The sequence below is a fragment of the Amblyomma maculatum genome, chromosome 8 (genome assembly GCF_055883805.1).
Source record: "Amblyomma maculatum isolate TAMU_Amacu chromosome 8, ASM5588380v1, whole genome shotgun sequence".
NCBI classification, from domain to species: domain Eukaryota; kingdom Metazoa; phylum Arthropoda; class Arachnida; order Ixodida; family Ixodidae; genus Amblyomma; species Amblyomma maculatum.
The window spans coordinates 61,738,406-62,264,376 of record NC_139351.1 but is presented as its reverse complement, the minus strand read 5'-3'; the positions used below and the strand labels follow the sequence as shown (position 1 = coordinate 62,264,376).

Below are 525,971 nucleotides of genomic sequence, written 5' to 3'. Positions count from 1 at the left end.
GAAAATTCCATCATTAAAATAGAAATTAATTTAGTGACCTCATGCTATTATATAGCTGTTCAGTTCATCAAACAGGTGATGGACATTAGCAGAAATAATTTATTGACTAGAATACTTATCACATGTCCATAGTTAGGTAGAAACAGCACACAAGTTGAGATATGGCACATGATTAAGTTTACATAAATTATGAAAATTATGGAACATGAAACAGCAGAAAATCCCAACAAGGCTTCCTATGATATGCCAACATAATATGCATAATTTGAACAACTAAATGGGCGACTTGAATTCAGATCTTGAGTTCCAACTGAACCATGATGGATATTCTGCTCCTTTGTAAATTCAAGGCAATGCCCAGAATAATCAAACAGAATACATCCTATAACCCAGCTGTAAAGCTCTTTTAACAATCCATCTCAGTTGCTTAAAACTTTTTAGCAAGTCACCTTCAACTATGTGAAAAGCTCCACTTTTAACACTTTCAGAGCACGTGAAGAGCCACTATGCACTTTAGCATGAAAACATAGAGCTAGATTCAAATGGCATCAGCTAGGCTGCAAGATATGGAATTCCAGCTTTCTGTTAGTTACCAAGACCTTAATAACATTTGCAAGAGCAGTGGTTGTAAATGGGCAAGATATAATCTGCATCTACACGACATTTACAGCACATCTTCCTCCAAGCATTAAAAAAGTTAGATATGTCCCTTCTAAGGTAACCAGCTTTGAGCAAGTCAGACTGAGTGGTACTGGTTATTCCCAGCATGACAGTGGACATAATGGAAACAATGTACGCAAAGGTTTTGTGATTAATTAAGGAAGGAAGAACACTTGACTTACTGAGCACTACATGTATTCAAGCCACACCAATAAATACACTCTATATAGTAAAACAGTTTCTACATGCTGATACACTCCACTTAAATGACACTGCTGTTGCAAACAACGGTACTAACATTTTGCAAACAATGGTACTAATCTGTTCAGCAGCAATGCTTCATTTAATGAATATGGAGAAGTAAAATTAGTGAACAAGACTGCATGGGTGGAACCTGCAAATATAACTTGCTCAGAGAGCTATATTGTTAATTTACTTCAAAGTCATGAATGCTATGTACGTGCGATAGGTGTTGCTCGTAACTGCTGCAGTCACTCCTTGCTGAACGATACTAAGCGAGAAAGCAGCATGTGCTTCCCACCTACACAAATAAAAACATGCTGCCTTCGAAAAGGGTACTGCTTAGTGAGAAACACTACAGCAGGAGCTGAAATTTATTTTTCGGAGGTGCATCATGGATCATTGCCATCTAATGCATTGCCATTTCAGTGTTCCCTCCAATACCTAAATTTGTGAATTCACAGCTCAAACTTGATCTATTAGGACCGAATAAGCAGTTCACTAGTTAGACCTTGCTGGTCCAAGGTTACACCTTGTAAATCGCATCTCAGACATTACTGGTTCCAGTTTTGCTTAGGCCACGACCGTCTAGCTAGCACTAATGGGCCCCAGTTGCTTATATTCACTTGGTGCTATGATATCACTAAGTAGCTACTGTACTGAACAGTACAGCACCATGCAGTGCTTAAGGACTGCTGCCACCAATTAACTAACTGCCTCTTCATGCAAACGTCGCTAAAGATCACAACTTTTTTTATAAACTTCATTCATACCTTGCTGTCATAATAGGCTATAGCTAGTAAAGGCTTAATTGAAACAGGGTTCATACAAAATATCTAGCCTTAAGTTCAATGAAAATTCCAGGATTTCAAGGATACAAAGAGGATTTACAAGGGGACAAAAAAAAAAATCTTTTCGGCATCACAAAAACTGGTATTCTGTTGACACTTGACCTCTTATTTGTTTACTGCTTCACAGTTACAATCTTTGCTTCCAACATAATTCATTGCAGTGGAAACTGTTAGTTAGCTGTGACAAGAAAAGTTGTCACTCTCAGCACCCCATGAGAAGACTCACAGCTGAATCTCATAATAATTAGGCCATTTCTTTTACTTTTTTTTCTTTGCCGACAAGTTCTCAAGCTTCAACTCCACTGCCTTCCTTTAAGACCTGCCTGGTGACCTAGTGCTTCCATTTGCTGAACTTTGCAGATCATGTTCAGCCACTGCAGGTGGTTCTTTGCCAGCACACTTGAAGTTTTCAAATACCTGTTTTTAAATGCCACTGATCTGGAGAGAAGGTTCAAACTATCCAAGCAAAATTTCAGTGCCGATTCACCTACTGTTGCCACATCAACAACCTGATAGCAGAATATGCATCCTCTATGCTCACTCAATTCCCCTCTCACTCGCCAGCCATAAATCACATGTTCAAGCCAGGTAGGCAGGAACAGAGGCAGAATGACATTGCTTAATGGCTTTAGAGCCAGTGTGAGTGCCGTTTGAAACAGTTTGATTGTTTAAGAGAAAGCCAGGTGGGAAACTAAAAAAACAAAGAAAAAGAGGACAATGAGGGTGGCACCAGGAGGCGAGTCTTTGAGGATTATGGCCCATTTTATCGGCTGGGTGCCTCATCCTCATCGCCATATGTAGCATCACTTTGTAAAGATAATCCAGCTCAATCCTAATTATTCAAGGAATCTAAGGAGTGCATAAAATTTTAAGAAGTTTCAGGGGCATCTGAAAGAGTTTTTAAAGAACTAAGCATATTCCATAAATTCAAGCTTATGTGCAAATCCCTCACTTGCACTGACTACAGTGAAAAGCAACTTGAAACAAACTTCATAATGTGTTCTGTGATTCAAGGACATCTAATTCAAATGGAACGATATCCGGCAAAGTATATTAAGTAAGATCTTCGCAGACATTCCATTCTTCCAAGCTTCCCCACCAGCTGTGTAACCTTCTAATGAGCCAATTTGAGTTTGGGTGGTATCAGCAACACAGAGGATTTTCAGAAAGTTTGCACTGTACGCGTCCTTTTTTTTTTATTACTGCCAGCCGTACTGCCAGCATCATGGACATTTTAGGCATGAACGTTTGAGCCTGGTGGGTCGTGTGGGGACACAGGGGTGCCCAAATTCTTCTGCAAAATAACTTTTTTTTTCTCTCTCTTTCTCCCCCTTGTGAATTCCAACAAAATGAAAATGGCATGCATGTCATTTTCGCCAGTCTTAATATTGTGCAATTTAAAAATGCCCTAAATATCCTTGCCTGGTAACAAGCTACAATGTTTTTGCATCTTATTTTGTACCATGCATTGTTTCTGCCTGTCATCTATTTCATTTTCAGCCGTAAGAGGCAGTAACTATATGAGTAGAACAACATACGTAGAAAACACTGAGGCCTGTGCCAACAGCTCCGCAACTGACACAACATACTCCTCTATTTTCTCGCTCTCCCTCTTTTTACGACAGTTTTTCTTACCATTTAAGTACTGCTGCACTCGAGCATTCCTCCTGCCCCCATCTCTTCATCCACTATCTATTCAGGATAACCCCAGCGCGGTTTAGCCAAGCACTTCGGGGCACAGTATCAGGGTAGTAGTAGTTTGTCTCTAGTCATCCCGATATGCATATCCAACATATGTTCTATGTTCTAATACACAATGACAATATGTTCTATATGTTCTACGACAATATGTTCTAATACACAATGACAATATGTTCTATATGTTCTACGACAATATGTTCTAATACGGTATAATGCACTGCAGTCTGGGCACGGCCGCTCAATGGAAACGTTTCCATTGAGCGGTCGTAGTCCTGAACTTTAAATTTGGCGGACATAAATATGTTTTAGGATGTACCGAGTGCGGTGATAAGAAGTCAAATCGGGTATCTACACGCGATAACGTAATAGTTAAATACGTCGCAAGCGTTATGAGCCAAATGAGACGGTATATGATGCACTTCTACACCGGTAACCTCGGTAACTCAGGATGCCGATTTCGTTGGATGTTTGCAACCAAGAGGCCGCTCTCAGCCAGCTGACAATGAGAACAATGAAGAAGAATCATGAACAAAAGAACATGCGGAAAAACAAATGCGCTGAACCATGACACGGCAGGTAGAAACAAGGCCAAGGATCACCTTCGAAAGTAAATCCTCAAAGTACCGATGATTGCGCGCCTTCGCAGCGCTCGTGCAGCGTGCAGCGCCACCGTGTTTACAAACTAAAGGGGCGCTCGCGGCGCCGCAGCCGACTGGGGGTGAAAAATAGGGTTAGCGTCAATAGGAATACATGGAATCGAAATATTCCAAAGCAGTTTTCTCATCTCACGGGGCACCTGTGATGTTGTTATTTGGTACAAAGAAACTATGAACATCTTAGAACAGATCGTCAAAATATGAAATATCATTATTGAGGCGAAGTATTTTTAAAATACCGCGGAACATGTTGGGGTGCGAGTTGGTAGGGCGACCCGTAGAAAAACAAGTAAACACAACTTACCGGAACATTTTTCTCATTTCGCAGAGCATGAGAAGTGGTGGCCGGTCGTTTAACGTTGACCAGCGCTTTGAAGAAGTGCGTGAAAAGTATGGTGCGTCATTACGGAGGCAATCTACTTTAAAACTTCCCGAATAACCTGTGTTATGAATCCAACACCACCAAAAGGCAAGCTAGGTGTAGCGAATCGCGCAGTTTTGCTTACAGTCTGATATGCTGCCGCATAGGGTAAATAAGCGTGATAATAATGTCGCTCCAGTGATACGTGCTAGACAGAATTACGTTTAAAAAGCAGTTGTCAAACGCCATCCGACAATATGAACCGAACGAGATTCGCGCATTGCAGCAGACGACAGCGTAGCTGGCGATACCCACCGCGGCCGTCTCCAGCTCTGGAGCGTCTGCTAGCGACAGCGGGTGGTGCATGGTCGTCTGCAACTCTGCGCGGTTGGTTTATCGTGCTGTGAGCGGTACCGCAAGTCGTCAGACTTGCATTACTTGCAAGAGAATGTAGTTTGTCATGTAACATGACGTCGGGGCGCCGTACAAGACGGCCACCAAAAAATGAGAAGGGTTCAACGCTGCTGAACCGAGCAAAATATTGCGGTAAGTTGTGTTTACATGTATTTCTATGGGTCGCCCTCTCAACTCGCACCCCGATACGTTTCGCGGTGTTTTAAAAATACTTCGCCATCGGTAATGAGATTTCACACTTCCACGATCTATTCCAGGGCGTTCATGGTTGCTCTGTACAGAATAACGACATCGCGGATGACCCGTCAAATTAGAAAACTGCTTTGTAATATTTCGCTTCCATGCATTCCTATGGGCGCTAAGCCTATTTTTCACCCTCAGTCGGACCACGCTGGCGATAGAAGCGCCACCGCATCGTGCTTACGTCACAGATTGGTGGAAAAGTAGGCCTCAACCCAGACAGGGGAGTTCAAAAAAAAGTCACAATTAATAGTAAAATCAGGAATGCCTTGGTAGTCCCCCCCTTCCCTAGGAATATGCATCCAGAATTTAATGTCGAAATAATGTAAGGTAGCCCTTGGCCGCAACAAGCCAAGGGCTACCTGCCAGCCTCTAATCCGCGGGCGCACGACTCCCCGTTTCCGATGGAATTAAAGGTTGTACAACCAAACAATCTCAGTAGTTCGTTCCAGCCATGGAGAAATAAAAAAAACTAGGACGGAGTGCGCGCAGCATTGTTTCAGCAGTTCAGTTCATACAGGCGCTCCCTAAGAGGGGCGCTCACGTAGCCTGTGATAAATCCTTGGGGCTCTAGATTTTGTTTTATTTAATAATAAAAAAACACAAATTTATATTTAAATGAATTGGTAATATGAAAGTAATTGAATACGTAAGTATTTTGCTTCTTTTTTTTATTAAAACAACACCGAAACTGATAGTGGGTCCAAGTTTGATTCCGCGGCTTTCGAATGCTGTCAAGTGGGATGAAAGATTTATGCAAGTGCGAGGATGGCGTTTTACCTGGCTTCGAGCGAAATACAAATTATCGATGATTTCCATTCGGTAGGTAGGGTGGGTACCCTATTGGAAAACGCAGTGCCACTGGGAGACACTGGGCCAGTGTCATACCTGATTATCGGACCAGTGTGGCACTGCATACTGGCACACTGGCCGACACTGGCATGCTGGCCTACACTGGCATGCTGGCCTACACTGGCATGCTGGCCTACACTGGCATGCTGGCCTACACTGGCATGCTGGCCTACACTGGCATGCTGGCCCACACTGGCATGCTGGCCCACACTGGCATGCTGGCCCACACTGGCATGCTGGCCCACACTGGCATGCTGGCCCACACTGGCATGCTGGACTACACTGGCATGCTGGCCTACACTGTGCTGGCACACTGGCAGTAGCTAGCCAGCATACAGACCACACGTGATACTAGCACGCAGGACAGAATACACCCTGCACAGAAGCGGGTGATGCCCTGTTCCCATTGACTGTAACGTAGAGCTTCGCATGATATATGCAATTTTATTTTCACACATTTCCTTCCGACGGCCCACACGACTGACTTCTGCAAACATATCATCAATGGCCTTTCGGTCCGAGATCCTTTTGGCAGTCGACATGTCACTTGGGTTTTCAGTGACCACCTTTTGTATTAGATCTAAAAAAAAGAGAAGATATGCATAAGTATTGGAAGAAAAATGGTGTTTAAGGTCAGGGTTCAGAATTACACTGTTGATCTGTCACTAATTTTAACATTCATTTCACAGGGGTGCAAAGAAGAAATAGGATTTGTAGCAATTTTTGGAGCAGCAAAATCCGTATTTGGAGCAGCTCACAGGAGAAAAAAAAAAAACCTGCGCTTTGCAGAATGAATTTAAATTTTGAAGCCATTAACCAGAGAAGAAACCTTACCTTCGGGGCAAACAAACAAAAAATATGTGAATATCGGACCGTATGGATGTGATCCAAAGGAAATCTAGCAAGGGCCACCTATTACAGGCGCTTGGCATATTTCGTCCCGGAATCTGGCGTGCACCTCTTTCTGTAAGCATTTTGTACCGCAAGGCGTGGCATCAAACAAAAAAAGAATGTTAGCCATGCAACCAAGGTTAATTTTTCAAAAAAAAAAAAAAGAAAGATACAAAAAGCTAAAGAATGTGCTTTTTTTTGCATCTAGCGCGGTTAGACAATCTCATTCAGAGATTCTTGCTTGCAAGACTCTTAAAACAATATTTTACTGTCTGCAAAATTCATAGCTTGTGTCGCGCGACGACAGCTCCAGTCGAGATCCAAAGCCATATCAGCCTGCTATCAGCCTGTGCTTAAATGCGAGCGCAGTACCAAAAACAAAAATCTTTTCAAAAGCAAAAAAAAAAAAAAATAGCAACCCAAAGGCGAAAGGGGAAATGCCAAAAGCAGATAGGAAAGCAAGTCGTATACAGTCGTGCCCCGTTAATATGGACGACCCTAATTATGGACAGTTTTTCTGGGGACGAAACCTTTTCAATGTATTTATGCCTCGTTAATATGGAAACTCACTGTCCGGACAATGGACAGGGGAAGAATGCACGCGCCCCACTTGGGCCCATGCATTTTTGTCTCGTTAATATGGACAGTGCTTGAAAAAAAGCAGAGGAGTCCGAACGCAAGTTAAAGAAGGGCGCGCTGCCCGCGAACCTATGCAACAGCCGATACAGCGGGATGCCTGAACGAGTCCTGTGGGGTTGGAAAGAACCAAAGCGGCCGTGTCGCCGTTCTAAGGGAAGGGGGGAGGGGCGGGGGGAGAACGTACACAGCAAACCGAGGGTCAGCGTAAGAAAGACCCCGAAAGGGGGGAACCAGGAGATTTCTGGGTGCAGCGGAAGTGCCGCCGCAGTCGGGAAAACAGCAACATGTGGTTGCAATAATTTCTGCTGAACGGGAACAGAGAGGCCGGTAAAAGCGTAAGAAAGAAATGACAGGAAGAAAGACAAATGCCTACATGGGGCGGTGGGAACCGAAGTTTTCTTTCCCAAAGCGCAATGTGTGTTCCATGAAGCCGTTAACGCTTTTCGGTGAGAGTTAGGACACACTCACAAAGTAGAGCGACAAAAGAAAGGCGACGTACGAACACGCAACCGGGACCGAGCGTCTCGTCCTGGACGCGCTTCCCTCTCATGCTCCTGGTTTTCGTCCCTGTTGCGCTGCCGAACTGTCAAACTTTGCACACTAGGCGGTCCGTATGTCGGCTTCGCTTTGAGTCAACGATGCGGCCTTGACAAGGTCTGAGCTCTTCGTAGTCGGCTAGCCGTCGTTCTAAACTGTACTTCAGCTTGCAGTGTTTGTTTTATGGGAACACATAAAAACGGCACCAAGAAGATGGGATGTTCGATAGCCCTCTGCATAGCAGCTTGCCATCTTGACTCCCTTGCTTCCTTACAAAAACAGTACAAGGCAAAAAAAAAAGAAAGAATCAGAAGAACGGAAAGCAGAAAGGTTAACTAGGCAAAAAAGTGCACAGCATCAGAAGCCTGTAACCTTCAACTTGAGTCTGGCTTTAGGCATGGCAGGAGTTAAACTCAAAAGAACAGAGCGGAACGGCGCGAAGAAATTTGTGAATACAAGCGGCAAAAGCCATCTCAGTCAATCCAAGCTGCGAGGGACTAGTATTGACAGCTGTTTCCTCGCCTCGGGAGAATCTCAAGAAGCTACTTAGTGGCTACTTTGCTCAGTGAAGAAGCCATTTTGGAAGTGGCGGTGATTAGAGAATCAGATGCTGATTCATCGGCCAGTGAGGAGTTTGTGCTCGAAAGTTCGACCAACACAAAGCCCAACATCACGGGTGTCATGGTAAGCGAGTCGCTTCAGACTGCACTACATTTTTTCGATGACAACAATGACAAGGATAATGCACTCAAAATTGCCGGTGTTCTGTGAAATTTTGAGTCCAGTGCACACCGCTATGTACAAAAGCAGTCGTTAATTACAATTCTCTTTTTTCAATAAAATCCTTTTTGTTTTTATTCATGACTCGCTTTATGGACAGTTTTGGTCGGAAACCAAAGTGTCCATATTAACGAGGCACGACTGTATATTCGTATAAGCAAGGCTATATATTTCGTGCACAGAGCAATTTAGAAATTTTGACAGTCTGAATGTTAATTCTGACAGTGTTGGGCTACATTGTGGTGTTATGGAATTCAAAATTTGGCTGCTGCGCGTTTGCCGACATGCCGATGCCTCTCCCCTCCACCCCCCCCCCCCCCAATTTATTATCACCAACAGAAGCCATAACTGATGCATCTCCTACACTATCTGACAGGAAAGTGAGTCTTGAGCCTATCAACTAGACTGCATAAAAACAACCTTACTGCACATGAATAGCCCAACAAAATACAGAAAACTTCCAGAAGCGACATAAAAAAAGCTAGATACACCCATTAAAAGCATGCGGTGCTTAAAACAAAGCATGGAAGTATTACTGCAAATCAAAAATACTACCACGCCCCTTTTAGCAGTGCAACGCAGTAGCAGTGGTGCCTCGTTACAAATGGCCACTATGCATTAAAAGGATACTTCACCGCACGAACCGTAACCCGTGCGTTGAAGCATCCTCAAACCGCAACAGTTCAGCGTACTCAAAGTGGAGGAAGCACGTGAATGCTAGAAAGGAAAATATGGGTAGGCGTTAGAATGGCATGAAGCCATTTCAAAATAAAAATAAAAGGCCAGTGACATGCGGGAGTGTCTGAAACGTCGCGACTGGCTATATCACGGTCGCAGAAAGTTGTCTCCGAGCATGGCAAATTTTTGCGGCCGTTCGGCGCATTTTGGTGCAAATTCAGCAAGTTTTGCGCACGCAAAATTATGCTGCTGTATCAAAATGGCACAATTGGCACAGCTGTTGCAGCATTGATTTCAGCAACAAGCATAAAACGAAACCTAGTCATGATTACCATCACTTTCTCAGGGGTTGCCGGCATCTCTGGAACACTGCCTGCAGTCCTTCTGCAATGCTGGCCCGTGAGGCTTCTCTCTCAACTCCGCAGGTGTCCAGAAATACCATCACCATTTCCCGCTCCACTTTTGTCTCATTTTTCTTGCTTGTGATAAATTGAACTTTTCTCTCGTTGATGTACAGATTCGACCCAAAGTGAACCTGCAAGCACAAAATTGGCACACATAAAATATGTATATATAAAGGGTGGAAAAAAGAGGCACAGTCATCCATAATGAGAATTTGCAACACTAAGATGAGTTCAAAAAGTGGTTTAACATCACAAAGTGACTCAGGCTATAAGAGACGCCACAGTGGAAGGCTCCAGAAATTTATACCACCTAGGGTTCTTCCACATGCAAGGCATCGCACAGCACAGTGGCGCCTTGCTTTTCACGAACTTTGAAAAGTGCCCACTGCTGCCAGAATTCGATCCTGCATCCTTGAGTTCAGCAGTCGTTGCCCGGAATAAGATCGCGGACAGCCAATTGCAGAAGGCTTTGAGGTATTCAATTTCCGTTTTGGCCTTTTTTGCGACAAGTTTTTCTATAATCCGTTTTGGACGAAGGAAGATCCTGTAGACGATCACTTCATTTCGTCCATGCGTATACGAGGGCATCGAGTCGGTTGATTGGTAGGGTAATAAGGGAAAAGAAAGGTTATAGAGTGGCTAGATATTGTTTACTTTCGAAAGGAGCTGGAGGAAGTCACTGCTTGCAATGGAAGTCTGCATCGATGTGCAGGAGCACGCCACGCACCAATGTGGTGTTTACATTAGAAACCAGATGTGTTACATGAAATTTCATCAGTGTTATATCGTACTTCATGCTGTTAAGTGTTAGAAATGGAGTATTAGCCTAACTGTACTTCCCTAGACCAAACCGCGAGGCAGCAGTAACAAACGCTGAAAATGCGCTGCTCTGTTGCAGTCCCGTTGTTTGTGCGGTGTGCACCAGTGGCAACGACAGGAGTTAGCGTAGTGATGGCACGACGCATCGCCAAGGATTGTCGCTTCACATGGTTACGACTTAAATGATAGCTCCTTTAAATGGCTTAATATTGCTTCAATAACATTCCCCATCCAGCTTGGCACGGGAAAATGCTGTGCATTCTAGACACTTATCGCACTATGGCTGTATTCGCACTTTTGCAAATGTTGCATGTGTTAGTGATCAGGGTGTCCGGCCCGGCCCACCCAAGGTAAATATACCTGGGCCCAGACCAAGCCCAAGGGCTTCTGAGCAGCCCCAGCCCGTGCACAGCTCTAGAACCTACCTTAACTATAAAGCAGGTTTGGGGGTGCAGGTTAACTGCAAATTTTTTCCAGGGGGAAGGGGGAGGCAGTGGTCACTGCACAACAATGCGCAGTCTCCCCATGTAGTCCACCATTCCCATAGCCATCAACGCTTGTCAAACAAATAAGGAGCCAACAGAAGGCAGAGGCAAATCCACATCCATAGCATAGTCTTTATTCTCCATGCCATTGGTTGCTTTGTTCCGCCAGCAGTTGTTAGGCCTTTTGCAAGGTGCTGTTTCAACACCCTATCAACACAGTTTGCACTGATAGCCTTTGTTTTGGTGCCATGAGTGCGACTCGGCAGCAGTCTTTCACAACGAAAAACAAGCTAAAGGTTACGAACCAGTTTTTTTTTACCCTCACGCGCAGACTGCTAGCGCGCTCCTGCTCTCGGCACTAGGCAACATCTGTCAGGCGCGCGTGACAGGGGACTGCAGGACTGTGGGTCATGCGGATGCCCCGCGTTGAAATAAGTGTTTATGAGCGATCATTCTTCAATGCTGTCGTTAGCGCACTGTACCGCTTATGCATGGAGGTGTATGCTGTGTCTCGCTGCTCATACCTGTCCCTGTTCCTGAGAGTACAACAGCATTTTAAAGCGCACTTCTTTTTTTGAAGCAATGTACGAAGGTAGTCGACCATGCAGGTTGCAAACTGTAAATCGCCGTTTATGCGCAGTGGAGGCGTTTTTTTCTGAGGCTGCCCTTCGCATAATTCACACGTTTCGCTTTTTACTTTTTTTGATTCTGCGAATGAGAATGTAAAATTTCGGACCGGACTCCATGATGTGAGATGTAACCAGATCTGAGAGCTTCGCGCTGAAGGTTGCTTAGGCAAAACGCATGTGTTCGGCCACCAGTGGTTTGTCTTTGGCTTTCATTTGCCGTTCCTTAACAGCAGTGTAAGTCTGACCATGGGCGAGTTGGTAATCCAAGAGAGTGCAGACAGCGCAAAAAAAAAAAATACTAGCACAAAATTTTTTTTTTTTTTATGGTGCTGTGTGCAATTTGACTGTAAGCAATACAAATTGTCATTTCCTTATTACAGAGAAAAGTATGCGTGCAAAACATTTGAGCGCAATAGCTTTTTGCTGTCAGCATCTGCCCGAGACACAACACAATTTCATTACATGCTTTGACCTGGCCCAAATGGCTAAACAGCTCTTTCACACACACTGAAAGCACTGAAATAGAATATACTTGTATTCAGCTGCTACTGTGTTAATATTTGTTTAAAACTTAAAAGAAATAGAGAAACTGTGTTGTGTCCTCTAGCGGTGGCTCTGTGGATAGGGCTCTTCACTGCCGAGCCATAAGACATGGGTTCGATCACGGAAGCTATGGCCGCTCTTCGATGAAGATGAAGGCGCTTGTGATGTCATGTGATGTGTTGTGTGATGTCAGCGCGCGTTAAAGAACCCCAGGTATTTGCTAAATTTCCGGAGCACTTCACTACGGCGTACCTCATTGCCGATGCCACTTTTGGATGCTAAACTCCATATACCACTGATAACCGAGTTGTCATGCCCCAGCTAGCATTTCTTTGCTGCAGTTTCTTCCTTTGGCAAGTACAAAAATGCTTGAAACGCAGGCATTACGGTTTGATAGGCACTAGATTTTCCAGGGATAAAATGAAACGATCCTAATGCGGTGGTATGTATAAAGCACAAAAAAAACTTGCCTGCTGTTAGCCTGTCGACTCAGATGCGCACACCACGATAATTTGTTGGTGTTAATGGCACACACCACGCTAACAACAGCACAGCGCAACTGGTGAGGTTCGAAATGGCTGGTATGAAGGAAGAGCTCACTGGAAGTCAAATTATATGCGAGTCGTACGCAAGAGTGATGGTTTGGTTTTGTTCGTGGGGTTTAACGTCCCAAAGTGACTCAGGCTTTGAGAGACGCCGCAGTGGAGTACTCCGGAAATTTAGAGCACCTAAAGGTTCTTTAACGTGCACTGACATCGCACAGCACAACGGGCGCCTTGCTTTTCGCCTCTATCGAAAAGCGGCCGTTGACGGCCGGGATACGATCTCGCATCCTTGGGAACAGTATTTGAGCGCCATAACCACTGCGCCACCCCAGCGGAGTGCAAGAGTAATGCTTGCAATTGTTCAGACATTTTGTCATCAGTAAGGCACCAAAATGACAGCATTATAGCGCAGTTGCATGCTGAGCATCAAACACAGTTAACGTGAATGTAGTATTAAATCCCACTAACAACTAGTCGATTTTAACTCTACGACAATGAAAATAAACTTGCTCCAACACAATCATGCCATGAAAATATTTTTGGCAATTTTGTCTAGCTCCCGAACGCTAGCTGAACGTGGCTACTGAACAGGCACGGTCCCGCAGTCCCCAAGGAAGTGTCCACGTGGCGGCACACCGGCAAAAAATGGCCGAGCCCGGGAGCAGCTATAAATCTGGTCTATAGCGACTGGAAATTTGCAACAAAGCTGCAGCAAAACAAAATGACATCGAAGAGTTGTGCATTCGCAAGTGGAGGAAGACAAAAAGAAAATCTTGAAACAATTACAAGCGTTTCGTGGCCTGAAGACTGGATTCCATTCCGTCCCCCTTTATTCCCTACATAGTGAAGTGTGCCTTTTTTGGAGAAAAATTAATTTTGGGTAAAAATTAAGAATAGAGTACAGAAATGCAGGGATGTAACAGCTGAAATAGGATTTGTAACAATTTGAAGAGCAGCAAAATCTTAATTTTTGGAGTAGTAATATCCATATTTGAAGCAGCTGAACGGAAAAAAACTGCACTTAGCAGCAGCATGAAGTTTTGGAGCCATTAAACAGGGAGGAAACATTACTCTCGGCACAAAAAAATGAAAAGATGTGAACACCGACAGTATGAATGTGATCCAAAGGAAATCTAGAAAGGGCCATCTATCACCGGCACTTAGTATATTTCTTTCAAAAATCTGGCATGTACCTATTTTTGTAAGTAAGCATTTTGTATTGCAAGGCATGCTATCACACTAAGAAAAAAAAGAATGTGAGCCATAAACCCGAGGAGGTTAATTTTTCAAACTTCCGGGACTGAATAAAAAAACAAAATCTAGAGAATATTCATTCCTTTTTTTCTGCATCTAGTGCGGTTTGACGATCTTAATCATGGGATCTTATGCCCCACCGGGGTGGCGCAGACAACTATTCCCAAGGATGCGGGATCGAATTCCGGCCTCGGCGGCCGCTTTTTGATGGGGGCAAAAAGCAAGGCGCCCGTGTGCTGTGCGATGTCAGCGCACGTTAAAGAACCCTAGGTAGTCGAAATTTCCGGCGTCCTCCACTACGGCGTCTCTCATAGCCTGAGTCGCTTTGGGACGTTGAACTCCACAAAACACAAACAAAAACAAACTCATGGGATCTTATCTTGCTCGGAAGACTCGCAAAACAATGTTTTACTGTCTATGAAATCTACAGCTTGTCTCATGCAAGTGCAGCTCCGGAAGAGCTCAATTGGAAGCCTATGCCCAAAAGTGACCGCAGTACAAACACATAACAAAAAGCAATGCAGGTTCAAAAGAAAATGCAAACAAATACCAAATACAAGAAAAACAGCAACCAAAAGGCAAAGGGGCTATACCGAAAGCAGATAAGAAAGTGCGTAATAAGCAAAAAAAAAAACGATTAGCAAGAATGTCTTCTGCCTGTGACTGACTCTTCCTAGAGGTTGGAGGTAGAGGTCTTCCTAGAGGAGAGAGGCAAAGAGGTTTTGCCTGAATATTTTGATTAAGGGGAGCAGGGCGATGAGTCGGGATATTAAGTTAAATATTTCATGCACAGAACAGACTGCAGAAAGGGTTAACGCAGAGTGTTCAAAGCCAATCAAGATTCTTAATTATGAACTTCACTTTGAAGGCGAACAGCCAGCCACCTGTCAGAAAGGCAAATCATCCTTTGACACCATTTATATCACTCCAAGTGATGAGCGGTTGCAATAAATCTGGTTGTTCCAAGTAGCTAGATTTTCATTCAAGTACATTCAAATCTCGTTACTACAAACACGTTAACATAAATATGTTAGCAAACAGAGAGAGTCGGTGCAATGAAGTATGCACCCGATGAAGCACTGCACAAAGCGGAAGGTATAAAGGTTTTTAATCAGTCGTGTGCTGCACGCAGTAGAAGAAAATAACTTATTTCTTCAAAGGAAGCAGCTTTGATGTTCGTGAAACATTTTCATTTCAGGTCTGGCTTTTATGCATGTCTCTACTGCCAAGATACATCATTTTCATACCAAGATTAGATCACTCCCTTATAACCACTAATTTTTCAGTACCGTGATAATTCAAAATAATGAACCATTTTAGCCCAACATGATTCATAATAGCGAGATTTGGCCATGAAAATCCAGTGCCCAGAAAAATTCAAGGCATTCCACTTTTTTTCTTGCTGTGATACATGGATGCATATTATAAACGAGTAAACAGGATACTTCTAGATAGTTTCTTTTTACAAATGCCTTAAAGCCATGCACCTGTCAAAATATATGAAGTCTGCGCTAGCACCACACCATATTAAAGTGCTCTTTTAGTTTTCCAGGCCATATGTAACTGCATTAAATAGGATAAGCAGAACATGTCACATCATACAACATGCACACGTTAAATAATACTCTTGAACGATCAAAAGTCACAGCCTTCTAGCTTTGTTAGGGGCTTACATTTCTTCCTGTGACTTCAAAGAGCTGAACACGAGGCGGAGAGGTGGTGGGGGGGGGGGGAGGGGGGGGGGGCTGCCAACTTTCGCATGAGCCATGTTGACTGAAAGGGAAGGTGAAAAATACAGGTCAAATATGTGAGATACTTGTATTGACTGACATTAGCAAGTGGCGCTCCAGATACCTTTTGCAATGACAATAACATGTACGGCACCTGCTTCTAATAAAGTAAGAGTGGAAGCGTGGGCGAGTTGGTGATGGTTCGATTGGTGCATAGCGCTAAAAAGACAAGGACACAGCGAGACACACAGGACGGGCGTCCTGACACACAGCGTCCTGAGACACACAGCGCCCGTCCTGTGTGTCTCGCTGTGTCCTTGTCTTTTTAGCGCTATGCACCAAATTCTAATAAAGTAGCCATGTATGTACAAAACGACAAAAAGCAGGCAACAAGGTATTTATAGCGCAAAAAGCATTATGGGATGTATGTAATAGACAGTAAAGCAACACTAGTAGCAGGTCTGAAAAAATTATATCAACAGAGATATATCCATTGCAGGCCAAAGGCCTCTTTCATATTCTTACAATTAACCCGGTCCTCTGCTAGCTGCATCCACTTGACCCCTGTGAACTTCTTAAATTCATCCGCTCACCCAACTTTCTGCTGCACCCTGCTATGCTTTAGTTACCTTGGAATCCAATTTGTCGCCCTAAGTGACCATCGACTATCTTCAGTTTGATAAAACAAGTATGTGGCAGTTTTATCAAACATTATTTACGCAGTGTCCAAAAACATCAAACAAGAATATTTAGGGTGCCTTCTATGGACACAGTAATGAGGTTGAGCCTTGTGGAAGTAAACAGTATGTGCATATTTTCATTTCTGAGGGCTTTATCTGTGGTTATGTAGGCTGCTGCTAAAATGTCTACATATAAAAAAACCTCCAAAACAAGAGAATTAGAACAAAAATAAACTCAATAAGAATGAATATACATCATTCCAAGACTACATCCTCCCATTCCTTGAAAAAAAAAAAATTAAGCAGTGCATCCTCGATTATGCCAAAATGGTAAGTGGATGCCACTGTGGGATAGCTCGAAGAGAACTACTGAATGAATACAGTAGGTAATAAACAATGCAATCACTTATACTTAAAAGAATACAGTATACATCGAGATGAAAGTGTATGCAGGTTGTCTGGTGCCTTGTTGATGAAGGCAGCTGATGTACGATCAACGACTGTGCCAGTAACACCAACAAATTATCGCGGTTCATTCATCGGAATAGACAAGCTAACAGCACGCAAGTTTTGTTGCGCTTTATTTATAAACAACGGAGCATTAGGATCGTTTCTTTTCATCGCTGGATAATCTAGCACCTATCAAACAGTAGTGCCTTCATGTCAAGCATGATACTTTTTTTTTTATCCTGCACGTACATTGTCATACACGCCAAAGGAAGAAACTGCAGCAAAGAAATACTAGCTGGAGCATGACAACTGTTTTTATGTGGTATATGAAGTTTAGCGCCCAAAAGTGGCATCGGCTATGAGGTACGCCGTAGTGAAGTGCTCCGGAAAGTTAATGAATGCCTGGGGTTCTTTAACGTGCGCTGGCATCGCACACCACACAAGCGCCTTCGGCTTCATCTTCATCGAAGAGCTGCCATAGCTTCCGTGATCGAACCCATGTCTTCTGATTCAGCAGTCGAGAGCCCTATCCACAGAGCCACTCGCTGGAGGGCACAACACAGTTTCTCTATTTCTTTCAAGTTTTGAACAAATATTAACACATAGCAGCTGAATACGAATATTCTCTATTTAGATGCTTTCGGTGTATGTGAAAGATCTGTTTAGCCATTTCGGCCAGGTCATAGCATGTAATGAAATTATGTTTTTGAGTCTTAGACAGAAATCACAAAAAGCTACTACGCTCAACCATTTTTCATGCAGACTTCTCTTTGAAACAAGGAAATAAAAATTTGAATTGCTGATAGTGGGAGTGCAGACAGCCCAAGCAAAAAAAAAAAAATCGGCGGCTCTTTGAAATAAAGAAATAAAAATTTGAATTGCCGTTAGTGGGAGTGCAGACAGCCCAAGCAAAAAAAAAAAAAAAACAACGGAAACGTAGCTCCACATTTTTTTTTTTTTTTTTGCGCTGTCTGCACTTGTGGATTGCCCAACTCGCCCAAGCGTCTGTTATAATCGGACTTAAACTCCGTTAAGGAATGGCAAATGAAAGCCAAAGACGAACCACTGGTGGCCAAAAACACGCTTTGCCTAGGCAACCTTTAGCGTGAAGCTCGCCAATCCGGTTACATCTCACACCATGGAGTCTGGTCCAAAATTCGCAGAATCAAAGAAGTAAAAAAGCAAGACATATGCATTCAATGCTTGTGAAGGGCAGTCCGAGAAAAAAAATATGCCACTGCTGCGCATGAACGCTGATTTACAGTTCGCAACCTGCATGGTAGCCTACCTTCGTATATTGCGTCAAGAGGACAGTGCGTTTCAAAATGCTGTAGTATTATGTAGAACTAGGACAAATGTGAGTAGCAAGGCACAGCACACACCTACATGCGTAAGTGGTAGAGCGCGTTAACTACAGAATTTGACGATTGCTCACAAACACGCGTATTCAACGCGAGGCGCCTGCGTGATCTGCGGTCCCGCAGTCCCCATACATACGTTGCCTGGTGTCTAGAGCAGGAGCGCGCTGGCAGCCTGCGCATGAGGGTAAAAAAATCTGGTCTATACCAAGCAAATATGTCTGGCCAACAATAACTGTTAGCAAGGTAGCGTCCAAGCAACAAATACAAAACCAAGATCATCACTCGCATCGTCCAAACAAGACAGTCACTACTCTCGCCACAGACACAAACTTAAACAAAAAATAAACATCTGCAGCTGCCATGAATTAGGTTCACATTCCCTCCCAATACATCTAAATGTGTCCGCTTTCTGAGTTTCAACGAAAAGAAAAAAAAAACACATCAAGGCAACCCTCCTTTCAATTGCTGATCACCTAGGCCAATCTGGTCAGCTGCAGTTCATTAAAAAACACGACTGCTTTTGCACCAGCTTTCTTCCTCACAAAGATAAAATTCTTAATTTCCTGGCTTGCCTTCTGTTTGTATAGGCCAGTCGGAGCTGCGAAGCCCCGTTGTTTGTCAGTTTGAAAAAGACGAAGGTTATTCCTCAGAAGGTATTCAAAGTCATTGATTTTTTAGAGGAATAACCTTCGTCTTCTTCAAACTGACAAACAATGGGGCTTCACAGCTCCGGCTCATCTTCCGAGAAGTCCTCAGTAAGTCTTCAAGCCCATCCAAAAAGCATTCCTCATGCACCACACATCCCTAGCAACAATTCATAAACAGCCTTCAAGAACTGAAATTTCATTTTTGCACAAGGACAAAGAGGCATCAATGAACCATGTGCTATCTTTCTTTTGTATCTATAACGCCTCAAAAATTTCTCTGCCAATCCTATTCCGACTCTTGCCTAATAAGAAGACCTTAGGCAATTAAAAAGAATTTTATGCTTGTGAAGAAGAAATGAACTGCAGCTGACCAGATTGGGCAAGGCAATCAGCGATTCAAATAAGGGTTCCCTTCATATGTCTTTTGTGTTGAAACTCACAAACCGGACTCATTGTTTAGATGTATTGTGCGTGAATGTGAACCTGATTCTTGGCAGCTGCAGATGTGTTTTTTTTTAGTTTGTGCCTATGTGGCGGGAGTTTTAACTCTTGTTAGAAGATGTGAGTGACATTCTTGGTCTTGTATTTGTTGCTTGGATGCTACCTTGCTAACATTTACTATTGGCCAGACATATCTGCTTGGGATAGATGTGTGCGAGTGTGCTGTACTTGAGAGTAGACGAGGAAGTTGTGGCCGAGTGTTCAAGAGGAAATTCGGGTACAGTTTTGTATTACAGTTTGTAGTGTGTGCCTGTTTCTTGTTTGCTTCTATGTGTTTGTCTAGGCTTCACTGCAATTCTGAGTATTATGCACCAACTCACCCCATAAGCTGCTACACCACCCTTTACCGACTATCAAGGAGGTGACAAATTATGAATGCCTTGAGGATGTTCTCCATCTCAATGTGATTCGCCTGGCACTTCCATTTCCTTTTCTCTTTTTGGACATTATGAGGCCTTTGAAGAAGACAAGTCGCTCACAGATTAGCGTGCAGTTGAATAGATGATCCTTCAGTTGATCAGCTCCAGCGTTCTGCTGCCACCCTCATAGTAGTCAGCCGACCTATCTATTTTCCTTTCAATAAATCTTGCTCTGTAGACATACCGGTTGTCTAAAATAGCCAGTTTGCAATGACCCCACAATGCAAAATCGCTACTCAGCAAGCACCTTTACGATTCTCAAGGAGGTGGTAGCTAATCATACTATTATAATAAAATGAACCCCAAGTGATATTGCTCATGCACTTTCACTTACTATTTAGAGGGTCACAATGTATCTAATACTGCACACATGTTAGCCTCATCTTGCAAAGCACTTTTGAATTGGTCCCTCATCCAGACAATAAGTGTTGCATGTATAGGCTACAGCTTTAAGAAATGGACTGTCCAACTGGACCACATCACAAATAAAACTGCAATTAATAAATACCCTAACTATTATGTACAGCTCTTTTGAGCGCAGCTGGTCATGGCGTGATGGCAGAAAAATCCTTACCTTATCAGACTTGGTGACTTTGCCAAGAATCAGCCTTGGCACTGGGGTCCACGATACCTTAAAAGAAGCCATCAGCTCTCGGAGACCTTCTGCATGACAACACACAAAAGACATGAGAAGAGCTCGTATAGAAGCTTTTGTTAAATGCCTGGCAAACAAGAAAATCTCATTTAACCATATAAGTGGGTAGAAACTAATATGGTACGATATCCAAAATGAACACAAGTGCATGATGTATAGAATTCGTGAAACTGCTCCAACACTCTGCCCAAGTTTGCTGAGCTGTTCGTAATGGCAAAGTTATGAACTCAGGCTCTGTCATATTAGGTCCAAATATGCAATCACAAAAACTATAAGCGGTAAGGGATAAATATGTGCAGCTACATGACATAAGCTCGTGTCTTGTCTTGAAACTGTTTCCTTTCCACATGGTATTGCCAATAAGCATACAGGCAAAAATGAGTTAAAACTTCCTCCTTAAAAGGTCCTCTTGTTTGTGTACAGGCACGCTGACTGAGCTCTTCCGATATATAAAACTAACAACGGTCGTTCTGCACCAAACGTCCCGGAGGTTGCACTCAACCTGATTTGTCCAAAAACATTCCCGATGACTCATCCCAAGGCATGTTTGAAAGCTTAAAATTGCTCCAAAACATTTTTCTGGGTTGAGCGAAATTCAAATGTTTCGAAAAAGCGAGAAACCAAGTATCACATTCAATAAACAATAAAGCATTCAAAATTTTCGAAATCTTTCCTTAAACATTGTGTAAGAAATTTTCAAAGTACATAAATTTTCATTTCGTTACAACTATCAACAAGCTTTTGGGAATTAGAAAATAGCCATATTGCTTCCCTAGATGTCATTTATAACCAATGTTACATCTAGTAAATCAGTGTATATCGAAATAGAAAACAGTTTGCAGAAAGAAGTGCATGTTGAACCATGAAGACATGTTGGTGTCAGCCTGGAAGGGTTACAGTAAAAAAAAGAACGAACGTTAAGGCGCTAGGTAGAACAGCTTATTGTCTTTCATTTCTGAATTTTTCATCGCGTTAACTGTTGCTTTAAGAGAGAAAGTAATTTTTGATGTCGAGCTCACTGCTGCAAGTTGCGTCGTCTTTTAGCGCCCCTTCACCGCAGAGCACAGCTGGCATGTAATAGCACACTTATCCGAAGAGCAGAGCACGCGACCGTGCGAAGTGCACACAGCTGCGGTGAGCGCTCGCGCAGAGGGTGCCTCGTTCGCATGAGGGGGGTGGGGGAGTCTCATGAACACCTGTTCGACTAATCTTCCGATGTTTGCCTGAAATGCAGACCCTACTTAAGAACAATAACGTCTGGTAGCAGCGGTAAAAGCATCATACAGTAGGTCGTGGGTAAAAGCGTCGACGGCGCCTTGCACAGCGGTGAAAAGACAAGAGACAAAGCAACTTGCGGCGATAGAGCTCAAATAATTTCTTTTTGCGCTTTTATCAAGCAGTATCTCGATGAAAATTTCGGAAATGAAAAACAATATACTGTTCTGTGTAATCTCCTATTGCTCGTAAGCACTGCTTGAGAGCATACAGAAGTGGAGAAACAGAAGTGGAGAAAGGCTTACCACTGACGTATTCCCCGCTGCCTTCGACTGCATACTGAGACGACACAAACACTTGAGACGAGGACGGATCCACCGCTGTTAGTAAACGATGCGCGCTGTGGTCAGGGAGCAGCTGATGCCAACATGACACGCAGGCAGAAGTAAAATACGGCCGATAACACAAAGATAACCTAATATACAGTAGGCCGTGGGCCACACAGACCGTTTACCGTTGATACACAGCAGCGCTTGTGTACACACACATGCGAACTGCCAAGCAGTTACTTGTGAGTAGTAGTATCGTAGTATTGTATACAAAAGTGCAGCAATAATAACAATCATTTTATCAATAATATAATAAAAAGTGAGCCTGTTTTTGAAAGGTTTTGAAAGCCAAAGATGGAGCATAAGTTTTCTTTTATTTTCAACCAATGGGAACCAGAAGTACCATCGGCAGCCGAGACGCGGGAAGTTTGAAATTATGGATTGTAGCGGCGTTCAAAATTGCAAACCAATCAGCTTACTATCTGTTACATATAATGGTGTTTACTAACGTAATCACAAAATCGCTAACACAATTACGACAATCTTAGACTTCAATCAAGCAAAAGATCAAGCAGGTTTTCGAAAATTTCATGTCCATATCATCAATCAGGTGATAGCAAAATGCTAGGAATATAATAACCAATTAAGCTACCAGCCCCTTATACATAGCATTCATTGATTACGAAAAAGCATTTGACTTAGTAAAAACCTCGACAGTCATGCAGGCATTGTGAAATCAGGTTGCAGACGAGCCGTTTGTAAAAGTACTGGATTAAGATATATATAGCGGCTGCACAGTAACCATAAGTAATACACTCTGAAGGGCTGGTTGGTTCATACTAATTGAACGGGTAAAACTGCGCAAAATAGACAGGACGTAAGAAACACACAGGCACAAACAAGGCGCACACGCAGTTTTACCCGTTCAATCAGTAACCATAGTTCTGCATAAAAAAAGTAACAAAATTCCCATATAAAAAGGTACTACGCAAGGAGACACGAACTACCCAGTACTGTTCACAGCTTACTAAGAGGAAGTATTCAGAGACTTGGAATGGGAGCAGTTGATAAGGGCGGATGTCAGTAATCTGCAATTCTCGAATCGCGGTAATCTGCGAAGTAGCTCACGGGATGAACTGCAAAGAAGGATGATGACCAAGACAGGAAAAGCAGAAAGGTAGGCTTCAGAATCAATATGCAGAAGACTAAGGCAATGTTCAACAGCCTCGGGAAGGTAGTTTCACAATAGGTAGCGAAGCACTGGAAGTAGTAGGCAAATATATCTAAGGGAACAAAATGTAGCGCACCAAGACAAGGACAGAGAAAGAAGACACACACAGCGCTGTCCTTGTCTTGGTGCGCTACATTTTGTTCCCTTCGATCATGTACTAACAAGCCCAAGTATCTACCCTTCTGAAATATATCTACTTAGGACAGGTAGTAACCGCATCCAGACCATGGAAGGGAAATAACTAGGAGAATAAGATTGGGATGGAGCGCATTTGGCAAATATTCGCAGATTATGACTAGCAGCTTACCGGTATCACCCAGGAAGTATACAACAGCTGCATCTTACCTTACTCACTTTTGCGGCTGAAATGTGGAGGCTAATGAAAAGGGTTCTTTAAGAGAGTTAACTGCTGAGCTAGTTGGCTGTCACACATAATTACAAGGTATCGAGTGCAATACAAATACACACAAGAAAGAGTTCAACATGGGCGCCCATGGTGTCCTCTTTCTTGTGTGTGTTTGTGTTGCACAGAATACCCTGTAAAAAGGTTCTTCTTAAGTTGAGGACAACGCAGGGGGCTATGGAACGAAAAATGATAGGTGTAATGTTAAGAGAAAGGAATCACATAGAGTGGGTCAGAGAAATAACTCGAGTTAATGACATTCTAGAGGAAGTAATGAAGAAAAGAGCATGGGCAGGGCAGGTTGTGCTAAAAGAGGATAACCGATGGTCGTTAAGGGTAACAGATTGGATTCCAAGGGAAAGAAAGCGTAGCAGGTGGCAACAGGCAGTTTGGTGGGTGGAAGTGGTTAAGGAAGTTCGCAAGGGTTAAGTGGATGCAGTTAGCACATGACCGGGTAGATTGGAGGAATAGGGGAGAGGTCTTTGCCCTGCAGTGGGTATAGTCTGGCTAATTATGATGATTATGACCGATGTCCAAACTTAGGAACAGTGGTGAATGTAAAGGTTGCGTTATCCTGGGCACACAGCAGTAAATTGGCTCTGAAGGTATATTGACCGTGTCAAAGAGTGCACCTATGTACAACACATGCAGTGGTGTGCACAAACTAGGTGCGAGAATTGCTGGTTAGTTTTTTGTGAAGTGCATCCAGCTTGGCATCCTTAGAAGAGTATTTGCAGTTTTGCTACTAAGTTGCAGAAGCTTGGTACACAGGGTGACTTTTTGTAATGCAGCAAGCCAATTTAAATGATCACAGGGACACGCCTTCTCTTTCTAACTTGTGGTCTTCTTTTTCATGTTGAAACAGAGCAATATGAAATGATATGGGACAACACGGCATGTCGCACTTATCTCTAACTTGCATACAGGTTTTGCGACGCAGTTTGTGTTTGATTCGAAATAATTTCGACCATCTAGGGTTTTTGAATATGTGTTACTAGCATTTTGCAGCACATAAAAACTCTGCTTCTTTTGAAACGTAATGTCTGTAGGTACGATTTTATAATGGAGCTTTTAAAGCTACTGAATTTCATGACCATAAGTTTTTTGGCACTCATTAAAATGAAACAGTATAATGTTTCTAATCCATATCAGCTAATTAAATAGACCATTTTATTTGTATATCCTGATATTATTAAGGGGAAAATTCCTTTTTGTGCCAGAATACAAATCACAAAACCATGCTGTTTACGGTTTGCACCACATTTAATTGTGTACTTTCTGAGTTTGTTGGTTGGTTTGTGGGATTTAACGTCCCAAAGCGACTCAAGCTGTACAAGATGCTGTAGTGGAGGAGTCAGAAAATTTAGACCATTTGGGGTTTTTTAGCGTCACTGACATCACACAGCCTATGGGCGCCTTTCTTTTTGCCTCTCGAAAAGGGGCCGCCGTGGCTGTGATTTGATCCTGCATCCTTGGCCAGAGAAGTCGAGCACCCTAACCACTCTGAATTAAGTCCTGGACACAAGCATTCTTTCAGGAGTTGTGCAGTATGTTTTGTAAGATTTTCTTTGTTTTGAAACAAAGAAGCTGTTCATGATGTAGAACAAACTTAGTTGGTACACCTTTTCTCTATGCAGTGCATTCGATTTATGCACAAAAAGTTTTGGTTTGAAACAGGTGCAGATTTTATTTCTTAATTGTGAAATTATCAGCAGTTAAAATCCTTTATGCAGTACCTAGACAATTCAAGTTCAAACTGCATCTACAATTGGCAGCAGTTCTATTTTTTATCTTGCTAATGGCTGTTCCATTGCTGTTCTTATGCTTCTGCTTTATCCATGTGGCGCATTGGTAGAGGGAGGAGGTATTTCTGCATTATACAATATTTCCATAGGTTAGCAGTGCAGTGCTACAAATCAAACCATCTCGAATAACAAAGTCGACATGTAATTTAGGTTCGGTGTTCTCCAAAGATTTTTTTTTTCTTTGCTTTGAGAAGTGAAATGGATGAATGCTAATGAATGCTTGCTTTCCTACAAAATGCTACTAGAATAATTCTACACTGGAGATGCTGTCTGACAGAGTAAGGGTGATGAATGTTGAGTGCAGCATTTATCTACATCTGAAAGCAGTTATTCTTTGATGTTTTCAATGAAATCTGTCAATGGTTTTCTGGCTCAAACTTCTTTCTCTTTTGAACAAGGGCCTACAGAGCCCTTGTAATTATCTCATGCATATCATAGTGAAAATCAGAATAGGGGGCGTGGAATAATAATTTGCTGTTTAATTATCAGGACCTGCACATTGGAAGCAGCACTGCCAGTGCGGATATGGTTGTGCCTTGTACTGATGCACAGCTGTGAGGCTGGAGCAAAAAGGTTTACCAAGCAAGCCCTGTTTGCGATGGTATAGAAGTATCTGGTACAAGTAGATTTATGGTGACACTTGAAAAAATAAATATGATTATGTACACGTGAACCATATATTGACACTGACCGTGAAATGACAGAATTTTTTCAGGTTCATTTCTGGTTCGCATCTGTTTGCACATGGTGACCGCTTAGAAGTGTCTTGACGCTAATCTAGAACTCACGAAAGTTCTCTCGTAAGGAGAAATTCAGGCTCGGTAGTTATCTAGTCTTCCTCAAACATCCCTGTTGCAGCGGAGCACACCTTCGCCTCGGCAGGCGCGCGACGGGCGGGGAATTCTCTAGACCTCAAACAGATTCAACATACATTTGCTGTAGCTGTGCAGTGAATATAAAAAGGCTGTGGCTAAAGGTACGTCGGACGGACCCGATCAATGGCTTTAAAGATACTACATCCGACGTACTCGGTGTGTTTTTCTTCGGGATCGTCGGAAAAGCCTGACAGATCCGGGAAATATATCTCACGGACCCGATCGGTGGTGTTTACGTCCGGCGGACACGATGCGTCTTTTCTCCGGGATACGTCGGAAAACCAGGACGGATCCGAGGAACTCGGATGTGTGATTGTAGCAATGGGTGATAGACTACGTGATGGCCTGATAGGTTTACGCGTTTTGGGCCGCGGCAGAGAAGCACAAGCGCATATGTAATCGTTGAGGCTATATGGTATCGATGACGGCCAGCCCGAGGCCCGCACACCTGCTCATTTGGTTGGTTATCCTGTGGATTATCGTCTACGATGGTAGTTTTGTAGTTTTGATTCTTCAAAGTTTCCTCACTTCCATCAGTGATCAAATGCGTCACGTAACGCGTCGCTTTCTGCTGATGCTTTGCGGTGCTGCAAGTTGTATACAGACAAGCGCGGCGCTGAAAAAGCTGCTGGGTACCGCCTGCGTGTCTCTAATCCACCGTGATCTAATACAAGCATCGCGTCATTTTTGTTTGCTGTATGGCTGGAGGTATAGGCGCCGGTTTGTGCTTTTCGTGAGATGCGTGATGTCCGGACCACGGTCCGGACTACGTCCTGCGAGAGTGCGCTGAGCGTATTCACCACGACCTACTGTATTATACAGTAGGTCGTGGTATTCACATAGATGGTGTTCACTTATGATCGCCGATGTTCCACGTGCATGTCAGTGTTTAGTGGTAAGTCCGAAAATGTCGCGTAAAGAGAGCGTCGTAAACTTATTGACGCGCGCTGTGCAACAGTCAGACCAAAATAAGTGATCGACAATTTATCAGACTGTACTACGGAGCTTAAAACTCGGAAAATGGGCTATTTCTACAAAGTACACGCCTATTGTTTTGAAGCTTGCAAAAAGCATTGAACGGCAATACTTTAACCTGGCGTTGCACAAAGTTGGGAATGCACATGATGTAGTTTTCGCATGTTGGAGTGGACAGAAAAATAAGTGCTCAGCACCCCTAAGATGCGCATTACTACGGTGCAAATATTAGCTGCCAGGCACAGCACCTTCCTTTAAGCTTTGTGCTGTTATTGAAGGCCACTTCATCATTAATAAAGGAACAAATGTGCTTTATATGTGTTAATGACTAGTCCTGTATTGTGTTTTTTTTTTTCAGCTTTTCCTTAATTGTTTTTTTTCTTGCTTTGCCAAGCTAGGCAAACGCAAATGGTACACGTTTACGCTTGTCAGTCCAAAGCTGAACATGAATATCTACCTTGCATGTGACAGCTGTAATGCTGGAGAGGTTACACGCTGCGACGTCTCAGCATTGCGTTCTTACCCCAACATCGTGATATATAACCCCAGTGATGGCAGCCGCACTTTGGTGGAGGCGAAATGCAAACACATCTATTTGCTGCGATATGTCAATGCAAGGTACAAAGCCCAAGCAGTTAATCTGGAACCCTCCACTGCGGTATTCTTCATATATGTCACTTTAGGATGTGACACCCTACATACCATTTGTAGGATGTGCATTTATTTAGGTTTTGTAACCTCTCATTCATGTTGTGCAACATTTGGCTAATTATGGTTCTGGAACAGTTGTTGAAGATAAAACCGAAGCAGTTCTTGGATTAATTTGCTAATAGCACTCTTTGAAGCTTGCATCAATGTTGGACAGTTCAAATAGCAAGCAGTTGAATTACAGGAGTGATGTAAAGGATGTACTTCAGTTCTGACAAATGGAACGTAATGGTCTCCTCCATGCATGCACAGGTGCCCTTAGACAAATACATAATCGGGCGTGGGATTGTGACACATACCAAGGGTTGACAGAAGGCCGTGTGGAGCCAATGTGGCATTCTTCATGAAGGCTAAAATAAAATTGTAGAACACATGCTGTCCCATGCAGAAAAAACTGGTCGTTTTGTGTATGATTAATTGACTATGAATAGCGTCTTACTCAGACAGTGATGTGATATATAATATATGGAATTACCATCCCAAAACAACTATGGCTATAAGGGACGCAATATTTGAGGGCTCAGGTATAATTTTAACCACCTGGGGTTCTTTTACAAGCAATGGCACCACACGGTGCATGATAGCCTATTGTTTTGCCTCTACTGAAATGCCTACTGCGGCTGGAATCAAATCTGCATCCATGGGTTCAACAGCCGAGCGCTCTTAACTACTGAGCCAACAAGATGGGGTCTAGTAACAAAAAGCATGCCATTACATTTCCTTCAAGCCTGTGGAGTTCTTTACAGAACTAATGTATACATGAAAAAGGAAATAGCAAAAAAACACTAGTTTTATTGCACATTATATTCACATTTCAGCAAACATTCACTAAAAGGAAATTTCTCACAATGTTTGCATGGAAACTATGAACATCTTACAAAAGCAATATGATGCACTTACGGCACTCAAATTGTTAATGGGCAAGGTTGCATCTATGCTACTACACTGCACTTCTCACAAGACCACAAGCTCCATCAACTTTGGCCAATCACTTGATCAAACTAACGGAGACAGATGTCGCACACGACAGTTGATCGTCTCGCAACACATCTCTGCATTCGTTGCATTTCAATTTCATGCCTTTCCACTATGATTTGACTTTTGCTAGCACTGCTAGTCACCCATATTTTGTGAAATATTTATTTACGAGATCAACCTCCTCGTAATTGATGGTCTTAGGCATTCTTGATGCTATTATTTTGACATCCTCCTTACCTAGAAGAACGAAGAAAATGACTTAAGCTTTGAGTAGACAAAAATTAGGGAGATTCCTAACCTCCACCTGTAAGGGTATGATGTGCCAGTGTTAATGACTCTTGTCTGCGGATGCCACTGTGGATTCCCATTAATGTACACCCGTGAGCAAAAGTGGTATACTCCACGCAAACCGTAACGATTCATTTTTTTCAGTATAACAAAATGTGCCACACAAAATTGCTTGGGCAAGATGGCAAGTATATCAAGGAAGATACGTAATGCATATCTCAGAAATAACTGCTTCTCTGTCGGAAAAATCTGGTGGGCAGTTTTCTCGCAGCGTGTAGAGTATACCACTTTTGCTCACGGTATATGCCCTTTGCTACACACTTAATCACTAAGTCCTTAATTCATGTCTCTGTTATCTCACACATACTCATTAGCATGCAGTCATAGGCTGCCGTGTTATGTGAAAGACAACTTGACGGAGACCTCTGTAAGGCTTGTGTTAACCAAACTGTACAAATATGCCTACATGGTCTAGGAGTAACCTTTGTTACTTGGAGCTGAAACGTCTCAGAACAAATTTCAAGATGTAACTTTGCAAGCTCGAGTTAGCAGCTCCTGCCATATTGTGTGGCCTCGTGGCACTTTTGGCTTGTGCACAAGGTCTGTTTGTTAATCATGCTGGTTAACATGCATGAAAAAGACATTTTTGCACAAACATTGGTGGCAAATAGTCAAGTGGTGCACTGGATGTTTTGAAATGTGTACCTTTATTTTTGCAAGGGCAGCATCATCACATAACATGATCAAGAGTTCTGTCAGTGTTTGTGGTTACATGGCACGACCACCTCAGGGAGCGATTGTTGTTACAAGACCTCTTCTAACAGTGTGCTGACACCATTCCACTGTGCGATCAATATATATATATATATGCATACCTTAGATAGCTAATGGTTGTGAGTCTCCTTTATTTCTATGACTTGAAAGAAGTTCCTGTCATCAGAAGCCGTACACTTTATGAACGCTGGACAGCTGTCTTCAAAGGTGCTGAAGAGAAATAACCGGTTAACCTAGCTGCAATGCTAAATTGCAGAGGTTGAATATACTGCATAAAAATACCAAGAAGCTTTTACAAAGAAATTTGAGAGTGAAATTGCAGAATGATTGGAACATTGAAATAAACAACAAACTAAACTTTGTCAAACCTATCATCGAGGAATGGAAATCATGCTGTCATCAAAAACACATCATGGAGGACATTTTAGGCCGTCTTCGCAAAAGACACACCCACACCTGACACAGAGCTTCATAGTTATGAAAGCAATAAACCATAGAAAGCAATAAAGAAAGCCATAACTAGCAATAAACCATATCTTACTTTCATATGCACCAGACGCGAGAAATTAAGAAGAAAACATTTTCTACAATTTTGCAACATATCCCTTTCCATTCCAGTATAATCCTACGAGGAAGTGCACTAGTCCAAATTCCCTGCATTTTCCGTTTCCTAAAGGAAGCAATGTTCCTAAACAAGCTGCATCCTAAAGAACATTTTAGTCATTATGCAAAAAAAAAATACATTAAACCTTGTTCTTAGCGCATGGCAGCATTAGTCGCTTATGTGCCATAAAAATCAACACAACGCTGTTAGGTATACCTTGGTTAGCTGTACTATATGAGAAGCCTTTGGTCTAGTGTGGTCTATTCACATGACAGCTCTGTCATGCAGCTCTAATGACCTAGCAATCGGAAAGTGACCTTTGGCAATTCTACAGATCTCTAAAGACGTGCGGGTGTTTGGTTTTGACTGGAGTGCTCAATTGTTTTGTCAACGTCTGCCCACTTTTTTTGTCGAAAACAACCTGGAATGAAAGTGTTAAATAGAAGAATCCCCCCCCCCCCCCCCAAATGGTTTATTGCTAGTTCATCTCCACTCTTTGCATATTGGTAATTGTCCTCTTTCATAAGTATGAAGCTAGCTGTGGATGTGTCTTCTGCGAAAATGATCTAAAATGCCCTCTTGGTGTGTTTGTGATGACTCTATATTTTTTTTAAACATTTTTTGAATATTTCTGAACATTTAGCACGTTTCTGAAGGCGTTGTTTATCATTACGGGGCCCACAAAAACCAGCTGAATGTCAAACGCCGCCTAGGTTGACTTTCTAGCAAGACAGCGGTGTAGCGTGGAAAGTCACTCTGCTGGTCCGGCGCTCGCCGCGGGCTTGAAAGGCGAACAGTAATATAAGAGCGCAACAGAAATGAGGCGAAGAGAAGAGGACAACAATGGTTTCTGTCGCGCTCTTATATTACTGTTCGTCATGGTTCACCAACTCGCCCAATCAGCCGTTAATTCTTCTTTAATGGCGAGCTGTTCGAACTATAGCTTGACCACACCTGAAACACTGAGTTTTGCATGGTCAAGGCAGAAATGATAAAACTTCTCCTTCGCATATACTGCTGTACAGCAGTTTGCAGCCCCTCGAAAGTAGAATATTTATTGTGCAACTGCATGTATCATTTGAGAGCGCGCGGACGTAGTACATTCGACGCATATATATGCATCAAAAACGCAATTGAGGAACGATATTCACAGGACAAGTGCTTGGCTACAATTCACGTTTATTTTGCACACATCAAAACTCGATATGGAAGCGCCCAACAAGCAATAAAACGAACGCGATCGAGGGCAGAATTGCGAGCTTCGCACAGCCGGTCAATGCATTGGGGGCGCGTACTCGACTACATTCATTCATATGCGCCACAGAGTAGGCCAGCCGTGGGAACATATATATGGGTGGTTGTAGCAACGATCGCTTGCGTGGCACCCTCTGATAAATTCCAAGAGTCAGATTCAGCAACTAAATGTGCAGCGCACATTTTCTACCGCGTACCGAAGTCCGGCGCGTACATATATCTTTCGCTCGTGTGAAAGCGGAGGCCATTCAATCGAGTTACGGTAACCTCGAGCATGCAGGGGTTTAAACTCCATGTACGCAAAAATAAAAATAAATGCACTGTTTGCACTTAAAATAAAAGCTGCGCTTTAAAATGCGTGCTTTCAATGTCCGCGGCACTCGATAGATTCGGGGCGCGCAGTACGTACTTCAGAAAGCACTGAAGGCGCCGGCGGTCCATATATGCTGGCATCTTGTAAAGTACGAGCAAATTGAGGTACGGCCGAGTTCGAGACCGTTTACTAAGCACGAAAGATGTGCCAAACTATAGCGTGTATCTCTACTGGCCGGTGTACGCCGCATTGCTTTGCCGCCGCGACGCTTGCATGCAATGTGGTGCGAGCGGCAGCGCTGCAGTGATCGCTGCGCGCAAATGCGCCTGAAAACGCCGCGATCGGCATCATATGTGAGTGCGAGACATAAAAACGGTTAAACATTACTTTGAAGGTCCTGAATTTAGTGTCATTCCGGAAGAGCGCGTAGCATATAATGCATGTCTAAGTCGACGTCCGGCATTGGCTGCATGGCCTTCCGCCAGACGCATATTTAGACCCATTTTAAAAACCGCTATACTTACAATAAGATGCACGGTATGAATTCTCCAGCAATTAGGCGTTAGTAAGCGCTCCCAATTTTCTCAGGGAATGTGACGGGCACTGTCCCAGTGTGCAAACAGTGTGCAGTGTGACACTGCACAGCTTGGCGCTGCACAGCACTGGGACCAGTGAGTTTGCAGTGAACGTCCAGCGTGACACACTGCGACCCAGCGTGAAAGGTGTAGCTTGGCGCTGTGAAACGCTGGGACCAGTGAGCTTGCAGTGAATGTCCAGTAGGTGCCAGTGCGACCCAGTGCCAAACTGTGAGCGTCAGTACCATCCAAGTGTGGCCCAGCGAATCCAAGTGCGACGCCAGTGTGGCGCAGTATTGCCAGTGTAAAAAATATACTGCTTTACACTGGAAAACACTGTCCAGTATCCCAGCGACACTGCATTTTTCGATAGGGTAGGGTACCTGTTTTCCTGTACGAGTTGATTTCATCCAGTAGGGTAAATAAATGCAGGTTACATATATGTGCTGACCGTTTCGGTGTGTCGCGCCTGGAGGGCGTGTTCCAGCTAAACTTGATGCATGTAAAGCGCGGAGAAGGTGCCACGTGTTTTTCTAATAATCTAGCTGTTGATCTAATTACATACTCGGGTCCACGGTGAGTCAGCTAGTGCTTCACAGTGGATGTGTATTTGCGTATATAGACCAACACCGTGTTTACAAACAAATGGGGCGCTCGCGCTGTCGCAGCCGACTGGGGGTGAAAAATATGGTTAGTGCCCATAGGAATACATGGGACCGAAATATTTCTAAGCAGTTTTTTAATTTCACAAAACACCTATGATGTCCTTATTCGGAGCAGAGTAACCGTGAACATCCTAGACCAGGTCGTGAAAGTATGACCGTATGACATCTCATGACCGAGGTGAAGTATTTTTAAAACACCGCGAAACGTATGGGGATGCGAGTTGGGAGGGCGACCCATAAAAACACAAGTAAATGCAACTTACCGCAACATTTCTCTCGTTTCGCACAGCACCAGAAGTGGTGGCCGGTCGTTAAACATCGACCAGCGCTTCGAAGAAGTATGCTGCGTCATTGCGGAGGTGGTCCACTTTTAAAACTCCCCGAATAATCTATGTTGTGAATCCAGACAACCCCAAAATGATCATGTAGCGAATCACGTAGTTTTGTTTACAGTCTGATATGCTGCCGCATGGAGTAAATTAGCTTGATAATACTGTCCCTCAAGTATACATTCTAGATAGAATTACATTTAAAAGGCAGTTGTCAAACGCCGTACGACAATACGGACCGATCGAGAGTCGCGCATTGCAGCAAACGACAGGGCAGCTGGTGATACCCACCGCGGCCGCCTCCAGCTCCGTAGCGTCTGCTATCGGTGGTGCATTGCCGTCTGCAACTGTGCGCGGTCAGTTTATCGTGCTGTGAAAGGTCCTGCAAGTCATCAGACTTGCAGTACTTGCAAGGGAATACAAGACGTTCACCAAAAAAATGAGAAGGGTTCAATGCTGCTGAACCGAGTAAAATGTTGCGGTAAGTTGTGTTTACATGTGTTTCTATGGATCGCCCTCCCAACTCGCACCCGCATACATTTCGCGGTATTTTAAAAATACTTCGCCTCGTTAATGAGATTTCATACTTTCGTGGTCTGTTCTAGGATGTTCACGGTTGCTTTGTACCGAATAACGAGATCATAGATGCGCAGTGAAATTAGAAAATTGCTTTGACATTTTTTCGGGTCCATGTATTCTTATGGGCGCTAAGCCTAGTTTTCACCCCCAAACAGCCCAGCCTGGCGACAGAAGCGCCACCGCATCGCGCTTACGTCAAAGATCGGCGTTGGTCTATGGTTGCTTCCGCAGGTTTACAGTTAAAGCCTAAAAATAACTCTACGCAAGTTGCGTGTTAAGCTCCCTCTTCAGTGCTCAGTATGCCCTTTACAGATTGCGTTATGACAGGATTTATTGCTGTTGCTGTGGCTGCTTGAACTTTGTCCCAATCTGTGTGAGGTATTCTAGTATTGTGTTGATGTGTGTGCACATGTATGGTGTTTTTGGGGTATGTATATTGTGGTCTCTAAAGGGGGAGTCGAAGACCTATAGCTTCGAGATGATGTAACGTCCATATATGCCAAGGGAGGTGGCACCCTTCTGTTTTAACTGCATACCGTGTAGCAATATGCTGCTGAATCTATGTGTATAAACTTCTACCTGCTCAATCATCTAGCTCAATTGATTCGCGGGGCATTCATATCTCCAATTATAGGAAGTGCGGAATCCCTGTCCAGTGGGCGGCAGAACTGTTAAGTGGTTCTAAGATGCTATGTTCATTAGGGTGATTGTAGAAGTTTAGTTTTATTATATAATTTTCGTGGAATTGTATATGGAATGACACCCGTTAGATTCCGCGAAAATTGTTCGTAAATCGCGGCAAACGTATGTGAGTATGCTCGCGAGGGTAGAGAAGTATCAATGTTGTCCACAAGGAATGACATGCAAGTGCGATATACAGGATTACTGAGTGTACTAGGGGTTTCTTTTACAAGCAGGAGCGGTAATTAGGGCTGGACAGAGAAAGGTAAGAGATTTCTGTTGGCGCGCAAACTGCGCCAGTTCCATTGAATTATTTCTCGCCCTTTGAGAAGGCGAAAGCCCGGCTCATGTGTGTCTGTCCGTGCGTGCGTGCTTCCGCGAGTAATGTCACATTGTGACCGCCACGTCATAACCGAGGATAAGCACTGTGGGGCGAGAGGGACCCTCGACCACATAACCTGGGAATGCGCTAGCTCCTCACGGACTAAAGCAAATATAAACTGTAGAGAAGCCTGGGAAGATCTGCAGCGGAGCGCGGTCCCTGCTCCACAGCAACAAGCCATCCGCGTGGCGGAAGAAGCCGTGCAGAGCCAAGACTTCTTTCCCTGCTTCTAATCGCGGAGGTCCTGGCCCCCGTCCCTTAGGCCTGCGTGCAGGGGGCGGTAACTAGGAGGCCGCCTTATCTAGTGGAATAATACAGTTGTCGTCAACATCGCTATCATCATCATCACCAGGCGATTCAAATGTATTCGAAGCTGACCCCTCCGAGCGTCCGATCCAGGCATCCGTGCTGCGCCTTTTCATTTGGCGCTTCAAACACCGCACCTCACGGCATGCAGAGGCAGATTAAGCAAGCAGGAACCAGCTGCGTTTCAAATTGGTTTACAGGAAGGAGAAGGCGTAGTATCTGTCACACTTCTCTATGGCCACCTGAACCGCGCCGTAAGGGATGGGAGGAAGGACGCTAAATACAACCATCGCGATATAAAGGCTTTCGCCTCATCGCACATAAGCGGTCCAAAGTGCCCCTAGATTTTTTTCTAATCTGACTGAGTAATTTAAGATACGGTCCTCCTATGGCGATGGTAAACAGGAACTCTTGAGGGAGTGGTCGCTTTTCCCTGAGGGTCTCCAAATAGGGATTCTGTCCGGAACCAGGGTTGGCACCAACGTTACTAGAAAAGGGGTTGTCAACGGTACGAATATATGGGGGTGAGTAAGATTACAAGCGTTCTCTAAATTTTGTTCCAATATGATGCAAATATATGTGTTAAATGTTCAAGACTGGTGAGTGGATGACGCGGCGGCGGGTTCTGTCGGGATGTGCGTAAGGGATGGAGGAGGCAAATTAGACTGGTGAGGCGCTGTTCACGGGCTCGGGCTGGCTCGAAAGCTCGTTCCCGTCCCGTGTGCCGAGCTCGGACCACTCAGAAGCTTTCTGCCCCGTGGTCGAGCAGATCACCCCGATGCCGAGTACATGCACGCAACTATTGCGGAAACGCGAATATGCGTTTGTGGTGCAGTACCTGACTACTGTTCCAGAGTACCCGGGTTCGACCCCGACCGCCGGCGGCTGCGTCTCCATGTCAAGGAAATTGGGAAAAGACCCTGGCGCAAAAAAAAAAAAAATCTCTCTTTTGTGCGCGTTAATTTGCTTGCGCCAGGGTCCTTTCCCAGTTTTTTATGAGATGTTGAACCGACTAGCCCTGCAACATGCTTTATTGAGCGTTTCGATGGAGGCGAAACGGTGAGGCGTCAGTCTGCTGTGCGCTGTCAGTGCACGTTAAAGATCCACAAGTTCCGAATACCTGGCCTCGGCTGCGGTTTCGGCACCGCTCATGACGGCTGTCAAAAACAGACGCGCTTTGCGAACGCGCGCAGAAATGGGCGGAGAAATACCACACAGCCCGTGTGCGCTGCTTGCGCTTTGAGAGATAGTCGACAGGTCGCGCAGCCATCGACATGAGCGCTGCGTAATAAACTCCTGCTGTACTGGACAGTACTGTAGCGTAAGTCTGATACAATATTAAGGCTAGTAGTTATATCATGGTATAACATTCCAGAGCATCAATTGCAAAATTCCAGAGCATCAATTGCAAAATTTCTGAAGGCACTTTATTTTTGTGCGGAGCGGGGTGGTGCATTTCGGCTCCATAGCTTCCACCACATTGCCACAGAAAGTTGTCCCCGAGTATAGCGCTTCAAGGTGGAAGCGCCTTCCCCGCCGCGCTGCTTAGGCATTGACTGCGAGACCGTTTGTGATTGACTAGAATTGTGACAATACGCCTTTTCTCTGCTGTCAGTCAATTTTAAACGCCGCTGAATTCTGCTGTACTGCGTCTATTTCTATATATGCTTTGCGCCGCACGGACGCCTGGATCGAATTCCCGGTGGGGTCAGTTTCGTATATATGCGCGAACGAATGAATGAAAACTTTATTTCCAGCGAGAAGGAGCCCTTCATCTCCCGCTCCCGGCACGCAGGCCGGGGAGCGGGTCAGGAGGGCCCCGCAGGTCGAGGTCAGGTGAGGTTACAAGAACTCTTCACGGCCTCAGCCGCCAGGCGTGTCGCGTGCCGCTGAATTGTGGGATCTCCGCTCCGCAGCCAAACCTCCCAGTCTTCTCTATCAATACTAATGCCGGCGCCTGGGGAGTCGGCGTGAATCTCCTGGTTATATCACCAGTTATGACGTCATGGCCGATGACGTAACCATGTGACGGCTATGGACGTCTATAAACGTCTAACCATCATTGGTTAGTGATAGTTAACCATTACTTGCACCTTTTGAGTACTAGTTAATGTCTGATTAGTGTTAGTTAAACACCCTTTAACTAGTAAATGATAGTTACAATGACCTCCAAATGCATGGGTTCCTATGGGCATCTGCTTAATTATTTTTAGCCGTAAATTATCATGAAATATCTTTACAATGCCTTAAATCATGTTCCGATATCGTCCGATTGCTATTGATTAATTATCGATTCAATGGTGATTAGCATATGCCCATATAAGACATGCACCCGAAGCGCGGACAGATTTGCTAACGACAGTAGAGGCATTAAAGGCTTTCGCCTTAAAACCTGGCAGGATATGCCCAACACAAGCGCAATGGGCTCTCCTTCAATTATAGGGCTCTGCCGAGTTGTTTATTTACATTGTCCAGGCTAGGTTTTCAAGCCGGTGGCGTGGCACCCTATGCCGTATGCTCCGCGGCGCGTCGCGCAGTTGCCTAGCAACTGTCACGGCCCGGCCAGGAGTTCGTGCCGTCGACGTAGCACGGCGGTCGTAGGCTCCGCAGTGCATCGCGAAGTCACGTGATGCGAGGAGGTAGACAGCAGAAGGGATGGAGCAAGAGTCTGCGCTAATTACAGAAAGGAGGAGGAGAGTAGCGGCATCCCAGCAGTGCCAGTGCCACCTAGTTCCTCCCTTCCCGAGTGTTCCTGTATATGCTTATAAAGGTATTCGCCTTTGGGTGAAGGGTGGCTGTTCCTAGCCCTACGGGGCTGGGACAGGTGTCAACGCCGCTTGCGGCGGGGGCTAGCCTGCCACCGAATGTTTATCTGCTGTAGACCGTCATTGCTCCCACCACCGCTTAGGTAGTGGACCACGGCTGTTGCGGTGCGCGTCTTTCTCTCTCTCTTCTTTTTCTTTCTTCTCTATTTTCTCTCATGTCCGCACGAGGCAGCGGAGGTGGCTCAGCTACAGAGCAGTTGTTTAGGAAGAAGGGGAAAGAAAATGCACGGGCGAGCCACCTCCGCTGTCTCGTGCGGACAGAAGAGAAAATAGAGAAGGAGAAAAGAAGATGGAGAGAAAGACGCGCACCGCAACAACCGTCGTCCACCACCGAAGCAGTGGCAGGTGCAATGACGTCCTACATAAGATAATTCGGTGGCAGGTTAGCCCCCGCCGCAAGCAGCGGTGACCTACCTGTCCAAGACCCATCAAGACCAGGATCAGCCACCCTCCTCCAACTCTCCCCGCTACAGAGCCATTAGCAGGCCCGTGCATTTTCTTTTCCTTCTTCCTACAGCCACAAGAACAACATACAGGAACACTACCCTTCTCTTACGGCCAGCGCCACCTAGACTGAACTTCTTTCTCGTGTTGCCAGTGCGCGCGCCTGCGCGGAGAGGAGGTAAAGGGCAGTTTCGGTACTGCCGCGGAGAGCTAACCAAATGGAGCACAATACTACACCACATTCGACGACACCTGCCCCTTTTATCCTGCTCCTATCTCCGAGGCAGACATCACATATCTCTGGACGTGCCCCTTTCTAGATGCCGTTCGGCAGACGTATGCTCCGATGCGCGGCCTCCCGCAGGTCGACTGCCGGTTGTAGACACCTAGGTTCGTCCGACACATTACCGGCCATTACTAGATTTTGTTAAATAATCAGGCATGTACCTTTATTTGTGAACAAACATTATGCTGTAAGGCACGCTATCGCAATAAAAAAAAGTTGAGCATGCAGGAAAGTGTCTGCGTGCATCCCATGCGCAGGGCATGAGTAGATTCTGCGTAGAACGTCGGTGAATTTTGATGCGTTCAAGGGAACGCTGGTTGGGTTCAATGACGCAACCCAGACGGCCACTGACGTCCGACGGACAGCCGAACTCGGCCGCAGCTCGGCGGCCGATTTCGGACGTCCGCCGGAATTCCGGCGTACGTACGAAAGCGGATGGTCGAATCCGTTCGCCCAGCGGACAGCCGCCGTACGTCCGCCACTGGATTTGCTTTTACACAGCTATGATATAGTTTGTAGCCGTCGTGCTCGTCTGAACTGCGTATAAATCAGTAATGCCGTCAAGTCTGCATTATATGATGCCAGAGCGAATCGATGCGATAGAAAGCGTTTCCATTAAACAGTTTTTTTTTTATTTTCCGCATGTTTCATCGTTGAATTCTTCCATCAAAAATTTTTGATTTAAAGTTAAATGAAATTTTAATCAGTGGCTGAACAGACGCAGCAAGCAGCAAGCTCAAAAAGAACGAAACCGAACCTATCCTCAAAAAAATCTGAAATGAGCCAATCCAATCCACCTGACAAGTTGACGTTTAGTCATGGAAGATGGCTTCACGTTTCCGTGTTCTGCATTTTCTGCGCAGTTACAAATACCTACGGCTGTAATGCACTGCTAGCATTGTTTTTCCTGTGGCTTGGTGCGGCTGGCACACTTTGTTCACCCGCCGATTCCAAAGTAAGTATTTCACCGAACTTTGTTTCTTTAGTGGAACTTTTCGATGCACCGATAGTGGTGAGCTTTTGGGCAGCCGAACGGTCGAGTTAGGCGAGACTGACAGGATGGCTCCGCGCCGACTAACTAAAGTGCAGCCTCAAGTCTGAGGGCCATCTTTCTCGGCATTACTGGACGTTGCGCCAGTAAGCCGCGCTACTTCTCTGTCTCTGATAAAGGAGTGCCTGCCCGAGCTTTAAAGGAGTTAATTTGTTAACCATGCGCAACGTGCTGAGTTGTAAAAACTATACGAGAAAACTTTTGCACTCCTCGAGCCTATCGTGCGACATACCTACACTTGTGAAAACGTCGCGAGTTTCTTTTTTTTTCTCTCTCTTTTTCTTTCTTTTCTTTTTTTTTTTTTAATGGACAGCCGCTGATCTTTCTCTCTCGAGCTTTACGGCAACTACAGTTTCTAGAAGGAACGGCTGTAGCTACTAAATAACTAAAGGTTTAGTACTCTCCTTCAGCTTTGACAAACCAGGACAGCACCTTGCGCATGTTGGTTATGCATGTGGGACCGAACCGCGCAGAACAACCGGACAAGGAGATGAGAGAAAAAAAAAAAGTCAGCACTTGTCTTTTTCTTGACCCGTTGTTCTGCGCGGTTCTGGCAGGAATTTGACATACCGCCGCCGCGATAAAAAAAAAAAAAAAAAAAAAAAAAAAAAAACGAGCAAAAGTTGAGCAAAAGTGAGATGAAAACAAAATTGTTGTTGCTTTGTCCTTACAGATATTCAAAGGCTCCTCAGAACTTCATTGCATTATTGACAGCGAGATAATGCCAAAGCTACACTAGAGCCATGCAGCACCTTATAGTGCATGATACTGAGCTTATGTCTCGCACTGAAAGCTCTTACCATGTTCTTAGATTATCATATTAAAGTAGCTTTAAACCCATGCTTGTTAATACAGTGATAGCCATAAATTGAATCTAGGGCATCATGCTCACATACAAGGCTTCTGATAACCGCTGGTCACATGATGTGGGCTATAGCAGAAACCTGTACCTGGTCATCTTACAAGCATTTGTGCAATTGATGCTTTTAATGTGTTGTAAAAGTTTTTGTGTTCTGTTTCTGTATGGGAATGCTTTCCTTATTGAAGGCTAACATTTGGCTTGCTACAGCAAAACCTCTACCTAGTCATCCTAAAAACAGCACCGCAGTTGGTGCTTTTAGTGTGTTGTAAAAGTATTTGTGTTCTGCTTCTGTATGGCAATGCTTTTCTCGTTGAAGACTAGCATGAGGCTTCCAAAAATTTTTCAGATGCCATTTGCTGTAGCCGATTTCGTAAGCCAACAGGAAGCAGCACTTTGAACATGGAAAACTGTCATCCACGGGGGAAAAACAGCAACATCCCTTTGCATTCTCATTTCTTTGGTATGGCTAAAAGTGAGTATTGTATCATTATCTATATTATTAATATTGAATCATGATTGTCAGTGTTGAAGTTGTTTGAGCGTGATGATTTTAAACACACAGGACATCCCTTGTTTACATGTAGGATGTAGAACTGGTTTCAACAAACTTTATGCAGCAAATTCTTTTTACATTGTCCACCATGTTACTTTTTGTCATTGTCCGTTGAAGTAAATAACCAGTATTTTACGTTTACACAGTCGTCCACTCTTAGCTTGAATGGGAATGTGTGGCATGCAGTTTGCAAAATAGCAATGCATCCGTCACAGCCATGCATCAAGGCTAAGTGGCTTGTGCGTAGAGGGACTAGCCGCTCCAGCTTCACGTCATCTGCCTCTTTGCTCCGGTGTGCAGACGTGCATTGAGGCAAAGTGGTTTATGTGTAGAGAAACCAGGAGCTTCTTTGTCACATCTGGCTGTTTGTTACGGTGTGCAGATGCACATCGAGGCAAAATGGCTGATGTGTAGAGGGACCAGGAGCTGCTGCTTAACGTTCTTCGCCTCTTTACTACAGTGCACAGCCGTGCATTGGTGCTAAGTGGCTTGTGCATGGAGGGCCCAGGAGCTGCAGCTTCACGTCTGCCTCTTCGCTCAGGTACGCAGGTGCGTATTGAGGCAAAATGGCTTATGCATAGAGGGACCAGGAGCTGCTGTGTGGCGTAGTCTGTATATTTGCTATGGTGCGTATTGAAGTACAGTGGGGGGGCTCATGTGTAAAGGTACCATGAGCTGCTGCGTCATGTCGTCTGCCTCTTTACTATGGTGCGCAGGCATGCATCAAGGCAAAGTGGCTTATGCATAGAAGGACCAGGAACTGTTGCTTCACAGCTGCTATGATGCGCAGCTGCGTATTGTGGGTGGTGGTGGAAAACATTTTATCAGATACAAATACAGGAGGTTACTCACTAGCTGACCCTGAGGGGGCCTGTCCTGACAAAAACAAGGGGTCCCTAGTTTGGGACCCCAGTGGTGGTAGAGGGACTAGAGGCTGGTACTTCACGCTGTCTGCCTCTTCGCTACGGTGTGCAGCTGTGATGGATGCAGTGGCATCTCAAAAAGTGCATGCCACGCACTCGCATGTTCAGCCTGAGTGGACGACTGTGTACCTGCTATAGCTTTGTTATTCATAGAATAAACCTAGGCCAAGTTGGATAAATTATAGCTCACCTCATATGTGGTCAGCAAAGAAAAGCCACTCCAGAAAATCTGATGCATTTACTGTCATAGGATTCTTATTCATATACATGCTACTGACAAGTCAGATTCTTCACCCTCAGAAATGCCAGAAAAATAACCAAGGGTGCGTCTGCAATAGTCTAGCTTGCTCTTTCTCTGCAGACTTGAGTCAGATGTGTGTTCCATTGGTGTGGGTGGGACATGTGTGAATCTTTGATTTTAAGCTTGCAACAAGTATGTTATTGTAGTTTAAAGGCAAAACGGTACTAATAATCGCAGCCCCCCGTGGCCTTTATCCCCTTTTAATAGTGTTGCTAGACACTGAATTATTAGTTTACTCTGCACTGTTTCTGTCTAGTTAATGTGCGGAGATGTACATATATTTATATGACTTGGAGTTGTCGACTTTGCACTTAGAAACATTGTAGCGTTATCTGGTGTGTTGCTTTCATTTCTTTAATGATTTCTGTAAGGGATCGGTGGGTATGCTAGGCATCATTATTAGTCTGCTCTTTTTGGGTCACCTGTTCAATGCCCAGCTGCGGCCGTCTCCCACTTGCCCTCGGACAGGAGGCAGAGAGACGCGCACAGAGAGGCAGCTACAGCAGCTACAGTGCTTTACAGAAACGTAGGCAGAGAGGGAAAGAAGTCCCCTCTTCCGAGGACTTTGCTGTCGCACTCGAAGACGCGGGGACAGGCAGTTTGTTCTCGTTGCTGTGTCATGTAGGGGGCTCATTTTTATTTAAGGAGCTTTACGAACAGTATACAACTAAGGGGTCCTTAGTACTAAGCGTACTAAGGGGTCCTTAGTACGCTGACTGGACCCATCACCCGGAGGCAGCACAGCTTTGAAACGAGCACCTCTTTTGGAAGAACTGCTTATCGTTCAAAGAAAAAACACTGTCAGGTTGAAGGGTGTAAGGCCCGCTTCCTTGTTGGGGAGCCCATAAAAGTGACAATTATTCAGTGCAGGCGCGCTGAGTGGGGTCTCGTTGAGGATTCCAACCCTGGATGTCAACAATGGTGGGAGATGGCGGCGTTGAAAAAGGGCAAGTGTGTAACAGTGACAGTATGATGCGGAGCGGGAGGATGTGGATTGGCTCTTCTGATGTGGTCCGCAATGGTGCTGACTCGGACGCCAATAATTGCAATAATTGCCCTGTAAAAGGAGCCGCCAAGGATGCAAGCTTTGGGCAATGGTTGCGCATGTGGGACACCGTTTTGATGGGTTCTAATTTTTTTTTTTCCTAGGGGAGAGAGTTTGGCATGTGACCTAGTGAGCCAATCATTTCGAGGTCCATTCTCTAAATTCTGTTTGTTGTGAAACGAATTTGTTGTCCCTTTTGCATTGCTTGTATTAGGGAGAGGGTGAAGAACTTATGAAAGTGGAAAGACATGCCAAAATGTTTGTTAGCCAGTCATGTGTGAGTTCGTTGTCATTGGGGATGAGAAATGTGGGCGGAGTCCCGAAGTTAATGAAACGGCCCCGCGGCCTGGAGAACTCGTTCTGAGCTAAATTTTGATCTCTTTCCTCTTCGGCATAGATCATGGTCATTGTTTCACCTGTTGTAAATACGTACATTCATGTATAAAATTTTCAGTTCATCTTCCTCTCCGTGTGCAAGTTGTTGTGGCCAGATGCAGTAAATTCACTATTTTCATTTCTATATAACGTGCCTTTCTGAAGATGGTGAGCTCTTTTGTCCAATCCTGTAAGAAAGTAGCAAAGCGCTCCCAAATCGTCCACAAAACTGTGTGATATCTTTAATACTAACTGCGGCTTGGTGTCACTCAAAACATGTAGTTGAGGTAGATTTCTTCCCCCCCCCCCTCTTTTTGTTCGTTCAAATGAGGACCAGCGGACACTAACTCTTGCTTTTGTAATGCCCTAGGCCCCGCCTTAAGGCAGTACTCCAATGTCAATACCATTTTTATAGCTATGGCTGTCCAACAGCACTAATGTCTTTTATACACTTCTTTTACTAATCTCTTACCCAAGTGGTGGCTTATACTGCGGGGGTGAAAGTCTCTGGACAGTATGTGTAGATTTTGGACTAGAATCGCGATGTAAACGAATTGTGACCTTATTTCTCTTGCACACATGAAAGAACTAACGTTCAACTTTCACATCGACAAGTATGGTCCGAGTTTCCTGGTCGATGTGAAAGTTATGTGCTTTGATTGCAGCTTGTGTAGTCCACACACTTGTCCCCGATATTACATAGGGGCAAATTAGGCGCCTTTACAGGGGCAGTTTCTTTGGCGCCCACTACCTTCCCCATAAATGAGCTACAGTGTTTCTTGTGAACAGCTGGCTGCATTTATAAATACCATTATTTTTTTTGTAATTTGTTGTGCGTAGTTGAGAAATCCATGACATACATGCACAGCTGGTTGCCAGAATTGTGCAGCCATATTTCAGTAACTAACATCCATGCTGCATGCTGCCGGTAATACATCAGGAGCTTGTGGTTGTCAGCTTTTTGTGTTTTGTGTGACTATAAGCCTTGCTATTGTAATGTCTGTAATGTCACATATAGCGCTGTGGGTAAACAAATAACTTTACTTTTAACTCTTGTAGAAGCATGAACACTGCGCAATTACTGCGGCGGGCTATGCTTCCACATTGGGCTTTAGCCACATGTCAAATGTCTATCTTTATTCTGCTGCAGCAGCTTGCATGTTATCAGATAAGTTACTTCATCGCAGCTGCTCTAAGGAGACGCTTTCTAGACGCTTGTAGCCTAGATGTTGATGTCGATATACCCCCGACACGCCCAGGGAATGTCTTCGGTAGAGGGCACATGGAAACCAACGAAATGTGCAGTTTACAGAACAAAATGGTAACAATTTTAAATGATGTTATTATTGATCACTTCTTTTCAGAGCAGGAACAGTGACTTTAGAAATCTGCCTGTTAAACCGCTCAAAATGCAGGTTTCTGCCGCCAATGCATACCTGCGTAATACTGCAATGCTCTGGCTGTGCTTTATGTTCATATACAGCATCCTTTATGCTTAGTTTCTCTGCATGTGCACTCCATGTCTTGGGCATTGCTGAGGGCGCATAGCAGCAAGCATAACATGCCATGTTTGGTCAGAGTGGCATGTTCAAAAAGACGACATAAAAACATTAAAATACTGAATGCCAGGTTCTTGTTATTCTGCATGGGTTTTGCTGCAGTTATATGACCTTTCTATATAGTATGTGACAGTTCTGAATGGAGATGCATGCGTACAGTGCCACCTGGAAAAAGCAATTGAGAGAAACTGGCAGTTGCCCTTGGAGATGTGTAATCAAAGTTCAGCACAGATAACTTGAATTTCATTTTCCCTTCTATTGCAGGAGGAGCCCAGCCTGCTCTTTCCATCTTAGGCCTGGAAGACCAGCAACAGCTGATCGAGCAAATGCACAGGATAGTAACTGCTCCTGGAATCCCGGCCTGCGGGGGGCGCCCACAGAGAACTCGATCATCTCCTCGCTAATTCCGAAATATTAGGTTTCAATAAATACCTTTTCCTCCACCACCTCCCCAAGAGAAGAGCTGTCGCGGCCAAGGATAATTAAAAAAAATTTATTCGCAGATTCTTAATACTCCAGTTGGCCTGCATTTTACCATGCCACTCCTTAACATCGATATTTTTTTAGTGTAGACTATTTATGCATGCAGTTTTTGCAATATAGCAAAAAAAAAAATGCTTTTTTTACAACCTCGCATGCTGGTATGCCTATGCACTTAGCATGTTTTCAGGAATGGCGCATTTGTGTAAAGCTCAGCTAGCATATGTGCCTCTTTGATGGAAGTTTTAATTGCACACTACTGTTCAGTGCTTTGTGTGTGAAAGTAAAGCAGACAACAGGAAACTTGAACCTGTTGCATATTCTATATTCTGCTTTACTCTCACGACAAAGGCATTGAGCACTAGTATGTGACTGAAATTTCCATCGCACATGCTTGCTGAGCTTTACACGAATGTTATTGGCAAGTTTTTACACCATTAGCGGGCCCTGCAAGCATGTTCCGGGAAACGTCCGAATGTCCGCCTCCGGCTGCCCGTCGGACGTCCGTGGGACGCGATCCGGATCCACGAACGATAGTCCGACGGACGTCCGCTGTACGTATATCGAACATAACCGGACTTCCGTCGGATGTCCGAAGGTCCGAAAAAGGACGTCCGTCGGTCGACCGTTGGACGTCTATGGCCGTCTGGGAAGTCGCCTGCAGCCAAAACTTTCGTTCTACATTCGATTCAGCAGCTTTTAATCCCTCTACTAATTGATGCGAAGCATATTACTAGAGCTAAGCCTCAGCTCCTCGAGCCCGGCGGTGTCGCCACCATTGACCTTCCATGACCTACCACGTGATGCGTGACGTCACGACAGAGGAGATACCGGCATAGAGTTTCTTACTCTTGAGACCGGGCTGCATCTCGCGCCGTCGAGCGCGGCGTCGCCACCAAGGAGAACCACGTGATGCGTGACGTCACGACAGAGGGGAGAGCGAGCTGCATCTCGCGCCGTCGAGCGCGGCGTCGCTACCAAGGAGTACCACGTGATGCGTGACGTCAGAGCAGAGGAGAGATTTGCAGCCGGCTCGCGCGGTCGAGCGCGGCGTCGCTATCAATGCGCTTCCCACTTCTACCGTTAGGTGCGCTGCAGTGAACACGTGATGCCGGAGCGGTGGTATATAAGGGGGGTGCGTCTGCTTCTGCTAGGCACACACGGGGTTGAGATGCCTCCAGAAGACAGGGCTGCCCGTTGGAATGAGAAGAGAAAGCTGCGGCGTGCTACAGAGACCGATGAAGAGCGTGAAGAACGTCTAGCCAAGCGGCGTGCTCAATATGCGGCTCGGCGACAACGTTCTACAACAACTGAAGAACAAAGCGAGGAACTTCAGCAATGCTTCCAATTATACTACCGTACTTTCGAGATGAACGAGGTTTAACCAAGGAAAACCATTTCCGAGTTTAACCAAGGAAAAACCGTGCATTTCCAAGCCTAGCCACCAATATGCTTCGCATCTGACTAGGCTTAACCTTAGCTAAGCCTCAGCATTTTTTTTATTATCCATGACCAAGTATTGCGCACCACTGTTTTCCTGCGTCTTCGCCACGCGACAGCGTCCAAGCTCTCTCCCAACGTCGATGGTTTGGTTTGGTTTGGTTTGGTTTGGTTTGATTTGGTTTGTAGTCGGGTTTACCGTTCCAGAGCGACTCAGGATATGAAAGACACCGTAGTGGATGTGTCAGGAAATTTGAACCACTTGGGGAATTCTTTAAAGGCTCCGTTCGCTTCCGTCGAAATGCAGCCGCCGGCGGTCGCATCCAAACACAATGGATTCTCATAAACTGTAATCACCGCCTGATCGTGGCCAATCCCCCTTGCGTATGCGCCAATCTTTGCTAGCCGCCAATGACCGAACAGAAGGGCAACTTGTGGGCTGTCGTGTTTCGACCTGCGCGTCTCGCGACGCGCTATCACTTCTCACGCGTCTTTATTGTGGCTTGTTCATGGGCTGTAGCTCAAAATGGCTTCAATGGAAGGGAACGAAGCATCTGGTTAAATCATTTGCAGGGCTCGAGGAAACGTATGGTTGCCAGCTGCAACCAGTGCAGCGACGGTGCCGTGAAAGGCACTCGATGAGCGAGACGCTGAACGAGTAGTTAGCCAGGTCAACCTCTTGTCCAAAGTTTTAGCAAGCGCACTATATTGTCGATGCAAAGAAACCACATACCCAAAACTTTGTATTAGTCATCCCAGCCACAAGTCAGAGCCGCGAAAGAAACTTCACTGCTGTCAAATCATAGTTTAGGCGCGCCGTACAATGTCTCGAGCCTTCATCACGGCGTAAAGATGTTTTTGCATATACACTTAGAATGATTTAATTTTATATATTTCCTGTACCTCTGTATATGACGTAATTAAATGACCCGTCTTAAACGTGAAAGCTAACACGTAAAGGTTTCGTCGTCCTTAAACTATTTCTTTCCGTATCGTTGCTTCAATTGCAATTGTAGCAGGTCGGTCCGGACCTTAAGTCTGAACACAGGGTCGCGATCGGGCTCAAAATTTCGGCCCGTGCATACCTCTAAATTGGAGTGCTTGGCTCACCTTGTGGTTGGGGAGCAGTCGGTTGACAGGAGCCTTGATGACTGCTGAGTGACCTTTTCCGAGGCTTTTGCCTCTGGTTTGAATGCGCCGGCCGGCATCGGTTGAGGGGCACTGCGCGTTTATGTGTCGCCACTTGAACAAAGGACCAGTGCTGTCGCAGAGGGGCCTGTTGGCGTTTCCAATTAGGCTCCTGTGGTGTGAGACGCTCGCGTCAGTCGTGATCCATCTTCGGTGGTGCGCTTCGGATTTGTGAATCATGCCTCCTTTGATTTGTAAGGGTAGTATACTGCTGTGAACGCTAGCTTTCCGGCGCCAGGGGCTGAGGCCTGTCTTCCGGCCTATTGCGAGTTTTGTTTCACCCTCACCAGCAGTTTGACCTTCGTCTGAACGCAGATCCGGCGTAGTCTTGGTCACGTATCACATGACTGGGTGCGGACACGTGCACTAGGGCACTAGCCGCCACAGCCGCCGACTTCGCACATGCGCTCTCCGCGCTGCTGACCACGTGACACGCCACACGCATGGGTGCGTCGCGTTCGCAGTCAGTGCGTGCTTGGCCATGCATTCAGAACGAAGCTGAGCCGTCTACTCCGCGCGTTGCGTCCGTGTGCTGTGCGATGTCAGCGCACGTTAAAGATCCCCAGGCGGTCGAAATTACTCCGTAGCCCTCCGCTACAGCTCCTCTTTCTCTTTCCACTTTCACTCCCGCCTTCCTCCCTCCCCTTACGGCGCGGTTGAGGTGTCCACGGAAAACAACTGAGACAGTTACCGCGCCTTTCCCTTCCTATAAATCAATCAGTTATAAATCAATCTGCGCGTTGCGCGGGAGTGCTTCGCCAGCCGTCATAGCAAAGCGGCGTCTGACCACCCTGCTGATATCTCCCGGCGAACTGCTTCACTGGTTTAGTTTGGTTTGTGGGGGTTTAACGTCCCAAAGCGACTCAGGCTATGAGAGACGCCGTAGGGGACGACTCCGGAAATTTCGACCACCTGGGGTTCTTTAACGTGCACTGACATCGCACAGCACACGCGCGCCTTGCTTTTCGCCTCCATAGAAAAGCGGCTGCCGAGGCCGGGATTCGATCCCGCACCCTTGGGAACAGTAGTCGAGCGCCGTAACCACTGCGCCACCCCGGCGGGGTAAACTGCTTCACTGAAGAGGGTCCGGAATTGTAAGCGCGCGAAGCTAGTGTCGGAGACTGAGGAAGAGCCAGTTCGGTTCGCAATATGCTGGAAGCGGGACCACAACCATAGACAAGGGATATATTTGGCCGAATCTGCGACAGCCCCAATGACCTTAGACGAGAAGTGAACCGCACTAACCACGCTATTCAATCGGAAAGCTGACCGAGTGGAGCGAGAAAGTGCTTGCCGGCATCGTATGCGGCGCAAGGCACGGGCTGGGGACAGGTAGGTCACCGCCGCTTGCGGCGGGGGCTTGCCTGCAGCGGTTTTATGTAGTTGGCCGTCATTGCACCTGCCACCGCTTCGGTGGTGGACGACGGCTGTTGTTGCGGCGCGCGTCTTTCTCCCCCTCTTCCCTTTCTTCTCTATTTTCTTTTCTGTCTGCACGAGGCAAAAAAAAAAAAATCAAGCAGCGGTGGTGGCCCAGCCGCCCCGCCGGGGTGGTGCAGTGGTAAGACGCCCGACTACTGTGCCGGAGTACCCGGGTTCGAACCCGATTTCGGCGGCTGGGTTTCGAAGGAGGCGAAACGAAGAGGCGTCCGCTTGCTGTGTGATGTCAGCGCACGTTAAATATCCCCAGGTGGTCGAAATTACGCCGTAGCCCTCCACTACGGCTCCTCTTTCTCTCTTTCACCTTCACTCCCACCTTCCTCCCTTCCCTTACGGCGCGGTTGCGGTGTCCACAGAAAGCAAGTGAGACAGTTACCGCGCCTTTCCCTTCCTATAAATAAATCAGTGGCCCCGCCCAAGTGGTGCAGTGGTAAGACGCCCGACTACTGTGACGTTGTACGGGTTCGAACCCGAACTCGGCGGGTGCGTTTCGATGGAGGCGAAACGAAGAGGCGTCCGTGTGCTGTGCGATGCCAGTGCACGTCAAAGATCCCCAGGTGGTCGAAATTACTCCGTAGCCCTCCACTATGACTCCTCTTTCTCCCTTTCCACTTTCACTCTTACCTTCCTTTCTTCCCTTAGGGCGCGGTTCAGTTGTCCAGAGAAACAAGTGTGACAGATACTGCGACTTTCCTTTCTTGTGAATCAATTATTATTCTTTTTCTTCTCTATTTTCTCTTCTGCCCGCACGAGGTAGCGGAGGTGGCTCAGCTACAGAGCCAGTAGCAGGCCCGTGCATTTTCTTTTCCTTCTTCCTACAACCACAACAAGAACAAGGCAGGGTCTCGCAAGAAGCCGCCCGAATTATATCAGCTGCAGCTAAAATGGATCGACGTCTGATGCCGCCACCGGATCCTAGCTTAAATAATAAAGAGGCAATAGCTTGGCGGAGATTACAAGCCGAAAATTTCCTAAAGCCTGTCTTGTTGTTTTACACCCAGACAGATGAGAGAAAAAAATATAGATATATGGATTTATTGAAAGGAAAGGCAGTTAGGCTGGCCGGGATGCTTATTAGCAAACCATATCCCGTAGGAGCACTCGAGCAGACGACGCTCTGGCGCGTGATTCCTCTGAGCAGCGCCACCAAGCGACAAATAGTGGATATATTGTCTAAACAAATAAGAACATATTTGATGCCCACCATTCCCGTCGTTTTGGTGGCTGAATGGATTAACACCACGCATCTCTTCACTGATGCCACTTCAACGTGCGTTCGACTCCTGTGTTTTATTGTTTTTTTCTGAATATTTTTTTTTCAATTCTCTTCACTGTAATTATATTCTGCCTTCAGTGAGCGTAGGTTACCTTTAGGTTGCGTTTATAGACACCTTTAAGTAACAATCGGTATGACAACAGTTACACTAAGCAATTACCTTTCCCACAATCATTTCATGCCTCAGTGAGTGTATGTTACCTTTAGGTTGCGTTCACTGACATCTTTCAGCAACAATCGCCCTTTACAGTGAGTGTATGTTACCTTTAGGTTGCGTTCACAGAGATCTTTCAGCAACAATCGCCGTTTAACTCGCTGAAAGCGTCGTCTGTTCCAGTGCGCCTATGGGATATGGTATGGCAATACGCGGCCGGGATGATTAAAACCTGGCCTGCTACTCTGCACTGCGGAAGGGGAAGGGGAGAAGAAGATCATGATGGGTGGCGATGTGGGAGAAAGCATATATATATACCGGGTGTCCCAGCTAACTTGAACCAAGGGTTACAAAGTAATATACTTTAGGTATATGTCAATAAAACCAGTTGCATACAACTGGAAGTCGCCTTGGGCACTACAGGCAATTTTTTGTTTGGCAATTACTTAATTAGCTAATTATGTTAATTTCTCCAATTTATTAAATATCGACTTTAGACCAAAAATGTGAATTGGAAAGTTGTAGAGCACCTTCAGAAACCCCCATTCCATTAATTGCTATAAAGAAAGTCTCACGTGTATCTTTTTTTCCGGGCTCAGAAGAAAGCCCGCGAAATACAAATAATACCACGTGACTAGTGCATTTGTGCGCCGCGATTGTGGTGCTCTCAGTCGTGGTTTGAGCGAACGAAATTAGCTGCGGCCGTGTCTTCTTGGCCCAGTTAAAGCGGCAGGCCGATATGCCTGCGATGGCTTCTTCGCCCGCGTCAGACGGCCGGCCCACGTGACGGTGCAGTAGCAGCGAGAGCGGCGAGCCGACACCACCGACATTCTAACAAGGCCTTTGCATCACCTTCTCTCAAATCAGCGAACGTCACGACAAACGGATGAGCGATAAGTGATCAGCCACTGAATCTGCGCATACAGGCTTGGGTAAAGGGGCAAGATGACATCATGTGACTCGACTAAAATTAGCGCTGCACCTTCATTTGCCGGTTCTTTATCGCCATCCGCCTGTCGTGATATAGGCTGCTGCGATGCGCAGGCCTGGCCAACATCGCGGTGGCGACGGGCGTGCAGGACCTCGCTCGAACCATCGCCAACATTTCTGCCTGCCGCTGCAACGGGACCATCGGGTCACGGCCGCAGCTGATTTCGTTCGCTCAAACCACGACTGAGAGCACCACAATCGCGGCGCACAACTGCGCTAGTCACGTGGTATTATTTGTATTTCACGGGCTTTCTTCTGAGCCCGGAAAAAAAGATACACGTGAGACTTTCTTTATAGCAATTAATGGAATGGGGGTTCCTGAAGGTGCTCTACAACTTTCCAATTCACATTTTTGGTCTAAAGTCGATATTTAATAAATTAGAGAAATTAACATAATTAGGTAATTAAGTAATTGCCAAACAAAAAATTGCCTGTAGTGCGCAAACAGGCTGGCAGTTGTATGCAATTGGTTTCACTGACCTACCTCAAATATATTATTTTGTAACCCTTGGTTCAAGTTAGCTGGGACACCCGGTATATATATATATATTGTCACGATATTGGCGACTAGGGCTAGGCTATCAGAGCCGGTGCAGGTGGAATTACAAGGTCCAAGCTTTAGGTACGTCCTTCTAGTCCGGAGCCGCTTCACTTCGTCCTTTTTCTCCGAGCGCCACTTCAACGTCTTTCGCTGCGAGCGCCCCCTGGCATTCCTTCCTCCTTAAGCGTGACGCACACGGCACACGTGCACACAGGTGGACAAAAGCAAACAAAAAAAAAGTTTGCAGATGCCGTCTTTCAGTTACCGCGTAAAATACGGCTTCATGCGTAGGACATGAACTGTCTCTAGACGAGGTAGCCGACGGCCTCTCTGCTCTGGGCCATCTGGGAGGACCTCATAGTTAACGTCGCTGAGGCGCCGCAAGACTTTATATGGTCAGAAGTAACGGCAAATCAGCTTTTCTGATAGGCCACGGCGTCGAACAGGAGTCCACACCCACACCTGGTCCCCGGTGTTGTAGGAAGCTTGTTTGTGGCGGAGGTTGTACCGGCGTGAATCCTTGTCCTGTTGCTGGGCGATGTGGACGCGTGCTAGTTGGCGTGCTTGCTCAGCATCTTGGGCAAAGTGTTCGGCGTCGGTAGAAAGCTCGGTATCTGTTTCGCAAGGGAGCATTGCGTCCAGCATCGTCCGAACCTCTCTGCCGTAAACTAGGCGAAACGGCGTGAAGCGTGTTGTCTCCTGGACTGCCGTATTGTACGCAAATGTCACATATGGTAGGATAGCATCCCAAGTCTTGTGCTGGGCGTCGACATACATCGCCAACATGTCCGCAATGGTCTTATTAAGCCTTTCAGTCAGCCCATTGGTCTGCGGATGGTAAGCAGTAGCTTTTCGATGCGCCGTACCGCTGAGATGAAAAACTTCGGCCATCATTTGTGAAGTAAAGGCAGTCCCTCTGTCAGTAATAATACATGTCGGAGCACCGTGCCGCAGCATGATCTGGTGTACAAAGAAATGGGCAACCTCCGATGCTGTACCACTAGGTAACGCTTTGGTCTCGGCATATCGAGTCAGGTAGTCTGTGGCGATGATCCAGCGGTTGCCCCCGGAGGATCGAGGGAAAGGACCGAGGAGGTCCATGCCGACTTGATCAAACGGTGCGCGTGGTGGTATTATGGGCACGAGAAGGCCTGCAGGCTTTGATTGCGGAACCTTCCGACGCTGACATTGCCGACAGCTCTTAACATAGCGCTTAACGACAGTGGCAAGTGTGCGAGTATAGCCCAAGTGGCCAGAAGTTGGTTCATCGTGGCACGCGGAAAGGATTTCCTCTCGCAGAGCTGCGGGTACCACGAGGAGGTAGGTTCTCGAATCGGATCTAGAGCTGTGCTTATAGAGTACACCACTTCTCAGGCAGAAAGTTGAGAGGCTCCGAGAAAAGCACTTAGGTATTGTGGCTGGCTGACCTTCTAAATAATCGATCAGGGCTCGTAACTCTGGATCAGCACGCTGCTGATGAGACATATCTGAAGCATCAACAGCTCCGAGAAAACTGCCAGAGTCACCCGTGTGTGGTGAAGCGAGCTCGACGGGCGCACGAGAGCGCGCGTCAGCATCTTCATGTTTATGTCCGGACTTGTAGACTATAGTAAGGTCAAACTCCTGTAGGCGAAGGCTCCATCGCGCCAGGCGGCCGCATGGGTCACGCAGGTTCGCCAGCCAACACAAGGAATGGTGGTCAGTGACCACTTTAAATGGGCGACCATAAAGGTAGGGGCGAAATTTTGCAGCCGCCCAAATAATGGCGAGGCATTCCTTCTCAGTAGTTGAATAGTTCATCTCGGCGCGGGATAAAGCACGGCTGGCATAGGCGACTACTCGTTCCACACCCTCTTGACGTTGCACGAGAACCGCCCCAAGGCCAATGTTACTGGCGTCAGTGTGGATTTCTGTCTCACCGTGCTCATCGAAATGGGCTAGAATAGGCGGCGATTGGAGACGGAGACGCAACTCGGTAAAAGCAGCTTCTTGCTCGTGACTCCAAACAAAAGGGGTGTCTCCCCGGGTGAGCCGAGTCAGCGGTTCAGCAAGATCAGCGAAGTTATGGATGAAACGGCGGTAATAACTGCACAAGCCGAGAAATCTGCGAACAGCTTTCTTGTCACGTGGAATCGGAAATTTCGCAACAGCAGTAAGCTTGTCAGGGTCGGGCTTCACGCCGGCAGCGCTTACGACATGACCGAGGAATTTAAGCTCTTGGTAGCCAAAGTGACATTTCTGTGGCTTAAGTGTCAAGTTAGCGGATCGAAGGGCTTCGAGTACTGACCGCAGGCGCTTAAGATGTTGTGAAAACGATTCTGCGAAGACCACCACGTCATCTAGGTAGACTAGGCAACACTGCCATTTAAGCCCGGCGAGGACAGTGTCCATCATCCGCTGAAATGTGGCCGGCGCGGAACAAAGTCCGAAAGGTAGAACTTTAAATTCGTAAAGTCCGTCGGGTGTGACAAAGGCCGTTTTTTCACGATCTCGCTCATCTACCTCAATCTGCCAGTAGCCACTTTTTAGATCGATTGACGAAAAGTACTTCGCACGCCGAAGGCGGTCGAGAGAGTCGTCAATCTGCGGCAAGGGGTATACATCCTTGGTTACGGCGTTCAGCTTGCGGTAATCGACGCAAAAACGTAACGTGCCGTCTTTCTTTTTAACTAGAACGACTGGGGAGGACCATGGGCTATTTGAAGGCTGGATAACATCATCTTCGAGCATTTGTTTAACTTGTGACTTAATAACTTCGCGCTCGGTCGAAGAGACGCGGTAGGGGTGCTGGTGAATTGGGCGCACATCATCAAACGTCACGATCTGGTGCTTGGCAATGGGAGTCTGATGCACTTTTGACGATGATGCAAAACACTCTCTGAATTCAAGTAACAATGAAAACAGCTGTTCACGCTGGCTCACCGATAGCTCTGAGCTAATATCGAGGTTGTCGAGGGATGTGGGCGGTGGCACGGTTTCTGTGGACAAGCAGTCGGAGACTTCAGATATGCGTTCCGCGAAAGCTACGGAAGTATTCCGAAAAAGGTGTCGATACTCGTGCGAAAAATTGGTAACAAGTACCTTGGCCTGGCCGCAGTTAAGATGGATCAAACTGCGAGCCACGCAGACTCCCTGCGTAAACAGTAACGAGAGGTTAGTTTCGGCTATTGCATCACCATCTTGAAGTGCATTGCATTTGACATTAACGAAGGTGCTGGTTCGGGGTGGCAGCGTGACACTGTCCGCATAAACTCGAAGCACATTGAGTGGTCGCTGTGTACTGCTGAGGGCCACTGCTTTCTCAGTTGAAAACGAGACCTTAAAATCCCGGAGGTCAATAATTGCGCCATATTCACGAAGAAAATCTACGCCCAGAATTAGGTCACGTGAGCAGCTTTTCAGAACGAGGCAGCTTACCACAAATGTCGACTCTTGAATTTGGACCCTGGCCGTGCACATGCCTAGAGGAGTAACCAGATGACCACCCGCAGTGCGAACGTGTGTGCCAGCCCACTGAGTCAAAACCTTCTTGAGAATCGCGGCAAACTGGCTGCTCAAAATAGAATAATCAGCGCCAGTATCCAACAAAGCTCGAACATGGCGACCATCCAGTATTACTGGTATGTCCAACGACAGTTTCTCTCGAATATCAGGCTTCTGAGTGTTTGAGTGCTCTGCGTCAGTGTACGTGGTATGCTTCACCTGCAATTCGTCGTTGTTGCAGGCGCGTTGTTGCGGTGTCCGTTCCACCGGCAATTCTTCGTCGTTACGGGTGTCGATGAATGGATGGATGGATGGAATATAGGAGCGTCCCCTTTGAAACGGGGTGGTAGCAGTAGCTATCATGCTCATTTTTCTCCATATATCTTAATTATTGATTTAGAATGGTTAACTAAACCATCATTCTATTTATTAAATTTTGCTCCTACATTACTAACATTATGTCACTTCTCTGCTTTTAAGCCACCAATCTTCCAGCTGTTTTTTGCTAGTTTCCACCGCCGGTTTATTCACCCGGCCACTGTTATCTCTAAACCCCAGAGTTTCAGGAACAGTGATCGCGCCTGCATCAACTTCCGGATGGATACCATTGCATTCGAGTATAATATGGTCAATTGTTTCACTGGAGTTTCCACATACAGCACATGCGCCATCTCCATTGTTAAACTTCTTTTTGTAGCTGCGTGTTCTAAGGCACCCTGATCTAGCTTCAAAAAGTAGGGCACTGCCTCTTGAGTTATCAAAGAAATCTTCCTTCCTGATCTGCATTTTCCACTTTCGGTATAATTCCACACTCTGTTTTTTTTTTTTTTTCATCGAATTTATCCAATTTTTAACTTCTGTGTTTTTCACCTGTTGCTTAATGCTCTTTATTTCTCCGTCCTTGTTACTAGCATACTTACTAGTTAGTTTCCTAGTTCTTTTCCTCCATTGTGAGTCAACGCTTTTTAGGTACAGGTATTTAAATACCTTAGCTGCCCATCTGTTACTGTCCAATTTCCTCAGGCGCTCCTCATATAATATTTTACTCTGACCTTCCCGTACTTCGAAAGAAGCCCAGCCCATATCTCCCTGTACCGCCTCATTTGTAGTTTTGCCGTGGGCACCTAGTGCTAATCGTCCAACGGATCTCTGATTTGTTTCTAATGTCGACTGTACCTCTGATTTTAGGCACAAAACCGCATTTCCGAAAGTAAGTCCGGGCACCATAATTCCTTTCCAAATACCCCTCAATACCTCATACCTCATACAATACCTCGTGTCATCTGGCGAGCGCCCCCTGGCAATATATATATATATATATATATATATATATATATATATATATATATATATATATATATATATATATATATATGTGTGTGTGTGTGTGTGAAGGAAAGAAGCCAACAGTCGGCGAGGCCAAGGAAAGCGTTGGGGATGGAACTTTATGTCTATTTTTTTTTAATGTTTACTTGGATAATCACAGAAATTAGTAATGTAATCTGTTAGGGGAAAGATAAACACAAAGTATGTATATATATATATATATATATATATATATATATATATATATATATATATATATATATATATATATACTGGCAAGGCAGCTTGCGTTACGAGAAAAAAAAATTATAAATGTAAAGCTTGCGAAGCGAGGGTGACCCTCAACCATATACTTTGGGAATGTCTAAGTCTCCGGGCGTTAGGGACAACATTAAAAGTAGACAAGCCTGGGAGACCATGCTGCGAAGCGACGTCCCCGCTGACCAGTAAAGAGCCATCCTCCTGGCGGCTGAGGCCGCGAATAACCAATGTATATTCGCCAGTCAGCCGCGGAGGTTCAAGCCCCCGTTCCTCAGGCCTGGGTACCAGGAGCGAGGAGTAGGGGGCCTCCTAAATCGGCGGAAAATAAGGTTTTTATCAATCAAGCGATGGAAACAGCCATGACGTCAATCGATGGATAGCATAGCAGACTCAGATAGCATGCTACTCAGACTCAGCTATGGATGCCAATAGCAATGATGCTCCGCTTCGCACATCGTACCGATGCCACTTTAATCGTGCTACGAGAGTTTTACAGGGATCTAAAGCTTTCACTGAATACCATGTCTAAATATGATAAATCTTTGCCAATTTTAAATAACTTTTCTTAAATGTAATTTGGTTTACAAGAAAGGCGAGGCGCAGTATCTGTCGCACATTTTTTTTTCTGTGAACGCCTGAACCGGCACCACCTAGACCTCTCCAGGCTGACGTCAGTGCCACACGTCACGACTAGAGGCGCGGTCGCGCGGTGACTGTCGCCGAGTAAGCTGCTGCTTGTTCCTCGTGGTGGTCTTCTCGCTTCTCAGGCGCTGTCTGAAAGATTTATTCGCTCTGTCCGGTCGTGTTCACACTCTGATGTGCTAAATGTGGTGAAAACTTTCGTTTCTACTCTTGAACAGCAGTGATATGGCGAATAATTGTCATGTGCCTGGACGTTGCGGCAACAACAAACTCGGGCGAAAAGTTCATGTGATCAAACTCCCCAAAGATGCAGAGCTGAAGACCGCATGACTGCGCGCAATTCACCGAGAGGACTTCCTTCAGCACATTCCAGGGCAAGATGTTAATTTTATTTCAAGAAACACCTTACACAGTTTGTTTGACCGTAGCCGTCGGCGTCGTAGTAGTTGTAGGCGTCTGTAGCGTGTCGGAAAAAATTAGGGGGACACCGTTAGTATGAAGTGATGGTGTTTCACACACGCGGAGGATATATTTACTATTTTGGTACTTTTTTGTATTATTACCTTCTAGCCTGCCGCGCGATTGCTCAACCGGCAAGCTCGCGTGCCGCATCTTGAAAAAGTCGGCGTCGCGTTGTCCGTTGTAACAGGAAAATTCACAATGAATGAAAGAAAGAGAGTGAACAACATCCGCTTTGTGTGTGAAACGATATTTCGTAATTAACGACGGAGTCCCAGGCGCTGCATCGAACTCAAACAGCGCGTTCCGCAGAACTCGCGCTGGGGCGCATCAACGCATCGATTTTTAAGAGCGGCGTTCGAACATACCGCTGATGTCATCGCTTGGCAGTATAGTGCCTATCTAGGCACTGTACTTGGCAGGCTATAAAAGAAAATATATAAAACATTAGATAGTCTAGATGCCTCAGCCGGAGAATGGCGAAAGGCTACCCTTCCTCTCCTGTCATTTGCTTCATATCGGCTTTCGTTGCAGTATCAATTATAATCAGTTTACTGGAAAGGAAAGGTGCATTATCTGTCACACTTCCTTCGGCAAGTGTGTTTTGATGGCACAGCATCGCTCCTGTCGCGTGGTGCTTCTTAGCGCGCGTTCAAATTTGGGATTGCAGATTGGAACGCAAAACACATATCTCTAGGAATCTCGCACACAGATCTTGCGCACAAAGCTTGTGCACAACTCGCGCACTGGATTTCATTCCATGAGCCTAGAAATTGGAAAACTGCTTTAGTGTGTGTGAAACGCTACCGCGTCCAACCCTTAATGGCGGAACTTAAGCGTCCCCCTACTCTGGTACCGATCGAGAGTTGCGTTACTTGCAGTCTCGCCGTTTCGCTGTGGCCGTAGCTTCGCCAGTTCTGCGCATGCGAGAACGTTAGCGCCGCGCAGCTGGTGCACCGCGCCGACCGCGGAGCTAGCAGAAGCCTCTTGCCTCCGAACGTGCCTCCGAACGAGGTGTTTCGTGGTGTACTGCGCATGTGCGAAGAGTCGAGGGAAGTCAGAGTTGCGCAGCTGTCGACGCAGCGCGCAGCGCCTCGACCCGCCTCGACCTACGTCGACAGAGAAGCAGAAGCCTCTCGCCTTCGATCAAGGAGCTCGTGGTCTACTGCGCACGCGCGCGTCACCGAGGCGTCTCTGCGAACTCAAGGGGTAGCGGGAGGAGGCATGATACGGCGGCGTAACCCCTGTCCTGGATAACAAGGAGAGCGGGCCGACGATGCGTGGGAGAAGACGGCAGAAACTCGAGCCGCCGGACCCAAGGTTGTGGCCTGGCAGTTAGTCGTCGAGGCAAGGAAGAACGAGCGGCGCAAAGATGAGGAGACGCCGGAGCAGAGAGAAGAGCGCATCGCCACGACAGAACGCGGAGCGGGAACAGCGGCGTGCCCTGGCCCTGCTGGAAAACCTAAGCGAAGAGATGGAGACGTCCGAAGAAGAGGACGTGAGGGGCCGTCGCATGACTGGTCACGTGATCAAGCTGAGTGAAAGTTCCAGTGCCACGCGCGTTTAAAGCGGACTCCACGAACAACCCATTTGGCTTTGCGTGTGACGTGTGTAAACGACTGTGGTATAAGGACTGAACTCGGTGAGTATTGACATGCATGCACTTTGATCTTAGCCAAAATGTGTGAAGGGGGGCTGTTCCTGGCCCTACGAGGCTGGGACTGGTAGGTCAACGCCGCTTGAGGTGGGGGCTAGCCTGCTACCGAATTTTATGCCGTCATTGCACCCGCCACCGATTTGGTGGTGGACGATATGGCTGTTGCGGCGCGCGTCTTTCTCTCCCTCTTCTTTTTCTTCTCTGTTTTCTCTTATGTCCGCTTGAGGCAGTGGAGGTGGCTCAGCTGCAGAGCCAGTAGCAGGCCCGTGCATTGTCTTTTCCTTCTTTCTACAGCCACAACAACATATTGGCATGGATGAAACGCTTGGTTCGGCCCTACCCGAGTGGCGTGAGGACGGAGCTGTGATGAGTGTTTGAGCGACGGGTAGGAACTTCCTGCTGAAACAGAAAATACCGCTTTACAGTGTGAGCAACGGGTATCGATAACCGCCAGGCTTGCCTGTGCCCGTACGTTTGATTTTGCCGCGCATTCCCTTCGTCTAGATCCGTCGGCTCATGAACTGGAGAAACGGACAGTTTGACATTAACGGTCCCGTGGTGAACGTGCCGGCGGACACAGACGAAATGTTGAAACAGTTACCACCATCGAAGTTTAGAGCAGGACAAGGCGATAGTAGTGAACATCAAGAGACGAAGGTTTGCCACGACTTCACGCGAGATGCTTGGTCCGTGGGTGGAAGTGCCCCGAGACTCGCCAGGGTATGTTCTAGAAGATTTGTGCAAAAGCACTTTGAGCGTGTGCGCGCGACGCTGCCCGGTGCCCAATGTTCTAGAGTTTCAGGCTTCTTAACAGATCATCGGGCAGCCTTCCTCTCTGTCAAGCAAAATGAATAAAATATGTGTATACCCAACGTCGCTCATTGTTAAACATGCATGGCCTCAACAAGCTCAGCCAGGGAAAACTTTCTCACTATGTATATCCTGGCATATAGCTGAGCTAAGCGACAGCCATTTGTTCCCTATAAATCAATTTACAATTGAAAAAATTACGATAGATTTTAGGGATTAAAGTAGTGAAAGGCGAAAGCCTGAGTGTCGCATTCTGCTACGCAGCTGGCACTAATTATTTAATTAGTCTAATTAGTAAGTCAGTCATCAAGTAGATAATTTGTTAACTAAGTGGTTAGTCATCAATTAGTTATTTAATTAGATTGATTAGTAGTTAATTATTCAAATAATTAGTAATTGATCATTGATTGGCGTATGGCCATGTAAGGCACGCATTCGCACATACGTGGTGGTGCTCTGTGATTGGTCGAGACATCTACGACGTCATCCTACCTCGGCCAACCGCAGCCGCCGCAAAAGCGGGACACATTTTGTCCACGACAGCATGAACCATTAAAGGCTTTCGCCTTAAAATTTAGGCTCGCCTCACGTGTTTTACCTAAGGAGGAGGCGGAGAGGGGTGTGCCACAGTTGTGAACTCCACCTCCGTCACCGGGCACCAATGTAGTACATAGAAGCGTATACCTTCTCATATCTAAACCGCGTGACGCGCGTCGCCACCTTCTCTTTCTCCGCTTCAATTTTACGTAGTGGAGAGAGTGAGCGGCTTCGGACAGACATCGGCGAAATCAGTGATTGCGGCTAGTAGTGCTACGCACTAAAATTGGCAATTGCAGCTCAGCTATGCCAGGATATATGTAGTGAGAGGCATGTTTCTCTGGCTGAGGTTGTTGTGGCCATATGTTTAGCAATTAGAAACATTGGGTATACACATCTTGTATTCATTTTACTTCACACAGCCGAAGACTACCAGATAATCTGTAAAGTATAGCATGCAGCGGTTTCAGCAGTTTAATAAATTGGATTGCACACCAGTGTCAAGTCCATTTGGTGCCACGGTCTCTCGCACGCACTACACATGTGTCCAAACGGAGCGTTAACAAAGTCTGCTTCAAATGTCCGGGTCACAGATGCATTTTCGATCATAGTTGGAATGGAGTGATCAATCGCACAACGTGCTTTCACATCTTCTTCTGTTGGTTCCCGTTGACTGAACTCTTCCATAGGTCCCATCCCGGCGGTTATGCACCGTCTATTACGCTCGGCAGTCTGGCATCGTTTGGCAAGCCGTTACTCTCTATGTTCAGGAGTCCTCGTTGCTCTCGCTCATTCTCTCTTTGCTGCTGCTATGCGCCACTTTTTATGCTCTGCCGGCGGCTGCGTTTCAATGGAGGTGAAACGAAGAGGCGTTCGTATGCTGTGCGTTATGGAGCCTTATACTTTTGAGTGGACGCCATGTAATTTTGAAGATCATGCTTTCATATTTTTAGGGCGAAAACCTTTCTAGGCTCATGGAACGAAATTCCGTGCGCGAGATTCCGCGAGTTGTGTTCTCCTTGTCTATAGCATTGCAGTTACGTCATTGCAACCACACGTGGATACTCTCATGCAAGTAAGTTAAGGTGGTAACCAAGGTGTGTCCACCTTGTTGTTCAAGGTGGCGCGCCATTATAGATATGCCGTCATTCACAATTGTGACCATGCACCAGGACATGTTGTTGTTGTTACGAACTTTATTTTTCCACCGATGTAGGAGGCCCCCTACTCCCCGCCCCCGGCACGCAGGCCTATGGGACGGAGGCCGGGGCCTCCGCGACTAAAGACAGGCGAAGTGACAGTGTTTCTTCGCGGCTTCAGCCGCCAGGCGGACAGCTTGCTGCTGGTTGGCGGGGGACTCGCTCCGCAGTAGCAGTTCCCAGGCTTCTCTACTGTTTATGTTTTCCTTGGCGCCAGGGGAATCAAGGCATTGCCAGATTATGTGATCAAGAGTACCCCTTCCTCCGCAGGTTTCGCATTTATCGTCCGCCTTTTCCTCCACTTGCGTGTGGAAAAGCCAGACGGGACTTGGGAAATTCCCAGCTTGCAGGCGCCGCCAAGCGACGGCCTCCTTGTTAGTTAGCGTTCGGTCCGGTGGTGGCAGGGACCTTCTGCTAAGTCTGTAGTGTTCTAAAATTTCCTTATAAGTTTGCAGCCTCTCGTCCATCCCATCGCAATCAGGCGGCTCTACGGCTGCCCGGAAGTAGAGAGCTCGGGCTAGCTCGTGCGCCGCCTCGTTGCCGGGGACGGACTCGTGCGCGGGGGTCCAAATAATTCGAATCTTTCTTTCAAGTTTTCCTTTCTCTAAAATTTTGGCTGCCTCCGTCGAGACCCTCCCTTTTCCAAAGTTCCAGACAGCTGTTTTGCTGTCACTAATAACTATGCTGGCTTCCGTTCCAACGCAAGCGAGCGCTATTGCAACTTCTTGAGCCGTGTCTACATTTCGGCTTCTAACGGACGCGGCGGCGGCGGGCACGCCGCGGCCGTTGACGACCACAGCCACCGCCGCCCCCGACTTCCCGCTAGCCGCGTCCACGTAGGCGACCTCCCCCGGCTTCATTTTCCCCGCTTTCTTTGCGAGCGTCTCGGCCCTCTTTTGTCTCTTCTCCTTGTTGTACGTAGGGTGCATGTTTTTAGGTAGGGGGGGCACTATTATATATTCGCGACACTCTCGTGGAATGTCTACTTTGTGGCTTGTTCCTCTATCTGACTGCAGTCCCACCCAGCCGAGGATGGTTCTGCCCGTGGTGGTTCTGCTCAATCTTTCTAGTTGCGCCATGCGCACAGCCTCCGCTAGTTCCGTCCAATTGTTGTGCACCCCCATTTCGAGGAGGCGTTCAGTCGAGGTCGAGATGGGTAGTCCCAGAGCCCTCTTCGCGCATCGTCTGATGAATGCGTCTATTCTCTGCCTTTCGTCTGATCTAATGTTTAGGAATGGTGTGGCGTAACATATGCGGCTAGTGATGTAAGCCTGCATTAGTTTCAGGAGGCTTCGTTCCTTAAGGCCCCGACCCTTTAGTGCGATTCTCCTGAACAGACCCGTGACTTGCGTGGCGTACGCGTTCAGTTTCTTTACCGTTGTATCGTTGTACCCATCTGCTTGTAGAAACAGCCCCAAGATCCTAATTTGTTCGACTTTTGGCACTATTTGGCCGTCTACTGTTACCCTGATGTTTATCTGGCGTTTACACCTGAGCGCCTTCGGGTTGTAGATAAACAGTTCCGATTTTTGTGGAGAGCACGAGAGGCCCCTTTCGGCCGCGTAGGACACGACGGTGTCCACCGCCGCTTGCAAGCGCTCCTCGATGCTCGCGTCACTCCCCTGGGTAGCCCTCAGGTTGACGTCGTCCGCGTACATACTGAATTTCAAGTTTTCCACTTTCCTCAGTTCTGCCGGGAGGTTTCGCATGGCAACATTAAAGAGGAACGGGGACAGCACCGAACCCTGTGGCGTACCCCTGCTTCCTAGTTTGACGGTGGAGGATTCAATGTCCTGAAACTTTATATTTATCGTTCTACCCGACGGGAAGTCTTTTACGTAGTCGTACGTTTTCTTTCCGACCCCCAATTCTTGGAGGCCAGAAAGAATTGCCGCGTGTTTTACGTTACCGAACGCCTTTGTCAGGTCTAGACCTAGTAGTACCCTCGCGTCCCTGGTTTCGCTTTCTATGATATCGTGTCTCAAGCAGAGCATTACGTCCTGTGTGCACAGGTCGGGCCGGAACCCAACCATTTCGTGCGGCCACAGGTCGTTAAGCTCCATGAAACGCGTTAGTCGCGTTTGGACTACCCGCTCCATCAATTTCCCTATACAGGATGTTAGAGAGATTGGTCGTAAGTTCTCTAGTTTAGGGGGTTTGCCTGGCTTCGGTATCAAAATTACGTTTGCCGTCTTCCATTGTTGTGGGAGGCGGCCTCTGTCCAATACGATTCTCATGTATTTGGTGAGCGCGCGGATGGAATTATCGTCCAAATTTCGGAGAACCTTGTTTATGATTCCGTCTGGGCCGGGAGCCGATTTTGTTTTTAGGCCTAATATTTCGGCGCGAACCTCCGCCTCCGTGATCGGCGCGTCTAGGGCCTCGTTTAAGGGTCCTTCGTAATCCGGCAGGGGTAAGGTTGGCGTGTCGCCTACGTACATGTTAATTAGTTTCGCCATGAGTTCCCCGTCCGTGCCCTCGAACGCGTGTCTGGCTTTCGTCAGTCTTATGCCCGATTGAGTTTTCGAATTGTCAGGATCAAGTAGGTGTCTGAGTAGGCTCCACGTATTAGCAAGGCTCATATTCCCTTCCATCTCGTCACACCTACTACACCAGTTTTGTTCGCAAAGTTTTACTGCGTAATCTTCAATCTCTTTGTTATATCTTGCTATCCTTCGCCTAAGGTTCCTGTTCCATCTTTGCGATCGGAGACGCCTCTCCATGCCGCATTTTGCTTCCCACATATGAAGGAGTTTGCTGTCAACCGTCACCGGCGCATCGTCCTCCCGTAGGGTCGTGGTTGCTTTCTCTACTTGTTTCTTAAGCGTCTCTGCCCATTGCTCTATGTTTTGGATTTCATCTCCCGATTCGCAGTTTTCTCTGATTTGCCTAAACCTGTCCCAATCGGTGATTTTGGGTTTTTTTGAGGCGACGCGTTTTGACGCCCTTGCTGAGGGTGAGAGCCAGAATAGGTCGCTGCCAAAATTTTGAGCTGTGTTTTTCCAGACTGCGTCTCCCGTGTTTTTTCCTAAGGTAAGGTCCGGGCGTGGTGTCTGCACAGACGCTGTTTCCCATCCTGGACGGACAGCTAGGGTCCGTCAGCAGGGTGAGGCCGAGCTCATGTATGTCCTCCCACAGTTGCCTACCCTTGGGGTCGTGTCTATTGTAGCCCCATTCTTGGTGGGCGGCATTGAAGTCTCCTAGAATTATAAGAGTATTGCTTCCTGCTGTTTTGATCGCTTTGCGGAAGAGGGCGCGGAAACTATACCTTTCTCTGCTGGGGGGTGCTGTACACATTTAAGATGAAGATACTAGCCTCTTCCTTGCGACCAGTGATAATTTCTATTAATACAGCTTCGATGTCTCGTGAGTTGACCTCATGCTCGACTACCGCTATGTGTCTTTTAACTAGCGCGGAGACGCGGGATTTTTCTCCCCGGTCACCGTGGAGCGCCTGATATCCCGATAATTTTGGTAGACCTTTTCCTGTTTCCTGAAGGGCTATAGCTAAAGGTTTTTCTGCGCTCTGCTCTAAGTGCTGTTGCAAGAGCGCTCGCTTTCGTTGGAAGCCGCGGCAGTTCCACTGCCACACCAGAGAGTCTTCATTTTTACTGCGCCTGTCCATTTTGTTGAATTGGGGTCACAGTCTTTTCTAATGTAGTTAGCCTCTCGGTGAAGGCATTCTGCATCGCGGTGAATTGCGTCTGCATTTGATTTACCGCACCCATTAATTGGGTGAGGAGGGTCTCGATTCTTTCAAATCTTGCTTCGTATTTAGCGTCCAGTCTCCTTTGTAATGCCACCAGCGGATCCGTCTCGTTCCCTTTACGTTTTTGCGGGGGTGGCCTGATTGTTTCAGTAATCATTTTCTCCTCTTCATTATCCCTCTGCTCAGGGCGCGCGACTACGACCTTTGTAGGCGGGGAAGAGGGCATCTGTTTCTGTACCTGTTTTTGGGGTACCAGTTGGTTCCTCGGTGGAGGAGGGGGGGTACTCTTTTCCATTCTTAAATTCTCTGTAGTGAGCGTGCTGAGCATGCTCTTGAGCTCTCTATTCTCTTTTTCTAGTTTTTTAGTTCTCTCGTCTGCCTCCCTTTTTACCTGGGAACTGCTAACCGTGAAGCTTACCGTTTTTCGATCTTCGCTCGGACTGCGTCTGCGTGCAGGTGGTCCCCACGACGTCTTGGGGTCCCGTGTAAAGGACCCGGAGCTGCTGGCAGTGGATGAGTCGGCCAAGGTCCTCGAACTGGAGCGGCTTCGTCCAAAGCTGGAACGGTCCCTGTTACCGGAGCTCGAGCGGCGTCGCGTAGAGTTGGCGGTGGCTCCTTCCTCCAGCCTTGGGAAGTCCCCCTCTTTGGCTGTGAAGTGGTGGCAGTCCTTGCTGTTTGATCTCGATCTCCTTCTTAGTAGCCGGGGGTCCTCTTCACCATTTCTGGTTCTTGAGCGTCCCGCTCGCTCGCAGTTTTGCGTTGCATCAGCCATTTTCAGTTGTTCCTGCTGACCCAGTTTTTTCTCCCAACGTCTTTTTTTGGTGATGTATGGGGTTCTATATATCTCCCGGCATCGCTTGTCGCCGAGGAGGTGATTCTTTCCGCATAGCTGGCACCTCGGTTCGCACAGATGACCTTCTTTCGGGTTTTCCATGCCGCATCCGCGGCACTTTTTATTCGTCGGATCCGGACAGACGTCGTCTCGGTGTCCCATGCGCCCGCACGCGTGGCAAACTTCATATTTCTTCTTGTACAAGACGCATCTTTGCGCGAAAGGAGATAGGTACACCCAGCGCGGTACCTTCTGATCTTCGAAGAGGATTAGTATTGTCTTGGAGGTTGCTCCCAGTCTGCGAACACCGAGCACTGAAGGGTTCTCCTTTCTCCTGCGTATTCGCTCCAATAGCTCTTCGTTGGAATAGCGTAGGGGGACGTCGTGCACGACTCCCTTGCCGCAATCTTCAGGCATAGCGGGATAGGCCTTTACTTCTATATTTTCGCTGCCGCAAAGAACTGCGCGCAAAGCCGCGTACCTTCTTCCACGCTCTTCGCTAGTAGTGGCGATTAGTATGGACTGTTGCTTTATATTTGCCGAGAAGATGTCGTTCTCGGCGTCCTTGAGCTCGATGCCGGCGGCGCGGGCGATCGATTCAGCCAGTTCAATCATTCCACCTTCTATTAGACGGCTGACTCCGCCCCGGGGGCGTATTATTATTTTTTCGGCGTCCTTCGGTATCTGCACGGACTGCTTCTCTACCGATTTTGCCGCAAGCTTTCTTCCGATGGCGGCCTTGTGACCTGTAGTCCGCCGCTCTTCATCTTTGGTCGCGGTTCGCGTTTCCTCTTCGAGGGGCACTACGCGGCCTTTCTTTTTCGTAATAAACCACGTACCCTTAGTTAGCTCCGCGGGGTCGATAGTCTCTCCCTCCACCAGCTCCATTGCGTTGCTCATGCTCTTCTGTGGCTCCCGCCGCCGAGAGCGTCTTTCTTCCATGCACCAGGACAACCGGACGTAGTGACGTCATCATCACCCCATGTAAGCCAAAGTGGCCCACCACCACGTCTATGAAGTCATCACACAATGGCCATCGCACCACCATAGCTATGACGCTATCGGACCATGTGACCCCCAAGAAGAACCACCAGGTGGGGCGCCACCATAACGATCAAGGTGTGACATCAACAGGTTGCCTTCACCCTCGCGTGCAGTGTCGACTGCGCTGACAACCTGATAAGAAAGATTGAGCTATTGAAAAGTTAAAGCGACTGCACAAACAAGTGCCACAGTGATGCCGCTTGGGCATTTGGGCGTCAACTCGGTTTTTCGCGTTCAGTACGTGATGCGGTGACTTTTATTGGTATCCATGTCCTTTAAACACTTCATTATTGAGTAGCATCATTGGGAAGCTCGATAAATCGATCACCGAGGGCTGATATCCGATCGCGGCATTTGGAAGTACCGTGGTAATCTTTCAAATTCCCGCGAACACAGATGCCGACCGTTGCGACGCTCATCGGGGTTGGGTGGTCCGTCAGATGCTGCTCGTTTCAGTTCATAACTGGTGCGCGAACCTTAAGGTGTAACCCCATAGCGATATTTTTTTTTCTGCTTCGGAAATTTTTGATATCTTGCCAATTTATGCCAGGATAAAATTTCTTTTCGATACTGAAACCGAAACAAGGTTTGAATTTTGGTTTCGGTTTTGAAGGGCCCTCAATGAAATATATATTTTCTGGCCGTCATTAGAAAGAAAAAAAAAATGGCATACATGATGCTAAGATTTTTATGAAATTGTATTTAGATCGCGCACTGATGTAATAGTTACCTGAGTGTAAAAAATCATCAGTCGGCACAATCGTGGAGAGACCTTGGAATTGGAGTTTATTTGTCCACACACATTACAGTGGGAAGAGGGGACACTGGGCAAAAAGCTGCATAATGCAGCTTGAGGTATCACCTAGTGCCCCAATTGTGATCGTAACTAGAATTGGGATAGTAACGCATGAAACGTGCCTAAGCTCTACACGGAGGATACTTTCAATAAGCAAACTGCTGGTATGCACTTCGTATTTTTCTTTTTCATCCTCGGAAAGGTCACTTTGAGAAGTCCGTATATATTTCAGAGATCAGCGTGCAAATGGAAATGTTTCATGCATTTCCTATTGTTATATGCTGCAGTAGGCGCATGTAGGTGCTTAAATTGCAAGTTCGCGCTTCTTGAGTGCTCATTTATTCCTAGTACGACCATGTGGTTGTCTCCTTAATTTTTGTTTCTCCGACGCAAGAAACGAGTCACGTACGGGCAAAAGAAAATGCCTTCGTGAGATCGGCACAAAGAAGATAAACTTCGAAAAAAATAAAAATATGAGGAGCACAAGACTTGTTCAAGCAATCAAAAGACCCGCTAAAATGCTACATATTGCGTAATATTCGGGCAGTAAGCAGTCCCTTCCCGTCCTGTGAGAGGCACAAAAAGTCAAACACCGAGATTTGGTCAGCAGAAGACAAAGTGATTGCAACCATTGCTACAATGAATGATCAAAAAATCGAACGCGAGTGCCGTTCACCAGCATTTAACGGTGTATTGCCATCTAGCGTAGAGAACGAAATCCTAAAAAAAGTTGTGTAACGAAGTGTAATGCATTGCTTATGTTAGCTTTCCATAGATGGCAGATACATCGCTAAACGAAGCGCAGGCGCCGCACGCGTGCGACGGAGAAGCGCTAGCCGTGAGCGCTAAGCAGCGCGAAGCGTTTTTTTTTTTTTTTCCTCTTGGCACTTCCAGCGGAAGGGGCCGGATCATTTCCTAGCCAATGACGCGCCGACGCACTGGTCACGTGACGTCCCATCACACATGGCGCTTGCGATCATGGAGGCAGTCCATGGCCGTCGGCCCTTGCGCTGCGCCGCGGTCGTCTTCGGGCGACCTCAGGTCGTCGACTGAGCTCAAATGGAGTTACGACTCCACAGCCCCGCCGGCGCCGAGCCGGCGGTCTACCAGTGGCCGCTCTCCACCTCGGTAAGTAACCCCGTTGTTAGCAAATCAGAAAAAAAAAAAGGAAAGTGTCGACCGATGGGTAGCCCTTCTCCAGTGTATACTTTGGGTCCCATTGGAGGCTTAGGCCTAAGCTCGTTTGCGGGGCCCGCTACTGGGAAGCGCGTTGTTTTCGTGACCGTCGGCACGTAGCCGCGATCGACGGTTCAAACGAGGTATCCTTGCTAACCTGTCGTACGCGTCGTGGGATCGCCTTTCGGGGCGGCCGCGAAGCTTGCGGATTGTCGTTGTGTGTCTCTATCTTATATGTTTTCTTTTTTCTTCCTCCCCCTGCCCGTTCTCAGGACAAGCATGACGGTGCCATCGAAATCGTCGAGACAATACGGTGAGTCGAGTTATTGCCTCCCGTCCACGTCTTCGTGAATACGTGCGTGTGGCTTTCCCCAACGGTGTCTGCGTGTGCGACTCGTCATAGCAGCAGATTGTATGTGCGTGCGTGTGACGCGCTGAGAATCACCACGACTCGTCGGTCGCGCGCAGGTGATTGACTTCACGCGTCGCTAGCTCTGAGCAGTGCGTGTATTGTAGCGTGCCCGGCGTCTGCTACTCTAACAAACGAACGCACCTGCTGTTGTGTCGTCGGTCGTAAAGAAGGCTGTTTGCCTGTGGGCTTCGATACTGTGTTGCTCGACGTAGCCGAATAGCTTTCTCGGGCCGTCGTCGGTGTGTTTTTGTTTGGTGGCCGCGTCGTCGGCGTCTGTTGGGATGCACCTGCCCACCCGCCCTGCAGGGAGGGTTTACGCGCCGGAAACTGTTTACAGTAGACGACGTGTGCCTTAGGGCCTTAGGAGTGTGTTGACGTCCGAGTATCGCGTTGCAAGCTACGAGCGGTCGCGCCGTGGAAAGTAAAAGACGTGTCGCGCAGTACGTGGTCTCGCCAGCGCACCTGTTGGAAGCGTACCCGATGAGCTGTGCTACGCTTGTCGTCTGGACGGAGAAGTGCAAAGTTTAACGTGCATTGTTCCTCCGTCGTTCTGTAGTGAGGGCTGCGAGTAGTGTCGGAGAAAATGGTCGATCACCCTATTGTGGTTTTGTTTCGACGCCCGACTTCCCCCTCCATCTAACGTTGCCCTCTCGGGGTGGAATTTCTCAATCGTTGGCTCATATTTCAAGCTGCTGCTTTTGATATATCGGCTGTTCTTAGTTCAAAGCTCTGACGTGAACAAAGGTATAAAATGGTAATAAGATAAACAGTAAACTTTCCAGCGGTCGGCAGTGTTGTAGCCTCTATTTAAGTGCTGTTTTGACAGACACGTGGCCATGTTGTTTAAGAGACTGAGATTTATATGTTTGACGTGGACTACTCTTGGATACATGGCACGCACGATTTTATTCGTCGATTACGTTTTTCTGCGCATTGTCTTCCAGGAAGGGCTTCAGGTAAAGTACGCAGAGATGCCCTTTCTCTCTCTCTCTTTTATTTGAGCAAATGCGTTTTGTCCGCTGAACATCTGTCAGTTCTTGAACTGCATGACGCCTTTGCGCCGCACTCTCGGCTGCTTGATAGGAGTGCAACGACTGTATAGCAATTCTTGTTTACCTTCCGGCAGTTTAGGGTCTTCATAATCGCGCAGTGGTTCACATTGGACAGAACAGCATTCATTTGCTATAAATGCTGACTCAAACTGATTGATGGCTTTAGTGCCAGCAGCATCACTTGCGCCATTGATTAATGGAGCCAGTAGATCAGCGAAATTCTCTGCTGGAGTTGAAAAAAAATTCCATTATTCTTTAGCAGCTGACACAAGACACATTTCTGCGCTTTGATGAGCATGTTCAATGCTTGCCACGTCTCCTCATTATCCGAACAAGAGTTCCTGGCTTACTAATTTGCTTCATTAATGAACACTCCAAGGATGATGGAGGATATGCTAATGCATCTAGATTGAAAGCTTAACATCATCTGGCAGGACCATTGACTTAGGCTATTAATTTGTTTTCCTTGAAGATTCATCATAATTTCTCACAGTCTGTCGTTGATTGGATTGCTGTGAATCTGCTATCTTGCCTCTACCAGTCTTCCTTAGCGGTTTCTCTTCATGTTCAACTAATAAATTGTGCAACTTGTTGGAGGAATACTTTAGTGTTGAGCTGGCATTTGCCTCTATGCTTAATCATCGATCATGAAACAAGTAGAGCGTGCTGTCTTGAAGGGCCTTATTTTAATAGAATGTATAATAACGAATAACAATTTACATACATAGGCCGCTCTACTTGTTTCATGATCGATGATCAACGAGCACAGAGGCAACTGCCAGCTCAATGTTGAAAATACTGCATGAAGCTGCATTGTTACATCAGGAACCTGCCAAAAGTCTTACATCAGTTGGGTACCGATGATGTGGACGTCACTACAGCGAAGTGGCCAGATACACTAGTTGCATTTCCATACTCTTGCCCGTTCCTTGCACCGTAATGATAGTAACGGCGAAATCAAGAGTACTCTTAATAAAACTAGCGGCTGGCTCGAGGAAGTCTCGATAACCGTGCGGTAAAACCGACGGGCGAGGTTTTTACTAATGCGGCGAAGGTGGCAGCAGTCGTTAGTGTGGCGCCAGGAAGTTGGCCTTGCGTTACGTGCTTGGTTTGCCTGTGTGGAGGGCGAGACAAAGCGGCATCCGACTGGTTACCTGACGCTCTCGTCTGCGGCGTCCTACGCGTGCGCGGCTGCCCCGCCGAATCCTGTTTTCCTCGGCCAGCCACATTCTCGGGAGTCTCTTGCGTTTGCGGCCAGTTCCTGTCTCTTCTTCCGTTTCAAGCGGGACTACGTGCTTCTTTAATGGCCGTTCTTGCCTTTGTTTATACCTCGAATTTGAGTTGCATTCCGGGTTGTGTTTCACGGCGGTGGCAATCTTCTAACGTGGTTGGTTTGTTATATCGGCGGTAGGGGTGGTAGGGGCGCATCTACCCCCTTGCTTCCGTGATTCCGCGCGACGCGCGCGAGCGTGGCCGGTTTGTTTATATATATGTGCAGCTTATTCCCGCGTTTTGCTTTCCTGCTTTGGCGTCCTCTACCATGACCCGGGTGCCCCGGGCTTCCTTACCGGTTATTTTGATAGCGAATTTTCGGGGCGTTGCACCTGTCGACCTTGAACTGGTGAAAGCGCGCCCTCTCCCCCCAACCGTGCGCGTCGTCTGCTGCTGCTTTGCGCTCGTCCATCGCCGTCGTCTGCATTGGGCCTCGTCGATTGGTCAGTCCCACAGCCGGCCCCCGGTCGGTCTTTTCCGGCGCCGTTGCGAAATAGGATGTGGTGAGAAAGAATACACGAAACTGGTCCGCTGCCCTCTTTCTCCACCTCGTTCGTTGCACCTCGCAAAAACATGCACGCGCACACCCCTCCTACTGTACTGTCGCCCATCGAGGCATCGAAGGAGGAGACGTCGGATGCGGCGGCGAAGTAGGTTGTGCCGCATTTCGTCCACTACAGCCGACGTCGGATGAGCGCAGAGTGCGTGATGTTGCTGCTCTCTGACCGAGACCGCGTGTAGTGGACGGCGCCTTTCGGACGTTCCTGCGCCGCGCCCGTCGCTGCTACTCTCTTTCTCGAAGGCGCGCCGCTGTTTGTCGTGCGAGCCAACGTCCCCGTGAACTCGTTTCTCTTCCTCGAAGAATTCGCGATAACTTGTCGGAATCTGCGAGCTTTCATCCATTTCGGAACCATTGCGCACGCCGTGCCACGCGCGTACGCACGACGCATGCGTGCTGTGTGCGAACTTGCTGCGATTAGGTTAGTGCGATCCGAGAAAATTTCGCTGTCGTCGTTTTATCTCGCGAATGCGGTCAACACGTATACATACTACAGTGTGACCTTCTCGTGTGTTTGCCCGCGGCATCTCTTTCGACATGCAACACTTAGACGTCGGTTGGAGCACCTCGTTGGCTTCCCACGGCATAACCCTGCAGAAAGGGCATTCTCACATTTTAATTTCGTTTCTTTTCCTCGGCACCGTACTGTACGCGCGGATTGTGAAAGTGAGCGGCACTTTTCCTGGTTTTCGCTACGGAACACGCTGCGTGCGGGAGGGGAAACCGGGCCTCGTCACATCAGGTCATTTCATCGACCTTGATCACAGTTTCTCATTCTGTCAGTTCCTAGGCCCGCAGGCGCGTTTTTCATTTTTTTTTTTTGCTTTGACGACGTCTGTCAGCGTATACATCTATTCGGCATCTGTTGCAGCTGAAGCTTATCGTCTGCGTAGCCGTTGAGTCATAATCGGGCGATACTTTGCCGTCATCTCCCCCCCCCCCCAACACACACACACACACACACACACACACACACACACACACACACACACACACACACACACACACACACACACACACACACACACACACACACACACACACACACACACACACACACACACACACACACACACACACACACACACACACACACACACACACTTTTTGCATGAATGTTACATTTTCAGTATTTCTCCGATTACTCTCTAGGTGTTTTCTTCGCGGTTACTTGGTTGTTTACTTCCCAGTGCGTGGACGTATGTGTTGTTTGGCAGCGTGTAGTTTCGGTTTCGCTTATGCGGGCTCGATTGGAGTCCTCGCGTGATGGAATGGAGGCGCTGGCGTTCCCGCTCGCGTCTTCCACGCGCTCTCTTCCTGGGCAAATTCGCCGATCGATGGCTGCGGGAGAGCGCGCACTTCGGGAAGCCCTTTTTTTTGCGTCGCGTCTGTTTAGTTTTCTCCCGCGGACGTTTCCGCGCTGTTCGCCCCGTGCTGAATGAAAGAACAAATAAAATGCGAGTCTTGAAGAGAAGGTTGCTGCTGCTCGTGTTTCGGCTTGCGCAACTGTTTTCATGAAGTTGACGGGCTCTACCTGGTGGTGGCAGTTTGTGGTCGTTGCTTAAGGTTTTATCGACGTGAAATGCCTCGTGAAAGGTGTCCGCATAAGTTTCCGCAACACGGAAGCCGCGATAAGACTGTTTCTGGGCCGTCTGTATTTATGCTACAAGCATCAGACAGAATGTGCCCTTCACTCTTCAACCTCTAGTGGAGGAAGGGAAAAATCCCCCAATTCATGTCAGCTGACCAAGAAATTAATTCCAGATTGCTTTATGACAATATTTGTATGGAGCCCTACCCGGCGATTCATAGCTGAAAGCATAACATCCGCGTTAAAGGGCCAGCAAAACATGCGAAGGCAGGTGACTGTGAAATTGTTGTTAAACCATTCTGTTAGAAAATGTAGGTTTTGCGCATTAGCAGATCACTTTTACTGATTTTAGCGCAACATTCCATAGCCTATGCACCAAACAACTTTCTTGCACCCCTATCTCATGTGGGGGATGTGAAACTGTGTGCAGCTTTTTTTTGTCATGCCTTTTGCAGGAGTATTCTGTGCAGTGAGTTCCTGAAGAAGTCTTCAGGATATGTAGATTTCGTTATTTGCCTCAAAACTGGAAAATATGTAGAACTGTTATCTACCAACATGCCTAAAGATTTGGAGCACGCTTAAAAGGGTGTAGAAACCAAATTTTGATTGCATTTTTCTTGTTTATGATGCATCGTTTCGGTTTCAGCAGCCGAGCGATGGCTGTGACGTCATAGTCAAGTCTAGGTGCAGTGAGGGGTGAAAAAAACACCAATATAGTCTCCGATTCCTCACTTGTTGGGATTTCTATGTTTGAGGCAGGCCGGAGTCAGCATTGTGGTGAATTAAAATGGCGAGAAGAATGATTGTATTGCTATTTTTCATCACTTACATGACCTAGACTTGACTTTGACATTAAAGGCCCACTATCCACCCTCCGGTCGAAATATTTTCTTCCCTGGTGACTGTGAGACTTCGCCCCCAGAACGCAAGGCCGCAAAATGTTTTTGAAAAGAGTAACTAATAACGCAGTCACAGCCACTGCAATCACCAGATTCTGCCGTGCTTCTCTCCTTCCGTTTCCTCGCAAAGGTTTTTCACTCTCCTGCCCGGTTGTCTAGCAGCCTCCGCAAGACAAATTCCCCTTCCTCCTCCGTGTTTGGCGGGAGGTGAGGCGTGGCACTCCGGGTGCGCGAAAAGAAAAAAAAAACGGGCGAGGTAGTGCGCGCTGCTGGATTCAGTCTGACCGTGGCGAGGGAAAAGCGCGCAGCGAGCGGTCGACACCTATACTTCGCCCTCAGACAGCGCGACGGACCAATGGAAGTCGTTCTCGACAAATACGTCATAGCTGCGGCTTGACGGGCCAGTGCAGGAAACGGGAAAGCTGGCTTCCCGAAGGAGAGCATGAGAGAGTTTTGGTTTGTATTTTCGTTGCTTTGCACCCAAGCTCAAGTTTCGCCGCGCGATGGCAGCGCCGCATTCCTGGCATGGTGGCGAAATGTGAAACGATGGGACGTCGCCGGAGCAGACGCTCCGCGAGCACTATAGCTCCGCTAGCTTCCTGTGCACATGCGGCGATCGAGTTGCGCCTGGCGGTTATTTGGCGATACAAAAATGCTTCCGCTGATGCGAAACGGAGGTACTAAGTAGCATTGTGTCATGGGTAGCCACAATAGTAGGCGAAGCGCCAAAAGACGAGGCTCACGTGTGGAACTTTGCAGATTTCATTGGAAGCGTTTCCACAAGACCTGTTTTCCAACCGCTTGACAGCATTCTGAGAAGTCTCGCGTTCTTTGTGGAAACGAAAAGGGCCAATTTTCCCCTTCTCCATAAACTCAGAAATGTTCGACAGTTGACAAAGACGTCTTAGAGAGGCATCAAAAGAGTACAATGGTTTAACACCATCTATACGAAGTGAAGGGGGTAGAGGATTATCCTGCTCTTCGCTCCGCGCGTGTCTTGCTTTGCCGATTTTCTGTGCTCTCTCCCTGCTTTGCGAGTGTTCTGAAAGCAACCAAATCAACAGATATCCAGCGTGCGACGTCCGCGATCGATAATGATGTGTGAATGTGCCCTACGACCAAGAAAATATCTAGGAACGAGGCCTTTTTTTTTTCTTTGGGGGGGGGGGGGGGGACATGCTTGGCTGAGCCGCTTTTACAGATTTCCGCAAATTGGCCAATAAATGAACCAACATTATTATTATTCATAACCAAAATATGTTGGAAGTGCAATACAAAAGCGATCCTAGTTATGGCTCGATTGACACTACTCGCACGGAGCACCCTATTCGCGTCACAGGTTTCGTAAATGCAAACCAAATATAAATGAAGCACAACCATTCCATTTAGTAAGAACCGAAATAAAGCACGATTGTAGTACAAGCTTGGATTTCACCTTCCTTCCGAGCCAGCGAGCCGGTTATGTCGCGTGCAGCGCGCGGAGCACGCATGTGCTTTTGAGACTGCTAGCGTTCGTGCCTTTGAAGAAACATCTCCTTCGGACTATAGCTTATTCTTCTACTGCAAGATTTGCTTTAGTAACATCGTAATAATAAAAACAAAACCGTATATAGATCTCATGCTACAGGCCAAAACAATAATCAACAAGCGAGCAACTTTATCTCAGAGTACTGATAATACTTCTGCAGTTTTTAAACATATTATATACGACAATATAGTTGCATAGCTGACTTACCTCGAGATAAACTTCCTACGTTTTCGCTAATGTGGGAACGCATTCACAATCAATATTTGCTCATCGCCGTCTGTCGTCTGCTCTACAGTGCTGACGTGAATAAAAACTTTCTCGCCTATAATTACGTTTCCTCCATGGAAATACGCGGCAGGTTGTCCAATAATCAAGACGGAATGCAGGCGGCATGTTGCAATGCGCCTGCGGGGGCGCGTCAGGGCGCGTGCTCGTTCGAGAGAAAGCGCGCTGCGCACGTCGCGAAGGCAGCGAGCCGAGCCGGCGGCGTCCCAGTGTGTGTTTTTCTGCCACAGATGGCGTTGCCCATCAGGAGCCGCAGCGCCGCCCAGCGATGCTTTGGGAGCCTATCTCCGGTACCTGATCGAAACACTGGGCTCCTTCGCTTAAAAGGTCCTTCCCTGGACAGTGGCCCTTTAAGCTATCACTCGGCTGTTGAAACCGAAACAGGAGAGAAAAGGATTTCGAATATAAATTATTTAGCAGCCGTAGGCAATTGTCACTTGGGGATTTATGTAGCATTGTTGCGAAGAATGAAACATCAACCCTATAATTGTCCAAACATATCTCAGAACTAACATTACCGCTAAATTTGCCCGCTGTGCGAAATTTGAGCTCCAATAAGCGGATAATTAGGTTGACAGCAAGGTTTTTCTTTTTTCGATATGCTTTGAGTGAGTTGCTGTGTAGGCTTCATATTGGAGCAAGTTATGCATATGTCAGTCTTATTGTTCTTCCTAGTTAACTTATGGAGAAAAGCTGGCATTCTTGCATGGAGCAGAAGATCAGGTTAGATAGATCAGGTCCTCACTCGAGCTGCTAACTATAAGCGGGCAAGTTCGCGGACTTTCTTTTCTTTAAAAATAGTTGCAATGAATGACACAGTGTTTAAAGTGATGTGTCTGCTTCATCATGGCCTGTATCAACGAATAAAACTTGTCATGCTGTGTACTTGATGGGAGGTGCAATCTAGCCCCAAAGCTACATTTCGAAACCCAGTAGAAAGACATAAATTAGAGGCTTTCATATAAAGGCAACTTTTATTCAAAATATGCACTCGGACGTAATAAAATATAAGGTGGACACTTAAGCTTTGTTTTAAATCTGAACAAAATATCACCTTTAACACCATCTTTTCATTCTGCGAATTTTAGTATTGAGCGACTGCACATAGTTTGACTAAGTGTTAAATTTCTTTAGTTAATTTGGTTTTGTGGAAAGGAAGGCGAACTAATAAGTCTCACTTCTCAGTGAACCACCTGCACTTACAATGATGAGTGGCATGTGTTTGGAGGTACAGTATGTTCCACTGTTAAAGGGTACATCAGGCCCCATTGCTGCCGCATGTTGCAAAGCAGTCCCGAGAGAGCGACAATCGTACAAGTTGCATGTGCAGTAAGCACTTCTGGCTGCTCTTCCCGAACTTGCACTTGGTGCCATCTATACTTGCCAGTGGTTGGTGGCAGTGCTTTGCAAAGGGCTTAGGCCTCTCGATCTCATGTTCCCTTTAACAGTGTACCATACTGTACATATCACATTAGTTTGAACCGCTATTGCAAACTACTGAGACTTGACTGGTAGACTTGACTAGCCCTTGCATCTCATATAATATTCTGTTGGTGTGGGCAATATTACAGGCTGGCATATGACAGGGCAGGAAGGGTGGACATTTATCCATTAATGTCAAAAATGTTCCTAGGAGGCACGCATGGGTGTGAGATTGCCTGTAATAGTGACTAACCTCCTGTAAATTTGACTTTTGTCTGTATTGTGAGTCAGGTTTGGTAGAAGTCACTAGTGACCACAGTGTGGCAGTGAGCTAGGTAGGGCCGGCAGCTCAATGTCAGAACTTCAGCTTCCTCACCTCGAGGAGGCAAGCGCTCGCAGTCAGCATACAGTGAAGACGAGGAATGTGCCGTGTCAGTATGCTTTCATAGGTCTGCCTTTGATACCTCCGATATTGTTCGAATTATGTGCTTTTATAACACCACTTGGATTGCACAAGAAAAAAGTAAATTAAGAAAAGAAGAAATAGATCAAGTAAAGGAGAAGGAGGAGAAAGTAGAAAAACTAGGAAGCTTTGAGAAAGATTTGCATGCATATATTTTTTTTTTTGATCCAGGCAGTATTGAACATGTATGCGGCAGTGTATTCAGAAAAAAGTGTGATTTTTAGTTTTGATTTCTTTTCTTCCTTAATCGGTGTTAATTGCTGATAACTGGTATTGGTATTTACTTTAAGGGTTGGCAGGGACTGTGTAGAGGCATGATGTAATAAATTTAGGCAGTCAGATGCTCTACCAAGCTGCACGCGTTACAAAATAATCTGGCAGCGTTAGCACACTGTGCCTCCTTGCTGACTAAAAATGAAAATTCAGAAGTACACAGTCGCATACATTTTTTATTGCGTATCATTAGAGAACACAATATATTAGACATTATACGTGGCACATAAGATGCGGGGATAATTAACAAAGAAGTGTAATAGAAATTAGAGGCTCATTATGATGTACAGGCATGAGCAAAAGTGGTATACAACATGCAGCCGGTGGCAGAGCTCTGGAAAACTGCATTTCAATGCCACCTAGCAACAGCTGTCTGGGAATGAGACAGTTGTGGCAGTACCTCATTTCATTCACATGCATGTGACGCTATTGCGGTCCTTGTTGCTGTCACTAGAGAGCATTGTGATGCAGTTTTTCTGAGCTTGGCCACCAGTTTCTTGTATACCACTTTTGCTTGCGACTGTACATATGAAGGGATTTAACACCCACTGGTACCAAGGAAAGTATAGGAGATATCTTTTGTGTATTGTTCAGCGTGAAATAATATGATCGGAGAGATGATTGATAAGGAGTAGAAGAAATAACAACAACATAGCGTTTGTGAGATCCTCTCGGGGATAGGTTAAACACAAGTACCTTAAAGTAAAAGAGCCCATTGCCGTTGTGCTGTTGGTAGAGAAGCTGATGCGAAATTCAAATGTCATGGGTTCAGGTCCCACCGATGGTATGTGGTTCTTTTTAATCAATTTTTTCCATGGGTACATGTTATTTCATATTGATGAACACATGCACGCGCGCGCGTGCGTGCGCACACACACACACACACACACACACAGAGAGAGAGAGAGAGATCCTCCATAGCTTCCTTGGTATGGCTTTTGTCTAATTTTGTATATAGACGTAGATGGGCATAGCACCATGGCCTGTTAACAAGCTATGAATATTTTATGCATGCTCTGTTATTAATTGTAGCGGTCCAATACCACATTTACAAGCACCGTGAAGATCACACAGTGAGCATAGGGCACAAATGCATTGCTTATTGAGCTGGGAAAGCTCGTGACAACGTGCCTGGAGTTTGTCTTTTTTCAAGCATTGATAAGAGAAACGCAGATAGTACATATCATGACTTGCCAAGGCCATCCATTTCTTTTCACCGCTCTCGGAATACCCGGGATGCTTAAAAAGATATCCTGAGCTTGTATAGCCCCGAAGTGGTCTGTGGGCTGTGCCCTTTGAACTTAGGTTTGAATATGTTCCAAATTTGCACCATCACATCACTTGCAGTAGCATTTTGTTAATTTCATGAAAGGCTGAATGGACGGTTTGGTTCCACTTTGCCCAGCTTAGTTCTCAGATAAAATGTGTAGTGAGGTAATGAAGACCTTAAGAAATTCTAATAGGGAACAGCGTCTTTTCTAGACAGATCTCTGGAAAGGAGCACAGTTAATTTCCTTTAACTCTCTTTACTTTATGAAAACAGGCAGCTTTGGGGTGGTGCACATAAAAAGTATTCTGCATTGAATTCAAAATTTTGCTTTATCGCAGTGCATGACAGCATAACTAATGGCATTCTCTTTTCATCGACATTAAGAAAGGGCGTATTGCTTATGAAGAAATTTTGGATTGAAAAAGAGACTGGCATTCATTCAAATGTATTCAGTTGGAAGATAAGAAATCTGAAACATGTATTTCATGTGTTACAATGTCGTGGAGATGCAAGTGTAAAAACTGACGGTGTACAAAAGAAAAAAGAAGCGATGGAAAACAGTATGCAAAGCAAAGCTTGTGTATGCCATTTGAAATACCAGTAGGAATGGCCTTTGATGCCATTTCTAAATGTCGTCCTCCTGTGGCATCCACACTGGCTGCTGCATGAATTTTCTTCTTATATTGTGCGCCATTTGTTGGTAATGAAATAAATAAAATTGCCTTTTTTATTCAGTTCATCCTACCATATCTATAGGTGCTTCCCTGAAACTTTTTACCAACAAAATTTGACGGAACTTATAGAAATGTTCAGTTTTTTTCTACTGATTCCAAATATGCAGAACTTTTCCTTCCGGGACAGTTAGGTCTAAAAGTGCTAGAAAATTATTGCTATTGTCTGCCCAAACAATATGGGAAAAAAAATCCTCATCAGAAAATTTGTAACACGCAGGCGGATACTACAAAGTACGAGGAATACAATGTTGGAAGCAGTTCTCAAATTGAGCTAATATTAGAAATTTATCAGCCCTCAGAACTTGGCACTCACAGAATTTCAGAATTACAGGGGAATTTCAAGATAAAAACATTTTACAGGTGGAAAAAAAAAAAATTTGCTTTCACCTTTTGGAAAACTTGTAGTTCAACTCGAAACGCAGTTTTGAGAAGGAGCCAAAAAATGCACCAAACTAATTTTAACGATTTAAAGCAAGAAATATTTGCACAATTACGTTTGCAAAAGCATAATAAGCCCCTGGCATGGTCTGTCATCTTATAGGAAGCTGCAATGTTTCCTGAATTGCTTAGCATGCAGTGAAGTTCAGCATGCAGCTTGCGAACAGACTATGTGCACTTGTGTTTTTTTAGTTGCATGAATAAAAGCAGGCGTCAGCTTGTTTCTCACATAAGCATGAAACGTTCGCATTGGCCAACATTCATTTCTGAAAGTACATCATTCAAAGCAGTTTGACGATTGTCAGTAGCCTGCATTGCACACGTCACGAAAACGTTCTGTGCATGTCTTCGTTGTGAAGTTTTTCGATCTGCGAACAATTTGCGTCCTTAAGCAAATTTGTTTCTGGGGTGAAATTCTATCGTAGGTTAATGCATCTTGTACTGCTTCGATCACAACGCAGAAACAAAATGGCACTGCCTTTCGCGGTGAGGCTGCAACCAAGCGCGCATCGTGCAGACAACGGAGGATTCAGCTAATTGGGTAGAGCCTTCATGTCATGTGTCCTGAGTAACGAATAGGAATGCGTATTTGGACCTTTCCTTGATGCATTTTTTTACTCTGGTCAATTGAACGGTCGAGAATGGCAGTGGCGGGAATTTGAAGAGGAAAAGCTGCTCTTTAATTCGAGACCAAGATGGTTTCAATAGCATGCACGGAAAAGGAGCGGCATGCCATGGGAAAATTGGCATTTTGTCGTTGATTTTGGTTGAAATTTGATCAACAGTGACAATAAAAAATAATTTTTGCAGACAAAGTACTTGTGGAAAATTTTTCAGACAGGTGCAGAACTGGTTGCTGACTGAAAATAATGTTTATGAAAAATCAATTTTTTGCCGATTTTTCGGTTTCTAAGACTTGTGTCCTCCCTTAGAGTGTCCAGGAAAGGCTATTTACTTCAGTTAAAAAAATTACAAGGGTTCAACGCTGCTGAACCAAACATTGAGCGAAAGCATTAGCTGCGGGTGACCGAGCGTTCTTCTCTTTTTTCTTCTTTCTCAGCCCACATATTAAGCCCCGTTTTAACCAAGCCGTATGAATGTGCCTTAGTGGCTTATAGGGGTAACGTGAATGCCAGGGTCCTAGCAGGCTGATTCTGACAGAACCGTCCCATGTGAAACGGGAGACCCAAGTTGGCAGCTCCTGCCAGCCCACGCCACAGCTTCACGTGGGTAAGACGTGGCTACCGGCCGCGCTACGCTAAAGGCTTGAAACCTAGAGTAGTATTGATTTCACACACACGCACACGCACGCACACACACACACACACACACACACACACACACACACACACACACACACACACACACACACACACACACACACACACACACACACACACAAACAAACAAACAAACAAAGCTGACAGGTGATCGGTATTGTATCATTTGTTACGCCATAGCAAGAATTTTTGAACTAGCTCAGTTAGCACCAGAGTTATCTGTGATTAAAAATGACACTTCCTTTTCCCCTCAACTTACAAATTCAAAGGCACCAGAAAAAAAAAAAAACAGCTTGGGGACTGCATTCATGAGCACATTATCGGCTGGCATTTCATTTACCAGCTTTCGGTTGCTGTAATGGATACACAGCTCTAAGCATGGTTGTCTGACTGAAAGATGCGGCAGCGGTAAATCGGAACCATGTATGTAGCGACATTGACCGCGGTCACATATGCTCGAGTGGCTTGCTCAGCAAATTGAGCAGGCTTCTGATGGCCTATCACCCATAGTGAAGTCACCATACTTATGACAAATACCTTGACGATGAGTAATTCCAATAACTGCCGCTGCGTTGTGGCCAGTCAGGCCATGAATATGAATGAAAAAAAAAAAAATGAATTGCTTTGTTCTATGGAGTTGAACTTCAGACGAATGATTATTCATTTGACACACTGAACACATTACTTACCAGCAAATTCAGAACCCATTTCTTGGTCCCTTTAAGAGGGCAATGCGATACCGGTGTGTTCTGGGTTCATTGCTCGTGGATGGAGGTTGATGAAGATGACATGCACAGCACAGCGAGAGAGTCTGGCCGTTAAATATGTGTAATATTTGTCTGCGTTAATGGCTTAGTGTTGTAATGCAGTGGCCTGCGAAGCTAAGCTGTTCCCATCAAGTGTGAAGGACAAACCTTGGCAAAATCTTAGTTTGGGGTTGTTAGTAAAACACCCGGGCAAAAAGCTTGGGCTAATTTACTGTGCTGTGCCTATGTCGACACCAGGCTTAGAAAAAGACTCAATCTGTTTTGCTGCTGATGGCAAGGAATTGTTCAGGGCATGTTCAGTACATTAGAGGGGCTTGGAAAGAACTGGATCTCTACGGCAGCAGTTACAACCTTGTGCCTTTTTTTCGTGGTATGATCTGAAAATATACTTTTGGGAACTGCTTTGTCTTTCCAATTTACTGCAAAATGAAGGTGCTTCATGTTGTGTCCGTGTTTATGACCTTTGGTGCATTTTTCTTTTCAGCTGGGTCTGCGAGGACTTTCCAGAGCTCAAGGCAGCGATGGAAAACCACGTCCTCAATGACTACGACACCAAAAGGTGAGTCTCTGTCGGCCTGCTCGACTGCAGTTTCTAATATCTGCCTGTTGGCATTTCGTGTTGACCGGTTTGCACTTGCTTCTGATGGTCAGGTTTGGTTTTGATGTTGGACTTACAAGTTCTGATTGCAATTTGCTATGATAGTATACCGGCTCGCTGCAGCCAATGGGGTTGATCATAGATATTTTGTTGTATTAGTATGTAACCCACTGGATTCACATTTTAATGTCAGAGCTTTTTTAAATTTGCATGGGCAAAGAAAAAGGGATTATGTTGTGTGGGACTTTCTTAAACCGGTGATCTGTGGTTTGTGTTCAAGCCTGATTTAATTTGATGATGTGCAGTCAGTTGGTGACACGTATGCGTGCACTGGGGTTGTGTTGCACATGCGGGTCTCTTGAAAAGGTGCATTTGACCATGATGCTTGCAATGAACCAGGAACCTACTCTGTGCGATAGAAACAAACCAGCAGGTGACAAGGTTATATCAGGGAACTGACCTTAAGCCGCGTTCAGACTACGTGCGCATCCGTCGTAAGTATCGTATTTATCGCAGTGCGCATAGCGGCTGGAACTCCCGTTTACGTAGCTTGCGACCGCGCATGTTCACACTGGGCCGTTCGGTAAGATGCGTTCTTTACGACCGGCCAATCACCGCTCTCAACATGGCGCCGGTTAGCGAGCGGCTGATAGCGGAGGTCTGGGCTCTTCAAACTCAAAATGAGATGTGAAAGAAAAGACTGGACACACAAATAAAACACGAAAAAGAATAATGGGTATATTAACAATTAACCACTCGATTACAAATACATTTCTTCATTTCGCACACGCACGTTCGCACGCAGTTTTCAAACGTCCGCTCACCGTGCTGACCCACCGCTCACTCCTTCGCACATTTCTTCACGGTGCCCGCTCTCATTGTCGACGTACAGCGCACTCCTGCTCGGTGTCCCGTGATCGCACTCTCTCGCACCAAAACAGGCCTGCATTCCTGCTTGCGATTTTACCAGTGCCCCGGAGCGATCTTGGAGACGGGCCGGGGCGGTGACTCAAAGGCCGTACTACTGACATCAAACAATGAGCCGGGGCGCGCGGCAGACACGGAGACGTCCGCGGAACCTCGTCCCCCCCTCAGAAAATGCTGTTTTCTTTTTCTATTTTGCGGTGAGCTTCTTTCAAACTTCGACGAGTCCGCACCAGCTCCGTTCTGCGGCCGACCGCAACGTCGCCCCGCATCGGCCTTTCGCTGCAGGCCAACTGTTTCCTCACTTGTCAACGGAGTCGATGGGCTGCGAGAATGCACGGGGATGAAGCGAGCATCCCCCGCTTCCATAACTTCACTTTTCTAAACTAGAGAAAACATTTGCTTGTTGAGAGCTTGTTCGCACATGAAAAAACGGATTGATAAACCACTTACTACTTTGACTGAGCGCACCGGCAATTTGCAGCCAGGCATCGTTTTGCACTTCTCTCTGCGCGATTTCAGCTACTCGTAGTAGAGAGCCGGCCTCTGCCGAACTTTTTTTATGAGAGGCTGATAATTCCACAGCAAATATTCCGCACTGCACATGATCAAGCTGCGGGCAGACGCAATCACCGACACAGACACAATCACCGACACAGCACAACACCGGCTAGTCGAGACACTGCAGCAGAGTAGGAGCGTTGGATGATGTCGCCTACAAGGGTTTGCGCGCGAAATCTGGGAGGACCGGAAGCCCCGTGACCGGAAAAGGAAAACCGAAACGGCTGTGCGCATTGGTCGCGCGTAACAGACGTATCTGTGCTAGTCGTAAAAGTCGCGGGTCCTCCGACATTTACGCCCACGCTGGCTGCGTACGTTGCGCATTTTACGCTCAATACGACAGCAGTCTGAACAGACACGTTACGTTTTTTGCGTTTACGCTTACGATCCTTACGAACGATACGTGCGTTGCGCATGTAGTCTGAACGCGGCTTTAGCCTGTCGCCGGGGGTTAGGGGGGAAGCAACAGCTTCTGCATTCCTTGTTAATCTTTTGCATTGGCAGGGACGCAGGAGCTTTGTTCATGGAAAGTGATAACGGGAGGAAGTCTTGAGAGCAGATACCTCACCCACTGAGCCTTATCTTCAACACTCCTTTTGTTCCTTGTGTGATAATTGCAACTGTACTTAATTTTGTACTGTTGGTGCCATCTGTCACCTGTGCGTCCCGTGACATTGCTGTGCAGGCGGCCTTGACACTTGTCTTTAAGCATTTGGCCATTTTACTCTGGCTTATTGCGATGGCCACTTGGACCTTCTAGAAAGGCGGTGTTGTATAGTGAGATATGTTCAGTAAAAAAGGTGGCCGCAGCTTAGTACAAACTGAGCGAAGTTATTTCAGTAGTGTTTTCTTTTTCTTCTTTGTGGACTTACTATGGAAATGTCCAGTGGTGCAGGCCGTGGTGCACTGTTGATTGAATTGATGATTAAGGCTGATTAGGTTGAGTTTAGAAAAACGAGTATATAGATTTCAATTAACTACTGTACTTGAACATTTGTGTCTCTACGCTTGGAGCTATTGCGGAGGCCCCGTCTGATGTGCCGAATTCTCAGTGACCTAAGACATTTGCGGGCGGGCGGCCTCAGGCAAACTACTGTATATTGTGCCATAGTGTATATATTTCTTTTTATTTTTACCTACCCTGTCCTTTCTCCCTATCGCTCACCTCTTCTATTTCCTCAGATATGCTTCAGATATCGGATAGCAGATACCGGGGCTGGCAAACATCTTTTCCTTCTTCTTGATATGATAAAATAATCACATACTACTTTCAGTTTAGGAAATACATGTCAATACAAGGTTCACTGAAAGTAAAAAACAGTGGTAAATTATTTAGTGCTGTACTGGAGTCCATGTGTTAAAATAGCGCAGAGCCTGCTACTTGTGCAGCATTAATCCATATTGGCTGAAATGAATCCAGGCCCGTCTGTCAAGGTCATGTTGTTCTTTGTTATCTTTTCACTCCCCCAAGGTCTATTCTCTCATCTTACGGTTCAGGGTTGCTTCAGGCTTGGTGGTGAGGGGTTGGAAACGTGGAAATTTATTGCATTCTAAAGACTCATACTGACCGTGGTGTCCGCCTGGAGTAAGACAGTTACGATTCTTTTTCTTTATGTGACCCACGGAAGGCCATAATAAGCGGTGTGTGTTCTGGATTTCTATCATGGGTCAGAGTTATCATGGCTACTGCCTGTGCTTTACTCGAACATGGCTTAGAATTATCTGGATATGAAGCTTGTTTCGTGACCGACAGGCGTGAGCATTATCTAGTTACATGTGTAGGGCTGCACTATGAACAGCTTTGTCATGCTAAACATGGTATTCACCCCATAAGTGTGGCTTTAAATGATAGCACCGTCTTCCTTTCTACAATACAATGTAAACCTACACATAATAAAACAATGTGGGCACTGGCCCACCCAAAGAAAGGGAGTGTTTAGTTCCCGAGTGTGTGTAAGGGTTTAAAGAATTAATATTCAAGGAAACCGTGAGTGGAAACCTTCCTCTTGCACAACGACATAAAAAAAAATCTTGAATGATTGAAGCACGTTGCAAGATTTTTTTACTGCAGTTTTTTTTTTTTTTTTTTTTTTTTTTTTGTGCGCAAAATTGGTGTGTTGAAGACTTGAGAACTGACACAACTACAGGTAGAGCGCAAAGTGGGAACTTTGCTACTTTTATGGAAATAGCCAGCAGTTGGCCAGCACATTTTCGAGGTGTAGAAACGGAACTTACTTGACATCATACACTTTGAAGGAAAGTAAGTTGTGAAGGGATATGAAAGCAACGTCAAAGTGACAGAATATTTACTGAGGGGATTTAGGTAAAGCACAGATGTTGCGAAGATGCTTTGACTACCCAAGCTTTCATCGGCTCCTGGCCTGTTATCCTGTTCGGGCCGGTTGTTATGAATTTGTATAATAACCGCATGCCTGAAAGGTGAAGGCTGGTCCTTGTAGGTGCATACTTCAGTAGTGTCGAGCATATTGGCATCTTCGTCTGAAATCTTAGCAGCCACTGGTCAAACCAGCAACATTGGTGCTTTTGCGATTCGGGCACTGCGAGTGGCTTTACTTGGGAGATGCCTGCTTGCAAAGGTCACTTGGTCACATTCACAAAGTGCTTTTATGGATCAGCATGAAGTGCAACCGTGTTATATCGTTTTACATGGATTGAAATTCCTGAATGAAAGCTTGTGGCAGTAAAAAATCTTCGCAGAAATGAGGGTTTTTGCACTTTACATCTCTGTTCTTGATATTTTGTGAAATAGCTGCAAATACATGACTGTGGCAGGGGTTTCACTGCAGCAGTATTTGTTGTTGATTCAACAAGCTGGTGACCGGAACTGATGTTCAGGTAGGAAAAGGTTACTGGCTGGTGACTGACATTTTCCTTAAAAAAAAAAAGGAAAATAGTTCCGTGTTGGTTTTTTAGGGTTCAACATCTCAAAGCAATTCAGGCTATGAGAGAAGCCGTAGTGGGAGGGCTCTGGAAATTTTGACCACCTGTGGTTCTTTAACGTGCACTGACATTGCACAGCACACGGACACCTATCTGTTTTGCCTCCATCGAAATGCGACTGGCGGCGGTTTGGTTCGAACCTGGGAACTCCGTCACAGTAGTCCGGCATATTAAGTACTGCACCACCGCGGTGGGGCAAAAATAGATGGTGCATGTTCTTTGAGACCTTTGGTAGAAGCTTTTTGTTCCTGTTTGTGCTCTGCTTTGAGTTCTGATCTGCTCATTTGTACACGTGCCTTGTTTTGTTTTTCTTGCAGTTACGAGAGCATGCGGACCCTCTGTGACAAGTACAACAGGGCCATCGACAGCTTTCTGCAACTCGTGAGTTGGTGGCTGTTGCTGCTGCTGAGCGTTCAGTCTTACTCTCCGGGCCATTTTTTTTTGGTGCTGCTGGCTTCAAGTGCTTGCTTGTGTTGGTGGCATGGTTGTCATTCAAACCCATGACACATTGTATGTATTGCATCTCGTTAGTTCCATGCTGTGCTATGCCAGGTGAACTTTTATTTAGAGTCTGTGATCATATTCTGGCATTGGTCCTCTGAGCATTGGTCTGGGAAGATTGACCTGTTCACTGAGCGATTTGGAGGAGTTGCAGTTGTAACGAGAGGCTTTGTTGGTCAAGCCATTGAAGGGGTTGTGTTGATATAACTGCGCTGCTTGCTTTGGGGGCAGTATATGAAAACTGTATGCACACACATCATGTGGCCTCTGAGCCAGCTTGACTGCTTCAGCAGTGGCACTGGAGTTGAGCACACAGGAAAATGTTGGTCCTCAGGGGAGCTGAATTCCAGATATTGGGCATAGCAAAGCTGTGTGTGGAAGGAAGGAGTAAGCTTTTATGAGAGTGTTGCTGGTAGTATAGCTGACAACATTCTAAGTCTCATTGGGAGGACAATCCAGTGTCAGTGTATGTCGTGTGAATGGCCATCCGCCATGGTTGGTTGCTGAAAATGCTGAGGAAGAGCAGTCCCCTTATCCCTTGTAGGCGAGAGGCCAGAAAGTGAAGGTAAAATTGATGACTGAAAATGACTAAGAATGACTCTGCGAAGAATACAGCAAGATTGCTCGGCAGTTTGCTGGGCAGAATTTAGCCATGAGCTCTCAGTGTGCAAATACATTCTTGGCGAAGTATAAAGACAATAGATGGAGAAGGCAAGCAGTATGACAGAAGCAGTGAAAAGAAGGGAGGCCTAACGGTAATGCATTATCATCACATAATGATAATTAATAAGCGTCAACATAGTTTTTCATTGTTCAGCAGCTCTGGCATCCAATCAATCAATCAATCAATCAATCAATCAATCAATCAATCAACTTTTATTTCTAAACACAAGTACACATAAAGGTATGCTGGTCAATCTAAGCACGCAGTGCTTGTGAGAAGACCAGGCAGCCAGTGTTGCATGTTTTAGAGGAAATAAATCATTACAAATTCAGAAACAATTCATCATCAAGGAAAAAAAAAATCACGCACACACATACACAACAATAACACCAAGTTTCTCACTAGGCAAAGAAAAAAGTAAGTCATGCAAAAACTCACATGTGGTGTTTTGCTAAGACATGTCTGACAAGTCTTGCCACTGCAGGTTGTCTGTTGCAAGGATAGAACAAATTCCTTTTGCACTTTTTGTGGCGAAGTGTTGATTTACTTTGTTTAGATTTCGGTCAGCGGCCTTTTGCTCTATGTGGCAAGCCTGGTGGGGGAGAAGGACAGAGCCTTCAATTCAATACTGTTTCCTGTTTAGAAAGACTTACCGTGTATGCTTTTTATGTGCACTGCAGTCCCTTAATACGGCTGCAGATTAACGCTCATAGCTTTCCCTTCGTAATATCACTACAGATTTTGCCACAATTACTGGCAGGGAAGCCCATTTTATCAGGCTTTTCTGATTTTGTGAAGTGGCTGTCCTATAATAATAATAATAATTGGTTCTCAGGAAAGGAAAGGCGCAGTAACTGTCACACTTGTTCTGTGAACACCCGAACCGCACCGTAAGGGAAGGGAGGAAGGTGGGAGTGAAAGTGGAAAGAGCCGTAGTGGAGGGCTACGGAATGATTTCGACCACCTGGGGATCTTTAACGTGCACTGACAACGCACAGGATGCCTCTCTGTTCCGTCTCCATCGAAATGCAGCTGCCGGCGGTTGGGATAGAACCCGGGTACTCCGGCACAGTAGTCGGGGATCTTAATCACTGCACCTCCACCGCGGCAGGGCGCCTTATTAGTTTAACTGTTTTGCAGAGCCTAACAGATTGCCCGTCTATAGTGCCTGTTTAGTGGACGACTATAGAAAACTCTGCTCGAGTGCAGCTCATGGAACGCTTGCATTCAGAACGTGAGAGGAGCCAAGTGTGGGGCAGTTATGGAAAGGTGATCGTGGTCGCGTAAAAGCTGCTTCCGGTCGCGTAAAAGCTGCTTCCACAGTCAGGGGTTAGAACTGCAGGAGAGATTGGGCTACATGGGGAACTTGTAATCTGCAGTCGTTATGCAGCATCGCTTTGCTTAAACACTTCTCTTGTACTGCCACTACACTCTTCGCTCTGTATGTTCTAGAACTGCATACTTTGTGGCAGGTAAATGCATATTAGGCTCCTAGCTCTGTATGGACTATGAATCACTGTTCTTCCTGAATGTTTTTCTGTCCTAGATTGCAACCAGCATTGGAGCTGTTGCTTGAAGCAGAACTAATGGCAGGTCTGAAGGTACTTGAAAGCTAGGGCAGGTGTGCTATGTATTTCACTGGTACTTTTGCTTATTGATGGCATAATTTAAGGTTCTGTGGCTCTCAGCCTGCTTCATAAACTTGCTTTGCTTTGGCAGGGGTGGAAGGGCTGCTCCATTAGCTCCATTCTGCTCCAAACTGCTTTCCCTGCTCCATCCTGTTCCAAAATGCAATATTGCTCTAAAACTGCTCCAAACTGGCTGCCTCGAGGTTCTGCCATCAAATTTAGCAGAACACAGGAACAATTTCACAGCACTGGGGGCAAAGATTGCATTGGGCTTAATATAAATAAAATTTTGTAAGGAAGGGAAGCATAGAGCATAATAAACATTATGAGCCACAAGTGTTTGGAGATAGTTTGTGACATACCACCTCCCAGCCTTTTGAATCGCTGTTGGAGAAAGAAACAAGAGCAGCAAGCGAAGCAAATAGTTGCAAACTACAGTGAGCCGTTAAGAAACTCTACGACTGCAGAAACTGCATGGGTTATTCTAATGGTTCTGCTGTGAAAACAAGAAGTATTCACCACCGAGTGTCTCTGTCGGTGACAAGCATGTCAGGCCTACTGCTGACAAGATCATACTTGAAGAGTAATGGGTTGGTACGCCAAAGGTGTCAATCACTAGGAATCTTCCCAACGGTGTTGGAAAGCCATGCAGGGCCTATCGCCAAGGTGTTAAAAATAAGCCTTAGCATTACTCAAACAAAAGAATGGTGAACTATTGGCAGGAGGCAGTGAAGCAGAAATGCTGAAGGATGAAGAGGCTACCCTTCAGTGGCATCTATCGTTCCTGAAGGCACTACTAACTAGTGCTCAGGAATTTATCAGCACAGACATAGGATCGACAAAGATATGCACAAGATAGCGAGTGCAAATGTTGTGTTTATTATCGCATTTACTCGCGTAATGCTCGCACTTTTTTTCACGGAAAATTGATGCCAAGTTGGGGGGTGTGATAATTATGCGGGAAAAATTTTCGAGCAAGTGTTTTGGAGTGCTAAAAGCCAATTTAAATAGGTGTGAATCATGATTCTTAGGCCAGCTATTGTAAATATAACCAAAACATTACTTTCAAGTAGAACTTACCCTTATTATAAAAGTACAGGGTCGCCAAAAACACAAATTGCTAAAGCACTTTATTTGCCACACGAAGCCTTATCACTCCCTGCGTTTCGTGGTATAATGCTGACCGCAGTCCATGCAGTTCTACTCTTGATTAGAGACTTGACACGAGTTCGTGTCGACACTGCAATGTACTACGCAGAACTCGTTGACGCTGAAGTGCCTGCTGGCAGTGCGGTTGCTATGCTGTAGCGCTTTCAGCTTAAAAGTAGCTGTATAACTTGCGTACCGCCCCATCCCGATGCGGCACCAAGAACACCGTAGGCGGTGGAACAAAGCAAGGAACACGGACGCAACCACGGTGGACGGAACGAAGGAACAATTAGAATGAGACGTGGAACACGGAGACATCTCGCAAATTGGCGACGACTACGAGCATTATGGAGGTAAAAAAAAAAAAAAAGACGAGCATAACCTATGATGATGATGATGATCTACGCGAGCACGCTATTGCCGCCTGGTAGCGCGTGCACACGAGGCCAGCCAGGTTCAGTAGCGCTTCAAAGATGGCGCTTGTTACTACTAGCAGACGACTCTCATGGTGTTAATATTGGTGATGCGATATTATGTGAGGGAAAAAAATTTCCACTTTTTGATGCCCAATGTTGGGGGTGCAAGCATTACGCAAGTGCGAGCATTATGCAAATAAATACGGTAATCTGAACTCTAAATTAGTGGCACTGCTTGAGCGCATCGAAATGGTAGACTCGACATTTGAAGTTACTAAGTCAAAATAGGCAGAGTAGGTGTTCAGTTATGAAACGCGCCAGCAAGCGTTCTGTTTGCTGCTAGTCTGTTTCAAGTTTGTTGCTAAAGCCAGCCTTTGTTATATTGTATATCTTTACATGCTTTGGCTGCTTGTCTTGTCAGAGATAAGTGTGATGTTAGAAAGGCACTGAACTTGCATAAAAGGAATCACATTAGAGATTGAGTATTCGAGGAGAATCCTGCAATTATCAGAGATGCTAGAGCTTAGAAACCTGCTTCAAAACATAATTCAAATACTCCAAAACTTGTTCCTTTTTTTTTTTTTTTGTTTTGCTCTAAAGCTGCTCCAAAATGGCTTTATTACTGCTCCCAAAGCTGCTCCAGAATGCTAGAGCCTACTTCCACCCCTGCTTTGGCTTCTTCCCCCCTTTTTCTGGCCTTTTGTGTGCAATAGTTTCTTTAAGCATTGGCTTGAGTGGCATTTCTTGCGTATCTTGCCCATCCAAAGAAACATAATTTAACACGACTTGCATACACACATCATAGGGCATTTGTGTACAGCCCTGGCAGACTTTTTCTGATAATGGCTAGGCAGGAATTCTCAGTACCAAAAAATTCAGACTGCCAAAGGTTTTGTCGACAGAGAATGCCTATGAGAATGAGGAACTGCTGCACATTTCGTGATGGCCATTGAACATCATCATGTTCATGCAAAGATGGCTAAACATTTTGCATAAATTGCTTTTTTTTTTGGCAGGAACTATGTGCTTAGTTGGCTGCGTTGAATTATTCTCTGATTTACTGGTAATGTGAAAAAGCATAGCAAACAGTAAAAAAAAAAAAAAAAAGAAAAAAAGAAACTGGCAACGTGGGTCTTTGTGCTTTCCCACACATGTGTCTGTAGCACTGGCGGTAATGTAAGTATGGCATTTGCATTGTCCTAATATGCTCCCTTGGCGAGTGGTGCACAGCCCAGTGTTGCACTGCATTATCGCTGGTCATCTCTTTCCCGTTGCTTGCGTGGTCTCTTGCTCATGGCCTGAACAAAACGCTTCTCCCCCATCCCATCCCAAAATCCTCGCCCCATTGTTGCCAACATGCTGTCACGCTGCTGCCACCAATATGCTGCCATCGTTGCTTGGCCTCTTCTGCACTCCCCTCTCCCGCTTGGCCTCTGCCTCCTGTGCCGATGACCACGTCCTGCTGTGATTTGAACCGCCACCTCGCCAACCTGTCTCACCTCCTGCCAACTTTGTGGATCGCCGGACAACGGTTACGTCACTTCCTTGTCATGTGGGGGTGCCAAGAGTGCTTTTTGGTCATACCATTTGCAAAGCACCACCTTAAAACCCGGTTATTAATGCGAAAACATTTCTTGGCTCATTAGTGGCGTGTGCAGAAAGTGGTTGTCCGCGGATGCGTGACTAAGAGACATCCAAAGCCAATCCAACACAGTCCACACAACAAGCCAAAAAAAAAAAAGACAAAAATACCAAATCCAGTCATGATTACTTGGCTTAATGACATGACATGACTAGTTGCATTAATCTTTGCTTGAATCCAATCCAGAATCCAATTAAGCCAATACCGAATGCAGTCATGATTAATTGGCTATAACACCTTAGTGAAGATGTATAATTACTTGTGATATTAGTCATAGCCCTAATCCAAGTCATAGTCAACAATGCAGTCCAGAAACTACATAGCAAGCCAACCAAAGCCAACGCAAGACACAAGATGTCCTTGTGTGCTTTTGCATTACCACACGTAAGGAGACTTCAATTATTTCCGGTGGTGCTACTCAGCGGAGGTTACCAGATGGTGGCGCCACCTACGTGCTGTGCAGCCAGCTATTTGTGGCATCATGCAGCTTTCATTTCCTTGCTGGGCTTGTGTTTTGCAGATGCCAGGTAGTCTGCTAGCTTCCAAAGTTTGGCCCAATCAGGGTGCCGAGTTTTGATTCATGACTTTGTGGGCAGTTTCACAACTTGTATGATCAAGAACTTCCGGTGGAGGTGGAAAATGCCTTTCACGCCTTATCTCTAATCATTGGGCCACTTGATGGCGGTATCTGTGCCTTCATTTCTATTGAAAGCAAAATTCTGGTTTCTTTTCTGAATGCAGTGCAGCTTGGGAACCGTTGTCCGGCTTATCTTTTACGATTATTCTGCATTTGCCGCACCTTTAACCTCTTCCTCCTCTTAGGATTTTGCGCGTAACTTATTTTTTATTGCAGAAATTCTCCCTTTAGCACAAATTAAAAAGATATGCATTTGTGCTTTGTCGCTTCTTTGTACATAGTTGTGAATGAGCTGTAAGCTTGCTTGTGCATATCTTTTTGGATTTATAACTTATTCATCGCTGCACTAAACGGTATTGTGGTGGCTTCTCCTGTTGCAATGTACCTTGCTCTCTTTCTAGATTTTTTTTTTTTGGTAATTTCATTTATGCATCATATATACTTTCATGTAGTCTAGTTCCATTGCTTGGCTTTCACTGTCATGTTACCGCCACATTTAGTTGCGCATGCATTTTGTCTCTTTTGCTGATCTCAGCCCCTGACAACATTAAATTTGTAGAGTAAGTAGTGTGTTGGGGGGGGGGGGGGGGGGGACCTACTGGAATAGCCCACTTGCGTGGCTACTGTTCAGCAAATCTAGGTCTTAGGGGTGTGCTTGAACATTTGCTTGATTAAAACATTTGGTAGAACACGCATGTCATTCGCCAGTGTGCTTGCTTAGGTCTCCGTGTGCGAGCACTGCATGTTCCTGCCTCTCTAATTATGGCACAGCTCGTCGCTGCTTTGTCGGCGTGCTTTTCTGGCGGCCAGGGCGTCACAGGTGCCAACGAGCGGTCTTTTTCTGTACAGTGGAAGGGCACGTCACGTCCTGAGCGGCTGCACACGAGACCGTCGACGGGGCTGCTGCGTCACATCCTGCAGCAGGTCTACAACACGGCCATCACAGATCCCGAGCGGCTCAATTCCTACGAGCCCTTCTCTCCCGAGGTGAGCAGGCAAGCCAGAGGACTCGATCCACCAAGTTCTCATGCAGGAGCGAAGTTTTCGCTCAAAGGAATTCGTTTGCAATGGCAGCTGCTGAAGCAAGACCGCTGCTCAGAACTTGTGGTGGTTGTCCGCATGAAATGGCGCCATTGCATAGCAGGGCCTGGTGGCACATTGTCATTGGCCTATTAAACAAGTCATATTACGGATGTGACCTGATAATATATTGTTATGTGGAAACATCGCGTAACAATATTCATTGAACTTTCATGTCATGGCCTTATAATTCGAGGTAGTGAAAGTGCACCCTGCTTGTTCTATTTTTTTAGAATGTCTCTAGAAAGGTCCCAGTGCCGAAGGAAACTGGTTGGCTAGCATGAGCAACTCGTGTGTGTTATGTGTTTTTGCACATTCAGCCAATGTTCTGAAGATATTACTGTGATCAGTGTCCTGGCGTACAGTGTCACAGTGTGTTGCAAAATGGTTGACACTGTGTATGACAGTGGAGTGCATTTGTTTTTGTTAGGACGTTTTGATGGAGAAGAAAAAGAATAAATTTGAAGAATTGTTCAGCTTATATCCTTTTCAATCAGTCAGCTGCCTTATATAGTACTCCTTGAGGCCATTCACTGTTCTAATTCAAGCTTTTTTATATGTAAAAAAAATTGACATATGACCCTTGTTTCTAAAAATAGCTGTGCCCAAGACTGCCTAGAAGTGGTGTCATTCAGCTTGTGGGATCATTCTGAGTGCAATTTTGCCATTTGCACAGATGCCAGGCATGTGTGCTGCTTGTGACCTGTAATGGTTAATTGTTGTGCATTTTGCATGCAGGCTTTAATCTAATTCCGGCTGATAGGTAATAGATGGAATCAGTTAAAATGGCTCATGCATTCAGCGGTTCGTACAGTGGCTCATGTACTTAGAGAGGGGCAAATTTGGTTGTTTTAACAGCTCACTCTATAAACCTTATCGTACTGTCATGACATGTGAACTGGGCTGCCATGTGCATGCCTTCAGCTTCTAGCTGAGCTGAAAGCTTTTTTTTTTTTTTTATCCTGTAGTTAGTGGGGATTACTACCACACCTTGGGTTTAGTGAGATGTTATTCTTATCTTTCCTTTTTTTCTTGCCCTGCAGGTCTATGGGGAGACGTCCTTCGAGTTTGTGGCGCAGATGATCAACGAGCTGGATTTCAGTTCGGATGACGTCTTTGTCGATCTTGGAAGTGGTGTGGGCCAGGTCAGTTTTTGTGCAAATACCTTAATTTGTGTGTGTGTGTGTGTGTGTATGTGTGTGTGTGTGTGTGTGTGTGCGTGTGCATGTGTGAAATTGGTACGTGTGAAGTTTTCGGCAGATTCTGCCCAAAAACCCGTTTCAGTGTGCTTTGGGGAAAGAGTGGGCAAACTCAACCCCCTTTGCAGCGATTCAGCAGCATCAGAATTAAGGAATTTGTAGTTTCATGCTTTGATAAGCTTGTTGCTTAGGTAACAAGCAATGGAGTGTCTTGTCGTCAGTGTGCAACAGTGGGCAGTAGAGCTTCACTGCTGACTCAAATTATATCTGTCTGTGGAGGACAAAGCTGGAGTGGCTTGTTGTAGTGTATTTAAACCAGCAGGGTGTTTGCGCTAAGCTGGAGATTGTGGGATTGAGGTTGTGGAATTCGGCTATGATTCACCATGATTCAAGCTTATTTTGACACTGAGAATTGCGTGGCTTTTTGTCAGTATTAACTACTCGGACCTTGCATGCATATCTATCCTAGTCCGAGCAAACCTGTGTGAATGTACTCCTGTGTGGTCCCATCAGCATGTACCTTGTTGCAGATGTACTCTGAGGCTGCTTGTCCTTTCGCCTCCCCAGGTGGTTTTGCAGGTGGCAGCTGCGACCCCGTGCAAGCTGTGCATCGGCATTGAGAGGGCAGAGGTGCCCTCACGGTATGCAGAGTCCATGGATGAGCTCTTCCAGTTCTGGATGTGCTGGTATGGCAAGACGCACGGGGACTACCAGTTGATCAGGGGTGACTTCCTGAGCGACACGCACCGGGAGAAGATCATGAATGCCTCGTGAGTAGCAGGAAACGGTATAACAGTGAAGTTGAACCGAGTGTGCGTGGAGTCAGATGTAGAGGGTATTACATACTACTCCACCGTGGGGCTTGTTTCTTGGTGGTTAGGTGGATAGGCCAAGTTGTAGTTTTGCACAGGTGTGGACATTGGTAAACTCGGGAGCATGTTGTTCTGGTCAGTGTAGTCATGACTCACCAGAAATTCAGGAGCATGACGTGACCTTGACGAATAGCACATGCGGTACCTATAGAGTGCTTGTTAGAATGCCTGAATGGGATTAAAAGGGTGTGCTTACTTTATTTCTCGCCACACCAGCACTTGCTGCAAACAGTACAATGTATATCTGTTTGGAGGAGCTCGTTTGCTCTTTCACCAGAAGCTGAAAAGAAATAACCCAGTTTGAACAAAAATTTATTTAAACCTCCATGTCCCGAGGTTATTCTAGCTAGCGGCATGTGTGAGTTACTCCTCTTGCATGCTATTTTTAACAGGGACACTTCAAATTTGTTTGCTCTTTCTTTAGACAAGCAGTTCATGAGTGCATAGCCAGCCGCTGATAGCTCTAGTTTTTTCATGGCCTTTGATTGCATAGTTGGTGCTGGTATTTTGTTCATCTTAATTATTTCTAGTTCTCGTAGTTTCACAAGGTAAAACAACTGCCGTTTTCAAACATTGGCAGGAATAGTTTAAGAAATGCTGCTAGACATTTCTAGTTCTTTTTGTGTCCTTTATTATATTGCTGCGAATAAAATTCATTGCTTTTAATTTGCCTTACTGGCCTCCTTGCGTTGCACAGCGTATGTCAGCTTCGGAACTTCTTTTTGTCTCTCCCTCTCTGACCAGGATCGTCTTTGTCAACAACTTTGCGTTTGGGCCCACAGTAGATCACATGGTGAGTGAGTCTAGCGTCCTTAGACAACCTCTGTTTCTTGCATGTCTATCGTAGCCGGTGTTCTCTCATCCGAGTTAGTCTGAATCTCAATCACAGTGACAGCATTTAAATGGTTAGGTGCTAAATACTAAAGACACCCGTGTGCTGCGAATCAAACAAATTTTAACGAACCCCGAACTGTCCCAAATATAGGCAAATCATGCATGAGTACACTTCATCCAGTTCTAGATAGCAATTTGTGCCTCCTCTTCCTTTCCCCCATTTCTCCATGTCCTACTTTGCAGCTGAAAGAGAAGTTTGCCGAGATGAAGGACGGCTCGCGGATTGTTTCCTCCAAGTCCTTTTGTCCGCTCAATTTCCGCATTACGGACAGGAACCTGAGTGGTGAGTGGAATGAGTCGCTCCACACTTGGCAGGAGGAAAAGATGAGAGAAAAAAAAAAGATTAAAAAAAAAAGACGTGCTTAAATTAGGAGCTGCTGCGCTAGTGAGTGCTTGACTGTTTCCTTTTTCCTCCCCCCCCCCCCCCCATGCCACAGACATTGGGACCATCATGCACGTCAAGGAGATTCAGCCTCTCAAAGGCTCAGTCTCTTGGACAGGCAAGCCGGTGTCGTACTACCTCCACGTCATTGACCGGGCCAAGGTCAGTGGCTGCTGCCGCTTCCCGCAGCAGTGGCAACAGTGCTCTTTTTGAACCTGCGGCCACCCTCTACCCTTTGTGGGCCATTTTAGAAAATGCACGCTTTTTTTTTTTGTTTCCTCGAGGCACATGGAAACTTCAACAGCAGCATTTGTTGGGCGAGGCTGGAAATTGATCAGGTTGGATGTGTCGATGATTAGTTTATAGATGGGGTATTGATTTATTAAAGTATTAAGTTTGTAGAGATGAATCAGACACAAGTTGTCGGGTCTCCACAGATGTATTTGGAAGGACCCGCTCACCCAGGCTGGAACGGGACAGCGCACCGCCGGCATTCAGTTGAGCAGCCACAAAATTCAATCTGCGCTTGCATGGCAGGCATACTGGGGCTGTCGTCTTCTGCGGCCAGACCACAATGGTACGCTATAAGTTCCATGAGGCAGTGATGTAAATCTTGCGCGGCTGCTTCAGAGCACAGGCATCAGACAAAATGTAACAGCGGTCAGCACTAGTGCCATTGGGAGGTTCTTGTACTTAAGCTGTGGCTGGTACAGATAGTGCCTGAAAAAACTAGTCGAAGACTGAGGTGGTTACGTTACCACTGCTTGCTATGATAAACTGAAGCCTGCATTCCCGACTGACACTGGAGTACAGGGGTTAATACAGAGGGCCGTATTATTTGAAGGTGGTATCATCCTATTTAAAATTCCGTGTGCTAGGCCTCTCTGCGATGTCCTTGAAAAGTGATCTGTTGTGTCCCAAGTCCTTTATTTTTAAATAAGCAGCTGAATTTTATTTATTTATTTTTTTCTGACTGGCAGCGTTTCACCACTGTTCTGCATGTACTTGACCAAGTGCATATAATTTTAGTCGTGCCTTTTCAGGGGTTTCGCCTGTTGCAAACACCATATTGTTAGCTCCAGGCTTTTCCAGGCTTTTGTCTACGCCTTTAGGAACTTGAGCGCCACGGATTGGAGGCTGCTGGTAACTTCCCAAAAATTACGCAAGGAACAGTTTTTTGGGGTTTGTGCTGTATGTTTTCGAACCTTGTAATGTACTTCACCTTTTACGCTGGGGTTTCTTCCTCGCATGTTCGCTGAAATTCTTTACGCTAATGAGAACTTAGTTTGCTCGAGCATTCTTTCAAGGCTTTGAGGGAGCGCCCATGTGTACGTTCGCTGTTCTTGCACAGCTGAATTCGCAGCCCGTGCACAGCTTGCGGTACGGGTAGTTCGGCTATATCTGAAGTAGACCAAAAAAAGTTCTTTCTGGCGCTTGTGCCTTTGACATAGTAGAATGGGTCTGTTACATCTTTCTATGTATTTAAAACCTTTGTTAAAGGTGGCTTTGTACATTGTTTGCTTTTTTTGATTGCATGTAAGTGATAGCTCCAGCTCTCTCCACTTTTAACGGCCATTCAGGCACCGACCACCCCTGCCCCTCCCCTTTCCTTTTTTTCACTGAGGGAAGGTGCTTTTGTTGATAAAATTCAGCTGCTTAGTTCCTCTAGGTCATATTGGCACAGCTAAGTGCATGTGGCAGCTGCTGAGGTGAGAGAGACGAAAGCGTTGGAGCAGGGTTGTCACTGCTCTTTCATAGCTGCGAGCCATTTTTCTGGGGCAAAATTTCAGTTACGCATAAATAAAGCTATATTTTTGTGCGACATGACACAACTTATCAGGGATGGTGATTGCTAATCAGCATTGCATGTTCGCTGGTATGAAGGTGAGTGTGTAGTCTGGTTTGCAGCATGTTGAATGTCTGCTGCAGGCACACTGCCAGCTTGGCTGTGAAAGAGGGCCTCAAGTGATGGGAAAGCTGTTTGCTATACTAGGTTTGGCTACTAGGCCACTACTAGGTAGATAGGTTACATTGTACATTGTCCAGGTGAACACAATTTGTTTTATGTAAGCCACCTTCTCATCCTGTTTGATAGCTTGGCAGCTTTGTAATTATGGCCCAGTTTTCAATTGCTATGCTTAGTGATGGATTCTTGGACGTGTGGATCGACAAGACACTGCACTCTAAGAATCCCCTTGACTGAGATAACGAGTAAATAGCTACTTAGAAATTACGGGGGGTTGTTGTTTGGGATGGCACTCTTTTAGATGCCAACTCAGTTAGCTGCAGTGTGTTGGTCCATGTCGCAGGTGACTGACTGCATTGTTTAAAATGGTTAATACATGCTGTATCGTCAAACTTGGCATTAAGAAAAATGGGCCATTATAAATTATTTGTTTGCAAGGGATGCTACAAAACTGTAATTAACGTGAAATTATAACCTTGAAGCTTACTATATATGCATCCTGCATGTTGCGCGGTTATACGCATCTTGTAGAATGCTTCTCACAGTGAAACCCTAGTATCCTTTGAGCTCAAAGTTCGCGTACAAATGGAATTTGTTTGGTAGCATTGCTTTACATCGCATCTGTTCGGTGTATTTGCCTGGTTCGATCAGAATAATTCGAATATTTGCGTTTTTTTGCGGTGATGGCGGAGCAAAACGAGCAGATCTCCCAGCAGTGGCACCAGTAGCGCCATCTTATTGCATTTGAAGCTCAAAAAGATTTATTGCGATACACAAACAAGGCTCAAAACTCCTCATATTATGTGCAGTTTTAGTGAAACTAAGTTTTGGCAATTATTATGTATGAAACATTTGATAAAGCTCTTCAAACCTTATTTAAAGCAACTTTGCCTGCCCGCCTTCCTTTACCGAATGTCTGTGGCTGTGTTGCTGTAAACATAACAGGATGGTGCTACCAGTTCTTTTGCTGGGATTGCTGCTTGTTGTGCTTCACTGTTGCTGTAGGCGATGGCAATATCAGACTTCATATCGAATCAGGCCAGTAGGTCAAACCTGTCTGGCCTACTGGCCTGATTCAATATGAAGTCTGATATTGCCATCGCCTACAGCAACAGTGAAGCACAGGTTTGGCACTATAATATAATGTTGTCAACGAAATGCCATTTCTGTGCAAAATTTAAGCTATAAGGATTAAACTGTTTAGCAGGAGGTAGCATTCTACAGGGTGCGTGTAACTGCGCAACGCGTGGTATATTACGTGTGATTTCCCAATTGCCTTTCAACATTGAAGCAGTGATGTTTTCTTTCTTGGCTGCTACTTTCATCACAGCACAGGTGACAAAAAAAAAGCGAGAGGGGCAAGGGGAGGGGAGAAAAAAAATGTTTCGGATTACGCACAGCAAACTGAAATAAATATGAAAGTTTTGTTATCCTAGAAGTGAAACGTAGACTAAAGAGACTTTCGCGTGTGTGATAACGCTTGCCTTGCTGTGAGTGGCAGTGGCTTGAGGAGGAGGAGGAGTGGACTGAAAGCGTGCCACCGTGGCGGCGGCGTTGCGGGTGGCCAGAGGAAGGTGGTGACGAGATCTGGCACGGAGGTGGTGACGATTGGTGGCGTGGCGATGTTTGGCACAGTGCAATGATGCCGCCTTGTGCTCGTACCAGGTGAGAGGTGTGACGAGAGTGGCGTGTGTTAACAGAGGAATCGCCCTTTTTTTTCTCTTTGCCGACCTTTTCAGCTTGAGCAGTATTTTCAGCGCCTCAAGAATCCTAAGCTGAGGGTGAGGCTCTTTTGCTACTTGTGAACGTCCTCTTGCCTAGTGCACCTTTACTTATATAGTATATAGAGATAACATCCCCCCATTAGACTCTCAGAGTAGAAGTAACCTGCGGTTGAGAAAGTGTGTCTTTGAGGATAGCCCCGTTCATTCTTGCGGAGGAGCTACACAGAGAGGTAGCTTGTAGGTTTCCAGCTTGCTCACTCTGATGGTAGACAGTAACTCTTGAAGTGAGCCATTCCTGACCAGCCTCTTGGTAACGACAAAGAAATAATTTTTCAGAAAGGCAAAATATAATAAGGTCTATGTTAGTTCTGCGCTTGGTTCACTTACATGACTGCTTTAATAATTAAGTACACTGTCGTAAGGCAGTGAATGATAAAAGATGGAAATTCACCTTGTTTAGCCCTGCAAAACATTTTATGAAATTGCAAAATATTTGGGATGTGGCATGGTAAGGTTCTGCTTCACAGGTGAGGGAGCTTGGTAGACAAGGAGCTTCACCTAATGACACCTTATCATTGTACACTATTTGTAGGGGTAGTCACTGAGGAGCTTCTTTGGGTTAAAATGCATCGTGTATATATTAAGAAATATCATGATCGGAAAAACATTACAACCAATAAAAATATGACCAAGGTAGGCAATGTATGCAGGATTATATCCATAGGGTAGGGGTGCTTTTAAAGGTCTGTAAAAAGAGAAAGGCTGCCTTTGTTCCTCTCCAGAGGGACCTGCAAGCGAATTGAATACTTACAGGCATTGCAGCACGTGTGCAGGTATTGCATGTGTACATACGTGCAGGTTTGTATATTCAGGGAGTTTTAGGCATCAGGAGGAGATTGCATCATAAAGCGCATGCGCGCACACTTGACTGTGATGAGGCATTACCTAGGGCTGCATGCAGCACGTACGAGCAGTGCATTTTCAATTTATGCACAGTTTTAGAGAACAGAATAGGCTTGCACACGCACAGGTGACTGGAGCGGCATCATTTTGAGCTGAATCTAGCGGGTACAACGGCATACGAGTTTTGAAGATAATGAACTCCAGGATTTTTTTAGGGAATGAGCAAGTTGTGTGCCATAGTACATACACATAAATGTGACTTGGAGGCAGTGTTACCTTGAGTGACGTCTAGTGTATACAAACATAACATACATGTGTTTTGAGGGCAATGTACTTAGGGAGGATTAGAGAGGAGGAGCAGCTTGCACGCTTTGTGCATATGTAGAGAGGTCACGTTGAGGCAGTGTCACCTGGGGGTACATCTTGTGATGGACGGCAGTTCACGGCATAGTGACACCCTCTGCTGTCCATATCCATGCGCCGATTTATTGGGTGGAATCGGAGGGAAAATCGAATGTCGTTTTTAATGCCGTGTTGAAATTGGTTGGGTGAGCGGTGCGAAATGACCTTGGCTGCACTTGTTGCAACACAACCTGTGCTGAGATGAGTCACCATTCATGCATCACTGCTCCATCCCTCTCTTTTTTTTTGTTGAAATCTTTGCTCCATTTTCTTGTGATGGGACTGGTGAATTGATTCGAAACGGATAGGCGGTCTTGGTGCCTAATACGGTCATGTGTCATTGACATCAGTGGCCTGTGTAGAATGGGTTTGCTGGTTGCACTGGACTGGTGTTAGAAAAATAAGAGTTTTCTCTTGAGACCAAAGTATGCCGTTTGGCTCATGCATGCAACTTTGTGTCGGATTATCAGTTATTTGATTCGTTTGTTCTTTACGCCAAATTTTCAGTTTTAAAACAAAGGCCAGTTTTACTTCGTAAGTGTAAAGAGCTGCTTAGTTGTCTTGCCTTTGAAAAACCTCCGATATGCTGGTGTTTTGTGGATTAGTTTCAGAGAAGGTCAGGACATCTCTTGCCTTGTGTCCATCCTTTTTTGTTTTATTTTATCTGCTTTTGATGGCACAATAGAAAATACAGACTTTGTCAAAAGTTTAGAGCCTAGGGTGTCTACTTCTGAGCCATACTATGTGGCTCACAATGCATTCCCAGGGTTCCATAGTTGTTGAAGGTAAGAAGGTTTTTCGTCCTACCCTCTCTTAGGACTTTCTCTTAGGTAGGACTTTCACGATTGCTAGAGAAGTCGTAATATACGGCCTAAAAGGAAACCCTCTGGGCTCTAAACTTTTGACCAAGACTGTACAGTTGCTGACAAAAGTGGTATACTCCACGTGAATTGCAACGATTGCATTTTTTCAGTATAAAAAAATGTGCCACACAAAATTGCTTGGACTAGATGGAAAGTATATCAGTGAGGGTATGTTATGCATATCTCAGAAATAACTGCTTCTCTGTCGGAAAAATCTGGTGGGCAGTTTTCTCGCCGCGCGGGAATATACCACTTTTGTCCGCGGGGGTACATATGCTAATGCTGTCAAAGATTACGCTCCTCATCTGGGGGCACAAGCAAGTCATGCTCTGTAATACAGTTTTAATAAAAGGTGTTGTTTGAATACGGTATTCTTTAATATTGGCAAAACCTTGAGGAGAGAAGGAATAAAAACCCAAAGTGTTTGCTTTGCTTGCCCCTTTAATTTTTGTTCTAATCGCTGTGCCAACGCTATGCCAGCTAACCTAGCTTCAGACTTTATTATGTGCTCTGGGACCGCTTCATTAAAGTGTGGAAATTATTCAGACAACTTACATACACAGTGGCTGAAACAAGGAAAGTTTGGGCAGCTGGTGGTAGATACTGACAGTTCAGAGAGAGGTAATGAATTAGAACACCGGCAGTGAGTTTTGTGTTTTCAGCATACCATATGTGTTCGTGTGAGAGCTGCACCTTGTCCCCACTTGAAAGTCTGCAATTATAAAAAGAAAAAATTGTTCATAATCTTGGCCACATGGTACATTCTGCTGAAAGTTTAAAATAAACAGTAACTGCTTGTGGCACTCATTGTGACCACGGATGCATCGTCCTACATGCTAGACTTGACCTGAAGCTACAAATTTGTGATAGGCATTTTCAGCAGCAGGAACAGAATGTCATGGGAATGACCGCCTTCTGTGCAGCAGCCTAAATGTGGGTTGCACCCACACTAGTGCATGTTTTCTTTGCAATGACGAGCCGGCCACAAAAAAGCTCGGGTGCCTAGCACACTGTTTGGGGGGCTGTTGCTAAGCCTAGTGCATTTCACATCGAAGCCACCATGAAGATGCTGTGAATCTAGTTACAGTTTGCCATCACACAATAATGTTACCTAAAAATGAACATGTAATCAGATAATCAGTCTCCTGAGGCCTTCAGTAGCGAAGAGTTTAGAAAAACGGGCTAGGCAAAGGCCACTCCACATCGATGGATGCAGGTTGTGTGTGTGGTGGCCACTCCAAACTATCGGCCAGTGGACATCACTGTCATGGAAGTGTGGATACTTTTAGATCTTTTAGAATTGTCACGCTAGTGAGAAAGTGATCTAGCAGCCTGTTTTTACTCTGCACAGTTGATTGCATCTGGCTGTATCGTCCATAATTTCCCTGCATTACGAATTTGAAGGATTCTCCAGTACTACGCAGATTTATCACAAAAAGTCCTGCCCCTGAATAAAATGTGGGACATGTAATCATTACTCCCGTGTGGTTCGAGAAACAAAAACGTGCTAGTCCTGTGCAACGGCTGCACCCCACTCGTCAAAGCTGCGAACAGAAAAGTGCCTCTCTTACACGAGTGTATATGGTATTTCACTTTTCGTAAGAGCTCGAAGTCTAGTTGGCGATTCTTTTCGGATGCATAGAAAGCACAGCAGTGTGTCGGTAATAGTGTACGAAGGAAAAACATCGCAGATCACTCTGTCCCACGATGTTGCCCTGATGGCTGTGTTCCTGCTCCAGGATGACGACTCGGCAAGCAACAATTCTTCGCGGAGTCGCCGCAGCAACGGGCACGGTGGTGGCCACGGGATGCGCTCCATGAATGGCAGCATCTGCAATGGGAGCCTGAGCCAAGACTCGTCATCCAATGACTCTCGCATCGACGACTGCCTCGTGATGGGGCCGACGACTCGCCGTGCCTGGTCCGACTGGTGCAACAACAAGGGACCCATGCCGAGCACCAAGCAAGGCAGTGTATCTGCGCTCAGCAGCGGACATGAAAGCAACGACGAGAATGGTTTGTAGTTGGGTTTCCAATGCTTCACGCATCACCGTGAGAGGCGCAAATAATAGTGAACGAAGCGCTCAGTGCTATGTGCAGCCTCCCAGATTTTTGTGCAGCATTTTTAAGCAACCTTCAACCTTCAAATCACCGCCTGTTTGCACAAGTGCACACAGTCCTCTCCAGTGAGAGTGCCGTCGTCTGCTATGCTGTTCCATAAGGCAGCTGGCATAAGGCGCTGTCATTGACAGTTGCGCTGCGTCATTAAAAATCCTAGAGGCTTTTCATGGCTCGCAGAACTACAACTGTTAAACTTTATAAGGGAATAATTAAACTTGGGACATTGAAGGAACTGTCACTGGAGATGGCAAAAATCGATGAGGTATTGAACATGTTTCGCCTCCCAGTCGCTGCAGGCAGCTCTTAAGTGGTGTATAAGCGACCTGCCAAAGGAAACTAGCTGTGCATAGTAATTGTCCTCGCAGGTAGTAATAGTTTTGTTTACTATTGTGTAGCTTTCAGCAGTGACAGTGCACAGTTCTAGCGGAACGGTAGCACAGCCCTCAGTGGCACACTCTTACTTTGTTGAAGGGTCGTTGTCAGCATGCCTGCAGTTGCTAGAGTGAAAGGATAAGCTACTGCTGTAGCTCTCTCTTTGCCGCACGGGCACAGGAGATGCCTGTTTTCGCACAGAGCCCATGAAGAGGCGGCCCAAGGCTCCTCGGCGGACGCCGCGGCGCAAGAAGTCGTCTGCTCTGAGCTCGGGGGCATCATCGGTGGCATCAGTTGAGGTGCGCAAGGGACGGGGCCGGCCGAAGAAGTCGCCTCAGCGTAACAACCGCCGCGTGGGGCGCAAGCCAATGAAATTCAGTGGCCTCGATCTCCTGCATGCCCAGACGGTGCTGAGCACATCCAGCGCTGGTGAGCAGAGAGAATGACTTTCTGTGGAATATTTTTTTTTGTCTGTTTATAAGACTGCTTTGTGGTTATCTTGGCCCCAGTGAGCACTACTGTTCATCTCCAGGCATTGTATGGGCGCTAATGTATAGATATATCTTTCAGAGTGAAAACTTATTGAAGTATTGCTGTCTAGAGAGAAAATTTGGATTTCTAATGGTCTTTTTTTTCACCTTGCCCTACTGTTTATGGTCCTTTTTAAGCTTCTAGAGGCATGGGTAGCTTTCCGCTATACCTGATCACATCAGAAGGTTATTGGAGACTTTTTAGAGACACTGTTATCGATTTGTAAATATTTCTTGCAGACTTTGAATTTCATAGATTACATGAAAGAGTCTCTGCATTACAACTTTTACATTCCTTGCTGTCATTACAGTCAAACCCGGATATATCGAATTTTGGTTATATCGAACTCACTGAATATCCCCTGGAAAATCCCATGTAAAAGTATAGGAAAGCCGCGTCATATATCGAACACCATTTCACCGGTCATTCGAAATATCGAACTCCGCACCATGCATTGGAAAAAGTATGCGTTTCCCAAAGACGATCGCATCACCCTCGGCCGTTTGCCGCGTGACGTTTTCAAGCCATGTGCGGAAGGAATGAGAGGGGACAGTTCGGCGACAGCTGGTCTAGGGCGGCGCTGCGTCCATTCCCTAAAGGCACGTGCATCTGCGGTTATCGTTTCCCGCGCGCCATCACGTGACGTTTGCAAGCCATGTGTGTGAATGAACCAGAGAGAACCGGTGGGAATGAGAGGGGGAAAACGCGATAGAGCGAAGCGCATGGGTGTGCCCATTCTTTTGCCGAGCTATCTTTCTCCTTCCTCTCTCCCTGCCTTCGTTCACAGTAGCACGCACTACGCATGCGCCAAGCCAACTCAGCCCGTTTCCAGACAGAACGTCGGATGCTTTTTCCAGCGTGTGCTGCGAACCCTCTGCGCGCGGCGGCTGACGTGGCTATGGCACCTGCGGACATTAAGAAGCGGCAGATCTCTCTCCCTTTTTTTTTTTTTTTTTTCCGAGAGTTGTTCATTCTTATCGTTGTGCTGTACGCGTGGAATAGCGTAAGATAAGGCGGCTGCGGACGTTAAGAAGCGGCAGTTTTTTCCTTTTCCTTTTTTTGCGGGAGTCATTTAGCTTGCATGTTTGAATCAACGAAAGCACGCGGTCAGCTGCGATCATGACACTTCATGATCATGAGCATTTGCAGCTATCACGCTTTCCAATGATTTTGTGGCAGTGGACTACGCCCACCCTAAGCGTGACGCGATAAATCGAATCAGGCTTGTGCAATCAAGCCATCACGGGCACTCTGCCAAGTTCGTTCCCCGCCACTGCAGGAGCTATTAAAAGATAAACACCATGACGTTATTGCTGCGCAGCATCTTGGCACACTGCCAAGAAATGAGCTGTGGATGAGACGACCGAAACGGAGTGACGGAGTGGCGCGCACCATCGACATGCAAGTGAAAACGCTGCCGATTTCTGCCGTGGCAACACAGAAACCTTGTTTTGAACTGTTGCGGTGGCTCGAGCGGCAAGAGGGACACAGTTCCAACAAGTTAGAAATTTTTCGCTCTGTCGCTGCCGCTCGTCACTGAGATTGCTCAATCGCTTGCGTATGAGCGAGCTGGCCTTGTCTTTTTTTTTTTTTTTTTCAAATTCTCGTGTGCAAAAGTGGAGGTTGGGTTCATTATGAGAGTGGGCTGATTACGCGACAAATACGGTATCGTTTTTTCGCATCGCAAGTGCCGTCAAGCTGATTTCTGTATATCGAATTATTGATATATCAAACTATTTCGCAATTCCCTTTGAGTTCGATATATCCAGGTTCCACTGTAGTATGATAGGGAGGGTTGAGGGGGAGCCTCAGTTCGCAAGCCGAGCCAACATTTCGACAAGGGGACTTTGTCTTTTTCCTTTGTCGAAACGTTGGCTGGGCTTGTGAGCTGAAGCTCCCCCTCTACCCTTGTTCACTACCCTTTCACACTGTGTAGCCATCTTCTTCCTCTCATTCTACCCTTGCTGTCATTAGGTCATTAGATAAGCTTATCGTTAATGGCACAAAACAATTGCGGGAAGTTTGGCTGTGGTGCATCGAAGAAAACATGCTCTCCATTTTTACTGAAAACCTAGCAGTTAAGGACAGCGGAGAACAAACTTCAATGTTGGGCCATTTCTCCAAATTCTGAAGCCTTTGAGTGACGTTTTCTTTTTCTTGCGCCGCTGTGTCGTATCTGCAGCCGCCATGCACACAGAGCCTGCCCCCGGCTGCGTCGACCAGAAGCTGGGAGGCTTGGCCCCCGAGGAAGGTTCTCTGTCGAGTGAGATGCCGACGGGATTCATGGAAGTGACGGTGAAGACGGAGCCGCACGCGGAGACCTCGGCAAACGGAGTAGCCGGGGCAGCGGGGACAATGGCCGGTGCAGGGGGTCCTCCCCTTCGCCCACTGACGCCACTGGCCGAGCCCCCTGAGCTGAAGGCCATGCTGAATGAGTTCCGAGCGCAGTACATGGCCATGCTGAACCACATGCGGACCGAGCAGTACCGGCAGCAGGTCAAGGAGCACATTGCCAGGGAGAGGGTCAGTTCCTCACCACTTGGTCATTTTGGCTAGAGAGGGAGGGGGCTACTTTGTCCGTGTTAACATGAGAACCAATGCCGTGTTCTCCAGAAGTTCGCTGTAAGCGTCGTTGACATTGTGAGTGAAGAATTGTGAATATGCCTCTGGCAGGTGGTAGTTGACAGGTGATAGTTGGCAGGTGGTGTGGCCGCGCACTGATTGGTCAGAGGGTTGTGTGATGTCATGAGACCATACGACATTGGTGAGTAAGCAGGAGCGGCCAACTTGGGCTAAATTTTAAAATGGGAGGGCAAGATGGGAATTGAACCCTCAGGGACCCTTGGAACTTGAGTAGTACACGCTACCCTACGCCACGCAGGCACATTCACAAGGCTTAGTTGAGCGGGGCTTTCTGTCTATTTACGGGTGGTTTTTCATATAATGCAGTCTCTTATGACTATATGCTGATAAGCATGTGTAAGGTAATAGAGGCACAAATTAAGGAAAAAGTGATCAAGGGAGTGGAAAAGTGCATTTATGCAAACAAGGACTGGTAAGGGAAGTTGCAGGCAGGAGCCCTTGCAACGCTGCCAAGCAGAGCTTAAGCATCCCCTCAATTTTTTATTGTTCTAGTATAAATTGTCAGCTGGCTGTTGCTTTTCTGCATGATTTCTTTTTTCTTTTTGTGGCAAGAGGCCTTTTGCAGACATTGGGCGTGTGCTGCAGTATGTGATGGGGGGCATTTCCTGCAGAATGATCTCAAACTGACAATTGAGCTGTTAATTATAAGCATTGTTTGGGATTTCTGATAGTATACTTTTGCCAGGAGAATTAATGTTTTTGAGAAGCACTGACGTGTGTATTCCTGGTGGTGGCGGTTCCCAAGGATGTGGGATCGAATCCCGGCCGCGGCGGCTGTGTTTCAATGGATGCAAAACAGAGGTCGAAATTTCCGGAGCCCTGCACTAAGACGTCTCTCGTAGCCCGAGTTGCTTCGGGATGTTGAACCCCAGAAACCAAACATTTGTATGCTTGTGCGTATAGTTGCCTTTTGGATTTTTCTCTTGAGCTCGACCTGAGATGAACTGAACAGACTTGTTTCTGTCGCCTTCTCATTTCAAACGAATGTTCTGTGCACATGTGGAAACGGTGGCTGATTTCAGGAGCGCAACGAGAAGCTGGTGGCCAAGGCAGCGCACTTGGAGCGGCAAATCAAGCACCTCATTGACGACAGCGTGGTCCTGCTCAAGGCACGCATGAGCGAGCTGGGGGTGCACAGCCACACGCCCGCTGACCTTATCACCAAGGTGGGTGATAAACAGAGCATCCCTCCCTTGTCTGTCTTGGCCAGGTGACAAGTTAGCTGTGTGTTGAATTCGAAGGTGACCATAGTTTGGGTCAGAACCACAATCTCATAATTGGAGCTGTCTCTTGTGTGGCTAGGCTTTTTTTTTTCCGCTTTGCATAGCAAACAGCTGAGGTCTTCTTCTATGGCAGCTAGAATTGACTTCTGTTAATTTGATATTTTTCATCTCAGTTTATCCTGTCCCAAAGGCTGGAGGGATCTTATATTTCGGTCGTGTAGCTTTTACATTGCAGTAAAACCCTGTTAATACGTAGATAGCGGAGACGCGGGAAAAGTATGCACTATCTGGTAGTACACCTTAACTGACTAGTACAAATTTTTCATGGATACATGTACAGCCTCGTCCACTTCTAGCTATAACACGGTCACTGCTTTCAAAGCGTCACTGCGTCCGACTCGGCCATGCAATATAGCTTAGTGGCAGGCCATGTGAAGCAACACACCCGGGTCCTTCTGTGCTTGTATCGCTTTGCATCGATATATACCTACGTCGGGCGCAATGTTGCTTTGAAAGCAGTGACCATGTTATAGCTAGAAGTGGACGACCCTGTACGTACGTGCATTTTATTGGTGTGCTACCGACCAGACATCCATCATTTTTGGTTTCCGCCGTGGTAGTCGTGCGGCGACAACAGCATTCTCAAAAACGGCGAGACTGGGGGTAAGCAAGTTTCAGGCACGCGCTAGTGCACTCTTCGTAGTTCTATTTTTAGTAGAATGAGTAATGATGAACTTTTCCATAACTGTCAGTACGCGCTACTTTGGTCAAGTAGGCTTTGGCATAGTGCCGACTGTTTGCACACACACTAACGCAACAACTGCTTTGTGCTTCGCACAGTACTAGCTCCAAACAAAAGGTGCCCCCACAAAGCGCGCTACTTGCCCGCAACAGATCCACAGCGCAATAGCACCCGCCGGCTCGCAGTGAGAGGTTGGCACGAGCGAGTAGCGTGACCGTGTGCGAGCAATATGATGGTGATGATTACCACGATAGGGCTGGCGACAATACTACTCAGCGATGCGTTCACGTCAGCGTAGCCGATGCTTCCTGGGCTCCCTATTAAAATGGACATTGCCGCATTTGTTGGAACATGGCCAAAATGGCTGTGATGTTGTCAATGTCATATCGCCAGCAGTCCGCACGTGATAATGCTTTCGGGAAAGGTGGAAAACGTTTCAGGTCACAGCATAGCCAGCAAAACTGCGACGGCAGGTATGCATTAAGCAGTAGACACATCGCGAGCTGCTATGTTTTAAGTAATCAGCCAATACATGGGCTTCAATGGTGGCTAAACCGGGAAATTCTCGCAACTACGCTTTAAGGGGGGACGCGACCTTTGAAAACCGAAAAATCGCGAAATAGTCGATTTTTGGAAGATTATATATTCCGGTAGTATGTCCTATAAACTATCATTTCTGTAATTATCAATGCCCAACTCTCCTTAGAAATACTCGAAATTAATTATTTAACAAGCGGCGGCAGCCGCGGAGCAGCGAGCGAGCGCCGAAAATTCCCAAATTTCGCGCGCGCGCCATTCCTCTCTCGCCGAACTGAGCGCCGCCATCTTGGTCTTGTTTTGTTTGTGAATTCTTGCGCTTTCTTTTGCCACCCTCGGCGGCGGCGACGGCGGCGCAGTCAAGGCGTGGCTCGAATTCAAGGCTGCGATTGGGCAAAGCGCGCGCTCCGCGAGAACGCGGGGGATCGGGCGACTACCATTGGCTGCTGCGGCCGCTGACGCGTCGGTCTCCGCCGGCTACCTCCTCGCGTCGTCTGCTCCGGCTCTTTGCTTGCTGTCGTTGTTGGCTGTCTGTACTTCGTGCGTTCTGATCGCCTTTCGCGAGTATTGCGATCGCCGGATTTACGATCTCTCGTTGTGCCCTCTGAGCGGTTTTTCGTGCAACGTGTTAAACGCTGCGTGGTCGCTCACATGCCTCGAGATGCGACACGCGTTCAGTGCAGACTTGGCTAGTTTTGTTTTTTTTTTTGTTTCGTTTTGGCGCTTACTCCGTGGAAGATAACCCGGGAAGTCGCTTGCCGCGTTTGGGCCGCTCCTCGTTCCTCCGACGAGATGCCGCCAGAGATAAATCGGGAAGCCGCGAGAGATAAACCGCGAAGCCGCTTGCTGCGTCTGCGCCGCCCATCATGCCTTGGGCGAAATGCCGCGGGGGAATCAGGAATGCCGATTGTCGCGGCTTGCAGAGCGCAAGATCGATGGATCTCAGCATGTGGAAAGTGGTCCGTGGCACCAAGGCGTTCGCTGTAACCGATCGGTTAGTCGCGCAGATGTTCGTTGTAGCCGAGACGGAGCGCCATAGCCCTAATGTATATTTTGACGGCCACACCGGACTTGTTCGTGATAAGCGAGTGTTCGTCTTAACTGGGGCAGTTATAAGTGGGCTCGACTGTACCTGAATAAATTTTTGAGGGCGAGGGAAGCCCATGTATTCAAAATATTATGTCTGGAATTTGTCATAATTAATTTGATTAATCAACATAGGCCTAATTGATAACAAAAAATCCAGTGCTATGATATTTTTCAGCAAGAAAATTTAGAAAAAGGGCTTTGTCTTGCTCTGAGGAATCTATCTAGGAATGAGCATGACAAATTGCACAATGCCAGTGCCTGTCGCAATTTCTCCAGGCTTGATATAAAGGACCTATTCAAACCAATTTGATATGATTCTGTAACTTGAGAACTAGCATGCACAATTCTATAAAACTTGGTGGTTTTCCATTTGTTAATGTCATGAGCCTGTCCTGAAAATTTCATCATGATAACTTGAGAAACAAAAAAGTTATTGTTCTCTCAACCTTTGAGAGCCGTTTTCTCAGAATCAATTTTTTGCAGGGTGTGGCTGCTAGGGAAAGTCATATCTCAAGAACCGCTTATTGGATTTGCATGAGGTTTTTTTTGTTACATACCTAAGTAAATTTCTGAGGGCAAGACAATTCGTTTTTTTTTTTTTTTTTTTTTTTTCAAAATATTTCATGTGTAATTAGGGGCAGTCAACTAAAATATCATTAAGTCAGGTGTAAATTTTAACACTAAATTTGGGGCTGTACTAAAATTTTTCAGAGAATAAATTTGGAAAAAGTGAATTGTCTTGCCCTGGGGAAACTATCCAGGAATGACAATAACAAATTTCACACTGCTAGCACATTTTGCAAATTCTCCAGGCCTGCCCCTAGGGACCTATGTAAACTATCTTGATATACTCCTCTAACTTGAGAACCGATGAGCCCAGCTCCATGAAACTTGGTAGTTCTTCAAATCTGTGTACTGTGAGCATACCCTGAAATTTTCATTCAAATATCTCAAGAAATAAAAAAGTTAGTGTTCAAGGGTAGCCTCCCCCTTTAAGGGGGGACATGGGTCTTGAGCAAAATTTTCTTAATATTTGACCTGTCAGTATGAAATTTGCAGGGTTTATGTAAATTCTTGTGCTGGTTTCAAATATGTTGTTAGTTTTCTTCTACATAAATTTACTGAGTAGTTACAGCAACTTTGCTGTTCCAGACTTGCGGGAAGCTTGTAAAAATATCTACTGAAGGGAAATTGCTAAAATGCACATGGATCTGTTCCTGAATGTCTAAGGAACACAATAAAACAAGTTTTGTGCTCCTGCCTTACTACAAGCCAAAGTTATGGAAGTTTTAAGTTTCAGCTTCACAAGTGCAACCACCCCCTTTCTACATCTTCTTATGTTTAAAAATTTTTCATGCAGTTGAGACCTTGTATAATAGCTTTATTGTGTTCCTTTAACACTCACGAGCCAGTAAAAAGAAAAATCATTACAATCTAACGAGTAGGAGAGCCACAATGCCACCCACAAAATAGAAGGGTAGGCAAAATTTTCATTTTGAGAAAAATGGAAAAAACGAATTGCAATGTCAAACACTAATTTAATCAAACAAAAACTGTAGAAATGCAGGCCACTGTGGCCTAGAAGGCTCCTGGACAGTAATCTGCATTGGGTTTGCCCTTCTGCTTTCGTTTTGCTGCAGTCTGAAAAGCTGCAGAGGAAGCACGCTTCCTCTCTGCTCTCAGACATTCACTGGTGCAATGCACACGTTTACAATTTAAAATGGCTATAAACCTCCAGGAATGTAGTCTCTTTGCTTTCCAACGTCCAAGTGTCGCCTCTTTTATTTTGATTTGCAGTTGCAGCACATTCAGTTGTCACTTTTTTTTCTTTTTTTCTTCTTTTTTTTTACGTACGTCGTTTTGCTACGTCCTCGTATCAAGACCGCGGTGAGGAACGTTTATTGCGGAAAAGGAATGTAATTTGGAGCTGTTTGCTGCTTCCCAGTGCTCTGCATTGCACTGGAAGCAAGTGAATTCCCTAAGGACTATGAACGAGGTCCGATCGGCGCAAACGCGCAGCGAGCTCTACGAAGACGACGTGTCCCGCAGTTTACGCATTGGAGAATAAGTTTGGCGGCGATTCCTTATCCCCGTTCACTTTTTTAAATGCCAATATCGCCGCCGTATGTTTTACGCTTCGCCAATCTCGGCAAACTGTTTAGATCTGACGATCGTGAACTCCGCATCGCCAAGCGGACTGTCCGCCGCGCTGCCGTCATCGTTACGAACACAATCCGTCTACCGCTTCGTTGCTGGAGTTGGCGCGAGTTCAAGCTTTTCCTGTTTTGAGCTTATCTTTCTGCTCATCTGCGGCCTGCGTTATCACTGTCGCGGCGGGTGCGACCGCTGGCAGTAGCAGTCCTCCGTGCTGGGGAACACGCTAGGCCTACTTCAGGCTCGTACACACGATCGTTCGGCGCACGATTTCCGTCGGCCTGAGTGCGCACAGCCGGGGCAGGGCATCACTTGAGATGATTATTCAACTATTTTTTTTTCACTTTTTTCACAAATTCTTGCCATGAACGCACCTCGCGGTTCGGAACCAAGCGCGGCCGGCGTCACGTCTCCGCCGTCTCCCCGCGGCTCGGGCGCGCCGAGCAGACGCCGTCAGCCAGCTCCACCAATGCGGAGACGCCTTATCGTCACGTGCACCTCGAAAGCCAATGGGATTGCAAATTCCACGTTTTCTTTTTTGCTATTTTTTATGCGACCAATGGGCGAATGTAAACAGCAGAGGCGGCAATTTGAAGACGAAAGGCGGCTCTTTCGAATGAGACCAAGATGGCTACGGTGCCGCGCACAAAATGGGAGCTACGCCTCGCGGAAAATGGTTGTTTCGGGGGTCGTTTTCGGCCCAAATTTGGGCGACATCGATTATATAAATTGGCATTGTGACTAAAATACCGACCCTAGAGATGAAAAACTTAGCAGATAGGTAGATAAAGAGCTACTGATTTCGTAAATCACATTTTCTAAAAAGTGATTTTTTCGCGATTTTTTGGTCCGCAAGACCCGTGTCCCCCCTTAACCATAACTACTTGGTATGCGGGTACGCATTAACGAGGTCCATTCTTGGTGTTTTCATAGCTAACTGACTTTATTGTTTGCTGAGGTTGTAATTAATAATAACAGCAGAGGTATGTAGTGTCTCTCTTCCTTGTTTTCGCTATGGCTGCAATCGAACCTGGTGGTCGATGGGGCTGCATCTAATGTTAAAATGTCTGTTACAAGCAATAGTGAGTACCAAAAGTCAAGGCTAACTTGTCCTTTATAGCCATTTGTCTTCTACTTACAATGTCTGTTAAAAAGAGGTTCAGTTAAGGGAAGACATAGTGCAGCCAACAATTTGGGTGAATGGTGTCTTTTATAACGGGGTTCACTTTATAACGGCATATAAGAAATGTCAATAAGCTGTGCAATTCTGTCGCCGTTTGCAATGTCGTTTCGGTTCACAATGCTAGCACTGCCAGCGGCCCCCCGCAGCCAACTCGTCTCCGTGCGCAAATAGTGATCGGGGAGGGTTATTGGTTTGAAATTTCAGTTTACTGTAATGTGCGACTTTCCTGTACTTTTATGCTGTATTGCCAAGGGTGCTTATAAGTGTGTTTGGATGTAGGAGACATCTTTACATGTTGGGGTTCCCTGTATCCGAGCTTGACTGTACACGACCACGCATGGTCCATTAGCTTGTCTACCCTCCTCTGCAACTATTTCCAGGCACTTAGTGGGTACGACACAATGGGAAGCATTTGTCGCTCTGGTGTGGCCAAGTTAACACTTTCTTGTCCGCGGGAAAAAGGGTGGTTTTTGGGTGGTGTCATTGATATTTTTTTTTCTTCAACAAAACTTTCATGGTACAGGAGTGCCTAGTATCAAATTGTAGAGGAGGAAATCCTCTTTACAATGGTATTAGTGACACTCGACATATTTATTTTATAAATGATGAAAAAAAACTATCAGCAAAAAATTGTTGTTAAAAAGAAACAAACACACAAAAGTATCAAAGTATCTTGATGCAAATAAAACAAATTTTTCAAAATACACCTTTTTTACAACAGGGACCAAAGCAACATTGCAGCAAATTCTAGCTTTCTGTGTACAGTATTCGCTGAGTTAGGAAAGAAAACAGTAGTCAAGATCGACCCCTGGCTGCCTTCTAGCGGAAAACTTGACTCCCTGCGCTGCCGTCGGCAAGTAATACAGTCGAATCCACTTATAACAATATTTAAGTGCCGCGGAATTTTCATTCTTATAACTGATAATTGTTATAAATGGTTTGCACGAAAAAAAGCATAACGACTGCAGAGAGGGGTCACGGACGGCAAGTGAAATGCGAGCTCCGCCGAGACATCGTTTTGGTGGCCCCGAAAGGAGTCTTGTAAAAAATACGAAAAGGTTGCCGCGGCTGCCCCTCAGCTTGAGAAATCCCGAAGTAACGCTGGGGTGAAGAGAGAGAGAGAGAGAGAGAGAGAGAGATGAAACTTTTATTTAAAAGCAGAGGAGATTGGGGCATGCAGGCTCCTGGGCTGAAATCGTCACAAGCATCTCACCACGTACATCCCACTGGATTGCACAAGAAAACCCCATGACCGTTAATCTTGCTTGCCTCACGCGAAGCGTGTCGACATCCTTCTCCATGACATCTAGGTACACCACGTAGTGTAGTGGAAGGTGCAGCCCCGGGGGGACTGCAGGGCCTCTTGCGAGAACAACGCTGAGGCAGCCTGCCCTACCGCGTCATCGTCATCGTCAGGCGCCTTGTCGAACGCGTTGGCGCCCACTGTCAAGCAAGGAATTTTCTTCGTCAAACTTCTCAGCGGAGCGGATGATCGTCGACACTGTCGTTAGCGATAGTGCGTACTCCTTCACGATACTGCACTTCCTCTCCAAATCGATAGCCGTGTGCTTTCTTTTCACCGGCAACGTCGTCCGATAATCAGCAGATGGATCAGCCATCTTCCGTTTCGGCGGCGATTAAAACGAGACGAAGAAACCGCGTGGCTAGGAACGACTTTGACGCAGTCAACTTGCACAAACAACCAAATCCGTTTGCAGAACTGCGTAAAATGAGGGGCGAGCGGGTGAGCGATCAGATCAGCGGATCAGCCCTGTCAGCGTGTTGGCGAAGTCCATTTGTGTTTCGGAGGGTGGCACAGCGCAGAGCTATGGGCGCAGTCCATTTGTGTTCCGAGGGGTGGAAGGGCAGCAGAAGAAAGGCACGCGTGGTTTACAATGTGGAGAAGGCCAGAAAACAGGTTCTATTGTATGAGCGCGTGGCGGGGAGGGTGCAGCAGCTGGAATTTTTCTTTTTTTTTTTTTTCTTTTCAAAGATTTCGCATTCCACTACCTTTTGGCACAAGAACTCAGGAGCCAGACTTCATTGTTATATCCGATAATGTGACAGGGGGCATTGTAGTAAGCGGGTTATTTTACCATAGAAAACATACAAAAGTGGACGGTACAGCAGGTTTTCATTGTTGTAACCGATATAGTGTTAAAACCGGTATCGTTATAAGTGGACTTGAATGTACCACCCAAATGACATTGTCACCCTGCAGATAGCAGTTGTGACCTTCAAAACAGTGATCTCTTGCGATCAGCACGCAGTAAAAGCGGAAATGTTTGGGGATCGAACGCGATACTTATCAAGGCATGGCTGTCCCCGTTCCGGGTTGGTTTGAAGCAGTTTCGCTGTCAGTTCTAAAGTCTGAAGAGCTGAATTCGTCTTCCGAGTCATCACTGCTGCTATCCGCATCCAAAAATGAGCTCTCTGATGCGTTAACTTCTGCGGAACTGTACGGAAGCAGGAGCCTGCGACGTCGACGCCATGGTAATAAACAAGGAGCGCCAATCACCTGACTCTAGAGACCATCTGGACGGGCACGGCACGGCTGAAAAAATAAAACCTAAAGCAAGACTCAAAGAAGGGTTCTTTTATTTCCCACTGAATGACGCCACCCATCAAGAAGTGCTTCAAAAGTAGGAAAATTCGACCAGCGATAGCAGCCGATACTTATCGGGGCATGGCTTTCGACATTTCGGGTTGGTTTGACGCAGTTTCTCTGTCAGTGCTTAAGTCTGAAGAGCTGAATTCGTCTTCTGAATCATCACTGCTGCTATTAGCATCCAAAAACGAGCTTTCCGATGTCAACTTCCGTGGAAATGCCCGTTTCTGCACAGCAGGAGCGCGCGACGTCGACGCTATGATGTAAACAAGGAGCGTCGATCACCTGACTCTGGAGACCATCTGGACGTGCGCGGCACGACGGAAAAAATATATCAAGAGCTATTGGATGGCGCCACTTGTCCAGGAACGCTTCGAAAGCGGGAAAATTCGAATTGTGAAACCACCGATAGCGGGCTGTCGATGGGAATAAGCGCAGACAGGAAAATGTTAATGTTTAATGCAGTCGTTTTCATATTGGCACTGGTTGTACCAGGCAGTACCAGTCTGTACCAGGTGCTGCACAGGACTGCTTTTGTGTTGTCCACACCAGATTGATAAATTTCGCCCACTGCGTCGTGCCCACTTAGCGCCTGGTACAGCTTGGTTGTGCAGAGTACTTGAGCCAAGGATGTTTATGTCTCGCTTGCTGTCGTTGCAGGCGAAGGAAATTGTGGTGCGCCACAAGGAGTTGCAGGCACGGGCGGCCACCCTGGAGCGAGAGGTCATCCACTTAGAAGAGCAGCAGGCAGAGCTGCTGGCGAAGCAGGTGCCCAACGTCCGGACGCCGGCGACACCACCGGGGGCCTCCGGCTCTCCTGGCCTGTCTGGGGACGGCACCATCGCCAATGGCTTCTTCCTGCCCAGCAACCCAGACGTAAGGGCTAGCTGCTTGGCCAGTTGGCATCATCACGAAAGTTTCGTCAAAGCACTGTGGGCAAGCATAGTACAGTAACATCCCGGTGATACGAATCCGGTTGATACGAATTTCGGGATGATACGAATTTGCCCTGCCAGAGTGCATTGTGTGCAGTGTGCAAAATTTCGGATGATCTAAACACTCTCCCGCGCCACAACGGATGAAACGAACGCGCGAACTGCGGCCGCAACCTTGAGCACTACGCACCGCCCGCACATCGTTGACTCCGCGATCGCCAGCCGTGCTGTATATACGCATTACGAGCAGTCCGCACCTCTCCGATGTCGCGATTTTCTGTCTGGCTCATGCTGCGAAAAGCTTTCAGCGGCTTGTGGCCGACAAATCGAAGACATCGCAACTGCCGTAGCTGGCGGCGTCAAACGTGGCGGGTGTGCACAGATCGGACATTGCTGGCTCCGCGAGTGCAATCCGTGAGCAGTTTGTGGCGCCGTGCGGCCCGCATGTCGCCATCTCCAGTCATGCTGTACGCGCTGCGAGAAATACATAGAGGCGGCCGGTCCGCACATCGCCGGCATCGCGATGGTTTTTCACGCCGTAAAAGGTTTGCAGCGGTGCGCGGCTGTCAGTAGTAGTTGACGGCGGGTGTGCACAGGCTGCACATTGTAGACTTCGCGACTGCTAGTCACGCTGTACGCTTAGCAAGTAGTCTACGGCGCCGCGTGGATGGCACTTGCCATCTCTTGTCATGCTATATGCGCCGCAAGATGTCTGCAGAGGCACGCGTCGCCGATGTCGCGATCTCCTGTCGCGCTTTGTGTGCTGCGAGTGGCGAGCTGTGACCCCACGACCATAATAAACCTTCTCGGACATAAACAGATCTGCGTGACTGCCTTTCCCATGCTTCTGCATACTTATTTTCGTTCGTTTTTATGATACGAATTTTCGGATGATGCAAATTTTTCGCGACTTCGTGAGATTCGTATCACCGAGGTTCTACTGTATCTTTTTGGCAGGCTTTTTTTCAGAAAATGGGCGGTGTTTTGAAATGATCAGATAGCCTTTAGGTTAGGTGTTAAGCAAGTCGTTAGGGCCAAGGTAGTTAAATTGCTGCCACTAGCTTACTCTCTTGTCATACATGGCCTCCTTGAAACAATTTATGGGGAGTGCAGCTGCTTTTTTTTTCTTCTTCTCTCTCTCTTGAAATGCGTAGCGTTGCATTTCCACTTGGCGTTTATCACAACCTTGCTAAATGGACTGTTCACAGATCACAAAGTAGCGCCAGAGAAGGGTCGTCGTAAGCCAAGTAGAGTTCACTTATTAATTTTGTTCTAATCACTGTACCCTAAATGCTCCTGGGAGAGGATATTTTGAAATCTGACCTTTAGGGTACAGTATGAAGGTCCCCTCAGGTTTGACGTATCCACAGCTGACCATACTTCATGCACTGAACAAATTGCAATGGATCATGCTGTTCATCGTGTGCAGGTTTGACTGTAGGGTGCTCCTTATTCTCTGCATTTGCGTGGCAGTATTAATCATGCTGATGGAAATGCAAGACGAGAGTTTTGGTTGTAACTAAATCCAGTGTCGCCACCCTCAAGCAGTCCCTTTGTCTCTCAACACTCGAGTCACGCCGTGTCATTTCCCGCCTGTGTTTAAGGGGGGACACCCCTCTTAAAACTTTTTTCCTTATTTATGGGTGGATCTGACTGAAACTTGCACCATTAATGTACTTTTGCATGCTGATTTCAAATATCTGATTAGTTTTCTTGTAGATGAAATAGCTTTCAAAATATTACCTAATTCATGTTCTTCGTTTGGAGGTGAGTTAATTACTAAACACTTTATGGCATGATGAGAATAGCCCTGCCAGAGTGATCTAGAAGGATCATAGAGTGCCGCTAGTCATGAATTAACGTGGTAGAAGAATTTGAACCGAAGTTACAATAAGTCAAACTTTTATGAATAAAAGCCAGGTTGGCACCTAAGATTGATAATTAATTCTGTAAATGTTGCCGCATAATAACTGTACATATTTTTGTCTAGAAAGGGAATCCGTCGAGGTCTCATGAAACCAAGTAAATGCAGTGAGCCACAAAAGAAAATTGCTGAGAAGGTTATCTTGTCTTCGGTACCCAAATGGAATTTTCCTTTCGAGAATGTTTCCTATTGCGTAACTTTGGCTCAAATTGGCATAGGCCATTTATTTTCAGCTTCAGATCACTTTCCACCGGAAACAGGTGGAAAGTGATCTGAAGCGAAAATAAATGGCCTATGCCAATTTGAGCCAAAGTTACGCAATAGGAAACATTTGAAAGGAAAATTCCATTTGGGTACCGAAGACAACATAACCTTCTCAGCACATTTTCTTTTGTGGTCACTGCATTTACCTTGGTTTCATGAGACTCGCAGGATTCCCTTTCTAGAAAAAAAATTTTTAAAGCAATAGCAAGAACAGGACCAGAGATATTGATCTTTAAAAAATGCAACACTACCAAAATTGGGGGATTGTCGGAAGCACTCAAGCCTCACGGCATTTAATCAGGAAGGGCAACCCCAAAGACCTCATGCTATTAAAATGCACCAGGAGCATAGTCGGGGTGCATGCTGTCGCGGTGTTTTCTTTTTTCTGTTTTAGCAATGCCAAGCGAAGCCGCCCGCTTCTTTGCAGAACGTGCGCTACGGTGCAAGTCCTTTTCTTCAGCTCTCCTGGACCCAGTTGCTGTCACATTTGTACTGCATTCTTGCAGAATTGCTGCTGCTGTATGCTTGCAGCCGGCATTAAAGCGCAGCACAGCTTCTGCTGTGGCTGCTTCCACAGCAAACAGTGATGAGTGCCGCTCTTTGTGGATCAAGGTCCAGATGACCGAGTGGAAGCTTTCGTTCGAGTTCTGGGTCTTCCCCCGAATGCACCTCTGCAGCAGGCTCTTCTCTGATAAACGACTATAAACAGGCAAAAGAGCATCAGCCACATCTCTTGGCAGACTGTAATTGTGCTTTGGTGCAGGCTCCTCTTTTGCCTTTGCAGCGTTGTGGCGGCACCATGACTTCTCACCGGTAGGACACAAACTGTGTTTGGGGCAGTCATCAGTAGATGTGATGTGGTAATATGTCGCCATCACAGCTCGCTGCATGGCATCCACATCACCTACATTTGATCGAAGCGCTCGGCCATAATATATTGCCAGCTTGTCAACTAGATCAGCTGTCAGCCTTCCTCTGCCGCCAAGACTTTGCTTCCCTGCACCCTTGTGTCTCTGCAAGAGGTTGCGCAAAGCTGCTCCCATACGCTTGTGCACGTGATTTATGCAGTCCTCTTTGACTATTTCAATGTAGCCATAGATTGCAGCATCTTTAAGAGCACTGAACGTGCGACTGTCCCCATCGCATAGCATGGTTGTGTAGCGCATGTTGTGGCGCTGCAGAGATCTTTCAAACAGAATTTTGCCAGCCTCTACCTCCATTTGACCAGCCTTGGAGTCGGTGTTTTTTTGGCACTGGTGGCGTGATTTCCAAAGTTCGTAGCCGTCAGTGTTTGGCTTGGGACCAATTTCGCAGCCCAGACAAAAGTTTGACAACACCACATAATCAAGCACGTAACCAGTGAAGAGTTCCACCACGGCACCGACGCCTATATGTGATGAGTGTCCGCGCGTCATCCATGTGCCGTCGTAGCACACGGCAATGTTCCCCCTATGCCCAAAACACAAGTCATCGTAGACCTTCGCCACTGCCTGCGCGGCTTGTGCCATAGCGGTCGTGGCGGCTCGGGTAGCAGCGGGTTGCAGTGTGTTCTTCAGATGCCGTTGAAACGTCTTGTTGTGCATACCGCGCCGCGACAACCCCATCGCCGAAAAGATATCGTTCATTGCTGTCTGGCCGTTACCGGTCGACAGCATTGCTCGACTAGCCAGAATATTCAGCTCAAAAGGATTGCACCTTTTCTCGCCGTCAATCCTCCGCGAGTTCCACTCGGCCGCTATCTCACCGCAGTTGTCGCACAGCACGATCAGTTTTACGGCGAGGCCATAGCTCCGGTCGCTGGTAATTAAACGCACGCATCCACGACACGTTTTGCACCGCACGGCATCCAGAAGGATATTCACAATGCTGAGGTCAATTACCGCATAGGAGGCTGTTCCGTCCGCATCTGACTCTGCGGACGCACCACTTGCATCGGCGAACAGCGCGGTCTTTCGTGCCGTCGCCGGCGTCGATACCAGTCTATCAAGCGTAGCCTGCTCCCGGGCACTCACTTGAGTTATGTCACTGTTAGTGACAGGCGCGGTATCAATACGTACACGACTGCAGTCGGCACGAAGAACGGCTCCGTTGTCCAGCGGAATCGGAGAAGCGTCGCCGCCCGCAACGTGATCGTCACACAATCCCGCAGCACTGGCACTTGCTTCTTGCACAGTATGCAACGAAGTCGCATTCTTAACGCGTTTCTTTGGGTGCTTTCGCCCGAACTTGTGCAAAGAGCGGTACTTCTTCGCGCCTGGCATGACTCTCGCGTTGCACTAGCGTGGTCGGCAGAAAGACAAAATGGCGTCACTGGGAGTCCGCATTTCAGGGCTAGCTTGCCGGAACCAACCAAACGACGCCATTTTGATCACGTGCCTTAACCGGCCAATAGTAGCGCGCGCTGCATGCTATCTTTTTGTTTGTTTTTTATGGGGAAGGTGGAGCGCACAGGGTTGCTTTCCGAAAGAAAAAATAAGCCGAAAGCGCGCGCTTTCGAACGAGACCAAAATCGCCGCGGTGGAGCGCGTAGTTCTCATGCGCCGGGCGATCGAAATTGGGTGTCGTTTGTCCACAATTTAAAGGGCAGTGGGTGTGGTACTGCATTTTTTAATCGCTATAACTTCATAAATACGCGGGGTATAAGGATGAAAATTTGCGTGCAGATGCGGAATGGTGCGAGGAATACGAAAATGAAAAAATTGAAAATCCGATTTTCAGGCCGATTTTCGGTGCCAAAGAGCCGTGTCCCCCCTTAAACCACACGTTTTATCATAGTGCAAAATCACGCCGCTACTTGATAAACTGCCCTTTTGAGAACGTCCTCCTGCATCAGCTACGATAACCCAATAGCACTTATAAGCACTCACATGTCTGGTTATAACAACTCATTCTTTCCTAGGGCAGTAGCACTCTGGAATTAGCTGCCTAAGGACATCACTTCATGCACTAATTGTAAAACATTGCACAAAAAAATTAAAAACTCATCTCGCTTAGACATCGACTGTTTTGTGTACCTTTCAAGACGTTTTATTTTGTAGTGTTGTATAATCCTCTGCTGAGCTCTTGCTTGATTATCGTAATTCTCACGTGTTTTTCTCTGTATGCTTCATATATCCATTTTTTCCGCCATTTCTAAAGCAATGTCCCTCTTTATGTAATGTCTTCGGGCCCTTAATACTTTCGTGTTCGTGCCTATTCTCATTGGTAGCCTGCTGTCGATGGTTTCACGATTTGGAAGCGCTCCTTGACAAGTGGCATCATTTAGTGGGAAATAGTGGAACCCTTTCAGTTTTGCTTGTGGTTCTATTTTTTCTGCCGTGGCGCGCCCATCCAATGGTTTCCGGTGTCAGGTGATTGGCTCTCCTTTACGTCATGGCGTCGACGTTGCGCACTCCTGCTGCATGGAAGCGGTTCATTTTCGTGGAAGCTGATGCATCGTAGAGGTCGTTTTTGGATGTGAACAGCAGCAGTGATGACTGGGAAGATGAATTCAGCTCTTCAGACTTTAGCACTAACCACGAAACGAAGAGGCGTCCGTGTGCTGTGCGATGTCAGCGCACGTTAAAGATCCCCAGGTGGTCGAAATTACTCCGTAGCCCTCCACTACGGTTCCTCTTTCTCTCTTTCCACTTTCACTCCCACCTTCCTCCCTTCCCGTACAGCGCGGTTGCGGTGTCCACAGAAAACAAGTGAGACAGTTACCGCGCCTTTCCCTTCCTATAAATAAATCAATCAGGCTAACCACGAGACTACGCCAAACCGAGCGGAACATCGACAGCCATGCCCCGATAAGTTTCACTTTCGCCCCTGAGAAGTTCACTTTTGCTGCACGCTGATCGGAAGAGATCACTGTTCTGAAGGTCACAACTGTTATCTGCAGGGTGACGTCTTTTGGGCAGTATTACTTACTGCGGGCAGCGCAGGGAGTCGTGTTTTCCACTAGAGGCCAGCCAGGGGTCGACCTCGGCTACTGTTTTCTTTCCCAACTCAGCGAATACTGTACACAGAAAGCTAGAATTTGCTGCAATGTTGAATTGGTCCCTGTAGCAAAAAACGTATACAGTCTAGCCCGGTTATAACGAAGTTGGCGGGAATTGAAAATCGCTTTGCTATATCCGCTATTTCGTTGTAACTGGACTATTAAAAAAAAGAGACAAATTTTAGTAAATTGTTTTATAATCACTGGATGAAGTGGTCCAGCGTTCCCTGAACACATTTTGCTAGTGTGGTGTTCAGGATCACGGCCTCCATACCGTTCAACTGCAAACCGAAGTTCTGCTCTGAACTCCCGAGGTACAGCTAAAATCAATATGAAAGGGAACATGGGAGCGCGTGGCCCCCGCGCTTTGCAAAGCGCTGCTTCCAACACAAGATCAGAAAGGGTGGCACTAAGGGTATGCTCTGAAAAGGGAGCTTACCAAGGTTACTTTGGATGCGTTTTTACCACTGATTCTTATCACCTGTTGGTGACAGCGTGTATACAAAGATCCACGAAAGTGGAGGAAACACACTCGCTTCTCTCGCCCTCTCTCATTCCTGCAATGATTTCTCCCTGACTCTCTCGCTCCCCGGGCCCAGAACCGAGTGGAGAGAAATTCAAGAACCGTGATTCGCCGAGTTGACCGCTGCTCCACGACGTCATCGAACATTGCCTTTTATTTTCTTACTTTTTTTCACCTCCCGCACAGTCGGCTCGATGGGACGCTGCATCACGAAACTGACAAGCCAAGCGATGCAATGAAGCAGCCTTTCGCTTTGTGGGAGTGCAGACGACGCTGCACATGCGTTTGTCAGCCAAATTTTGTCTTTATTTTCACACAAAAATTTGCTTGAAGGCGTAAAAGTCTCTTGATTGATACATTATTTTTCCCGCTGACGTACGCTTATTTACTTAGTTACAACTGGACCCAAATTGTATTCAAAATGCAAAAATGGGAATGGCAAATTGAACTTTCTTCGTTATAACTGCTATTTTGCTTATAAATGGCTTCGCTATAACTAGGCTAGACTGTACTTTGAAAATTTTTTTGTTTTATTTGTGTCAAGAAACTTGGTAGTTTTGTACTCTTTGTTTAGCTGCACTTTTTTGTTGAGTTTTTTTTTATCACTTAATAAATATGTTGATTGTCAGTACAGTCGAACTTGGATATATCGAACGCAAAGGGGATCGCGAAATAGTTCGATATACAGAAATAGACTTAAGATGTGGCTTACGATCGTGAAAAATTATACCGTATTTGTCGCTTAACTAATCCATTCACATAATGAACCCACCCTTCCCTTTTGCTCTCGAGAATTAGAAAAAAATAATTACAAGGGTTCAACACTTAATAACATTGGAAAGTGGGTACTTGTGGGGCGTTTAGCCTGGACATGCAATTGTTTTGTACCGAGGACCGGTAACAGGAGCGCAACAGTTCTGTTTTCTTTACTGCAGTGATGTGTACTTACTGGAAAGCATTAGGCAGTTTAGTGATATATTTACTTGAGGGTGTTTTGAAAATATTTGGTCAGTTTCCTTACAAAAATTTAATTTAGTTGCTACTCTGGAAGCTTGTGTTACCTGACAAGGATTTCAAGAGCACGAAGTTGAAAATATTGAGAAGCCTCATATATATATGAGGCTGCTTTTCATGAACCTGATGCTCATGTTCTTGAGCACGTAGTGTAGCTTCTTTGTAACTGTCGGAGCAGCTCAGTGGTCAGAGCTGCTATGCACTCCACCAGTGTTCGCCACCTCCTTTATCTTTATTCCCACATTGCAGTTCAGGGCCCGGCCCATATTCTAAGTTAAGCATTTTCAGAAGTGTTGTTTTTGCACTCACTTCAAGTTTCCTGATAGCTGGAAACACCGGAACCGGATGTCTGTTCGTTGGCCTCCACTTCTGGTGTTTCAAATTGTAGATGCCAGCATACAGAACACATCACTAACTAACAACTTTAATGAAGAGAGCGAGAAGGCAGAGCATTAAAGTTGTTCTTCATTGAAGTGTTCTGTATTCTCCCTCGTCCCAAAGTTCAAGCTGATATCCACAACCAGAATCATACCAACTAGCCTGTAAAAAATGCAATTTTGATGTTTCCTAGAATCGAATAGAGTGAAAACGGTGCTTCTGGAAACCGCACAAACTTGAAATAAGGGCCCAGATGTCTGCCGAAGGACGGAGGGCCCTTTCTTTCTCGACAATCAAGTTTATCTTATTTTTTGCCCTTTTGAGTGACGTCGGTCGTGTATCTTGCAGGAACTGGGCCAGCTGTCGCACGAGCACATCCTGCGCGAGATCAGCAGCACCCTGTCGCAGCGGCGCAAGCTTCACAGCAAGGTGCAAAAGCTGGAGGGTGAAGTGCACGCGCTGGAACGCACTCTCGTCTCACCGCCTCCGCGGAGGCCGCCTACGCTCGCGTCTCCTTTCACCACAATGCAGCAGCAGCAAGCGTCCGTGCCACTCACCGTTGCAGGACCAGTCCCCGACATTGTCTCCGAGCCCAGTGCACCGGCACCAGCTGATGGCAAGCCGGAAGACTTGGCAAGCCAGCCAGTCCGTTCGGCAACACCGCCTCCACCAAAGCTGGGGCCGCATGCCACAGCTTCGTCATCCACTCCCTGGCCATCGTCAGCTTCGTCGAAGGTCTCTGTGCCAGAGGCATCGGTGCCCGTCGAATCGAGTAGCGCCGCCCTGGATAGCAGTGGCCAGCCCGAAAGTGGGCTGCCTGACATTGCACCAAGTGCCTCGTCAAAGGAGAAGAGCTGCAAGGAGAAAATTGTTGCCCAGGCTTCTTTTCCAAAAGTGGCGCCAGTGACAGCTGCTGAGGAAGCTTCTTCTGAACGACAGCGGCCCCCTGTCATTCGCAGCAGCAGCAGCAAAGACATAGTTGACGCCAGCATCTTCTCCTTGGCTTATTCACCTATTGTCCCTGCAAGGCCTCAGGGCGTGCACGTGGAAGCCGCGCCGGCAGTGTCGATGTCGTCCACAACAAAGACAACGGACGTGTTGCACACAAGCAGGGATAAATCTCCAACGAAACCAGGCCACCACCACAAGGCACCATTGCCTGCACCGTTGAGGACTGCCGTTATCGCAGAGTCGCCGGTGGGCTCGGTCGCGCCGGAAAATCTGCCACCGACACCCAAAATGCCCGTGGAAGATATGCCGGCTGCCAGCAACAGTGGCAGCAGTGCCGCGCACCTGTCGTCGCGCAAGAGCAGTTCTTCGCCGTCCAAGCCAAAGCACAGGAAGTCGCCCCGGAAACGGGAGCCCTCGCCTCCACCACCACCACCCCCTCCACTGCCACCGCCGCCACCACCACCACCCCCTTTACCGGCTCCCGCGTCGCCGTCTCCACCCCAGCAGACCAAGAAGAAGCCAGAGTGCGACGAGGTGAGCCCGCTGGCAGCAGCGCCACCGCCAAAACCGTCCAACGGGCTCATCTTAAACCTGGGCAGCCTTCTGGCTTCACGGAACGGTTACAGCCCCAAGAGGGAAGACAGGGCATCACGGAAGCTCAAGCGGAAACACTCGCCGCACAAGCAACGCGGTGTGGAGGCGGCAGCGGATGTCATCAGGCCTCCGCTGCTCGGGCTTGGCGACAAAACGGTGTGCATACGGATGAAGTCAGAAACTGGAGTGGACGTTGAGGGTGAGTGGACGTTGTGCGTAGGGCTGGGCTAGGTTGTGACGCGGTGATGTGTTGTGTAAGCACGAGGCAGCCAGCTTTGCTAGGGCCCCGTGGGAGACATGCTGGAGGAACTAGGTTATGGCCAGCGTTCTTTTTTTTTTTTTCCTTTATTATTGAGCAAAAAGGGGCCACTTGTGTGCCTAGTTCCTGCCGACAATGCTTGCTTATAATTTGGTGTGCATCAGCCCGCTCCTAGCTTGCTGGAGCTGTAGCCTTGCTGCCCCAGCTATCCTGTCTGGTACAGTCTTTGCTGGCTGCAACTGCAGTAGACGACAACAGGATGCTGTGGCTGCTAGAGTGTAGACTGCTTTTGCTTGGTTACACACACGCACAGAAAACTGCGGTCCTGGTTTAACTTGCAGTGCTTAGTTGGCAAAGTAAGCCAGAGCCAATATAAAGCCCATGTCTCTGGCACCTTGGACCTCTAGGTAGGTGCTTCCTTTCACCAGTGGGCATCTAGTGTCATCAGTTTACTTTGGGCCTGTTTGAGGCCTTTAAATGTTGCTGTGTATCGAGAATTACTCGGTAGGGCCCACGAAAGACCGATGTATGCCTTTGGCCTGTTCATGAGCGACGGCAGTTTTTTTCACCTGTGATTGTCAGCCTGACTGTAATGCTTGTTGGTTCTTTTTCTCTGCCCCACTACTTTCCATCCTGCTGCTGCTTTGCATTTTTTCATCCCTTTTGTCAATACGCTTTACACTTCTCTCTGGATGAATGCACTGTTGCCCTGATTCTTATTGCCCTGCATCGCAACTTTCCTCATTTTCTCCCTGTGGATTTTTTTTTTGCGCCTGCGCTACCTTCTCCCACCTTCACATACGTTTGCTTTTGCCTGTGTCCCTTTGCCCTCCTCTTGTTGCCTGTGCCCTGCTTCTGGCTGTCTCCCACCCCTGTAGAAAAGTTCACCATCAAGGCAGAGGCCCTGACCCGGAGGCCCGAAGGCTCATCACATGGCCGCCACCATTGGCAGGCACGCGTGAGCAGTGGCTTCGACAAGCTGGTCGCGCTGGCTTCCAACCAGCCCGAGCCGCCGCCAGCCGCGGCGCGCAAGGACCCGGCTCCCACCGCGGGGGCCTCCTCATCGTCCTCATCGTCCTCATCGTCGTCGTCGTCATCCTCTGAGCACTGCGAGGCCCCCCGGCAGGCGCCGCAGCAGCCGCATAAGAAGTGGGTGGTCGATAGGGTTCACCGTAAGGACCGCGGAGGGGAGAGTGGCACGCAGCTCGAGAGCCTGTCCATCAAGATCAAGGCCGTGAACGCGGGCCCGCCCTCGCCGACCCGAAAGAGGCACCGGAGTCCCCCCGGACTCACGCCTTCCGCTAAGAAGGGGGGCGGCGCCACGTCTGGTGGACGGTCTCCGCTGCCGAAGAGGCGGGGCCCGCGCACTCCACCGGACACGCCCCCTCGGACTCCATCTGCCTCCCCTGAGCGGCCTGCCACACCGCGCACACCGCTTTCGCCAGCGGCTCCGCCAGCCCGCTGTCGCCGTGGCGACGAACCCCCACATAGCCCCATCAGCAGCGTGGATAGCCCGTTCAGTCGGCGTAGCCGGTCGACCAGCCCCCTGCAGGGCAGCCCCATAGAGGATGACGATGAGCTCGCAGATGCCGACCGTGCCACGCCGCGCAGTGGCACCTCCAGCACCGACGAGCTGCGGCCCCTGCTTGACAACACTGTGTACAACAAGCTTGGACGTGGCACCCGGGACATTTCGGTCACGTCTGAACAGAAGCAGCAGCAAGTGGGTGACAAGGAGGGCCTCTGGGACTGGGCCAAGGAGGCGGCCGCACCTCCGCTGCCGGAGCAAACTCGCTCGGTGCCGTCATCGTATGCCGCAGTCCCGTACGGGACTACCACACTGGACTCATCGTTGCGGTCCCAGGCGCCCCTTATGCTTGTTACCTCGACTAGTTTGGCCCCGCCCCCCATGCCGCCCTCACTTACGCCACAGATAACGGCACCACCCCCTCCGCCACCGCCACCGCCTCACTGCTCTCTGCCACCGCCTCTGGTGGCCAACGTGTCGGTGCCGCCCCCGTTCAACATGCCCCCTCCCCCTCCTCCTCCACGTGGCACGCCCGTGTACAACCCGTCGCAGCTGGTGTTGCCGGACACTTCAGTCCCGCCCCCATTTCTTGGCCCCACCCCTATGGCTCCACCCCCTTGCAACTTTACTGTGCCTCCGCCAAACCTGCTGGCTGCTGCGGCCGCAAGCCATCCTTCTCAGCATTCGGCCGGGAGCGAGCCACCACAGCACAGGCCCCGCCCCCACATGGCCCCGCCCCCGTACGCGGCTGGGCCTTACTCGCTGTCCATGGATTCTGCGCAGCGAGGAGTGGCCCATTATGCGACGCATCCGCCTGGGCTGACACCCCACAAGATGCCCCATCCCGGTGAGGCTGCCTCTGCAGTCCGAGTCCCATTCACTCTCGTTGTGCAGTGATTGTGCGAGCGCGTTGGCGTGCTTTGTTTTGGCGGCTTGCTCAGGGCACCCGATTCCCTTCGGTGCAACTCTTAAATTCTACTGTTCGTACCTGCTGAATTCTTGCAGTGATTTCGTACTGTTAGGAGCCTGATTTCGATAGAGTAGTCAGTCTGTGATAGACCCCTTGGTGCTCCTTATGTGTGTACTGCCTTCAGCTGAGCTGAGCCGTGGCATTTGGCAGGCACTAAAAGAAAAATAGAACAGCCAAAGCCACAAGGACACATTGCAGGACTTTCTTGTGCCTCTTGGAGAATGCAAGCCTAGACTGAACTGGCATTAATAATGTGCGTGTGGCATTAAGATAAATTGATATAAAAAATTCTCACTGGCATTAAACGGCCCCATTGTGTACATGATTGTACAGCTTTGGTTCGAAACTGTCTTTAGGAATGGGGCAACCAAATGTCAGCAGATTCTGCTTTTCATGTTTGCACATTCATAGTCATTTTAGATTCAATTGAGACAGGGAACGTTTTGGTTTAGTTTTCCTTTTTAACTAAAGGGCCACATTTCCATCCTGGCAGTTCAAAATTGCAACTGCGCCTAAGCCGTTAGTTGCAGAAGCTCAGGGGCCAGATCCAGCGACGGTTCCGTTTGGAAACTGGTTCCTTTCGCCGCTCCTAATTGGTTGCTGTGTCACGTCCGGCGTGACCCCCAAAACTTCAGGAGGCGGCTCCGTGTTTTTCGCCTTCGTAACGGGGCGAGGCCACCGCTCCGAAAGGAACCGCTTTGCCGGCCGGCGCAGGAACCGCGACGAGTTGGTCCGCTTCGAGAGGGAACCGCTCTGCACTCGTTGTGGCGCCTCATGGCCGTAGTCGAGCGACGGTGCGCGCCGCAGCTGCTTGAGTACGGCCGTGGTATTTGTGGGAGGGGGGGGGGGGGCAGCGCTTTGCTGCTGTTGTAGTAAATTGACGCAGTAAAAGAAAAAGAAAACGAGACTACACTTTCTACATGTCTGAGAAGGTTTTGCGGCAACACTAAGACTGTGCCAATCGCGTGCGAAGGGAAGTGACGATGAAGGGGTATGCCGGGCTGCCGTCAGAAGTGAAGGTGCTCTACGCGCTATTTGGCCATTGGGAGCTCTCGGTAAACAGCAGTGCGACCATTTGAATCCGGCAGTCGTAGAGACAAATAAGTCGCGTCCGTAAGTGTGCGGGCTGTCCCCTTCTACATCAGTGGAAGGGGAGGGAAGTTTCCAAGAATATTTTAGTCTGTTATTCACTAGTTCGCATTACAATTTAATTATTAGATTTATTTCATGCTTAACACCACTTCGGTACAAGTATTTGGTACCAGAAAAAGCCACATGCTCGTGGTGGACACGCCTACGATCTGGCGCCATCGCTGATTGGCCGCTGTCTTTCCCATCCTCCCCGCGAGGTGGCGCCTGCTGTCTTGCTGACGTCAAATTGACGTCATCTTGAAAGTGAACGATTGAACCTCCGCTGGATGCGGCCCCTGTACTGCGCTTTCATCTGGCAGCGTTTGTTATAGAGGTGACTCAGACTTCCGGAAGTGCTTGGAATCGGAGCTTTCGAGTGGTTCGCTGGCCTTGAGCAGTGTGCGCGCTTTCTTACTGGGGCAGAGTGTCCTGACGGTCTGGTTGCTGTGTTTTGGCTCTCCATCCAGTGCACGCTCAGCACTACCTGACTTGACGTCGGCGTCACCGGGGCTCGACCCGAAAACGGAAGCGACGAGATTCTCACCATCGCCATCGCCACACTGCCACGGCGGCGTCCAGCGGAGGAGAGCCAGCGACAGGTGCAGCGGCCTCTCTGGGATGCAGTTCGGTCGATGCATGACAACCCAGCAGAGCATGGCGCACCGCGCAGACAAGTCCTGAAACACTTTCCTTTTTCTTGTGTGCGTGTTGTTCTGTTCCGTTGGATATTTCTGGAACGCCGACCAGAACTGAAATGCGAGTAGGTGGTGAGGAGGATTCGTCATGCGGTTCCTCGGGCTCCGGATGCACTCTCTGAGAAGGCGCCGCATTGTTTTTTTCTTCCTTTGTTCATATTCAAATGGGGAGGGGAAGTGCCCTTTGTTCTTCTGTTATGGGCAAGGGTGCTGCACAATTGGGCATCGGCTGCGCACGATGTCCTTGTTTTTGGAAACTGCAGGTATCGTATCAGTGAAGCACGCTTGCAGGAGACTTAGTGCTTTGTAGAAGGATTTGCGTCGTCCACTTAACGAAGCGACTGACTGACCAGTTTGTGGTAGCTAAAAGTGCAGCTAGGCTGTCGTTGCTGTCGTCTTGCTCGCCATTGTGGTGATATCGCATTCCTACTGCTTCATTGGTTGTAGTAATGTGACATAAGGCATCAATGGCATGCCACGCAGCTTGCTGTACGTGTAAGATGCTTTTCTTCATGCTTAAAGTTTGGGACCCTGAAGTCACAACAGCCGAACTGCAGAGAGCTGTTCGAGGAACAGTCACATGACGTGATGTCCTGTACAAAGCGCTTTCTCCGAGCATGCAGCACTGATATGCCAGCAGATTCTTCAAAATGGACCGTGTGTTCTAGCAGTGACCTTAAAATGTGCATTGCTGTTGCCTTTGTGCCCTTTGTTATTTATCTCCTCTTCTTGTGAGGGGGTGGCCAGCAGCTTGAAAGTTTGGCATGGTGGCTTCGAGGTTTTGTTATATCGGCTACTGCTCTAGGCTTGAGAAGTGTGTGTCGCAAGCTTTGCGGAGAACATTTGCCGTGTGCATTTTTTCTGCAGTGTGGTCTCAGTGCAGGCTTTTACAGTGACATGGAGCTGCATTCATGACATCTTAGTTCGGATGACGTCGGGATGGCCGTCATCCTTCTTGTCACGCCTCACCGAATTGTAAGGCAGCCATCAATATTCGGCGGTTCCAAGTACCGAATGGGCAGTGCTTGCTGAAGCCTTACTGTCTGTTGTGGGAAATGTGTGAGCTCTCAAGAGGGTTGCCATGATCGAGCCGTTCATTTTTGGGGGGGGATTCTCTCCGATACAGCAGTGAAGTGCCGGTATGCCTTGCAGTTTCTGGTGTTTGGCTGGTGTGCCAACCCCTACTGCTTTGTGTTTTGTTACTGTATTTATTGAATTTGTCCTCCTTTTTATTCTTGTTCCCTTCCCCTCCCCCAACCAAAGTGTGCCACACCCAAGGACTGAATGGCACTGTTGTTGTAGTATAGCATAAAAGGTACAATCACTGCCACCAATACTTTTTTTTTTTTTTCTTGTCGTTTATATGCAAGACTAGTCAGCGGAGTGAACCGTATGTAGCATTCTTCCATTATTTTGTACCATTTGTCTCCCCACCATTTTTTTTTTGTCTCAGTTTATATAGCTAGTGTATTTTTTCCATGACAGGTATATTAAATTTCCTTGCTTTTTTCGTGCTGTTCTTGTTAACCTTTTCCCAAGGAAACAGTTTGTGTGCAGAAGTGCTGGACTAAATCAATGGATCTCCTTGGTCTACTTTTGGACTTTAGCTTTATTGTTAATATAGGTTTTGTGTTTCTTTAGTAAGTACGTGCAAATATTCAAATTTTTGAGTGGGAATCGAATACGAGTGTGAGAAGGAAATGGCTTCAAATATCTGGTCAGTTAAACAAAAACTGAGAATTAAAACGCGGCAAACATAGCTCATCTTGGCTGTTTCAGAATTAATGTCACATTTGGGAATAAAATTAAACTAAAACTGTACAGAAGTGTATATCCTACTGATAAGTCCATTATGGATTTTGTGCAAGATTCTATATATATTTTTTTTTGTACAGGAAAGGCCTACTTGCAATCGGGTGGAGCCGTAACGTCACCGCCGAATACAGTAAACTATCGAGAATTGGGCCTTGAAGGGACCATACAGAATGTCCAAATTAACCTAAATCTCTAGTTATTAAATGAACCTGAAATGAAGAAACTGCCGAAAACCATTTGAATCGCGATAATTCTATCTGAAGAATGTACGCACAATGGTTGCCTGCATGAAACCCAAACGAGAATGCCATTTTTCCCCTGTTTGATCAAGTTCTTTACGGTGCGCACAATGTCGGGAAGGCCCTTTTTCCTAAAATAGCCCCTATGGATTCTGAGGAGGCTTCATTACACAGTCAAGGCGGCCAAGCATTGTGGTGAATTTGAAAATTTTGGGTGTATTCGGTAATTTTTAAATGTCAGCTTTTTGAATACAAGTCAAATAACACTCATTCAATTCTTATTCAAAATTATGAATATTTGCACACCGCCAGTTTTTAGTACTGTGGCGATTTTGATAGCTTGCGAAAATAGCCGCGTAAGGTTGACAGCGAAAATGGTCATGGGTGCTTTGCCACAGTAAGAGATGCAAACGAGGGAGAGCCGAAAGTACCATGGCGTTTTTAATGCAACAGACAGTACCTTCCAAGCTTTGCGACTGACTTTTTTTTTTTCTGGATACACCTCAAGCCAAGAGAGTTTTTTCGAGAATTATTTTGCGGAGGTGACAGTTTCTAAAAGCACCATATTATGCATTCTTGCTGCAAGCAATATGCTTTAGGCCACTAATTTTGAAGTTTTGTGACTTTTCAGAATTTAGGGCATGGTAAACCTCGTTTCCTCCTTGTGGGATGTTTCGGATTGCCGATTCTTTTTGCTTGCAGAACTTGGGTCGCGAAACTCTCATAGACTTTTGAATGCTTGGAAGGCAGGAAATGGAAAGATTGCAAATTTTGCATCTGGAGTAGCTGACTGTCCAGATATAACTAGTGGCACCGCAAACTATCAGCGATACAGATCGGGCTATTTGGTGAATACATTTAGCGGCGGATCTAATCTAGCTATTTTTGGAGGTCCTTGCTAGGCAGCAGTATTCTAACAATGGATCGGCTTGAAAAAACTGCATCTGTGTGTGCTGTGTGGGGCTACCCGAGGCATTGTTTGAAGGCATCAGCTCAGCCATCTGTCCTGTATGCTATTACAGCTGAAACTTTTCTGTCTTTTCTAACGCATGATCGACTCCAAAGAAGACCTGCACAACGCATGCAGGACCATTATCAACTCTTTTTCACTATTGATGGGGCGGGCTGAAGATGGACGCAACTCCTTTTGTTTGGATGCATGTTGAGAAGCAGTTGTGTTTTCAGTGTTGCCAACTGTTTCTTACCCTGTTGTGGATGCAAGCATTGAACTTTGGCACAAGGGAGGCACATAGCTGAACACATCCCTCGTCCCAAAGTTCATGCTGGCATCCACAACAGGAATCGTACCAACTAGCCCGGAAGAATGCCAACTGTTTCCTACCTTTTGCCACAGCGTATTTCTGTCCAGCAACCTGGGAGGCGTCTGTTCTTGTCAGTGTCGTTTTGTCACGCGTCTTGCGTGTGGTGTTTCACCTTCGCTTTCCTTGGGCGTTGTTTCCTGTAATATTTATCGTCTTCCCAGCCTGCTTTTTCGGTTCCCGCATTGCCATTTTGTGCCACCTGACTGGCAGTTCATATTTTGGAAGCAAGAGGAAAAAGTGATCACTGCCATAGTTTGCGTGTGAGAAGGCTGCCTGTGCCGAGCTTCTTCTTTCGTTCTCCCAGTTTGAATGAGCTAGTGGCCGAGTCGTAGAGAGTTATCCCGGTGTGTGTGGTCTCTGCCAGTTCCGTTTTATGTTGTGTACGCTTAGAAAGCAGGAAATGCTGCTCCTCCATGGCACATCAGCGTTGCTGAACTTTTGTGGGCAATTTTTTATTTTCGTTTTCACGGCCCAGTGTTGCGAAGCATCTTTTCTCATTCCCATGACCTTGCACCTCCAAGTATGTTGGTTATGTGTCAGGCTTTCCATTTTGTTTACTTCAGGGAGCTTTTGGAAAATTGTGCATGCATTACACGGATGCATGCGTGCTTGCTTAGCGAGCACGTGATTGCCAGGCATGGCCATTGTTCTATTCTTTACTCCATTCTTCTTTGTGGGTTCCTTGTTAAAGGGTGTCCAGTGTCCATGTGACACGCTTCGCAACACCTGAGAAATACACACTGCCACCAAAGCATGGCTTGTAACGCCTCTTTGCATTGCTATTCCGTTACCTTCCTTGTTTCTTTTTTTTTTTGTACGTGAATGTCATCACGCATTGTTACGAAAAATAGGCGACGAAAGTGCGGGCAACTGTCGCTTTTTATTGCGGAAGACTTTCCCACGCGAACGCAGCGAGGAAGGATGTGTGGGGTCAATGCCCTTTGTCAGTTCTTCAAGGAGTTTGGGATTACGTAGGATGCCTGGCCTTTCTGTGCGTACTGCTGCTAACCTTGGCATTTGTCTGTATTGACAAGCTCTTCTCTGTCATACCTATGTGATGCCAATCATGTACATTTGTAATGCAACAGGGCTGCTGCTTCTCCAGTTCTTTAGTTTCTTTGTAGGCTTGGTGATGGAATGGTGCGCGGTTGTTGTAAATAGCGTTTTCAAAGCACTGCGTGCAAGGACAAGAGTTGATGTCTCTCTGGATGATGAGAAATGAAGTTGTTAATTGATTTTTATCTCCTTTTTTCTGTTTCTCCAGTTTTTGTGGGTCAGTTAGAATTTAGTAGGGAGGAAGAATTGCTTATGCACACAGGCTCTGACAGCTGAGCGAGATTTCATGCTGCCAGATAGGCTTTCTTTAGACAGCAGTGCGTGTGTGTGTGTGTGTGTATACAAGGGTTGCAACTGAGTTTGAGGGAACACGCGGTCTTGCGGCTGGTTGTTGCATGGTAGCGAGGGGCGCAAGCTAAGAGTTGACTTCGCACGTCAGTGCCCGTGTGCACTATTTTGTTTTGTTGTTTAAAGTGTGAAGGCTGGCTGGCATCTTGCATGACTTTCATCCCAACATACTTTGCAGAATCCGCACTTGTAATATACTAATGGCCCTGAGCCATTATGTAAAGTGACGGTTCTCGTTGCACTGGCGGTTAAAGTTACGGGAACAATTGGGCAGCAATTTCTTGGCATATTTTTATCCTTGCATCTTTGTAGGGCACATCAGCAGTGCAATAGCCGTTTCGAAGTAAAAATTTCAATCAAGCACTATGGGCTTCAGGAAAGCTGCACAAATGAGAAAAACTTTATTTAGGACATGAGCACAGTAAGAAAAAGAATGTGCTCTATGCAGAGCTGTCTGACCATTAGTCCTACTTCTGCAGTTAGGGCCAGAAATTAGCATGCAAGGTGACCAGACTTCTTCATGATTTAGCAGAGTGACATTCTGGCACAAGGTTGTGTGCACGTGGCTGTAAGAAGTCTGTTATTTACATGCTACGAGGCTGTCCCACCCTGCTCGTGTACAGAATGTGTTATACGTCGGAAGAGTTGAACGCTTGTTGAGAGGTGGTTGCTGGAGATGTTGTTGTAAGCAGTGTTGTAAGCACGTCCCTCCTTTCAGCCACGCAGTGAGGATGAATTGTGTTTTGGGCATTCTTACTAACCAGTGTCGTTTATTTAATGAGTTCTTTATAGGTTTTTTTTTGTCATTTTTACTTCCTCTTTTTCTTCGAGTCTTTAACCTTTGAGTGCCGATGGTGTTCTGTTTTCAGTGTACAGATTTCGTTTTTTGGGGGCATTTTTTTGAAGTACCTTTGAGTTTTTCCGAGTGCTTATCCTCTTTTTTTCTTGCCGGTTATGGGACGGAGAGCATTGCATGGGAGGGTTACGGAACCTGATGTTTTGCCTCGACTCCTTGGGCCACTTTTTCTTTTGTTGTGTTTGCCGATTAACGCATGAGAGGTTCGCAGACATAACTGAGCATGTGTGTAATCGGCGCTATTCCATGTCTCATTCTGTGTAACTGCCTTAGCGCTAGACTGATGTTGGTATCTGTATATTGCACGCGATTGTGGAGACCGGCAAGTGGTATGTTACGCACGAAAGTCCCGGCCAGGTTCGGTCGACTCTGGTTACCAAACAAAGGATGAACTAGGATCACATGTTTATTTGCCCTCTCATCCTTTCACTGCCCGATGACACTGTCGGCGGTACAAGCCAACTTAATTTTTGTAGTTTTTGTATTTTTTTTTCTTTTGGCAGCCAAACTCAACTTGAGGAATGTACCTGTGCTTACGGTGTCTACTGCGATATGGCTTTGACTGCAACACTTTATACTGCCTAACCTACCACAGCTTGAACCTGGGAGTGGGAGTACCCTTGCTATCCAAAGAGAAGGCTTGTCGCTGTGGGCAGTACACTATGGATTGGATTAGAGACCAAAGTTTAGAGTTGATTGCTTAGCGGTCAGTGCTCCATTGTTCCTTCAGAAGTGTACCTGAGTTTCCAGCATCTTGTAGCGATTCGCTGTCATACGCTGCTATTTTACCGCCATCTAAGCGTTAAACATTTATGTGTTCCTTTTTTACATGCATTGCTTTGGTACCTCCACTTGTGGAGTCCCGACATTGCATACTGCCTGCTTATTTAAAGCACCTTAATTTATTCTGTTCAGCGCAATGTGTGCTAAGTGCTTACATCACTGTGCGCCCAGCAAATCATATGTCAACGCTGTACTGTGACAGCTGTTTGGAGATTTCATTTTTTTGCCATTTTTGGTGCCATTGCCATGATTATTATTCCACATTTAGCCACAAGAGTGCAGGTGTCTTTTTCTATGCTTACGGTGGAGCGAGTTGAGGTAACTAATTTAGAACTTAATTCACCTACTGCCTTTGCATTGACTGCTTGTAGTGGAACGGCACGGCTTGTATGAGAAGCTAAAGATGGGAATTAACTAAGCGAATTCTAAGTAAGCTTCAGCTTAGTAAAATGGAAGCCATTCTTTGTTGTTTATAACTGAAAAGGAAAAAAAATGGACCACCTAACTTGTGGTACCAGTGTTTTGAGAGCGCTTTTTTAAAAAGAGAATGGACCTACCTGGTACCCAATGCAAGATGAGGGCTCTGCAGAGGTTCCATAGAATCTTGTTAATTGTCCTGTCAATGTCAAGTGTATCAAAAAGATGCGTTAATCCAGAAAAATGAATTACTGAGTCAGCGCTGGTTGCTTTTTAAAGACCGAATATCTCTCTCCCAGGCTAAGCAGGTGAACACATTATCATTGCCACTGCCTCTTTCGTGCTTTTTTGTTGTTTGCTTTTTGCAAGTCCAGGTGTGTGGTTCAGCCATATCGCAGTGGACACAGTGAACTTAGGCTGTCTACCTGTCACTGTTCCCACAGCAAGTTAAACTCTGTCTGGGGCGGCATTCTTTTCTGTACACATGCGACATGTTTCACTGATGTATTGTATCCATGACTGACACGAGGATTGTGCAGGTTGGAGAAGATGTCTGTCATGCAAGCACTTGACATACGAGGATGACAGTTGATGATGGGTTTTACCGTTCTTTCCTTCGCTTTCTTTGCCCTTTACTTTATTTCTCTGTCTTATTGTATCTGAAGAAGGAGCACCGAAAAACTGTTGCATGTTAACCGGTTTGTTGTTGACGCTGTGTTTTTCATTTTGAGAGATATTTATACGCATGTACAGGAAGCACACACTACGACTACTGCCGAAAAAAATCATTTGTACCATACCTCAAAGATGATCGTGTCTTGTAACTAAAGGGAAGAAAAAAAAAAGAATCCACACTTCCAACTGTAGCATTTGGAATTAAAACGCCCCTCTTTTAGTAAAAGAAAAGTTGTTTTTGTGAACTCACTCTACCCTTGGTTCCGTGAACGGGGAACATCTGCCTGGAGGTACTTCTTCCATTGTGCCGTTTTTCGCCTCTCTTGGCTGTGGAAACGTTTGCATGACATTAAAGGAAAAAAAAAAAATGTCTTCACCAGGAATCAAACCACTATTCCTCCGATCCGGAGCCGAGCGCGCAAACCACTACACCACACCGAGCTTGTGAGGAAACGATCCTAACTTTCCTTGTCTAGCGTGAGGATATTAGTAGCGATAAAAATGACAATGCAGTTAGTGGCAATGATAATTGCAATAGTAGGATGATAATGACTCTGCAGTTGGTCATAATGATAGTGATGTTAGCAGTGATGACAATAGCGGTGCATTTAGTTGACGATGATAGTGATGATGTCAGTAGACACCTTTAGCAGACCGTGTTCCGTTTTGCCGTCTGTATTACTGGAGTTGTGGGATTTCTCCCATCAGCAGCGTGCACGCGCTTCATTGGTCCCGACACGTGGCAGCTCGTCTTGAGAGCGCCAGATGGCGCTAGTTGCCTGTCGGCTTAGTGCATGCCCACCGCGGTGGTCAGGAAAGGTGTCTAGTGAAAACAGTCCTCTAAAGTGGCTTTGGCTATCTCCGCTCTCAAGCAGACTAAAGCGTAGTCTTGTAGTATATATTTTTTTTCCCTTCACATTGGCAGCAATTGATGCCACGATTCCCAAGATTTCGTCATATAGGTTGGTGTTGTGGTACGCGTTGAGCAAGAAGGGAAGGTGGAGTGTGGGAGGGAAGGCATTCTAAGGAGGGAGAGAAGTTTTGCGCCAAAATGAGTGGTTGCAGATATTCTGCAGTGCGCGCTTGCATGCTGTGAAAGTAGCAGCAGCAGCGAGCCAGCGAGACCGGAGAAGGGGGTTGAGGGCCGCGCACATTCTCTCCCATTGCCTGTGTCCAACAGGACGAACGAGCAGATACCTAACACTGTGTGTACACAGAGTGATAACTTATCTGAAAGCCCTGATGGAGGGGAGGGGTAAGAAAGGTAGGGTATGGTAAAGTGCAACTCACCATATAGAGGCTTTGCACACAAACCTCCACACTGAATTTGTGCATAGTCTCTCTTGTGGCAGTTTGCTGGAGAATTATGATGCGCTTCTGATAAGAGCTAGACTGATAAAAGAATACAGTGTGTCTACCAAACACCACATGAAGTCTGATGTGGTGTCTGTGTCATGGAAAGTATGGAAAAAAGCATGAAGTATTATGAGGAGGGAGCGAACAGTCAACCGTCGAAAGACCCCGAGGGAGTTGCGACAGACTCGCTCCTCGCCTCTGATCAGGGAGAGGAGGTTTCCCGAGTAGGCCAGGAGGAGAGAAGGAAACCTGCGCAGTGTCGGTGCGGGAGCCTGGGAGATTGGGAGAGGTGGCCAGTGTGCCCTCTCCTCGCGGTCCTCCCCAAGAGCGCGTGTAATCACACGTGTCAGTAACGCGTGGTCATTATAATGGCGCAGGGGAATATGAATCCCCGCAAGTGAAGCAAAGGTATTGGTCTCTGGCTCTTTGCTTGATGTGCTGGAACGAAGCCACTTGAGTGTCCCGCATGCTTGCTAAGAGCTGTTGTGCAGTGGTAACTGAGCCATCGGCTTTTATTGGAATTTTAATTCTTTGTTAATGGTATCATTGTAATTTGCAAATGGAAGCTCAAGATCATAAGTACTAGTATGTTAGTCAAGAAGTCTTGCAAAGAGAAGAATAATATAATCCAGGTGGGCTCCAAGGTATTTCCGAAACAATAGCTTTAACGGCTTTACTACATGGTATAGGGTATAGTCTGTGCTGCTGACATAAACTGCATGGACCAGGGTAATTAACTTGAAGCATTATATGTCACATTAGCAGAAAAGTCTGTGGATTCCATGGTATGAAAATCGCGCAACACCTCTAGCAGGTAGCAGATGACAGGTGACATGGCCGGGCACTGAGCTGGTCAGCCATAACATGGCTTAGCACTTTACGAAGTAACAATGTAAAGTGTAGAGTTTGTACAGATGTTACACGGTCTTGACTCGGGAAGACAAAAAAAAAACGGCAAAATGACGAAACAGCACATGTAAAAAAATGGCAACAAAGCAGCACACTGGAAAAACAGCAACTCTGGAAAGGCTGCGCAACGAGGACGGCACAAAGAAAACCATGTTAACGCAAACACAGAGACCCAAACTTGATAAACTTCCTCCGTTACACTCAAGCACAGCTTTCTCCTTCACATCCGAGCACATTACCCACATCAATCTCGCATACCCCTCTATCACTCATGAAATAAGGTTCCCCAACAGTAGATTGTTTTGAAGCACATGATTGACCATCTTGTTCTCATCACCTGTGATATGTGAGAAAGCCTACCTATAGAGTACTCACTGACCATGCTGGGCGAAACTCGGACATCAGCTGACTAGCAAATTTCTCGGCCTGTGTTTCTTAGGGCATTGTTTTTTTTTTTCTAGAAGGAGAATGGGGTGCTGTAGGGTGTGATATGAAAGAAGTCACAGGATGAGCACTTTAGAATTTCTTAGCCATGAAGCACAACTGTCGCCATCTTGATACATTGTGCATTTTATTTACACATGAAGTGGTGATAATGTATTTGCTTTCTGAAAGATGGTGGAAGGAGCGCGGCACTCACTACCTGCTGAGTCGTAGGAACATGGCGTGCTTGCACTCCTTGGAGTCTGCCGGAAAGTACTTGTCATAGAAGTCCAGAATCAACTCCTCCACCTTGAAGCCAAACTTCTGGTACAGCAGCACTGCCGAGTTGGTCACAGACACATGAAGCGTGACGTCCTTTCCCATGCAGGTCTGCGCAAAGGAAGCGTGCGTTACGCTAGACCCTTGGCACGAGTTGCAGTGGAGAGACTGTCTTCGGTAAGAAATTGGTCTGTTGACCCTTTCGGGGTATGTTAACTTAGCATTAATCTTAAGTCCAGCACTGGGCTCAACAACAGCTGGCATTGCCTTTATCCAGAAATAATTAAAGTTGAATTTTTTAATGGCATTTGAAGAAGTCCGGTTAACGTACAATTATTGGCGAAGTGTCATTTATGAGAGTAAAAGATGAACAGAACACAGAAAATAAAAACACGAAAATAGAGGCACAAAATGCGGCCCCACACGGTCCAAGTGACAGCACGCATTAACATTACTATGATTACTAATTGTTATTAGATATTTAATTTGCCACAGTGCCATAACATAGTAGGCATAGAGCATATTAAAGGCACGCTGATCAGTAGACTCTAAAAGTTTTTTGCAGCACCGATTTCAAGAAAACAGCTAATTCATAGAAATGTTGCCACTTCATTACTACATGGGTCTTCAATGATTAAAGCAGCTTCTTCCGCAAAATGATCTAAAGATATGTTGCAGATCTCTTGGTAGATGTTGCCAGAAAGTCACATGCTAACTTAGTTGTTTTTAATGAAGTAGGTATGTATGCCTTTGCCAAGGAAACAAAATGAGGTCTGTCAATGCAGCCCAGGGTTTGCACAGAAAATTAGGCCTAAAATTCAAGGAGTGTTCCAGGATTTCAAGGACACAAAGCAACAGTTTTCAAGGAGGGCAAGAAAATAATTTTTTTTTTTTGATCACAGGATTTGGAATCCATCAACACCTGAGGGCTGATTTCCCTTTCCATGGTTTGCTGCTTTCCCCTAGCTTTTGAAACTGTTTGCCTTAACATATATTATGGTGAGGCTACCCAAAAGTAATAGAAAATAATATGCCTCTGCCCGTGCCACTAGGTACAACGGGGTTTGTTTGCTTTGACAGGGAGAGTAATGCCATTTAATCTTGGCATTCTTGAAAAGACCAGCGACTGACTCCCACAATCACATTATCCTTTTTCTTTAAACTGCTCTCAAATGTGCTAGCTAACTTCCTGCTAAGTCTTCCCAATTATTTGCAGTCAGTGTGGCCGATTCTTTACCCAGCATGCGTGAAGTTTCCAACAAAATATTCGCTTCTGGGTGCCACTGACCGCGAGATACAGTTCAAGCTTTCCAGGCGACTTTCAGCACCGAATCAGCTATCCATGTTCCGCTCTTGCCCACCTACCCACGTCTTTGAATCAGGGAGGCTGGAACCTGCATGGGTGGTGTTCTAATTCGACCACACATCTCAAAACAGAGACGTAAAATGATGCCATGACGACTAGTGTCAATGATGTTGAAAATAAGAGACCACCCCCTCAAAGGAAACAGTGGGAGACAGGGAGAAAATCGGGAAAACAAGCCTCCCAAGAAATTTTCAAGGAAACAGTGCGCTCTCGACCGGTTTCCCTTCGAGATTCATTCATTCACAACAGCTTGCTTATATAAAAGGAGGACAGTTTAGGGAAACGGAAATAGAGACAGAAGAAAAAGGGAACATAGGGGGGAGGGTACCAAAGCATGTGTTTGTGATGATGGTGATTGTGGCGAGTGTGCGGGTGGCTCGAAAGGAAGTGAAGTGTGGCCGCGTGCGGGGCGGGCCAGTGCGCGTGAGTTTGTTCCGACAAGCGAACGGGTCGGACGTTCCTGGGCGTCGCTGGCAGCGGAGTTCATCGTCCTGGGCCTGACGTACAAGGCCGGCTCGCCAGCACCTGCCGGGCACCTGGTCCGGGGTCTGGTACTGCCCAGCTCCATCGTGCCTGGCCGCCACACTTGTGCTGCCGCACTGGTGCCGCACTTTGCAGTACCCGGGCGTGACGCGGTACCCCGCGGTACACCGCAGTACCCCGGACTGTGAAGCAGACGCCGGACACAGACGCCGGAGCGTGGCCTGCCGCGCTACCGAGTCCTCGGGCGACTGGCGTGAACGGAGCACCGGCGGACTCGCCTGCACCGGCATCTAGTCCACGAGCGGAAAACCAGAAGTAGGACGGTTTTGTGTTGGGACATATCCTATTAGGATAAGCTAGGCTGTATGCATGTCTGTTGCCAGTTACGTTAATTGGTCAAGAAAAGAAAAGCGTCCGTGTGTCTGTGAACCTGCTCTGCTACCTGCCTAGAGCTCCTGAACGGACCTGGGCCCATATATAACATCACAGTGTTGAAGGGTTTGTGACTCATTAAGCAAAGAAAAAAGTGGGCCACTTGTAACGCTGGTATGATAAGCTAGAGCCACGATACGCTGGTTCGGCTGAATGCTGGGTTGTTGCTCAGTTCTGAACTTCACCGCCTTGTCTTCCCTTTTTTGATCACCCTCAGGAACCCTCCTACTCACCATGTAGCATGGCAATCTTGAAATAAACCAGCTTGATCCTAGTTTTTCATGGAATGTAAGGAATCTACCAAATTTGAAGGGTTGAAAGGGTCCTTGAAACAGAATTAAAAAAAAAAAAAGTATTCAAGGATTTCAAAGGCCTCTGCGAATCCTGATGCAGTCTTGCCTTGGAAATTATTGGGTGACCATCTACAGACATCATACACAGCAAGTAAAGGCGACACAACACACACTGCAGCACCTGGATGAGATGGTAGAGCATGAATTTGGCGATGCCCGATCTGCGCCATTCGGGGTGAGTGAAGATGAAGGGGATGTACGCCTCGTTGAACTTGACGTCTGGCACCATGAACGCAAACCCCACAACCAGTTTCCTGTAAAATGGTGGAACGAGAGAACGAACACCCAGACACGTCATGTATAAGGGCAATAATAGTGGCTCCGTTTTATTTTTCTACCCCTTACTCAAGAATCGCCCCGCGTCACGCGAGGAATTCTACAAGAAAGTTGCAGAACACCTCTACTTCAAACAGGCAATTTCACCCTGCAACAATTTACTGTGTTATGAAGATATTATCACCACTCTTGATAATGTATATGCATTTTAAGTTCAGTCAGCTTAACGGCTCCCGTTTTTTTGCTCAATAAATGAAAGAACTCTGACCTTAGCTTATGTTGTTACAAGATGAAGAGTTCCTAACCAAGCCTTCATACTATGCCAGTGGTGTAATAATTAGAAATCACACGTACCCTCACTGTTTTGTATTTTTAACCATTTGCTCCATTAAAATGACTTCCTAAATATCCTACAGGGAACGAAAATACTACAGTACGAGTCCACGACAAACATCTAGGGCCGTATTCTGACACAACTCGTAGGTTTCACAATACCTGAAACAGATGGCTTTATGCCAAAATCAGTTTCCGAAAATGCATGACAAACATGCCTCGACACACACTGTTTGCTTTCCTTAATGTTTAGGAACGAGGCTGAGGTCAGTGAGTTTGATGCATGGACCTGTCGGTGGTGTACTGGCATGCGTTCAACACACTCCTGAGGCTTGAATGAGATGGACGATACCACTTCCGGTTATCAATGAAGGCTGTGCTAGCTGGCATGCTGGTGTGTCGTGAATTTGCCGATGGAAGGCACGACTCGTTGGGCCACTTACCTGTACATGGCAATGCAGCTGAAGTCTGGGTACTGCAGGCTTTCAGACACTGCGGAGAAAAAGAAAAGGAAAGCACAGTGAAGCATTTAAAATGCAAACTCGGTTGTTGTGAAGACATAAGGGCTTTTTAAACAAGGCAATGACAAATTTTTTCGTATCAATGTATTTTTTCCTGTCTGGTTGATTGAACAACTGTTTCAAAATGCTATGGAGCAGAACTTTTTGTCACAGTTACGATCTAGCAGGAGTAAAACACGGTCAGAAGAGGCGATCTGAAGCCGTCACACAGTAGGGCTTAGCGGAGTCAATCACCATGTGCCTGACATGATGTAATGAACATAAGAATGTGTGTTCAAGTAAGACAGAAACTCATATTGAAATGTTGACACAAAAAAATGCAAAGGCACTCGAGTAGTTAAGACAGCTTAGCTGACATCAAATGCACTTTCCTATTAAAACGACAAACATGGCCAACATTATGCTTGAAAAGAAAATGAGGCTTGTGCACACAGTGGTCTGTTAGTCCAAAGCACATTTGAAGCAAAGAGTAATTTTCTTTGAATAACTTCGAAGCGAACTTTGGTGCACGAAAGAGGTTGATTGGCACAATAGGCATTTTAATAACTATATATTTTTACAACCCAAAAGGTCATTGCATAGATAACATAAATAAAATATGAAGAGTGCATTAAAGCTGCGTCGGCCTTTGCGAAAACTGATATTAGAAATTAATTGACCTATGCGTGGTGCCAATGTCTTTGTACGGTGTGGGACCCAAAACTGATATTAGAAATTAATTGACCTATGCGTGGTGCCAATGTCTTTGTACGGTGTGGGACCCATATGTGGGCCTCTGAAAACTAGTTTTAATAGCTGGATTTTACATGGATGTACCATCTAGGTACATCCGCAATTCCATGCACACCTGCTATCCCAGCCAGCACAACCCATTGGGCCAATATTGGTACAATGTTGGCAATTCCCGACCCAACATAGGACCAGTACATTGCCAACATAGTATCAATATTGGGCCGACGTGTTGTGCTGGCTGCGTAGACGTGTGCATTCCTCACCTTTTCCTTCTCATGCTCGCTCCGCTGGACTTGGTTAGAGAATTTCACTTGGAGAACAGCTACGGCAACTACAGTTAGCTCAGACATGTCCCATAGAGGTAAAGAGGTATCCTCCAACCGTTGTACACCACGGTGTTGGCTACGGTGCATGTATGTACTACATCTGGTAGGTACGAATCTGGGTGCCGTGTTTGCATGTACCTGGGTTTACTACTGCACACGTGCGCAGACTGCTCGAACTTAAGTGTGGAGCATGCATATTCAAGCTTGTACGCTCCAAAATATGCCTAGTCAGAGAAGTGAGGTTCTTGGTAGTGCACGCATCATGGTGCCATCCTGAAGGAGTGCACTGAACTGAAACCAGATGGAGCAAGTGTTCCAGAAACATTATTTGCTTCAGATAAATTTTCTGCAGTTCTGAATGTAAAATGTTCGAACTGAATCAAACACTTATGCTATTCGATTGAATATTCAAAATTATCTAATATTTCCACAGGCCTACCGAATCTATAACTCTCTCGAGGCAAAATAAATGACTCTCGGCCAAGCATTTAGGCTAACTATTTTAAGTGAAGAAAACATGATAAATTCAAAGGTTCCGTAAGTGTACCCATAACGAGAAAATGCGAAGGGAACGACAAAAAGAAGTATCAAGGTGGGCCGAAATTGAGCTCACAGTCGATCCCGGGCCAAAAGAAGGTCCGGCACATGGCGTTGACTACGGGTATGTGCTGTGGTCGCACGTAGCAAAAGTCGATAGGGTAGTGCTCGACGGGCTGCGCTGCCATCTCGTCCTTGAACCTGTCACAGCAACGAGCGCATTCCTTTTGCATTTTGTGTAAACAGCACAACCCCTTCCCCTCTGGTCAAGACAAGTTCAAAGGCATGTGCTGGTTACTGTCAACATTTCATTTAGCAATAGCTGAAACGAAAAAAAAAAAAAAAATCTCAATCAATGAAAGAAATTTCCATTGACAGCAATGGAAACGACTGCTTTGTCATTTCCGAGAAATGCTGACCATACTACTGAAATAAGTTTGAACAATGAATGGCTTCTCAGAAATGAACTAGAGACCGAGGTTAAATACTGTTACATTAAATGAGCACCAGTCTCTTACAAATGGTCCTTGTTTAATGTTGCTAAAAATGGCACAAGTGACCAACACGTTTAGCACAACTAAAGCAAGAACAACAAACCACTATGTTACAACAGACCTTGCATACATAACAACAGTCAAAGAAAAACTTTTGGTTGTGTGGTTTGTATAAGTTGATTTTCATTCTCCACATGCAACATAAAGACGCGAAAGGAAGCAAGTTCCACAAATCTTCAATATATACAGAAGCAAATAAAACATTCACCGATGCCTTGTCTGCTAGCATAAATAAAGGTGAAGTGAGGACACCAACAGTGCAAAGTATAAAATGCTTGAATATTCCGGGTGCCGGCTCCGCGGTCTTCACGGCACGACATCTGGGCCATCCCACTGACTCCTGAGGATGGACGTACACGGACGGGAATCGCCCATTCTTCCCAGCAGGGTACGGCTGTGTGCGCGTGTGTTGTGCTGTGGTCGGTGGGTGGCGCATGAGAGGCATGCTCGTGCGCGTACTCCCTTCAAGTAAAGAGACACTCAGCGTTTTTGGAGCAGTGCGGTTGTGCATTGAGACGCTCTCCGACCAGTGTCCATAGTGAGTGCAGTTTCGAGAATTAAAATTCATGTTGGTTGTTGTTTTAAAAGTTCTCCCTAATGTATTTGAATATTGAACATATATTTTTGGTGCCGAAACCCGGGAGTAAGTGAAAAACAATGGCAACTTGAAACCAGCGTTCCAACTGCAACGGACGACAGCGATGGAGCGTCTCCAAACAAAGAGAGAAGTTACGCGCGCCGAACTGAACCGACTGAACGAGGAGCTTGAGCGACTAACGACAGCGGATGACTTCGGCCCCCAGCAACGAGACCTCCTCGCGGAAATATCAGATGAGTTGGACATTGAGTTGGCTGATGACACCAAATATGACTACTAGGGAGAATACACTGCCCTTTGTAAGTGAATGTTGAAGGTTACCTGGAACAAATTATGGGTTTATGGGGTTTAACGTCCCAAAGAGGCACCATTGTGGAGGACTCCAGAAATTTGGACCACCTGGGGTTATTTAACATGCGCTGACATCGCACCGCACACAGCAACAGACATTCAATACAATTACTGTAAGAGACCACCTAGAGAAAGAACCATAAAAAAAGCTTTAGACCCCAACCCGCAAACCAAGGCATCCGAGTGCTGTGCAGTGCATCCTCACTGAGGTAAGGGGCCTTTTAAAATTTGGCCCTTAATGTGAGTCAGGGAAAGAACCTTAACTTTAACCCTTCGTTTGCCTCATCTATCGCTTCATATGCATTTGCGTTCAGTCAAAGCAGCATTGCAACCAATGAAAGTCCCGATTTTCTGACCTCTCCTTGTTGTGATGACAGCACTAATATAGCGATGTACCATCATTGAAATTTTCACTCACAATTTTTGATGACTATGCGTTAAAGGACCACTGTCCACCCTCCGGTCGAAAATATTTTCTTCCCCGGTGACTGTGATACTTCGCCCCTAAAACGCAAGGCCGAAAAATGTTTTTGAAAAGAGTAACTAATAACGCAGTTACAGCCACCGCAATCACCCGATTCTGTCATGCTTCTCTCCTTCCATTCCCTCGCAAAGGTTTTTCACTCTCCTGCCCGAGGTCGTCTAGCCTTCGCAAGACAAATTCCCCTTCCTCCTCCGCGTTTGGCGGGAGGTGGGGCGTGGCACTCCGCGAGCGCGAAAGAAAAAAAAAAAAAAACGGCCGAGGGAGCGCGCGCCGCTGGATTCAGTCTGGCCGTGGCGAGGGAAAAGCGCGAAGCGAGCGGTAGACACCCATCCTTCTCCCGTCAGTCAGCGAGACGGTCCAATGGACATCGTTTGCGGTACATACGTCATTATTGTGGCCCGTCGGGCCAGCGCAGGAAACAGGGAAGCTGGCTTCACAAAGGAGAGCATGAGTGAGCTTTGAATTGCATTTTCGATGCTTTGCGGCGCGCGTGTCACTGTAGCATTTTGCACAGACTATCTCCGGTACTTGATCGATACACTGGGCTCCTTTGCTTAAAAAGGCCTTCCCTGGACAGTGGCCCTTCAAGAAAAATGACATTTTTGAAATTTATACTGCATATTTCATTTCAATTTTCACGAATCTGTCACGAGATGGGTGAAGAAATGAGAACTAGAAAAAAAATTATAAGGGTGCGCTTAAGTCTGCTTACATGCACAGATGCAAAAGCCATGCGAGTTCTATGCCTAGTTCTGCTATGAGTTCTGCATTTTGTTGCTCGGTACCATTGCTTAGGTGCCGCTTTCTAATGGTCAAATTCAGACGAATTCAAATTTTTGGTGTAGAGGGACCAAATTTTGGAGTGGACTAATCAAATTTGGAAGTCATCATTGAGTTGGCCATAGTCAAATTAGGTTAGATGCCAATTTTGGTCAGATTCGAATGGAGTCAAATTTCAAAGGTCTAGGATGGCCAAGTTTCAGGGGCAGCCCACCTAAGCTTGGAGGTCACCACTGAAATGGCCAAACTTGAAATAGGTTAGACATTGATTTTGGTCAAATTCTGATGAGGTCGAACTTCCGTGATCAAGGGGGTTAAATTATGGGGGTGGACCCAATTCGAGGTCCAATTCCAATTTCGAGGTCATCACTGAAGTGGCCACACTCAAATTGGGCTAGACGCCGATTTTGGTAAAATTTTGACGAGGTCGAATTTTGGGGGTTCTGGGGACTAAATTATGGGGGTGGACCATCGAAGCTTCGAGGTCACCACTGATTGGCCATACTCAAATTGGGTTAGACAGTGATTTTGGTAAAATCCTGATGAAGTCAAAATTTGCGAATCTACGGGGCAAAAGTTTTGGGGTGGCCTAACCCAGTTTGGAAGTCACCATCGAGTTAGCCATTGGAGATTGAATATCAAATTTGGTACTCTTATATTAATTACTCATGAAATGGATTATTGATAGTTCATGCGGACATGCTATGACGACAGGCTCTGTCCACGATACTTATGAGCCAAGAAAGGCTTTCGCCTTAAAAATAATAAACTGAGAATTACAGTTGAGCCCGAATTTATCTTACTTGAAGGGGGATCATGAAATAGTTCGATATATCGAAAATTCAATATACTATGTGCTCCTCTGTAACCCAGAGTAGTGATGATGAGCTCCTCTCAGGGGCGGAAACAGGCTCAAGCATTTTGGAGCAGCTCAGGGAGCAGTAACAAAGTTATTCTGGAGCAGCTTTGGAGCAATAAAATAAGTTTGGAGCATTCTAATTATGCTTTGAAGCACGTTTCTAGGGTCAAACGCCTTTATTAATTGCAGCTCTTTATTCCTGACATAAAAAATCACCAATCTGATTCCATCTTTACGCAACATTCAATGCTTTTCTGACTATGCACGCATCTCTGACAAGATAAGACAAACAGCCAGAACATATACTGAAGGTGTTTAAAATAGAAAAATGCACGCTGACCCAAGCAACAATATGGAACAGACTAGCAGCGAATTGAACGCTTGCTTACGTGCTTCATCACCAAACACCTAGCCTGACCTAAAGCTTTTGCCTATTTTGACTTGATAGTTTCAAGCGAGGAGTCTATCACTCCGAAGTGCACATGCAGCGTTTGGAGTTTGCATCAACGAGCTGCACATTCCTGCTTACTATCACGTGTGTATTCCTTACGATCCTAGGCCTTTGCCAGTACATTCCTGAGCTCTGGTCAGTAGTGTCTTCAGGGAGGATGAAGGGTAGCCTTTTTATCCTTCAGCTTCTTTACTTCACTGCCTTCTGCCAGTAGCTCACGTTTTCGCTTAAGCGATGCTGGGACGTCAGTTTTAACATCTCGGCTATACCAGCACCCTTGGGAAGGTTTCTAGTGATTGGCACCTTTGCTACACCACCACATAACGCTTCAAGTATGCTTTTGTCTGAAGTAGGCCTGACAGGCTTGACAAAGAGGCTCGATGCTGAAGTACCCTCTTGTTTTCACAGCAAAAGCATTATAACAACTTGTATAGTTTTTATGGCCATACAAGTTTCCTAATGGCTCGCGGCCATTTGAGCCCCCCTGTCTGCTTCGTTTGCTGCTCTCACTTCTCTCTATACAGGCAATTCAAAAGGCAGGGAGGAGATGCGAAGTGACATGTGGAGTGTATAATTTTGCGATTAATTTGCTCCGATCAAATGTGGCTCCTATTAAACTTACATGCAAAGAAATATTTGTTATATACTCTATGCTTCCTCAGCTCTTAAAAATTTAGTTGCAAGATGTGTTATACCTCTGCCACTGGTGCGTTACCACTGTTCCCCTCTTCAGTAATTTTAATAGCAGAACATCGAGGGGGCTGGTTTGGAGCTATTCTGGAGAAGTAATGTTTTTTGAAGCAGGATGGAGCAGGGAAAGCAGTTTGGAGCACAACGGAATAAATAGCGCAGCGTTCCCATGCCTGCCCTTTGTAATCCAGAGTTATGAATATGATGACAATGTACCAACACTAGGGACATGCTTCCAGCAACAAGGTGCTGCCCAATGGCATATTGGCGGCACACTTGAGGATGCTTCACCACATGTGGATAACCGCATGTGCGGTGAAGCATCTTCAAAATGCAACGAGGCCATTTGCAAAAAGGCACTGCTGTGACTTAGTAGTGTCGCATGTGAAAGGGGCTGTGGAGGCACTGAGAACTCAGATTGACAGCCCTCACAGTGTGCACAAAGCTAAGCGCTTGACCAAAGCATAAAATGACATTGTTCTCGCTTAGCTTTTATCTCAAATGCTTAGGCATCCATATTCCAAGCGTTCATCAGCTAATTGCTGTGAAGCAAAAGGCAGTTAAACTGGCACATTAGATAGTTCAAATTTTCGAATAATTCGGACGTTTTTTCTTGTTCTTTGAGAGAGATAAACGAGGTTTTACTGTAGCTTACCATAACAGTGATCAGAGCAGGAGTGTCGGATGCCGGTGGCACACTTGGGTACTGTGGTATTGCTGACCACAGGGCGTCTCTCTCGCACTAATGAAATTGCTGATGCTGCAATCTCTTAATCTTCCTCGTACCAGTGAATGCCACCAAGAGCAACATCCCTGCTCTGGCCATGATCACGGTAAGCTACAAACTTTCGACAAAGAAAGACTGTACTTCTGCACTCTCATGTTTGAGTCTAATGGGCTTTACGAGGGTTTCGTTGGGACACTGTTGTCGCAGCTCTTCGAGAAACTTTCCCATGTGGAATCTCTCCTTTTTTTTTTTTTCTTTCTTTTTTTCGTGACTTACTTTGCATTCAGCTTGTGTGAGAGAACTTCCTCGAGGAGCCTCAGCCTCAGAGGCTTGGCCTCATAATCCCTGAAGATGAATGGTTTCAGCGTCCTGGAAACACACATGACACACACGGTTAGCCATTGGCCAGTTCGAATAAACCAGCACATGGAATGCACCAAAACAGGCTCCTTACACAGTCACACAGGATATGACGTGGATGGATGGATGGAATATAGGAGCGTCCCCTTTGAAACGGGGTGGTAGCAGTTGCTATCATGCTTATTTTTCCCCCTATATCTTAATTATTGTTTTAGAGTGGTTAACTATACCATCATTCTATTTATTGAACTTTTGTTTCTACATTACTAACATTATGTCACTTTTCTGCTTTTAAGCCACCAATCTTCCAGTCGTTTTTTGCTAGTTTCCACCGCCGGTTTATTCACCCGGCCACTGTTATCTCTAAACCCCAGAGAAACGTGCACCTGCAACTACAGTGACATCTTTAGTCTACACATCATCATCAACATCATCATCATCAGCCTGATTATACCCACTGCAGGGCGAAGGCCTCTCCCCTATTTCTCCACTTAACCCGGTTCTGTGCTAGCTGCATCCACTTGGCCCCTGCGAACTTCTTAATCTCATCCGCCCACCTAACTTTCTGCCGCCCCCTGCTACGCTTTCCTTCCCTTGGAATCCAGTTTGTTACCCTAAGCGACCATCGGTTATCCTCTCTTCGCACTACATGTCCTGCCCATGCCCATTTCTTCTTCTTAATTTCCACTAGAATGTCAGTAACTTGAGTTATTTCTCTGACCCACTCTGCACGCTTCCTATCTCTTAATGTCACCCCTACCATTTTTCGTTCCATAGCCATCTGGGTTGTCCTCAACCTAAGTAGAACGCTCTTGGTTAGCCTCCACGTTTCAGCCCCATAGGTGAGTACAGGTAAGATGCAACTGTTGTATACTTTCTTCTTGAGTGATACCGGTAAGCTACTAGTCATAATCTGCGAGTGCTTGCCAAATGCGCTCCATCCCAATCTTATTCTTCTTGTTAATGTGCACAATGATTACGTTAACAAGCACCTGCCTAGAAGCAAGCACAGCCAAGATGCACTTTTTTACCTGTATTGTTTTATCAAAATTCAAACAAAAAGTTACTTACTTTATGTATCTATTTTTTGAAAGTTTTATGCATGAAGTCGTAACTTACATTAACAACACTCAAGATTAAGGCAATACTCACAAACGGATAGATGGATGCTTGAGTGTCAAAGGTGAAGTGTGAGGGACTGACTTTAAACTGGGCTAGTTAGTCTCAAACCATCTTAACGCAGAGATGCACGCAAGAAGCAAGCACAAACTTGCAACTAAACCTTATTTTCATCTTCCCCAAAATAAATGAGGATAAGATAAAAAGCATGAAAAGAAAAATGAACCTAAACGCGAAAGACACCTTAACAAGCATGTCACAGACAACACATCACCCTCCCTTTCTGTTCTGGCAGAAACATCTTTTCTTTTAGAGCCAAGGCCTTTTCAATGGGTCTGATCGAAAATAAAGGTAGTTATGTGAGCGCTCTTTCAGTTGAATTGACTGTGAAAAGAAACTTTAAAACAGCAAGGAAGGGTGATGTGGCACCTGTCATAATTTTGTTAAGGTGTTGCTCCCTGTCACTTTTGGTTTCAATTTGTTCTTGGTTTCCATCTCATCCTCTTTGATGTTGGTGAAGATAAAAATGAAGTTTAGTTGTGAGCTTGGGCTTGTGTATTGTACTGCCCCTTTGTATTTTGTTATTATTAGGATGCTTAAGATTAAGACCTCTATATTAAGATGCTTGCCTTGTTGCATGGGTTAACAGCAAAAAAAAGAAAAGGCTGCTGACAGTGACTAGACGTCCACAAAGTGTCTCACAATTATACAGGTGTCACATCAGCCACAACTTAGTGAGTTCACATGCTGAGCACTAAGCCTTTTGTTTGGTTCTACTCCGTCCAAAAATTTGGGGGTCACTTAACTTCCAGTCACTTAAATCTCCCGCATAATCAGTAGCATACAGTCATAATCTACCTCATTACATGAAAGACCACTCGGCATACATTTTATATAAAACCCCACTTTAATCAAGCTCTAGAAATGGTCCTGAGTGGCCTGAGAGTAGCCTGTTTGAAGTGGGATCCAAAGGGTCCTGGTTTTCACTCCCATTTCAAAGGAATTGCAAAAGATGGCTGCTTCTGTCACCTTGGCCGTGTCATGTGGTCTGAAGACGTCACACGACTTGGCCCTGTCTCGTGCCAAAGACACGCCCATGTTTTTTTTGCCCACAACACTGACACCAAAGATAATAATGTCAACGCCTGAATTTTCTTACAAATGGCCTTTAACACTGTCACACTGCAACCCAAAGCAGCCGAGTGGACTGTCACAGGTGCCTCTGATGCATAGGCTGATGCTCACCTCTGGGTGTAAGGACTGATGATGCACTCAAGCTGCTCTTCTTCCAGACCCAGTATGCGTGTCACAAATGTCATGTGACCCTGGACACCCAAGCGAGCTGTTCCCGTCGTTACCTGAGTGAAGAACAGACAGCAGTTGAGCCTCATCAAGGTAGGAAACCTAGAACACTCTTAATTCACTCCATGAATCCCAGGATTGATATGGAAAGAATCCAAATGTAGCTGAAGACACTGCAGTCAACTGTGGAAAGGAAAATGATAAAGGGGCCGACAACTGCTGTCATGGGTTCATGGTCGACATGAATAGATCTTGCCTCATATATGAGTATCATGTTCTGTAATACCAAATAAACAAGAATTTATAAGTCTAACCTTGTGTTGGAAATTGCATAAAACAAACAGAAGTGACACCTTGTGGTAGAATCTTGCCATTATCACTCTATCCAACAAAGTGACCCCATCTTGGTAAAATGCTACTCATAAATTGCTAAATGATATACATGTATATAGTAGTATTTTTTTCCTTCAGAAATATCTCTCATATTTTATTACATTTTATTTATCATCACAGTTTACATTTTTCTGCGTCTTCCCTTAAATGAAAGGCAACGCTCCCTTTGCACAGCTGATGAAGTGCTTTGAGCTTGTGCTAACCACGGTCCACAAAAACAGTGGTCAACGAAGTGTACGTCATCGTGCTTTAAGGACCTTGAGCCTGGAAACTGAGATGAATGCTATGCTACACTATGCTGTAGTGAATAATAAAACTGTCTGATTAACGTCTGAAAGCTGTCGCTAGATTAGTCTATAACTCATCACCCTTGCTGTTGCACTCGCTGACAACATGGTTTCTGGCAGTGGGATGAATAAAAACAGCCACGCCCATTGATTGGGAAATTGTCAGTAAAACACTCTTCTAAGGGTATCCTGAAGAACCATGGCGGGATCAGGCATTAAGGACAAATGAGAAAAATTTAGACCTTAAAAATTCAGTTGTTGGCTCTGACAAGGGTAAAGAAAAAAACAGCACACTGAGTCAGGGAAAAAACATGAGTTAATAACATCCCAGCTCAGATCACGAAAACGAAACGGCTATCAGAAGAGCCTGCAATGCAGGCCGCAGATACCTGATGGTCCTTCAGGGCAGTGGAGTGGGCTCCGAGGAAAGACAAACATAACAGGCACTGGACGCGATTAGGTTGTAACTAAAAAAACGAATGTTGCAATAATAGGTTTGGCCTTGGTTTGCTGGGTTTAATATCCCAAAGAAACTCAGGCTATTAGAGACAGCATAGCAGAGGCTTCCCGAAATTTTGACCACCTGGAGTTCTTTAACATGCATTGATGTTGCACAGTACATGGGCACCTTGCTTAGATGATGATGATGATGATAATAATAATAATAAATTAAAAAGGATGTAGCACTGTCAGGTGATTTTGCTAAGCATCGTAAAATAGTACATGCTACAATGGTGAGGCCTTTCCCAGTTGTCTATGTGGCCTTATGTGCACTGCTGTTACTCTCCGAAAGGTCCAATGTAAGAGGCAACATTTCCTTTGCGTGCTGTTCCAAACTTGCAAAAAAGGGGGGTCTGGTGGGCTTGATATTAGTGTGTTAAGACCTGTAAGCTCCAGGTCTATTTGACATTCATAACAGTGATTGATAGTCTCATGTATCATGCAGTGACGTCATAATGAGAACCCACATTGATTACCTGATATCGGTCCAGGACATCTTTTGTTGGCCTGAACTGATGAACTTCCTGCATGATAAGAACACTTATGTGAGAACACTGAGCAAGCCATGAAGGGCAGGTAAAGTGTCTCTGTCCAAATTTAGTTTTCTCTCTCTCTCTTTCTCTCTCTATCACACACACACACGCACACATGCACGCACACACACACGCACACGCACACACACATGCACGCACGTCCAACGTTCGAAGCAAAGCATGTTGCAGCAGTGAAGCTACCTAGCAATTCATTGAAGAAACTGCTGCAGAAGCAGTCACCCAAACTTTATTTTTTTTTGTAACTGATCAGCAAACTGCACTCTAGTCCAGTTCCTTTGCGTGAAGTCTTCTTTGTCACACCCCAGTAATGTGCTGCAAACAGAGCCAAAAATTTTTTCTAGTTCTCCACAATTTTACCACCATTATGAACACCTTTGGAATGCAGTGCTACTCAACAATATATCGGCACCAGCTGCAACAGTACATGGGTGTGTGAGAGTATTTGGTTACATTTTTCAGCTATCCCATTCTGCAAGCTTCCAGGTTTGGAGATGGTTCGAAAAACAATTGTTCATGGTTATTGGTCTTACCCTGGTCATACTGCCACCCGTTCCGATTGTGTACTTCGTGCTTTATGCAAAATGAAATGTATGGCAGAGAGGCAGCTGTTTGATAATGCAGAATGTTTTTTTTAATAATGCAACAAGGAAAAAAAAAAAAAAACAAACAAACAAAAAAAAAAAAAAAACAAAACAAAAAAAAACATGCGACATTGCAGACATGACCCAGGTCTGTTGGCCATCTACCTAAGTGTTACCATATAGTGTTACCATATAGTGTTAGAAGCATGCTGGCTTCTAACACTGGTACTGGTGCTGTTCACGATCTATGCACTAAATTGCATGCAGTGACAAGTCTCATCCGCATTTTGTTCTTGAGATTTCCTTCGTAAAATTCAACCAGCTCAACAAGCCAATGCTCCTGCACAAGAACTTGTTCGTACAGAGCACGTGAATAGAAGATGCCTTATCCTCCTCTCCTCACCTGATCTTTGCCCGGCTGCCGGGCAAGCTGCCCAACCAAGGTGTCAAGGTCAAAGACAGGAAGGTTACGTGCACGCTTGATCTGAAAAATAAAGAGACAAAATGTGAAGAAATGCCTTGCAAGTACACAGGATAGATTTGAAAGCGCCACATATGGAATTTAAGCATGACTAGACTCGAAGACAAAGCTTGGCGTACAGGTTGTTTCCCACAACAGTTGGGCAATGGCCAGTTAGGGGTACTGCTGACAAGTCAATGCTTCGTCACTGATATCTATAAACGCTGCATGCCGTGCAAACAGCCACAAGATTGCTTTTCATACTCTAATGTCTTCTGCTAGATGGCTGCAGTGACCTCTTAAATAATTCAGCCAGTTCATGCTATTATAGCTAGCTGATTGTCAATGACATTTTGTCCCTACTTTTTCCCACATTTATACAGTGAGCGGCAGTATCTGACGCAGGCCCGATTACCTTACCTCTTTTATGCATTTATGACTGGCATCATTACTTACTCAATTTCTACACTAGATGTAGAAAATTGTAGCCATTATCAAGAGAGATCCCTCAAAAAGTGACCCCAACTATTGCCTCCCTAGCCAACGAGGGCAGTGCTGCCATCTGTCAGAAAACAACAACACTATGTTCTCTTTTTCTCTCTCTTCAGAAGCAATACAATGTGTGTATGCTGGTTGACAGATGCTTTCCCTTCTAGCAACTTGTTGTGTTTTGAACCAAATCATGCAAAAATTAAGTAAGCAGATGAAACACAATCTCTTTACAAAACTCACTAAGAAAATACAGTCACTGCGATATCGTTCGCCACCTAGTGACTCTGTTAGTCCCTGAGAGATGGCGGAACTTCCCTGCATACTGAATTGAAGTAATGTCTGGGGTTGCTTTTTGGGGTCCCAGTTGCAAAACAATGGTGGTTTTCTATCTCTGCTTAGAAACCAGTGTAGGCAGGGCAATTTATTTTACACAGCCCAAACTAATACATGTACGTACTTAGAAGCCAATAAGTATATTTATGCCAACTAACCATTGCTACGCGACACAGAGTGCAAAATGTAAACCCTGCATGCAGCAAGGTATGACTGTGAACAAACTGGCATTTCAAGAGAAAAGATAGATAGATAGATGGATTTATTTAAATGAAAGGCAGAGCGGTTGGCTGGAGTAATTCAAATCTGGCCTGCTACTCTGCACTGGGGAAGGGGAAGGGGAGAAGAAAGAAGATCATGATGGGTGACGATGTGGGAGAAGGCATATGAAATAAGTCGAACCCGGTTATATCGAACCCGGATATATCGAATTTTGGTTATATCGAACTCACGGAATATCCCCTTGAAAATCCCATGTAAAAGTATAGGAAAGCCACGTCATATATCGAACTCAATTTCACCGGTCGTTCGATATATCGAACTCCGCACCACGCACTGGAAAGTGTGCCTTCCCAAAGACGATCGCATCACCATTGGCCGTTTGCCGCGTGACGTTTTTAAGCCACGTGCAGAAGGAATGGGAGGGGCCAGTTCGGCGACGGCTAGTACGGGAGCGCCGCGCCCATTCCCCAAAGGCGCGCGCATCTGCAGTTGTCGTTTCCCGCGCGCCAACACATGACGTTTGCAAGCCATGTGCGTGGGTGTGCCCATTCTTTTGCCGAGCTATCTCTCTCCTTCAGCATGCGCAACGCATGCGCCAAGCCAGCTCAGCCCGTTTTGAGACAGACGTCGGACGCTTTCTCCAGCGTGTGTTGCGAGTCCGAACCCTCTGCGCGCGCGGCGCGGCGGCTGACGTGGCTATGGCGCCTGCGGATAAGCTCTGTATATTTTTTTTTTAATGCGAGTCATTCTTTTTTATTGTTGTGCTGTACGCCCGGCGTAGCGTAAGATATGGCGGCTGCGAACGTTAAGAGCGGCATTTTTTTTTTTTTTGCGGGGGGGGGGGGGGATGTTTATTTTATTATTATTATTTTTTTAATCGTTTATCCTTGCATGTATGAATCAGCGAAAGCACGCCAGCGAAAGCATCATGACGCCCGCCCCAAGCGCGGCGTGATAAATCGAACCAGGCTTGTGCAATAAAGCCATCATGGGCACTATGCCAAGTTCGCTCCCCGCCACCGCAGGAGCTATCAAAAGATAAACGCGCCCTGACGTTATCGCTACGCAGCATCTTGGCACGCTGCCAATCAGCTGTGGATGAGCCGACGGAAACGGACTGACGCGCGCCATCGACATGCAAGGGAAACCTTGTTTTGAGCTGCCGCGGTGGCTCGAGCGGCGAGAGGGACGCAGTTCCAACAAGTTTGAAAATTTTTGCTCTGTCGCTACCGCTCGTCGCTGAGATCGCTCAGTCGCTTGAATGTGAGCGAGCTGGCCTTAACGCATTTTTTTTTTTTTCAAATTCTCGGGTGCAAAAGTGGAGGGTGGGTTCATTATGAGAGTGGGCTGATTACGCGACAAATACGGTATCGTTTTTTCGCATCGTAAGTGCCGTCACAAGCCGATTTCTGTATATCGAATTATCGATATATCGAACTATTTCGCGATCCCCTTCGAGTTCGATATATCCGGGTTCAACTGTATATATACAGGCACGGTAGCTTGCTTTACAAGCGCGAACCAAAACCGTTGGCGCAAAAAAAAAAAACAGCAAAAAGTCCGCACTGCCTGGACACCCTTCCCCTTATCCTGCCAAGCGCCCAGCAGCAGTTTCTCCGACAGAGGCCTCTTGTCCAAATGCTTCAAGGAAGCGGCGCTAGCACATTTCGTTCACACGCATACACTGGGCACACCAATAATACTGTGCATAAGTGTCTCCATTCTAGTATACTTTCCGAACCTTAGACAAATAGGTCAATCAGTAAACAAAACGAAAATTAAAGGGTACACTTAAGTCTGCTTAAGTACAGAAATGGGAAAGCATTGCGAGTTCTGATATGAGTTCTGCATTTCTTTGTTTAGTTGCAGTTTTCATTTGACAAATTCACATAAAGTCAAATTTCAGTGGCCCAGGGGGCCAAATTTCGAGTAGGGCCCACCTAAATTTGTGTGTGACCACTGAGTTGGCTATACTCAAATTAGGTTAGACATCGATTTTGGTCAAATTTAGACTAAGCAAAATTTCGGGGGTCCAAGGAGGCCCAATTTCGAAGGCGGACCACCTAAGTTTGGAGGTAACTACTGAAGTGGCCATATTCAAATTAGATTTGATGTCGATTTTGGTCAAATTCTGATGAAGTCGAATTTTAGTGATCCATGGGTCATAATTTTGGGCGTGGGCCATCCCAATTTGGAGCTCACCACACTCACATTGTTTTTGACATCAATATTGGTCAAATTTTGAAGAGTTTAGGTTCTGGTAGTCCAGGGTGCCAAATTTTGCAGGTGGCCGATCACAATTTGGGGCTCACCATTGAACTGGCTGTACTTGAATTAGATTAGACATCAATTTTGATCAAAGTCAGAAGGGGGTCAAATTTTAGTGTTCAAGGGGCCAAATTTTGGGGGTGCCCCATCCAAATTTGGAGGCCATCATCAAGTTGGCCGTACTCTATCATATTCATTACTTATGCAATGGATTAATCACAGTTTATGTGGCCACGCCTGGTGCTCTGTCTACACGCTCTGCTGATGGGCGCTGCTTACTGGTAATGCAACTCGTGACAAGAAATGCTTTTGCATTAATAAAAATTCGTAAATTCCCTGAATCAGTGCACAACTGCAATTTAGTCTTCCACAACCTGCGTGGCTTACCTGCCTGACAAGAAGCTTCCTCCTCAGCTTCCGTGCCTCGCAGGGAAGTGGAATTTGCAGGGCATATTTTTCAATCTGGCTTAGTAGTTGGTGCTCCTCGTAGATACTCATGGGAACACACCTGGCACATGAAACAGACAAGACGTACTGATGCCCCTTTTTCAGACACAGCAACCTTTCCTTCCTACTGCTAGTCGCTCTACAAAGTGGAAACACTACAACGCAATCACATATGCACATTTTATTCAGATATCAAGAAATATATGAAGCAAGAACAATGCTCTGCTGCATGGCTTCGAGTAGACCTATGGTCTTAACTTTGCATAGGTTATCTTTATTAAACACTTCACTATTGTACAGAAAGGTTATGCGGTATGTCCAACAAAAAAGTGCTGCAGTAGACAATTCTGAATGAATTACAGCCAACTGGAGTCTTCCAATGTGCATGAAACCTCAGAACAGTAGTATTTTCACACTGCTATTCCTCAAACTGGAAAGAACTGAACGAAGTCTCCACATTTGCATCCAACCAGAAATTGATGCTTACATGGTTCAGAAAGAAAAACCTTAGCTTTAATTTTTTTTTTCCAAAAATGCTTGATTACATGTCTGCAAGCTTGCCAAGTTTTGTTAAACCACTGTTCGACTTCATTCGTGATGGCAAAACTGAAATCAGAGACTGCAATGTGTGAAAATCCGCTTGGCTCACCTTGTCTTCTCTTCCTTGACCTCTGCCCGTCTTTCACCCATCCTGCGCTTCTTGGCAAACCCTGACATGCGTGACTGAGATGTCTCCGTAGAGCTGCTCTCGGTGTCACTCAGTGGCTCTTCTTTGATGCTCATCGTAGATCCATCGTCTTCACCATTTATGACACCCGTGATGACCTCCTCCGTAGCGGCCACCTCGCCTGCATCAAGACAGCATAACTGACCACGTTGGAAAGATTGCCTTTCTTTTTTCTTTATCAGCCCTGCAGGCCGGATGGTTGGCGTTCAAATGGAAACATTTGGGCAGTACAGCAATTTGTGATCCACTTGTACGAGCTGGATACAGCAGCGAGTAAAAATAATTGGCACAAGTGAACGAAAACCGATGTGGCCGCAAAAAGAAAGAAAGAAAAGGCAAATTATTCACGGCAAATAAACAGTATAAAGAAACCTTGCAAAACATGGTCGCTGCAGCCGGAATATAATCCGGTTCCCCAGGCTCAGTAGTCGAGCGCCCTAACTGCCAAGCCAACATGACAAAACAATCCATGTTGCACACTTCTGGTCTCTTAATGAGACCCTGAAAAGCTATGGCCATATTCTAATGCCACAAATCTGCAGAAGTGGCACAGGTGGTCTTTGTGGGTATTGGAGTCAAATTTCAAAGTTCTGCAGAAACCCTGCAATTTACAAATACAGTAAAACCTCGTTACAAGAGACACTCAAGGGACTTGAAAAAGATGTCTCTTGTAACCAAACATTCCTACCAACTCGTATGCGCGGCAGTTTAGATTCCCTTAACTAAATTCTGTTCCATATCAGTGTCCTGGTTTGTTGCAATATGTCAGGAACCAAGAAGGAGTGCCTCCTCTTAACTGGGAAGTCAGAAGGAGGCACTCCTTTTTGGTTCCTGACATATTGTGACCAAAAAAAGGACACTGATGTACAACAAAATTTAGATAAGGTAATCTAAACTGCCACACATACGAGTCAGCTGCGTTGCAAGAGTGTACCTGGGTTAATTGCGTCTCTTCTAAATAGTGAAGAAGTTACTTTAGGAACCTGCAAATGTTGCCCTTAGTAACAGAGTGTCTCTTGTAACCATGTCTCTTGTAACCATGTCTCTTGTAATGAAATTTTACTACATAAATATATTTTTTAAATTGCTCTTCACAATTGTTCACAACAAATTAGGGAAACACAGAACGCATTTATGATCCCTTATCGATTGTCATAAAGTGCACAATCTGGATGCACCCTCTCACTTAGAGCGCTCGGACACAGTGTGGCACAGACGCAGCCCTTTATATTTTCTTTTGCGCATCAAAATATGTTGAATTGAAGGATGGAGAGGATGAGCATCATTTCTTATCACCAATACTTTAATTTCTGCTCAAGCTAGGTTAACAATTTTCGCACTGTGAAGATTAGCGATGGAATACCGACTCTTTGTGTATTTTCTACTCTTAGCAAATATCTTTTCGCGGCCCCTTTAACAGTACACGAAATGGTTTTTTGGTTTTTTCTGATAGCTTGCTGCATTACTATCAATTTAATTTCAAGCTTTTCATTAATTTGTGACCCAGAGGTAAGCATAGGTGTGATATTACTACTTACTACTACTTATTATTATTTATACTGCCTTGAAAGTATCTGCCAAATGCACTTCGACCCACAGTTACACTCCTGCTAAACTTTTTTTTTTATCTTGTGGTCCAGATCTGCAGTACTTGGTTTAGATTATACCCCGTTCTAACTATATTTACTGTTTGACTATCTCATGCAAATTGTTGTTGCTTAGGCAGGTGACTTCCTGTTGACAGTGCTGACAAAACGACATAGGTGGAACACTACTGCAGAGAAGACAGGGGCGACCGACCATCAGTCTCCAAGATGCCAACAAGCTCCTCAACTTTGGGAGACTGGACTCCAAAGTAGCTTGAGTCCATGGTTGCCACTTCTTGGACATTGAAGTCCTCCAGGTCCAACATCTCATCGTCTTCGACTTCCACTTTTATGGGCAACAGGCCATCTGAAAGCACAGTACAGGTACACCATTGCTACATGGTACGTTTCGAAAAAGGTATCCACATGCATTAGAAGCCAAAATTAGATTTAGGCTGAAATTGCTCATTAAATGCTGAAAATTATCTATGCAGAGGCACATAGGTAAATGCCACTTACAGCAGACTGAGCAAAAGAAATAATATCTAAGAAAGAACAACTTATTGCTTTGTAGTTGATGACAATAACAACGGGATTCCTGCTCTTTAACAAAGTCTATTTCGGATAAGTTGATGGCTTCTGTTGCAGTGTAACTGACGGCCATCAGCACGTGCATGTCTTTAACGTTGTGTTACTTATTGTCATCAACATCATGAATGGCTGCCGAAAAACAAAACAGGATAAAACTATGTTCAAATTCAACTTTCTCTATCAACAGTTTCAGCCAGACAGTTGAAGGAGTATTTTCTTTCAAAAACATACCAGAACTCGCAGGAACGATGTCGATGGGGTCACTCGGTGGTTCAGACACATGAAGCAAATCTTGCCGAAATGGGTCACTTCCGAATAGGTCGTGGTCACTATTCCAGCTGTGGAGATAAAAAAATTTTGAACGGAAATATAACACCAAAGCTGACAGATACATAATAAAATGCAGTAATAAACCACAGATGCAGTTTGTTAGCAACTCTACTTTCTTTTTTTACCAAAACAGGCAGCTCCTGAAAATGCTTCATGTACCAGCATTCTCTCTGTTAAACAGTCTTCCATGTCTCTTCACTGTCATTAGCTGTATCCATGGATAGGTGAGAGTAGCCTGCAGTTCCTGAGGGCACTGTCTGATACCACATGGAATACATCACACAAACCTCCGACTGATTCTACAAAAAGGTAGGGGTGTGCGAATATGAAAATTTTTTAACACAAATCGAATATGTACATAGAAAAGAAAATGCTTTCAAATATAGAATGTACCGTTAGTATAAAAAAAAAAGGGAAAATTAAAGAAAAAAAACTAAACACTGTTCATCTTGTTCATTTCAGAACTAACACAGTATGTAATTGCAAATAAATTTAAAATAAAATTTACAGAAGCATATACCCTTGCTGAAAAATTCAGTATAACTTTTATACAAGATTCTATATAACAGCTTTTTGTATAGGAAAAGCCTGCATGAAACCAGCTGGAGCTGTCATTTGGCTGATGAATGCAGTAAAGTGATTTGGTTTTCAAGGGACCAGCGAAAATTTCCCAATGAACCACAAGCTCGAATCATCAGATGGGTCTGAAAACACTGCTGAAAACTGTTTGCATCACGACAATTTTGTCTGATGAAAACCTGCATGTTAACTCTCTGGGTTTGAGGTGAAACTAGGGGTGCACAAATATTGAAGTTTTAATACAAATCGAATACGAATATAAGAAAAAAATGCCTTCGACGATTAAATCGAATATCTGATGAGTAAAAAAAAAAGAAGACAAATTGAAAAAATAGCAACCACTGTTAGCCTTGTTTATTGCAGAATTCATGCGATATTTCAAATAAAATTAAACTAGAATAGCACGGAAATGTATACCCTCCTGGAAAATACAGTATTAGTATTACAGAGAATACCAGTTTCTTGCAACAGATAAGATGTGTGGCAGATAAGGTGGCCATAGCTGGCATAGATAGATGAAGAGATATGGGAAAGGCATTTGTCTTGCAGCAGGTGTAGTAAGGCTTCAGCTGCTGCTGCTGATGATGATAATGATGGTGCTGCTGCAGAAAGAGCGGAAAGCTTAAAATACCGATGTGCTCCACATCTGCCATTGCAATTTGCCACTGCAGTTTGCCGTCATCGAAACGAAATAAGAAAATAAAAAAAAAACATGAAATTAAAAAAAAGTTTTAAAAAGTCAAGAAAAATTACTGGAAGTCCTCGGGCGTCATCAGGCTGTCATGCATTTCAAACGACGAGCCAGTAGTCTCATCATATGAGCTGATATGTTCCGGCTCGTGCACCTGCTCCGGGATGATAACCTCCTGCTCCGGGATGATAACCTCCTGCTCGACAGGTTCTGACTTGATGTGCACGTTTATGGGAATTGTCACTTGCTGCTCAGATGATCCGGCCACAGGCTGCAAGCACAAAAGAATGCATTATTCCTTATTTATTTTGCTTTCCCTCGTAACACTACTTTTTCTTCTACTCCTCCACCAAGCTTCTTACTCTACAGTGAAAGCTCGCTAATTCGAACTTCGTTAATTCGAATTTTCAGATAACTCGAACTGCACTACTTGGTTCGGCCAAGCTCCATAGAGATCTGTGTACAAAAAAGATCGTTAATTCGAACGCGAGTCGGTTACCCTACGTACAATTCGAACTATTTTTGCCTGGGCAGCTTGGCACACAACACGTAGCAAAAAAAAAAAAAAAAAGTACCTCCGCGGAAGACCGGCATAGTTAGAGACTGCGCACGTCCAAAACGGGGACAGAAGATGAGAGAATATAAAGCCATGGCAGAGTGGGTAAAGCCTAATTGGCGCCATGACCGGCGCGGCGGCTGGCGGCGCCAGAAGGTAGGGGCTGGTGGCCGCGGCTGCCTTCTCTCTCCTTCGCACACCTCCGAAACTCGCAATACTTGTTAATTCGAACCCTGTTAATTCGGAAATATGGATAAGCACTGTCGGCACGGTCCCAGCCAAGGCACATGAAAAGCTATGAACTTTCTTTTTCATCAGTTGTCAATTCAGAATTCAAATTTCAGAATCGTTTTCTTCAAAAGGCGTTTACTGCTACCACGCGTTCCAATAATTGAGCGGCAGTAGACGGCGCCCGCCTCAATTGCCCATGGCAAGATAAACAAATGTACTGAAAATGTGGCTTGCACAATCGGACAAGCGCTGGCACCCTGCTAAGTTCATTTCTTGCATCCTGGTCCAATCAAAATCATGCACACTACAATAGGCAATTGTGCTCCTACGCACCTCTCGCCCCCCAAATTGGCGGGGGTGACAGTAGGAACACAATTCTCTATTATAGTGTGCAGAGGCGAGAGGCATTTAGGAGCACAACTGCAAGGGCTCCTCTGCATTTCGCTGTGCTGCAGATATCTTGTGAGAGGAAGTATAGAAAGGTTCTTAAATATCTTTCCGAACTCATGCAGGTTGCTACAGGCGAAGGCGCTGCAGCTTGGCATTCTGCCACAATTTACTTCTTACAAAAAAACAACAACAACAACCTGAGCAGCAAAATCCAGATGCGAAATACAGCAATTTCCTCACACGCACTGCGGTGAAAGGCGTCCACGCTGTGACTGTTTGGAAGCTTGATGGTGAAAGCGGGCCATGGAGCCCCACGTGACCCATGCTGACCAATCGATGGTGCCGCGGCGTGGGGAAAAGAATCGCGGTACTCTGAAAATTATCGAGTCTCTAACAATGCCAGATATTTGGCGTGAGCACCTATTTCCGGCATGTAAGCACCGATCAATCTGCGGGCGCTCTGCGTCTTCGGGAGCAGGTCTGGCGGGCTTACTATACTCCGTTTCATGCATCAGGTGCAATGCAGCGAAAGCTACTCCAGTAGTCCGCAAGAAAAAAAATGGTGGCGTATCACTACACCCCCCCCCCCCCCCCCCCCCCATCCTCCCTCTTTCTCCGTGGCGGCGACTGTGTGTGTTCTTCGATTGCTGCGCGCACTCCTGCCACCACCGTTCGCCACTGTGTGTCCCCCCTCCTCTTCCTGCGTGGCGGCGACAGTGCTCTCCGGTTGCCAAAGCACCGGCTCGCTATGCTATCAGCGGATCACGGTGCGTGCATCCCAAGCCGATGTGCAGAGCCACGTTGTCTTGCATTAGTGGCATCAATCAGTTACTGCTATCTCTTCGCCGCGCAACATTCCTATGGGCCCCCTCCTGCAACCTCCCGATAACTTATTGCTCTCTTCATTTCTCCGACCACAAAGCTTCCTTCATGACAGTCAAGAACTGTTAGTGGAGTATTTCTTGAAGGAATACGTATGAAATAAAGTCTGTAAATGTACTGTCTTTGCCAAAAGTAACCAGGCTGCATGTTTCGCTTTTCAGTCGGGTGGCAGAGAATTCATACTACTTCTGAAGCTGTACATCTGTGCAAAGTAAAGGCGGGCTCCAGTCCTCAATTGTTAAGGAGTTGTGATCACCTGGGAATCAATGTTGGCTTTAGAATACAAGCCAGAAGCAAACCATGCAGCCTGGTTACTTTTGGCAAAGACGGTACATGAATGTCTTGCTCGAACATACATGTCTTGGTCCCGTGCAGTTAGAATTAACGAGCTTTTACTGTATTAGCAAAATGACTGCTCAAACAGGACTAGCAGCTTGGATGTGAAACATGCTTCAAAAGCTGGCGTCTTCTCAAGTAATAAAATTTTGCAACCTGCAGCTCTCTCATGCGTCGCTGTCGCTGTGTACAGCCTTGGTAAGAAGTGTGCAGGCCACCAAGCTTGGTACTCAGCCACAAAGAGCAGAGATTGTACGCTAGTTGACTCGCAAAGCAAAGTCTGTGCCTATCAGGTGCAGTCCTCACCTTTCATTTACACAATACAAAGCATCGAAGCACATAGGTGCTTTCGCATAAATTGGAGAGAATGATAACAGCTGGCTAGCAAAGCCCATCGTAAATGCAGTGCAATGAAAACTTTAAACTCTAACTATAGTTGGCCTTAACAACGCTCCCTCACCTGTTTTCCATGCCTTTCCTCCTTCTTCTTCTCTTCCTCCTCCCTCACCTGCAACAATGAATCACATTACTGCAGTCAGCGTGAAGTAAACTATCAGGTGACTACTTTAACACCTAACCACTTTTTTTTAATCACCTAGTCAATGAAAAAAATTCAACGGCTTCCAAAGGCTGCCTCCATCAGGTATAGTATAGCGCCAAGAAGAGTTGGAAATAAAAATGAGACAACAAATTATGGCCTGATATAAATCAAGAATTAAAAGCCCCTGAACAGAGTCCTTCCAACTAACGTAGTCAATTTACTGTCATGTTGTCATGGTCAACTGCTTTGCACTCGCTAGTTACCTGCAATTTAACACCATCTAGTGCAAAGCTGTCAATTCTATTAGTTTGTAGGTCAACGCTATTAACTAGCCAATAGCCACCACAAGTCAATGCCATTAGTTTGTAGAGCTTGCTTTAAGGGGTACTTAGTACCCCTTCATTCTTGAGATGTATCCGACTGTGCATCGAGTATATGCGCTCATTTTACTATAGCCAAACGCTAGTGTTATGAATATGGCCCATGGACATGAGATCGCACATGAAACTAGTTTTTGCTTCAAGTTGTGCATTCGACAAGTCTCCTCATTATAATTTTTTTTTTCTAGTCGCTTTTTGCACGATCTATATTAGCCTTGCTGGAAGGAACACATTAACACAAAGTGGGCTTGGCGACACCGGTTTGACAACGACAATGACCAACCCTCTTCTGTTGTTCGCACAGGTGCTGCTGCTGCTTTGTTCTTCGCCAGAGCAGGCCAGCGGTGAATTCTTCACAGTAAAGCCAGGCCAGGATTCTTCTATCAAAATCGACAAATTTGACCATCACAGGCATTTTCCCGCCGAGTTGCCGGCGGTCAACAATTTTACTTGGACAACGCCAGGGAAATGGACATCAACAGAGGGGGCGTTTTCTTCGGGTTGGGATTTCCGTCGTACCGTCAGAGGGCTTGGTGGCACCAGTTTGACAACGACAATGACTAACCCTCTTCTGTTGTTCACACAGGTTGGTGAAAAGCGTTTTATATCTACTATCAGAGACGACTTTCGTGGTCTACTTGTGCTGCCAAGCCCACAGGCACTTTGTGTAATTGTTGCTGACTTTTGGGACACAATGGCACTGTTGCTGAAGTGTTGCGGGGATATTGAAGCAAATCCAGGTCCTGACAGTGACATAATAGGTATGATGCAGATGCTTTTGGACGGGCAGCATGAAATTAAAGAGGGTATAGCTGAATTGAAGCAAAAGCTCGATGACCTAGAAATGAGGCTTTCGAAGACCTCAGAAGAATGTAAAAGGATTGAGCAGGTTGAACATGAAATTGCAGATTTGAACTCCAGTGTTGGGGGCGTATTAAAAAAGCTTGATGACATTGAAAATCGCAGCCGCAGTAAGAACTTGGTGATCCGGGGCATTCTTGAGGTACAAAATGAAACCAAGGAACAATTGAAGCAGAAAGTGATTGCGGGAGTCTTCGCGCAAAAAGTGATGAGTGCAGAACGGGTACATAGAATTGGAAAGCCTTCTACGGGAAACTCGAGACCATTCATTGTGCAGCTTGGAAATTATAACGAAAAGAAAGAAATACTGTGCTACCGGACCAGACTGCAAGGAACAAAGATCTTTATTGACGAAGACTTTTCATACGTAGTAAGAAGAAGACAACAACGTCTTTGGAGCAGCGCAGTAAACGATAGGAAAAGTGGAAAAAAAGTTACACTTGTTTTCGTCAAGATTAAGATAAATGGTGTAACTTACACGTGGGACGAAGCGACAAACCGGCGCTGTCGTGTGAAAGAACAGCTATCTGATAAAGCGCCAGTGGCTCACAACCACACAGGGGATTGACTTGCGCATGACGGAGTGTTCAGGCTGCTGAATCTTAACGCTTGTAGCCTTGTAAACAAGTGTGTTGATTTCGAACAAGTGCTGATTGAGCATGACCCTGATGTTGTTGTCATGACCGAGACCTGGTTGCACGATGATGTACGTGACTCTGAAATATGCCCGCCTGGTTACAACGTGCTTAGGAACGACCGTGGCAGCAGAGGGGGCGGGGTAGCGATTTTCATTAAAAGGTCTATTAATTACACATTAATTTGCAAAATGACCGACATTGAAACATTATGGTGTAAAATCTTTTTAGGAACAAAAGAGCTGTTTGTAGCGGCTGTGTATCGTGCACCTGGGTCCGGTTCAAACGGTATTAATAAGCTAAACGATTTTCTTTACGACCTGCGCGCACAGCACAAATATGTTTTGTTGCTGGAGATTTTAACCTTCCGGATGTAAAATGGGATGAAATGGAACCGGGTTCATGGGAGAATGAAGCTGGGATAGCTGCTGTTGACATGTGTTTTTCCCACGGGCTGACACAGGTAGTCAGGGAGCTTACTCGTGTTCACGGTGATGGTGGATCGGTTCTGGATCTAGTCTTCATAACAGACAGTGTCTCATCATGGCTGCACAAAGTTGCCATTCTACCTGGAATCTCGGATCATTCCTTAGTTAGTGTAACTTTGCAGTTGGGCCCATTCTCTTGTACGCAAAAACACCTGACATACTACAGAGATTTCAATAGAGCTGATGACACTACCATACTTGACGAATTAAGCTACCGTTATGACTACTTTGACAAATTAAGCCACGATGAGTCCGCACACATAAATGAACTATGGCTAACTTTCAAAGAAACTGTTCACAAATGTATAACACAATATGTACCCTTGAAATGTAAGAAAAAACGTATCCACAATCCGTGGATTACGAGAGAAATTCTTCAACTAAAAAGAAAAGTGTCCAGACGTAAAGCAAGGTTGCGGCGATCAGTGAACCCGGCGTTACGTGAGGACTTAACGACATTAAGTGAAAGGTTGAAATTAATGATTAAAGAATCGAAACATAAGTTTTACAACATCACAATGAGTAAATATCTTCGTGAATCTCCCCAAAAGTTTTGGAGACACTTGTCGGCAACCAAGACACCAATAACAAAAATGAATACGCATCAGGGTCTCACTGAGGATAAGGCTAAAATTGCGGAGGCTTTCAATGGGTTCTTTGCGAGTGTTTTTACTTCGGATGACGGAGAACCGACACAGTTTGCGTCGCATAACAATTTACCCGAATTAGACGAATTGCAAGTGTCATACGAGGGAATTCTGGCTTCACTGCTGAAGCTAGACACTTCAAAGGCTGCAGGCCCAGATGAAATACCGAATTTATTTTTAAGGAGGTACACTGAATGGACGGCCAGGTATCTCTTCGTAATTTTTAAGAAATCTTTAGCCACAGATATGCTTCCTGATGATTGGAAGATTGGTAAGGTTACCCCAGTTTTTAAGGATGGTGACGCTAATAACGTTTCAAATTTCAGGCCAATAGCACTAACATCAGTGTGCTGTAAGCTTTTAGAGCATATTGTATCAAAACATATTCGCCAGCACTTAACGCGCAATGATTTTTTTAGTGAATACCAACATGGCTTTCGGGAGGGCTTGTCAACAGTGACACAACTATTGGAATGTTGTCATGATTTTTGTAAAGTGGTTGATTGCAGGGGCCAGATGGATGTTATATTCTTAGACTTCAAAAAAGCCTTCGACAAGGTTAACCACAGAAAGCTTCTGATTAAGGTAAAAACTGTTTTGGGACATAACTGTGTAATTCGATGGGTAGAGGACTTCCTAAGAGGTCGCAGACAGTATGTTGTCATTGGGGATGAGAGGTCCGATTGTTGCGAAGTTAGATCAGGTGTACCTCAGGGGTCAGTTCTTGGCCCCCTCTTATTTCTGATATACATTAATGACATGATCCGGGATTCACCAGTAAAAGCGAGGCTATTCGCAGACGATTGTATTATCTACCATGAAATCAGATCAGTTAACGACCAAATTAAACTTAATGATTATCTACTCCAAATCGATAATTGGTGCACGGAATGGCAGATGTCACTGAACCCACACAAGACAGTTTGCATGACAATTACTCACAAGCTTGAGCCCCTGAACTATGTGTATAGCTTGCAAGGTAGCCCGCTTTCCAGAGTAAATGAATACAAGTACCTCGGCGTGACCATCACTTCAAATCTTAGCTGGGCAAAACATATTGACAACATTGTCGCGAAGGGAAACAAGCGATTAGGCTACATTAGACGCGTCCTAAATCAGGCTTCTACGGACACAAAACTGACAGCGTACAAGATGCTTGTACGGCCTTTACTTGATTATGCATGCGAAATATGGGACCCATATCACAAAAAGTCTGTCTCTAAGCTTGAGCAGATACAGAGACGGGTGCTACGGTTCATTTTCTCCCGGTATCGACGATTGGATTCAGTGACCCCTCTTTATGCTCAAGCCGATGTGTCTCTTCTTTCCCACAGACGAAAAGAAAAAAGACTAACTTTGTTTTATTGTGTAATAAATGGTTTAGTCCTGGTTAAGAAAGAACAATACATAAACGAAGCAAAGACGCGCGTCACTCGTAATAAGCATAATAAACACGTCCAGGTAGAAAAATTTTTTAAGGACTGTTTTAAATACTCTTTTTTTTCCTGCCACATCATCCGACTGGAACAGCCTTCCTAACCACGTTGTGAATGCTCAATCCCGAGAGCAATTTGCTACCCTTATATGCAAATATTTAACGCAGGAGTGCACATAATTTGTACATTACATTGACTGTATTTTATGAACTGTGTTTTATTGACTGTACTTGCTGTTTTATCATACTGGCCTGCGTTTATAAATTTTGATGTCAAACCCACTCCTATCTTAGTCCAGATGGACTGATAGTATGTGCAAATAAATTTCTTCAGTAAAGCACAGTTGTTAGCCTAGCATTGTCACATGCGCCGCCATTTCTCGTCCTTCGCTGTTTTGACTGGTTTCCTCTTCAATCATGTATACATCAAACGGCCCGGACTTCAGATGTCCTGAACCCCTGCCAGATACCATTTTTAATCTGCCGAACGTCGAGCCCAGGCGTGAAGTGTACATAATTTCTCTCCAACCTTAATAAGCAGTGACCGCTTCTCCTTGAGTTGCATGGCAGCCTGTAGCGTGTTGCCGATGTAGCGGCGGCGAGGTCCATCCAAAATCGGCGATGGCTCTTCCACTGGTACTGCAGGACCCATCTTTGCTTTTCGGCATTTTGCCAGCAATGCGCCAGGACCCTCTGAAATGATAAAGACCAATGCTTGACACCACAAGTGGCAATACAGGCCAGTGCTGTTCACAAAACAAGGCAGCAGCTTTGAAAATCTTGCACCAGTAATCCAAGAGAACTTGATTTGGCTTGTTTTCACTCAGGCTAAAGCAATTACTTAACATATGGTATGGACGAAACACGTCGTGGGGTATCACAAGCTCTTTTGCAAATTTAAGGCTTTTTTCCCACCACATAAGGCCAAACGAAGTTAATATAAAACAAAGATGAAGCCAAGCAATGCTGATAAGCATCGTCATTAAGGCTCAAAGTGCCCCCATTGTGAAGTTGACAGCAAACACTGTATACAAAACGAAAAAGCACTACCTACTCCTTACCGCGATATAGAACAAATTACGGTTTTTTCACGCTAAAGTATATACTTCCCAAATAGTTGAACACACCATTTTATGACAGGTTGCAGAGGATGTCTGGCGCTGGTGTTCGAAATGCATTTCTTGATAAAATTGTACATACACAAATTTGTATCAAATTGTAGTGTTATGTAACCACTGTGTTTCTTTTTTTGCTTTTCCCTGTTCATTTCTAAATAACAGATGTATCCAGATAATTTTGTGTGTGCGTGTGTACGTATTACCTTCTAGCTCTTTTGTGTGTTACATCAAGTGTGCATTAACATCGCCATTTCAGTTGCTACAAAACTGCCTCTTTGCAGGGGCGGCGAGGCTTGTCAAGCAGTCGTAATGACTGCTTTTTTTTCTTGCCACCCTCAGTTTCTTTGTAAAGAAAACTGAAATAAACTGATTGATTTGAAGGCTGTTCTATAAAAGGTCTGATGTGTTACCGAAATCAGCCGGCGATGGGGGCTTCATTGTGGCCAGTGTCCACCAGCCACTCTCGCCGAGTTCTGCTGATCCAGAGCGGAAGAGCAGTGGGCAACCCGATGACAGCACTCCAGCAACCGTGCCGCGAAATGTTGCTGTTCGCTTCCTGTGGTCCGAAAAGTCATTTCATGCACCGTCCTCAGACAAGTAGACAAAGCATAAACAAAGGAGCCTAAAAAAATTCCACTCAAAAGTTGTAATGGGCAGAAAAAAACAATACTGCATCTATAGGGTTTGTGCATATCTAACTCGGGAGCGAAGTGTGCGCCCCTGGCGGCAGCACGGGCATCTAGAAAGGATAAGCATCAAAATTTTGGTGTATGTGCCAGCGAGTAGTGCAATTCACCACAGAGCTCTTTTCAGGCACTTATAGGTGTTAAGAAGGTTAATGCTAACCGCTGTGCTATTGCCTGCGATAGCTCTTATCGAATTTCGCTGGCAACCAAGAAATGATCCATAACTACAGCACAAGACAGGACAGAGACAGTAGTTATGAATCATTGAAAACATCAACTCGCCTAACAACTGCTTTTGTCGAACCAAGAAATACAAGAAACCAACTTCAACCCTCTCGTTCGTCTTCGGGAATAATAATTCTTTCTGTGTAATTATTTCCATCACAGATTTGTTTCTTGTTATCTAAAAAAAGCTGCAAAAGGCTGCCATGCCAATTACATGTTGTATTTACAGTGCAACAAGTCGATATAGTACATAGTTTGTACATAGTTTGTTTCTTTTAACACGTGTCGTTTGTCATCGGCCTGTTGTGGTAGAGGGAACCACTACTTCACCCCCGCCATTGGTCACAAGTTCCCTAATGATGTGGGCGGCAGGGTTGGGCTCTATAAGCTGAGCACTTTGAGCCAAGTTCTCCCCACAGGCCACTGACCGACTAAAACTCCGGTGTGTTTAGAAGCACGAAAGGTTTGCATGCAAGACGCCAGAAGCAGCCGGGATATTGTCTGTACAATCATTTGCAATGGCCCACAGTTAGTTTTCATTCGCTTGTTGTGCCGTTTGATATAACTGCTCTTCATGCCGAGTATTTTAGGTGACCTAGTTTAAATGACAGTACTATTCAGTCACTGCAACGTCGTGACAGTATGTCGGGCTCCAGAAGAAGTATGTGCGATTCGGAGAAACACCAGCTGCCAGAGTGCTTTTTAAGAGTATTTCTGGCTTCCCAACATGCACTTATCGTGCCACTTCAAAAAAGCAGCTTCGAAATGATGTTGCTTACTTTGTCAGACTTCTTTAAAGCACGGAGAAACTGTGAAAAAACGATTTCTTGCATGAATACATGATGAAATGAGAAAAATTGTTTGGAAATTATGCTTCCATGTGTTTCTATGAATTGCACTTTCATCTGAAGCCGACCGCCGATGTTGACTGCCATGACACACGTAGTGCAGTGTTTTGAAAATAGATCAACTTTAAAATAATATTTCATACTTTTGCAATCTGTTCTGGGAAGTACTTGGCTTTTCTTCATGAAGGAGTGACGTCATAAGTGCACTGTGAAATTATAAAAATGCTTTTGAAATGGCGGGTGCACGGAGACTATACTAGTCATCTGTCATGACACTGCAGTAGTATAGGCAGATGAGCCGTTCAAACAGTTTGCACAATAATATCAGTTTTTCAATCAGTACTATTACTTTCAATGGAGGCAAAACACAAGGCGTGATGTACAGCGTGATGTCAGAGAATGTTAAAAAAAAACGACATGATGGCCGAAATTATTTCGAAGCCCTGGTGTCTCTCCAAGCTCACCTTACTTTTGAATGTGAATCCCATATCCCATATGCCATGTTTTACACCTTCAAGTGAGGCAATTCCTGATATTAAAAAAAGCCTCTGACTGAGCCATGTGTTACGGTACAAGCACAGTTTAGCGCAGCCCGAGTTTAAAGAGAGTGAATACTCTGCCCAGTTTTTTGTAAGCAATATGACCTGGTTGTAAATGACTACCTCAAGTCAGCCTTAATTACGACTTTAATGCAGTAATCTTAGCTTTAACAAAACTCTCTAAGTTTTTGCCTCTCTCAGCGGATGATGTACTGACACTCAGGCTGTATCGTCCAACTTCTTCAATAAAGCCAGCTCTCAGGCAGGCACTTCTAACAATTATAATTTTTCATCTAGTGTCACGTCTATTAAACATCATCTTGGTTGGGAATCTTTAGCTCACCGCAGAAAACATTTCAGACTGCAGATCATGTATCGCATTTATTTTGGAAAGTTCAGCATTGACAAAGACCGGTACCTGCTTCAACCTCACTTTTTGTCTAGACGACTTGATCATCAGTGGAAGATCCGTGAAATAAAATGCCGGACAGATGTGTATAAAACCTCGTTTTTTCCACTGACGATCAATGAGTGGAACCGGCTGCCAGCTGGCATCACTGAGTGTTGCACTGAAAATTTATTTCGGGCTTTTTTATTGGATGTGTGACGTGGCGCCCAGTTCTCTTGCGCGTGTTTCCTTCATTACTTTGTTTTTGAGTGTTTTCATCACTTTGTTCGTCGTGCAGTTGCCCCCTTTAGATGCATGTTTTTCATTCTGCATTATCACTTGTGTTGTGTTATTTTCTTCATTTTTAAGTATTTTATCACTGGCGTTCCCAGCAAGATTACTTGTCATCTCCCCCCCTGCAATAATGCCTTCGGGCGCTGCAGGAACTTGTAATAAACTTGTAATAAATAAACATGGATCTCATGGCAAATGGCTGCACATTCTGGAGAACCCCGACTCCCAAGCCCAGATGCATCTTATGTCCTGCATCTACCTCAATGGCATTTTCTTCACCCAGGAGCATTCTGTCATGACCATTCAGTTTATACCTCAGAGAAAAAAAGAACCTATTGCCTAGCCATCACTGTATATAAAATAAAAGCTATTTAAAAAGTCCACCTTCTATGGTAATGCTAGGTAGACGAGGGAATGGGAAGAAAGGAATATTTCTTTTTGTCAAATGCAAAAGTACCTGGATTCACCGAAGAACGTCAGCCAGTTTCGGTCTATGAAGTTGCAGATGTGCTCCCTCCAGCGGAAGTATCCGAGCTTCCCATTGGAACCAGTGATGTGCAGGTTGTACAGGGTGAGCATGACGACCTGGATCCTAGAGTAAGGTTGTGGTGGTGTAAACACACTGTGGCTTCAGCTTGTAAGGACTGTACTCACATGCACAGTGTTTACAAAAACGGCAAAAAATAATTTGTTCACAGCTAAACAAGACTAGACTTGAGCCTGCTACTATGAAGCAAAAATATTAGAGGGTCTCTTAGACCTTTCTTAGGAAGAAAATGACGAAAGCCTACCAGTGAAGTTCCACGCCTAAGTTTCCGCAAGTATAGAACTATTCAGTGCTTTTATTGCCCTCCGAACAGTAGCAGAGAAAGGGGCTGAGTCACAGTGGCTACCGAGGGGCGTCCGGGCAGCCTGAGAGTGCAGGATCCCCCTTTCTCCTTTCTCTGCCCCCTTTCTGTATAAGATCCGAAGGGAAAATCAGCTATACCCTTCCTCTCCTATCATTTGCTGCTCATTGTTTGCCTCTTATAGGCATTCGTTGCAGTGCTACATATAATCACAATTGGTTTACAGGAAAGGAAAGGCTCTCTATCTGTCACACGTTCTCCGGCAAGTGTGGGTTTGAACGGTACACTTTTGTTCCTCTAACTTGCCATTTCTTGGTCTGCGTTCAAGTGTGGGATTGTAGATGCTAGGAACGCTAGACAAGAATACATCTCAAGGAATATGACAGATCGCGCGGACGACTCCCACGCACGGAATTTCATTCCATGAGCCTAGGAAGGCTTTCGCCTTGATGTCACATAAAAGGCTCACCACGAAAAAAAATGTTCAGGTCTACAAACTGAGGATGGGCAACAAAACGTAAAGAAGGTGCAGTGCACTTTACCCCTAAAATTCCATCCCTTTAACTATTCTGTGCACAGACTAAGGAGAGTGCCAAAATCTGTGCCTTCCTGTTGTGCTGGTAAGTATTTATGCTCATGACCATACAAAAGGGCACAAGCTTGTACAGCACATAACTAGATGTCTCACTGCTTGGATCCTTATCTTAGCTTCTTCTTTAGCCTGCTTTGTACTTTTTGGAACTTGCAAACATGCTCCACTTCACACTCAATATCGCAGTTGTTTTTGTTTCATCTGACAACAAACTTGTTAGCCTATGCAGTGGTCCCTCTCTGCAACACGGCATATAAAAGAAATCCGCTTCTAAGTGTTGCATTGTTTCATGGCACATAGGAAACTCGGGCCATCACGCGCCAAACGCAAGGTGTGATAAGTCTGTTTGATGCGCGGGAGTCAGGAAAAAGTTTTATTAACTAGTATAACTGGACAAAACGTTTATTTCTGTTAAGAAAGAAACAATACAAGACATACTGACAAGTGAAATTTCTCCAACAGTGGACTTTTTGCAGGGCGGACTAGGATGTGTCTATCCTAAAATTGTGGGAAAGGCTTTTTCCTTACCCCCCCTCACATATCATGTATTTGTAAACAGCATGACAGAATGAAATGCACAAAAAGAGACAATACCAACTAAATGACACAACTTCGCGTTTGACAGCAGTACAGCTAGTTACCATTGCATCTTTAGGCGCTCCAGAATCTCGATGTTGTCGGGGGAGCACCGCTCACAAATTAACTTGAAAAACAGGTCACCGACAAGTGTGCTGCGGTGGCTGCTTTTCAGGCACTCTGAAACAGAGAAGTAAGCTACTGTCAGTCGTCGCATCGCTGGTATGCTGTCAATACTTTATTCGTGTTCGTTGAGAAAGTTTTCGTTCGAACTTGCCTGTGTGAAAGTAAAGCTTGCAGCTACTGCACTGCAGCATTAGTGAGTCGACATGCGCAGTTTTACAGTAACAGTGCAGAGAATCCATGCTGAAAGGTGCCGCAACAACTCAGCCACGACAGTCTGACGGATGACACAACTATCCGTCCGGTTCAAAAATCAGCTGAATGGGCATGAGGACTTTTAAAGCGGAACGACAATCCACAAATTTCGATATTATTAAGAAGGTTGCTCAAATGACAAACAGTACGTAAGCCAAACCCATTCAAACAGCCGGCTAAACAGTTTTTACATTTTACACAGCATGCGCATGGGGGCTGCCATCTTTACTATAAACAACTAATGGACAGAAAGTAGCAAAGAGGGCGCTATGTATTATTTTCCTTCAAGAAAACAAGTAGAGTAATGCTTCTCCAGCTGCGATTTCTATCACATGGACTTTGCGGGCATCTCGGCGGCTGCTCTTTGCGGCTTGTTTACGTGCCCCGTTTCGCCCATTTCTTGAAGTGAAAAACCACAGACTTCGGAATTTTCCCGTCACGCCGGCAGTCCAATGAAAAACTATGGCAGCGGAGGACGTAGAAGTTAGTGTTTTCACATTGTTTCTGACGTGGTTGGGGGAATGCTGCGTAGTTCTTCGTTTCTGAACTCGCGCCTCCCCCGTATGTTCACTCCCGCAGCTCTGTAGCGGTAGGCGAGACGGGGAGCTGATCTTGAGCACTTATCTACTGCTAATCGCTCTCTAATCTCGTTCGTTCTTCCTCTCACATCTTTCGCCTCTAGCCGTGACATGCCTGTCCATGTTTGTCTGTCCGCCGCTGGCTTATCGACTTTCTCCCGGGCTGTGTGCTGTAACAAAGCGCGGATGGGAGCTAACTGCGTGATTGTTTTGTCGTTGCCGGTTGGTTTTCGGCGCCTCCGTGCCAGTTGAGCTGAACTGTACTTTACCTATTGTGTGGTTGTGCCGCGCCGCATGATATGTGACAGGAATCATGCTGGCCGCTCCGAGCCGGAGGGCCTCAATGTTTGCCCTCTCGAAAACGCAGAGATCGTCTCCACCGACTCTGGAGGCGGACTGCGTCTACGTGCAGATGAAGAAGCAGTACCGCGTGTCAAGGTACATCAGAGCGCAGTGGTTTGTCAACCAGATCAACAAAGTCATCCAGCCCAAGCAGCCAACCGAGGTAATGCAAGTTAACTAAATTCGCTTTTCTATGCGCCAAATCATATTTCGGACTTCATTTTATTGGTACGCATTTCTGGCATCTAGCAATCAAGGAGCAGTAAAAGCGAATGTGTGGGGAAGATCTCGATCGAAAGGAAATGTAGGCCACGAGTTTGCTTTGCTAAGGTGTGTTTGTGCGTTTCCTGAGGTGTACTGTATACCGAAAACGTTAGTGATCGGCGGTGTGCATTCACTTTTGATTATTATGAATAATTATCATTTCATTGCCTAGTTTCATTGCATTAGCAGTAATGGTCGCACCACCGTAAAAAAGCCGTCATAGTTGTGAAGACTCTGCCACCTGGCAAGAACTGCCATCTGCCACAGTTGGTGTACGGAAGAGCCACCTGGCATGACCGACAGGAAAGAGGTGGAAGAGACGAATAACTTGGATATAATGAATAATGAGGCGCTCTAACGTTACGAAAAACTTGCATCATTCAAACTGATTGCCTCTAAATTCAAAAAGAAGGTTTAGGGTGCACAGGCAAATAAAGACGTTTCATATTTTGTCTCCACAACTTGGTCTCCACAGGCTTGTTCATTACACTTTGGGCTGGCATCATAAGTACATTGCTGACACATACCTTGTTGCACAAATCATTTTATAGCGCAGCTCTTACGTGCCGTTCAGTGGTTAAGCAGTGTCACCGTTGTTGGCGGTGTAACCGAGTGAAAGAGAGTCATGAGCCAAAAAGAATTTCTCAGAGGAAGAGAAAGAGAGCGCTGACCTCTAGACTCTTTGCTCTTGCTCGTGGCTCTTTCTCTTCTTCTCAGAAATTATCTTTAGCTCATGAGAAAAATAGAATGCGCTTTGTAACTGCACGCACATACATACAGGCATCTCTCAAACTCTTTGCCTCAATATATTATACAAGCGCTTAAATAGCTGCACTCAAAAAATGAAGTATTGTAATCATTCTTAGAATTTGTTTTATGCATAATTTGTTTATGCATCAATTAACGAGTCTAGCACTTTTCAAATACACTGTGTGTTCTTATGTGCATGCACAGTGTACAAGTCAACATTATGGCGTTTGCTATCCAAGTTCTAACCTGAAGTTAAAGGGAAAAAAATATTTTAACTGATTGTCTTGCTAAGTTTGATTCGAAGTTGTCCTTTTTTTGATGTGTGTGTGTTGCTATGCCTCTGCTTTTGTAACAAGATAGTATGTACATGCTACCCTCAATTGTGTTACACAATTTCACTGGCAGCGCAGCTGCAGGGAATGAAAAATGTATTAAAGGTTTTTCGTATGCAACGTCAGCATTACTTCACGTTCATGTTGTGGTGAACGGTTTCATGGTGACATGCTTACAATATAAAGTCCAACTATTCTAGAAATGCTAGTTTTGATTCTACATATCATCCTGACAAATGTCACTAGAACAAAGGCCATGCTTGTTGCCGATATTTGTATTCTTTATTGCATTCGATTTATCAGCATAGAAATGCCCCTTTTCTCCTTTTGCTATCATTTGTTTCCTCATTTGACGCTGCCTGTCGAAAGAACAAATTGTGAATAATTTTAAGGGATATTCTCAAGATAGCCATATGCGACAGGGATTGTCAGTGAAAAAGCCATGTTTTTTGGGGCTTTCATTTTACCAAATAGACCAGACTGCGTGTTTGGTAGTGCATGGATAATGGAATAGAGTTGCTGCTGAAGACATTTGTACCCTCTCTTCCTGGCAGGTCAAGCCAGCACTGCCCTTAGCTTTTTCCTAAAGTGCGCTCAAGAAGCTGCCATGAGGGAATTTTCAATGGGCGCTTCCTCATGCATTCCTTTTAAATGATAACTTATACAGCTTGTTTGGCTGAAAAGCCTTCGGTATCTTAGTAGTAGTAGTAGTTGTCGGCACCGCTTGTCTGAAATAATTGGGGCCTGCGTAAAGAAAGTCTTATTATGGTAAATTGGGGTTTTAGTATTGATTGGTGCGTGATGGACGATGGCAAGTTAATGAAATCATTGTAAATATTTAATGGATTTAAAGGGACAGACCTAGGTCTCGATTTTTTTTTTTGCAATGGAAAGATTGATGTATGAAATGTTCGATTCCATAACGATTTTGGTAGAAATGCTGTGGAAAAGTTTTGCTGAGAATTTTTCTATCAGTGAGCATGCGCCTATTATGTAGTCTGATGCTGGAAACTATGAGCAGTGACCGCAATGACGACTGGTGGTTGGCAAGAAAGACGTACCGAAAACAAATATAGATTTCACTCTCCAGACAGTAATCAGACATTTTTTTGCGTAGAGTAACGTCCTTTTCAGTTTCATGCTCAATAGCCCTGTATACATGGACTCGACAGAGTCGGGTCGAGTAAGCCTGTTGAGTAAAAAATTAGTTGTCGGGTTCATGTATACGCAGTCGGGTCGAGTAAGATGTTGACTGCTTTTTAGCCCTCATCAATGATAAAAAATAATAATCGAAGCTCTCGATAGTAAAAGGCAACGGAATCAAATACGACTAAAAAACTTGCACCATAGCTTCAAGTCTCGACGCTACGCGCCGCTGCGATACTCACTCGCTAGAAAGCGAGTTCGTGTACACACCAACCGGGTCGAGTAATGGTGACCTCGCTTACTCGACGCTTACTCGACCCGGTGCTGTCGAGACCATTTATACAGGGCTAATGCTGTTATGGCACAATAACGCGCGCCTCGTCAACGAAAGTTTTAGTGGGCACTACCACTGCTTCATTCACGGAATTCTAAACACTGTGGCGCCATCTAGTGGCAAAACCTGAAAGCATGCCTTTCGTGGTGCGAAAGGATGGGTGGTTATGTATTTAAGGACGCACTGTAGAGAATGCAAAATATAATAAATTATGACAAGCACTCCTAGAAGAAAAAAATACAGTGTGCAGTTACGAAAATCGGCAAAGTTTTGCTGACATGTAGTCATGTAGGGAAAGTAATATGGTATCTCTGCTAGATAGGGCCCCAGTCATTTTTATGCTATTTTCAATGGCAAATTAAAATTGTAAAGCCTCTTTTCTTTGATATTGTAGTGCTCGATCTGTACTATATGAGGAAAGATCTTTTCATCTCCACCATAATCTCATGACATATTTTGGCCAGTGTTCTGTCCCTTGTAAGAAATGAAAAAACGTGGAAAAATTATATAAAAAATAGTGTTGAAAGGTATAAAAATGCTCAAAATGAAAAGCCAGTGTTTGTGATGCTGATTATGAAAATTTAGAGCATATGAATGATCAGTTGATTAATTGAAATAATTGAAATAATGAAAAGTTGGAAAAAGGGAGGTTTCAAGGTGTCAGACTGCTCAGAATGAAAAACCATTACTTGATAATACCAAATAAGAAATTTTTGGTGAGCACTGTTGATCAATCAGTTGAAATAATTAAAAATTCGTTCAAAGGTTTCAACCTGCTCAAAATGAAAAGCCAGTGGTTTGTGGTGCTAAATATTGGTGGATAAAAAATTAACCATTAGAAAAGAAAAAATACAAAATAAGAAGTGAGAAACATTGTCCGTGTGCGCGAAACGCTACTGTGCTATATGCAGAGTGCAAGTGTCCCCCTAATTTTCCTGCAAGTAAAATCTGCAGCTGCAACTGGAAACCGCTTGTGCCTACTGCTGACTTGTAGGGGTTGTGAGGCCCGTCAAGCGGTGTATAATTCACTGCTTTTTTCTCACCATCCCCAGTTTGCATGTACAAACTGAAATAAAGATTGATTGATTGAGTGATTGATACATTACTGAATATAGGCCTCTTGAGTTCATTATTGCCTCATTTACGATATGCGGTTTTAACAGTTATTTTGCGTTGTGGTATGAAAATTTATATCGTTTCTCATGTCTTGTCTGATTGTCTTGCCAACAGAGCGACATCACAGAGGAGGTGGAGGTCTTGTCGGCTCTACCGAGAGACAAACCTGCTGGGTGGAAGCCAGAAAAAGCACACGAGTTTGCTTACCTGGTGACGCCAGCGACGAAAGTGACGTTCCTGGCCAAGAAATACCGCTTCGTCTTTTGCCTGGACCTTAGTGCCTCCATTGCAACTGTGGTGAGTTGGGGTTGCCAGACATACAGGACACTCATGTGCGAGGCTCTGTTATGGGGCAGTACTTTTCGTTTGTATAATTTATGTATAGCCTTGTGAAACCTTGTGTGGAATTTATAATATGCGTCTGTCTTTTACAGAACTCGTAAAACATATTGGTTTCGGAGCCTGTTTTATTGGAAGTTGGAGATTTTCTGTCCTCCAATGTAATCACCTTTCTCAAAACTTGTGTAGCAGTAGGGGATGTCTAAGCTGCCTATCAAAGCGGCTGCTCTGTCCAAATCATTAGCCTCCCTCTCCTAGTGACCAAATAACTCCAAAGTTCTTTGCACTTTGAGAGATTATGCTTTACATGTGCAATCAGTTATGCATGTGTTAAGCTAAGTGTGCATCTCAAGACATTTCGTGTTCTTTAAGGCATGTTCCATAGTACAAAGCATGAGGAAAGGTCCTGGAGGAAGATCTGATAAACTTGTGGCAAGAAATATTTTATTTATGCATTCATGGGAGTGGCATGACTTCAGAAATACATTTCGATTAATGCTGATGAACTGAACTTTTACCTGGATCTGAAGAGAGTATATTCATGTTTAATATATGTGTATCAAGCCTTGTAAGAGAGTTTAATTGCGAGTAGCATGCATATCATTTTTTTTTTTTTCAGTTGTTTTGTTATTGTTTTGTTTGCATTGTTTTCAATGGAAAGAGTCCCCAACTTTCTTCAGTGGAAAAATTTAAATTCCATTAATTGAGAGCAAAGAATCTGTGATTATTTCAGGAGAGACATAGAGTGATCGTCGCAGTATATTCAGAACCAAGCTATCAATGCAGTATCAATTTCTTTTTTTGCGAGCTTTCCAAGGCTTGAGAGCTGCTAGGAGAAGCCTCTTTCTAAATGACCTTGGGACAAAGCATGTCGTCTGTAGGCACAAGGGAGAAGGTGATGATGAATGTCATAAGAAAGGCTGTGTTGCTTGTTGAGAAAGAGAAGGCAATGGGAGAGTTTGTGGAGTAGACAAAGCTAAGAAAGGCAAATAGGCGCATGATTGGGAAGCCCGAAACACTGAGTAGGAGGGCATGGCAGTGACAATGGTTGCTTCTGCATTGGGGGCTCCATGTGTTGTATTGGGAGCTTGATTTCACTTAAACTTCAAGGGCAATTTTCTCAGAATGAATTTTTTTCATGGTATGGTTGCTTATTCCCGCAATATTTCTGGAACCGCTAATCGGATTCCCTCCTGGTTTTTTTTATTGTGTGCCTGAATAAATTTCCGAGGGCAAGACAAGCTAATGTTTTCAAATTATTGAGTCTGGAATTTATAATAAACAATCAAAATTAGGCTAATGTAAGTCCAATTAGTGGCACTAACCTCAATGCACTGCTAAAATTTTTCGGCAGGGAAATTAAAAAAAAGGGCTCTGTCTTGCCCTGTGGTACCTATTCAGGAACCTTCATAATGAATTTCACTGTGCCAACACATACTGCAAGCTCTCCAGGCATGGAACAAGGAACCTATGGGAATCATTCTGATATACTTCTGTAACTTGAGTACCAATGTGCGCAGCTCCATGAAATTTTGCAGTTATTCAAATGGCTGCGCCATGAGTCTACCCTGAAAATTTCATTCAATTATCTCAAGAAACAACAAAGTTGGTATTCAAAGGTAGCCTCCCTTCTTAATTGTGGTGCATGCATCTGCAGCGTTGTATTCTAAATAATATTACTACTTACGCTGCTTTCTTATCTTAATGATGCTACGGTAAAAGCTTTTTCATTCAGACCCTGTTAATTTGGAAATCTGGATAATTTGAACTAGGAGCGCACTCTAAGCCGATGTCTATGACTATGGCACAAGTCGGGCGCTTGTTGATCCAGACAAGGGCTGGCTTGTTTGAGTTAATTCGGACGGGGTATCCCGTCGAGGTATGAGCCATGCAGTCAGTAATCCATTAAATAGCCCTACTAATCCCTGAATTGCATAGAACAGCGGTGCACGTGCAGTTCGTGTGCATTATGACAGGCATGATGATGATTGGAAGCTCCTCATTTTCGAAATAAAGCTCGGTTGCATAGTTTAGGTTTTTCTGTTTTTATTCATGCTATCCTGGCGTTGCAATTAGGAGTGCAAATCGGCAAGTTGTGCCGTTTTGGACGTTGCATAATGCATCACTGTGCTTTTATTCTTATCTTGGGATGGCATCACACTATTCTAACGGGCACTTTTAGATTGCAGTTTGAGAATGCATTATATATATTGTCTGTGCACTTTGAGATAATCGTAGTAATATTTTTCTTTGAAATTTCCGTTGCCCCCTTGCATCGTACAGTAAAATCTCGTTAATTGGGCTTTGAAGGTATGAGCAAGAATATGAAAAAGGATGTTTTTACTGCAGCTTTTTTACCTGCTTCACACTCGCAGGATAGCACTGATCACTTGGCCAGCTCTTTGTTTGTAATTGTTCCTCTGCTTCCCTTTTTCTTCTTTTTATGTGTCATACTTATCAGGGTATGTATGTATCATAATTCCGGGGCTATTGTTCCCATTGTTCTGTGCAGTCTGAGAATTTGTTGCCTCACTGTGACCGCTGCACTGATTGATGGACGTCATTCTTTTGTTGTGGTGTGTTGACCACTTGTGCATCATTGCAGTTGAGATTTTTCTTTCCTTTTGTTTTCTTCTTGCAGGACATTAGGAGTGAAACATTCCTGTTTGACGAGGTGTTCGCAACGCTCTCCAAATGTATTGAGAAGCTTGTGATGCCTGTGAGTGAACCCATTCAATTAATCGATTTACCTCCTCTTACTGCACTAACACCCTTGCATAATTTAAAAAAGAAATAGAACTGAAGTATGTATCCTGGCATAAAACGGGCAACTGGAGAGTGAAGGAGTAGCAAAAAAGAGTTCTTCACAAAATACTTCCTAATTCAACAGTCATAGTTCTAGCGCATAACACAGGAATGAAGGGAGAACACAGACGCTACAAACCCTAGGTGCATTGCAAACTGTGCAGACACAAGAAAAACACTTGCTTCCCCCTGTATGAGCGGATGCATGCTGTCTCTGTAAATGTGGATCAAAAGGAGCGTGAGATACTTGAAGCCTTGCATATACATGTGGAGAGGCAGTCCTGCATGAGCAAGCCAAACGTTTCGACGAAAAAGGAAGTGAAGTTTTTCGAGAGGAGGATGCCAACACGCATGCAGTTTAACTGTTGACACTTCTGAAACATGAGCATGTTTGCCTACATAAATACGTGATTACTTGTCAACAAACTCATTGATTTCTAGTGTTCGTGGTGCCTGTGGTCTCCTTTCATCCTTGTATTATGCGCTAGAACTATGTCTATTGAATCTAAACACCAATTCGCCCAGCTTTCTGCATTAACTACTGTCTAAGCTGACTTTATTCCCTATAAAAAAAGCCAGCAGCAAAAAAACAAAAACATACCTAACTGCCTAAACATAGGGTGCAGCTTAGGTAAAACATTTCACAAGAGACATCATGTCTGTCTTTTCTCCCCCCTTTATTTATCGCTTTTGACCGTATCATTCAGGAATTCTTTGAACTGTAGGAAAAATATAGCAGCTTTGCAGACTTATATTGGAAGTTCAGTAAGAGCTGATTACATTAGAAGTCCAGTGGTATGAGGAAGATGGGAGAAAATAATAGCACTTCTTCAGTGTTCTTCCATCTTCCTTGCTGTATGTTATGCCATCTTTGTTCTTATAGAGAAAATAAGAGAGCATCACAAATAGCATTCTTTACATAATCCTTAAAGAGGAGCCCCTAATCGATGCTTTCTCCAATCCATAGAATAGAAATCCATAGACATGGTCTTTGTGAGTGTTCAAGCAAAATTTGAAAGCTTTGCATGGAGTCAATAATTTACAGATAATTTTTAAAATGCTCCTGGCAACCAATTACGGTGACACCTTCCCATTGCGCAAACCTCCCATGTGACATCACCAGGGCTTGCTTGTGCGTCCACTCATTGGATGCTCCCAAGTGACGCGAGCAGAACAGTGTGTGGTGGAGTGTCATTGTGGCTTGCTTTCTTCATTTTTTTCTTAGGCGCTGACGTGTATTGAATTGAGGGGCAGAGGACTAGCATCATTTTTGGTCGCCAATAGTTTTGGCGCTGGTGACGCTAGATTAAAAATTTTGGCATTGAGGAGGGGACTGATGGGATACCCATCACTCCTGAGTGTTTCCTTTCTAGTTTTAGTAAATAGCTTTTCACGGGACCTTCAAGTGTAGTCACATCCCTTCACTCAAGAAATGCAGTCGCACCAGTACCAAGGGACATCGTACACAATTATAACAACATCACAGAACAAGGATGGAACATAAAATTCTGGGTACGAAGTCATGTTGGAATCAGACATAACGAGAGAGCAGACCTGTGTGCTGCTCAAGCTCATGATGAGCAAATCAAGGAAGTGAATATGTCCTTTGAAGACTGCACAATGGTATCACATTTTAAACTAAAGGATAATGGCACACACGCCTTACACATAACTTCATACTGACAAAACAGGACAAGTCTCTTTGTGATGCATACAGAAATGAGCAAATAGTAAACCACATTTTACTCTGTAGTGACTACTTGAAGCACTGAAAAAAAAACATTTTATGCTCTTCTAGAATGAACACATTCCTCTTCACCCAGCATTGCTTTTTCAAATGAAAATGCCTGTATTGATATGTCTTGTCTTTAAAGGATGGAAGAGTCTTAAGTAGCGGGTATGCCAATATTGAAATTTTTGAATATGAATCGAATACGAATATGGGAAAAAAATGCCTTCAAGTATTGAAACCTGATCTGTGGAAAAGAAAAACAAAGTTAAAAATTGCAAACGTTGTTTGTCTTGTTTGTTTCAGAATTCTTTTTGAAGTGACATTAAACTAGCATTGCACGGAAGTATATGCCCCACTGAAAAATTTAGTTTAAATTTTATATACAGGATTTCATATACAGCTGTTTTGTACAGGAAGGACCTGCATGAAAACTGGCTGAGCTGTCGTATCGCTGCTGAATGCAGTAAACTCAATTTGGCCTTGAAAGAACAAAAAAAATGTCCTAATTTACTGAAAGCTTCAATTACCAAATAGGCCTTAAAAGAACTGCCAAGAACCATTTACATCACAGTCTTCGTCCCTTTTTCTTGTTCTTGGCCTTTTGCAATATGGCACATAGCCATATGTGGGGATTGGCCAAGGTCTAGTGGAGAGGACTGATAGGATACCTATTACTCATGTGCATTATCTAGTTTTTCTTTCTTCTGTACCTTCTCTTTCTTCTCTCTGTTGGCTTGGCTCTTTGACCTCTTCTATTTTTTTCTGTCTCTGTCTTGATGCCTGGCTTGCGGATCCTGGTGACTACAGTGGGCTTCAGTGACATGAGAACTCTGGGTGGGCACCCAATAATGGCTCTTGCCATGAAAAGCTTGGCACCATGCAATGCTGAAAAGGACTGTTCATGCTCATAAGGAAAAAAAAAAACCATGGCTTTTGATTTGCTTTTAGCATATTCCACTCCATGCGCTGGCATGTACCTAGTAGTTTTAGGGAAAATAGAGGCTGGATTTGTGGGTAGTATAAAAATTGAGGAATAAGCTGACCAAATTGCATATCAGTTGATAGTCCAGCCTTGTCCTGTCCTCCTCTCTGCTGTGTCTCGTCTTTTGGCTGGTTAAGTATGAACCCATACCAACGTGCCCAGTCATCAACCTTGTTAAATTGCATATTAATTAGGGGTGTGTGAATATTCCAAATTTTGAGTAAGAATCGAGTATGCTTTTTATTCGTTTTTGTATTCAATTTAGTTCAATATACTGATATTTGAAATTTTCTGAATAGTATTCAGAAGTAACCGAATAGTACACAGAAAATGTCAGAGTTCACTGCACTGTGCGCTTCACTGCAATGCTTGATTGCATGGACTCTGCAGTGAAGCATCCTCAAAACGCGAAGGGGCCGTTTTTGTGAAGGGGGACATTCGTTTTTGAGAAGGGGGCCTTCTTGACAATGTATGCAAAGAAAAGCATGTACCAAAACTGTGAAGAAATTTCATTCTCACTTCCGTTTAATCTCAAGTGCAGATAACCAATTTGCAGAGTTTTCGGCAGCTTTTCAGGCCCATTCGATAATTTGAACTTTCTATTGATTCGGACATTTTGTGCAGTTTCTTGAAGGCCGAATTAAGGAGAGTCTGCTATATTCAGCGGCGTTATGACAGCTCCACTCAATTTCAAGCAGGTTCTTTCTGTATGAAAAGAACTGGCATACGGAACCCTGTATAATATCTATACTAGACATTTTAGTAGGGTATACACTGCTGCACAATTCTAGTTTAACTTTATTTGAAAATACTACATGAATTCTGAAATTAACAGCACGACCAGTGTTTGCCATTTTTGAGGTTAAATTTTTTTTCAGTTATCAGGTATTTGATTTAATATTAGGAAATATTTTTACCCATACTCTTATTCGAGTCATCTTTGAAAATTTCAATATTTGCACACCGTAAGGATAGCTTCCCTTTTAGAAATGTCTTATTAATCAGTGAACAAAAAGCAACCCACTTAGTCCGCTGAACGCTTAGATTAGTTTCAGCATACTGCGCGCAGTGCGACCACAAAAATTATTGTGACCACCACCCGGAACTGTATATGCGCTTGTTATCAACGCATGCCCAGTTTTATACGAAGGTGGTCATGCTAACCTCCGCAGTCACACTGCACGCATTATGCTAAAGCATACTTCTCTGATCGACCGAAGGAAAGGAAACGAGCTGCGTGCGCGCAACGTGCACTTGTGACGCGCCCTGAACACGTGATGCGATGTGCTGTGTCGTGCAGGGAGGCCTGATGCATCGCTGCTCCGCGCTGTCACCGAGCAGATTTCAGAACCGCACTATAACTGCTATTTCGCTTCGTATGACCGCATAAGTGGTATGACTTAACATGGAGTTCTTTGGGAGACAGACCAGTAGTTTTGTTATAACCCGTCCGGCACTATGAGCGATTACAAGTGGTCCTTACTGTACTTGGCTGAAAGCAGAGGTCATTGTATGTCATAGCAAACACACTGCTTTAAAGCATCTGTTGTGATGCCCTGGCAGAAAGGGTTCTTTCTACAGTCTTCTTAATTTCGGGTATATCCGTTTACATAATACATGATATACGTAGTCCATTTGTAAAAACATTAGAAACCAATAACTTATAATATACTTTGTATATGGGAGGGGGGGGGGGGGGGTGAGGGGATGTCCCTTTGGGTAATTGCAACTCAAATTGAATGTGAATTGAACAGTGCTGAATGGCTGCTAGAAAAATGACACTTTAGTTAATTGTTTTTTAGTGGCACCCTATATATGTTAGCTGGCTTTTTTTCTTCAGCACTAAGTTTCCTTTTAGAAGGAAGGTAGCACTTGCAGAGTTCTCTATCGTAGTTTGTCATTAATTTGACCTTCAAGAGGTCTGATATCTTTATTTTAATTACTGCATGCAAAATGAGCTTCGGAAATATATTTTTCTTTTTTGTGCAAGTTTGAGGCATTAGGACAACATAAAGGGAGGGGGAAAAGAGCACTGGTATGCTGCTTAGCCAACCAGCACTCTTCATCTGGTTGGGAGGTCAGAAAAAAAAAAATGTTGCCAATAACGCCCTGGTTTCCGAATAGGGCAAAACCACATTTTAATTTTTGAGCTGCATTTAAATTTTCTCACTAAAATTACTGAATGGCTAGAAGAAACCTCTCATAAAATTTTTGCACTGCAGAAAATTTAATTGAGAAAAAAAAAAGGCAATGACTCGTCGTCATTTGAGTGAAAGCTTCACAGCAGTGATGATGTTTCAAAATTCTGCCGCACTGTACTGCACACCTGCCATTGGGAATATCAAAGCTCAATTGCTCCAAAATAGCTACACATTCGAACACCTTCATTCTTGCTGCAGGCTATAGTAGTGAAGCAGTGAAAACGGAACTCTGTGGCATTGGGACGCCTGTCATCACTTGTAGTGCCAGTCGGTTTTGACGCAAACCTCTTCAAAAAGCTTCCGATTTAGCCGGATGGAGGGGCCGAATTTTCAGGTCACATGGTGTTGGAAATGAAAGATTTTCAGCCTCGGCTGCCATTCTTGAAATGTTCCGAGCATGGTGAAATTGGATTAAACAAAAACATGATATCAATTTTGGGGCGTTAAAAAAGTGTAGTGAAAATATACCTGGCCAACCAAAATACTGAAATTTGTCTGAAATAACTGAATGAGAGGGCACATTACTCGATTTCAAATTATTTCGAGTGTAATGTACTTGAAAATTTGATAGATGTTTGAAACTTTTTTGAAAATATTTTAGTCAGTAATGTTTCATTGTATCCGGGAATCCTGGAAGTTGAATATTTCATCTCTTGTAATTCTTTATTTTTTTATTGACTAGATATGCCGTTTCTTTGGATCTTTTCAGTTACACAGAATGCTAGTTAACTAGAGCTAACTTTCATTCTTCTTTTCATATGCAGTTCAGTGTACCGGGGAGCTGTGTGATGTTCCAACCTGAGATCTATGTCACTGTCGTCGCATACATCCCTCACTACACGCCTGCTGTGCAGCAGGTATTGTACTTTGTGTCACACTCTTGTGCATGTTGGAATGGGCAGCTTTTCTGATTGAACTGTGTCGCAGATTGACTCAGGAATGCAGTATGTGAAACAGTTTTTGCAGCTGATGGTCGATCCTGTATTTCAGCTCGGCTGCCCCTGCTTGTACATTGTGCTTATTAATTTCATAAAATACTGTATACCTAATAGGGCCCAATACATACTTATTTATGTCATAAAATACTGCAGGCCTTAACAGGACCTAAGCAGAACTGGTGCGCAAATACTAAAGCATGAACAGAATCGTGTAAATAACAGCGTACAGCATCAAATTTTTTTATTCGAGGCTCGAAAATTAACTTCAAAGGGCTCAGTATATCGACAGTATACAAGCTTTCAGAAGAAAGAAAGAAAAAAAAAAAACTGAACAAAAAAGTTGGCGATATGCCCCAAAACAAAAAGAATGAACACACACAGCAGTGAACCCTCAAGACAGTGAGCAAGCAAAGATAGGATCAGGGCTGGAGGTCACGGTAACTTTTTTTTATTCTTTCAGTCAGTCATGGGCAGTATCGAAGATACATGTATCTTTGGCACTATCTTTAGATACATTTTGTGTATCTGTGTGCTGAAAATGAAAGTACTGGAGTAGTTAAATCTCGTTACAAGAGACACTCGGTTATAAGAGGCACTTGAAAATAGTTTGGTTGGTTTTCCTATGTCTGCCATGTTAGAAACATTGCATACAAAAAACATGATTACAAGAGACACTCGGAAGGAAAACTTTTTCAGGTCCCTGGAGTAAATTTTTCACTATTTAGGAGAGAGACAACCCAGGTGTGCTCATGCAATCCAGCTGAAGCATACCAACTCGTACATGATGCACTTCAGATTCCCTTAGCTAAATCAAATTTATCAAATTTATATGTTGACTTATTGAAATCAACTGACTGTCTCAGCTTGGCTTCATCTAGTACAAGTGTGCCAAGCCTCTCAACAATTGATTTGTCTTTAATGAACGATTGGATTGTCTTCAGGGCAACCTCGTTGTAGCCATGGTCGGTTGGCACTCCTGAAATAATCTGACCTAGTCAGCTGTAAGTTGGTAAGGGGAGCAGTTTCATATTTCGGATCATGTTGTAGACTTTTGGACTTGCTATCTGGAGGAGCAGGCAGTTCAATGACCATGTTCTGGAGTATCTCGCCCCTCTACGACCCTTTGCTTGTAACTGCTTAAGCGATGTTTGAAATGCCAGCTGCTGAAGAGGAGGGAGCGAACTCAGTGCCTTGTTAATTGATTTGGTCTTTTCGACTGTAACCTGATTTTTCAATTCCATGATGTTTTGCATGAAGGAAACTTTATTTTGCAGCAGCTCTCATAAGCTTTTTCTGTAAGCTCCTCACTTTATTATGCCTTCAGGCAATTCCACTTCGTTTTCGCGTGCCTGCTCTTAGGAGCCCTTTTTATTGCGATAGCAAATCTGCACCAAGTTTCGGCCCGTCGCGTCGTCCCGAAAAGGGCCACGTTTGACCTTAAACAGCCACGAAGAAGAAGAAGAACGCTCGGTCACCGACAGCTAATGCTTTCGCTCCATATTCGGTTTAGCAGCATTGAACCCTTCTCATTTATATGTCGGCTGGGTAGCTTACGCTCTCGCGTCATAGTGTCCCCAATAATGTAGCATCTTACACTGATAGGACGTGATAGGGGAATAATGTAGCAGGAAAAAGAAGCTTCCGCTGTTACTATCGCAATTCAACTAGGGTTAACCAAAGTTAAACCACAACTAATTTCTTTGCGAACCCGGCAGGATGCACACACAGGCTGTGGTGACAGCACCTTGCACTTAGGTAAACTGCAGTGGCTGCAAGGGCCTCGACATCCCTCACAAGCATGAAGCTTGTCGACTCTTCTCAGGAAAGCCGCTAGGTCATCCGGTGTGAGGACGGTCACACTTGAGAAAGCTATCGCTGCACGACCATAGGCATTTGCTGTAGCCAACATGTCACTGCTTACGACAACACATTTTTTTAATTTGCAATGTGTTCTCTGCAAGTTTCAAAGAGAAAAATGCAATAAGCTCAACGCTACTGTCGTGAAGCGTTACACTCGCCAGTGGGGAGGCAACTGGGCACATTTCAGGTCGTCAATAGTTGGCAAATCAATGCCGGGAGACCCCGAAAAGCAGAGCCCATCTTGAGATTTTTCAAAGTCGCCTTAGTGTTCTTCATGGGCTTTATGCGCCACCATAGCGTTTTCTCGCCTTTCTCTGCGCCTTTTTCTGGTGGCTTTGATAGGTATGTCAGCATGTTGGGAAAATCTTTTGGGATGGCTTTCTTGGTAAGGCTCCACTTACCACAAGGAATTTCTACCGTTTTGCCCTCGATTATGTGAATGTAGGTGTGGCATGTCATCGTCTAGGTGAAGAAGAAGACGACAGCCGCAGCACGCCTGCCAAGCACGCGCAGTTTGTTCTACGTGGCTACAGGACTGAATGCCGATGGTTCGCTGTCCCGTTGTTGCCTGGTACAGCGGGTCCTGCCGAAATATATTTGTGGAGACCCGATGACGAGTGTCTGTGGCTCATCTCCACATAGGTTTTCTGGATATCTTGATCGGGGAAATGAAGATCGCACACTCGTGACTTCGCCGAAAGGTTCTTGTCTGCACGTGGAACAGCTCTATTCCATGCGGCAAGAAGTCCTTCATTGCTCGGAGCGAAAAAAAGAAAAGCCGGTCTGAGCTGCTTTTATCTTTCCGATAACCGCTTGTGCAGCCGGGCACGCAGCACGTCGGCATAGTTCCACTGTGTGTATATTATGCCGCTCAAACTGCACAATCATCACACTCGCACCGAACACACGCAACACCTCCACAACTTGACTGAACGCCGCGGCCCCGATGACAACGTGACTATGTTGACGGCCTTGCCCGGCGTTGGGAGCCTTTTCCAGCTAGAGCCTGCTGCGACTGCAGTGCCACCGATTCGCACGTGCGGTGCGCAGTTCTGCACATCGCACCGCAGTTTAAAAACTAATCTAGTCTAGTAACATTGACCTCAGGGCAGCCCATTGATTGGTCCTTGTGTAACGGTGATTCAAGCCAGGGCAGAAACCATGCAAAGGTCGGGTGTAAGATCCTAGTGGATGCGAGTGCGGGGGTGGATCTGACGCGTTGCACGTGACAGGGTGACGCTTTAGTAGTGGAGGGCTGAGGCAGGGGCTGCAATATTCCGGGTCGCATTCCACACAGTCCCGAAAGTCTCAAGAAACGAGACATTAGCCGTTTTCTTAAGAAACAAGATGTTAACCGTTTTCTTGATATGGATACTGCAGGATGAATTGTTTTCACTGGCCAAGAAGCGGGATTAATTTTTTTCTAGGATTAGTTTTTTCTCGCAGCTAAGATGGGGCGCAGCTTATGAACACTCCAAATGGCGATAATAAGTGCTCTTGTTGCCTTAAGCATTGATTTAAAAGTCCTAAACAACATTGGAAAAGTGTTCTCTATACAAGTTCTTTGCATACATATGCAAACATTTGCAAGTCCATCAGGTGACCAGCCTAATGTACCCAAATGGATGTATATGTAGTTAGATGTGTTTATAGACTGGGGTGATAGAGTGTTTGTTGCTTCTTGCAGGGACATTTCATTCATTTGGTAGAATACTTAGTTCGTAATAGTTCATTCTACTGTGGGATTCAAATGCAGGTCCTGATCCAGGGTTGGCCATTGACTCCGGACAACTGTGGCCTCTTTCTGAGCAAGGTGTCGGCAGGGCTGAATGAAATCTGTATAGTCCTGGCTGAGGCAACAGCGGGCGTCGCCGAACTGCATGACCAGCTCAGGGTGAGGGCTTTTTGAGCGCACTAAGATGGCGTGCTTGATGGGCAGTGTCTAGTTTCTTATATTAGGGATAAAATAAAGAGCATCGGTAAAAGTGTGATGCACAGTTATGGTGTCGCAGTGCACAAGCAATTTGCTGTTTTTTTGGCATTTGTTTTGAAGTGCAAATTTAACAAAACTATGCATTGCCAGAAGAGACCCTGTGTAGGAGGTAAGCTAAGTGAGCTTGTGAGCTTTCACTTTTCTGAGGTGAGCATTGGGGGGTTTTAAAATGGAATAAATACCCTTTATCTGCTTATTCCTGCCTTCCGTTTCAAACTGTTGACCTCACCTCGCAAAGCACATAAAGTATGGCACATAAAGCGTTTCTGCCAAAGTTATTTCTGCCTTTGGTTTTCCTGTGGCCTGTGACTGCATTTTATGAGGGTGGTATCACGCATTTATTCTTCTTGTTCTCCTTTCTTTTCCTTTCTCTGGTGAAACAGCTTCAGTCTGAGAAGTTGACGGGGGGTCTGTTTGAGGAATGCGATGAGCAGGCGTGCACCACTCCGCTCGTCAACATGGTTTCCTCGGACATGAGCACCTTGAGCATGCTGAGGTACGCCATGCTGGCCCTGCAGTTGCTGCCCGAAAACAGCAGCGCAGGTGAGCCTTCCTCAATTTCACTATCGAAAGAGGGAATACCAGGACTGGTTGGCACTTTATTTTTGAAACCTTCATCGCTGTGCTGTAAAAGAGGACGGCTGGAGAGGAGCACAATTGACATGCACTGATAACGGTGCATTTTCGACCTAGCTTGCAGCTCTGTGTCGTGTGAATATTAGATATTTTTCTCTCTGCCTTTCTCTCATTTTCTTCATAGCGCATTTCAAAGATACTAATTTCACTCAAGGCATCCTACCCATGAGCCACTGGAGCAAGGCTGCCGAGTGATGTGTAGAAATAGTTTAGTGTTGTGTGGAAAACAAGGCTGTGATGGAGAGAAACGCAGCTGGGGCATGCACCGATAGCCTTTACCACTGTGATAATCCGAGAGCAGACTTTGGCTCTACAGTTAAACCTGGTTATAACGAAATTCTAAAATGTCCGCGATTTTTCGTTACATCCAGGTTTTCGTTACATGTAGTTTTCGCGTGAAGACCCAAAAAAAGGTCGATGTAGAACAAAAACAAGATTAAGAATTGATGTAAGGGAAACCACCTTGAAAGTGTTTACAGTATATCAGAATTATTCGAAGTCATAGAAACTGTAAAATGTTTCGCTACTGCGGCGGCAGCCTCTACCTCCTCTGGGGCTCGCGCGACGCGTTTACGAGGGAGTGGGGAAAGGAGGTGGAGGAAGAGTGAGTCTGGAGAAGAGCGTGCACATTGGCGCCGCCAACATCGCCGCTGCGCGCGCGCTCTCACCCACCACCATTGCCCCAAGAAACTGATTCTGTCTTGCGTTGCCAGCGCGTTTCACTGTTCCTGCTACTGATGTGCGGGAGCCCGCGAGCAACCGCGTGGCAGCGATGTATGCGCGCTGCTTGCCCCACGTCTTTCTTCTGTTATTTTGACCGCTTTTAACCATGAACTATTGTAGTGCCATGTTCCAATAGCAAAAGCAGCGGAGACTGCCGCATTTTCTAAGGAGATGTGGCGTTGGCACTGAAACGCGAGATGCTGTATCAACTGCGATCGCTTGTCGCTATAGTAGGCGTTCCTCTCGCTTTAGTTCGTATTTTACTGTCCTGAAACTTGCGGGGTTGTGCCAAATTTCCAGTGACTTGGCATTAGCTTACAGACAGTTGGCGCTGCGAGTTCGTTATATCAAGATCAACCACCTAGACATGTTCCTTACATGGAGTTTTCAAATACACGCACTTCAATGGGGCCGGCTCTGGGGGATTGAAAAACTTCGTAATATCGAGGTATTCGCCACATGGAGGTTCGTTACATAGAGGTTTAAATGTATTCATTCCAAGCAGAAAAGTTAGCCAAGGAGTAAACGCAGTGTGGGGTAGCCATGTTTGCCTCTGCCTGTGCCTTGGTTTTTTGCTTGTCACTGTCATGTTTCCCTTTAGTGCTAAATAGTTCAAAAACAGTAAGTACGCTAAAAAAATGCTACTGACCCTGTAAGAAGCACAGACTTAAGACCTTACGCAGTTTAGTAACAGTGCTTTCCAAGAAGGTTACTTTATGAATGACGGCATGTGCAATTAATTACTAGTTTGTTGAAAGTATCAGCATCATTTGCATTCTCTTTGAATGTTGGCTCTTGATAGTAAGATTATGACTATGTGAATCTGGGTGATATGAATTTACGCCCACGTGACGGCTGCACCCTCCAACACCAAGCGCTGACGACACGTCTCCAGCTCTGACCTGAAATCCAGATGTTATTACAACTTTATAGACACCTAATTTTTTGTTATATGTTTTATTCTCTAATGATGCTTGAGAGGTTGCCATACACAGATCACCATGTGCTAGTTGCCTATGAGCGTCCAGTAATTCATAATCAAAGTTCGTCTCTCACCTGTTTTGTTAGTGTTTCAACGTTCGAGCAGTGGCTGTACTAAACTTTCGTGTAGGTCACATGAGGCATGAAAAAACTGTGGTACTATTGCACCTTCACCGGTGTGGAAAAGGCAGTGTGACATCGCACGTGCGTGGTGCGAAGATTTGATGTGATCATATCTCGACATCGTTCGCACATCACATTCAAGATGTTGCCACTCACACTCTAAAGGTGTGTGTACGCGCAGAGTGCACCCGCTTTTTTTCCTGGGACATAAAAAGTCAGCTTCCACCTCCTAGGCACCCTCTAAGTGCTTGAAGTAGGATGAAAAGCAGAAATCAGAGAAACACGCACATAAATGGCATCCACTGTAGGATGCAAGGGGCAAAACTTAGACGGTGAAAGATAAAACTAGATCAGTGTCATTTGAACTCTTTTAGGTTTGTAGAAAAAAAAAAAAGGTCATTCAGTCAGGTTTCAGAAATAAAAATTTTATTTAATTAATGAGCAATCCACCCTAGATACACATACTCAAAAAGGTTTGCGAAATAGTTGGATATGTATATTCGAAATTCGATATATGAAACATTTCAGCAGATGAGCTTCTCTATAACTTACAAGCATGAATATGGTGTACCTGTGCTAGCAGCACGCTTCCTGCAATGATGTGCTGCCCGTTCGCACACGGGTAGCGGTGGCCTGCAAGGCATACTCATGTTACGGATGTATGGACGAGATGACATCTTTTTCATGTTCTTCAAGCATATCAAACTCCTGTTCAGTGACATATTCAATATATTGACCTGTGGCTTTGCTTGTGCAAGGAGTGCTTCTTCTAGTGGTGTTCTTGCATTTTTACGTGCCTAACCTGGTTGACGGTGTAACTTCGAAGATCTTCCAGCCAATGTGCCAGTGGGCGGCATATTGGTAGGAAGCTCGTTGCTTCCAGCTTATCTATTGCCGCGTTTCAGGCACTTTTCCACGGTCCAGTTTGAGTTTGGTATACCCAGGAGCTACTGTATAACGTATGCATATTAAAACTGTGTCTAGTTGCAACAGCTTGTTCAGGAATAGTTCTGTGATGCGAATTTGGTTTCACTGAATTCTATGCCGATTCTTAGAGCACTTGGAGTCTCGTGGCAGTTAATGGCAACAGCTGCTCTAATTCATTGATGGATTGAGAGCCGTGTTGTATGGAAGCACGAAAGGCAAAGAAAAAGACAAAGTTGTGCAACGAACAGTACTGTGCTCCTCTCATGAGTTTCATGTCTGTGTAATTTTGGTCTGCTCAGGTTCGCCTCGCAGTGAATTTGTGCAGAATTTGTTCGTCCTCTCTCGCTTTTTGTGTTTCAGTTACTGAACTGTTGGGAAGTTGATAGTACTGCATGTGATGTGGATAGCAGTGCGTGACAGAGTCAGGTGGATGGTTGAGGATAGGAGCTTAGCAGGAGTAATGTGAAGCAAGATTCATGCAGGACACGATTAACTGGGGGGCCATTATGAAGATCTTCGTCCTGCATTGGACATAAGTGGGTGACGTTTGGGAGGAGGAAGCTGAACGTTGCCCGTTTGCTGTTGCGTCCAGGGATTGTGGTGATCACCGATGGCGTGATCAGTGTCCCCAACGGCCACCAGCTGGAGCTGCTGCTGGGAAGCCTTCGGGGTGGCACGGTGGCCTGCTCTTTCCTGCAGCTGGGTGGCAGCTATCATGCCAAGAGCAGTCTCGGATACGTGCCCTACGACGACCTGATGCGCTTCATTGCCCGTGCCACCTTTGGGGCCTACCTCAATGGCTGCCTTGTAGAACTGGTCAGTCTTCGTGCCCTGCTCTGGCGATGCACTGTTAGGCTGCATGGAGGATGCAATCTGTAGGGGAGAACTAGACAAACACTTGGCACCTCTTTGTCATTGACTGCGATTTAAAATGTGAGCTGCGATACACTGGTAGTAAATACACATGCATAATATATTTCTTCTGTGTAATTGATGTTTAGTCCACACGGTGGGGTTAAAAAGCATGAAAAAGTAAATCCATTTTACATTGTGCATTGATTGTTTCACGTCGGGTTTGCTTACTGGTAACGGGCTGCTTGTTGCTTGGAAGTGGGCAAAGGATTGTAAAAATGTCATGCAAGCTGAACTTTTCTTTAGGCTTAATAACTGTTTCTGTGTGCAAGCCATGTATGGTGTGACTTGAGTAATAATAAATTATTATGTACGCTTGTCTGAGTATAGTACAGCATAGCATCAGATTAAGCAGCATTATGTTTACTAGTAAGGGCGGGTACTTATTCTGTTAGACGTATGCATATCAGAAGTTATGCACCTTGACCTCTTGTTCTCTCATCTTTTCTCACGTGGGCTGACCTACTTTCAGGCACTGGTTTGTAGGTAGTTTAGCCTATGTTTTGGATCCAGATAAGGCAGAATTGGCATTTGCTGTCTTCCAGGATGATGCCAGTGAATCGACAGGTGCAGAGAACATCTTCCACAGGGCCCTGCTCTTCTGGAGTTTTCAGGAGGAGTTCATCAACCAGCGACTTGAGTTGGCCAAGGATGCTGGGATGCAGTACAAGCTGCTGGCATCCAAGTTAGTGCTAGTTTTTGCTGACTGAGTGAGAGAAAAAGAGAAAAAATTTTATTTGCAACACCAACTCTTGAGCTCTTGTCACATTTCTACTACGCCTTTTCCTGGTCATCATCGATGTGATAGACTAGGGGTAGCAGTTAGATATGCTGGAAGTTGCTGGTGCAAGCTCTTCTAAGAGGTACACCACATATTTTTCTTTGTCACTATTTATGTGCTGATTCTCGATAAGTCGTAAAACCTAAAAAGGGTTAGGTTAGACATTTGTTTGATAGTATTCAGATAGTATGCGAAAGTTGGACTGTGAAAAAGGCTGACCACCGAAAAATTGACGCGTTTGAATTGTGGTGCTGGTGAAGACTCTTGAGAGTTCCTTGGGCTGCCAGAAGATCAAATCAGTCGATATTGTCAACCATAAACCCTGACTGCTCATTGGAGGGTCAAATTCTAAAGTTAAAGCTCAGCTACTTTGGTCATCTGATGAGAAGAGAGGAGTCGCTGGAGAAAGATTTGATGTTGGGAAAAGTTGGGGGTCGTCGGAGAAGGGGTAGGCAGCGAACGCGATGGTTAGATGGCATCCTCGAGGCACTGCAGATGAAGTTATATGATGTTAGGAAGATAGTGAGAGACCGGAAAGCGTGGCGTGACATGGTCCATAGGGTCACGAAGAGTCGGACACGAGTGAACGACTGAACTGAACTGAATTGATACCATTGCAACTAATTGCAAGCTCTTCTTCATTAATGGTCAAATTTCTAGGGGAATCATCCAAGTTGGAGTAGATTTGGGATAAGGAAGTAATTACTCATCGACATCCACCTAAGCAAAGCCGCACGGCTACAAAGGAAAGTTATACTGCTTTCTCAGAAACTCGTAGTTAAAAACTTCATCCTGGCCCGAGGATCGAACTTGGGACCACCGCCTTTACTGGGCAGTAGCTCTACTAGCTAAGCTAACCAAGGTGGTCAGCAGTACAGATAGTAGGGCGAGAGCGAATTAATAATTCTAAGTGGGAATGGCATTGGTTGAATGTTTAGAGGAGTCCCCCAAGGCGGAGTAGATTTGTAATAAAGGCGTAATTACTCATTTGTAGCCGTATGGCTGCGCTTGGGTGGATATCAAAAACTGACAGCACATGCTGACACAAAAAAGGCGTTCATTGCGGTTACAAATGTGATGTCGACAAGCATCAAAATTTGCTAAGGAATGAGAATACCTGACTTACCAGTTGGGCTACAAAAGTTTGCTTGTGCCACAGGAGGCAGAATGTGCTTGAGGCTGGACAGAACTGACTTGAGAGATATACCTTTGTCTCTCTGGCAGAGAATGTAGCTACAATGAAAAGTCCGCATGTGATGACCTCTTGAGGTCAAGGACAGAACGAGGGAAAGGATTTCCTGGCTCTGACACGCATGCTGGTTATGCAGCGTCAATGTCAGCACCCTCTTTTGTAGTTGGAACGACTAGAGAGGATGCACCATCGTAAGGAATCTGAATCAGAGGGAACGGAGCTTTAGACGAGTCCCTACAATGAATAAAAAAAACATGTAGATAACTGCGACTTATGCCTGTATTTCGCTATCTTCTTTCGTATCAGTTTCATCCAAACTGGACCTTAGTCCTCTCTAGTTTTCATCATACGGAGTTTGTAATTGAAGACCGTTGCATATGGCAGTGATTTTCAACTGCAACTGAGGAGGCTTTGGGGTGTTCCGCTTTATTTTGAAACGTGTGTCGGAGTTAAGAAGGTGCTGTTTCGCTCTGATGTAACCACTCACTGTGTAACTGTTCTTGGCTGATTTTGGCGCACTCTCTCAGGGGCAACGCAGCGTTTGAGCAGAACCTGAGCTGCATGCCACAGCTACGCAAGAAGCAGTCCGATGGCAGCCTCAACACGTCCCTGTCGAGTGTCCTCTCCTGCAAGCTCCGTGAAGGCTACGCCCTGCGGACCATCTCCACAGCCAAAGGTCAGTTGGTGGCACGACTGCCCTTGCCTGTGAACTCTGCTCATTCATGATTGATGTGTGCCTTTCACGTACCAAACTGCATGACCAAGAGCAGATACGACGTGTCGTCTAATGAACTGTATGAAGAAGGCTACGGTAGCTTACTGGGCCCAGCCAGACACCCGACACATTCGCCTAAGAAGTCTCGATCGAACATTAACATTTTATGTTCCGCGTGGAATTCTCCGCCATCATGCATGCTTGTTACATAAACTGCGTTTAAATGTGGCTTTCACACACAGGTACTTGCATTTAATTATACAGGTGGACTCCCCGGAATGCTCAACTTGTGGCATCCCTGAGACTGTGGACCATATATTATTGGTGTGCCCAGTGTATGCGGGTGAAAGAAATGTGCTAGCTGCTTCCTTGAAGTGTTTCGACAAGGGGCCTCTGTCGGAGGAACTGCTGCTGGGCGCTTGGCAAGTCAAGGGGAAGGGTGTCCAGGCAGTGCGGGCTCTTAGCTGTTTTTTGTGCGCCACCGGACTCTATTCGCGCTTGTAAAGCGAACTGTCGTGCCTGTGTATTTTTTTAATATGCCTTCTCCCACATCGTCACCCATCATGATTCTCTTTCTTCTCCCCTTCCCCTTCTCCTGTGCAGAGTAGCAGGTCAGATTTTAATCATTCCGGCCTACCTCTCTGCTTTTCTTTCAATAAATCCGTCTATCTATCTACCTGTATGACTATATTCAGGACTTACGTGTGTTTTCAGATTGATCATATATTTTCATACTTCTCAGTCCAAGGTCGCAGGTTTGAATCCCTGCCATGGAGGCCATATTGTGCTAATCTGGGAAGGAAAATAGTTACTAAATGCAAAAATGCAAAGTTCTGTATGATGTTGGTACATTTTAAGAAACTTGGTGAAAATGATCCGCAGCCCACAATTGCAGTATCCTGATAGCCGCTGGAGGCTTTTGTCATACTTTTAATATTCCACGTACCAGATTCACACCATTTTTCGTCATTAATGTTGTTGTCATTAAGGCAATTAGAATGGTATAAAATTATATCAAGGAGGAAGACAAGGCTTCCTAATAAACATGGAAGGACCACAGGGGGTCAGTGGTTAGGGCGCTTAACTGCTCCCAAGGACACGGGATCGAATCCCAACCATGGTGGCTGCTTTTCGATGGAGGCGAAAAGCAGAGCAAGGCGCCTATGTGCTGTGCGATGTCAGTGCACGTTAAAGAACCCTAGGTGGTTAAAATTGCTCCTTAGCCCTCCACTAGCCTCATAGCCCGAGTTGTTTTGGGACATTAAACTACATAAACCAAACCAAAACTGACGGCCGTTAACCAGTGACACTCCTCGCTCCGTTCACGTCACTGCTTCTTCTTTTACAGTCATTCTTCATTCTTTTACTTCCTCCAAGTTTTGGACTTCATACTCTTTATTTTAATTCTCTTCAAAAGACAGCACATATCTCTGTTTTTCGTCTTGCTTTTGCATCCTTTCTGTTTTGCATCCCTTTCCTCTGGCTCATGACAATAGCATCTGGTTTCGTTTGTATCTGAAGCCTTAATACTGGTGTTCATAAGCTTGCATTGGCGAAGGGATGCTGTATTGGAGGTGATGTGCCGTGAGCTTCACTTATATAAACATGTTGTTGTTGTTGTAACAATGTTTCAGGTGAACTGGAGATCAAGTTGGTGCTTCCGTGGAAGTTTGATGTCAACATTGAGTACATCGTCATGGTTCCCTGGCAGTCATCAAGCAAGAAGTGAGTTGTTCAATGTTGGGAGGTTTGGATTCTTCTAGACCATTTGCAGGAAACGGCAGCCTTTTGTTTTCTAAATACTTTATTCACTGAATGATGCCTTTGTGATGTTGCAATCTTGAAATGCTGCAAACACTGCAAATAGGAGATATATTTCTGGATAACAGTGCACAGGGCATAGATAAAAGTAGGTTAGAGGAAATTGACAATGGTTGCGTGAGTGTGTATCTGTTAAATGCAAGACGTTGTAGGACATCTCTTGCTTAAAAATTTCCTTTTGATGGGTAATCACTGGCCCGAAATACGGGACCACATTTATGCAATTGCCTTGTATTTTCTAATTGGTTAGAAGTTTTGAATATTGAAAGTGAGGTGCAAAGCTAATCGAATAGCAAATAGTACTGTTCCAAAACTGTCTTAGTTTTGAGTGTTCGCACACCTATTTTGCACAACATCCAGCCAGATGTGGATGGTATCCCGTGTGCGGACGTAGTTCTTACTAAGGGCTTATCAGTCTTTTATTAGCTGGTCACATTTTGAATACTTGCCTACTTCAAAGTGCAATTACATCGCAAGTATTTTGTACCTGGTTGGAAAATTCATCAGTACTTCCAACAATGTGAATATTTCAGCAAGGTTGCAGTCGTATGCACTGTGTTGCCCCTCTCCATCTGCAACGAAGGAAGCAAGTCGTTAGTGTTAAGTGAGTGCTGAGCCCCGTGTTAATACTCGCAGCCGTGACTTGTCGGGGAGTGGCTCCCAACCCAAGCAGCGGACGGGCTGCAAATTCGAGGTGTACGTGGAGGCCAGTTATGACTTCCTCCATGATGTCACGTGCGAGTACTTCAAGGCAAACAAGACTCGCAGCCCCTTCCGCCTCATGGTCGCCCAGCAGTACTGGAATGCGCTCAAGAAGTAAGTGCCAGTTTTGTTGTTTTGTTTTTATTTTTTCTTTTTTGTTTTTTTAATTCACTGATTTAATTTTTGCACTCTTCTTTATTTATTCTTCCTTTTTTCTTTCCTTGTTGTTGGAGTTGTTGTGCCAACGACTGCCTTATTGTTAGAGCTCCTTGGCGGCGGAGCTGCGGCGCATTCCATGCAGTTTCCAGAATGTTGTATTGGCGCTGCCGTTGACCCCTTCGGCAGTGGTGTCCGCTGCTGTTCTCCTTTTCTTCAACACCTTCGCTGCTGCTGCCATTTCCCTCAACTTGTTGACTATGTTTCGTTGCCTTTTCTTAGGTCTTAGAACCCTGCTCCACCACTGTCTTTTCTATTTTCGATGTGCTGTGTTTTTCTGTACATCACCTTGAAACATAAAGATCTAAGGTTTATGCATTAAAAAATTGCAGTGATCGATGGAAGGTGAAATGGGACTGTACTTTCGCTTTATACTACATCTAAGTTATTATTATATTAGAATTTACTGCACCAAGGTCCTGCTATTTATCTTGTCCTATTATTATTTTTGTTTTGTTTCATGTACATAACCATGCACATTTTGGTCATGACTTCACGGTCAGCTGGACCTTGTGACCTTTGGAGGGCTCTTATTAGTGGTGCGAACATCATTTTTACTATGATTGTAATCGCAGTCCCATTGCTGGCTACTGGTAAGGTAAATTTATATTTTTTCTCAGACATAACTCTCAGATATGACAGTGGCATCCTTTTGATGGAGACGAAAAGCAAGGCTCCCGCATGCTGTGTAATGTCACTGCACATGAAACAACCTCGGGAGGTCGTAATTTCCGGAGCCCTCCACTACGACATCTCTCATAGCATCAGCCACTTTGGGACGTTAAACCTCGGAAACCAAACCAAACCATCAGATATGACAAAGTGTACGGTAGTCTGTGAAGTGACGAGGCTTTAGATTATGCCTTTTTCATATTATTGCCGCACTAGAGCGTGCTCTGAAGTCGAGCGTTACTGGCCAAAGTACACATTTATTTCTCCTCTTCGACGATTTGTTAAATTTTAATACATCTCTGAATACGCCTGTGTGAAATCAGTGAGGCAAGGCAAGTTACCACGCACAACATGCTTTTTTTTCTTCTTTGTGCAGCATCTCGAGCACGGACCAGCTGTTGGTGCACCTGCACTCGTTCAACCAGAACCCGGTGTACTACTCGGTGCCCGAGAGCTTCCGCAATGGCGTGCCACTGTTCGTGATGCCCTCAAACTCTTCTGGCCACCCAGTCCTGTCCTCCAAGTGAGTTCCCAAGAGGCAGCTTAGGGCGTGTGCACATTCATTTGCCTCTTTAAGGTTCAGCGTCTATGTGTTCCATAGCGTCAACTTTCAGAGAGGTTGAGGGGGCTCATTTTGTGTGCTTAATAAATAATGCAGGAAGGTTGAAATTAATCCAGGGCATTTCGTTGTAATGTCCTGCCATGGCCCTTTGACTGCTTTGTTACGTAAACTTGATATACTAACACCAAGTTAATTAGTAGTGCCTTCCATCCTGCCCGCATTTCCGTTTGGCGGGGATTAGTACATTGAATAAAAAAAATTTAATTTTACTGAAATATTGGCGTGAAGCTTTCTAATCTTGGTTTGTTTATCTTGAAAACTGCCAGCACAAGACTTTATTACTCGATTTGTATCAACTGATGTGAGCAGTTCTGTTTCAAGTGTTTGTAGCCCTGTACAGCTTCTTCTAGCCTGTACAGTTTCTTCCTTGTTCAAGATTATTGTAGGTTCTTTCAGCACCTTATCGCAAACATTCCTCAGCTTTAAATTGAATGGCTTGGTAGCAATAATGATTTTCTGTGTGACAACCGCTGAGCAGGTTGTTACTGGTGCAACTGCTGAGTTGTTCAATTCGGTATGGTTTTCTTCTTTGGGTGCGGGGGAAGCCACTTGCTGCCTAATTGACTGCGGACTGTTATCACCACTATATGACACTGTCTTCGTGCTTGTGACCATGTCGCTTTACACTCAACAGAAATGATTCCACTACATTAAAAATAAACAAAACAAGGTTGCCTACTCAACTGTGGCCACTGCACTTTAATAGCACCTATACAACTTCAGCTATCAATCAGCAGTAAAGTACAAATACTCACAGGCCATGATTACGATTCATGCAACAAGGTAAAATTATCAGTGGGCTCGTGAGTGTGCAACGTGCAATGACTTAGACTGTGGAAGCAAATTTGTAGTTATGAGGCATCCTTATTTGCCTGTCTGCTCTAAACCTCCTGCTTCTTTTTGTATATAGGGGCAATCAATTTCATTCGTGCGAGCTCTTCTATTATATTTGAAGCTTGTAATAGCAAAACCTGTTCGCTTCTAGGTTAGTCGAAAAAAATGGAAAAACGATCCTCAGAGTATTGCTAGTATATATTTCTGTACAAAAATTTAAATTGTTGTACTTCAGAGTCTGAAATTTAGGTCATCAATATTTGTATTTCTATGAGGATGAGTGTGATGGTTCCTCAGGAAGGTCTGAAATATTGCGCAAATCCAAATGACTGGAGTCTAAAAGTTGTTGGCCACTGTATATGAAACCATTTTGCATTCCCTTTTGGGTTCAGTATACGTGGGTGTGACTGTATTTTTCTATAACTCAAGCGATGCTTAGTTTGTTATTGGACAAGCTTGTTTTGAGATGCTTGCTGCAGTTCTTAGCCCGCAATCACACTCAAGTCACCATTGTCACTGCCCTTTTTTCTGAGCCTAGTTTTTACTGCCAAGCATAACATTGCCTTCTGATTTATCAGCAATATACACTTGGAAGATATAGTAACCCCGGAATAACTGGAGGGTCTGTTGCTCACTAATCGCTTTCAAGGGTGCTGACACAATGTGACGAGGATCTAAATTATTTTGGAGTTCCAAAGCCTTTTTTATGCACTCTTCTTTTGAGCTTATGTGTCCACTTTAGATGTAAATGCGACATGATATTTGGTTTGAATATTGCACGGAGTTTATGAAGCGCTCCGATTTTTTTTAGCAAGCTCAGCTGGGTAATGAGTTGCCTGATTGGCACGTCTGTGGTTTTGTTTTTATGTTTGCAGCTTTGTGCATGTAATGAGAGGATGTCATTGGTTATGCGACTTACAAAGAAAAATGCATGCGAACATATCTGCTCTCTGTGCAGCGTATGGTGTATTGCAAAGTGCTTTGGTCTTGTTAGCTTTTTGAATGGGACAGTTATTAATTACAAAAGTCATAAGTGAGGGAGAGTGTAGTAGAGTAAGCACTGGTGTTTTACTTCTTGGGCTTTGCAGTGTGAAGAACAACAGTGCGTATGCACCTTTCGTGGCCTTCTGGAAGCCAGTCTGCATGTTGGACATCAGCATCTGGTTAGTTCTTTGCCCTGCTGTTGGTGTGACTGCGTGCTTGTTAGGGACTGCGAGTGCTGCAACCGTTTGGTAACTAAGGGGTTTTGATTTCTTTCGTTAACTGTAAAGCGAATAATTGGGCTAGTTGGTATGCCATGATTATGAGGCAGCGCACCATGAAACGCACAGACAGGAAGAGGGACAAAAGCTGAACCACACTCTCCTCTTAAAGTGGGATTCACACGGGGGACTCCGACGAGGATGGATGTGGAAAGGAGGTGTACGACGTCGCATGCTGGGCAAACTCGCCCCCGTTCTCGAACTCTCACGTTCACACGGGTGCTGACACGTCGTCGAAGAGAGACGTCGACTGTTTCAAGCCGACGCAACAGGAGAGGAACGGAGAAGTACACAAGACAGCTGTTTCTGACCTAGTAACGTTTCTTTACCAGAAAGAGAAACAAGTTCAGTGAAAAAAGCAAGCAAAATAAAATAAACAAATTCGTCCGAAACGGAAGAGGCCCGCGGAAGAAGGGTCGAATACAAAAGGTCTGGGTGGGGTAGATCTTATCTGCTTGCACCCCGCGGCGCGCTTCTTTTTCCCTCTTGTGGGGACTCTGGGAGCGTTTGTACCGGCCGGCTGAGATGTCCCCCAACCCGGAGACGGCGGCCGGCTGCTGAAAACCAGAAGCTGCAACGCCCAGCAGCCTCTCGAAGGCGTGACGTCAGCACAGTCACTCTCGCTTAGAGAGGGATTTGAGCGCGCGTGTGAATGCCGCTTTATGTGTAGTAAGTTGGATCTTAGCTTCCTTATTTCGCTCACAGTGGACGCATCATGCAGAGCAAGACTTCTGTTGTTCTGCATGAGGAACAAGGTTTTGCCTCCTGACATAAGAGCACTTTTTGGGTGCTTAAGCCCTTCCAGAGGGCATGCAACTAGAATATGCAAACTTTTAAGGTCTGAATGGCAGAGACAGGCGCGCATGTACAAGGATTGCCTTTACGCCAGACTTGAACTACATGGTCTGCCAACGACGAGGAGGAGATTGTGGTTCAGCGCTTGTCCCTCTTCCTGTCTGTGTGTTTCATGGTGCGCTGCCTCATAATCATAAAATTCGTTAACTGACCAGTGTATTTCTGGTTTGGTCATGCTTACAATAATACTAAGACCTTGTTATTTGTCGTGCATTGATTACCTTTACTGTATGTTGAAGTATCAGTTGAGAGCCTGAAATAAATGACTTTAAGTGATCCGGATAGGTCCTGTTTGACACGAAAATTCACTGTTGAGGCGACTTTAGATACAGCATACGGAGGATGTTGAGAGAGAGAGAGCAGCAGACTACAACAAAGGTCTACAAGGTCTTCAATATAATGAGCGAACGTCTCGCTGCTTTCCTGAGCGTGGCTGCGGAATCGTCGTTTGGTGCGTAGCTAGCTTGCAAATCTCAGGCCTGCTGAATGCTTTAGCGAAGGTGGTTGCTGACCAAGTGGGTAGGACTGCTTTGTGGTTCCAGTACCACTGGAGGGCAACCTCTTTGAGGTACAAGATGACAGTCTGAAGTTTCACAGTATCGTCCCAGTTGTTGTATCGACTTACGCAACATCCAGTAGTTGACGTCTTGTTCGGCATTGCGCGATGGCCTTGTGGTAGAGCATCCGCCTTGCATTCGGGAGGCACCAGGTTCGATCCCTGGTACCGCCGGGTACCCACAAGCTTTCCCCCGGTCTGGTGCTTGGCCCTTCTGGCGTGGAATGCTTGAGAAAGCAGTCATTGACCAAAAATGTTTGGGCTTTGGGCAGGTCCAAACAATTCCCTTTTAATGGGCATTCCTGGAGACTGGACAGATGACGGTAGTGGGCACTAGTTGGGCTCAGTTATCAGGCATAGTTGACGCCGGCGGCAAGGTTCTAGTCCGAAGTTCCAGGTTAAGGGTCTGGCAGCACCTCAACCAACTGTAAGGGATCTGGGCAGTTCCCGTTCCATACTAGAATACACCGGTAAGGTGACTTTAGATACAGTGACCGGAGGACATCGAGGGAAATAGAGCAGCGGTCTTGGGCAGGAATGGAAAGTATAATGACAGGAAAGGTGAAGTCAGCAAGCGGTAAAGTGAGCTTGGCCTGCCACTTTAGAGATGTTCAAAGTTCTTAACTGCTATAGGGCTTGTACTGTAAATCTTGAGTGTTAAAGGGTGCAAGAGAAAAAGGCTTTACACTTGCTGAGCCTTACCGCTGAATTTGCTCCCATCATTAGAGGATCACCTAAGATTTTGCAAGTAGATGCGCACAGTGTTTTATAGTCTCAATCTGCGTGGCTTTCTCTTCCCCATAGTTTATCTAATTATATCCATGGTATTAAGTTTAACCTTTCGTACAGGCATCACGTGATTTTATCTGATATTTTGCTTGAATCCTCTACTGCATGTTATAATTAGTGCCGCACGTACGCAGCTTCTTTATTGTTATGCCTCCTTGGGATTTTCATTTGGCTTTGGGCCTTATTGATAAGTGGACGCTCTTGCTGGTTACCGCAGACTTCTTGTTACATCAAAGCGTCGTATAGTGAACTGGAATAATTGCACACAAGAAACAAAGTATGCAGCTACACCACACGTTGTGTCATGCACTGGTTTTGAGCGTTTGTTGAACCGGTGTTCAATGAGAGTGGGTTCACTGCTAGGCCTTTTTTGTTGATGCTGTCGTGACGGTGGCTGGTGGGTGGACGCAGGCAGCGGTGGATGCACATGCACAGGGTGGGGATGCTTCTGGAGCACGACCTGCCCCTGCCCAAGCACCTGCAGCAGCCCAATAGCAGCGGCCGCTACGACTCCGTCCAGTGCCGCCAGGCCCTGCACCGCCTGTTCGCCCTGCTGCGCGACCGCTCCAGCTTCGTGCTGGCCGACGGACACTCCTACGTCACCTTCCTTGGGTGAGTAATGAAGGGGAGCCCCATGTTTGCAGTGTGTATTCTTGAAATCTCTGAAGCTCTGGAGTGGTCAGCTGCAGTGTAGTATGTTGCCACAAGAGCAGAAATCCTTTTTTTTGGTTATTGCTGTGACTTGAGACTTTGAGGAGAAAGTTTGCACTGTGACTGATGTTGGGTGTGCCTGCATTTTCTCGTGTCATCGTTACAGTATGCAGTTGTTAACCTGTAGCCACCGACATCTCGGTAGTCATTGTAGCATGGTTGGCTGACAGTTTATTCAAATTTGAAGGAGTGTGGAGTTGGGCTAGTTGTTTCTTTATTGTGTAGGACCTGGCTGCACACATAGTCAGGATAGTTTGAAGAAAAGCTAGCTAATACTGTTAGTGCAAACCTGCTGCCCAGTTTTGTTGTTTCATTTATTTGCACTAGCATTCTGTAATATGTACATAGTTTGAATTTCCTGTGAATATGCATACTCAACCTACGATATGCATAATACATTTGAGGGTGCATAATATGGCATACCTTGTTTATTGCCTTTTAGACATTGTTGCTTTTGACTGAAGGTTCATGGTTTGCCTTCCATCATATTGTACGTGCTTGAGGTCAAACTTCATTCGATGTATCAAATGCTCCAGAAACTAATGCTAATTAAGGAATTAATTAAGGAATTTGTGATTAGGCATATAGCAAACTGCATGTGTGCAAATGAAGGTCTTCTAGGGAAGCTGCAGATCGGAACCATTATTGCTGTCACTTCGTACCATTGAAGGCAGAGGTTAAGTGTCCCCCAAGTTTTGTCTTAAGCAGCTGGCAAATGTTCTCTGTCTTGATGAGTACCACAGTACTTAATTAAGCTGCTGTAGCTGTTATGAGCTTGAATGCATTGCACCTGTTAATGGCAAGTACCGAATCACCTTTCGTGTGCAGGGAAGGTGACAAGCCACCAGTGTCATTCTACGTGACTCGGGTGACTTATAAGGCGCCCTGCGTGGTGATCCGGTTTGCTTTCCTTGGTGGCACACCGGGTGAGGAGAGGAATGCTGTGAGTTCTTTATTTTTCACATAGTACTACCGAAGGCTGCGTTGTTCCATTTGAAATATGTTTGCTTCTGCATTCCTGGGTTGTACACGCTGTTGCGAAGCAATAAATAGGTCGCCCTTTCGGTTGTAGGTTCGATTGTCTTCTGACGTGGCCATTGTTTGATGTGCATTCAGTGAGGAGCACTATACATATAGAGGCTTTTATGCTTAAACATGGCCCGCTTTGTTAAATGCAGTAATCGGGAGACTTGTGACCATTTAAAATTTTTAAACACATTGCAAGAGTCTTTGGTACTCTTGGTCTTTATTAATCAAACTTTCACCTTTTCTTTCCTAAAAGGCATAACCTGGTGAGGCCACACTTGTTCACATAAGCATCGGTATATAGTTGTGCCTATCTTTTGAATGCAGTATGTTTTGAGGGAAATTGTTCAAAAAAGGTCTAATTTTGCTGTGGGTTCACAATGCATGTATGAACTGCAAAGCTTGACTGATGTCATCATGGCATGCTTGCCTTTGGTCTCCTAGGCCCTCTCTGATGCTCAAAGAGACCTTGAGCACAGTTGGGGGTGAGAACTCTCTCTTGAAAGGAGGAAAAGAGTTGTGTACCCTGTGACATCCTCCCAAACCTTTTCCAGTTGCTGATCTGCTTGTTAGCTCGTTTGCTATCAACATTAGTGGTATAACTAGTGTCTCCCATTGTGGTGTCCTTGCAGATTGTGAAGGAGCTGACGCAGCAGATCCTGAGCCTGGAGCTGAGCAAGCGAGTGGCCAAGGACGCCCACATGGACAGTGGTCTCTGCATTCGCCCACCGGGCCCACGCACCTACCGCAAGGCCAGCTGCTGCATATTCTTCCGAAAACCCCTCGAGAGGATCCTCATCAGGTGAGGCCATTCCTCAGCTCACTGGAATTAGGACCATTGAGCAGTCCAAGATTGTGCTGCTGCTAGAGCTATGGCACTTTTTTTTCTACTGTGGTTTAATCATGTGGCATCGCTTAAACGTGGGAGTCGTTACGGCTTACACCCTGTGAGGTGCATGCTGATTTGGCGAAATGATACAAGCAACATTAATTTTTTTTTAACTAAACGGTCTAAGGAGAGTTTTATGTGTTGAATAAAGGGAATAAACACTGAATTAAAGCATAAAATATATATTTTGTTTTGCACAGGGGAAAGATTGCAGTCTAAAATGGGTCAATTCCACAATGGTTTTGTTGGTTATGCTGAAGAGAATTTACACACTGCCTGTGGCACCCTTGGGCACCCTTCAGCACTACACCGTCATGAGCTTGGCTCACTTGAAGCATGCTTTCTACTGTGAGAAAGTATAAAAGAACTGTACAAAGTGTGCAGGAACAGACCAACGCACGCTAACTTTGTTTACATCAGGGCCTGTAATGTGCTCAGTTGGGATCTTCCTCTTTCACTGCTTTGAAGGCACGAGAAGATGCCCAAGGACATCCTCAGCCCCATGGTAGCCGTCATGGACGTTGCGGTGACGCCAGCCCACCCGCTCCTACACCACACCCCGCACTTGCACCGTCACTCGGGCAGCAGTGGGAGCAGCAGCTCACTGTCGCGCAAGGGCAACGGCCTGAGCTCCGTGGTGGACCCCATGGGCCAGCTTAGCCGGTACCTGCATCACCGGCGGTGGATCTGGACCGTGCAGCGGCTGCCCAGCGTCCCACTGCCCCTACACGCCGTCACCCGCATTCTCAAGACGCTGGCCAAGTAAGGGCTGTGGGCAGCCGTACGAGTGAAACACATTTTAGCTGTCACCATTATGTGACATTCTCTCTCACTGCTGTTGCTAATTTCTGAGCGGGCAAGCAAGAAGCTGAAAGAATATGGATTTAGGCTACTCGAACTTTAATTTTATTGCTGTGACGAGTTTTTGGTAGGTGCATGCAGATGGAAAACTTTTGAGGATGAAGCGACTACGGATAGTAAAAATTCGGAGCAAATCAAATTCAATATTTTGGAATGCCTTACAGTGTAACTGCAAGCACTTTTCAAATCGACGCAAGGAAAAATAAAACTAGGGCTGTGCAGATATTCGAAATTTTAAATACAAATTGAATGTTCTTTTTATTCAATTTGAATTTGTATTCGAAAAACGGGTATGAATCCGTAAAAAAGCCATTCTTACTTTGATCTCCATTTTAAAAACAGACATCCATCACAGGTACGTTCATCAGATAAGATTGTGTACTGTGCTGCTAAGGGCTTTGGCAATTTTTTAGGCCCATTGGTAATTGAAGCTATCATTTAATTCAGACATTTTTTCTGGTCACTTGAAGGTCAAATTAATGAGAGCTTACTGTATTTACTGCCGATATGACAGCTGCGACCGTTTTCATGCAGGCTCTTCCTGTACAAAAAAAGAAAACTGGTATAGGAAATCCTGTATAAAATTTATACTGGATATTTAAGTAGGGTATGCCTGTGTAATTCTTGTTTACTTTTATTTGCAAAGAGCATGCGAATTCTGTAGTAAATGAGATGAACAGTGCTTGCTCTAAATTTTTTTCCATCGATCACGTATTCTATGTTTGATCCGTATTCGAAATTTTTTAGTATTTGGGCACCTCTAGGACTGAACACGTGAGCTAACATGGTAAATCATGTCACCATTGGAGTACCACAGGAAGTTTCTATGTGCAGTGGGCTTGATAAACATCAGTTGGCAGCAGTTTATGAGGTGTGTGCGTGCTTGTGCATGCGTGAGTGCGGGAGCAAATGTATTGCACTGGTGTGTTGGGGGTCCAGCTGTCTGAATTCAATTACAGCAAGATGGAACAGGCACGTTCTCATTTTCTGTGCAATCTTCAACCCAGGATGCGTCTTGAAGAAGGCTTTCACTTTGCCCACTCGAGCTCGGGAATCCTGAACATGGCTCTGGAGATAGAAATGAAGGTAACACCCGTGCTAAGTTCTGTTATTGCTGGGCTCAGTCTGTACTTAAGGAAACCAGCTTTGCGAAATCAAGTCTCATGTTCTAGCTTAAAGCATTAAAAGGGAGCAAACAAGTAGTGCATAATGTGGACTTTTCATATGTGTTAACACTAAGAAGTCGTCTTTAAGTTAACGAACAAATTTTGACGAATGTGCCGTAAAATTAGAAACAGTGCTCTGAGAGTTCAACTTTATAGCTTGTTATGATTTCCTAACGAGTCTAAACATGTTAGTATAGTTTCTGAACTGCCATTTTCTACTTTGTTGCTGTTTATTAACTGTGTGTAGGAGTGTTTCCACTGACTAGGTATGTTTAAGTGGGCAAATGTAAAGCAATGTAAACTGGTATAGCTTGTTTCTGGTGCCTTGCCACTGCTCCCTGTTGAGTGCATTTTCTGATCCTCTTTTGGAGGAAGTGCAGTCACTGTAGTTGCAGCAGTCGGGGAAGCATTCTGTTTGGTTCTTTAGTGATGTTAGTAATGGTACAGTACCTCCTTTCAGGAGGTAATAGCCAGTCTTTTAAAGTTGAAAATGGCTGTTGTGTTTTCTTTTGTGCTTGTTTTGGTCGACGTCTACAATGTCTTGTCTTACCTTCTAAAGCTCTCGCTAGCTAAAGTAACCTAGAAGGGCATAATTGCATGCCAGTCGGTGGGACATTATGAAGAACAAAAGCCCCCCAAAACGGACTGGATACAGGCAGGCAAAACTTGAGAGTGACAACAGCAGGAAGGTTTTTCATTGAAAAACTTAGTAGTTGTCCTTGAATCTAGTAAGGCTACTTTGTAATGTCTCGAGAACCACTTTTGCATCCTGCAGTGCTTTCTCTGTTTGTGGCTTAGGTTTCTTGACTAGCCTAAAGCTGGCCAGTAATCTTGAGGCAAGAACCAGTCGAGAGCATCATGCTTTGGCAGGTTCCTTGCATCCTGCTACTACGATAATGTCCTCGTGTTTGCAAGCCTCCCGTTTTTCTGTCGTTTTGTTCAGAACACAGTCATGACCAACTCCGGTGATGCCTCCCTGCTGCCCTGTGTGGTGCAGTACATGCTGTTCCCACCTCACTCGAACACCACATTCAGGGAAAGGTAAGTGCTTTCTGTGTATGCTTGGTGGGTTTCCTAAAGAACCTGGATTGAACATGAGCCAGGCATGCAATTGTGAAGGTGGGATTAGCTGATCCTTTGAGATAATGAAGTTGATTCCAAGAGAGGGTCAAGTGGGCGGATGAGCTTGGAAATGTGCGGGGATCGGGTGCCTGCAGTCTGTATAGGACAGGGTTAGAGTAGAATCTTGGATGATACAAACCTCGAGGGTTTCTGAAAACAAATAGAAAATCGTATCATATGAAATTTTTAATAATATAAAACAAAATCCTTATGCAGAAGCTTGGGAAATGCATTCATGCAGATTTATTTACGGCTGAAGGGTTTACTCAGGGTTGTTTGGCCACAGCACACTATTTGGAAATTTCATGAATTCACTGTTCGGCATTTCATGTCAACTTTTTTCACATCATCGAGATTCTTGCTTAATCGCAGTGATGTGGAAGAGGCCTTTCTCCTGAAGTGGACTCAAGTTAGGCTGCGGATGATAATGGGAAGAGGGAGGGGAGGAAGGGGGGAGGCGAGGAGGTCTTGGAGTTCAGCCAGTTGAGGTGTTTTCAATCTTTCTAGCCTCTGGGAACTCCAACAGCTTTCACATGGTGCTGGGGAGCCCCATGTCTCTTGGTCTCCACCTCTTCCAGCCTAGCATGCATTGCTGCAGACGCCCAGGCCCTTGGGGGAACACCCACGTTTAATTGACAGTGTGAAGCAATCTGCTGTGACCAGTTACAGCACGGTTAGTCGCAAAATTATGTGGGCAAAAAAAGGTGAGGGTTCAAGTGGGTGCGGATTTAGGTGCTCCCACAAACAGGAGGTTTGCACCTGATTAGTTCGATAACCCATGGGATACAGTAGAAGCCCACTGTAGTAAACTCAGGTATAGTAAAAACTCGGATATAGTAAAGTGACACTGAAGTTCCAGTTCATCTTTCATAGATAATTACATTTTTTCCCTTTATATTAAAGGCATAAAAAAAAAAATTGGTTTCAGTAAAGTAGTTCTGGCCACAGCAATGAATTTGCATGAAAGGACATCACCACACAAGCTCTTTCTAAAATCACGAGGCACATTTTTTTTTTTTTTTCCGCGAAATGTTTTTAAAAATTTTTGAACGCCTTTACCACAAGAGTTAGCAGTACGCAGGAGAAGCCAGCTTTACATATGCTTTACTGTGAGGGAAAGCATGCAGTGCATAGGGAACAAAGAATAAAGCTTGCTACAAGCATGGAAAGAATGCGGCGCAGTCCGTTCAGAAAGTCAGAGAGAGTAAAAGTACAGTGAGAAATAGGTAAGGGACGAAATGGCCGAACAGTCTGAGCACTGCACAGGATGAAGCACGAAGCAGTGGTAGTAAGAAGTGGAGGCATGTCGTGCGGTTTTTTTTTTGCAGTGCTTGACTACCATGCGCATTTTGCATCTATTGCCCTTTAAAATACAGCGGAAGATGACGCTGTTCATGCAAGAATCTGGTTTTGACATGTAATCAAACTTGGTTGCATTCACAGCCATGTTGCCCTCCTGCCTAAGAGGTACTGCAAGATTCAAATAAAAAATTTTACAACCGGAAAAAAATGGCACGAAAAGGTGACAAGAGAGAGATTGAAGGCATTTTAGATGCAACAAGGCGTGCTCAGTAAATAGGCATTTATTTACCAGACAGCATTTTCAGGACGATGTCACCACTACCAACTGATATAATAAAGACTCTGATATACATAGTAAAGATATTTGCTGGTCCCTGTGACTTTACAATAAAGGGGTTCTACTGGAAGTGGTTTTGGTTACATGAATGGTGCCAGGACAGGCATGCCTTTAACAGAACATGATATTTAGTGCATTGGGCTGGCGACTCTGGCTTGCGGCATGCTAGAGAGGGAAAAAAAAAATGCCAGGTAGTGGTTGTGTGGCTGAGAGGCAATTTCCTGACTCAAACTTCTAGTTTGATTGAACTTAGTTAAGCCTTAGCTTGCTCAGCAGCATGTGTATTGATAGACTCCCCAGATTGCAAACCCTGCATAGTTTAAAGAAAGTTGCATTGGAGGCCCAAATCTGAGGTCCACTCACTTACTACAAGGAAGGTTTGAAGTTCTACCTCCACTGACCCTGGGTGACCACCAGTTTTCCATTGGGTACGAGCTTCTCCATGCTGAGACGCCTGGGGAGACGGGTTGTTGAACCCACCTCTTTCAGAACAAGAAGTGCATTAGCCATTGCTCTGTTCGGCCAAGGTCCCATGTGCCATTGAAAGCAAACCATCGTCAGGAAGTTCTCAGTCCTCAAAAGTTCTGATTACTGAGGGTCAAGCTGCAGTGATGTATCGGCATTCTGTCGGGGAACTTCACTCCTCTCTGTCATTGCAGTCTGTCAGATGACGAGGACAACGAGATGGAGACAGCCGAGGCCGACGGGGAGTTGCAGCTGGTGACCGAGTGCTGGGTGGAACCGCAGTGCGGTGTTGTGGTCAACTGCCCTGTCTCCAGCTCCTACCTGGACGGCAAGCAGTACACCGAGATCCCCAAAGCTGTGAGTGGTGCCCCCTCTGTCTCCGGTCTCGCACAGTTGGTTGGAAGAGCTTTGCAGGGCTGGCCTTCCGTGTCAAGCTCCTTCGTCTTCTTGTGCTGCGTAGTGCGCTGATTGGCGGCCGGGAAACTTCTTTGGTCTTCGTTCGGTAGGGCGGTACACTGGCAGCACCAGCTTAGACCTTTTGTATGGCGATTATGACTAGCAGCTTACTGGTATCGTTTAAGAGGAAAGTATACAACAGTTGCGTCTTGCCTGTACTCACCTATGGGGCTGAAACGTGGAGGCCAACCAAGAGAGTTCTAAGAACAACCCAGAGGGCTATGGAACGAAAAATGGTAGGGGTAACATTAAGAGATAGGAAGCGTGCACAGTGGGTCAGAGAAATAACTCAAGTTACCGACATTCTAGTGGAAATTAAGAAGAAAAAATGGACATGGGCAGGACATGTAGTGCGAAGAGAGGATAACCGATGGTCGCTGAGGGTAACAAACTGGATTCCAAGGGAAGGAAAGCGTAGCAGGGGGCGGCAGAAAGTTAGGTGGGCGGATGAAGTTAAGAAGTTCGCAGGGGCCAAGTGGATGCAGCTAGCACAGAACCGGGTTAAGTGGAGAAATATGGGGGAGGCCTTTGCCCTGCAGTGGGTATAGTCAGGCTGATGATGATGATGATGGCGGCGATTCCGAAACGAGAAAATTTTTGAACTAATAAATCTCATTGTAACAAAGTTAGAGGAGACCCACAGTTTCTTTGTTGCAATTGCAGTTATGTAGGTGACCTTGGCAGGGGCTGTTGCTTGCCAGGGGGCTTACCTGTGACTGTGTAGGCAGAGTACAACATGGCTGGCATTTAGTCTGCTGCCGGTGTCTGTTGAGGGATCTTCGATAAGCTTCGACAAATATGAGCTTCACCGATCGAATATATCACCCTTGCCAACGCGCTCTCGTATTTACCGCAATTAACTCAGGATTCAGTGCCTAGCAAAGGAGTCTGGCAAGAGTAATTTTTTACAGGACATGGAGAGACCTATTCACAAAATTTAACCATGTTCTCTGAGCGCTAAAGCTGGAACTAGCTGCTCTGAAAGGAAGTGCAGTGAAGGGATTCTGTTGTGAGTACCGGATTTTGGTTGGCTTGCCCAGGGCTAAGTAAAACAAGACCATTTGAAAATAGTTCGCTAAGTGCTTCCAAGTCAAAGGAGTTCAGCTTTTGCTGTTCCTTTCACACCATAAGGTTTAGTAGTAATTGCCTCTTTGTTGTCAAGAGGTTGTAGACAACGTCCTCGGAGGTATGTCACTTCTTTACACCCGGATATTTTGATTATGGCGATCTCCCTATCAGGTTGGAATGGTTTACATGTCCCTTTTTCATCGTCTTTTCCTAATCTTATTCTTGTGAAAGGAGCGATGTGTTGGTACCATAAAGTACACCAAATGCACTGTCAAATGGCTGCTGGCAGTGTGCAATTAGGAGGTGTGAAAATGGGGACATTTTTAATCACTTTGGGAACACTGAGGGCACAGCGTGTCATGCGTGTCATGCTGCATGATACTCTTAAAGCATGTCTTGTGCCCGAGTTTCGGCAAAGATGACTGTGCCAATGCCAAAACTTTGCTCGGGCATGGTCATTAAGTCACCCTGAGAAACTTTCCGCATAGGCCACACTTAGCAGGGAGAATTTTTCCCGCATCTTAACTTAGTGAGCTGTGAGTGGTAATTTCAGTTTGTGGCATCGAATTGGCGGTAAAATGTTCAGCACTGTTACCATCGATACACTGAGTTTGAAATGGTCAATGGAATTTATTTGGAGTTTGCTACGTCCCTTTGTGCAGAAATTGCACTTCGTAACATTGAAACATCATTGAGACAACAGGTCTTTTCAGCAAGGCTGTAAATATATGTATGTTTGTACTACACTTAGTCTGAAGGCCTCATGTGAAATAAAACCTGATCCAGGGTGGATGATTTTATGCGTCTGTTCACCTTTCTTGGGGGTGGGGGGTTGAATTGTGACCAGGAGAGTCACGAGCAATATGTACTCTCCTCACCTCCTTTACTTTGTGGCTGCGTCACATACAGCACTCTGCGGGCTATTTTGAGTAGGCCGTGAAATGGCAGACATGACGCATGCTGGTACAAGTGATATTTGCTGCTTCTTTTAAACAGTATACCGACTACAAAAAGACACGGATGTTTCTGTAGAGTCATAAGAGGCAACTGGAGACATTCAAATTGCATTCAAGAGATGTGGGTGAGCATTTGTCTATACTGCAAGGCACATAATGCTCCGAAGTTAGAGGGTGAATAAAATGTGTCCTGTGGCATCCATATATGGTTGTCACACACTGTTGAACCACATTTAATTTTTTGTGAATGCGGTGTGACTCGTCAGTGAGATGTTAGCAGAATGAGCTTCTTTGAGCCACCCATAGGTGGCAGCAGCACCTTGCCTATATGTTTCTTTTGGGCCCTTTGGAACTTACTGACTTCCGTGTGACTTCATTGAGCTTTGCATATGTGACGTGACCTACTGGTGACCCACAACATGGTGTGTGTGCTAACTTTGTTCCCCTAGTGGAATTAGAATGCATCGTGTGGGTCCGCATCTGCTTTGCCTTTTCAAGTCCAGGTGTTTGAATCTTGTTCAAGTGTTCTTCCTTCAGCTGGCACATGGTGTAGAGTCAGGGAAGGTTAGTCCCAATGAAAAGCAACCTACAGCATCTAAAAACAGAGAGCTGTCGCTGATGATGAGGGTGGTGGATAGTGAATGGCATTGTATTTTTTACTTATGTCTAACAATAGTGTAATTATCACACTGTAATTCTTTCGCAAGCACTGCTGCATCTAGTAAGAGAAACAGCTGCAACAAGTTTCGGCCTGCATTCTTCACACTTTGCTTATTTGGTAACCAGCTTGGTCATCATTTATTATCAGCTTCTTTGGTCAGCACAAGGGCTGTTTTATCGATGATAACCATTCTTTAACAGCTCGAAAAGGCTGATAGTATTGTTTGCGGGCATGCTAGAGTACACGTGAGGAATGCTGATGCAATCAGGCGACAGTTAGGCTTAGCGTGCTGCTTATTTTCATGGATAAGCATATACTTTGTGCGAGGAAATTAGCTTTGAATAAAAGTTGCAAGGCATGGCATTTACATGCACAGCTGGATGCTTTGCTTTGTCAACATTTTCCTAATGGTCTCCTCACTGTGCGAGCGAGTTCGACGGCATATTATTTATAAGCATGTCCACTATGAGTAGGTACTGTTAGTAGTTTAGGTTCTTGACCATAGGTCTGCAGTGGATACGCTGTCACAAAGCTTTGTATTTGCCCAATGAAACCCAGCTCCTTATCCAGCAAGAGTCAAAGGTCAAGGTAGAGGGCAGTTCAATGGCGGAAGTGGAAAAGGGAAAGGAAACCTAAACCTGGTTAAAGCTGGTTCTGAGTTACATAGGTAGATCTATATAGGTAGGCCTATCGTTGAGTCAGCCTTTGTCAACCTTCCTGGCGCACTATCCCAGCAAACACTACGAGGCTGTTTGATGTAGAAATGTTACATCAGTGCGCCCATTCTCAGTCTATTTTAGTGCAGCCCTAATCCTGCCTCTTTTGCGTTTGCGACCACGTGCTCGTCTACAGGGGTGGACCGATAGTGCCTCGTGGTATGCCGAGTTTATCGAGATCTATGCTTCGAGCGCAACGTCGTTCAAGTCGTTCCGGGAAAACACTTGTGCGGTGGTCATCGATAGAGCGTTGGGGCTCGCGAAAGGCTCCTTATCTTGGGATTGTTCTCACGCGACTCTTCTGTCAGGTGGCGTCAAGAAACGGCCCTCGCCGGTCTGATTGTTGGTCGATCGTCGCATGTCTTTGGAGGGTAGCTACTTGGAGATTCCGAAACGTTTGCATCCTGTAGAGTCTTCGGTTATGCTGGAAGCAGTTGTCATGGTGGAGCGAAGCAAGGGTTAACGTAGGGTTGCGTGCACACAATGAAAAAGAAAGGAAAAGACGGGAACCGAAGGAAGAAAGAAGTTCTTGAATACCGGACATCTCATTGCTAGCGTAGTTGCTTGGATTGTTTCAGCAGATTAAACAGCAGGATAATCCTACATGATCCTTAACACTACCACCACTATTACTGCTACCGCCACCACCACAGCTGCTGCCTAATGAGCATTCGTTGCAGCCTTGCACATTTTTTTCTCGATATCGCTCATTGAAAGCACACTCAGAATCGCCGACAGATTTCTGATTTTGCCTATGGTTCCTGAAACCGAATCACGCCTGGCAGTGTTAGCAAGTGTCCTCTCTGAAAGTGTGAAAAACACTCGACAGCAGGCAGACTGAATACGCATGAGAGAGAGAGTGTGATGAAAGTTCAAAGATAAGGGGTCGACTTATTGTTCTACCTACCCCGTGTTGGTCTTGTGCCACACAGAGATGAGATGCCATGCAGAGATAAGATACCATGCGCGATACCTTGGCCTTTGCATCGATGTCCCATCTGGCGAGTAAATAAAAGCCTCATATTTGCCTATCAGCTGGCTTTCGTGAAACTTGTACAGGCTACACATTGACCCCAACCTTTCGCATGCGGCCGATTTACATGTTTTCTGTTGGGTCATGGGTGCTTGTTTGATTGATTGATTGATCTAATTAGCAATTTTTTTGTAAAGAAGGCGGTGGCTGTGACATGAATGAACACACAAGAGATTAATGAATCTGCAATACATGCATAAAAGCCTTGTTTGAATGTAATCCTTTCGTAAAGAGTGCAGTAGCAGGGATATGAATGTGCACTATGAACATACGAGAATGAACATATGAGACACATTAGATTGATTGTCTTGTTTTAATCCGGAATTTTTGTTCTACCTTTTATGTCACTGGTGGTAAGCAGCAAAGCCTTCCGGTGCACTTTTACATCACTTGTGTCATTGCTGCTGATAAGATAAAGCAGTAAAGGTTTGAGTCGCAAATGCATTCAATTTCTTTCTCTTCCAATCGTATTACATCCTTACTTTACATCTGTTTGGAAAATTGACCTCTCTCTTGAGGAATCGTCCAAACATTCTTAGTGTTATTGAACGTGATGACTATTTGATTAGGTAGAAGTGGTTTTTTAGTAAACACTAGTTAGGGCAGCTTTTAAAACTGCTGCGTGACAAACCAGTGTCAACTTCGAGGGAATGGTTAATTCCTCTGCCATTTTATTACTCCTGCTGTGCGGCTCCTCTAAGGAGGCTTTCTCACCCAACCCAAACCGGTACCTAAACCAGCAAAATCTGCTGCAAGCTTTTTGCATTGCATGCAGTAGTTAACGGTGCATCATAGTTGTGGGAACTGCTCCCTGATTTCACTTGTTACTGTTCTCTTAAGTTGTGTGGCTGCCTCACCCCATTCGTGTTGTGTCGTGGTCGTGTCGGGGATTTTACTTGTTGTAGCTTGAAACCTCTGAGGAGGATTTCTGAGCTACAACAGCTAGAGGCAGAAACAAACTTGCCGATTCTCTGGTTGCCGCTTTCATAGCTTATTACTTTTTCAAGAATTGCATATGGTGAGCTGATTTCAGTCTTGAAGTAGTATGATAACCATGACCAGTTTTTCAGTTGTAGTAGTTTTGCTTGCAATGTAACCCAAAATATTCGGGGACAGACATGGGATTTTAATAATTCTCAACGGATGACTGGATTTCACGTTGAGCCAGTAAGTCCTAATGGTGTGCTTTTTCATGTGAGAAAAAAAATGTTTGAAGTAGTTATGGCGCTGCTTCTACTGCGGTTGCTATATATTTATTTTTTTTAATGGGTGCAAAGTAGGTGTCTTGGACATTGTGATGAGCTTATCCAGATCGCCAAGCTGTTGTTTATCAAATTTCCAGTTGAAATGATATTATAAAAACGCTTGCTATGGGGGGGGGGGGGCGACATCATAGTTGTAGTCATAGTGCATTGTTGTGCAATGCATGTCACTCATTGCATATCCTCATTTAGCGCAGAGGAAGGTCATGTTGAACAAACGACTGCGGTCTGCGTATCGGTGAGAGGTTGAGGTCTGTGGTCTTGTCAATCCACTCGACACGCTGATTGTTTGTGGTTTATCATTCATTTATCCACGCGTGAAGAGATGTTGGCCAGATTCTGTAGCTTCGGGGGTGTGTGTGTGTGTGGGGGGGGGTGTTGATTATATGACAGTTCAGCGAGGTATTGTGTCAGCACAGTTCCAGCTTAAGTTTTTGTCCCATTTAATTTCATTTAATCTTTGAATTGGGAAACTTATGGCAATTTAATCATTGCTAGTGCATCCGCTCGCAGCAAAGCTGTGTGCATCTGTTGAGTTACTCATTCTTGAAGGAGCAATGCTGCAGCATTTGAAAGTGTGTCAGCGTATTGGAAAACAATGCCTCTGTATAATTTCATATTTCGTCTAAATATTCCAAGCTCTATTTACTCATAAAGGGTCGGAATGCTAAAGCATATTGCTTTATTTCCAATTTGTAGTTGATCGCAGCTTGTCACAGCTGTTCTATTGTAAATTTTTAGACAATGAGCGGAAGAATGTGTATAAGGATTTTGAAGAAATGCAATAACCCGTGGCTTCCCGTACAAGGCTTTGTGGAACTCTATATTTCATCGGAATACATTTTATGTTTTCCTGGTTGTTTCTTTACCCTCTTTGTCTCGGGACTGGTTCTGTTGTAACTGCACGCTTTATTTTTCGTCATTAATAATTGAATGTTGGCCTTTTTCGTAGAAGCAGGAAGGAATGAAAGCGAGTCGTACTGAACACCTTGCCATTTTGAAAGGCATTGAAGTACCCTAAGGGAGAAAAGATTGAGGAACCATGCGTATTTTAGTTTTGAATGAAGGAAACATCCTTGGAAGGCTATCTTTGCGGCCTACATTCATACTTTTTCTTGTACTATTAATAATCAAGGGTGACTTTAGTACCACTTCAGGAAAGGTAAAAAAATTTAAGTAGGTGCACAATCTGGTCAAGTGTGCAACATTTGAGTGTTTTTTATTGCACCCTGTTCTCTTTTATTCAGCGGCTTTTCCTTTCTTCTTTTGAATGTATTTATCTTGCTGCATTCAACCGTACTATACATTTAGTGAACGCAGAACTGTAGAGATTGGTGACTGTCTATGGTTCAACCTGTTCTTGTCGCTTATCTAGAACTGCATGTCGAGGTATATAGCTATTGGTGTTAAGATGGGTTTTTTTAGTATTGCTTTCAACCGTCACCCTTGTTTTCACAGTTTTTCCAGCATTTCTGCAACTTAACCAAGGCCCTCCAGGCATTGCTTTACGCATGGAAGTTTCTGGCGCGGTCTCCCCCCCCCCCCCCCCCCACCTCTTGTGCAATAACCTTAAGATTCACAACCGTCATGGCTCCTTTGTCCTTGCACATTTGAATTCCACTGCAGTCACTAACGTCGGCCTGTGCAGTCGTTTCCGTTGGGAGATGACTTAGGCGGGAGCGTGCTCGCTCACACAGGAGAGGCAAGCGACGTTATCTTATCAGCACGGTGCTCAAGAGGGAAGGGGCGCCCGAGCAAATGCTCTTATCTGTGTGGGGGGGGGGGGGGGGGTTCTTCGCCGTCCACCTGTACCTTGGTCGTGTTCGGTCTGCGTGCAGTGGCGGCGCGGAGCCTTGCCGCCATCTTCGCTAAGAATGCGCTCCGGCTGACCTCTGCTCGTTCATTCTCCAGAGGACTTCACTTCCTCGGAGGAACCACTCGAGATGTTGGCAGAAGCTCTTGCAAGAGGCAGCCTTGTGGGTGGTGCTCCAAATCGGGCCGAACCGGGTCGGAGAAGGGGAGCCGGTTGCCTGTCTCGAGCGGGAGAGCGGGAGCCCAGTGATATCTTGGTGTGCCTTGTCCTCTCCACTTTTTCATTGTCTCCTTGCCCCCTCCTCCGGTGCTTGCTGTCAGCCCTGTGTCGCCACTGCCGCCGTGGTCGCTCAAGACTCGTCTGAGATTTTTGCGTTGAGTGGCCGGTATCTATCTGCCTTGCCGGAGTACGGCTTCCTTCTTTTTCTTTTTTCTTCCTCTCGTGCGCATTGGAAAGAGCATCAAGAAATTGAAGCACTTGACCCTCACCTCGTTCTTGAAGAGACAGCCGTCCTGCTTTTTGGTATTTTATATCTCCTGCCTCGTTTCATTCCGACTCTCTGAACGGGTATTCTTCAAGGTAATCCTCAATCAAACTCCCTTGTCTTACTGCCTTTTTGTCAGGGCCTCGCCATTGTTTGCTTTGTGGGTTTTTGTTTCTTCACTCTCCTCTCAGGCTTTTTCTTTTCCTCAGTGGACATCAGTTACTGCACCGCTAGTCCTGCTGTCTTTTACATTGTCTCTTGTGTCTTCATTCTCTTGTGCAAGGCATGCTTAGTTTCAAAGAAGGAAGAGAAGACTCGGAATCAAAGCACAGAATCTGATCTTGAATTGAACGGCAGTAATTTACTATTAATTTCATTGCTTTCATTTTTGATGCTATAGATTTTTCACCTTTGCTCTTTCTGTGGTCTTAAGCAGCCAGAATTAGTGGTTAGGTCTGGCAGACACTTCTACCAAAGGTCACCATAGAGTTTACAGCCTCGCCACTTGCTTTACATTCCTTTCGGCAGCCCTTTCAAATTTCACTGCTAACTTTCTCTGATAGTTTAGCAATGAGTAGCAGGCAGTCTTTCCTTTCGCACTTGTCTTCCTAAGTGCTGAGGGCAACACATGCTGTGAGAGTGCCGCTCCCATTCTTCTTGCTGACGTCTGCTAGGCCTACCTTTTTTGTGTAACACCGTGCCGCCAGGCTCCTTGAAGAGGCAGCCACGGACCGTTGCCGACATTATCTGCCCGCTCTCGTTGACGTTCAGGCGACTCCTTCGCACTACGCCCTCTGAATCTCTTCCTTTGTCGGCCGCCGTCCTCTTCATGCGTCCCTCTCTCCACCTCCCTTTCGAAGTGGCAGCCAATACCGGCGACCGTGGTGGTGTGCTGATTACTTAAATGGGAGGACACTGCGAACACGCAGCCTCTTTCACGGTGCATTCTCAAAATGTCGTCTCTCGACTCTGGTTCGTCGCCACGTGGTTGGATCACTCGAGTTGTCCCTGTGCTGCCAGTCTGGTGATACCGCTCCGGTGATATCGCTCCTTCCTGTCCATGGACGACAGTACGAGATTCACGTTGGGCATCCTGGATCATTTGCTCAGTTTGCTCTCGGCCACCGGTGTGTCACCTGCTTGCCGTGCCACTGTCCTCCGTCTGCACTTGCCGGCCATTGCGGCCATCGTGGCCCCTCCTGTAGGGTGCCTCCCGTGCTGTCCCGCCTGAGTTGGAAGTGGGATCCTGACACGTGAGGACTTTGGCCGGTGCCAGATCTAACTCTTCCAGCTCACGTGAGGTTCAAGCAACACGCCGTCGTACGTGTTGCTTTCAGCGCTTTTTGTTCTTGTGCGTTCTGTTACATGTGTGTCTGTTGCTACGCTTACTTGTAAGGGGCCTTCTTTCAGTGGGTGGGGCCAGATAAGTCTCTTAGCCTTGCTTGTAGGGACGCGGCCTAAATGGTGGAGCTCAAGCTGTCAATACTCAGTAACTACTCTATGGTTGGCCTCAATTTTTAAAGGAATTTTTTTGCGGCAGCTAAATTTCAGTTTGCTTTTGGGTAGGGTAGAGGAGATTAAAATGTGAAAGGGAACGAGGTAGTCTTTTGATCTATTTTTCACGAAGGACTTTTAGTGGTTAAAGAGGGACATAAAGCTGCATACATTCCTGCTTATAACTAGAGGACAGCAAGGCTGCTTTCTTGTTTAGTCACTCTTATACCTGATTGTTTTAGAAGCTTTACATTTTGAAATAGTCTGCAAATGCATGGACGATAAGCCCTTAATGTTTGTTCTATTGTGACATCTTGGATATTGTCACTTCTATTGGCCATTTTGCTTGACCTAAAGGCTTCTTGGCTCTGAAAAGTTCAGACATATCTACAATGCTTTAGAAATTGAGGCATTACCTACTGAGTTGTTGCATCATACTTTCTGGTGAAAAGAAATGTACTTACAGGAAAGAAACGGGCGGGTGAAGGGGGGGGGGGGGGGTTACATTTCTTTTTCCATTTCCTCGCATGTAGCCAAGTTGATAACTGTGAACTGTAATGTACCATACAGTTTGAACAGACTAAGGCTTCAGGGTAAGTTTCTTTCAGCTAACACAATATATTCGGGGGTTACTACCGTGAAAATTAATATTGCAAATCTATCAGAGAGGGAAGAGCATCATTATGTAGTTGGTGGAATCCTGCAACAGATCCCAACAGAAGTATTCGCTAATGGGAGAATGTTTCCTTTACTTATCCTACAGAAATATGTTGCCACGTAAAGTGGGGTTAATTCAGGCTACTCCACTGGCGTAGCGAACAGTACCCTGTCTATATTTTTATCGGGTGCTTCAGTTTTCTCATTGTTCTGGGCTTGCAAAGGCTTTTTCAAGTAAGTTTCTAGCTTTGCTTTGTTGCGTGCTGTTTTTTATGTCTACGTCACCATGTCTTCGTTGTTAATGGAGTCTTACACGTTTTCTCCTGGTGGGTGTGGTGATGGTGGGTGGCGGTGGTTTCGATAAATGCAAGAAACTCTGTTTGTCCTCTGAATGAAAGTCTCACGTGCTCACATGTCTCTCGTCTCTGTGCGTCAGTGTTATGTGTAAAGCATACCGCGACGACTGTCAAGCTGGGGGTGACTTCGGGGGTAAGTGGAGGAGGGGTCTCCTCTCTTTGATTCACTAAAGTGAGATTCAACTCCTCCAACTTCTCTCCGCTCACCGACGATCACCGTTTGCCGCGATTGCTTGGAGGACGACAACGAATGGGGCTTCCCCTCTGGCCCCGCTTTTTGTGTCCGCGTCCTGTTTTCCTTTCTTTGTTTGGGGTGGAAATGTGCTCACGTGACTGTCCTTCCTGCAATTACGTGGACACCCAAATGTAGCGGAAATCATGTGGCCCTGTCAGGAACATGAAATTGTGCTTACAAGCTTGCCATCGCTTTTGACACTCCCATTTTTTAAACTTTCAGTACACCCAACTTGTTCCTGTTCTTAACCTTTTGTGGCAGTTAATAATAATAATTGGTTTGCAGGAAGGGAAAGGCGCAGTATCTGTCACACTTATTCTGTTCTTGGTTAATTTTTTTTTCTTTCTTTATTGATACTGCCAGCCCTGTGGGAGGGCCATTACAGGAGTGGAAACACAAAGAAAATGAAAACAAGCAATGACAATACATCTAATTAGGTCAAGCGTGCAATACATGCATAAGTAACAACTAATTACAAGGACAGGGAAATTTCTGCAATGCATAACATAAACTGCGTTACAAAAAAAAGTCAGTCTAGATATCGCACTTGAAAATGCCATTTTATTAATCCATGAACGCTATTTTGCTGAGAGCTGCCGAGATAACGATAAAATAGATCGAGCTGTTCAAGGTGAACGGACCATATGCGCTGTTGCAATGCGACCCCTAAGACTAGCATAAAAGCCAGCTATAATAGCATATCACCTTCTAGTTACATAATCTAATTGACCAGGTTACCTGTGGACATGCGATGGTACTAATTTGTGTCCTTTCTGTGGCATGTATTGTGGCACTGATGCTTCGCATTAGCTCTTTGTAAAAGCTGCCTTTGCATTCTTGCTGAGGCTGTGCCCAGTCTTGTACCTTGTGGTGTGGTTCTCCATGTAAAGTCCGTGTCTGGTGTGGCCTGTCAAGAGGTGGTGGTTTGGCAAGGAGGATCTATGCTGAACCATTATCCGGGCTTACTGTGATATTGTCCTATCTGCAAGTGATTCCATTTCAAGGCCAAGCTGGAAGTTTCTGCAGTCTGAAGCCGTCCGACAACTCCCGTGTGATTGCACCATAAGATAGGGATAGCTTTAATTCTGCAGAGCAGCTGGGGAATTTGAGAACAGTTCCGACGTTCTATTTCCATGTAGCTGTGCTTCGACTGAAGAGGGACGAGACAGCTATAAATATGGTTTGCAGGGAATAAATGTTTGAGGAAAAATTTTTAACATGTTTTATCCGGATGATTTATCATGACAAACGTCCTCTGCTGACAGAAGTTTCTGAGTTACATACACATGTGGCTCTAATAGCTTAAAAGCTTGAAAAATATAGATAACTAAAGTTTTTGGATCACCACATAGCAGTAGTTGATCAAGTGTCTTGCCAGCTAAAGCTGGTGACAACTTATATTTGGGCGGGTAGGGATAGCCATTCTTTTGGCAGAACTGTTCGTACTTGCACAGGGTGGAATCACAAGCATTGCACTGCTTGTGAGGACGGAATTTCCTTCCAATTTGGATCAAGTAACAACTCGTAACAGCTGTTTACCAGCACTCTCTTCTCTCAATAAACGTGCATTGAACCTGTTACTGTGTGCTGCCTCTTTTGACTTCTTCATCTGTACCGTTTTTTCTTTCTTTTTCTTTTGATATTTTAGCTAAATGCAGGAGAAAGAAAAAATGGTGAGGGAGGGGGGGAACCTTATGACCTCTAAAATTTTATGGAAGGCAAGTTGCTATATGAAAAAATACTGCCGAGTCACCTGGGTTGGGGGTTTGGACATGTTACTTATTATTATTTGTAAAACTGGTATTGTCCTCGGGTGGAGTCCATAATAGGCACAGTTCTGCAAGAGCGCTCATTCCGATAGGCTCACCCTTTTCTTATTTCTTTGCTTTGTGCTTATGCGTGAATTTTCTATGGGTCGCATTGATGTACTAGTGTTTCATTAAGTTTTCACACATATTAGGAAGAGCCCTGAATACGACAGCAGTTTACATGCCCACATTCCAATAGCTGGCTGTGGCAATAGTAGAAATGTTGAGCCCCTTTTTTTGCCAAAAAAATAGTCCCATAATTGGAGGCGCAGAATAGTCGCTGAAGGATTACTTAAGCTTGTCTTCCCTAGACTCTTTTTTTCACATTTGATTGATCAATAGAATTTTTGCATAATTAGTTCTGTGTTTATTGAGCCTTTTATCATCTTATAAGCTGCGTGTAACCTGACGTAGTTGTAGACTTTCAAGCAGAGCTCATTCTTTTTACTCTTTTTTATTTTGATTACTTTCCACGTGTGAACCCTTCACAACTGTCAACTGTTGGGTCAACCTTGAGGCATTTCTTCTTCCACTTCTTGACTTCAGCATGTGAAACGCTAGGAAAGTTTGTGGCACAAAGCACACATGGATGATTTGCTTGTGCGTCTCTCTCTCATGTCCCCGCCGTGGCATTTTTTCCTTAATTTAAATCTCCAACTCGCACATTTCTGTGATGAGGTTTTGGTGAGCGTTTACTGATAATTATGCAACTCTGTTTCCTGCGTTAAAATTTCTGCAATGCTCTTCTACCTTTCTCATGTTTTTGCTTAACTCTTCTATGTTGTTATAGTATATTGCTCGTATTCCTATAGTTTCATTACTCTTGCTCCTCTAGTGCTACAGTAGCCATAAATAGTTGCAACTTTTTCGACATCTGGAGGTCTCGTTCGGTCTCGAGTCTGTGACCACACCCGCACGCCACACACTTTGCCCCCTCGAGACACACTCGTGAACCGGGAGCAGCCCTAATCTGCCCTCCAACCAGCCCGACAGCGTGAGTTGTTGTTCCTGCCGCTTGCGGCAGTACTGTTTACTCTGCGATAGCAGCTGTTGGCATAGGGAGGGAGAAAGTGTTTTGGGGAGGTGGTGGAGGCGAATGTTGGTTGGGATGTTGAGCTTGAGGTGCCGACAGCTTTTTCTGCCTTGCTTGTTGTTTTCACCCCCCCCACTCGTACACAGTCCACTTGAACTAAAAGCATAATGTTAGTATGTAATTGGCACGAGAGAGCGTGTTGACGGATTTTTTTTCTTTATTTCTAGGCTGACTGGTTGTTGCAGGTTGGGCCTTGTTTTTCAGCTTAGCTTATAGTGGGTGGGGATCTACCCTGCATGCAAATTTGCTGCCGTGAATCGTTTGGTAATGAACACAGTCTTGAGAAAGGATATCTGTTTTTAGCCCTTCAAACCTTTGGGACTGCAAGAAAGTAGCTGTTTGCATCAGTAAAAATGTAAAATGTTTATTTTATTTTTTGTCTTTCACACACAATAAACTTAGGTGCTTGTTAAGGGTGGTCAGTATAATTGAGTAGGAGCACAGTTTACAAACCACAACCATAACTTACACAGGTTAAATGAAGGGACACGCTTGTCGCATATTTATGTCAGGTGGCTTGGTGAGCATTGCTTATTGGTACATTACACTAGTAGTTGCTTGTTTGGCTTTAATATTGCAGCTTTTGAAATATCTCTTATCTCAAAAATTTGAAATGTCAAATTTACCTTTGATATTCTTCTGATTATGAAACTGTACTTATCACTTTGGCATCAAAGCTGAAACTGGGTTTCATTGCAGTTTTGTGGACGTACAGGAAACAAGTGACTGATTGCAGTTTCGATTACTTCATCTGAAATGTGCCTGATCTCAGTGGTCAATAACAGTTTGTGAGAAGTAACTGAACAATTAAAGGCATAATTGATTGCCGTTGCATTATTGATTTCAATCCTTCCTTTATTAGTATAGCAGGGCATATGCGGACAAGAATGCATTTGTGTGGTTTGCTTGCTTGATTTATAGCTTGTTGCAGAACACACTATGGTAATTTTGATGGATGCTGTAATGGAGTGCTTCGAGTTAAATTTGAGTAGTTTAGGCTTACTACCAAGTGCTCATATTGTCCAATGCATGGGCATTTTTACACTTTACCCCCATCGAAAGGTGGCCGTTATGTTCAGCTTCATTTGTGATGTAGAAATGGCAGTCACAGACATGCTCTGGCCGAGCAAAGTGAAATTCTTAGCCTTACTGAACTTTTTAGCTATCTGCAAGCCATGTGGAATTACCTTCACACTTTGTTAAATTAATGATGAATTCCACTGCTTCATTGGAGCTGGGTTTAAAATTGAAACAGAACAGCCTAAACCTCAGCCTTTGTCGACTAGCGGAGCATGCAGAGCGCGTGGTGGAAGTAGGGCTGAACCAGATCCAGAATTTGTGGTCGCATCCTGGCTTCAAAGTGTGTTGCGATTGATGATTAGGCGAGGGCGTGGCGGTCTGCAACTTGCTTTTGCATGCTCTCAGTGCTGTAGACATTTAATGCTCATAATTTGATATATGTGCACAAAGAAACGGCGATGTCTGAAAACCACTATGAATGGCCCAAAAAATTCTGCAACCTCCGGAATCACAAAAGAACGGCAATGTCTGGAAACCACTACAAATGGCCCAAAAATTCCTGGAACCTCCGGAATTGATGACATTGTTGACAAGAAGTTCCAGCGAGATCTGACTCTGGTAGGCAGATCAAGCTACAGTGCTCCGCTGCTGGAGGAATTGTTCCAAACAACCAGCAGAATATGCCAACCAACCTAGGTCTATCAGTGGAATTCTAAATCACCATAGCGGAGCAAGAACACAGTGGAATTTACAAAACTGATTTGATGCATTAATGCAGGCTTCAGTATGCTGCTGCCACAATATGTAATTGTCCTAACAAAAACCTAAAAATCACTGAGAAACAAAGAGTCATGTTCTGTGACAAACTGAATCGTTTATGTTGTCTCATTGTAGTGGGCTTGCTTCGTATGGATGGCTTTCTTCTATAGAGGTCTTAAGCAGTCATGCACTTTTAGTGTCATCACTAAACTCGTTGGGCTGGGCTGCATTGCATGCAAGGAAATGAACTCCTATATTTTTCTTTTATTCCCTATCCCTTCTTCCTTACCTATCCCTTGTCTTGGTAATCTTTGGTACTGAATAAAGGACTGTGTCGGGGGAGTTGAGTGGAGTGCTTTATTTTTGTTCAGATTGTTCTTAATAAACTTTGTATCACTGAAGCAGTGGATGTGAAGGATGCGTATTGGATGTGCTGGCGGATGGTGGCAACTTCTACATTGCTTTAGACAAGTTCTAGAAACATTCTACAGTTCCAGGATTCTAGACAAGCCCTAGATAGGATTCAATTCAAATCAATTTTATTTCGCTAGAAATGGTCAAATAAATCTACATGTAAATCATCTGGACCCTTAGCCTTCTTGCTAGACTTGGGCCTATGCAATGTGTACAGAAAAGGAAATAGTGACACAAACTCAGAGGCAGTTTTTCTGAACAAAAATTGTACAATAGTAAATTGCAGAATGAAAAAGGTAACAGAATGGGACACATAAGACAATACTAATATAGTGACTTAAAATGCTGGCAAAAATGGTGCAATAGGTACACACAGAAATGGGAAAAAAAAAAAAAAAAGTCATATGCATCTAGAGCAACACTAATTTATAAAGGAGTGAGTACTCAAGACTCAAAACAATGTCATTTGACAGTGGAAGAGGCAGTTAGTATAAAGAATTCTCAGAGTGTGAAGTGAAAAGAACTCTCTGGCTTTTAATAGGGCGGAGCAAGCATGTCCTAGCTTGTAGCTAGTTGATTGATATGCAGAAGGAAATAAAAATTTAGTCAATAATTACACCTAGGTATTTGTACTAATCAACTTTTTCAAGAAAATTTTTATAAATTCGTAACTGTAATGGAAATTAAATGTGTGGAGTTTTATAAAGATTGGAAAACGTATTTACTCTTAGAGGTATTTACTTTTAATTTGTTATTTAAGAACCATTGAGTTGCCGCATAAAGATGTGTGTTTGCTTGACAACCACTTTCTAGTCATGCCATCTTTCAGAAAACTCAGAAGATCGTTTATATATAAAGAAAAAAAGTAAGCGTCCCAGTACAAATCTTTGAGGGACACCACACAGAAGGGAAGAACTGCTGGGATAGCTCTCTAAATCCGTGCTGTTCCAACTTTGATAGCAGGATATTATGATTAGGATATTATAAGATTTTTTAAAAAGCGAGTAAAATGCTTTACCAACAGTTTTTCGAAAACCGTATTAAGAACTGAATGTATAGATATTGAACGGTAATTCTGAAGGTTGTTTTTAATTACCAGGCTTAAAAATAGGGATTACCTGAGCTATTTTGGATATGTTGGGATAAGTTGTCATGTAAAAGGAGGAATTGAATGATATAGCTAAATGTAGACTGAACTCTTCACTGTTTTATGATGAAAATGGAAATCCTATCTATACCCTGTATTGATTTATGGTGGCATAGATTTAACAGTGGAGATTATTTCATCACTGATCGCATCATCATAGGCGGATGTGTGGGGAATACGAGCTGGCAACTCAGGAGCAACAGACATGCTCATTTGATTTGAAAAAGTTGGTCCTATGTTGCAGAAATGTTTATTGAATTCTTTCACTAGGATATCGGTGGTTCTGATGGGTTGCTGTTATATTTGGTAATATACGATTATGTCAGTGCGAATGTCAGTACTCAGCATTGGCAGCAGTCTTCCGTCGGCTGTGGATGCATTTATTTTCCCCTCGCACTTGTTTCACAGACTTGCAGCTCGCATATTTTATTTATTCAAAATGTCACAAATTTTAACGATTGAAGGGGGAATTGCTGCAGAGCAAGGGGTGCAACTTGCATTATCCGAGCTTTGCAAAAGGACATTGCTCCTGTTCAGCCTAAAGTTTTATGTGGTTGGTGTGATTTTTCGTTGAAAAGGAGACCCAGTATGCTAGGAGGAAGTTGATTTGAAACGTCGAGTGCTTTGCTTCGACCTTGTTGAAAGTCGACAGCTGTCCTCCAGCGCGCTGCTTCTATCTCTCTCCTCGTCCACTTGTCACAGGGTCCTGGTACGATTGCATTGCCGGAGAACACGGGTGACGTCCGCAGTGTAACCCATTTCTTTGTTACTTTAGAGAGAAGCAATTCCTGTTGCCATGCAAGGCATCTGCGTTGACGTTTGATGCAAATGAAAAGTGGATTTTACGAAATTCACTGAAAGAGTGTGGGAATATTGAAAGCAGCTACTAGTACTACTGGCATAGTGAGGCAGATTAAATAAAGTATTTATGCTTACAGCAGGGATTCTACATTAAACTTACAAATATATTACGTTTTTACGGTATCAGCTTTTATCAGATACGTGAATGGGAAATTTCTCACGCAGGGAGACGGGGAGTATATGACTGCACTGTCACTTTCTCTTCCTTAGCCTACAGCAGGACAAAAGGTCTAAAGATCTTTCTAAATGAAAACCTTTTACCTGGCCTTGTCTGGGTCTTACAAGTTTAAGAATTATTGCCTTTGTCTAATACTCGTTGATTGGAACGCATCTTATTGAACTACTCGCATCAGTTGGAAGCAGTACGTTGATACTGCTTTGGAGTATTTACTTGTAGCCCACTGGGAGCTCAGGCAATGGGACTGTTATTGGAATAAAATATATAAGTGTAGCTTCTGTTACTGTGGTTGATGGTTATGCGGTTAGCGTTCTTTGTGCTTGTGTTTCTCTTTACGCAATAATGGAGAGGTCTCGCCTAAAACAAAAGTGTCACAAACCTCTTGATTGGTACAGTGGCTCATCACATCAAGGCTTCATTACTGCGGGCAGGAATTTCACAACAATATTGACATGAAACATGGCATCCTGCCGGGAATAAAAGTGATTATTCAAGCATGACATGCGATGCAAATGGGAAGTTGCCGCATCTTTGAAATGATATAACTTTGCACTTAATTTCAAAAAATCGATATCGCGTGAATGCTCTTTTGTGGCTTATAAAAATATGCGATATAAATTGCACGTGTTCGTTCAGTTTCTCAATGGGGAAGAACCCCGGAGGATTACAGGCTGCTATTGCACATTACCCTTAAGGCGGAGATGTGTCCCTAATTTTCTTTTTCCTTTTTTTTTTTAATTTTATCCAGAAATCGGGCTACATTAATGCAACTCAAATTCAGGTGCAAATAGGGTTACTCTGGGAAAAAAAAATTTTTTAATCGAGCGAAAGGTGATTGGCTACGAAAACTCATTCTATTGTCGAACATGAGCTGCTGTATTTTTTCCCACATTTTTCGCAACTAATGTAAAAAGGGGAGGTTGGACTAAAACCTTTCTCAAATCATATATGCATATTTCTTTCATTTATTACTAATTACTATTATTATGGTCACCTGCTTTACCATCTCCTGCAGAGCAGTTCCACATCCATGCAAAACCTGCCTGCCTTTTTTTGTACACTGTGTAAACATTCACTAACCATTACAGCATTAATTTTAGACACACAAACCTTGGAATGGGCTTTTGTTAATGTGAGTGGCACATAATTCAGCGATGCCAGTAAGTTGCTTGTTAGATGGCATCGGTTGTTTGGCCTCTAATTTCTAAGACATGTCTTTTAAGACTTGCCCTCAAGTGAAGTCATGTTGTGAACAACAAACATTGAAAGGCCTTCAGAATCATCAGTTGACTGGAAGTATAGCTCTGGATAAAGCGTAGGTCGTCAACTAAGTTTTGTGCAGTGTCTTCACTTTTGAGTGCTAAAAAACTATTCTCCAGAAGCTTTATTTTTCTGGTAAAAATTAGGTTTTTACCTGGTTTTCAAAAAATCTGTTTGGGGTGCAAGGATAGAGGGAAACAGGATATCACCAAAAAATGAAGGGCTTTTTGTATGATGTCTAACAAAAGCAGCTTTGCAGTAATAGCTGAACAAATTAGGGAGTAGTTCAGAATGGCGAGTGTACGGTGGTTTATGTGATGATTGTTGAAACTATGGAAGGAGTGCAGTATATCAAAAGTCTGTCTTGATTTTTAAATCGTGTAATGAATGAGTAATCAATGCCAGTTTAAGTTACGTGCCTACATAAACTTCGGGAGAACTTTATTTGCCATATCGCTTGTATTAAACATTTTCATTCACTCTTGTCAAAGTTCTCTTGAACGTTTTAGATTTCAAACATGTTTAGTTGTTTATTGGATACCTGCATGGCCCGTAGGGCGTTGCAGCAGGGGGGCTACATGCATTAACTGTGACTTTACATATTACTTCAATGCATGGTAAAAAGCATCGTTCATTGGAATATACACAGTGCTTCATGGCAAACTGCTCCAATCTTGCACAGTTCTATAAAAAAAAAAGAGTAACGCAAGACATCACACCTACAAGAAAGTACCCTGACCTTCAAATCGTGGTCCAGTCGCTTCGATATGTAATTTGGTGCCTGGATATACTTTTCGCGGTTGATGCCTGTCTTAAAGTAAATAATGTTATGAAAATTTTAATCTAGCATTTTTTTTTACGGTCCTGCTAAAGGACCGTAGAACAGAAAGATGCTTTAGTAGGTCTGCCCTTCTTTTCAAAAAACCTGACGTAAACTTGAATGACCTCATAGGCAGAAATGGTCAGTTTGGTCATAGTAACAGGTCAGGTATTCATCGCTCTGGTCGACCTCTCCGTCCTTCCAGTCAATAAATTCATCTATCTATTGGCCTTCTTTCACCTGAGGAAACCTCGCACATGTCTTCTTGCATTTTTCAATCATCTCTCCTATTTCATTCAGAGAAACCTGTGCACGTGCTGCACTTTTTGCGCCTTACTGTTGGCAGCTGGGTTTTCTCGCCTACCATGCCAGCGTGCTAGCGTGATAGGTTGTCGGAGATGTTGTGCGTAGCTTTGTTTTTTCTTTTGCTTAGTTTGCTGCAGCTGACACCTTTGTGCAGTGCACATAGAAAGCAGACCACAAGTAGGCAAATACTTATTAGCAGATGAAGCAGTCGAGTGGCAGTGATAACACTGTGTGCCATCATGTACAGTGCTATCTCCCTTCGTCAGTGCCGTGATAAGTGACAGTGGATTGTTATCACATTTTCTTTTCACTAATACTTGACCAGTGCGCACATTCTTGCATAGGCTGCACGCGTGCGTGCTTCGCTCGCAGAACGGGCTACAATATTTAATGTGTGAACAGTTGCTCTTTATCGGATTTTGCTGATCGGCAGCTGTGTTGCTAGGTGTCTTGATTTGCTGGCTAGCCACTACATCCATAGGGCCTGGTGCCTCGCGTCGTGTTTCTATTTGTGGAAGGAAAGTTTGCTTAAAGAATTTGCTAGGTTTATTATTACCACCGCTTGTGTAGATTGTTGTAGAACTTCAGTTTGGAAAGATATGAGTTGTCTGGTTGCATTGCAGAGAGGCTGTTTTAGGTTCTAAAAGACCCCATTGGATTGAAATTACTGGAGTCTTGCATTATGGTCTGCGTCTCTCATAGCCAGGGATGTTAAGTCCCATAGTCTCATAGTTGGGACGTTAAACCCCATAAACCAAACCAAACCACTATGGTCTCCTTTTGTAGCCACTGCATATCAAGACATTAAACCCTATAAACTAAAACAAACGCCTTTCTCCTCCTGTGCAGTAGCCGAGTATGATTTCTTGAACTCGCGTCTACTAGCACTGTTCAGAGTGGTTATACAGGCACTTTATCTTTTTTTTTTTTTTTCAATATTTGCACATGTGTGGCTAGCAATATACATATGCTCGCTAACCATACGCATAAGTCAAATCATCCCCTCCTCTGTGATTTGACTTTTGTTTGCGCTCATGTCATTTTTTAATTGCAGGTCGTGGTTTGGTAGAACTGTCTGCTTGCTTCAGTCAGCAATATTGTTGGGTAGGAACTATCGTGGCTGCGTCTATGTTTGGTTATTTGTTCATTTTATGGTTCACATGTGAGCCTGGGAATTTGCTCTGGGAGAAGGTGGAGCATAACGTCATAAAAGGATGCCGATAGACAGACTGCTGCATTGTTAAGTAACAGGGTCAAGACAAGCACGTATAAAAGGGATGCAGGGCCCAGGTTTGACTAACAGTAGATCTCTCGTCTGTTTCTTTTTCACTCTTTCTTTTTTCTTTTTTTGTTTCCTAAAAGAGAGAGTGCTGGGTGAAAACCGACTAGTGTGACCATTCTTTCTTCCGTCCAGGTGACGTGTTAGGATTAGATTAGTCATGGAGTCTTGCTTATTTCATATTTGCAACAAAGAGTGATGGGTGCTAGGCAGTATCAAAAAAAAAAATTGAGGGGGCTTAAGCATGGCTTGAACCTAGTGATAGAGCGAAAGCTGTGAGTATTGCATCAAATTTTTCTGGGGACACCTGAATTAATGTGCCACCGTCACAATGTTCGAACGAACCTTCTGTCCTAGCAACTCGCTGTTGTCGTTCGCCTCTACCAACTACAGAGTTATCTGTCTTCTTTCTCTGCTTCTCCTTTGTCTTCTTCTTCATCTTAAACAGTGCCACGGTACCACGCCGACGGCTTGAAAACCTACCGGAGTGTAGCTTTCACTACAAAATTATTTCAGAGAGGAAAGAGAAACACCTGCTCACTGTAGGTTGTTCCTCATACACTAGTGTTGCTTCATATCTTTCTCTTTTGTCTTCCACTTAAGAGAATCGTGGCCAGAGGTTAATGTAGCCTCTGCTATTGTGTACGAAGGAGCAGATTGCTGCACCGAGGCAGTACAGTTCATGCGTTCTCAAATGGGCCTTGGAGTCGATCGTGCCTCTCTGTTGCAAGCAGTCACAGCATTGGTCGAGTGAGGAGGATAGATAAACTACGCACTGCTGCACTGCAAGAGGATGAGAAGGTGACGAAATGGAGCAGGCACTTCGTGTTATCAGAAAAAAAAAAAGGGCAGTGCACGTAGAGTGGTCTTTGTGTTGTTCTACTCTTGCACTGCCTTTAGTCCTCGCTCTGCTTTCCAGTGCCTGCATGAAGAAGAAAAATCACTCAAGAAACAGGAACACGGGGCGCAGGAGGCAGCTGATGTTGCTACAGCAACAGTGCTGCCTTCCCTAGACAAAGTTCGCGCTTGCGCAGGGCATGGGGGTGGGGTACTTTATAAAGTGTTAATCTGTAGTCTCACTTTCGTTTCCCTGAAGTATGCTGCTTATGAACTGCAGACAAGCACAAACCAAAGCTTGAACTGTTGGATAATACCAATAGTTGCCGTTTACTGAACAGAATAGAATTTGGGGGAAAAAACAAACTAAACAAAGCATACAGGGAGTACTAGTCAATGTGGCCCTCATTCTCTTCCTTCCTTGTCAGTGCAGTGTCTACGGAGTTGACATTGGGTATGCTAGTACTTCAAAACATTTTGCTTGAATTGAAAGATTATCAAAGTGAAAGTTATGTACGTAAATTTTACTTTAAGCTGTATGTTGTATAGCCGCACCTTTTGCTCATGATGGAGAGCGGCCATTTGTTGACAAAAAAATGGAAGTAGAGAAAGCTTCTGGCAGCATCACCACCGCTTTCATGGTTGACTTGCACGGTGCGATGAAACCGTTCATGTGGTTCGGGTGTGCTGCGTTGACATTTGTGACTGCACCAGTGTCCCATTTCATCACCATCCACTTAATTGTGTCAGATGCTGGACAATGACTTTTCTTTCTTGTCTGGTGAGCCGTATCCTGCGGCAACTGCAGGCTCCTTGTTCCTGCAGATTTTGTAATCTAATCTTCCCACTTGACCTGCTGTGTCTCTCTGCATGATTTGGCAGTCTTTGTGACCTTGTTGTACTTGTCGGCACTTTATTGAAGGCTCGATGTTTCTTCAAACATTATAGTAAGGTAGCTTCACTTAATGTGGTCCTTGCACTGAATGCTGCTGGGGTAGTTTCGCAGTTTTCATTAGTGCCCTAATGGATTCAGTGATGCTGTACCAATCTGAATATTGGTACGGAGCTTGGCTTTGCTGAACTTAAAGGATGTCTATCATTTTTGTGCAGTGGTTCTTGAAGTCAGTTGTGAGGAAACCGCTGGCACATTTTTGGAATGCTTTTTCAGATTGGCCGAGTGCTTGTATTCCGGCATGCCTCATTGTCCTCACCTTTCCCTTCGCATACTTTATTTGGGGACTGAAAACACAGTAATTACTTTGAGCAGACCATTGTGTGTCGCAGGCAGTCTCATCATTCACTGATTTTAAGCACTTTTTTGGGGAGCCTCTAATCTGTGTGTACTTTTTGTGTACGTATTGAGTAAGATGGGGGGGGGATGGATGTCAAGACAAGTAGAGTTCCTGAGCACCTTCAAAGCTAGTTGACATCTCTCTGAGGCTTAAGAGGTTGAGGACCCCTGTTATATACTATCCTGGCAGAACCCTCCTTGTTTAGACATGTCATATTGCCAGTGACCACATGTCACATCAGATGGTCACTGACCACGTGTTACGTCGGAAATTGGAAGAAAAAAAAAAGGGGGTAATAGGTACTTTTCCGGTGGACGGAATGCATCTGGACATACACGTAGAACAATGAAGGTTGTCTGGAGGCTGTGGAGCTGCGGCTTTTGAGTGCATATGAGCTATGTGTGATGCTTTAGTGGCCAGGTCTAGAAATTAAGGTATGCTGCACTGGTCGGGCAGCATTTAATGTGCCCCGTTCCTGAAGTGGAGTTGTGACCCTTGCTCCTGGTTCTGGCAGCAGAACGTCTTCGAGAGCAAAGAGGCTGGAGAAGAAATTATAGTATGTTTACTCAAAGATACACACATACGAGACATACGAGCATGCACAGTCGCTTGAAGAGCTAGGAGGAGCACATCTAGGGCAACATTGTGCAGAGTGCTTTGTGGGTAGCAGAACATTTACCAGGTAAGGTACGAAAATTTTTCCGCAGTGCAAGAAGCGTGAACCGCTACTTCTAGAGATAAGGATTCTGGGAAAGACGAGAAATACTAAGGTGCGAGACGTTGTGAAAGGTCTTTTTATATTAAAAAGAGGACAAAAATGGGTCAGGGATACCTCGGTGACCCTTTCAAAGACTGAGATGTCTTATCTTGAACATTTTGCTTGTCAAAGCATTGTCCCTCTGTCTGCACATGCCTTGTTTGCTATATATTTTCTGGCGGCTCAGCGTATAAATGTAGATGAACTTATCGCCTGTCTTTCGTCGATTCTTTTCATGTATGTCTTTGAGCAAATGTGCTTTAACTTCTTCTCCTAAACGTGAACCATCTAGCCCAACTCAATGTTTTCTTGAAGCAAAGGGGCTGACACATTTGGGATTCGATGAACGGTTAAGGAATGTAGACATCCTAAATACAATCTTAATTTTACTTCCTGCTAATGTGTTCGGAGGGGCCAAGTTTAGCATGTCCTTTGGTTTAAAGCTTTGAAACAATGTGTTTAATAGTTCTAAAATCTTTGCACACTCATCCTGTCAATAGTATAAATTAAGGCATATGTTACATTGAAGCCTACACCCATTCATTGGTTACTTTGTGTGTGGCTAGAGCTTATTTCAGCAAGAGCTTGTCTCAGCAAATCGTAGTGCCATTTGCTTTTACTTGATATTATGGGGGGTTGTTCTTGTGGTAATGCTGAATGGATTGGATATGGCAGTCGCCTTCCAGCAACAAGCATGGATCATCCACTCGAAGGAGCATGCATTGTTCTTCAGGTGATATACACAACGACAATAGCACCGCCACTGTAGCAAGAGAGAGTTCTATGCACGTGTGGGGAGAAAACCATAAAAATTTGGAGGACGTTTAAGGATTTCTTATTAGAGTGGAACATCATAGCAATATCAGGTCCCATTCACATTGGTCCTTCTAATTATACACTTAGTTATCAGCTTACAGTTGTAAGAAAACCACTACATGTGAAAGGCCACATAATGTATAGTTGTGAGCAGGAGTGGTACACATTACGCAGCCTTAGGCGGAGCTTGAAAAAACTAGTCACTCGATAATTTTCAGAGTACCGCAATTCTTTTCCCGGTGCCGCTGCGCCACTGATTGGTCAGCATGGGTCACATGGTGCGTCGCAGTCCGCTTTCACCATCAAGTTTCGAAACAGTCACGGCGTGGACGCTTTTCACCGCAGTCCGTGTGCAGAAACTGCTGGATTTCTCGTCTGGGTTTTTATTTATTTATTTATTTATTTATACTGTAAGCCTTTTGACAGGCTCATACAGGAGTGGGTAAAGAAAGTCACAATTTCACAGACAGTGTACAATACATCCTAGAAGACAAAAAAAAAAGGAATAACAAGGAACATTGGACAACAAGGAACATTTTTGTACCGACAATGTATGCACATGAAATACACTCAAAGCACTCCGTGATTTGCTAGGGCAATCCGCATAAATGCCTCTGCTCACATTGTTGCAGTTTGCTGGGCAAAAAATATTTCCACCTTGGTGATGAATTCATTTGCAGATGTGGAGGAGACAATGTCGAGTGGCAGATTATTCCAGACTTCTATGATGGACGGAAAGAAGGAATGTTTAAATGTGTTAAGCGGGTGATAAATGGCCTAATCGTCCTGTCATGGTTTGTTCTGGCTGAATGTTTGTATGGTGGTTTTAAGTATTCTTGTTTGTTGATATTAATGCAGTCATGATAGAGAAGGTAAAAAAATTTTAAAGAAGCAATGCGTCGCCGGCTGTTCAAAGTTTGGACGTCTGCTCTGTTGCGCAGCGCGGTTGCCGAGACATGCCGCGAGTACTGTGAAAAAATAAACCGAAGGGCTTTGTTTTGCATCGCTTCTAACTGGTTGTCAAGGTATACTTGATGCGGATTCCAAATTATGCTGCCGTACTCAAGGATTGGTCGTATGAGGGACTTATAACTTGCTAGCTTTACTTTAGCTGGCGCTCGTGCAAGTTTCCTCCAAAGGAATGCAAGCTGTCTGTACGCCTTAATGCATGTTTCGTTGATGTGTGCATCCCATTTCATTGTGTTTGTGATGGTAACCCCTAAATATTTAACTCTGTCGACTTCTGCTACTTGAACTCCCATTAGATCATAAGTAAACTTTAAGGGCACCCGTTTTCGGGTTATACTCATGGAAGCGTTTTTTTTTTTCATGTTTATTTCCATTCCCCATTCTTGGCACCACCTGGAAATGTTAGTTAAGGAAGAATTAAGGCGTATCTGGTCGTTAATAGTGCGCACTGTAGTGTAGATGACGCAGTCATCTGCAAACATCCTTACCATTATATTAGGTTCGACATGAGAATGAATTTCATTAACAAATATTAAGAAGAGAATGGGACCCAGCACTGACCCCTGTGGAACCCCAGAGTAGACATCTATCTTCAGATTCGCATTCACCTATTTTAACATACTGTGTGCGGTTTGAAAGATATGCAGCTATCCAGTCTATTACGTAAGTGTCAATACCTGTAGCCTTTAGCCTGTTAATTAGTTTACAATGGGGCACCCTGTCAAAGGCCTTGGAGAAGTCTATGAATATTGCGTCAGCTTGAAGTCTGGAGTTAATTACTGTAGCAAAGTCGTGCGTTGTTTCGAGAAGTTGGATTACCGTAGAAAGACCTTTGCGAAAACCATGCTGTTTGGAGTAAAGTAAATTGTTGTCCTCTAAGTAGGTTTTTTGTTTTTCCTGTAAGAAGTACTTTTCCTGTAAGAAGAAGTTCATTTAGCGAAAATGTGTGTGCGTGATCTCGTGCATCACATCTGTGCACTAATGTGTTGCTCGCAAATAGTGGACATGTGAGGAGGGAGATGAGATTAAAATGAATACGATCGATGGGGATAGGTGATGAATAAAAGTTGTAAATAGACATCGGCATATTTAATGACTAATGGTAATGACTAATAATGATGACTTTTAATGGCCACAACTGATTGGAAATGGGTAAAAATGTTTAGTGATGAGTGGTAATGACTACAATGACTAGGCATGACTCATCATGACTGCTAAGGACTACAAAATGACCATACCTGATTGGAAACGAGTAAAATACTTGGCTATGATTGGTGATGACTACAATTAGTAGGTATGACTCATCATGACTATGAAACAACAAATATTTCAAACGACGACTTGAAATGATTGAAACTGATTGCAAATGAGCAGTGACTATGGAACGACCAATGTGACAAACGATGACTTTTAATCGGACTAGCGGCCACAACACTGGATTATCAGAATTGCACAGGATGGAGGAAGGTGATCAAGGGCGCCGACCCTGAACCAGTATAAGGTGTTGCTGATGATGATGATGATGACTTGTAATTACTGCAGCTGATTAGAAATGAGTAAAATTGATTAACTATGAGGGCTAATGACTACAGTGACTAGGAATCACTCATCATGACTACAAAATGACCATTAATGTAAAATGACTTGAAATGACTGCAACTGATTGGAAATTGTTAAAATGCTTAGCTATGAGTGGTAATGACTACAATGACTAGGCATGACTAATCAAGACTACGAAAGGACCAATTTGTCAAACGACGACTTATTAGTAACAATGCTTAGCGATGAGTAATAATGATTGATGATGATTTTGATTGCATCAGTAATGTTTAACGAGCAAGCACGAGTGAGCTTGCATCAAAGTGCGCGCATGCAAGTGCGCCGATGTACAGTAAGCTGGGATTTGCATCGCCATAGAGAATCACTCAATGTGATTATTTACGGTGGTAATCGAGGAAGGCAAGAAAGTGTGAGTGATTGCAATATCACAAAAATCACAACAGAATAGCAAGGTGTTGGATTAATCGATAGAGCTCTTTGGCAGGACTGGAATGATCCGCATGCAGACCGTTGCTCAGCCTTCCATACAAGCTTACCGTTCACAGTTAGCAAATTCTACTGTTTCTAAAGTAGCTGCGGGCTCTTAAGGATATGCACAGGCAAATTCCCATGCTGCTATCAAAATGGCCTCTGTGTTTGACTTCAGTATAGCCACACCAGAGGCATGCCTCGAGCATTAAGAAGCTTCATGGCTGCATTGGTCATGGTTGCCAGCACGCGATGTGACCTTTGCGGTACTCTGCAAACTATCGAGTGACTATAGGAGAGAGAGAGAGAAATAACATTTATTGCACCCGTCAAAAGGCTGGTGAGGATCCGAGGCGAAGCTCTGTCCCAACCATGTCCTCCCCCTCAGCCGTCGACCTGGATCCCTTGGATCTTAGCAGCGGCCAGGGCAAGACGGATGACTTCTCGTTGCCCTTTTTCGTCCTGCTTGAGAAGTAGTGCCTCCCAGGACTCATCTGTTCGGTCAGGTTCTAAAAATCTAGGACACGTCCATATCATATGGATCATGTCCGCTATGCCATTGCAACGTTTGCACCTGGGGCTAAAGATTTCCGGGTGCCACTTGCTGTAAAGCTGGGGGTTCGGGAATACTCCAGTCTGTAGCTTACGCCACATAACCTCCTCGCTTTTGGTGAGTTGCTTACACGCTTTTGGTAGTACTGATCTGCCTGATTTGTAATGATTTAGGATATCTTGGTAGGTGTTAAGGTCATCGTCGAACTGCAGGGGCTCCTCATCGCGCAAGGGGTACGGGGCTGCGCATAAGTCGTCACTGGGATCCCGGAATGTAGCTAATCCTCGGGCCAGTACGTGCGCTTTCTCATTCCCCCTCAACCCCTGGTGCGCAAAACTGCATCTAAATGCCATCTAGTTGCAGAGCCAGGGACAGCCACAGTGGCGGATACATATAGATAAAATGGAGAGCCATCGTGATTATGATTGTCTTGATCCCAGGTAACTGCTAGGTGATGTTGGAAGGCAGTTTTTTCGAACCCTGTCACCAGCTGCGTGCTGTATACCACTTTTGCTCACGACTGTACACGCTATAAATTCCCGCTCATTCCAAAGCTGTGCAGGCATGCCTTTTGTGGCCTAGCAGGTAGCTTGTCCGGCTTGCCAAGCAAAGGTTGTAGCTTTGAATCCTTCCTGTACCAAAACTTTTTCATTAAGGGAAATCACTTGAATATCACGATGGCCTTTAATTAATGTTGTGTAGGATGTTTTAATCACTTTCTTTCCATGCATAAGAGTCATGTTCAATGTGAGCTTTGTGGGTTGTTGGAAATTTATGCTTGAGGTCACGTGGCTGTGACATGATCCTATCGAGCATTTGGAGATTTTAGTGTTCAAGCCACCAACGCTGGTTTTTCTGCAACCTGTGCTCCATAATTTTGTCTTGTTAAAAGGGGGCAGTACAGGCGGAAGTGGAGAGAAACATTCACCTCACCTGGCATGGCTCTGCGCTCATGGTAGTGATGCAAAACTGTGGCTAGTACTCTCGATACTACTGATAATCAAACTAAATGTGGTAAAAGAACAGTTGATAGTTCTGGTTTGGGTTTGGTTTTGACGCCGTAGTGGAGTACTCCGGAAATTTCGACAACCCGAGGTTCTTTAACGTTCACTGATATTGCACAGCACACGGGCGCCTAGATTTTTGCCTCAACCGAAAAGTGGCCGCTGAGGCCATTATAGTTGACAGTTCTATCAATAGCACTATCAATAGTACTCTTGATAGTTGATACGATTTATATGTAGTATTTAGATAATTCATAGATAATGTAAGATCAACCGCGGAAACTCACTGCAGCATGAACTTAGTTTCTTGAGTGTGAGCTATGACCGTAGTGGTAACTATAACAGGACTCCGTGTTCTCACACTTTGTGCAACACTGAGCTCTTCGAAAATATCCTGCTTAGAGTTACTGGGTAAAATGTCATTCACGAATGTCCTAGTTGTGCTGACAAAAGTGACCAGTGACATGCTACTTGGTTCGCCTGCTTCTGAGCATAAATCGGGTTGCATTGTTACTGCTTCTGCCAAAACAGGAGAGGTGGTCTGTTGTGCTGGGTAATCTTGTACAGAACATTCAGTGTCAGCACACAGATGATGTAGGATAAGCTCGCTCAGTAATTGCCGACACTTTGAAACCCATAAGCGCAGTGTTGTTCAAAAACGCTGCTATTTCCTTACCTGACATTTTAATCCACGTTAAGCTTTGGAATTTTGCATCCCTACAAGATTTCTCAAATAGAGGTAGTAAATGTTTGAATTCTATTCTGAGTAATTTCCTGGCGTGTTGGGTTGGCGGCACTAAGCATAGTCATGTAACTTCACTAACATTAAAACAGAAAAAAAATGCCAGCAACATCAAAGCGCCAACAACAAAAATGGCAAAATTGTCTGATATCTGTTCAAATAGAAAACAAGATATTAGTGTGGCTGTATAAGGAATGTGCGAACAAAATTTTAAACAAAGTACAAACAGTGAAATAGCATCCTAGATTACTTGTACAAAAAAATTACGGAAAAATAAAGATTTTTCAAGGTATAACGCTATTGGCAGTGCATTCCGGACTTTTTAGTTACTGCATCATCCAAGCAACAGTCTGTTTGAAGAACTTGATGAGTGCTAAAATTTTCCTTTCAGCTTGACTATAAATTCTTCCTTTTGATAAATAGTATATTAACAACTAACTCTCCACTCCCATCGTGCTTGTTCTTTTTCCTCTTTGTAACACAAGACAAGGTGCTAATGCTAATTTTATTCTTCCAGTCTATTGTACTATATATGGTCAGAGACTAGTTGAATTCATTAGCATGAAAGTCTGGAATTCACTGCTAATAAAATTAAAGCCTGTAAGAAAGTTTTTCAAAGTTGTTTTTCTTGTATTTTTTTCCTGTTTGCATTTTGTTGAAATTTTAAGGCGAAAGCTTTCAATGGCTCATGACTCGCCAGTGTGTCCGTGCGTTCGCGAGAAGTGCCCGCGAGATTGTGCGCGATACTGTGAGACTGTGACGTCATCTGCTGACGTCACGACTGTTCATGACGTCAGCAGATGATTCATGCATATACGAAGCTGACCGCGCTGGGCGTCCGATCTAGGCGTCCGTGCGATACCTTTCATTTGGCGCTTCCTAGAACGCTGCACCACACAGCATATAGATTCCACAGGATACCAGGTTCCACTTGTCAATCATCCTGATGACGTCATTAGAAAAATAAAAATCCTTTCTCCAACGGGAATCAAACCTCCATTCCTCGAAAGCCAACTACGCCACGCCCGGGATCGTGAAACGCACGTCATAATTATTGTCTACCGTGAGGATGATAGTAGTGGGATTTCGCGAGTGACAGATACTGCACCTTTCCTTTCCTTTATACCAATTGCAGAACGGTGGTGAACTTTAATGTGCTCAATGGAATGCTGGTTGTGTTCGACAAGGGGCACGCAATGTTTTTGCATTTCTCCACTGCAGAGTCTGCAGTGCTCTCGGAATTTTGTTTTCTGCATTCCTTATGTGCTCACCCAAAATGCCTTGTTTTGGATTGGACCGGGTGGTGGAAATAAAGTCTACAGGTCTAAATATTTTTAACTGATTTTCGTTGAATCTGAAAACGAAGCTTCTCTTGGCTTGACTTGACCATGTTTTTCCTGTTCCTTTGTCTTTGCCTTCTGGATTTCAGCTTTTTGAGATGGACTTTGAGTGCCTGTCATCGCTCATCACACTGGAGCACCTCAACCTGAGCTGCCTTAAGCCGGAGTTGACGTGTCCGGCAAACATCCTCTCCCAACGCTTGCCTCCCGTGACGCCTCCTGTCACCCCCGCTTTGGCGAGCGGCCAGCCGTCATTTGTCTCTCGCTCTACGCCTGACATCACGCTTGCTCAGGTGCGTGTGAAATGCTGTGAATAACTTGAGTAGCAACTCTGCTTTTGTGAGCTTAGTCTTCAAGCATCGATCTATTGCTGGATTTTGATCTTGATTCACATTAGAATACTCTTTTGGCTTGCAGGTCTTGATTGGGGTAATAAATCAAACCGCAATAAAGGCCCGCTTCTGCAGAAAATGCAGCCTTGTCTCCACAGGAAGCGAAAAAATTATGTAAAGAGACATGCTTTGCTTAATTTATCTGGTCAACTAAGATCTTTTTATTCTTCTTTGTAAAGAGAAGTGACCCATCTGTTCTTCAGTTCTGAAATCCAGATGTATACATTTCTGGAAATGAGTTGTTTACCCGGAAAGAGTGATTTTGCAAACTTTATGCAAGCTTTCTGAAAACCTGGCATCGCTTTTGTAGTTCTCTTTAAAACCATGGTGCAAAAGAGACATACAGCTAACACCACTGAATCTGACAGACTTTACACATTATTTCTGTCACTAACTGTTGAAGGCAAATTGAACCACCTTACATATGAAGGAGATTTCAGTATATGGAGGCAAACCGTAACATCTATCAAATTTCGGAGTGCCCATAGACGTGCAACAAATCGAGCACTTTTCTTTTGTATTTTTTCCTGGCCGGAAAAATGTTACTTTGTGCATTCAAAACCTATCAGCGACCTCTCCGACCATAAGCATGTTTTAGTGCACTTGCAGCAAGTGGGTATCTACATTAGAATTTTGAATAATTAAAAAGTGAGGCACGAGATATCTGGTACTTGAATGGCCCACAGTGTTTCCTTTGTTGCACAATTTCTGAAGAGGTAACCAAATGGGGATGACCCTAAATGTTTACCCTGCGATTTCCATTCTCATTTTGGCTGTAGGAATGCCATATTGGTTCTTAAAAGGGATGCAAAAAAAAAGAAAAAAAATGACTGCCGGTTACAACGCTTGACTAAACAAAACATGGGAATGAAATCGATAGAAAAAGGATGTTGCCGGCAACGCTGTGTGAAAATGTATGCTTATTCATTTATCTCTGTCTTTTTATCTTCTCCTGGTTGGGAGGTTTAGTGTTGCATTCTGCGGTTTCTTTCACCCTCTCAATAGGGGCTGTGCAGTGTTCTGTGCGGTTATTGCAATTATTTGGTCAGCTTTGATGCGGCCAGGAGTGTAACTCCACCATGTGCAAATGGCTCAAAAACACTTCGAGTTGTCATGTTGGCTTTGATAACACTATGCTGTATGTTGCAGTTGTAATTTGCGGCTGAGTTCGCACACGACGAGTTCAGCTCATTTCCGTTTGTCCTTGCTCGTGCAGAACATGCCCCTGCTCCAGCCAGTCGCACCAGAGCCAACTGTGAATGTGGTGCCCTTTCCGTTCAGCATCATGAAACTGCTCTCCAAGTGCCAACAGACGGAGGTTCTGTTCTCGACGTTCATGCAGGGTGAGGGCCGAGCCAAGCAACGCTCGGGCATAGTGTCGTGCATGGTTTGGCGCGAGTGTTCTGACCCAAAGCATTTTGCTTTGCTGAAAAAGTATGGCATACTCATCCCTGTCCTACGTGACTCAAGCTACCTAACTCTTTCTTTGCCGCAGCAAAATAGGCAGGTTTTATGCGATGTGCTTGAAAACATTATTGAACTGTTAATGTATTGGTTTTGGTTTATTGTAAGCCGCTGTAATGTCTCTAACTAAATAAACTCGCTTTACAAGGATAAAAAAATAAAAAGCTGGGACATTCATAGCACAAAAAATTCTCGGATTGACAGAATTTCAGTGGCCAGTAAAGCTTGTTTCATAGAGACGTCAGTTGGAACCAAAAGGAAATCTGAGATATAATTTTAAAGCATTATTATATTCAAACCCTGATATATCAAACAAGGATTTATCAAATTATTGCTTATATTGAACTCTCACAATGTCCCCTGGAAAATCCCATTCAAAAGCATAGCAGTTTTTTTCGCGTTTATCATACTCTCGTTCAGTGGACATTACTTGATATATAGAACTGGACACCGGGATCCCCCAAGGGGTGCATCTCTCCTAACAGCTGTCCGACAATCACTTTCCACTCGTAGATCGGGGTAGGCTGTGTGGCTCTTGGCAGCTTCTAGCTGCAGTAATGCTGTAAAGTCGCGTGACTAGGTTAACACCGAATCCACTTGAAAGTAGCCTTCGGTGTGGCTTGGTTTTTCTACACTGCTGTGATGCGAGGAAACCATTGTTGAGTGCACCGATTGTCCTGTGGTTAAGCCAGCCTATACCTTATCGAAGGCTCGAGACGGCTTTCGAGCAGCCTGATTCACTGCTGAAGGCGACATATAAATCAGCTGTACCCTAATTTTAATTTAGTTATTACTCTGGTTACAAGTACCAACCCAGAATTAAACCTGTTATGAACTGCAGTGGCTTTTCGCAAAGCCTCGCCCATTGTAGCTATTTATGTGAGCTCCAACTCCAGGGTGCCACACAGCATGAGCTGCGAGAAACGCGAACTCCGACACTCCAGTCTGCCCCTGCCACGTACTTGGTGCGCTAGCTCGTGCTCATGGAGCAACACATGAAGGTGTGCCCATTGTGGTCTTCTTTTCGATGCCTCGCAAAAGGTGACGCTTAGTGCCCGAGTGTGCACGTATACTTCTCATGGGTCGCCACGCCGGTGGCGATTGGTGGGTTGCCGGTATGCCACCAGGCAGCACGTTGCCGCAGGATGCGTGCTGTTACCGTGGGTGCACAGTGTTCACACTTCTGGGTTACAGAGAGGCTTGTCAATTGGCATGTTTTTTATATCGAATTATCTAGACATATTGGAATACAGTCGAACCCGGTTATATCGAACCCGGATATATCGAATTTTGGTTATATCGAACTCACGGAATACCCCTTGAAAATCCCATGTTAAAGTATAGGAAAGCCGCGTCATATATCGAACTTAATTTCACCGGTCGTTCGATATATCGAACTCCGCACTACGCACTGGAAAGTGTGCCTTCCCCAAAGACGATCGCATCACCTTTGGCTGTTTGCCGTGTGACGTTTTCAAGCCACGCGCGGAAAGAATGAGGGGACAGTTCGGTGACGGCTGGTCTGGTCTGGGCAGCGCCGCGCCCATTCCCTGAAGGCGCGCGCATCTGCAGTTATCGTTTCCCGCGCGCCAACACATGACGTTTGCAAGCCTTGTGCGTGGGTGTGCCCTCCTTTTGCCGAGCTATTGGCCTCGAGATCGAGCAAAGTCGCCACCTTGCGGCTCAGCGGCGAAACCTACTCAGTGTGGATGCGTTTTCGCGTCGAGTGCCAGCCCACAGTGATTTACATGCGCGCATGTGGCGTGTAGGAGTGTTTTTGTTTGTTTCACAGTTCCTGTGAGCTTTTGCTTACCTATATGCCTTTTGGAAAATAAATATGAACAGTCTATAACCCCACGCTTTATTAAAAAATATATATGCTTGTCCGTATCAAGCATGTCATGCTTGGATAAGGACATCATCCATCGTGGTCTTTGGCGCTTGAGATCCTTTAACATGTAATGTCTCATACGAAGTGGTACTGTCGTTACCGCCGTGTCAAAGCAAAACAGGTCGTTGCCGTCAATAAAAGTTAATGCAAACTCTCAGAAATCGCATATTCCCGTTTCTGTTCGGAATACCGCAGCTACTAAAACATATGCCACCGCAGACTGCTTCATATAGCAGAATGCAGTTTGAACAGACTACTCTATGCCTACTGTGCCGTCTGTATGCACGATAGAATTGTGTGAGTACTTTTTTCTTTTTTCTTTTTTTTTTTGCTTTTAAACCTCTGTCGCGGTACCGCGTCTCAGGGGTAAGGGCGCTCGACTGCTGATTTCGAGAACGGGGGATTCAATCACAACCGTTTCGAAAGGAGTCCTCTGCTGTGCGATTTGACTGCACAATAAGCAATCCCACGTGGTAAATGTGGTGTTAATACTGAAAAAAAAAACGACACCAAAACCAGCCTCTGCAATCATCCGTCATAGCCGATACCGCTTTCATGCGTTAAACCCGGGCCAATGTGCATTTCTTTTCTCTTTTTTTTTTTTTTGTTTTTGAAGGCTTCTGTGCATTCGTAAAAGTTTTGGTGGGCACATTTTGCTTTAGAGAAATGCTCGAATGTTTGGGAAACATATTCCCTGCACCTAATTGTTACCCTAAATATTACATAATACACCTAGGTCAATGTACTTTACTGGTAGCCTATTATAATCATTATAATCCCTTTTCGTCCATGTGCTGTCTTCCGACAAAACTCGTCATTTCTGACAAGGGGAGTAAAACAGCTCCATGCGGGCTTAAATATCAGTGTTTAGTTCGGGAATAAATACATTTTTATAGTCGCATGATAAGATGACCTCCATTTCTTTCGGAATAGTTTTATATCCGGCATCTGTTTTGGAAGCAACCCTAATATTTTACTTCGCATAAGATTTAGTCACTGCTAAATAATTAGTAATGAAGAAATTTTCAGCCTGTGAAATTGCTCCCCAGAACATGACAGTGCCCATGCGCAGTTTATAACGATGTCTTCGAAGCGAGTAATTCGTAGCTTGCACTTTAACGTTACTGAAAATTAATCGCTGATTATTGTAAATTCTGTCAAGTGTTTAAAAGTTCTCGCACATGGGGAAATTTATTCGCATTGCAAAACAAAATAGTTACACTACTAATTTACCGTTATACATATATTAACATCACACACATCAGAAATCCCTTATACTTTCCTCGGTTTCAGGAAATCATTTACAGTTAGTGGCGCATGCATTAATACACTATCACTTTCTATGACAGTGGCCACAAAAAGCATCTCGGCAAATTCAATCCACTCAGCGCTGTACACATGAACAATCAGCTTTCCTTTGCGGCGAAGTTTCCTGTATAGTGTCGGCGTGATCTCATCTTTGGGGAATACTTGTGCGTGGTTGTCTGGGCCAGAGTTGATGTGCACTCAGTCTAAAGCAACTCGCCATGCAGTGTGCTGCCAATGCTACATTTAACCTGCTTAATCCTCGATTGAAGTGCGATATAATGAACCAGGCTTTCTCGATACAATCTAAATTACTGCAGGTCAGAGCACGAACCTTGTATCTGCGTGGGCTTGACACTAAATTCGCCGGTCTCACTCGCATGAGACACGCGCAAACTTTTTAAAAGTTGATAAGAAAAACAAAGCTGTCATTAGGCAGGCCCAAGCATTAGGCGCATGAGCGCGGTACAGCGCAAGAAACGTGCAAAGTAAATCTAGAAGACTGGTGGTTGCGTGCTTTGTTTTTCTAAAATCCGCTCTTCTTCTGCTGCATTGGCGAAATCCTTGGAGTTTTTCTGCAATATTGCAGAAATACTGCAGAAGACACGTTTTCATCGCCAACAAACCCGTCGTAAACTCGGAAGCAGACCTACGCAGCGTGCGTTTCTGCGAGCACCGCCGGCTACCGATCCACACTACCGGAGTGACGGTGGCACCACCGCTAGGTCGATCTCGTGGCGAATATCTCTCCTTCAGCACGCGCTATGCATGCGCCAAGCTAGCTCAGCCCGTATTCAGACAGGCGTCGGACGCTCTCTCCAGCGTGTGTTGTGAACCCTCTATGGCGCCTGCGGACGTTAAAAAGCGGCAGCTTTTTCTTTTCTTTTTTTTTGTGAGTCATCCTTTCTTATCGTTGTGCTGTTCGGACGTTAAGAACCGGCGTTTTTTTTTTTTTCTTTTTTTTCGTTTTTTTTTTTTTGCGGGAGTCGTTTATTCTTGCATGTATGAATCAATGAAAGCATGCGGCCAGCTGCTGCGATCATGACGCCCGCCCCAAGCGCGGCCTGATAAATAAAACCAGGCTTGTGCAATCAAGCCATCAGGGGCACTCTGCCAAGTTCGCTCCCCGCCACCGCAGGAGCTATCAAAAGATAAACGCGCCCCGACGTTATCGCTGCACAGCATCTTGTCATGCTGCCAAGAAATAAGCTGCGGATGAGACAACCGAAACGGAGTGATCGCGCCATGGACATGCAAGCGAAAACGCTCGCGATTTTTGCCGCGGCGACACGGAAACCTTGTTTTGAGCTGCCGCGGTGGCTCGAGCAACGATAGGGACGCAGTTCCAACAATTTAAAAATTTTTCGCTCTATTGCTGCCGCTCGTCGCTGAGATCGCTTGCATGTGAGCGAGCTAGCTTTAACGCATTTTTTTTTTTTTTTTTTTTCAGGTTCTCGGTGCAAAAGTGGAGGGTGGGTTCATTATACGAGTGGGTTGATTACGCGACAAATACGGTATCGTTTTTTCGCATCGTAAGTGCCGTCACAAGCCGATTTCTGTATATCGAATTATCGATATATCGAACTATTTCGCGATCCCCTTCGAGTTCGATATATCCGGGTTCGACTGTGTTTCGTGGTCCCTTTTGAGTTCTTATAGTCGAGATAGACTATACTATATCTACGATCTCTAGTGACTTCATTAGCAGTGACACGTCTGGTGACGTTTATTAGCAGCCATGTTCTCAGGTTTTTGTTTTGATGATATTTTGTTAGCATAAGCAGATTATGACTAGCAGCTTACCGGTATTGCTAAAGAGGAAAGTATATAACAGTTGCATCTTACCTGTACTCACCTATGGCGCTGAAACGTGGAGGCTAATCAAGAGAGTTCTACTTAAGTTGAGAACAACCCAGAGGGCTATGGAACGAAAAATGGTAGGGGTAACATTAAGAGATAGGAAGCGTGCAGAGTGGGTCAGAGAAATAACTCAAATTACCGACATTCTAGTGGAAATTAAGAAGAAGAAATGGGCATGGGCAGGACATGTAGTGCGAAGAGAGGATAACCGATGGTCGCTTAGGGTAACAAACTGGATTTCAAGGGAAGGAAAGCATAGCAGGAGGCGGCAGAAAGTTAGGTAGGCGGATGAGATTAAGAAGTTCGCAGGGGTCAAGTGGATGCAGCTAGCACAGAACCGGGTTAAGTGGAGAAATATGGGAGAGGTCTTCGCCCTGCAGTGGGTATAGTCAGGCTGATGATGATTATGATATTTTGTCTGGAAATCAGTGGGAATGGAGTGAGAATAATTTGATTATAATAATTGTCTCAACTTTCTTCAAACTGGTAACAAAACTAGTAATGAACACAGTTGGGCTAAGGCTTTGACATGCTTGCTCTACCATACATTCAAGCAAGCTGGTGCGTCAGGAGTTATGGTTTTATTGGTAATGTGCCCACACACCTCGCTGGGATGAGACACAATACTGGCGCCTATCGAAATCGGTGTACCATATTTGCAAAAATATACCGCAAGTTTTTCGGGTTTTTTTTTTTTTTTTTCTTCACTGCTCTTTGAGATAACAGTTTGTGAGTTTTGAGGTAGAGCCAGCACCTCGATGACCCTAGCCACCGAGGTGAAGCGCACGGCCCCTGACATGGGATAGGTTGCTTTATTTAACGCATGAGAGGGTTTGCATAGAATACTGATTATACTTTATTTTTGCGTTAAGTAATTTGAAATTTTTCTGTAAAAAAATTAGAGGTCTAATTATATCTGAAAATGTTATAGAATAAGGTTATGGAATTTTTGGTCTGAAACTTTCTGATGAGCAGAAAAAGGAATTAGCTCCCTGTGTACTACATCGACATCGTCTAAAGAATTCCTGGGAGGCTTTAAATATTTATCACACTCGCAAAGCAGCGTGGCAGCCATCATTCGGCTGTTTAAACTGAAATTGAAAGTGCATGGAAGAATATATATAAATTATAAATTAATTATAAATTATTATAAATTATTTGCAGGGTGTAAGCAAGTTTTATGTGGCTATCCATCCATGTTTGCTAACATTATGTGGATAATTCCACAGGAACAGTTCGCATCAAAAATTTGGCATCTCCAACCCTGTTATAGCAGCCAGAAAGGCAGAATTATGTTGTATTCTATGTGCCGGCAGAACTGAGGCTGCTCTCTACGGGTGGCGGTGATGGTGACAGTGCCAATAACCGGCCCGTCGATTGCGAGGGGCGCCCCCGGGCTCAGCCCAACGACTTGCTGTACGAGCAGCTGCTGGAGAATCTACAAGCCATGCACGACCGGGAAGTGCCCCTCGGCCTTGAGGAGCAGGCATTGCTGCCTCACGAGATCCACAACCGGCCGCGCGACCAGCACGCCTACGCTGTGCCATTTGCTGTGCCACCCTTTCAGGCAACCCCCATCACGTGAGTGCTTTGCAATTTGGTTACTGGGGGAGCTGCATCTGGTGCCCCCCAAAGGAATACATGGAAACCTGCTTGCACTGCTCTCTGTGTTTTGTTTTGTTAATTTATCTTTTCTGCTTGCACCACTTAGTGCTGCTTGTGCCACAGGGATGTGAAAATAAGCACTTTGGATGCTACTAATGAGGAGGGGAGAAAACTCGTCTCGGCAAAGGAAAAACATAGTAATGCTTTCATTCTGCATTGGATACTTTATTGGCGTACAGTTTTGCGCTGTTTTATGCAGCCAAGATGTACCAACAGACCCAGTTAGTCTGCCTTTTGCGGGAGGATGTGGCGCCATCATGCGGGAGCGGGCGAGAAACACATTGAACGGCAGTGTAGCAGATGACGCGAAAGCGCACCATACGAAATGGCCACGCCAACGCAGGTAGAAAGCGAAAGCTTCCCTCCTTTTTTGGCCTCAGGACGGAAAGTAGTGACAGTGATTGCGGCATATCTTCACGCAGTATGGGTGAATGTAGGGCGTTTTCACAATCCACTCACAACTCAGGTACGCATATACTTGTGATGTTATCTTATGGGCCCAGGTCCGTTCAGGAGCTCCGGCAGGTAACAGAGCAGGTTCACAGACACACGCACGCTTTTCTTTTCTTGACCAATGTATCACGGGCAACACACATGCATACAGCCTAGCTTGCTACCTAGTGGGACATATCCAAGCACAAAACCGTCCTACTTCTGTTCGTCCGCTCGTGCACTCTATGCCGGTGCAGGCGAGTCCGCCGGTGCTCGGCGTCCGGTTGAGGCAAGACCAGCGGCCGGGGTGTGATGCGGGCTCTGTTCACGCCCAGTCGCCCGAGGACTCGGTAGCGCGGCAGGCCACGCTCCGGCGTCTGTGTCCGGCATCTGCTTCGCAGTCCGGGGTACTGTGGTGGTCACGCCCGGGTACTGCAAAGGCACCAGTGCGGCAGCACAAGTGCGGCGGCCAGGCACGATGGAGCAATCGAGCTGCCTACGAAAGTCGTTCGCAGGCTGGCGAAGCGCTGGGCGGCACCAGACCTCGGACCAGGTGATCGGCAGGTGCTGGCGAGCCGGCCTTGTACGCCAGGCCCAGGAAGATGAACTCAGCTGCCAGCGACGCCCAGGAACGTCTGTCCCGTTCTCTTGCCCGAACAAACTCTCGCGCACTGGCTTGCTCCGCACGCGGCCGCGCTTCACTTCTCGACTCGAGCACTCCCACACACGATCACCATCATCACAATACTATCTTCATATATTGTAAGAGCGTGTAGCGCGGGCCGTGTTCGACGTGACAGAATGAGACGCTCTCAGCGTGCAGGTTTTCGGCAGATGGGAGAGTGCGGGGGAAGAGAGAGAGAGGGATCTCAAAGGGCAAAGCAGCCAGGGATTTGCTGATGCTGCAGAGCTAGGTGGAATCGTCTCCTGTGACTTTGAGCGGCGCGGGGTGTCTTGAGTTACCGAGCACAATGCGGTCACCGCGGCGCCGGCATCGTGCAACGGGCGCCACTTCCTCCTCGCGTCATCTACAAGCTATAGGATTTCATCTCCGAAGCTCTGCAGAGAGGCACATATGCACACCCCTTGAAAAGGGCATTGTCCCGGCCGGAATGCACACCTGCAGAAAATGCGCGGCATTTTTCTGGCAACGGATGATTCAGCGCTGTTACCGGTTTCTGCCCTCAGGAGTCGGAACGGATGTGGTCGCAGTGATGAAAAGGTTCTCAGTGCACAGAGAATGGTCATTTTGTTGTGAAAGGATCCACAGCATTTCTTTCTGCCTCCGCCGCGATTTCTGCGAAATCAACAACTTGTAGACACATGGGCATCTCCTACATATTGGATGCGCATCTCGGTCAGGAACTAACCCTGTTCTAAGTCCAGAGCGATCCACTCTGCAAGTGAACGAGCATGAACCCTCCATGAGACTCATTTATTGTGCCGGGCGGTTTCCTTGCCGTTGCAAACGGTTGGACGAAGACGACGATTATCAAGCACCCTAACGAAGTGCATCTGATTGCGTACACCAAAGGAACAAAATCCAAATGCTTTAGCGTGCACGAAAGCGAGCCTTTAATTTAAACAAAAAAATACTGTGCGTCGTGCAAGAGTGTCAAGTGCGTCATATGCTCCGAGCGGCAAAAACACAGATACTACAGGTATGTATGCATCTAAACGAAATATGCATGATGAAAAGTACCTACTGGAGTTTTCACCCAGCCTGTAACGCACCAGTGATAGCTGCAATGAGGATTTCTTCGGTGCGTGATTGCTTTAGTTGCACCGGGGCCAGAAGGCGATGTATTTTGTCGTTTCTTTTCTTTATGTGCGAAAGGGCTAGGTAGCTTAGATATTACAGGCGGCTGTGTGCGCTAGGCCATAATATTTAGGATGTTTTATCGTGACTGCCACCTCACTAACAAGAAAAAATATGGCGTTTTAATGCACTGCCGTTCGCGAGCCTCATGATCAGCTCAACCACTCGGCTCGCGAACGGCGGTGCATCACAACAAACGGCCAACAATTTTTTAAAATTTTTAGTCAGGCGGCAGTCGCGATAAAACATGCTAAATATTGTGGTCTAGCGCACACAGCCACCTGTGATATCTGCGCTACCCGGCCCCTTCGCACATAAAGAAAACAAACGAAAAAATACATCGCCATCAGACGCGCCGAACAAATGTTCATTGCGGCTATCACTGGTGGGTTACAAGCGTGGTGCAAACTCCGGTAGATACTTTTCATCATGCACATTTTCTTTAGATGCATACATACCTGTAACGAAGTGTTTTTCGCACAGTCGAGAGTACGCAGTCGGTTGCTAAGGTCGGCCATTCACATCTTGACGTTTGGTGGCCCTAATTCAAGCTTCACGTCGTCGTTGGCCGCGGCTCGCCGAAGGAAACCTGAAAAATGGCGTCTTTCATCTAGGCACGCTTAGAGAGTGGCAACCGTACGCGGAAGATGTGGTTGGCATCGCTTTGCCAAGCCTGTGACGGCCACCGTGCCGCCAGCCCTTGTGCACTGGCGGCGTCGAGAAACGCCGTCGACGCCGTCCAATGTGTTTACGTCGGTCGCCGCTCCGACTTCGCGCATGCGTAGAAAACTCGTGCAAAAGGCGGATTCCACTCGCGGATACATTAATCGTACCATGGAGCAAGGGATGTAGCAAGGAGTGAAAGTGGTGCTTTAGTGGTGCTGTAGTAGTGGAGGGCTTGGGATCAGTCGGGACCGCGTGGTGGTCTTCAATGTAGCACCAGACAAGGTTAGCAACGGAGGGGATGTATGGCAAAAGGTAGGAGAGAGAAATGGTTACGATGAAGCATAGACAAGCATTATGCACAGCCTAAAATGATAATAAACCTGCCTCAGTGTCTCAGTGGTTAGGGTGCTTAGTTGCTGTTCCCAAAGATATGGGTTCGATCCCTGTTAGGACAGTCATTTTGTTGATGGAGGTGAAAAATAACGTGTTTATGTGCTGTGTGAGGTCAGTGCACGAAGGAACCATAAAAGGCATAAAATGAAGTTGAATAAAGTGGACGAGGATAAGAATTCTCCGCTAGCCATCCCATCACAAGGATTTTTGAGCTAGCTTCATTGGCACCAAAGATATTGACGATTAAAAATGGTGCTTCTTCTCTACCCTCTCAGCTGAACCCTCTGAGATATTAGAAAAAGAAAAAAAAAGTTCGGGGACTAAGCTCCGCCTAAAAAACATCATGTGATGACGTTTGGTTTGCATACTTCCGATTGTTGCTGGCTTTCCAGACGACAGCACAGCAAGGCATATTCATCTTGAACATGGAGAATAGCTTCGTAAGCTTTGTAGCCACCAACAGAAAATTGCGGCAGCAGTAAATTGGAACCTTATGCGCAAACTCATTTGCCTCACTTGGGCACGTCTGAGGGGTTCATGCAGCGCACAAGCAGGCGACTTTTGCGGCTACCGGAAGTTTGTCCGTACCGTCGCGGCCGTAATTGATGCAGTGAATGGCAGCATCAAGTGGCATGTCATTCTTCGTAGTAGTGACATACGATATAAAGGAGAGTAGTTTCAAATGTCACCACCATACACAGACCTAATAGCAGTTAAAACATTTTCAATTTTGCTCTAGATCAGAAAATATGGCACCCACATTTGGAACAGTGAACTTTGAACTGCTACAGCATCATTAATGTTTGTTATATCAAAAAAAGCGCTCTGAATATTGCATTCGTTATGATTCTTGTACCTTGCAAAGTGTCGATATGAATTCTTTGTAGGGCGGTTATTTTTTCATTGTTCCCGCAAATTATGAACAATCAATTTTATGTATCTTTTGAACTAATTGGCCAATTGGCAAAATTGTTACATATTTGAAATCAGCGCAAGAAACTGAATTTGAATTTGGTCAAAATGAGGAAAAATAGCTTTAAGAGCCATGTCCCCCATTAAGACGAACTTGAACAGGCCAGAACATGTTTTGTCTTCACAGAAATTCTACTACAAAAGATAGTTTGAGCATTAGTGGTATTCGTATGAGCTGGGGGATGTTCCCATGTATGGTACTGGGATGCTGGTGAGCTTCTTAGATGTGCTCAGTGTTGAAGTTTTCTTCTCTTGCAATGCCTCGTCAGCATTGCGCGAGCAAGTTGTGTGGTGTATTTGCAAATTGTCCTCTGCATGTGTCTCTCTTTGTCCACAGTTGGCGCTGCTTCGTAGCCAGCTTCTCTGGGGCAAACAGCACCTCGGGGAGCGGCCACTCCACTCCAAACTCGCACGTGGTCCTCACCTTCATTCCTGCCACATTCATGGACCTCCAGCGCCTGATGGCACGTCCAGAAGACACTACTCTGCTTGAAGCAGACAGCCACAACACCCACGGCAGTCAGCCCGGTGCCATGCACACGGACTATGTCGTGCTGAAAACTGAGTCATCATCCGAGCCGGTCGCTTCCTACAGTGCAGACCGCGACGCTCCCACGTCGTCTGCCACTGAAGACCAGGCGACCAACGAAGTTTGTGAGAAGGACCTTGCGGAGCCTCGTGTCAGTCGACAACTGACTGCTTCACACTCCGACCCCGCTCTGTCCTCGCACGGTGTCGAAAAGCTTGAATCGTTGCCACGGCAGCGGTCGGCCGACATTCCCGACCTCGTTCAAAGCCGGCATTCTAGTTCGGTGCAGCGCCCCGTTGTCAGGGACGATGACGGTGGCAGCGCATCTCCCGAATTTCAAGAGGCCAGCGGCATTGCTCGGCGTTTGGTTTCCATAACGCTTCCAGTGTACGTCTACGACGCCCCAGTGTCAGCTGTGATTGGCCGGCTGGTGTACCAGGGTGGTGTGAGGCAGTGGAAGGACACGTACCTTGATTTGACGACACGGTTGGACGAGAACATGCGTGCCGGGTCAGAGCCCAACTGGGTGGAGTACAGGCCAGAAGGCTCTGACGGTGTGTGTTCATACTCGTTTTCTTGTGCGTTCACATCCAAGTTCATTTCAGTTAAAAAAAATATATACATACCTTGCTGAAGCTCCTAATACTCCCAGTACCAGCTCCATGAAAATACTGTCACCCGCTTACAGAAAACTTACACAGCAACCAACTTTTTTTCAGCGATGTGCCTTCAAGTAAATCGCGTTTCTAAACACGAGCACAAACTTGCAAGTCTTTCATGAGTGCTTTTTGGCTATACAGTCTAGCCTGGTTATAATGAAGTTGGCGGAAATTGGAAATCGCTTCGCTATATCTGCTGCTTCATTGTAACTGGACTATGAAAAAAAGTGGCAAAAAAAGAGTAAATTGTTTTATCGTCGCTGGACAAAGTTGTCCATTGTTTCCTGAACACGTTTTGCATGTGCGGTCATCAGGATCGCTGCCTTCATACCATGCAACTGCAAACCAATGTTCTGCTCTGAACTCCCGAGGTACATCCGTAGTGTATCAACAGCTGCGATGGCCGCTGCGGAGGTCACTGGCTCACAGGCGCAACCAGCGATGTTGCAGTCACTCTCGGAGGCACTATCCGTCCCTTCCATGACATTCTCAGCAACTGCGGTGTACGTGGCGCACCGGATCCTCTTTCAGTCCCCGCTGCCAACGTCGTCATCTAGAACGGCGTCTATCTTGCTTTGTTCTTGATTATCGTTGACAGTGTGGACTGCACAATTTCATACTTCCGTGCAATATCACTCTTCATGTTTCGGCACACTTTGTCCAGAATGGCATGCTTCGTCTTCAATCACAACACTTTTCTCTTGCCCGTTGAGGTGCTCACGAGACTCGACATTGCCGAGAAATCGAAGGGTCGGGTCCGAGAAAGGGGATAACTAAGTAGGTCCGTTGTTTAAAAGTTGTCCAGGCGAAGCCAGGGGTCACGAGATATCAAAAGTTCGTTAAAATTGGATCCAAATTGTATTGAAAATGCAAAAATGTGAATAGGAAATTGAACTTTCTTCGTTATAACTGCTGCTGCACTATAAGTGGCTTCGCTATAATCGGGCTAGACTGTATTAGTTTATCCATGACAGTGTGCGGCAAGGAAAAAAATTAAAAACTCGCAGCTTTGTATACACCATTTGATAACGTTTTGTTACTGTCAACTTTTCACAGGCTCACCATACAAGACCATGTCACCGGAGCCTAAATCGGATGACTCCGAGTTTGGTAGTGACCGCTTCCCGGCCAGGAAGCACTGTTCACGCCTACGCAAGGCTTTTTCCAAAAGCTTTGTGTATGGCGTCTTCAGGTTAGTTGTCCAACCATAAAAGAAGCATGGTTAATAAGAAAATTATTTAATTTAAGAAACGGGAAAAGAGCATAGTGGCTCAGGGAATAAAAGCAAGTTCATGAGATTTTAGTCGATATCAGGAATATAAAATCGGCATGCAGCAGAGCAGGTAACCAAAATGCTCTTGAAGGGGTGCTGTACCATTGGAGATGAGCATAAAAATATTGGCATAGTCTGGTATATCTCGCCACTCGCTGGTACTAATGAGAGTAGAACTCTCAGTTTAAGCTGGAATTTGTATTTTAAATTGGTCGAGAAGGTCATTTTGAGCGGGTGGTTGTGCCATGCCATGTACTTTGATTGCGATTAACACGGTACCTGCCTAGAGCGTTAGAAGTGCATATACTACATGTTGTGACTATGCCACATTGTCATACAGACAGTTTTTCGCATTCATATCAACTTAAAGTAGCCTGCTTTTCACTATTTTAATAAATTTCACCTACCTTTAATGTTCAGTGTTGCTTATGCTGCTTTCAGAAAAGAGATAGCACAACCGAAGACACTGCAATAATTCTAGCGAAGCTGACATTGGCAGCGCTACTACAGGAAAGAATGGTTGTTGGTATCTGTGATTAATATTGGTGTTTTATTTCAGTTATTTATTTATTTAGGTTATTTAAAACAGACTTATTACTGCCTTATAGCGTTAACACAATCTATCATGGTTAACGTCATGCTCGTTATTGCCACTGAACATCATATAGGGGACGTAGAAGTTGTCATGACTATAGAATTGTGTAGAGTCACCACACTTACTGTAAATTGTGTCCTTGGTGTTAGGATTTGCATACAGTTGCATACCGTATAGAAAAATTAAGTTCTGAATATTTCTGTAGTGTTTGTTAGTGCTATAGCCAGGTATTCGTTAATTTGGGGAAGGAGCTTTTAATTGACACAAGAAAAAAAATTGTCAAAAAAGTCAGTAGGTTGTCTCTTTAAGGTAACTAAATAGATTTAAAAAGTAGGCAAACATAGTAAGTGGTGGCAGATAGTCGCGTGCTCATACGTGATGTAGTTTCGGGGAATAAGTAGGCCTCGGTGGGAGGCCTGTGTCATGCGGTTTGTAAGTTTGTAGACATAATTAGGCTGTTGATGATAATGGTGCTCTTTTTCATTTAGCATTGAGGTTAATCATCTGAAGATAGAAGGATGCTGGAGTTGAGCAGCCACTAGTGAAGCTCAGTAGAACCTTGTCGGCATGTTGCTGGTTCATACGATTTCCCATTTTATGCGCTCAACATTGTGAGCAGTAAAGCATCTCCCGTAGAGTTACGCTATTTTTCTCCCAGTTGTTACGTTCTCGGATAACACGATTTGCTGATTACTATGTTTAAAATTTCGACAAATTGCAGTCGTATGACACATTCTGCGATCAACCAGACATGCGTTAACGAGCACTCGCGATAGGAAAAGCTGGTGCTCACCTCCTACAGTAGTTTTCCTGCGGTGCATGGGCGCAAAGGGGCGAAGCATCAAAGAAAGCCAACATACGAGGCACTCGTTCCCGCGGAAACATGACTTCATGAGGAGAAATGCGGTGGCTTCTTTCGCGGTTGAACCATTTGATAACTACAGCTGTTCGCTTGCATACGAGCGGACTGAGTTGAGGGGTCGCAACATGAGCAAAAATGAAGCGACTGTATGCCATTGTAATGGCTTTTCCACATGTCATTGGTGTAAAGGGGTAAAGCATCCGTAATCACCCAAAGAAATGATCCCAACCTGTCATTGCCTCCTACGAAGCGGATTTGTTGCTAAATCTCTTCCGCACTTGGGACAACGTAAATACGGACTGAATTCTGTGAGAGCAAAATAAAAAAATGGAGCTGTGCTTACTAGATGTCTATAAATGCTAATCTACACTTTTACGCTTTGAAAGTCTCAATTCTATATGCCTTGTACCTCATTCAGCAGTTAAATTTTCCAAAATCAGTCAGTTCAGATCATACTCTTTACCTGACAGTACGTTTTTCTTCCTGAACTTTCTAAAAAATGTATCAACAAGGTTTTACTGTAGTAGGACTCAAAAAACAAATTGTCATCGCATGTTTACCTTTCATAGTAGTGTGAATATTGGGGACTTCCGCGGTGCTGCAAAATGTTGATGCCAGTTGGAGCTGAGTGTGTTGCGGTAACATGGTCCAATAACCAGTCACAGGTTATGGGTTTCGGAGAGTGTGGCTTAGGCACGATGCAAGGGGCTTTATCCATCTGTAGACCATACAAGTAGGGTTTTTGTTTGGGTAGGCGGGCACAGTGGCCTCACAACAGGTGTTGAGGTTTCTGCGACGCGCAGGTTGGTGCTGTGGCCGAGGTTGACCTTGTCGTTTTGTGTGGTGGCTATGCAGGTATCATGATACAGTAGCGATTCTTGGGCGTGGCTTGCATGGACGATGCCACTACCGCCAACAAGAGCTTACGAAATAGCATCCTTACAGCTGTTTATAGCTTATTTTTGTAAATAGGAAAAATAAGTGAACTTTGCACTTTGATGCTTCTTGTTTTTCAGAGCCCTTCGAGACGGTCTCCCCGTGGATGAGCAAGATGTCTGTGCTGTGGTGGAGGATGCCTGTGAGGAGACTGTGCTCACTTTGGACATCACTGAATTCATTCAAGCAATCTGCGGCCACACCCGTGACTTCCGCATCAAGTCGACTGTGGAGCACTCTCATCGTGCCAGCGGCACTTCCCGGCAAGACGGGAGTGGGGGTGGTGGCGACAATGAGGTCAGTGCAGACTTTGCTTCTGAAGTCCCATTGGAAGGAGCCGACGGTGATGCAGCAAAGGAAGATGAAAGCCGTCGACTTTCGGACGATGGGTGAGTCCTTTGTGTCAACATTGGGCTGGCAACCAGACGGTACTATATTCACCGGCAAATAATGCGACCACGTCGGAGTGAGCCAAAGAAATAACTCGAGGTAATGGCATTCTGCTTGAAACCAAAAAGGAGAAATGGCCGTGGGTAGAACGCGTAATGTGAAAGAAGGATAACCGATGGTTGCTAATGGTAACAAATAGAATTTGAAGGGAAAGAAAACGTAGCAGGGAGAGGCAGAAAGTTGGAGGGGGGATGGGGTGGGCGGGGATGAGTTAAAGAAGTCTGCAGGAGTCAAGTGGATGCAGCTAGCACAGGACTGGGTAATTGAATTTCTTCTAAGGAAGGCCTTTGAGCATTAGCATAGTACAGGGGTATCTCGCTGATATGATCCCATTTAATATATTTTGCAGCATAATGCTTTTTTTTTTATTCCCTGCTGACGCCCTTTAGAGGTAATGCATTTCTACACGGCTGATATGATTCTATTTTAATGCGGGTTTGGATAATGCAATTTTGAAATTATATGAAAAACTCACGTGGTTTCAAGTTTTAATTCACGCGGCTGCAAAAGAGTTCTAGTGGGGCCAATAGTAGAGGTAGTAACGGTAACGCTTCGGTTTTCGGTAAGCTTGCTTTGTCTTTAAATAAACATGATGATTAGACGGCCTCAGTGTAATGCATTTTTTTTGATAGCTAGAAAGAACATCAAAAGGGAACTCTTAAGCCCGTTGCAATACAAGCTGCTCGTGGTCTTGTGGCTGTTGAAAACACCAGAGGTGCGCCCTGTCATGCATTTTTGTCGTCGGATTTTGATCAGCAGCTGTGTTCACCAAAATGTTTGTTCGGTGGATATGCTGCTTATAAAATCAGTTGCTGTTCTCACGCAAAATTTTGCGCATGCATCGTTGTCCTTGCAACCGGGTGTGCCTGCTGTTTTTAGAACAGCCACAGGCTTGCATGTTGCTTCCTTTCACATATTCTGATTGCAGCTGTATTGAGCTGTGGGGGCCAGTGACGGAAAGATACTCTGGTATTGCGTAGTAAGAGCAGCTTACAGCTTCTACTCTGCAGTGTGAAGGGGGTGCCACTTTTGGACCTATATAAAACGAGGTCCCTACTGTTCTCAGTCCATGTGTTGCCTTTCACTGAGAAAAGACGACTTGGTGCAGACACAGCAGAATCCTTCCTTTTTCCTTGCACAGGAGGAAGTGCACCCACTCGGGCCACTGTGAAAATGCAGAGTTGCTTGCACTGTACAAAAGTGTACTTCTTTGCAGGGGCAGGGTTCGGCACATGCAACGGTTGCAATGCCAGCCAGTGCAAAACATTCGTTGCCTCCAGCACAGTGCACAGGGCACCAACTAAACTCTTTTTTCCACCACATTCGTCGTTATATCACAGCACTACAATATCTCCACTGCCAATGTGTTTCACAAAGTGTCATCCAGCCTCCAGATCAAAATTTGTTTTGAGGCTGGAGAGCAGACATCTTGTCTCGTGCTAGACCCATGCCACAGGTGATGTCACAGTGGTCATGTCTGTGGCACTTTTAGACAAATGTTTGCAGCATGTTTTCTTTTTTATTTTTTTTAATTTAAAAGATGAGTCGAATAGCAGTGTAACCCTTGATAAAACACAATGATAATTTCTAAAAAAAAAAAAAATGCTGTGCACACATTACATGCCGACATGCCGACATTTTGGGATGCTCAAAGCGGCAAAATTTCATGATGAAACATTGCTTTGTCGTGTTTTGTATGAAGTTTAAAGGTCAAAATTAGCAGATTCTTGTTCCAGCATTTTGTAGTGTTCCTTGCTGTCAGCTATCAGACATCACTTTTTCGATTCTGCCACAGTCTTGGTAACATGTTTTCCTCATTTGTTGGCTTCTTAAACTGGCCAATGATAATAGTGTGATGATGATTGTTCTTTTTATCGCATGAGGTGCTTGCCAGGATAATTGTCTTGCTCTGCAACCTCTCTTTGTGTGTGACAGGGTGAGCAGCCTTTTTCCCGTGAACCTCCTGGAGCGGCACCACCCGTGCGACGTGGTGCAGCAGCTCCACCTGAGCATCAAGCAACGCTTCCAGGAGCTATTGGAGGAGGTGTTCCAGCGCATACCCTCACACCCGGACTACTACTACTTCTGTCCTCCATGTCAGGCCCGGACAACGGTATCTAAATTGGCTTGTCTTTTTCATGAAAAATGAAATGTTGGAAGTAATACCTAATTGTGCTTTGGTGTTTGCCTAACTTCACTAAGCAAATCCTCTGTTGTCAAGACTCTTGCCATTGGGTCGGCTGGCAGGAAGCCAACTTCTAGCCTTCTCATTTGTGCCTTTTCTCGCGGCTGTTTCTGTCCCTGTCTCAAGGCTTGGGCTATGCTTCCTGGCCCTGCCAAAGGTCTGCATTGTTCCAGCATTTGAGCTAACTGATTTGATGTTGCATCAGCTTCAGCGATTAAAGATGAAGCTGCTAGTGCTTAGGATACCATGCGGCTAGCTTGAATGGACTTCAACACTGCACGTAACATTGCTACATTGCCGATTACTTTATCTCTGTTTGTCCCATGCAAAATGCAAAAGCTAGGAATTTGGTCTTCACTGTACTGTGTTTTGACATTTCTTGTACTTTCTAGCTTTGGCCAGATGCCTAATATAGAACACGTGAAGCTACGATACATACGCAGTCATAACACGAATTTTTTTTTTCCCCTTTGAATGACCTATTTGGAAATTCACTTTATGCTCTGTTTGAAAACAAGGTACTGATATGCGCTGATTTTTTTTTTGTCTCTCTTTGATGTGTTGTGCAGTGGGGACTGGATGGAGGCGCTGGTGACAGGTACCACCGGCATGCTGATGGAAATGCAGAGGAAGAAGGTGCCTTGTGTGACTGGGACGATACCGATACGGATCGGTCACACAATGTCGAGTTCTCCATGGATGTGGAACGTAAGTCCGAGACATGCACAAGTACAGAAACTGCACATCTCAGAAAACTGGATCTGTATTGATTTTTTCATGGATTTATATTAATTGGAAGTGAATCCAGTGCACACTTAAACAAATCTCACTCCATTAGCCGTGCTGAAATGTAGCAGTTGGTTTACTCACTGTAAAGTGAAATAAGGAAACTTGGATAAGAATCGAATAATTGGTTCACAGGAAAGGAAAGACACAGTATCTGTCACACTTGTTTTATGGACACCTGAACCACGCTGTAAGGGAAGGAATAAAGGTGGGAGTGAAAGCCAAAAGAGAGAAAGGTGTGCCATAATGGAGGGCTGAGTAGTAATTTCGACCACCTGGGGAAACTTGGATGTCTGCTGTTAATTCATGAACAAAATTGGCTTTCTCATACAAACTCGGGTCAAATTGAAGGTGGTTTTTTTTATTTATTAGCACATGCTGATGACAGAGAGGCCATTTTTACTGTAAAAAAGAGCTTTTTATAGGCTAGAAATCATCAAACGGTGAAAGAGATGTATCACTGCCACAGGTGGTTTTTACAGTCTAGCTGTAGTGTCATCAAAGGCCTTTTTATGTATTCCTGTGCCCACTTTTAAGTAAACTATCGAAGGGCTATCCCAGGGCACAACAACAAAAAAAAAACCATGACTGAGCATTGGAAGAAGCAAGACAGGCGCTTGCTCCATGGCCTCTTGTCTTAGTTGTGTAGAGCTTTGTTATTTTCTCGTTGGCAGATCATCAGATTGCCATAACTTGTTCCCTTCTCAGCCAGTGACAGAATTCATATTGCACTTGACATCATTATTGATATCAAAGCTGGATAAAAAAAAAAAATCATTTTTGAACTGCAAATCTCTCTCTTGTCAATGCTTCTCGTGCTGCTGTACGAACATCAGCAGATCAGCGTTAAATGTAACAATGGAATTTTGTAGTAAACAAAATTTAGATGCAGTGGTTGTCGGTGCCCCTTGACACATCCAATTCCGGATGATTGTTCTTTGCAGCTGTGGCCGACCTTGGCCAGTCAGGTGATGAGAAAGCAGCAGGGACTAAAGCAAATGCTGCAGCACTGGAGGTGACGAGCATTGAGTCGTGTGCTGGGTCGGCACGATCTGCACCCTCGGCTGGTGAGGACTCGGGTGAGGAGGATGAAGAGGAAGAAGAGGAGGTGATGGAGACCATCCGGGAGGCCGAGCCCACGGTGCCACCCCTGTTCGCCCACCTCACATGCCTGGTGAAGACCAAGTCCGGCTGTGGGTCATGTTCGCTCACCTCGCTGCCCACTTGCCTTGGTGAGGGAGAAAGCCTCCGAGAATATTATTTTCTAACTTCTTTACAGTGTTTTACCCAGATGGGGTATTACATAATCCCTGGAGTGTACTCACTTTTTTTGGTTTGGTTGGTTTGGTTTAGTGTGCGTGATATTGGGCATGTTACAGCCATATATTTATTGCGCTTTTCCTTTCGAGCCTTCATCGAAAGCATCGCAGGAACATTGACCATTTTGAGTTTGATCTTGTCAGTTCCGGTTGCTCGCTCTAAAGAAACTCTGTGTTCACATTTTTCTGATTCGTGCGTAGTTTTAGACAAGGCCATTTTTTACGCTTTGAAACCTTACTAAGGTGTACATGCTGTTGTATTAGACCTACATTTGGCTAGGTTGTGCTGCCACTCTGCTGCTGTAATTCTTTGAGGTTGCATCAAGGAGATTTGACTGTAATGTGAACGCGAGCAACATATTTCAACATATATTTATCTGTAGTGTGTTTCAGGGCACGTTCTTAGACGAGGTTAATTGCTGCTCTTAGATTGCTGTGCATAGGCATCATGTTTTTTGTTTCCTGTGCTGCTACTTCTTTTTCTTCATGTGCGCTTCATTCATGTCATCTCTTGCACCTGCATCTCCAGGGGAAGTGATCAACTGCCTCGATGACTCTCAACCCACGCTGGACCTTGAGAACATAAATATTCGTCTGGATTTTCTGTGCCTTACATTGCCTCCCGATGTTGAGAAGCTGGCACCGGGCGATGCACGCCTGTCGTCATCGTCTATCATGTTCGACTCGGAACGGCAGCACCAAGATGATGAGGCCGAAAGTGTCGCCTCTATTGGGTGAGTTGAGGCTCTTCCTCTCTCATCCTAACATCTTTCTTGTAGGTTTTTGTGTTTGTGCCATTTACTGCATCAGCTTCTGCTCTTGGTGGCTATGCCTGTCAACTGCTTCATCAGTGCGATTACTCGAGTGTTGCGTGCTTACTTTCGCTCGTGTGTTGGTGTTGTCCAAAGTTTTAAACAGTTAAAATCTACCTTGCCACTTTAGGTGCGTGAAAACTGCATAAAGTAGATGGTAAGAAAGAAAATTCGAAATTGTGGGGTTAATATTCCCACAGTAATGCATTCGGTCTGAGAGACGTTAAAGGATCCGGAGCAATATAGATCACCTGGAGCTAAACTGCACCATGGCCACAGCCACCTCAGCCGGGATCATCGAGTCAGCCACTGAATGCCACTTGGCTACTGTGGCAGACCACAGACAATAAGAGAGCCCACTTGTACTTAATAAGGGTCCTTTCCTGGCGTGATTCCTACCGTATTTACATGATTGTAAGTCGACCCTTTTTTTAAAATTCGAAAATCCGAAGTTGGGGGGTTGACTTACAACCGAAACCAAAGCATGGAACTGTTAACAAGAGCAAGACAAAAACCATATCAGGTAGGCTACGGCGAATTTGTTTATATCGCCGAAATACATGATTTGAAGTGGAGACGAGTTGTACAGCCAGGCAATAAATTTTCGTTGTCGAGAGCATCCACCGCATTATGTTTTCTTTCTTTTTTTCCCCCGCTTTTTTTTTTCAGGGACATGCAATTTGGGGGGTCAACTTACATTCGAGTTGACCTACAATCGTGTGAATACGGTACTTGTTCATTGTGCATATATCGGACTGCTCACGCATTCACTGAACGGCTGCTTGTGAGTAAGTTCGACTGCACCATCAGAAGGGGAAGGCCTTGTAAATGTTCTCTCTGTATCATATCGTGAAAAGGTGTGCACTATGGAAGGCATCTGCAAATATGGATGTAATATGCATGAAAATGAGCATATTTGGGCCTTTGCATAGCTTTCTTTCTTTTTTTTTTTTTTTTTTTCAGATATCAGCTGGAGGTTCCACGGGATCCACTTCACCACCTGCCCGAGTTCCAGAACGAAGTGATCAGCAGGTGCATTGAAAAGGTCAGCAGGGGTTGCGTTTTACTCCAACACGAAGCTTGGATTGGACATGAAAGAGAATTCTCAGGTTTAAAAGACTATAGACACCTAATTTTTGGGTTCGTGTTTGATTTGTAATGATGCCTAGGACATTACTGTACACGAATCACCACGTCACATTGTCTACGACTGCTGAATAATTTATAATCTTATTTCATTTCTCACCTCTTTCGGTTTCTGTTTCAACAGCCGAGCGATGGCTGTGACGTCACAGTCAACTCTTGGTCACGCAAGGGATGAAAATACAGTGATATATAATCATTGCCGTGTATTTGAATTCACTGCAATGATAAAGCCAGCAAAGCCAGCCTTCCTCAAGAACAGGAATCACTACAACTGAAGATTGAATGATTATATCGCTGTTTTTTAATGCCGTGCATCAAGACATGATCGTGACATCATAGCCATCTTTTGGCTGTTGGAACCGAAACTGATGAGAAAAGAGTTTCTTGATGACACACCCGGTATGGTTTCTCCTTCACAGTCATTCAGAGCTTGGTCTGACTTCTATGACTTAAAGGACTATAGACACCAAATTTTGGTGGCATTTTTATTCCTGTTAATGACGCGCAAGTCATTCCTGTATATCGATCCGCACGCAGTTTTCGCTTATGACACTAAATAATTTATAATTGAATTATTATTATTATTATTGAATGCAGGGGAAAGCATACCGGATTTGTCATCAAGAAACTAACCACTTTCCTTTTCCCTCTCCATCAAAAATAAAAAAAAGAAAACGAATGGCTCTCCTGAGAACCATTTTAAAAAATGGCTTTTGAATGGGCTAAATCTAAGGCAAGATGTGGGTAATGGTAATGGTTGAGTAATGCAGTGGTGGCAACTGCTACACTAGTCATAGTGTGCTTGTAGGTTGGCTCTCGTAGAATCATGGTTGGCAGCTATGTTTTATATTTATGGTTTCAGGTTCTCTGTGCGATTTTTGTTCTTTTATTGTGGAAGAAAAACTAGTTACATAACAGTAATTTCTTGAAAGCATCCGAGGGTATCAAACAGTCCGTGCTTGTCGAAAACTGTAAAAGAAAGGTAAATTCAGTAAACACTCAGTGGAGAACTCGATGGATTTAAAGGAGTATAGACACCAATTTTTGAAGCGTCAGAAGGAGTGCGATTGCTTTCCTGGTTATACAGAGATGCTCCCCAAGCAATCCCAACCTTGCATGTTACCACGAAGATATTTTAATTTGGTTTTAAAAACAAGCCAGGCAAGTATTCCGTTTTTCAAAAGCTATCGGCAGCGACATCTCTGGGACGAAAACGTGTACATAGGTAAACAACATGACGTCATCAAACAACTGTGACGTGGAGTCGGGAAAGCAAAGAACAGTGACAACATATGGCCGGACTCGAACATGGTACCGGCGCCGCCGCCGGTACCAGCCGTGCCCTGAGAAAGTACTACGCTCCTTCTCGTTAACTCGACGGCTTCTTCGTTGGTGCATGTTACAATTACCTCACTGGTGTACGTATGGAGACTACCTGCTATAATCGGGCCCCAACAGCATGCCAGCACAAGTGCAGGGCTTTCGGCAATGATGCCTCTCGATGGCGCGCCGGGAACGAACTGCGCCGCTCCCCGCCTACCCTAGACGTCTCTAGCCCTAGCTGGTTTCATATCAAAGTGCCAGTGAACGGCGCATCAGAATGGGCTAACGCTGTAAAGTCGGACTTAAGTGCCGCTTTACTGGCAAGTCCATCTCGTAAATTATTTTCTTGCTTTGCACGACACCTTTAGCAGCGGAGCTAGCAGATGTCAGGTGCGTCGCACCGGGCAGCAGCTGTAGGAAAAAAAAGTTCACTTGTATCATTGTAATCACTTCTACCAGGACCTCAGTATTGGCCGAACAATCCTTGCAATTCAATCATGACTGATAGTCCTTTGTACAAATAGTTATGCAAGGTAATGAACAGCGGACTGCGATAGCTAAATTACCTATAGCGGATGCTATGAGGCCGCTATGACTTGGAGCCGATCGCGGCGGCCACGCCTTTACTATGGCCTCCGAAATCACCCCCGCGTGGAGGTGATCTCGGAGGCCGTGCCTTTACGCACCCAGATTGCCTTGACTGCGCCAGATGGCGCCACATGCTAATACGGCGGAACACAGGCCCGCCGCGTCGGGACCAATCAGTGCGTGAGCAGGCGTGAGCATGGGGTTTGTCGGGAGAGCTTACAACTGCGGTGGCTGATCGCGTCATTGCTAAAAGATTTATTTAGAATGCCAGCTTTGCTCATAGTGCTGGCCAACCAGACTGATAAAGCAGAATCTTCACGGTAATCAGTTTCTTTGTTCTACATTCCTACCAGTTGACATTTCCTGCGCCGCTGCGCGTCAACCCACCAAGCTTTCGGGGCTGCTGCTGACTCCTGCTTCATCGCTTGAGTCGCTGGTGAGCGGGTCGGGATCAAAGCGCCCGGCAATGTCAGTAACGTCCGCGCTATCGGGCGAAACAACGCCGCAGTACTAATTATGCTACGCTGAAGCGCTGCTCAACGACGATATTTTCTTGCACGAGCGACCACAAGCAGACGAAATACGTGACCCGAATGCGTCATCAGATTTTGTGTTTACGCGTTCACCAACCTTGCCAGTAGGGGGCACTCGTGTGCCGTTCTCGTAACTTTGACGTCATCGCGCGCTCATGCCCGGAGAGATCGAAACCGAAACTGGCCCTGATAAATGCACTGATAATAAATTAATTGAGCTTTGCTGGGACTTTTCGGGTCGCAATCCCCCTGTTTTGGACCACTGTGGATCGATTAAAGCGAAAATACCGCAACAGAAAATGTATGTGTCTATACTACTTTAATATATTGCCGATGGGTACCGGGCTCACGTCCAGGCTGAGTTGAGCATGAAGCTGACAGTCGCGTTTTTTTACCTCTTTGCTTAGCTGAAGTGGATGTTGAGGGACGAGATGGCCTCGGCATCCCTCAACAGCTTCCCGCTGACAGCGGAGACGTTGCACATGGTTGCGGAGCATGTCCGCAGCACAGCCCAGGCACGGACCACCACTCGCCTGCATGCCACCACTGGGGCTCCCGGTTGCCAGGTGCAGCAGGTGCCGCTGCAGTTTGTCTTTGGACACGAGCTGAGCTTTGGCAAGTTCCTGCAGGTCAGTGCTGCCCAGCGTGCGCACTAGTACGCTGAGGATGGGAAGAGCTTCGATGCTGTGTGCATTCACTCACGGGGTGACTGTGTAGGGTTCGCTTCTTGGTTAGGCCATGAAGTTGCCGATGCTCTTCTGTGCTGTTCTGTTTAGTGAGTGACTTGCACTAGTGCTGAAGTGTGTATGGGGGTGGGGAAGGGTAGAGTTACTATATAGGCTTTGCCAGAGTTGCGCATTCCATTTATTTCGCCACCAAGCGACCGTGCACCACCATGAAGCCAACCTGACAGGTACTCCAGCAACATTGCGTCACCTGTCATGGGGACGGCATGCAGCGTTATGTGTGAGCTGTAAGGACCATCACTTATTTTATTAGGACAGCCAAAGCAATCACTTCTCGACTGCTTTCTTGTCTCGCTGCTGGACACCTGCAAATATCACGTGTGGCTTCACTGAACAACTTGGTTGCTTATGCGGCATCTTCGCGCATGGCAAAGCCTATATAGTACCTCTAGGGGAAGGGCAGGTTAGAGTGCCCATCAGGGGATTAATTTAAAGCTAAAAACTTTTTCCCTGAAATATGTAAGAAATTTCTTCCTCACCCAAAGTAATTTTCATCCTCCTCCCCCGCATAAAATACATTTGTGGCTCTGCTGCTGCTCGAGCACTGAAGGGAAACACTAAATCAAGCCAAGTGATCAGAATAATATTTTGATTCAGCCCATACAATCAATCCTAGATATTCCAAACTTGGATATATTGAATTATTTGCTATGTCAAACAGTCAAAAGAACTGCTTTGAAAATCCCAGGGAAAAGTATAGCACGAAATGCAATTATCCTACTTCCTTAAACAGAACAAAATGTCTGATTACAGTCGATCCCGGATATATAAACTCGGATATACAGTAAAACCTCGTTGCAAGAGACACTCAAGGGACTCGAAAAAGATGTCTCTTGTAACCGAAAATTCTAAAAGCACTGTGTTGATCAGTTTACTGCACATCAACATATAGATGCATTCACACACATTAACAGGAAACTTTTCAGGAAAGCTTAAAGAAGTTATTCATACTAGTATGTATATTTTTGTGAGTGCAGAGTGTATTGCTTCCCAAATTCTGAAGGTAAAGCACTTCACTTTGCAAGCCTTCCTGTTGCTCTAATACCTTTGAAGCACTCTTACATGCTCGTCACCCTCAGATGCCGACACTTTTCCTCTGAAATGTCCTCGCAGTCATCCTCTGTGGAACATGTGCCACTTACTTGTGCGAGCATTGCTCAGTCTGTAAGCTCTTCGGGAGCACACAAGATCCACATCTGCAAATATGAATTCTCAAAAGACTCTGGTACCTCAGCATTCTCTTGGATGCTTGCCCAAGCTTCATCTTCAAGGAAGTTTTCCACAGTATCCATATATGGGCCCTCTTACATCATGTCACCACATTTAAAGCCTGCTTGTCTGAAACGGTTTTAGACAACTTCATTTCTCAGGTCATTCCAGACACCTGAAATCACCTGAACAGCAAACTTCGCGTCAGTTACTATTGTACAGTCTTGCTGCCTGTCGAGCAACAGGCGTTCTACCAGCCTTGTTTTTCACAGCAACTTGGCAAAGTGCATAATGCCTTTGTCTGTTGGTTGAAGGTAGGATGTGGAGTTTGGAAAGAAAACTAACTTTTGTGGCTTTGAGCACGAGAACTTTAGTGCTTTTAGTGCTGCAAGAAGCATTGTTCGCAAAGAGAAATACATCAGGATTCTGAGCTTTCATCTTGTGATCAAATTTTAACAGCGAGGAGTTAAAAATAGTTGATGTCATTCATGCATTTTTATTTGCTTCGTAGGCGACAGTAATTCGTTGCCAGTGGCTGAAACAGCGAGGTCGTTTTGACTTCCCAATTATGGGGAAGTACACTTCAGCTCCTGACATATACAACAAAAAGGATGCTGGTATGGAACAGAATTTAGCTAAGGGAATCTGAAGTACATCATGTACGAGTTGGTACACTTCAGCTGCATTGCATGAGCACAGCTGGGTTGTGTCTCTTCTAAATAGTGGAGAATTTTCTCCAGGGACCTGAAAAAAGTTGTCCTTAGTAACCGAGTGTCTCTTGTAACCATGTCTCTTGTTTTCAGTATAATTTTTTTTTTCACAGTGCATATATGAGGACTTTCACATTCCCAGATTGTGGTTTTGTCTTTCCCCTGTGGGCATACATGCTTTATTTTTTTTGTAACAGGCGTTTATTTATGAAATACATATTGGGTATCTCTTCGCTCCCATTATTTAAATTTATTTATTTCTTCGTAGTTTTACTAGAGCAGACATTTCCACGGTATTTCTTAGTTTCCTGTTCTATTTTGCCCACCAGAAGTACTACAAGATAAGGAAATCAGGTTGCCTTGTTAACAGAAGACGCAAGGCACACGCAAGAGCTATCAGCTGGCAAACAATGGGTCCTCTCTCGTGCTGCTTCGTGGTATGCAATGTTGTTAACATGGCAGGCATAGGAAAACCAACCAGACCATTTTCAAATGTCTGTTATAACTGAGTGTCTCTTGTAATGCGATTTTATTGAATTATTGCTCATATCGAACAGACAGAGAATCCCCTTGAAAATGCCGTGCAAAACTATAGCGTTACCGAACACTTTTATCGAACTCCCATGAGTGAAGCATTTGACGTACTGAACTGCATGCCACATACCTTAATCGTATGAAAGGTTGCTGCCCTAATGGCACACCTATGGCACAATGAGCCCTCCTGTGCTAGTCAGGGGTTAATTACAAAGCACCGTCCACAGCAGCTTTGATGTGAAGCAGGCTAGGCCTAACGACATGCGTGGAGTAGCGCACTACCAGTGCACCAGCGGGTGGCATGTTGCTGCTGTACGCACGTCCTTAGGGCTCGTATATATTATTCTTACTTCGAGGTCGCCGGTAATCTTACCTGCTGCCTTTCTTCATTAATCGGGTTTTTAGTATATCAAACTATTTGATAATCTCCTTTGAGTTCTTTATATATCCGGGATCTGCTGTATGTGATCTGTACCTTTTCACCAGAAAGGAGAGTGACTAGCAAAGATGCCGTCATAGAATTCTGGTTACTGTGCCTGTCTCTGTGAAGTTGGAGCATTTTGCCTTGTGAGAAAGTGCATCAGTGTACTCTATTTTTCTAGGCTGCCACAGGTACAAGAACTTATTGCTTTGTGTGACAGAAGGGCTGTTTCGAATTTAGCTAACTTAGCTGACATGTCACTGTCCATCTGATGAGTATGTGCTTGAATAAAGGTGGAAATGTGACCTGAGCCTAAAGTTTTTCACTTGAAGTATGATTGGCATATCCAGCATTGGACAGGGGTGGGTCGCCGATTTGGCGAAGCTGGTGCCGAAATTTAACTGGCATTTCCTTTTGCGATCCGGAGTTGTAGCCCTCTGCAACCAGACTAAAACTGCATTGACTGGCTCCGACCTTGTTCTTTTCTACCTTGTACTGATTGCGTATCATTTCATTCCTTGGGCAGGAGTTCAAGCAGCTGACGTTGCCGGGCTATCAGCTGGAACAGGTTGACAAGTACTACTGTGTTGTTCTGGACAACAAGGATTCCAAGGTGGTGCGCAGGCCCTTTGGATCACTGGTGCCACCACTTGGGGTGAGTCACTGTTCTCATCCTCCTTTTTTTTTTTTTTTTTTTTTTTCCTCATGAGTTGTGGAGATCGTTCAGAGCACTGTTTAAATTTAGCTTATTTAATGTAGCTATTTTAAACTTCCTCTTCGAAACGGTATTGCTGTGAATCAAAGCCAGATTGATCATCTCGAACCATGCCATGTTTCAGGGTTATTAATCCAACATAGAAACCTGGACTACAAGAAGGGGACGTAATTAGAAAACATGGCGGACATTTACAAATTGTTGTGCTCAGTGTTCATTTAGTTCTTTTACACTAACCTGTATTGCCAATGATCAATCACATGCTGCCTCTCAGCTGTTTGCTTGGGTACATTTTGCGTGCTTGGGCAATAATTGCTCGTTAGTGTCCACCTGAGCGCAGCCACTTGTTTTTTGTACTGTAAGTGTTATTCACTAGCTGCACGCAAAGGCTGTTGAACACTTTGGAAGTCCACCTGTGCGCAGTTTTTTTTTTTTTTTTTTGTGTACTGTCAATGTTATGCACTGGTTGTGCTTAAAGGAGACACATTTTATGCGGGCTCCCTGGTTTGAGAGACTGGTTCCAACGCTGTTGTGCAGCTGCGAAGCAAGTCATTGGAAATGACGGCAGTACTGCCGCACGAAAAGGCAGGAGCCGCCGAAGTTGCGGGCTTGCGCCCGAAGACCTCCGTTCCAGACACCAAAGTGAGTGGTGGGGTGGCGCCCTGTCCGCTGGAACACCCTGCCCCGCATGCCGTGCCATGTAGGCATTGCGGTATGCCTTGCCTGGCAGCGAGAGCCTGCTCCCTTGTGTGAGCTGCTTGTGGAAGTGTAACTGCCTTCGTTTTGTGATCCTCTTGGCCTGTTGTGTGTCTGCTCATCTGTGAAGCGGCGGAGAAGTGTTGAAATGCTGGTAGTTTTCCGGGGGTGGTAGTAAGTCTGCTGGTTTTAGTTGTGGTGCATGTCCGCAGTTGATGTGGCTGTGTGCTTTATTTCAAGTGTGTATGTTTTAACCTCTTTCCTGGCAAGAGAGCTTTTTGTGAATCCGTAGCTGACTCGTACGAGCCACCAGCCAGGCATGTGACAAACCAACTGTCATTTCCAGTCCTGAAGATTCCAGCTTGTTGCGTGTTTTGCGGCTCTCTGTGTCAGGTTTGCAGTGAGGAGGGCTCGTCCAGCGCAAATTTTTGTTCGGCTGACTTGATGGCGGTATGGGTGCCAAAAGGTAACTCTCACAAATGCAGTCAAAGCCACAACTGACAATAGTAGTGCTGAAAAGTAAGCAGTGTTGCTGATCAGAAAGTCGTCAGTGCTTTGAGCCCCAATGTACAGTTAAACCTCGATGTAGCGAATCCCTCGATGTTACAAAATTTTTCAATTCCCCAACACCATTTACATTGAAATGCATATATTTGAAAACTCATTTAAGGAACATGTTGCTGTGGTTGACCTTGATTGACCTTGGTTGACCTATCTCCTAACTGGTGCTGAATTACCGGAAACTTGTTTCTTAGGCCAGGGGTGGCTGGCAAGAAAGAACATGCGTAAAGGGCCTCTCCCCCCAGACTCTGACTCCTCTGCCAGCCTCCTCTCCCTACCCCTCTCGTCGACCCCTTGTGTGAGCTGCGGCAGAGATGGAGGTTGCTGCCATAGTCGCGCTGTGCCCTCAGTGCGATCGCGGAACGTTTTGCTGCTTCTTAGTTTCGAGTTGTTGTGATTTGTAGTAAACACTTTCAAGGTGGCTTCCCTTACATTCAATTCTTAATCTGGTTTCCATTCTGCATTCTCCTTTCGCGTCTTGACACAAAAAATGCATATAATGAAAACCTGGATGCAACGAGAAATTGTGGACATTTTACAATTTTTTTATATGAGGTTTAACCGTATTGCTGGTCGCTTTAATTTTTTATGCATTATTTTTATGCAGCATCTGTTGGTATCATAACAGCAGCTTGAAGTTGCATTGCCGCTGAGTTATGAGCCTTACAAGCATGACCCTATCAAGGAATAGTTTTTTCCTCTCCACTTCCCCCTAAAAGTATTTTGCCCACATTTTTTTTGGCCGGAAACATTTTTTACACTGCGAGGTAGGGAAATTATTCAGTGTGCATTGTGGCTACCTGCATTATTATTATAGCCTTGTGCTGTTCAATGCAGTTCTCGCTTGTTTGCAGTGTGAATGGTTAACTAGAGCATGTTCATTGTGTCCATGTTGCATGATCTGTTCGTTTAGTAGCTCGACATTCTAACCGTGTGAGTAGCTGAAGTAATGCAGAGAAAAAAAGATATGTTGTTTGATTTCTCTGCAATAAAGTTTGTAGGGCATAGGGAAGATTTGTTATCGAAGATATCCAGCATTGTGAGACAGCAAAAAATGGCAGCAAATCAAAGCTGGTAGCCTATCTAGTATATGCATTATGTGTTCAGAATTCAGTTCATCTTGATGCCAGCATCATTGGCGTAAATCACTCCTTCATCTCAGAAATTTTGTGTCGAAGAACCACACTGATTCTCTCCTTCTCTTTTTTGTGGATGAAGTTAAACAGAAAGCAGAAGCACCTTCTTAACTGCAGCATCCAAAAGTTTCTCATAAATAGACCCTTGCCTGGGATGAATAACCTTGCTGAGAATAGATGCTGCAGCACACCATTCACAGTTCATTCATGCAAAACAAATATTGAATGCAGCTGTCCGATGAAGATGAGTCTGGCGACGGAGGGGTGCAGCAGACATCTTTCCGTGCCTGGCGACGGCATGTGGGTAAGGGCCGGACGAAGAGCACAGAGCGCCGCCTGGAACGGGCATCGTCAGTGCCACTGGACTCTCTGGTGACGTCGGAGGAACCGAAGCCAGAAGGTCGAGTTCCCGGGGCGTCCTGCCCGATGGAGCTGCTTGACCTGAGGCGGAAACTTCAGGAGGAAGCGGAGGCCACAAAAGTAGAAAGTGGCGGTGCGGGCGATCCTGCTGCCAATGTCTCGACAGAGACTATCGTTCAGGAGCAGAAGACAGCGGGGGAGTCGGAGAGTCAGGTGAGTCTGAAGATTGGAATGGGATACCTGCAGAAATGTACATCTGCAAGACGTATATTTTATTCTTTATTACAAATGAACTAGTGGCTCCAGGGGCATTATTGTGTTGAACATACATGTTTGTTAAATGCATCCCCAAAGTTGCACCACATCCATGGCTAAACCATGTCAATTTTCCAGCTTTCATCTTTTTGGGAAGACACATTATGACTTCAGGACTAGCTTAAAATTTCTTTAAATCTATTCCCTCTTGAAGTATATCCACTATGGTTCTGGGATCATAATTTTGTGTCCATAGTATTTATTTCTTTCTTTTTTTTTTTTTTTTCCTTTTAAGAGCTATTTTCTGCAGTCATTCAATACCACCTATTACTCTGCCCAGTTGTAATGCAAAGGGACATGTTAACTGTTCTTTCACACTATCTCATAAGAGACATCCCACCCCCGCTCCTTTCCTCTCTCTCTCTCTCTCTCCCCCCATGGAGCACGGGTAGCGGAGATGATGGAGCTCTTCTGCAGCTATCATTTGTTTGTGCCATAGGAAAACAAAGTTTCCAAACATCTGTTCGAACTTTTCAAGCTAATTGATTTTTCTTTGACTATAATTTTTCATTTTGTTTGGAATGATGCTAATAATAACAGGGGGGCAACAGCTGCGTCAGTTGCGCCATTTTGACACAGCTGCATATTTCTGCCCCAAGCTGCGCCATAATCATGAAGTTTATTAAATTTGCACCACGCTGCGCCAAAATGCCCCGAGAAGCCACAAAAATTTGCCACACTCGGAGACAACTTTCTGTGGCCGTGATATGGCCAGTCACGACGTTTCAGACACTGCAGTGTGTGTCACTGGCCTTTCAGTTTTCTTTTGAGATGGCGTCACACCGTTCTAATACTACTTATAGCTTTCTCTCTTGCATCCACGTGCTTCCTGCACTCTGAGTATTCTGAACCGTTGCAGTTTAGGATGCTTCACAGCACCGGTCACAGCTTGCGTAGTACGTGAAGCGTCTCCATAACGCAAAGGGCCATTTGTAATTGCTACTGTGTTGCACTGTGGAAAGGCCCGTTGTGGTACTTGTGATTTTTGGAGCAATACCTAAACACTGGGTTTTAGACGCTGCATGCTTTTAATGGGTGTAAGTCTAGCTTTTTATGCGGCTCTTGGAAGTTTTTAGTATTTTGCTGGGTCATTCATGTACACCAATAAAGCATGTTGCCGGGCTAGTTGGTATAGCATCTTTTAAAACTGGGAGAAAACCCTGGCTCAAAAAATTCACACACACAAGAGAGAGATACAAGAAGACAACGGATTGCGCCAGGGTTTTTTCCCAGTTTTAAAAGGTCATGTACACCCTCCTACTTTTTTAACGTGAACGCACAAGCGTCGACCGCCGAGTCGATAAGCGCTGTACGACGGAAGACAGCGGCGAAATGAGTGAGAATACGTGTATGCGCGCAATGAGCACTCCGGTGCAGCTGGCACCGGTAGAGGCACATTATTATTTGTTTTTTTTTGGGGTAGCCTCACCATAATATATGTCTTCTGCCAGGCTGTTACGGGAACCGGGAAAACTGGGCCGATACTCGTGCCGCCTAGTGGAGTTGCTCAACATCATGTTTGTGTCTCCCGCGTAGTACATCAGATGGCACAGCGTATGCCATGTCGTATCATCATCGTCACATTTTTAAGCGCGCTCGGCTCTGCTGCGCCGCCATGCCAAGGTCGACCCACCTTGGCCGCACCGCGCTTATTTTCAGGCTGCGTGCGCTTTGATGGGCGCTGCTCACAACCACTCAGGATCGTGGTGCACCTTTGTTCAGGCATTGAGTCTTTAACTAAACTTTGTTACATTGAAAGTTCGGTGAAATTTACTGCGTTATAGGGGGGCTAAACATACATTGTGTTCTATGCGCCCAAAGTTACCGAAACTGAACTACTTCGTTACATCAGGGATTTCGTTAAGGTGAAGTTCGTTACATCGACGTTGTACTATACCTGAATTTTGACCAGTTAAAACTGCCATTTTTTTTATGCATAGACTCTATGGGAAGTTTCGAAACTGGTAATATTAAAGCGCTCTGATCAATATGATATACCCTGCATGAGACCTGGATAAGCTGCTAGCAGAAAGAAAAAAAATAATAATGTTGCAATCTCTAGACTTCCGTTGTATTTATGACCAGCTTTCATCAGCTAAATAAGCTAAGTTTGCCTTTTTTTCTCTACCTGACCCCATGTCAGGAAGCGCAGGAAGCATCAACGGAACTGACGGAGGAGAGTGCACCGGAGCAGCCTGATGGAGCATTCCGAGACCGCACTGATAGCCTGGCCTCGTCCCTCGGCCATGGCATGGCTTTTCGGCCACCCCAGCACCTGCTGGAGTCGACACGCTCCACACCCAATGCATTCAGCGAGGCTGGGGGCCAGATCAGCAACACTGAAGATGGTATGCACCTCGCAGCACATGTGCTTTTGCCATCTGCAGTACAAGCGGAGTCTTGATCGCTATAAGAAAACAGTAATATAGGGACAAGAAGTGGAAGCTGTGACAGATTTTCTTTTCTTGGGCTCCAAGATTACCTCGGAAGGAGACTGCAGCCATGAAATTAGGAGACGCCTGCTTCTGGGAAAGAGAGCAATGGTTAACCTCGACCGCCTAGTAAAGAGCAGAGACATTAGTCTGCCAACCAAGATCCGTATAACTCGTGCTATGGTCTTTCCAGTTGTGATGTATGGATGCGAGAGTTGGACTGTTAAAAAGGCTGACCGCCGAAGAATTGACGCGTTTGAATTGTGGTGCTGGCGAAGACTCTTGAGAGTTCCTTGGACTGCCAGAAGATCAAATCAGTCAATATTGTCGACCATAAACCCTGACTGCTCACTGGAGGGTCAAATTCTAAAGTTAAAGCTCAGCTACTTTGGTCATCTGATGAGAAGAGAGGAGTCGCTGGAGAAAGATTTGATGTTGGGAAAGGTTGAGGGTCGCCGGAGAAGGGGTAGGCAGCGAACGCGATGGTTAGATGGCATCCTTGAGGCACTGCAGATGAAGTTATGTGATGTTAGGAAGATAGTGAGAGACCGGAAAGCGTGGCGTGACATGGTCAATAGGGTCACGAACAGTCGGACACGACTGAACTGAACTGAATATAGACACAGTAGTTGGCTGCGAGCAGAGTGATCAGGTTGTGCACTTTGGCTTCATAATGCAAAAACAGGGCTAGTTGAAAGCTTCTTATGTATAGAGGCAGGGATGTCGTTAGTTTTGGTTCCTTTAAAAAGATGCCTTTGATGCTCTAAGCTTAATTTTTTCTACCCATTGTTCCAGAGATGATAATTGCCCCATTTGCTTCTGTCTTAGCATATGGAAGGTAACAACTATGCTTGCTAATGTGACTCCTGTAGAATCTCGATAATATGAACCGTCCCGCCGCAATGGCTCAGTGTTTGGGATGTTCAGCTGCCGAACCCATGGATGTGGGTTCAATCCCAGCCATGGCAGGCTGTTTTTTGATGGAGGAAAAAGGCAAGATGCCCGTGTACTGTAAAACATCAGTGCACAAGATCTCCAGATGATGGAAATTATTTCACAGCCCTCTACTACAGCACTCATAGCATTAATCACATTGTGATGTTAAACTTGGTGAACTGATAAATGATCGATGATATGAACCTTCTGAGGCCATGTAAAATGTTTATATCATCCTAAACCAATAAAATTGAACTTGATCAATTTTATTACTCTTCGAACAATTTTAAAACTGATAACTCAGTAATGAGCATACTGTCTGGCAGATAGGGCTAGAGGTACCAACATTTAGCTAAAACACAAAATGAAGCAGCAAGCCATAAGTTATAACTTATTGAAGTAAGACCCTATCAAAGTCAAAGATTCTGGGGGAAGGTTGTTCAAATACCTTGCAGTTTGGCACATTCCTTACACAGTGATAGCAGAGTGATGATGAGGAGTGATTTGTCTACCCACTTAGCTTCAGAGGCATTAATTTCTCTGGCAAGGCTGTCGCACACGTTATTTACAACTGCTATTGTTGCGGTATTATGGTGCATTTCTAATCGCAAGAACATGGCACACAACGAAAACAGCATAACAGCATGGGCCTGTTTATGTAAGAGCAAGTTACAGTTTTTTTAATGACTACCTTTGTTTATTGCTAGTTTTTGTTTTTGTTTTTTCAACATGCGGCTAGTGCAAGGCTGTTTGCAAGGGTGCTGTTATGGTGTTTTGCGAACCTTCATTGAGTCAGTCTCTATCAAGTTGACTGGTCATTGCAAACTGCCCTGTGGCACCAGTCGGTCCCCACAGAGTTCGACGGGCAGTTAATTATTAACATTGAAACCATCCTTGCATGGGTAATTTGTGCAGGCTACGATGGCGACAGCAGTGAGTCGGACAGTGACCGTGACTGGATGAACGCACTGGAGACGCAACGCTCCCACCTGCCACCTTTTTGGCTCATACTCTGCCCATTCCTCGACCACGTGGACATCTTCTTCCACGTCAGGTAGGTTCTGGGTGCCGCAGTGAGAGCACCCGTTTTCGTTGGAAGTAGTGTCACTAGGAAGCACTAACCAGTCGACATAAGTTGTCTTCAACCTGCTCTTAATGTTCATCTTAGTTTGACCTTTCAGGCATGACCTGGTGGTAATGATTTGGGGCTTTACTTTTCCAGGGAGCAGCCGGAGGAGAACTCGGAACTACGGCAGGGCTTGGTGGTGTTTGAGAGCATTGTGGGCCTGATTCAGGACACCTGCAAAATTGTCAACCAGGTGAGGGGAGGAGTTCCAGCACGTGAGGGAATGCGCATGATCTATCCATTCATCGAACTTGCCTTGTCTTCTCTTGGAAACATAAGTGAATCCTCTGTGCCAAGACATCAAAAACATGTTGACAACATTATTGTCAGTAATTTGTGCAATTCTTAGTTTCTTGTAATGTTGCTTAGCTGTAGCATGCAAGAAGCCACAACAGAAGAGAAGGGCCTCATTGTAGGACTAGAAGGATGTGCATCAAGAGTGTCCAATCTTCTGTGCACTTCAGCAATGGAGGAACAAAGGTCATTTATGTAGGTAGTACAGTCTACTCAGTAGAATAGTCATTTACCAGGGCCCAAGGATGTGGGATTGAGTCCCAGTCACGGCCACCACTTTTTGATGAAGGCAAAAGCCAAGGAGGCGTCCATGCGCTGTGCGATGTCAGTGCACGTTGAAGAACCCCAGGTGGTCAAAATTTCCGAAGTCCTCTGCTGTGCCGTCTCTTATGCTGCCTATGCCATCTTTCACTGGCACAACAGATCCTGCTGCTGCAGCACCTGAACAACACACGCATGTGCAACCGGCTGCTGGTGCCCGAGGCATCTGAAGACATCTGGAACAGGGACTCTGAGATGGAACCTGCAAACACCACAGCATCTGCATATGGTGCGTACCGCCTGCCATAGCTCTGATTTACACCTGAACGATTCACTGGGAAGGGCATGCAGTCGGATATCTACTTGCCATCTCTTTAGTGTGGAATTCAAACTTTGGCAGTCTACGTGCCATGCAGGCTATCAAATATAGATAGCATTCGGCGGCTGTTTTTGGCTAGAAGTATTGTAACTGTATATGTCATTTTCATAAAAACAAATGCCTGCTTTGTTGCTGTATATTACGGCAACAGAGCTTTCTTCGGCCAGCTGCTGATGAGAATTTAAAACTAGTCTTGGTGCGAGTGGGCTTTCTTTTTATGTTGGAAGTGAATTCCAAGGGAACACAGTCAGCTCGCTATTGCGCCCAATGGCTGCATGCCCTTTTTTTCCCTACTTTCTAATTGGTTTGGCTTGGAATTATTTACCTTTAAACCTTGACATGATTGCAGCATTAATTTTCCATCACCACCGCAAATAAAATAAAGGACATTCCTATGTGCTTTCGTTTATTTCGTTGCCTTCTGGCTTCCTTCATGTGTAAAGGAAACGAAATGAGATTAACATCATAAACAAATAAGTTACATCCACACTTTGGAAGGAAAGAATTTAGTAGCAAGGTTGCTTGACTGGATTTGCTCCTGGAAAACTTATCGAAGAACATTTGGCAAAATGATAGTTCTATCTGCCAGGCCTAGCAGTGTAGAAGGGCATGTTTGGAAAAACGTTGGTTTTTGGTTCATCTCAACTTCTTGTAGCTTTTCTGTTTGAAGCAATGCTGGCTACAGTTTTTCAATTTACTGTTCTTTGGAACCTGTGGAGCGAGGCCTCTCGGAATTTGATGTGTAGAGTTTTGTTCTTCACAAAGTTGCCGTCCTTGTGTGACCTTCCTTCTCTTCTTCCAAAGACAATGATGGCTCGGGCGAGGGCCACAGTGACTACTTGGAGGCAACGTTGAAGTTCAAGCCAGGCGCCTTCGACTGTAGCATCGTCTGGTCCACTCACTTCACTCTCCACCCACGACTCAACACAGGGCCCGGCCGCGGTGGGGTCTCACGTGGTACGACCTCCTTTCTTCCTTTTTTTTTTTTTGTCTGTGCAGCTTGCTTTTCACTTTTTTTTTTCCTAGTTATAATTTTTTGCAGCGAGCAGACTTTGACTATGAATTTCGTGCCTTGGGAAGGGAGAGCAAAGAAGCGTGGGAAAAGAAGGGAGAGTTGAGGCATGCCAAGCTCAGGGTAGTGGGTTTGGAGAAGCCGTGCATCCGGATGTGCATGCACATGGATAATTTTCCCTATCTGCTCACACTGAAGTAGATTGATGTCGAAAGAAAAGAGATAGCAGAGTAGGTCAGGCAACAAACACATAAGTCTATGACATCCTAGTCAAAGTGGGAAGAAGAAAACTGGAAGGGCACTTAAGTTCCACCTTTGTCTCACACGTTATCATTAGCATAATCAGATTTTCTGTGGAACAAGACCTTTAACGCTGTCACGTTAAAATGGAAGTTTGCCGAGTGTAAGTGATGGTTGCTCGGGATAAAGCGCTGCATTTCAAGTGCGGGAAGTCAATAGTCAGATGGGCAGGTGAAATCAGGAAGTTTGGAGGAAGAGAAGGTGGTGACAGGTGGTGTTGGACAGGATTAATAAGGATTGACATGGCAGATGCCTTTGCGCTACTGTGGACGTAGTCTGGCTAACAGAAATGGTGGCTGCAGACGCAGCATTAGAGACGCCAGGCAAGGGCACTTTCTTATATGACGTGCCAACCACGTTGGTTTTCCTAGTAACTGTGGTGCTGTGGCAGTTAATGAGGCATTCTTTCTTCTTCCTGTTGTTCCAGGCCTGCAAGCCTTGAGAGCAGTGCTCACAGGCTTCTCGGTGAACAATCGCCGGAACATGTTCGTCTACCAGGAGAACTCGGGCTCCGTCTTTTACCTGCGGTGAGAAGGGGCGCTTCTCAGTTCCACTTTGTGTATATTCAAGTATGATAATGTTGATCACTAAACTTGATGTTTGTGTAGTTGCCTGCCAAAATGGAAACGGTGGCGGTGTAGGCTATGTGAGGCCTACATTCGGCTAGTTAGGCCCAAAATGGCGCATGCTTGGCTGCAGGCCTAGATGCATGTGAGCAGAAAAAAAAATGGGGATCTAGAAATCCCCTCAAAGCAGTTTGGGGGAACGGCTGCATATGAAGATGGGGAATGTTATCATGTGGTACTATATGCCGGCCTTTGTTCTTTTCTTAGGCACATGTAAGCATTTGGGCTTTTCTTCATTCATTTTGATTACTTAATGTTACACTCAGATAATTTTGTGCATGCTGAGTCTGTAAAATGCCACATTTACTATTTCTATCTTGATTGTATTGCTTATGCATTGCGGATCTGTGCGGCTGTCTTGCTTTTAGACTCCTTATTTTACATGGTCTTTTTTAGTTATCTCTCTCATATTTTCATAGGCTTTCACTCAGGATCTCAAGGCAGTGAAGCTTTTTTTATTTCTTCAATTTTGCATTCAGGTTCCCCTATTGTAAATTTTATTGGTGTTCGTGTTTTGTTGCAGCCTTCATGAGGTTCCTTGTCATGGACGACATGGCCGAGCCGAAGACGATGTCTCCTTTTCAGGTTTGTTCTCACCTTGAACTTGCGCGCTCCTGAGCAGTCTTACATTTTACATGACTTTCCATCGCAAGAGCGTAGACTACCACATTTATGCAGATATAGCTCAGGCTTTTTTTTCCTTTATTTGCTTAGTTTCATAGCATGCCCTGCATTATGTTCAAAACCAAGATATGACATACCCATGTAGTGCACTGCTAGTCTAAGAAGTAGACGAAGTGCGGATAGAAATGAACTTGTTTTCGCTTAGCGCCATCTTGGCTGCACATCACAAAAGCCAGCAGGGTAGCACCACATCATGTCCACTTCAAAGAAACCACTTATCCCAAGTGCTCTAATTAGTGAGTAGAATTGGACATACTGGGCCATATCAGTGAGCACCTCCATGAGGATGCATTTTGCTGGCACATCACAGACATCTTCTAAAGCATCAAGTAAGTCATAAAACGACTCCAAGAGCCACACGCTGGATTATTGTGCGGTAACTGGCAATAATAATAAGACCTTCTATTTGTTCATCCATTATCGCCTCTTCAAAGGTCGGACTATTAAAAGCTACTATGACAAAAAAGGGCGGCTTGGCTTGTTTTCTGGTTTGAAGGACTGTCACATCGTGTTTGGCTTCGCTGATGGTGTGCCCTCTGAAATGGTCCTTGCCCTTGTGAAAATGGCCATCATTACACTGTCACAGTGGTCGACAGCAGCAGCACAGTGAGTCGAGGCATCTCTGATGTGGTTGAGTTGACCCTTTCTTTCTTTTTTGGCCCAGAGTGCGGCAGTGAAGGGAAACAGCTGCGTCCCTCTGTCACAACTAGCGCCCTTTCCTAAGATGCCATCCACGCCGAGCTTCAAGTTGCCAATATTGCTCAGCTATTGTCTTTCCATGCCAAATGCACTGGCAAAACGAGTACCTCTGCTTTTGATACCGATCAGAGAGACGTGCTGGGCGACACAATAAACCGTCGGTCATGCTAACCGCTATTCCTGGCCATTTGCTCACAAGAACAAAACAAGTGACACCCATATTTTGTGCCTGAAAAGCATCTTTTTTGCGGACAAACCTCAGAAGTTCCTTTTGTATTAAGTACCTGGTTTTACAGTTCACCAATTTAAGCAGTTCCTCGAGTGCAACTAGATACAGGAATTTTTGCAGCACCCATGGTGCAGTGGAAAGAACGAGCGAACAAACAAAATCATAGCAAACCACCTCGAATGCAAAATCGGTGATCGTCCTCAAATGCCCTGACCAAAGTTCTCCCTTATTGATGTCATCGAGGAACGCAGCAAGGCCCCACATGATGACGTATTCCTTGACTACTTTCAGATAGTATTCATTTATCTGCTTCTTTCGTATTTTTGTGCCCAGTCTCTTCATTTTTTCTGAATGTTGGTGCCTTGGATATAGTTTGTCGGAGCAAGCTTTAACCATATTGTAATCTTAATATTCTTTTTTTTTCTTTTTCAATTTTGTTAGCGTTCCCTCTTTACTCTACCTTGCTTTATGTTTGTGTCAGCATCATACATGTGGGAATGATAAATATGCTAGCCATACTTGAAATTAGTTGGCTTTTTGCTCACAGCATCGAAGAGCGGCTGGTCTGGAACTTGCCTTTTTTTTTACCCCTTTCATGGTGCCACAGGCTCAAGGAGCTCCTCCCTGGTCAGTTTGGTTCAGAAGAAGGCGGCTGCTGAGCAGGAGGAAGAATTTGTAAGACTTAGTTACACAGTCACCATAAAGGTCTACTTGTCGTGGCAATAGGCAAACTTGTTTGCGTGCATGTGAATCATAACTGAAGGAGTTACGCATCAGTAAATGTTGATTGTGCAGTTGGGTCGTAAATTGTGCAATTGTGCAATTGGGTCTGGGTCGTAAATTGTGTGCTTAGGGAAGGATTAGACTCTGAGCATTTTAATCAAATAGCAGCAGCAGTAGCAGAAAAAGAAAAGATTACATGTGTGAAGATTCTGTGCCAAAGGCTCTGTGACGCTTCAACAGTGCAGCTAACAACTGTCATGCCTTCTTCCTGGCATGAACTATGTACTTTAGGCTTGTCATCACTGTTATGGTTGCATAAGCCGCTTGTGTGCAAGGCCGGTGGTCTTAAATATTCACTGAAGACATTATCTTCACATATTAGCCAGTTTAAAAATGTGGCTCAGGGTGAAGTAATTAGCACCACGGCTGTGTTGTCAGTTCACATTAGGCCCATGTATTGTGCGATGTTAGTGCACGTTAAAAAAAAAAGAAAAAAAAGACAGGTGGTTGAAATTTCCAGAGCCGTCCACTAAGTCATCTCTCATAGCCTGAGCTGCTTTGGGACGGTAAACCTCACAAACCAAACCAAAGCAGTTCACTTGGGGAACATTGTGGTAGCTAGTGACAACTCTGTAGGGACTGGACTAGCAACCTAATAATAATCTTCAGCGGGAATTGTCGCGCACCTGTTACAGGATTTCCGACCACGCCTGAGTTCGGGTCACTCTGACCGTGACCAGTCCCACGACACGGTCAGCATGACTTCTCATGCCTCGGGTGGCCACCGCAGCAAGTCGCAGCAGTGTGTCGTCATGAATGTTCACGGCATCATCCAACCAGGTGAGCTAGTGGAGCCTAGACATATACAACCACAGTGGGTTTCCACGCAACACTAATCACGCAGATTCTTCTTGTGGTTATTCCACATGTGAAATTATTATTAAATAAATGTATAACTGATAATTGTTATTAAACTGTGTAATTGTGGCTTACTGTTTGTTTTGTCAGACATGTTGTCTGCAGGAGTATTTGTCACATGCCCTTCTCACTGACCACAGCAGCTTTTCTTGCTGCGTGAACGGAAATAATGAGCCTTCTTGTTAATAGCTGCGCTGCTGTTAGCCCAGCACAAATGATTGTTGGCTTGCAGAGATGATGATCACATGTGCAGGAAAAAAACCCATGGCAATATTTTGAACTTTACACAATTAGGATAACAAACTGGGCTAGTTAGAATGAATCCATACCCAAATAAAGGGAGTGCAAGAAAAAAAAACTTTGAGGGACAGTATGACAAACATGGCACCATCTTCCAACTGAAAATTTAATGCATGACAGGAGCAGATTGCCACCCTAAAAATGTGCACATGCGGAGGAGGAGGGGGGGGGGGTCGTAAACCTACGGGCAGAGAATCTCTGGAAAATTGCTCCTGTCGCCATCATTCTGCTCGAAGAATGCGGCAGATCCTTCTAGTGTGTATGACAGGCGGACATACCCACTGGACGTTCAGGCCTTGTGCGGGTCGCTGCGTCCCTCTGTTGGAAACACAAAGATCTGCCGTATTCAGAGCAGAATGGTGACGACAGGAGCAGTATAGAGAGATTTCCTGCTTATAGGTTTACACCTCCCTGTTTCCATGTTTCAAAATTGCAAATGTGCTTCTGTCTTGTATTGGTTTTCAGTTGCGAGACACTATTATCATTTTCCTCTCCTTTATTCATGCTAGTTTTGTTTGAGTCTGTTGGTACAGTCGATTGTTGGTAATTGGGGCTGGAAGACGACCGTATGTTTCAATGCTAACAAATTTCACTAATCATTAGCCTTTTCAGTACGAGGGTGTTCAGGGGATTAATGCAAGGTTTAAATAAATTGGCCTCTTAAATTTAATGACTTTGAGATAAAGACAGGTACCTGTACTTGCTAGACTCTCTTTAGACAAAAGCAGTTCCTTTTCACAAAAGCCATCTCTACTGGTCATCAAGTAGAGTCATTTGCAAAAATTCATGACCCACAGCTTTAGTGTGCTAAGCGACTGCGGTGCTGTGCTGCAGTGCTGCTAGTATTTTCATTAAGCATTGAGGTAGTATGAGAGTGCGCTTTCTGCAAGATGGTGCTTGCTGCGCTTGTTCTATACTTGCTGTTAATAGTGAGGCAAGAGAGTATGGCAAAGCGAAAGCGCCTTGCTGTGGTACTCATTTTTTGCACTTTGATGCACGCAATGCGAATGCTGCACACAGGATGGGCATAGATGCATGAATATCCGGGCATCCTTATTTTTAGCAAGTGCCAGCTGCAAAAGCGATGAATGGTACGCATAGAGTTCATAACGTGTGTCACATGACAGTGCGAAAGGGATACAGTGCAGTCCACTTATAACAATATTGAGAAAATTGGAAAATTCGATCATTACATTTGATTATCGTTACATCTGGACTGGCGAAAGAGAAAAAGAAAAACAAGCAATAAGCACACACTAACACATTTTCCCATTCATGTAGGCTTGTCTACTAACCACCTATGAGTAAATCGGGCTGAACAACGCTAATCATCGTAAAGAACACTAAATACTTTATTAAAGGATACACCAATAGCCACAAAAAAACTTAAGCGGACTTAAAATTCGGAAATTCGCGCTCGCTTGACAACTGCTGTGAGCATCGCTTCCAGTAGCGCGCACGCTGGCGGCAGTACTTTTTGCGTGCACGAAACCGATTAGTGACTGGATGAACTGCAGGACATCCCCAGCCTTGATGATCGTTGAAATTGTGAAGTGTAAATGCTCATATTTTTTTGCTAGGCTTCCAACTTAGAAACCCTGCTGTTTCATCTCGAGAGCTGTGGTGTTGTCATCGTGGCCGGCACCATCTTCAATGGATGCGCTGACAGGCAGTGATTGTGATGACGATAGCGCTCTGCACGCAATGACCCTCGCAGATTTCTCCACACCGGTCCGCTTTCACTGCATATGTCGAGCTTTCGTCATTCTCTTTGTAGTATTTTATTTTTTTATCAAACATTCAGACAAATTTTTGTGGTAAACATCTACAGGGCAGCGATAAAACTATTGTTGTATCCAATACACTGCCAATAATCGATCGTTATATTTGGTTAGGAAGAAGAAATGGACATGGGCAGGACATGTAGTGCGAAGAGAGGATAACCGATGGTCGCTTAGGGTAACAAACTGGATTCCAAGGGAAGGAAAGTGTAGCAGGGGGCGGCAGAAAGTTAGGTGGGCGGATGAGATTAAGAAGTTCGCAGGGGTCAAGTGGATACAGCTAGCACAGAACCGGGTTAACTGGAGAAATATGGGAGAGGCCTTTGCCCTGCAGTGGGTATATTCAGACTGATGATGATGATGATATCTGGTTTATTTTTACATAGGGGCAATGGGAGAGCTGATATATCCCAAGAATCTGATCGTTATAATCAATATATTGTTATATCTGGTATCGTTATAAGTGGACTGCACTTAGCAAAGGCTGCCGCCACATGGGACACTCGCAGCAAGCACCCGAAGGACATAGCAGCTCTGTGGAATGGCTCGACAACAACTCCATACACTGAAACTGTGGGCCGTGTATTTTTGAAAATGACTGTACATGTTTTCAAAGACTACAATGAATGAAAGGCAGCCTGTATTATCTGCTTGTTGTTCTTGTTTTATGCAGAGAGCCTGAATATTTCTGGAAGGCAAACAGCCTTTTATTGTTTTTTTTTTACAAAAAAAAAAAGGATTAATTTTTTCTGTGCAGGCTTTGCCATCAAAGAGGAGCTAGTCTCAGTCATGCAGAATCGCCTCGACGATGCAGTCCTGGAAGTCCTCACCACCACTTTGGCACGTAATCCTGCGTGCAACCTTACAGTTGACGATGTTCAGGTAAGTTTTAACTAACGCAAACCTTCTTTTCCTGAGCCCATATTTATTTTATTTTTGCAACTACTGTCTATATTATAAAGAAGCTATTTCTGTAAAGTGCCATGAGAAATCATCCTACTGGGTATTGAGCAAAAAAAAATTATCAGTTTTAACTCTTTCATGAAGATGATGATGGCTGGCGACAATCTGCTTTCTTGCTTTGCCCCCTTATTAATGCGAAAGCATTACTTCGCTATGTTCACAGATTTCTGTCCGCAGACCATGTCCGCAGGCTGTGTGCGCAGACCGTGTCCGCAAGATTGTGTCCGCTGCAGTTGTAATTGAGAAGTGGTAGAGGTTAATGAGTGGTGTCAATCGATAGAGGGTGACGTAATGTTGCTGCAGGAAAAATAATTAGGCCAATAAGTTAGGTATATAGTTAGAATAACTGGTTCACAGGGAAGGAAAGGCACAGTATCTGCCGCACTTGTTCTGTGGACAACTGAACCGCACCGTAAGGGAAGGGAGGAAGGTGGGAGTGAAAGCGGAAAAAGAGAAAGGGGTGACGTAGTGGATATGACGTCAAGGATGTGACGTCACGCAGCCGGAAGTAGAGCCGAAAAAAGGGCATAGGAAGGGATTGGCGCGCAATTTGAAAGTACCAAAGACTAAAATGGGCAAACAAGAAGTGAATTAAGCAACTAGAAGCAACCAATAGCAGCATCCGTGCTTTCGCATTACTCCAGTGCAGATTGTGCAGTGCTCTTTAATTTTTACTGTGTAGTTCATCCAGAGGCCCCAGAGGGAGCCCACTACGCAGCTGTACTGCACAGTGCAGGCGCAGCTGCTGCCCTACCTGCAGGCCCTGCTTGAATACCTGCGGCAAGACCTGCACACTTTCCTGCCCACGCCCAAGTACACCGATCCCAAGCCAGAGAACCACTTCAAGGTGAGGCCAAGGGATTCCGTCTTCTGATGGATTGGCTTGGATAGGCATGACAGTCCTGTGCTTCACTGTTATCACTTAGGACGATGGTGCACACTAACCTTCGTTTCGAGATCCCACCTAGCTGCAGCAACACAAAAAAATTGCCGACGATTACGTTACTTCCTAATGCGAAATTTGAGCGCAGCAAATAAGCTGTTTCACCTTTTCGATAGATTGAGGCAAAGAAATCGAGCAACACATGTATGCGCTATCACAGAATTTTTTTTTATTTTTCACACGTATTCCTTTAACAAAGACTCCACTAACAGTTCTTGACAGTCATGAAGGAAGCCTTGTGGTCGGAGAAATAGACTGATATATGTTCGACTTGGTACACCAATGCTTGATTCTCAAAGACGAGATCTATACAAGTGCCTCGCGAGGTTGTCACAGCCGTGGGACGCGTTACGAGCGAGAGGAACGGGATGTTCTCCCGCATAAGTGTGAAGAAATTCCTGTTTGTCTTTATGTCAACATTCGTCTTGCTCATGGCTCAGAAAGAACTGGCAGATAATTTCGCAGTGGCGAACGGCAGCGGCAATTTCGGCTCGGGCGGTGCACATATACAGATCCGCCGCCACCGATCTGGCTCTCTGATTGCCACCGCACAGGGGTTGCATTGGAGGAGGAGCGAAGAAAGGAATTAAGTTCGAGCCGGCGCTTTGACAACCGGAGACTCGCAGGAAGAGGGGGGAGGGGTGCGGCGTGTACACCCAGCGGCAAACGATGGGGCAGAAGCGCGCGCAACAAGCGGACAATGCGATAAAGGGAGGAGGGAAGAGATAGCAGCGACTGACTGATGCTGCTGATGCCGATAGTGAGTCAACCCCAGCTGCGGAGTTGGTTTCAGGGACAACGCCGCCGATGCCGACGCAAACAATATGATACCCTCGCTTCCGCAGCGCCAAGAACCAGGTCTAGCCGTGGGAAGGTGGTCACGTATTCGTCGACGTGCCGGGGCCTACATGAAATAACCGGCGCATCGGCAACTGAAGAGCACCCTATCCGCCACACAGGAACAGGGGGGGGGGGACCCTCCCCTCCTCTTTCTGCATGGCGGCGACGGTGTTCTATGCAGTCACGTTGTCTTGACTCTCTAGCGGCGTCAGCGGCATCCAGCGGTATCAGTCGGTCGCTGCTAGCGTTGGGGGGATGAAAGGGGGGCGGAGCTGGTTACGAGGCCGACGCCGACGCGAAACCCAGGAACGGATGCCAAAGAGCTGCGCTCTAAAAACAGCCTGCAATTGTAAGCGTGCGACCACAGTGATAATATGACATTGGGAGTGCCTTTTGCAGCTGAGACACTGCTGCCTTTGGAATGGGGAAAGGGGGTGTCAGAGTCACTTACTGGCTTTCGGTGTGCCCCCTCTTGCCTGACCATTGTTACCATGGCAACAAGCCCTGACCTTGAGCACACATTTGCCGAGGTCTCGTACGGAGCATGTTTATGCACAACAGTAAGGGGACTCGCGGCATTATGGTAGTGATGTTTTCACCTGTTGTTCATGACATGGCTCACAGTATGACTGGCCAGCGGTATTCAGGTGTGCCACTAGAGCTTAATGCCTGGACGGGATGGAAGCATGACTCTGATTTAACTACAAGCTAACATTATACTGCCTGTAGACAGAACATGACGGAAAACAAAATTATCAATACAGTAAAGGCTTGGTAATTTAAAATTTTTGGCCTTTGGGGCACTGGAAAAAAAGGTTGAATTATCTGATGGCGATTTCCACTGATTGGTTGGAGCTGTGTGCCCTAATCGAAACAGAGTGACCTAAATCCCTACAGAGCGAATCCGCCTTGGTATACCAGCAGAACATGCAGAGCGCATGGCAGGAGTGATGCTGAACCGGTTTCGGAAGTTGAAGTTGCATCTTAGATGCCAAATATAGTACAACCTCATTGATGTGTTCCCGGTTCATACGATTTCCTTTTACATACGCTCAATATCGCGGGCAGTAAGGGCTACGTCTCCCATAGAGTTACACAATTTTTCTTCCGGTTAATACATTCCCAGATAACACGATTCCCCAGTTACTGCGTCTGAAATTTCGACAAATTGTGGTCGTATAATACGCTTTGTGGTCAACCGGCCGGACATGTGTTAGCGAGCACTCGCAACACTTTGATCAGCGGCGCTCACCTGCCGTAGATGCTTTCCTGCATTACCAGGTGCAAAGGGGCGAAGCATCAAAGAAAGCCAACGAGCCAAAATAAAGGCGCCCGTTTCTGTGGAAACGACTTCATGAGGAGTATCGTTGTGGCTTCTTTGCACTAGCTTAGGGGCATATCGGTGCATCATTTGATAACTATAACTACTATTCGCTTGCATAAGAGCGCACTTGATCTGGGGGACGCGGCGTCTGTAAGCCATCGCAATGGCTTCTGCGCATGTCATTAGTGTAAAGGGGCGAAGCACCTGGAAACACCCAAGGAAGTGATCTCGGTTTGTCATTGCCTTCTATTAATTGGATTTGTTACTAAATCTCTTCCGCACTTAGCACATCACAAATGCGGATGGAGTTCTGAGAGAGCTTAAAAAAAAAGAGCTGTGCATACTGGATGTCTAATAGTGGTAATCTACAATTTTATGCAGTGAAGGTCTCAATTCTAAATGCCTTTGTACTTCATTCGGCAGTTAAATTTTTCATAATGAGGCAGTTCATATCATACGTTCTCCAGGATAATACATTTTTCCCCGCATTTATTAAAAAGCTTATTAACGAGGTTTTACTGCATGCTGCGATTGATAAATAGGCAGATGCACAGCACTCTACAGCCTACTTTCGCAGGTTTTTAACGCTGATCAATGTTTTTCGATATATGCACTTTGATATATACAATTGAATCCCTTTATAAGGGACATGCACTGGGGAGCAGTTTTTGTCTTTTATATGAGAGGTTCCTTATAAGCAGGGTACCACGTTTACGTTTTCTAACCAGACTTTATTTTGGCACAGGCATCCTACGGCTAAAATACGCAAAAAAGAAGGCCTTGCAGTGATTGCAAAGTGCAATCACGATGTGACGTGGCACTGCAACTAGCGATTTGCAACTAAGCTATGTGTCTGGTAACACTACAAGAATTCAAGTAAAAAAAGTGCCATGAAACCGTAAAAGTAACCAGCTTACAACCAAGGTGCTAGAAGCAGCCAAAACTATAAAAAATCACCAGCAGAAATATCCCTCAGAAATTTATGCTCATTTGAAAAGGGTAACAGCGGCTATGAGTAACAAACCTGTAAATGTCGCTACTCAGACAAACGAGGCATTTCTGAGTGGAGTTGAAACTGGTTAAATAGCAAACAGAGCAGTTTATTTGTCCTCGCCAGAGTAGAACCACTTTTGTTTTTATGTCATTTGTTTTGGTGTTGACTTGGCTATGTCTCGCTTTCTAGCCACAATGAGTTATGTGTCAGCAGCAACAGCTGAGCACTTTCTTTGCATTTACCAGATAGATTTGTTGTTCATACTGCAATGCAACGTAACAGACAATTTCCGCTGTATTCTTCAGACTAATGGACACACCTATGAAGATTCTTGATAGGAAGCTCCGCTAATTGAAGAACCCAACGTGCGCTTCTGGTATGCTCGCATGTGCCGTTGCGCTTGTACTCTTTGTGGCTAGCCTGAACAGCTTCTCTACATTGCATTCCCACTGCAGGGGCATCTTTAAGTCATTTCATAGCTTACTGACCTGCTCTTTGTTTGCTGGAGTTATAATTAATAATGATGGCACAGGTGTGTCTCTCTTCTTTTGTTTTAACTGTAGCTACTACTGAACCTAGCAGTGGATGGTGCCGCATATAATGTTAAAATGTCTGTTACAAGCAAGACTGAGTACCAAACTTTAAGGCTAATTTGTCTTTTATAGCCAATTGTCATCTAGTACATCCAATGCCCGTTAAAAAAGGGGTCCAATTAATAAAAGTCATAGGGCAGCCAACTATTTGGCGGAATGGTGTCTCTTATACCCGATTGTTTGTTACATCCATGCCTCTTATAACGGAGTTCAGCTACACTAAAAAAATGGCGATGCGCAGTTTACTTTGCACATTTTGTGAAGGTGAGATTTAGAGGGGATTGCCTGAACATAAGGCTGTCTTGGATATTTTCATGCTAGACATAGGCTGCGCTAGACATAGACATGGACTTTGAGGACTAACCTAATGTTTTGCTGCAGTCAGTTGTAACTTTGCAAATGCTATATATCTAGAGCAAATTTCTGACTTTCCAGTGGGTTGCTGACTGTTGGTTACTTGTGTATTTGTAGCCGTACGTGGAGCACCCTGCTCACGCCCTGTGCCACAAGGACGAAGACGTGTTCCTCTTCAACCGTTTCAAGGCCATGGGGACTCCCAGTAACGGTAGGGCAACCCCTTTGCTGGTCCACTGCCACAAACTCTTCTTCATTCTCTCTGCTCTCACAATGCAGCGGGTCACCGCATTGGTTCATGGCACTGTCATAATAAGACTAATGGGGCAGCTATCTAAGCTCCATACTTTTGTGATTTAGAAACAACATGCAGTGGTTTTCTTTTTTTATCAGCATAAACTTTTTATTCTTCACATACTTTTTTTTTAGCCTTGCCTTCATCCAGTGTGTTTCTTGTCATTTGTCACCACTCCTCTTCTGTTAACAACTCACTTTTTTTTTTTTTTTATCAGGGGGGTAAAAATCTTCATATGGTACTAGCATCGTTCATGGATAGCATAAGCTTGGAAGTTGTAAATGCAGGAATACACAACACTAAAAACATGAAGTTTTAGCCAATAGCATGCTTGCTTTACAAGCCTTTGAGAGTCAAACTTTTTTCCAAAACATAAAAAAATACCTCTCTCAACTTCACGTTTCTTTATCGCTTTTAGTCGCTTTGGGACGTTGAAATCTGGTAAACTAAATTAAAGCAAACCAAAAACTTTAACAGTGGACTAAGTATGAAGGGGGAAGAAAGAAAGACAGCCTTCTTGAAAGAAGCTTGGCACGTATGCATGCGTGGAGAGCTTGAGGTTGACACTGACATGCATACCACAATGGTTGCTTCCACAATTGGAAAAATATGTGGAAAGTGGTTCGCGGGAGTTTGGCCACTGCTTTCGCTCTGGAGTTGGCACGCTAACTCTCTGCCTGTGTGTGGTCGACCTCTTCCCCCACCATCTTTGGCACCCAGGGATTGCCTGCATCATCCTGTCCATGGTGGACGCCCAGGGGCGGCCAGTGCAGTTCCTCAGCTGCCCCCTGCCTAAGGCGGATGCGTTCAGCTGCACTGAAGCACCGACGGAGTACCAGGAAGTCTCCTTTCTGTCCCGCGAGGAGGTCTGCGACGCCAGTGCTGATGGAACACCTGGTGAGAGCATCTTTCCAGACCTGCTGGCTTTGTCCTTATCAATTCTTTTACAGGTTTCGTTTGTTTTCGTTGATTACTGTGCATTGATTATTGGCCAGCCTTGTGCCCCTCAAGCTGTCTGTAACCTGCATGCACTCTACTGAAGCTGCTGCCTTTAAAACTTCTGCAATCCTCACCTATGTAGGCACCTGCAACATAGTCTTCATACCCCTGATGCTTGAACAACAAATTTTGGATTTTTCAAACAAGCCCCTGAAGGCAGGCTGTGCATAGGCGTGACTGGCACAGAAAAATAGCTAGCATAGCAAGAGATGGTTGTATGGCACTCCTAGTCAAAACAGAATTTCATGCTGCAAAGTCACACATGACCAATTCATTGATGGCAGTGGAATGCCACGGCAGACATGATCATGCAAGAGTATTAAAAGTCTCATTATTCAGAAAATCCGGCATTGGTGTCAGCGTTGTAAGTGAAAAAAATCGCAAGCATGCTGCTGACATTTGGTAGCTGGCAACTGGCTGTTTTTGATAGTTTGTGCGATTTAACGATAAGACCGCATAATATCAGATGGTTGGCAGCTGCCAACTTGGCTTGCTCATTTGAAGTCTGAAGGGGTAGTAAGAATCAACCTCCCAGTGTTTTTGGATGCCAAGTCAGTCAAACTACACCTAGGCTACGCAAACACATTCATACAGCTGCATTAAAGCGGGACCACCTACAGCGGTCACCTACGCTATTGCGTGGCACCCTCTAGGCCGAATCTTAGGTCTTGCCATAGATTTTGTTAGCATTTTGTTACCTTCAGGTAAGCTAAAGACTGCAACAGTGGCACACTGAAATGGAGCAAACAGGAAAAGAAGTGTTAGTTGAGCTGCTTTACTGTTGCAAAACCTATTTGCCCCTCAAGCCCCAGCGACCACTTCCTGTGCCTTCTCTCCGATTGATTACACGCGCTCTTCTTTTTGCATTGCTACAGAGTTGTCTAGTGTGTTTTGAGACGTCACAACCCTCACCCCTTTTGTGCAGGGCCAATGGCGATGATCCGCTTCCAGGTGTGGTGTGTGGGCAAGGACTACCACGAGCACCTGGTGCGGCGTCTGCAGAGCACGGTGCAGCACGCCTACTGGGATGTGCTCATGGAGTACCGCTTGCTCACCTGCCCCGTGTTCCACGAGGCCCAACAGGAAGGGGAACCAGCCTGCTTCAGCGAGCCCCCAACACCTGTCAAGGGTGCTGCTCTGCCCCTCCTTCCCTTCTTGTCTTGCATGTGGAGACGTCTACCAGATGCTGTATATCACTGTACTTTACTAGTCATCTCACCAAACCGCAGCTCTTGGGGGCTGATAAAAATTAACGGGTGATTTAGCGTAATTAGGCCCAGTGCAAATAGATGCACTAACACGGTTATTGTTAGACGTGGTAACTATGTTGAGTCGTGCTGAGTCATGGTAAGTCATAGTAGACATGGTAAATAGTGCTACAGTGTGTCATATTTGTCATGGTAAGTCATAGCAATTTATGGTAAGTCATGGTAATTCATAGTGATGCATGTCAGTGAGCTCAACAGAGGCTTCATAGCACAGCGGCAAAATTCTTGTTGATGGGTTAGAATCACTACCACACTTTATGCTAGTAGCACTACAAGATATTCGAAATATAGAATATTTACACACACCTAAAATTTACTTATCAGTTCAAATATTTTGGCAAGAATTGTGTCTCAAAAATTTAGAACTTGAACATTAGTGTGTTGCAGCAAAAAAAAAAAAAAGAAAGTATCAGAGTGCCTTGACGTACTGGATGCCAGTAAAAATGGATTAACGTTGAACCAGCCTTCTTGTACACTTTATTAACTCTGAAGGCTTTGCACAAGAATGAACATAGAAATATATTGGTAAAAAAGGTTTTCTTGAGATATAATTATGAAATTTTGAGCAAGAGTAGTGACAGGATTATTGCCATTAAGCTGTAAAGGTTTATGCAAATAGAACAAAAAAAAAATGGAAAGAAGTCACTGAATGCCGTGTCCTATTTAAAGTTGCGCCTGCTTTTAAATGACTGTCTACTTTCAGCAGTTGGTACATGTTCAGAATTTCAGGGAGCAATGGTAACAATGCAAACAAATGGGGCACAGGTGGCATATGCACTATGTTGCACATGATAAGGCATAGCTCTCGATTCATGTTTATTATTGCACAAGTGACAGCCCTTGTGAAAAGAAAGAAGAAAAGTAGCATGCGTAACATTGAACCTTGTTTTTTCCCATTGCTTCTCGAATTGCTCGTTAGTGTTTTTTGTTAACCACTGTCTTCATCACAGTGCGCAGGACAGGTCGTGTCCTTACCGAGCAGGCACGTGACAAGTCGTTCCTGTTCAGCATGTTTGGCTCCCGTGGCAAGGAGATGTCTTCCTCCGTTCCCGATGTCTCCGAGAAAGTCAAGTCACCAAAGGAGAATCCAACCGAGTTTAATGTGAGTACATTGGGCAAAGCGGAAGCCACACTCTCTTAACTTTTTGTTCGTTTTTCAATGACGTTAGGGAGAACTTTTTATAACAACAATGTGACGTTTATTGTCCAACTGCACACAAAGAGAGATTGGTCGGAGACCAAGATACTTTGTTGGGCGAGTTGGTAAACATCCATTATTAATTTAAACAGCGCTTGTACTGTGGCTTCCTTTTATCTTGTCCTGTGTCTTCTTGTTTGCGCTGTTTAAATTAGTAATGACTGGCCGGAGAACGTCGAAAAGGAGCACTGCACTGCTCCAGAGTCTCTGAGTGTCTGTTTTGACCTTGAAGGGAGCGTCCTCTCCGCGCTTCAACCCCCCGACCACAAAGCCCTCAACACAGGCGCACACAGCCGTTCCCCATGGGAAAGATGGGCGATTCCAGTCCGTGTCCTACACGGGCCAATACTTCCCTCCCCCAGAGTCAATGACCCAGATGTTTTGCCTTGAAGGCTGCGACAGCAGAAGTGGCACGCGGAATATTCAACGCTGCTTCACCCGGTGGGGTACATCAGTTTAGTATACATGCTCAGAGAGCATGACAAACGAATTTTGAGAGCAGTGGCTGTTCGTTCCAGCGTCCATTCTATGTTGTGTGGTTTGAGAGCATGGTGGTACACCCAGTTACGGGACATTTGTACTTGAACCATTGAACTGTACCTGATTTCTCGGATTTCTTATTCACACTTCTCTGATTTGAGTTTGAGCAGCTAAAGATTATCGGTGCGGTTTTGGCGTGAGATCGGTACCTCTTCACTTTTTGACTGTGTAAGCCCCCAGTGGAACATACAGCAAGGTCTAACTCATGTGTGTTGTCTGGTGTGTCTTTTCTCAGCCTTGTAATAGTGAGCCCTGCTCTCTTTCCAGTTCTCTGACGCTCTGTTCACCGATGTGCCACCGTCTTTGCCAACCACCGCCGCCAAAGCTCCAGTGCGGTCTATGGAAGCCGAGTCTGTCGGGGCCGAAAACTGGGCTTCGACGAGCGGTGGCAAGAGACTGAATGCTACATTCCAGCTTGCTGTCCATGAGTTCCTCGAAGGTGGCATTCGAATTGGCAAGTGATGTGGTTTTCTTTGTGCGAGAGATTGGTGGCTGTTGGCGGAAAATTATGCCATGATGCAAGCCATGCTTGTTTTTTCACGAGTTAAGTAAAGTAAGGCTGCTTTGCTCGTTCCTTTGTGTTATATATTAGTTTGGCATTTCATTTTTAACACAGAAACTTTAAAAGTCTTATCAGGAAAAAAAAAATGTTGGTCATAACATTTGCTCATTGGCTGGAGGGAAATGTTGCCAGAATGGATAATCCCTACTGGCTGGAAGGAAGTGATGTCACCAGACTAGGAGCAGAAGCTGTACATTTCAATATTTCTTCAATGTGTCTGTGTTACAATCTCTAGAGAACGTCCGGGAAGCATCTAACTATGAACTAGGTGACCCAGATAGGTGCCATGACCGAATGACACAAAATTAAATGTAAGGTTTTAATCCTGTCATGTTGCCGACACATAACGTAAATAGTTGTCCCGGTTAATTTCTTACTTGTAGCTGATATTCTTTTATAAAATTTGGTCAGGAAATGTGATGTTGCATCGTGCTCATCTTTTGATTACTGCCAGCCAGGCCTGCCCACAGTAAAAAGACAAGAGTGATAGAAGTTGCATTTTGCTTAGTTTTATGTTCTGCAGCTCTTAGAAACAGGGACAAAGATGAGAGGCAGAAAACATATGGGCACCATGGATTTTAGGTCAGTTGGATAGACTGGCTTGGACATGCTTGGCTATTTTCTTATGGCATCATTTTCTATTTCCTGTGTTGTGTTTCCTTGGGCGATTTGGATTCAGATCCTCTGTTCTGATGGGACTGCTATATGTTACGCTTTGTACATTCCGAGAACTGCCCCGAATTTCCTATTGAAATAGATCATTATTTCTGCCGTTATTGCTTTGAGGTGTCCTACAAAGAAGAGCGTGAAAGACAGCACATGAAGTATCATTGAAAACGGGACACCAGCATTCTGTGGCTTGTAGGGTTACTGGGGTAATGGATGTGGCGTTGTCATCAGCCATTATGAAAACTGGGGGAGCATTTAAGTGCCCCTTTTATTCAAAGTTATGGCTAGGGGTGTGCAAATATTGAAATTTTTGAATACGAAACGGAAAAAAGATGCCTTCGAATACTAGATATCTAACCAGTAAAAGGAAGAAAAAATAGCAAACATTGTTCGTGTTGTTTATGTCAGAATTCACATGATATTTGCAAATAATATTAAAACTAGAATTGCACAGAAGTGTATACTGAAAAATCCAGTATAGGTTTCACAGAAGATTCTATATAACAGTCTTCTTGTACCGGAAGGACTTGCATGAAAACGGGTGGAGCTGTCATATCTGTGCTGAATATACAGTAAGACAGCTTTCATTAAGTCAGCCTCCAAGGGACCAGAAGAAAATGTCCGATTTAACCGAAAGCTCAAATTATCGAATGGACCGGAAAAAGGTGACGAAAATGGCTTGCATCACAGTAATTTTGTCTGATGAACACCTACACGATGTTTGTCTGAGATAAAACAGAAACAAGGACGACGTGTTTTTTCTGGTTTCATCAAATGCTTCGCTTTGTGCACACTGTCGAGAAGGCCGTCTTCAGTCTTCACAAGACAGCCTCGTAGCGTATTGAGGATGCTTCACTTCACAGCCCACACAGTCGAACATTGCAGTGAAGCACGCAGTATGGCGGTGAATTTGTAAATTTTCGGTAAGTTTTGCATATTCGAAAAATCAGAATATCAGATTTTCAAATAGGAATACGAATCGAATGACAAATACATTCTATTGGTATTTGAAATTTTGAATGCTCGCAGAATCCTAGTTATGGCGCAACACCGTTGGTGGCTCCCATTTACCAGCTCTTCTTGCTGATCCTCGTTCGCAACCGTTCACTTTATTAATTACTGAATCAGTGGTCTTTTATTTTTTCCTTCATTATCTACACATACCCATTATCGTGCACTCGTAAGATCATACCCCACTGTTTTAAAAACCACTTGATGCAGCCATAAATGTTCGCTTTATTCAAGCCATATTAACATCCATGCATGGCCTAGGAACAGCGTATCTACCTTGCGATCCAAGGGTCCTTGATAGCTGGATTCTGATCTAGCCCCCCTATCTCAATGTTGACGACCAAGTTGGCTGAGCCTGCCAATCCAACCATGTCATGTTGTCTCGTGATACCACAGCACCTGACGACCAGTCGGTACACAGTCATGTCACCTACTGACTACCGCCTGCCAGAGTCATGTCTGAATTTTTGCTGAGAAGGCCAACGTCAACGCTGGATTTATTTGGAGAATGGGGCCTGTAATGCTATCACGTTAATATCGTAATCACTAATATTTGTTGTCACCACTGGTGGCTCACCTGAATTAAATGCACTGTGTGGCAGCCACATTCAGTGAGGGCTAATCTGACTGAAGCTTTTTTTCTTTTTTTTCTTGTCTTTTCGCATGGGCCAGGTGTTCCCAGTCTGGTGGTGCACCCCTGTGCTGTCAAGGCCCGTCGAGCCATCCCCTTGGTCCTGAAGGAATTCCAAAACGGCCTCAAGAGCCTGGCACCCGAAATATCGCTCGCCATGTTTGCCGAGGAAGGCACCGGGCACCCCTGCAGGTCGATGGAGTTTGTCCACTTCAATCCACTCGCCAAGCACGCTATGGTGAGTAGACCGGCACCGCAGGCGGTCTCCGAGTGCACTGCACGTGTTTACCTGCTTTGAAAAAAAAAAAAGGGTTTGGTATGCCTTTGTGCTAAACATATCAATGCATTCTCGAGATCCTTAAAAAGCGCATAATGTTAGTAATGTTGCGGTACGAGACAAAAAAAAATTTAAAAAAAGGGGAAGTTGCCTCAGTGGGTTTCACTTGCAAGACATTAAGTGTACATGGGCTCCCCCAGTGCAGTCACACCACTACGGTCGAGAAATGCGATTAAGGGGGGACACTGGTCTTAAAGCCATTTTCTTTAATTTTTGAACTAAAGTGATGAAACTTGGCACACGTGTGCAGTTCCTGGTGCTGATTCCAAAAATATAATTAGTTTTTCTGTGAACCAATTAGGTCTTGAGATAATTAAGAACAATGGTGCACTTGCTGTGAAAACAATAGGAAAAAAACCACTTCACAAAAACTTCTTATTAGCAGATAGCTATATACTAGAATGAATAAGGAACACAATGTTGCAAGCAGATTTTTGATTTAATGATTATTTTTCATTTTATTGCACATTGAAGTTTAGTAGTCGTAACATGGAAACACAGTGGTCACAAAAAGTGCCATTTTAAAAAATTTTAAAGCAATAATTAAGAAATCTGCTTGCAACATTGTGTGCTCCACATATTTGGCTTAATGCTGAAACAAAAATCATTGCTGTATCTGCAATGGGTGTTGAGATATCGCATTCACCAACTTGACAGGAGACCAAAATTCACATCTTGAGAAAATGAGAAAAACAAACGGAAGTCATTTTTAATCACTAAAAGTAAAAGATATGTACATGTCAACTACCAGACATTGTTAATATGCCCCAGGGGCATAGTCATTTTGAGCACTACCACCTTTGTGGCGCTTTTTCAGAGCACGCTGCAAATTTTCTGCCGATGCACGCTTGCTTGTAGATGCAACGGACCGAAGCTTGTCCTTTTCTTCCATACGCTGCACACTTCTCTGGCCAGGATTCAAACACAGCTCGTTCAAAATTCCTACCGAGGTCCTTTGGTACCCTATATTAAACTTCAAGACTGCTTCTGCAACTGCAGCCTCAACACTGAAGAGGGATGCGTGCCTTTCTTTTGGTGCCAGTGCCCATATGAGAGAGTGCAGGCTCTCATTATTATTTTGGGTTTTTCTCCTTGCACATCGCTCAAGGAGCTTCTCGTCAGAGAGGCGCTCATAAATTGGTAGCAATGCCTTGCATACATGACTAGGAAGGCTGTAGCGGTGCCTTGGGGCTGGCTCTCCTTTGGCACTGGCAGCATTTTGCTGGCACCAGGAACTTGAACCTGTTGGGCAAAGGCTGTGATCCGACTCCTGATCATTTGATGTCACATGATAATAGGTAGCCATCACCGCTTTTGCCATTTCTTCTATGTTGCCACTGTGGGACTTGAGTGCCCAGCCATAGTAAGAACTTAGCTTGTTGACTAGATCACCAGTTAGTCTGCCTTTACCACCAAGTGGTTCCGAGCCTGACCCTTTTTGTTTTGACAGCAGATTGCGGAGAGCTGTCCCCATCCGCTTTTGAACATGGTTAATGCAATCTTCTTTGGTGACCTCAACGTAGCCATACACTTGGTCATCTTTCAGGGCGAGGAAGGACCGGCTGTCGCCGTCTGACAGCACCGTTGTAGATCTGAGGTTGTGCTTCTGGAGCGATCTTCTAAATAGGATTAGGGCTGCTTCTACTTCCATCTCACCAGCCTTTTTATCAGTATTTTTCTGGCAGACGTGGCTTGCTCTCCATTCTTGGTACGTGGGGTCGTCCACTTTCGGTCCCCGCTCACAACCTGCGCAAAAATTGCTCAGGACAACGTAGTCTAGGACAAGCCCCGTAAAAAGCTCGATGACAGTGCCGACTCCGATGTGGGAAGAATGCCCACGAGTCATCCAAGTCCCATCGTAGGACACGGCTACGTTGCCAGGATTGTCAACGTTCAGTTCATCGTACAGCTTCCGGACTGACTCCGCGCATTCAACGGTCACTTTCTCGGCTGCACGCGTCGCGGCAGGCGTCAGCTTTTCTTTTACGTAGCTCTGCCACGTTTTCGTGTGCAGTCCACGATGGGAAATATTCATCGCGGCAAAGATGTCATTGAATGCAGTCCGCCGGTTGCCGGTACTTTGCATCGCGCGCGCAGCCAGAATGTTCACAGCGAAAGGATTTACACTTTGCTTTCCGTCCACACGCGGCGAACTCCACGCTGATGCCTTGTCGCCGCAGTTGACACATGTCAAGAAAAGCTTGACAGCGAGGCCGTATTCGCGATCACCTCGGCCGATTTTAACACTCCCTCCACACGTTTTACACTTTGCACCGTCAAGAAGGCTGTTGATTGACTCGATGCAAATCACGGCGAAGCGCGTCTCATCAAGCGGGCAGATCGCGGCATCGCTGGCGGCAAAGTCTGTCTTACGTTTCGTTGCTGGCGTTGAATCCAACTCCCGCAGTTTGGCGTCGGCTTTTCTCTTTTCACTTGCCAGATCGGAAGGCGTCAGAAGCGTTGTATCGTGACGAACGCGGCTGACGACGTCTGAAGTGTGCTCGCTTGACGGGCCCGCTAGGCCTAGCTGATCCGTAGGTTCGTCGACACAGTCACTGGACGCAGGAATCTGCTCGTTTTCGGCGTCTCGCAACACCAAAGCACCTTTCTTAGCATTGCCGATCGACGACTTTTTCCTTTTTTTGCCGTATTTATGACGCATCGCAAACTTTCTCGTTGGCGTAGACATCGCTGCGAGATCTCCGAGGCGTTCGAGGCTGACAGCACTAGGCAAGATGGCACGGCTCCGACCGGCGACTGCCCTGACGCGCGCAGCAGACGACGCGAGACGCGAACGGCCAATCACAGGGTCCCTTTTTGTCACATGCACCGAAGCAACGAATAGGAACGTGTGCTGTGGCTTTTTTTTCTTTTCTTTGTTTGTATCAAACCAATGAGCGAAACGACGCGCAGGAGCGCGAAATTTGAAGGCGAAAAGCCACACTCGAAAGAGACCAAGATCGCCGTGAGCGCGGCCGTGGAACGGAAGCTATACTTTTTTGAAAATGCGCTATTTTAGTGAAAACATCAGCTTGAAATGAGCCGGCCGACTTGTTATAAATTGATATTACGCCTCAAATATTGACACGAGAGGTGAGAAACTTGGTGGAATCAGAGAATAATAGTTGTAGATTCTAATACTTCAGTTTTCTAAAAATTGATTTTTGGGCGATTTTTCCGCCTTCAAGACCCGTGTCCCCCCAAGCCCTTAATAGGAGACATAACACATGACATAGTAATAGCTGAAACACAAGGATGTGTAAATTAAGTTCTTCTGCGGAGAACAGAACTGTTGGGTGCAGCGGTTCCAACTGCCCCCCTTTTATTTTTTTGCAGTTTGCCGAGAAGTATGCGGAGACAGCGGCTCCTGGCAGCCAGCGGTGCTTCATTGTTGTCGGCAGGGACGTGGCCCAGTGGAAAGCATTCATGGGGCTCTCCAACCTGGCCGCCTACATCGAAAACACCCGGGTCACCAAGAGTGAGTGTCCACAGGGGTTGCCGGGCACTCTGCACACGACCTGCGCCCTGCGTGCTTGATCTCCCCTCTTGGTCTTCTTTTTCTACGACCTCTTTGCTAAAGAGGCTACTTTTTTCTTTTTTTTTTTCGATGGGAGGAAAATAGAAGCCTCTTGGCAGGCAAGTGATGCAGATAGCATGCTTGCACCTAATGTCAGTATTGCAGAGTGAAAAATCCAATTTCACTCCGTCTCATATTAGAGGAAGGGTGCACAAAAATTGCTGGACAATAAAACAAAAGAGGCTACAAAACGGTGCACACTTTTAACGCAGTTGCATTAAAGGCCTCGTTGGGCAGCAGAATCTTCACCGTTGAGTGAAAAATGACACGCATGCCTGTGGCAGGTGGTCGTTGGCAGGTGACATGACTGGGCCGGGGTTGTCGAGTTGTGTTATGTCATGAGACCCATGACATGGCCCAGTTCGCAGGCACTGCCTACTAAGGCTTCGCTTTGGGATGTGAAGGTGAGAATAGAATCGAGCCTTCTAGAACCTTTGGGTCCGGCGTCTCACATAGCCTGAGGCGCATTGGGACGTTAAGCCCCGTAAACTAAACTAAATCAGAGCCCTTGGGTCCCGAGTTTGACATGCTGCCCCTAGGCCACATAGGCACATTCGTGCAGCTCCTCCTGAAATGTTGTAATAGAAAAGTAATATAAAAGGGCCTAACTCTGCTTTATATTACTTTTGTAATAGAAAATAGTTGTAATAGAAAAGTAATATAAAGCACAGTTAGGCCCTTTTGTAATGTTTCCATTTGCAGCAATCAGGTAGCCATTGCTATTGAAAGCTTGTTTCTTTATTTCACATGTGGAAGATGTCTTTTTGCATGGGGTTGGCCAATAACGCTTAACTTAATCCAAAATGCTGCATTAGGGCTTATGCACTAAGCCTTGGGAATGAATGTTCACGAGCTGTACAGAGCTTATGCTCAAAAGAAGCTGCTGCTTCTGTCCTGAGGCTTTCCCCTCAACCCTTGCAAATTTATCAAGGTTTCTCTTTTCCTCCATCCTTTTCTAATCGCTTTTCTAATCGAGCTGATTACAGAGACAACCAGCTGATACCTTTGTTAATTTGTCTTCTGGGACCTCAGTCCCTAATAAATAAATCAGTGAATCAATTTTCATCGTTCTCTCACTCTTACTGATGTTGATGAACATGTTATGATTTAAAAAATGGAGACTGTGGCTGCTAGCGGACAGTTGCACAAAAAATCCTAAAGCTTGCAATTTTCTCACGAAATGGCAAAAAACTGGGACCCTAGCCATGCCATATCAGGCTTGGTGTCGGCCTGAAGCTGTGCATCGGCTATAAGGGATGCTGCAGTATATGGCTTCAGGTTAGCCTCAAACACTCGGAGCTCTTCAGTACGTACTGACATTGCACAATACTTGGGAAAGGTTTTTTTTATTGCCTGCTTTCAGATATGGCAGCTGTGGTGGAGATTCGACATTGTGTCTCTTTGGGCTCAGCAACGTAATGCCATGGCCACTGAGCCATCATATAGTAATAATGAAAAGGGAGGTTGTTTGTGAATGTAAGTGTTCCTTGACGGTTATTGTTTGGTTAGTTTAGTTACTATTTTGTGCAAATTAGGAAATTGCATAATTGCACTTGCATCTGTTAAGCACGTCATGTTAGTAACCTTTGGTTGTTCACTGCCTACATCACTATGCTCGCACAGGCCACAAGTCCACCCAGCTTTTTGAGCCGTACATGCTGCCGATGCCCTCTTACCTGGAAGTGGCCATGCTGGGTCGAACACCAAGCACGCCGTCGTCCGTTCCACCCACCATTGTGGCACCACCTCCGGAGAAGGCCAGAAACACAGCCACTCCTGTTGCTGAAACGGGGGAAGGCCGGCAGCCAGCGCTGATACCCAGGCAGCGACTGCTGTTTTTGCGTGTCGAGGACAAATCGGTGAGTTAATCTTGCTGCAATATGCTTTGGCTAAGCCATGAAAGAGAAGAGAAGCGCAAAGGGGGAGAGAAAGGAGGGGGAGCAGTTGCACAAAGATCAAGGTTCGTCTTTGGAATGCATCATCAGTCGCTGGAAGCATGGTGCTGCTATTTGTGGTTCTTTAACAGTAGTTAGAATACAGGAGAGCCTTGTTCATACGTTTTCGGTTTGCACGGTTCCCGATTCATATCCTCAAAATTATGGACAATAAAAGTGTTCCATGCTGTTGCACCATTTTTCTTCTAGTTAACTAATGCCTTCGAATATAGCATGATTTCTTGGTCGGTGCATTCGAGCTTTCAACCTAATTGAGGTCATACATTTAGTGACTAACCACTTATCTACAACCATGCGAGTGGGCCAAACGTGGAGGGCATAGGGTATAAAAAGCCAGAATGCATAGGCTATCAACCGCTATCACAGCTTCTCTGCAGTACCTCTCTGCAACTGTACAGTCAACTGACTATAATTCATTGAATGGGATTATGAAATGGCTTCACTACAGAGGTCACTTCGGTCGGGCCCATTTGCCTCCTTAGTAAAGCTGGATTAGTTTCTCAACAGAAATCGAGTTCTATTTGGCCCAGGTGCTGCTCATAGTAAGTGGAAGTGCGTAGAATATGAAGCTAGCGCCGACTAATGTCAGTCCGAAGTTTTGAAAGTAAACCATGCTGCTAAATTCCCCAGCACTATGCACAGTATGGTTTCATAGGCTGGCTTTCAAGACCAATGTTTCTACCGTGCTCATCTTTTCTTGTTCTCTGTGGCCTAACATGCATAGTTTCTAGATTGTGGCTGACTAGTGTTGGGAATGGATAAGTTCTGCATTAAGGCAGAAACCTTACTTGCCTCTTGAGTGGCGTGAGCAGAAAGTGATTTGAAGAATATAACATGATTTTGCATCATAATTGTGACGCAACTGTTCTTTGCGCAGGATTCAGTGTGATGTCATAACATTTCACTTCCTTGCTGTTTATCATCCATCTGATAGTCAAGTTGGAGGCTATCTTGCAACAGGAATTCGAACCGAAGACATATGTGCTCCATTTGTATGCCGTTTATTGTAAAAGAGGTGTCCACTGAGAAGTGAAAGAGACAATGCACCTTTTCTTTCCTCAAAACCAACCAATTTTAATTTTGGTGATGGATGTCTCTGGGTAATGTCTACCCTTGTGTGTACTGACGTTGCACGGTATATGTGCTCTCGGTTTTTCGCCTCCATCGCAAAGTGCCCTGCCATGGTGGCAGACACTGGATGGCCATGTGTTAAAGTGTGATGGTTCATCAGCGAACAGCATCAGCAGGGCATCTGCGCTACAGCATTACTGTTAACGTTCCGAACTTGAGCGCACATTTTGCTTGTGGCTGCTAGTGGTGCCCGATTTGCGTGGTGCCTGATTTGAGGGTTGTCTGATTTGGGGGTTGCCTGATTTGGTGGTTCCCTGATTTGGGGTGTTTGCCTGAATTGCAGCTTACCTTGTACCTGTACAACTGGACGTCCGATCAGGGCCAGGAGCTGTTCAAGCTATTGGGACAGCTGGTCGAGTGGCACGATCTGCGCAATGACTTCCTGCGCAGCCTCGCCAGCCAAAAGATGGGGCTCTTCTTCGACCAGCCCCTGGAGAGGGCCACCCGGGCCGCCGACAGCGGGTGCCCAAGGCAGCAGCAGGTTGGGCACCTTTATTCTTTGCATGGAGAGGTGGCAGAGTCCAGGGTGTTAGGGGTGGTAGTGTCGGCGACGTTAAACCCCATAAACTATAAACTATCTTAGTACTTGTACTGGCTCACATGCATGGAAAGAACCTTTTTTCGCTTCATGAATGCTCTGTCTTGTGGAGCTGACAGATTATTGAGATTGTTTTGACTGTGGACAGTTTGGCAGATGCCATGCAGTTGAATGGCAGCACCATCAGCAGCTGTTGCACTGAAAGGCACTTTTTCTGTGCCAATGAGTAAAGGGAGAGGGGCAAGAGTAAAGGACAGTGAAGGTGCAGCAGCATGAAAGCAAGTGCGAAAATCATGAGATCGCTACAAGTAAGCCCAATGAGAGTTGGCTGCTTGACTGTTATAACTGCTGGAGCCTGTACAAGTTTGGGAAAGTGTTGCATTAAAGTTTGCGATGTTTTGTAAGGAGATAAATGAATGACCAGCTACACTTGCTCCTCTCATCTCAGCAAGCAGCACCTGGCCGCCCCCTGCACGGCCTGGGCGGTGGGGGCGTGGCGGTGGCCACTCAAACGGCATCATCGACCTCAGCCTTGGGTGGCCAGCAGCAGGCCAACCCTTGGGCCTCGCTGGAGAACCTGATGACTCGGCACAATCCTCCCAGCCGACACCAAGATGGCGCAGCGGCAGCGAGGGGTGCTCTACACGCTCAGTTTGGTCAAGTCTTGCGAGGTGTCAAGCCGCGGATACCCATGCAGGCAGCGCGGTATGCAAATTTTGACGACCCCGTGTCGCGGCATGGGAGCCAGGTGCAGGACGTGCGTGGACTTCGCCGAAGAGGTGAGTGATGCCGTGCTCTGCTTAAATGAAGTGGCTTAACCCTTTTAACTGTCAGATATTCAAAAAAAGATTCACTCCCTGTGTCGAATTGTTTTATTGGCAATTTCAAACAAACAATGGCCGTATGGCAAAAATGTCGTGGGACAAAATGCAGCCGCAGTACCCGTACGGCAAAAAGTCAAAGGGCTAATGGACCTTGTGTGAAATTCTGCCAGCAGGCTTTGCTATTTGCTACAAATCTCGCACGAACCGAGCGAGACAGCCAACCATCCACTTTAAGAGGTTTTTGATGTTGCCAACTAAGGAACTCCCCTTGGAATCTATTTACAGAAGTCCCGTGATCTGGTTGGTGTCACCACTGAAGGTGGTGACACTCCCTATCACGCTATTGGCTGACACTCGTACAGATGGATGCGGCACCTCCATGTCTTTAACCCTCTCAGCTATATGAGCTTGTACAAAGTGTAGCTCAGTGTAGTTTAAAAAATAAGGTTCACCCAATTACTGTCTCTCTGTTGCTTTCACTGCCTAGTTGCTGCTATTCACATTTAAGCCCACTGCTCCCACACTGTTCCAGATCTGGGGGAGTTCCGTCGCATCTACGATGACAAGGGAACTGGTTCCAGCCACCCCTCCATGGTAAGTGTTGTTGGCCAGCACTGAGGCTAGAGCTGATGGGGCAGGCGGAAAATATGTGGCTTGCTTTTGTTGGGTACGTGTTGAAATAACTTTTAATACTAGTTTTTACAAGCATTATTGCTATACTAATCGTTTAGGCGAGTCACTTTGAATAGATGGTACTCAAGCTAGTTCGCTTACCTGGCTGTGGATCATGCATGCAGCAGCTTCACAGCATTCATACAGGACTGTTCGAGCATAATCATCATCATCATTTCACCATTTATGATATTACTATACTAATCGTTTAGGCGAGTCGCTGAATAGATGGCACTCAAGCTAGTTCACTTACTTGGCTACGGATCATGCATGCAGCAGCTTCACAGCATTCATAGAGGACTGTTTGAGCATAATCATCACCATTTCATCCATTTATGATAAAGGCCTCAGGTGGGGTATTACATGAGGGGGGGTAACTCATAAAGATAACAGTTGTTGAATGTCTAAACAGGAAAAAAAAGGCAATATGCTCAAATACAAACAATTCAAATGAAGGATGTGCTGTAACAAAATGAAGAGGAAGCAATCGGTTATGATGTGAAATTACATGTCAGCCATTCTTTGAATCTAGTAGGGTCACGTTCAGTTGCAATATATTCGGGAAGCTGGTTCCATTCTTGAATTGCGGCTGGTAGAAAAAATTTGTTAAAGGCGTTAGTACAGATCCATGTAAGCACTAGATGCTCATTGACTTGAACAGACGAGATGATGTATGCAATGGTGGGACCATTAGAGAATCACGGAGATGGCGGAAGTTGCGGTGCAATTTACGGAACAGGCACTGGCGAGAAATGTTGCGTCTTAGTGTTGGTGGGTTGATACCGAGAGATGTCCTAATACTGCTGATGCTTAAGCGTAAATCATAATTTGAAGATATGAAATGGGCTGTGCTATTCTGGATGGATTCAGTTTCGTTAAGTACATCTCATGAGAGGACCAAATTGCGGATGCATATTCAAGCTTCGTGTGAATGAAAGTTTCGTGCATAAGTTCGCGAATAGATAGCTGTGGTAATGAAAGTGACCTTCTAATGAAGCCCAGAGTTGTAAAAGTGTCAGCAGCTAGTTTTGTGGTATGCTCATTCCATGTTAGTTTATTGCCGATTAGGATGCCGAGATACCTTTAATATTCAACCTATGATGTGATACAGTTAAACCTCGTTACAAGAAACACTCAAGGGAACCCAAAAAGGTGTCTCTTGTAACCAAGGTCTCTTGTAACCAAAAATTCCTATCAACTCGTATGTATGACAGTTTAGGTTCCCTTATTAAATTCTGTTCCATATCAGTGTCTTGTTTTGTTGCAATATGTCAGGAACCAAGAAGGAGTGCCTCCTTTTGACTGGGAAGTCAAAATGTCCTTATTGTTTCAGCCACTGTCATCACATTCCTGTGTGACTGAAACAACAGGGATATCTTGACTCCTGAGTAAAGAGGAGGCCCTCCTCCTTGGTTCCTGACATATTGCAACAAAACAGGACACTGATATGGAACAGAATTTAATTAAGGGAATCTAAAATGTCGCATATGCGAGTTGGTAAGAGTCAGCTGCATTGCATGAAAATACCTGGGTTAATTGTGTTTCTTATAAATAGTGAAAAAATTACTTTAGGGACCAGGAAAAGTTGTCCTTAGTAACAGAGTGTCTCTTGTAACATGTCTCTTGTATGCAATGTTGTTAACATGGCAAACATAGGAAAACCAACCAAATCATTTTCAAGTGTCTCTTATAACCGAGTGTCTCTTGTAACCATGTCTCTTGTAACAAGATTTTACTTAGTTGCCTTTAGGGAATATGTATAGGAAAGGTTACAACCTTTACATGAGACCTGCATGAATTTGCATGAAAATGGCAATTGGACAGGTAAGCATCCCCGTTCAGAAAAAGGCTCAATGCAAACTTCACGCACTCGCAAAACAATTTTTAACAGAGTTTGTAAAAAAAAAGGAGGAGGGAGAGAGGGGGAGTTTAACATTTTTAAAGATATGCTGCATATTTTATTCCTTTCTTCTTGTTGTGAACTACAATAAACACTCATTTACTTGAAGGAGTATAGACACCGAATTTTGGTGGCATTTTCTTCTTGCTAATCATACACAGGACAAGTTCCTGTATATGGATTACCACATGGTTTTCGCCTGCGACCGCTAAGTAATTTTTATGAAATTTTCTTTGCTCACAGTTTTGGTTTCAGTTGCTGAGAGATGGCTGTCACGTCACAAGTCCAGGTGATGTGCACCATGGAAAAACAGGGATATATAATTGTTGACTCTTCACTCTTCGTTGTTCCTGTTCTTGAGGCAGGCTGGCTTTAGCTTTTAAAGAAACAGAGGAATGATCATATTGCAGTTTTTTTCCTCCCTCACATGACGTAGACTTGGCTTAGACTTCAAAGCCATCGCTTAGCTGTTGAAACTGGAACCGAAACAGGTGAGAAAAGAAGTTTAATTATAAATCATTTGGCAGTCTTAGGAGGATGTGACGTGGTGATCCATGTTCAATAATGCCTTGCAGATTAATAAAGCAACTCAAAAATCAGGTGTCTGTATACACACGAACTCAGGTGTCTATGTATACTTCTTTAAACTTTCATATCTCGAAATGTCTGTCAAGTGTAGCGCTGTTCATGTTCGTCATGAGCAAACTTTGTGATCATCTGTGTAGTTTGAAACCGAGTGGATAGCAGTTGTAGAGTGTCCTCTCTTTGTGTGGTGCCGTGCAGGAGAAGATGCTGGCCCAGGTAAAGCGGGAAGCCCGTCTGGTACACTACTGCCTGACACCCCTGCTGTTCAGCCCTACCTGGCGGCTCAGGGTGGCCCAGGTGCGGGACCACACCCTGGACGCTGCCGCCACCACCCCGGGCTTCTCACTGGACTGCCCCGCTGCGATGCACGACCAGCCTCCGGGTGGGCAGGTGGGTCTGAGGGGTGTGCCTCTTCCCGAGATTGTCATCATCATCATGAGCCTGACTATACCCCCTGCAGGGTGAAGGCCTCTACCATATTCCTCCAGTTTACCTGGTCCTGTGCTAGCTGCATCCATTTGACCTCTGTCTGCGAACTTCTTAACCTCAACCGCCCACCTAACTTTCAGCCACCCCCTGCTATGCTTTCCTTCCCTTGGAATCCAGTTTGTTACCCTAAGTGACCATCGGTTGTCCTTTCTTCACACTACATGACCTGCCTGTGCCAATTTCTTCTTCACTTCACTTCACTTTATTACCTTAAAGACCCCACATTGGGGGTATTACATAAGGGGTGGGAGTACAAACATTGATTGAATACGATTGCCTACATGATATTTATGAAGTGCATATTTAAACTGTTAACAAAACTTGATGGGCAGGTAATGGCATCAACATCGTAGGGAAGGCCATTCCAGTCTTTTGCAGTGCGAAGAAAGAATGATGCAGAAAAAGTGACGGTGCGGGCGCGCTGGCATGAAACTACTAGTGGATGGCCGGTGCGATGAGATATGCGAGCTGGCGGTGTGATGTAGGGTGGTTGATTGAAGGAGCTGTAAAAAAACTTGGAACAGATTAAGAGAAGCAATGCGACGACGATGGGCAAGAGTTGATAAACCTGATTGCCGTTTAAGTGACAATACACTGATGTCATACGGATAGGTTTGGTTTCTACTAAAATGTCATTGTGACATAGTGCATTGTATCTACTTTCATGTGAAGCACGTGAACACCTTTCCCGCGAACATACTGGCAGTGCAGTGCTCACTGGATGCTGACAGGCCTAGCTTGCTTCGCATTGAGCTCGCATGATTTAGTATAGTAAACCCTTGTTAACATGAACTCGGATATCTAAAAAAATCGTTCAAGTCGAGAATTTTCAATGCCGCGCTTTCACCTCCCATAGGTGCTATGTATAGGTGCTCGAAGCATTTTTTGGGCGTAATGCGGATATCTCGAAATTTTGACCGGGAGGACCGAAGGCAAAGGTCATTACCGAAAGGTGATAGGGGCTCCGAGCGAGCGCTTTGTTCTTATACTAAGTGCCGAATGCGGTCACGTTCAAAGAGCGAGTACCAAATTCTGCCGGATGGAGCCGTTTTTCACCTTAGGAGCAGTCACGTGAGCGCCGATCGTTAGTGGGGGCTGATGGGTCTTATTGGGCGTGGTTCGGTCAGCTGCCCTCCGCTCGTGCATACCGGCAAAAGCGATTTAGTTATTGTGTGGTTCTGTTTCATCCCACTATGTGCACGAAGCGCTTACCCTACTTTGATTTTTGTTGTGTATCTGGTGTCCGCAACAAAGTTGAATGCAGCGGTGGCGACCAACGGCTTATGTGATGCGTTTAGCAGCTCAAGGACGCTTTTTTCGGGCCGAATGCCAACGCGAAGCGGGCAAGCATTACCCAGTTCTTCCTTCAAAAATAATAAAGCAGTTTTTCCTGAGAATTTTTTTCTGTTTACAGTTGAATCCCGCTATAACGAAGTTCACGGTGCACGAAAAAAAATTCGTTCTCGCGGAACTTCGTTATCGCAAAAATTTGACGTGAAACGCAGAAAGAATTGCCCAAGCAGCAGCAAAGGCGTTTAATGCCAAAAATCTGTAAGCTTGGTTTGCTTACGCTTCACGGCGAGCAACGCCGTCACGCGATTTTCGCACTCGGTCAGCAAACCCATTGCAACATCGTCGTCTCGGACAGCAACGAAATTCCTGATGACATCAAAAGCGTCCATCACCTGTACGGCGGTTGCCGCAGCCGGCGCTTCCTGTACGTCGTCGTCTTCTTCATCGGAAGAGTCCTTATCATTCCGGGCAGCTTTTATGATCTGCTCATCACTCACATCTTCGTGAACAACAACACAAGCGTCAGCGCCGATGTATTCGTCGAGCTCGAGATTAGGCGGCACGGTTCCTATTTCTCCCAGCGTTTTCCAGGCGGCCGCGATTCCCGGAGCCGGTGACGCCTCTTCGTCGTCGTCTGTAACGCCTGGTGTTAGGCCAGCAGAGTGTACGGGTCGACCTTCGGCAAATCCGGCGTGCCTGAAACAGTTCACAATTACTGAGCGCCCCAGTGTGCTCCAGGCAGCAGACATAATCTGCAGTGCCACGTACAAGTCCACCTTCGTGTCTCGGCCGGTTTCAGTGTTAAAAAGCAGCCGCTGAATTAACCTCCCGCGGTAAGCGCGCTTCAGGCTAAGAATCACGCCCTGATCGAGAGGCTGTAAGACAGACGTGCAATTGGGAGGGAAAAACCTCAGCTCCGTGTTAGTGAGCTTGACTTCGTCGGAGTGATGCGCTGAACAATTGTCCAAAAGCAAGCAAACTTTACGGCCCTGCCGCTTCATGTCGCGGTCGAATGCCATCATCCACTCGGTGAAAATAGCGCGGGTCATCCATGACTTGTTGTTCGCCTTGTACTGCACAGGTAGGCTACGAGTTCCCTTAAAACAGCGCGGCTTGGCACTTTTGCCTATGACTAACGGCGGACGCTTGTCCGAGCCATCCATGATTGTGCAAAGCAGCACTGTGATGCGTTTTTTGCTGTGTTTGCCGCCGTGACAGCGCTGCCCCTTGAAGTCGAGCGTCCTAGCCGGCAACATCTCGTAGAATAGCCCGGTCTCGTCGGCGTTGTAAATGTCTGCAGGCGCGAAGTTGCTTAAAATTCCGGCCATGTTACTCGCCTTCCAAGCAGCTGCTCCGTCCACGTCTGCTGACATTGACTCGCCGCACAACACTTTTCCAACGATGTTATGGCGGGCCTTGAAACGGTTTAGCCAGCCAATGCTGGCTTTAAAATCATCAATGCCAAGTAGGCATGCATAGTTCAAGGCTTTCTGCTGGACGATGCTTCCGGACAGGGGGACGTTGCTGGCTCGTGCTTCCACAAACCACGCATGCACTGCTTTGTCCAACTCTTCATGGAGGGGCCGCGTCACCTTTTTGTGCTTCGAGGATGTGCCTGAAGCAAGTGCCATTCTCACGCTGTCCTTATTGCTAGAATCGTTGACAGCGAACTTGCAGGAATTCCGAAGTCTTCAGCAATTGCCGCTTTCTTCCTTCCGCTTTCTGCTTGGGCGATTATTTGAGCTTTTTGCTCAAGGGAAAGAGTTTTGCGTTTTTTCACTTGCGTTGCCATCGTGTCCTGCGGATGAAAACTCGTCGTTGTCGAAGAGAAAGGCAGCGAGTGAACAACGCGACCACGACACAAAGCCAAAATGGCGGAACTGCAATCACGTGATTTCATGCTTAATGTGGCTTTGGATTTGACTTGGACTTCTCGCCAATAAAACTAGTTTCGGTTTCGATTTTGAACGCGAAAATTTCGTTGAAGCGGAAACGCTCTGCAAAAATGGTTCGTTGTGCAGAGAAATTTAGGCCATTAATTCTTATAGGATACTCGCGGGGAATAAAAAATTATTCGTTGTCGCGGAAATTTCGTTGTGGCAGTATTCGTTGTGGCGGGATTCAACTGTATTACAATAGCTTCCTTTGTGCAGTGGAGCGTCGACAGACTCGACAGGCCAAGGACCGCCAAAGCATTTTCGCTTGTCGTTGTTGCGCTCAGGTTCTGAGTTTTTAGAAAATTTCGTGTATCATCCAGAAGCAGCTCGCTAGGCAGCCAATTGCAGAAGGCTTTGAGCTGTTCATTTCCGTCCTGGATTTTTTATTTTTTTAGTGAGTGAAGTCTGTTTCCCTAGTCCTGTTTGAGCGAGGAACCTGCAGACACATACTTCGTCTGATCCGTGCATATATAAGCGCATCGAGACAATTCAGTAAAAGCTTGGTAAGTTAGTAAAGGAAAATAAAAAGGCTAGCATGGCTAGATATCGTTAATTTTTGTAAGGAGCAGGAGGAAGTCTGCTTGCAATGCAAGTATGCATCGCACAGCACACCGCTGCGCTGTGACCTTTTTTCTTAAAAAAAAAAAAAAGAATGCGATGCGTTACAAAAATTTATCGTGTTAGTGTATTCCAAGCTGTGTAGTGTTAGAAACGGGATATAGCGTAACTGTACTCCCCTTGACCGAACAACGACGGGGCGGTAACAAAGCAACGCTGAAAACGCGCCTCTCTGTTACAGTCTCGTCACTCCGTGTGGTGCGCACCAGCGGCAACGACAGGTGTTGGCGGTGGCGTCGCGCAACGGATCGCCAGGGATTGTCGCCAGAAATTTTTGGCATTTTGCTTAACTCGAAATTTCGCTTCTCGAAAGTTTTCCGAGATTTGTCAACTTCGAGTTAACGAGGGTTTACTGTAATTTGGAAGCAGCCGCAGCCTATTGTAACAGTCCTGATTTTACTGGCACACCAGAGATAAAACGATCTCCAATAAAAATTGACAGTGCGTTTGGCAAGTTAACGAGTAAAGCAGGCCACGCAACATTGCCTCAAGCTTTTGGTCAGTTACATTGGCTTTGTCGCGTGACAAATGCTGCACCAAACATTGGCTTCCCCTGTGGGACAGGTGTGTCTTATTAAAAATAAGTGTGCCGCACCATTGGCCACTGCATTGGACCGCACCATCCATGAGTAGAACCCCTTTATAGTAAAGTCACTGGTACCAGCAAAAATCTTTAGTATATCAGGGTCTTTACTATATCAGTTGTTGGTGATGACATGGTCCTGAAGATGCTGTCTGGGAGTTAAATGGCCACTTACTGAACACGTCTTGTTGCTTAATGAAAAAAAAACACTCTGAAATACCTTTCATCTCTCCCTTATCATCTCTTTGTGCAATTTTTTTTCAGTTATAAAAATTTTTTACACCTTGTGGAAGTACCTCCTAAGCATGAGGACAACGTAGCTACAAGTACAACCAAGTATAATTTAATGTGAAAACCAAAGCCTTGCATGAACACCTGTCACTTTTTGCTGTTTCTGTCTTCAAAGGCAATAATGATAAATGAGCGTGGCAGTCGAGGGCTGCAAGACCACACATGCTGCACCTCCACTTCTTGCTTCCGCTGCACATGCTTCGTGCTGCACAGTGCTGTGAATGTGTACCCAATTCTTCCCCTTCCTTTTCCTTGCTGCACTTTTACTATCCTTTACTTCCTGAACAGACCGCACGGCCTCATTTTCATTTTTGTAGGCAGCTTTACTCTTTTTTTTTCCTACGCGCTGCGTGCTTTTCCTCACTGCTTCAAGACTTCCGTAAAGTAGGCTTCTCCTGAATGCTGCTAAGCCTGATGGTAAAGCCACTTAAAAGAACACTGGGTGTTATTTTTCTGTTTTCAAATACAAAAACAATCTTTGCCTCGCGATTCTAGGTAGTGTGAGGGCGGCGATGGTCTTATCATGAAAAGTCGTCGCCGCGGCCAGGTGCACTTTTATAACCGATTTTTGCCAAAAATGTCTTTACTATAAAGGGGAAAAACGTACAATTGTCTATGGAAGACGAAATGGGGCTTCAGTTTCGCTTTACTATATTCGAGTTTACTATAGCGGTGTTCTACTTACCAAACATTGTGGTGAGTGGGAGTATAATAAGCATGAATAGTAGTGCTACACCTTTGCTTGGGATGTTTTGACTGTTTGATACTACAAGCAACAATTCTATGTATGTGGGTTCGATACAGCTGGGGTTGGCTGTCGTCCTCTTTCAGAGAAAAAGCCATTGTAGGCATGTCTGATTTTCGTGCGGGATAGAAAGAGGACACAGCCTACACTTTCCGGAAGCACCTTTTCTTGGTTTTGTCTCCAGGCACCCACTGGTGAAAATACACCTCCCACCCTTATCTTCCATATCCACCCACTAGAACCTTCACCCACTTCAACCGTACATTCTACCAGACCAAAAATGCGATGGCAGAATAAGATGCAGTGGCAATGTGATGACCAGAGTAAAAAGTGCAGTGTACAACCAATACTGTTATCCAAGATTTTCCACACCGCATAGTATGGTCTCCCACATCTTTGAAATCATGTCTTACCAACTGGCCTACAGCCGACCCCCTTCCAATGTGTGTGTGTGTTATGCGCAGCGAACACGACACAGCTCCGGTGGCAGCCAAAAGAGTGTCGGTGGGGACGCTACCAATGTTGCTGCTGCCGGTCGGCGGATGCGCCGCTCGAGTGGAGTGCCTTCCATCACCTCGGGTGGCGGCGGGGGTGGCCAGTTGTCGCCCAAACAGCACCGCCGGTCCACCAACGAGGAGACGTGGCACATGACTGTGTGCAGCCACTACATCCAGGAGTACATCCAGTACCTGCAGAACCTGGGCTTCATGGCCATCCAGACCAAGAACCCTGCCTCACGCAAGTCCAGGTCGGTGGGAAGGAGAGGCCATCACCTAACTGTTTTATATGCGCTTTGGTAGAGGTTGTGTGTGCTATACGAGTTTGAGGGAAGCCCTGCGTAAACACGGTCGAACTTATGCAGTAGCTGGAAAAACTAGAAGGTCTCTTAAGACTTTTAAGAGGAAACGTGATCATATCCGATGTCTCAGCTGCATTTACTTTGTATGTTTGCATCAATTTCACACGTGTCAACATGTCACCGAGTACACTTCAGTGGTTGAACTAGGACTTCATATTTTTTTGGGTGCATAAGGAGGTTGTTCTCAAATTTGACTTTTGTGGGCGATGCCCTGTGACCGGTCCTATATGGTCACTTTACCTCTATGACATCATCACTCTTGCAGCCAATCGGGAAACATTTTGCCGCAGATGACAGTGAGGGTATGGTGGGGCAGAAAGATAGGGCTCCAGGTGTTCTTAGTGGGCCAAGGTATGCCTTGTGATTAGTCCTTTATGTCACATGACCTTTGTTATGTCATCACTGTCTCGACCAATCACAGAATATTGTCAGTAGGGTTTCTGTGTGATGGGAACTCTAACGTATCTCGTTAACAGCCGGGCAGTATAGTTTCGCTTTCCGAGCTTTGAAGCCAGCCTGTAGTGACAGTGGTTTGGTTTGGTTTCTGGGGTTTAACGTCCCAAAACAACTCAGGCTATGAGAGACGCCGTAGTGGAGGACTCCAGAAATTTCGACCACCTGGGGTTCTGTAGCGTGCACTGACATGGCACAGTCACATCGCACAGTGACAGTGGCTATCACACGTGCATTTATCAGTCATTCAAGCTCACTTGCTGTATTAGGACTTTCTGACGGTCTAGTTGGTACATGATCCTGCCCTGTCACCTCTTTTGCTTCTTCCTGTGTTGATTGTTTGAGTGCACGCTGTTGGTTCAAAACCACTTTGCATTGTGCAAAACCCCCTTGCAAATTTACACTTTTATGCTGTGAAAATCTCAATTCTGAATGCAATTGTACCTCATTCAGCACTTAAAAGTTTAAAAATCCGGAAGTTCGAATCATACATTTTTCCGGATAATATGCTTTTTTTTTCGCATTCTTTTAAAAACATCAGCGAGGTTTTACTGTATATTCAGGGATATTATTTTGTTGCTCTATGCATGTAGGGACAGCAACATTTGCCTTATAATTTTCTGAAATTCTTTTCTGTGTTGAACGGATATTAGGTCAACGTGTCCTCAGGCACTTTTTCTTTATATTTGTATCTGAAAATTTCAGCACTCATTTGCATCCTTTCAAGTGCAGCGGTGCAGCAATAAAGCAAAGCCATGCAGCTTTCATAAAAACCTTGCAGTTGAAGAAAAATTTTGCCAGCTTTATGGTGTTCCTTCGTTTGCGGCGCTTGGGTGGATGCCAATCAGTAATCACTCCCTTATTACAAGTTTGCTACACTTTATAGGATTGTCCTCAATATATTGAGTGGACTGCTGTGTGTTCTTATGCATGCAGAAGAGCAGCAGAATTTGTTGCGCTATTCTAAAGGCAGGGCTCATGTTTGATTGTGGTCTTTCAATAGTGTTAGGGTACTGGGGAGTTGTGGATCAATACCTGAAGGCAGTAGCAAAGCGGGGTTATAGCTACCGACAGGATGACATCAAGGCAGTTCGAGAAGGTCTCACACATCGGGAACAATCGACCTTCTTTTCTTCCACAGATGCCTGCACTGGTCCCATGCTAGTCTTCTGTACTATGAAAGAAATTGCCCTAATAATCTTAGAAGGAACCACATACCACAAGAGCTTTTCTGCTGTGGTGCATATTACATTGGCACTTAACTTGGTTGTCTTCAATATTTTCAGCACAATGTCGGCGCGGAGGCGGGAGTCGGAGGCCACAAGCAAGCGTCAGAGCGTGGGTGCCCTGTCGCTTGGTGAACTGCCTCGCCACTGCCTCTTCATGTGGCACCTGGGCGGCCTGTACTTTTTTGAAGTGGGCTTCTGCGACCCATATGTTACCTGCAACCTCTTCCTCGTGGAGCGACAGCGCCTTCTGCCTTCGGGCACACAGCTTTACATGTCACAGGTGACACGCTTTGTGATCCTATAGTGCTTGCGATACTTTCCGTTCAATGCTAGAGTGAGCCAAACTGAGCAGAAAATTGGCCAGTGTTGAGTTGGGGTTTCTAACGAGAACATTTTCTGTTCTAGTTTTTCTTTTTTTTGCCACATAGAAAAGAAACTGCATTATAGTTGAACCTCTTTATGATCATATGTCTTGTATGAAAGCAGTGAAATGCCTTCAAGAAGGAGCACAGAAAGGAAGCCAACAGCGGTTGAGCTTTAGGTCACATAGGTGGCACTGTTTTTTGGAAACTCTTTAAGGACACAGGGACCTAGGACCATCATGCCTCACTGCCTGCTTCTTCGTCGTCTGTAACAATATTAAAAACCTGGCTGAGGACCAACCGAAATATTAATTTATTTATTTTTCCTCTCTGGGACTTGGGTGGGACAGATGTCGAAGTGACTAACAGCAAAGGAGTGGTTCAGAAAGCATTAAATCTGCACTAATCGAGATACGTTGACCATCATCTTTTTGAATTCTAGTAATGCTTCCAGACACTGGGTGCCACCTCTGCATGGTAGCTGTCGCCCTCTGCAAGTTCTCATACCATATTCTTCCTCGGTTTCGTCTCTGTTCCCTACCTAGCGTTCCGCATTGTCTTTTGAAGTGCCCTGGGCGACCTGAGTCTCTCGAAACAATGACTGATATCTCGCTCTACAAACGTCGCAGCGGAATAAATTTTATTTTATTCGGCTGCCAGCCCATCCGCACACCAATGACACAGACATTTTTTCGTCTGTGAAAAATACTAGAACATTGTGACATGAGAGTTGAGATGTTGAAGTCTTCACATCCTGAATAATGGCTCTTGTTTCTTTCGCCCTCTGCTTTGCAGACAGTGTATAGCGGGATAGGGTCTGCTTCACGGCATCAGGAGATAACTGCCAATAAAAATGAGCCAGTTCAAACAACTTGAAGTGCACTGTAGATAGACCTGCATCAGGTTTATATCTGTGCATATATCTAGGAAACACAGGCTAGGAGACACCTAGGGAACATCTAGGGAACACCAATCTTTTCAACTTAACGAACCATCCAATCCACGGATGACTGCTTTTTTTTTTTTTTTCCCTCAGTCGCTTCTAGGATTGTGGCCGCTAAAAACAGAGAATCCCATGTCATAAAAATAAATCTTGTGCAGCCTTCAGCTTGCCTCAGGATTATTGAAAATGCTTTTAAAAAGGTGTCTATGCATATGCCTCCCCCCATACCTTTGCTGTAGTTAAGCGACACCTTAGTGCTGTGACTACAGTCGATCGATCCCGGATAGACCAAACTTGAAGGGGATTGCAATTTCAATATATTGATAATTGCATATAGGAAACATGCCAACACATGAGCTTCTCTGTATCCTATAATTATGGATACAGTGAATTTGCGGCGCACTACCTTCGGTGGTGTGCTGCCTGTGGCATACGAGCAGTACACCGCTCTTCGCAGGTGCGGCGACCTGCAAGGCATTACATGCTCGCACCTGCGTGCTGAGTGTGACCTTCCGCTTGGTGTCTAAAAGAAGAGCGCACTGGGTGAACCTTCGCGCGCCGTTCCATGGGTGCGAGCTCGTGCTCCAGTTTATGTTGCAGGGGCAGACCCTAGAATCAAAATTTGTGCTGATCGTGTCGCGCACAGCACAAGTGATGTTGGAGTTGGGGGCTCACGTCAAAGCTGCAGTGGACTGCGCTTCAGAAAAGCCATCATAGATTGTAATGGGTCTAATTGTAGTACTAGTACTTGTAAACACAATAATAACTCATCTAAATTTAGAATGCAGTTGATTTCCGTGTCGCCTTCAGCAGCGAGGCAGGCTGCTCGAAAGCAACCTCGAACCTTCGATCAGGTATTGGTTGGTTTCACCACATCACATGCCGAACTGTGGCTTCCCCACATGACAGTAGTGTCGTGTTGGGAAAACAAACACGCCAGACTTCAGGCCACTTTCAAACAGACCTGACGTTCGCATTCGTCACGCAGTTTTACGGAGTCAGCGCGGTCAGCAGGTGCCAAGAACCGTACAGCTAACAGGACGCCTTGCGTGAAAAATCATTGCATTAGAGCTGTTAAGAGGCGTGCCCCTTGCAGGGACACAGTGTGCAGTTTGACATATTGAATTCTCTATTAACGGGAGTTTGGTAACCTGAATAAGGGCACTATGATTTTGCGTGGGATTTTCAAGGGATGTTTTGATGTTTCATTATATGTATAAATTCAGTATATCTGGGCTTGGTATATATGGGATCAACTGTACTGTGCGCAAAACCACTGCAAGGGTTCACGTTAGCTAGTGTGCACAAGGTTATTGGCTTAGGGTAACCAAATTTCTTTGCATAATCTTTCTCTCTGGATAACTAAACAACGGTCCATGAACTGTTCAGTAGTCAGTCACTAGTCAACTCACTATCAATCACACCAGCACTGCTTGAATGATGGCTTGAAATTCATCATGAGTTGTATATTTCATATTCTGACTTTTGCCTTCATGTATGGTCTAGGTGACATCAGAGTTCATTGAGGACCTGGACAAGATTCGAGTGAACATGCACATGCACTCGTTCACCTACGACTATCATCTACGCACGATCCACTCCTACGTGTCGGGCCAGCAACTTCTTTTCAAGCACGGATACCACCTCACTAGCTTCTTGGATGACTTTGTCAAGTACTACCAAAAGTCTCCCAACTATGCCCGGAACCTCATCTATGCTGGTGAGCATTTTCTTCACATGCACACTGGCTGACTTGTATGCTGTAGTTTCCTGTGGTGTCAAAACACTCTTCGAAGGCTTGTAAAGGTGCTAGCTTGTCAGCACTTAGTTTAATTATGCCAGGTGCCTTCAGCACTCGATGGTAGTTATACCGAGTGCCAAGTGGTTCACATGCCCTATTCACTCGTAACGGTTTGCAGGGTGGTAATTACGCACTTGTTGCATTGTAATCATTTTGCTCAGTTCGTACATGTTTCCACAAGCACTAAAGTCGTTATCTGTTAATTCTTTCACTCGATGGTGATGGCATTTTCCGACCGGTAATACAGATGTAGTGTAGTTAGCGGGCGCTGCTATCTAGGGATGTAATATTATTTCAAACATTTACTAGTTTGGATATATATACAGTGTTCTGCAACTTTATCGAACCCCGTTTGAAAAACTCTCCCGCCTCTACCGGAGGCTCATTTGCGCTGAAGCTATGCACAGAGCTTTCGAGTTGTTGTCCCCTTCTTAATGAGGTAAGTTTGACCATAGTGCTTACTTGGTTTGGCCGCGCATGATGAGAAAGCGGAACCGCCTGTGACGAGACTGAGGAGCAAAAAACGTCAGAACAAAGTTTCTAGCAAAAGGCAGCTGTGGCGTCATCTAGTGTTTCTGCAGGAAAGTGCTGTGGATCAAAAGCGCCGAGGCAAGCATGGCAGATTCCTGTAATGTTGCTAGATGGCGCTACAGCTGGCCTTCGGCAGAAAATTTACGTTAGCGTCTTTTGCTCCTCGGTCTCGTCGCAGACATATTCTGGTTTCTCATCATTCGCGGCCAAACCAAGTAAGTACCATGGCCAAACATACCTCGTAAAGGAGGGGACAACGACGCGCAAGCTTTCTGCACAGTTTCAGCGCAAATGAGCCTCTGGTTGAGGCGGGAGAATTTTTTTATTGTGGGTTCGATAAAGTTGCAGACACTGTATAATATTTACCTTTTTCTTCGCATCGCACTTTTACCATTTGAGCTACATTATTCCACGGCTTGTGGAGGAAGGGGCAAAGTATGCGTACTGCTTTACTAGTTTCCCGAAGATACTTTTCAGTTTTCTTTAGTTAGAGCTTGAAAACTGCTTACCTTAGGCCGCAGGTGACAAGAAAAAAAATATATATTTGAAATGTCAGCTCGAAGCTACCCTGAACAATCACAAAGAATAGTATAGCATTCCCGAGTGCTGGCATACTTTAATGCATGGCTTGGTTTTCGCGCCTCCAGTTAGCAGCAGCATAGTGGCCAATAAGGGACTTGCAGTTTGGTGAAGCCTATACATAGGAGCTAAGCGACCTACAAGCCATCGCGGGCGCTGCACTTGGGGCGGCATTCCACAAGCGCTGTGAAACCTCCGTGCGGAACCACTAGTATATGTTGTGTATGGGCCCTTGCTACCAGGATGCATGAAACTCTGAACATTCGTCAGTCTCGGCTGGAGAGGCGGAGATAAAAGATTAAGCATTTAATGAAGTTTACTCACTCACTCACTCTGAACATCAAAAAGAAAAAAGAAATTGATTTAAGCGCAAATCGGTGCCAGTGATGAAGTTCAAACCGTGCGCCATTTGCGTGGCTCGCTCGCCATGGTGGTTATTTTCATGCATGAGTGGAAGGAAGTGTAAGAGAAAACTTGCAGTTGTTTCTGGTAACCTCCGGAGCAACGGCCGTACTGAAATTTGAAACTATGTCGAAACTATGGGACTGCTGGCATTTCAGTTTGCCGCTTACTAGACTTGTCAACAATGACAAGTATTGTAGTGTAAAAACTATGCTGCTTTACTATGTTTGGCTTTTACTTTGGCCTTGACTGCTCTCCTTGCGATTGTGATGTCATGCCTCTCCTGCATTGAGGGGCTTATGCAGAATGGTGCCATATTCTGCAGGAAGTGTGCTGCCAGTCTGCTGAAGGAGAAAACAAACATGCAAGAAGTCAATGAAAGAATAGTGAGTAAGGATGAAATTACGAGGAAATATGTTTCAAATGCACACACCATTGGTGACTAACAAGAAGCGCATGACGTGGATTGGAAGGGGGGCGGTATGTTGACTTATACTTGGGGTGAACTTTTTTTAAGCCTGCAAGGGCTACAAGTTTGATGCTATATCTTCATATTTGTTGTCTGCTTATACAGTAGCTTGGTAGTAGCCAGTCTATCGTCACCATTTAACGGAATATTAGTTGCATGGTACGAAGACATTATCATTACCAACAATGAGTGGCACTTGCCTCATTAGCCAGTGTTAAAGGCTGCCACTACTGCTTAGAAGTGTGGTAGGGTCTGTGCGACAGCTGTGTGAGTGATGTAGTCGGGTCGTCTGCTAATGAGGCACCATTTGATGCAGGCTCTGTGGTGATACCCAGCCTGAATGTGGCTCCCAACCAGCTGTATAACTACATCATTGGCCACAACAAGCTCTATGGCATGAAGGTCATACGCATGGTCCCTGTGGTCTGCGACAGCAGCAGTGACCTTGTGAGTGGCACTCCCTCTCTGGTTTGGAAGCAATATCCGCATGCATCTTCAAGTCCGTGACTGTGCATTGTGATAATTAACTTCAGCAGTTGTGTATACATCTATTTTTTCGTCGCCTTCAAGAGTCACTAGGTTGTACCTCTGGAGCGGTTCATTTTGATAGACAGCATTGATGTATCCTGTTTTATGTATGTCTTTCTTTCCCAAAAGCCTTGCTTTTTTTTCTTCTTTTATCTGCTTATTCAATTGCTCATATGCCTATATTTCTGTTGCTTTCTCTGTAACATTGAAATTGTCTGAGCATTCATGTCCATGCCCTTTACCTACCCTTACAAACTCACTTATGGTCTTCTCTCTCTCTTTTTTTCTGTTGGTTTGCTGTCAGTTTTTCTTGCTAATCATTAAACGGAGGGCTCCTTTGCTCCGTGCTCTCCAGCATCTGCCGAAGGATGATGATGATAATTAGTACGACGTTGCTACATGGGGTCACTGTTGCGGCATTATCATGCATGACCACCTAATACAGTTTTTCTATGCGCGGCCACGTTGCAACCACCCAAAGCACATAGCCCATGCCTCATGACTTGAGCAAAAATTGTCATCTTATTCAATAATGATTATGATGTTAGATAAGAGTAAAGGTGCAGCATCCCATCTCCTCCTCACCAGCAGCTATGACAATTAAGTTGTAGCTGTCAGCGGTCGCATGGCACTTCAGTCGCGTTGCAGGAGAGCCATGGATGCAACTAACGTTAAACAATATGTTGTGAATACTGCACATGTATAGAAGGCCAGAGCCACCATTAGGTTGTTGTGGCGGCGGAAATGCCTGCTCAAGTACAGTAAAGGTGTATGGCATTAGAGGAAGCCATCGAAAACAGAATAATCACTCATCCATTTAAGGTAGCAGCATTTGGAGCAAATGCATCGATTTCGAAAGCACAATGTAGACCATCTATTGGTGATCATCTGCATTATTAAAGGTGAAATCGCCCCTCTCTTTGTTCAGTGACAGTCACGTGTCTGTGACGTGACCAGTCACATGACGTCGTGTGATCATGAAGCCATCGTCGCATTACCAGTCTGTGACATTTCCAGCAACAAGCAGCCAAGAGTGATGTTGTGGATAGTGTCATTGCATTATGTCGGGGGGACATGAGCGAGCCAAACACACTGACACACACTGACATCCCGTGCGGTCTACCAGAGAAGAAGAAATAATGATAATGAATGGACAATACTTTATTCATCATGACTTATGGCTGTCACTGCAGCTTGCGTTCCATGGCAGATTATGTCTTGTGAGCTTTTCTCGTTGCTCTGAGTATAACTTCCATAGATTAGAATACTGCAAAAGTCACTCGAACACAATTAAGTAGATGAAGATGGGTACCCTCTTCGTGTTTACTGTGGTCATGATGTTTACATTGCCGATGGAAGTTAGTCACATCTGTTATGCTGTGGCATTGCCATCGATAATTACCAGACTTCTTGTTTGTCGCGTGCAATTGTCTGTCTTCACGATAGCTTAAAACTATGGGGGTTATTCTCGTAAGAATGCGCCACGGGGGGGGCTAGACGCTACAGTCGCCTTCTAGCCCACCCGACGTGCAAGCCCTAGCAGACAGAGCTGTGACGCCCAACCCGCGGTGCGAGAAATCGCCACTGCGGCGGGTTCGGGCCAGAGGGGACAAACACCGAGTTACGTACTCGGACAGAGTTTATTGTGCTCGAGTACACGGCAAAGAATAGCAATTAAGAACAACCACCGTGTAGCGAGCGAACGCCGCGTACGGGGGTGAAATAACAACCACCTAATAGGGAAGCGCGCCAAGGAGGTGAGAGGAAGAGTCTTCTCACCTGACACGGCTTCTCGCTCACATCCCGTTGCGGTAAGTGCCTACGGTCAATGGGCGATTCTCGGTGATGGCGGTGGTCTCCTCGGCGGAAATCATGAACCACGCGCGTGCGCGCCCATCCGCCGAAGGACCCCGAGCGAGTTGCTACAGTCGCGCTCCTCGACACGGAACGGGAGAGGAGGCCTCCCGGTTACGCCGGCAGGAAAGAGGGAAGCCCGCGGCAGCGTCGCTGCAGGCCCGGGAGGCGGCGGGGGGGGCCAGAATGCCCTCTCCTCCGCCAACCTCTCTGCCAGTGCGCGTAATCACGCGTGTTAATTACGCTCGGGCGTTGTAATGGAGGAAGGGGATTGTGAATCCCCACAAAACTTCATTCGTTTTCCCTGTCACACCAAATAATTCACGTCTTGTTGCGTGCAGGACACAGAGTACGCCCTAGTCGAGATCTCCAACAAGAAGGTGAGCTACCGCGATGCCAACGACGTGCAGCAGACGGACAGTTTCTTCGTTGGCATCCTCACCATCCACGACACGGCACCGGCGTTTGTGGAGCACAACCTGCTCGCGCTGGGCTTCTACATCCTGCTGACCAGCCAGCGCGAGCTGTTTCCCAAGTTCTCGTCCAGCACGGGACCCCCCGGCACCAGCTCTTCGGGGACCGCGGAAGGCGGCGGAGGCGACAGCTCCGAGGGCTGCTTCAGGCCCGTTCGTGTGTTGGGGGGCACTCCGGGCGCATCTCAGCCGACCAGCACTGTGCCCTCAAGGCGCAATTCGTTTGTGGCTCTCCCCACCACCACAGAGCGTCTGCGCACGTTGACGATGCTTCCTCAGCAGTTGATCGTTTCACCAGAGGATGTGACACCTGGAAGCGGCGGAAATGGAGCAACACCTGCCGGCATCCCTTCTGTGGCGTCGTCAAGTTCCCTGAGCAGCAGCAGCAATACTGGTGGAACCAGGCGAGTTTCTCTCTTTTGTTTAACGGTGCCATGTTAAAGGCCCTATTCACCGAAAACCTGGTGTCAGCAGCCATTCGTCATCACTGGCATTGGTGTTGTGAGTGAAAACCCACGAGCGTGGCGCTGCCAGGCGGTAGCTGGCAATAACTAGACGTAAGGTTGTCTGACATTACACTTGGCAGGAGCTGCCAACTCTAGTTTCTCCTTTCATATGGGAGGGGGATATCAGAATCAGCCTGCCAAACTTCTTGCATTCGCGGTATCGCAGGCCACGCAGGCACGTTCATACGGCTCAGTTAAAGCGAGGTAGACTATGCTATCACATCATATACTTAAAGGCAGAGCTTAAGCGTCCCCAATAATTATTTTTCTTGTAAAAGTATTAGGCCAGGACTGCAGCTTGGACATATAGGTTATTCATTTGTGTCTGAACTGTGCAAAACAGACAAGTGCTGTCTCTTCTTTCTTGTCCCGGTGTTCTGCGCCCATCTCTAGAAAATGAAGAAAGAAGCACAGGACTTTTTCGTTCAAGCAGATAGTGACTACTGGCCTTGATATGTTTTGTTGAATGATATTAGCAGCTCTTGCTGCTTTGGTCCCTCCGTTTATGTGAAAGACATGCATGCTTATGCATTTGTTAGAATTAGCAATGAGAGTTATGACCATGAAAAATTTTGCTTGGTTTCGGCAGTGCTCACTTCAAAGAAGTGCCAATTTCACGCATTCATGTCTTGGCGTAAATGTGTATGCGTGCTGGTCGCAGTGGTGAAACTGCTCCGCCAAATGCACCAAACTGCGGCAGATGAAAAATTCTGTAAAATGCTTTTACAAAATCGAGTTCTTGCTCATTTTTGCGCCGCACCTGCACTAAAAGGTCGTTGCAAGAATTTGGCGATAGCAAAGTGGAACCTGAGGTCAATGAACCCAACATTAAAAAAAATGTTGGCTGCATGCCCTATCCTCAACTGTCTTGCGGAAATTTGTAAATTTTTAAATTTGTTTGTTTGTTTGTATTGTGGGGTTAACGTCCCGAAGCGACTCAGGCTATGAGAGACGCCGTAGTGGAGGGCTGCGGAAATTTCAACCATGTGGGGCTTTTAACGTGCACTGAAATCATACAGCACACAGGCGCATTGCTTTCTGCCTTCATCGAAAAGCGGCTGCAGAGGCCGGGATTCGATCCCGCGTCCTTGGGAACAGTAGTCGAGCGCCGTAACCACTGCGCCACGCCAGCGGGACGTAAATTTCCAAATAGGTTGCAAGTACAATCTGCTGTTTGATTTTATTGTACTTTCCATTTCCAATCAAAGTATGAAATGAATATCCAAAAATCATAGATACTGCTGCTTCCCAGAACTCGCATTCAAAGATTAGGGCGTTCCTGATTTTAGGCACTTGCTAGCTTGACGTGCGCGGTTTACGTTCCTCACATGAATTGAACCGGCATTTCATTGGCATGGCCGATCGCCAGCATGTGGCAAAAACGCACGCAGTAATGGTAGGCGTTGCATAAAAGAAATTTGTTGATGGTTGTTGCAAGAGCTACTGCTTCTGCTCCATGCTCACATATTTGAAAATGGCAGTACAGCGCGACACGTTGGGTTGATGTGTTTTGCCCCACGGTGGGCGGTGTACATGGAAGCGTCCTTAGGCCGAGCAGGCATAGCCACAACATGCAAACACCCCGGCAGTGTAACCACAGCGGCCGCTTCTACCCTACGTATACGATTCGACAACCATGCCACCGCTGCAGCGTGAAATAGCGTATGTTAAAAGAGCCACTTTTTTGCACTGTGCATCGCAGCCGTCTTCAATTTTCAGTAGAACTTGCGTACGGTCTAGTTGGTTAGATGAATCTGATGACCTCTGGCGCTACATTGTCCATCACATACATACACAAGATATTACAACAAGACGTCCACACCGATGATGCACACACTACCAACTGGCTATTTAATACGATGAAGAAAACATGACAGAGAAGAGGAAGGGTATAATAAGAATCTCAGTAGTACTTGCGAGCGGGGTAGTTGGCTATACGACTCCGACGACCGCTGGTGCTGCATGGTTATACACAAACACAACACACACACAAGAGAATTAAACCAAGATGTTCACACCGATGATGCGGTCATCTTCGGTGTGAACGTCTTGGTTTAATTTTCTCGTGTGTGTTGTGTTTGTGTATAACCATGCAGCGCCAGAGGTCGTCGGAGTACAATAAGAAGACGAAGAAGACTTTGAGAAAAATATATTCAGAGAAAAAATATTGGAGGAAAAATAAAACGAAAACTATAATTAAACAATGGTAGAATGCCTCTATCTTTTTGTCCTATTTTCAAAATGAAGTAGTAGCAATTCCTTCCTTCTTAGTGCTACTGACGGTACACTCACGCACTCCCCCTCCTGACACAAAATCATATTAAATGCTTCAATAATCTCGCTTCAAAGTATTTTTGCCTGAGCCAGCACCTTGGTTTTCGGGAACCTTGCCACACAATGCTTACCCCTAGGGTCCTGTTGAGTGCCATCCTCTCCACAACGAGAGCAGTGGGTTGCAAGGTTCCCTGGAGCTGGCAATGCTACACACGCACTCCTGTGCTCCCTTAACCTCTCATTGAGACATCGGCCTGTCTGCCCCACATACGCATTTCCACATATCAGAGGAATCTTATAAACCACTCCTTCTCCAAGTTTTATTGCTTTTCTTATTGTGCCCTTCCTTTTCTTTGTCATGTTTTCTTCTTCCTCATACCGCAAATAAATAGCCAGTTAGTAGTGTGCGCATCACTGGTATGGACATCTTTTTGGGATCTCTCTTGTGTATATGTGTTGGACAATGCAGTGCCAGGATTCAGATTCAATTTTCATTCGCTCGCAAGTCAATCCCAAAGCATGACCACGCAGGGGCTTGCAAGGTCAAGCCAAAAAGTTTAGGGGTGTGCGAATATTGAACTTCTTGAAAATGAATATGGAAAAAAAAAGGCTTTTAAATATCGAATCGAACAGCTAATATCTGATGAGTAAAAAAAAGGTAGAAAATTAAAAAATAGCAAACACTCCCCATCTTGTTTATTTCAGAATTCATGTAGTGTTTGCAAATTAACTTAAACTAGAATTGCACAGATGTGTACAATCTACTGAAAGTCCAATAGAAAATTTATTATATACAGGATTTCATACAGTACCAGTTTTTTGTACAAAAAGGATGACCTGCATGAAATAGGGCGGGGCTGCCATATTGTTACTGAACAGAGAAAATTTTCATTAAAGGACTAGAAAAAAAATTGGAATTAGATGAAGGCTCGAATTATTGACTAGGCCTGAAAACATTTTCCAAAAACCGTTTGCATCACAGTAATTGCATCTGATGGATACCTGCACGTTGGTTGTCTGTATTTGAAATGAAACCAAAGTAAGAATGACGTTTTCTTTTTTCCTGGCTTCGTCAAATTCTTCACTTTGAGCACACTGTCGGGAAGGCCCTCCTCATAAAGCAGCCCCATCTCGTTTTCAGGATGCTTCACTGCACGGTCCACGCGATGAAGCATTTGCGGTGAAGCGCACAGTTGCTAAGGAGACTGTGGTGGATTCGAAAATTTTTGGTGTGTTTAGTCATTTTTGAACATTTGTTCACTGTGCCTGAATACCCGGCTTAGATCCCCAACGCCTGCGGCTGCGTTTTGATGAAGGCAAAACGGAGAGGCGTTCATGTGCTGTGGATGTCAGTGCATGTTAAAGATCCCCAGGTGGTCGAAATTACTCCAGGGCCATCCACTAAGCCACCTCTTTCTTATAACAATAATAATAATTGGTTCACAAGAAGGAAAAGGCGCTGTATCTGTCACACTTGCTCTGTGGACACTTCCACTGGGCCACAAGGGAAAGGAGGAAGGTGGGAATGAAAGTGGAAAGAGAGAAAGGGGAGCTGTAGTGGAGGGCTGTGGAGTAATTTCAACCACCTGGGGAGCTTTAAGAACTCCACTTCCTAACTCTCCTTCCACTTTCACTCCCACCACCTCCCTTCCCTTAAGGCATGGTTCAGGTGTCCAATGAACAGTTGTGACAGATAGTGCGCCTTTCCTTTCTGTGAAAAAATTATTACTTGGAAATTTAGAATATCAGTTTTTCAAACACGAATTGAATAACGAGCATATTAAATCCGTACTGAAAATCCAAATATTTGCACACCCCTACAAAAATGAGCAGCTATGCTAGCTGCAGGCACTAATGATCTTTCGGAGAGCGAAGCCTGTCATCTGTGCACATGACCCAGTCCAAGAGCCTTCTCACACATTTCAGCAAAAATGCCAATCTGCTCATGTAAATTGGTGCCCTAAGCCGTTAATCTTTACTCCAGCAATTTTTCTGTTTCCCAAGGTGTTTTGTGAAGTTTCGCAGAAAAGGTACCACTTTGTGCCCTTTCTGAACCGTTACAGAAAGACAAAAACGCTATGTGGAGGCTTAGTTTCGAGGATATCATATCACATTGCGTGCAATTGTTTTTTTTCTTCATGTGTCTAGGTACTTTTCACCCTGAATAAAAAAGAAAATGCTACTTTCAGCAGATCTATTTCTTCAGTTGCTGCTTGTAGGCTTTTTTTTATGAGCACTTTAATCCTGCAGCTCGGATGCAGCGTTTGCAGGATTGCATTGTTTTCTGTGACCGCAGTGAATATCCAAACTTTCTGGTTCCAAAAGCTGAAATTTCGCTATAACTCCTCGTTTTTATGTCCCGTGAGTGGTAAAATTTAAAATTTCGCTGCAAAATGGAATTTTTTTTCTTCTAGAGGAAAACTAAAATCTTCTTCATAAAATTCGCTTTCCTGCTATGAAACTTGAAATGCTGCTGCAAACTGCAATTGTGCTGTGAAAGCTACTACTGCAAAAAGCCTGCTGTCAGTTCCGCCACTGTGCTTACTTCACTGCTACGTTTCTGTGTTTTGGTGGAATGCAGATCTCGGAGCAATTTCTTAATTGTAACATTTATTCAAGTTGACATCCCCTCAAGCGCAGCCATACAGCTGCAAAAGAAAGCTATACAGCTTTCTCAGAACTTTCTAGGTAGCTTTAACGACGAAGTTAAAACTTTTAACTACGAAGTTCTGAGAAAGCTGTATAGCTTTCCTTTGTAGCCATATGGCTGCTTTTGAGGGGTTGTCAATGAGCAATTACTCCTTTATTATAAATTGACCTTGGGAGATTCCCCTAAATATTTCACGAATACTATTCAAGTTTTCTATGTGGAAGATGTGGACCTATCATCCGTGCAGGCACAATGCTCAGGTCTTGCAAGGAATGTCAGTGGTGTCCAAAGGCATGCTGTGCTGACTTCTGTGTCAGTTTTCAGCAGTAGTACTAAATCACAGCATCACGGCATCTTTGGGAATGCAGAAATAATTGAATAGCCGTATGTTTCTTATATTGCAAAATGCAATGTCATATTCAATTTTCTCAGTTAAAAATATAGTTGAGGTGGAGTCCAGCTTCAAAAATTCTTTGGTCTGGCAGTAAATTGAGGCCTTAACATATGTGAGGGGTTATTCGCGGGCGATAAGAACTAGTTTTTGTGGACATTTCACTGCAGCATTGTTTGGTTGTAGTTTCCTGTCAATTTGATCACTGTTCTTATTTTCCTTCATTAGAAAATTTCATGGTTTACGTACCGCAACATGTTAGTGATTTGTAGCTACTGTACCTTTTGAGATAATCACCAAACAGTCGTGCTTGTTCTGTGGCTGCAAAGGCTCCAGAGGCTATCTTGTTGAGCAGTAAAAGGTTGAAAAAAAACAAAGAATCCTTAATGACTGCTCTTCCTTTCGCATCACTGCTCTTCAGATCGAGGAAGACATCCGTCTTCAGAGGCATCTGTGAAGAGGAAGTGGCCTACCTTGGCTACTACAGCTCTCATGAGACACTTATGCAAGAGGTAAGTGGCTGACGGGTGTCACAAATAACTATGCTGTGTTTTTAGTACTATATATCTTAAATGGCTTTGGCTTTGGGTGCCTATGGTTATATACTGATATTAACTTTTTCCCAAAAATTCATGTTGCATAATGAAATTTGTTCAGCAAGGCAAGGCTCTCACTTGGGGGCTTTTCAAACATTGTTAAATGGTAAATATTTTTTTATTTACTGTGACAGAGAGAGGCAGCAGACAGAACAAGCACTGTAGTCCAGCTAAGTTGAGTTTTCCAGAAAAGCCAGGAAGGAAGCAACGTTGTGAACATGCACCAAGGTTTAGTATTGACAGATTATTTTGCAGCTGATTGACAAGAATATACCATAAAAACATGCATATAATGCGAGGCGTAATATCGGGGTAGCAAAAGCAAAAAAATCGTTTTTATCCAAATATAATGTGAGTGAGAAAATAGGTGCAAGAGTATTTATTTGCACTACATTTCGCCAGTGCTTCACGAATCGTAGGCGCTTTCATGTTCCACGCAACCTCCACCAGGCGTCAAATATTGCCCACGGGCCTTCACATGCTGGTGCTGGTTCGCTTCCCTTCTCGCGTCGACGTGCTTGACCAGAGAATTTCATGTGATGTGGGAAGAAGAGTAGCTCACATTCACCCTCAGCAATCGCGGAAGACTAATGGTCGGTCCTCTGACTTTCTAGACCCAGAAGGCCACTTCCAGCTCGGACGCGCCTGTTCGCGACGTGTGCGCCCAAGTAGTGTTCTCGGATTCAGGGTTTTCGCAATCATCATCTAGTAAACGTATTGCCTGCAGGTAGTCCCTTGCTAGAGACGTCTTTCTGTAGAAACTCTTTTTCGGTACTTTTAAATGCGTTTGGTATCCCGCATTTCTCGAAAGCGCGATCGACGCGGTCCTTGGGAACACTGGTCATGCACCCACGAATCAGCTGTGTAGGGTGGGGCCAGCATGGCTAGAGAGGCCCATGAGAGACCCATGCAACACGCCGAGTGATCTTTTCGCCATCCTTGCGTCATGAAAGGTGCTATCGACCTCCCTTCAGTTGCCTGTGCGTCGCAGTTACCGTGGTTGCGAAAATCGCGGAGTCAGCGAGGTGAAGCCGAAACCGTCAAAACAGTCAGTCGACGCTATGGCTAGCTAGCGCTTCCTATCGCTGGAACGCTGACAGTACTGATTAATAGCGAGGTCGGAACTGCTAATTTAGGCTGGAATTTGTTCAGGTCTGTAACAACACGAGGTGGATATTTGGCACGATAAAATCGGGGGAAAGAGGGGGGGGGGGGGGGGGGCGGTATTATTTGTGGAGTTTTACGGTATTTGGTAGGAGTGCAGCACGTAGCCGGTCTGTTGCCTTGGCTGTTTTTTATGTTGTTGTTAATTTACTACGAAATAAAATGAACCAGCTAGCCCACAGAAATGTTTTGTCATAACAGGCTTTTACACAACTACATACATGACTTTTTGTGGGACAGATGGTACCAAAATTGTATGTCACTACTGAAAACTCCTGCTTACTTTGCAGCGAGGTAATAAATGTGATTTCCAGGTGGGAAGTGGGTCCTTTTGAGTGCGTGTCCCATGTTATGTGATCCAGATACCCTTGAACAGCCAGGATCATGTGGGATGGAAAACTGGCGCTTGCAACAAACAATGGCCACTCCTGGTTAAGTGAGTTAGGTTAGAAAGGGCACTCAGGCCGAAATGCAGCTTTTGCTAAGGTACGCCTCCCGTTGAAGACATATAGTAGTTTCCATACTGGTAGAGCCCCTTTTCACATTCTCACCTTGAGCCAGATCTATCTTTGACTCAAAGTAGTTGCTGCAAGACCTTGCAAACAACTTCAGCTTGATGCTGTATGGCCAAGTACTCTATTTATGCGATTGTAAGTCTGCGATTGTGTGCGGTGAAGAGAGCCATGGAGCAAACATAAAATTGTAGTCGCTTTGTAGCGTCTCTGGTATCTCATTTGTCCCACTTTTATTGGCGGTGCCATGCTTTCATTTCAATTGTTAAGTGGACATCCCACCCCTTCGGGTCTTTTAATTTAAGAAACAGGTAGACTTGCAGTCATGTTTATATGGCAGGGCCTCAGGTAATGACTTGTGGGACAATGCCTCTGTTAACATCAATGCAACAGAGGGGATTGCGACTATCGTTGCTGTCACAAGAGCGGTCAAAGTGACTAGAGGGACATTACCGTAGATTGCATACCAACAGCTAGCTAGACCACAAATGTTGTCGACCTTCAAGGGTAGTTTCCTCGGATTCAAGAAGGAGCGCAGTTTTGTTACTTTGGCCAGCTTTTGGAATCGTCCAGTGTTATTACAGGCCATGGACAAGAAAGAACTTTTTCAAAGAGTCACTTGTCAAGCTAATTTCTTTTTCTTTACTTAATGTTTGTTAGGGTTTTTTTTTACATGTCTCATCAACTTTGCAGAATTGAGCTTTATATTATCATCTAGTACAAGGCAGTGTTGAGCAGGAAACGAAGCTAGGGAAACACAGTGAAGATTGTGTTGCCCGTGTAACAAAAATGACACATATTGCGGTGTGGACACCTCCACAGTGCTAAATGGCTGACTTTGTCGGGAGTGGCTGTTTGAAAGCCATTAAAGCTGTACCAATATTTGAAATTTTCAAATAGCATATCAGGCATTTTTCTATTCAATTTAGGGAACAAATCAAACATTGCATGTTATAAGTTACTTGGAATAGATCAAATGTGTTCTAATGTTTTCAAAAGTTTCAAATAATTGGCACAGATTTCGTGTTTTTTTTTGTTTGTTTGTTTTTTGATGGCTGTTTTGGAAAACATGAACCACATACCGACGCCATCTACCGTGTTCCTGCAATCTGTATGCACAGGATGAAGGATGTGGCTGTTCATTATGGTCTATACATTCATACATGGTGGGTAACATTGGGTTACACACAGGACTCGGGCAGGTCCAGCAAACTTTGCTTTCATGCCCAGTATCAGAAGCCATGGTCCGTACGTAGCTTTCTTTTTTTTTTTTTTTCTTTTTTTTTCTCATTCATTTCCCTCTCCCCTCCCACACTTTGTCACCCTCATCCCTCAGCCCTCATCCCTCAGCCCTCATCAGGAGTAGTATGCTTATCTCACCACCAGGCAGACATCTCCTGTTGCCATTAAAATATCTCTCTCTCTCTCTCTCTTGTATACAGCTCTTGCATGTCTTATGTATCAAAGTGTTCTGCTATTTCAATTCTCTTTCATCATCAGTAGCTGAAGGCAATTTTCCTGTGCCTAGAACGTGACAGCAGTTGAATTAAGATAGTGACTTTGTGTTACCACTCCCCAATGGAAGTGAGCGCTGTACCGCAGTGCCACCCCAAAGCTTTGCTATTCCACACTGTTGCTCTTGCTGTACAGATATTCACAAAATTAGCTTTGCAAAAATATTTGATTCAGGCCTGTCAATACTCGATTTGTATTCAGTTCAGCTTTAACTACACTGTTGATTTTAGATTCGGTTACAAAGCTAGGCTATTCGTGTTCGATTAGGTTTAGAAAAGTACTGTGTATAGTACTCTCTTATTCAACACGGGGTCAATATTGGTACAACATTGGCAAATGCTCGGCTGCACATATTAGCAATGCACTGTCAACATACTCCGACATTGGGCCGATGATTCGGGCTGCATGTGTAGAAGCTGAGCTTCTGTTGTTGCTCCTCTGTGCGAAACTCGGGCATAAAACTTGCTGGGCAGGTGTATATCTGTATGAGCATTGCACTCCATGGGGTGGCCATCACAAGCACTGCCCTCATTTCTTCTACCAGGTGATGTCGGAGCAAGCGACAGCTGTGGCCAAGCACCTACGCGAGGTGGTGGCACAGGCGTCCCTCCACTGCCGCCGGGACTACCTCTGGAAGTGCCTCATGTGGCGCCACAAGAACTCGGACGATGCCAGTGGCACCATTCGGGAGAACACCGTACGTGATGCCGCAGTTACTTTGGCCATTGTTTTCTTTTTCTCTCCGTTTTTGATTTTATTCACCACATTCAGCTGAACATGATCATTACGCAAGAACCAAATTTCACTTGCAGTATTGCTTTCAGGTGGTCGCTGCGCATGCTGTAAGTACTAGAGCCACACTGAGCATGACCCCCTAAATGATAGTGGAGGGCAACAGTGGTGCATTGCTAGCAGTGAAAAGTTTGTGCTTCTTCATAAAGTCGGGGCTAAGCACAGCTCGTGCATAGCAGGCTGTTTTGAGCATTGCTGCATATTTACGCAGCATGGAGCCATGTGGAAAAGTGCCGTCAAAGCTCCTTTTCGATTTTATTACCGTTGTTCTGCCATTCACTTTGTACGGAAACTGTGCTGGAAGGCATAGTTCAGCAAAATCCAAGTTTGTAAGGCACCCCGGCAGTTGTATTGCATCCATTCTCTTCAAGCATTGCGGTCAGGAGCTGTTTTGTAATTTGTGATGTCATGGAGAAACATAATTTAGTCAAACGTTTATTTCTGCTACAGTCCTACCTGTTTGCCTTTTGACAATAATTTAAGGTTTCTATTTTCATGTTCATAGCATCCATCTGGATGGATGCTATGAGCATAGAAATACAGAGGCCAAACTGCACGCTGTGCAGCAAAACTCTGTCACCTTTAGATTCACTGGGGTCATAAACGAATTCCCTGTGTCTGCTGTCAATGGAATGCAGTAGCGTGCTCTCTCACACTGAAAACATCTTTGCAATCACTGAACTCTTCTCTGTTCATTTCCTAAAACGTTACCATCAAAAATTTTGTCATAATTGGTCTCGGTGCATAGGTACGCTGGCCTAGATTTACTGTAATGGATCTCTACGGGAGCTAGGGTTCTGTGTTCATTTTCCACACACTGCTCATGCTTCTATTGGCAAACATGATCATATGGCTCTGAAGCACCAGTTCAATGCAGAAAAGCTGACACTTGCACTGTTTCACACTCGAATTATGTTGAAAAGTCCCGTTTCACCTAGTGACCTCATGATTTGCAGTCTTTCTTTTTTGCCCAAGTGGATATTCTAGCTCAAAAGTTGTGTGTTATGTCTAGAACACTGAGATTTCTAAAAAGTTTTCTCCTTGAAAAGAAAGTGTTAGCAACTTTTCATGTTCATGGCATCTAGCAACACCTACCTACATGGCGAGTTGTTTTGTTGATAGGCGTTGAGATAGAATTTGGTGCAGCTGGCACACAAGAAACAGGCGTCTCACTCACTGAAACAGTATTTTCGGAAAATAAAGTGAATTCAACAGCCAAAAATATGCAAACTGGTTGAGTGCCAACTCTAACTACTACTAGTTCTTCGCTTCAACACGAGGTGCCACCATAATCGCTGCCCGTCCAGAGCCGGTTCTGCTCTTGTCGGATTGGGTTCTTGTAAACTCAGTAGGCTCAAGTCCACTCATCTCCTCAACTCGACCCCTACTGTCGAGTCCACAGGGCTTAGGAGAACAACGCTAGAAAGACGCACACACTAACACTGATGCACGTCTGCCACAAAGCATGCGCAACTACGAAGCGGGGCCCTGGACAAGGCAAATAGGGAGAATAGTGCAGTGCACCATGATCAGCGTACCCTCAGGATGGACTGCTCCACCATGTAGAGGCAGTGAGGACACGAGTCATGAGCGGCCTCGAGGGGGAGCGCTCAAAGCTTTCCCTCAGATTGATCGTACCTAGCAGTGCCTTACGCCTTCCCTCCTCCGCCGCATGAGGAAGCGCTCCGTCCTCCCCGCGGCATTCAAGCTTCCCTGGCGCACCTGACCAATGCATTGGCTCAACGCGCTCTGTCCCGATTGCTTCTTCCTTTTTTTTTTAATTTAATTTAATTTTTTAAAATTTTTTTGTTTGTTTTGTTGTCGCTGTATCGAAGTTGCTGGCGTCTTCGCGTGCGCTTTTGTGGTCGCTGCGTTTCTGCATTTTTGTTTACTTTCAGTGACCATATTTGATTGTTGTAACCAATAATATAGTATAACACCATTGTAATAAGTGGTTTATTTTACCATAAAACACATGGCAAACCTGATGGTTCAACGGCTGCCCATTGTTATATCCGATATATTGTTAAAACCAGTATTGTTATAAGTGGGTTTGACTGTGAAAAGATGTTTGCCAGCCCCGGTATCTGCTATTTAATCATCAGAAGCACCCGAACTGGGGCAAAGGGAAGAAATAGCAATGAAGTGGGAGAGGAAATCAAAGAGGTAAGCCAAAGAAAGAAAGAACAAGGTATTAAAGCAGACAGCATTGTGCTTTCTGCAGAGAAGGGATTGAAATTTTAAAAACGAGCATCGAAAAGCCATGAAGAACGAAGGCATGAAATAGCTGGGAGGTTTGAGTTAAGAGCTCATAGATGCTGCCTGATATGCCGTATTTAGCCAATTTAGTGCAACCACCATTGTAACACAAAGGTTGCTTTTGCTTCCACAAAGAAGGAAAAACGCAATATTTTTGAATTTTTGGTTATAAAAAAAAAGTCCATGGTACTTGGAATCAGATGTAGTACACCCAGAGCCAACATTAGCATAAGCCATTTGAGTTTAAACACTGCTCATGATTCATCATCATCATCATCATCATCATCAGCCTCTACCCTCCAAATAATGCAGTCCTGTGCCAGCTGCATCCACTTGACCCCTCTCATCCGCCTCCTAACTTTCTGCCGCCCCCTGCTACTTTTGTTTTTCATCGGAATCAAATTTATTGTCCTTAGCGACCATTGGTTATCCTCTCTTCGCAATACATGTTCTGTCCATGCTCCTTTCTTGTTTATTTTGGTTGGAATGCCATTAGGTTGAATTTGGTCCCTGACCCACTCTGCACGCTTCCTACCTTTATCTCCTTTCTATGGGTTATAGCTGATGATTGTGCAGAGTTGATTTGCTCAGTGGCTGCTACAGTAGAACTTTGTTAATATAAAGTGTGTCGGACTATGTAAAATATTTTTCCTGTCGTAAAGAAAGTGTTAACTATCTTTCGACTGACCGCCAGATGAGACAAGATGACTGCGTTTCAAGAGCTGTCTTTCTGGTGACCACTAGATGTCGAACAGGCCCCTGACCGCTGAAAGAGTTTGTAGTTTTCGTCGTTGTGCACTTTCTTTTGTGATGAGGTGGTTTGATGGCAGAGGTCTGTTTTGGCAGGCACGGCCGTCCATCAGCTATGCCGAGCTGACGGAGCTGCTGAGCTACGTGAAGACCGTGCCCCTGGACGAAGTGGACCCCCAGCTAAAGCCCTTGCTGGCATCACACTTTGGCTGGTACCGCACTCTGCTGCGGGTGCTGATGACACGCTACGCTGACAGCCATTGCCTGTTCGTCAGCCCAGACAGCACCATGCAGTACCTGGTGAGGGGATGCGATTTCGTTGGCACATTTTGTGACGATTCATGAGTTTACAAAATGTACTGCTTGGCTGGTGCTTTCCTGGTCATTAAATTAAACTAGTTTGTTGTCTTACTATTGATTTCTCACTTTGATAGCAAAATGACAAGACAACACAGCCATTTGTGTTCCGATATTTTTTAGTACACAAAATCAAGTGTGAAAAAATAAATTGATGACAGAAGAAGCCAATATGGGACAAGCACATGTAATATTTTCAGCTTATTCTCAGCTGGTCATAGTAGTACCTGCCCCTTGGCCACTATTCTCCACAGTAAAAAGTTATTGGATACTGTGTAAATTGACATTTCTCGTGACCTTCAGTCAGTCTGTGGAGGAGTTTATTGTGTGATGATATGCACTGTGGCATAACAAGGAAAGCTGTAGGGAAATTTAGATGGTTTATTTTTGTAAAAGGAACAGTGCAGAGAAAAGGGACTAAAGGCATCGTAAACACAACCACACTGTCTTTCCTGCTCCCTTCATGCTCAGTCTCTGTGCTGTTCCCATAAGAAATGCCTTGCAAGCTAACTGTATTTTCCCTCTAAATTTCTGCAAAAGGCCTTGTTCATCCTACCCTTTATTTGGCAAGCTTACCTTTATTGCCTAAACATCTTGTGATTATTCTTTAATCACTTAGTTACGTAACAATATATTTGCTCTTTTCTGTTCATTATCTTAAGAATTGAGAACAAATGTTGCTGCGTCAGCAGCCATCTTTGAGGCACTGGCTTTCCCACGGCTATTGCATTTCGCACGAATGCTTCACCACCGGTGAGAGTGCTTAAAGTCACCCTCTGACACTGGTTATCACCTCAGGTAGTGTTAATTACAGCGTATGGTTGCAGTCAATTACGTTAGACTATGCAGCCAAGTAGGTGGCTTGCACAACATGCTCGCTTGGCTACATAGTCTATATGACCACTCCAAGTCCATTGTCACTACCCTTGCCTTCACAGGGCCTCACTATTTGGAAACAGAGTGATTCAAAGTGCATGCATACCCCATTATTGTTGTTAACAAATGGCTTAACATTGCTAGAGCTATGGTTGTCTTCGGGGCAAAGGCAAAAATGTCAAGTGCAGCATCGTCATAGAAATGGAGTCACTACACAGGACAAATTGAATGATAACACATAACTTACACAACACAAGCGCACTTCAGCCATAAAACGACAGATTTAAAATATGAGTGTCGACGCATTCTCTAAAGTGATGTTTCTTTACTTGCAAACAGTGGCGCTCTTGATTGTATTCAGTGCATCTGGGCAGCAGCTAGGAGGTTAACACTGGTGGGTTGACTCTTCATCGGGTGGTCGGATTTATCCTGCAGTTCTCTTTGGGTTTTCACACCAATTGATCCCACTGTAGGTGCTGTGCTTCGCTGCCTGTTGGTCAGTTGGTATGAAAACTTGGTGCTATGCGGGATGCAGTTGCCATATTTACGGGGATGTAACCTTAACATTTTTTTCCTTAGGTCTTTGGTTTCAAAGACACACCTTTCATTGTATGCAGAGCTAAGGTACGAGTGTGTTATATATATTTTTTCACTGCTCTGTAAGGTAGGTATAGCCAGCTTCGCCACTATACTTCACAGTTTTTAGGGAAAGCAAACATTTGAAGGCCTTGGAGCTGCGTGGCACACATGGATAAAGTAGAGCAGGGCTACAATCTTGGCGAGGGTGCGGTGCAGCCCACTGATAAAAAGAAGACACTGTATTGGTCGACTGAAGGAGGGAAGTGGGAAGAAAGGTAAACGGGCACAGGACTGTGCATCACGAAGCACGAAAAAACAGTGGCACAGCAGTGATGACGGCTGCTGCTGCTTGAAAGAGGGCATGTGTTAACATGTTGAACGTTTGGAGGCTTTGCTACACATAATGATGTTGAGCGCATTTTGGAGGTATTGCTCCTCATATAATATTGTTTTGATGCGGCAAGCCGATGAAAACAGGAGAACAGAGGACAGAGAGAAGATGCTCGATGGTCGTGAGATGAGGTTTAATGAATTTGTGAGCGGGCCTAGCGCGCGTGCTCCTGCCCGCGCCACTGCCCTCTTCTTCCTCCTTCGTCCATAACATGACCCGGGGCCACCGAACGATCGTCCGAATCGTAGACAAGGAAGTTTACCGATGATGATTCTATGGCATGGTGATGGGCGTGTCTGGATGCTTGAAGAAGAGGAAGAAGTAAGAATAGAACGACTTGCCAGCACGATGTCTGATGCGTGGGTGATCCGCCTCCTTTGGAGCTGTCAACCATCCGTCACCGCAGGCCATGGGACCGATGGCCCGAGGTCACGTCGGGCAGCTTGGACGAGGGTTGCATGTTCGTGTCCATCGGTTCCTTCGGGTCATCCAGGTCTTTGGGTCCTTCGTCTCGGTTCTGGTTGGTCTGCTCGTTCTCCTTGTCTGCAGGTCCGGGCTGGGGGCTGGGCGGTGGTAGTTGGTCAGGTTTGGTCTTGAAGGGCTGGGGCGAAGCTGCTCGGCGATGTCCCTGGGCCCTCGGTCTATGGTCCCGGCTTACAGATGGCATCGATGCTCAAGGCGAGGATGGGGGTGACCACCCCGCACCTCTACCAAATGTTACGATGCGGCAAGCCGATGAAAACAGGACAGAGAGAAGATGCTCGATGGTTGTGAGATGAGGTTTAATGAATTTGTGAGCGGGCCTAGCACCTGTGCTCCTGCCCGCGCCACTGCCCTCTTCTTCCTCCTTCGTTCGTAACAATATTGACTTATTTGTTACTTCACTATTGTGTGCTTTTGTCTAAGCCCACAGATTATAGTTACCTTGACAAGCTCTGATCGCTCTGTAATTATAACATTTTAAGGTGAAAGCCTAATTTTACTTGTATTATTCTGTCTTACCCAGGTGGTCATGTCCCCCAGCTGTGCTGACTCATTCATCTTGCTGATGACAAACAACCAACTCAGTCGTGCTGTGAGTACTATCACCATATCTTTTTTATGTAGTTGTAAGGCAAATGATATATGGTTAGTAATTAAAAATCGGGCGATTCATGGGATTTTTTTCAGCCTGTAGTTTCGCAGCGTAAATGGCAGATAATTTGAATTTGGAGCTTCCATTGCCTTGATTAATTCAGATCTGGGTTGCTATGCGAGAGTGGGCAAATTCCCTGCAAAGTTGGGAGTGCCCGAGTTTGGATGGTGATGCAGCATTGAACCAGTTATAACAAGCACGCATTAAGCCGCGCAGCACTTGGTTACACTATTAAGTGTTCCATGCACCATCACACTAGCAGTAGTGGCTTTACGACTTTGCACATGGCTCAGTAACATTGTGTTAGCCAAAGTGGTCCTCTGCATTTCAACAGTGCTTAACTAGAAGAATGAGAATGGGATTGAGTGCATTTGGCAGTTATCCTCGGATCACGAACGGCAGTTTACAGTGCTGCTAATTTACCATATTTACTAAAATGTAACGCAAGTTTTTTTCATGATTTTTGGCTCTCAAAGTCTGCCCTCGCGTTATAATCGAATACTGCTGTTCGGTTGGCTAAAGCAGCGCCAGGGTGCAGCCATATTGAATCCGCCACTACTCGGTTTCGGTTTCCACGGTTTTACGGTGTTATGTTGGCAACATGGGTACCAGGGAAGCCAAATCTGTTTATTTGTCCTTCTCCCCTCCGTGCAGATAGCTTTTGAGAACTGTTCCTCTGCAGATGTATTCTTTATCAGACACTTTGGAATGCCTGTCCCCTTTCAAGAAAGGTGTGGCAGCATTGGAACCTGCTTAAGATGTCGACCCATCATCCATCCCGCATAGTAGTTTTTCCTGCTGCTGCCGCTTTTTATTTTCTTTTTCAGGTTCCAGGCTGAAAGATACATACCGAAAAAACATTTTTGCACTCTGACCTACTTTCTTTTCTTTAAGTCCCATGTCTCTCTGTATAGTTGTTGCAAAGAGCATGCTGGCATCACTGCTGCAATTAAGCAGACACCAGTGCTTTGAAGAAAGTGTACATCACTCGTTGAAACACACCAACCATGCACCAACAGTGAAGAGCTTACGCTTGGTGGGGCTTTCAGCTTAAGCTTCATTTAGAGCATTCAGCTCAGAAACATAAATATCTCTTAGAGGCAGACGAAGCTCATTTGTTTCGCTCACTTGTCGTGGCTTTTTGCTAGTCACCAATACGCTTGCTTTTGCAGGCCTTTTTCTTTCCGCATCTGTTTAACATTTCGCACAGGAAGGTGAGAGAGTAGTCAGGCAGGAGTGTAAGCACCGCACTAGATGCTAGAGACAGCCACACTTTGGAGCCGTTATCACGCAATATACATTCGGGCTCAACGTGGCGCTCGCAAACCGCTGAAGGTTCTGTCAATGGTTAGTCCTCCCTATAAAGATTTCGCTCCCACTTTTTCCTGAGGTCATCGTCTCTAGGAGCGGCGAACAAGACGCCTTAGGAGTGCCCGGGTAACCGCTCCGACAGCCCAGCACAAAGCAATAGGAATCCGTCTTCCTCTTGACATCATGCCACTCAGTACTGACTACATACCACTAAAATCAGACGACAGCACAGAAGAGATGATTTTCTTCGGTATCCCTCAGCGTTTCTTGCTCAAGGTGCCACGTTGAAACGCAGAGGGCAGACGAAACGCAAGATTTCAGTATCCGGAGGGCCGTTCCGACTCTGCTCTGCAGCACGGAGGCAGTGGTGCGAGGCTGGTAAAAGGTGCGACAGTACCTTTTGCTGGTAGGAGAGGCATTTTGCTTCAGCCGCTCCGCTGGCGCACGCCTCCGTTCGCACCACTAGATTAGTATTCTAGTTCACTATACTCGTGGGCTCAGAATCACGTTGTCCCCTTGATTGCACGCTTATCACGTCTTTCACAGTGGATTAGCATGGTTACTTCTGTTATCGCATTTCACACAATGGCAACGCACTGTGCACAGTATGACGCCCGCCTCAAAAAGGCTATTGCAATAGCAGAAGGAATCTGAAATTCTGTGGCAGCTCGACGGCTAGACGTTACTAATCTACCTTACGTGGGTGGTGGATGTAGCGGGAGGTGATTTTTAAATGTGGGCCTGGCTGTTAAGGCTTCCGAATCGTCTGGGAGGACGAGAGTGGAAAGGAAGACTGGGTCTTTGTCTATTAAAGGTACTTTTTCAAGCACTTATCTCGTGTTACATTCATGATTTTATTTTTCCTACTGGGCAGTATGGAAAATCGTTCGTCGCATTACGAGTAAATACGATAACTATGTGTGTAAGCCAACTAGATGACACAGGAGTGGAGCATTTCTGGCATTTTTTCTTTATCTTGGTGATGAAACTCTCAAATTGAGTGCTCATGCAAAGGGAGCATTGCTTCGTAAGTTGTTCAAGCTACAGAGGAATGCAAAAGGCATAAAGATAATTAATCTTCTCTCAAAGTTTCTAAGAATTAAGCCCAAGTGGTCCCACTATATTGTTCATGCTCAGGAAGCAAAATTTGCTTCCTCTTTGTGACCATCCTAAACTAGGCATCTCAGTTATGATTTGTGAATGGATGATCGACCCAAAAGTGTCGGCCATTTTCTTTCCGCACGCACTCACTTGTCACAGGACCTGCGACTGGTTCACCGCGAGGATTCCCAGCACGAGAAATTTGCGGCCACCGAGAAGTCCCTGTCCAGCCTGTCCACCCTGCACAGCTTGGTGGAGGAACTGGTCACGACATGCTGCTTCCACGAGTGGGCAGGGCTGCTCACGTGACAACAGGCCACGGAGGAGTCGGTCCTCCAGAATGCTCCCTCTCCATAAAGTCTGCCCTTTGTGACTTCTTCGCATGTGGACTGCAAGGCAGTTTTGGCCTGGCACACAGCCGCTATTCGGTACTTCGGAGTGTTGCTCGCAGTGGAAGCTTGTTGTTCTGAACGGACATATCACCCTGTCCTGTAGCAGGACAAATTATGTCCGCAGAAGTAAGGTGACCACAGTAAGGTGTAAGTACTGCTGTTGCATTGTGTCGTGGTATGCTGCGGTTGACATTTAGGGAAAGCTGTGGATGTAGCAGCGTTAAGTGTGTGTGTGTACACTGTCTGCCATGGATAGTAGACTGTTGGCTGTGTATTTGAAATGCAAGGGAGCTGTTTTTATCACTTCTTGTCAGGCGAAGATGTGTTGTACATAGATGGAAAACAGAAGTGGAGCTAAAATCAAATTTCAAGTCGCGAATGTAGCCTTCCTCTTTGCGTTGGCCTTCCAACATGACAAATATGTTGCCTCATATTGTGGACAAGGCGGTTTTTCGTGCTGCCCGATGCGATTTTTGTTTTTTAACATTCCAGGCAGCACAAACCACTGGCCCAACGTGGGAGTACATTGGCAATGTACTGGCTGTACATAGGTTTAATGTTGCACACATTGCACCAATATTGGGCCATTGTTCACGCTGCCTGTGATTGCACGCCATGGCCGTGTTGTGGCAGCTTTTAAGTGCTTATTGTTGGCCAAGCTGCCTGCTGAGACAGCTAGTCAAGCACTGTATAATTTTAGGATGAACTAAGTAAGTTTTGCAGTGTTGGAGTTTTTTTGTGACCTAAAAGTACTGTGCAGGAAGCCGCACATTACAATGGCTGGCACAGTCCTTTTATAGTATGCAGAATATATCTCACCCTGTTTATTTTGGGTCGTGATTAATTCAGTCATCGTGATGTTGATGTGCAGGATTTCACTTTCACATTTATGATGACCAGCGCTGCCCAAGTGCCATAGAGGTTTGCAACGGAAGTAGTTCTCTCTTCTTTTTTCATTTTTGATGAGTTGCTTTCTGTCCTTGACCTGACCACTTTGTCTGAGGACATTCTTTTTTATCATGTCAGATGACGCCATTCACAAAGAGTAGAAGTTTGAAAGTCAATACACAAGGCATGAAGCTGTTGAGGGCTGCTATTTTTTTTACTGCCCGATTCAGGTTCTACAACTTTTATATTTATAAAGTATTTTTTGTCCTCACTTGTGATAAAATGTGCCATGTCCAGATAAATGTATTGTGAGAGAGGCGTGCAGCTTTTTTCTAGCACTTTTTTTAGAATCTCTCGAGTTTCGAGACTTGCTTGGTATTGAAATTGATTGAAATCGTTATATCGCTGGGAACTGCTAACAGTTGCTCAAAAACTGACGTGTTAGATTGTTTTCTTGCTTTTTGGAACTGTGAAAGTTTTGTCATCGGTTGGTGCTATTAGAGCTGTGGACGCACTTTCAAAAAAAAAGAAAGAAAAAAAAAAAGAAACGAGTGCAAGTCCTTGTACTTTGAAGTGCATGAGGTTGATAACGAGTTTATCGTATAGGTTGCCTGATAGAGTTGTCCAGCTTTTTAAGTTTTGCCCTTATAATTGCTTTATGCAAATACTATGCTTGCCATACTTGCCGTTTGTGTGGGGGAAAGTTATCTCCCTGATGTACTAGTGTAGCCCTGAAACAAATGCATCTTTTTGCTATATCTGAAAGATGTAAGGTTACTTATCTCAGTGTGTGTCCTTTATACCACTGTGAACTTCCTCCAAGTCGTCAAGTATGTCAGTGTGCCATTACAGCATGGGGAGCTGTTTGTATGAAATACCAGTGCATATTGGTTGATGCTTTGTCACTTTCCATTTGATTTATTATGTATGGAACAATGCATATGCTTTTTTTTTTTTTGCAATTTGTAAGCCTTTTCTAGAAACCATAGACCTTTTCACCTTTCAGCTTAAACCCTCTGCTTCAGTGAGGCCTTCAGGTTTAATGCAGAGGTTTGGATATCGAAACATTGATGTTTGCATTCTTTGTAACAATTGGATTTTACTGATCAGTTCTGGTTGTCACAGATTTGATTATAGCCTGTGTTGTTTGGAATTTTAGCTGTGTTGTGTTTGGGATTTTTCAGCTTTTCAACAAAGGGTGGCTGCGAACTCAGTCGACTGGGATGGTAGTAGCCCTGCAGAGTTTTGCAGGAACATACATTGCATGTTTTATTCATTTATCAGTAATACTCCTGTAATAATGGAAAAGATGCATGCAGTACATTTTGATGTAAATAGAATTCGCCCTTGGGGAGAGACTGTCACACAAAAGGTGTATTGTAAATAGGAAGCTCTAGTTGCAGAGTTTTATGGTATCACTTTCTTGCAGCTTTTTTCAAAAGCTAATACTGAAAGTCCACCACTTATTCTGGTTTACTACAGTGACTATGTTTTTTCCTTCCTTGTTCGGTTCTATGGTTTCGTCTGAAAGAAAACGTGTATGTTTATTTGTGTGACGGAGACCAATTAAAGGCAGGGCCTGATATGGTATGGCTGTTTTGCTTTTCTTTTATCTGGACTCTTGGACCTTTGGCTGGACTAGTAAAGAATTCCTCTGCATGCTATAGGCGTGTCTGCTATTGAATGTAGTGCAAGCCGTATCGTTATGAGTTACATTCTTTGAGAAATAATTTAACGTCAGCAGTTGTCTAGACTGTCTGGAATTATTGAAAAAGCTTGTATTGACTGTGATTCACTTTCGTGAAGTGAACAGGTGGCAGCACTTGTAGGGTCAAAGAGAAGCTGCTTAAGTTGTCTTTCCACTGAGTTTGTGTACTGTGCTCGTCAGTTGCTTAGTGGGTGGTACTGTCCACTTATTCACTAACGGGAGTTGCAGTTGCAGTTACGTTACAATTGTAGAGCAATATGTAACCATTCAAAACAGTGTTGACAGTTAGCGACGTTAAAGTCAAGAAATATAAGAAGTAATAAGTTACACATATGGTGGTGAATAGGCCAGTGGCTTAAACAGAGCAATTTCTTAATTCTTCCAACCAGAATACAAGATGATGTACAGTCAAGCCCACATCTGTTAAACCTGAATATCTCCAATCACATGATGTATCAAAAGCACAGGTTGTCTCTCTAAAAACTTTGTGTAAAATAATAAGAAAATTGTGCAGAATATTGAACTCTCAGTCGTTTTTTTATATCAAGCAGTGCTTTTAATGGAGCTTTTCAGTCATGTTTCAGTAAAAGCTGCGGGACTTTGGGCACACATTGACAGTGCTGGCACTGTGAGAATACATGACTGGGAAGAAGGGTTGTCGTGCGGTAAAGCCAACCTAACTAAAGCTCAGACTTGGCCGTCTCTACAAAAGACATGAAAGCCAACCGTATTTCAGTTTTAGTGAGTAATTATTTATTGTACAGGCTACTAGTAACAGGATCAGGCAGTGGCTAGTTTCAAAGCACTGTCCGTTGTGGCATCAATGTAGGTTAGGCCTAGCAAAGCTTAGTCTAACAAAAGGGTGTACTGCAAGCTTATCAATGTGGTACGGGTCACTGCAAGCAGCTTTTCACTAGCATGGATGTAGGCTACTCTTGCTTCTAGGTTACAGATTGGCTTAGCTACTGCCATTTGTTGTATATTGAATCGTCGGTATAGTATTGAACTATTTTGAGATCTCCTTCTAGTTCAATACGTCTGAGTTCGACTGTAGCTTGTATGTTATGTCTCTTACTTTCACTTTCCGTGTTTTGTTGGTACTAGGATCAGCCAGCCAGCATGGAATATGGTAATAAGTGGTATGAAACAATTGTGCATCGTTGGTTATAGGGTGCACTGTTTTCTACAAAGAGTGTTTATCTGTTTTACAGTATTCAATTTAGTTGTAAATGTATATTTGCAGATATAGGGCATATTTGTGGTTAGGATTCAATAACTGCTCAGTATTGGAGAAATGTCCAGGTAATTTACAGAGCTTTTTATTTTATTTTCATCTGTTCATGCGGGGAACTTTGTATGCTACTATAGGTGGGCATGATTTCAGCTGCCTTGAATAGAAGCTCGCACTGTCCTTTGACTAAGTACTTGCTAATGTAGACACAAGAGGAAGTGCACACTGTCCTTTGACTAAGTACTTGCTAATGTAGACACAAGAGGAAGTTCACCCTGTCCTTTGACTAAGCACTTGCTAATGTAGACACAAGAGGAAGCTCACACTGTCCTTTGACTAAGTACTTGCTAATGTAGACAAGAGGAAGCTCACACTGTCCTTTTACTGAGTACTTGCTAATGTATACACAAGAGGGAGCTCACAGTGTCCTTTGACTAAGTACTTGCTAATATAGACATAAGAGGAAGCTCACAGTCTCCTTTGACTAAGTACTTGCTAATGTAGACTCAAGAGGAAGCTCACGCTGTCCTTTAAGTACTTGCTAATGTAGACACAATGTACTAATGTACATTGTGTCTACTAATGTAAGTACTAATGTAAGTACTTGCTAATGTAGACACAAGGAAGCTCACAGTGTCCTCTAAGTACTTGCTAATGTAGACATAAGAGGAAGCTCACACTGTCCTTTGACTAAATACTTGCTAATGTAGACATAAGAGGAAGCTCACGCTGTCCTTTCACTAAGTACTTGCTAATGTAGACACAAGAGGAAGCTCACACTGTCCTTTGACTGAGTACTTGCTAATGTAGACACAAGAGGAAGCTCACACTGTCCTTTGACTGAGTACTTGCTAATGTAGACACAAGAGGAAGCTCACACTGTCCTTTGACTAAATACTTGCTATGTAGACACAAGAGGAAGCTCACACTGTCCTTTGGCTAAGTACTTGCTAATGTAGTCACAAGAGGAAGCTCATGCTGTCCTTTGACTAAGTACTTGCTAATGTTGACACAAGAGGAAGCTTGCACTGTCCTTTGACTAAGTACTTGCTAATGTAGACATAAGAGGAAGCTCACACTGTCCTTTGACTAAGTACTTGCTAATGTAGACACAAGAGGAAGCTCACACTGTCCTTTCACTAAGTACTTGCTAATGCAGATGCAAGAGGAAGCTCACACTGTCCTTTGACTAAGCACTTGCTAATGTATACACAAGAGGAAGCTCACACTGTCCTTTGACTAAGTACTTGCTAATGTAGTCAGAAGAGGAAGCTCATGCTGTCCTTTGACTAAGTACTTGCTAATGTTGACACAAGAGGAAGCTCGCACTGTCCTTTGACTAAGTACTTGCTAATGTAGACACAAGAGGAAGCTCACACTGTCCTTTCACTAAGTACTTGCTAATGTAGACAAGAGGAAGCTCACACTGTCCTTTGACTAAGCACTTGCTAATGTATACACAAGAGGAAGCTCACACTGTCCTTTGACTAAGTACTTGCTAATGTAGACACCAGAGGAAGCTCACACTGTCCTTTGACTAAGTACTTGCTAATGTAGACACAAGAGTTAGGTGAAATAGCAGCCGAGACAGCAGGCTAGACTGCTAGTGCAAGAACATGCTGCAGTAATCCAGTTAGTGCATAGTATGCAGAGACCTCGTTATCTTCCTGTTGGATTTTTACAAAATCCTGTGCACAAAGTATTGGCCGAATCGAGAGCAAGCATTGCTCTCAGGTTAGCTTATTAGGGTATGCATTCTTTGAGATTTAATTAAGTGTTTGTACTTGCTTGCATTTTCTGGAATTAAGGAGAAATAGCTGTTGGCTGCAGTGCAGTTTTTGTAGGTGCAAGCCAAGCAGCTGATCCAACAGCTTGGCTGGATGGTGTGGTGCATGGAGGAAGGAAAAAAAAATTTTCCTTTCCTTCCTCCATGGTCTTTTATATTTTTTTCCTTCCTCCATGGGGTAATGTGAATGGGTAATATGTTTCTTCTTTTTTTAAGTTTATTGCCACATTTGCAATGTTCTAGTTAGGGAAGTGAAGTTTTTTTTTGCTGTAATTTTAATTAGGAGGTGACACTTTCAAGGAAGCTTGCCCTCCCACCGAGCCAAGCCATTGCTTTTGCAACCTGCAGGGTATGCCAGTGTTTTCAGTAACTGCATGTTCTTGTGGGCAATAACAGTTTCTTATTAATTACAGAAATTGAGGCAAGTGCTGATATTAAATTATAAAAAAAAAATGTAGACCATAATATTCCACTTAGAATGATTTTAGCTTTAAATAGGCCAAAGTCGCGTGCCTAGTACATCCTGGGTGCTTTATATTTACCTACCTACATACAAAGTATGCTAGTATTAGGTATAAAGCGAGCTAGTAGATTTTTTGGGTTCAAAAATGACGTTCACCACTGTAACTGTTATCTTTTGGGACAATAACGTAAGCATGCATATTCATGTCGGTTTTATACCTCTGCACACAATAATGGTATGGTTTGCACCACAGTACTTCTGCATGGACAACGTGAGAGCGGAGGATAGTACATAAACGGTAACATGTCAGCGGTAAAATAGTTTTCAATGGCCCCTGATGTAAGTATCTTGTGTACCTGATCAGCATAATAGGCGAACTGGAAATAAGTCTTTGGAGCTCTCTGTAAACCAAGATTTTAGTTAGTCTTGGGACACAAGTGTGCATAATGGGTGAATTCTTATACCATCACTCATTGCACGCAGTGACTTCCCTTATTTTTCATTTTACACTGAAGACTGCCAGAAATGGCAACGTTTACTGTACTCTGCCCCCCTCCCCCCTTAATTTCATTCCATGAGTAAACATTTGCGTGCATGCATACGTGCAGCTGCTGTGCTGGTCTATGGGGCCGGAACCATCAAATGAGCTAATGTGCAATAAACAAACATGGTTTGTTTTGTGGGGTTTAACGTCCCAGATCGACTCTGGCTGTGAGAGACAAACACATCTTTTTCTGTTATACAAAAGGAGTCATTCATTATGTGCAGACATTGCTTGCTATTGGAAAACTGAATTAGGCTGCTTTTTTGGCAACTAAAGAGCGGCTGTGAGATTTGTAGCACTTTGCACTCGGGATGGGGCGGGCTTTTTTACTTACTGTATGTGCATGGGTTGCCATGCAAACTGGTCAATTTTGAAAAACAAAATTGCTACGTCACTCATTTTATTTGTGCTTTAAAAATGTGCATTTCGCAAAAAGCTAGAATCCTGCCGCAATGAAACCTTGCACATTTGGGGGGGGGGGGGGGGGGGGGGGGGGGATGTTGCCGCAACCAGCAAGTTGTTCTGTTGTTTCACCAATGTTTTTGAAGCGCTTCACTACCCCATGTATCAGCCAAGGTCAACCTGGCAGGTCGCTTAACCTTGGCTCAACAAGCCAGAGGTCACAGCGCCTTTGACCATTGATGGCAGATACAGCGGTACAGCATCACGTGCTCCCTGTTGTAGTTGACTGCGTCCTCAACTCCATGTGGCTGCATAAAGAAAATCCAAGTAAAACGACGTTTGCTTCCCTAACGAAGTTTAGCAGTGTTAAACTAGTCAGGAACACTAGGTTAAACCTCAGCCTTTTTTTTTTTTTTTTCAGCCGTCTGAAGCCGTTGACGGGTTCTTGCCGTTCGCATTTACCGCGTGAATCGTTGCTACCGTCGTTTCCGACTTTTGATTCTTTTCTTTATCGATTCTCTTTAAAAATAGACCTCGACAGCAGCGCCTTCGGCGGCGCAACCGAGCGCCGATGCTGCACACAGGTGGCGGCTGCTCCGCTGTAACGATAAACCGAAGCTGCCGAAGCCCCGTAGGCTACCTGAGTAATCGGAAGTGAGCGTCCGTGTCGCGTTCCTTTTCTTGTGGTGCTCTGGGTGGTCGATACGTGTGAGCGATAAGTAGAGTGCGTCGTCGATTGCAACGGAGTATAACGTTGTGGTGAACGCAGCACAAGGGACACGAAAATGTTCTCCGCACGCAGGCTTGCTGGAGGCCTAGTTGCCTTTTTCGCAGTGGCCGTTGCGCTTTGCAGCTGTGAGCCGCTCCGCAAAGTCTCCGAAGAGAGCGAGAGCTGCGAATCTCACTGCGAGCTAACCTACCCGGCGCACACGTATCCCAAGGTGAGTGATTAACTGCTACCACGGTCGACGATCTGCTAGCGCGATGGGATAGTGTTTACGATGGTCGTTTTGATGCCCGCGGCCGCGCTCTCTCGCTGTCAGCTGTTCTGCCGAACAACGAACTTCCGTTGTGAGCCCAGCTTGCAGAAGGTGGTGTGTTACACGCTGTCGCTATCAAGGTTGCGCCCTTTCTCTGTGCGACAAAGTAATTTTGCGAGGAAGTTGTACTTTGCTCAGGAAATGGCGTCGAGCGAGGTTGCTGCAGTTCGCCGCCCTTTCGTTTCGGATAGGATGTATGCAGTACTCTTGGCCGCACCTTTCTGAAAACGACCGGAATTGTACGGGCGTGCCTCCGGCGTCCCGGAGCCTTGAACCACGGGCCCGGCCGCCACGCACGCAGCGCGAAATGCTGAGAAGAAACGAACGAAAAAAAAAAAAAAAAAAGGAACAATAAGAGAGACGCGGCCGGGGAACCCGAGAGGTGCGCCGAGCGCGATGAGACGAAACAAATATAACGAACAAAGCGATCGAAACAGATGCGGCGCTCTCTGTCGCGCTCACCGAGACATCTGTTCCGGCGAGAGAGCGCGGCGCGGTGCTGTCGTGTGTGTACGCTTATTTCGCGTTTCCCTCTTTCCTCGCAGCCCGAGCACCTCGAGGCTTGCAAGAAAGGATGTCGCAACTTCGTCGTGGCCGGCTTCAATGCGGAGACCCACGACATGAACGCTACGCACTCTGCGTGCTTCAACGGTATGGTGAAGTCGCTGCAGTTTCGGGCGTCTTGCGCTGCAGCGCGGCATACGATTCCCGCGCGCTCGCCGGCAGGCGCAGTGTACAGCGCTTATCGCCTTCATGGATCACCCTTTCCCTCTTTTCTCGCAGTCTCTCCTGCATTCTGACCACCCTTCCCTCGCGCCGACGCCCTGAGACGAAAACACGGGGAGAAATCTAGAACGAACGTCACTTGGCCGATGTAGTCGTCCCAAGATCTTTTTCTTTTATATTTAATCGCGGAACGTGCTCTCTCTACGTGTGCGCTAGATAAGAGCAAGGGTGATACAACCCGATTGTGAAGGTTGGCACGCTTGAGCGCAAAAGCTTTTTTTTTCCTCGCATAGAGCTGTGCGCATGTTGCTAGGCATTGTTGCTGGCTGCCCAGCATCTGGCTGTAGTGGTCTTGAGCCTTTTGTAAACTAACTCAATTCTTTTGCATATAGAGTGCTTGGTCAGTTGCATCACTTAAAAGGAGGTGATCATTTCGCTGAAATGTTGGCTTCTCCCTGAAAGTCCTTGCGTTACCAGCACATGCTGCTTTGTTCTTTTCTTCTTTTTGCGAGATGTTCTCGGGGAAAAAAAAAGAAGAGAAGAAAGCTCTGGCGTTAAGCACGACAGAGTTCAGACCCCATTGTCATGCTGAAATACTTTCCTCTGTGCCTTTACATTGTGTGACGTACAAAACGACAAGTTTTTTTGACATGGGAACAGTTGTCCTGTCTCATTGTCTATTGAACAGGCATTCTCGCAATGTCTGGAAAGTGCGCTCGACTGCCGTTCTCAAGGGTGCGGGTTCGAATCCCGGCCGCGACCGCTGCTTTTTGATGAAAGTGGAAAGCAAGGCACCCATGTGCTGTGCAATGTCGGTGATTATTAACGAATCTCGGGTGGTAAAAATTTCCACAGCCCTCCACTACAATGTCTCTCATAGCCTGAGTTGCTTTGGGGCTTTTAAATCCCATAAACCAAACCATTCTAGCAATGCCATTATTAATGCAGAAACATTGTATGACTATGTAAGAGAGTTCCGCCTTGTTGGAGCAGTAAAAGAGGCATTAGTTGGTGTAGTACCATCGGATAGAGCATCAAGGATAGGTGTGTAGGTGACATGGTTTATGTGAGTTAACTAAAAAAATTTGAGCTAATTAAGTGTAATTGGGAGCCAAGATGGCCACAGCCAACCTTTGGTTTGGTACTCAACTTCCGGTCACCTTTCTCAGTGCACGCCCCTTGTCATTCCTTTGAATGCGTCAGAATTCACCGGAATTCTTTAATTGGTTCACAGGTAAGGAAAGGCGTGGTATCTGTCACTTGCGAAATCTCACTGATACATCTCGCTGACAGCACAGCAACGCTCAGGCTTATGCATGTCTCGAGGGCAGATTCTGCAGTGACCTTGAAAAAAAAAAAATTTTGTTCTCAGTAATTTGATTTTACTCCTTTTAGTATAAAAAATGTTTGCTGAAAGGAATTTGAAATGTACTGCTGTCGAAACCTGAGCAAAAAGGCTCACAAACATTAAGAACACATACACACTTTTGTTGAACTGTACTTTCACTTTGTGAAGAAATATGCATATACTACGTGGAATGGTGTTGGTGTAGTGTCGACATATTTCATAAGTTGACCAGGGCTTAAATTGATTAGCTGCATAGATTTTGTAAATGTGATCATTTTTGTGAGGCAGAAAACCTACATATTTTTGACGCTTTCAAAATGGTTTTCCAAATGCAGCAGGGATCTCTCGGCATAACTGCTGATATGTGAGGAGCCTTATGTGGCTCGTTATATGGCTTATTAGCAATGAACTTCAAGGTTTAGAAAAAATAGCCTCCCGAAACTCGGTGATACCACAGCCACATGATCTCGTGTGAATTTCAAGCACCCCACAATGCTCACGTAAAGTGGTGTCGCCTGTGGAATGAACTCTCTTGTATACCTTAATTAAGGCTTTATATAGATGTCGTGTGGTCAACAGATTCGGAGTGAAAAATTACTGCTTTCACATTCACATTCCATATGTAGTCTTTGGTGCCTTCTCCAAGAAGCCAAAAGTTCCGCAGTACTTGACCTGAAATTGCTGACATATGTGGTACGGCATCTTGATAGGGACTCCATTCCATGTGGTCACTCTCACTGGCGTTTAAAGTAAAACCTTATTGATACGTTTCTAAGAAATGGTGACAGAAAATTATCTGGCAAAGCTTGTAATATAAACTGCCTTACTGCTGAATGAGGTACAAAAGCATTTAGAATGGACACTTTAACTGCACGAAAGTGTAAATTAACATTTCTTGGCGTAAAGCATGAACAGCTCCTTCTTTAATGCTCGGAGAAATCATTCTGCACTAGTGTTGTTTCAAGTGCAGATTTAGCAACATGTCTGGTACGCTGACGGTGATGCTGAATTGAAATAGTAGCTTCCTCGTTCCTGGATGCTTCGCTCCCTTGTACTAAGGCACTGTGGAGAAGCAAACTGTTGCTACATGCTTGCTGTTATACTGCATACCCAACTTCCCGCTGCTCATATGCGAGTGCATAGGGCAGTTCTCAAATGTTTTACCCTATGCCCTTACTGCAATGGAAAGGAGCCGCTACGTTTCTCCTCTTCAAGTTGTGTCTCTGCGGGGACAGGCCTCAAGTAGCGTTCTGCGACTTGATCGAAACTGTATTGAAAAATTCTTTCACCTCATCCAGAGGCTTGCGCACACAAAGCTTGCACATTGTTGTCCCCTTTTTTGCCTAGTAAGTTTTACAATGGTGCTCACCAGTTTTGGCCATGCATGATGCAAAAGCTGAACCGTCTGCAACGAGGTTGAGGAAGCGAAAAATGCCAATGCCAAGTTTCTGGTGAAGGGAATCTTGGAGAGAAGTGCCGCGACTCTAAAGGGATGAGGCAAATGCAGCACTTTTTCGTCCCAAGGCTAATTGGTGCTACCGTTGCTCTATGACGAAACTCTTCATTGGTGTCCTTTGCTCCCTCAGTCTCATCGGAGACAGTTTTGGTTTTGCATCATGCATGGCCAGTCCAGGTAAGTACTACTCATACTTATTACACAACAAAAGGGACAACAGTGCGCAAGCGTTTAGTGTGCTTTCATCGTAAACGAGCCTGCGGTTGAGGTGGGAGAATTATTCCAAACAGTTTCAATAGAGTTGCAGAGCTCTTTATGTTGGCTCGTCTGTCTTTGCCTGTGTGCACCTAGACACTGCCGGGATGCCACTGCAGTGGGTGAGCAGTGAAAATGTTTTTGTTGTTTCTGTGGTCCGCCCTCAGGTTCGGTCTACTCGTATGATAGCACATGAATGGTTGATCACGAAACATACACGACCACAGTTTGTCGAAATTTTGAACACAGTAATTGAGAACTGTATTATCTAGGAATATATTGGCAGGGAGAAAAATAGTGTAACTCTATGGGAGATTTGTCACTGCCCGCGATTTTGTCTGGGAAATAGTATGAACTGGGAACATATCAACGAGATTCTACTGTATTAGCTACAACCTTGCAGCGGCCAGGAAGAATGCTTTTGAGGTCTTCTCGAGTGACTTGAAAGAAACGAGAGGAACCAATGGAAGGTAATGTAAAAGGTACGAGTGATTCCTTGTTGATTTATATAGTAAGCCTCATCACTCCACGCTTTATGTAATGGTGTCAACTAAATCAAGGCTGATTCTACTCATTCTTCTTCCTATTGGGAAGCACAGTCAGCAGCATACAGGCAGGTTCTGTGTATCTTAATCTGCTAATTCCTTTGCATAGCTTGCTAAAAATCTGCATTGATGCTGGCTAAGTAAAATTAAATACTCTATTGTGGGGCTTGATGTCCCGAAAGAACATATGAGCCGTGAGGGACACTGTTGTGATAGGCTTCGGAATAATTTTGAGCACCTGGGGTTATTACGAGGCGCCGTCATCTCGGAGCACAAAGGGGCACCTTTTGAATTTCGCCTTTGCGTAAAAAACATGGCAGTCTCCGATACTCCATGAAGTAGAGGCAGTCTTCGAGAGAGAATGTGCCGTTGTTAGACATGCAGCAGAGTTTCACTGAACGCTCATCACTTTCATCAACTTCCCACCTTGCAGCCTGCTCAGAGACCTATCCCAGCCAGCCCAGCTACTATGCCTGCACCGAGGGATGCGATGAGCAGTTCAGGCATGTCAGCAAAAAGGTGAGCTCTTCTAGTGCGCGCTTTTTCAACTGTAGCGAGTGGCTACTCTCTCAGCAACACTGCGACCTCCCAAGTGCGCTTCTAGCAGACAAAATGATCTTCCTCGTTCAGGTGCTTGCATGGCTGCAAGCAACAGCTTCATTTTCCACTTGACATCTAGCGCCTGAGTGTGCTATCTTGTTTTGTTGATAGTGGTGCTGTGGCCTGTTATCACTGTTCACATTTACTGCAGGCAAAGGGATAATGAACTGCAGTGCACAGTGCTGGCATAACTCTCAGAGCAACTGAGCGCTTTGAAATTGATTTTACCGTATTGTCCTCTCTTTGTATCATTATGCATTGCGTTCTGGTAGTGCACTCATAGCCTTTTGCTTCACAGCTAGCGTGGTGGCCAGTAGTTGAAATATGAGCAGGAACCAACATTGAATCAAAGAAATTAATGTGGATGCAGTACTGGCTACAGAATTATGTATTGATTAAGCAGACTTGGAAAAAAAAAAATGATGCACTCATTCTGGACACAAATCCGTTCATGTGTGTGACCACTGTAGTTGACAGGCTACATGTCCAGCCACCTGGAAATTGAATTTTTGTTATTTCTAGGTGGCTGGGCATGGTGGTACTAGGCCGAAAGCCTGTTGCATTCGGCAGTGCTCAATTTAAGTTCAGTGCAGAAACATGTAGATAATCCAGCCAAGGAAATACTGGAAAAGTCCGGAATAATATGGAAACGGTTGTGCTTCAGGGGGATCATTCCAGATTAATCTTGGCGCATCTCGGGGTACAAGGAAAGTGATAAAGATGCATTTCGCAATACGAAGCATAAACAAAGAGGACAAAATAGGTCTTTGTGCCATAATCACAGTGACAAGGCCACATGACGACGTTTGTTGAAAAACAGCGAACAAATATTTGAATTATTCGCAGCAATATAATGCGGCTATGGAGTGAGAGCATTGATGTTTTCTTAGTTACCTTGGTGTACGAAGAGGTCTTTGCATGCTTGTGGTCTGGCGCACAGTGATTATGTGTCAAATGAAACCGTACTGCTGACCTTTGATGTGCCATTGGCGATGGTTGCAGTTGACCTCAGCATTGACCCGCCTTTCTTGCCCTTCTTTCTTTCTCTTTTTTGCGGTTTTGCCCAACGGTGTTCCCGCAGACGGAGCACAAGTCACACCTCCATCCGCTGCGGCTACTCATGCTGGTCCAGCAGATGTACGAGACGGTGGTGGACCACGTGTGTCGCCTCATCAGGCGCACCTTCTACGCAGTCTACGTGCAGAAGGACACGGGCAACCTGATTGTTGTGCGTGGAGAGCTGACACCCATCCGCATCCCCGACCCCCACGCTGGTCAGTTGTGCAGCCTATCTTGCTGATGTTTCCTGAGTATGCTTGCCATGTTGTTGCTATGGTTACCGCTGCCCCCTGTTGGGAACTCTGAGTTCCATTCCTGTGAGGATTGTGTGCACCATAAGTGGGAGCCATGTAGCACTGGCACTGGTTTGCTGGTAAAGGAGTCATTTCAGTGTTGCCAATTTAGCAATTTTTCAGCTAAATTTAGTGGGTTTTTACACTGTTTAGCGGGCAGAAACATTATATTGTGGGAGGCGGGATTTTTGTTGTTGTTTTTGAGCCTGTCTGGCTTTTTTATTATTTTTATTAGCACTTTTTGTGGTCCTGGAATGTTTGTTTAGCTCTTTGAAGTTATATTCACTTCTGCAAGAGAACGTCGCTATGAAGGATGCCGCCACTGAGATCTCAAGATAGTGAATGATAGAATACGGCTGATTTGCCATTAATTGATTTATGCGGCACTTTTTCATGTAATCGTTCAGTCTGCTGATACCGGTCATGGGGTCCGGCGACTGGGACCTGTCAAGTATTTTCAGAAGTTTAGGAGAGAGTGGCTGCAGGACTCTTACGTTTCGAGAAAAAAAAAATCGCTGCCATTTAACTTCAATGAAACAAGCCGACTCTCGTCAGCCAGTATAGTCTTTAGAGCACTGTTGCATTCTGGGATGAAATGAACTTGTACAGGGATGCTTCAGACAAAATCCCTTCTTCGAGCTGGCCAAGTTTTTGTGCATGTTCGGTTCAGCATGTTCATGTTCATGTTGCGCATGTTCATGTTGTCACCTAAACCTTGTCAGATGTGAACAGGGAACCCAATGTGAAGAGTGATGGCAAGTACCATCAGAGCTATTTGAACCGCACTCTGAAGGTGGAGTAAAAATAGTGCTCAAACTATGAACTGATCGCAGATATAATATACAGACGATCGGTACGATATGAAGGTATGCGTTGGCAGCAGTGCTGGAATCCTGCCAAGGACTGGCGGTATGAGTAGCCAATCGCTCGGCGAGTGCTTTCCAAACCAAGATTAAGCAGACATCCTTTTGCGAGCGAACGTGCTGTCGGGCAGCAGTTTGTAGTCACGAAAGAGACACTCTTGCGACTTCATTTCAAACCTGCAGCAGGCAGGCAGTATATTCCTGAAAATGAAATTACCTGTAGTCTGAAGTTTCTTGTCAAAAGAGAAAAAAAATGCTTTCCAATTTATATAGTAGTGTTGTTTCGAAGTCAAGTAACCAAATAAAAGGTTGAAATATTCGTTTTCAATGCAGATGTTGAATTAAATGTTATTTTGCGGGTTTTTGGGTTTCCTGTGGCAGGTTTTTTATTTTTTAATTGCAACACTGATCATCTCGTTCATAGGTGCGTAAAACTTAAGGGTACAAGTAGTTGCAATACCGTATCTGCGCGAACGCAAGGCAACATTGATTTAGAGGCCTCAAGAACTGCCGACCCGCTATAAAGGGTGAGCATCCATCGCCATCGAACACAAAATAAAATAAAATATTATTATGGTACATTATTGCGATTGCAAACGGTTGCTGGATAACTATTACCAAGGGCACAGAAGAAAAAAATAAGATACGCAAACGGCACTCACAAATACGTAAACAGCGCATATGACAATGTTATTTGAGACGCTACGCTTCAGAAATATGCACGACACTGTTGGGTGCACCCAAGTCTCTGGTGCGTCGATACACATGGCAGCTGCTGCTTTGTGTTCTGGTCAGCCCAGGCCTGCATCCACTCTCATTTTATTTTTCCCCTCTCCATCGGGTCCTACGGGGCCTCCTCTTTATAAATGACCAGGGCTGAGTTCTCTCCACCCTCGTACCCACCCTGTCCTTTGCCCTTGCATTCTGACTGCTTTGGTCCGAGGTTATTGAAAAGCTGGCTTCTCCTTGCAGTTCGGAAGACTAATGGTGAAGGTCACTTTATCTCTGAGAGCAGCGAAGAAAAAGAATAACGCTCTGTTATGGTCCCGAATTAGATGTTGGGTCTTTCTTAAATGAAATGATATGAAAAATGTTGCATTATATTTGTATTGTCATTGCTCTGGTATACAATATGTGAGCTTCTAAATGTTTTGCAGACAAACTTAATTCCGGTCACTTACGAATCTGTTGTTAGTCTAGGGTCCAGACTTCCTGTCACTTTCTTCCTATTCTCATTTTTTTCATCCTAGCTTGAACCTCTGCTAATCTGAACTTGATTATTTCAGAATGCTGGATAATTGAAAGTTCTCCTTCCCCAAAGTGTCATCTCCCATGGTTGATGGGTAATGTGGAAAGGGGGCAAATATGCATATCTGCAATTTTATATGAAAAGCATGCACTAAATTTACCCATAAATTATAATGTGCATGTGAGGATGTCGCAAAGCTGGCAACCGTCTGTGATAAAGGACTTCCTCTGGGGACGGTGAAAAGTAGTCGCTATTAGAGCAAGCATAAATGAAGTGCACAAAAATGGCAGATGTCCGTAAAAACTAGAAGCAGTGTAATGGTGAGATAATTTTATGGCATGTTCCAATCTGCCTTCCAGATCATGTTCTGTTAATCTGGGAGCCCAGACCCATGCCTCGCGAGAGATGTGTATCCAGATCCTGGGGTGCAATTAATGAATCAGTCGGCGTTGCCCAACGCTGCGGCAGATTTTGTGTTTTTTGCAGGTTCAGAGCAATGCTCTGGATTGCCGATTTGTATTTCTCGTCTTACTGTGTCGAAGATCTAAACTTCTCTTATGTGTTGCACAGGGGAGCCCTCAGAGAACCACCCTGCCAAGCCAGCGTCGTCTGCTACATCGGAGCAGGAGGCGTCTGCCGCTGAGTCGTCATCGTCGACCGTGTCTGCAGCGGCGAGCTCCTCCAGCTGGCTGGATTGCATCTCACGCCAGTCAGGCATTCCCGAATGGCTGCTCATGATGGTGCTGTTCCTGGTGGTGGTGACCATGGTGTGGCTGTGCTGTGCCACCATGGTGACCTCGCCCAGCAGTTCGACGCCATCCACCTCGCCCCCACCCGCCTACTCCCACCATGTGAGTACTCCCACCTGCGGCTTTGTTTGCCTTCGTTTTTGCATGCCCTCGGGGCAGTCCATTGAAGGTAGAAGAAAGAATGATGAGTAAACAGGCATTTCAGGCACACAGCATGAACTCAAAACAAATGCTTATCTTGTATGCGAGTTCTTAAGAAAGACAGGTCTCAAAAACAAAAAAAAAAAAGAATACAGTTGAATCCCGCTATAACGAAATTCACGGTGCACGAAAAAAAATTCGTTCTCGCGGAACTTCGTTATCGCAAAAATTTGACGTGAAACGCAGAAAGAATTGCCCAAGCAGCAGCAAAGGCGTTTAATGCCAAAAATCTGCAAGCTTGGTTTGCTTACGCTTCACGGCGAGCAACGCCGTCACGCGATTTTCGCACTCGGTCAGCAAACCCATTGCAACATCGTCGTCTCGGACAGCAACGAAATTCCTGATGACATCAAAAGCGTCCATCACCTGTACGGCGGTTGCCGCAGCCGGTGCTTCCTGTACGTCGTCGTCTTCTTCATCGGAAGAGTCCTTATCATTCCGGGCAGCTTTTATGATCTGCTCATCACTCACATCTTCGTGAACAACAACACAAGCGTCAGCGCCGATGTATTCTTCGAGCTCGAGATTAGGCGGCACGGTTCCTATTTCTCCCAGCGTTTTCCAGGCGGCCGCGATCCCCGGAGCCGGTGACGCCTCTTCGTCGTCGTCTGTAACGCCTGGTGTTAGGCCAGCAGAGTGTACGGGTCGACCTTCGGCAAATCCGGCGTGCCTGAAACAGTTCACAATTACTGAGCGCCCCAGTGTGCTCCAGGCAGCAGACATAATCTGCAGTGCCACGTACAAGTCCACCTTCGTGTCTCGGCCGGTTTCAGTGTTAAAAAGCAGCCGCTGAATTAACCTCCCGCGGTAAGCGCGCTTCAGGCTAAGAATCACGCCCTGATCGAGAGGCTGTAAGACAGACGTGCAATTGGGAGGGAAAAACCTCAGCTCCGTGTTAGTGAGCTTGACTTCGTCGGAGTGATGCGCTGAACAATTGTCCAAAAGCAAGCAAACTTTACGGCCCTGCCGCTTCATGTCGCGGTCGAATGCCATCATCCACTCGGTGAAAATAGCGCGGGTCATCCATGACTTGTTGTTCGCCTTGTACTGCACAGGTAGGCTACGAGTTCCCTTAAAACAGCGCGGCTTGGCACTTTTGCCTATGACTAACGGCGGACGCTTGTCCGAGCCATCCATGTTTGTGCAAAGCAGCACTGTGATGCGTTTTTTGCTGTGTTTGCCGCCGTGACAGCGCTGCCCCTTGAAGTCGAGCGTCCTAGCCGGCAACATCTCGTAGAATAGCCCGGTCTCGTCGGCGTTGTAAATGTCTGCAGGCGCGAAGTTGCTTAAAATTCCGGCCATGTTACTCGCCTTCCAAGCAGCTGCCCCGTCCACGTCTGCTGACATTGACTCGCCGCACAACACTTTTCCAACGATGTTATGGCGGGCCTTGAAACGGTTTAGCCAGCCAATGCTGGCTTTAAAATCATCAATGCCAAGTAGGCATGCATAGTTCAAGGCTTTCTGCTGGACGATGCTTCCGGACAGGGGGACGTTGCTGGCTCGTGCTTCCACAAACCACGCATGCACTGCTTTGTCCAACTCTTCATGGAGGGGCCGCGTCACCTTTTTGTGCTTCGAGGATGTGCCTGAAGCAAGTGCCATTCTCACGCTGTCCTTATTGCCTAGAATCGTTGACAGCGAACTTGCAGGAATTCCGAAGTCTTCAGCAATTGCCGCTTTCTTCCTTCCGCTTTCTGCTTGGGCGATTATTTGAGCTTTTTGCTCAAGGGAAAGAGTTTTGCGTCTTTTCACTTGCGTTGCCATCGTGTCCTGCGGATGAAAACTCGTCGTTGTCGAAGAGAAAGGCAGCGAGTGAACAACGCGACCACGACACAAAGCCAAAATGGCGGAACTGCAATCACGTGATTTCATGCTTAATGTGGCTTTGGATTTGACTTGGACTTCTCGCCAATAAAACTAGTTTCGGTTTCGATTTTGAACGCGAAAATTTCGTTGAAGCAGAAACGCTCTGCAAAAATGGTTCGTTGTGCAGAGAAATTTAGGCCATTAATTCTTATAGGATACTCGCGGGGAATAAAAAATTATTCGTTGTCGCGGAAATTTCGTTGTGGCGGGATTCAACTGTACCAGATAATCTGTATTTAGAAAACTGCATCTTTAGAGCATAAAATTGTCATTCTCCGATTCTACGAAGTTTCTTATCTCTCTTGGCAATATTTGAGGTGTAACATCAATTAAGAAAAGTGGCTCATTTCGAACCAGTATTCATGATGAAGAAACACATTTTCAAATAAACATAGGTTTCGTTCCATGGCCACGGTCACAGCAATCTTGGTCACATTAGGAAGGGCAACTTTTCATTCTCAAATTTCATGCTCCAGCACTTCGTTCTGCTTGTTGGTTCATTACAGAAAGCCAGCGAAAAGCAGGGGAGTACACGCATTTCTTTCGCTGGTTGGTGCACAGGACAAAAAGGGACCAAGTAATTGACCGTCCCTGTTTCTTGTCTGCTGCACGTGTCGGAGCGGCACCCCGAGACGCCATCTTGTCTGGTGTGGTCAGCCTCGGGTGCCACGAAGAGCTCATAATCAAGTCTATGTCAACGCAATAATTTATGGCACAATATAAATAAGAAGAAGCCATTGATCGGAAATCTCAAGAAATGTTCCTTGGTGTTTTAAGACACTGAAAACGAGAGGATTGCAGCGTCGGGTGACTGCGTCCTGAATCAGCTAGGCCTAAAAGGTGTGTCAAGTGAGAACAGTCCGGACATCAGATGCGTTCGTCATGAGACAACGCTGCTGACACCTTGTGATCTGGAGAATGATAAGAGAGGAGCAGACATCAAACTGCAGATGTTTGATTCAACTGCAGCAGCGAAACCCAAACCGACTTCGCCACCAGCAATGCTGCGGTCTGCCCACTCGATTAGATGAGCTTAGTCATGGTTTGCACGGAGTCGCTCAACAGCCTTCTCAGTGTTGCGAAGTACGAGACATATGGCTGCAGTGCAAAATTACGTCAAGGTGCACGAAAATAAGGTCTCGCCGTCTAGCTTTTTTTGACAACTGTAGTGACGGGGCATAAGCGTGGCGTTCACTGCATGTGTTGAAGGAAAACGACCCGTAAATCCTTTTTCCGGTAATATCGTGGCTGCGTGGTGATGCAGGGTGCCGGCAAGCTGCATTGAAAATGATGATAGTAACGGTGACAGTGATGCTGCAGTAAGTGATAATGATGATAATAGTGATCACAATGACGGTGCATTTAGTTGATGATGATGACAGCAGAGATGACAATGGTGATGCAGTGAGTGAGAGAACAGTCCTGTAAAGTGGCTTTCGCCATTTCCACTCTGAAGCAGGCCTAAGTGCATTCCTGTAAATTTTTTTTTTTTCCATTTTCTGTGCAGAAAATGGGTGTCAGTGGAGACCTTGACTACCTGCTCATCTACGACCCGTCCGAACAGGTCAAGGTACAGCCACCTGTCGACCAGGAGGCTCCGCCACTGCCAGTCAAGGTGCCACTGAGCCAGATCTAATTTCAAGCCGAGGACGTGCAAGCATCGTTATTGCGACTGTCGTCTTGCATTCTTTTTTCCTTTTTTTTCTTCCCTCCCAGTTTCTTCTTGTTCTGTGTTGCTTTGTTACTGACCACATTCGCTGATCGACCTGTCTGGTGGTCCCCGACCCTGTTGTCCGTGCCATCTTGTGGATTGGCTTGTTTTGACTATTCTAAGCTTGTTTGTTGGGCTTTCAGAGCCATGTGAGATAAATGGCATGTCGACACATAGCTTCCAATGGAAGTGCCACTGGCAGTTGCCATTGCACCGTTCTGGTGACGAGTGCACCAGTAAAATGCCAGGTTCTTTGTTGTCTTCAATCCTTCCGAACCTTTATTTTACTGCACCCATTAGTGTCAGCAGTGATATTTTTAGAGGAACTTGCGTGAGACACATGTACCTTTTTTTCTTGTTTCCTGCTGCAAATCCTTTTGAGCTGGCGGTATTGAAAACATTGGTGTGTGTGCTAATTATCATAAGCAGCACAGGAACGTTTCAAATAATTTCCGATTAGCTTCCGCACATGTATATATTGCTGCCAAGCTGAATATCACCACTAACTTCATTTCTGATGTGAAAGTGGTTGAAAAGCCTCATGTGCAATCGCTGTCAAGTACCGTGCATACAGAGTTGCGGTCAGCTTATGTCGCCGTGAAACTTCAGCCTTGCTTGACGAGGCTTTTTCGCGCTTTCCGTCGCACCTTGATACAGGTTTTATTGACCACCTTGCTTCCTTGTTAGCTTTTTTTTCTTCTCAGCCAATAGTTGCACAAATATTGCAGTTCCTTTTAAACTACTTTGATTTCTGTGATTAACATGTCCGGCTTCAGTCTGTTTTCAAGCTTTCATTCATTCGTAAAAACAGCTGTGCCTCATTGTTTTATCTTGCATCGACTTTTTATTTTCGACAAAAGCTTTTTTATTTATGTGCGAGATGAATAAGTAAGTTTGTTTTCACATTTGAAATTTTACTTCATGCACTTCACATGTTTTGGCAGCACTGTGTGCCACTGAGTATACCCTTATTGGAAAGCACAGAAAAATGGCTGCATTTATCCCACGCACAAGTGGCAGTTATCATCGCAGCAGCTTGCAGAGTGTAAAGTAGGCTTCACTTATTATTGGCTAGTATCAAAACAGGGAGTGCTATTTAAAACAGCCAGCAAGTTTTAACTTTCACTTCTCGTGCTGCTTTACGGTTTAGTGCTGTTGAAGGCTTTCTCTTGCAGCGGGTGTGAGCTGTTGTGAAACACACCCTGTCTAAGTAATTGGCACCTTACGTATGTGCGCAGATAGTCTGAGTGCTTTGCAGCCCCGCCTCCCTTTCCCGATTGTAATGGCTTAGAAGCGCTGTTTTAACTGACGGGGAAACATTTCAACTGAGGCCCTGACTGAGACTAGGCTACAAGGAGTTAACGTTCAGCTTCAAATGGAAATATTGTGCAATAACCACTTACTCTTTGTGGATGTGCATATTGTCTCAAATTCAGGGCGTTAAACTATCTGTCCATTGATAAATGTCTCATTTCAAAATACATCACTAATTTGAAATGAACTTTAATTAAGCCTTGTCCAGACGATTCACGCTATTTTTTTTTCTCCGTGTGCTAACTTCAGTCATCTAGTCCATTGTTGTTTTTTTTTTTCTTTTTTTTTTTGAAAAGCACAGGTAAAGGAAAGTGATAGCGTCGTTATTAAATGCATGCATCTGTTTCAACACTTGTTCTTCACCCTTAAAGGTTGTTCCACCCTGAATACTGTTAGCAGACTTGTGGTAGGTTTTGATGTTGTGATATACTGGCTGTGTTGGTGCCAGTTAGGCATGTTCTGTTGTCCAGCTATTTGAAGAATGAACCTGACACTGCTGCTCTTCTTGTTTTACGCAACTCCGTTACTTTTGAACATTGCACTTGTTTCGGGACCCAGGCAATTACACACCATCACTTGATGAAGGTACTGGCTGCACTTCAGAAGAACACACATTTTATTATCCCCTGCACGTACACTTTCTTTCTCTCCTGGATGCTTCTAGTTTGTCAATAAATGCTATCAGTGAGAAAACTTCTTGTTTCTGTGAGGTTCTGAATACCCTAGAGTTCTGAGTATGCGTGCTGTTGCTTTAGCGATGGTTGCATAGCATCATCGGTTTTAAAACAGATTCGAAATTCAACGGTGCAGCTCGTGTGTCGCATGTTCATTCTCCACTAGCCATTGAAACTGCCGTCCCTGCATCACTTGTGATTGGCCCCACATGCTTGTGTGAAACTTCTCGTGATATGTTTGTGGCGGCTGTGCCCTTTCCTTTCGTTTTGGACCACTGATGTTCCTGCATAGGAGCGCGTTGCCCATTTAATGGACATGTTTGTGTGTCGGTACATTCTCTTGTTGCGTAGAATGCTGAAAGGAAAGTGATCTCACGTCACTCTGTTTCTTTCCATGACTGGTGTGAACAGTGCATGCAAGCTTATTGTGATTGGTCAATAAAATTGGATTTAGGTTTTGAAATCTCAATTCTCAGTGAACTTTGTGTGCCTCACAGAAAATTTCTAGCTGTACCGCACCATCTCCAATTGCCAATCTTTCTTTTCATTGACAAGCCTTGCATGGCAGTGTTGTAGTGAAATTCGCCATACTTTCAGGAAATTTGTATATTGAAAATATACACAATATACACAAAGCGCGAAAACAGTCCTTCGGGCACTGTGGTACACTTCCTTCCGGCACAAGACTCGACACTGAGCGAGGCATAGCCAGTTTTTTAACAAGGCAGTTCGAAGCAATGCTTTTGTCCATACTCCATAACCTTGCTTTGGCACTTAGGACGATCCCAGGAAAAGAACCTTTCCTTCTACGGCACGATCCCTCTTCTTTCTGGGCAGCATCGAAGCATCGAGTTCTACAAAAACTCTGTTGTCTGGATGAAAAGTTTGCACCATCCCTCTTAGGAGTCGTTCCTTCTTCCAGGCTTGTCTGTTAAAGCGCAGTGCGCCCCCAGAAGCTCCTTGTAGAACCTGGCTTGACACCAGTTCTGAGCGCAGGAAGCGACCTGCGGTGTGCTTGCTGGCTGCCCTGGAAACTGACCACGGCTACTTTTTTGTGCAGGGACTTAGCCCTGTCCTGGCTGCGAGCGATATGATAGATTGGGTGCATATTTTCAGGGAGATGGGTGATGATGAAGTTACTGTGGAAGCTGGTCCTTGTCAGCGATAGTCGCTTCGAAGCCTATTCCCACCTTGTCGAGTATGTGACGTCCTGTAGGGGTGTGGGTGAGGTGCTTGTACTGAGAGATGTCCCGGCGGGGTGGTGCAGTGGTAAGACTCCAGACTACTGTGCCTGAGTTCCCGGGTTCGAACTCGACCACGGCGGCTGCGTTTAGATGGAGGCGAAACGAAGTGGCGTCCGTGTGCTGTGCGATGTCAGCTCACGTTAAGATCCCCAGGTGGTCGCAATTACTCCGTAGACCACTACGGCTCCCCTTTCTCTGTCCACTTTCACTCCCACCCTCTTCCCTTCCCTTACGGCGGCCCGGTTCAGGTGTCTACAGAGCAAGTGTGACAGATACTGCGCCTTTCCCTTCATGTGAACGAATTACTGAGAGATGAGCTTCCATGAGCTCCGTTACAGTGTTATAAACCCCTGAATGACAGAAATTTGTAGGTGGGGGTCGGTGAGAGAGATGAAGAGCCGCCTTGTATGCCTATCTAATAAGACAGTCAACATGGTCCCGTTCCTGGCAGCTAAGGGAGGGTATAGGTCAGGCGACTGATAACAAACACTTGGACTAGACGTCGTAAGACAGCCTGTTGGTTGTGGCTGTAGGAAGAAGGAAAAGAAAATGCACGGGCCTGCTACTTGGCTCTGTAGCTGAGCCATCTCCGCTGCCTGATTGATTGATTTTGTATGAAGGGAAAGGCGACCACCTGGGGGTCTTTTATGTCAGCGCACGTTAAAGGACACCTCAACCGCGCCGTAAGGGAAGGGATGAAGGTGAGAGTGAAAGTGGAAAGTGAGAAGGAGGGGCGGTAGTGGAGGGCTATGAAGTAATTTCGACCACCTGGGGATCTTTAACGTGCGCTGACATCGCACAGCACACGGACGCCTCTTCGTTTCGCCTCCATCGAAACGCAGCCGCCGAGGTCGGGTTCGAACCTGGGTACTCCAGTGCAGTAGTCGGGCGTCTTACCACTGCACCACCCCGGCGGGGCCACTGCACCACCCCGGCGCCTATAATAATAATAATAATAATTGGTTCACTGGAAGGGAAAGGCGCGGTAACTGTCTCACTCGTTTTCTGTGGACACCTGAACCACGCCGTGAGGGAAGGGAGGAAGGTGGGAGTTAAAGTGGAAAGAGAGAAAGAGGGGCCGTAGTGGAGGGCTACGGAGTAATTTAGACCACCTGGGGATCTAAGTGCACTGACATCGCACAGCACACGGACGCCACTTCGTTTCGCCTCTATCGAAACGCAGCCGCCGAGGTCGGGTTCGAACCCGGGAATTCCGGACAGTAGTCGGGCGTCTTACCACTGTGCCACCCTGGCGGGGCCCCCGGTGCCTCGTGCAGACAGTAAAGAGAAAGTAGAGAAGAAAGAAAAAGAAGAGGGAGAGAAAGACGCGCGCCGCAACAACAGCCGTTGTCCACCACCGAAGCACTGCCTCATGCGGCCTCCTAACCTCACTATGTCGTAGGGCTTAGTGAGGTTAGGAGGCCGCATGAGGCATATACTGTACTGAAGGATGGGCATGTACTGTGTTATCGAGGTTTACCAGAGAGGCGACAACTAGGAGTAGGTTTCCTTGTCAATGAGTATATAGCAAGTAATATAGATGAATTCTATAGTATTAATGAGAGGGTTGCAGGCATCGTAATTAGGCTTAATAAGCGGTATAAACTGAAGGTTGTACAGGCTTATGCACCCACATGTAGTTATGATGACCAGGCAGTTGAAAGCTTCTATGAAGATGTAGAATCGGCAATGCGAAATGTAAAGACGCAGTATACTGTACTAATGGACGACTTCAATGCCAAGGTAGGGAAAAAACAGGCAGGAGACAAGGCAGTAGGTGACTATGGCATTGGTTCTAGGAATAGCAGGGGGTAGTTACTAGTTGAGTTTGCAGAGCGCAATAACTTACGAATCATGAATACCTTCTTCAGCAAACGGAAGAACCGGAAATGGACATGGAAAAGTCCTAACGGAGAGACTAAAAATGAAATCGACTTCATAATGTGTTCAACCCCCGCCATTATGCAAGATGTAGAGGTAATCGGGAAAGTGCGATGCAGTGACCACCGGATGGTGAGGTCCCGAATTAGCCTAAATCTCAAGAAGGAACGCAACAGATTACGACTCTAACTCAATCAGTTTGTTTCCAGTTTTCTTTACAAAAAGAAAAAAAAGAAAAAAAAAACTGAGGGCGGCAAGATAAAAGCAGTCGTTACGACCGCTTGACAAGCCTCGCCACCCCTACAAAGAGGCAGTTTTGTAGCGACTGAAAGGGCGAGATTGATATACACTTGTTGTTACACACGGAATAGAAGGTAAAAGACGCATACACTCAAAATTATCTGGGTACATCTGACGCATACACTCAAAATTATCAGGGTACATCGGACGTTCTAGAATAAAAAGAAAGAAAAAGAAAGGAAAAAGAAACATAGTGGTTACATAACATTACAATTCAATACATGTTGGCAGAAGCACAGTACAATCAATTTATTCAAGGAATGTGTTCCGAATAGCTGCGGAAGACATACTCTGCAACTGGTCATAAAACGGTGTGTTTAAATACTTGGGGAGTATATATTTTAGTGTAGAAAGACCGTAATTTGTTCGGCATCGCGGTAAAGAGTAGGTAGGGCTTTTTCGTGTCGTATACGGCGTTTGGTGTCGGGTAAGTACCACCATGTTAGAAAAGAATTTGTTGTTATTGGCCATTGTTTTTTTATAGAAGGATGCAAACCTGTAGTCAAACATTTTGTTGATCGTTATTATTTTGTATTGCAGGTAGATCGGACTTGTATGTGCGGCATATGGCACGTTGGCAATTACACGAAGTACTCTTTTCTGCAGAATTAAGATCTTCTGGATGTTAGAAGCTGTAGTTTTTCCCCAAACAAGGAAGCAATACGATACATAGGAATAAAAGAACGCGTAGTAAAGGTGCAGCTTTGTCTTGACAGGAAGAATATACTTATTCCGTGCAATAATCCCGACATATGAAAGAAAGAAGAAAGAAACGTAAGAAAGAAACCCATCAACGAATTAGCGGTGAGGGGGAGGGCAGAAGAGTTCAGGATCTCGCTACAGAATAGGTATTCAGCTCTAACTGAGGATGGCGACATTACCCTAGAGGCAAGGAACAATAATTTCAGAGATATCATTACTGAGTGCGCGGTAGAAGTAGGCGGAAGGATAGTTAGAGAGGATACCGGTAAGCTGTCTAAGGAGACGAAAGATTTGATTAAGAAACGCCAGAGTATGAAAGCTTCCAATCCAACAGACCAGATCGAATTGGCCGAGATATCAAAGCTAATCAATAAGCGCAAGGTGGCCGATATAAGGAAGTATAACATGGAGAAAATTGAGCATGCTGTAAAGAACGGGGGAAGCCTTAAAACGGTAAAGAAGAAATTGGGCATAGGCAAAAACCAGATGTATGCGATAAGGGACAAGGCGGGCAACATCATCACTAATATGGAAAAGATAGTCAAAGTAGCTGAGGAGTTCTATACAGATCTCTACAGTAGCCAAAGTAGTCAGGACCGTAATGAGATTGGCGGTAGGGAAAAACAGTCACACGTTCCACCAGTGACGAAGGACGAGGTCAAGAAAGCACTAGAAACTATGAAAAGGGGGAAATCAGCTGGAGAGGATCAGATAACTACAGATTTGCTGAAGGACGGGGGGGGGATATCGTGCTAGAAAAACTGGCCACCCTGTATACGCAGTGCCTGGTGTCATCGCCGGTACCGGAACCATGGAAGAATGCAAACATTATCCTCATTCACAAGAAAGGGGACTCTAAGGACCTTAAAAATTACAGACCAGTCAGCTTACTGTCTGTTACGTATAAGGTATTTACTAAGGTAATCGCTAATAGAATCTGGACAACCTTAGACTGCAATCAAGCAAAGGATCAAGCAGGGTTTCGGAAACGGTACCCTACTATCGATCATATCCATACCATCAATCAGGTGATGGAAAAATGCTCGGAATATAACCAGCCCTTATACATAGTATTCATTGATTACGAAAAAGCATTTGACTCAGTTGAAACCTCGGCGGTGATGCAGGCATTGCGAAATCAGGGGGTAGACGAGCCTTACGTGAAAGTGCTGGAAGATATATATAGTGGCTGCACAGCAACCATAGTTCTGCATAAAGAAAGTAACAAAATTCCCATAAAGAAAGGTGTTAGGCAAGGAGACACAATCTCCCCAGTACTATTCACAGCTTGTTTAGAGGAAGTATTCAGAGACTTGGAATGGGAGCAGTTAGGGATAAGGGTAGATGGAGAATACCTCAGTAATCTGCGATTTGCTGATGACATTGCCTTGCTAAGCAACTCGGGGGATGAACTGCAAACAATGATTGATGACCTAGACAGGAAAAGTAGAAAGGTAGGCTTGAAAATCAATATGCAGAAGACTAAGGTAATGTTCAACAGGCTCGGGAAGGAACAGCAGTTTGCATTAGGTAGCGAAATACTGGAAGTAGGGAACGAATATGTCTACTTAGGACAGGTAGTAACCGCAGATCCGGACCATGAAAAGGAAATAACAAGAAGAATAAGATTGGGATGGAGCGCATTTGGCAAGCACTCGCAGATTATGACTAGCAGCTTACCGGTATCGCTCAAGAGGAAAGTATACAACAGTTGCATCTTGCCTGTACTCACCTATGGGGCTTAAACGTGGAGGCTAACCAAGAGAGTTCTACTTAAGTTGAGGACAACCCAGAGGGCTATGGAACGAAAAATAGTAGGGGTAACATTAAGAGATAGAAAGCGTGCAGAGTGGGTCAGAGAAATAACTCAAGTTACCGACATTCTAGTAGAAATTAAGAAGAAGAAATGGACATGGGCAGGACATGTAGTGTGAAGAGAGGATAACCGATGGTCGCTGAGGGTAACAAACTGGATTCCGAGGGAAGGAAAGCGTAGCAGGGGGCGGCAGAAAGTTAGGTGGGCGGATGAAGTTTGCAGGGGTCAAGTGGATGCAGCTAGCACAGAACCGGGTTAAGTGGAGAAATATGGGAGAGGCCTTCGCCCTGCAGTGGGTATAATCAGGCTGATGATGATGAAGCAGTGGCGGGTGCAATGACGGCCTACAACAGATAAAATTCGGTGGCTAGCTAGCCCCCGCCGCAAGTGGCGTTGACCTACTGTCCCAGCCCCGTAGGGCCAGGAACTGCCCCTCCTTGTAAACCAGCCTCCCGAATGCCTCTATGTTTGTTAGCAATGTGCCGAATGAGACGTATGGTCAAATATCAAGAATATTACAACAGCAGTTTTCAATGAAATTGTGTTGCTGCAAAGAGTTAAAAGCTATAATAATAAGAATAGTAGTAATAATAATAATAATAATAAATTGGTTAACGGGAAAGGAAAGGCTAAGTATCTGTCACGCTCTGTGAATACCTAAAGCGCGCTTTAATGGTAGAGAGGAAGGTAGAAGAGACAGTGAAAAGAGAGAAAGAGGAGCCATAGTGGAGGGCTGCGGAGTAAAGTCGACCCCCTGGGGATATTTATGTTCACTGACATGGGATGTGGTGAAGGATGGCTGTTCCTGGCCCTACGGGGCTGGGACTGGTACTCCCCTGATGGGGCTGGGACAGGCAGGTCACCACCGCTTGCGGCGGGGGCTAGCCTGCCACAGAAGTTTTATCTGTTGTAGGCTGTCATTGCACCCGCCACCGTTTCGGTGATGGACAACGGCTGTTGTTGCGGCGCGCGTCAGACTCTCCTTCTTTTTCTTTCGTGTCTATTTTCTCTTCTGTCCGCACGAGGCAGCGGAGCTGGCTCAGCTACAGAGCCAGTAGCAGGCCCGTGCACTTTCTTTTCCTTCTTCCTACAGCCACAACAACAACGGGGCTGGGACTGGTAGGTCAACGTCGCTTGCGGCGGGGCTAGCCTGCCACCAAATGTTTATCTGTTGTAGGCCGTCATTGCACCCGCCACCAATTCGGTGGTGGACGACGGCTGTTGCGGCGCGCGTCTTTCCCTCTTTCGCCGTAGTCAACCAGAGAAAAGAATTATCCAGCATGTCAATTAGGACCGGGGATATAAACACGGCGGAGGAGGTGGCAATAGCTTTAGCCATCACGGAAGCAAACAGAAACAACAATAGCTATATAATAGTAACAGACTCACAGGCCGCATGCAGAAGCTTCATAAGGGAAAGGATAAGCAGGCAGGCCGGCACCCTCCTCAAGGAGGCGACAAAGCTAAAAAACAAGCAGAATGTTGTATGGGCACCTGGGCACGGAGGAGTGGAGGGAAACCTTAAAGTCGACGCGAGAGTTCGAGGTTACACAAACTGAGCGAGCGACTACAAGGGGGAAACCAACACTACTCCGAACAGCTACGGATAGCTCACCATGTTTTGGAAGTTATTAGGACGTCGTAAATACCCGGTTCCCTACAAGACACAAGACATCAAGCAACTACCTGGAGACGGCTACAAATAAACTCATACCAAGTTGTATACATATACAGTAAGATTTGGCCTACGCAATACACTCCAGAATACGTGTGGTGTGGAGAGATTGCCACCCCCTACCACCCCACATGGGGCTGTCGGGCGTGCCCGATAGAGCCCAAAATTACAAACCAGTCATTCGAGCAGTGGAAGAGACTTCTGTCCAGCTCCGACCCGCAAGATCAGCTAGCGCTGGTCGAGCGGGCCGAAGAGGCAGCAATTAAAAACCAATGGGATCCTGTACCTAGGAACACCGCCTGCAGCATCAAGACCCCAACCCCTGAACCTCTTCACATTTTCTACTACTACTACTACTGCTACTACTACTACTACTACTACTACTACTACTACTACTACTACTACTACTACTACTACTACTACTACTACTACTAGCAGGCCCGTGCATTTTCTTTTTCTTCTTCCTACAGCCACAACAACACTGACATCGTCCGTATGCTCTGCGGACGTCTCTCCGTTTCGCCTCCATAGAAACGCAGCCGTCGGCAGACCATAAAAAGTGGCGCATATCAGCAGCAAAGAGAGAATGAGCGTAAGAAGGCAAAGAGAGCAGCGGAGACGCCCGAATAGAGGAACGGCTTTCCAAACGGTGATGTCAGACTGTCGAGCGTAATAAACGGAGCATATCTACCAACAATAAACAGACTAGAAGTCACGACCAACCAAACTTGCAGGCTTCTCAAAACGATAGCAAACAAAAACGCGGGGATGAAGGAGGCGAACCTACTTATAGGTTTGTCCATTCTTTCATCATTAGCCGAATCACCGACTCTATCCCGTACTTAAAGACGACTAAAGCAGAGAGAGACAAGGTAGACATCCTCATCAGGAAAGGTGTCAAAACAGCTCTAGGTGTACCAGCGTGCACATCAACCGAGACCATCCTCAACCTAGGAGTGTCAATCACCCTGGAGGAAATGCGCGAGGTGAAACTCATACCACAATATATCAGACTAACTGGCAGCAAAACGGGCATGATCCATATCCTATAGGCAACCTGCAATGGAGTTTGCTGAGACATGTGGCGCCACCTGGCGGCGGACGGGAGCTAATACTGAGTCGGCGCAGAAGCTGACGCCGTATATGTTGCGGCCGCTGTGTTCCTTCTGCGTTCGCGTTTTGTTATCCCAGTGAGTGTGATTTACTCATTTAGTGACTTCAGTGGCCTCGTGCGATGCTTCGACTACTACGGATGTGAACAAGAATAAAAATAAGCGCAAGGGCGGCGAGAAAGACTGCCACAATCACGAAGGAAACCTAAGCGTACCGCTTGCTGGGAGAACCTGGGGAGAATGATGAGAAAAGGAGATATTGGCTGCGAGAGAGTAATGTAACTGAAATTCGTTTTTTTTTTTTTTTTTTTTTTTTTTTTTTTTTTTTTATGGGGCCATTGGCGTACAGACGCCAAGAAGCTAAAATAAGGCGACTGCCCGTGAGCGGAGGAAACGGTATAAACTTCTGACTCGAGGAGTCGCGTGCTGGTTGGGGCACACTACTCAGTACGTGCTCCGCGCTGTAAAATCTGGCGCGTACTGGTATATGCTGTGCGTAGATCGAGTGGCATACGTCCAGAAAAGCAACAAAGCCGTGCAGCCGTAGCATCGTATTCCAGCCGCATTTCAACGGAGGCGAAATGAAAAAAAAATGTTCGTGGATCTGTGAACCGGATTTCTAATGCGGTGTCTATTCGGAACCACAAAGCCAAAATATCTTCAAAACTTCCAATTACAGATTTCAGTAAGCATATTTATCTGTAAATTAGTTCTTAAGGTGCTGAAAAAGTCGAAGTGGCGGAGTGTAGAGGCCCGTGATACTGTGTACGCTGAGAATGGAACTTCGTTCTATTGAGCTGCGCCAAATATTTCTTTCACCGACTGCTCAAGCTACTCAAGAGTCTCTTGTCCCAGACGATAGACTATTTCATCATTAGTAGCAACAGCAAAAAATTCTAACTCTTAACGACCTCCTTTACGAAAGCTTTGCTGTTGAGTGCCAGCATTAGCCGCCGGCTTTCCCCAAGCTTGAGGTACGGAGGTACAAAATGCATGCCAGTTGTTGTTAAGAGCTTTATTTTTCCAACGATGTAGGAGAACCCCTACTCCCCGTCCCCGGCACGCACAGTTTTCGTTGATGACGCACGCTACAACCGCACAGTTGCAATCGCCACGACATCCGTAGCGGGTACCGCACCATGTCTCCTGTAACCTCCGTGGCACTGTCGAAAGGTGCACCACGAACAAAAGTGTTCGTCATGGTATTAAAGCGGGAAACGCATGTGATCGAAAAAGTGAGCGAAGCGACAAGGCGGCGCGGCGAAAGCGATCATGGTTCGCTCCGTCGCCTACTGGGGAAGACGCATGCACGCGACAGCGCGAACCGAGCGAAACGACGACAACGCTGGCATTTGGCTGGCTTAGTGGCTTAGTACACCGCAAAACTATTGCCAAATCTAACAAGAGTCATAACGATTGCAAGAATTGACGTTATTTTGCGACAACATGGCAAAGTAAAATGTATTTACAGCAAACCGTATCGAATGTGTGTGAACTTGCACTGTAATCGGCACGAATAGTCACGTGACCCCTTGTTTCTACTGTTTCGGTTGCGATTAGACGTTCTTTGAATCCTTGGCTATCCACCATTGTTCGTACAAAGCGAAATGTTTACGCGGTAATGCACAATCACAATGCAACACGACAAAATAAAGAAAGCATGCGAAATGAGCGGCAGTGACGTACGGTTACTTCCGGGCGGACGAGCGAAATTTTCTATTTCGGCAGATCCGAGCGACGAGCCAAGCGACACATGCATTTCTGTTCGCGCGAAGGCTTCGCGCGACGCGTGCCGCCGTCGCGTTCGCGTTCGCGTGAGTTTTCGCGTGCATGCGATTCAGAAGGCACGCGAAAACTCACGCGAACGCGAACGCGACGGCGGCACGCGTCGCGCGAAGCCTTCGCGCGAACAGAAATGCATGTGTCGCTTGGCTCGTCGCTCGGATCTGCCGAAATAGAAAATTTCGCTCGTCCGCCCGGAAGTAACCGTACGTCACTGCCGCTCATTTCGCATGCTTTCTTTATTTTGTCGTGTTGCATTGTGATTGTGCATTACCGCGTAAACATTTCGCTTTGTACGAACAATGGTGGATAGCCAAGGATTCAAAGAACGTCTAATCGCAACCGAAACAGTAGAAACAAGGGGTCACGTGACTATTCGTGCCGATTACAGTGCAAGTTCACACACATTCGATACGGTTTGCTGTAAATACATTTTACTTTGCCATGTTGTCGCAAAATAACGTCAATTCTTGCAATCGTTATGACTCTTGTTAGATTTGGCAATAGTTTTGCGGTGTACTAAGCCACTAAGCCAGCCAAATGCCAGCGTTGTCGTCGTTTCGCTCGGTTCGCGCTGTCGCGTGCATGCGTCTTCCCCAGTAGGCGACGGAGCGAACCATGATCGCTTTCGCCGCGCCGCCTTGTCGCTTCGCTCACTTTTTCGATCACATGCGTTTCCCGCTTAAACTGTAAAGCGAAACCGCGAGGAAATTATTATGCGTCATGGTATCAAACTGTAAAGCAAAACCGCGAGGAAATTATTATGCTGCTGTAATCAAACAGCAAGATCAAAAAAAGAAGAAACGGCGATCAATCTCGCCTCAGGTTCTCTCTGCACTTTCAATGTTTGGGTATGAGGTGTGAACGCAATAGGTAAATGAAAAGCTACATTTACAAAATTTTTCATTCATTTAATTATTTCTTAATTCATCATTACATATCCGACTGATGCCCTGAGAGAATAACTTTGGTTAAAAAAAAGTTCCGTCTACTCGCGCGAAATTCAAAGCTGTGCGCGCGATTGTTCCGTAGCGAGCGGCGCGCACTTCGCGGTGACGTCGACACCGTTCACGTTTTAAACATGACCATTCTCGAACAGGCGGTATCCTTTCGTCAGTATTGGTTTTCGGAAGTAGCTCTGAAGACAATCGATTGCCTTAAAACCGCAGAAAATGAGAGCCGAGATGCTTCCAGCCGTACAACACGAACGCAACCCGACCGCGCCGGCCTACTCAGATTACTCGGCGCCGCCGTTGGCGGCGCTGAACGCTGCGCTCCACTAGCGCCGCCTGGCCACTGCAGGTTGCCTATAGGAAGCTAGGCTACGAAAACCAAGAATCGCGAGAGGGAATAACCGTCATCCCCTGTCATCACGTTAAGAATACCCCCATCCCAAGAAACATGCACCGCACACACAACGAGGAACGCAGGAGAAGCCGAGTCCAAAGACTCCAAAGCTCCCTCTTCCAAAAACAAGGGGTAGTGCACACTGATGTAGAAGAGTACACAGAATGACACTATGCTGCAGTAGTAGTCAGCGACAAAGGCGAGCTAATCTCGAGCTGTAGCGTAAGACATTATTCACCAGAGTCGGCATGCGGTCGCTTCCCCGCAGCCTGCATTGCTCCTCCCCGGCAATGCGCGGGCGGTCGTACCGTTGCCGGATTCACGCGTGTTTTATTTTGCTTGACGCGACGGAAGCGCTTGAAACTATGCTTCCGGTGCGTATACGACGGCGTGTTTTATTTTGCTTGACGCGACGGAAGCGCTTGAAACTATGCTTCCGGTGCGTATATTTCTTAAGCCTATTACCGACGACGGCGTGTTTTATTTTGCTTGACGCGACGGAAGCGCTTGAAACTATGCTTCCGGTGCGTATATTTCTTAAGCCTATTACCGACGACAACAAGGTGAATGTTGAATATATAGTCCTTTCCGCAGCCAGCCCAGCAGAAAAAAAAAATCAATCACATAAGATGCACCAACATCGCGTAATGATGCATAGTAAAAAACAGCGAAGAGAAATGTGCTCGAAAATATACATGCGCTGTAATCACGCGCACACTGCATCTACGTCTCTAATATAATGTGAAAAGGAAAACTGCTCCTGCGCATGTCTTTCAGAGTCTCGTGCAGTGTACGAAAACAAAAAAACAAGGGCTGCATCCACATTTAGAACGTTTGGGTGGTAAATGCGTAATTAACAGCGATGTCCCAATTCAACCTTTTCAGGTCATCTAAAACGCTATTCATGTGCGAAAATAATTAATGTAGTGAACTATGAGATATCACGAAGACGAGGATGAGAACGACGTCGGTGCCGCTGGGCCGCTAAAGCTTGCGTGTGTGTGCCTAGACTAGCTGTGTTTTTGTGTTGTTCGCCGTGCAGCTTACAGAGGGATATATTTCCTGTTAAAATGCGGTAAAACCCCCTTTAATTAAGAAAAACAGAGGCCGACGAAAGTGCACTGCTGAAAGCGACCGTGAGACGTGCTAGCTGAGCCGTGCGCGGCCGGCAGGTCGCCCGCTCCCGCGCGCACCCGCCGGCCGACCGCATCCCGACTGCTTACAGCGCCACCGCTGCATGCATTACGAAGGCGACCCCTCCGCGGGCGCGAGACGGAAGACTAGCAAGTCTTTCCAGGGACCATAGTAACGAGGAGCGGTTGCTAATTTATGGGGACATCAACCATTATCGATTGGCACGTAGACTGGCCCCGCCACCTGACCCGAAATTGAATAACAAAGAAGCTGCTGCATGGAGGCGCTTGCAAACTAATACGCTCCTGAATCTGGTCTTGGCGTACCATGTGTACTCCGAGACAAGACCCCATGACAGATGTAGTGATTGTGGGGCGAGAGGGACCCTCGACCACATAATATGGAAATGCCCGCACTCTCCCGGGGTGGGAAAAAATATACTTTGTAGAGAGAACTGCGAGACCCTGCTGCAAAGCTCGGAGCCTGAGCTGCAGTGAAACATTATCCACCTGGACGAGAAGGCTGCCATAGGCCAAGGCCTGCCAGCCAGCCTTTAACGCGGCGCCCCCAGTCTTCTAGACCTACGTGCGGGGGCGGGGGTGATCGCCTTCTTCTGGAGGAAAATAAAGTTTTTCAATCAATCAAATCCTGTAATACAGTTGGGAAACTCTTTTTAAAGAAGTGACCGGATTAAGTACGCATTTTCGAGTGTCTATGAACTGTTGCGCCATATAGAAGCGGTCACAAGAGCGATGTGATGGGCTAGTTGGTATTGCATATCAGTATAAGGGCAGCGCAGTTTTACGACACACGAGCAAGGAGACACACACACGGACGCTGAGTGTGTATATCGTCTTTCTCGCGTGTCTCGTAAAACTGCGCTGCCCTTATACTGACATAGAAGCGGCCAATTGCCGCTTCTCTAATTCTGTAATTGCCGTCATCGATTTCTGTAAATAATTTTTTTCTTCATTTTTCACTTCAATCACCACAGGTCTGTTGTGTCCAAGAATTTTTGCTACTGCAACTCTTGAACATATTTTATTTTCCTGATGATCATGCAGTTATAAATAATAATAATATAGTTTATTCACAGGAAGGGAAGGGCGCAATGTCTGTCACACTTGCGCTGTGGACACCTGAACCGCACCGTGAGGTAAGGGAGGAAGGTGGGAGGGAAAGTTGAAAGAGAGAAAAGGGAGCCATAGTGGAGGGCTACAGAGTAATTTCGACCACTTGGGGATCTTTAAACGTGCGCTGACATCGGAAGGGTGGCATTTCCTGGCCCTACAGGACTGGGATGGCAGGTCAACGCTGCTTGCGGCGGGATCTAGCCAGCCACTGAATTATACCTGTAGTAGGCCGTCATTACACCCGTCACCGCTTAGGTGGTGGACGACAGCTGTTGAGGCGCGCGTCTTTCTTTCCCTCTTCTTTTATTGCGAAAGCAATACTGCTAGCACTTTTTTGAAACGAAGAGGCGTCCGTGTGCTGTGCGATGTCAGCGCACGTTAAAGATCCCCAGGTGGTCGAAATTACTCCGTAGCCCTCCACTACGGCTCCTCTTTCTCTCTTTACACTTTCACTCCCACCTTCCTCCCTTCCCTTACGGCGCGGTTGCGGTGTCCACAGAAAAAAAGTGAGACAGTTACCGCACCTTTCCCTTCCTAAAATAAATCAGTTTTTTTAGCACTTTTCTGCCGTCGGTGGAGGTCGTTCCTTCGCTCCGGCGCACCACGTGACAGCGTGACGTCAGGACCAGATGAGAGCAGGGGCCCCAACTCGTCTCCTAGCCCCGAGAAGTTTGAGTGGCGCCCTCTGGCGGTCAGCCCGACGTGACGTCACGGCAAGGACTGCCTGCGCCGATCGCTCTGGCTTCTCCGGGTTGCCGCGTAGCTTCGAATCTGCGGCCTCGGTAGTTCTCATAACAACAGCGTTATGAACGCAGACAGCACCCATCGAGTGTCAGGCAAAAAAAAAGTATTTAATCATGATTCCTCTTGCTTTCAAAACACGAAACATGGGCTCGTCACGGTGAGCGCAAGTCTCGCGCGTGCTCGAGCGCTCGCCGTGACGGGCGCAGCTGGTGCCGTCGCCGCGGCAGGAGCCTTTCGAGCGTCGTCCCTTGAAACTGATGATGTGCGTGAAGTCACTATCTTCATGATTGTATTACGAATGTAATACAACCATGAAGATAGGTCTATATGCCTGCGATGCGATAAATTTGTACCGTTTTGCTGTGGACGTTGCTTAGAGCGCGCATTATGGACTGCGCGCTGTGAAATTTGTGCACGGATTTTTTTTTAAAAGAGGCTACTGATTAAAACTTTATTAGAATCATCTTACCTGTCGAGCATTTTTGAGAAGCAATTACGCATGATTTGCCAAGAGCAAAGTGCATTTTGATGGCCAGAATTATGAGTTATTAACCGTGTCGTAAACATTTCCGGCATTCCGTTCGCCTCTGCCTATTGCGCCGCTGCCGTGCGCGCATGGGATGTCTTGGGGGTACTGCTAATTTGCAAATTTCTTTCCAGTCTCCCTTTCACTGAGGAGCATAAATTCCTATGTGGACAAAGCGTGCGAAACAAGTCGCTGCCTTAGTGAAGCAGAGAAACCACTTTCATCAATGATTTTTGCAACCGTTATTAGCTGTTTTTGCTTGAAGATGTCATTCGCGCTGAGCTGAATCCCAGCGTCCTTCAAAAGCTTCTGAACCTTCACGGTAACTCCTGAAAAGAAGAAAGCGCAAGCTCTGTCAAAAAAAAAAAAAAAAGCAGGTGAAACAGGCAAACAGTGTATAAAACTGTATTACATGCCTTCAGAACTTCATGTGCGTTGGTTAGCGCTGTGTGTTGGTCCTCGAGAAAAAAAAAAAAACGACAGAATTATTATGCCATCTAAACCACTCTCTACAGATACAGAGATATCACTAAATTTCCGTCACGTATTGAAAACTTTTTCGTTTTGTTAAATACTACAAACAGCTCATTGAATCCATATGTGAAGAGGATGAAAAATGGGTCTTGTTTAAACAGGCCAGTCTTTCTCTGTTCTTAGGGTAACATTATGCTTAGGGTGATAAGTTTGAAATGCAGTATTTTCATGTACATTTGGTGACGTGGCTAGATAAAAGAATATTCCTCGTGTATCTACGGATGACTTTTGGTTTCATTATTTCATTTTTATGTTGTAACAAGCTCTCCACTCTAATTTACTGCAGTAATGTAGAGATTGTTTAAGGTATTAATTACTAAAACGATTTGCAGCGCTAAAAGACGACACAGAGAAAAAAGATGCACAGGACGGCGCTTAATTGTTTGTTTTGATCAACAGTAGTGGTGAGGAAGCAAAAGCCGATAATTTATCACGATTCTAGCTTACTCATGTATTTCAGTTTCATGGTCAGAACTAAAGACAATGCGGTAATATAAATGTTTTTCTTTTTCCTGAATGCTTGATAAAAATCACTCACGTCAATGTGAATCATCACAAAGGAATAGTGGCCGCATAGCGTATCCATAGGTAAACATACCGTCTCAATCTATACTTCCACCTCCTCTTCTGGTTGTGTAGCATCGTTCATGGGAACGGCGCTCGAATTTTCACTACTGTCCCCATTCTTGTGTGTTGTCAAAGCCTCTGCGTGTGCGCAGAACTGGTACGACTTTGCGGGAACGCCACCTGGAATCAGATAGAGTGATTCAGGCTACAACCTCAAAAAACACTCAAACAAGGCCTTAACGAAGTTTGGGCATTATCTCAGAAAAGCGCAGAGCAGCTGCACATCACGTGCACTTTAAAGCCATGCTTGTCGCATAGCACTCAAGTCTGAGACGTAGCTAAGGCAGGGCTTCACGGAGCCCGGAAAAAAAAAAAAAAAAAAAAAAAAAACATTCCCTATCACAACCCTTATTGAAGTGCTGTTTTTAGGGCATTGAATCTGCGCCCCATGTCTTAGAAATTTGGAAAATATCAGCATTCAAACAAAAAGACCAGCACAGCTGTGTGGACTGTGTCAAATTTCGCGGCATGAATGAACACGAGAACACCACTGCCGTGAGAAACATTTTAAACAAAAACTTAAGCAGGGTCTTAGTTGATTCAGCTTGGACATTCCGCTACTGAGCAAAATGTCTGAGCACTCACTGACACAAAGATCGAGGAAACGAAAGTTTGAGCAATGGCTGATTTACTTACGCCGCCGCTTCGTCGATCCCGGGAGCGATCGCCTTGCCTCGCTACGACGCACGGGAAGGTTGACGGATGGAACAGCGTCTGGCAATAGCTTTGTTATTGTACACTGATAATTTAAAAAAAAAAAGACTAGTTGACAAACAGCCCGTAAAAGCGTCGCTACACGTACGGCTCACCTAGTATCTTGTACACCGGCTACACAGTCTTCCTTTTTGAAGTGCTTACTGCACACTAGTGGCAATGCCAACGGTTGCTTCCCCATTCTAAACTTTATCTATCTAACCTCCTTCGTTTTGAACAACTTTGGGTCAAGTGGAAGCTTACACCGGCTTTCTTCCGTGATTTTCACTGCGCACTGAGCAATAAGTCACCATGATTATTCGCGAGTGAAAACGAACGAAAGGTGCCGGCATCGGCCGGGAGGAGCAGCAGTCCGGCTGGCGGATTGGTTGTTGGTTGTACAACTTTTATTTCCATCGGAAACGGGGAGTCGTGCGCCCGCGGATTAGAGGCTGGCAGGTAGCCCTTGGCTTCTTGCGGCCTCTTCCGCCAGATGGACGGTGCGGTGCTGGATCGCAGGGTCCGCGCTTCGCAGCAGGGTATCCTAGGCTTCTCTACTTGTAATATTTTGCCCTATCCCTGGAGATTGTGGGCACTCCCAAATTATGTGGTCGAGGGTCCCTCTCGCCCCACAGTGTTTGCAGAGATCATTGTCCCTAAAGTCTGGTAGCGCGTGAAACGCCCAGACCGGGTTCATGAACGTATTAGTTTGTAGCCGCCTCCACGCGACAGCTTCTCTATTATTTAGTCTAACATCTGGCGGGGGTACCAGTCTACGTCCCAATTTATAATGGTCGATGATTTCCCCATAATTTTGCAGACGCTCGTCGTATGCCCAGTGTTCGGGGGGCTCGACGGCTACCCGGAAGTAGAGAGCTCGGGCTAGCTCGTGAGCCGCCTCGTTACCAGGGACGGCAGCGTGAGCGGGTGTCCAAATTAACTGAATTTTCCTATTTATTGTTCTTTGGGTGAGGATTTTGGCCGCCTCCGGCGATATCCTCCCCTTCCCAAAATTTTGAATGGCAGTTTTGCTGTCGTTAATTAAGAACTTGGCTTCTGTTCCTACGCAAGCTAGCGCTATCGCAACTTCCTCCGCAGTCTCTATGTTGCGGCCTCTGATGGCTGCCGCGGATACCGGTGCCCCTCGGCCATCGACTACCGAAGCTACCGCCGCACCTGTTCTGCCACTTGCCGCATCAACATAGACTACTTCCTTTGTTCCCATGTTCTTGAACCGTCGCTCTAGAGCTTCAGCTCGTTTGGCCCTTCTTTCGACATTAAATTCTGGATGCATATTCCTAGGGAAGGGGGGGGGGGGGGACTACCAAGGCATTCCTGATTTCACTATTAATTGTGACTTTTTTTTTAACTCCCCTGTCTGGGTTGAGGCCTACTTTTGCAAGGATTACCCTGCCCGTCTCGGTCGTGCTTAGTCTCTCTAATTGGGAGACTCGCACTGCCTCCGCCGATTCTGCCCACGTGTTATGCACCCCGAGTTCGAGCAGTCGTTCGCTCGAGGTACTCATGGGCAGTCCTAGCGCCTTCTTAACGCATCTTCGAATCAGGCAGTCTAACTTCTCTTTTTCGCCGGCCTTGATGTCCAGGTAGGGCGTGGCGTAACTGATTCTGCTTATTACGTATGCCTGGATTAGTTTTAGTAAATTTCTCTCCTTGAGGCCTCTTCCTTTAGTGGCGACCCTCCTCAAGAGCCCGAGGGTTTGCATCGCGTAGCTTTCTAATTTTTTCAGGACCTCTCCGTTGTGACCGTGGGATTGAATGACCATCCCCAAAATCCTGATCTGATCTACTTTTGTCACCGGTTTGCCCTCCACCTGAATATGAAACTCCCCGCTATTCTTGCAGCAGAGGTACTTTGGGTTATAAACGAACAACTCAGATTTATGCGGGGAGCACGAAAGTCCCCTTTTAGCCGCGTAATCGACAATGATGTCGGTCGCTGCTTGCAGGCGTTCCTCCGTACTCGCATCGCTCCCATGGTTAATCCAGAGGTTAATATCGTCCGCATACATGCTAAAATTTAGCCCCTTGATTTGGTTAAGTTTACCCGGGAGGCCTCTCATTGCCACGTTGAATAGAAAAGGCGATAGCACTGAGCCCTGCGGTGTGCCTTTGCTTCCTAACTCTATCGTAGGAGATTCTAAATTTTGAAATATCATGCAGGCTTTTCTGCCCGATAAGAAGTCTTTTATGTAGTTGTACGTTCTCTCCCCTACTCCGAGCACTTCGAGCCCTTCGAGAATAGCCTCGTGCTTGACATTGTCGAAGGCCTTGGTGAGGTCTAGGCCCAGGACCACTTTGGCGTCTCTCGATCGCGAGTCTATGATATCATGCTTTAGTCGGAGCATTACGTCCTGCGTGCACAAGTGTGGTCGGAAACCGACCATTTCATGCGGCCACAGGTTGTTTTGCTCCATGAAGCACGTTAATCTCGTCTGTATTACGTGCTCCAGCAACTTCCCTACGCATGAGGTTAGGGAAATCGGTCTCAAATTTTCCAATTGCGGGGGTTTTCCCGGTTTGGGTATTAGTATTATGTTTGCCGTTTTCCACTGATCTGGCAACTGGCTCGTTTCCCAAACTTTTCCAATGAATTCCGTGTTAGACTAATAGAGTCATCGTCTAGATTCCTTAGCATTTTATTGGTGATCCCATCGGGGCCCGGGGCTGATTTAGTTTTTAGTCTTACAATTTCCGCCCTTACCTCTGCCTCCGTGATGGGGGCGTCAAGCGCCTCATTGGGCGTGCCACCGTAGCTCGGGAGTGGGGAACGCTGTTTGTCTGCAACGTACGTTTTTACTAACTTATTCATAAACGCCGCATCGTCACCTTCAAAGGCGTGCCTGACTTTTGCCAATATTATTCCCGATTGAGTTTTTGAATTTGTTGGGTCCAGCAGATGCCGGAGCATGCCCCACGTTTTGGAGAGATTCATGCCTCCCTCCATTTCGTCGCATCTGCTGAGCCAGTTTTGTTCGCACAATTTGATCGCGTAGTTTTCAATTTCCTTGTTATGCCTCGCGATTCGTCTTCTAAGATTCTTGTTCCACTTTTGTTTCTTCAGCCTGCGTTCCATGCTTTGTTTAGCGTCCCACATGTGGAGCAGTCTGCTATCTGCTATACCAGGAGCGTCGTCTCCTACCAGCGTCTTTGTCGCCTCACCGACGTGGCGTTTGAGTGCCTCCGTCCATTCCTCAATGTTCTCAATTCGTTCTAATTGCGCGGTTGCCCTGATTTCTCTAAATTGATCCCATTCTGTAACGGCCGGTTGGCACGCCCTGTGCGTCTTGACGCCCTCTTTGAGGACCGAAACGATAATGAAATGGTCACTGCCAAAATTTTGCTCAGAATTTTGCCAGTCTAAACCCTGTAAGTTTTTTGAAAATGTCAGGTCTGGGGATGTGTCCGCACATACGCTGTTACCCGTCCTCGTTGGATGATCGGGATCCGTATGGAGGGTGAGACCTAGCTCGTGCGTGTCCTCCCATAGCTGCCTACCTTTGGTGTCCTGTAAAGCATAGCCCCATTCTTGATGTCTGGCGTTAAAGTCACCAACAATCAGCAAGGGATTATTCCCGGCCGCCTTGATGGCTTTGCGCATAAGGGCCCTAAATCTAATTTTCCTTTGCTTGGGTGAGCTATAAAGGTTAAGAAGGAATAGACTGGGATCCTTCTTTCGTCCCGTTAATATCTCGAGAAATACGTTCTCGATATCTCTCGAATTCAAATCGTGTTCTATCACCGCTACATTGCGCTTGACAAAGGTCGCCACCGTCGATTTCACGCCTCTATCGCTGTTGAACACCTGGTATCCCATTAGTTTGGCTCCCTTCCCTGTTTCCTGAAGGGCGATTGCGAGGGGGGTCTCAGTTATGAGTGGAAGGTATTGCTGCAGTAGCGCTCTCTTGCGCTGGAAGCCGCGACAGTTCCACTGCCAAATTTGGTTTTCATTTACGCGCCTGGCCATTTTGCAGCTGGGTTAGCGTTTGCTCGACATTCTGCTGCCACGTGTTGACGGCTACGAGTTCAGTTCGAACTCTTTGCACTTCCCCTGCAAGTGCCTGTACCTGGCTCTGAATTTGGTTCATGAATTGGGTCATTTGGCTCATGAATGAATTCAATTTTTCGTCAAGCCTATTTTCGAGGGCTTGGAACGGGTCGGTTTCATTAATTTTGCGCTTCACCGGGGGCGGGCGAGACGCCTCAGTCGCCATTTGCTCATCCCCTTTCGCCGGTGGCGCCGCTTGTGGCGGGGCGATTGGCTGAGCAGGTGGCAGCTGCTTCGCGGGAGTGGGAGGCCCTTGCTTTTCCGCATGCTGTTTCGAATTTTGATTTTGCGTTAGCTTTTTAATCACCCCCTTAAGCTCCTCAATTTCTTTTTTAAGAATTTCGACTTCCTCGCCTTTCTTATCTTTCCTTGGTTTAGCCTGGGAGGCCCCGCTGTTGAAGCTGACATTTTTCTGGTCTCCGCTGGCGTTCCGCTTGGTCCATGGGTTGGCCGCGTCCCTCGAACTCGACCGTCTCCTGGACCCAGACCTGGAGCGTCCCATGGAGCGAGAACTGGAACGCCCTCGCTGCTGCGGTGGCGTCTCGTTGGTGGTAGATTCCAACCTTGGGAAGGAGTCTTCTCTAACGCGGAAGTCTCCTCCTCCTTCTTGCTTGGCTTTCGGTCGCCCTCTGTTGTCGTTGTGCGCTGGCTTATCCTTGACTTTTCGCTCCCATTGCTTCTTCTTCACCTCGTACGGAGTCCTGAACATTTCCTTACATTTTCGGTCACCAAGCAGGTGGCCCTTGCCGCATAGCTGGCATTTTGTCTCGCATTGGTGACCTTGCGGTGGCCTCTCCATTCCGCAGCTTCTGCACTTGAGGTTGCTCGGGTCCGGACAGACGTCCTCCCTGTGACCGAGTCTTCTGCAGGCATTGCAAACCTCATATTTTTTGCGGTAAAGTTGACACCGCTGCGCCATCGGAGTCAGGCGAACCCATCGTGGTACTTCTCTCTCTTCAAAGAGAATTAGTACAGTTCTGGAATTTTTGCCGAGTCTCCGCACACCCAAAACTGGCGGGTTGCCGTGGATTCTCAGCCTCTCCATGATGATCTCGTCAGTATAAGTAAGTGGCACGTCATGTACCACGCCCTTGCCGCAATCTTCCGGCGTCGCCACGTAGGCAGTCAATTCAATCTTCTCCCCCTCGAACACGAGGTGGGTTAGGCTCGCGTAGCGTCTCTTCCTTTCGGCGCTTGTAGTTGCCACGAGGATCGAGTGCTGCTTAATATTCGTCGAGATGACGTCCTCCCCGGCCTCGCCTGGGTGGATACCAGCTGCCACGATTATTGCGTCAGCCAAGATTGCGTTGCCAAACTTGAGCAGACGCACGAGGCCGCCACGTGGCCTCAAAATGATTTTCTCGGCGCCATCGGGTAGGCGAGCATGCTGCTTTTCCACCGATTTCGCAGCCATTTTTCTTCCAGCATTCTTCTCAGCAGCTCGCTGCTTCTCAACTTGTTGCACGGTCTTCTCGAGCGGCACATATTTCTTCTTCTTGGTGGTATACCATTGGCCAGGCACTTGAAATTCCTCCGGATCTACCGGCGTTCCTTCGACAATTTCCATTTTTTTTAAGCTTTAGTCAGCTTCACGAGGCTAGGGGTGGGTCCCCGACGGGGCCGCCGCGATCCCAGGGCGCCGCGAGACGCTAGGCCACGTTAGGCCTAGCTTCAGCACGTAGTCCACCGAACAAAGTCCGAAAAAATCGGAAACAAAGTCCCACCTCGGAAAAACTGGTATTCCTGTGGTCCTCTTGATGCGTTCCGTCGATTCGACACAAAATTCAAAAACGCCGAGCCGATGAATTGCCCAAAATAACCGAAATTGGCGGAGCCCATGAAAGGCACGTCCGCTCCTCGACCACCTGGACTCAAAAAATCGGAAACAAAGTCCCACCTCGGAAAAACTGGTATTCCTGTGGTCCTCTTGATGCGTTCCGTCGATTCGACACAAAATTCAAAAACGCCGAGCCGATGAATTGCCCAAAATAACCGAAATTGGCGGAGCCCATGAAAGGCACGTCCGCTCCTCGACCACCTGGACACCCCCCCGGCTGGCGGAGTCCTTGCCGTGACGTCAGACTGCGGCGATCGCAGCGGCGCCAGTGTTCGCTCTCGGGGCTATTCGCTCGGCATGGCGGCTACCACGTGACGGCCTCCTCGGCTCGCTGCGTGAGGGCGCTCGCTAGGAAAGGATAAGCGGGACCATAGAGTTCCTTACACTGCCTAGAGGGAAAGCTGAGGGCGCTGCACTTCAGCCACCATGGGCGCGCTAAGAATCATGGGCCGGTGTGCTACTTGTTGCGGGACAGTCGGTTTTTCTCGGGTACGTGGAGTGGCGTTACTGCGATGTTTCTTTTTTGTCATCATCATCATCTGAAGGTGGTTACATAGACCGCGAAAGCCATAGTACCGAAGGCGCTAAAGCAGACGTCGTCAATAAATGGTTTCTGTTTCCCGAAATTCCACTAAAAACTTTCTTTCATAAATATTTTCATAACGTTTTTTTATTTCAATGTTTGCCTAATAAGTGCGAAATATTGGTATTTGTGCTGCTCAAAACTAAGCCAATAGGAGAAAGAGTCATCGCTTATATTGGATAAATCTCACACTGGCATTCTGTTTCTCTCTCTTTTTGTAATTTATAGTCACAATATTCAATCTTAGGACATCATTTATGGTAGAACAACGTTTATCTTTGCATTAGTTTTGGCCAAAAGTTGTAGTTCTGCACTCGGTAGCTCTCCGGCCCATGATGCTTTGAGCGCCCATGGTGGCTGAACTGGCCGTCTGAAAACTCCATGTAAACTCCTATAGACGGCAACACAGCTTTCCCTCTAGGTAAGAGTAAGAAACTCTATGAGCGGGACGCCTCAGGCGCGCTCCGCTTGGCCATGTCTGAGGAGTTCTACAAGGCGTCGCTGGAGCGACGTGCTGCGCGCAAAAGCCGGCGCCGTACCGAGGAGACAGATGAAGAAAGGCAAGAGCGGTTGGCTTAGCAACGCGCCTATGTCACAGAATGCCGAGCCCGGCGGCGTTCTATATGTTCAGTGAGCGAGAGTAGTTCCATGAACTCTCTGAATGCCGAAGAATCGTCTATGAGTAGTGCAGAGCGAGAGTACTACCCAATGGGGTAGCAGTCTAGACTTGGTGATGTATAGACATTCGGACGACTATGTAATTACCAGTGTTCAGACCAAGAGTCACTACTTTGCGGACCACCAAAGCGTGTTCATTGCAATAAACAAACAGTAGAAGCCATGTTGTGCCCAGAGTAAATCCTTTAGTTGCACAAAAGGCGAAGCCATGTCAAACCACCAGCAGAGCCAAACGCAGCCAGGGAAAAAACAACAACAACAACATTGATTTATAGGAAGGGAAAGGCGCGGTAACTGTCTCACTTGGTTTCTGTGGACACCTCAACCGCGCCGTAAGGGAAGGGCGGAAGGTGGGAGTGAAAGTGGAATGAGAGAAAGAGGAGCCGTAATGGAGGGCTACGGAGTAATTTAGACCACCTGGGGATCTTTAACGTGCGCTGACATAGCACAGCACACGGACGTCTCTTCGTTTCGCCTCCATCGAAACACAGCCGCCGAGGTCGGGTTCGAACCCGGGTACTCCGGCACAGTAGTCGGGCGTCACTGCACCACCCCGGCGGGGCGCGCAGCCAGTGAGGTATTGCTTTCGCAATCAATCAGGCTTACCCAGAGCTAAGGCACAGATAACTTTTTTTCTTTCTTCTCTACAATCTTCTGTCTGCACGAGGCAGCGGAGGTAGCACAGCCACATAGCTAGTAGCAGGCCCGTGCACTTTCTTTTCCTTCTTCCTACAGCCACAACAACTACAACTATGTTATGTATGTCCGCCCAATTATAGAATTTGGATCTGTGTTATTTTCTGGTTCACCTGCTTACAAAATTCGTCCGCTTGTTCTTTTAGAGCGGGAAGCGCTTAGATTATGCCTTGGGCTCCCCAAATTCGTGGCTAATAATGTATTATACCTTGAAGCCCGAATACCACCGTTGTTAACTAGGTTACAATTCTTGACTGTCCAGACGTATCTGAAAATATATGAATCACAATTCCACCGCTCCATATCAATTTTTTGTTGCGAGCCAGACTCCTTTTTTGGAGTCGGATGGCCTCGGTTTCATACCCCGCAGGTAATTCTAGTGCAAAATCTGTTACAACCTTCGCACGTAGTACTTTCTAACATCCTTCCAACAAAAGTAAGTGCATCGTCGGTTCAAATTGTCTATGATGACATTTTCCCAAATAATGCAAAACACTTATCACCTCACATTTTAAATGGACTATTAGAAGATCATTTACAAAGTCTTCCCATAACGATAGCAACGGATGCTTCTCAATTTAATGAAAAAGCCGGCGTTGGAATATACTGTCCGCTTTTAGACTGGGCTTTTTCAGTCCGTCTTCCGGATTTTACTCCAATTTTCCAGGCGGAGTTTCTGGCGGTGGTGCTTGCTCTACGCAAACTAGACCGAACATACTCAACAGTGGCTATAATTACAGACTCTTTGTGCTTGTCGCTTTCTTCGAATATGGACTCGCCAATTTTAAACACCTTTCTTTCATTGCTCCCCTCACATTTGAGCCTCATACATATAGTGTGGGTACCAGGACACAGCAATGTGACAGCCAATGAGGTTGCAGACAGACTAGCCAAAGATTCTCTGAACGGCCCTGTATTGCCCATCCTCCCGGCAACAGCGTACATAACGGCAGCACGATTTCGGCGGCGTGCTTTATTAAGCACGCAGTCTGGATCTATTTTATCCTCGGATGACTACCTGCACCTCAAGTATTCCTGGGATAGGAAATCATGTTAATCAAGGCAGACTGAGGTCTCTCTAACCAGGCTACGCTGTTGTATTCCGCCCCTAAATTTCTATATGCACAGGTCTGGTTTGTCGCTTTCTCCTGTCTGCGCATTCTGCGGGGAACCGGAAACAATAGACCATTTCTTGATATTTTGCCGCCGTTTTACCATGATGAGAAAACGGTACTTAGAGAAGCCGTAACAACAGCTGGGTCTTAATTTGAGCAGCCAAATTTTATTATCGTTTGGTGCCACCATGTTTGGGTACAGCCACAGGTATGTTTTTAACGCCATTCAAAACTTCTTAATAGAAACAAAACGTCTACCTGGTTAATATGCTTTGCAGTTTTAATCTGTACATATAAATCTTACTATTCTCCTACTGCGTGCGTTAGTATTTACTCTTATATATTTTGGTTTATCATATTTATATTTCCTTTTCTATTCCCTAGCATTAATTTTACTTATTTTTTTAATTTTTCTGATGTAGTTATACATCTCAAAATCTAATATCTCTGCACCCCAATTCTTGGCCGATCCCCCTGTGTGGGTATGTGCCATCACATTAGAGGACAACAACAACAACAACTACAACGCTGACATCGTACAGCACACTGACGCCCCCTTCGTTTCGCCTCCATATCGACAACCTTTTAATATATTATTATTGGTTCACAGGAAGGGAAAGGCGCAGTATCTGTCACACTTGTTTCTGTGGACACCTGAACCGCGCCGTAAGGGAAGGGAGAAAGGTGGGAAATAAAGTGGAAAGAGAGAAAGAGGAGCCGTAGTGAAGGGCTACGGAGTAATTTCGACCACCTGGGGATCCTTAGCGTGCGCTGATATCGCACATCACACGGACGTCTCTTCGTTTCGCCTCCCTCAATAACCTGAAAGTTTGCAATTTAGACAGTTTCCTTGATTGGCCGTGGGTGCCGCCACTATTCGTAAACAGCCCAATTTCGACCAATCAAAACCGCCGCTTTTTAATACATGGGTCCTATGGAAAATTTCGCAACTGGTAGTATTAAAAGCTCTGCCTGTAATATGGTAGCCACTACAGTGAACTAGAATACTTCTAGTTCACTATAGTAGCCACCTGCCAAGCGTGTCGTCACTTCCGCGTCATTACCTTCTAGCCAATCGCAGGGCGTTACGAACTGAGCGAAGTTGCGGGATCTCACCGGACGAGTGGCGCAGTGAGTTGGAGTGGATGGAGTTCGTCGTCACTGGTCGAAGGTATAGCTAGTGTCCAAACAGATTGTGGATGGCGTCCGTGAAGTTCGGACCGGCGTCTGGGCCTCACCTTCGAGAAATCTGTAAGTATTGCTCCACAGTATTGCTCTGAGCATTGCTATTCTTGTAGTTTTCTTTTCGCCTGTAAGAACCGCGATCGGCTCGCACTTCTGGAAGGTGGTGTATACCTTCCACTATACTTTACGACTGAGATCAGTCACGAGGCTTGATGGCACGTTCGACGAGATATATTTCACTTTAAGATTTTTTTCTCGCATTTATAGTCTCACAAATTTTGGTGCTCACTCGCAATGCACTACGTTACATTGGCAGATTATTATTTTGGACTGAATTTTGTGCGTCGCAAGTTCACCTTGACTATTTGTTTTCGAGCCATTTTGCCATTTCGAGATATTTTGCGAAAGTTATAAAGGCCTAGAGCGATATGTTTTTAGTGCGAGATCACTGGCGACTCTGAAATCCTCCCCGTGAGCCGGAAGTTTGTCTCCAGAAATTGCTCCGATTTAGCGTTCGTTCAACGGAGCATCCGAAGTGTGCACTGTTAAATATGGCGACATTGAATCGACGCGGGATCTGTCGCTTTCGACCATCAAGGCAAGAAGTCCCGACCGAAAGATGTGAACGGTCTGGAACGACGACGGCGAGACGCGACTTGGAGTGGTCATCACAAAAAAAAATTGGCAGAGGCTTAGCTTGGTTAAGCCCGGTAGATTGTGAAAGCAATACCCTTGGCTACGCCCAGGTTCAGCTAATGTTCGGCTGGTGGTGGTGCTTATGGATATGCTTGTTCTGGTTAGACTGTGGTGGTTACACAATTATTCACTCTGCATACGGCATGGATACGCTGTTCCTCCGTCTCTGTAGCTCGCTGCTGTCTCTTACGCTCATTGCGACGAGCTTCCCTAGCGGTAGGTGGCATCGTCGAAGCAGATGTTCAACCGCCGGCTGAGGCACCGCCCCTACTCGCAGACGGCGCGAGATGGTCGCCCAGCTCTTCGGCGTGACGTCACAACACCTGTAGCGCTCCTGGCGGACAGCGCGGGAGTTAGGCCGCCGGTGATGGCACCGCCACTGCTCGCAGACGGCGCAAGATGGTCGCCCAGCTCTTCGGCGTGACGGCACACAGAGGTCACGCGAAAGGTCAATGGTGGCACCGCCACGGTACGGCAAAGGCTTGAAAGTGCAAGTAGTATTGCTTTCGCAATAAAAGCCTGAAAGGAATGCGGGGCTGTTCCGCCGGTCAGTGACAGAGTCAACTGTCGGCCATCGGGAACAAAAGATTCAAGTGTCTCCCGGGTACCCTCAATGCGGCCGCGCGGACATCTCTTCTGAGAAGTCGAAATGAGTGACAGACGGGGTCGTCGCTGGCTACGCTTCTCCAGTTCCCCTTGCGGACGACGCGCGGCGGCCCGTTCGACGCAGATATGTCCCCGATAATGAGACGCCGACAGACACTGATCGACGCAGGTGTGTTCCAGACCACGAGATGCCGGCAGACACCGAGCTCTTCGTGTGCTGCCATCTACACAGCCACAACGGCTTCCTCCTCACCACCAAGTCTAAACTTTCGAGGGGGCGTGTCTGCAAGAGTGAAAGTGCGGTAATGTGAGTTACATTAAAGTGATAAGGACACTCCCTCAACGACGAGCCTGCCATTCACCCAGAGAACCTGGGGAACACGAACACTATAAAACTGTGCGTGTTCTGGCATCGTCAGTTCTTCTCTACTAATTTTCGCCCTTCTACTCCTAACTTCTTCGCTCAGTGGCACTTTTTCCTGGGTGAAGCGGGCGCCGATGCGGCCGAGGATTCGTCCAACGCCACCCGAGTGCCACCTTTAACAGCACGGAGGCGTATGGATGTGTCGCGCGCCCTCTCTGCTGTGTTGCACATCGCCTCAGCTTTACGATTTCCCTTATTTTTAGTCACTACTTTTAGTCAGGATCATTTTCACATTTCTCGCTGTATTAAGCGAGCTGTGCGTCTTAATGCCTATATACGTAATTTTTTCACGGCATGACGAACTGCGGCAAGTTTCTTGAGGAGACGTCTGTAATAAAAAAAGAACGGATTTTTGGCAGTCTGGAAGTGATGAAACCAAGAGTTCTCGACTCTGGTGGACCTTGAGCGAAACGATGTTTAAGATTCGGGGCCATTGAGCGAGTGTTCTACTTTGGCGCTATAAAGTGTACACACACAAGAGCCAAGTATATTTGTCGCCGGCCTTGAAAAGAGATAGCTGGTGGTTAAACTTTGGTTAACCCTCTAGGGAAGCAAAAGCTTCATGTGAATGGCTACTTTTGTTGCCAAGCTTGGAATAAACACATTGTGAGATATGGTTTCATTTGGTTTCATCTCTATTGAGTCCAATGTTTTCACTTGGTTTCATCATTATTGATTTCGACGAAAACATTCCGATTGGTTCGTAAAGTAGTCTTCGTAGAGCCGTCAGCATGACATCCTAGACGCGCTCCAGTCTAGCCCCTGATGGGACTGGGACAAGTAGGAGGTCACTGCCGTTTGCGGCGGAGGCTAGCCTGTTCGAATTTTTACCTGTTGTAGGCCGTCATTGCACCCGCCACCTACTTGGTGGTGAACGACGGCTGTTGCTGCGGCGCGCGTCTTTCTCTCCCTCTTCCTTTTCTTCTCTATTTTCTCTTCTTTCTGCACGAGGTAGCGGAGGTGGCTCAGCTACAGAGCCCGTAGCAGGCCCGTGCATTTTCTTTTCCTTCTTCCTATACAGCCACAACAACAACATGAGACCGGTTTTCACATTCAAGTGACCTTGGCAGGTGCTGCGCCTTTCTTAAAAAACTATATATATATATATATATATATATATATATATATATATATATATATATATATATATATATATATATATATATATATATATTTTCCCCAGCAGCGTCACTCGATGAGGGGCCAAAATTTACGTTTAAAGATAAATGTTCACTACGCTAAGTGGAGCCCGCCTTCACGTGGTACTAAATGTAACCTTCAAATGACATTGAACTAATGAAGTGACGGTGTCAACGATTCAGTGGTGTCAACCAGAAGTATACGACGCCTTCCTTTCCCCCAAACCACTCCGTGCCCCAGACCTGAAGTGGCCTAACGTGTCGCCCCGCCGGGGTGGTGCAGTGGTATGACGTCCGACTAGTGTCCGGAGTGCCCGGGTTCGAACCCGACCTCGGCGGCTGCGTTTCGATGGAGGCGAAACGAAGAGGCGTCCGTGTGCTGTGTGATGTCAGCGCACATTAAAGATCCCCAGGTGGTCAAAATTACTCCGCAGCCCTCCACTACGGCTCCTCGTTCTCCTTGCACCTTCACTCCCACCTTCCTCTCTTTCCTTAAGGCGCAGTTCAGGTGTCCACAGAAACAAGTGTGACAGATACTGCGCCTTTCCCTTCCTGTGAACCAATTATTACCAAGTCCTTTCTCCCTATCGCTCACATCTTTGATTTCCTCTACCGCTTCCTCGCTATCCCTTTATTTCCACTGCCCCAGTTCAAGTGATTCAGATACAAGATTGCAGATACCGGGGCTTGCAAACATCCTTTCCTTCCTTTTGTATGTATAATAAAATAATCACTACAACCAGTACTCGCCTGAGTTTCAATGAAGGCGAAATGAAGAGGCGTCCATGTGCTGTGCGATGTCAGTGCTCGTTCAAGATCCCCAGGTAGTCAATGCGTTGCTGCGACTGCAGGAGGAAGAAAAAGATGCCCGAGCCTGCTACTGGCTCTGTAGCTTAGCTACCTTCGCTGCCTCGTGCGGACAGAAGGGAAAATAAAGAAAAAGTAGAGGGAGAAAAGGTGCGCATCTCAACAGCCGTCGTCCACCACCGATGCGGTGGCGGGTGCAATGACGGCCTACAACAGATAAGAATTCGATGGTAGGCTTGCCCCCACCGCAAGTGAAGGCTACCTACCTGTCCTATCCACATAGGACCAGGAGCAGCTCCAGGAGGTCGAAATTACTCTGGAGCCCTTCACTGAGGTACCATTTTCTCTCTTTCCACTTTCACCCCACCTTCCTTCCTTTGCTACGGCGCGGATAAACGCTTTTGACCTTCAAAGTTTTAATAATAATAAGGGGAAGGCGCTGTATCTATCACACTTGCTCTGTGGACACCTGAAGCGCGCCGTAAGGGAAGGGAGGAAGGTGGGAGTGAAAGTGGAAAGAGAGAAAGAGCAGCCGTAGTGGAGGGCTTCGGAATAATTTCGACCACCTGGGGATCTTTAACGTGCGCTGACATCGCGCAGCACACGAACGCCTCTTCGTTTCGTCTCCACTGGAACGCAGCCGCTTTCACCTCTGCGCTCGCTGCAGAGAGGAAGAGGAGGGTAGCGGCATCCCAGTAGGTGCGCGCGCCGGCGCGGAGAGTAGTATCTGCATGCGCATGTGTCGCGGAGAGACGGGCGAGCGGAGCAGGAAAGCGTCTGCCGGCATCGTATGAGCAGATCATGAAAGTGGATTCTGCCTAGAACGCCGTTGAACGTTGATGCGTTCAACAGAAGGCTGGTTTGTTCGATGCATCGTTCGTTCGCCCTGAGCCGAAGCTTTCTTTATAAGTCAATTTATAATTTACAAAATTGATGAAAACATCACCTAAACACGATTAGGTGTAGGTGTCCACGATTTCGTGGTGTCTACTAAAAGGTAAAGGCACCTTTTTCCCTCCAAAGCTATAACTTAAAGGAAAATAAAAAAAGAAACCGCATTTTTTTATCGATATTTATTGCCTCAGGGCATCAGTAGGGTATAAGATGAAGGATGAATAAATGATTAAATGAAGGGAAAAAGTTTGGCTGATTTCATGAAGTCCAGAAGATAGCGATGATAAGGTCCTGGCGTCCAAGTGACATATGAGGCAAGATTGGTTGCTGAAAGGCCAGCTATGCTCAAGTGCCGGATTCGTGTTGGTTTGAGTGCTGGGCAGTCCCACAGCAAGTGGTGGATGTCGGCCTCAACAAACGTGGGGGGTTGCGGTGCAAAGACGCCTTGCGGCTGGCGCATGCATTCGTGACCAGTCCAATCTTGTATTCGACTCCTTACCTCCACCTTCGGAAACAAGACGAGGATGCACTCGAAGTTATCCTGCGCAAAATTTTTAAGAGAGCCCTCGATCTCCCCGCGAACACCTCCAACCAGCGTCTACTGGGCCTGGGCATGGTGAATACGTTCCGGGAGATCCGAGAGGCTCACTTAACCAACCAATACACTAGTCTTTCTAAGACACTGTCGGGTCGCCGCCTCCTTGCCCGGCTACACATCCAACATACCACCCTTATGGAAGATCGTGTACGCCTCCCTTTCGAGTGGAGATGCACCCTCCACGTACGTCCTCTTCCTAAAAACATGACACGTGAAGACCACAATGGCCGGTGCCTGGCGCGGGCGGAAGCCATGGGCCGCCATTTTGGGTCGAAACCCGGCATTTACTACGTGGACGCCTCCGGCCCCCACCATGGGGGATGGTACACGGCCGCAGTGGTCCACCAGTCTAAAACTGTTAACGGGCTTACATTTCGCGCCCGTAACATAACCCACGCGGAGGAGGTCGCCATTGCTCTGGCAGCTACCTACACTGATTCTAAAACAATTATTTCCGACTCGCGAGAGGCCTGTCGGAACGTCGAGCAAGGCTGGGCTCCATACTTAGCCTACCGACTGCTTCAAAATTGCACCTACACCGGGGACCCCGCTTACCGGAAAATAGTATGGGCTCCTGCTCATATGGGTCTCGAGGGGAATGAGGCAGCCGACGCCGCCGCCCGCGCGCTCTCTTTCCGGGCTTCCCATCTCGACCCCCTAGATCAGGATTTCGAATTCGAACCCGCGTATTCTTTTAAAGACATTGTTCTTTATTATAAATCTTGTCATAGCCTTTACCCTCGCCCGAGTAAAAGGTCTATCTAAGACGGAGGAGCGGCTTCTACTCCATCTTTATACCAATACTCTGCTGTGCCCGGCAGCACTAAAACATTTTAATAAGGGCTGTATGTTCATAGATCCATCCACCCCTTTTTGACCAATAAACGTTTGTCACCACCACCACCACCAACAACGTCTTTGTTGTTACAGATCGGGCACCCTGGGCGGGAATATAAGTGTTGGAAGTATGACCACCGCAAATTGAAGAGGCGCTTTCACAAGTGTAATCACTGCAACACACTACTTTCGCTGTGTCACTTGATCCAAGCAATGCTTAAACCCCACTATTTTTTTAGATGTACCGCATGGCCACACGCTTTAAGATCGCGTTATTTTTCCAAGTCTCACGTCAGGCGCTCGTGTGTCTTGTAGTTGCTTCAACCCTTTCTGCATCTATTTCAGAAGTGACGATAATCTTTCCTTACCGTAGGTCTCCGGTTGCGCACTCCTCCCGGTCTGTGATTTGACGTCGTCTCTCGAGTTTGTGGAGACGTCGAGAAGAGGACCGAAGCGTCACCGTTGATCGTGGACCTGTCCTCGCCGTTGACCTGTCCCTCCTCTCAGACCTTTACCAAGTGTCCTGAAAAGCGATGGACGGTGGAAGCGATCAACCGCTTTCGCCCACCGCCGGCCGCGCTCGGGGCCGTTCGCGTGGCAGAGTGCAGGATGTGGTCGCCCCATTCCAACCCGGGACTTATTACGTCACCGCTTTACCACTGTCGATGGCTGAGTACGTTCACGCTGCGGAGCAGCTGGCTGTTCCGATGATGCCTGACCTGGTGATGCCCTCTGTGGCACTTTCGCCGGTTCCTTCGATGGCGACGTCCTTCTCCAACGTAGACAGCGTACCAGACTTGGCGGCGTCCATCGACAAGATGGCCATCGGTGACGGGGCGCACCACCACAGCATGGCGGCGAAAGCCCCTCTTGCTGCGGTGCAACCGGTAAGATAAGTGCACGGTTTCGCACGGCATTTCTAGGGTACGCGGAGGACAAGTTGAAGTTCTTCGGCGTATGAGGCATAATACATTGTAAGGACGAACAATGCCATTGCCGAGTTTAAATGGAAGCGAAATGCAAAAGGAGGCCGTGTGCCATGATCTCGGCGCGTAATAAAGATCGCCAGGTGATCGAAATTCTTCTTCTTCTTCTTCTTCTTCTTCTCCCTCGTTGTAATGGCACATACCCACAGTGGGGGATTGGCCAGAATTCGTTGTAGGTGACATAATATTTTTGATAATGTCGATTTGACTATATGATACAGATAACCTAATACTTAGGAGCTAGTGTTGCTGAAATAACTTGAAATTTTGAGGCGATGTAATAGAAAGCAATGAAAAAAAAGGAATAAAATTGTAAATTACTAAAAATAATAATAATAAGAAAAAATACAATTCAGACAGCTCAGCGCTAACACACAAATCTTCCAGTAGCAATATTATAATTATGAAGTAATTCACACACCGGTTTTAGGGCATACCCTTTGACGGTTGCACCAAAGGAGAGGAGGACAGGAACTGTAAATGGCAATCCTAGGCGAGTAAGAGGTATTTCAAGATAATGTCTTCTCTGAGTAGCATACCTGTGGCAGGAGATGATGTAATGTTCCATTGTTTCCACGTCATTACATGACGCACAAAGATTCGACGGCGTGAATCCAGAGCGACATAAATAAAGATTGAGGGAAGGAATTCTACAACGCATGAGTGTCATGGAAACCTCACATTGCCTCGAGGTACAACATCGGACATTCCAATGGAAATTTAAATGGTTAAAATCCGTAGTCGCAAGGAGTGGCTCATGGCTCAAGGAGTTTAACGTTTGAAATCGTTCAAAACGGGATATATTTAGCAAGATAATATTGGGTACAACATCGGCAACAGACCCACTGAGAGCTGAATTTGCTAAATAATCCGCCATTGTATTATAAGCGATGCCGCAGTGTCCTGGAACCCACTGAAAACGTACCTCCTGTAAGTGTATCGGAAGGAAAAACATCGGGGTTTGTTTCAAAAGACGCATTTTCGGACTTTCTAATGCTGCTAAGACTGACAGGCAGTCAGAGAGTATGATTACGTGAGTAACATTACCGGGAACTTTTTGAAGGGCCAAACCAATTGCAAGCAATTCAGCAGTAAATATTGGTGTGTAATCAGGGATCCGTACAGAAAAACTCCAATCAAGTGCTTTGGAGTAAATCCCTATTGCTGCTTTTTCATTTCGTTGTGAGGCATCTGTGAAAATAGCTACGTGTCGTGGATATTGTAATAGATAATCTTCAAGGTGTCCCTTTATTACCGTGGTAGTCAAGTGTTTTGCATTAGACGGCAACGACTGGTCAAAGCACAGTGTTGAAGTAGCTTGAACATTGCCAACACGTCTTACTGACCTAAGCGAAACTGCAATTTTGGACAGCAAGGACTGAGTAAATACAAATTGTGGTTGCTTATATTGCGGCCAATGATAATCTAGAAACTGAGATTGGTGTGTAATAAAAATGGGAGAAGCCACTCCAGACAGAGATTCCAGTGGTCTTAAAAAGGTTCGCACAGTTAGCAGCTCAAATCGAGAGTTCAAGTCACGTACACGGGCCTCTAAATAGAGGACTGCATTTGAAACTGTTCTTGGCAACCCCAAACATAGTCGTAAAGCGCGCCTCTCCAGTAGCAACAAAGGTCGTAGTTTGTATTTAGGACTGCCCGAGAAAAGAACACAGCCGAACTCCAGAATTGGTCTCGAATAAGTTTTATAGAGAAACAAAAGGGTATCTCTACGCATACCGAATTTCTTATGGCTAATTCGAATCAGGCGACCAAGGGCTCGCTCACCTTTCAGGCAATTACTTTTGATATGAGGCCGCCAGTCTAATTGGGAGTGGTATAATACACCCAAGTATTTTAAGGATTCAACCTGTGAGATTTGTGAACCTTATTCCTTAGCCCGCCATTACGAAACCTCTCTCTCTTCTTCCACCTTCCTCACCTACGGCTCTGCTCAGTGGCCACCTAGGGGTTGTGATAGGTATTACGCCTTTCCTTTCCTATTAATTTACTTGTTACAAAACTAGTGGATTGCATTTTAAAGAGAAGTAACAGAGTACAAATCTGCCGAGGAATGATTGGCGGACATGCTTGTTGATTGTTAGCAAGGACTTACAGTCTGTGGAGAAACTATGTTCGAGGACCTTTTTTGCTCTATTACGAGTGCCTTGCGGTGCGAGATGTCCTGGGCAATTTTGCAGGTAGCGCCGCAGAAGTATTCGCAGAAGGCAGCGCTCACAAGATAAGGTATTGAACATGCAGTGCTGGTCAAGCGTAAACCAGGCATGTGGAGGTAGAAAACAGCAAATGCAATTAAAGGCGTTCAGCATGCAGTGCTGATCAGGCGTAGAAGGGGCCGGCTTGTGGGCCATACTACGGGCTCGTTACAGCTTACTTCAAAATAAATTTGATCATCGAATTGCGGGGCCAAATTTCGTATAATACATATGTAGAAATTCGTGAAAATAATTTTAAGGTCGGTTCTATAGCAAGCTTTCGCAGCGCGTCACCGCAATACTCATCGCAGCAGGGCTAAGCGCAATAAATGGTGGAGCAGCGCTTCACTACGATAGTTTCACTACGCAAGGTAAAGCCAAGGTTACCGTGGGCCTCCGATGACCGTGAAACAGCTTCAAGGTGAAGTTAAAACTTAAACCACAAACACTTCGGGCAGCTATGTTCCCACCAAGGTCGTCATGCTCAAAGATCAAAGGTTAAGATCAAGGTCAAAGGTCAACTGACGTGGGATGTAGCTTAACGCGTGAGCAGCTCTGTGGCGGGACATGATCGCTGACGGCAACGTCGAGTATTATAGAGGCGCGCCGCCCGTCCCGGCCGGAGCTGTAGCTTCAAACTACGTTTAACTGAAGCTAAATCACAGCTTTTTTTCCGTTTTACAAAAGGATTTGAGGCGAGTTACTGCAGTGTGAGTGAACTTCTTATGACATGACGGTAAGAGTGTATTTTTGGTATAGGTTAAGTTTATAGCACAGTGTGAAAGATTTCTTTCTGCATTTCCGTACCACAGTTCGCGTGCGGAGGCGACCTGCTGCCTGTCGGATCAGGCTTCGGCGACGCAGCCGGAGCATGCAGCCAGCCGCCCGTCCAACCGTCTGGCGGCCCCCCAGCCGCAGCGTCTCGTCGTCGCCGTGATGAGTTCGTAATGGTTCAGACGCGGCCGTTGCACATTTCAGACAAGAGAGGCACTTCGGGATGTCCCATCAAAATTGCAGCCAACTACTTTCGGCTGGTGTCAATGCCCCAGTGCTGCGTCCAACAGTACCACCTGGACTTCACGCCGATGGTGGAGTCCAGTCACATGCGGCGCGAACTTCTAAAGTCGCACGTAGACATGTTCGACAAGTGCCTCGTCTTCGACGGCATGTCCGACTTGAAGACGCCCAAGCGGCTGCCCCTAGGCATCACGGAGGTGTTCTCGGAGCGTCGCACTGACGGTGCAATGGTCTGCATCCGCATCAAGTGGGTCCAGGAGCTGGCCCCAACCAACCCGGACCTGCTGCGGCTGTTCAACACGCAGATGCGGCGCAACCTGGAGAAGCTGAACTTCGTGCAGATCAACCGGCACTTCTTCGACAAATTCGCCGTGTCGTCCATTCCGCAGCACGGTCTCGAGCTGTGGCAGGGGCTGGTCACAGCCATTGGTCAGCACGAGTCGGGCGTCATGATGGTCGCGGACACGGTGCACAAGGTTCTGCGCCGTGACAGCGTCTTGGACCTTATGGCGCAGCTGTCGGGAGGAACGAACTACAAGGACGTGGTGATGCGCAAGGTGGCGGGTTGCATCGTCATGACGCCCTACAACAACAAGACGTATAGGGTGGACGACATAGACTGGGACAAGAACCCCAGAAGCACCTTCGAGACCAAGGAGGGGCCCATTAGTTTCGGCGAATACTACTGGGTGGGTACGCTACGTTACGGCTTGTTTGAAAAATGACCAGCAGCAAAGAAGATATAACTTGTGCCAATTTATCTCCAGCTGCTCTAATTATGTGCGCAGTACCAATTCGAAATATTTTAGTGCGAATTCACTATTTCACGAGGTCTAACCGGGCCTTCAAGATGTGCGTGACAGATTATGCGCCTTCCCTTTCCTGTAAGCCAACTACTATGAAAGAATTAGTAGGGTATCTAAAATAGTAGTGATGACGGTAACTAATATCAGGTACTAATAATAATCCATGATAATTAGTGGGGTAAAAAAATAAAACTGAACAAAAATAAAAAATAAAATAAAAATGAAATATTTAATAAAGAGGAATAAAAATGAAAATAAAAGTGAGGACCCAAAAAAGTTGAACAGTAAAAATTACAAAAACTTCGTGGTAGCGATAATACTTTCGCAGTCTTCCAAAGCAGGTTCTGCAGTGACCTCTTAATTTTAATGCGAAGAAACTATTTAACGAGATATAACCGGGCCTTCAGGACGTACGTGGCTTGATCTTGCGTTTGACCTTGCCAAACCAAGCAGCAACAGTTGACCCGTAATCAAGCGTCAACGAGGCCCAAAAGAGGCTACACAAATTCAGGTGGGGACGGATGCTGACCAAACTCCCCTCCGACACGCCTCGTGACGGGAGTCATTTTCGGACCAGCTCGTGTGGCACCAACAGTAACCCAGACCCGACGCGTTGTGACTGGTATCTTACTGCGCGGCTTGGCTACCTGCGTGGGCGCACCACGCAATTGCTACGGCATGTTAGACCATGCCAGGATGGCGAATAAGCCGGGTCCTTCTACTGCCTCGGCTGTAGAATCTCGCCGTGTCCAGCGGGCTTAGTTGGCACGGGAGAGAAGACGCTGTAAACGTGAACACGTCGCCTCATGCGTATATAACCTCGAGCGGGACCAAATCGAAACTTAGAGCAAAACAGAACATACCAACCAACAGCTGAACCGAATTAAACCGTGCTTTCACACGTTTCATTCGGTTCAACCTTAGTTAAAACCCTGCTAATTTTTTTTACATCTTCTCGCTGCTGGATCTGACTACATCACGCTTTCCTGCCATATATATTTTGTTTGTATGAAAAAAAAAACCATTCGTTACGTGTCACACAGCTTATTTAGTCTCCTCACAACCAAGTGTGTTGCGCGCATACGCGACAGGAATGTGCTGAGCTGTACCGGCCAATGTAACAAACGCCGCGTGCAGAAGCAGTATGGGAAGGCCCTCCGGGACATGGGTCAGCCACTGCTGGTGTGCCGCCCCAAGGATAGGGACCTGCGCGCTGGGCGCACGCAGTACATCTACCTGGTGCCCGAGCTGTGCGTCCTCACGGGACTCACCGACGAGGTGAGCTGGCTGCTTTTGACCTTTTTGGCTGTTATTGGGAGCTAAACAAATGGGCGAAGAGGGACTGCACTTACGTAACATATGCGATGACAGTTTGCTCTGGCATCATAGGGTGTTGGGAGCGGATGCTGGAGACGCCGCGGTATCACGCAGAAAGAAGCCGCACTGGCAATGTAGAGTAGACAGAGCTGAACAGAGCTTTTTGATCATACCGTTTGGAAAATTTCGATAGAAAATGTGACCAGCTTGTGTGCTTGTGAAGTGTGGCGCTCTCTACAAGCGGCCGTCATTGCCGTCATTGCTGCGGAAAATCGATCCGTTTATTTTGTTTTCCTTTCCCCCTTAGTTAAATTTATGACTTTTACGCCTAAGAATTTATACTAATGCACCTGCTCAGCTTAGTATATTTGTCAGGTGGTTTTGAATTTATCAACAATGCGATAATTTGCGACTTAGGTACAGTTTACTTTAACAGCGGGCTCCGCCACTATGCGTATGCATCTGAATTTTATAAATAAAACTTGCCGTTTTTGATACATGGTCTGTATGGGAAGTTTCGTTACTGGTAGATTTAAAGAGCTCTGGAGTTGAAGGGGTCGGCATTGTTCAGTTGCACACCTCACGACGCGTCACCTCGGTTCTTGCGCAACATGTAGCAAGCAAGCCTTGCTGCTGTTCCTAGAACCGCATGTAACATTTAAAGAGCCGGCTTCGGTGCTTGCTTTACCGCTATATAAAACATTCAGCAGGGGGCGGCAGAAAGTTAGGTGGGCGGACGAGGTTAAAAAGTTCGCAGGGGTCAAGTGGATGCAGCTAGCACAGAACCGGGTTAAGTGGAGAAATATGGGAGAGGCCTTCGTCCTGCAGTGGGTATAGTCAGGCTGTTGATGATGATGATGATGATGATGATGATGATGAAAACATTCACGGGTGGGATTGATTGGGGCTGTTTTTAAGAGTCCTCTTATGCTGGCTACGAGTCGCCTAAACAAAAACGCTTCGGACAATGGGCGGGGCAACCGGAACTCGGATGTCCCAGCTTTTTACCACGTGTGCTTCAGCCAGTGAGCAATCGATACCCTTGCCTCCGCGGTTAATCCGACTAAACAGATAATGGAGGCATTAAATAGAGATATACAAATAACGTTCTGTTGGGTCCCCAGCCGGTGTGGAATGCGTGAAAATAAAGGAGCCGACAAGGCTGCAGCATCTGCATCAAACTATGCGGGATCAATGGATATTAGCCACATTCCTCACGAAGTCTGCCGACTTTCCTCCGAGTGCAGACAAGATCAAATGGGGCATTTTGAATGAGATAAAGAACGTGATTATAAAATGCATGCTACCAAGCCTCTTTAATGGGAGACTGGAAAGAACAGCTCGAAAATCGCTTCGTTGAAGCGGCGCTGACAATGGTTAGCCCAGGCCACACTCGCCGAATGCGCTCGTATCTACTAACGTCCAACTCTCGTCCCCTATGCGATAAATGTGGGCAGCACGACTGTTGTATATGCACTGATCGAGTGCACCCGCTGTGAGAAGGAACGAACGCTTGTTTCCCACAACTGTACAAGCAGTGCATTCCGCATCTTCCGAAGCTCTTCCTTGTACCCGATACATTATTTTCTTTGGTAAGAACCCTTAACTTTTTAAAGAAAATTCATTTTGTACAATCCGTCTCTTTTAAGTGAATTGACGAGATCCCGTGATTTTATGCTGTCTGCACAGTGCGGTTTTATAAGCTTTACACAATGCAGGTATTTTTACAGGCGAGCCTTATGCCATAACCAGCTGGAAGCCTTGTACGTTAAGGTACAAGGTTTCTTGGCATAAACAAAAGGGCGTCGTAGCAGTGCACGATGAAAATTGCGCTATCTTGCTCATTGCAAACCGTTCAACTTCTTTGATTGTAAGCATGCTACATGTTTAGATTTCCGATTAAATTTCCTACCATTTATAGCGAACTTTCTTTTTTGACATTTGCAGCATTTACTGACGTTCTGCCATTTCACATAGTAACCATCCAATGTCGTTTTATTCAGCCTCAGATGCCCTAGCACCAATAAACAATATCAATCAATCAATCAATCAATCAATCAATCAATCAATCAATCAATCAATCAATCAATCAATCAATCAATCAATCAATCAATCAATCAATCAATCAATCAATCAATCAATCAATCAATCAATCAATCAATCAATCAATCAATCAATCAAGCCGTGGCGAGCTGCCTTTTATCTCTGAGGCGCGTCTTCACGCTAGCAGATGTAAGACCTGCATGCAAGGCGCATTTTTCGTTTATCGGGCTATGTCGCGTGGTCTTCGCTGTTACTTCTATTTGATTCCACTGCACCCTCGGCTGTGGCCCGGCAATAAGGGCGCTCCCTCCTGACCTGGACGACGAGGGTAGAGTCCAGGCCTCGTTTCGATGGCGGCGGAACTCAAAAGACGGCAAGAACTCCGCGGGATCTGAAATCAAATGTCCTCCATTACGATGTCTCTCGTTTTGCATGTGTCCTTTTGGAGCGTTACCCCTTTACAGCGATTACTGCACAGGCCGAGCGCCTACGCTATACTGACAGGAGTTTGCCTTTTAGCCTATATTTTCTGCTTTCATCACCACCAGTTCCTTCGATGCGAGTTGCGGACGCCACAGCTGCTCGAAGATATGGTTTTTAGCGCTGACAGACAATTGCACAGCAATTAAGACGCCAGGGCCCAGAGCGCTGTGTCATGGCAACTTTGTTCCTTTCGTTGCTTTTCTAGCTGCGCTAAACGCCATGCGCTGTAGTGCTCCAATAACTAACGTGTGCAAAAACTTGCTTGCGCGAAGACAGCAGGTTCTATTACTTCAGATTGCGCTTCGCATTGTATCAGTAATGCAGTGCGAACGTGTATATCTCGCGGAAGCAGCGAAAGCATAACGCTCTAAGCGTCAGTATACACCATAACAAAAATAGCATAATTACGTCTGTAATTACGATGACTACCATGAGTGTATGATGAGGAGGGCAGCACCATAAGCACTCATTTAGGCATTGCCATTTGGCTCGCTGTCTCTCATTTCGCGGACCCAGTCTCGAGGGTGCGTCCACCCGCGTCCCAACTTCTCCGCTAGTCCGCGGCCCTTTCGTGAGCCCACGTCCACCACGCGCAGTTTTAGCAACGACGCCACCGAGGCAGGGGGGGGGGGGGGCAGTGGTCGACTAGACTTTCCTTCAGCCTCTTAGCTGATAAGCGTTCACTTACGGAAACATTGGCGATACGAGATACGAGTATGCAGGTACCAGCTATGAGGTTCAACCATAGCAGACGTGGCGATTTCTTTAGTGGATCTATATCCCTTAACGAGGTGTTTGACTAACACATATGAGTAGGGCTCAGAGTGCTTGGGAATTTAAATAATATGGATATTTTTACGTCACTGCGTTAAAGGCAAAGTACCTTTTGAAATCACAGCAGTGGTTATGTCGGGTTACTAACCGGTCTTCAGATTGTCCAACGCCATACAAGACGTGGTCGAATTGGCGGCCACTGCTAACTGGGGGATGCAATTTCAGATGGGTGGGTGAGATGGGAATAGAACCTTCCAGGTCCCATGGATGAAGGGTCAGACACTCGCAACATTTAGGTCACGTCGGCACGTGGGCGAGGCTTTATGGATACATTCGAGTGGCCTTTAATTAACGGGGTATCTTTCTCCTGTGTATGTGCGAAAAAATAGAAACACGAATTGTAGAATTTAGTTAAGCGAATGACAAGGTAGATTTAGTCGAACGCGTAGAGGAGCTTAAGTTAGGGGCCATCAAATTCATCGCTTCTCATCCTCAAAGCGGAGCTTACCGTCCCCCCAGTTTTTACCTAAAGGTTCGATGACAAGGAGAAAGAGCGGCCATGATTTATTTCGCAAGCTTTCGGGAACGACCGGTTCCGGAACAACGCTGTGACCGGTTCTGTCGGACTAAAAAGGTGCCAGTTTAAGCCCGGTCGATTTCCACTTCGTGGATAGTGTTATTGCAGTTTCCAAGTGAACGCCTATGAAGTCTGCATTGCAACGTTTTTCCGTATACTTTACGTTGTTTTTCTTGCGATCGGTGCTCAAGCATGTCATTGCTATATAACGTGGAGCTTCTGGGTCAGAACCTAACTGTTTGAGGGTCTCTGGTGGGCGTACGGCAAACATACACGTGCTGGGGACGTTTTGTCATGTGGCGTACTTGCAGATGCGGGCCAATGTGGCCGTCATGCGGGACCTGGCCCAGCACACGCGCGTGGATCCTTCCAAGCGGGTGCGCAACCTGCTGCAGTTCATCGGGCGCATCAACGGTGAGGAGGCCATCCGTGAGGAGATGGAGAAGTGGGGTCTCGGCTTCGACGGCTCCCTCGTCACCATCGACGCTCGCGTTCTGCCGCAAGAGAAGGTGATGCAGGGCCCCAACACGTACCGCTACAGCGCGACCACGGCCGACTGGTCGCGCGACACGCGCGACCAGTTGCTACACGTGGCCGTGGGCATCGAGTCTTGGATTGTCATATGTCACCGGCGCGAGCAGCATAACGTGACGGAGTTTGTGCGGAACCTGATGACCGTGTGCCCGGCCATGGGTGTGGCCATCGGGCAGCCAGAGATGCTGCAGCTAGACGACGACAAGGCGGGCAACTACGTCCGCGCCCTGCACGAGCTGGGCGGTAGTGGAAACTACCAGCTGGCACTGGTGGTGGTACCCAACAACCGCAAGGACCGCTACGATCTCATAAAGAAGGAGGCCTGCGTCGTACTCGGACTGCACACTCAGGTGCGCATTTGATTTTTTTTTTCCGCCCGTCATTCCTCGAAATGTGGCTTAAACGTGTTGTAATAGAGGTATTGCACACTGAGCTGCTTGTGTGCAGGAACTGGTGTGGTGATTGTTTTCTCGACTCTCAACTTGTGCTACCGGCTTAATTTCGTTTTGCCTTCAAAAACACAGGGTGTCCATGCACTTTGCGGTGTTAGTGTACACTATGGTCCAATAGTGGGAAGCGCTCCATTATGGTGTCCCTCATGGTACGAGTCACTTTAGGACGTTAATAAAATGCCTACGTGGCAGAATGTGAAAGGTTTTAGGCGTCTGTTTGTCACATCGTTCGTTTCAAGTAAGTCTTGGGACCACCTTCTCAACAACATTTCTGCAGGAGAACGGTGTACCCCCAAGGGTGCATTTTAAGCACAACACTTTTTGTTGTAAAAATGAATACGATTAGCAAAGTAATGCAAAATTTCAAAATGTATTCACTCTATGCAGACGACCTTAAGATAGCCTATACATCGTCCAACATGTACACATATGAGAGACAGGTCCAATTAATAATAAATGAGGTAACAAAATGGACCCGTGATAATGGGTTTACATTTTCTCAGCATAAGACAGTGGCGGTTGTGTTCTCGCTCAAACGAGGCGCACAGCCCAACCCTACCCTGCACCTAAATGAAATCATATTGCCTGTAAACAATAACCACAAATTATTAGGCATTATTTTTGACAAAAAATCACTTTTCTTTCTCACATACAAGCAATAAAGAAAAAAGCCTCTATATCTCGACATATCCTGAAGATTCTTTCATGTAAATATTGGGGATAGGATAGGGCATGCCCTTTGCATATATATCGCTCTGTTGCGCGCTCCTCTTTGGTCTATGGAAGCATAGTTTATGTATAAGGTAGGCAATCGTGTTTAAATAAATTAGACCCAGTGCATAACTTAGGCCTCCACCTTGTTTGTGGTGCATACAGAACATCTCCTGTGGATAGCCTCTATGTGGAAACTAACGAGCCTGCACTGAGAGACAGACGAGCAAAACAACCTGCGTTATTCAATAGTAGCAACTTGCCCCTCCAGAGTCATTTTCTCAAATAAATCACTGTCGAGAAGGCCATTGATAATGCGGTTTGAAGATATGTGTTGTAAATTCCATATTCTGTCTTTGGAACTGTCTTTGGAAACTGTGTGAGTGAGGTCGCAGATTGTGGGACGATTGTATCATGGCGGTAGAGGGCTCATTTTAAACCAGCCAAAGGACGAGACACAGAGAAGAGAACAGGACCAGCCTTGTCCTGTTCTCTTCTTCCCTGTGTCTCGTCCTTTGGCTGGTTTAAAATGAGCCCTCTACCGCCATGGTACAATCTTCCCACAATCTGTGACCTCACTCACACAGTTTCCAAAGACGAAACCCCACAGCAGCATATTATTCAGAAACTCTTTAAACTGCAGATAGAATACAAAAGCTTCGCAGACATTTATACTGATCGAGAGAAAACAGCTGTGTACACGGGAAGTGCAGTTGTGCGAGGAGATTTTGAGGAAATAAGAATTCCATACTGTGAATCTATTTTCAGTGCTGAATTCCACGCCATTTTTGTTACCGTAGAGAAAATAATAAGAGAACGTTACAAAGAGTATTATTTACACAGACTCCCTAACAGTCCTCACTGCTCATAATCCCAGAAATGCAGCCGCTCCTTTACTCGGAGACATAATACACATTATAACAATATTTATTGCTCGAGGATGTAAGATAAAACTTTGCTGGGTCCCAAGTCACATGGACAATAAAGGCAACGAGAGAGCAGAAATTTGTGCTGATAAAGCCCGTGACAAGCAAATGTAGAGTACAAACATACCTTACAAAGATTGTATAAAACTTGTACAGCCTCGCCCACTTCCAGGTGTAACATGCTCACTGCTTTAAAAACGTCATTGCCTCCGGCCCGGCCAAGCAATAAAGATGCTTGGCAGGCCATGTGAAGCAGTTTGTTCGGGTCCCTGTGTGATTTTATCGATTTGCATCAATATATGCCTGCGTCGAACGCAATGTTGCATTGTAAGCAATGGCAGTGTTATAGCTAGAAGTGGATGACCCTATACATCGCAAACTAAAAGGAAAATGGCAGTATTCTTGGAATAGTGAAGTCGATAACAAACTGCACTTAGTAAAGACCATTTTGGGAGAATGGCTGTCCTGCCGGTATCGGGAACGTTTCATAGAAGCAATATTATGCCGCCTCTGCATTGGACACACACACACCTGACACATAATTTTCTGCTGACACAAAGAGACAGACCTCAATGCGAAACATTTGGAGAGAAATAACTTTTAACCACGTTTTATTCTCGTGCACAGGTCTCGAAACACTAAGAAAAAACATATTTCACCACATTTTACAAAGAACGCATACCTTTTCACCCAAAACTGATTTTAGGGGAAGATGGCCTTGTTGATTTGTCTTGTGTTTTCAGTTTTCCAGGGGAAGCAAATGTCTTACACAAATTGTAGAATAAATCAAGCATGCTTGAGTAAACAGAAATTAAAACTTCATGCTTGGCACATCCTTGCGTTAGCTGCTTACGCGCCATAAAAACCAACGCAACCCAAGTTACTAAAAGGAGACTTTGTAAACAAACTATAGTTTTAAACATCTATTTCCTCCTTTTTTCACAAAACAAATTAACTTTGCTCTTGGCGCATGATAGCCTTATGATAGGCTATAGGCTATAGGCTATGATAGGCATGATAGGCTTACCCATGCGGGTAAGCCTCCACAACATAGCTGGAGGAAAAATCGATTGGTGTGGGCCGCATATTGGTGCAAAAAAGTATCTGAAGTTGCGTGGAGTCATGAAGCAGCGTTATTCAACACCTGTACTAAAATTGTGAACTGCGTTCACTACATCCTGGTAGCGGCGTGTGGAGCGCAACATGATACACATTGTCCATCACGCACTGTATACTCAGTAGCTTTGCGTGCTGTGCATGTCAGCTTGTTCATCTGGTTCCAAAATACATTAAAGAAGGCGTTAAACGCAATAAAGTTACAACCCATGGGCGCAGGGTAGTGCTAGTCGGTATTTAATGGCAGAGCGAATGAGGCTGGTCTTTGTTGTGGGTTTCTTCTCAGGTTGTTCTGGCGCGCACCATAGCCAACCGAAAGAACATCCGCTCGGTGGCCACCAAGGTGGCGGTGCAGCTCAATTGCAAGCTGGGCGGCGAGGCATGGTGCCTGGAGATTCCGCTTCTCAGCACCATGGTGATCGGCTACGACACGTACCACGACTCGAGCGCGCGCAACCGCTCCGCAGGCGCCTTCGTGGCCAGCATGAACAAGAGCCTGACGCGGTGGTACTCGCGCGTCTCCTTCCACGACACGCACCATGAACTGGGCAACTCGTTGGCCGCACTGCTGCGGGACGCACTGCGCAAGTACTCTCAGATCAACGAAGGAGCCTCGCCGGACCGCATCATCTTCTTCCGCGATGGCGTGTCTGACGGCCAGATCCAACAGGTACGTGCCCTTTATACGACGCCTCCTCGATGATCGCGCGCCATTCTATGCACACGTTTGTGGGTGTAAAGACATCGGTGAGGAACGTGTTTACAGACGAGTGTTATGAAATTGGGAACTTCGCCATTTTTCACGTTTTGGAGCAGTAATAATAGAATATTTAAGCCAATGGCATGCTTTAGTCATTTTCGCACCATCTTGCGTCAGCAAAACCAGACCGTGCGACCAGGTCGCGGTTCACATCGCGAACGCGCCTATGTGTATGCACGGCGGGAGAAGAAAAGTGTATTTCCGGAAACGAAATTCTTATTTTGGCTGTAGTGTGATTGGTGAGTCTTAAAACGAATCCAGGCGAAGTTTCATACATCGTAGGAACCTAATTATGTAATTTCAATCGTTTGAAACCCGTGTAGCGGACGACACGTGCGCCTGGCGGTGCGTCGTGGAGTTGTAAAATTTACCGGTAATGACATAGAATAGGGTGCTCGAGAGGCGTCCTCAACCAACACCACCTAGACTAGGCGGTGTTGCCTCAACTCGACCCCATTGTATGTGAATGGTCCTCGCGTGCAATGAAGAGCTTGAGGATGAAGCATGGCTTGCCGATGCTAGGTTGTCTAATTTCAGCCGCGATTACCGTGCCGGAAGAGTACGCAGACGTCGGGAGAACGAACGTGCGAGGTGTGCAAGCAACAAGACATGCGTGTGTGTTTCAGCAGTACGGAAACCATAGGGCAAAACAATCTGAAATCCGCTGGTTGAAGTGAACAACGTTCTCCCTTTCCTAAAGGATGCAAACCTCCTGAACAAAAAAAAAAGCTCAGTCCTCATTTAGAAAATAAACATAAACCTCGTTCCTGGTGCATGATAGCCTGGGTTGCTTATGCGCCAAAAAACCCAATCCAATGCAATCCATGTTGATGGTTGCCTTACGTTCGTCATGCTGTGAGTTCATACGATCGACGTTCAAGCCCATCATAAGACACGGATAAATCCCTGCCCACTAGCCGAGGTTTTTGTAAGAAGAAACTAGCCGCTATTATGCAACAACTATAGCGGCGAGAGCCTGATTTCGCCCGTTTCTGCGTCATTTCAGGCTCTTACTATAGGTCGCCTTTTCCAGTTTCACTTCGAGAAACGACGATTTTGTGAGCGATTGTTGAGACACTCGTTTCTGTAACGAACCCTGTATTTCACATTTAGTGGTCCCTCTTTATGTAGTACCAAAAATCTCTTTTTACGGGGCGAAACATTTCTTTACAGATGTAGACCTTTAAGAGAAAGACGACATTATGGCTCCCCATCTGAACTGCGCGTATGCGGCCGTGGTCTTGTTTCCAACGCGGTCGCTCGTCATCTGAGCGCTTCAGTCTCCTTACACAGGACACATCGGTTCTTGCGTGACAATGAGTCCGCACCATTGACTTGCGCTTAAATTCAAAATGGCGCCTTTTAAAGAAGACAAATGCTGGTTGGTAGCGGTGTCGATGCCTACGCTCATTTTTGTGTTGCGTTGGAAATAACTTCGACTGAAAAAAGGGCACCTGCAATATTGTCGCCATGAATTTGAGTCGAAAACGCTTTAGCTTCATGGAATTGGAATTATCGGACGCCAACATGTACCCTTTTTAAAAATATACATCACCAAGGGTTTGCTTCTGAGCCCTCTCAAGGAATTCCTGGAAGTACTCGTATGCCTAGAGAAACATGAGGACGAGAGTTTTCTTTCCCTGTGAGATTTCGGACGCTGCAGTTATGCGAAAAGTGCTGCACATTGTTATGGTAAGCAGTCTGAGACGATGAAGATGTGCTATTTTGGAGAATGACGACGCTGAATCTTGGCTCTATTTGTCCTACGATTGTGCCGCTGACGATGAGCTGTTGAGACTACGTCGGATTGTGCCTCGTAAGATTTTGATGGAGAGAGCCGGGTAGGACATCAGTACCACAATCTGAATCTCCGTAGCGGCCGGCAGCTGGGTGCTAGCACTGTGCTCTCCGACGGAACCCTACCTACAGCGGCACAATAAGCGCCCACCATCGTCGTGGCACAGCCTCATAATCTGAGAATCTTTTACGGCAATGATGATGTCGACATTGAAGACCGGATCACTATGCACGAGCGCGTCGGTAAGCATAGCAGATGTGATGTGACCCTGATTGTTGCGAACGTCATATTCTACCTTGCGGCTCCGGCGCGCGTCTGGTTCGAGACGAACAAAGATCTGTCATCCTGGAATATGTGCAAAGAGAAGCTCCAGGGTCTCTTTGGGAAGCCGATCGAGCGCAAGCCCGGCGCTAAGAAGGACGTAGCGTCGCGAGCACAGTCGTCAACCGAATCATACCTTTCGTACATCACAAGACATTTTAGGTCTTTGCCGCAAACTGGCCAGCACCATGTCCGAGTCCCACAAGGTTGACCCCATCCTGAAAGGAATTGCTTAAGACGCTTTTAACCCCCATTTTTGTAAAGATTGTACGACAGTCGCTTCCGTCCTCGAAGTATGCAGGGGGCTTGAGCATAGCAAAACTCTGTCGTATTGCGTCCCACTTCGACCGCTTGCCAAACACAGCTGCTACGCCTTCGTACGAAGGTCTGCCAACACTGTATCAGCCGTCTCTTCTGGAAACGTAACCAGGATCCTTCGCAGAGGATTGGAGGCTATGAGTCCTGTTGCATTCACCCCATAGCCTGCGAGCGCTACTACAGCCCTGATCCAAACGAACTTGTGCCTCAACTCTGGTCAGCAGTCCGCAAAGCCTTCTTTCCAACCCACCATTCCAGTGGTAGCTTCTGCGGTTCCTACTGCTCATTTCCCAATGCAATACTACTACCGCTACCGCAACCAAGAAGAATGGCAAACCGCGGACAACGGACCCATCTGCTTCAACTGCTCACGTGTCGGCCTCATTTCTCGTCCTTAACGCAGCTGCTGGGTTCCGCCATCTCGACCTCGCTATTGATCACCGCGCCGGGTACGGACCACACCCAACCTCTATGTGACACGCACTCTCGTGACTAGCTCGCCCGCCCCGCCCATGTCCAACCGCTCACCATCTTCGCAGACCCGGTGACCCGCTCGCCTCAACCTCGCCGTTCATCATCCCCCACCTCTCTGGTTCTCGTCCGGAAAACTGACCGATGCAGCTCCCGGAGGTGATGCATTGACCACCCGGCCCGAACATCCTCTGCTGACCCTCGCTCATCGCCGCAACCTTCTACATATCTGTGTGGATGATGTCCCTGTCACTATCCTAATTGACACTGGTTCTGAAATTTCCGTCCTCAGGTCTTGGTTTCTCCGCCGTCTTGTCATACCCGCCGCTTCATCAGCCGTTCGTGTCGCCGATGGAAGTGTCGCTGCCGTCGTGGTACTGTGCTCTGCGCAGGTGAAGATTTGCAGTAGCACTACCTCTGTGCTCTTCACTGTCATCGACCGCTTCCCTCATTACGTGATTATCGGCATCGTCTTTTTAGTGGCCCATTCTGCCCTAATTGGTTGATCAACTGGTCTTCTTCGCTTAGACCTGCCTTTCTGCCCCGAAAGCACAGATGCCAAGCCCCGTGTCCGATCAATCGAGTGTTTTCGTCTACCGCCCGAAGCTGCCATCTGTGCCTTTCCTTATGATACATACCTGTCACTTGCCCGATCACTGACGTTTTACACTGTAACGTCATCCTCCCTCACACCATCGTGATTGTCATGAGTAACCGCACCTGTTTTCGCGTCCTTAATTTCAGCCGCTGCGTCCACGTTTTACCCCATTGCATTGCAGTCGCTGACCAGTATCCCTTGGCTGACTGCGAGGTTGCTGCACTCACCCCTGTGACTCCGTCTGGGCCCCTCGTGGCTACTCGTTTTCAACTTTTTTTTTCTCCCATTATAGCAACGGGTTTGACACCTGATCAAGCCAGTGCTCTCTCGGACCTTTTGTTCTCGTACAGTGACATATTTGTTTTTGGGGACCAACCTTTGGGCCAGACATCTATCGTTACCCATCGCATTAATATAAGTACCAACACGGCCCCTCTCGAGTGATTGCCTACGCCAGCCGCCTGCTATCTCGGTCTGAGTGCAACGACTTCATTACAGAGCGCGAATGCCTCGTACTTGTTTGGAAGTTGACCAAATTCCGCCCTTGTAATCGCAAGGCTCCGCGACCTAAGTGGTCCTGTAGGTCCTAAAGTGAGGACAGCCAACAGAAGGCATGATTGTCCGTGGCGCATAATGGCCTTAGTTGCCTATGTGCCAAAAGACCCAACACAACACTCTTTATTTGTTTGGGAGGCCCTACAGCGTAGTGACGGAAGCTCGTGTTTGGCGCAAGATGGCCTTAGTTGCCTATGTGCCAGAAGACCCAACACAACACCCTTTATTTGTTTGGGAGGCCCTACAGCGTAGTGACGGAAGCTCGCGTTTGGCGCATGATGGCCTTAGTTGCCTATGTGCCAAAAGACCCAACACTCATTATTTGTTTGGGAGGCCCTACAGCGTAGTGACGGACCATCATGCCTTGTGTTGGCTGTCCTCATTTTAGGACCTACAGGCCACTTAGGTCGCGGGGCCTTGCGATAACAAAAGTAGATGTTTACTCTTGCGTACAAGTTCGGCCGCTTACATCAACGCCGAATGCTTGTCCCACCATTCCGCCGATCCTCCTGAATATCCTGACCATACTGCCGAAGACTGCGTTTTGTCCATCTCTGACTTCTTCCACATCGGCATCGAACACAGTACTTTTCCTTCCTTGCGCCCCATTATTGATCACCTGTGCAACGAGAGCTCCAATCCGTCTGTTGGTATGTTTGTGCTGCGTAACGAGACATACAGATCAATATGCGCCCAGATGTTGTAGAGTTTTCGCTTGTCGTTCTGATTCATCTGCGTTCTACTTACTGTTCTTGCGCATCTTCATGACACGCTTACAGCAGGGCACTTGGGCGTCTCACACATGTAGCGACAATTTCACTTTTCTAATGATCTGGACGTTACTGCTCTGTTCGTTGCTCTTTCGCCGCTTGCGAGTTATTCCAGAATCCAAGGACACCGTCTCTTCAGCCTAGTGGGCCCCTTAACTACTCGCAACGACTGAGCCGTTTTTTTGTGTTGGTCTAGACCTGCTTGGGCCATTTCCCACATCGATTTTCGGGAACAACTGGATTGTTATGGCGGCCGATTATGCCACCCATTATGCCAGAACCAGAGCTATTCCCACCAGTTGTGCCCCCCACGTTGCAGACTTTCTTCATGACGTCATCTTGCTTCATGGCGCTCCTCGTCATTTTCTCATCAATCGTGGTCGCTAGTGCCTTTCCCATGTTGGTCATGACCTTCTCCGCTCATGATCTACCCGTCACAAGTTCACAACGGCCTACCATCCACAAGCGAACGGTCTTACTGAGCGCATTTAATCGCACACAGACCGACATTCTGCCGATGTATGTTTCCGACCATCATCGTGACTGGGACGTCTCTTTACCTTACATAACTTTCGCCATAACTCCTCACACCACGATACCGCTGGATACTTTCACTTCTATCTTCTTTTTGGCCGCGACCCTGTACTTTCCTTCGACACCTTACTGCCTCTTGACGATTCCTCCTGCAGTTATGTCTCTGGTGACATCGCCCGCGCTGATGCCTACCGCCATATTGCTCGGGACCGGCTTGGCGTGTCTCAGCGCTCTCAAAAGCACCGTTACGACATTCAGTACCGTGAGGCCCACTATCCTCTTGGCTCCCTCGTCTTCCTCTGGCGCCAGGCTCGACGTGTGAGACACGCGCGAGGAACTGCTGCCTCGTTGCGTATGCCTCTACCGCGTCTTGGGGCAATTCACTGACGTCACCTACGAGATAATGCCTCTGCACCCCAAGTCTCTTTCCACAACCCCTCACACAGAAGTCGTCCATGTCACCCGTCTTAAAGCCTATAATTCGCGTTCACCTCTTTGGTATACGCACCGAGACTATACTTCTCCCGTGGGGGGCATTGTTACGGTACGCAGTCTGAGACGACGATGTGCTGGTGTTGTGGAGAACGACGACCCTGAAGCTTGGCTCTGTCCTACGAGTGTGTCGTGGACGCTGAACATTTGCGACTACGTCGCAATGTGCCCCGAAACAATATTCTTGCAGACTGTATATGTTCCCATGGAATGCGTTGCTGCTCCTTATTCACATCAGAAATATTCTACTTCGAGCTATAAGAACGTTGGGGCAGCTGATTGCAGAGAGAGACGGAGAGAGATGCAGTCTTCGGGGCATTTTTTCATAGGCCCTTCTGCACAGTTAGTTGTAGAAAATTGGTTTGAATAAGTGATGGGGTGATTCCTGACATTTTGGCACACGTGGCCTTACTGGCTCCGCCGCTGTAGATAGTTATTGATCTTTAAGGCGAAAACCTTTCCAGGCTCATCGGCTGTGGTAATTTTCGTCGAAAATCTTCGCACAAACTGACAATAACTAAAAAAATTGACCTGTCTCCACCGGGAGACGAATAACAATCCCTCCGATTTTCAGCCAATCGCTCAAGCCACAATGTCACGTCGGAATCTCCAGAAACAGATCGTAATTGTCCTCGTAAAGTGTGAGGATAACAGCAGCAATGATAAGGATAATGCAGTCAGTTACAGTGACGATAGTAGTGATGACGCGGCAAATTTAGTTAAGGATAAAGTATAGCAGCGATATAGATTATGATAGGGATGACAATGGTTATGCAGTCCTGTAAAGTGGCTTTCGCTATTTGCGCTCTTAAGCACACTTAAGCATAATTTTGTCTCACGTTCTTCTGGCATGGCAACTAACGGGCGCGATAGGAATCCTGATATCTCGGCGTGATGGTAAAACTTTAATCTCTTACAGATACAGGATAGCGACAACCTATCGCCCTAGATGACGGCCTGGAATCATTGTACTCGGGCGGCTCGTTCGGCCAGTCGGTGTAGACCTATCGGAATTTCATGGTCTGAGCTCAACAATAGAGACTCTCAAAATTCTCTTTGTCTCTTGATTTATATTTTCGATCTCTGGAAACTTCCATATCGTACGTACCAGATCGGTCTTATCCTGACAGTTGGCATCTATCTGAGAAGTGCTCCGGACACCGCTGGCTAAGAGCAGCTGGATTCAGAAAAGTCATTGTTTGTAAGCACCTCCCTATGCTTTCTTGGCTCTTGTTTAGTATGCTATCTGCCGGTGGATATTCTACCTTGTTTAGCCGATAGTTCTCAATGATCGCTTCATAGCTGTACAGCCTGTTCCTGCTCAGAGTGTACTGAGGGTCGGAGCCTATCCAGAAGATAAGACCGCGGGTAAGCTTATGAGCTCACTCAGTTTCCTGAAGCTGGGAGTGGGCTGTTGCCCATAATAGCCGAATTATTCTATCATCTTGACTTGTTTTCAGCATCCTTTTTGCCTGTGGAGAGACCCTTCCTTTTATAAAATTTCATATTGCGGTTTTTAAATCGATCACTTATAATTGTAGTAGCCATTGTCACTGCCATCGCATGGGCAATAGCAGCCTCTTCAGTCGTGACAGCTAAGCTCGTCCTGACCCACCCGCTTATTCTTGTTTTGTTCATCGCCTGTTACTACCGCAACCATAACATGCCTGTCCTTATGCTCGGCGGCCTCGACAATAGACCATGTCTTCTCTTCCTTGATACATCTTCCGCAGCATTTGAGCCATTTTCTTCCTTCTTTCCTGGTGATGCTCTGGATGCATGTTTTGTGGAAGCAAGTGGATTTTAGTCGTTTCCCGACTTACATTGGGGAATCCGTCTTTTGGTCCCATTGGCTTCCACATCGAATGCCTATATGACCTATATGACCAGCTGGAGTAACTAATTTCGACAATCTATTCTTTTTACGCGGAGCCACATCACACAGTCACACAGGTGTCGTTTTTTTTCATTTTGTCCCTGTAGGGTGTAGTGTGGCCTACATGTCGCCACATATCTAAAGCGGACAGTACTTTCGGCAGTAGTTATACCGTGATATATCCATTATCTAGACCCCGAAAATGGTTGTGCTCCAAGCGTTGCAGTGACAACAGATCTAGCGGAGAACGTTGGGTTTCGTCTAAAAAGAGCACTCTTATCCCAAAGCATGCCCGAAAAGCTGACCGAAACCGGACAACCTAGCAATTACGCGCTGTCTATAGCGCGATTTAATGGTTATGCGCCTCTGTCGACCAAGAACAGGTAGAGGGCCGTGAAGCATGACCTTTTTCATTGGTGAAGACGGCATCCGGACAGCTTCCCTCGATCCCTTTGCTGTCCTTTAAACAGCCTCCGTTTCCTTGCTGGGTCAGTCAATATTTTCCTCGTGATAGAGCGAACAGAGTCGTAATGGCGCACACGCACACACACACACACACACACACACACACACACACACACACACACACACACACACACACACACACACACACACACACACACACACACACACACACACACACACACACACACACACACACACACACACACACACACACACACACACACACACACACACACACACACACACACACACACACACACACACACGCGCACACGCACACGCACACGCACACGCACACGCACACGCACACGCACATGCACACACACGCACACGCACACGCGCGCGCGCACACACACACACACACACACACACACACACACACACACACACACACACACACACACACACACACACACACACACACACACACACACACACACACACACACACACACACACACACACACACACACACACACACACACACACACACACACACACACACACACACACACACACACGCGCGTACACACACACACACACACACGCACACACGCGCGTACACACGCACACACGCGCGTACACACACACACACGCGCGTACACACACACACGCGTACACACACACACGCGTACACACGCACACACGCACACACGCGCACACGCACACACGCGCACACACGCACACACGCGCACACACACCCACACGCACACACGCGCACACACGCACACACGCGCACACACACCCACACGCACACACACACACGCGTACACACGCACGCACGCGCGTACACACACGCACAATGCACGCACACACGCGCACACACGCGCACACACACCCACACGCATGCATGCACACGCACACACGTACACACACACACGCACAATACACGCACACATGCGCACCACACCCACACGCATGCATGCACACGCACACACGTACACACACACACACACGCACACACCGTTCCGAAGTTGAATGGTCGTTGCTGCCGAGGGAGAGCCGATGGGTCACCAAGACACTATTGGGAAAAGGTGGAATAAGCGCTTACTCGTGTCTGTTCTGTTTTCGTCCCTTGTCGTTCGCGCCGTCGGAATATGCATTCAAGTTAGTATAGTCTTCTCGGCTAGCTGGTAATTCGTAGCGAACAGAAAGCGCGCATGGAAACAAGGGCAGGTGAGGACTCACACACGCGCCAATCTGTATCCCCTATTGCCCAAGTTTTCCTGCGCGCTTTTTACGTTAACTGCGAATGATCTAGAACCGAATTAAAAGAAGGAAATGGTGGTGAGTCTGCCACTGGAGAAGGGGGATGGGGGTGAAATGTTGCGGCACGGAATGGCCAATGAAGGATAGAATTCCGGATCACGATTTTTAAGCGAAAGCGTTTCTAGGCTCATGATGATTGGTCCGCGAGATGTGTCGACGAGAATGTGCGAGTGACACGTACTGCCCCTTTCCTTTCTTGTAAACCATATAGAGCGCCTTTCAACTTCGATGCGTTTAACAGAACGCAATTGATTAGAAGTGACTAAAATGCTTAATGTGTAGTAATGTATAAAATGACTTATTGACTTGGAATAACTATTTATGGCTTGCAATGACTTCTGATGTACTAATGACTTCTAATGACCAATATGTCAACCACGCGTAATTTCGTCTCCTCAACGGTAGGGTTCCGCAACTTCTTACTCGCCACTGGTTGCCTTTCAGCTGGTCAAATGGCAATTGTTACCGAGAGGTGTGTCTTAACGCAACCTAATGGTGACATACAGTCACTAAAGGCAGCAAATGATTACGTTGAAAATAATTAAGTAGTGTTAACGTTGCCATGCTGTTGTCTCGTGGCTGTGTTCACGACTGTTTTTGTGGCTATTAATAATTAAAAACAGCACATGATGCAACCTAAAGGGGAACACCCCATAGGAAAGATATTGCTAGCTTATTTTAATGCTGCAATTTTGAAAAACAAATAAATTCAGAAAAAAGTTGCAAACACAGGATTCGAACAAATATTTTATTCGCCATGTGCTCAGGTTAGTAATGTTAATTCGTTACGTCACTGAGAGAACGGGTGCGGCAGGCTTTAAATGGGCTCTTATTCATTTTTACTACTAATTACTTGTAATGACAACTGTGTATAACAACTGCTAGCGGCTACGATTGATTAGAAATGACAAATTCTTGTATCGTGAATAAAATCGCTACTAATGTGTCTAACCACGACTTGTAACGACTGAAATTGGTTAGAAATGACTAAAGTGATTAGTAATGAGAAGTAATCAATAAAATGAGTATACTAATACTAGTACTATACTTTCGCATTCATTTCTTAAGATTTGCACTGACTATGGCTTCGGTTCATGTCCGCCGTGGCGCGCAGGTAAAAGAGTGGGAGATTGACCAGATCGTCGGCTGCCTACAGTCGGTCTTCCCAGGTGTGGACCTCAAGTTGGCGTTCATTGTGGTCACCAAGCGCATCTCGACGCGCTTCTTCGTGCCGAGCGCGACGGGCAGCGATGTGACAAATCCGCCGCCGGGCACCGTGGTCGACAGCGAAGTGACGCGCCCCGAGCGCTACGACTTTTTCCTGGTGTCTCAGAGTGTACGCCAGGGCACGGTGGCGCCCACGCACTACAACATCATACACGACACCACCGGCTTGAAACCAGATCACATGCAGCGCCTGGCCTACAAACTTACCCACTTGTATTTCAACTGGCCCGGCACAATCCGCGTGCCCGCTCCGTGCCAGTACGCCCACAAGCTGGCATTCCTCGCAGGACAGTCGCTGCACGGGGAACACAATGCCCGCCTCTCATCCACCCTCTTCTACCTCTGAGAGAGAAGATGGGGCGAAGTATGTGAGCGACCCCTGGATTTCTCCGCGGGGGTTGGAGAAGAATTGATCGACAGGGATGGCAGATTTTTCGTTCTCTTACCTGAGGGCGGAAATGTGTTTGTAATATATGAAACTTTATTGTGTTTTATAAGGTTATTTTGTCATTTATTGGTTCCTGCCCAAATATTCTCCGCGCGTACTAAAGGGTAATTTTAGTATATTCAACGTGATGGTGCATTCATGGAAGAGTACCATTCTACCGCGATAATTTTTCTACACCCCTTGCGTGGATATGTCAATGTTTTACACTAGGCCTTTTTGTTTCCTCGGAGTGTAATTACGAGTTACGGTGCATGGAGTATTTTATGCGGTCCCAATGCATATAATCTATATAGCAGAAATGCCTATTGTCCTAGCCACATTAGACGTGTTCAAGTGTCATGAGTGAATGACATATTGCAATACTCAGTTTTTAAATTTTCTGCTTTAATAGTTTATTAGGGATGGTTAGAAATAGACAGATTGGTTTAGGCTTGCGCATTTTTTATTAGGCACATCTGAGTAGCAGGGAAAATTTGTATACCATCGTATTTCTTTTAGTTCTGGTGACGCGCTTTGTATATGTTTTAACTGCGTGTTTTCGTTCTTTTAATATAAAAATCCTATAATTATGACGTATGTAACCGCTATGAAGATTTGTAGGGACCATGGGGAAGCCCTTTTTGGTCATCACCTGGCGAGCTAGAGCTAGGCATTGCCCTTATACTGGACCAGTTTTTCTCATACGAGTTGTGCGCGAAATGTTGGTCGCAAGGTTAATTTCGAAGTGTTCGGTTGTTTTGAACCAGAGCCTTCTCTTTCTTGCCTTCGTGATTTGTTATGTGCCTTACTTCTTCTTAACACCTTGTTTGCTTTAAAAATCTCTTGAAGCATTTTCTCGTTTGTGGGCATGGAATTCTCTCGCCCAATGTTTTCCTCTCGCCTTCACTTTCTTTGCTTCAGAACTCTGAAGCGAAGGGACATGTAAAATACTTGCGTGCACTTTGCGCAGTATCTTACATTTGAAGTGTTGCCGCGGCGTTTGAAGGCTCCACATATTTCAAATCCTGGCCACTGAACAAGTGCGCACAATCATTTTTTGCGTGTTGAAGCATCGCATTGTTCTTAAAATATCAAATCAAGGTAGGTTTGATTCACATAACTGAAGCATTGCCTTCCATCATTCTATTTTGGATTTCATACATATGTAGCAATAACTTTGTTTCTGTGCACTTCTGGCAGTTAACTGATTTGTGTATGAAGGGCTGTACTTGTATATGCAGTAAAGTTAACAGCCAGTTTGATGCCTGGGTTTTGTCATGTAATAACAGAACTGACACTGACCAAGGACTTCGACTTGCTGCCGCCTTGAGATAATCAACCTAACATGCTCTCGTGGTTTTGCAGTAGTTGCTGTTGCAGAGCGTCTGATCAAGAGTTGGTCTATTAGGCATTTTTCTTTGCACTGTGTTTGTTTGGGGTTTTGAGTCGCAAGCGGCTCAAAGTGCAAGAGACACTGTAGCGGAAATTACGCAGTACATACCGCCATAGTGGCTCGGTGATACGGTTTCTACTATCTACCCTGAAGACTCGGGTTCAAACTTGGCCTCAGCTACCGCGTTTCAATGAAGGCGAAAATGTACTGTACATCTGCGGTGTCTCAATGACAGAGTGTCTCTCGAATGGTATACCTCAGGTCGCAAGTGCATTGCGTTTTGCTTCAATTATGCTTGGTCGCCACTGCCAGGATCGAACTCGGGTCTCCATAGTTTATTGCATGAGAGTAGTAAGAAAGCGTGTTGATGCACAACAGAATGCTATAAAGAAACCGCGATGGAAGTGGTATAACAGCACTCTTTGAACGTTCTGCGGAGGTCATTCGGGCAGGAAAAAAGGCACACAGGGAATGCACTGACATTCTGCCTGGTCATGGACGTCCGCGTTTTACATGGAACATTATTCTTGAGGAGATAAAAACTGGCTGTGGCTTAGATCGGCTTCGCCTGAATTTTCGAACGAAACCTTTGTTATACTTGGTTATGCTGTGTTACTAGGATAGGCTATGTGTTACTAGGTGTACCACGGTTCCGCGATGTGAGTATTCTGGGCAGGCGCAGGCTTCAGACGGCTCGTGAAACTCCAGAAGTCTTCTATATAAAACAAGCAGGTTTGAGTTGTATCAGTGAATCATCGGTTTTCCTTTATGACGCTGAGGAGACATTTGTGGCATGCCTGATTTGATAAGATGGATGTCTTATATATATATATGTGAGTTACTTTCCCTTGATTAAACATTTGATTGGAGTAAGCGCCTGTGGCGTCCTCTTTCCTGTGTGTATTTGTATTGCGCTGGATATTCTGTAATTATGTCTCAGAACCCGATAACTCAGCAGTTAACTCTCTTAATGTTAACCAACCACTCTTAACTTATTACGCACCTTCTTAACTTGACAGCATGATATATAAGTTAGCCATGTTTTATTTTCTCTTGTTCCCGCCACGGTGATGCAGTGGTTAAGATGCTCGAATCTGGGCCGGAATACGTGGGTTCAATCCCAACACCCGGCGGCTGCGTTTCTATGTTGGCGAAACGAAGAGTCATCCGTGTGCGGTGCGTCGTCAGTGCGCGTTAAATATCCCAAGGTGGGCGAAAGTACTCCGAATTCTCCACTACGGTGCCTCTTTCTCTTTCCACTTTCACTCCCACCTTCCTCCACTCCCTTACGGTGCGGTTGACGTGTCCACAAAACAAGTACGATAGATACTGCGGTTTTCCTTCACGGGAAAAAAAGTTTTATGAATATAGTTTTGCTCCAAATTGTTCTCAATGGTTTGTATTCTGGCCTAGTACTAAGATCATTTTTGGTGCTTCTTCCAATTGTCTCCCAGTAAGGTGTAGGTCCCTTGTAGCATCCGGAAGGCTTTTAAATGATTAGCCAAAACGAAGACGTCCAAAAGAAAATCATCCGTCTGGCTCTGGACACCGCTGAACACTAAGGGATCCCGGCCTTCTAAAAGGGGAGGAAGATTCCTTGATGAGTTTAAATAAAGTTATTCGTCATGATACCTGAAACCTGAGCATTCAGTATGTGACGCTGAAATAAAACCGAATCTGATTCTGAGAAGACAAAGGGGGCATGCCACGCAGATTTCGGAACCACAAAGGGAGCCTTAGAACTGTTCTGGTATTTCTAACTTTGTGACTTCTGCGATGTTTTAAGACAGTCAGCCGGACTCGGGAGATGGCTCGGGTCCACGGCTTCCTGGACTGAGGAGGCTGCCACCTAGGGCTGAATATTTCACGCCTGCTCATAATAAATGTTTGTCTCTCTGTATCTTGTGGTTGTGTTGTATAAGTTAATTTTCGTTTTGTTACTGCAAGGTCGTCGTCGTCTCATTGAGTGTGTGTATGATCTGCATGTCGCCTGCCGAATCGTCGAGCACCTTAGGTGCGGAAGATATGAACAACAAATAACCTGACCTTTGCTGGTGTTTAAAATATGCATTAACTTTTGAGGACGAGGAATCAAGTTTTATTAGGCCCGAAATAAATCGGTGGTGCATGCAAGCATCAGACGGGGTGGTTGCCTAGTTGCGGGACCCATATGTTCCCAGTACTTCCTCCCCTGTCCGTCAGTGCGAGCTGAATCAGTAGGGCGGGGCTGGATAACAAGGTCTCCCATCGCTCTTGGGGTTGGGGATTGGGGGAAGGGGAGGAGGGGGGTCTTGATTTCTGTACATTCTGCCAAGACATGCGGCAGGATGCCTTTTTCTTTTCTGCAAAAAAGACCGAGCATATCGTGTTCCTCAGGGTACATGAGATTCATCAGTACGGGATGCGCAAGCGATCCCGCCTGCGCTCGACGCAGGATCGTCTATTGCCTGGTGAGTTTGGGGTGCGGTTCTGGCAGTCTGCACCTTTCCTCTCGGTACATTCGGGTAATCTCCCGAAAGCTGGTAACCGGATGCGGTAGCTCCTCCGGCTCGTGCTCGCCCCAGATTGACATTTCTCGGGCATGGTAGTCTGCGATGGTGTTGCCTGCTACTTGCGAGGCGAGTGAGCCGGGACCCACACGAGCTCTATGGCTCTTCTCGGAGGATTGCACTTGGATAGAATGGCTAGGGCGTCGGACGATATTACCTTCCTGTGGAAGCTTCCGTAGGCTGTGAGCCGGTGACCACGGTGATCACGGTGTCTACGCTCGGCTGTGCGAGTGCGAGGGCCACAGCCGCTTCTTCGGCAACTGCAGGGTCTGTTGTCTTGATGGACGCGCTGACGATCAGCCTGTATTATGACGTAACCACCACCGCTGCACAGTCACTGGGTTTTCAAAGCAAGGCATCCGCGTAGAGGACCCTGAGGTTTTCTTCCAGCTTCTGGGCTATGGTTTTGGCCTGGGCGGTGCGCCTCTCGTCGTCTTTGCCCGGCGTCATGGTCCGGGGAAGGGGTCTGATCTGAATGGTCGTCTTCCAGTCTTCCAAAAGGGCCGCCTTGATGGGTACTGGCTTAATGTGCCATCCTATCTTGCGTAGGATGGTTCGTCCATGTTCCGTGTGACTGAGCCTGATTCTCTGATTAGAGAGGTGGGCTTCAATGAGTTCCTCCACCGTGCTGTGGACGCCCACGTCTAACAGTCATTGCGTGGATGAGTATATAGGTATGTCTTATGCTTGCTTCGCCACCTTACGAAGCATCGTGGTTAGGGTGTCCCTATTTTCCTTCGTCAGCTGGAGTAGGGGGCGGAGGAGGTAACCCGCGACACGACGAACGCGCGTATGAGGCGCATGGCATTGTCCTCTTTGTGGCCTCGTTTCTGTTAGATACCCTTCGAATCATACTGAGTATCTGTTCGGTTGTAATCTTGATCTTTGTTAAGGCGGCGTGTATCTTCTCGTCGCTCTGAAGTAGTAGGCCGAGGACCCTAATCTGCTGTGTTGGCTTGATGGCCGTTCCGTCGATGGTGATGATCACGATCGGCGGCAGCTCTTTCTTGGATTTTCTCGGTTGGATCATAGCAGCTCTGATTTCTGGGGAGCGCACCTCAGTCCGCACGACTTTGCGTACTCGTGCACGGTCGTTGCCGCCCTCTGTAAGGCTTCCTCCATCCAGGCATCAGACCCGCCTAGAGCCGTCCACATCGCAATATCGTCGGCGTAGAACGCGTGGTCCACACCTTCGATTTGCTTGAGTAGAACGGGGAGGGCAGGAGGGCGACAAGACCGATCCCTGTGGGATGCCGTTAACCCCGAGTTCGACAGGGTCCGACTTATCCTCCCCTATCCTGATGTTCGTTGTTCGGGTTGACAGAAAATCTTTGATGTAGCCGAAAGTCTCAGCCACACCTGGTCATATTCAGATTCTGCAGCACGCTCGCGTGGGACACATTACCAAATGCTCCTTTCAGGTCGAGGGCGAGTAGCCCACGCTGCGCGTGCCTCATTGCCGGCGTGAAGACCACTTCGTGAAGTTGGATCATCACGTCTTGTGTGCTGAGATGTTGCCTGAAGCCATACATTGTCTTCGGCATCTGACCCGTTTCTGCGAGGTGCTTCAGCAGCCTGCGAAGGACCATGCGCTCCATCACATTTCCCGCGCAGGACGTGAGGAAGATCGGCCGCATATTGTCTATTGCGATGACCTTGCCGGGTTTAGAATGAAGCAGACCTCGGCGTCCTTCCATTCCTTCGACAACCGCGAGCTCTCCCAGGCTTCGCTGATGTGCCCTAGAAGGCCTCGGGCTACTTCACCGCTCCTGTTACCGAGTAGTTTGTATGTTATGGCATCCCTGCCGGGTGCACTTCTCTTGTTACTTTCCTATATCGCTGTCCACAGTTCCGTCAGAGAAAACGGCCGGCCTAACTCCGTTGTCTTGTCCTTCGTAGCTCTTGGGCATCGGGTACTGCCATTTATGTCTTTAGGTACGTCGCCTTCGGGTCTTCCAGGAGCTTGCGGCCGTACATGTTCTCAGGTCTTCCAGAAGCCTGCGGCCGTATCCCTTGTACATGTTCAATACTTTGGTAAGGTATCTTTTGACATGCCGTTGCGGTAGTGTGATGAAAGAATGCAATTGTGGGACGCAGGTACAGGTAGAAGCGCTAGGATATCAAATATTGTTTTTATGTGGGCGGCAAACATAGCATTTGTCATTACGCGTAATGCTTTTTGTAATCTGAATACAATGTTAATGCTAGTTCACGTTGAAGTGCCCCAAATGAGGAAACAGTAATTCAAAATGAACGTAACAATAAATTATGATGTTGCAGTGTATCCTTTTGAGGCAAAAGAGACCACCGTCGTGACATGAAGCCAGTTGTGCGAGCGAATTTCAAAGGAATGTTGATATGTCTCATAGTCTCGTGATAAATGACGCCCAGGCTGCATAGTTGTGATGTTATGTTAGTTTTATGGGAACCAATAAATAAACGGTTGTAAGTAAATATGGTATGCTTTCAAGGACGATATAATCTAGCTTTTGTATTGGATGTGTCAAAAATCAATGAATTCGAAATGCCACAGTCATTTGTAATGTAAATTGCCTTACTAGCTTTGACTTGCAGATGAGATAAAGTCAGGGTCGGGAAAGGCAAAGTAGTGTCTTCTGAGTAAATGATGGAACAAGTAAACGTGCCGGCGTTGATTATGTCGTAAATGCAAATTTAAACATTCTCATATGGCGTTTCCCGTCGACTGCAGAGGAATGGAATTGAAAATTCTTATTTTTTCAGAAAAGGCAACATGCTCATTATCCGTGCTAGAGGAAGGTTTTATCGGTATCTTCTGATAAACTGATGGCAGTATCTCTTGCAAGCTCATCGTACCTGCAGTGCTAATCCGTTCGCATGGATAATTGTAAGGATCGTAAAGAAACGTGGATGCTGATAATAAGCGCCTAAACGCTTCTGGTAACCCCAGCGCTCGTAAAGGAGCCAGTAGCGTAGCTGCGGGCGGTGCTTATTGCGCCGAGACAGAAGCACACATGCATGGGGCACTCACTTGATCGAATACACCACGCGATGTGGTTACTAGAGCCAAGTGAGGGTGACGCATCTGCTTTTAATGCTGCATTTTAGAAATACAAACCCCCTTTCTCATATTCTACAAAGAAAAAAGATTTGGGACATAATCGTAGTTTTGTCCGTATAAAAGGCGCTTGCAAAAACTCTGTGTTCATAGAGTGCCATATTGGTAGTCGTACAATAATAACATATTCTGCACCAACTCGTGACATATCTTAGTGTATACTCGCTCAGAAAATTAAAATAGTATTATAGTCTAAAGTACTTTGATCGGAAACTTAACTTCTGCCCTTACATAGATTTCGTGTAACGTCTGTAACGAAAAAAACTGAGATTGTCTGAAAATTCTCCGAAAAGACAGGACGAGCGCCGAAAACGAGCTTAATCCGCTTGCAAGCAACTGGTGGCAAGGCAGAGTAAGTAGTGTATGCCTTTGAAAATTAGGTTTCGTCCACACATTAAAATCAGGCTTTAAAGAAGGCATTTATTTTCTGAATAAAACGTCAAAAAAATAAGCAGCATTCAAAGTTTATGCGTAATAGGTATATCCAAGCAGCTCGTTTATCGGTTTCTTCATCGAGAAAGTAGACACAATACGCTTGGCTGCGAAAACGAAGGACTGTTTGCAATTGCGTCAAATATTGCTTACGTATTCAAACAGAGGTAAAAGATGTGTGGATTCATGTAGTGGTTGTATGAAAATAAATTCCTTCTGGCATCGAACTCATATCAATGCTTATTGCGAAATCGCGAAAATCCTTCCGTCCTAATAAGATAACTAACATGTGCTGAACAGAGCTATCATCGACTGCGACATTAAAGATTAAGGAATGCTTGAACAAATATTTGGAATAAACAATCGCTGAGGTGTACAGACTCTGTAAGGGAATACACCTACCTTGGGCAGATTAGCTCAAGGCAGATACTGTGCGCCGTGTGAATACGAACAAAAATTTGTGTCCTCTTTGTTCGAAGGATTAAGCGTGACTTGAATGGCTGTTTGCAAACAAAAAGTTTATTGTCGACTAAAGCAGAGACGTGGAAAATTACACCTATTCTCACGACTTTGTCAAAGGATCTTCGTTCCCTTTGTGTGCAACAACTGTCCTTCGGCTATGAAGGTCTCGATGTGATATCATTGATCATTTTTCGAATAGTAGGTGGCAAGTGCGTTTCATCCATGCGTGCATCGATTATTGCAAGCAGGCACATGTTCTTCAGTGTCGGTTTCAGTAAGTGCAACACGTGCAGGTCCGTCAGCACCTCCACCTTGCCCTCCGGATTGACTGGCGGGGAAAAGCCACCGAAGATGAACACCTTTTCACCGAAAATGAAGCAGCCATGCCCGTACCTGGCGGACGGCCCTGTGCCACGTGGTTTCATTTCGGTCCAGCGCCTTGTGTCGGGGTTGTACTTGTGCATGTCTGCAAAGTACGTGTGCCGTAGTGGGTGGTACCCTCCAAAAATATACAGCTCTTCGTCGTGCACGAAGGCTGACTGCCCCAGCCGAGCCTCTGGGGTGACGCCTTGTACACGCTGGCGTACCCAGGTAGCGGTCGTTGTTTCTAAATAGTATACAGATTTGTCCCAGTCTGAATAATCATCCTGTGCAGAGTTTACACTGTAGCCACGCCAAAGGTACACCCGGGTACCGATGACTGACGGAGTAGAGCAGAACCCAACAGGCGCCTCTCCGCTGGTGGTGAGAAGATGCCAGTGCATGGTGTCCAGGTCAAGGAAATGCAACCCTTGAGAACGGTTCCTGACATCAAATAGATATATGCGGTGATCTAACACGCAAGCATAGTTGCTGTTAAGAGAAGTCGGCACATCGCCGTACACCTCCGGACAACTCCAAGACATGGTGGTGGTGTCGAAGCAATAGAGGGTGTTCTGTGATGGCGCGCTTTGTGGTCCTTCCCACACGTACGCGCACTGTTTGTATGCTACAGCTACAAAGTCGAAACGGAGAGTGTCGTTTGGATTACCGCACAGGGACAAGGTCGTCGGCGTGGTAACCCACTGGTACGATGCAGTGTCGAATATGGAGACGTGGATGTCGTTCCTTGAGTGATCAGTCCGTGGGTTGTAGTCTCTGTAGAAGGAGTAGGCCCTACCGTTGATGAAGACCGCATTTCGAAGAACCCGCTCTGGTACGCCACCCAGCCGCGTTGTCCACATCTCGCAGACGGGTCCAGTACCTTTAGAAATTAGGCTCTATCGTTGGACTGATGACGGCGATATCTTGATGTTTCTTTTTGGAGTAGTCAAATGGTCGTCGGTCTTGGAAATGCTTGCCCAATGCTTGGAAGGGGAATCACTGCAAATTCGATTGACAATACGAAGGGCGGCCGGGGCAGGCACTGCAACTTATGTGCGCTCGGCTGCGAGGGTAAAGAGGGTGATATTGAATGGCCTCTTTGATTTCAGAAAGGCGCAGATGACGAAGTTGCGCTGGTTACATGATAGTAAGTATGGCGATAGTAATCGCCTTGTTGCCGATTTCCCTACGACAACGTTTTCATTATTGTGAAGTTCCCTTTCACGATTGGCGCCCACACCAAAGCAGGCGTGCTTCGTTCAAACGGCGAATATATAAGAGGTATTCAAATGAAGATACGGACGGCAATCTTTATGGAACTGAACAACGACTGTACTGGAAGCCAGAACAGATAAGTGTAAGCTGATTAGATATGGTCGCAGCTTTTCGCCGTGCTTCATACACAACAAAAATGCGCCATAGGACGTGGATGCATACTGCCTGCAACGGGCTCTCGAAGTTAATCTGTGGAAACTGCTCGCATCTAGGGATGGCTGTGCGTCCAAAAGTAATTGCAGTGGTTGAAAAGATTCCGGGACCATTCCACCACTCACTGCAAAGAATAAATAAGTGAACAGAAAAAGATCGCCATGCAGCCCACTTATCTCTTTTTAAAATCCCATTGGGAGTACTGGATTTCTTTTGAGGTTATGTTTTTTATTTCAGTTTTTATCAGTCGTACAACGAACGTTCAAATTAATTCTCTAGCTTTAGGGAGCAGTTTTGACCAACTCATTGGAGCCATTGTGTCGAAATGTTTTGCAGAGTAAGGTAGTTAGAGGCTTCAGGCTACAGTCATGCGAAGTCCAAGTACTGGCCTACGCCGACGACGTCGCTTTGTCTGCACGGTACAAATATATTATCAGGGCTATACTGCACATAACGCAGGAATACTGTGCCAAAAGCGGCAGCAGGTTGAATTTAACTAAGTGTGTGGAATTGTGGCATGGCTCATGGGACCTGTTGTCTTTGAGAAAGTTCAATGGTCTACTACACCCGGCACTTATCTCGGGATGCCGCTTGAATGCTAACAGGAAAGTGACTCTACCCGGAGCAGAAAGGCGGCTGAGATGAAAGAGCTCACGACTCATTGGGGAGGCCGTAGATTGTCTGTATTCACGCGTGCTGCAGTGTGCAATGTTTTTCTTGTTGCAAAAACTATGTACATTTTGCAATGCTTGTATTGTACGCGGGGAATTTCCAAAAATTTCATCGCATTTTTGCAACATTCATCTGGGGGGTCCGGCTGTGAACGAATGTCCCGAACGAACTTCTTTTGAAGAATAGGTGACGGGGGCCTTGGCCTTCGTTATTTATATGTAAAGCAGATAGTGCTGCGCTTAATGTTTCTGCGCTGACAACGACATCCCTTTCTCCATTCTTATATTCAATAAATGCTGTCCAATGCCTTACCAGATTTAATAGTTTCATCAAGCGAGGGGGGTCGTTATGGTGTGTCGCGCTATCTCTGAGAGGTGGTGGCGTCTTATCGTTTGATTGCCATTCGTTTTTACCAGAGAGTAATTGCACACAGTAATAAGAAAGCAACTAACGAAAAATTTGATTGACTTGATATTTTTAGTTCCCTTCTACCAACATATTTTCAAAGCTACTGCTGGTAAAGATGTGCTGAAGAGGGTGAGAAAGATGTGGGTCATGCCTACAACCAAGACCTTCTTTTCCATCTACACACTGGTGCCCTACCTGTTAAAGCTTGGTTATGTGAAAAAGGCATATCTACGTAGGACAGGTAGTAACCGCAGATTCGCGCCATTAAAAGGAAATAACAAGAAGAATGAGATTGAGATGGAGCGCATTTGGCAAGCACTCGCAGGTTATGACTAGCAGCTTACCAGTATCGCTCAAGAGGAAAGTATACAACAGTTGCATCTTACCTTTACTCCCCTATGGGGCTGAAACGTGGAGGCTAATAAAGTGGGTTCTACTTAAGTTGAGGACAATGCAGATGCGTACGAAATAAAAAATGGCAGGGGTTACGTTAAGAGATAGGAAGCGTGCAGAGTGGGCCAGAGAAATAACTCATGTTACCGACCTTCTAGTGAAAGTCAAGCAGAAATGTGTACGAGCAGGACATGTAGTGAGAAGAGAGGATAACTGATTGTCATTTAGGGTAACAAACTGGATTCCAAGGAATGGAAAGCGTAGCAAGGGGGGGGGGGGGGGAGAAAGTTAGGTGGGCGGATGATATTAAGAAGCTCGCAGAGGCTTTTATCCTTTGTCGTATTCAAACTAAAGGCGTATGTAAGACGAGTGGCAATAACAAGCTCCGGCAACGTTCTGCGCTGGAAGTCCAGGGACAGCGGACAGCCAGTAAAGTTGCAAGGAATCTGAACTGCTACTCATTCTCAGACTAGCCCATTGTTCACCTGTGATTGAATGCTTGCTTAGGGTTCAGTTCATTCCGACAATAACGCATTCTTTCATCTTTCCGTGTTCCTCCTAATTTTTTCGATGACTTTGAAAACACGCCGTGAAAGTGAATGACTGAAAAGGAAGTAGGAAATCGATGAATGTAAAATCATAAATTTAATGTGGTAATGAATTTTAGCAAAGCGCGCCATTACGTTTGGTAAAGCGTCTCTTCCAAAACACGGACTCAAAAACAAATATTTCTCCAGAAAGGACTCTTAGAAAATAATAATATAATTAAGAATAAAGAGGAAAGTTTGCAGTTGGGGTTTGGCTAAGCAGCGTGAAATGCTTAAGACTGTCATATGCTTAACATTCAGCCTTTTTTGTTTGTTTTTATTCTGCTAGTCTTTTTTTTCTCTCCAATCACAGTACTTGATATAGCGTAGGTTGTTAGGAAGGTTTGTAATATATGTACTATGGGGGACAAACGTTTTTCTATGTAACAAAGCAGAAACAATCAAACATATTGTTACAGACTAGATGGATGAAGAAGAGGAGTTTAGTGTAGGAGGACGAAGAAGTGTGTGCGTGTTCAGGTGCCGTCTGGCTCGGCTGTACTTGTTTTGTGTAACATTGGTTTACGTGTAACATCAGTAGTGTTACATTTGGTGGAGAGTGCGGTTTCGATACCCCGCCATCGCCCCTCCGTTGACGCGCCCCTGGAGCCTCGTCGTAGCCGCCGCCTTGTTGGACTTCCGCCCCTGCTCGCTACCATGCTTCCGCCGACTGAGTCTAGCTCAGTGCTTTTCACCACTTCAAGTCAACCGACTTCCGGCTCTTTTCCACCATATCGGGAGCCCCGCCCTTTCGCTTGCGCAGCGGAAGAAGACGTCGACGACTGGCTCCGCCACTACCAACGGGTGAGCCGTTACAACTTGATAAGGTAGTGTTTTTCCTGACCGACACTGTCTTTATCTGGTTTGAAAATCATGAGGACGCGCTGACGACATGGGAGCGTTTTGTCACTGAACTTAAACAGTGTTTCGGCAACTCGCCAGCGCGCAAGAAACGGGCCGAGCAAACCCTCGCCCATCGTGCCAACCTACCTGGTGAGACGTGTACTACCTATACTGAAGATGTCCTCAAATTGTGTAAGACCATTGACTGTCGTATGTTGGAGGAGAAAGTAGGACATCTTTTGGAGGGCATCAGTGGATGTTTACAACATTCTCATTACCAAAGATGACATCTCAACTGTCTCTGTTGTCCTCCATCGCATCCGCACATTTGAAGCCATCAAGACCTGTCGAATAACGCCAAAGTTTGGAAGACTGGCCAATGTGGCAACTGTCGCCAGCGTTGACGAGCATGTCTCCACGGACCTAACTTCGACTATTCGGCAGATCATTCGTGAAGAACTCCTTCGGCTCGGTTCCCATGGCCAGAACACCTCACCAGTGTCCTACCGCTCATCGTTTCCGTGCGAACCCGCCTACACGCTGCAATCGCAGCCCGAATGCTCTTCTGTCCGCACAGCACACCCTGCCTCTTCCAACGAATGGTCGCGCCCACATTTCGCCAGCTCTGTGTCTTCCAGGCATCCTGATCCGCATAACGACCTTCGCTCACGAAGACCTAGGCGACCACTCAGGCTTGCAGATCAGCGAGATCCTGGCTATTATTGCCATCCTGACATTGATACCTTTCCGGACCAAAATCTTCTCCGTCCGGTGAGGCATCCCAGGCCATATCTCAAGACAATGCCGCCGTCGTCCACCATCTCGTTATGACCGACCCACGTACCTAGGCACGACGAGTGAGTGCCCAGTTGACTCTCTTCGGTACTGGCCACCTCTTCCACAGAGCCAGTTTCAGCCCGGTGGCATGCGCAACCACTCCCTGGTTTCCGACCGGAGTCTGACTCCCCCTCCCGCGTTTCGTGCCTGCCGTTGGCCGTCTCTGCGGCGCTGCTCCTAGTCGCCACCGCCGAAAACTTAGGCACCGCGGCCGATGCCGCAGAAGGATTGCTACTCGCTGAAATATGCATTGAACCAGTTGCGGTGAAAGGCACTCCTAACAAGGCTCCCCAAATCGCGAGGAGTAAAGCATGAAGAGGGGTACCTTGAGGTAGGTGGCAGGCATAAGCGCCTGAAAGGGAAGGGTTGTGTCCAGAATTTCTTCAGCTCTTCCCCTAGCTTTTTGGGCGTTTTTGTTTTCAGCACGCACGCCTAGGTTGCAAGCATCCCCTGCAAGCTGGGGCAGTTTTTGCAAATTATTTTTCAAATATTTTCAAAGGTTTTTGCAAATAATTTTGTCTCCTTTCGAGCACCGCCAATACATCTACTTCGGCCTTAGGAGAACTTCGTGAGCAGCAACTATAAGCAAACTTTTGTGAGCTATGTTCTGATAAATGCGTCGTAATTAGAAACGTCTTGCTCCGTTTGCAAGGAGTATCGATTCATTTGCGTCTTCGTTGTCTGTCTTCAGTATTACACACACTCTGGAAATAAATGTACTCGCGGCGTCAGTGCGAAAAAATGTGTAATGCTGACCGATGGCTTGCATCATCCACTACAGCAGACGACGGCGAAAGCCTTCAAGTAGGCTTTGCCAGCAAGTAGCCTCTGATATTTAGGTGATGAGTGTTTGGCTTGGCTCCCTGTCATGCAGAAGGTAGTAGCTGTTAGAATGTATAGTCCTTTCCCGTAATCGAGAGACTATGTTAGCATGAAGGGGCAGCTCCATGACAGGTTTATCACGTTCATGGCCGGCAGCATAATTAAAGCGTTACTAACAAGGTCGAGCGGTCTTCTTTAGTTGTGTATAACTCGAAAAGCGATCGCTGATGAAGAGCGCTTTCAGTGACGCGCACTACAGCACGTTTCATTTTCAGCATGAAGTCAAGTACATATATCTGCCGAAGCAGCGCAGACAAGGTGGCCTCCAGCTGATATTGCCCAGGTATTGCAGATAGGTATGCTCTGCATTTTTGGCCATGGCGCCACTGACACTAGGGCTTTAGTATATGCGTCATCTCTTGATATGCCGTTGCAGTAGCGTGATGAAATAATGCAATTGTGGGACGCAGTTACAGGCATGATCATTAGCTGGTCAAAGATTGCCTTTGTGTGGGCGCCAAATATGCATTGGTCATTACGCGTAATACTTTTTGTAACTTAAATATAATGTTAATGATACTTTGTGTGGCAGTGCTCCAGTTGAGGAAATAGTAGTAGTTGAGGAAATAGTAAAGGAAGGTAACAATGAATTATGATATTGCGGTTTATTCTTATTTCCTCAACTGGAGCACTGCCACACAAAGTATCATTAACATTATATTTAAGTTACAAAAAGTATTACGCGTAATGACCAATGCATATTTGGCGCCCACACAAAGGCAATCTTTGACCAGCTAATGATCATGCCTGTAACTGCGTCCCACAATTGCATTATTTCATCACGCTACTGCAACGGCATATCAAGAGATGACGCATATACTAAAGCCCTAGTGTCAGTGGCGCCATGGCCAAAAATGCAGAGCATACCTATCTGCAATACCTGGGCAATATCAGCTGGAGGCCACCTTGTCTGCGCTGCTTCGGCAGATATATGTACTTGACTTCATTCTGAAAATGAAACGTGCTGTAGTGCGCGTCACTGAAAGCGCTCTTCATCAGCGATCGCTTTTCGAGTTATACACAACTAAAGAAGACCGCTCGACCTTGGTAGTAACGCTTTAATTATGCTGCCGGCCATGAACGTGATAAACCTGTCATGGAGCTGCCCCTTCATGCTAACATAGTCTCTCGATTACGGGAAAGGACTATACATTCTAACAGCTACTACCTTCTGCATGACAGGGAGCCAAGCCAAACACTCATCACCTAAATATCAGAGGCTACTTGCTGGCAAAGCCTACTTGAAGGCTTTCGCCGTCGTCTGCTGTAGTGGATGATGCAAGCCATCGGTCAGCATTACACATTTTTTTCGCACTGACGCCGCGAGTTGGAGAGAGCGAATTTAAAAGGGATGTTGGTAATATGCTGACTCCAACTCCTAGTAGCGTAGTAAATGCGGACCATTCTGCTTACTTGCGATGTTTTCCTAAATTTATGGGAGCATATAAATAAACTGATGTCAGTAACTGTGATCTTCTTTCAACGACGATATATTACAGCTTTTGCATTGGATGCGTAAAAAAAATCAATACTTCAAAATGCCAAAGTCGTTTATAATGTCGAATGCCTTATTTAGGTTTGACTTGCAGATGAGGTGAGGGCGGGACCGGGGAAGGCAAAGTAGAGTCATCTGACTAAATTATGGAACAAGGAAACGTGTCAGTGTTGAATATGTTGCTAATGTAAATTTACACATCATACGACATTTCCCGTCGACTGCAGAGGAATGGAATTGAAAACCTTTATTTCGTCAAAGAAGGCAAAATGCCGATTACGTGCTAGACGAAGGTTTTATTGGTATCTTCTAATGAGCTGACGGTGTTGTTTCTTGCAAGCTCATAGCGCCTGAAGTGCTAACCCGTTCACACGGGTAATTGTAAGGATCGTAAAGAAACGTTGGTGCTGATAATAAGCGCCAGAACGCTTCTGGTAACCCCAGCGCTCGTAACGGAGCCAGTAGCGTAGGCGCGGGGCGGCGTTTGTCGCGCCGAGACAGAAGAAGCGCCAAATGCATGTGGCGCTCACTTGATCAGACATACGCAGTGGTGTTAGAGCACAGGTGAGGGTAACGGGCCTGCTTTCCATGTTGCGTTTTAGAGCCAAAAACACACTTTGATATTTACAAAGGAAAAAAAGAATGGAGACGTAACCATAGTTTTGTCACCATAAAAAGGGCTAGTCAAAACTTTATGACCGCATAGTGCCGTATTGGTTGTCGCACTATAAGAGCTTGCCCTGCATCAACTACTGACATTTCCAAAGGCAAAACTCGCCCATAGGTTAAAAATAGTATTGTGGTCTAATTTCTTCTATCAGAATATTAACTTCAGCCCTTACCTAGATGGCATGTAAAGCCTGTGACGATAAAAAAATGAAATTGCCTGAAAGTAAGTTTGTGGAGCAAACAGGATATGCGCAGAAAACGATCTGCGCCTTTATCTGCTTGCTAAGCAACTGACGTCAAGGCAGGGTAAGTAGTGTATGCATTTGAAAATTCTGTTTCGTCCACACACTAAAATTAGGCTCTAAATGAAGTAATGTATTCTCTCAATTATTCGGCAAGAACATAAGGTGGAAGCATTCAAAATTTATGCGTAACTGGTATATCCAACCAGCTTGTTTATCGGTTTCTTCATCGGGAAAGTGGCCACATAATGCTTAGCTCCTAAAACGAAGGATTGTTTGCAATTGCATCAAATATTGCTTACATTTTCTAACACAGGTGAAAGATGTGTGGATTCACGTAGTGGTTGCATGAAAATAAATTCCTTCTGGCATCGAACTCAAAATAATGCTTGTTGCAAAATTAGGAAAATTCCTCGGTCCTAATAAGATAATGAACAGGTGCTACAGAGCTACAATAGACTGCGACATTACAACTAAAGGCATCCTTGAGCGAATCTTTGGAATAAACAATCGCTGAGGTGTGCAAACTCGGTACGGGAATACACCTATCTTGGGCAGATTAGTTCGAGGCTGAACTCAGTGCCGTGTGAATACGAACAAATTTTGTATCTTGTTTGTTCAAAAGAGAAGCGTGAGTCGAACGGCTGTTTGCAAACAAAATGTTTATTGTCGATTAAACTGGACACTTGAAAATCACACTTATCACCACAACTTCGTCAAAGATATGCTTCATTCGCTTTATGTGCAACAACTGTCCTTCGGCTACGAAGGTCGCAATGCGATATCACTGATCATTTTTCGAATAAAAGGTGGCAAGTGTGTTTCATGTATGCGTGCATCGATTATTGCAAGCAGGCACATGTTCTTCAGTGTCGGTTTCAGTAAGCGCAGCACGTGCAGATCCGTCAGAACCTCCACCGTGCCCTCCGGATTGACTGGCGGGGAAAAGCCACCGAAGATGAACACATGTTCACCGACAATGAAGCAGCCATGCTCGTACCTTGCAGACGGGCCTGAGCCATATTGTTTCACTTCGGTCCAGCGCCTGGTGTCGGGATTGTACTTGTGCATGTCTGCAAAGAACGTGCGCCGTAGTGGGTTGCATCCTCCAAAAATATACAGCTCTCCATCGTGCACGAAGGCTGAATGTCCTAGCCGAGCCTCGGGAGTCACACCTTGCACAATCTGGCGCACCCACGTAGCGGTCGTTGTTTCTAAATAGTATACACTGTTGTCGAAGACTGAATCATTGTCCAGAGCAGAGATTACATTGTAGCTACACCAAAGATACACTCTGGAACCGATGACAGACGGGGTGGAGCAGAACCCAACAGGCACCTCTCCGCTGGTTGTGAGAAGATGCCAGTGCATGGTGTCCAGGTCAAGGAAATGCAACTCTTGCGAACGCTCCCTGACACCAAATATATACATACGGTGATCCAACACACAAGCATAGCTGCTGTTAAGAGAAGTCGGCACATGACCGGACACCTGGGGACAACTCCATGACATTGTGGAGGTGTCGAAGCAATACACAGTGTTCTCTGATGGCGCGCTTTGCGGGGCTTCCCACACGTACGCGCACTGTTTGTATGCTACAGCTACAAAGTCGTAGCGCAGAATGTCGTTTGGGTTGCTGAGCAGGGACAAAGTTGTCGGCATGGTAACCCACTGGTACGATGCTGTGTCGAATATTGACACATGGACGTCGTTTCTTGAGTGTCCAGTCCGTGGATTGTAGGCCCTGTAGAAGGAGTATGCCCTACCGTTGATGAAGACCGCATTTCGAAGAACCCGCTCTGGTACGCCTTCCAGCCGCGTTGTCCACATCTCGCAGACGCGTCCAGTATCCTCAGAATTTAGGCTTCATAAATGGAGCGATGACGGCGATGTCTTGATGTTTCTTTCTTGAGCAGTGAAATAATGGTCGGTCTTGGAAATGGCTTGCCCAATGCTTGGGAAGGGAATCACGTGCAAATACAGTTGACAATACGAAGGACGGCCGGGGCTGGCGCTACAACGTTTGTGCGCTCTGCTGCAAGGGTAAACAGGGTGAGAGTGAAATGCCTCCTTGATTTCGGAAAGGCGTAGAAGAAGAAGTTGGGATGGTTACGCGATTGTAAGTACGGCGATAGTAATCACTTTGTTCTGGATTTCTCTTTGACAGCGCTTTCATTAATCTGAAGCGCACTTTCGAGGTATTCAAATTAAGTTACGCGCGCCATTTTTTATGACAGAGCAATACTTCAGTACTGGAAGCCAGAACAGATAATATTAGGCTGATAAGATAATCCCGCAGCTGTTCGCTTTGCTTCATGGAAAAAAAAATGCCGCCATAGGACGTAGATGCATACTGTCTGTAACGGGCTCTCGAAGCTAAAATAGCTGCCTGGGCATGTTGGCAATGCATCTTCAGGTAACAGCGCGGAATGTGGACGGGAGCACAAGCGCTGACTTTTAACAACGTTTATTTTGGAAAACCCACAACTTCTTATACCCGTACGCCACACATCACGTACAAGTGACTTGCACATCTCAGCATAGTTACAATCAAAAATACACGTGCCGGATAACCTCCTCTTGTACGCAGCGTGGTACACTCACTTCGGAACATTCACGGAAAAGATTGCCCATTTAGCAGTTCGATTTCTTTTTGTGTAAGCAGTAGGGATGGTTTGCTTACACATCGTTCCCGCAGTCTGGCTATCTTAGCGGCTTCAATTATCTCACGAACCAGCTGCTCATTATGTTTTGCTAGAAATTTATATTGTGTGAATTGCATGGAGCAAGTTTTCGACGTCACTAAGTCGAGTGTCATTCTCATCGATACCATCGTCTTCACACTAGACAAGAATTACTGCCGGTTCCTGACAAACACGGAGTGGAGTAGTGTTTGGTCTGCTGGGGAATGTGAGTGGGAGTGGTTCAAATACTTGTGGAGGCAGTTATGTAGCGAGTGCTACACTATTGTAAGTTTTCAAGCCGTCGGCGCGGAACCGTGGAAGACGAAGAAGGAAAGAAAAAAAAGAAGAATAAACGGTGAAGGAAAAGAACACGAACAAAAAGAAGAAGAAGAAGAAGGAAAAAAGAAGTAGAAGAAGAAGATGAGGAAGAAGACAAAGAAGAAGAAAGAAGAAAAAAGAAGAGGAAAAGGAAAAGAAGAACACGAAGAAAAAGATGAAGGAAAAGAAGAAGAGAATATGAAGAAGAAGACGAAAAAGTAGAACAAAAATAAGAAGGAAAAGAAAAGAAGAGGAGGAAGTAGAAGAAGGCGAAGAAGAAAGGTAACTCGGTAGCTGGTAGAGGCGAACAACAGCGAGTTGCTTGGACAAAAGATGCTTTCGAACGTTGTGGCGGCGGCACATTAAATGCAGCTGTTAGCAGAGCAAAACTCACAGCTTTCCCTCTATCACTAGGTTCAAGCCATGCTTAAACGCCCCAATTTTTTTTTCATTTCGTGCAAACATTTACTGCGGACATTTTTACAGCCCATGTGCCTTAAAAAAAAAAAAAAAAGCTTTCGCCTTAAAATATCGCAGAAGTCGCAAAGCTGCAAAAACCGAATCACTTCTAACCTTCCTTTAGTGGTGCCGAAATCTGCTCGATATACCACCTGTTTTTCTGCTCACAATCAGAATCGTTTTTTTTTAGCTTCACATACAGACACCGGTGTTGCAGGAAACACATTTCGGATGCTGGACGTGACCTACACATTGTTGAGAGACAATTGGCGATATCACCATTGATAATCACAGTTCTAGGCCAAAATTCAAACAATTGAGAAAAATTTGAAAGAAAGCAAAACAAGACAAAAATGAAACATGGATAATTATATAATCTGATGTCAAACTAAGAAGGTATAACTGTGTTAAGGGCGATTGGGTAACAGCACATCAAGATTTCTTTTCTGCAAGTCGTTCGGGAGCGAACAACCCAGCCATCAGACTTGCGTATTGTGTATATTTTTGGTCGTAATGCTAACTAGGCTACGTCTACGATATGCGTCATCATTCGATATACCGCTGCGGTAGCGTGATGACAGAATGAAATTGTGAGAAGTGGTTACCGGTAGAAGCGTTATCTGATCAAAGATTGCTTTTGTGTGCGCGTCAAATATACCATTGCTGGTTACATGTGCTGATATTTTGTAACCTAAATATAATGTTAATGTTATTATGTGTGGCAGCGCCCCAAATACAGAAACAGTAATTCAAATCTGAAAGTAACAATGAATTATGGAACTACAGTTTAATTTTCTGAAGGAAACGAAACCATAGTCGCGACATTAAGCCAATTGGGTGCACGAGTTTGGAAGAAATGTGGCTGGTAAGCGGATTCCAATTTATATTCTTGAAGTAAATTGAATTATAATTGAGGTAAATGGCACCCGGGCTGCTTACAAGAGACATTTTCTTTACGTTATGCAGCCAATAAATAAACTGAATTAGTTTCAATGATCTTATTTCAAAGACGATATAATACAGCTTTTGTCCTGGATGCGTCCTGAATCAATGACTTTGAAATGCCACTCACAGTCTTTTATAATTTCGAGTACCTTATTAGTTTTGAATTGCAGTTGAAGTGAGGACAGGCCCAGAAAAATTTGCCGACAATTACGTTACTTCCTAATGCAAATTTGGGTGCAGCTCATCAGCTGTTTCACCTTTTCGATAGATTGAGGCAAAGATGTCGAGCAAGATACGTATGTATAGTTACAGACAACTTTTTGTAATTTTTCGCACATATTCTTGCAAGAAACGCTCCACTAACAGTTCTAGGCTGTCATGAAAGAAGCTTTGTGGTCGGAGAAATGAAGCGAGCAATTAAGTTATTGGGAGGTTGCGGGAGGCAGCGCATGGGCCCATAGGAACGTTACGCGTCGAGCAGATAGCAGCGACTGACTGATGCCGCTGACGCCGCTGCGAGGGAAGAGAACCTAACTCTGCGTTTCGGCTTTGGATGCACGCAGCGTGATCCGCTGATAGCGAGCTGGCGTTTAGGCATCCGGAGAGCACCCTCGCCGCCACGCAGGAAGAGGGGGGTGGAGGGGAGTATAAGCAGCGGCAAACGGGGGAGCGCGCGCAGGAATCAGATAACACGCGCGGTCGACTCCACGCAGGAAGAGGGGGGCTGTGGTGAGGGGCTGAAAGGGTGCCGGAGCTGGTTGCGAGGCCGACGCCGACGCGAAACCCAAGAACGGCCACCAAAAAGCTGCGCTATAAAAAAAAAGTGTCATCAGTCTAAGTTATGAAACAAGTAGACGTATCAATGTTGGGTATACCGTTAATGTAATTTTTAAAATTTTCATATGGCGTTTCTTGTCAACTGCAGATGAAGGTTTTATCAGTATCTGCTCATTTCCTGACGATGATATGTCTTGCAAGTTCATCGAGCCTGGAGTGCTGTCCCATCCGCATACATGATTGAGAGAATCGCGAACATCGGTGCTGATAATAAGCGCCAAACCCTTCTGGAATCTGCAGTGCTGGTAACGGCGCCAGTTGCACAGCTGCAGGCGGTGTTCTTCCCGCGAGACAGAATAAGCGCACATGCATGTGGCGCAGATTAAGGAGATATCACGCGCAGTGGTTCATAGAGCACAGATGAAGGTGACGCGCCTGCTTTCGATGTTGCATTTTCGAACTAAAAAGTCACCTTCTCATATTCTACAAAGGAAAAAGAATTGACGCTTAACCGCAGTTTCTCAGACAAAAAAAGGCGTTCATTGAAGCCCGCTGTCGACAGCGTGCCGTAATGGCTGCGTCGATTAAGCGCTTTCTGTTCGCCAACTAATGACATTCCCAAGGCTAAAGCTCGCTCGTACATTAAAAACAGCGTTATGCTCTAAGGTTTCTTTATAGGAAACGACATAGGTGCTTAACTTGATTTCATGTAACGGTTGTAATCAATAACTGAAATTGTGTGGAAGTAGGCTCGCCGAAAAGGCAGAATGAGCGCCGGAAACAAGCTGCGCATTTAGCCGCGTGAATGAGAAATTGGCGGCAATGTACGGTGGATGTGCAAATAGTGTACACCTTGGAAGATTCAGTTTCATCCAAACATTAAAATTAGGCGTGAAAGAAAGACATGTATTTCGGAATGAATCGTAAGAAAATTCTCCAGTAACTCTTAAAAATTTGCGCAACAGGTTTACCTGCTTATCTGTTCTTTTTCACCCGGAAAAATGTTACAATATTTTTGGCTGCGAAATTGAAGGATTGTTTGCAATTGCATCAAATATTGATTGAATATATGAAAACACCTGATATATGTGGGGATTCAAGTACTAGTTGAATAAAAAGCAATTATTTTTTCCGGAATAGAACTCAGATAAACGCACTGTGCCAAATTGTGAAATTCCCTCCTTCATGAAAAAGACGACAGATGCTGCAGAGCTGTAAGCAACCAAGACATTGTAGATCAAGGGATGCTCGAGCGAATCATTGGAATAACCCATCAGTGAGGCGTGCAATCTGTGTAACGGGAACACACCTTTCTTGGACAAATTAATTCTCGACACAGGTTTTGTGTGATGTTAATACAAACAAAACATTATGACTGTCTTCTCTTGATCGCAAACTTATCGTAATGGAAAATGCTGTTAGCAAGCAAAACGTTTATTGTCAAGTGGTGGCGTGGAAATTGCAATAATCACCGCTGCATCATCAAAGGTGCTTCATTCCCTTTATATGCAGCAACTGTTCATCGGCTACGAAGGTGTAGATGTGATATCATTGATCATTTCTCGAATAAAGAGTGGCAAGTGTGTTTCATGTATGCCTGCATCGATTACTGCAAGCAGGCACATGTTCTTCAGTGTCGGTTTCAGTAAGCGCAGCACGTGCAGATCCGTCAGCACCTCCACCTTGCCCTCCGGATTGACTGGCGGGGAAAAGCCACCGAAGATGAACACATGTTCACCGACATTGAAGCAGCCGTGCTCGTACCTTGCAGACGGGCCTGAGCCATATGGTTTCACTTCTGTCCAGCGCGATGTCTCGGTGTTATATTTGTGCATGTCTGCAAAGTAAGTGCGTCGTAGTGGGTTCCACCCTCCAAAAATATACAGCTCTCCGTCGTGTACGAAGGCTGAATGCCCTAGCCGAGCCTCCGGTGTCACGCCTCGCATTTGCGGGCGTATCCAGGTAGCGGTCGTTGTTTCCAGATAGTAAACAGGGTTGTCGCAGACTGAATCACATTCCGGAAAAGGGTGTGCTCTGTAGCTATTCCAAATGTACACTCGGGTTCCGTTGACAGACGCGGTTGTGAAGCGGAGCCTAAAAGGGGACTCTCCGCTTGTGGCCAGAAGATGCCAGTGCATGGTGTCCAGGTCAAGGAAGTGCAACTCTTGAGAATGGTCCAAAGCACCAAATGTATACATGCGGTGACCCACTACGCAAGCTGAGCTACCGTTAAGAGACGTCGGCATATGACCGGACACCTCCGGACGGCTCCAAGACATGGTGTTGGTGTCAAAGCAATAGACGGTATTCTGCAATGGCCAGTTCTGAGGGCCTCCCCACACGTACGCGCACTCTTCGTATGCTACAGCTGTAAGGTTGCAGCGGTAGTCTTGAAGACCTCCCGGGGACAATGTCATCTTCGTGTTAACCCACTGGTAAGATACAGGGTCGAATATGAGCATTTCGATGTTGTTCACTGAGGCTTCAGCCCATGAGTTGTAGCTCATGTAGAATGAGTAGGCCTTGGCTTTGATGTAGACCACATTTCGAAGAACGCCCTCTGGGACGCCACTTCGCCGCGCTGTCCACATCTCGTAGGCGCAGCCAGTGCTCTTAGCAATTAGGCTCGATTGTTGCAGCGATGACGACAAAGTCGTTGAGGTTCTTTGTGGAGCAGTGCAATGGTGGTAGGTCTTGGCGACGCAGCCCTTCCAGTGATTGTTAGGGAAATCACGTAGATTTACGGTCGGCAGTACGGGTGGCTGCCCGGGCGGGGGAGGTACCCCTATTTCGGTACTCGCCCAGTGTGAGGGTGAAGAGGGTGAGAGTGAAAGGCTGCCTTGATTTCTGAAATGCCCGTATGACGGTGCTGCGCTGGTTGCACGATGGTTGGAGTGGCGATAATAATCATTTTATTGTCGGTTTCTGTGCGATAACGCTTTCATAAATGCAAATTGCAGCTTCACGATCAGAGCGCGCTCTAAAGCGGGCGTGCACGGCGCGAACGGCGAACATATAAGAGGTATTCAAAAGACATCACGGGTGCCATTTCGTATGGCAGAGCATAGAATCAGCAGTGCCAACTGGAACAGATAAAAGTAGGCTCATTAGATACGCCTGCAGCATTTCGCCACGCTTCATGCAGTACAAAAGTTGCACCACCGTGACGTAGATGCTACTGCCTATAACAGGCTCTAGAACTTAAGCTGCGCAATCTGCTTGACACTAGGTTGGGGTGTGGTAATGGAACGGAACTGGCAGGAAATATTCCGTGGGCGTTCCACTCATGACAGAAAATAAGCAAGCAGAGAAAGGTCGCCTTGCTGCCCGCTTATCTTTTACCAAAAAACCCATTGTGGCATTATATTCTTTTTGAAGTTCTGTTTTTATTTCTGTTTTTATCAGCCGTACAATGAAGTTTTAAATTAATTCTCTAGGTATAGTGGTACGAATTGATCAACTCGTCCTTTTGTCGCCTTCAGGCGCGAGAAATATGTTTGCAATAAGAACATATCTTAGGGCTATTTTCGGTTCTCCACGCTTCAAATGACGTGTCCTGAACAAACTGAATGAAAATTTTTATTTTTTCATTGTCTTTTGTAATGTCCCCATTCGGGGACAAGTCGCCTCAATGTAGAAAAAGTAATGCATGCCACTAGAAGAAAGTGCGATAGCGTCCTTAGCAAGATATCGACAAAAAAGATTTTTAAAGGAATATTGCTTGATTTCTTAATAAAATCAATAACTTAAGATTTTACTTATTGTGAAAAAAAGGTGAAAGTACTTGCTCTGAGCAGGCATGCAAAAAAGATGTGGCCCTTTTGGCAGCGAATCCTGCATATCGCTGCACATCCTTCACGGCGGCATAACTGTGACTTCGGTGTGCTGACTTGCTCCGGCCAGTGGTTGTAGCCGTCGTACATAATGGCAGCTGTCAGTAGAAAATGTTATTTGCCTTCATCGAAACAGGCTCTGCATGGTGCTCACTACTTGGCCGAGTGTTCTATTTTTGAAGTGCTCTGCTGCACGTGTTAGGCTGCCCGCAACGCCAGTTTTGAAGGCCGTCGTGTCGAAAATCCTTTTGTGCAAGCTGCTCAGCCCTCGCCTTGCACAGGTACTCTATCGAGCTATTGCACAGCGCAAAAGATTATAAGTTCGAAATTCTGTCATCGGCTACTTTCTGGTTCCTGACTCAAGAGGGTACAGTGACAAAAGGAAGTCGAGTTTGGCCTGTTTTGAAACATCCAAAACGGCGCTTTTATCGCCTTTTACACAGCAGTGTGCACAAAATTAGAAAGTGACGCCGAACACTTGGAAAAGGAGTGTGCCGGCAGAGGCGGCTATGAGGCGCCCTGTCCCTTAACGGGGACGGTAACATGGGGAGGTGCATGCATGGCTGAATATGCTCGTAACAAGGGTGATAGCCATTATTTCGTAGTCACGGGCGCATTCTCCGATAAATAAATGCTAATATGTGGTCCAGCGCACATTCATAACCGTTCAAAATGACAAAACAAGAAGCAATTTCTCTTAGCTCTGTAGAACGCAGCCGCGTCCATTTTGGCTGTGTTTTTCAGGAAGATTTTCTTTTACTTCGAGTATTATGGTTCCAGTTCTCCAACAATGTGGCCCAGTATGCGAGGTTCTGAAGCATTCTAAACGGTGCTTTACATTGCCTTTTTGCACAGCAGACTGCACAATGTTCGCGTCCCCATGCAGGGACACGGCACCCGAAGAGGCTATGAGGGTTATTAGCCGCGCATCTGCATTAATCACATGATTGTGAAACACCTTACTTTCAAATGTACAGAAACCAGTGGCCGCAAGCCATTTTCATAAGGGGACAAGGTCATGCCATTTTGACCTAGTGCTTCTTTTCTACATTTGCTTTTGTAGCGAGAGCTACACTACGCCAGCCATTTCGCCTCTTCGCCGTGATCGCACTTTCGTCGTGGTCGGACCTTGGGCGTGGTCGCAATGACCTTGAGCCGTTGCCTAGAAACCGCTAGAAGAAGAAGAAGAGGTCGTGGGAGATGGTAGCTGGCAGCTGACATGGCCGAACACTAACTGGACGTAGGGCTTCCTGATGTTAATTTTTGGCAGTAGCTGTCAACTCGGGTCTCTCCTTTCATTAGGAAGGATGATATCACAATCAGCCTGACAATATTATTGCATTCACGTTGACCCTAGGCCAAGAAGGCAAGGTCTTACGGCTCGGGTAAAGCTAGGCTTTAAATGTTGGCTGCTAGATTACGCTCTAGCGTCACCACGAAGGTGGGAGGGAAAAGAGAGAAAAAGAGGTGCCGTAATGGAGGTCTTTGGAGCACCTCGCAACAGACGCTTTCGCCTCATCGCACTTTAATGGTCAAAAGTGCCCCATATGGCATAAAAAGCTGAAACCATAGAGTAAACTACTGTGTGCAAACGCCATGTCTTTACGCTTATGCCGAACCTAAATGTAGCCATGCAGGTAGCTCTCGCATAACTCAAAGTTAAACCACAGGCTAAACCACAGCTATTTTTTTGTTGTTGTAGAACGAGTACGCAAACAAATGTGGCCTGAAAAAGAACTGAAATTTTCACTATCGCTATTCCACAGGTGTTGGTAAGCCTCCTCGTTTTAAAGGGAGGAGATCAAACAATAAAGCGGTCGCAAATAAGACAATGTTCTGTCTAGCCAAGCCTTCACGAAGAAGGTCTGCGATTCCATATCTGGGTGTGTAACAACTTGCTCTTAGTTCAATTCATAATCCGACTGCATGTCAAAGCGGGAGTGATGATCCCAAAATATCTCTTAAAATCTGCGATAAAACCCCACTGCATTTCAGAGTATTTCTCATTGACAAGATTTCCAATATCCCCTGCTCACTGCAACATGCGTTTAATTAAAACGCTACCAGCCTCAACATTTGGCATCTTTATAACGCATTACAACAGAGGTAGACGTCATGGGTGTAGTACAGGGTATGTTGACGGTATAAACGTCAGCCCGCTAATATGAGGACAGGAATGCGGAAGTTAAAAATAAATAAAGTTAAATTGGTTCACAGGAAGGGAAAGACGCAGTAACTGTCACACTTGCTCTGTGGACACCCGAACCGCGCCGTAAGGGAAGGGAGGAAGGTGGGAATGAAAGTGGAAAGAGAGAAAGAGGAGCCGTAGTGGAGGGCTACGGAGTAATTTCGACCACCTGGGGATCTTTAACGTGCGCTGACATCGCACAGCACACGGACGCCACTTCGTTTCGCCTCCATCGAAACGCAGCCGCCGCGGTCGGGTTCGAACCCGGGAACTCCGGCACAGTAGTCGGGCGTCTTACCACTGCACCACCCCGGCGGGGCCGGAAGTTCGATTGCAAAGTTGCAAACGCGTGAAAGGCAGTTCCGTTCCTCTCCTCTTTTGTGACAGTGTCTATGCAAATGTGCCGAATAAGAAATCATTGTAGAGCGACTGTGCCACGAATATTTCGTGGAGGTCAGCTGCTTTTGTATTGTTTCCGATATAATTATTCTACATGATGTAAATGACAATTTTGTTCAGCTGATGGCTTACAGCTAAGGTGTTACACCCTAGTGCATTCCATCCATCTGTGAACAGTAATTTTATACATTGAAACGCATGCAAAGCATGCAGCTTCGTAAGGTGCTGAAGATTGCTGCATGAAGACTGGAAGGAAACGGAGTGTTGAACACGCTGTTGAGAAACAAGTTCCATAAAAAAGCCAAAAAGGCAAGTGCTTAGCAGGGCCTGTTACCAGGCGCTAAACGCGCTGGAGATAGAGAGAAAATGGGAAGCGTGGGAAGTTAACCAGTAGGCTTTCCGTTTGGCTACACTGCATTTGGGAAGAGGAATGATGGAACGAAAAGGAGGGACATAAGGAGCGAGGAAACAGTCCCAATCTGTTGCTGAAGCCAGTCACTGTCGCGTAACAAAAGAGCGCTTTGCTGGCCTCGAGGGCAGTCGACTGCTGTGGGGTATGGATCTGGGATGTTGACACTTCAGTTTTGCGTAGGCAGATTGCGCGTGGAACCCTTTCGGGAGACATCAGTTTGTTTTACTTTTTTACACTTAGTGAGCGCCTGTTCGAAGCGGTCGCAACAGCTTATCTCAGAGAGCGCGCGACCACCTTGGAACGCCTGCCAATGGGGACCGCGCTTTGTATCAGAGAAAGGGCCATTTTACAGCTGCCGAGAACGAAATAAAAATTACGAGGCACGCTAGAATTTCAGTTCTGGGTAGTTTCAAACTGCGTGCTAACTAGATGCGGCATTTGAATTTTCTCGGACAGCCCAGAAGCTCCGGCCACCAGTGCAGCACCCGGGAAAGTAGCGCCGTGCCGGCAGCCATATTGACTCAGCGCGCATTGTGCGGACTGTCCACGTGTACTGTCCACGATAGCAGCATTTAACCATGGCATCAGCTCTGCAGCAGCTCTAAGACTTTTCAGTCTTGCAGCCTCGTGTTTTTGCTTTAAATTTACTACAGATACTACAGAGGACGCGTTCAGAGCCGTCAGCAAAGCTTATTTGCTCGTGGTGTCGAGCAGTTCTCAATTCTTCATTTTGCTATATTGTGATATATGCAGCACGCAGGCCTGAGTTTCAAGCGAACCCTTGTGTGCTAGAGCAGCTTTTTCAATTGTTTTTGCAAAAGGTTTTCTCTCCTTCCGAGCAACACCAATAAAGATCTGCTTCGGCCTTAGGAGAACTTCGCGAGCAGAAACGGCAAGCAAACCTGGCAGACCTGAATACTGATAAACGATTCGTATTCTGATATGTTGTGCTTCTTTCGCGAAAAGCATCGATTTATTCGCGCCTTCGTTGCGTATATTTAATAGTGCAGGCACTCTGGAGATATGGGGATTATGTACTCGCGGCGTCAGTGCCAATAAAAAAAAAAAAAATGCGTCGTCGTGACCGATGTTTTCATTATCCGCTAATGCCGATGACAGCGGGAACCTGGAAACGGGCTTTGCCTGCAAGCAGCCTTTGACATTCAGGTCATGTGTATATGATGTTGATTCCTGCAATTGCGGAAGGCGGTACCTATCAGCAGGAAGTCCGGCACTGGCAATCGAGCATACCCTATTCCCGTCCGGTAATCGAGAGAATACGTTAGCATTAAAAGGCAGCTTTGTCACTTTCGTGCGCGCCACATATGTAACCGTTTCCACCAGGGGCGAGTGGTCTTCTGCTGATGCGCATAAGTCACAAAGTGATCGCCTTCTTCAACACGCTTCCTACCTCGCCTTTCATCAGGCTCCACAACACCCACGCGCGGAGAAAACTTAAGCATGTGAAATATGAGGAGTGACCCACCTAATTTTGGAATTCACCGCATAGTTGGTCAGAGTTAAATCAAGCAAAAAAAAAAAACATTTATTTGGGCGAATTTCGGACAATTTCATTTTTCAGAGGTCTACTGACACACCTAAATTTACAAGGCATCATTGAGCTGGCAATACTGAAATGAAGCTTTATACCGGTTTTGGTGAATTTATGACGGCGATAAATTACTGGAGTTCAGAGAGCTACATTTCGGGGTTCATCCACCTAAATTTAGGAGCCACCTGGCAATACAGCATTAAGGTTAGACAGCTATTTTGGTCAAAATCCGATAATGTCTAAATTCGGGGGGCGAAATGTGCGTGATGACCAAAATAAATTTGCAACTCTCCCTTGATTTGACCGTGAATAGTTCTGATACCAGTTTTGGTTGTCTTCGGACACAGCCAAATTTCAGTGGACCAGAGGGCCGAATTTGGGGTGTCTCGCCAATACTTAGAGGTCACGTCACGCTTGAATTAGGCGGGAAGTGACTTTCGCTGAAATTTCGAAGGAGGCAAATTTCAAGTGTCCGAGGTCCAAACATTGCGGGTGCGGAAAAAGTGCTTTCGGTGGTGGTGGTAAGAACATTTATTTACACAAGGGCCAGGAGGTATGTTTGGATCGGCCCATAAGGGACCGATCCTTACAAGCACTAGGTGGAGGTCCCTACTTGGGGACCCCAGTGGCGGTTGCCGCCGCTCGGGCGCGTCCGACTAAGGCTTGTTGGGCCTGTAAGTCGTGGCAGCCGAGCAGGACCGCCTCCCAGTTCTCCCGGGTTGGGTTGGGGATGGGGGGAATAGCCGGGTTGGAGGGGCAGGCCCACACCATGTGATAGATGTCAGAAGACACCGCTCCACAGTGTGTGCAGCTGCCATTAAAGGAGGGGTCAAAATGTTTTAGGGCTGCCGGGCACAGCAATGTATTGGTGAAAAGGCGGAGAAGAAGCCGCTCATCCGCCTTTTTGAGACCTTTGCATGGGCTGGGATAAAGGCGATGACAATTTTGATAGTACGTCGTGATATCTTTGAAGGTGTAGGCCGGATTAAAATCGGGTTCCTGATCGGGTAGGGAGGAGAAAACAGCCCGGTGAGAGAGCGCGCGGGCGGCTGCGTCTGCTGCCTCGTTTCCTGCCAAACCCTGGTGAGCAGGGGCCCATATAAGGTAGCGGTGTGCGGGGTCCGTATCCCGTATGCAGTTTAAGTAAATTTTATAGGCTAGTAAGGGAGTCCAGCCTTGTCTGACGTTCCGACAGGCTCCTCGCGAGTCGGTAATTATGTATTTTGAGTCGGAATGAGAGGCCGCGAGAGCAATCGCCACCTCTTCTGCGTGTGTTGTACTTTGGGCTCTGAAGGTGAGACCGTTAACCGTTTTGCTGTTGTGAACTACAGCGGCCGTGTACCATCCCCCGTGGTGAGGGCGGAGGCGTCCACGTAGTATACACCTGTTTTGTTGCCATAATGTCGGGCTAGGGCTTCCGCTCGTGCCAAGCGCCGACCATTATGATCTTCGTGTGACATATTCGCTGGCAGAGGTCGCACGCAGAGGGCGCGTCTCCACAGTTCTGGGATGCGAAGCCTGTCTTCCATGAGTGTGGTGTGTTGGATATGGAGTCGAGCAAGAAGGCGGCGACCCGACTCCGTTTGCGACAAACGCGTGTACTGATTTGTAAGGTGCGCCTCCCGGAGCTCCCGAAAAGTATTCACCACCCCAAGGGCCATAAGACGGCTGTTTGAAGTAGTGATGGGGAGGTCCAGGGCACGCTTGACAATTTTGCGAAGGATAACCTCAAGGGCATCCTCCTCTTGTTTCCGTAGGTGGAGATAAGGTGTCGAATATAGAATCCGACTAGTCACGAAGGCGTTTGCCAGCCGCAAGGCATCATTACTTCGCAACCCCCCGCGTTTGTTTGAAACCCGGCGGACCATGCGGCCCACCTGGTCCCCCACCTTACGGAGTTTGGCCAATGTAGTGTCTGACCGTCTGTGTTTGTGTATGTAGAGTCCGAGTACCCGTATCTCGTCAGCTTCGTGTATGGGACCACTGTCTAAAGAAAGAGTGATTTGAGTTGTGCACTTTCGCGAGGGGCGGATGTGCACAAATTCTGATTTTTGTGGTGAACACTGAAGACCACAGCGGCGGGCGTAGCTGTCTACTATCGTCGCCGCTGTTTGCAGGCTGGTTTCAATGTCCCCGATACTGCCATGCGTGGCCCACAGGGTGATGTCATCGGCATACAGGGCGTGCTGCACACCAGTGACATCATCGAGCTGGGCAGGCAGGTGCATCATAGCCAAATTGAAGAGCAGCGGGGAAAGTACTGCGCCTTGGGGGGTTCCCCGCGTGCCGAGTAGGTAAGGACCATGCTCATTATCTTGGATGCGAATGTAGCACTGACGATCCGTGAGAAATTGCTTGATGTATTGGAATGTGTTGAGACCACAGTCGGTCTGGCTTAGGTGGGTGAGTATAATCTCGTGTGTTACATTATCAAATGCCCCTTTGAGATCTAAGGCGAGTACTACCCGGTCATTATGGGGGCATTCGAGTGGGTCAAGGACTTCCCGATTGAGTTGCAGGAGGACATCTTGAGCGGATCTGTGTGGGCGGAATCCGAACATGGTGCCTGCGAATACATGTTTTTGTTCAAGATATTCAGATAGCCGGTCCCGCACCATCGTCTCCATTAGTTTGCCCACACAGGAGGTGAGAGAGATGGGACGGAGGTTATCTGTGTCAATTGGTTTCCCTGATTTAGGAATAAAGGTTACTAGAGCCGTTTTCCAGTCGCTTGGCAGGGGGATGTCCCCACGCCAAATCGCATTGATGTAGTCAAGGAGGGACTGGTATGCCGAGTCGGGCAGGTTCGTCAAAAGTTTGACGGTGACCTTATCCCTTCCCGGGGCAGTGCCCCGTTTCATTTTGGCAAGAGCCGTCCGCAGATCATGGAGTTGGAAAAGTTGATCCAGCTCTGTGTTCTCTCTGCCTGCATAAGAGTATGATGATCCACGGGGGTCTTGGGCTGTACACAGATACTGGTCCCGGAGTTTCTGTGCCAGTTGAGTAGTGTTGCCAGAGAAAGCATGCATAGCTCTCTGCAAATGTTTCTGTGTTTCGGTTCGTGTTTGGGTTGGGTCGATGAGGGCTCGAAAGAGGCTCCATGTGTTGCGGCTAGAGATTTGTCGCGCGGCCGTGTTGGATCTATCCACCCAGTTGGAGTCGGCGAGATGGGCCGCGTACTCAGCCGCTTTCTGGGTGAGCTCGGCAATTCGAGCTTTAAGCTTTCTGTTGTGTTTCTGGCGTCGCCAACGGCGGACGAGACTGCGACGGGCTTCCCAGAGGTGTAGGAGGTGGTTATCCACGTCCGTAACCGCTTCTGAGAGCTGGATATGTGTTTCATGCGAGCGAAGGTGTGTCAGCAGCTGTTGGGACCATGCTGAGTAGCCCTGCTCGGAAATGGGTGTGTTATCAAGTGAGTCAAAATTTTGCCTGAATTTCGTCCAATCTGGGATACGGGCTTGTGTTGTGGGACGTTTGAGCGGGCGTGTGTGTATTGTAATGTTAAGGATGCAGTGGTCACTACCGAGGGTTTCCTCGGTGTTGAGCCAGTCTGCGTGTCTTATGTTGCGAGTGAAGGTTAAGTCCGGACACGTATCCCGTGTCACGGAGTTTCCTAACCGTGTTGGGCAGACCGGGTCAGTGTGGCGGGTGAGGCCCAACGTGGACGCAAGTTCCGCCAACTTACGTCCGCGCGACTCCTCCTTGCGATACCCCCACAGCTGACTGGGAGCGTTAAAGTCGCCCACGATCAGGAGGGGATCGCGACCCGCTACTCTTAGCGCGCGGCTGAAGAGGTCCGCGAATGTCACTCGCTTGAGTTTGGGAGGGCAGTACACGTTGAGTACATGCAATGGCGGGACCCTGCGGCGGAGTGGTAGAATTGTCACCATTACATAGGAATAACCTAGTTGGAGATCGAGATCCACCAAGTTGGCTGTGCATGCTTTGTGTACGAGAAGACAAGACGCGGGATCCTGTTGGAACGTCGTGTAATTTGAAAGTGTGGCGCCTAGGCCTGGCTCCTGGAGGGCAACCACGGCTGGTACACACTCGAATGTTTCAAGGTAGAGGCGGAAATTGGCCCGCTTAGTGCGGTCCTTAAAGCCTCTACAGTTCCATTGTGTTATTAATGTTGAGATGGCCGAATTGGAGGTAGAAGAGCGCCTTTGACTAAGGTGTCTCGCCATGATTTAACATTTTTGGAGGGGAGGAGGAGGGAGTGGCTGCCCCAGAGCCAGCTACCTGCGGCACCAAGGGGGTTGCGGCAGGAGCGGGGCAGCTGTCCTCATTGTCCGAATCAATGATCCGACGGTTGAATTTTGCAGGACGGGATACGTCCCTAATGGGCCCCGACCGACGGAGGAGGCGGGGGTTGTCCGAGATGTGTTTTGAGACGACCGCCGGTACGGCAGTTATGACCTTGGTGAAGATCTGGTCCATAGCGGCTTCTATCATAGATTGCATTTTTGAGGATAAGCGTTCCTCCATCGCGGAGATCGCTGTCACGAGGGCTGGCGACAGCTCCGCATCGCTCTCCATCGCGTCCGAGTTCTGCGAGCTCGGAGCGGCGGACGCCAATTTTGATTCTAAATTTTGAATTTTGTTCAGTAAAATTTCATTCTGTGCCCGGAGCACGTCAATCTGTTTTTTGTATTCCGCATCGAGCGCGGAGACGGTGAGTGGGGAAGAGGGGGGCTGGGGAGAAGAGGAGGCGATCCCCGCCCAGCTGCTCACCTGTTTGCAATGTTGGGGCGCAGATGCCCGGGCGCCGGCAGCGCCACCCGTCTTAAGAGCCGGGAAGTGGTGCTTGTCCATGCCGCTGGGCGGTGGCGGTGGAGGCGCCTTCTTCTTCCCAGGCGGCGTTTTGATGTCGGTGGCAGGATCAGCAGGCGGCGTTCCGCCATTGCCACCTGGAGCTTGTTGCCTTGGCTGCCGCCGTTTTGCTGGGGGCTCACGGCGTTTGGCCTTGGGGCCTGGTGCCTTGAGCTGGCGGAATTTTCCCGTGCAGTCACGTGAGTTGGTAGGGTGGGCTTGCCCGCAGACTGCACAGGATGGACTGCATTCATGAGGTGCCTTGACCCCGTCGACGGTCGGCACCGTTTGGCCACACAGGCCGCACTTTTCGTTGTCCGGGCAGGGGCATGTGTCCGCCCGGTGGCCCACAGTACCGCATCGCACGCAGGCCGGGACAGTTCGCTTGTACGCACGTACAAGGGTCACTTCTGAATTATAGTGAATAAATCGCGGCACCACTTTGCCCACAAAAGTGAGCGCCGCGACGTTTGATTTCCCAAGCTTGCGGATATCGGCAAGCTCTCCAGCACGCCACTGGATCTTGTTTTGGAGTGACTCACCGGTCTCGTAGTTTGCTACGGTGATGACGCCGCGACACACATCACCAGTGAGTTTCAATTGGCCGTACATGGGGAGCTGACCTTTGGGTGACGCAATTTCGAAATCACGCAGAAGCTTGTCAGCGACGTGCGGTTGTCGGGTGCCTGCGACGATAAGATCGTGGAGCTCACATCTAAGGGATAAAATAGTGGAGAAATAGCGCACGTTAAAGATCCCCAGGTGGTCGAAATTACTCCGTAGCCCTCCACTACGGCCCCCCTTTCTCTCTATCCACTTTCACTCCCACCTTCATCCCTTCCCTTATGGCGCGGTTCAGGTGTCCACAGAGCAAGTGTGACAGATACTGCGCCTTTCCCTTCCCATGAACCAACCAACCATCGTCTCATTAAACGTCGTTCGGATCCCTCATGTCTCAGAGTTTGGTGCCGGGATAGAGGCTGTCGGTTGTTGGCATTTTCAAGCTTAAAAACGCGAAAGCTGCAATTGCTATGGCAGAGCCAGCGTGACGTCTACTCCCTTGCCTGCTTCAACAGAGACCATTTCATCTTCACCCTTTTCACCTTTCGCACTAAACCCGCTTGATAAATTGGCACGCTGCCACTTGGCCTAGCAGCAGCTTTGAGGGTAGAGCAATAATAATAATAATAATAATAATAATAATAATAATAATAATAATAATAATAATAATAATAATAATAATAATAATAATAATAATAATAATAATAATAATAATAATAATCAGCCTGACTATACCCACTGCAGGGCGAAGGCCTCTCCCATATTTCTCCACTTAACCCGGTTCTGTGCTAGCTGCATCCACTTGACCCTTGCGAACTTCTTAACCTCATCCGCCCACCTAACTTTCTGCCGCCCCCTGCCACGCTTTCCTTCCCTTGGAATCCAGTTTGTTACCCTAAGCGACCATCGGTTATCCTCTCTTCGCACTACATATCCTGCCCATGGCCATTTCTTCTTAATTTCCACTAGAATGTCGGTAACTTGAGTTATTTCTCTGACCCACTCTGCACGCTTCCTATTTCTTAATGTTACCCCTACCATTTTTCGTTCCATAGCCCTCTGGGTTGTCCTCAACCTTAGTAGAACTCTCTTGGTTAGCCTCCACGTTTCAGCCCTATAGGTGAGTACAGGTAAGATGCAACTGTTGTATACTTTCCTCTTTAGCGATACCGGTAAGCTGCTAGTCATAATCTGCGAGTGCTAGCCAAATGCGCTCCATCACAATCTTATTCTTCTTATTTCCTTTTCATGGTCCGGATCTGCGGGTACTACCTGTCCTAAGTGGACATATTCGCCTACTACTTCCAGCACTTCGCTACCTAATGTAAACTGCTGTTCCTTCCCGAGGCTGTGAACATTACCTTAGTCTTCTGCATATTGATTTTCAAACCTACCTTTCTGCTTTTCTTGTTTAGGTCATCAATCCTTATTTGCAGTTCATTCCCCGAGTTGCTTGGCAAGGCAATGTCATCAGCAAATCGCAGATTATTGAGGTATTCTCCATCTACCCCTATTCCTAACTGCTCCCATTCCAAGTCTCTGAATGCTTCCTCTAAGCAAGCTGTGAATAGTACTGGGGAGACTGTGTCCCCTTGCCTAACACCTTTCTTTATGGGAATTTTGTTACTTTCTTTATGCAGAACTATGGTTGCTGTTTAGCCACTATATATCTTCCAGCACTTTCACGTAAGGCTCGTCTACCCCCTGATTTCGCAATGCCTGCATCACCGCCGAGGTTTCAACTGAGTCAAATGCTTTTTCGTAATCAATGAATGCTATGTGTAAGGGCTGATTATATTCCGAGCATTTTTCTATCACTTGATTGATGGTATGGATATGATCGATAGTAGAGTACCGTTTCTGAAAACCTTCTTGATCCTTTGCTTGATTGCAGTTTAAGGTTGTCCTGGTTCTTTTAGCGATTACCTTAGTAAATACCTTAAAGTAACAGACAGTAAGCTGATTGGTCTGTAATTTTTAAGGTCATTAGGGTCCCCTTTCTTATGAATGAGAATAATGTTTGCATTCTTCTATGGTTCCGGTACCGTCGATGACACGAGTCACTGCGTATACAGGGTTGCCAGTTTTTCTAGCACGGTATCACCCCCGTCCTTCAGCAAATCTGTAGTTATCTGATCCTCTCCAGCTGATTTCCCTCTTTTCATAGTTTCTAATGCTTTCTTGACCTCGTCCTTCGTGGAACGTCTGACTGTTTTTCCCTACCGCCAATCTCATTACGGTCCTGACTACCTTGGCTACTGTAGAGATCTGTATAGAACCCCTCGGCTACATTGACTATCTTGTCCATATTTGTGATGACGTTGCCCGCCTTGTCCTTTATCACATACATCTGGTTTTTGCCTATGCCCAATTTCTTCTTTACCGCTTCAAGGCTTCTCTCGTTCTTGATAGCATGCTTAATTTTCTCCATGTTATACTTCTTTGTATCGGCCACCTTGCGCTTATTGATTAGCTTTGATATCTCGGCCAATTCGATTTGGTCTGTTGGATTGGAAGGTTTCATACTCTGGCGTTTCTTAATCAAATCTTTCGTCTCCTTAGACAGCTTACCGGTATCCTCCCTAAATATCCTACCGCCTACTTCTACCGCGCACTCAGTATTCGCGTATTTTACTGCCATGTTTTATTCTTCGGTAGCATGAAATCTACCACAGCTGTTCCATCTGAAAAGCTCGAAAATGCGTTATGAACTCCAATGGAACTCCAAGAAGGGCACTTAACATTAAAACATCTTTTTCTCAGAAAGGGAGATTATGCCAATAGGTATACTAATAATTTTCTTTGTGTTCACAGTGTTGTTCACATGATCCGCAATAGTGAATCACTGTGACATATCGAAACTAATTTATAGCATGCCTTCAAAATACGGTAATGATATACCTGCAATATTCAATAGGCTACAAGGAGGAATAATATTGTTACGCCGCGTAGCGGCGCACTGATAAGCAGCAGAAGTAGAAGAAGAAAAAGCAGAGGAAGCGAGGCGCGCGCAAACTGATCCGGGTTTTCTGAGCCGTGTGTGTCCGTCCTTCATAAGAAGTACACCTGTATTAAAACCATTTCATCCGTTACATTTGGTGCTAGGCGCTGGGTAAAAACGTTCTGGATCCGCCAGTACCTCGTCGCAGCCGTCGTGTAGCAGGCTTGCAACCTTTATCTCCTCAACAGTACCTCTCAATGGTTACCACCCGCGCGACGCAGACCCATGAACAGCGACCTGAAGAGACGACGACCTTTTCCCATCAGCGAGAGCAGCGTGTGTTCCACGGTGAGTCCGAAGATGACGTTGAGGAATGGCTCCGACATTACGAAAGATGCAGCAAGTACAACCACTGGAACTCAATCGCACGTCTGTACAATGTTGTTTTCTTCCTTGCTGGCACGGCGCTGACTTGGTTCGACAACCACGAAGAAATTCCGACGACCTGGGATCAATTCGTTGAAGAAATTACGAAGTCCTTTGGGGATACCCTTGCGAAGAAGGAACGCGCAGAGCATCAGCTTTCCCAGAGAGCCCAGCTGCCCGGTGAGACACGCACACGTTGCATCGAAGAAATACTGAAACTTTGTCGCTTTGCAAACCGGCAGGTGTCAGAGGACAAGGTAGGGTACCTTCTCAAGGGGATTGCAGAGGATGTGTACAACTTCCTTATTTCGCGGGACACCCTTGCCACAGTAGCAGATGTCATCAAGCAGTGCCGGGCATTTGAGGCGTTAAAGGCACGTCGGATAGCGCCCAAATTTGGCCGACTTTCTAATGTGACAACTGTTGCCAGTATCGACATTCCGGAGGCTGAAGACATCGCTTCTATGGTCAGGAGGATTATACGCGAGCAGCTGGATATTCAGCGGCAACGTATAAATTTCGATGTACCTTACCACTCGACATCGAGGCTCGTATCATCATGGGAACAGCGCACGCCATGGGCTGCACAAAATAAGAGCGAACCATCTTACAACAACGGCGTGGAGCGGACCCGGCAACCAACATCGCACCCTTATTTCCAGCAGCGTCCAGCCCATCCGGATGAAGTGCCTCGTGGCGCTCCTCGTCGCGCTTCTGTCGCCCCATCTCGGGCTCCAAGGGATCCTGAAGTGAACTACTAGAACTGCCAGTCACCTGTATGTTACGGCTGTGGGGGCAGCGGACATATCTTCCGATTTTGCGCGCGTCGTCAAATTACCCGACCCCCTGTCCAACGAGCACCGCGCTTCACGAATGGTGCCCAGTGGGAGCAGCAGCGACCCGCTACCTTCTATCGGCCCTCTTCCTCTCAACGCCATGCACGGAATGACTTCCCTGTGTCCGATCGCATCATCACTCCCCCACCGCAGCGACAACCCCGTTCTATTCTCCTTTCTATTTACTCTAAGCAAGAACTCCCCACGTTTTCCTAGACACCATCTTCCCTATTTCCCCCAACGACGATGCGTCTGTTTCTCAGATACTATGCCGTGCCGAAGAAGCCCGTCGTATAGCCTGTTTACGCACACTGGCTTCTCAAAGCCGCTCGAAAGAACACTACGATCTGCATCCTCGTGCAGTTGCTTACTCCCCTGCAGACTACGTCTGGCTTTGGACGCCTATTCGCAAGCGAGGATTATATGAGAAGTTTCTCTGCAAGTACGATGGCCCTTTCGTCGTGTTGGACCAACTGAATGACGTGAATTACGTCATCGCCAAAGTCACGACGGATAACCGCCGATCCCGCAAGACACAAGTTGTTCATGTGGCTCGCCTGAAGCGCTGTCATCTTCGACCTGTCTAATTTTCTCGAGGACGAGAATCGTTTGCCCGGGGGGAATTGTTACGCCGTGGAGTGGCGCACTGAGAAGCAGCAGAAGCAGAAGACGAAGCAGAAGAAGCAGAGGAAGCGAGGCGCGCGCAGACTGATCCGGGTTTTCTGAGCCGTGTGCGTCCGTCCTTCATACGAAGTTCACCTGTATTAAAACCATTTCATCCGTTACAATATGTTCTGGCCTACTCGATAGCTAAAATGAGACTTTCGTGGCGGAACTTTGAGATACAACTTTTTTCTCGCGTAAACTTTTAATAGCCGTGGAATAATCTGAAACATATGGGAACAACTTCGCGCCGGGAGCAGCCTATCAGTGCTTAACTCTGCCTCTTGTGATGTGGACTGCAACTATGAAATTGTTCAAAAGGCTCATTTTCTGACATGAGTATAAAGAACTGGAGCAAATATTTTAGAATTATTCTTCACCGACTTAGGTACCATATCTCATTCTATTTCAATGTCACCGGGGATTAGTGGAATTTAGTTGTTTCCACCTCATTATTTGTTAAAAAATTGCATATACTATACGGTGCCAAAACGATAGACGTGTTTATAGACAGCAAAAGGCAGAGAGGTTGGCCGGAATGATTACAATCTGGCCTGCAACTCTGTCCTGGGGAAGGGGAGGAGAAGAAAGCGACTCATGATAGATGATGGGATGGCAGAACACAAATGAAAATATATACAGGCATGGCAACTTGCATTACAAGCGCGAGTCCAGTTGTGTGTCGCAAAAAACAACAAAAAGCCCGTATTGCCTGGACACCCTTCCCCCTGTCTTGCAAGCGCCCAGCAGCATCTCCTCCGAAAGAGGCATCATGTCCAAATGCTCCAAGTTCTCTGCTAGCACTTGCGTTCACGCGCATACACTGGGCCTCGGACCCCTGTGATAAATCCTGTGATGTCTCTGTGATGCCATAATTTGAATATTCTAGGGAGTCCACCTGTGTTATTAAATGCAGATATCTTCGTTTTAAAGGAATGTTTAAACAAAGAGTATGCAGCAATTATTCACGACGGCGTGGAATTTCATGCGGAACATAAAATTAGACTTCTATCGAGTCTACTTAGACAGATATTTAGGGCGCCTGCGTAGCCCAGTTAGCTGTCATAGTATTCTTCATACAGTTCGTAAGAAGACACGCGGAATCCGCTCTGGAAAAGGGCAGAGCTATTTGGAGACCATGACGGAGGGCGCTCTTTGCCTCAGCATCGACCTATTCATTTCCATCGAACCCGCAGTGAGCAGGGATTCATTAAAACTTTATCCTGTAGCCTTGAAATCGGACAGATGTGAAGAACTCCATAACCAGAAACTGGCAGGGGTTACAACGCCAATTAGCGCAACGTTTAAGTTGGGCTGAGGATGCTTAACTCCAGAAAGTACGACTGAAATTATGGCGGGTAGTATCTCTTTCAGGCTTGAGCGGCCGTTGAGATTGCTCATAATCGACAGGTACTGCCAGCCGCCAACTCACAAGTAATCAAATATATCAAGAGTAGTATCATGGAGGACATTATCGTAAGCCACCTTTTTATCTAATTAGATAGCAGCTACCAATTGACGGTGACTCTTTTCGTGTTCTACTGTCGTCACAAGGTCGCTGACGCTGTCGATGGAAGAGCGTCCCCGAAGAAACCCAGTCGTCATATTCGGATAAAACCCATTAGGATCTTAGTCTGGGCAAGTGAGTTAACAGCGTTCAGAATTGAAAACAAAAAACCATTAGTATTTAGAAAATACTAAAGTCTCGCCAGCACAATTCATTCTACAAATGTTTGATTCAGAATTGAATACAAAAAACCATTAGTATTTAAAAAATACTAAAGTCTCGCCAGCACTATTCGTTCTACAAATGTTTGATTCAGAATTGAAAACAAAAAACCATTAGTATTTAGAAAATACTAAAGTCTCGCCAGCACAATTCGTTCTACAAATTTTTGAACATTGCTTTCTAGGGAAATTACCGAGATGACGTAAGCCCGAAATGAGGATTTCCAGGCAAAATGAGCTACCAGGCGACAATTTTCCAGTCTTTAGGAACAATACTGCAAGCACACATGCCACCGAAGTAATTATCTAGCGTATTCAACCATCGTAACATAGCACATGAACACAAGATGTCTTGAATAACTTGGCCCGAAAAGTAGCGACCTCTAGACGTGATTATTTTGGCAGGTAGAATGACGCTATGTAAAAGAAAGTCAGTGATAGCCTAAGCACTGTCTGTGGATAAATCTTTTGTGATTGCGTAGCGTGTCACTTAATCGGCTGCTACTGTGACCGATTTGTGACCTGATCTTGACGTCGGGAATGGGCCAACAAAACGAGCCAAACATGATAACACATAACAGCACCCGTCCTGTTTGTTCTTGACCTCCGTCCACGTCTGTAGCGCTGTTTTTTCATTATGATAACACAGTTCCGAGGGCACGTCAATAGGTTGAAGACGACCAGCTGGTGTACTCGATGTTTCTTCCTAGAGTGGCAATATAACAGGCAAACGTTGCGCGATGCGTAACAAATACTTTTTGTCAGGCACTCCTAACCAGTCACCAGGACGTGAGCATTGATAAGAAATGATGCCTATTTTATGCTATTTTGATATGTGTGATAAAATCAAGCGCAAAACACTTAATCTGGGCCTTGAAGGTTATTAACGCGAAAAGATTAATAGCTCCCACCTTGTACATTGTCTTCCATATTTCGCTTAACCGCTCACTCCTCTATTTGTGCCACCATTAGCTCATATATACTCATTAAAATTCTGTCTTGATTCCATACATCCTGTGAAAACTCACGCTACACAGGTATGAAGCCCCTGTTTAAGCAATACATACGAAAGTCCCTACCATGGCCTCTACTGTCTTCGGATCCTGAGGTCCCTGAATGTTCTGTGTACACCTGCTCCTTTCATAACAAGTAACTATCTAAGCTCATAGCTTCTCAACTCAATGACTTTCCGTATTGTTACGTCATGCAACTTGCTCACCAATCAATGCCCGTTAGTGCTGCCCGTCTTATGGGACCTGCCTAAGTCGTACTCGTGTTTTCTCGCTCACAAGCCGACAGCGTCACATTTCTTGTTTTAGAGTGGGCCCTTTAACGCTGTGGCTTATAAAGATATCTGAACGTCGAACAACGAGGGAAATTAAAGTACAGAAAAAAGATTAGATGACTGCGCTGTAGTTTGCTTAAGAGAGAAAATGGCAATGTCGACATCGTCATTCTCATTGCTGCGATCATCATTATTAATAGTAAGTGAAACGTCCTTTTTATAGTTAGTGTCATCATTCTTACTATCACTAACTAATTTATCATTGCCATCAATACTATCACCCTTATGCTAGACAAGTAAAACTACGATCGGTTCTCTACAAAATCGCCGTGACGAAGTGGTTATCGTGCTCGGCTGGAGAATCGAAGGAATAGTGGTCTAAATTTCGGTGGAGACAGTTTTCGCAGCTATATCCGAAGAAAGCTTTCGCTTTAGAGTATCGCTGAAGCCATAGGGCAACAAATAACAAAACACGTCTAAGGCTATGTAGGGCATGCGGCTCGGCTAATTGGTGGTGGTTGTCAAGCATTATGGCGTCGCAGCGCTGGCAGACACCATAATCCTTGACTTCTAAGGCTCCATTTGTGGTGTTGAAATCTGCATGAAACGCCGTCTGTTCCTTTCCTCAGAATGAAAATCTGTTTCATTTCAGCGTCACATGCAGAATGCTGAGGGAGCAGGGAAAATAGTCTTCCGGATGCAGTTGGAGACGTAAACCTTACCGTGACACAACTGGGTGAAGCACTAATGATGATCAAGTACTAGGCCAGAATATAAATGGCCGAGAAATATTTAGAGGAAGATGATAGTGATAATAATTTATCCGGACAGGAAAGCGCAGCATAGGTCGCACTTTTTTTATGGATTCCTGACCGCGCCGTAAGGGAATGAAGAAACACGGATGTGAAGATGCAAAGAGGCAACGAGGAGCCGTAGTAAAGGGATTCGGAGTAATTTCGAAAACCTTGGGATCTTTACCGTGGCTAGCCTGCCAACGGAGTTTGTACCAGTTGTAGGCCGTCATTCCACCCACCGCCGCATCGGTGGCGAACGACGGCTCTTACGACGCGCTTCTTTCTCTTTCCTCTTTTTTCTTTCGTTGTTCTCCATTTTCACCTCTTTGAGTGAGCTAGTGAATCAACTTTATTGTCCGACCGAAAATGACTCTTTCCTACCCCAGACACCCCCCCCTCTAGAGCAGATGCGCCTTAAGGCAGGTGGGAATCCGCTGTGCGATGTCAGCGCACGGTAAAGATTCCCAGGCGGTCGAAATTACTCCGAAGCCCTCCACTACGGCTCCCCTTTCTCTCTTTCCACTTTCACTCCCACCTTCCTTCCTTCCCTTACGGCGCGGTTGAGGTGTTGACAGAAAACAAGTGATAAAGTTACCGTGCCTTTCCTTTCCTATAAATCAATCAATTAGGTGGGAATCCGCTTCAGACGCCTGACAAAATCATTTGAATCCCGTCGGCCTCTTCAGCCAGGCGAACCGATAGCAGCTGGTGTTCCGGGGCTGGGATTTACAGCAAAGCCTCTCAGGCTTTTCTATTATCAAAGGTGTTGGCCCAGCTACAGAGCCAGTAAAGGGCCGTGCATTTTATTTCCCTTCTTCAACAGTCGAAACAACAACAATGTTCACTGACATCGCACAGCACAGAAAAGCCTCTTCGTTCACATCGAAACGCAAGCGCCGGCGGCCGGGATCGGACCCGGGTAGTCCGGCACATTAGTCGAGCAAATTAACCGCTGCACCACTGCGGTGGGTTGGAGCAAAAACAAAATTAGATAGTATGACACTTGGGCAACTCATAGAGCAGATTGCCAAATTAGGAAGATACATAATGAGGTGAGAGTGGTTGCTTAACGGTACTTTGCCATTTATCATCCACAATAGGTCCCAGTGTGAGATATTACCCAGGGATGAAATATAGGAGTGCTGTATAATTTTGTCAGTAATGCCAATGAGAAGAGGTACACAAAATATGCATCATCTTTTAATAGGCTGTTTTGATAGCGTGAGGAAAAGTTATAATTGTGGGACGCAGTTACAGGTAGAATTGTTTGCTGATCAAAGATTGGCTTTGTGTGGGCGTCAGATATAGCATTGGTCATTACGCGTAATGTTTTTGTAACGTAAGTATAATGTTAGTTGCCGTTGCAGTGCAGCCGATGAGAAAACAGTAACTCAAAAGGAATGTTAGAACGAATTATGGTGTTGCAGGTAATTGATTTGAGGCTAATCAAACCGTAGCCATGATTGTAAAGCAATTTCGTGAGCGTATGTCAAAGAGATGAATATATGCGGATTGCAACTACTAGTCTCGTGGTATATGAATCCCAGGCTGCTTAGATGCGATGCTATCTTAATGTTATGGGAGCGAATAAATAGACTGATCTTTGTATCTATGATTTTTTTCGAGCACGATATAATAAAGCTATAGTACTGGATCCGTAACAAATCAATGACTTCAATGAAATGGTACAGTCGTTTAAAAAATCAAGTGCCTTATTAGCTCTGTCTTGAAGACAAGATCGGGGAACGCAAAGTAGAGTCAGCCTCAATAATAGAACGGGCAAACGTGTCGACAATGGTTATGTCGTAAATGCAAATTTAAACATTATCATGCGGCGTCTCCCGTCAACTGCAGTGGAATACAATTAAAAATTTTATTTCTTCAGAAAAGGCAAAATGTCGATTATCTGTGCTAGAGGAAAGATTCATCGGTACCGTCTGATAGCCTGACGAAGATATTTCTTGCAAGCTCATCGCGCCATGTAGTGCTAACATGTTCGCATAGATAACTGTAAGGATAGTAAAGAAACATTGGTGATGATAAGCTTCTAAACGCTTCTGGTATCCGCAGTGCTCATAACGGAGCCAGTAGCGTAGCGGGGGGCGGCTTTTATCGCACCGAAGCAGAAGTAGTACACATGCATGTGGTGCTCACTTGATCAGACATACGCAGTGGTGTTAGAGCACAGGTGAGGGTAACGTGCCTGCTTTCCATGTTGCAGTTTAGAACCAAAAACACACTTTCCCATAATCCCAATATGGTCTCACGTGCCGTAGTAGTTGCTCGGTGCGCCTATGCAGGCAGGCATGGCGCGCAGCAAGATACCAGTCGCGTTCGGGCTGAGTAACCGTCGGTGCTAATCCGATAATGGCCATTGTCCCGAGGCATAATTACAGTGGCTAGCCATTGTAGCATGATGGAGGCAACTTTTATGAGCGTCCGTGGACAAACATATTAAAGACTTCTGGTTTGCTTTCGATCCACCTCCTTTTGTGCAGCTCCCATGGGCCCGCGTTGCACCCCTTTGTTGGCACTCTACTACGGGTGCCAAATCAAGCAGTTGCTGCCTGTTTTGACAAGGTTGAGTTGACTCAAGGTCAAGTCAAGAACATCCTGAATGTCCGCTTAGGGTTCGTGAATTAGTGATGCGTTGAAATGTTGTTGCGACTGCCGGAAGAAGGAAGAAAAAATGAACGTTGTTGTTGTTGTGGCTCTAGGAAGAAGGAAAAGAAAATGCACGGGCCTGCTACTGGCTCTGTAGCTGAACCACCTCCGCTGCCTCGTGCAGATAGAAGAGAATATAGAGAAGAAAGAAAAGGAAGAGGGAAAGAAAGACGCGCGCCGCAACAACAGCCGTCGTCCACCACCAGCGGTGGCGTGTGCAATGACGGCCTAGAACAGATAAAAATTCGGCGCCAGGCTAGCCCCCGCCGCAAGCGGCGGTGACCCACCTGTACCAACCCCATCAGGGGAGAGCCTGCTACTGGCTTTATATCTGAACCACCTGCGCTGCCTCGTGCGTCCAGAGCAGACAAAAAGAAGAAAAACATGAGGGAGTGAGAAAGACTCACGTCGCAACTGCTGTTGTCTGCCACCGAAGCGGTGGCGGGTGCAATGATGGCTTTCAACAGGTACAACCACCGGTGTCTGGCTAGACCCAGCCGCAAACGGCGGGGACCTATTCCAGTTCGAGCGCTGTTGGGCCAGGAGCAGCCGTCCTCCAGAGGGAACGCATTACCAGTTACTCCGAATGCATTAGAATTCGCATTAGCGCAACCGCGGCGGTTTTGTAATTTTTACTCCATCTTTGCAATGTTTAATCTATTTCTTTATTTATTCTAGAACGCCGCTCTTTTGAGCCCTTTCCTGCATTTCACGGCGCGCCGTCGGCGTCGCCATTGTCCCTCGTAACCAGCAACATAAATAAATAAAGAATTTCTGTCTCCACATGGAATCGAACTTCATCTCATGGATCCCCAGCCGAGCGCTTTAACCAACTGCGCCACAGCCGGGAAAGTGACACGCACATAATTCACCTTGCCTACCATGAGGATAGTAGCAGCGATGACAATGACGCTGCAATCAGTGATAGTGACAATGATGACATTAGCAACGATCATGAAATTGAATTTAGTCGCTAATGATAATGAGATCGAACGTAATGCGCCGTGCGTACGAGCAATGCTAGTGCTTTCCAATTTCTGCAGTGCAGGCAGTTTTTCGGGAATGTTACAGCGCAGCTTTTTGGCACCCGTTTCTGGAATTCGTAGCAACCAGTAACTAGTAACGGAATCGTGGGCGTCGCCGTTGTCCCTCGTAGCCTCTTTCGCAGCCAAAAAAGAGTGGTACCATAGCATAGAGCGAGGACAGGTGTGCACGAATTTGGCGGCGATGTAAAGAGGGACTGCATGGTATATCGGAGAAGGAATGGTATCATATAGAATAGATCGTCAGGGTATAGACTATAGTCAGGGAAAGCTGTGCATGCGAAAAAATGGTTGATGTAATTTAATTAGGCGAATAATTACAGTAAATACCAATATTAATTGTTTAAAAGAAAAACAAAGCAGTAATGACTCCTACACTTATTCTGTGGATACCTTAACCACGCCATAAAAGTAGAAAAGAAGATGGGGGTGAGAGCTGAAAGAGTGAAGGGGTTGCCGTATGGGAGGGCTCTCTAGTGTTTGAGGCACCAAAAGATTAACGTGCGCTGACATCGCACAGCACACGGACGCCTCTTCATTTTTCTCCGTCGAAAATTTCAGCCAGTCAAGTACTGTACAGGAAGTGAAAGGCGCAGTACCTGTCGTGCACACCCTGAAGGACTGTTTAGGCCTCATTAAACTGTGCATTCGGTCCAGAAGCTGCTCCAGCAAGCAGGTATTCGCTTGCGACTAAGGCCTGCGTGCAGAAAAACTCCCCAAACGACTGGGTGAATAACAAAAATACGTAACGAAAGCGCGGACAAATAATTCATTCGGAGGGGCATGAGCGCATATGTGTGTAGTGGAATCAAGGCACAAAAAAGCGGAGATGCAAGATTCAAATGTCTTACAGCTGCTTAGAAGTTAGCTACGGAGCTAATGTCCATACAGTAAAATTAGGCGGGAAAGAAAGGCATGTATTTATGAAGAACCGTCAAGAAAATTCGCCAGTAGCCTTTAAAAATATGCACAACTTTCCCCGACCAGCCTGCTTATCTGTTCTTTGTTTTCACCCGGCTAAATGGACAATATATGTGGCTGCGAAATAAAAGGATTGTTTGCAGTGGCATCAAATATTGTTTAAATATATGAAAACAGCTGAAAATGTGTGAATTCAAGTAAAAGTTTAATTTCTTTTGCATTGAACTCAAACCAGCGCTCATTGCCAAATCGCGAAATTCTCTCCGTAGTGAAAAGGACAACAAACAGATGCAAAAGAGCTATAATCGATCGAGACATTATAGCTCAAGGGATGCTTGAGCGAATCCTTTGAATAATCCATCAGGTAAGTGTGCAAAATATGTAGAGAATGCACCTTTTTTGGACAAATTAGTTCTCGACAAGGGTTTGTGTGGTATGAATACAAACAAAACGTTATGATTAGCTTCTCGTGATCGCAAATTAACCGTGATGGGAAATGCTGTTTCCAAACAAAAAGTTTATTGTCAAGCAAAGTGGTGGCGTGGAAATTTCAATGAATACCGCAACATGGTAAGGAGCGCTTCATTCGCTTTGGGTGCAACAAGTGTCTTGATTATTAAGAGCGTAAGGTGAGGTCACTGAAAATTTTTCGAATAAGGGCAGGCAAGTGTGTTTCATGTATGCGTGCATTGATTACTGCAAGCAATCACATGTTCTGCAGTGTTGGTTCCTGTAAGTACAACACGTGCAAATCCGTCAGCTGCTCCTCCTCGCCCTGCGCATTGACTGGCGGTCCAAAACCACCGAAGATGAACACATGTTCACCGACATTGAAGCAGCCATGCTCGTACCTTGCAGACGGGCCTGATCCATATGGTTTCACTTCGGTCCAGCGCGATGTCTCGGTGTTATATTTGTGCATGTCTGCAAAGTGAGTGCGTCGTAGTGGGTTCCACCCTCCAAAAATATGCAGCTCTCCATCGTGTACGAAGGCTGAATTCCCTAGCCGAGCCACGGGGGTCACGCCTTGTATTTGCGGGCGTATCCAGGTAGCGGTCGTTGTTTCCAGATAGTAAACAGAGTTGTCGCAGACTAGACGACAGTCTGGAAAAGGGTTTGTTCTGGAGCCACTCCAAAAATACACTCGAGTTCCGATGACAGAGGCGGTCGAGAAGCGCAGCCCAAATGGAGCCTCTCCGCTGGTGGCCAGAAGATGCCAGTGCATGGTGTCCAGGTCAAGGAAGTGCAACTCTTGCGAATGGTCCAAAGCACCAAATGTATACATGCGGTGACCCACTACGCAAGCTGAGCTACCGTTAAGAGACGTTGGCACAGGACCGGACACCTCCGGACGACTCCAAGACATGGTGTTGGTGTCAAAGCAATAGATGGCATTCTGCGATGGCCAATATTGCGGGCCTCCGTACACGTACGCGCATTCTTGGTATGCTACAGCTGCAAGGTTGCAGCGGAATATGTGGTCTGTCATACCGCTCGGGGACAAGGTCGTCGGCGTGTTAACCCACTGGTAAGATTCGGGATCGAATATGATCATGTCTATGCTGTTCACTGAGGGTTCCGCCCCTGGGTTGTAGCGCATGTAGAAGGAGTAGGCCCTGCCATTGACGAAGACCGTATTTTGATGAACGCGATTCGGGACGCCACTCTGCTGCTCTGTCCACATCTGTCAGGCGTAACGAGTATTCTTAGAAATTAGGCTGGATTGTTGGAGTGATGACAGCAATGTCGTCGAATTTCTTTCTTGAGGAATGCAATGTGGTAGATCTTGCCGACGGAGGTTTCCCAGTGATTGTAGGGGAATCGCGTACAATCACGGTCGACAATACGGGTGACTGCCGAGGCGAGGGGTGGCACTCCTATGCCGGTGCTCGCCGGCTGCTAGGGTAAAGGGGCGACTGTGAAAGGCTTACTTGATTTCTGAAATGCGCCGATGACGGAGTTGCGTTGGTTGCACGATGGTAAGTGTGGCGAAAGTAATCGCTTTGCTCTCGATGTCTGTACAACAATGCTTTCAGAAACGAAAATTTGAGCTTCACGCTCGGCACGCACTCCAAAGCGAGCGTGTACGGTGCGAACGGCGCACATATAAGAGATATTCAAACGACGTCACCAGCGACATTTTGTACGGCACAGATTAGCATCAGCAGTGCCAACTGGAACAGATAAAGATAATCTCGTTAGATAAGCCCGTAGCGTTTTATCCTACTTCAAGAAATACAAAATCTGCTCCACTGTGACCGGATGCTTACTCTCTCTAATGGGCTCGCGAATTTAAGCTGCGCGGAAACTGCTTGACTCAAGGAAGAGCCGTGCAAATGTGCCTGCCCTGGTTGAAAAGATTCCGCGGCCGCTCCATTCCCGACAAAAAATAAGTGAACAGATAAAGGTGCCATGCAGGCCACTCATCTCTTTCGAAAGCACAATGCGGCATTAGATTTTTTTTTTGAAGATATGGTTTCATTTGTTTTCATCAGTCGCACAACGAAGTTTCATTTTAATTCTCTAGGTTTAGTGAGAAGACTTCACCAACGCTCTCTTCTATCGTCTTCAGGCGCGAAATAAATCTTTCAATACAAATAATATCTGAGGGCCAATTTCGGTTATCCATGCTTCAAATGACGTGTCCTGAAAAACCAAAAGAAAACTTTATTTTTGCATTGTCTTTTACAATGTCCCTATTCGGTGACAAGGCGCCTCAACACAGAAAAGTGATGCGTGCTAGCAGTAGAAAGTGCGACATTTTCCTTAGCAAGATATCGGGCACAAGCGAATTGTAATCGATTATCGCTTCACTTTTTAATTAAATCGAGTATACCTAATTTGAAAAAAGTAAAAAAACTTGCTCTGTGCAAACATGTAAAAAAGATGTAGAATTTTGGCAGCGAATCTCAAACTTCGCTGTGCATCCTTCACAGCGACAGAACTGTGAGTTCGGTGTGTTGACTTGCTCCGGCCAGTGGTTGTAGCGGTCGTACATAATGGTAGCTGTCATTAGGGAATGCGGTCTGCAGTTCATCATAAACACCAGTTTGGAAGGCCGTCGTATCCGAAATACTTTTCTGTGCAAGCTGCTCAGCCCTTTCATCGCACAGGTACTCTATCCAGCTGTTGCACAGCGCAAAAGATACAAGTGAAAAATTTTCTCAACGGCCACTTCCTGGTTCTTCACCTAAGAGGGCACAGTGACAAAGGGAAAGCGAGTTTGACGACGTGTGGTGTTTGACATGTTTCAAACATCCAAATCAATGCTTTTAATGCCTTTTCCACAGCAGAGGGTACAAATTAGGAAAGTGATGCCGAATACTTAGAAAAGAAGAGTGCCGGCCGAGGCGGCTCTCAGGCGCTCTGCCCCGCACAGGGACGCTAATATTTAGAAGTGCACGCTAGGCTGAATACGTTCGTAACAAGAGTGATAGCATTATTTCACAGTCACGGACCCTTTCTCCGAAAAAACGTGCTAATATTTTTGTTAGCGCAGATTTATAGTAGTTCAAAATCACAAAAGAAGAAGCAATTATTGCTAGCTCTGTAGAACGTAGCCATGTCCATTTTGCTGCACTGTTTAGGCAGAATTCTTTTTTGCTTCGTATAATGTGGTGCTAGTTGCCCAATAAAGTGGCCCATTGCGCGGGTTTTGAAACCTGAACGCCATGTTTTACATTGCCTTTTTGCACAGCAGACCGAACAATGTTTTTTGTGTTTCAATACAGGGACACGGCGCTCGAAGGGGATATGACGTTATTAGCCGCGCATCTGCGTGCATCACATGATTGTGAAACTCCTTACTTTAAAACGCACAGAAACCAGTGGCCGCATGTCATTTGCATAAAGTGACAAGATTGTGCGGTTTCGACTCAGTGCTTTTCTTTTACATTTGTTTTTGTGTGTGAGAAAGAGCACGCAAACGCCAAAAAAATGTGGCCTGAAAATAACACAAATTTCCGCTTTCGCTATGCCACAGGTGTTGGTAAGCCTCCTCGTTTTAAAGGGGGAGATCAAACAACGCAGCGGTCGCAAATAAGACAATGTTGTGTCTAGCCAAGCCTCCACGAAGAAGGTCTGTGATTCCAGATCTGGGTGCGTAACGCCTTGCTCTTAGTTCAATTCATATTTAGATTGCATGCCAAAGCGGGTGTGATGATGCCAAAATATCTGTTAAAATCTGCAGTGAAGCTCCACTGCATTTTAAGGAATAATTCTCATCACCTATGTTTTAAATATATCCTACAAACAGCAATATGCGCCTAGTAAAAAACCTATCCAAGCCTTAAGGTTTCTTGCTACATACCTCAAGCATTCGCTTCTTCAGAACACATTACAACAGAGGTAGACATCATGGGTGTAGCACCGGGTATCTTGCAGGAATACAAACAAGCTCCGCTTTAGCGCCAGCTCGCTATAATGGGTACTGGAATGTGGTAGTTCGATTCATAAAGTTGAAAGCGCCTGAAAGTCAGTTCCGTTCCTCTCCTATTTTGTGACAGTGTGTATACAAACCTGCCGAATAAGAAACCATTTTACAGCGACTGTGCGACCCATATTTTGCGGAGGGCCAATGCTTTTGTATTGTTGCCTATTTAATTAAACTGCACTTCGTAAACGCACAATATTGTCCAACTGGTGGTTTAGAACTAAGGTGTTACACCATAGTCTGTTTCACCAATTTGGGAACCTTAATTTTATACTTTGCAACGCCTGCAAAGAATGCAGCTTCGCAAGGTGCTCAAGATTGCTGCATGAAGCCAGGACGGATACGGACTATTAAACAGGCTTATGAGAAACAAATGCCATAAAAAAGACAAAAAAGAAGGCAAATGCGCAGAGGACCTGTTGTCAGGCGCTAACAGCGCGCTGGAGATAGAGAGAAGATGGGAAGCCTGGGACGTTATCCAGTAGGCTTACCATTTGGCTATTGGCTACACTGCATTTTGGAAATAAGAATGATGGGAATAAAATGGGGGACGTAAAGGGCGAGGAAACACACTAACAATCTGTCGCTGAAGCCAGTCACTGTCACGTAACAAAAGAGTGCTTTGCTTGCCTCAACGGCAGTCGACTGCTTTCGGCCATGGACCGGCGATGTTAAGACTTCAGGTCTGTACAGGCAGATCAAGCGTGAAACCTTCTCGAACACAGCAGTGTGTTCTACTCTTTTAAGTAGAGTCAGCGCATGCGCGAAGCGGTTGCCACAGCCTAGCTCAAAGAGCACGCGACATTCACCGCTCAAGCAGCACGCGACCCCCTTTGAATGCCTCCCGATTGTGGCTGCGTTTTGTGTCAGAGCAAGCGCCCTTCTACAGCTGCGAGGAAAACACTAATTACGACGCACGTTCGTAGTTGAGTCCTGGGCAGTTTCAGACAGCCTGCTAACACGAGTTTGACATTCGAATTTTCTCGACAGGCCAGAAGCTCCGGCCATCAGTGCAGAACCCGGGAAAGTAGCACCATGCCGCCAGCCATATTGACTCCGTGCGCATTGTGCGTACTTTTCACGTTCCTGCAGACGATATTTAACTATGGCATTAGCTCTGCAGCTGGTTCCTAAGCAGCTCTGAGGCGTTTCAGGCTTGCATCTTTACGTCTTTGCTTGGCATCTACCACACACGAATGCGTTCAGAGCCGTGAGCAAATAATATTTGCTCGTGGTGTTCATTTCTGCATTCTTCATTGAGCTATTTCGTGATTTATTCAGCTCTTCGGGATTTCTCCAGCACGCAGGCCTGAGTTGCAAGCAAACCCTTCAGTGCTCAGTAGCTTTTTCAAATGTTTTTGCAAGTGGTTTTGTCTCCTTCCGAGCACCAATAATAAAGATCTGCTTCGCGCCTTAGGAGAATTTCGCGAGCAGAAACGACGAACGAACTGGCTGACCAGAAGTCTGATAAACGCTTCGTATTCGGATATGTTGTGCTTCTTTCGCCAAAAGCATCGATTTATTCGCGCCTTCAATGCCTATATTTATATTACACGCACGCTGGAGATATCGTGATCGTTGTACTCGCAGTGTCAGTGCCAAGAAAATGCGTCGTCGTGTCCGATGGTTTTCATTATCCGCTAAAGCCAATGACAGCGGGATCCTGCAAACAGGCTTTGCCTGCAAGCAGCCTTTGAAATTCAGGTCATGTGTATATGACGTTGATTCCCGGCATTACGGAAGGCGGTACCTGTCAGTAGGAAGCCCGGGACTGGTAATCGAGCATACACTGTTCCCGTCCGGCAATCTGGAGAATATATAGCATTAAAGGACAGCTTTGTCACTTTCGTGAACGCTACCTAAGTACGCGTTGCCAGCAGAGGCGAGTATTCTTCGGCTGTTGCGTATAGGTAGCAAAGTGATTGCCTTTTTCCTCTCGCTTCCTACCTCGCCTTTCTTCAGGCTCCAAGCACCCACGCGCAGAGAAAACCTAAGCATGTGAAATATGGGGAGCAGCCCACATAATTTTGGAATTCACCACTGAGTTGGTCACAGTGAAATTAAGAAAAAAACATCTATTTGGGCAAACTTCAGGCCATTTATTTTTCAGAGGTTTAGTGGCCCACCTAAAATTACAATGCATCACTGAGCTGGCAATACCTCTTTTGGTGAATATCTTACGATGATAAATTACGGGACTTCAGAGGGCCACATTTCGGGGTTCATCCACCTTAATTTAGTAGCCATCTGGGAATACAGTATTAAGGTCAGAGAAGCAATTTTGGTCAAAGGCCGATATGGCAAACTTAGGGGTGCCAAATGTTCGTAGTGAAAAAAATAAATTTGCAACTCTCTCCTGATTTGGCCGTGAATAATTCTGATATCAGTTTTCGTCGTCTTCGGACACAGTCGAATTTCAGTGGATTAGAGGGCCGAATTTGGGGTGTCGCACCTATACTTGGAGGTCACCAATGAATTCGCCACGCTTAAATTAGGCGGGAAGTGAATTTCGCTGAAATTTCAAAGGAGGCAAATTTCAGGTATTCGAGGTCCAAACTTTTCGGGCACGCAAAAAGTGCTCTTGGGCTCACATCTGAGGGCTAAGACCGTGGAGAAGTCATCTCATTAAACTTCGTTCGGATCCCGTATGTGTCAGATTTTGGTGCCGGGATAGAGGCTGTCGGATTTGGCTTTTTCAAGCTTAAAAACGCGAAAGCTGCAATTGCTATGGCAGAGCCAGCGTGACGTCGACTCCCTTGCCTGCTTCAATAGAGACCATTTCATCTTCACCCTTTTCGCCTTTCGCACTAAACCCGCTTGATAAATTGGCACGCCACCACTCGGCCTAGCAGCAGCTGTGAGGGCCAGAGCAATGGGTCGCCTATTTTACAGCCTTGTTTTATTCTGCGGTAGCATGAAATCTACCACAGCTGTTACCTCTGAAAAGCTCGAAAAGATGTTATGAACTCCAACGGAATTCCAAGAAGGGCACTTAACATTAAGACATCTTTTTCTCAGAAAGGGAGATTATGGCCCATCAGGTATGCTAATAATTTTTTTTGTGTTCACAGTTTTGTTCACATGATCCACAATAGTGAATCGCTGTGACATATCGAAACTAATTTATAGCATGACTTCAAAATACGGTAATGATATACCTGCAATATTCAATGGGCTACGAGGAGAAATAATATTGTCACGCACTTCCCGCGGTCCTTACTGAAGGAAGATGAGGTTTTGCGGGATAAGCAATCCCTGCTGCTGAGCTGGTGTGCTGTTCTGCATTCTTCTCCTGACTGTTGGATCCTGTCTTGTCTGCAAGCCTGACCGTTCTCTCTGCCTGACCGTTCTCTCTGGTGAGGCCATTTCACGTCCTGCAATATTCAATGGGCTACGAGGAGAAATAATATTGTCACGCACTTCCCGCGGTCCTTACTGAAGGAAGATGAGGTTTTGCGGGATAAGAAATCCTGTCCTGCTACTGAGCTGGTGTGCTGTTCTGCATTCTTCTCCTGACTGTTGGATCCTGTCTTGTCTGCAAACCTGACCGTTCTCTCTGCCTGACCGTTCTCTCTGGTGAGGCCATTTCACGTCCTGCAATATTCAATGGACTACGAGGAGAAATAATATTGTCGCGCACTTCCCGCGGTCCTTACTGAAGGAAGATGAGGTTTTGCGGGATAAGAAATCCTGTCCTGCTACTGAGCTGGTGTGCTGTTCTGCATTCTTCTCCTGACTTTTGGATCCTGTCTTGTCTGCAAGCCTGACCGTTCTCTCTGCCTGACTGTTCTCTATGGTGAGGCCATTTCACGTCGGGGGGTTGGCCAGTATTTGTTTTAAACCGAACCTAGGATTCATGTACAATTAGGCCTATAATCTCTCTAGCTTCCACAGGTGGGGGTTCGGCATCCTGGTTTGCCAGTCTGCCGGCCCAAAGCTTGGACTTGGAATCTTTCGGACGAAATGAAATAAGTATAATACCGGTGGCATTTGTACCAATTGGGGATGGATTCCTGAAGTTGAAAAATCCAAAAATAATCCAGGAGCAGCTAAAGGCTGTCACCCCCCACTACCTAGAAATCTCTGAGGTGCGTCCGTTTGGCAGGAGAGGTATCCTATGTAAGTCCTCGAATATACAGTGTGTGTCGGACTTGCTTCGATGCACATCGTTTGCATCATTGCCTGTTAAACCTTTTATACCTGAACAGCTGGCATGTGCAAAAGGTATCATACGCGGCGTGGATTCGTCGGCTTCTCCACAAGAAATGATTGAGGAATTTAATGAGGCTGGCATTGGCATCTTATCACTATTCCGTTGCAGCAGGGATGCTGGTGACTCTAGGGTGCCGACAGAATCAATGATAGCGACGTTTGCCGGGGCTAACTGTCCAACAGAGATTAAAGTATGGCCCATTGTGTACCGTGTAGATCCCTTGCAGCCTCGCCCTTTGCAGTGCAAAAACTGCTGGCGATTGGGACACAGCAGCAAGGCGTGCAAATCCGCATCACGCTGCAGACTGTGCGGAGACAACCATTCATCTGACATGTGCACTTCTGCTGTGGTAATTTGCGCACTATGTCACGCAGATCACCCTGCTGATGATGGTACATGCCCAAAACGCGCAGATGAACAAACTGTTCTTAACATCATTCAGCATAAAAGGTGTTCTAGAGCAGATGCCTATGCACAGCTAGACCATAAGAGGAATTCGTATGCAGGTTGTGCAAAAACAATAGCTTCAGATGTGGAAACAGGCATAACAAAGTCGGTTGTCTCAGCTGTAGAGAAATCTCTTGAGGGTTTCTTCGAGCGTATGTTAAGCACGTTTACAGAAGCTGTGTCACAGGTCATAGCTACAAAGATTGGTTCGACCGAAATTGCAGCTTTGCAAGTTGGCAACCCTGGTATAGCTGACTGCCATGCTCCTATGGTTGTTAGGGCCTCTGTTGAGGGAGATTCTACCCAGACGACGCCTGCTCCTTTTTTGTCAATGAAAGTACAGGGACAGGGTCCTGTGGATACCCACGTGTCCACCGTTTACCCATTGGATGTAGAGATGACATGTTCGTCCCAGAAGCGTCGCGCTTCTTCCTCTCCCTCAAAATCCGCCCATTCTAACACTAAAAGTAAAAAAGGTTCCCCTAATCCTCAGAATAACATTGATGTCTTAAAGGAGGCTGTTACAGCCTCCCGGATTCTACAATAATCATGGCGGGGTTAAAAGTACTACAGTGGAAATGCCGTTCAATTGCATCTTCGTTTCACGATTTACAGAATCTTATCTCAAATTTCAACCCAGACATAGTTTTATTACAAGAAACTTTGCTTTTGCCAAATCGGCCATTTTCTCTAAAGTATTTTAGAACTTTTAGATCAGATCGCACTAGCGGCCGGGATGGCGGCTTGCTAACATTAATTTCGTCAAAAACAATTCATCGGGTGAAGGTGTCACACAAAATTCTACGACAAGACTGCGAACTGCTTGCAGTTGATATCGCAATTATACAGTCTCCTCCTCTCACTATTGCAAATGTCTACTTCCCAACAGGTGTCCGTACAACAGATGATTTAAGTGATCTTTTGAGTTCAACCAACGGACTGATTATTGCTGGCGATTTTAATTCACACCATGTTACTTGGGGTCACCGTTCAGATATATGTGGGCAGCGACTTTGGAACTGGATGTCTGTAAATGATGTTCATTGCTGTAATAGTCCAGGCATAACTTTCATGCGAGCAGCTGCTAGGTGAGTAATTGATTTAACGTTAGCAGCAAACGGAGTAAGGGTCTCATCATGGGCTACGGTGGATTGGGGTACATCTAGCGACCACTTTCCAGTTACGTTTAATATAGAATCTACTCCCCTTAGAGTAACTACTTGTGAACAAAAATTTGTCAACCATAAACTCTTTAAAAAGTTTGTGAACTCCTCTTTTTCCTCAATAGCATCATCTCAGCATTCTGAACGTGCTCAACAAGCACTCTCTTCTCTACTAGATGCCACTGAGCGTTCAGTGTTCACTGTGAAATCGTCTGTCCCTAACAAAATGTTATGCCGATGGTGGAATGAAGAATGTGAGAAAGCATTCCGTCGTAGAAAAGCTGCCTGGAAGAGCCTTTCCCATAACCAGTGTCCCCAAAATTGGATAAATTATAAATTTTTTGCGGCTTCATTTAAAAAAAAAACTATTCGTATAGCAAAGGATGAGTATAATCCTAATATGAATAATTATCTCTCTAATCCAATTAATCGGAAGGCATTGTATAGGTTCATGGAACGCAACCAAAGTTCTTCTCCACCACATGTAACCGAGTCAGAGGTGTTATCACCCAGTGAAGCAAAAGCGAAACTTGAACAAATTGCGAACGGTCTTGCTATTCGCTTTCAAGCGCAAACGGTGGCTCCCTTACTTCGACCTACACCACGTGCTGATTTCGTTGCAGTTGAGCCATCGGAATTGCATTGTATAGCGGCTGCTCTGAAACCTGCAGCTCCTGGGTGTGACGGTATTACAGTGGCTATGCTGAAAGCTTTAGTGCAAGACCACAGCTCGGAGGTGTTGAATATTGTCAATTTTTCTCTGGAAAATGCTTGGTTACCTCAAGACTGGAAAGTTGCAAAAATTATACTAAGCCTCAAAGATCCGAAAAAAGGCTTTGATTTGGGTATTATTCGGCCAATTTCTCTAACTTCAAATCTAGTGAAACTTATTGAACGCATAGTTCACCGGCGCCTCACAAACCATGTGATGACCCTGAATGCATTTAATGATGCACAAATTGGTTTTCGTCAAGGGTGCTCCATTTGGACGGCTCATACAGATTTGGAAAGTAGAATTAGGTTAGCAATGAAGAAGGAAGAAGTGTCGGCATTGGTCACTTTGGATATCGCCAAAGCATATGACAGTGTAGAACACTCTATTCTGTTGAATAAGATAAACGAAATTAGTTCACCTTCTTACATGTTTGAATGGTTAAAAGAATTCTTAAGCAATAGAAAATTTTTCTGCACAAGAGGTTCTATAACTTCTGAAACTTATTACCAAACTAGAGGCGTGCCTCAGGGATCGGTGCTGTCTCCATTGCTATTTAATATATTAATGAGAGATATTCCTGTTCATCCAAATATAAAATTGTACGTGTATGCGGATGACATTGCCTTTTTCTCTTCTGCAAGAGATGTTCATTCCTTATATCAGCTATTGCAAGCCTACTTGAATGCCCTTGAAGTTTGGCTCGGTAAAGTAAAATTAACTCTCAACGTGAAGAAATCCTCAGTACTCGTTTTCCCACCGGCACACCCTCTTTATATCTCCCTTGCGTATTGCGGTTCACAAATCTCACAGGTTGAATCCTTAAAATACTTGGGTGTATTATACCACTCCCAATTAGACTGGCGGCCTCATATCAAAATTAATTGCCTGAAAGGTGAGCGAGCCCTTGGTCGCCTGATTCGAATTAGCCATAAGAAATTCGGTATGCGTAGAGATACTCTTTCGTTTCTCTATAAAACTTATTTGAGACCAATTCTGGAGTTCGGCTGTGTTCTTTTCTCGAGCAGTCGTAAATACAAACTACGACCTTTGTTGCTACTGGAGAGGCGCGCTTTACGACTATGTTTGGGGTTGCCAAGAACAGTTTCAAATGCAGTCCTCTATTTAGAGGCCCGTGTACGTGACTTGAACTCTCGATTTGAGCTGCTAACTGTGCGAACCTTTTTAAGAGCACTGGAATCTCTGTCTGGAGTGGCTTCTCCCATTTTTATTACACACCAATCTCAGTTTCTAGATTATCATTGGCCGCAATATAAGCAACCACAATTTGTATTTACTCAGTCCTTGCTGTCCAAAATTGCAGTTTCGCTTAGGTCAGTAAGACGTGTTGACAATGTTCAAGCTACTTCCACACTGTGCTTTGACCAGTCGTTGCCATCTAATGCAAAACACTTTGACTACCACAGTAATAAAGGGACACCTTGAAGATTATCTATTACAATATCCACGACACGTAGCTATTTTCACAGATGCCTCACAACGAAATGAAAAAGCAGCAATAGGGATTTACTCCAAAGCACTTGATTGGAGTTTTTCTGTACGGATCCCTGATTACACACCAATATTTACTGCTGAATTGCTTGCAATTGGTTTGGCCCTTCAAAATGTTCCCGGTAATGTTACTCCCGTAATCATACTCTCTGACTGCCTGTCAGTCTTAGCAGCATTAGAAAGTCCGAAAATGCGTCTTTTGAAACAAACCCTGATGTTTTTCCTTCCGATACACTTACAGGAAGTACGTTTTCAGTGGGTTCCGGGACACTGCGGCATCGCTTCTAATACAATGGCGGAATATTTAGCAAATTCAGCTCTCAGTGGGCCTGTTGCCGATGTTGTACCCAATATTATCTTACTAAATATATCCCGTTTTGAACGATTTCAAACGTTAAACTCCTTGAGCCATGAGCCACTCCTTGCGACTACGGATTTTAACCATTTAAATTTCCATTGGAATGTCCGATGTTGTACCTCGAGGCAATGTGAGGTTTCCATGACGCTCATGCGTTGTAGATTTCCTTCCCTCAATCTTTATTTATGTCGCTCTGGATTCACGCCGTCGAATCTTTGTGCGTCATGTAATGATGTGGAAACAATTGAACATTACATCCTCTCCTGCCACAGGTATGCTACTCAGAGAAGACATTATCTAGGAATACCTCTTACTCGCCTAGGATTGCCATTTACAGTTCCTGTCCTCCTCTCCTTTGGTGCAACCGTCAAAGGGTATGCCCTAAAACCGGTGTGTGAATTACTTCATAATTATAATATTGCTACTGGAAGATTTGTGTGTTAGCGCTGATCTGTCTGAATTGTATTTTTTCTTCTTATTATTATTTTTAGTAATTTACAATTTTATTCCTTTTTTTTTCATTGCTCTCTATTATATCGCCTCAAAATTTCAAGTTATTTCAGCAACACTAGCTCCTAATTATTAGGTTATCTGTATCATATAGTCAAATCGACATTGTCAAAAATATTATGTCACCTACAACGAATTCTGGCCAATCCCCCACTGTGGGTATGTGCCATTACAACGAGGGAGAAGAAGAAGAAGAAGCAGAAGAGGAGGAAGCTGGTTCTGCCCCGCTCTGGTGTGCAATTCTCTAGCGCATCCTAAGATCTGTCTAAATAAACGTCGTAACAAGTGTGGTGGAGTTTGCGGGCTAAAGATCACCACGGAACCTCTCCTACACCGCCGAAGCAGAATTGCTGGGCTACCCCCCCCCCCCCCCCCTACGGAGGATATGGCGCAAGCAGATGTTTCAACGCTGCTCATGCCAGCAGCATAACCGACCATCCCACAGCCTTATCGGGAACCCCGACACTTTTATGGCAAGCCTGGGGAAGACGTGGATGACTGGCTCACCCACTACAATCGGGTGAGCAAATACAACCACTGGGATGCGAATACCAAGCTGGCGAATGCGGTATTCTTTCTTGAAGAAACTGCACTAACATGATTTGACAATCATGAAGCATCCCTTACAACCTGGGATCGCTTCATGGAAGAAATGAGAGCGGGATTCGGCGATGCCGATGCTCGAAAAAAGAGCGCAGAACAGACTCTGGCTCAGCGAGCGCAAGTACCGGGGGAGACCTGCACAACTTATATAGAAGAAGTACTCAAGCTATGCAGAATAGTTGATGATCGAATGACAGAAGAAGACAAAGTGGGCCACCTTCTCAAAGGAATAGCGCAAGATGTGCACAACTTTCTCATCTGCAAGGAGGATTTGAATACTACCGCTGATGTAACACGACACTGCCGCACGTTTGAGGGTTTGAAGCGACGCCGTATCATTCCGAAGTTTGGTCGGCTGCCTAATGTGACAACTGTCGCTAGTGTGGATGTGTCTGAAACGACAAGCCTGGCAGATACAATTAGCCAGATCGTCCGCGAAGAGCTTTGGAGGCATCAAGATATTGGGGGCCACGTCAGACCCGTCTACAGTGGCACCTCTTCGCCCATCTTCTACCTGCTATGATCCCTCTGTTACGTCTCCTTCGTACACCCGATGCTCTGCTGCTCATCGTCCGAACATCCAGCCTCTCACCATCAACGCCTACAATAGCGAGCACCCTCGTCCTCCTCGTCGACCACATCCAGAGCATGAAACTTTTAATACAAGCGACGATGAGCCTTATTCATCGAATCAACGTGAGCCGCCAGTGTGTTATGCCTGTGGAATGATCGGCCACATTTCCCGCTTTTGCCGCAACCGTCGTCCGTACCAGCAGTATCGCCGACAGTGGGTGAACTCCCGTACAAGGCTTCCTGCTGACAATGATGATTCATATAGAAGAACACCTGGCCGGAATGAGTACAGAGCATCAGCTAGCCGACAAGAACGCAGAATGGTGCTGAACCGAAACGAATCACCGGCCTCTGACCGTAGCCTGACACCACCATCTCGGCGCCTACGACAATCCCCTTCTCCCCGACGACGGTCGCCACCTCCGGGAAACTAGTGAGTGCGGCCGATGGAGGTGAGGTCGCAAATGATTCTAGCTCACCCATGCCTCTGCCTATTTCGATGTTAAAAAACCGAATTGAAGTGTTGGTGGACGGTGTACGTGCTATGGCGTTGTTGGACACAGGTGCAACTATTTCTATTATAAGTCTCGCTTTTAAAAACTGCCTTGGTCGTAAAATTATGTTTGCTTGGGATAGTGCGACAACATTATGTGGTGTTGGTGGCGAACCGCTTAACCCACTTGGAGTCTGTTCCGTGCATCTTGTTATCGCCGGCCACACATTCCGAACGGAATTCGTAGTACTTACTCGATCAACGTATGACGTAATTCTTGGACTCGATTTTCTGGAGCAATGTGGGGCCACTCTCGACTTTCGCAATGGAGACATTTCTGTGAGCACTCGAATTGAATTTGCTTTGCGTGAAAATTCGCGGACCCATCCTAGCACGCTTTCGGTTTCGGAAGACATAGTCATTCCTGCAATGTCAGCAGAGTTTATAAGAGTTATTAGTTCCAGCTGTGCCAGTGATGCGTTCGACGCTGTGGTTGAACCACTCACCCTCAACTGCGCGAAGAAAAGTATTCTGATTCCCCGCTGCATCATCTCAATCATGAATGGCCATTCTTCTTTGTGGACGACTAACTGCTCTAACGAACCTGTTGTATTACCACGTGGTCTAAAAGTTGCCAACTTTGACGAAGACACTTTTAAATCAGTGGCCGTGCTCAGCACAGACAATTGCCAGCCTACCGCATGCTCAGAAGAAGATGAGACAAAATTTCTTACCATGATTAACAAATCCCTGCCAACAAGTGACCGTCACGGTTTAGTGGAAGTTCTGGCGAAACATACTGCGGCTTTCGATTTCTCTCGGGACTCGCCACCACGGATTCCCATTTCCCGTACTCAGTACCGAATCAATACAGGAACTGCTGATCCAATCCGCAAGAAGCCTTATTGTGTATCCCAATCAGAGCGCCAAACAATCGAAGAACAAGTTCGTGACATGCTGCATAAGGGCGTCATTCAGGAATCGTCTAGTCCGTGGGCTGCCCCTGTGATTCTAGTCAAAAAGAAAGATGGCACATGGCGATTTTGTGTTGATTATCGACGTCTGAATACTGTTACCAAGAAGGACGTGTATCCCCTGCCACGTATTGATGACGCCATTGATTGCTTACATTCCGCCTCCTATTTTTCTTCAGTTGACCTGCGATCATGCTATTGGCAGATCCCCATGCACCCGGAAGATAAAGAAAAGACGACATTCATCACTCCAGACGGGCTGTATGAATTTAATGTGATGCCGTTTGGATTATGTAACGCTCCAGCCACGTTCGAAAGATTCATGGATACAGTTTTGCGCGGGCTGAAGTGGCACATTTTTATGTGTTATTTGGACGATGTAGTGATATTCGGGACAACTTTTCATGAACACAACAGTCGATTAGAGATTGTCTTGGAGTGTATTGAGAAAGCTGGTCTGGTACTCAATTCCAAGAAATGTCGTTTTGGAGAACGCCAGACTGTGGTACTTGGACATCTCATAGACAAGGATGGAATCAGGCCTGATCCGAAAAAGATAGAAGCTGTCACTTGTTTTAAACCGCCGAAATCGTTAAAACAGCTCAGGAGTTTTTTGGAGCTTTGCTCCTATTTTCGGCGTTGTGTTCCGAAGTTTGCTGATCTAGCATATCCCCTTACTTGTCTTCTGCAAAAAGATGTGCCTTTCAAGTGAACTGCCGATTGTGACTCCGCCTTTCGTCAGTTAAAGTTTATTTTGACATCAGGACCAGTACTATGCCACTTCTGTCCATCAGCTCCAACAGAACTTCACACTGACGCCAGCGCAGTTGGAATTGGTGCTGTGCTCATACAGCGCCACAATGGCGATGAACATGTCGTTGCGCATGCAAGTCGTTCTTTGAGCAAGGCTGAGCGTAATTACACAGTAACTGAACAGGAATGCTTAGCTGTTGTATTCGGTGTGCAACGGTTTAGGTCATATCTTTATGGATGTGCATTTAAAATTGTGACGGACCATCATTCCTTATGTTAGCTTGTAAACCTTCGTGACCCCTGTGGACGCCTTGCGCGGTGGGCTTTGCGCCTTCAAAAATTCAATTTTACTGTGTCTTTTAAGAGTGGTCGTAAGCACGGTGATGCTGACTGCTTGTCACGGTTGCCACTTGAAACTACTGATTGCGACAATGAGGTCTTGGATGAATATATAGCTGCTATCTCTACAAGTTTCCCTGATGTTGGTGAATTCAAGATTGCGCAGCGGCACGACAACGAGTTGGCGCCGCTTTTTGAGGTAGCAAAATTCCGGAAACCCTACGACCTCATTCTGCATTCGTGACGGTGTACTATACAGGAAGAACTACTCGTCAGTAGGTGCGCGGCTTCTTCTGGTAGTTCCTACAAGTCTTAGGTGTCAGGTTCTTCGAGTAATGCACGACGATGCCACAGCTGGACACTTGGGTTTCGCAAGGACATTGCACAGGACTAAGGAACGTTTTTATTGGCCGAAGATGCGTCAAACTACTCAACGTTATGTGGCCAGCTGCCTCCAGTGCCAGCGTTTCAGGCACCCAACCTGCTCACCGCCGGGTCATCTTCAGCCTATAACGCCACCACGAACCCCATTCGAACAGGTGGGAATTGATCTTCTAGGACCGTTTCCCCGTTCCTCCAACAGAAACCGCTGGGTCATAGTGTGCGTAGACTACCTTACGCGGTACTGTGAAACTGCTGCTATACCGTCAGCCATTGCTTCTGATGTCTCGGCGTTCCTCCTACGGTCCATCATTCTTCGACATGGGCCTCCTCGTATGTTAATAAGCGATCGTGGCCGACAGTTTACGGCAGAAGTTGTAGAAGAACTTCTTCACCTCTGCTCATCCCATTTTCGCCATTCAACTCTTTACCACCCACAAACAAACGGTCTTACCGAACGCACTAATCGGACGCTTAGCAATATGATCGCAATGTATGTCGACTCCCGCCACAAAAACTGGGATGAAGTCCTTCCGTTTATAACATACGCATTTAACACTGTTAAACACGAAACGACAGGCTACAGTCCGTTTTTTCTCCTCTATGCACGACCTCCACGAAGCACTTTGGACACGTTTCTGCCTTTCTCACTCCCTGCTGAAACTTCACTAGCGCATACTCCCTCTTTGGATGAAGAAGCTCGTCGACTCTCTAGACTTCGCACTCTAGCCTCTCAGGAACGCTACAAGCAACGCTACGACAAGCGTCATCAAGATGTTAATTATGTCCCTGGTGACTTGGTGTGGCTTTGGACGCCGTTGCGTAAGCGCGGCTTGTGCCAGAAACTGTTGCACCACTATACTGGCCCTTTCGTTGTATATGGAACGCCTCAGCGTAGTAAACTTTGTAGTCTCTCGCGTGACCACCCAAGGGCGTCGTTCTCGGAAGACTCAAGTAGTCCACGTGGGCCGCATGAAGCCCTTCTATCAACGTGACGAACCTTGACTCGCCCGGCGGGCATCGTCTGCGAAGGGGGCAGTGTCACGCACTTCCCGCGGTCCTTACTGAAGGAAGATGAGGTTTGGCGGGATAAGCAGAAGAGGAGGAAGCTGGTTCTGCCCCGCTCTGGTGTGCAATTCTCTAGCGCATCCTAAGATCTGTCTAAATAAACGTCGTAACAATATGTTCTGCCCAACTCGATAGCTAAAATGAGACTTTCGTGGTGGAACTTTGAGATAAAACATTTTTCTCACTTAAACTTTTAATAGCGCCGGAATAATCTGAAACCGATAAGAACAAATTCGCGCCGGGAGCAGCCTATCAGTGCTTCACTCTGCCTCTCGTGATGTGAACCGCAACTATGAAATTTTTCAAAAGGCTCATTTTCTGACATGAGTATAAAGAACTGGAGCAAATGTTTTAGAATTGTTCTTCGCCGACTGAGGTAAAATAACTCATTTTATTTCAATGTCACCGGGGATTAGTGGATTTTAGGTTGTTTCCACCTGTATTATTTGTAAAAAAAATTGCATTTACTCTAGGGTTCCAAAACGACAGACGCGTTTTTAGATAGTAAACGGCAGAGAGGTTGGCCGGAATGACTAAAATCTGGCCTGCAACTCTGTCCTGGGGAAGGGGAAGAGAAGAAAGCAAATCATGGTAGGTGACGAATTGGCAGAACACATATGAAAATATATACAGGCACAGCAACTTCTGTTACATGCGCGAGTCGAGTTCGGTGTCGCACAAACACCAGAGAGCCCGTATTGCCTGGACCCCCTTCCCCTTGTCTTGCAAGCGCCCAACAGCAACTCCTCCGAAAGAGGCATCTTGTCCAAACGCTCCAAGGAATCTGCTAGCACTTTCGTCACCGCGCATGCACTGGGCCTCGGACCCCTGTGATAACCCCTGTGATGTCTCTGTGATGCCATAATTTGAATATTCTAGGGAGTCCGCCTATGTTATTAAATGCAGATACCTTCGTTTTTAAGCCACGTTTAAATAAAGTTTATGTAGCAAGTATTCATGACGGCGCGGAATTTCATGCGGAGCATAAAATTACAGTCTTCTATCGAGTCTACTTAGATGGATATTTAAGGCGCCTGCTTAGCCCAGTCAGCTTTCATAGTATTCTTCATACAGTTCGTCAGAAGACACGTGGAATCCGCTTTGGAAAAGGGCAGACCTATTTGGAGACCATGACGGAGGGTAATCTTTGATTCAGCATCAGCCTATTCCTTTCATCGAAACCGCAGTGCGCAGGGATCCATTTAGACATTATCCTGCAGCCTTGCGATCGAACAGATGTGGAGAACTCCATAATTTTGAGTGCCACAAACTGGCAGTGGTTACAACGTCAATTAGCGCAACGTTCAAGTTGGGCTGAGGACGCCTAACTGCAGAAAGTACGACTGAAATTATGGTGGGTAGTATCTCTTTCCGGCTTAGTCATATAAACAGAGCGGCCGTTGAGATTGCTCACAATTCACAGGTACTGCCAGCCACCCCCAAGTCGTCAAATATATCAAGAGTAGTATCATGGAGGACATTATCGTAAGCCGCCTTTTTATATAATTAGAGAGCAGCTACTAATTGACGGTGACACTTTTCGTGTTCTACTGTCGTCACAAGGTCGCTGACGCTGTCGATGGAAGAGCGTCCCCGAAGAAATCCAGTCGTAATATTCGGATAAAAACCATTAGGATCTTAGTCTGGGCAAGTGGGTTCCACAACGTTAAAAAAAAACAACAACATTACTATCTAGAAAATATTGATGTCTCGTCAGCACCATTCGATCTATAATGTTTCGAGCATAGCTTGCTAGGGCAAATCACCGATATGACGTAAGACCGAAATGAGGATTTCCGGGCTAAAAAGGAGCAACCAGGCGACTAATTTCCAGGACTTTAGGAACAGTACTACAAGACCACATGCCACTGAAGTAATTATCTAGCGCATTCAACCATCGTTGCGTAGTAATTGAACGCAAGATGTCTTGAATAACTTGGCCCGAAAAGTAGCTACCTCCAGATGTGATTATTTTGGCAGGGAGCGCCTTGATGAAGAATGATGCTGTGTAAAAGGAAGTCAGTGATACTTTAAGCGCTGCCTGTGGATAAATCATTTCTGATGGCGTAGCGTGTCGCTTAATCGGCTGCCACTGCGATTGATTTCTGACCTAATCTTGATGTCGGGAATGGGCCAGCAAAACGAGCCATACATGATAACACAGTTCTAAGGGTGCGTCCATAGGGTTGAAGACGACCAGCTGGTTGACTCGATGTCTGTTCCTACGCTAGCAATATAGCAGGGAAACGTTGTACGAAGCGTAACAATTAATTTTTGTCGGGCACTCCTAACCAGTCAGATAGTCGTGAGCAGTGATAAGAAATGAGGCCTATTTTATGCTATTTTGATATGCGCGTAAAAATCAAGCGCAGAACTCTTAAACTCGGTCCTGAAGGTTATTAATGCGAAAGGATTAATTGCTTCTGCCTTGCTCATTGCCTTCCATTTTTTTTCTTAACCGCTCACTCCTCTATTTGTGCCACCATTAGCTCATATATTCTCATTAAAATTCTGTCTTGATTCCCTACATCCTGTGAAAACACACGCTACACAGATAGAAAGCCCCCCCCCCCCCCCTTTAAGTAATACATAGGAAATTCCCTACCATGGCCTCGACTGTCTTCAGATCCTGAGGTCCCTGGATGTTCTGTGTATGCCTGCCCCTTTCTTAACAAACAACTATACATGCTCATAGCCTTCTACTCAACGACTTTCCGTATCGTTACGTCATACAACCTGCTCACGAATCAATGCCCTGTAGTGGCACCTGTCTTATGGGACCTGCCTAAGTCCCACTCGTGTTTTCTCGCTCACAAATCGACAGCGTCTCATTTGTTGTTTTATAGCGGGCCTTCTGACGCTGTGGCGTATAAAGATACAAACCGCCGCCTGTTTCTTTCCTCAGAATGAAAATCTGTTTCATTTCAGCGTCACATGCAGAATGCCGAGAGAGAAGGGAAAATAGTCTTCCAGATGCAGTTGGAGACGTAAACCTTACTGTGACACAACTGGGTAAAGCACTAGTGATGATCAAGTACTAGGCCAGAATATAAATCGCCGAGAAATCTTTAGAGGAAGGTGATAATAATACCAATTTAGCCGGACGCGAAAGCGCAGTATCTGTCAAACCTTTTTTATGGACTTCTGACCGCGCCGAAAGGGAATGGAGAAACAGGGGTGTCAAGGTGCAAAGTGGTAAAGAGGAGCTGTAGTAAAGGGATTCGGAGTAATTTCAAAAACTTTGGAATCTTTAACGTGGCTAGCCTGCCAACGGAGTTTGTACCAATTGTAGGCCGTCCTTTCACCTGCCACCGCTTCGGTGGCGAACGATGGCTCCTGCGACGCGCCTCTTGCTCTTTCTTCTTTTTTATTTCGTTGTTCTCCATTTTTACCTCTTTGAGTGAGTGAGTGAATCAACTTTATTGTCCTACCGAAAATAACTCTTTCCTACCCCAGACCCTCCCCTCTAGAGCAGACGCGCCTTAAGGCAGGTGGGAATCCGCTTCAGACGTCAGCCAAGATCTCTTGGATCCCGACGACCTCTTCAGCCACGCGAACCGATAGCAGCTGGTGTTCTGGGGCTGGGCATTTCAGCAAAGCCTCCCAGGCTTTTCTATTATCAAACGTGTTGGCCCAGCTACAAAGCCAGTAAAGGGCCGTGCATTTTATTTCCCTTCTTCAACAGTCGAAAGAACAACAATGTTCACTGACATCGCACAGCACAGTAAAGCATCTTCGTTCACATCGAAACGCAACCACTGGCGGCCGGGACAGGACCCGGGTAGTCCGGCACATTAGTCGAGCTAATTAACCGCTGCACCGCTGTGGTGGGTTGGAGCAAAAACAAAGTTAGATAGTATAAAACTTAGGTAACATGTAGATCACGTTGTCAAATTAGGAAGATACATAATGAGTTGAGAGTGGCTGCTTAACGGTACTTTACCATTTATCATCCACAATAGGTCCCGGTGTGAGATATTGCCCAGGGATCAGATATAGGAGTGCTGTATAATTTTGTCAGTAACGCCAATGAGAACACGTTTACAGAATATCTTTACACGTGTTTAAACGTTTACACGTTTACAGAATCTTTTAATATGCGGTTTGGATAGCGTGAGGAAAAATTATAATTGTGGGATGGAGTTACAGGGAGAAGCGTTTGCTGATGAAAGATTGGCTTTGTGTGGGTGTCAGATATAGCATTCGTCATTACGCGTAATGTTTTTGTAACCTAAATATAATGTTAGTTGCTGTTGCATTTCCGCCGATGAGAAAACAGTAACTCAAAAAGAATGTAAGAATGAATTATGGTGTTGCAGTTTATTCATTTGAGGCTAATGAAACCGTAGCCACGATATTAAAGCAATTTCGTGAGCGAATGTCAAAGGGTTGTATATGATATGCGGATTGCATTGACTAGTCTCGTGATATATGAATCCTAGGCTGCTTAGATGCGATGTTATCTTAATATTATGGGAGCCAATAAATAAATTGATCTCTGTATCGATGATTTTCTTTCGAGGACGATATAATAAAGCTATAGTACTGGATGCGTCAAAAATCAATGACTTTGAAACGGTACAGTGGTTTAAAAAATCGAGCGCCTTATTAGCTTTGTCTTGCAGATGAGGCAAGCGTGGGATCGGGGAGCGCGAAGTAGAGTGATCCTCAATAATAGAACAAGCAAACGTGTCGACGATGGTTATGTCGTAAATGCAAACTTAAACATTATCATACCGCGTCTCCCGTCAACTGCAGTGAAATGGAATTGAAAATTTCCTTAGGTCACAAAAGGCAAAATGTCGAGTATCAGTGCTAGAGGAAGGTTTTATCGGTATCGTCTCATGGCCTGACGAAAATGTCTTGCAAGCTCATCGCACCTGCAGTGCTAACATGTTCGCATAGATAATTGTAAGGATCTTAAAGAAACGTTGGTGCTGATAATAGGTTTATAAACACTTGTGATATCTGCGGTGCTAATAACGGAGCCAGTAGCGTAGCTGCGGGCGGCGTTTATCGCACCGATGCAGAAGAAGCACGCATGCATCTGGCGCTCACATAATCAGAGAGATCACGCGGGGTGGTTACTAGAGCACAGATGAGGGTGACATGCGTGCTTTTAATGTTGCGTTTCAGAACCAAAAAGTCACTTTCTTATAATCTAAAAGTAAAAAAAGATTTGGAATATAATCGAAGTTTTGTCAGACTAAAAGGCGATCGTCAAAAATCTGTCAACAGAGTGCTATATTGCCTGTCGTACAAAAACTGCTGGCGCTGCACCAACTACTGACATCTCTAAGGATAAACTGAATCAGACAATAAAAATAGTCTCATGGTCAAAGTTCTATGATAGGAAACTTAACTTCGGCCCTTACCTAGATTTAGTGTAAAGTCTGTTTTGAAAAAACAAATGGAAATAGCCTGAAAGTAAGTTTGTGCAGAACCAAGATGAGCGTCAAAGCCAGCTGCGCGTTTAGACGCTTTCTAAGCAACTGAAGTCAAGGCAGGGTAAGTAGTGTATGCCTTTGAGGATTCTGTTTCGTGCACACATTAAAACCAGGCTCAGCATGAAACGTCAAGAAAATAAGTTAGCAACATTCAAAATTTTTCATGACAGGTATATGCAACCAGCTTGTTTATCGGTTTCTTCATCGGGAAAGTGGATACATAATCCTTGGCTGTGAAAACGAAGGTCTGTTTGCAATTGCATCAAATATTGCTTACATATTCGAATGCAGGTGAAAGATGTGTGGATTCATGTAGTTGTTTGGTGAAAACAACTCCATCAGGCATCGAACTCATCTCAATACTTATTGTGAAATCTGGAAAATCCCTCAGTCTTAAGGAGATAACGAATAGATTCTGCAGAGCTATAATGGACCGCAACAATATAACTGAAGTCATGCTTGAGCGAGTATTAGGAGTAATCGTGGAGGTATGCAAACGTTGCACGGGAGTACACCTTTCTTGGGCAGATTATTTCTAGATAGAGACTCTGTGCCGTGTGATTATGATAAAAACTGACTATCTTGTTTGTTCGAAAATAAGCGTCATTTGAATGGCTGTTTGGAAACAAAATGTTTATTATCGATTAAACTGGAGACTTGGAAATCGCACTCGTTGCCACAACTTTGTCAAAGGAGCTTCATTCGCTTTATGTGCAGCAACAGTCCTCCGGCTACGAAGGTCTCGATGTGATATCATTGATCATTTTTCGAATAGTAGGTGGCAAGTGCGTTTCATCTATGCGTGCATCGATTATTGCAAGCAGGCACATGTTCTTCAGTGTCGGTTATAGTAAGTGCAGCACGTGCAGATCCGTCAGATTCTCCACCGTGCCCTCCGCATTGTCTGGCGGGGAAAAGCCACCGAAGATGAACACATGTTCACCGACAATGAAGCAGCCATGTTCGCACCTTGCAGACGGGCCTGATCCATATGGTTTCACTTCGGTCCAGCGCCTTGTGTCGGGGTTGTACTTGTGCATGTCTGCAAAGAACGTGCACCGTAGTGGGTTGCACCCTCCAAAAATATACAGCTCTCCGTCATGTGTGAAGACTGAATGCCCTTGCCTAGCCTCGGGGGTCACGCCTTGTACTTGCTGGCGCACCCAGGTAGCGGTCGTTGTTTCTAAATAGTATACAGACTTGTCGCAGACTAAATCATCGTCCTGATCAGAAATTGCACTGCCGGCGCGCCAATGATACACCCTGGTACCTATGACAGACGGGGCAGAGCTGAGCCCAATAGGCGCCTCTCCGCTGGTGGTGAGAAGATGCCAGTGCATGGTGTCCAGGTCAAGGAAATGCAACTCTTGCGAACTGTCCCAGACGTCAAATATATACATCCTACCATCCAACACGCAAGCACAGCTGCTGCTAAGAGAAGTCGGCACATGACCTGACACCTTCGGACGACTCCAAGACATAGTGGTGGTGTCGAAGCAATAGAGGGTGTTCTGGGATGGCGCGCTATCAGGGCCTTCCCACACGTACGCGCACTGTTCGCATGCCACAGCTACAAAGTCGTAGCGCAGAATGTCGTTTGGGTTGCTGAGCAGGGACAAAGTTGTCGGCGTGGTAACCCACTGGTACGATGCTGTGTCAAATATTGACACATGGACGTCGTTCCTTGAGTCTCCAGTCCGTGGGTTGTAGGCCCTGTAGAAGGAGTATGCCCTACCGTTGATGAAGACTGCATTTCGAAGAATCCGTTCTGGAACGCCTCCCAGCCGCGTTGTCCACATCTCGCAGACGCGTTAAGTATCCTCAGAATTTAGGCTTCATAATAGGAGCGATGACGGCGATGTCTTGATGTTTCTTTCTGGAGCAGTGAAATAATGGTCGGTCTTGGAAATGGCTTGCCCAATACTCGGGGAAGGAATCACGTGCAAATACAGTTGACAATACGAAGGACGGCCGTGGATGGCACTACAGCGTTTTTGCGCTCGGCTGCGAGGGAAACAGGGTGAGAGTGAAATGCCTTCTTGATTTCGGAAAGGCGTAGAAGAATGAGTTGGGCTGGTTATACGATATTAAGTATGGCGATAGTAATCGCTTTGTTGTCAATTCCCCTGTGACAGCGCTTTCAATATATGATGCGCACTTTCACGATTTGCGCCCACTCCAAACCAGGCGTGCTTCGTTCAAAAGGCGAACATATAAGAGCTAATCAAATAAAGTTATGGGCGCGGCGCTTTTTTATGGCAGAGCACGACTTCAGTACCGGAAGCCAGAACAGATAATGTTAAGCTGATAAGATATACTCGCGCAGCTTTTCGCCATGCTTCATGTAAAACGAACATGCCGCCCTAGGACGTTGATGCACACCGCCTGTAACGGGCTCTCCAAGCTAAGCTGTTGAAAATGCTTGCATCTAAGCATGGCTGTGCGTGCGAAAGTAACTAGAGTGGTTGAAAAGGTTCCTGGACTATTCCACTCACGCTGGAAAATGAATAAGCGAACAGAAAGAGCGCGCCATGCAGGTCACTTATCTCTCCCCAAAATCCCATTGGCAGCACTGCATTCCTTTTGAGGTTAAGTTTTCTATTTTC

General features: G+C 45.8%; 11 protein-coding genes and 2 long non-coding RNA genes across 18 annotated transcripts; 5 read left to right on the top strand and 8 right to left on the bottom strand.

Annotated features, from left to right (window-relative positions):
- Positions 1-6,382: 6,382 nt before the first annotated feature.
- LOC146181275 (uncharacterized) lies at positions 6,383-22,368 on the bottom strand. The gene is made up of 4 exons (XR_014700191.1): positions 22,143-22,368; positions 20,542-20,630; positions 9,833-10,035; positions 6,383-6,555 (listed from the first exon to the last, which is right to left on the bottom strand). It is a non-coding gene; the product is annotated as an uncharacterized LOC146181275 (long non-coding RNA).
- Positions 22,369-40,245: 17,877 nt separating this feature from the next.
- LOC146181274 (uncharacterized) lies at positions 40,246-47,205 on the top strand. Its single transcript, XR_014700190.1, has 3 exons — positions 40,246-40,401; positions 41,706-41,831; positions 46,380-47,205. It is a non-coding gene; the product is annotated as an uncharacterized LOC146181274 (long non-coding RNA).
- Positions 47,206-71,328: 24,123 nt separating this feature from the next.
- Positions 71,329-145,853, top strand: gpp (DOT1 like histone lysine methyltransferase grappa). 5 transcript variants are annotated; one of them, XM_084576325.1, is made up of 19 exons: positions 71,329-71,504; positions 71,825-71,865; positions 86,282-86,356; positions 91,159-91,222; positions 98,334-98,465; positions 99,602-99,703; positions 100,325-100,527; positions 101,374-101,422; positions 101,707-101,806; positions 101,961-102,067; positions 105,611-105,652; positions 109,503-109,779; positions 110,437-110,685; positions 112,970-113,310; positions 114,453-114,596; positions 123,627-123,842; positions 132,332-133,727; positions 134,666-136,162; positions 137,884-145,853. In XM_084576325.1, exons 1-19 carry the CDS (start codon positions 71,436-71,438, stop codon positions 137,907-137,909), a joined length of 5,130 nt encoding a protein of 1,709 aa, XP_084432451.1. In that variant the 5' UTR covers positions 71,329-71,435; the 3' UTR covers positions 137,910-145,853. The 5 variants fall into 5 exon arrangements, with proteins under 5 accessions (XP_084432451.1, XP_084432452.1, XP_084432450.1 ...); XM_084576326.1 differs by having other exon boundaries at positions 98,328-98,465; positions 110,458-110,685; XM_084576324.1 differs by having other exon boundaries at positions 98,328-98,465.
- Positions 145,854-148,394: 2,541 nt separating this feature from the next.
- Positions 148,395-187,384, bottom strand: Atac2 (Ada2a-containing complex component 2). Its single transcript, XM_084576323.1, has 19 exons — positions 187,039-187,384; positions 186,827-186,941; positions 185,203-185,337; positions 182,176-182,321; positions 181,177-181,340; positions 176,121-176,168; positions 173,328-173,536; positions 171,897-172,003; positions 171,289-171,441; positions 169,411-169,609; positions 168,702-168,822; positions 164,943-165,023; positions 163,881-163,928; positions 162,167-162,279; positions 159,719-159,811; positions 154,025-154,149; positions 152,276-152,324; positions 151,345-151,477; positions 148,395-148,700 (listed from the first exon to the last, which is right to left on the bottom strand). The coding sequence occupies exons 1-19, from the start codon at positions 187,124-187,126 to the stop codon at positions 148,527-148,529; spliced, it is 2,301 nt and encodes a 766-aa protein (XP_084432449.1). The 5' UTR covers positions 187,127-187,384; the 3' UTR covers positions 148,395-148,526.
- A 70-nt stretch (positions 187,385-187,454) lies between these two features.
- LOC146181270 (KICSTOR complex protein SZT2-like) lies at positions 187,455-370,652 on the top strand. 2 transcript variants are annotated; one of them, XM_084576321.1, is made up of 69 exons: positions 187,455-187,622; positions 188,085-188,222; positions 192,116-192,298; positions 194,982-195,059; positions 200,825-200,917; positions 204,615-204,752; positions 205,235-205,394; positions 208,834-209,057; positions 209,699-209,838; positions 211,654-211,802; positions 213,476-213,566; positions 214,299-214,478; positions 215,629-215,775; positions 217,797-217,871; positions 220,582-220,782; positions 221,710-221,824; positions 222,540-222,709; positions 223,265-223,558; positions 224,665-224,743; positions 225,767-225,864; positions 228,244-228,406; positions 260,613-260,816; positions 262,132-262,258; positions 268,752-269,016; positions 273,720-274,465; positions 275,627-275,762; positions 278,317-278,625; positions 280,622-280,799; positions 281,441-281,579; positions 282,602-282,889; positions 283,506-283,710; positions 284,752-284,833; positions 287,786-288,007; positions 291,525-291,653; positions 292,251-292,355; positions 294,338-294,679; positions 296,925-297,129; positions 299,065-299,203; positions 299,372-299,468; positions 299,993-300,119; positions 301,014-301,166; positions 301,949-302,048; positions 302,671-302,732; positions 304,367-304,434; positions 305,178-305,322; positions 308,239-308,363; positions 309,127-309,291; positions 313,610-313,703; positions 314,508-314,684; positions 315,712-315,915; positions 317,005-317,156; positions 318,060-318,246; positions 320,707-320,903; positions 324,339-324,480; positions 326,203-326,438; positions 327,949-328,146; positions 328,652-328,982; positions 329,560-329,621; positions 332,383-332,574; positions 338,605-338,888; positions 340,739-340,961; positions 343,493-343,706; positions 346,085-346,215; positions 348,492-349,027; positions 354,866-354,956; positions 358,776-358,928; positions 362,129-362,332; positions 365,242-365,310; positions 367,942-370,652. In XM_084576321.1, exons 1-69 carry the CDS (start codon positions 187,602-187,604, stop codon positions 368,089-368,091), a joined length of 12,027 nt encoding a protein of 4,008 aa, XP_084432447.1. In that variant the 5' UTR covers positions 187,455-187,601; the 3' UTR covers positions 368,092-370,652. The 2 variants fall into 2 exon arrangements, with proteins under 2 accessions (XP_084432447.1, XP_084432448.1); XM_084576322.1 differs by lacking the exon at positions 292,251-292,355.
- Positions 321,405-323,736, bottom strand: LOC146181271 (uncharacterized). The gene is made up of 2 exons (XM_084577715.1): positions 323,563-323,736; positions 321,405-323,295 (listed from the first exon to the last, which is right to left on the bottom strand). Exons 1-2 carry the CDS (start codon positions 323,689-323,691, stop codon positions 321,760-321,762), a joined length of 1,665 nt encoding a protein of 554 aa, XP_084433841.1. The 5' UTR covers positions 323,692-323,736; the 3' UTR covers positions 321,405-321,759.
- Positions 370,653-375,800: 5,148 nt separating the features above from the next.
- LOC146181269 (transmembrane protein 59-like) lies at positions 375,801-391,611 on the top strand. The gene is made up of 6 exons (XM_084576320.1): positions 375,801-376,137; positions 376,782-376,887; positions 381,000-381,085; positions 382,248-382,440; positions 385,201-385,481; positions 388,957-391,611. The coding sequence occupies exons 1-6, from the start codon at positions 375,982-375,984 to the stop codon at positions 389,083-389,085; spliced, it is 951 nt and encodes a 316-aa protein (XP_084432446.1). The 5' UTR covers positions 375,801-375,981; the 3' UTR covers positions 389,086-391,611.
- A 33,467-nt stretch (positions 391,612-425,078) lies between these two features.
- Positions 425,079-450,313, top strand: LOC146181268 (piwi-like protein 1). The gene is made up of 6 exons (XM_084575750.1): positions 425,079-425,446; positions 428,571-429,464; positions 430,719-430,859; positions 435,087-435,659; positions 438,801-439,184; positions 449,855-450,313. Exons 1-6 carry the CDS (start codon positions 425,093-425,095, stop codon positions 450,311-450,313), a joined length of 2,805 nt encoding a protein of 934 aa, XP_084431876.1. The 5' UTR covers positions 425,079-425,092.
- An 8,169-nt stretch (positions 450,314-458,482) lies between these two features.
- LOC146181267 (kelch domain-containing protein 3-like) lies at positions 458,483-459,550 on the bottom strand. Its single transcript, XM_084575749.1, has one exon. It carries the CDS (start codon positions 459,548-459,550, stop codon positions 458,483-458,485), a length of 1,068 nt encoding a protein of 355 aa, XP_084431875.1.
- An 8,358-nt stretch (positions 459,551-467,908) lies between these two features.
- Positions 467,909-468,976, bottom strand: LOC146181266 (kelch domain-containing protein 3-like). The gene has a single exon (XM_084575748.1). It carries the CDS (start codon positions 468,974-468,976, stop codon positions 467,909-467,911), a length of 1,068 nt encoding a protein of 355 aa, XP_084431874.1.
- Positions 468,977-473,855: 4,879 nt separating this feature from the next.
- On the bottom strand, positions 473,856-474,920 carry LOC146181265 (kelch domain-containing protein 3-like). The gene has a single exon (XM_084575747.1). The coding sequence runs from the start codon at positions 474,918-474,920 to the stop codon at positions 473,856-473,858; it is 1,065 nt and encodes a 354-aa protein (XP_084431873.1).
- Positions 474,921-500,093: 25,173 nt separating this feature from the next.
- LOC146181264 (kelch domain-containing protein 3-like) lies at positions 500,094-501,071 on the bottom strand. Its single transcript, XM_084575746.1, has one exon. The coding sequence runs from the start codon at positions 501,069-501,071 to the stop codon at positions 500,094-500,096; it is 978 nt and encodes a 325-aa protein (XP_084431872.1).
- A 23,139-nt stretch (positions 501,072-524,210) lies between these two features.
- Positions 524,211-525,164, bottom strand: LOC146181263 (kelch domain-containing protein 3-like). Its single transcript, XM_084575745.1, has one exon. The coding sequence runs from the start codon at positions 525,162-525,164 to the stop codon at positions 524,211-524,213; it is 954 nt and encodes a 317-aa protein (XP_084431871.1).
- Positions 525,165-525,971: the final 807 nt, after the last annotated feature.

What these genes read in the sequence shown, in the direction of transcription:
- gpp (XM_084576324.1), top strand. Translation starts at nt 71,436, where the DNA reads ATGGAGTTACGACTCCACAGCCCCGCCGGCGCCGAGCCGGCGGTCTAC. An exon ending in GGCCCACAGTAGATCACATG is followed by an intron (nt 101,423 to 101,706) that starts GTGAGTGAGTCT and finishes CCTACTTTGCAG; the next exon opens with CTGAAAGAGAAGTTTGCCGA. An exon ending in ACGTCATTGACCGGGCCAAG is followed by an intron (nt 102,068 to 105,610) that starts GTCAGTGGCTGC and finishes CGACCTTTTCAG; the next exon opens with CTTGAGCAGTATTTTCAGCG.
- Atac2 (XM_084576323.1), bottom strand. Translation starts at nt 187,126, where the DNA reads ATGGATTCTCTGCACTGTTACTGTAAAACTGCGCATGTCGACTCACTA. An exon ending in ATCAGTCCTTACACCCAGAG is followed by an intron (nt 159,812 to 162,166) that starts GTGAGCATCAGC and finishes GTGTGTTTCCAG; the next exon opens with GACGCTGAAACCATTCATCT. An exon ending in AGCTGCATTGCCATGTACAG is followed by an intron (nt 151,478 to 152,275) that starts GTAAGTGGCCCA and finishes ACCATTTTACAG; the next exon opens with GAAACTGGTTGTGGGGTTTG.
- LOC146181270 (XM_084576321.1), top strand. Translation starts at nt 187,602, where the DNA reads ATGGCAGCGGAGGACGTAGAA. An exon ending in TCCTACGTCACCTTCCTTGG is followed by an intron (nt 220,783 to 221,709) that starts GTGAGTAATGAA and finishes TTTCGTGTGCAG; the next exon opens with GGAAGGTGACAAGCCACCAG. An exon ending in AACACCACATTCAGGGAAAG is followed by an intron (nt 225,865 to 228,243) that starts GTAAGTGCTTTC and finishes CTGTCATTGCAG; the next exon opens with TCTGTCAGATGACGAGGACA.
- LOC146181271 (XM_084577715.1), bottom strand. Translation starts at nt 323,691, where the DNA reads ATGTCTACGCCAACGAGAAAGTTTGCGATGCGTCATAAATACGGCAAA. An exon ending in AAAACGAGCAGATTCCTGCG is followed by an intron (nt 323,296 to 323,562) that starts TCCAGTGACTGT and finishes TGCATCGAGTCA; the next exon opens with ATCAACAGCCTTCTTGACGG.
- LOC146181269 (XM_084576320.1), top strand. Translation starts at nt 375,982, where the DNA reads ATGTTCTCCGCACGCAGGCTTGCTGGAGGCCTAGTTGCCTTTTTCGCA. An exon ending in GCACTCTGCGTGCTTCAACG is followed by an intron (nt 376,888 to 380,999) that starts GTATGGTGAAGT and finishes CCCACCTTGCAG; the next exon opens with CCTGCTCAGAGACCTATCCC. An exon ending in CATCCCCGACCCCCACGCTG is followed by an intron (nt 382,441 to 385,200) that starts GTCAGTTGTGCA and finishes TGTGTTGCACAG; the next exon opens with GGGAGCCCTCAGAGAACCAC.
- LOC146181268 (XM_084575750.1), top strand. Translation starts at nt 425,093, where the DNA reads ATGGACGGTGGAAGCGATCAACCGCTTTCGCCCACCGCCGGCCGCGCT. An exon ending in CTCTTGCTGCGGTGCAACCG is followed by an intron (nt 425,447 to 428,570) that starts GTAAGATAAGTG and finishes TCCGTACCACAG; the next exon opens with TTCGCGTGCGGAGGCGACCT. An exon ending in TCACGGGACTCACCGACGAG is followed by an intron (nt 430,860 to 435,086) that starts GTGAGCTGGCTG and finishes GCGTACTTGCAG; the next exon opens with ATGCGGGCCAATGTGGCCGT.
- LOC146181267 (XM_084575749.1), bottom strand. Translation starts at nt 459,550, where the DNA reads ATGTGGACAACGCGGCTGGGTGGCGTACCAGAGCGGGTTCTTCGAAAT.
- LOC146181266 (XM_084575748.1), bottom strand. Translation starts at nt 468,976, where the DNA reads ATGTGGACAACGCGGCTGGAAGGCGTACCAGAGCGGGTTCTTCGAAAT.
- LOC146181265 (XM_084575747.1), bottom strand. Translation starts at nt 474,920, where the DNA reads ATGTGGACAGCGCGGCGAAGTGGCGTCCCAGAGGGCGTTCTTCGAAAT.
- LOC146181264 (XM_084575746.1), bottom strand. Translation starts at nt 501,071, where the DNA reads ATGTGGACAGAGCAGCAGAGTGGCGTCCCGAATCGCGTTCATCAAAAT.
- LOC146181263 (XM_084575745.1), bottom strand. Translation starts at nt 525,164, where the DNA reads ATGTGGACAACGCGGCTGGGAGGCGTTCCAGAACGGATTCTTCGAAAT.